The sequence below is a fragment of the Ceratotherium simum genome, chromosome 30 (assembly GCF_057802395.1).
Source record: "Ceratotherium simum simum isolate JZ-2026a chromosome 30, ASM5780239v1, whole genome shotgun sequence".
In the NCBI taxonomy this organism is placed as follows: Eukaryota; Metazoa; Chordata; class Mammalia; order Perissodactyla; family Rhinocerotidae; genus Ceratotherium; species Ceratotherium simum.
The window spans coordinates 50,155-626,870 of record NC_141929.1 but is presented as its reverse complement, the minus strand read 5'-3'; the positions used below and the strand labels follow the sequence as shown (position 1 = coordinate 626,870).

The 576,716-nt window shown below is 41.8% G+C and overlaps 3 protein-coding genes, 2 long non-coding RNA genes and 1 pseudogene across 78 annotated transcripts; 4 read left to right on the top strand and 2 right to left on the bottom strand.

Annotated features, from left to right (window-relative positions):
• The first annotated feature begins 163,145 nt into the window (after window positions 1–163,145).
• Window positions 163,146–200,480, top strand: LOC101387160 (ral guanine nucleotide dissociation stimulator-like). Of its 13 annotated transcripts, none has more exons than XR_015549079.1 (8): window positions 185,162–186,108; window positions 186,481–186,583; window positions 188,673–188,746; window positions 189,155–189,229; window positions 189,830–189,862; window positions 190,223–190,343; window positions 190,553–190,643; window positions 198,567–198,628. XR_015549079.1 is itself a non-coding variant. In XM_087419693.1 (8 exons), exons 3-8 carry the CDS (start codon window positions 187,306–187,308, stop codon window positions 198,632–198,634), a joined length of 477 nt encoding a protein of 158 aa, XP_087275819.1. In that variant the 5' UTR covers window positions 186,258–186,583; window positions 187,084–187,153; window positions 187,277–187,305; the 3' UTR covers window positions 198,635–200,480. The 13 variants fall into 13 exon arrangements, 5 of the variants coding, with proteins under 5 accessions (XP_087275816.1, XP_087275818.1, XP_087275817.1 ...); XR_015549081.1 differs by having other exon boundaries at window positions 190,553–190,636; window positions 198,567–198,627; XR_015549080.1 differs by lacking the exon at window positions 198,567–198,628 and adding an exon at window positions 190,983–197,614.
• Window positions 193,287–195,476, bottom strand: LOC101405389 (methyl-CpG-binding domain protein 3-like 1; annotated as a pseudogene).
• A 9,370-nt stretch (window positions 200,481–209,850) lies between the features above and the next one.
• LOC147913067 (uncharacterized) lies at window positions 209,851–360,870 on the top strand. The gene is made up of 3 exons (XR_015549078.1): window positions 209,851–211,941; window positions 246,582–246,857; window positions 360,828–360,870. It is a non-coding gene; the product is annotated as an uncharacterized LOC147913067 (long non-coding RNA).
• LOC147913068 (ral guanine nucleotide dissociation stimulator-like) lies at window positions 293,339–360,080 on the top strand. 14 transcript variants are annotated; one of them, XR_015549068.1, is made up of 13 exons: window positions 301,795–308,660; window positions 309,988–310,304; window positions 311,074–311,253; window positions 311,661–311,760; window positions 312,259–312,328; window positions 312,453–312,587; window positions 313,446–313,496; window positions 313,856–313,932; window positions 315,007–315,039; window positions 315,400–315,523; window positions 323,685–323,883; window positions 324,303–324,398; window positions 325,550–331,487. XR_015549068.1 is itself a non-coding variant. In XM_087419682.1 (9 exons), exons 4-9 carry the CDS (start codon window positions 311,726–311,728, stop codon window positions 314,479–314,481), a joined length of 483 nt encoding a protein of 160 aa, XP_087275808.1. In that variant the 5' UTR covers window positions 301,792–308,660; window positions 309,988–310,304; window positions 311,074–311,253; window positions 311,661–311,725; the 3' UTR covers window positions 314,482–315,000. The 14 variants fall into 14 exon arrangements, 5 of the variants coding, with proteins under 5 accessions (XP_087275813.1, XP_087275814.1, XP_087275808.1 ...); XR_015549069.1 differs by lacking the exons at window positions 323,685–323,883; window positions 324,303–324,398; window positions 325,550–331,487 and adding an exon at window positions 315,698–322,806; XR_015549067.1 differs by lacking the exons at window positions 315,400–315,523; window positions 323,685–323,883; window positions 324,303–324,398; window positions 325,550–331,487 and adding an exon at window positions 314,367–314,650 and having other exon boundaries at window positions 301,792–308,660; window positions 315,007–315,040.
• Window positions 335,781–338,242, bottom strand: LOC147913069 (uncharacterized). 2 transcript variants are annotated; one of them, XR_015549076.1, is made up of 3 exons: window positions 338,116–338,242; window positions 337,370–337,869; window positions 335,781–336,285 (listed from the first exon to the last, which is right to left on the bottom strand). It is a non-coding gene; the product is annotated as an uncharacterized LOC147913069 (long non-coding RNA). The 2 variants fall into 2 exon arrangements; XR_015549077.1 differs by lacking the exons at window positions 337,370–337,869; window positions 338,116–338,242 and adding an exon at window positions 336,957–337,363.
• Window positions 360,871–377,743: 16,873 nt separating the features above from the next.
• LOC101408564 (ral guanine nucleotide dissociation stimulator-like) lies at window positions 377,744–574,626 on the top strand. Of its 48 annotated transcripts, none has more exons than XM_087419645.1 (16): window positions 399,827–404,007; window positions 404,607–404,699; window positions 404,965–405,100; window positions 406,583–407,706; window positions 423,131–423,250; window positions 541,292–541,394; window positions 541,894–541,963; window positions 542,085–542,234; window positions 542,320–542,448; window positions 543,724–543,795; window positions 544,204–544,278; window positions 544,880–545,061; window positions 545,271–545,393; window positions 545,603–545,693; window positions 552,086–554,859; window positions 574,127–574,626. In XM_087419645.1, the coding sequence occupies exons 4-12, from the start codon at window positions 407,361–407,363 to the stop codon at window positions 544,970–544,972; spliced, it is 1,158 nt and encodes a 385-aa protein (XP_087275771.1). In that variant the 5' UTR covers window positions 399,827–404,007; window positions 404,607–404,699; window positions 404,965–405,100; window positions 406,583–407,360; the 3' UTR covers window positions 544,973–545,061; window positions 545,271–545,393; window positions 545,603–545,693; window positions 552,086–554,859; window positions 574,127–574,626. The 48 variants fall into 48 exon arrangements, with proteins under 48 accessions (XP_087275791.1, XP_087275765.1, XP_087275764.1 ...); XM_087419647.1 differs by lacking the exon at window positions 574,127–574,626 and adding an exon at window positions 558,751–564,643; XM_087419649.1 differs by lacking the exon at window positions 552,086–554,859 and having other exon boundaries at window positions 545,603–545,686.
• Window positions 574,627–576,716: the final 2,090 nt, after the last annotated feature.

Below are 576,716 nucleotides of genomic sequence, written 5' to 3'. Positions count from 1 at the left end.
CAGATGGGTCCTCATCCTATGGGCTGGATCATTCTTAAGGTGGAACAGGATGAATTAGCAAGTATTTCAGTTTATCTGCAGGAGGCACCGCTGCAGGTGAGATTACCTGGAGGTCACCTGTGGGTCGACAGGTGGAGTGCCCCTGGGGAGGGACAGGTTGTCCAGATGCAGCGAGGTCTTCTTGTGGGACCTAGCTGACCCCACAGTGTGCCTGACGCTGGGCTGGCCCTGCAGAGGTGTCCAGAGTCTGAGCAGTGGCCCAGTCTCCGTGCCCCACCGCTGACCAGTAATAGACTGGGCAGCCATGGAAGGGGCGGGAACAGAGTGAGGTGACTCCCTTCAGCCAAGGGAGATCCCAAAGAGAGATGCCCACTGAGGGGATGGGCCAGCAGCCAGGAAAAAGCCCTCCATCAGAGAAGGTGGTATGGACAGCCAGTCCCCAGTTCACCCCAGGGGCTCCCACAGCAGCCGTTCTCCATTGTGGGCCTCAGGGACCCCTGGGCTCTGGGGACGTGTGATGGCAAAGCTATCTGGGTAATAAATGTAAGATCGTGTTTGCTTTTTCACTCCTTTCCTAACAAATCTAGAGTGGAGTTTGCCAGAAGCTGCATCACACGTTCCCCCCAACTGTCTGAAAAAGCCATTGGAGGCTCGTCCTCCAGTGGCACGTCCATGTGAGGCTGGGTTTCTGACTCATCAGCAGGACTTGGTGCTGCAGGGTGATGTCAGCGCATGCTAGACTGAGCTGTTGCCACAGACCAGACAATGGAGAGATCTGCAGTAAAGGAAAACTCAGCATGAGTTAAGAATAATCAACCTAACCCCTCATTTCTTCAGCTTCTGATGAATTCTCCCCTGTGTTCACAGGACGGATTCTCGGAGCTGTGTTGAGACTTGTACTGTAGCAAATGCATGGGGTAGTGGAGTGGTGGCCAGATGGTGCAGAGTGTGGGTTCTGTCCCAGCCCACGTGAAGCCATGTGGGAGGAGAGGGGGTGGTTCCCACCTGCCCTGGTAGGAGCCCCACACCCTGAACCCCAGTCCACACAGGCATGCAGCCGGTTAAACCAGCCTTGGGGCCCTGAGGAGCCTGCAGATACCCCGATGATGTGGCCTCAATGCTCACTTTTGTTCTTGAATTCATACTTTCTCCCTATTGCTGGCCTCTGTGGGTTTTCTTACTTTCCCATCCTCTCAACTGTACATTTAAATTGATTTTTTTGTGTGTGTGTGTGTGAGGAAGATTAGCCCTGAGCTGACATCTGTTGCCAATCCTCCTCTTTTCGCTGAGGAAGATTGGCCCTGGGCTAACATCTGTGCCCATCTTCCTATACTTTATAAGTGAGATGCTGCCACAGCATGGCTTGATAAGCGGTGTGTAGGTCCACCCCTGCGATCCGAATCTGTGAACCCTGCGAACCCTGGGCTGCCAAAGGGGAGTGCACGAACTTAACCACTACACCACCGGGCCAGCCCCTAAACTGATTTTTAAAAGTATTTTGCAGGACTTCTAGGTATTCTAGAGAAACCAAGTGCACCTTCCCCCAGGATCACTTCCCTCCACTCTGAAGCCTTGTCTATGAGAGTCTGACCCTGTGAACACCATGTGTGTGTGTGTGTGTGTGTGTGTAACTCTCATCCTCCATGTGTTTGCCCATTGGTGCGGTATTTGGGGAGAATTTTTCAGTTCCATCTTCCTGCACACTAATCCAGTGTCCAGCAGCATCCATTCTGATGATCATGCTGGCAATTCTATTTCTTCCATAGCAGTGAGAGAATTACTCAGTTTTCAAGATAACTAGCTGGCTGTTTTCGTTTTATTTATTTATTATTTTTTTTTTGCTGGGAAAGATTTGCTCTGAGCTAATATCTACTGCCAATCTTCCTCTTTTTTTTTTTCCCCGCTCCCCAAAGCCCCAGGACATGGTTGTATATCTAGTTGTAAGTCCTGGTTCTTCTATGTGAGCCGCTGCCATAGCACGACTATTGACAGATGGTGGTGTGGTTCCATGATCGGGAACCGAACTCGGGCTGCTGAAGTGGAGCATGTGGGACTTTAACAGCTAGGCTGTCAGGGCTGGCTCCTGTTTGGCTTTTAAACATAATATTCTCTCCTTCAATCTGACTATCAGCCATACTTCACCTAAAGGCCCATCTTTTGGTTGTGATGTTTTTTCTTCACTGGATTTTTGTTCTCTGGTGGCCCAATGATTTTCCCAGACTGTGAGGTGGGTCTGGGTTGTATGGTCACCCCTGGGCTCAGATATCCTCTTAGCTGGTGTGTAAATGCTGCTGTAGCTGCCTCCTGTGGGCGTGGGGGGAGGCAGGGGCGTGGCTGTGGGGTGGGCCCCCAGTGCCTCTCTGGGGTGCAGGACCCCATGCCCCTGGGTGTTGAGAGTCCCCGGGGCACAGCCCTGCCTTTCCAGGGCCCCAAGCTGCTCACTTGGGCAAGCTCCTTGGGTTCCTCTCTGGAAGCGCCCAGGGGTGGGGGGTTCAGGCTTGCTGGCTTCCCTGGCCAGTGTCTGTTGGCACGCCTTCTTGTCTGCTGCTCTGCCTCTTCTAGGCTTGAAAATCCCCACTTTTTTAAATTGATGTTTTAATGGTTTTTAACATTGTGAAATTTTGGGTTGTGCATTTTTGTTTGTCCATCACCATATATATGACCCCCTTCACCCCTTGTGCCCATCCCCCACCCCCACTGCCCCTGGTAACCACAGTACAGTTTTCTCTGTCCATGTGTTGGTTTATATTCCACATATGAGTGAGATCATACAGTGTTTGTCTTTCTCTTTCTGGCTTCTTTCACTTAACATAATACATTCCAGTCCCATCCATGTTGTTGCAAATGGGATGATTTTGTCTTTTTTTATGGCTGAGTAGTATTCCATTGTATATATATATCACATTTTCTTAATCCAATCATCAGTCAAGGGACACTTAGGTTGCTTCCATTTCTTGGCTATGGTGAATAATGCTGCAATGAACATAGGGGTGCATAAGCCTCTTTGGATTGTTGATTTCAGGTTCGTTGGATAGATTCCCAGTAATGGGATGGCTGGGTCATAAGGCATCTCTATTTTTAAGTTTTTGAGGAATCTCCATACTGTTTTCCATAGAGGCTGCACCAGTTTGCATTCCCACCAGCTGTGTATGAGGGTTCCTGTTTCTCCACATCCTCTCCAACACTTGTTGTTTTTTGTCTTGGTGATTATAGCCATTCTAACGGGCGTGAGGTGGTATCTTAGTGTTGTTTTGATTTGCATTTCCCTGATGATTAGTGATGTTGAACATCTTTTCTTGTGCCTATTGGCCATCTCTATATCTTCTTTGGAGAAGTGTCTGTTCATTTCCTCTGCCCATTTTTTGATCGGGTTGTTTTTTTTTTGTTGTTCAGTTGTGTGAGTTCTTTATATATTATGGAGATCAACCCCTTGTCAGATGTATGTTTTGCAAATATTCTCTCCCAGCTGGTGGGTTGTCTGTTCATCTTGATTCTGGTTTCATTTGTCTTATAGAAGCTCTTTAATCTGATAAAGTCCCACTTGTTTATTTTTTCTTTAGTTTCCCTAGTCTGGGTAGGCATGTCATCCGAAAAGATTCCTTTATAACCAATGTCAAATAGTGTGTTGCCTATATTTTCTTCTATGAGTTTTATAGTTTCAGGTCTCACCTTCAGGTCTTTGATCCATTTTGAGTTAATTTTTGTGAATGGCGATAGCACATGGTCCACTTTCATTCTTTTGCATGTGGCTGTCCAGTTTTCCCGACACCATTTATTGAAGAGACTTTCCTTTCTCCATTGCATGTTCTTAGCACCTTTGTCAAAAATTAGCTGTCCGTATATGTGTGGTTTTATTTCTGGGCTTTCAATTCTGTTCCATTGATCTGTGTGTCTGTTTTTGTACCAGTACCATGCTGTTTTGATTACTATTGCTTTGTAGTATGTTCTGAAGTCAGGGATTGTGATGCCTCCTGCTTTGTTCTTTTTTTTTTAGGATTTCTTTAGCTATTCGGGGTCTTTTCTTGCCCCATATAAATTTTAGTATTCTTTTTTCTATTTCTGTGAAGAATGTCATTGGGATTCTGATTGGGATTGCATTGAATCTGTAGATTGCTTTAGATAATATAGACATTTTAACTATGTTTATTCTTCCAATCCACGTGCATGGGATATCTTTCCATTTCTTTATGTCATCTTGGATTTCTTTCAATAATGTCTTGTATTTCTCATTGTATAGGTCCTTCACCTCCTTGGTAAGATTTATTCCTAGGTATTTTATTCTTTTTGATGCAATTGTAAATGGTATTATCTTTTTGAGCTCTCTTTCTGTTAGTTCATTATTAGCATACAGAAATGCAACTGATTTTTGTAGATTGATTTTGTACCCTGCAACTTTGCTGTAGTTGTCGATTGTTTCTAATAGTTTTCCAACAGATTCTTTAGGGTTTTCTATATATACAATCATGTCATCGGCAAATAGTGAGAGTTTCACTTCTTCTTTACCTATTTGGATTCCTTTTACTCCTTTTTCTTGCCTAATTGCTCTGGCCAAAACCTCCAGTACTATGTTGAACAGGAGTGGTGAGAATAGGCAGCCCTGCCCCGTTCCTGTTCTCAGAGGACTGGCTTTCAGTCTTTCCCCATTGAGTATGATGTTGGCTGTGGGTTTGTCATATATGGCCTTTATTATGTTGAGGTACTTTCCTTCTATTCCCATTTTGTTGAGAGTTTTTATCATAAATGGATGTTGTATCTTGTCAAATGCCTTCTCTGCATCTATTGAGATGATCATGTTGTTTTTCTTCTTTGTTTTGTTGATGTGATGTATCACGTTGATTGATTTGCAGATGTTGAACCATCCTTGCGTCCCTGGTATAAATCCCCACTTGATCATGGTGTATGATCTTTTTAATGTATTGTTGTATTCGGTTTGCCAATATTTTGTTGAGGATTTTTGCATCTATGTTCATCAGCGATATTGGCCTGTAATTTTCCTTCTTTGTATTGTCTTTGTCTGGCTTTGGTATCAGGGTGATGTTGGCCTCGTAGAATGATTTAGGAAGTGTTCCATTTTCCTCTATTTTTTGGAATAGTTTGAGAAGGATGGGTATTAAATCTTCTTTGAATGTTTGGTAAAATTCACCGGAGAAGCCATCTGGTCCTGGTCTTTTATTTTTTGGGAGGTTTTTGATTACTATTTCAATCTCTTTGCTTGTGATTGGTCTATTCAGATTCTCCATTTCTTCTTTGTTCAGTTTTGGAAACTCCTCACTTTTTTACACTTTTCTCCTGAGAGTTTTGGGTTCATCTTTTTCTTCAATCGAATCTTAACAATTTTCTATTTTTGGGCACTGCACACCGTTCCTGGGCACCTAAGTACCTTTTTATCTTCTGATACAATTATCAATCTCTTGGCTTTACATACGCTTTCTCTCTAGACCTGGGGATTTTTGTTTTGGGGAAGGCCTTGCTGCCGGGGTGAACGTGTGATGAGAAGATTCAGTCTATTTTCTGTCTGTCAGATCTGAAGCACCCATGGAAGGTAGTCAGAGGAGAGAACCAACAGTGTTACTGTTATTGGGGAAAAGCGTGTGATCGGGAGGTGATGCTGTCGGTGCCCTGGGGCCTCTCCTGCTCATCTGCCAGGACGGGGACACAGCCCAGGGCCTGCTGGACAGAACTCCCATCCACCTAAACACGGACCCCTAAGGCAGCTGGATTGTGGCCGTGTGACGATGCTGACCAGTTACGGGCGTGGTCCTGCATCTGTGGGCCAGGCTGCCACAGGTCCTATCTCTGCCGCAGCCCCAGCTCTCAGTGGTGGCCTGGAAGAAATCCCAGGTGATACACAGGTGAAGGCATGTGGCCAGGCTCCCATACATGGTCACTGAAATTCAAATTTCGTAGAATTTTTGTAGGTCACAAAATATTACTCTTCTTCTGATTTTTTCAATCCTTTAAATTGGGAAATATTCTCAGCTTGCGGACCAGATGAAAGAGCTTGTGAGATGGGTTTCACCCCATCTGGAGATAGTGGGGCAGCACGATGTCATGACCTTGAGACATAGTAAGAATGTATGTCATAAATGTTTATTCGACGTTATGAATAACAACGTTTTCATGGCCAGTGAAATACACAGGTTTTAAAACAAAAACAGTGGCATTTCCCCAAATGTGCTCTAAGCTCGAGCTCCCTCCCTCCTTCTCTCTCTTTCTGCCTCTCACTTGCTTGCTCTTGGCATGCACACACACATGCACACACACAGACACATGCATGTACACACGTGTGAACACACACACAGGTGCACTCACACACACGTGCACACACACACGTCAAGCATGAAGGCCGGGCTGTTCAACCCCCAGCAGCCTCACCAGCTGACTCAGGACCTGTGGGCACCCTCGTATCAACACTGTGAACCTTGCTTTCTGTGGGGGCGGTTTCCTTACGAGCCCTCTCCCATGCTTGCTCCTCAGGGCTGTGTCGGCTCCTCATGAAAACTTTCCAAATGCAGCAGCTCTGCTACCTGATGGCTGAGAAATCTGGAGCAATGCTGATCCAACTGTCCAAAACCACGCCTGTGATCCCTGACAGTCACTCCCAAATGATCAAAGACTCAAGAACCCACAGGCTGCTTTGGGTGTCAGGACACATGGCCTGTGAGCAGAGCCCAGGGGTCGAGTCTTCTCATGTGTGTCCCCTGCTGTCACTGCAGCGCAGTCTCTGCTTTCCTGGCTTGGGAAATCCTATCTGACCATCGTCTCTTAATTTTTGCCTGGAAAACCATAAAACAATGCCATTTACATATTATACACTTTATTTAAAGGACTCACTTCAGGAACATTTGAAGTCACTACAAACCCTAGTCTGTGTGGGTGACCTGTGTGCCTCTGGACGCCATCTCGCAGGCACTTCCCGTGGGCGCTGAGGGCAGAGATGGCATCCGTCCCTCTTGTTGCTTCTCTTTTTATCACTTTCCCAACTGTGCCTTCCCCTCTCCTTCAAGTGTAATTTTATAATTGCAATTTTAGTCCAAATTTTCTGTCTTGCAGCAGCTTGGTGCTCATTGGAGAACGTGAACTTTAGGTTTGTCTTCAGGAACCTCCTCAGACTGACTCAGTAACAAGACCCCATGTTTGCGGGGGGCTCGCGTGTGAGGACAGCCTCCCATCAGAGGGTCATGATCCTCCACCTCCCGACGAGGCTCTTCACCCACTGTTCATGTCACACCTGCCCAGCAGCAGCGAGTCCTGCTGGTTTTGAGTTTTCTCTGGGAAAACAGTCGTCAAGGCTGAGCTGCAGACCCCAGAGTGTAGAGTGTGACAGCTGCCCTGGAGGAGCGTCTCCCAACTCCCCACTGCTGGACCAACGGCTTTGTCGAGATCCGGGCCGGCTGTGGCGTTGTCCACCTGGGGATGGCAATTCTAACCAGGTGCCCAGAGACTCACACATCTTATTTATGTTTCCTCTTGGAGAATACTGGTTAAACACAGTGCATAAAATTTGTCTTCAATGAATTTTTGAAGGCCTCGCGAGCAGCTGGCTTTTTTAAAAGCCCCAGTTTGCTCAGCTGGGAGGCCAAGCTACGTGATGGTGAAGCTGGCAGGCTTGAGACAGAGACAGCTCCAAAATGACGAGAGCAGAATATCAGGGTGGCAAGATTAAAACACACACAACAGCCGTAGCCACAGAGATGGATGGAAATGGTGAGTAAAACCCACGAGAGAAGAAAACGTGGCCCATAGATGTTTCTCAACACCAGAGGTGTCTGTATGTCAGCTCTGTGGGCAGCCGGCACTTCTGGTGTTTGAGCAGCAATGGGGAGGGCCCAGCGAAGAGACATGAGTGCAGGAGCCGAGGCAGTGAGGGTGCTGGTGTCTGAGTGTGTGGGGACGTCCATGTGTGCAAGGGTGGCTGAGTGTGGGGGGATGTCTGAGTGTGCAAGAGTGACAGAGTATGTAGGGATGACTGAGTGTGCAAGAGTGAGTGTGCAGGGATGACTGAGTGTGAAAGGGTGGGTGAATGTGCAGAGATGACTGAGTGTGCAGTGATGTATTTGTCTAAAAAGAAATTGCAATTTATTAACCTCAATGCAGTAAAATTGCAGGCTAAGTCAAATAAGGAATCTCATTGTAAATTTCCCAAAACCACATAATAAATGGCATTTTTGAAGGCAGATACATTTAAATAATTGGCATGTTTTGATTGAATCTAATTTCCCCTTAAAACCCCAACTGTAAATCCTATAACTGCCAGAAATATAACCTCTGGGAGTTGGAAGCCATGACGTCTTACTCTAATGGCTACCAAGTAATTATACATGTTTATACACACACATGCACACACACGCACACATGTGCACACACATGCGCTCATGTGGATACTTTCTCCTTTAACTTTGGGATTTAAAACTTTGGAGGTAGTTTTCAACCTGCTCAATTAAATAAGTGTGGAATTTAAATAATAATTTCATAATTACTGATTTAAAATGCCAAGTGTTTCCAGCTTCAATCACTTTTCAAGTTATTTTGCCAAAAGTGCTCATTACTGGAGCCTGGAGAGGGCCTTTTCCCGCAGTAGTGTCACTTCCCTGTTTTATTACTCACAGTTTTATTTTCTTATAGACAGTGATGGAAAACTATTGTGAAGAAACAACCACCAAACCAAAGATGCTGCTTCTCAGAAAACTGGATTTACTGCAGGCTTCCAAGGGCTGTGGAAACACCCTGTAGAACTCACATACAAATGTCTTATCCTTACTAAATACTGGGATTTCATTTGCCAAATAAGTAGAACTGGACACAGACATTTAGACAAGAAGTTTCGTGCTCTAGAAGTGAAACTAGAAAAAAATGTATCCTTACTGATGCAATATCATATTGTTTTACACCTGGTCATGCCTCCCAGGAATGTGTGTGTGTCTGTGGACGTGTGCATGCATGTGTATGTATCCACACACACACATACAGATTACAGTTATTTTAAATGTTATTCAACCAAAATGACCTAGAGCCATCAAAACTTCATTTTTCTCCCCAAAGAAGAAAGTCTCCTCTGGGAGCAGTCAGTCACAGGACAACACCCTCAGGTTGCTCTGAAGAATTCCGAGTGCTGACATCACAGCAATTAGCATCTATAAGTGGGAGAACAGCCAAAGTAAATCACGTTTCCGTTATTCTGAAATGCACCTAGAGTTGTAGGAAAATCCCTTTTCTCTTATTTCCTGAGAGTTGATGAAAAATCTTCTCAATCATTTCATATTCAGCCTACATTTTTGATTTTAAGGGAAAAGGAGTCAATTTAAGCTCACTTGATTACTTGACTTTATATAACATGGGCAAATGGTCTGCATCCCTCTGAATCTGTTCTGCTTCAACTGAACAAGAAAATCTAAACTTAGAATTTTCTGTTAAACACAATTCAAATACTGTGGATACTACTATTACTGGTCTTTTTATTAGTTAGAAAATCAGTGTCATAAAGAGTAATTCTAAAAGTTCATAATTGAAATACTTAAACAGTGTTCTCTATATTTTATGAGAATATTTCCCCAGCTCTAGTTAATTCACTAAACATCTATTCTATTAGCATGCACTCTGTGATGTATTCACTGATCATATTTTTAAAAGGAAACAAAAATAGAGCAAGATCCACCCAGCATAGAAAGATAATAAGGACAAATCAATTAAAATATGAAGGTATTTTTAATAAAGTCCTTAATTGGATAAATGAGACCATTGAAGATATTCATCTGCCAGTTCCAAATGCAAACCTGGAAGCTGGAGAGTTTGTAGTTACTCTTGGGAGCATTTTCAGAAAACTGGGGCTCAGTGCCCCTTCTTCTTCTAATGGGGAGGGAGACAGGACGTGGCCTCATGGAATCTTGAAACTGCCTTGTAAGGTCCATGTTCACAGGAATCTGCACTTCCAGAAAGCAGCAGGAAATAAATCCCAGGACAATAGTGACTGCCTGAACACAATCTCCTCACACACACACAAACCTACAGGATGAACAAGAATCACAAGTGTGACCACCATGGCTCATGCCTTTAGCATCACAATCTCTTCACACACACACAAACCTACAGGATGAATAAGAATCACAAGTGTGACCACCATGGCTCGTGCCTTTAGCATCACACTCTCCTCACACACACATAAACATACAGGGTGAAAAGAATCACAAGTGTGACCACCATGGCTCATACCTTTAGCATCACCAGAGATGGAGCCTGCCATGCACTTCAAGTTACCCTAGGGGGAGAAGTGAACCCCAGATTCCAACATGTTCCTCCTGCAGGCTGTGCAGAAAAGGGCAAGGGGGTCCTAAGATCCTCCACAGAAGGACAGAGAGGAGCATGGAGAACACAGATGGCAGCACAGAGAAAATCACCAAATGAGAGAAAGTCCGGCACAAAGTGCTAAATCCTGCACATGAGGTGGGGACGTGGGGCTCAATGCTGCAGCCAGGGAAGTCGATGGGGTGAGTCCAGCTCAGGACTGGGCTGGCAGCCCAGGAGAAACAGATGAATGGGAAAGGGAGCTGCTCTTGGAGATGAGGCTGTGGGAAGGGGAAAGGAAGTGAGGGAAATGATGCATTTTGAAGGGAACAGCACAAGGTGCACAGTGGCCATCACTCTCTTTGCCTCTTATCACTGCCAACAAATCACCCCTGACAGATTTAACCTGGATCCCACTGTGTGAGGAGGGCATCCTTGGACTTAGACCCTGTCCACAAGATGCTGGCATAAGAGAAATCAGAGTGAGTCCACGCCAACTGCTGAGAAGAAAATGTAGAAGGAGAAGGGAAAAGTTTCAGCTACTTGTCTTCCCCTGCCACCACGTGGAAGCCAACACAGGGCCCAGGAGAGTTATGACACAATACCCCAACCAGAATGAAAGATCCTCAGTCCTCAAACACAAAAGCATATACACAAAAAAGTCTAGGATCAGAACTTTTAAAGAGAATAGAAATGGACAATATTGCATTCAAAAATATGTATATAAAGAAAAGTATGATTGTTTCATTAATGAAGATGCATTACAAGATGCTTAAAAGAAAATGTATTCAAATAAAACTTAAAAAAGGACGTTGAAGAACTGCAGAAATACAATCAAGAGAATGAAAATAAGATTTTAAAAAAAGTGTGAAACTAATCAGAGAAAAAGTGGCTAAAATGGAGGCAGAAAAAGAAAATCCACTATCTATCATCCGTCTGTCTATCTGTCTGTCTGTCTGTCTATCATTTGTCTATATCTATCTATCTATCTATCTATCTATCTATCTATCTATCTATCTATCTATCTAATCTGTCTATCATCTATCGATCTATCACCTATCTATGAGTTCCTGAAAAATAAAAATATAAAAGCAATGGAAAAGAAATAATATTGTAATATTTTAATCCAGTAAAACTTTCCAGAAATAAGAAAAAGCCTAAATCTTCATTTTGAAAGGACCACCATATACCTGAGGACCCAGGTCAGATTCAGGACATGTTCTACTAAAACTATTAGAAAAAATACAAAATAAAAAGTCCAGGCCTCTAGATAAAATGACCATATTACTTAGAAAGGTAAGAAAATTAGGCTGACATCAAACTTCTCCTGAGCTGTGGATCAGCATGTTCAAGAAACACATGGAAAGGAAATTCAAGCTGAGGACTTTATATCCTGCCAAATTACCCTCCAAGCATCTAGGCTGTAGAAAATCAGTTCTCAATGCTCATGGCTTCTGGATACATGTATGAAGCCCTTCCTCTGAACCCACTGCAGAAACAGTTCTCTGGATAAGAGCTTGGAGACCCTTTCAGGGGTCCAAGATGCCAAACCATTTATATAAAAATAGCAAGATGTCATTTGCCTGTTTACTCTCATTCTCTCCGAGTGTATCAGAGGATTCATGACATATCCAAAATTATCTAAAACAGCTATCTAAATACTCCTCCCTTTCCCAGTAACATATTTGCACAAGGCCAGCTTTTCTTGATAAACATCCACTAAAAAAAGAATCACAATTTAAATGCAAGATATGTGAGAATCTAGTTGTCTTCCATTAAGCCTTATATTACTATTTGGGAAAATATGAAACCATACTACTTTTCTCACTATTTTTTGTGCTTTTGAAAATATGTTTATTGTTCATAAAATATATTAATCTATTAGCATGTAATTGGCTTCTTGTTATTTTTAAATGTTCAGTTTTAATTGCTCAGTTATCATATACTGTCAGTAGCTCTAACCCACATAAGTAAAGCTCGCTGGGATCCTCAATAATACATCCAAGTGTAAAGGCATCCTGAGCCAAAGATTCGAGAGCGACTCAACAGAGTTTGGGTGTTACCCAGCCTGCAAGGACTGGGGACACGTCACAACAAGGGCTGAGAGGGGATATTCAATGTACTTAGTTCTACATCAGAGATTGAAACCAGCCTGGAGATATGGATGGAGAATAGCATGTGAATATTGTATGTTCTGAGAAAGTAGGAAGAATACAAGAAAAACATGGGAGTAGCAGGGAAAGAAAAAGGAAAGTCGGAGAATGTCACTGATTATTGTGTTTATAATAGATAGATTCCAATACCACTCACAAGTTACAAACCAGATTGTAAAGATTCATAAGAGCATCATAAAAAGTGTCCCTACAAAGGAAACTGGTAGAACAAAAGACAAACCTTCCTAAATAATAAATAAAGAGGTAAAGAAATAAAGAGAGCTAACAAGGCGAACTCCAGAGAGTAAAAACACATGGACGATAACAAACACAGTGATTATAACATAAAGTCATAACAGCAGGGGCACAAACAGATCAACCATACCAGTACATATGGGCTTAACACACTTGTTACAAAGAAAAAGTAGTGAAGGATTTTGAAATTGGCTACTAAAGAAAACCCCAACCTAATATGTGTACAGCAGACACTTCTAAAACAACATACTTCACGAGGACTAGGAGTGGTCAGCGGGCAGATGTGCTGACAAATGGGAGCGTGGAAAGGATGGAGTGGCCCTGACGGCAGACGAGGTAGAAGTCAAAGCCTAGAGCATCACACAAAACAAAGACCACTCTATAATGACAATGCCACAATTCACAGTGACAACCCTATAGCCATAATCTTCTATGACCAAATCACAGGACAACTGCCACACAAAGCAGAAATTACAGGACAGGTAAGGAGAAATAGAAACACGAATAATGGGAGATCTTAATACATCATTCTGAGCACAAGATAAAAAATAGTAAAATATAGAGGATTATATAGTATAGTCTTTAAATAAATCTTATAGATTAAAAACTATATCCAGATAATGAAGATTATTCTCTTAACCACATAAGCAACATCCACAAAAATTGGTCATATAGTTAGTCACAAAAAAGCATCAGTAAGTATTATCGAACAGGAATATTATGATATCACTTGCTGATCACAATGCAATAAATAATAAAAGCAAAAAATAAAAGCTTCTATTAAACAATTTTTATGTAGAAGGGGAAACGCAAAGATAATATGAGATAATATTTCTGAAAAATAACGACAATGAAAACACTACACGTCAGGTAGATTCTGTGTGGAATAGCTAAAACAGGGGTCAAAGGAAATTTCACAGCCTTCAACATCTATGTCTATATGAGTAGAAGAGTGAAAATAAATGAATCAAATCTCTTACTCAAACATTTAGCTAAGGAACCATTGTTTAAACCCAAGTAAAACACAAGGAGAAAAATAATAGAGATAAAAATGAAGTTAATAACATAGACAACAGGAAAGCAGTGAATCAAATTATTAAATTAAAATTCTGGTTCTTTGAAAAAATTACATAGTAAACAAACCACCAGGCAAATAATGAAGAAAAAACAAAAGATAGTACAAAAATACAAAATTAGAAATGACAAGAGAAGAAATGACATTGAAACAAAAGACATAAAAACATGAAGCCAATTTGCACACCTCTCTGCAAGTAAATGGAGGAATAATTTCCTAGTAAAATATAGTTTAGCAAAATTAGGGATAGAATGCTTAAACAAACCAATTTCTGCCGAAGAAAGTGCATGTTATCAAAGAACAAACCCACAAACAGAACAAAGGAAAAAAAGCTCCAGGCTCAGAGGATTTCATGGGTGATTCTACCAAACTGAGAGGCAGGAGAGTGCTAATGCCACATAAATTATTCCAGAGCATAGAAATGGGGAGAACGCCCACTCTTTTTATGAAGTGAGGATAACATTAATAGCTATATCTGATAAAGAGAGCAAAAAAGAAAAAGACACAAACCAAAATCTCCCATGAATATTGAGTTAAAAATACTAACTACAGTATTATTGGCTAGATGACAAACTCCATTGAGAAAGCAATGCACCATGACCAGTGGGGCTTATCCAGGAATGTGAAGACTGTTCAATTTGGGGAACTTTATTAGCATAATTGGGCATATTGACAGTCTAAAGAGAAAAATCACGGTTATGGCCCAAATGCTGAAACGCCTTTCACAATGTGTAACGCCCTTTCTGATAAGGCCACATTATCAGAACCCAGGGATGGAGAGATCCTTCACTGACAAGATAACTTACACACCACTCCTACTAATAGGGGGCACTCAGGGAACCCCTAGGATCAGAAATGAGGCAGGAAGCCAGCTTTCCACCAATCCACACTGTGTTGGAGTGAATCCAATGGAATCAGCAGAGAAAACCACTGGAGGCAGCATAAAAACCAAAAACAGAGGACGAAGCCTGCTGCAAGTCAGATGAAAATCATATCCTGGGAAAAGGGAGATGTTGCTGGTGAACAGGCAAAATGGGAAAATGCCAGGGACGAGGTTTGGCAATTTCACTGCTAGGAATTTTCCCTGAATGCATATCTCCAACAATTTAAAAACATATTTGCACAACATTATTCATTACATCATTATTTTAGTTGCAAAATGCTGGAACTGTTTGAATGTGTATGCATAGAAGACTGGCATTATAGGTACACAGTGAAGTGCTGTGCAGGTGTTCAGAGGAATGAGGGGGATTTCTACCAACTGATAGATTTCTGGGATATATTGTTCAGTGAAGAGAACAAAGGAGTATGCACAGCATGTGTAGTGTTTTGTGTAGGAAAGGAGAAATTATTTAAAAAAAGCACACATGAATGTTTGCAAAAAGAAACACAGAATGTATAACCCAGAAACTAATGAAGGTGGGTAAAAACAAGCCAAACCCAGAGCTGGACCAAACAGGAACAAGGGAACCGACCATATTTCAAACAAGTGCCACCAACACCCATGGTGTGAGCAGCTCAGCAGCGTTTGGTTACCGTGTTCCAGCTGTGGCCCCTCAGCTAAAGGAAGACAAGGAGAACCATGGACTTGCCCAGAGTTCTCCTTGTAGGTCTGTTTTCCGTGTTGGATAATTGCATTCGGACACTAGTTTTTATACATTCTAGGTGCATCCTCGTCACCTGATCAGAATCTGCATGAGCATCCCCCAGTTCTTGTTGGAGCAGATATGCGACGAGCGCTGTATTGTATCCACATGGGAAAGAGTTCGTCCAGAAGTTCCCTTCCACTTGGGCCCCACTTAGCCCTCACGCCAGTGGGGACGTCGTTCCCCAAATGAGGCTCGGCTTTCCACGGTGAGCTATGAATCAACCCCTTCGGTGGGGGAGAGCCAGCCCCCTTCCCCACAGCACCCCGAGGCCCAGACAGTCCTGGGTCACAGGGTGACGTGTGCAAAGGAACCCCAGCCCCGTGTCCAGGTACCGAGGCCACCACGGCCTGCGGCCCACGCGGGATACACCCTCCTCCGCTCCGCTCCGAGCGCTGACCGGCCCGGCTCTCTGCCAGGAGCCGAGGGACTCAGAGGGGCGAGTCCGCCCCAGAGAAGCGGGAAGAGGCGCGTGCAGCACGATCTCCAAATCGCAGCGACAGGTGTCCCTGTGTCTTCACCTGTGGGGCCTCTGCCTGGAAGTCCTCCCTGCGAGACAGTGCCCACGGTCGAGGTGGCCCCACCCCGGTCCCACTCAGGCAGGCTGTGCAGAACCAGCGGCAGGAGACGGAGAGTCCTGGGGCCACTCGGGGAGGAGACCTCGATTCTCCCGCTCACTTGGGACCCGAGGATTGCTTCATTTGTGTTGGGCTCAAGTCTTGTACCGAGGCATCATATGAGTAGTTCAAACCGTTTCTCAAAAGGAAAAAAACCGTGTGCTACCTAAAAACTTATGCACATGACATCTTAATCACGTGGGGATTCCATCTTTGCTGGCAAACATTCAGAATTCTCATCTGTAAATGATTTCTCAAATCTCTGTACCGTGACCCCAAAGTTATCTGCCCACATCACAACTCTCATTCAGGAATTAAGTTGCTGATCTAAACACAGTGCTGTAACTTTATCAGCATTTCTCCTGTTAAAAACAATGCTCTCAAAATGAGATTAACAAGAAATTAGCACATGCAGATTTCTAGTTTCTAAAAATGAACTTTGGTCATAAAGTCAATAGATTTCATTTTAATTCATGAAGAGCTGTAGCTTCTACCATCTATGTGGAGACAAGGACTCCAACTTTTGGGCCTAAAATGTTCTTAATAATTTAACTTCATAAGTGTTTTAAATTTTGATTCTTCAGTAAGGAAATAAATACTTTCTGAATACAATACAGGTGAATGTCTAGGAACCAGTTCTTAAGTTGAAAGCACTGAAATTAAAGCATGAACCTCAGAGCCAGGCTAATAACAGCCACTTTCAAAAGAGCCACCCCTCTCGCATCCTATGCATTTGCTGGATTTCACCTAGAAGAACAAAGGCCAAATAAAGGAGGCACTGGTGTTGATTGCAGCCGTCGCAGCAGGTGCCTGACCCTGCTCCCCTCCCTGCTCAGTGGCGTCTCTCCAGGAGGCTGGAGGCTCCTGCAGGGTCCTGAGTGGCCTCTCGCACCTCACTTGGTGGGATAATGACCAGTCTTTGCTGAATTACTTGCCTGTTGTTTCTAAAGATATTTCTTTGGGCCTCTGTTTTTAAGGAAAATGTCAATGCCCTGTGTGTAAATTTCCCTTCATTAAATCGTGCGGTTCCCAGAGAGCAGACACAGAGAATGGTGAAGAATGGGGCAGCACCTGCTCACAGGCATCAAACGCCCTGTGTTGGGGTGACAGACCCAGAGGCTTTATGGGAGCCATCCCCCTGCCACACAGCCTGGGTGTCAGGGCCCCAGGAGAGGGGCTCCCCTGCACCTGCACCAGACCCCAGTGCACATCGATGTCCCAGGAGGCTGCCTCCTGTCCTGGGGCTTGGCTCACACCCTGATAAACTCCTAAAGGTGCCCACCCTCTCTGCTTGAAATGCCCTCTCATCCCTGGGGCTGGGACCTGGCACTCGCAGGGAAAGAGAGAAGAATGAGGCTGGTTCTGGGGGAGGGGATGAAGCACCCAGTCTTCATGAGGCTCCACGCTTACCAGGAGGGGAGAGTTTCCATGACAGATATTTCCAGCCAAGAACAACTCTTGAAATTTTGGATGTGACGTGCACAGTGAATTGGGTTCTCCTGAATTATTGTGGACAGTGTCTTCGGGTTTAGAGCCACATGCTAGTCTATAAATGAGGACCCAGATCTCTTGGAATAGACAGAAACAAGACACTGAATGACAGAAGGAACTAAGTACCGTAACCTAGGACTTCAAGGACCATCATTCTCACCATCACTCCAACATCTGCTATTTAGGGGGCTGGGAAAGAGGACAGTGATTTATTTGTCTTCCTTTAATGAAATCTTTCTGTCAGAAATGCAGGTTTTTGATGTCTTCTCTCCCGGGGCTGTAGAGTGAAGTTCTCCCCATGGGGAGCATCACTTGGTGCCCCAGGTCAGCACAGAAGGGCATCAGAAGTGCCAGGTGTCTCCTTTCCAAAGATGTGGCCTGTGCCCACCTGCAGACCTGGGAACTGCCACATCCCAGCCAATTCTACTTAGTGTAAAGCCTGCCACTTGCTTCCCCATCAGACCTCATCCCTGAAATGCAGTCATCTGAGAAAGGAACCCCAGGAGATGCCAGCAGGCTGTTTATCTCCTGCTAAACAGGGATTACTCTCTCTCCCCTTCTCTCCTTCTCCCTCCCTCCTTCTTCCTCTCTCTCTCTCCCTCTCCCTCCCTCCTTCTCTGTCTCTCAGTCCTGCCTCTCTCTAGCTTGTACCCACCCCTCCTGAGCCCCATCCAGAACACAGCATCCCTGGCCAGCAGGCTGAGCGCTCTCCACTCTGGGAGACTGGACCCCGGGTCTGTGGCCTCCATGTGCAGGGACCCCTTGCGGTGACAGGTGGGAGAGGGCGAGAGTTGGGCTATAGGCAGAGCTGCTCACAGCCTGCTCCCTCCTCCTGCTTCCCTCACCAATGAACCTCAAGCCTCTTCTCCCCCTAGTGGCTCCAGGAGGGAGGAGGGAGGCTGTCCTCCCTCACAGCCTTGAGCTTTGCTGCCTGTCACTGGCCATGTGGTGGCAGGAGCCAGAAATGAAACAGGAATAATTCACGATGGGAGGGGCCATTCTAGTGAAACCATCGTGAATCAGTTCAGAACAAGGTAGAACAGAGGAAAGTGCAGGTGTCTTTTGTGAACCACAGCTACCGTGTGCTCTTCTTCTGTTTATATAAGAAGTATTATATCTTCAGTGGGAGTGTTTTCAGGACATAAATTCTTGTTATGGGATCAGAGGCTTGGGCTTGCCAGGTGTAAAACCATGCCCAGTGTACCTGGAAGATACCAATTTCTTGGGGGGGAACATTATGCCAATTGTATGATTCAAATGGGTTTAATCTGGTAAATTCCAAGTTTTTAAGTGAGCTCTATCTCCTGTGAATGATCTTGAAACACCTCCCCAGGCACACGGAGACCCCCGGTAATAACCACCCACAGGGCGGAGTGGAAATGGGAAAGTCCCCAACGGAAGGGATTGCTGAAGACTCTGCACAGGTGAAGAGACCATGAGATGGATGGGCAAAGGGATGGAGAGAGGGTCCAGGGGATCCCCATCTGGGAAGAGCTGTGGGTCTAGTGGCTTCATCCAGGGACACAGGTGTTTCTCAAACAGAACCTGGAACATTGTTGGTGATGTTGTTGAGAAGGTGCAGGAGTATATGCTCGGCATCTTACAGAATAATCCCAGAATACACAAATAAGTATCATGCATATCATTGGCAGGTGAGGAAGGTAGACCTTGGGGAGGGGGCGTCATGGGGCCGAGCCCTAGGTGAACAGCGGGGAGGTGCCTGCCCAGATCACTGCTCTCCCAGTCCCACGTCACACCTGGCCACTCATGCTCAGCGAAAGGACCAGCAACGTCCTCATCCCATGAAAACTCTGTATCAGGTTTTTTACAGGAAAATGACTCAGAAAACAAAGTTAAAATGGATCGATCCACATACACATCAAAATGAAAAGTGACTGGGCATTTGATCCCAATGGTACTTTTTGGGACAAAGAGTTGATTTTCTTAATTACCACCCAGGTGGAATTTTGCACATCAGACATGATGGGTCATAGAAAGGGTTGAGGGGTTTCAGTGGACGTCTCCCGTGGGAAGCATGACCCCACCCTGGAGACAAGCATTTCCATCCACGGCACCAGCTGCCACTCACAACGACAGGACCAGCGGCCAGAGGGTCTGGGTGTGGACGCTGCAGTGTATACCCATGGGGGACCCAGGGCTCTCATCTGAGACACGGAGATAAGGACACTGGCTCCCAGGGCATCGCCAGGAGACAGGGGTGGACCCCGCCCTGCCCGGGGAAGCATGGTGGGTATTTGGGCAGCTCCACACCGCACCTGCCCCTCACCCTGCAGCTCTGAGTCTGCACAGGACGCACCTGAAGGCCGTCCAGGGTCAGAGGCACCCACGACAGAAAGTGCCATGCACCCCAGGGGTTCCCACCATGTCTGCAAGTGCTGGGGCCAAGGCCTCAAAGGCCCTGAATGGTGATGGGGGACTTCATCTGTGGAGTCACTTCGCCCTGCACTCACATGGAAACTTGCAGAGTGTGAGTGGCGCACGGTCATCTTCTGCTGCTGCAGATGCCACAGATGACCACTCTCAGTGCAAGGGTGGGCGTGCATTTCTAATCACTGTTAACCACAAACTGGAGACTGGATGAGGCATTACTCATCTGAAAATGGCAAGAAACCCACAGATACCCAACTCAGGGGTTGAGCACCTACAATGTGCTGTAGACAGAGTCTGCCCAGAAGTGGCCTCTGCGTGGGCACAGTGGGCTCTCACTATTCTGGAGAAAAGCGAATGGCTGGCGACATCTACTTGCATCACAACACCACTCATCCTTCTTAGTTTCCACTCAGCAGTTTGCTCCCTTCCAATTTGTATTTCAACATTTTCCATTTGAAATTTGGAATGCAGTAATTCTTGCTTCCAAATCGCAAATGGCTGTCATTACATCCTCTGATGATGGAAGTTCTTGTCACTGAGACACAGTGGTCCATACAGACGTGGAAAGATCTGAGTCCTTCCCTGAGCCCCCAGGCACAGAACACTGGAGCTCAGTTATCGAGAAAAGTCCAGGTAGGACCGTCTGCTCACAGAGAGCCCAGGTACTGGGTCTTCTGCAGCCTGCTCAGAACCATCAGCTCTGGACTTTCATCTCCAGGAAAGCAGACTAACAGATGGACATCTCTGTGAGGGAAGCAACTGACCTCCTGAATGCATCTTATAAAACACAGCCTGTCTTAACACAACAGGACTCGGACATGCTTCACTCCACAGGCAAGAAGGACTGCACGAGGGCAACGATTCTCACATTTTCTAAAATGTGAGAAAACATCTCAGGTCATTCACACGTGTGCACGCACACATGCACACATGTGTACATACACATTCACACACATGTACATGCACACGTTCACACACTCACTTTTGCTGATGTTCTGTCTTTAACCGACTCATAGAGGCTGAAAACTGAAATGGATTTTGGATTAAACTGGTCCAATAAGAAGTCTTGACAGAAACACCCCTGAGAGGGTCGCCCAGCCCACCTTCCCAGACACAGGTTCCCCGGGACTCACTGTCATTTATCAAGTGCTAATGACGCCCCTGTGGGAGAAGGAAGGAGAAACTTGTTTCCTTATATTCCCAACACAAACCAAAGATTGACACGTTCATTTGAATCAACTACATGAATTTGTAGAAAAGATGTTTTCCTAATATTATGAAGGACATCTCAAAAAAAAATTACCTCATTTCTTTAGGGGAAAAAAGATGGTTTGTATTACCCTACTTTTCTCTTGTTACAAATAATTTAAAATATAATCCCAATATAAAATGGATTTTAGTGGCTTCCATGAAATTCTTGTTGCCCAGCTAAACATAGTTCTGAATGGGCATTCTACACATGGCTCTCCTTAATGGAAAGGAAAAGGGGTCCCCCAGAATGGGGATGCAACGCAGACAATGGGTTTCTTTTTAAGTTTAGGTTATTGTTACAAAAGAAAATCTATGATTGTATCAATTGTAATCAGGTGTGAGCTTTGCTGTTGAAGTTGTCAGACTTAATCATGTGCAGCTAAGAAAGTGTCAGGGGTAGACATTTGTCATATTTAAATTTTGGTCTTATCAAACAATTAAAAATAGAGGTCAAGGATTGTAATTAGTATTTGGGTGGTGAACATGAGAACATGATGTAATCTACGCAGAAATAGAAGTATAATGAGGTACACCTGAAATTTATGCAATGTTATAAACCAATGTTACTGCAATAAAAAAATAAATAAAAACAAAACAAAATAAATATGAAAGGAAATTTAATTAAAAATAGAGGTCATTTCAAAAGAAGGTTTGTTTTCTATCATAAAAAAATTGAATTGAAAATAAATAATTCCATTCTCAGATACAAAACACATATTTTCTACATCTGATTGTGAGTAGAATTCGCTCGGCTCAGTACAACATTGGTCCAGAGGGGGCAGGGCGTCCACATACAGGCTCTTCGGAGGGAGAGCTGCAGATGTGCTGCACTGTTCTCGGATCAGAGGGCCACAAACTGTGGTCATTGCCATTGTTTGTCTTTGAGGCTGAAACTTACGTAGTAAATGTTTAATTTTACTTTCTGGTTGAGGAACTCCAAGTTCTTTAAAATAAATGAGTGCCTACGAGTGAATTTTACATTGTTGTAATTGCTCCTGCCAAGCTGTAAACATTTTAATCAAAATTAGCAAAGTTAGTTACTTTGTTAACATCATGCTCTGAATTGATGAGATGTTGGGAATTTAAAGCTCTACAAATGCACGTTATCAATATTTTATCAACCCAAACTGTTATGCAAAATTGATTTAACGGATAAAACAAAGCAAAAATTATAGGCAGCTTCTGTGTCTGGAACACGTGAGGTTGTCTGCTGAAAAACAGTACGTACAATACATAAAAATAGTTGTATGCTGTAATTTTACTTTCTCTTACTTTTCTATTAAAACTGTCAAAAACTCTGAAAATTCTTGCTTTTCTGGTTAACAGAAACAGGTAATATTTTTATTTTGGCTACATGTTACATAACTCAGAGTTACAAAGGAATAGGATTGCAATAGCAAATATTTTTTTATTTTAGTTTATCATTTTTATATAAATGCCAATGAATTATATTGTGAGTGGATGAGATATAGATGATGATTAAAAGCAACTGTTAGTGTTTGTGGAAATGCCTTTTTAAAAAACCTGTTTCTATATTGGAGTTACAAACGAAATGCATGCTTGTGAAAAGTGAAATGTTACTTAAGAAAATGTAACTCCACGCACGCACGCACACACACACTCATGCCTCCATCCCTGGTGTTGCAGGTGGGTGGGGACATAGGTCTGCAGAGAGATTTCTTTTACTCCTGTGCAGAGTTCTGCAAGGTGCTCTTAGCAACTGACTAACGGGCTAGGGGCAAGCCTCTGGCAGGTGGTTCTGAGCTGGGGGTGATGTGGCCCCCAATCGGCCCATGACAATGCCGGGAGACATTGTGGATTGTCATACTGTGGGAGGAGGGGGCACGATTCTGTGGTGGTGCTGACACGCATGTGTGACCCTAAGTGTGAAGTAGGGGATCAGGGCATAATATCAAGGGTACATGAGGACTCAAGGATCTGGACCGTCCTCCGGCAGAGAGGTTTAGGGTGAGGAGACAGGGTTTTCAGCAGGAGCAGGACTTGGTCTGAGTCCCAGGAGGCTCCTTCCTCTGTGTGAGCCGAATGTAACTGCAATAGGCCAGTTCCATGGCCAGGGCTTTATTCAAATCGCTTTTATGTCATGACTAAAAACAAGCGTTTTATAAGACATTGATGTTCTGTCTAAACAAGACGCTCCACTCAGGTGCATTTCTTTTCAGCATGAAGACAGCAAAAGCGTTTCCTGACTTGATTGGGGTAAGTGGTGAGGACCTGGCCCTTTCTCTGCCCCCATCACTGCCTGTTCTCTCCACATCCCCCAGTGGCCAGTTGAGGCCACTCCATCTTGCCTTCAACAGCACCCTTTCCACTTGACCCTCAGGTGCCCAGCTTGTCTCTTTAAAGAGCTGGATTTCACCTAAGCTCTACATCGGGCTGTTCTTACACTGGTCACTTACAGGGTCCCCAGGGTGGTGTCCTGAGTGAAAATTTGAGAAGAAGCAACATTCACTCAATAAAATGCTCTGATGTAATTCCATGTTCTGAATATAGTAAAGGCCTCTAAAATGCAAATATCTGTTGAAATAGAACAATGGAAAGTTCAACATGGCCCTTTAGGTGCCTTCCGAGTTGGAGGTCAAGGCCTGCAAGCTCATTCATTTCCCAGGATAAACAGAGAAGACAGCAAGGCATGTGCCCTCCTTCACCACTACTGGTAGATTAACTGAAGAACCTAACAGGTGGGTGCTGTTTACTGTTAATTGTATTGTTGGGTCTTGGAGCACAAAATGTCCTTCAGCCACAGAGAACCCGTCACAAAGGAAGAATTGAGATATGGGAGATGAATGCTCTTTCACCCACAGTCTAAAAGACAGGAGGGAACTCCTTTCCCTGGGCTTGTCGTTCTCTCTGGTGACATCTGGAGTTCTAATCTTTCCTATGTGTCCTTTAAAATATATTCACCTTTCAAAATGGTACAAAAAATTAGGAGAATGAAAAGATAAGCCATAGACTAGGAGAAAATGTTTGCAAAACACATATCTGATAAAGACCTGGTATCCAAAATATACAAAGAACTCTTAAATCTAAAAGGTAATTGCTTTTAGTTCAACAATAAGATAACTAACAGCCCAGTTAAAAACTGGGCAAAAGATCTGAACAGACATTTAAGCAAAGAAGACATACAGATGGCAATTAGCATTTGAGAAGATGCTCCACATCATATGTCATCAGGGAAATGCAAATCAAAACAACTATGAGATACCACTGCACACCCATTATCTGGAACACTGACAACACCAAATGCTGATGAGGATGTGGAACAACAGGAGTTCTCCTTCATTGCTGGTGGGAATGCAAAATGGGTCAGCCACTTTGGAAGACAGTTTGACATTTCTTACAAAACTAAACACACTCTTACCGTGTAATCAGTCTCCTTGGTATTTGCCCAAAGGAAATGAAAACTTATGTCCACACAAAAACCTGCGCATGGGTGTTTATAGTAACTTTATTCATAATTGCCAAACTTGGAAGCAACCAAGATGCCCTTCAGTAAGTGAACGGATAAATAAACTGCTGTCCATTAAGACAATGGAATATTATTCAGTGCTAAAAAGAAATGAGCTCTCAAGCCGTGAAAAGACGTAGAGGAACCTGAAAATCATATCACTAAGTGAAAGAAGCCAGTCTGAAAAGGCTGCATACAGTATGATTCCAACTATGGACATTCTGAAAAAGGGAACACCATAGAGACAGTAAAGAGATCAGAGGTTGCCAGGGGTTGTGGGGGTGGGGATGGATGAATAGGTGGAGCACAGAGGATTTTTAGGACAGTGAAAACACTCTGTATGATACTCTAATGGTGGATACATGTCATTATACATTTGTTCAAATCCATAGAATGTCCAATACCAAGAGTGAACCCTAATGCAAACTCTGCACTTGAGTTAATAATAATGTATCAATATTGGCTCATCAATTGTAACCAATGTACCACAGTAATGAAAGATATTAATTATAGGGGAAATTGGGGAGGGGTTTGGGGGTATATAGGATCTCTCTGTACATTTCCCTTTATTTTTTCTATAAATATAAAACTGGATTAAAAAAACATCTATTAATTTAAAATAAGGTGAACTCCCACCAAGTCATTGGCCAGCACACTCTGTCCTGCCTGAGGGACAATGAGTTTGGGGAGAGGTTTCCTCTGCCCAGAGTGGGCTGTGACACTGTAAATGGGGAAGTAATGAGTCAGCAGGGGTTACAGGGGGAACCTGTTTTACCTGATGTAATGCCGGCTTAGAAAATAAACATGGACTAGGAAGACAAATGTAGAGTAAATTGGGATGGGCTCAGGGCCTCCCAGCTTTGCATGGTGAGCAAAGTCAGGCCTGACCTGTCCAAGGTGCAAAGTCTCTCTGCCGCTGGCCGCTGTGCACCTCTGGGTAGATTCACCTCACTCAGCCCAGACTCCTCTCTGCTTTAAGGGTCTCAGGAACACAGAACTGGGTAAATCTCAGCCTTTGTTACAAACACACTGTCCTCTTTGGCCCACAGAAGCCGCTCATCTTTTCATTTGATTATATTATCTAGATTTATTCATTTAAAAACCATGATCCCATCCCTCAAAGCCCCAAGATGAGACTGGATGTAGTCCACCTGTGTCCTCTGAGAAGCCCGCCCTCTATTTATTCCTATCACATTTGTATGTGTGCTTTCCATGGAGTGGAGTTTTAATCAAATTCATATATGAGAAAAATGATATCTTCTTTATTACAGCCCTTTCACAAGTAAAAAAAGTTTTTTTGAGTAATTAAAACCATGGCATTATTGAATAATTCAACGTCAACTGCCTCCCACAGAAGATGTGCAGGAATGTCAGACAGAATTGAGTTTAGATTACATATGAGTCAGGTCAGGACTTTGAGCTTTCTTGCTTAAGTCTCACCTCCAGGCCGCCCAGTTTGGCTCAGACCAATGAGGAATTGGGACACACTCCTCTTCCTTCCAAAGACACACATCTTAATCTGCTTTTACTGAGCCACACTCCTGACATGCTCGGGTGCCACGCAGCACAGCATCAGTCAGTGAGGATGAGTCAATCATAGGACTGGCTTCCAAGGCCAACCCCGTCCAGGGTTTCTTCCCACATTTGTCAGCCAGGAAGATGAGCTTTGGGATTACTCACTGCCAACTCTCTCTTAAAATCTGCTGTCTTTGAAATTAACAGAATTTTGATATGGACTCAGCTGACACTGGCCTTAGTTAGGGGTATTTTCACATGATCAGCAGCAAGTCCTCCATCAATGATCTGATTCTGTTTCATTGAGGAACCGCCCTTCATCTCAGGGACGACACGCATAGAGGAGACACACAAAGGTCTAGATAGCTCACTTCTCAACACAGCGTGAGTTTTGCAGCCATCATGTCTCTGATCACATGGCTCATTTTCAGAGATGTTAAAATAGAACAGATCTCCCACTGGAGCTGACAAAATCAAGTGTAAACCAGGGAGTCTAAAGTAAAATGTCTGCAGATGACAGAACCCTAGTGACTGTGCTTCATTGGAGGGCTTTTCCTCCTAGAACCTCGGCTGGGTTCTCTTCTTCCCTATTGTGGAAGGAGAAAATACTGGAGAGCTTGACTTAGGACTCTCATACAATTGTTTCCCCAAAAAAGTGAGAGGAAAATGGCTTTGTGCATTTTGACCTCCTTTATTTTAACCACTGAAATAACAGGACAGTTGTTTTGTTATCAGGAGGAAAGAAGAGGGAGGGCAGAGATAGGCATTGCTTAGAGGGAGATTGGATGCATACTATGCATCAGGAAGGCCCAGGGGAACTTAGGAGTCAACAGAAGGAAGGGAGAGAGAAGGACACAGAGGGGAGAAGGGTGGGGAATAATCACTCTTGTTTTCTGGTTGTTTTTATTTCCACTGTATCTCTGAGTATCTTGTAGTATCAACACAGCATGCACTTTTTTTAAAAAATTTTTTGTTTATTGCAGTAACATTGGTTTATAACATTGTAAAAATTTCAGGTGTACATCATTGTACTTCTATTTCTGCATAGATTACATCATGTTCACCAACAAAATACTAATTACAACCCATCACCACACACATGTACCGAATTATCCCTTTCACCCTCCTCCCTCCCCCCTTCCCCTCTGGTAACCACCAATCCAATCTCTGTCCCTATGTGTTTGTTTATTGTTGTTATTATCTACTACTTATGGACATTGAGGGTATAATGCAAAGTGAAATAAGACAGAGGGAGCATGCACTTTCAATAGTGAAACAGAATGGGCACAATCGAGAAGCACATGTCTCTTTTTTTTTTTTTAAAGATTTTATTTATTTATTTTTTCCCTCCAAAGCCCCAGTAGATAGTTGTATGTCATAGCTGCACATCCTTCCAGTTGCTGTATGTGGGACGCGACCTCAGCATGGCCGGAGAAGCGGTACGTCGGTGCGTGCCCAGGATCCGAACCCAGGCCACCAGCAGCGGAGTGCACGCACTTAACCGCTAAGCCACGGGGCCGGCCCGAGAAGCACATGTCTCTTATTTGAAAGTTGAGGACAACTGAGAGCAGGCTTAGAAATCAAAAGCATTGGTTAATAGATGGCTGGCTGGATAAATGGTTGGTGGATGGATGGTTGATGGGTGGATAGACGGATGGATGGTGGGTGGATGGTGAATGAGTGGATGGATGGATGAATGGATATAGATGTAACAGCTAGATTTTAAGATAGCATGAGGGAAGCCATCTTAGGGAAAGGAAGCAATATTTTAACTATGATCTTGACTCACTAGTCTCTGTGAATACATTCTAGCCTGCACGTAGCCAAGATGATTAAGCACCTCTCACTTTTGCAAAATACATGATCTTCTAGTTCTATGACTCTTGCTTACATATATCTCCCAGCTGTGATAAGACAATAACTTTGTTCTCTGAATTCCCCAGGAACATGACGACCTCCAGAAAGAAAAACTCTGCATTGGTACCCATCACAAATGACAGAAGAAAGAGATAATGTGGCACCTTGAAGTTCGCACCCTGGATGATCAACACCCCTAAACCCCCTCCTTCCCTGTCCATTTCCCCTATATAACTGCCTCAAGATTCTGTATGATTTTAAGATGGTTCTTTAGGACACTAGTCTGCCATATTCCGATTATGCTAGCTAATCGTATAAACTTTCCTTTCTCAACCACCAGCTCATTGGCAATTGATTGGCACTAGATTGTGGCAAGCAGAACGAGCCCCTGTTTTCTTGGTTGCATAGAGATTTAGAGACAGAGTTGTAGATACAGGTAGATATACATACATATGTACATACGTACACACACATACAATTACATAATTTTCTTTCAACAAGTATATTTGTTTTATTTCTCAGTTTGAGAGAAAAACATCCCTGATTTTTAATTTTTGTTCTCTCTCTTTATACTTTCTACTCTACCTCCATTACATAGAGTAAAAATCACATTTCTCAGTATTCTTTTGGAGAAAGCTTTGCTCTCTCCCTCCTTCCCCTTCTTCCTGTTTCCTTGTGCTAAATTTAAGACCTGGTGAGGTCTGCTTTTAGGAGTGTTAAAGAAAAACCAAAACAAAAGCCACAGTTTGAATATACCCCTAGACTGATTGCTCATATAACATAACCAAAACGTAGAATTATCTTAATTTTCTGAAATTTTGACTCTGATCTTAAACAAAACTTCAGCCTTCGTCACATCAGTGTGACCCTTCAGCTTAGGATCAGCTACACACAAGTAAGCTTGTGCAATGAAAAGGAATGTAGGTTTCTAGTCACCAATCCCAACAGAACACACATACTCCCTCCTTCAGGCTTTATAAACTGAGCTGTAGGTGCCGAGAATAGCTCTTGGACCTCCTTGGGTTGGGAAGTCTCCCTGTTGGCAAACAGTTTGTTTCTCCCTCAGTAAAATATCCGTGTCGAGTAAAACTCTCTGAATTTTCTATTGACAGGAATCTTGGGTGTGTGACATTGGACCCTGAGTTCTGGTTTGGATAGATCTCCACTCCAACTCAGGAGTATCTGGTTATGGGGCTCCATCTGGGGGTGTGTGTGTTGGGGGTTCATGTTACGTTAACTCACAGGTATGAAGTTAATTCACACAAAATATTAACGCAAGTGTGACAGAGCATTTGTATCCGACATAGAAGTAAGAGGGTTTGGTGTTTTATATCTTGGTTGTAATCTTGAAGCCCATCATCCTCTATATGCTTATTCCCAACTCATTTCAAAGGCCACGGTTTGAGCACTTGTCCCCACCCCACCAGCTCCTGATACCCCACAGCCATGGAAACATACAGAGAATTGGTCCACACGACCTCTCCTGGAGTACGTTTGAATGTCTGCTAGGCTCAGACAATGGGGTTTTGCTTATTTTGCTCTATAAAAAGTTATAATGTCCAAATGAGGCAACTAGGTAACCATTAAATATTTAAGTCATTACTTCATAAATTTTACACATTGAGCACTATTAGTTTACACTTTAAAATCACTCACTATACGGGGCCGGCCCAGCGGCCCAGTGGTTAAGTTCGTGCACTCCACTTCAGCGGCCTGGGGTTTGCTAGCCTGGAACATGGGTGCGGACCTACTCACTGCTCATCAAGCCATGCTGTGGCGTCCCATACACAAAATAGAGGAAGATGGGCACAGATGTTAGCTCAGGGACAATCTTCCTTACCAAAACCAAAACAAAACACATCACTCACTATAAATTGGAGGAAAATATTTTTTTAAATGGTAAATAAAACACCATGTGGAAATATAAAATAAGACAAGATTATTATGTTTTTTTTTATAGAAATGTAACCTCATCAGACTACACTTGACAATAAAATCCCACACCCGCAGTCCACACATACATACACATTAAAACGTCTTTATGCAGAAATATCATCTGTTCTTTTTCTACTAAAATTTCTCTTCTCACATCAGAATCAACGTCTCCACCACTCCAATCTTCATTTAAAATCAACATCAAAAAAAAAAAAATAAAATCAACATCAAAAATCTCCCTCTTTCTCCAATGTATAAAGTCTGTTAAAAGCCTTAAAGGATGCGTTTTACACCAAATTCACTTTCTTACCATCCTTTTCAGTGCCAGGAAATGGAGGACAGTGAAGCCTGCAGTGTTGCAGACTCAGCAGCAGGAAGGGGGGCTGTGTTCCTAGGTGGATGTCCGGTGGTGGGGGGGTCTGTGGGATCCCCATGACTCCAAGATCTCACCCAGCAATAGTTCTGGGATCTCATGATATGGATCGAACTTTTTACTGAATGTATGTATTTTCCTTGAAAAAATGAACTAGAAACTTCCTTGGAGGGAAATATTACTGACTTTTCTGTTGGTAGTAGGAGGGGAATGTGGAAGAAGTTAATCCATTTTGCATTGTTCTTTGTTTTAACAGATCTTCCTTTAATTTAAAATCAATTCGCAGTATGTGTGAAAGTGTCCTGTTCAATTAAAAAGGGGTGATTAGCCTAATGGTGTGTTAATGTGATGTGCTCAGCCCCCACTGGCAATGCTATTTAAAGACCAACAAAAGGGGGGCCCTGCATGGGGGCTGATGAGAGGCGGCCCCTACCAGGCCATTCCAGCTGCCTGTGCTGCTATCAGGAACATGTCTACCTTCAGGTCCAAACTTTGTATTAAGTCTTTAGTAATAAAATGTTTCAACTTTATGATTTAGTGATGTTGTGTTGCAAACAATATTTTTTACCTCCGAAAAAGCATGAAGGAAGTAAATTGTTCTGCTATATAGAGATCTACATTTTTTTGCCAAAATAATATATTTAAGTAAAGAGTCAAATAACACTAAAAGGCTTATCCTGGAAAACTTGGCACCCCAACTAGACACCTCTCATTAACACGTGCCCCTGGGCAGGCACTTCAGCCTCTCTGCACTCAGTTTATTTACCTCAGAACCGGGGGCGGGGGGTTAGTGTATCTAAATGCCCTGTCCTCACCTGGTCCTGGTGAGACATCGCCTGGTGAGCTCACCCTGATGCAGTCACCCCTCACTGAGCTCCTCTGCACAGAGCACTGCAGTGACTCTCACTGACTCCCTGGGACCCACCTCCAAACATTTACAGCTGGTCTTTTTAAATTTTCTTAACAGGTTTATTGAGATACAATTCACCTATTTAAAGTGTACAATTCAACAGATTCTAGTAAATTCACAGATATGTGTGACCACCACCACAGTCAATTTTAGGACATTTTCATTACCACAAGAAGAATCCCCACGGCCTTTAGCTGTCACCTCCTGAACCCACATCATCCTCTCCTCAGCCCTGAGCAAGAATAATCTGCTTTCTGTCTCTGTGGATTTCCCTATTGTGGACATTTCATAAGGAATGGAGTCACGCACTATGTACTCCTTAGTGTCTGGCTTCTCTCACTGGGCACTGTGCTGTTGAGGTCCAGCCACGTTGAAGCCATGTCAGTGCTTCACTCCTTTCTGTGGTTGGACAGCACTCCATTGGATGGATGGGCCACTTTGTGTTCACTCATCACCCTTTGATGGGCATTTGGGTTGTGTCTACTTTTCAGTTCTCATGAATATTACTGCTATGAATATTCATATACAAGTCTTTCTGTAGATGTAAGTTTTCATTTCTCTTGAGTATTTGCCTAGAAGTGGAATTCCTGGGTCATATGGTGACTCTATGTTTAACCTTTTGAGGAAATGACAGCCTGTTTTGCAAAGTAGTTGCTGCTGCTACTGGGTCTCCATCACGTCAGACGTCTGCTCCCAGCAGGGCAGGCGAGATCTAAGCTCCCCAGACAACCCCCCCCCCAATTCCATGCACCCTCTCCACTCAGTGTGGCTACACTGCTTTTTAAATTAAATCGAGTCATTGCTTATATTATCATTACAGTGTTGGTTAGGAATTCTTTAAGCTATAAATAACCTCAAACCCAACCATCTCTTATTAAAACAGACAAATGTTTATTTGCCCCAAATGCCCAGAAGTCTGCAGATGGTGTGTGCTGCCTGGGCACTGTCCAGCCTCCCTGGCATCCAGACAGCCAGGATTTTATGCCTCAGAGTGTCATTTGTGGTGACAAGACAGCTTCCAGGGCACCGGGCACCATGATCACCTCAAAAGACAAGGAGACAGACTGTAGCCAGGTGACAAAATCCCTTCTTCTCCTGTTCCTTGCAATTACTGATGAGGGATGCAGATTTCCCAGGACCCCAGGAGTCTGTTTCCTGGTGGGATTCACTATAGATAATGGGGGGAAGGTTACAAGGCCACAGAGGACCCACAGATATCAGCCTGTGGAGGCCTCTTCCCTGGGCCTTTCCACATCTCTAGCAGGACTCACAGGTGAGAGGAGTTGAGTATGCACCTCGCTGTTGGGGCAAAGGGGGTAGGGGGTGCCAAGTGAAGGGTCTCTGGATTCATTGGGTGGATTGTTCCAGCCCATCTGCCCTCAGCTCGGTGGTCAGCCCACTTCCACCTGGGTTACAGGACTTAGCCCAAAGCCACTCAGCTCAGGTCACCGGAGACTCACCCCCACATGCCACTCCTGTCAGGAGAAGTTGGATGAAGCCAGCACCCTATAAATAGATGGTGAGGGGCCCCCTGGAACCTGTACCTGTGTAAGAACCAGCCCAGAATGGGACCCCACCCAGCTGGGTGGGCCCCCTGGGGTTCTGTGGAGAGAGGGCTTTCTCTAAAACGTCCTGTCCTCTGTCCCTCTTGAGTTTCTTCCCTGTTTCTCCAGTGGGAGGCCTAAACCTGGACCTAACCCTAACCTTAACCCAGGCACTAACACCAGCCCTGGCCAAACACTAACCCTAGCCATAAACCTAAATTTGTGCCAACCCGTAGCCCTAACCCTAACCCTAAAACTAACCCTGGCCCTAACACTAACCCGACCACGGACCGTAACCCTAAGCCTAGCCCTAAACCTAACCCTACCTGTAAACCTAAACTGAATCCTAGCCCTAGCAGTAACCCTAACCCTAACCCTAACCCAAATCACAGTCCTGGCCCTAACCCTAACCCCAACCCTAACCCTAACACAAACCTTAGCCCTAGTCGTAACCATAACTCAAACCATAACCCACTAATGCAAACTCTAACATTAACCCTAGCCCTAGCACTAACCCTCACCCTATCGCTAGTCCTAACACTAACCCTACTCCTAGACCAAATCTTAGCCCTAACTCTAACCTTAGCCCTAACCCTAACCCTAAACCTAACCCTAGACTTAACCCTAACCCTAGACATAAAACTAACTCTAACACTAACCCTAAGCTAGCTCTAACCATAACAATAGCCCTAACCCTAAACCTAGCCCTAATCCTAAACCTAGCCCTATCCCTAACACTAACGATGCCCTTAACCCTACCCCTACGACTACCTCTACCCCTACCCTAACCCTAACACAACCTAACCCTAACCCTACAACTACCCTGACACTAACCCAACCCTACCATTAACCCTAACCAACACCCGAACCTAACCCTCACCCTAACACTAATCCTAATCCTAGCTCTAGCCCTAACCATAACCGTAACCCTAGCCCTAACACTAAGCCTAACCCTAAACCTAACACTAAAGCTAGCCCTAACGGTAACCCAATCCTAACCCTCACCCTAACAATAAGTGTAACCCTAGCCCTAGACCTGACCCTAACCCTAGCCCTAACCTCACCTTAACTGTAGACCTAGCCCTAGCCCTAACCCTAGCCCCAGCCCTAACACAGACCTGGCCCTAACCTAATACTAACAATACCCTACCCTTATGCCTACCCCTAAAGCTAACCCAACCCCTAACTCAAACCCTAACACTGACCCTAACGCTACCCTTAGAGCTAACCATAACCCTAACCCTAATACTGGCCCTAACTCCAACCCTAACAATAACCCTAACCCTAACCCTAGCCATAACCTTAACCCTACCTCTACCCCAACCTTAACTCAAAACATAACTCAATCCAACCCTAACCCTAACCCTAGCCCTAACCCTATCCCTAACCTAACCTAAACCTAGCCCTAACCCTAACCCTAGCACTAACCCTCTAACCATAACACAATCCTAACCATAACTGTACCCCTACCCATAACGCTAAACCTAACACAACCCTAACCCCAACCCGAAACCTAACCCTAATCCTAGAACTAGAACAATTCCTAACCATAGCCCTAGCATTAATACTAAGCCTAACCTTAGCCATAACCCTAACGCAGCCCTAGCCCTATCCCTAAACCTAACCCAACTCTAACCCAACCCTAATCCAAACCCTAACTTTAACCCTAATCCTAACACTAGCCCTAACCCTAACCGTAGCCCTAGCCCTAACACTAACCCTAACTCTAGACATAACCCTAACCCTAGCCCTAACTCTAAACCTAGCCCTAACCCCAACCTGAACACTGATCCTAACCCTAAGACATTCGTTAACCCTAACCCTACCCCAAACCTAACCCTAACACTTGTCCTAGCCCTAACCCTAATGCTAACCATAACCCTAACCCTATCTCTAGACCTAACCCTATACTAGCCCTAGACCTGACAATAGCCCAGCCTTAACCATAACACTAACCCTAGCCCTAGCCCTAGCCCTAGCCCTAACCCTAAGCCTGGACCTCACCCTAACCCTAACCATAACCCTGGCCCTAACGGTAACTGTGACACTAATCCTGACTCTGATGCTGACCCTGACCGTAACCCTGTCCCTGCACCTGACCCTAACCTTAACCCTAACCCTGACTCTGTTGCTACCCATACCTCTAACCCTAACCATAAACATAACCCTACCCCTACCCCGAACTCTAGCCCTAACCCTAATCATAACCTTACCCATACCCGTAACCCTACACATAACCCTACCCCTACCCTTGACCCTGACTCTTACCCTAATCCTAATCCTAGCCCTAGCCCTAACTGTAACCCTAGCCCTAGCCCTAACAGTATCCGTAACCCTAGCCCTAACCATAATCCTAGTCCTAGCCATAATACACCATAACCACAGCCCTAGCCCTAAGCCTAACCATAATCCTAACACTAACTCTAGCCCTAACCCTAGCCCTACCACTAACCTAACCCTAAACCTAACCCACACCCGAACTGTAATCCTAACACTAGCCCTAACCCTAACCATACACCTAAACATAATACTGGCCCTAGTCATAGCCCTAAACTAACACTAGCCCTGTCCCTAACCCTAAGACAAACCCTAACCCTAACCCTAAACCTAGACCTAGCCCTAGACCTAAGACTAAACCTAGCCCTAGACCTGACCCTAACCCTAGCCGTAACCCTAACTCTAGTCCTCCCCCTCACCCTAATCCCACTCCTAACTCTAACCTTAACTCTAACCCTCACCCTAACCCTACCCTAACCCAACCCTAGCCCTAAGCCTAGCCCTAACCCTAACCCTAACCATACCCCTACACCTAGTTCTACCGCTACCACCACCCCTAACCCTACCCCTACCCCTACGCCTTACTGGAACCCTAACCCTAACCCTAACCGGAACCCCACACTAACCCTACACCTACCCCTATGCCTACGCCCACCCCTAAGCATAACCCCAATCCAACTGTAATCCTAACCCTAACCCTAACCAAACCCAACCCTGACAACAAGCCTAGAACTATCCCTAACCCTAAACCTAGCCCTAGCCCTAACATTAACCCTAGCTGTAACCCTAACCCTAGCCCTTGGCTTAGCCATAAACGTAACCCTATCCCTAACCCTGACCCAGCCCTAAACCTAACCCAAACCGTAACCCTAACTCTAACCCTAACACTAACCCTAGCCCTAGACCTCATCCTAAAACTAGTGCTAGACCTGAACATAACCCTAGCCATGGCCCTAACCCTAACATTAGAAGTAGCCCTGAACCTAACGCTAACCAAACCCTAACCTAGCTCTGGCCCTACACTAACCCTAACCCTAACACATACCTAACACTAAGGCTAACCGTAGCCCTAACCCTAACCCTAACTCTACCCCTATCCTTAACCCTACCCCGACCCCTACCCCTAAGCCTACCCCTACTGCTACTCCTACCTCTAACCTTAGCACTAAATGTAACCCTAAACCAACTCTAAGGCTATCTCTAACCCTAACCCTAATCCAACACTAACCATAACACTGGCCCTAACCCTAACACTAAACCTAATCCTAGTCCTAACCCTAGCCCTAGCCATAACCAGAGACTTAACCCTAACCCTAACACTAACCCTAACTGTAGCCCTAACCCTAACCCTAAACCAACCTAAACCTAACGATGCCCTTACTCCTACCCCTAGGCATAACACTAACCCTATCTCTAACCCAAACCTAACCCTAACCCTACAACTATTCCTAACTCTAACCCAACCCTACCCTTAAACTGTACAGAAACCCAACTCTATCCCTCACCCTATTGCTAATCCTAATCCTAGCCCTAGCCGTAACCCTAACCAAGCCTTAGCCCTAACACTAAGCCTAACCCTAACTCTAATACTAGTCCTAGCCCTAACCCTAACCCTCACCCTGACACTATCCGTAACCCTAGCTCTAGACCTGACCGTCATCCTAACCTTAGACATCATCCTAACCCTAGACCTAGCCCTAGCTCTAACCCTAACACCAGACCTAACACTAATCCTGCCCCTAACCTTAATCCTAACAATACACCTACCGCTATCCTTATCCCTAAACATAATCCTACCCCTACGCCTACCACTAACCCTACCACTAACCCTATTCCTAACCCTAACCCTAACCCTAACCCTAAGCCTGGCCCTACTCTAACCCTAACGCTAGCCTTAACCATATCCTTAACCCTAACTCTAACCCTAACACAATACTAACTCCACCCTAACCCTAAGCCTAATCCTAGACTAGCCTAAGTCTAACCATAGCCCTAGCCTTAACACTAACAATAACCCTAGTGGCAACACTAACCCAGCCCTATCCCTATCCCTAACCCCAACCCTAACACTAGCCCTAACCCTAACCCTGTGCCTAACACTTACCCTACCCCTAAGCCTAACTCTAACTCTGTCTCTAGCCCTGACAGTAACGATAACCCTAAACCTAACCCTAACCCTAAATCTAACCCTAACCCTAACCCTACCCCTACCCCTACACGTACCCGTAACCACGACCCTTTTGCTAACCCTAACAGAACCCAAATTCTCACCCTTACCTTAACCCCAGCCCTAACCCTAACCCAAATACTAACCCTAACCCTATCCTTAGCCCTGGCCCTAATCTGAACCCAAACCTTAACCTTAACCCTTGCCCTAATGCTAACCCTATATCTTCAACCTAACCATAACGCTAGCCTAACTCTGACCCTAACCCTAGCCCTCACCCTAACCCTAACCCTAGCCCTAATCATAGCCGTGGCCCTGACCCTAACCATAACCCTAATGCTAACCCTAGCCCTAACCTTAACCGGAACACTACCCCTACACCTAGCCCTACCCCTAACTTTAACCCTAATACTAACCCTAAACCTGTGCCGACACCTTACCCTAAACCTAAACTTAGTCGCTAACCTTAACCCTAACTCTAACACTTGCCCTACCCCTACTCCTTACCATAACCTTAACCTTAACCTGACACCAACCAAAACCTAACCCTAAACTTAATCCAAACCCTAACCCTAAGCCTAGAACAAACCCTAAACTTAACGCTAGCCGTAACCCTAACCCAACTCTAACCCTAACCCTAATGCGAACCCTAACCTTAGCCCTATGCCTAGCCCTAACCATAACCTTAAACATACGCCCACACCTAGACCAACCACTAACCCTAAACCTAACCTAACCCTACCCCTAACCCTTTCCATAACCCTAACCCTAACCCAAACCCAACACTACCCCTACCCCTACGCCTACCCCATCCATAACCCTAACCCAACCCTAACGACAATCCTAGTACTATCCTTAACCCTAAACCTAACCCTAGCCCTAACACTAACCCTAAAGCTAGCCATAAACTAACCCTAACTCTTGGCCTAGTCATAAACGTAACCCAATCCCTAACCCTAACCCTAGCCATAACCCTAACCCTAACCCTAACACTAACCCTAGCCCTAGACTTCACCTTAACTCTAGCGCTAGACCTGACCATAACCCTAGCCATGGCCCTAACCATAACCCTAGACTAGCCCTGACCCTAACACTAGCCCTAAACCTAGCCTTAACCCTAAACCTCTCCCTAACCCTACCTCAACCCCTACTTCTAACCTAAACCCTAACTGTAACCCTAAGCCTACCCCTACCCCTAACCCAAACCTAATCCTAACCCTAATCAAACCCTAACTCTAAACCTAACCCTAACCCTGACCCTGACACTAACCCCTAACCATAACCCTGCCCCAACCCTAACTCTGACACTAACACTAACCCTAACTCTGACCCTAACCCTACCCCACCCTACACCTGGCCCTAACTGTAACCCTAACCCTAACCCTACCCCTGCCCTTAACCCCACCCCTGACACACCCATGCCCTGACTCCACCTGACACACCCATACCACTGACCCTGACTCTAACCCTAACCCTACCCCTCCCTGAACCTGATCCTAACCCTAACCCCAACCCTGACCCTAAGCTCTACCCTGACCCTGACTCCGACCATAACCATAATCCTGACCCTAACCCTAACCCTGACCCTAAGCCTAACCCTAAGCCTGACCCTAACCCTCACCCTGACCCTGACCCTGACCCTAAACCTAACCCTAACCCTAACCCTGAACCCTAATCCTTACCTGACCCTGACCCTAACCCTAACTCTAACCCTGACCCTTACCCTTACCCTAACCTTGACCCTGATCCTGCCCCTCAACATGACCCTGACCCTAACCCTAACTCTAAGCCCAACCCTAAGCCTGACCCTAACGCTCACCCCGACCCTGACCCTGACACTGACCCTAACCCTAACATTAACCCTAACCCTAAACCCTAACCCTTACCCTGACCCTGACCCAACCTAACTCTAACCCTGACCCTAAGCCTAACCTACCTCAGACATTGACCCTGACCCTGACCCCAACCCTAACTGTGACCCTGGCCCTGACCCTGACACTAACCCTAAACCTGACCCTGACCCTGACCTTAACCCTGCCCCTGCCCTTGATCTTACACCTACCCTATGTCTACCTCTGACATTGACCCTAACCCTGACACTGACTGTGACCCTAACTCTACCACTATCACTACCCCTACACATAGCTTTGACCCTGACCCTTACCCTGACCCTACTCCTACCCTTTCTCCTATGCTTATATGTACTAGAAAACTGGCCCTGACCCTGACCACACCCCTAGCCATACCCCTAGGGTTACAGTCCATGTCAGGGTTAGGTCAATGTCAGCGGTAAGCATAAGGGTAGGGTGTAGGGCTAGGGATAGGGTCAGGGTAAGAATCAGCGTGAAGTTTAGGGTCAGGGTCACATATAAGGGTAGGTGTAGGGACAGGGCTAAGGTAGTGTCAGCGTTATGATTAAGGTCAGGGTCATGTGTAGGTCTAGGGGTAGGGGTACGGATAGGAGTAGGTTAGGGTTATGGTGAGGGTCAGGGTCAGAGTTAGAGTCAGGATCAGAGGTAGGGGTAGGGGTTGGTGTAGGCTTAGGGGTAAGTTCATTGTCAGGGTCAGGATCCGGGTCAGGTTCAGTGTCAGGATCAGTTGTAGTCATAGGGGTAGGGGTTGGGGTAGGGTTAGGGTTAGGGTAAGAATAAGGGTCACAGTCTGGGTCAGGGTCAGAGTTAGGGGTAGTGTTATGGGAAGGGTTAAGTGGAAGGTCAGGGTGAGTGTGAGGATTATGGTCAGGGTCAGGTTTAGGTTTAGATTTAGCGTCAGGTAAAGTCTAAGTGTCAGAGGTAGGGGAAGGAGTAGGGCTATCAGAATGGGTAGGGTTAGGGTTAGGGTTAGGTTTTCGGTCAGGTTCAGGGTCCTGGTTAGGGTGAGGAATAAGGGAAGCAGAAGGAGAAGGAGTTGTGGTAGGGTTAGGGTTAGCGTTAGGGTCAGGATCAAGGTGAGTGTCACGGTCACATGTAGTGGTAGGTGTCGTGGCAGGGGTAGGTGTACGTTTAGGGTTAGGGTTAGGTTTAGGGTCAGGGTCAAGATATGGGTCAGGTGCAAGGGGTAGTTGTAAGGGTAGGGTTAGGGTTAGCATTAGGGACAGTGTCAGGGTCAGGGAGGAGTAGGGTTAGCAGTTGTGGTAGGGTCAGGTTCAAGGTCAGGGTTAGGGTCACAGTCAGGGGTAGGTGTAGGGTAGGAGTTGGGGTAGGGTTATGGGTAGGTTTAGGGTAGGGTTAGTGTTAGCATCAGGGTCAGAGTCAGGGCAAGTGTCAGAGGCAGGCATAGGTGTAATGGTTGGGGTATGGGTAGGGTTAGGGTAAAGTTCAGGGTTAGGGTAAGGATCAGGGTCACAGGTGGGAGTGAGTGTAGGTGTAGGAGTAGGGGTATGGTTAGTGATAGGGTAAGTGTTAGGGTTAGGCTTAGGGTCATGGTCAGGTTCAGAGTCAATTGTAAGTTTGGGGTATCCACAGTGCTAGTGGTATGGATAGGGATAGGGTTAGTATTATAGGTATGTTCATGGCCAGAGTCATGGTCAGGGTCAGAAGTAGGGGTATGTGTAGTGTTAGGGTTAAGCTTAGGGACAGGGTCAGTGTCAGGGTCAGGATCAAATGTAGAGTCAGGGCTAGGGTCAGGGGTAGTGGTAAGTGTATGGTTAGGGTTAGGATTCGGGTTAGGGTCAGGGTCAGGGTCTCATGTAGGGGTAGGTATAGGTTAAGTTTTATTTAAGTGTCAGGGTTAGGGTTCCAATCAGTGTCTGGGGTAGGGGTAGGGTAGAGTTTGGGGTATGGTCAGGGTCAGGATCAGGGTCAGGGTTAGGGTTAGTGTCAGGAACGTTGTCAGGTTTAGGGGGAGGGTTAGGGTAAGGGTTAGGCTATAGGTTTGGTTCAGGGTCGGGTCAAGGTCAGGATTAGGGTCAGGGTCAAGCGGAGTGGTAGGCGTAGTGGTACGGGTAGGTGAAGTATTAGGGTTAACGTTAGAGTTAGGGTCTGGATCAGGGTCAGGGTCAGGGTCAGGTGTAATGTCAGGTGTAGGGGTAGTGGTATGGGTAGGGTTACGGTTAGGGTGAGTGTCAGGGTGAGGGTCAAGGACAGGGTCAGTGTCAAGGGCAGGGTGAGGGTAGGGTAAGGGTCAGGGTTAGTGTTGTGTTTGGCTTAGGGGTGGGTATAGGGGTAGAGGTAGATGTTAGGGTATGGTTAGTGTTACGGTCAGGATCAGGGTTAGGGTCAGCAGTAGAGGTAGGGTGTGGTAGTGGGATAGTCTAAGGGCCAGGATCAGTGTCACTGTTAGGTGCAGGGGTTGGTGTAGGGGTTGGGTAGGGGTGGGGTTAGGTTTAGGGTCAGCGTCAGTGGCAGGAACAGAGTCAGGGATAGGTGTAAACATGGGGAAAGGGTAGGAGTAGAGTCAGGGTAAGGGTGAGGGTAGGGTTCAGGGTCAGCATCTGGTGTAGCTGTAGGGGTAGGAGTAGGGGTAGTGGTAGGGTTAGGGTCATGGTCAGGGTTAAGGTCAAGGTCTTGTGTAGATGAAGGGGTAGGGGTAGAGGTAGGTGTAGGTTAGGGATTTTTTAAAGGTCAGGTCAGGGGTAGGGCTAGGGGTAGGGGTAGGGATTCGGGTATAGTTAGAGGCAAGGTCATGGTCAAGAGCAGGGACAGGGTTAGGGTTAGGGATAGGGTTAGCATCAGGCTAAGGGTCAAGACCCTTGTCAAGTTTAGGGGTAGGTTTAGGGTAAGGGTTAGGGTATAGGTTTGGTTCAGGGTCAGGTCAGGGTCAGGGTAAGCATCATTCAGGCACAGGTGTAGTGGTTGGGGTATGGGTAGGGTTAGGGTAAGTTTTAGGGTTATGGTAAGGGTCAGGGTCAGGGGTGGGAGTGGATGTAGGTGTAGGGGTACACTTAGTGATAGGATTAGTGTTAGGGTTAGGGTCAGGGTTAGGTTCAGGGTCAATTGTAAGTTTGGGTTATTGGTAGTGCTAGTGGTATGGATAGAGATAGGGTTAGCGTTATAGGTATGTTCAAGGTCAGAGTCATGGTAAGGGTCAGAGGTAGGGCTATGTGTAGTGTTAGGGTTAAGTTTAGGTACAGCATCGGTTTCAAGGTCACGGTCAAAGGTAGAGTCAGAGCTAGGGTCAGGGTTAGTGGTACAGGTAGGGTTAGGGTTTGGCTTAGGTCAGAGAGATCATTCTATAAAGTATGTGATATAGTGGCTTTCCAAAGATGCTGTACTGCAATGTTCCAAAATACTTTAGGAAGAAAATTCTTAAGAGCTAGAGACAAGAGTGATTGGGTAGGAAGTTTCTCCTGCAATGGGTGTTTCAGATAGTTTAACTCAGCTGTAGTCAACAGCTGAAAACACATATTCAAAGTGGCACCTAGAATGCTATGTGCAAGCTTACCTACACTTAACATTAACTCTGACCAAGCCCAAACCCTAAGCCTAACATTAATCCTATGCCTAGCCTTAACCGTAACCCTAACCCTATCCCTAAACCTAAAGCTAACCCTAGCCATATCCCTAACCCTAACCTTAACACTAATCCCAATACTAACCATCACCATATCCCAAACCTAACCCTAACGCTAACCCTAACCCTAATCAACCCTAACAGTAAGTCTGGCCCTAACCCTAACACTGACCCTAATCCTAGCCCTAACAACAACCCTAACCCTAACCCTAGCCCTAACCCTAGCCCTAGCCCTACCTCTAATAGTGCACCTAACCATAGTGCTAACCCCAATACTAACCTTACCCCTAACCCTAACCCTAACCCTACCCATACCCCTACAGCTACAGCTACCCCACCACTGTCCTTAACCTTAACACTACCCCTGCATCTAACCCAAATGCTAACCCTAACCTCACTCCTAACCGTAACGCTAAACCTACCCCTAACCCAACCCAAACCCTAACCCTAACCTTAACCCTAAACCTAGCCCTAACTCTAGCACTGACTCTAACCCTAAGCCTAACCCTAACCAAAGCCCTAACTCTACCCCTGGCCAAAACCCTAACACTAACACTAGCTCTAACCCTAAGCCTAACCTTAACATTAACCCTACCACTAACCATGACCTAACCCTACCAATAACCCTAAACCTAACAGTAAACCTACCCCTTACCCTAACGCTACCCCTACCCCTAGCCTAATGCTAGCCCTAGCCATAACAGTAACCCCAACCCTAAACACTAAACCTAACCCTAAACATGGCCCTAACCCTATGCCTAACCCTAAACCTAACCTTAGCCCTAAGCCTAGCCCTACACTAACTCTAGCTCTAAACCTAAACCTCACCCTAACCCTCACCCTAACCCTGCCGTAACACTAACACCAACACTAGCCATAAATCTAACCTTACCCAGAACCCTAAACCTAATACTAATCCTAGCCCTAGACCTAACCATACCCAAGTCCCAACTCTAAACCAAACCCAACCCTAACCCTAACAGAAAACCTAATCCTAGCCCTAGCCCAAAACCTAACCCTAGCCCTAGCCCTAAAACTAACCCAAAGCCTATCCCTAACCCTAAACCTAGGCCAAGCCATAGCCTTAACCCTAAACCTAGGCCTAACCTCAGTCCTAATCCTAACCGAAACACTAACCCTAACCCTATCCCTAGCCCTAACACTAACCACACCTATAATCTCAACCCTATCCCTATACCTAGGCCTAGCTCTAACCAGAATCAGGGCCCTAGACCTAGCCTTAACCCAACCCTAACCCTACACTAACACTAGCCCTAGCTGTAACCATAACTCAAACCCTAACCCTAACGATAACCCTAGCCATAACCCTAACCCTAACCCTAGCCATAACCGTAACCCTAACCCTAGCTCCCACTCTAGCCATAATCCTAACCCTAGCTCTAAACCTAGACATAACCCTAACCCAAATCCTAGACTTAAACCTAGCCTTAATCTTAAACCTAGCCCTAAACCTAACCTTAACCCTAATCTAGCTCTGAACCTAACTGTAATGCTAAACCGAGCCCTATCCCTAACCCCATCGATGCCCCTACAACTACCACTATGTCTTCCCCTAACCCTAACCCAAACCTAACCCTCACCCTACAACCACCCAAACCCTAACCCTAACCCAAAACCACCCTTAACCTTAACCATAACCCATCCCTAACCCTCATGCTAACAATAACCCTAATCCTAGCCAGGCCTAACACAAACCGTAGACCTAGCCCTAACCCTAACCCAAAACCTAACCCTAACCCTAACACTAACCATAGCCCTAACCCTAACCAAAACCCTAATGCTAATGCTAACCATAACCCCAACCATAACCCAATGCAAACACTCACCCCAACACTAACCCTATCCCTAGCTGTCGACCAGAACCTAACCCCAGCCCTTCCCATAACCCTAACCCTAACCCTAGCCCTAGCCCTAACCCTAACTCTAACCCTAACCCTAACCCTGGCCCTAACCCTAACATTAACCCTAATGCTAGACCTAGACATAAGACTAACCCTAGACCTCACTCTAACAATAGCCCTAACACTAACCCAAAACCTACCCATAGCCATAACACATAACCTATTCCTAACCCTGGCCCTAACTCTCACCCAAACCCTAACCTATCACTACTCCTAGCCTAGCACTAGCCCTAGCACCAACCTTAACTCTATCCCTAACCCTAAGCCTAGCCCTAAGCCTAACCCTAACAATAGCCCTAACACTAGCCCTAACCCTAACACTAACCCTAACCCTAAAACTAACCCTACCCCTACGCTAACCCTAATGTTAATTATAACCTTACCCTAACCCTATCCTTCCCATATCCCTACACCTACACCTAACCTTGACTGCAAGACCAACCCGAACACTCCCTCTACCCTTAATCCTAAACCTAACCCTAACCCAATGCTAATCCTAAACCTCATCCTAAACCATAACCATCCTAGCCATAACCCTAATCCAAACACTAACCCTAACCCTAACCCTAACCCTAGCCCTAATCCTAAACCTACCTGTAAACCTATCCCTAACCCTAGCCCTTGCCCAAACCATAACCCTAACACTATCCCTAGCCTGGCCCTAACCTGAACCCAAACCCTAAGACTAACTCTGGGCCAATACCTAACCCTAACCCCAGCCCTAATCCTAGCCCTGACCCTAAACGCTAACCCTAACCCTAAACCTAACCTTAACCCTACTGCTAACCTTAACCCTAACCGAACACTTGCCCTATCCCTACCCCTTACCATAACCCTAACTCTAAACCTGACACTAACCCAAATCTAACTTTAAACCTAGCCCAAACCCAAACCCTAACCCTAACACTAGCACACACCCTAGGTGTAAACCTAAGCCTAGCACTAACCCTAACCCTAACCCCACACATAACTCTAACCCTAGCTCTAACTCTAACCCTAACACAACGCTAACTCTAAGCATAACCCTAGCCATAAACCTAACGCTAGCCATACCCCTACCCAGCCATAACGCTACCCCTAGCCCTAAGCCTAGCCATAAACCTAACCCTACCCATGCCCCTACCCCTAACTCTAACCCTAACCCCTCCCTAATCCTAACCCTATCCTTACCTCTAACCATAACACTAAACCAACGTCAACCCTAACCCTAACTGTAACCCATCCCTAACGACAAGCCTAGAACTATCCCTAACCCTAAACATAGCGCTAGCCCTAACACTAAACCTAACCCTAGCCGTAACCCTATCCCTAGTCCTTGGCCAAGACATAAACGTAACCCTATCCCTAACCCTAACCCTAGCCCTAACCCTAACCCAAACTCTAACTCTAACCCTAACCCTAATACTAACCCTAGCGCTAAACCTCATCCTAACCCTAGCACTAGACCTGAACATAACCCTTACCGTGGAGCTAAGTCTAAACCTAGAACTAGCCCTGATCCTAATGCTAACCCAGCCCTAACCCTAGCTCTGGTCCTAACACTAACCTTAACACTAAATCCAACCCTAAGGCTAGTCATATCCCTAACCCTGGCAGTAACAAATACCTACCCCTAACTCTAACTGTAACCCTAAGCCTAACTCTACTCCTATCCCAAACCATAACTTTACCCCTACCCCTACCCCTAACCCTAAACATACCCCTATCGCTACACCTATCCCTAACCCTAACGCTAAACCTAACCCTAACCATACCCTAACCCTATCCCTAACCCTAACACTAACCCTAATCCTAGCCCTAACCCTAACCCTAGCTCTAACACTAGCCCTGCCCAAACCCTAGCACTAACTGTAAGCCTAACCATAGCAATAACGCCAATGCTAACACTGACACTAACCCTAACCCTAACTCTATCCATACCTCTACCCCAACACCTATCCCACCCTTAAACTTAACCCTAATTCTAACCATAACACTAAGCCTAACCCTACCACTACACCTAATCCTAGCTCTAAGCTTAACCATAATACAACCATAACCCTAACACTGCCCTCACCCCAAACCTGAACCCTAACCTTAACGCTAACCCTACCCTACCCCTAACTCCAGGCCTAACCCTAACCCAATACTAACCATAACCCTATGCACACCGCTAACACTTACTCTAACCCTACGCATAACCCAACCCTACCTGTAATCCTAACTATAACCATAATCCTGATCCTAGCCCTAGCTCTAACACTAACCCTAGCCCCAGCCCTAACATTAACCCTAAACTAACCGTACACCTAAACCTAGACTTAGCACTAGTCCTAATCCTAATCCTAACCCTATGCCTAGCCCTAAACATAACCCAGACTGTAACCCTCATCTAAACTCTAACTCTGACACAAACCTAACGAAAACACTAATGAAAAACCTAATCCTAGCCCTAGCCCTAAAACTAGCCTTAAATCTACCCCTAACCCTAGCCCTAACCCTAACTCTAACACTAATCCCTGCCATAGACGTAACCCTAAGCCTAGATCTAGACCGAAAAATAACCCAAACACTAACCCTAACCCTAACTATAGTCCTAGCTGTAACCCAAACACTAACCCTAAACCTAGCCCTAACACTAACGTCAGCCTTAGCCCTAGCCCTAACCCTAACCCTAATCCAACCCTAACACTAACCCGACCCATACCCCTAACTCTAACACTAACTCTCACTCAAGCCCTAACTCTAACCACAAAACTAACCCAAACCTAACCCGAACCCTACCCATGCCCCTAGCCATAACCAAAACCCTAACAATAACCCAATCCTAACCCTAAGCCTAACCCTAAGAATAACCCTAATACTACTAGCCCTATCCCTAAACCCAACCCAAGCCCTATAACTAACTCTAAACCTAACCCTAACTCTAACCTAACCCTAAACCTAAACTAACTCTGACCTTAACCCTAAGTGTATCCTAGCTATAATCCTAAGCCTAACCCTAGCCATAGCCCCAAATTAACCCAACCTAGACCTAACCCTAGGCCTCAACCTAACCCTAACTCTAACCCTACCCCTAAACCCAACCTGAACACTAACCTTTACCCTACCCCTATCCCTGAAATTAGTCCTGGTCCTAACACTAACCCTACCCCTATCTGTAGCCCTAACCCTAACCCAACGCTAATCCTATCCCAACCCTAACCCTAACCCTATCCTTACACCTAATCCTAACTTTAACCCTAACTCTAACCATAACACTAACTCTAGGTCAAACCTAACACTAAGACTAACGCTAACACTAACACTAATCCTAGCCCTAGCCCTAAATCTACCCTTACGCCTACACACAACCGTAACCATAACTCGAGGGTTAACCCGAGCCCTAACTCTAACCCTAGCCCTAGACCTAACCCTAACCCTACCTCTAGACCTGACCCTATCCTTAGCCCTAACCCTAACCCTAACCTTAGCCCTAGCCCTAACACTAACTGTAACCCTAACATTAACCCTAACACTAATCCTAAGAGAGGACCTAACTCTAACCCCACCCTAACGCTATCGCTAACGCTAGCCCTAACCCTAGCCCTAACACTAGCCCTAGATCTAAACCTAACCCTGACCCCAGCCCTAACCGTAGCCCTAACCCTAACTCTAACCCATCCCTAAACCACAACTGCTACCCCTAAACTTACCCCTAAACTTAACCCTAACCCAACACTAACCCTAACACTAATCATACCCCTACCCCTAACTCTACAACTAACCCTACCCGTAACTTTAACCCTAACCCTAACAGTAACCCTAACCCAACCCTAAAACTAACCCAAACCCTAATCCCAGACCTAGCCCCAACTCTAACCATCAGCCTCTCACATGTACCCTAACCCCAAACATAACGCTAACCCTAGCCCTAACAACAAAACTAGCCCTAGACATAACCCTAATCTTAGTGGTAGACCTGACCCTGACTCTAGCCCCAACCCTAAACCTAACCCTAGACGAAGACCTAACTGTAAGCCCCACCCTAGCCCTAACACTAGCACTATCACTAACCATGTCCCCAACCCTAACCATAAGCCTAGCCCTAATACTAATGCTAACCCTACCCCTACCACTAACCCTAACCCTAAGCCAACCCTAACCCTAAGCCAACCCTAACCCTAACCCTAACCCTAGCACTAATGCTTACCCTAATCCTACCCTACACTTACCCCTACACATAACCCTAATGCTATCCCTACCACTAACTCTAACCTTAAACCTAACCCAACCATAACATTAAACCTAACACTAACACAAATCCTAGCCCTAGCCCTAACCTGATCACTAGTCCTAGCCCTAATACTAATCCTAACACTAGCCAGAACCCTAACCCTAGCCCTAGCCCTAGCGCTAACCATAAACATAACCCTAACACTAAAGATAGCCCTTAACCTAACCCAAACCCTAACTCTAACCCTAACACTAACAATAACCGTAACCCTACCCATAATCCCAAACTTAAACCTACCCAACAACTACCCATAACCCGACTCCTAACCAAAACCCAACCCCAACACTAACCGTCCCCCTCCCGGCCCCTTAACCCTAAACCTACCCATAACCCTGGCAGTACCACTAACCATACCCCTACTCCTACCCTTTCCCATACACCTACACCTACACCCAACCTTAAGCCTAACTGTAACTCTACGTCTACCCCTACCCCTAGCCCTACCCCTAAACCTAACCCTGACACTTACCTTAGCTCTAAGCCGGCTCCTACCCTTACTTCTACCCCTACACATAACCGTAACCCTAACACTAGCCCTAACACTAATCCTAGACCTAAACCTAACCCCAACCCTATCCCTAACCCTAACCCTGCCCTAACTCTAGCCCTAAAGCTGATCCTAACTCTAACCGTACGCCTACCCCAAAAGCTAAACTTAACCCTAACCCTAACTCTAACCTTAGCACAATCTGAACCCTAAGTCTAAACCTAACCCTAACCCTATGGCTATCCCTAGCCATAACCCTAAGCCTAACACTACCATCTCCCACCACTAACCCTAACCCTTACCTAACCCTAACCACAGCACTACCCCTAACACTAACCCTAACTCTAGCCGTAACCCTACCACTATCACATGCCCTAGCTCTAACCCTAGCCCTAGCCCTAAACCTAACCCAGCCTTAACACTAATCCAAACCCTAACCCAAGCCCTAACTGTAACTCTAGCCCTAGCCCCAATACTAAACATAACACTAGCCCTAACTCTAACCCTAGGCCTAGCCCAGTCCTATCCTTAACTCTAACCCTAACCCTAATCCTAACCCTAACCCTAACCCATGCCTAACTCCTAACCCTAACTGTAACCCTAATCCTAATGCTAACACTAGCTCTAGCCCTAAACCTAACCATAGCCCTAGCAATAACACTAACCCTAACCCTAGCCATAACACTAACTCTAGCCCTAGCTCTAGCCCTAACCTAACCTAAACCCTAACCCTGAGCCTAACTCTAACCCTACCATTAAAGCAAACCCTAACCCTAGACCTAGCCCTAACACTAACCCTAACCCTAACCCTAGCCCTGGACCTACACTAACGCAAACCCTAAATCCTAACCTTAGCCCTAGACCTAAGCCTAACCATAGCCCTAGACCTGATTCTAACCTTAGCTCTTACTGTAACACCGACAATAACCTTATCCCTAACTGTAACCATCACCCTAACACTAAACCAAACCCTGGCCCTAAGCCTAATCCCAACTCTAAACTTAAGCCTAGCCTTAATACTATCCCTGGCCCCAACCCGAGCCCTAAAGCTAACCCTAACCCTTGCCATAAATCTAATGCTAACCCTAACCCTACCCTAACTCAGCCCCAGCCAGCCCTAACCCTAAGCCTAAACCTAAACCTAACCCTATCCCAAACCATAACACAAATACTAACCCTAACACTAACCCTAGCCCTAGACCTAACCCTGACACTAACCTTAGACCTGAACCTAAGCCTAGCTCTAGCGCTACCCTTGACCCTAAATGTAGCCCTAGATATAACCTTAACCATTGTCCTAACCATAGCCCTGGCCCTAACCCTAACCCTAATCCTAAACCTAATGCCAAGCCTAACCCTAAATGTAAACCTAACCCTAACCATAACCTTAGCCATAAGCCTAACCCAAACCCCAACCCTAAGCCTAAACCTCGCACTAAACCTAAACCTAGCCCTAGCCCTAACACTGACACTAACCCAGCCGTAATGTTAACTCTAGCCCTAGTACTAGCCCTAACCCTAATCCTAACCCTATCCCTAAACTTAGTCCTAACCCTAAGCCAAAACCTAACCCTAGCTCTAGAACTAACTCTAATGCTAGTCCTAGACCTGACCACAATGCTAGCCTCACCCTAACTCTAATCCCAGACCTACTCCTACACTTAACCCTAACCCTAGCCTGAACCCTAGACCTGGCCCTAACCCTAAACCTAACACTAACGCTAACCCTAACCCTAACACTAATGCAAACGCTAACTCAACCCTATCCCTAATCCTAAACCTACCCCTACCCCTACCCGTGCCCCTATGTCTAACCATAACACTAGCCCTAACCCTCCTCCAACCATACCACTACCCCTGCACCTAACCGTACACCTACTCTTAGCCCTAACCCTAAACCAAACACTAAACCTAACCTAACCGTAACCTTACACCTAACCTTGGCTCTTGCCCTAACCCAAACCATAACTCTAAGCCAAACCCTAACTGTAACCCTAAACCTAACCCTGGCTCTTGCCCTAACCCTAACCATAACCCTAAACCAAACTCTAAGCCTAGCCCTTACCCCTCCACTAAACCTAACCCAATCCCTAGATCTAGCGCTAACCCTAAACCTAACCCTAGCCCCAGCGCAAACCCTAACCGAAACTCTAATCCTAACTCTAGCCATAGATGTAACCCTAACCCTAGCTCCACGTGACCCTATCCCTAGACCTAACCCTACCCTAACCCTAGCCCTAGCCCTAATCCTAACCGTAAACCTAAGAATAACCATAACCCTGGGCCTAACCCTAACCCTACTCTACACCTACCTCAACTGCTACACCTAACCCTAACCCTGCCCTACACCAAAACTTAAAACTAACCCTCAACCTACCCTACCCCACCTCTTAACCTAACCCTTACACTATCCCTACCCCTAAGCCTAACTCTAACTCTAGTCCTAACCTTAGCCCTAACACTAACCCTATCCCTACACCTAATCAACCCTAACCCCAGTGCTAAAAATAACCCTAAACATTACCCTAACCCTAACCTTAACCCTAATCCAAGACCTAACCATAGCCATAGCCCTAACCCTATCCCTAACCCTAGCCATAACCCTGACCCTAGCATTAAACAAACCGTGACCCTAACCCTAACCCTAACCCTAATGCTTATCCTAGCCCTTACCCCGGCCCTAATCCTACCCCAGCCCTAACCCTACCCCTACCCCTACTCATTCCCCTTATCATAACCCTATCCCTAACTATAACCCTAACACAACCCCAACCCTAACCCTAACCCTAGACCTGACCCATGCCAAACATTATTCCTAACCCTAACCCTACACCAACCCCTAAACCCTAACTCTAACCTTAACACATCCCTCAAACTAATATTAGCCACAGCCCTATCGCTAACACTAGTCCTAGCCCTAACACTAAACTTAACACTAGACATAACACTAAACCTAGCCTTAGCCAGCCCTAACCCTAAGCCTAAGCCTAACCCTAACCCTAACCCTGGCCCTATCCCTAACCCAAACCCTAATCCTAACCCTAAACCTATGCATAACCCTAGCCCTAAAACTAATCCTAGTACTAGTCCTGACTGTAACCCCATCCCTAGCCCTAACCATAACCCTAGACCTAATCCTACTCCTAACTCTAACCCTAGCCCTCACTTTAGCACTGGAACTAACCATTAACCTAAGCCTAACCCTATCACTAGCCAGAACACTAGCGCTAACCCTACACATACCCCTACCATTAAGCCAAACCCAACCCTAACCTTAACATTAACCTGAACCCCAGGTCAACCCAAACCCAAACCATAACCATAACTCTAGCCCTAACCTTAACCCTAACCCTGACCCTGAACCTGACTCAGACCATAGCCCTAACACTAACCCTAACTCTAACCCTAAACTAAACCCAAATACTAAAGCCAACCCTAAACCTTCCACTAAACCAAACCATAACTTAAACCTAAGCCTAAGCCTAACCCTACCCTAACCCTAGCCCTAACAAGAACCTAACCGTAATCCTAACCCTGACCCAAACCCTAGCCCTAAACCTAAACCTAACCCTAACTCTAACACTACCCCTAGCCCTAACTTTAGCCCTAACCTAACCCTAGCCATAAACCTAACCCTAACTCTAATCCTACATGTACCCCTACCGCTACACCCTAACAAAACCCTAACACATACCCTACCCCATCCTTAACCCTAGCACTAAACCTAATTCTAACCCTAACCCTATCCCTAACCCTAACTCTAACCCTAACAATAACCCTAACCATAATCCCAATCTTATGCCTACCTCTAACCTAACCCTACTCCTAACCGTAGCCCTAACTCTAACAGTAATCCTAACTCTAATGCTACTCCTACCCATAGCCCTAATCCAACACTAGTCCTAGCCCAATCCCTAACCCTGACCGTGGCCCTAGCCCTTACGATAACCTAAACCTATCCCTAACCCTAGCACTAACCAGAGCCCTAACTCTAAACCTAGCACTAAACCTAACCCTAAACATAACCCTAACCCGAGCCCTAACCCTAAGCCAAACCTAACCCTAACCTTATCCTTAGCCCTAACACTAACCATAAACCTAGCTTTAACCTTAAACCTAACCCTAGCCCTAGCCCTCACCTGAAACCTAGACCTAACTTTAACCCTTACCCTAACCATAATCCTAGCTGTAGCCCGAGCCCTAACCCTAATCTAAGACCGAACCCTAACCCTAATGCTCCCCCTACCCCAAAGCCTCACCCTAACCCTATACCTAACTGAACACTAAACCTAAACCTAACCCTAGCCCTACCCCTAACCCTAACTGTAACTCTAACCGAACCTAACCCCTTCCCCTACCCCTCCCAATACCCCTAACCCTAACCATAAACCTAGCTCTAGCCCTAACCCTAAACCAACCCTATCCCTAACACTAACCTTAGCCCTAACCCTAACTCTAGCCATGGACCTCGCCCTAGCCCGAAACTTCACCCTGACACTAACCCTAGCCCTAACCTAATCAAAATCCCAACCCTAACTCTAAGCCTACCCTTAAACCTAACCCTAACACCAACCCTAGAGCTAACCCTAACCCTAACCCTCACCCTAAAACTGGACCTAGCTACCCTTAACCCTAGCCCTAACGCTAACCTTGCCCTAACCCTAACCCTAACACTCACCATATCCCTAACATTAGCCCTACCAAGAATACTAAACCTAACCATAATCCTAAAGTTACCCATAGCCCTGACCATATCGCTACCTCTAAACTTAACCCTAACACTAACACTAACCCTACACCCAACCGTATGCCATCCCCTAAACCTAACCCTAACCATAGCCCTAAACCTAAACCTAACCTTAACTCTAAATCTAGCACTGGCCCTAACCCTAACCCGAAACCTAACCCTATGTCTACTCCGAACCCTAACCCTAACCCTAACCCTAACCCTAATCTCACCCTAAACCTGACCCAACCCCTACAGCTAACCTTAACCCTAACCCTAAGTTTAACCCTATCAATAGCCCAAACCCTATCCCTAAACCTAAACCTAACCCTAACCCTAGCCCTAGCCCTAAATCTAATTCTAAACCTAACCCTAAGCAAAATCCTACCCCTAATAATAACCCTAACATTAGGCCTGAACACTAACCCTAGCCCTAACCCTAACCTAACCCTGGCCCTAGCTTTAACAATCACCCGTACCCTAACCCTAATTAACCGTGGCCCTAAACCAAACCCTAAATCTAAACCTTACCCTAACTCTAACCCTAACCATAACCCTAAAGTTCACACTAACCCTACACATAACCCTATCGCTGCCTCACCCCTAACTTTCACCCTAACACAATGCTAACCCTTACCCTACCACTATCTCAAACCCTACACCTAACCCTAATGCTAACCCTAACTCAAACCCCAACCATACCCCTACCCCTAACACTAACGCTAATCCTAGACCTAGCCCTTAACCAAACACTAGCGCTAGTGCTTATGCTAACCCTAACCCTACCTCTAACCAGATACCTAAACCTAACTCTAGCCCTAAACCTAACCTTAACCCTAACCCTAACCATAGCCCTAACCCTAGCCCTAACCCACACCCTAGCACTAACTGTTCCTTAACGCTACCCCTACCCCAAACCTGACCCTAAGCCAAAACTAATCCTAACCCTAACCCTAGACCTAGCCCTAACGCTAGTTCAAACTCTAACCCTAACACTAACACTACCCTTACCCGTACCCTAACCCAAACACTAACCCAACCTTAAACCTAATCCTACGCTTATCCCTAACCCTACCCCAACCCTATCCCAAACCTAATCCTAAACCTAACCCTAACACAAATCCTAACCCTAGACTTAACCCTGACCTTAGCCCTAACCCTAACACTAACCCAAACCCTAGCTGTAACCCTAACACTAGCTCTAATCCTAGCTCTAGACCTAACTTTAATCCTGACCCTAACACTAACCGTAATCCTAACCCTAACACTAATCCTAACCCTAGTACTAACCCTAATCCTAGCACCAATGTTAACCCAGCCCAACACCTCCACCTGTCCCTCACCATAACCCTAACCCTACGCCTACTGTAAACCATAACTGTAACCCTAACCCTAACCCAACGCTAATCCTACACCTAACCCTAACCGTAACAGTAACCCAAACAGAACATTAACCCTAACACTAACCCAAAACCTAGCAATAAACCTAACGATAGCCCTAGACCTAGCCCTAACTCTAACCCTAAACCTAACCCTAACCCTAGTCCTCGCCCTAACCCTAACGGTACCTCTAAAACTTACGCTAACTCTAGCCATAGTGCTAACCCTAAAGCAAATCCTAAACCTACCCTGGGCCCTAATTCAAACATAAACCCTAATCCTAATCCTAACCATACCTTAGCCCTAACCATAAACCTAACCCTGGCCCTAAACCTCACCTTAGCCCTAACCCTAAGCATCAGCCTAACTGGAGCACTAACACTAGCCTCGGCCCTAACTGTAACCATAATCCAAACCCTAACCCTAACCATAAGGAGAAACCTAAAGCTAACCCTAACATTGGCCCCAAGCCTAACAATAACACTAACCCTAACCCTAACCCTAACTCTAACCCTAACCCTAACTCTAATTCTAGCCCAAGCCCTAACAATAACCCTAATCCTAACCCCAACCCTAGCTGTAAACCTAATCTACCCATATCGTTAACCATAAACCTAACCTTAACCCTAACCTTAGCTCTAACACTAACCCATACTCTAACCCTGACTCTAACCCTAACCCTAACCCTAGATTGGCCCTAACCATAACCCAAAATATAACCCTAAACATAACCATAAACTTAGCCTGAGACCTAACACTACACAGAGCTCAAGACCTGAAACTAACCGCAACCCTAAGCCTGACCCTAAACCTAACTCTCTCCCTCACCCTAACCATAACCCTGAAACTAACACTAACACTGGCAATAACCCTAACAATAAACCTAACTCTAATGCAACCCTAGCTCTAATCCTAGCTCTGGCAATAACCTTCACCCTACCGATACTCCGACCCCTAGCTGTAACCCTAACTCTAGCCCCAAGCATAAACCTAAGCCTAGCCCTACGCTTACCCCTACCCCTACTCCTGACCCTAACACAAAACCTATGCAAACCTAACCCTAAACCTACTCCAGCCCTACCCCTATTCCTAACCCTAATAGTAATCCTAACCCAGGCCTAACCATAACCCTAACCATAATGCTAGCCCTAGCCCTAACATTAACCCTAGCCCTAGCCATAACACTAACCCTAGCTCTAGACCTAAACCTAACTACCCTAGACCTGACCCTAACCCTAACCCTACGCTTAACCCTAACCCTAAACCTTAACCATAGCCCTAACCCTAATCCCAACACTAACTCAACACTAACCCTAACGTGAACACTAACAGTAACCTTAAGAGTAACCCTAAACCTGCCACTAACCCTACACTTAACAATACCCCTAAACTTAACCATAATCCTAACAGTACCACTACCCTGACCCCTAACCCTAACACGACCTCTAACCCTGACCCTAACCCTAATCCTACAACTACCCCTAACCTTAACCCTAACCCTAACTATAACCCAACATTAACCATAACCATAGCCCTAGCCCTTACTCTAACCTTAGACGTAGCCCTAACACTAACCCTAACCCTAGCCGTAACACTAATCATAGGCCGAGACCTAAACTAAGGCCAGCCCTAAACAAACCCTAGCCCTAACACTAAGCTTAACCTCAACCCCATCCCAACCCTTACCCTAACCCCTCCCTAGCTCTAACCCTCACCCTCACCCTAACACTAACCCTAACGTTAACCCCTAACCCTAACCCTAGCCATACCTCTGCCCCTAAACTTAACCGTTACCCTAGTGATAGCCCTAAACCTAACCCGAACTCTAGCCCTAACTCTAATCCTAGCCCTAGCCCTAGCCCTAGCCCAAATCCTAAACCTAGCCCTAGCCCTAACACTAACCCTTACCTTAGCCATAACCCTAACCCTAGCCCTAACCCGAGACCTAACCCTAACCCTAACAATACACCTACCATGCCTCTACACCTAATCCTCACTCTAACCCAAGGCTGACCCTATCTTTAACCCTAGCCCTAACCCTAATTCAAACCCTAAACCAAACCGAAACCCTACTCCTACCCCTACAACTAACCCTAATCTTAGCCTTAGCCCTTACCCTAACCATTGCCCTAGCGCTTATGCTAAACTTAACCCTAGCCCTAACCCGATCCCTAACCCTAACTCTAGCCATAAACCTAATGCTAACCCTAACCCTAGCCCTAACCCCAGCCCTAATCCTAACCCTAGCGCTAAATGAAACCCTAATGCTAACCGTACCCCTAAACATCACCCTAACCCTAACCCCAAGCCAAGACTAACCCTCAACCTAACCCTAGACCTAGCCCTAATGCTAACCCTCACCCTAACCCTAACCATAACCCTATGCTTACCCCTACCCCTATCCCTAACCCTAACCCAACCCTAATCCTAACCCTACACATACCCCTAATCCTAACCCCAACAATAACCCAACTCTAATCCTAAACCTAACACTAACCCTAACACTAATCCTAGATCTAGCCCTAACCCTGACCCTAGTCCTAGCCCTAACACTAAACCAAAACGCTAACCCCAAAAGGATTAGGGTTAGGGGCATGGTTAGGGTTAGGGTTAGGCTTAGCTTTAGGATCAGGTTTATGGCCGGGTTAGGGTTAGGTTTCAAGTTATGGTTAGTGTTCGGGTTAGGGTTAGGTTTAGGATGAGGGTTCGGGTTCAGGTTAGGGTTAGGATTAGGGTTAGGGTTCGTGTAGAGGTTAGGGTTCAGGTTAAGTTAAGGTTTCAGATTAGACTTCGTGTTAGGGTGAGGGTTCTGATTAGGGTTAGGGTTGGGGTTTGGGTTTGGTTTAGGATTAGTGTTAGGTTTTGGGTTCGGGTTATGGTTAGTGTTAGGGTTAGTGTTCGGTTTAGGGTTAGTGATCGGTTTAGGGTTATGGTTCAGATTCTTGTTTGCGTTATTGTTTATGGTTAGGGTTAGGGTTATAGTTAGAGTAAGTGTTAGGTTTAGGGTTAGGTTAGGTTTTAGGGTTAGGGCTGGAGTTAAGGTTATGGTTAGGTTTCGGGTTACTGTTAGGGTTAGGGTTAGGGTTAGAGTATTAGTGTTTGGGTTAGGGTTAGGGTTCATTAGATTAAGGTTTAGTGTTAGGGTTAGGATTAGGTAGGGTTTGAGTTAGGGTTAGGGTTACTGTTAGGGTTATGGTTAAAGTTATGGTTAGAGGGTTAGTTTTAGGGTTAGGGTTAGCATTATGGTTCTGGTTAGGTCTAGGGTTAGGGTTAGGATTCATGTTAAGGTTATGGTTATGGTTATGGTTATGGTTAGGGTTACGATTCGGGTTATGGTTAGGTTTAGTGTTAAGGTTAGGGTTGGGGTTAGGTTCAGTTTGGTTAGGGTTCAGGTCTGAGTTCGGGTTCAGGTTAGGAGTTAGGGCTAGGGTTATTGTTAGGGTTAGGGGTAGGGGTAGGGGTTGGGGTAGGATTAGGGTCATGTTGGGGTTAGGGTTAGTTTTGGGTTATGGTTATGGTTACAATTAGGGTTCTCGTTAGTGTGCTGGTTCTGTTTAGAGTTAGAGTTAGGGTTCGGGTTTGGGTTCGGGTTAGGGTTTTGTTTAGGGTTAGGGTGCGGGTTAGGTTTTGGGTTAGGATTTGTGTTAGGGTTAGAGTTAGGGTTCGGGTTATGGTTAGGTTTAGGTTTCAGGTTAGGGTTAGTGTGAGCCTTAGGGTTTGGGTTCAGGTTCTGCTAGTGTTGAGTTAGGGTTCAGGTTAGGGTTAGGGTTAGTACTATGGTCTGGTGTTGGGTTAGGGATTAGTGTTAGGGTTATGGTTATGGTTATGGTTAGGGTTAGGGTTAGTGTTAGAGTTAGATTTAGGGTTATGGTTACGGTGGGTTTAGTGTTAGATTTAGGGTTCAGATTATGCTTAGTGTTAGGGTTGGGTCTAGGTTTAGGGTTAGGGTTCAGTTTAGGTTTTGGGTTAGTGTTGGGGTTAGAGTTAAGTTTAGGGTTAGGGTTAGGGTTAGGTTTCAGGCTCGGTTTAGGGTTAGGATTAGGGTTCGGGTTTGGGTTAGTGTTATGGTTAGGAGCTAGTGTTAGGGTTTGCTTTAGTGTCAGAGTTGTGGTTGCATTAGGATTAGTGTTAGGGTTACGGTTATGGTTAGGTTAGGTTTAGAGTTAGTGTTAGGTTTCGGTTTCAGGTTCGGGTTAGTATTTAGGTTTGGCTTATGGTTAGGGTTAAGGTTAGGGTTTGGGTGTGGGTTAGGGTCAGTTTCAGCTCAGGGTTCGTATTAGGCTTCGGGTTAGGTTTAGGTTTGGGTTAGGGTTAGGTTTAGGGTTAGTGTCAGGTTTAGGGTTCAGGTTATGGTTATGGTTAGGGTTAGGCTTGGGTTAGAGTTCGGGTTAGGATTAGGGGTGGGATTAGTGTTCGGGTTAGGGTTATGTTCGGGTTCGAGTTAGGGTTAGTCTTAGTGTTTGGGTTCGGGTTAGCGTTAGGTTTCGGTTAAGTTTCGTGTTTGTGTTCTGCTTAGGGTTCATGTTCACCTTAGAGTTTGGGTTACAGTTAGAGTTATGGCTGGGCTTATGGGTAGGGTTTAGTGTTAGGATTAGAGTTAGGGTTAGGGTTAGGATTAGAGTTCAGGTGAGGATTAGGTTTAGGGTTCTGGTTGGGTTTATGGTTAGGGTGTGGGTTAGGGTTTGGGTGTGGGCTCTGGTTACTGTCAGGGTTAGGGTTAGGGTTAGGATTATGGTTAGGATTAGGATTAGAGTTTGGGTTAGGATTAGGGTTAGGGTTATGGTTAGGGGTTGGGTTAGGTTTCGGGATATGGTTATGGTTAGGGTTAGTGTTAGTGTTAGTTTTCGGGTTCGGGTTAGGTTTAGGGTCAGCATTATGGATAGGGTTAGGGTTTGGGTGAGGCTTAGTGTTAGGGTTCAGGTTAGGGTTCGGTTTAGCATTCGGTTAAGGTTCTGGTTAAGTTTCCTGTTTGGTTAGGGTTATGGTTAGGTTCGGGTAGGGTTGGTCTTAGGATTAGGGTTAGGGTGAAGGTTTTTGGTTAATTTATGTTTACGGTTAGGGTTAGGCTTAGGTTTCGGCTTATGGTTAGGGTTAGGGTTAGGCTTGGGGTTAGGGTTTGGGTTGGGATTAGGCATAGTTTTAGGGTTCAGGTTAGAGTTAGGGATAGGGTTAGGATTAACCTTTAGGGTTATGGCAAGTGTTAGGGTTAGGGTTAGTGTTAGTCTCTGGGTCCATGTTCGGGTTAGTTTTTGGTTAGGTGTAGAGATCGGGTTTGGCTTAGTGGTAGGGTTATTGTTCCAGTTAGGGTTAGGGTTAGCGGTAGGTTTGGGTTCGCTTTAGGGTTAGGGTTAGGGTTTGGCTTAGTGCTAGAGTTAGGGTTAGGGTTAGGGTTTGGGTTCATGTTACAGTTAGTGTTTGTGTTAGGGTAAAGGCTAGGGTTAGGGTTTGGGTTGGGGTTAGGGTTTGGATTCGGCTTTGGGTTAGGGTTAGTGATTGGGTTAGGGTTAGGGATAGGGTTTGGGTTTGGGTTAGGGTTAGGGTTAGGTTTAGGTTTAGGGTTTGGTTAGGGTTAAGGTTAGGGTTCGGGTTCAGGTTAGAACTATGTTTAGGGCTAATTTTGGTGTTAGGTTTAGGACTAGGGTTAGTGCTGGGTCAGGGTTAGGGCTATGGCTGGGGCCGGTTTTATTGTTATTCCTATGACTAGAATTAGTCTTAGGATTATGTTTGGGTTAAAGTTAGCATTAGGAGTATGGGTAGGGTAGAGCTAAACATAGATTTAGTGTTAGAATTAGGGTTAGGGCTGGGGTAGGGTTAGGGTTAGGGTTGGGTTAGTTTTAGTGTTACTTGTAGGCATAGGGCTAAGATTAGTGTTAGGGTTAGAGATAGGATTTGAGTTATTGCTAGGTTAGGGTTACAGTTAGGGTTTGGGTCAAGGTTAAGGTTAGGGTTAGAGTTATGGTTAGGGTTATGGCTGGGATTAGAGTTAGTGTTGGGCTATGGCTAGGGTTAGCATTAGGTCTAGTTCTAGGATTAGTCTTAGGGAAAGGTTTAGGGTTGGGCTAGGGTTAGGGTTAGTGTTAGAGCTTTGGGCAGGGATAAGGTTAGGGTTAAGTTTAGGTTAAGGGTAGGGTGAGGGTAAGGGGTAGGGGTAGTGTTCTGTTAGGTTTGTGTTAGCAGTCGGGTAGGTGTTATGGTAGGGTTATTCTTAGGGTTAGCTTGATGGTTGGTGCTAGTTTCAGGGCTACAGCAACGGTTATGTTAAGGGTTAACATTATTTTCAGGGCTAGGGTTAGGGATAGGTTTACTGTTAGGTTTAGGGTTAGAGCCATTTCTGGGGTTAGTACTTAGGGTAGAGTTAGGTCTAGGGCTTGGTCAAGGGTTAGTATTCTGCCTAGGGCCTGGATTAGAGTCAGAATAGGACTGGGTTAGGGTTAGGTCCAGGGTAAGGAGTAGTCTTATGGTTACGATTAGGGTTAGGGTTAGTGTTGTTTAGGGCTACGGTTGGGGTTAGGGTAAGTGTTAGGGTTAGTATTAGGGCCATTGTTAGGGTTAGGGATAAGGTTAGGGTTAGGTTAGGGCTTGCTCAGGCATTAGGGTTTGCGCTAGGGCTAGGTTTAGTGTTAGGTCTTGGACTAGGTGAGGGTTAGGGTTAGGGTTAGGGTTAGTGTTAAGGTAAGGGTTACTGTTGGGGTTAGGGTTAGTGTTGCTTAGGGTTAGGGTTAGGATTAGGATTAGTGTTATGGCTAGGGCTGAGTTATGATTAGGGCTAGGGCTAGGATTAGTGTTATGGTTAAGGTTAGGGTTGGGGAAGAGTTCGAATTTGGGGTAGGGTTAGGTTTAGTGGTAGGAGTAGTGTTAGGAATAGGGTTATGGCTTGTTAGGACCGGGTTAGGGCTACAGGTAGGGCTAGGGTTAGGGTTAGGGTTGAATTATGTGTAGGTTTAGTGTGAGAGTTATTGGTGGTGATAGTGTTAGTGTTAGTATTATGGCAAGTGTTATTGTTAGGGCTGGGCTTAGGGCTAGGTTTAGGGTTACATTTAGGGTTAGGTTTATTTTTAGGTTTAGGGCTAGGTTTATTGTTAGGGTTAGGGCTGAGGCTGGGTTTTGGGTTATGGCTAGGGGCAGGATTAGTGTTAGATCTGGCCTTAGGGTTGGGGCAGTGGAGGGGTTAGGAGTAGGTGTAGGGTTAGGGTTTGGGTTAGGACTAGGGTTATAGCTAGTGCTATGCTAGTGTTAGGGTTACTGTTAGGGCTAGGGCTAGGTTAGGTTGAACGTTATGGTTAGAGTTGGCTTAGGGTTACAGCTACAGTGAGGGTTAGGGGTAAGCATACTATTAGGGTTAGGGCTAGGGGCTAGCTTTGGGTTTGGGACAGGCTTAAGTTTAGGGCTGAAGTTGGGTTAGGGTTAGTGTTACAAACCCTAACCCTAGCCCTAAAACTAATGTTAACATTAATCCTAACACGAAGCCTAATTCTCTCCCTAGCCCTAGCCCTAAACCTAACCCTATCCATAGGCCTAGGCCTAACCTTATCCTTAACCCTAACCCTAACACTAAGCCTAACCCTAACACTACACTTACCCCTATCCTAACCCTATGCATACCACTAAACCTAAACTTTACCCTTATTGTAACCCAACCCCAACCCAAACACTAACCCTAACCCTGACAATATTCCAAGCCTTAACACTAAGGCCAAGCCTAGCACTATCGCTAACACTAACCCTAGCCAATGTAGTAACCCTAACCCTAGCACTAGCCCTAGCCCTAGCCCTGACATAACCCTAACTGTAACCCTACCCCTAACCCTTGCCCTAGACCTAGCCCTAACCAAGCCCTACACCTGAAACTAATCCTAGCCCTAACCCTAACCCTAAAACCCAGACCTATCACTAAGCATAACCCTAACCCTATACCTAACCCTAACACTGGCCCACACCTAAACTCTAGCACTAACACTATCCTTAACCCTAGAACAAACACTAAGGCTAACCCTAACTCTAACTCTAACCCCAACTCTAACCATAACACTAACTGTAACCCTAACACTAATCCAACCCTAACCCTAACGCTAACCATAACCCAAAACCTATCTCTATCCCTAACCTTAAACCTAAGCCTAACGCAGCCCTAAGCCCAACCCTCTCCCTCCCCATAACCATAAAACTAATCCTAACCCTAAGCAAAACCTAACCCTAACCCTATCCTTAACCATAACACCAATCCTAATCCTTCCCCTACACCTACCCCAACCCTAACCCTGACCCAAATCCAATTTGAAGCCTGCCCGTACCCCTACCCCTAAACTAAACATAAGCAGAACCCTAACGCTAGCACAAACACTAATATTAACTATAACCCTAAGCATAACACTAAAACTAGACCTCCCCCACCCCTAATCTTACCCCTAACGTTAACCTTAAACCTAAGCCTAACCGTGCCCTTACTCTTAACACTACCCTTAACCCAAATACTTAGCCTAACCCTAACTCTACCCTAACGCTAGCCCTAGACCTAACGCTAGCCCTAACCCTAACCCTAGCTCTTGCCCTAGCCCTAACCCTAAACCTAAACATAACCCTAACCCTAACCTTAGCCCTACCCTAACCCAAACCCTAACCCTAGCCCTAAGCCAACCCCTACCACTAGCCCAGAACCTAATCACCACCCTAAACTTAACCCTAACACTAACCCTTAATCTAACCCAACCATAACCCTAACCTTAAGCCTAACCCTAATCCTAGATGTAGTCCTAACACAAACCCCTGCCCTAGCTCTAAAATTAACCTTAACCATATCCCTAACCCAAGCCAAACCCAAACCCTAACAATAATGGTAAACCTAACACTAAACCTACCCATAAACCTAACCCTAACCCTAACACCAGCCCTAACCCTAACCCTATTGCTAAACCTAACACCAGCTCTAACTGAACACTAACCCTACACATAACATGAACCCTAATGCTAGCACTAAGCCTAACCCTAGCCCTAGCCTTAACCTTCTCTTTAACTCTAACCCTAAAGCAACTCTAACCCTAACCCTACCCCTCCACCTACCCCTCCCCTAAACTTAAACATAACCAAACGCCTACTCCTACCCCTAACACCAAGCATAACCCAAACCTAATCCTAATCCTATCCTTAGCTCTAATCTTAACCCTAGCCCTACTTCTAACACTAACCATGGACAAGCCATAACCCTAAACTTATCCCTATCCTTAGCCCTAAACTTAACCATAACACTAACCCTAACCCTAACGCAAATCCTAACCCTAACCCTAATCCAACCCCACCCCATCCCTTATGCTTACTGTAACAGTACCCTTAAACATAACCCTAAACCTAGCCCTAACCCTACACCTACGCCTAAACCTAACCATATGCCTAGCCCTAACTGTAACCATAGCCTTAAACCTAAACCTAACCCTGACCGTAGCCCTAAACCTAGCACTAACCCTAGCCATAGTCATAAACCTAACCCTAAACCTAACCCTAGCACTAACCCTAGCCCTAACACTAACCCTAACCATAGCCGTAACCCTAACCCTATATCTACTTCTAACCATAACCATAATTCTAACCTTAACGGAGGCCTTACACTAACTCTAGTGCTAAACACAGCCCCAACCCTAACCCTAATCTTTGTCCTCACCCGACCCCTAACCCTATCACTAACCTTAACACTAACCCTAATCCTAGCCATAATCCTAACACGAGCCCCAGCCCTAGACCTAACCGTAACGGTAACCCTAACCCTAAAACTGGGCTTAAGACTTAGTCCAACCCCGAACCCTAACACTACATGCAGCCCTATGCCTAGTCCTAGATCTAACACTAACCTTAGCAGTAGAACTGAACCTAACCCTAGCCCAAGCCCTAAACCGAGACCCAGACCAAGCCCTAGCCCTAAGATTACCCTAGCCATAACTCTAGCCCTGGACCTAACTCTAACCTTAATGTGATTACCAAAGCTAACTGTATCACTACCCCTAACCTTAACCACAACCCTACCCTTATCCCTAACACAGCCTTTACCCAGACACTAACACCTACCGTAACACAGATCCTAACCCTAACCCAACAGTAAACCCAGCCCTAACCATAACCCTAACCCTAAACTTAAGCCTAACCATAACCCAATCCCTAGTGCTAACACTAACACTAACCTTAAGGCTAATCCTAACCCTAAACCTACCCCTACTCCCAACCCTAAACTTATGCCTAACCTTAACCACAACCCTAAATCTTAGCCTACCTTACCCCTAAGTCTAATCCTCAACCTAACTCTAATGCTAACCCTCACCCTAACCCTAACCCTACTCCTACCTCTACCACTACCCTGATCCCTAACAATAACGCTTACTCTAACGCAACCATAACCCTAACCCTAACACTAATCCTAGCCCTAACCCTAACCCAAACCCTTGCCCTAACCCTAAAACTAACCCAAGCCCTGACCCTAAAACCAGCCCTACACTTAGCCTTAACCGTACCATAACCCTAGCCCTAACCCTGAGACAAAATCATACACTAACCCTACCTGTACCACAGCCCTAACTGTAACCATAAACCTAACCTTAACCCTAACCATGGCTCTAACTCTAACGCAAACTCTAACGCTAGCTGTAACCCTAAATCTAACCCTAACCCTAAAACTAACCCTAACCCAAACTCTACCACATCCTTAACCTTAAACCTAACTCTAATGCAACCCTAACCCAAACCCTACTACTAACCATAAAACTAACCCTAACCCAAACCCAAACCAAACCCTAACACTATCCCTAACCCTATTCCTATCACTAGCCACAATCCTAACCCTAGCCCTAACCCTAACCCAAACCCTAGCCCTAGTCCTAAACTTATCCCTAATCCTAACCATAACACTAACCCTAACACTATCCGTACATGTACCTCTCTGCTAAACCGAACCCTAACCCACCCTAACTTTAACCCTAACCCCAGTCCTAACACTAACACAAGCCCTAACCCTAAGCCTAACCCTACTCCTACAACTACTCTTCCTCTAATCCTAACCCCAACCCTACCCCATCCCTAAGCTTAAACCTAACCCTAATGCAAGCCTAACCCAAACCCTAACCCTACCGCTAACCATAAAACTAACATTAACTCTGTCGCAAACCTAACCTTAATCCTAAACCTTACCCTAACACTAATCCTAGCACTGCACCTACACCAACCACTAACCCTAAACCTAACCCTAATTCAAACTGATCTCTAACCCGACCCCAAGCCCTAAACCTAACCCTAACTCTAACCCAGCTCTACCCCTACCCCTACCCCTAACGCTAACTTTAACCCATTCGTAACCCTAAACATAACCCTAGCCATAGACCTAAAGATAAAACCAACACGAGCCATAGCACTAAGCCTGACCTAGCACTAACGCTAGCCCAAACCCTAACACTGAATCTAGCACTAACCATAGTCCTAACACTAACCATTGCACTAACACTTACTCTAATGCTACCCCGAGCCCTAATTCTCACTCTAACCCAGCCCCAACCCAACCTCAACGCTAACCCTAACCATAACCCTAATACTAATCCTAACCCTAGCCCTAACCCTAAACCTAGCACTATCGATAACACTAACCATAACCCTAACCCTAGCACTGGCCCTAGCCCTAGCTCTGGCCCCAACTGTAACCTTAATGCTAACCATTGACCTAGATCTAACACTAACCCAGTCCCACACTTGAAATTAACCATAGTCCTAGCCATAACCCAAAACCCAGGGCTAGCCCTAGCCCTAACCCTAGACCTACCGCTAACCTTAGCCATGGCCCTAAACTTAACCCTAACATTAACACTATCCCTAACCCTAGCACAAACACTAATGCTAACCCTAAACCTAACCATAACACTAAAACAACCTATCCCCACACCCCTAACACTAACCCTACACTTAACCCTAAACCTAACCCTAACCGTGACGCTACCCTACACCTAAACCTAAACCAAACACTTACCCTACCATAACCCTAACACTAACCGTACTTTAAACTTAGCCCTAGCCCTACCCTAATGCTAGCGCTACACCTAACATTAAACCTAACACTAGCCCTAACCCTATCCCTAGTCTTAGCCCTAACTCTAAACTGACCCCTAACACTACCACTCGTCCTAACCCAAACCCAAACCCTAACCCTAGCCCTAAGCCAACCACTACTGCTACACCTGACCCTAACACTAACACTAATCCTCAAGCTTAGCCTTAACCCAACACAAATCTTAGCCCTAGATATGACCCTAAACTTAGCCCTAGCCCTAGCCTTAACTCTAACCCTAACCCTAACCCTAGCTCTAGCCCTAACCCTACCCTAACCATAAATATAGACGTAGACTTAGCACTAATGCTAACCCTAGCCCTGTCCATAGCCCTGGCTGCAACCATAACGCTAACACTAGCCCTATTCCTAAACTTAACCCTAAACTACCCCTAAACCTAACCCTAAAACATCCCTAACTCCAAGCATACCCATTCCCCTAAGCCTAACATTAACCCTAACTCTAACTCAGCCCTACACTAACCTTGACCCTAACCCTTATCCTAGTCTGAGCCACAGCCCTAACCGTAGTTTGAGCCCTAACAATAAATATAACTCTATCCCTAACCGTCAACCTAGCCCCAGCCATTGCCCTATCCCTATCCCTAACCTAAATTTTCCTTTACCATGAACCCTACCACTAAAAATAAACCTAACCCTACCTCTAGCACTAACACTAAACCTAAACTTTATCCTAACTCTAACCCTAGCCCTAGGCCTAACACCAACCCTAGCCCTAGAGATGACCCTAATGTTAACCCTAACTGTAACCCAACACTAACCCTAACCCTAACCCTAACATTAACCCTGACCTAATCCTAGCCCTAGCCCTAATGCCAACACTAGGCTATGTCTAAACTCTAAACCTAATCCTACTCCTAATCCAACTCCTAACCATGACACTAGCCCTAAACTTGACTCTAACCCTAACCCTAAACCTATACCTAACAAAAACACTAACTCTAACTGTAACCTTAACCTACCACTAACCCTAGCTGTAGACCTAAAACTGCCCCTACCCATAATTCTAACCATAACACTAACCCAAGCCCTACTCTTAACCCTACCTCTAATGCTAGGCCAAACCCTAACTCTCAGCATAACCCTAGCCCTAACCCTAACTCTAGTGCTAACGTTAACTCTCATGCTAACCCTAGCCCTAATGCTCACTGTAAAGCTTACCCTAACCCAACCCTCACCCTACCCCTAAACCTGCCGCTCTTCTAACCCTAACCCTAACCCAACACCTACCCCTACCACTACCCCTAACCCTACCCCAATCCTAATCCTAATGCTAGCCTTAATCCTAAGCAAAGCCCTAGCCCTAACACTATCCCTAACCTTAGTCAGAATCCTAACAATAGCCCTAGCTCTAGCTCTAGCACTAACACTACCCCAAAACTAACCCTAACTCTACCCTAAACCTAACCCTAGCACTAACACTAAACCGAGGTCCAACCCTAGCCCTAAACCTAACTGTAGCTATAAACCTAACCCGAACCCTAAGCCGAGCCCTAATGCTAATCCTAGGCCTAACCCTAGCACTAACCCTAACCCTTGCCTTAAGACTAATCCTAATGCTAGCCCTACCCGCAACAATAGCACTAACTCTAAACCTAATGCAACCATAACCTTAACCATATCCATAGACCTAACCATAACCCTAGCCATAACCCTACCATAAGCTTCGCTGTAACCCTAACCCTACCCCTAAACATAAACCTAACCCTAGCTCTAGCACTAACCCTACACCTAACTATAGCCCTAGGGCTAAACCAAACCCTAGACCGAGACCTGAGCCTAACCCAACAGCTACAAATAACCATAACCATAACTGTAACCATAAACCTAAGCCTAACCCTTGCCGTAGGCCTAACCTCTACCCTAGCCATAGACCTGACACTGACCCTAACGCTAACCCTAACCCTAACCCAACACTAACCCTAACGTTAATACTAGCCCTGACCTAATCATAGCCCCGGCCCTAACCCTAATCCAAGCCCTAGTCCTAAGCCTAACCCTAAACATAGATGCAAACCTAGAGCTAAACCTAAGCCTAACCCTAAACATAGCCTTAACCATAACACTCACGCTAAACCTAATCCTAGGCCTAACCCATACTCTAATCCTAACTGTAACCCTAGAGCTAGCCCTAGAACTAACACTAACCCTAGACCTATCCTTAGCCCTGATGCTAACCCTTACTCTACCACTAACCCTATGACTAACCCTAGCCCTAACCCTAACCCTAGCCCTAAACATAGCCCTAACCCTAGCCTTAGCCCTAACCTTAATGCTACCCTAATCCTAGCCCTAACCCAAATCCTAAACCTACCCAAACTATAACCCTAACTCTAACCCCACTCTACACTTATCCCTAACCCTACAGCTGCCCTTAGCCATCACCTTAACCCTTAAAGTAAATCTAAACCTAACCTTATTCCTAACCCTAAAACTAACCCTGACCCCACCCATTTCCCTACCCCTAACCCTAAACCAATACTAACCCTAACACCAGCCCTAATCCGAGCCATAGCCATAACCCTAAAGTCAGGCCTAGCCCTAGCCCTAACCCTCATCTTAGCATTAACTCAGCCCTAACACTAAACGTAGCCCTAAACCTACCTGAACCCTAACCCTAAACCTAATCCTAGCTCTAACGCTAGACCTAAACCTAAGCCTTGCCCAAACTCTAAAGCTCATGCTAACCATACCCCTGACCGTCACCCAAACACTAAACCTAACTCAAGCATAACCCTAACTCTACCCTAGTCCTAGCCCAAGCCATAGCCCTAGTCCCAACCCTATCCCTAAACCTAACCATAGCCCTAGCTCTAGCCCTAAACCTAACCCTAAACCTAAACATAACCCTAACAGTAACCCTAGCTCAAACACTAGGCCTAGCCCTAGCCCTAGTCCTAACCCTAGCCCAAACACTAGGCCTAGCCCTAGCCCTAACACTAGCAGTAACCCTAACCCTAAACCTAGCCCCAAACCTAGCTGTAGCCCTAACCCTAACCCTATCCCTAGACCTAGCCCTAACTCTAGCCCTAACACTAGCACTAACCCTAGCCCAAAAACTAGGCCTAGCACTAGCCCTAACCCTAGCTCTAACCCTAACCCTAAACCGAGCCCAAAACTTAACCCTAGCCATAACCCTAACCCTATACCTAGACCTAGACCTAACCCAAGCCCTAAATCTAGCACTAACTCTAACCCTAACCCTAAACCTAACCGTAACCCTAACCTAACCCTAACCCTAAACCGAACCATAATGCTAACATTAACCCTTACCCTCACCTTAGCAGTAACCATAACCCTAAACCTAACCCTAATCCTAAAACTAGCCCTAACCCTAACCTTAACCCTAACCCTAACACTAGCCTTAACCCTAGCCCTAGCCCTAGCCCTAGCCTTAGCCCTAACACTCAACCTAGCCCTAACCCTAACCCTAGCCATAAGCCTAACCCTAGCCCTAGCACTAACTCTAACCCTAGCACTAGCCCTAACCCTAACCTTAACCCTACCTAGCCCTAACCCTAACCCTAACCCTAACCCTAGCCCTAGCCATAACCCTAAACCTAACCCTAAACCTAGCCTTAGCCCTAACCCTAATCCTAATACCAATCCTTGCCCTAGCCCTAACCTTAACTCTAACCCTAAATGTAATGCTAACACTAAGCCTAACCCACACACAATTGGTTTGATGTCAACATATGTGAATGTTGTCACACACAATATGTGTGATATCATACATAAAAATATGACTGATGTCACAAAAAAGTGAATGGTGTCACACATATCAAAGGGTGTGTTTTCACACACGAATGTGAGCCCTGTCACACATAGACCATTGGTGTGATGTCACACAAACATTGCTTGATGTCAGACACACAATGCGTGTGAAGGCACACACCAACCTGGTGATGTCACAGAAAATGGGAGTGGTGTCTGTCATGAAAATGAGTGCGAATTCATACATAACCATGAGAGTTACACAAAACACACATGTGGGATTTAAGTCAGACTAAAATGTGAGAGACTTCACAGAAAGCTGGGAGTGATTTCATGCACAACAGTGGATGTCATGTTACAGTTAAGAATATGACTGCCATCACACAATGGGAGTGATATCACACAATTTGAGAGATGTGACAGGCTATCCTAGTGTTATCACGATCAAGGTAAGTGGTGTCCCAAAATGGGTGTGATGTCACAGATAACGGTTGGAGTGATGTCACACACAAAATATGAGTGATGTCACACACACACCTTTTTAGTGACGCCAAACACACTATCAGAGTGTTGTCACACTCAATTGGTTTGATGTCATACATAATACCGTGAAAGACATCACACATAATAATGGTTGGAACATCATATGCTAATTAAGGTTGATGTCACACACAATTGATGTGATGTGACACACAATGATGTTGTCACACAAGAAGTGGTGTGATGTCACCCATAACCATGTGTGTCATGTCACGCATAACCATGAGAGTGAGATCATATGCACACAGTAGGAGTGAAGTCACAATTTAAAATGTGAGTTATATCACAAGGGACATGTCAATGATGTCACACATAGCAGTAGGAGTGTTGTCACAATTCATATGTTGTCACATATAAGTGGAGTGAAGTCACACTCTTGTCAATTCATACAACACAACAGGTAACATATCTCAAATAACAAAGAGATGTCACACAAAATATGAGTGAAGTCACAGATACACCATGTGAGAGATGTCACACACACTGGCAGAGTCAAGTCCTCGACAATTACCGTGAAATCACATGGAATGTTTGAAGTGACATCAAACGCAAAAATAGTGATTTCTTATGCTAAAGTGGATTGATGTCACACACAATTGGTGTGATGTCAACATATGTGAATGATGTGACACACACAATAGAAGTACTTTCATACATAAAAATATGAGTTGTCACAAAAATATGTGAATGGTGTCACACATATCAATGGGTGTGTTTTCACACACAAATGTGAGCCTTGCCACACATACACCATTGGTGTAAGGTCAAAGACACATTGAGTGATGTCACACACACAATGTGAGTGATGGCACACACTACACTGGTGATATAGTGTGTGAGGGGTGCCTCTCACGAAAATGAGTGTGAATTCACAGATAACAATGAGAGTTACACAAAACACAAAAGTGTGATATGTCAGGGTAAAACGTGAGAGATTTCACAGAAACCTGGGAGTGATTTCATACATAACAGTGGTTGTCACATTGCAGTTAAGAATATGACTGCTGTCACACACAATGGGAGTGATAACACACAATTTGAGTGATGTGACAGGCTATCCTAGTGTTCTCACACTCAAGGTGTGTGATCTCCCAAATTAGGTGTGATGTCACACATAACAGTTGAAGTGATGTCGCACACAAAATGTGAGTGATGTCACACACACCATTGGAGTGATGTCAAACACACTGTCAGAGTGATGTCACACTCAATTGGTGTGATGTCATACATAATATTGGGAGTGACACCACACAGAATAATGGTTTGATATCATATCACATTTAAGGTTGATGCCACTCACAATTAATGAGGTGTGACACACAAGGATGATGATGTCACACACAAGGGGTGTTATGTCACCCATAACTATGTGTGTCACCTTATGCATAACAAAGTGTGTGATATCACATGCACACAATGGGAGTGATGTCACAAGATACACACCTCTGATGTTCACAGATAACAGTTGGAGTGATGTCACACTATTCATGTGATGTCACACATAACAATGGGAGTGATGTCACACATAAACATATGAGTAATATCACAAAGAACACATGACTGATATCACACATAATCTATTAATAGTCTACACTCAAGCTTTCTATCCAATATTGAAAGAGCACTTCTGCTGAACTCAGCATGCTAGTAGCTATAGGGAACATACTCTAATGAGAACTTTTATACTTTTCAATACAACTGGTACAGTTTATCTGTATCTGTATCTATCTTCATTCAACGAAAGTACAGTGTGAATAAAAACTCCTTTTTTAAATCTGTTTATGATCATCTTGAAAAGTGCCTTGTCAAAGGGTGCAGTTCTCGTCTTTCTTTCAGGCTCTCTCTTACATGGAACGAAAGAACTTGCTCATTGATCTCAATTTACCAGTGGCAAACTGTTAGGGAGCATCTTCCTATGAGAGGGTTTAAACTTTTGACTACACAAGGAAGAGAATATCTATAATATCCATTTATGAAAAGCACAGTGTGGAGAAAAACTCTTGCTTGTACCTGTTTATCATCTGCACTGAAAAGTACTTTTTCAAACATTGCAGCTCATGACATTTACTTAGGATCTCTCTCACATTAAATGAAAGAATGTTCTTAGTGAGCAAATGTTGCCATTAGCTGTAAGTAAGATCTTCCCATGTGAGCTTTTAACCTTTTCACTAGTGCTGGGAGAAAATATCTACAGCATCAATTGAAATAATACATGTGGTGGAAAAAAACTCATTTTAGATGTTGAGCATCATCTTGATGAGTGAATTTTTCAATCATTGATTTTTGTGACCTGCATTAAGGCTTTCCCTCAAATATAGTGAAAGAACACCTGTTCTGAACTCAACAGCCCTGTAGCTGTAAGTGAGCTCTTCCTGGGAGGCCTTTTAAATTTTTTTAAATTTGTTTATTTATTGTTCCGCCAAAGCCCCAGTAGATAGTTGTATGTCATAGCTGCACATCCTTCCAGTTGCTGCATGTGGGACGCGCCCTCAGCATGGTCGGAGAAGCAGTGCGTCGGTGAGTGCCCGGGATCTGAACCCAGGCTGCCAGCAGTGGAGCGTGGGCATTCAACCATTAAGCAACGGGGCTGGCCCTTTGGAGGCCTTTTAAACTTTTCACTACAGCTAGGAGAAGGTATCTATGACATCCATAAAATGAAAATCAAGGAGAAAATACCAGGCGAAAATCTCTGACTGGTATCTGTATAGGATCCTCCTGCAAATTGCCTTTTCCATCATTGTAGTTAACGACCGTCACTCAGGCTCTCTCTCCTATGTAATGCAAGAAAGTACTTTCTCAACTCAGCTGGCAAGGAGCTTTAAGCAGAATCCTTCTTTGAAAGCTTTCACTGCAGCTGCAAGAGAATATCTGTAACATCCATTCCATGTAAGTTTTCTGTGGAGGTAAACACTTCCTTTTAGTTTTTAGGATCGTATTGTAAAGTGCCTTTTCATGTTTGCAATTCGATACATGCACTCAGGCTTCCTTCCTGATATAAAAGAAAACACCCCTGCTAAATCTACTTTGCCAGTAGCTGTTAGGACCACCTTTCTAGGAGAGTTTCCACTTTTGGCCACAGCTCAGAAAGAAGCTGTATCACATCTGTTCAATGAAAGTACATAGTGAAGAAATCCTCCTCTTGTAAGTGTTTATGATCATCTTCTTAAGTGGCTCTAAATACACTGCAGTTCAGTCTGCATTCAAGGTCTCACTAGCATATCATGATGACCACTATTGTTTAACACAGGTTGCCAATATCTGTTAGTAACATCTTCACATGAGAGGATTTAAAATTTCAGTGCAGCTGGGAGAGAGTACCTATAGCATCTGTAAAATGAAAGGCCAGTGTGGGGAAAAAATCTTGCTTGCATCTGTATAGGACTATCCTGATAATTGCCTTTCCCAACACTGCTGCTAACAACATTCACTTAAGAATTCTCTCCTGGGGCCTGCCTGGTGGCGCAAGCAGTTGGGTGTGCACGATCCACTTCGATGGCCTGGGGTTTGCAGTTTCCCAACCCCGGGCAGGCACCAATGCACTGATGGCCACGACATGCTGTGGTGGCGTCCCATATAAAGTAGAGCAAGATGGGCACAGCTGTTAGCTCAGGGCCAAACTTCCTCAGCAAAAAAGAGGAGGATCAGCATTGGATGTTACCTCAGGGCTGATATTCCTCACACACACACACAAACAATTCTCTACCATGTAATGCCAGAAAGTTCTTGCTTAACTCTGCTTGCAAGTAGGTTTAAGGAGGATCTAAGCCTGAGAGCTTTTAAACTTTCCACTGCAGCTGTGAGAGAATATCCATAATATCCATCAAATGAACGTACTCTGTCGAGAAAAAACATTTCCTTTTAGTTTTTGAGGATAATAATGGAAAGTGCCTTTTCTTCTTTTTGGTTCATTGCCTGCATTGAGGCTGCCTTCCCAATGGAAAGACAAAATACCACTGCTTAACCATGTTTGCCAGTAGCAAGGAAGGAAATAACTTCGTGCCTTGTCTCTCTTCCTTCCAGCAAATGAGGTACACCTTCCTTAACCAGGTTTGGAACATATTGCCATTTCAGGCCTTGAGAGGGAATATCACATTCCTTTGAGAAGGCACTTTCTGATCCCGGGTTCTAAGTAGAGCTCTAGGAACAAGCTTGTAAATCAGTAGCAATGTTTACTAGAACTTAGCTAAACTATGTATAACACCCATTTCTGGAAATAACTTCATGCCCAATCTCTCTTCCTTCCAGCTCTCAAGGATTACATTCCTAAAACAGGTTTTGAACATATTACTCTTTCGAGCCTTAAGAAGGAATCTCACTTCCCTCTGAGAAGGCAATTTCTCATCTCAGCTTGTAAGTAGACGTCTAGGAACAAGTTAGTATATGAGTGGCAATCATCACTACAGCTGAGCTCAATTGTATAAAATACCCATTCCTGGAAGTATCTTTGTGCTCAATCTCGCTTCCTTTCAGCTCATGAGAATCACCTTCCTAATCCAGGTTTAGAACATAATGCTATTTCGGTCATTGAGAACAAATATCACCTTCCTCTGAGAAGACACTTTCTGATAACTTCCTGTAAATAGATGTCTAGGAACAAGTTTATATTGGAGCATCAATCATTACTACAGCTTAGTTAAACGATATGTAATATCCATTCTTCGAAGTAACTTCACGTACAAACTCTCTTCCTTCTAGCACTAATCATCACTCAACTAAACCAGTTTTGGACCATACAGCCATGTTGGGCCTTGAGAAGGAATCTCGCATTCCTTTGAGAAGGCACTTTCTGATCTCAGATTGTAAGTACATGTCTAGGAACATGTTTGTATATGAGTGGTAAGCATTACTAACGCTGTTCTAATCTATGTATAATACCAATTCTTGGAAATAACTTTGTGTCTCATCTCTCTTCCTTCCAATTCATAGGGATCACAAAGCTAAACCAGCTTTGAAACATATTGCCATTTCACGCCTTGAGAAGGAGTCTCACATTACTTTGAGAAGGCAAGTTATGATCCTGTCCAGAATGTTGAAGTCTAGGAACAAGTTTGTATATGAGCATTAATCATTATTAGAGCTGAGCTAAACTGTGTATAAAAACCATTCCTGGAAATAATTTTTGCCTCATCTCTCCTCCTTCCATCATATAAGAATCACAAACATAAACCTGTTTTCGTCCATCATGTCATTTCAGGCCTTGAGAACGAAACTCACACTTCTTTGAAGGCACTTCCTGATCCCTGCTTCTAAGTAGATGTCCAGGAACAAGATTCTATATAAGTGGCAATCATTACTACAACTGTGCTATTCTTTGACTAACATCCAATCCTGAAATAACTTCATGCCCTATCTTCCTTCCAGCTTGTAATGAAGACTTTCCTCAACCAAGCTGGGAACTTATTGCCATTTCAGACCCTGAGGAGGAATCTCACATTCCTTTGAGACAGCAGTTTCTGATCACAGCCTGTATGTAGACGTCTAGGATCAAGTGGGCATATGAGTGGCAATCATCAATAGAGCTGTGCTGAACGATGTATAACATCCATTCCTTGAAATAACATTTTTCCTAATCTCTCTTCCTTCCATCTCGTAAGGATCACAAACCTAAACCAGGTTTGGAACATAATGCCATTTCAGATCCTTGAGAACAAATCTCACATTCCTTTGAGAAGGCACTTTCTGATCCTGGCTTGTAGGTAAATGTCTAGTAACAAGGTTGGAAATGACTGGCAATCATTACTATAGCTGAGCTAAACTATGCATAAGAACCATTCCTCAAAATACTCCCTACTCCATCTCTCTTCCTTCCAGCTCTAAAGGATTACATTCCTAAGCAAGGTTTTGAACTTAATACCATGTCGGGCTTTGAGAAGGAATATTACATTACCTTGAGAAGGAACTTTCTGATCCCAGTTTCTAAGTAGATGCCTAGAAACAAGTTTGTATATGAGTGGGAATCGTTATTACAGCTGAGCTGAACTATGAATAACACCTATTCCTGGAAATAACTTCATGCCCGGTCTCTCTCCCTTCCAGATCATAAAGCCCACCTTCCTCAACCATGTTTGGAACATATTACCATTTCCGGCCTTGAGAAGGAATCTCCTATTCCTTTAAGAAGGCATTTTCTGATCCCTGCTTCTAAGTATATGTCCAGGAACAAGATTCTAGATAAGTGGCAATGATGAGTACAACTGAGCTATTCTATGAATAACATCAATTCTTGGAAAAAATCTTCATGCCTAATCTCTTTTGCTTGCAGCTTGTAAGTACCACTTTCCTCAACCAAGTTAGGAACATATTGCTGTTTCAGGCCTTGGGAAGGAATATCACATTCCTTTGAGATGTCACTTTCTGATCCTGGGGTTAGGTAGATGTCTGGGCACAAGTTTGTATATGAGTGGCAATCATTACTACACCTGAGTTAATCTATGTATAAAACACATTAATGGAAATATTATCATGCCCAATCTCTCTTCCTTCCATCCAGGACGGATCACAAACCTGAGCCAGATTTGGAACATATTGTGATTTTGGGCCCTGAGAAGGAATCTCACATTCCTTTGTGAAGGCACTTTCTGTTCCTGGCCTGTATGTAGATTTCTATGAACAAGTTTGCATATGAGTGGCAATCATGGTACAGGAGCTAAAGTATGTATAACAGCCATTCCTGGAAATCACTTTGTGCCTAATATCTCTTCCTTCATCTCATCAGGATCAGCTTGCTCAACCATTTTTGGAACATCATACTATTTTGGTCCTTGAGAATGAAGCTCAGAGGGTCCAGTCCCTTGGGGTAGCGGTTAAGTGCTCACACTCCACTGCTGGTGGCCCGGGTTTGGATCCTGGTCATGCACCGACACTCCTCTTGTCAGGCCATGCTGTGGTTGTGTCCCACATAAAGAGGAGGAAGATCTGCACGGATGTTAGCTCAGGGCCAGTCTTCCTCAGCAAATAGAGGAGGATTGGCATGGACTTTAGCTCAGGGCTGATCTTCCTCACAAAAAAAGAGAGAAGAAACCTCATATTCCCTTCAGAAGGAAGCTTCTTATCCCGGCTTCTAAGTAAAAGTCTAGGAACAAGTTTGTATATGATTGACAATCATTACTACAGCTGAGCTAAACTGTCACTAACAGCCATTCCTGGAAATAACTTCGCGCCCAAACTCTCTTCATTCCGGCTCGTAAGGACCACCTTCGTCAACCAGGTTTGGAACATAGTGCCCTTTGGGGCCTTTAGAAGAAATCTCACATTCTTTTGTGAACGCAGTCTCTGATATAATCTTCTAAGTAGATATCTAGGAACAAGTTCATATAGGTGTGGCAGTCATTACTACAGCTGACACACTGGGTATAACACCCATTCCTGGAAATCACTTTGTGTCTAATCGCTCTCCCTTCCATCTCATAAGGATCACAAACCTAAACCAGATTTGGACCATAATGCCATTTCGGTCCTTAAGAAGGAGTCTCACATTGCTTTGGGGGAAGAAGGAACGTTCTGATCCTGGCTTTTACATAGATGTCTAGGAACAAGTTTGCATACGATTGGCAATTATTACTACAGCTGAGGTAAACTTCATATAACACCCATTCCTGGAAGTAACTTTGTGCCTAATCTCTCTTATTTCCATCTCATAAAGATCACAAACCTAAACCAGATTTCAAACATATTGCTGTTTCGCCCCTTGAGAACAAATCTCACATTCCATTGAGAAGGCACTTTCTAATCCTGGCTTCTAAGTAAATGTCTAGGAAAAAGTTGGTATATGGGTTTCAATCATCAGTTAAAGTGAGGTATACTATGTATAACACCCATTCCTGGAAATAACTTTGTGCCTTACCTCACTTCCTTCAATCACCTAAGGATCACAACCATAAACAAGGTTTGGTAAATAAGCCAATTCGGGTATTGAGAATGAATCTCACATCTCTTTGAGAAGGCAATGTCTCATCTTGGCTTGTAAGTAAACGTCTAGGAGCATGTTTGAATATGAGTGGCAATCATTACTACAGCTGAGATGGAATATATATCACCTATTCCTGAAAATAACTTGGTGCCTAATCTCTCTTCTTCCAGCTCGTAAGCATCACAAACCTAATCCTGTTTTCGAACATATTGTCATTTTGGACCTTGAGAAGGAATCTCACATTCGTATGAGAAGGCACTTTCTGATCCCGGCCTATATGTAGAGATGCAGGAACAAGTTTGTAAATGAGTGACAATCATTATTAAAGTGGAGTTAAACTATGTATGACACTGATTCCTGGAAATAACTTCATGCCTAATCTGTCTTCCTTCCATGTCTTAAGGATCACCTTCCTCAACCAGGTTTGGAACATAATGTCATTTCAGGACCTGAGAATGAATCTCACATTCCTTTGAGAATGTAATTTCTGATGCAGGTTTCTAAGTAGAAGTCCACGAACAAGTTTGTATATGAGTGGCAATCATTCCTACAGCTTAGCAAAAGTATGTGTAATGCCCATTCCTGGAAATAAATTTGTGCCTAACCTCTCTTCCTTCCATCTTGTAAGGGTGAAAACCCTTAACCAGGTTTGGAGCATAATGCCATTTTGTGTCTTGAGAACGAATCTCTTACTCCTTTGATAAGGCACTTTCTGAACCCCCTTGTAAGTAAATGTCTAGGAACCAGTTTCTATATGAATGGTAATTATTACTATAGCTGAGCTAAGCTATGTATAACACCCATTCCTGGACATGACGTCGTGCCCCATCTCCCTTCCTTCCAGCTGCTACAGATCTCCTAGCAAAAGCACGTTTATAAACAGAGCCATGTAGTGCCTTTAGACAGGATCACTCTCAAATGCCTTAGAGAACACAATTTCTTCTCCCGGTTTGAAGGTAGACGATATGAAACATCTTTGCATCTGAGAGGCATTCATTACTACAGCTGAGTTTAACTGTGTATAACACCCATACCTGGAAGTAACTTTATGCCCAAACCGTCCTCCTTCTGGCTCCTAAGGATCGCCTACCCAAAGCAGGTTTTGCACAGGGCCATGCAGGGCCTTCAGAGAGAATCTCATGCACATGCTTTAGATAAGGCAATTTCTTATCCCAGCTTGTAAGTAGATGGTAGGAAACATCTGTCTGTCTTTGTGACAATCACTACTAGGGCTGAGTAAAATTGTGGTTAACACCCATTCCTTGAGGTAACATCATGTCCAACCCCTTCCTTCCAGGTCCTAAGGATCGCCTTCTCAAAGCATGTTTCGAAAGAGGACTGTGTAGTGCCTTGGGACAGCGTCTCACTCACAAGCCATTGAGAGTGCATTTTCTCATACCGGATTCTAAGTAGATGGTTAGAAATATGTTTGTATCTGAGGGGCAGGCACTACTACAGCTGAGGTAAACTAAGTATAACTCCCATTCCTGGAAAAAACTTGGTACCCAATCTCCCTTTCTTCCAGCTCCTAAAGACCGCCTTCTAAAACCAGGTTTTACACAGGGCCATGTAGGGCCTGGAGAGAGAATTTCACTCACATGCATTAGAGAAGGCACTTTGTTATCCCGGCTTGTAAGTAGATGGAAAGAAACATCTTTCTATCTGAGTGGCAATCACTACTACAGCTGAGTTAAACTATGTATAACACCCATTCCTGGAAATAACTTCATGCCAGATCTCCCTTCCTTCCAGCGCATAAGGATCACCTTGTCAATGCATGTTTACACAGGCCCCTGAAGGGCCTTGAGAGAGAATCTCACTCACATGATCTAGAGAAGGCAGTTTCTTATCCTGGCTTGTAAGTAGATGGTAAGAAACTTCTTTGTTTCTGAGAGGCAATCTCTACTACAACTCAGATAAGCTATGTATAACACCCATTCCTGGAAGTAACTTCATGTCCCATCTCTCCTCCTTCCCAGTGCTAAGGATCGCCCTCCCAAAAAGGATTTGCACATAGGGCCTTCAGAGAGAATCTCACTCACCTGTCTTAGAGAGGGCACTTTCTTATCCCGGAAACTAAGTAGATATTATGAAACATCTATCTATCTTTGTGGCAAGCACTAGTAGAGCTGAGTGAAATGACGGATATCAGCCATTCCCGGAAGTAACTTCATGCCCACTCTGTCTTCCTTCCAGCTTCTAAGGATTGCCTTCCCAAAGAAAGTTGTGCACAGCACCATGTAGGGCCTTGAGAGAGAATTTCACTCAAACTCCTTAGAGAAGGCACTTTCTTCTCCTGGCTCGTGAGAAGATGGTAAGAAACATCTTGTTATCTGAGGGGCAATCACTACTACAACTGAGTGAAACTATGGATAGCACCTGTTCCTGGAGATAATTTCAAGCCAAATCGCCCTTCCAACCTGTTCCTAAGGATTGCCTTCCCAATACAGGATTTACTCAAAGTCTTGATGGACCTTGAGATAGAATCTGACTCACATGCCTTAGAGAAGGCACTTTCTTATCTCGACTTGTAGTAAATGGTTAGAAACATCTTTGTATCTGAGTGTCAATCACTACTACAGATCAGCAAAATATGTATAAGACCCATTCCTGGTGGTAACATCATGCCCAATTGCCCTTCCTTCCAACTTCTAAGGATCGCCTTCCCAAAGCAGGCTGGGAAACAGGACCGTGTAGTGCCTTGAGATAGAATCTCATTCACAGGTGATAGAGAACGCACTTTCAGATACTCGATTCTAAGTAGATTGTTAGGAACATGTTTGTGTCTGATGTGCAAGCATTTCTACAGCTGTGCTAAACTAAACATAACACACATTCATGGAAATAACTTTGAGCCCAGTCTCCCTTCCTTCCAGCTCATGAGTGTCGCTTTCCTAAACCAGGGTTGGAAACAGGTCCATGTAGGTCCTTGAGACAGTCCCACTCTCAAATACCTCAGAGAACACACTTTCATATCTCGAGTTGTAAGTAGATGGTTAGAAACATCTTTGTCTCTCAATGGCAATCATTACCACAGCTGAGTTAAACTAAGTATTACACCCATTGCTGGAAATATCTTTGTGCCCAAACTCCCTTCCTTCCAGCTCTTTAGGACTGCATTCCCAAAGCATGTTTTTCTAAGGGCCATCTAAGGCCTTGAGAGAATCTCACTCACATGCCTTAGAGAGGGCAGTTTCTTATCACGGCTTGTAAGTAGATGGTAAGAAACATCTTGGTATCTGTGTGGCAATCACTACTATAGCTGAGTTCAACAATGGATAACACCCATTCCTGGAAGTGACTTCATGCCCAATCAGCCTTCTTTCCAGCTCCTATAGTTTGCCTTCCCAAAGAAGGTTTTGCACCATTCCATGTAGGGCCTTGAGAGAGAATCTCTCTCACATGCTTAGAGAAGGCACACTCCTATCCTGGCTTGTGGCTAGATGGTAAGAAACATCTTTGTATTTGAGTGCCAATAACTACTACAGCTGAGTTAAACTATGGATAACACCCATTCCTGGAAGTATCTTCATGCCCAATCTCCCATCTTTCCAGCTCCTAACGATCACTTCCCCAAAGCATGTTTGGAAACAGGACCATGTAGTGCCTTGAGACTTAATCTCACTCAAATGCCTAGAGAATGCACTTTGAGATACTGGATTCTAAGTAGATGGTTATGAACATGTTTGTATCTGATTGTCAGGCATTACTACAGCTGAGGTAAACTAAGCATAAGGCCAATTCCTAGAAATAACTTTGTTTCCAATCTCCCTTCCTTTTAGCTGCTAAGGATAGTCTTCCTAAGGCAGGTTTCATAACAGGGCCAAGTAGGGCATTGAGACAAGACCACTCTCGAATGACTTAGAGAACACACTCTCTTATCCCGGATTTTAAGCAGATGATTATAAACTTGTTTTTTTCTGAGTAGCAATCATTAGTACAGCTGAATTAAACTATGTATAAGACCTATTCCTGAAATCAACTTCGTGCCCAATCTCCCTTCCTTCATACTCCAAAGGATCACCATCCCAAACCAGGTATTGCAAATGGCCATGAAGGGCCTTGATAGAGAATCTCAGTCACATGCCTTAGAGAAGGCCCTTTCTTTTCTTGCCTTGTAAGTAGTTGGTAAGAAACATTTTTGTATCTGAGTGAAAATCACTACTGCTGCTGAGTTAAACTACGGATAACACCCATTCCTGGAAGTATCTTCATGCCCAATATCCCTTACTTCCAAATCTTAAGGATCACCTTCTCAAAGTAGGTTTGGAAACAGGACTGTGTAGTGCCTTGAGACAGAGTCTCTCACAAGCCATAGAGAACACACTTTGTGATACCGGATTCTAAGTAGATGGTTAGGAACATGTTTGTATCTTAGTGGGAAGTGTTACTACAGCTGAGCCAACCTAAGAATAACTGTCAATACTGTAGATAACCTTGTTAGAAATCTGCCTTCCTTCCAGCTCCTAAGGATCGCCTTCCCAAAGGAGGTTTTGTACAAGGCCATGGAGGGCCTTGAAAGTGAATCTCATTCACATGCGTTAGAGAAGGGATTTTCTTTCCCAGCTTGTAAGCAGATATTAAGAAACATATTTCTATCTGTGTGGCAATCGCTACAACACTTGAGTTAAACTATGGATCACACCCATTCCTGGAAGTAACTTCATGCCCAATCTCCCCTCCTTCCACCTGCTAAGGATTACCTTCCCAAACCAGGTTTGGAAACAGGGACGTGGAGTTCCTAGAGACAGGAACACTCTCAAATTCCTTAGAGAACACATTTTCTTCTCTCAGTTTTTAAGTTGACAGAAAGAAACATCTTTGTATCTGAGTGTGAATCATTACTAGAGTTTGGGTTAAGGTTTGGGTTAGGGTTCAAGTTAGAGTTAGGGTTTGGGTTAGGGTTAGGGTTAGGGTTCAGTTTAGGGTTATGGTTCGGGTTAGGGTTAGAGTTAGGGTTTGGGTTACGCTTAGGGTTCAGGTTCGGGTTCGGGTTCGGGTTATGGTTATGGTTAGGGTTAGGGTTTGGATTAGGGTTCAGGTTACATTTGGGGTTCAGGTTCGGGTACAGTTAGGGTTAGGGTTAGGGATAGGCTTACAGTTAGACTTCAGGTTAGGGTTACCATTAGGGTTAGGGTTAGGGATAGGCTTACAGTTAGACTTCAGGTTAGGGTTACCATTAGGTTTAGGGTTTGCTTTAGGGTTAGGGTTCGGGTTCAGGTTAGGGTTACAGTTAGGGTTAGGGTTAGGGTCTGGTTAGGGTTAGGGTTGAGTTCAGGTTCAGGTTACAGTTCTGGTTACGGTTAGGAGTGGGGTTAGGTTTAGGGTCAGGGTTCTGGTTGGGTTAGGGTTATTGTTAGTGTTAGGGTTAGGGTTCTGGTTGTGGTTAGGGTTATGTTTTGGGATTGGGTCTGGTGTAGGTTTAGGTTAGGGTTCGGTTTCAGGTTAGAGTTAGGGTTACGGTTTGTGTTATACTGGGTTAGGTTTCAGGTTAGGGTTACTTTTAGGCTTAGAGTTATGGTACGGTTAGGGTACAGGTTAGGGTTAGGGTTAGGGTTAAGGTTAGGGTTAGGTTTAGCATAAGTGTTCGAGTTAGGGTAAGTGTTAGTGTTCAAGTATGGTTAGGGTTATTGTTAGCGTTTAGATTTAGGTTTAGTGTTAGGGTTAGAGTTCAGGATCGGGTTAGATATGGTTTAGGTTTACGGTTCGGGTTCAGGGTCAGGTTAGGATTATGTTTAGGGTAACATTTAGTGTTACGGTGCGGGTGAGGGTTCAGGTTACAGTTAGTGTTAGGATTAGGGTTAAGGTTCCAGTTAGGGTTAGGGCTCAGTTTAGGGTTCGGGTTCAGTTTAGGGTTTGGATTAGGGTTAGGGCTCAGGTTTGCGTTAGGGTTTCGGTTCGGGTTAGGGTTGGGGTTAGGCTTAGGTTCGGGTTCAGGTTCGTGTTAGAGTTTGCCTTTAGGGTTAGGATTTGGGTTATGGTTCTGGATTGGGTTAGGTTTAGGGTTAACGTTAGGGTTTGGATTGGGGTTAGGGTTCGGGTAACAATTAGTGTTAGGGTTCAGGTTAGGGTCAGTTTAGGGTTAGTGTCAGGCTTAGTGTTAGGGGTATGGTCAGGGTTAGTGTTACGTGTAGGGTTTGGGTTCAAGTTAGGGTTAGGTTTAGGGTTTGGTTTAGGTTTAGGTTAGGTTTCAGTTTAGGGTTAGGGTTAGGGTTCGTGTTCAAGTTAGGGTTAGGTTTCGGGTTTGAGTGTGGTCAGGGTTCTGTTACATGTAGGGTTCGGGTTCAGGTTAGGGTTAGGTTTAGGGTTTGGTTTAGGTTTAGGGTTAGGTTTCAGTTTAGGGTTAGGGTTAGGTTAGGGTTTGTGTTCGAGTTGGGGTCAGGTTTCGGGTTTGAGTTAGGGTTAGGGTTCGTGTTAGAGTTAGGGTTCAGGTTACAGCTAGGGTTCAGGTTAAGGTTAGTGTTAGGGTTTGGGTTAGGTTTTGAGTTTGGGTTCAGGTTCAGGTGAGGGTTAGGATTCGTGCTCAGTTGAGGGTTTGGTTTTGGGGTCTGGTTATGCTTCAGGTTAGAGTTAGAGTTAGAGTATGTGTTAGAGTTAAGGTTATGGTTCGAGTAACCTTTAGGGTTACGCTTAGTATTAGGTTTAGGTTACACTTTGGGTTCAGGTTAGTGTTCGGGTTAGGGATATGGTTAGTTTTCTGGTTAGGGTTAGGCTAAGGATTCAGGTTACAGTTAGGGTTAGGGTTAGGGCTAGGTTTAGGGTGAAGGTTTGCTTTGGTTAGGGTTAGGTTTAGGATTAGGGTTTGGGTTAGTGTTAGGATTATGGTGAGTTTTAGGGTTCAGGTTCGGTTTCGGGTTAGGGTTTGCGTTAGGGTTATGGTTCTGGTTAGAGGGTTTGGGTTTAGGTTAGGGTTCGGATTAGACTTAGGGTTCTGGTTGGGTTACTGCTCAGGTTCGTGTTAGTTAGGGTTAGAGTGTTAGTGTTTAGGTTAGGGTTAGGTTTAGGGTTCTGTGTTCGGTTTAGGATTCGGGTTATGGTTATGGTTAGGGTTCGGGTTAGTATTAGGGTTATGTTTTGGAGTAGTGTTAGGGTTAGGGCTAGGTGGGTTTAGGGTTAGAGTTCGTTTTAGGTTAGGGTTAGGGTTAGGCTTAGGGTTAGAGTTAGGATTTGGGTTTGGGTTAGTGTTTGGGTTAGGTTAGGGTCAGGGTTCGGGTTGGACTTAGGGTTAGGAGTTCGGATTAGGGTTGGGGTTAGGATGTGGGTTCGTGTTCAGGTTAGAATTTTGGTTAGGTTTGGGTAAGGTTAGGTTCTGGTTAGGTTTAGGGTCCGGGTTGGGTTAGGGTTTGTGTTAGGGTTAGGTTTAGGGTGAGTTTGGGTTCTGGTTCGGGTTAGTGTTTGGGTTATGGGTTTAAAAGTGCGGGTTAGGGTTCTGGATAGGGATAGGTTTAGGGTTGGGTTAGGGTTCGGCTTATAGTTAGGGTTTGGTTTAGGGTTAGGTTTTGAGTCAGGATTATGTTTAGGTTAGGGTTAGGTTTATGGTTAGGGTTTGGTTTAGAGTTAGGTTTAGGGTTCTGGTTTGGTTTAGGGTTAGTGTTAGCCTTTGGTGTCAGGATTAGGGTTAGGGCTAGTGTTAGTGTTAGGGATAGGGTTAGCATTAGGTTTAGGGTTAGGTTAGGGCTCAGCTCGTGTTAGAATTAGGTTTCTGGTTCGGGTTAGGGTTAGACTTAGGTTTTGGGTTCAGGTTAGGGTTCGGTTTAGGGTTTGGCTTCAGGGTTAGGTATAGGTTTAGGGTTAGGGTTAGGGATAGGGGTAGCGTTAGGTATAGGGTTCGGATTAGGGTTTGGGTTCAGTGTTAGGGTTAGGGTTCTTGTTAATGTTAGGGTTAGTGTTCAAGTTAGGGGTAGTGGTAGGGTTCATGTTAGGGTTATAGTTTGGGTTCAGGTTAGGGTTAGCATTGGGGTTTGGGTTACCCTTAGGGTTAGGGTTAGGGTTAGGTTTAGTGTCAGGGTTATGGTTGGGTTAGGGTTAGGTTCATGCTTAGGGTTCATGTTAGGGTTAAGTTTAGGGTTCTGGTTGGGGTTCGGATTCGGGTTTGGATTAGGGTTAGCCTTTAGGGTTAATGTTAGGGCTAGCATTACTCTTAGGGATAGGGTTAGGGTTAGGTTTCGGGTTAGGGTTTAGTTTCGTGTTAGGTTTCAGGTTGGGTTTAGGTTAGAGTTAGGCTCCGGGTTCGAGTTTGGCTTCGAGTTCGGGTTCAGGTTCCAGTTAGGTTTAGGGTTCGCATTAGGGTTATGTTTAGGGTTAGGGTTAGGGTTAGGGTTTGTGTTTGGGCTGAATTAGGGTTAGGGTTATTGTTAGGGTTAGAGTGTTTGTGTTTAGGTTATGTTTATGGTTATGGTTAGAGTTAGGGTTTTGGTTCGGGTTTGTGTTCATGTTAGGGTTAGGCCTCGGGTTTGGGTCATGGTTATGGCTAGTTTTAGGTTTAGCGTTAGGGTTAGCGTTACAGTTAGGTTTCAAGTTCAGACCAGTAGTATAGTTCAGGAGCAGGTTAGTGTTAGGGTTAGGGTTACGTTTAGGCTTAGAGTTCAGGTTCTGGTTAACGTTACATTAAAGGTTAGCCTTTAGGCTTAGTGTTGGGGTTAGGGTTAGGGTCAGGGTTTGGTTTAGGGTTTGGGTTTGAGTTAGGGTTAGGTTTCATTTTAAGTTAGGGTCAGGGTTAGTGTTAGGCCTCAGGTTTGGGTTCTGGTTCAGGTTAGGGTGAGGGTTAGGGTTAGGGTTCGGGTTGGATTGTTATGGTTTTGGTTAAGATTAGGTGTATATTTAGGGTTAGAGTTCGGGTTCGGGTTATGGAAATGGTTAGAGGCTTAGTGTTTAGGTTAGGGTTATGGTTATGGTTAGGGTTAGGGTTCGTGTTATGGTTAGGGTTCGTGTTAGGCTTCAGGGTAGGGTTTGTGTTCAGATTAGGGTTAGGGTTAGGTGTCATTTTAGGTTAGGGTTACGGTTCGGGTTTGGGTTAACGTTATGGTTAGGTTTCAGGTTAGGGTTCGGGTTAGGCTTGGGTTAGGGTTAGGATTGGGGTTAGGATTCGGGATAGGGTTAGGGGTTGGGTTCGCGTTAGGGTTAGGATTAGGGTTCGGGGTACAGTTAGGGTTAGTGTTAGGTTTATGGTTATGGTTAGGTTTAGGGTTAGATTTTGTTGGCATTAGGATTATCACTAGGGTTAGGGTTAGAGTTATGTTTAGTGTTAGGGTTCAGGTTTGGGATAGGGTTAGGATTAGCGTTCATGTTAAGATTATGGTTCAGGTTAAGGTTAGGGTTATGGATCGGGTTAGGTTTAGGCATAGGGTTTGTTTCAGGTTTCGGTTAGGGTTATGGGTAGGGTTAGGGTTCAGGTTTTGGTTTGGGTTAGGGTTAGTATTATTATTAGGTAAGGGTTAGGGTTAGGGTTCTCTTTAGGGTAAGGGTTACAGTTAGGGTTAGGGTTACTGTTAGGGTTGGATTCAGGTTAGGGTTATTGGTAGGGTTAGGGTTACAGTTCAGGTTAGGTATAGGTTTCTGGTTAGGGTTAGATTTACGATTCAGATTTTTGTTCGGTTTAGGGTTAGGGTTAGCCTTTATGGTTATGCTTAGGTTTAGGGTTAGGGTTAGGCCTAGGGATAGGTTTAGCGTTACCGTTAGGGTTACGGTTCGGGTGAGGTTTACTTTTCCGGTTAGTGTTACAAATCCTAACCCTAGCACTAAAAGTAATGCTAACATTAATCCTATCGTGAAGCTTAATTCTCACCCCAGCCCTAGCCCTAACCCTAACGCTAACCATAGCCCTAGACCTAACCTTATCCCTAACACGAACCCCAACGGAGCCCTAACCCTAACCATAACACTAACCCTACACTTACCCCTACCCTAACCCTACCCTAACACAATCCTAAACTTTATCCTTACCGAAACTCTACCACAACCAAAACACTAACTCTAACCCTAACAATAATCCAAGCTCTAGCACTAAGCCTAAGCCTAGCCCTATCCTTAACACTAACCCTAGCCCAAGCCATAACCCTAACCGTAGCTCTAGCCCTAACCCTAACACTAACCCTAACTGTAACCCTTCCCCTAACCCTTGCCCTAGAACTAGACCTAACCCAACCCTACACCTGAAACTAATCCTAACCCTCGCCCTAACCCTAACACCCAGACCTATCACTAGCCATAACCCTAACTCTATCCCTAACCCTAGCTCCAGCCAAAACCTTAAGCCAAACACTAACCCTATTCCTAACTCTAGCACAAACACTAAGGGTAACTCTAACCCTATGCCCGAAGCCGAACACTACCCCTAACGCTAACACTAACTGTAAGCGGATCCCTAACGCTAGCACAAGCACTAATATTAAAGAGAACCCTAACCATAACACTAAAACTAGACCTCCCCCACCCATAACCTTACCCCTAACTTTAACCCTAAACCTATCCCTAACCGTGCCCTTACGCCTACCCCTACCCTTAATCCAAACACTTAGCCTAAGCCTAACCCTAACCCTATCCTAATCCTAACCCTAACCTTAACCTAACATTAGCCCTAGACCTAACGCTAGCCCAAACCCTAACCCTAGCTTTAGCCCTAACCCTAAACCTAAACCTAAACATAGACCTAACCCTAACCCTAACCCTAACCCTAACCCTAAACACAGCCGTATGCCTAGTCCTAGATCTAACACTAACCCTAGCATTAGAATTGAACCTAACCCTAGCCCCAGAACTAAACTTAGCCCTAGACCAAGCCCTAGCCCTAACCTTAACTGTAGCCCTAACTCTACCCCTGGCCCTAACTCTAAACCTAACGCGATTCCCAAAGCTAACCGTATCACTACCCCTAACCTTAACAGTAACCCTACGTCTATCCCTGGTAGGGATAGGTAGGCTGGGTAACACAGCCTTTACCCAGACCCTAACACTTACCGTAACACCGACCCTAACCCTAACCCAACCCTAACCCTAACCTTACCCATAACCCTAAAACTAACTCTGACCCTACCCATACCCCTACCCCTAATGCTAACGCAATGCTAACCCTAATACCAACCCTAATCCTAGCCATAGCCATAACCCTAAAGCCAGCCCCAGCCCTAGCCTTAACCCTCATTCTAACAATAACCCTAGCCCTAACACTAACTGTAACCCCAAACCTAACTGAAGACTAATCCTAAACCTAACCCTAGCTCTAACCCTAGACCTAAATCTAAGCCTTACTGAAGACCTAATCCTGAGGCTAACCATAACCCTGACTCTCACTCAAACACTACACCCAATGCAAGCATAACCCTAACACTATCACTAGCCCCAGCCATAAGCCTAGCACTAAGATTAACCCAAACCCTATTCCTAACACTACCCCAAGCCCTAACACCAACTCTAACCCCAACCCTAATTCAAACCGCTTACCCTTACCCCAAAACTAACCCTAACCCAACCCTAAGCCTAAGCCTAGCCCTAGCCCTATGTGAAACCCTAACCTTAAGGGTAACACTAACCTTAACACTTGCCCTAGACCTAACCCTAACCCAGTCCTAAACCTGACCCGTACCCTAGCCCTAACCCTAACCCTAATCACAGACCTATACATATCCCTAAGCCTAACCCTAGCCATAACCCTAACCCTGGCCCTAACCCTAACCCTAACCCTAGACTTATCCTTAACCATAGCCCCAATACTAATGCTAATCTTATCATGACCCTAAACCTACCTCTCCCCTACTCCAACCCCTAAACCAACCTTTAACCCTAACCCTAACAGTAGCTCAGCCCGAAAGTTTAACAGTAACCATAACCCTAATCCTACACATAGCTGTAACCATAATGCGAAACCTAGACCTAACCCTAACCCTAATCCTAGCCCTAACCAGAACCCTAGCCCTAAACCTAATGCTCATTCTAGCCCTAGCCATAAGACCAACACTAACCCTAACTGTACCGCTAAACAAACATCTACCACTACCTGGAACTGTAAACCTAAAGGGAGGATTAATCCTAACCCTAACAAAAATCCTGTGCATAAACCTAACCCTAAACCTAGCCTAGCGCTATCACAAAACATAACCCAAAAGCTAACCCTAACCATAACCCTAACCCAAACCCTAACACCTAACCCTAGCCCTAACCCTAACGCTAAAGCTAGCCCTAACCCTACCCCTAATCCTAACTCTAACCCTTGCCCTAACCTAACCCTAGTCCTAACCCTAACCCTAACCCTAACCCTAAACCTAGCCCTAGCCCTAGCCTTAGCCCTAACACCAAACCTAGCCCTAACCATACACCTAGCCATAAGTCTAACCACAGCTCTAGCCCCAACCCTAACCCTAGCCCTAGTCCTAACCCTAACCCTAACCCTTGCCCTAGCCCTAACCTTAATCCTAACCCTAAAGCTAACCTTAAAGCTAATGCCAGCACTAACCCTAACCCACACACACTTGGGTTGATGTCAAAATATGTGAATGTTGTTATGCTCACAATAGGTGTGATGTCATACATAAAAATGTGACATATCACAAAGAAATGAATGGTGTCTCACATATCAATGGGTCTGTTTTCACAGACAAATGTGAGTCCTGTCACACATACACAATTGGTGTGATGTCACACACACATTGAGTGTGTGTGTGACAACCTGGTGATGTCACAGACAAGGGGAGTGGTGTCTGTCACGAAAATGAGTGTGAATTCACACATAACAATGAGAGTTACACAAAACGCACACGTGGGATGTAAGTCAGAGTAAAATGTGAGAGATTTCACAGAAAACTGTGTGTGATTTCATACATAACAGCAGATGTCAAATTACAGTGAATAATATGACTGCTGTCACACACAATAGGAGTGGTAGCACACATTTTGAGAGATGTAACTGGCTATCATAGTGTTAATCACACTCAAGGTGTGTAATGTCCAAAAATGGGTGTGATGCCACACATAAAGTTTGGAGTGATGTCACACACCAAATGTGAGTGATGTCATAAGCACACCATTGGAGTGATGTCAAACACACTATCAGAGTGATGCAACACTCAATTCGTGTGATGTCATATGTAATACTGGGAGTGACACCAACATAATAGTGGTTAGGATATCATATGCAAATTAAGGTTGATGTCACACACAATTGACGTGATGTGACACAAAATGAGGATGTTGTCACACAAACACAAGTGGTGTGATGTCACCCATAACCATGTGTGTCACGTCATGCATAACCATGGGAGTGATATCACATGCACACAATGGGAGTGATGTCACACTATAAAATGTGAGTTATGTCAAACGGGACACATCAATGATGTCACACATAGCAGTGGTTGTGTTGTCACACAATTTATATGATGTCACACATAATGGGAGTAATGTCACACATAAATATGTGAGCAATATCACAAAAGACATGTGACTGATGTCACACACAAGTGTGAGTGATGTCACACTATTAGTGTGATGTCATACAACACAAGAGGCATGATACCTCAAATAACAGAGAGATGTCCCTTCAAATATATGAGTGAAGTCACAGAAACACCATGGGAGTGATGTCACAACACTAGTAGAGTCATGTCCTTGAGAATTAGTTAGACATCACACGGAATATTGGGAGTGACATCACACGTAACAATAGCAATTTCATATGCTAAATTGGATTCCTGTCACAAGCTATTGGAGTGATGTCAACATATGTGAATGTTGTCACCCTCACAATAGGTGTGATGTCATACATAAAAATGTGATTTATGTCACAAAAGGTGAATGGTGTCACACATATCAATGGGTGTTTTCACACACAAATGTGAGCACTATCTCACATACACCATTGGTGTGATGTCATAAGATATTGATTGGTGTGATGTCATAAGATTTGAGTGATGTCAAACACACAATGTGTGTGAAGGCACACACCAACCTGGTGATGTCACAGACAATGGGAGTGGTGTATCTCACGAAAATGAGTGTATATTCACATGTAACAATGAGAGTTACACAAAACACACACGGGGGATATATCAGACTAAAATGTGAGAGATTTCACAGAAACCTGGGAGTGATTTCATACATAACATTGGATGCCACATCACAGTTAAGAATATGAAAGCCTTCACACACAATAGGAGTGATATCACACAATTTGAGAGATGTGACAGGCTATCCTAGTGTTATAACACTCAAGGTGTGTGATGTCCCAAAATGGGTTTGATGTCACACATAATGATTGGAGTGGTGTCACACACCATTGAAGTGATGAAAAACACACTGAGTGATGTCACACTCAATTTGTGTGATGTCATACATGATGCTGTGAGTGACACCACACTTAATAATGTTTGCCATACCATATGGTAATTAAGGTTGATGTCACACACAGTGGTTTTGATGTGACACACAATGAGGATGTTGTCATACTCAATTATGGTGATGTCACCCATAAGCATGTGTGTCACGCCATGCATAACAATGGGAGTGATATCACATGCACACAATGGGAGTGATGTCACACTTTAAAATGTGAGTTAAGTCACTAGGGACATGTCACTGATGTCACGGTGGGAGTGATTCACACTATTGATGGGATGTCACACATAACAATTTGAGTGATGTCACACATAAACATGTACTATCACAAAGGACACGTGACTGATGTCATACATATGTGGGAGTGATGTCACACTACTGGTGTGATGTCATAAACACAACAGGCGTGATATCACATATAACAGAAAGATGTCACCCAAAATATATATGTGAAGTCACAGAAAAACCATGGGAGTGATGTCACAACACTAGTCGATTGATGTCCTCGAGAATTAGTGTGACATCATACAGAATATTGGGAGTGACATGACACGTAACAATAGCTATTTCATATGATAAATTGGATTGATGTCACACACAATCAGTGTGATGTCAACATATGTGAATGTTATCACAACACAATGGGTGTGATGTCATATGTAAAAATGTGACATATCACAAAAAAGTGAATGGTGTCACACATATCAATGGGTCTGTTTTCACACACAAATGTGAACCCTGTCACACATACACCATTGGTGTGATGTCACACACACATTGAGTGATGTCAGACACACAATGTATGTGAAGGCACACACCAATCTGATGATATCACAGGCAATGTGAGTGGTGTCTCTCATGAAAATGAGTGTGAATTCACACGTAGTGAGAGTTAAATAAAAGACACAAGTGGGATTTAAGTCAGAGTAAAAAGTGAGAGACTTCACAGAAAACTGGGAATGATTTCATACAAAACAGTGGATGTGACATCACAGTTAAGACTATGACTGCCATCACACAATGGGTGTGATATCACACAATTTGAGAGATGTGACAGGCTATCCTAGTGTTATCACACTCAGAGTGCGTGATGTCCCAAGATGGGTTTGATGTCACACATAAAGATTGGAGTGATGTGCACACAAAATGTGAATGATGGCACACACACCTTGTAGTGATGTCAAACACACCGAGTGTGGTCACACTGAATTGGTGTGATGTCATACATAATACTGGCAGTGACATCACACATAATAATGGTTGGAATATCATGTACTAATTAAGGTTGATGTCACACACAATTGATGTGATGTGACACACAGTGAGGATGTTGTCACACACACACAAGTGGTGTGTTGTCATCCATAACCATATGTGTCACCTCACGCATAACCATGGGAGTGATATAACATGCACAAAATGCGAGTGAAGGCACACTTTAAAATGTGAGTTATATCACAAGGGACACATCAATGATGTCACACATAGCAGTGGGAGTGTTGTCACACTATTCATATGATGTCACACATAAGTGGAGTGAAGTCACACGATTGTTGTGATGTCATACAAAACAACAGGTGTCATATCTCACATAACAGAGAGATGTCACACAATATATGAGTGAAGTGACAGACACACCATGCAAGTGATGTCACACACACTGGCAGAGTGATATCCTTGACAATTGCTGTGAAGTCACATGGAATATTTGAAGCTACATGAAACATAAAAGTAGTGATTTCTTATGCTAAATTGGATTGATGTCACACACAATTGGTGAGAAGTCAACATATGTGAAAGATGTGACACACAATAGGAGTGCTTTCATACATAAAAATATGAGTTATGTCGCACAAATATGTGGAGGGTGTCACACATATCAGTGGGTGTGTTTTCACACAAGAGCCTTGTCACACATACACCATTGGTCTGATGTCACAGACACATTGAGTGATGTCACACACAATGTGAGTGATGGCACACACTACACTCATGATGTCACAGACAATGGGAGGGGTGTCTCTCATGAAAATGAGTGTGAATTCACACATAAATGAGAGTTACAGAAAAGACACAAATGTGATATGTCAGAGTAAAACGTGAGAGATTTCACAGAAACCTGGGAGTGATTTCATACATAACAGTGGATGTCATATCACGGTTAAGAATATGACTGCCTTCACACATAATGGGAGTGATATCACACAATTTGAGAGATGTGACAGGCTATCCTAGTGTTATCACACTCAAGGTGTGTGATGTCCCAAATTGGGTGTGATGTCACACATAACATTTGGAGTGATGTCACACACAAAATGTAAGAGATGTCACACACACCATTGGAGTGATGTCAAGCACACTATCAGAGTGATGTCACACTCAATAGATGTGATGTCATACATAATACTGGGAGTGACACCACACATAATAATGGTTTGATATCATATGACAATTAATGTTGACGTCACTCACAATTGATGAGATGTGACACACAATGAAGATGTTGTCACACACACACGGGGTGTGATGTTACCCACAACAATAGTGTCACGTCACGCATAACAAAGAGTGTGATATCACACACACACAATGGGAGTGATGTCACAATTTACACGTCACTGATGTCACAGATAGTATTGGGAGTGATGTCACACTATTGATGTGATGTCGCACATAACAATGGGAGTGAAGTCACACATAAACATAAGAGTAATATCACAAAGGGCACATGACTGATATCACACATGAGCTGTTAATAGTCTACATTCAAGCTTTCTATCCAATGTATTGAAAGAGCACCTCTGCTGATCTCAGTTTGCCAGTAGCTATAGGGAACATACTCTAATGAGAACCTTTATATTTTTCACTACAACTGGTACAGATTATCTGTGACATCCATTCAATGAAAGTACAGTGTGAAGAAAAACTCCTTTTTTAAATCTGTTTATGATCATCTTGAAAAGTGCCTTTTCAAAGGGTGCAGTTCATGTCTTTCATTCAGGCTCTCTCTTACATGGAATGAAAGAATGTGTTTGTTGAACTCAGTTTGCCAGTAGCTGTTAGGGAGCATCTTCCTATGAGAGGTTTAAACTTTCACTACACAAGGAAGAGAATATCTATAATATCGACATATGAAAAACATATGAGTTTCTCCACAGTGTGGAGAAAAATTCTTGCTTGCATCTGTTTATCATCTACACTGAAAAGTACTTTTTCAAACATTGCAGCTCACGACATTTACTCAGGCTTTCTCTCACATTGAATGAAAGAATTTTCTTAGCAAATGTTGCCATTACCTGTAAGTAAGATCTTCCCATCAGAGCTTTTAACCTTTTCACTACTGCTGGGAGAAAATATCTATAAGATCCATTGAAATAATATACATGGTGGAAAAAACTCATTTTAGTTGTTGAGGATCATCTTGATGAGTGAATTTTTCAATCATTGATCTTCATGGCCTGCACTCAGGCTTTCCCTCAAATATAATGAAAGAACACCCGTTCTGAAATCAACAGCCCTGTAGCCGTAAGAAAGCTCTACCTTGGAGGGCTTTTAAACTTTTCACTATGGCAGGGAGAGTGTATCTATAACATCCATAAAATGAAAGTCAAGTGTGGAGAAAATCTCTGGCTGGTATCTGTATAGGATCCTCCGGCAAATTGCCTTTTCCATCATTGTAGTTAACGACCGTCTTTCAGGCTCTCTCTCCTACGTAATGCAAGAAAGTACTTGCTGAACTCAGTTGGCAAGGAACTTTAAGCAGGATCCTCCTTTGAGAGCTTGTCATCTTTCACTGCAGCTGCAAGAGAATATCTGTAACATCCATTCCATGTAAGTTCTCTGTGGAGGAAAACACTTCCTTTTAGCTTTTTAGGATCATATTGTAAAGTGCCTTTCATCTTTGCAGTTCATTGCATGCACTCAGGCTTCCTTCCTCATACACAAGACAACACTCCTGCTAAACCTACTTTGCCAGTAGCTGTTAGGAACACCTTTCTATTAGAGTTTCCACTTTTCACCATATCTCAGAAAGAAGCTGTATCACATCCATTCAATGAAAGTACACCGTGAAGAAATCCTCTTCTTGTAAGTGTTTATGATCATCTTCTTAAGTCACCTTAAATACACTGCAGTTCAATCTGCATTCAGGGTCTCACTAGCATATCATGGTGAACACTATTTCCTAACACAGGTTGCCAATATCTGTTAGTAACATCTTCATATGAGAGGATTTAAAATTTCAGTACAACTGGAAGCGGCTATCTATAACATCCATGAAACAAAAGTCCAGTATGGATAAAATTTATTGATTGCTTCTCTATAGGACTATCCTGATAATTGCCTTTACCAAAGTTGCAGTTAACAACCTTCAATCAGGAATTCTTTCCCATGTAAAGCAAGAAAGTTGTTGCTGAAATCTGCTTGCAAGGAGTTTACAGGAGGATCTGCCTCTGACAGCTTTTAAACTTTCCACGGCATTGGGGAGAGTATTTCTCTAACATCCATTCCATGAACCTACTGTGTGGTGAAAAACTCTTAAATTTATCATTTTAGGTTATGTTAAAGTGTCTTTTCCTCTTTGCCGCTCATTGCCTGCACTACGGCTCCCTTCCCAATGGAAAGACAAATCACCACTGCTCCAACAATTTTGAAAGTAGCTGTTAGGAACAACGTCCTATGACCGCTTTCAAACTATCACTACAGGTGGTGCAGATTATTGTTACCACCCATTCAATGAAACTTGACCTCAGGGCAACTCCTGCTTGTAGGTGTTTAGGATCATCTTGAGAAGAGTCTTTTAATTACTGCAGTTCAATCTGCATTCGAGGTCTGAGTAGCATATCATGAGGAACACTATTAATTAACACAGGTGGCCAATATCCGTAGGTTTCATCTTCGTATGAGAGGTTTTATAGTTTCATTTCAGCTGGGAGAGAGTATCTATAACATCCATAAAATGAAAGTCAAATGTGGAGAAAATCTCTTCCTTGTATCTATATAGGATCATCTTGAAAATAGCCTTTTCCCTCTTTGCTGTTAACGAACTTCACTCAGGCTCTCTCTCCCAAGTTATGCAAGAAAATATTTGCTGAACTCAGCTTGCAATTATCTCTGAGGAGGATTTTCCTCTGAGATCTATTAAAATTTCACTGCAGCTGGGAGAGAAAATCTCTAATATCCATTCCGTGAACATACTTTGTAGAGAAAAACTCCTCCTTTTACGTATGAGGATCATATGGTAAATTGCCTTTTCCTCTTTGCTGTTCGTTGCCTGCAATGATGTTTCCTTCCTTATGTAGAGACAAAACACCACTGTTCAACCAATTTTGCCAGTAGCTGTTAGGAACATCTTCCTATGAAAGCTTTCAAAGTATTACTACAGGTATTGCAAATTATATTGAACATCCATTCCATTAAATTGACTCTTCAGAGAAACTCCTGCCAGTAGCTGTTTAGGATCATTTTGGGAAGACACATTTAATACACTGCAGTTCAATCCACTTTCAGGGTCTCATGAACATATCATGACAAACACTACTGCTTAACACAGGTGGCCTATATTTGTAAGTAACATCTTCATCTGAGATGTTTTAAAATTTCAGTAGAGACGGGAGAGAGTATCTATAACATCCATAAAATGAAAGTGAAATATGGGGAAATCCTTCTTCGGATCATATTGTCAATTGTATTCTCGTCTTTGCATTTCATTGCCTGCACTCAGGCTTTCATTCCAATCTAAAGAAAAAATACCACTGCTAAACCTACTCTGCCAGTAGGGGTTAGGAACACCTTACTATGAGAGTGTAAACTTTTCATCACAGCTCATAAAGAAGCTCTATCACATCCATTCAATGAAAGCACACTGTGAAGATAACTTCTGCTTGTAACTGTTTAGGATCATCTTCATAAGTGACTTCAAATACACTGCAGTTCAATCTGCATTCAGAGTCTCACTAGAATATCATGACGAACACTATTGCTTAACACAGCTGGCAAATATCTGTTCTTAACCTCCTCATTTGAGAAGTTTTAAAATTTCAGTATGGCTGGGAGACAGTATATATAACATCCATAAAATGAAAGTCCAGTTTGGAGAAAATCTTTTGTTTATATCTGTATAGGATTATCCTGAAAATTGCCTTTTACATCACTGCTGTTAACGACACTCACTTCGGAATTCTCTCCTTGTCATGCAAGAAAGTTCTTGCTGAACTCAGCTTGCAAGTATCTTTAAGGAGCACCTTCCTCTGAGAGCTTTCAAACTTGCCACTGCAGCTGGGAGAGAATATCTATAACATCCATTCCATGAACTTACTGTGTGGTGGAAAAGTCTTCCCTTTAGCTTTTCTTGGATCACATAGCAAAGTGCCTTTTCCTCTTTACCGTCCATTTCCTGCACTGAGGCTTCCTTCCCACAGGAAAGACAAAACACCACTGCTCAACGATGTTTACCAGTAGCTGTTTGAAATATTCCTAGGAGAGCTTTCAAACTGTCACTACATGTGGTGCAGATTATCATTACCCTCCATTCAATTAAAGTTGCCTCTTCAGAGAAACTCTGCTTGTAGCTGTTTAGGATCATCTTGAGAAGAGAGTTTGAATGCACAGCAGTTCAATCTGCATTCAGGTTCTCAGTAACATATCATGATGAACACTATTGCTTATCACATTTGGCCCATATCTGTAAGTAACATCTTCACATGAGAGGTTTTAAAGTTTCAGTAAAGCTGGGAAAGGGTATCTATAACATCCATAAAATGAAAGTCAGGTATGGAGAAAAGCTTTTGCTTGTATCTGTATAGGACTATTCTGAAAGTTGCCTTTTCCAACATTGCGGTTAATGACCTTCACCCAGGCTGCTCTCCAGAGTCATGCAAAACATGTTTGCTGAACTCAGCTTGGAAGTATCTTTAAGGAGGATCTCCCTCTGAGAGCTTTTCAACTTTTCATTGCAGCAGGGAGCGAATATCTGTAACATCCATTTCATGAATATACTCTGTGGAGAAAAATTCTTCCTTTTAGCTTTTTAGGATCATATCGTAAAGTGCCTTTTCCTCTTTGTCCTTCATTGCCTGCACTGAACCTCCTTTCCCAATGGAAAGACAATACAACCCTGCTCAGTGATGTTTGCCAGTAGTCATCAGGAGCAACATGCTGAACATCATAGGAGAGATTTCAAATGATCACTACAGGTTGTGAAGATTATTATTATGATGAAATCAATGAAAGTTGACTCTTCAGAGAAACTCCAGCTTGCAGCTGTTAAGGATCATCTTGAGAAGAGACTTTTAATACGTTGCAGTTCAAACTGCATTCAGGATCCCACTAGCACAGAATGATGACCCATATTGCTTAACAGAAGTGGTCAATATCTGAAAGCAACATATTCATACTAGAGGTTTTAAAATTTCAGTACTGCTGGGAGAGAGTATCTATAACATCCATAATATGAAAGTAAAGTTTGGTGAAAATTTCTTTCTCTTGTATCTGTGTACATTCATCATGCAAATTGCCTTTTCCCTCATTGCATTTAATGGCCTTCACTCAGGCCTCTCTACAAAGTAAAGCAAGAAGGCTTTGTTGAACTCAGCTTGCAGTGACCTTTAAGAATGATCTTCCTCTGAGAGCTTTTAAACTTTTCACTGCAGCTGGGAGAACATATCTATAATATAAGTACCCTGTGGAGGAAAACACTTGCTTTTAGCTTCTTCAGATCATATTGTCAATTGCATTTTCATCTTTGCATTTCATTGCCTGCACTCAAGTTTCCTCCCTGACATAAAGAGAAAACACTACTGCCAAACCTACTCTGCCAGTAGCTGTCAGGAACACCTTCCTATGAGAGTTTAAACTTTTCAACACACCTCGGAAAGAAGCTCTATGAAATCCGTTCAGTGAAAGTATATCGTGAAGAAAACTTCTTCTTGTACCTATTTAGGATTATCTTCATGAATGACATTAAATGGACTGCCGTTCCACCTGCATTAGGGTATCATTAGCATATCATGATGAACACTATTGCTTAACACAGGTTGCCAATATCTGTTAGTAACATCTTCATATGAGAGGTTTTGAAATTTCAGTACAGCTGGGAGACAGTATCTATAACATCCATAAAATGAAATTTCAGTGTGGAGAAAATCTCTTGGTTGTATCTGTATAGGAGTATCCTGAAAATTGCCTTTTCCACCATTGCAGTTAACAACCTTTACGTAGGAATTCTCTACCGTGTAATGCAAGAAAGATCTTGCTGAACTCAGATTGCAAGTAGCTTTCAGCAGATCTGCCTCTGAGAGTTTTTAACTTTCCACTGCAGCTGGGAGAGAATATCTACAACATCCATTATGTGTAAGTACACTGTGAAGGAAAATACTGCATTTTAGTTTTTGAGGATGACATTTCAAAGTGCCTCTTCATCTTTGCAGTTCATTGCCTGCACTCAGGCATCCTCTCAAAGGTAAAGAAAAAACACCCTTGATAAGCCTACTTTGGCAGTAGCTGTTAGGAACACCTTCCTATGACAGTTTCCACTTCTCACCACAGCTCGGAAAGAAGCTCTATCACATCCATGCAATGAAAGTACAGTGGGCATAAAACCTCTTCTTGTAAGTGTAGAGGATCACCTTCATAAGGACTTCAAATGCACTGCAGTTCAGTCTGTGTTTCAGGATCTCACTAGCATATCACGATGAACACTCTTGTTTAACATAGGTTGTCAAAAGCTGTTAGTAATATATTCATATGAGAGGTTTTAAAATTTCAGTAGAGCTGCGAGAGAGTATCTATAACATCCATAAGATGAAAGTCCAGTGTGGAGAAAATTTCTTGCTTGTATCTGTATAGGACTATCCTGAAAATTGCAGTTCCAGCATGTCAGTTAACAACTTTCACTTAGCAATTCTCTCCCTTGTAATGCAAGGGACGATATGGCTGAACTCTGCTAGCAGTTGCTTTAAGGAGGATCTGCCTCTCAGAGCTTTTATAAAAAGCCTTCCACTGCAGCTGGGAGAGAATATCCCTAACATTTATTCCATGAACATATTCTGTAGAGAAATACTCTTCCTTTTTTCTTTTTAGGATCATATGTTAAAGTACCTTTTTCTCTTAACTGATCCTTGCTTGCACTGAGGTTTCCTTCCCAATGTGAAGACAAAACACCACTGCTCAACCAATTTGCAATTAGCTGTTAAGAACATCTTCATATGAGAGCTTTCAATCTATCAATACAGGAGGCACAGATTATCCTTAACATCCATGCAATGAAAGTTGAATCTTCAGAGAAACTCCTGCTTGTAGCTGTTTTGTATCATCTTGAGAAGAGAATTTGAATACACTGCAGTTCAATCTGCATTCAGCGTCTCACTAGCATATCATGACAAACACTATTGTCTAACACAGGTGGTCAATATCTGTAAATAACATCCTCATATGAGAGGTTGAAAAATGTCAGTACAGCTGGGAGAGTGTATCTATAACATCCATAAGATGAAAGTCAAGTGTGGAGAAAATCTCTTGCCTATATCTGTGGAGAATCCTCTTGAAAATTAACTTTTCCATCATTGCACTTACCGATTTCCACTCAGGCTCTCTCTCCCATGTAATGCAAGAAAGTTCTTGCTGAATTCAGCTGGCAAAGAGCTTTAGGCAGGATATTGCTCTGAGAGCTTTTAAACATTTCACTGAAGTTGGGAGAGGCCATCCATGACATCCCTTCCTTGAAAGTCGCCTGTGGAGGAAAACTCTTCCTTTTAACTTTTTAGGATCATATTGTAAAGTGCCTTTTCATCTTTGCAGTCCAGTGCTTGCACTCAGGCTTCCTCCCTGATGTCAAGACAAAACACCACTGCTAAACCTAGTTTGCCAGTAGCTCTCTGGAATATCTTCCTGTGAGAGCTTTTAAGCTTTTCACTACAGCTGGGAAAGAACTCCTATAACGTCCATTCAATAGAAGCACACTGTGAAGAAAAGCCTTTCTTGTCACTGTTTAGGATCATCTTGATAATTGATATTTGATACACTGCAGTTTGAGCCTATATACAGACATTAAAGTCCATTTCATGAAAAACACTATCGCTACAATCAGCTTGCCAACAGCTGTGAGTGACGTAGTCCTATGAGAGCTTGTAAACTTTTCACTATAGCTCAAAGAGAATATCTGTTAGTTACATCTATTCAACAAATGTACACTGCCGAAAAAGTCTATTCCTTGCAGCTGTTTAGGGTCATCTGGACATATGTCTTTTCAAACATTGCCATTGACAGACTTTGCTTCGGATCTCTCTCACATGCAAGATAAGAATATTTTCACAGAACTCAGCTTGCCAGGAGCTGTTAAGGAACATCTTCCTAAGAGAGCTTTCAAGCCCTCTCTACAGCTGTGAGAGAATATCTATAACATCCATTCGATGAAGGGGAGAGTGGAGAAAAATCTTGCTTGTAGCTTTTGAGGATCATCTTGATAAGTGACTTTGCACACTTTGCAGTTCATGGTCTACACTCAAGCTGTCTCTCCAATGGAATGAAAGAGCGCTCCTGCTAAACTCAGCTTTCCAGTAGCTTTAAGGAACATATCCTGATGAGAGCTTTTATACTATTCACTACACCTGGGACAGATTATCTGTATCATCCATTCGATGAAAGTACAGTGGGGAGAAAAATTCCATCTTGTATCTGTTTAGGATCATCTTGAAAAATTCCTTTTCAAACGTTGCTGTTCACGTGCTTCATTCATCCTCTCTCTTAGGTGGAATGGAAGTCTGATCTTGCTGAAGTCAATTTGCCAGTAGCTGTTAGGGAACAGCTTCCTGTGAAGGGCTTTAAACTTTTCATTACATAAGGAAGAGAAGATCTAAAATATCCATGCACTGAAAGCACACTGTGAATCAAAATTCTTGCTTGTAGATGTTTAGGATTATCACTAAAAAGTATCTTTTGAAACACTGCAGCCCACAGCCTTTAACCAGCCTCTGACTCACATTAAATGAAAGAATGTGCTTACTGAACAGAGCTTGCCCCTAGCTGTATATGAAATCTTTCCATGAGAGGTTTTAAGGTTTTCCCTACTGCTGGGAGAAAATATCTGTAACTTCCAGTGAATGAAAACAGAGTTTAAAAAAAAAAAACCTCTTGCTTTGAGTGCTTGAGGATCGTCACGATGTGATATTTCAAGCATGGCAGTTTGTGGCCTGCACTCAGGCTTTCTCTCAAAGGTAATGAAAGAACGCCTTGCTGAACTTAACCACCCTGTAGCTGTAAGTCAGATCTTCCTAGGAGGCCTCTGCAACTTTTCACTACAACAGGGGGAGAACAGCTAGGTCATCCACTGAATCAAAGTACAGTATGGAGAAGAATTCTTGCTTCTACCAGTTTAGGATCATCTTGAATAGTGCCGTTCCAAAAAATGCAGCTCACTGCCTGCACTCAGGCTCTCTCTCGTATAGACAGAAATCGTATTTTGGCTGAAGTCAGCTTCTCAGTCACTGTTAGTGAACATCTTTCTATAACACTTTTAAATATTTCACTACTCGAGGGAGAGACCTCTATAACATCCGCTCTGTGGAAGTACTCCGTGAAGAAAAACGCTGGCTTGTAGAAGTTTAGGATAAACTTGAAAACTGCCTTTTGAAATGTTCCAGTTCATTTCCTGCACTCAGGCTTCCTCTCTGATGTAAAAAGTGAACACTCCTGCTGAACCCAGGTTGCCAGCCGTTGTAAGGAACATATTCCTCTGAGAGCTTTTAAACTTTTGAAAACAACTGGGACAGAGTATCCATAACATCCATTCAATGAAAGTGAACTGTGAAGAAATACTTCTGCTTGCAGCTGATTAGGATCCCCTTGTTAAGTGCCTTTTAAGAGACTGCAGCTTAATCCAACATACAGGCTGTCACAAGCATATCATGAAAGACCACTAATTTGGAAATCAGCTTGCCATTAGCTGTAAGTCACATCTTCCTATGAGAGCTCTAATCTTTTCACAATATCAGGGAGAAAATATCTGTTATGCCCATTCAATGAATGTTCACTCTGGAGAAAATCCACTCCTTGCAGCCCTATAGAACCATCTTGAAAAGTACCCTTTCATAGAGTGTCGTTTTACAGCCTTCATTCAGGTTCTCTCTCACATATAATGTAACCATCTTTTTCCATAACTCAGCATGCCATTAGCTGTGAGTCGCATCTTCCTATGGGAGCTTTATCTTTTGACTGTAACTGGGAGAGATTACCTATAACATCCATTCAATGAAAAGACAGTGTGCAGAAAATACCTTGCCTGTAGGAGTTTCGGATCATCTTCTTATGTGACATTCAATACACTCCAGTTCAACCTACATTCAGGATCTCACTAGCATATCATGAATGAAGACTATGACTGAACACAGCTTGTCAGGAGTTGTAACATCTTCCTATGACAGGATTTACAATTTTCAGGACAGCTGGGACAGCATATCTATATCATCCATTCCATGAGGGGCACTTTGGAGAAGAACTCTTCCTTCCTGCTGTTTAAGATCATCTGAAAAATTGACTCTAAAAGCGTTGCAGGTCACGGACTACACTCAGGGTCTCTCTCACAAGTAGTGAACTAATGTGCTTTTGAACTCAGCTTGCAACCAGCTTTTAAGTAACATTTTCCAAAGGGAGTTTTACAATTTTCACTACAGCTGTTAGAGACTATCTATCACATCCATTCCAAGTAAGTAAACTGTGTAGAAAATCTCTTGCTTGTAGCCATGTAAGATGTTCTTGAAAATTTCCTTTGAACTTCATAGTTAACGTGCCTTGTCAGACTCCCTATCGAGGAGAAGAAAAGAATGTTCTTGCTGAACCAGCTTGCAGGTAGCTGTAAGGGAAATCTTCCTAAGAGCTTGCAACCTTTTCAGCACAGGTGGTACAGATTCATGTTAACAGCCATTCAATTTGAGTGTGGAGAAGAAACTCCTGCTTGTAGCAGTTTAGCATCTTCTTGATAAGTGACTTTTCATACACTGCAGTTCAATCAGCATTCAAGACCTCCCTAGTATATCATGAAGAACACTATTACTTAACACAGATGGCCAATATTTGTAAGGAACATCCTGCTATGAGAGGTTTTAAAATTTCCATAACTCTGCCACAGAGTGTGTATAACATCCATAAAATGAAAGTACAGTGTGGATAAAATCCCTTGCTTGTCTCTGTGTGGGGTCACCCTGTAAACTGCCTTTTCCATCATTGCAGTTAACGACCTCAACTGCTCTCTCTGCCGAGTAGTGCAAGAAAATGCTGAACACAGCTTGCTAGAATCTTTAAAGAGGATCTTCCTCTGAGAGTGTTTAACCTTTTCACTGCAGCAGGAAGAGAATATCTGTAACATACCTGCCATGTAAATTATTTGTGGAGGAAAAAACTTGTTTTTCTCTTTTTAGGATCTTATTGTAAAGAGAATTTTTTTATTGATGTTTTAATGGTTTCTAACATTGTGAAATTTTGGGTTGTACATTTTTGTTTGTCCATCACCATATATATGACTCCCTTCACCCCTTGTGCCCACCCCCCACCCCCACTGCCCCTGGTAACCACAGTCCAGTTTTCTCTGTCCATGTGTTGGTTTATATTCCACATATGAGTGAGGTCATACAGTGTTTGTCTTTCTCTTTCTGGCTTATTTCACTTAACATAATACGCTCCAGGCCCATCCATGTTGTTGCAAATGGGACGATTTTGTCTTTTTTTATGGCTGAGTAGTATTCCATTGTATATATATGCCACATTTTCTTAATCCAATCGTCAGTCGAGGGATATTTAGGTTGCTTCCACTTCTTGGCTATGGTGAATAATGCTGCAATGAACATAGGGGTGCATAAGCCTCTTTGGATTGTTGATTTCAGGTGCGTTGGATAGATTCCCAGTAGTGGGATGGCTGGATCATAGGGCATCTCTATTTTTAATTCTTTGAGGAATCTCCATACCGTTTTCCATAGAGGCTGCAACAATTTGCATTCCCACCAGCTGTGTATGAGGGTTCCTGTTTCTCCACATCCTCTCCAACATTTGTTGTTTTTTGTCTTGGTGATTATAGCCATTCTAAGGGCGTGAGGTGGTATCTTAGTGTTGTTTTGATTTGCATTTCCCTGATGATTAGTGATGTTGAGCATTTTTTCATGTGCCTATTGGCCATCTGTATATCTTCCTTGGAGAAGTGTCTCTTCATTTCCTCTGCCCATTTTTTGATCGGGTTGTTTGGTTTTTTGTTGTTCAGTTGTGTGAGTTCTTTATATATTATGGAGATCAACCCCTTGTCAGATGTATGTTCTGCAAATATTCTCTCCCAGCTGGTTGGTTGTCTGTTCATCTTGATTCTGGTTTCATTTGTCTTATAAAAGCTCTTTAATCTGATAAAGTCCCACTTGTTTATTTTTTCTTTAGTTTCCCTAGTCTGGGTAGGCATGTCATCCGAAAAGATTCCTTTATAACCAATGTCAAATAGTGTGTTGCCTATATTTTCTTCTATGAGTTTTATAGTTTCAGGTCTCACCTTCAGGTCTTTGATCCATTTTGAGTTAATTTTTGTGAATGGCGATAGCACATGGTCCACTTTCATTCTTTTGCATGTGGCTGTTCAGTTTTCCCAACACCATTTATTGAAGAGACTTTCCTTTCTCCATTGCATGTTCTTAGCACCTTTGTCAAAAATTAGCTGTCCGTATATGTGTGGTTTTATTTCTGGGCTTTCAATTCTGTTCCATTGATCTGTGTGTCTGTTTTTGTACAAGTACCATGCTGTTTTGATTACTATTACTTTGTAGTATGTTCTGAAGTCAGGGATTGTTATGCCTCCTGCTTTGTTCTTTTTTTTTAGGATTTCTTTAGCTATTCGGGGTCTTTTGTTGCCCCATATAAATTTTAATATTCTTTTTTCTATTTCTGTGAAGAATGTCATTGGGATTCTGATTGGGATTGCATTGAATCTGTAGATTGCATAAAGAGAATTTTTATCTTTGCAGTTCATTGCCTGCACTCAGGCTTCCACGCTGATGTAAAGAATAATTACTGCTGCTGACCCACTTTCCCAGTGGCTGTTAGGAACACCTCCCTGTGAGAGTTTAAATTTTTCACCACAGCTTGGAATGAATCTCATCAAATCCATTCAATGAAAGTACACCGTGAAGAATGCCTCTTCTTGTAACTGCTTAGGGTCGTCTTCTTATGTGACTTAAATACAGTGCAGTTCAAACAGCCTTCAGGGTCTCGCTAGCAGATCGTGATGAACACTATTGCTTAACACAGGTGGGCAGTATGTGTTAGTAACCTCTTCATATGAGAGGTTTTAAAATTTCAGTACAGCTGGGAGTATCTATAACATCCATAAAATGAAAGTTCATCTCAGAGAAAATTTCTTGCTAACGTCTGTATAGGACTATCCTGAAAATTGCCTTTCCAACCTTGCAGTTAGCTAACTTCACTTAGTATTTCTCTCCCTATGTAATGCAAGAAAGACCTTGCTGCATTCAGATTGCAAGTAGCTTTCCGCAGGATCTGCCTCTGAGAGCTTTTAAACTTTCCACTGCAGCTGGGAGAGAATCTATGACATCCATTACATGAACGTACCCTGTGTAGAAAAACTCTTCCTTGTAGATTTTTGGATCCTGTGGTTAAGTGTCTTTTCCTCTTTGAGGTCATTGCCTACACTGAGGCTTTCTTCCCAATGGAATGACAAATCACCGCTAATCAACCAAGTTTGCCAGTAGCTTTCAGGAACATCTTCCTAGGAGAGCTATCACTACAGGTGGTGCAGATTATCCTTACCATCCATTCAGTGAAAGTTGACTCTTCAGAGAAATGCCTCCTTGTAGCTGTTTAGGATCATCTTGAGAATTTGAATACACTACAGTTCAACCTGCGTTCAGGGTCTCACTAACATTCATGACAAACACTTTTCCTTAGCACATGTACCCAATAACTGTGAGTAACATCTTCTTATGAGAGGTTTTAAAATTTCAGTGCAGCGGGGAGACAGTATCTATAGCATCTGTAAAATGGAAGGCCAATGTGGAGAAAAAATCTTGCTTGCTTCTCTAGAGGACTATCCTGAAAATTGCCTTTCCCAATATTGCTGTTAATAACATTCACTTAAGTATTCTTTCCCTGGGGCTGGACCGGTGGCAACAAGCCGTTTGGTGTGCACTCACCACTTTGGTGGCCTGGGGTTTGCAGGTTCCCAACCCCAGGCATGCACGAACGCACTGCTTGCCATGACATGCTGTGGTGGTGTCCCATATAAAGTAGAGGAAGATGGGGACAGATGTTAGCTCAGGGCCAATCTTCCTCAGCAAAAATGAGGAGGATCAGGATCGGATGTTACCTCAGGGATGATCATCCTCACACACACAAAAAAATAGAATTCTGTCCTATGTAATGCCAGAAAGTTCTTGCTTAACTCTGCTTCCAAGTAGATTTAATGATGATCTACCCCTGAGAGCTTTTAAACTTTCCACTGCAGCTGGGAGAGAATATCTATAATATCCATCTAATGAACGTACTCTGTGGAGAAAAACATTGCCTTTTAGTTTTTGAAGATCATAATGGAAAGTGCCTTTTCTTCTTTTTGGTTCATTGCCTGCACTGAGGCTGCCTTCCCAATGGAAAGACAAAATACACCTCTCAACCACTTTTTCCAGTAGCAAGGAAGGAAACACCTTCGTGCCCAGTCTCTCTTCCTTCCAGATCATAAGGCCCACCTTCCTCAACCATGTTTGGATAATATTTCCATTTCTGTTCTTGAGGAGTCTCATGTTTTTTTAAGAAGGCACTTTCTGATTCCTGCTACTAAGTATATGTCCAGGAACAAGATTCTATATAAGTGGCAATCATTAGTACAACTGAGCTATTCTATGAATAGCATCAATTCCTGGAAGAAGACTTGATGCCCAATCTCTCTTACTTCCAGCTCGTAAGTACCACCTTCCTCGACCAAGTTTGGAACATATTGTTGTTTCAGGCCTTGAGAAGTAATATCACATTCCTTTCAGAGGTCACTTTCTGATCCTGGGGTTATGTAGATGTGTAGGAACAAATTTGTATATGAGTGACAATCATTACTACACTTGAGTTAATCTGTGTAGAAAACCCATTCATGGAAATATCATCGTGCCCAATCTCTCTTCCTTCCATCCATTATGGATCACAAACCTAAGCCAGGTTTGGAACATATTGCGATTTTGGGCCCTGAGAAGGACTCTCACATTCCTTTGTGAAGGCACTTTCTGTTCCTGGCCTGTATGTAGATTTCTATGAACAAGTTTGCATATGAGTGGCAATCATGGTACAGGAGCTAAAGTATGTATAACAGCCATTCCTGGAAATAACTTCTTGGCCAAACTCTCTTCATTCTGGCTCATAAGGACCACCTTCGTCAACCAGGTTTGGGATATAGTGCCCTTTTGGGCCTTTAGAAGGAATCTCACATTCTCTTGAGAATGCACTCTCTGATACTGGCTTCTAAGTAGATATCTAGGTACAAGTTGGTATAAGCGTGGCATTCATTTGTACAGCTGACAAACTAGGTATAACACCCATTCCTGGAAATAACTTTGTGCCTAATCTCTCTTCCTTCCATCTCCTAAGGATCACATACCTAAACCAGATTTGGACCATAATGTCATTTCGGTCCTTAAGAAGGAGTCTCACATTGCTTTGAAAAGAAAGGTTCTGATCCTGGCTTTTATGTAGATTTCATGGAACAATATTGTATATGATTGGCAATCATTACTACAGCTGAAGTAAACTTTGTACAACACCCATTCCTGGAAGTAAATTTATGCCTAATGTCTCTTCCATCTCGTAAAGATCACAAACCTAAACCAGATTTTGAACATACTGCCATTTTGCACCTTGAGAACAAATTGCACATTCCACTGAGAAGGAACTTTCTAATCCTGGCTTATAAGTAGATGTCGAGGAAAAAGTTGGCAATCGTTACTAGAGGTGAACTATACTATGTATAACACCCATTCCTGGAAATAACTTTGTGCCTAAACTCTCTTCCTTTCATCTCGTAAAAATCACAACCCTAAACCAGGTTTGGTAAATAATGCCAATTCTGGAGTTGAGAACGAATCTTACATTTCTTTGAGAAGGCAATTTCTGATCCTGGCTTGTAAATAAACGTCTAGGAGCAAGTTTGAATATGAGTGGCAATCATTACTACAACTGAGATCAAATACATATCACCTATTCCTGAAAATAACTTGGTGCCCAATCTCTCTTCTTTCCAGCTCATAAGCATCACAAACCTAAACCAGTTTTGGAGCATATTGTCATTTCGGACCCTGAGAAGGAATCTCACAATCCTATGAAAAGGCACTTTCTGATCCCGGCCTATATGTAGATATGCAGGAACAAGTTTGTAAATGAGTGACAATCATTATTAAAGCGGAGTTAAACTATGTATAACACCTATTCCTGGAAATAACTTTGTGCATATTCTCTCTTCATTCCATGTTGTAAGGATCACCTTCCTCAGTTTTGGAACATAATACCATTTCTGGACCTGAGAATTAATCTCACATTCCTTTGAGAAGGTAATTTCTGATGCAGATTTCTAAGTAGTAGTCCATGAACAAGTTTATATATGAGTGGCAATGATTCCTACAGCTTAGCAAAGTATGTGTAATGCCCATTCCTGGAAATAAATTTGTGCCTAACCTCTCTTCCTTCCATCTTGTAAGGGTGAAAGACCTGAACTGCGTGTGGAGCATAATGCCATTTTGTGCCTTGAGAATGAATCTCGTACTCCTTTGATAAGGCACTTTCTGAACCCCCTTGTAAGTAAATGTCTAGGAACAAGTTTCTATATGAGTGGTTATCGTTACTACAGCTGAGCTAAGCTGTGTATAACACCCATTCCTGGACATGACTGCGTGCCTAACCTCCCTTCCTTCCAGCTGTTACAGATCTTCTTCCAAAAGCAAGTTTATAAACAGGGCCATGTAGGGTCTTTAGACAGGATCACTCTCAAATGCCTTGGAGAAAACAATTTCTTCTCCCTGTTTGAATGTAGCCAGTATGAAACATCTTTGGATCTGAGAAGCATTCATTACTACAGCTGAGTTTAACTATGTATAACACCCATACCTGAAAGTAACTTCATGCCCAATCTGTCTTCCTTCCAGCTCCAAAGATCGCCTTCCCAAAGGAGAATTTGCACAGGGCCATGAATGGCCTTGACAGCGAATCTCACTCACATGCAGTAGAGAAGGCACTTTCTTTCCCAGCTTGTCAGAAGATATTAAGAAACATCTTTCTATCTGTGTGGCCATCACTACAACACTTGAGTTAAACTATGGATAACACCCATACCTGGAAGTAACTTCATGCCCAATCTCATTTCCTTCCACCTGCTAAGGATCACCTTCCCAAAGCAGGTTTGGAAAGAGGACGGTGGAGTTCCTTGAGACAGGAACACTCTCAAATTCCTTAGAGAACACATTTTCTTCTCTCCGTTTGTAAGTTGACAGAAAGAAACATCTTTGTGTCTGAGGGTGAATTATTACTGGAGCTCAGGTTAAGGTTCAGGTTAGGGTTTGGGTTAGTGTTCAGTTAGGGTTAGGGTTGGGGTTGGGGTTAAGGTTTGGGTTAGCGTTTGGTTTAGGGAAGAGGTTAGTGTTGGGGGGAGGGTTAGGTTTAGGTTAGGGGTAGGGTTAGGGTTAGGGTTCGGGTTCAGGCTCGGGTTATATTTGGGGTTAGGGTGAGGGTTCTTGTTAGAATTATGTTTCGGGATAGGGTTAGGGTTAGGTTGAGGGTTAGGGTTTGGGTACGGGTTCAGGTTATGGCGAGGGTTAGGTTTCATGTTAGGTTTAGGCTTCAGGTTATGGTTATGGTTAGGGTTAGGGTTTGATTTAGGATTAATTAGGGTTAGGTTTAGGGATCGGGTTAGGATTAGGTTAGGGTTAGGGTTAGGGTTTAGGGTGCAGGTTCGGGTTTAGTTTAGGGATGTGGTTAGGGTAAGGGTTAGGTACGGGTTAGGTTTAGGTTAAGGTTAGTGTTCGGGTTATGGTTAGGGTTAGTGTTAGGATTAGGGTTAGGGTTCGGTTTAGGGTTAGGTTTGGGTTAGTGATGGGTTAAAGTTAGGGTTTATTGTTAGGGTTAGCCTTAGGTTTGGGGTTAGGGTTAGGGTTAGGGTAAGAGTTCGGGTTCAGGTTAGTGTTAGAGTTCGGGTTAGGGTTAAGTTTAGGGTTCTGGTTAATGTTAGGGTTAGGTTAAGGCTTAGGGTTAGGGTTAGCATTATGGTTAGTGTTAGGGTTAGTGTTAGGGTTCAGGATTGGGTTAGGGTTAGGCTTAGGGTTCGAGTTGGGGTTAGGGTTAGGGTTCAGATTAGGGTTCGGGTTCAGGCTAGGGTTATGGTTAGGTTAGGTTTAAGGTTAGGGTTAGGTTATGGTTTAGGTTTACGGTTAGTGTTTTCGTTAGTGTTCGGGTTAGGGTTAGGTTTATCGTTAGGGTTAGGTAAGGGTTAGGGTTCGGGTTATGGGCAGGGTTAGAGTTCGGATTAGGTTTAAGGTGAGGATTAGGGTCAGTGTTAGTTTTTGGCTTAAGGTTGGGGTTCGGGTTTTTGTTTTAGTATTATAGTTAGGGTTCAGTATCGGGTTAGGGTTAGGCTTATGGTTCGTGTTGGTGTTAGGGTTAGGTTTCGGGTTCAGGTTAGGGTTACGGTTTGGATTAGGGTTAGGATAGGGTTAGGTTTAGTTTTAGGGTGAGGGTGAGGGTTAGGGTTAGTGTTACTGTTAGGGTTAGGGTTCCGGTAGGGTTAGTTTTAGGGTTCCGGCTAGGGTTTGAGTTCTGGTTAGATTTAGGTTTACGGGCAGGGTTCGGGTCTAAGTTAGAGTTTGGTTGGGGCTAGATTTAGGGTTCTGTTTCGGGTTGGGTTCGGGTTCGGGTTAGGGTTAGGTTTAGGGTTAGTGTAAGGGTTAGAGTTTGGGTTAGGGTTAGTGTTCGGGCTAGGTTTAAGGGTTGTGTTCGTGTTAGTTTAAGGGTTGTTTGGTTCAGGTTCCTGTTAGAGTTAGTGTTCAGGTTCGGTTTATGGTTAGGGTTCGGGTTAGGGTTAGGGTTAGGGTTCGGGTGACGTTTAGGTTAGGGATAAGGTTAGGATGGGCTTGGAGTTAGGGTTAAGTTGCGAGTTAGGATTCAGATTAGTGTAAGATTAGGGTTATGTTTTGTGCTCGTGTTGGTTAGGGTTTGGGGTAGACTTATGGTCGGGTTCAAGGTTAGTGTTAGAGATAGTGTTAGGGTTAGAGTTAAGGTTAGGTTTAGGGTTTTGTTTAGGGTTAGGGTTTGGGTTTGGCTCAGTGTTCAAGGGTTAGGGTTAGGATTAGGTTTAGGGTTTGGGTTTGGGTTAGAGTTTGAGTTCGGGTTAGTGTTAGGGTTCAGGTTAAGATTGGGGTTAGTTTTTGGTTTCAGGTTAGGGTTATAGTAAGTTTTAGAGTTCGGTTAGGTTGAAGGTTAAGTTTATGGTTACGGTTAGTGTAAGTGCTAGGGTTATGGTTAGGGTTCATGTTAGGGTTCTGGCTAGGGTTCGGGTTAGGCTTAGTGTTAGGTTTATGTTTAGGATTGGGTTATTGTTAGGGTTAGGGTCAGTGTTACTGTCAGGGTTAGTGTTACGGTTATGTTATGGTCAGGGTTATGGCTGGTTTCTTGTTAGGTTTATGGTCAGGGTTCGGTTTAGGGTTAGGATTAGAGTTCAGGTTAGTGTTAGTTTTAGTTTTAGTGTTAGTTTTAGGGTCAGGTTTATGGTTGGGATAGGGTTAGGGTCAGGGTTACTTTTAGAGTCAGGGTTAGTGTTATGGTTTGAGTTAGGAGTAGGGTTTGGGTTCTGGTTTTGGTTCAGATTAGGGTTAGCTTTAGGGTTAACATTAGTTTTAGGTCAGGGTTAAGGTTGGGTTAGGGTTAGGTTCAGGTTATTTTTAGGGTTAGGGATAGGGTTGCATTTAGTGTCTGTTTTAAATTTAGGGTTAGGGTTAGGGTTAGTGTTAGCTTAAGGGTTAGGGTTCGGGTCATGGTTAGTGGTAGGGTTAGGGTTAGTGTTAGAGTTAGGGTTAGGGATAGGGTTAGAGTTAGTGTTAGTGTTAACGTTAGGGTTAGGGTTAGGGTTGTGGTTAGGGTTAGGGTTTGGGTTCGGGTTGGGGTGATGTCAGGGTTTGTATTAAGGTTAGGGTTAGGGTTAGGGTTTGGATTTTGGATTTTGGATAGTGTTATGGTTAGGGTTAGGATTCGGGTTTGGGTTAGGGTTAGGGTTAGGGTTTGGGTTCCAATTAGGTTTAGGTTTAGGGTTAGGGTTAGGCTTAGGGTCTGGGTTAGGGTTAGTGTTTGGTATAGGGTTTGGGGTACTGTTTGGGTTGGGGTTAGGGTTTAGGTTAGTGTTCGGGTTACGGTTCCGTTCAGGGTTAGGGTTCTGTTTAGGGTTAAGATTTGGGTTCGGGTTATGGTTAGGTTTCTAGTATGGGTTAGGATTCGGGTTTGTGTTATGGATCGGGTTAGGGTTCGGGTCAGGGTTAGGGTTCGAGTTAGGGTTAACAGTGTTCGGGTTCGGGTTAGGTTCATGGTTTGGGTTCGGGTTAGAGTTAGGGTTATGGTTAGAGTTAGGGTAATGGTTAGGGTTACGGTTAGGGTTAGGGTTAGAATTAGGGTGAAGGTTAGGGCTCGGGTTCGAGTCAGGATTATGTTTAGGGTTAGGGTTAGGTTTAGTGTTAGGGTTAGTCAGAGGTTTATGGTTCTGGTTAGAGTTATGCTTTGGGTTTGGGTTAGGGTTAGGGTTCGGTTATGGTTAGGGTTTGGTTTCGGTTTAGGGTTCATGTTCCGGTTAGGGTTAGGCGTAGGATTCGGGTTCAGATTAGAATTAGGGTTCGCCTTTCTGGTTGTGGTTTGGGTGGTGGGTAGGGTTGGGGGTCTGGTTAAGGTTTGGATTAGGGCTCAGTTTAGGGTTGGGGCTAGGGTTAGGGTTATGTTTACGCATAGGTTTAGGGTTAGGGTTAGTGTTCGGATTATGGTTAGAGTTCGGGTTCGGGTTCAGGTTGCGTTTAGGTTTAGGGTTCTGGTTAGAATTAGGTTTCTGGATAGGGTACGGGTTAGGTTGAGGCTTAGGCTTCAGGTACGGGTTTGGGTTAGGGTTAGGTTTCATGTTAGTATTAGTGTTAGAGTTAGCGTTTGGTTTAGGATTAGTTTAGGGTTAGGGTTAGGGTTCAGGTTAGGGTTAGGTTAGGGTTAGGGTTAGAGTTTAGGGTTTGGGTGTAGGGTTCGGTTTAGGGATGGGGTTAGGTTAAATGTTAGGGTACGGGTTAGGTTTATGGTTAGGTTTAGGGTTAGGGATAGTGTTTGTGTTATGGTTAGGGCTCGGGTTAGGGTTAGGTTTCTGGTTAGAATTAGGTTTCAGGTTAGTGTTAGGGTTAAGTTGAGGCTTAGGGTTTGGATTCAAGTTTGGGTTATGGTTAGGGTTAGGGCTCATGTTAGGTTAGGGTTCGGTTTACTGTTTGTTTAGTGTTAGGGTTTGGGTTAGGGTTAGGTTATGGTTACGTTTAGGGTTCGGATTAGGTTTAGGTTAGCGTTAGTGTTAGGGTTAGGGTTTAGGGTTAGGGTTCATGTTGGGGTCAGTGTTCGGGTTGCGGTTAGTGTTAGGATTAGGGTTAAGAGTAAGGGTTAGGGTTAGGGTTTGGGTTAGGGTTAGGGTTAGAATTTGGGTTAGGGTTTGGGTTAGGTTTAGGGTTAGTGTTTTGGTTAGGTTAAGGCTTAGGTTTAGGGTTGGGGTGTGGGTTAGGGTCATGGTCAGTGTTAAGGTTAGTGTTAGGGGTCGGGATCGTGTTAGGGTGAGTCTTAGTGTTCATGTTTTGGTTAGGGTTAGGGTTTGGGTTCAGGTTAGGTTTAGGGTTCGAATTTGCATTAGGGTTATGTTTAAGGTTAAGGTTATGCTTAGGGTTTGTGTCAGATTTAGGGTTTAGGGTTAAGGTTAGTGTTCATTTTACGTTTATTGTTAGGGTTATTGTTAGTGTTAGGGTAAGTTTTAGGGTTCGGGTTAGGGTTAGCGTTAGACTTTGGATTAGGTTTAAGGTCAGGGTTAGCATTAGTGTTAGGGTTAGGATTTGGCTTGAGTTTGGGGTTCTTGTTTGGGTTAGGATTAGGGTTAGTGTCAGTGTTAGTGTCAGGGTTCGGGATTGGGCTAGCGTTAGGATTAGGGTTTGTGTTAGTGTTAGGGTTAGTTTTCGGGTTTGGGTTAGTGTTAGGGTTGAGTTTAGGGTTAGGGTTATGTTTAGGTTTAGTGTTATGGTGATGGTTAGGGATAGGGTTAGGTTTACAGTTAAGGTTAGTGTTAGGGTTAGGATTAGGGTTAGGGTTAGTGTTAGTATTACGGTTCGGGTCAGAGTTTGGTTTAGGGTTCCGGTTCTGGTTAGAGTTAGGGTTAGGGTTAGGGTTCGGGTCAGATTTAGGGTTCAGTTAGGGTTAGAGTTAGGGTTCAGTTTCGGGTTAGGATTAGTTTTAGGGTTAGTGTAAGTGGTAAGGTTCGAGTTCGGGTGAGTGTTTCGGTTAGAGTTCGTGTTAGTTTTAAGGCTAGTGTTCAAGTTAGGGTAAGAGTTAGTGTTTGGTTCGGGTTAGGGTTCGGGTTCGTGTTAGAGTTAGTGTTCCGGTTCAGTTTAGGGTTAGGGTTAGGGTTAGTGTTCATGTGAAGTTTAATGTTAGGGATAGGGTTAGGATTCAGCTTGGTGTTAGGATTAGGGTGAGAGTTATTGTTCAGGTTAGGGTTATAGATTTAGTGTTAAGGTTAGGGTTAGGGTTTGTGCTTGGGTTAGGCATAGGGTTTGAGGTAGAGTTGGGGTTCAGGTTAGGGTTAGGTTTATGGTTAGTGTTAGGGATAGGGTTAGTGTTAGGTTTAGGGTTAGGGTTAAGGTAGGTTTAGGGTTTGGTTATGGTTAGGGTTCTGGTTTGGATTATGGTTTGGGTTAGGGTTAGTATTAGGTTTAGGGTTTGGTTTTGGGTTAGAGTTCCAGTTCAGGTTAGTGTTAGGGTTCAGGTTAGAATTAGGGTTAGGTTTTGGGTTCGAGTTATGGTTAGAGTAAGATTTAGTTTTTGGTTAGGTTTAGGGTTAAGCTTAGAGTTATGGTTAGTGTAAAGACTAGGCTTATGTTTAGGGTTAGAGTTAGGGTCTGGTTAGGGTTAAGGTTAGGCTTAGTGTTAGTTTTAGGGTTAGGGGTAGTGTTACTATCATGGTTAGGGTTACGGTTAGGTTAGAGTCCGTGTTATGGTTGGTTTTGGGTTAGGGTTAGGGTTAGGGTTAGGGTTCTGGTTTGGGTTTGGATTATGGTTAGTTTTAGGGTTAGTGTTAGTTTTAGGTTCAGGGTTATGGTTGGGTTAGGGTTAGGTTCAGGTTAATTTTAGGGTTAGGGTTAGGGTTAGCAATAGGGTTAGATTTAGTGTTAGTATTAAGTTTATTGTTAGGATTAGCATTAGGGTTAGTGTTTGGGTTAAGGTTCAGGTTAGATTTCGGATCGGGTTAGGGTTAGTGTTAGTGTTAGGTTTAGGGTTATGGTTAGGGTTGTGATTAGGGTTAGGGTTTGGGTTTGGGTTGGGGTCTGGTCAGGGTTCTTGTTCAGGTTAGTTTTGGGGTTAGTATTAGGGTTCGGCTTATGGCTAGGGTTAGGGTTTGCATTAGGGATAGTGTTAGGGTTAGGATTAGGATTCCGGTTTGGGTTAGCCTTAGGGTTGGGGTTCTAATTAGTTTTAGGTGCAGAGTTAGGGTTAGGGTTAGGGTTAGAGTTAGGTGTAGTGTTTGGTATAGGATTTGGGGTACTGTTCGGTTTTGGGTTATGGTTAGGGTTCTTGTTAGGGTTCGGGTCCGGTTCCGGTCACGGTTAGGGTTTGGGTTAGCGTTAACATTAGGGTTTGGTTTAGAGTTAGGTTTTGGGTTTGGGTTAGGATTATGGTTTCGGTTACAGTTCGGGTTAGGGTTCGAGTCAGGGTTAGGGTTCGAGTTAGGGTTAACATTAAGGTTCTTGTTAGGGTTAGGTTTAGGGTTTTGGTTAGGGTTAGGGTTATGGTAATTGTTAGGGTTATGGTTAGGTTTACGGTTTGGGTTAGGGTTAAGGTTAGTGTTCGGGTTTGAGTTAGGATTATGGTTAGGCATAGGTTTATGGTTCTGGTTAGAGTTATGGTTCAGGTTCAGGTTACGGTTAGGGTTCGGTTATGGTTATGTTTTGGTTTATGGTTCGGGTTTGTGTTTGGGTTAGGCTTTGGGTTCGGGTTAGGATTAGGTTCGCCATTAAGGTTAGGTTTAGTGTTAGTGTTAGGGATAGGGTAATTGTTAGGTTTCAGGTTTGGGTTAGTGTTAGTGTTAGTGTTTGATTCAGGGTCAGAGTTATGGTGGGGTTAGTGTTGGGTTTAGGGTTAGGTTTCTGGTTAGGGTTAGGGTTAGTTTTAGTGTTAGGCATAGTGTGAGGGTTAGAGTTTGGGTTAGGGTTAGTGTTAGGGTTAGTGTTGTGCTTAGTGTTAGGGTTAGGGTTAGTGTTAGTGTTATGCTTAGTTTAGAGTCAGGATTCTTGTTAGGATCACGGTTAGGGTTCGGGTTAGGGTTTGGGTTTGCGTTAGAGTCAGGGTTAGGGTTAGGGTTAAGGTTAGAGTTAGGGTTTGGTTAGGGTTAGATTTAGGGTTCAGGTGCAGGTTACAGTTAGGGTTCGGGTTCGTGTTAGGGTTAGCGTTAGTTTAAGGGTTAGGCTTCAGGTTATGGTTAGTGTTAGGGTTAGAGTTTGGGTTAGGGTTAGGGTTAGCATTCTGTTTAGGGTTAGGGTTAGGGTTAGGGTTCGGGTTAGGGTTCGAGTTAGTGTTTGGGTTCGGGTCAGGTTAGGTTTCTGGTTCGGCTTGGATTTAGTGTTCCGGTCGGGTTAGAGTTAGGGTTCAGGCTCCGGTTAGGGTTAGGGCTCTGGTGAGGTTTCGTGTTATGGATAGGGTTAGGGTTAGGGTTAGGGATTGGGTTAGGGTTATGGTTCGGGTTTGGTTTAGGGTTAGGATTAAGGTTTGAGTTCTTTTCAGGTTAGAGTTTGCATTTGGGTTAGGGTTATGTTTCGGGTAGAATTATGGTTAGGGTTAGGGTTCCAGTTAGGGTTAGGATAAGGTTTAGGGTTTGATTAGGGTTAGGGTTGGGTTGGGCTTATGGTTAGGGTTAGTAAAGGGTTATGGTTAAGTTTAGAGTTAGGGTTAGGTTTAGGTTCAGGGTTATTGTTATGTTAGGGCTAGGTTTAGGGTTGGCTTTTTGGTTAGGGATACGGTTCGGTTTAGGGTTAGACATCTGTTAGGGCTAGAGTTAATGTCCAGGTTAGTGTTAGGGTTACGGTTATTTTTGGTGTTAGTTTTAGGGATAGGTAGAGTTAGATTTAGTGTTAAGGTTATTGTTAGGTTTAGAGTTAGGCTAGGTTTTGCGTTCAGGTTGGGGTGGAGCCATGATTCATGTTAAGCTTCGGGCTCGGGTTAGGCTTCGGGTTAGGGTTCAGTTTCAGGTTCCGGTTAAGTTTAGGGTTGGGATAGTGTTACGGTTAGGTTTTGGCTTAGTGTTAGGGTTCTGGTTCTGGTTAGGGTTAGGGTTTGGGATTGGGTTTGGGTTAGGTTTAGGGTTAGCATTTATATTTGGGTTAGGTTTTGGTTTCAGGTTAGGGTTCGGGTTTGGGTTAGTTTTGTAGTTAGGGTAATGGTCAGAACAAGGTTAGGGTTAGGTTCAGGTTAGGGTTAGCCTTAGGGTTAGGGTTATGGTTCGGTTTATATTTAGGGTTAGTGGTAGGATTCGGGTTAGGATTCTGGTTTGAGTTAGGCTTTGCATTAGTGTTAGAGTTTGGGTTTGTGTTAGGGTTCTGGTTCAGTTTAGGATTAGGGTTAGTGTTATGCTTGGGTTCAGGTTTGTGTTAGGTTTACGGTTCGCGTTTAGGGTTAGGGTTAGGGTTAGAGTTAAGATTAGGGTTAGGGTTAGGGTTAGGTATAGGGTAAGGTTTAAGGTTCATGTTCCATTTAGGGTTTCTCTTAGTGTTTGGTTCAGAGTTAGAGTTATGGTTCAGTTAGGTTTGTGTTTAGTGTGAGGGTTCAGGTTATGGTTATGGTTAGGGATCATGTTAGGGATAGTTTAGGGTTAGGGTTCGGGTTCGGGTTAGTAGTAGGGTTAGGGTTAGGGTTTGAGTTAGGCTTAGAGTTAGGCTTATGGTTAGGGTTAGATTTCGGTTTTGGGTTAGGGTTAGTGTTAGGGTTAGGGTTAGGTTAAGGTTAGGGTTAGGGATAGGCAAGGGTTTGGGTTTGGGTTCAGCTTCGAGTTAGGGTTAGGGTTCAAATTAGTTTTATGGTTAGGGTTGGGTTAGGGTTAGGCTTAGGGTTAGGGTTCGGGTTCGGGTTAGGGTTAGTGTTAGTGATAGGGTTGGGTAATTTTTCTGGTCAGGGTTAGGGTGCGGTTTAGTGTTATTGTTGGGTTAGGGTTAGGATTCAGGTTAGGATTAGAGTTTGGCTTCAGGTTAGGGTTAGGGTTAGGATTAGTGTTAGGGTTCGACTTTAGGGTTCAGGTTTGGACTCGGTTAGTGTTAGGGTAGGATTAGGTTTAGGGTTATGTTTAGGTTTAGGTTTTGGGTTTGGGTTAGGGTTAGGTGTATGGTTTAGTTTTGGTTTCGGGTTAGGGTAAGGGTTAGGTTTTGGGTTATGGTAAGTGTTAGGGTTAGGGTTAGGGTTAGAGTTAAGTTTAGGGTTTAGGGTTAGTGTTAGGTTTAGGGTTAGGTTTAGGTTTGAGTTAGGATTAGGTTTAGGTTTAGTGTTAAGGTTAGGAGTTCGGATTAGTGTTAGGGTTCGGTTTATGTTTAGGGTCAGTGTTATAGTTAGGGTTTGGGTTCTGGTTAGGGATAGTGTTAGGGGTAGTGTTTGTGTTATGGTTTGCATTCATGTTAGGGCTAGAGTTAGGGTTTGAGTTCAGGCTATTGTTAGGGTTAGACTTAATGTTCGTGTTACTGTTAGGTTTAGGGTTAGGGTTCGGTTTAGGGTTAGTGTTAGTGTTTGGGTTATGGATAGGGTCAGAATTAGGGTTAGGGCCATTGGTAGCATTAGTGCTAAGGTTAGGATTAGGTCTAGGGCTTGGTCAAGGGTTAGGGTTTGGCCTAGGGCCAGGGTTAGGGTCAGGTCTAAGACTGGTTTACGGTTAGGTCCAGGAAAGGATTAGGTTTAGTGTTACAATTAGAATTAGGGTTAGTGTTTGTTAGGGCTAAGGTAGGGGTTAGGGTTATTGTTAGGGCCATTCTTAGGATGGGCTAATGTTAGGGTAGGTCTAGGGCTTGGTCAAGCTTTAAGGTTTGGGCTAGGGCTAGGGCTAGGTCAGGTCTAGGTGTAGGTGAGTGTTAGGGTTAGAGTTATTGTTAGTGTAGGGTTACCGTTGGGGTTATTGTTTGTGTTGCTTAGGGCTAGGGTAGGGTTACGATTAGGGTTAGTGTTATGGCTAGGGCTGGGTTAAGATTAGGGCTAAGGCTAGGATTAGTGTTATGGTTAGGCTTAGTTCTAGGGGAGGTGTTTGAGTTTGCATTAGGCTTAGGTTTAGCGGTAGGGTTAGCGTTAGAAATAGGGTTAGGGTTTGTGTTAGAACTGGGTTAGAGCAACAGTTAGGGCTAGTGTTAGGGTTAGGGTTGGATATTGTGTAGGGTTATGTTGAGGGTTACAGGTGGGGGTAGTGTTAGGGTTATTGTTATGGCAAGAGATAGCATTAGGGCTGGGCTTAGGGCTAGTTTAGGGTTACATTTAGGATTAGGTTTCTTTTTAGGTTTAGAGCTAGGTTTAGTGTTAGGGTTAGGTCTGGTGTTGGGTTTCGGTTTAGGGCTAGCAGTAGGATTAGCGTTAGGTCTGGCGTTAGTGTTGGATGTGCCCTAGGGTTAGGGGCAGTGGAAGTGTTAGGAGTATGGGTAGGCTTAGGGTTTGGGTTAGGACTAGGGATAGATTTAGGGTTATGCTAGTGTTAGGGTTACTGTTAGGGCTAGGGCTAGGACCAGGTTTAACATTAGTGTTAGATTTGGCTTAGGGTTACAGTTACAGTGAGAGTAAGGGGTTGGCATACTATTAGAGTTAGTGCTATGGCTAGTTTTAGGGTTTGGGATAGGTTTAGGGTCAGAACTAAAGTCGAGTTAGGGTTAGTGTTAAGAACCTAACCCTAGCCCTAAAACTAATGCTAATAGTAATCTTAACATGAAGCCTAATTCTCTCCCTAGCCCTAGCCCTAACCCTAAAACTAACCATAGTCCTTGACCTAACCTTATCCTTAACTCAAACCCTAACCTTAACCCTAGCACTGAAACTACACTGACCCCTACACTAACCTACCCCTACCACTACCCTAAACCTTACCCTTATCATAACCCAACACCAACCCAAACACTAACACTAATCCTAACAATAATCCAAGCCCTAGCACTAATCCTAAGCCTAGCCCTATCCCTAGCCCTAACCCTAACCCTAACCCTAACCCGAAGCCTGAAGTGACCCTAACCTAACACTAACCCAATACCGAACTCAAATCCTAACCTAACCTGACCACTAAACCTAATCCTAACCTTAACCAGAACCCTAGCAGTAACCTTAAACTAAAGATAACCTGACCACTGACCCTAAGGCTAACCTAACCTAAACCTAAACCAAACCAGTACACGAACCCTAACACTAACCATAACCAGAACTTAAGCATAAGCCTAACCCCAACCCTAACCCTAACAGTAACCCTAAACTAAACCTTAACATCAACCATATCCCTAATCCTAACCTGAACACTAACAATTACCCTAACTGAAACCCTAACCGTAACCCGAACCCTAACCCTAACCCTAACAGGAAGGCAATGACAACCCAAATTCTAACCCTAACAGTAACCCTAACACTAAGGCTAACACTAACCCAAAACTGAACCCTAAGTCTAACCCTCACCTGAAGCCTAACCTGGCACTAACACTGACCAGAGCACTAAACCTAACGTTAACCCCAATCCTAAATATAACCTAACCATAACCACCCTGAACCCTAACCTAACCCTAACCTAACCGAACCAAACCGTAACCTAACACTATCCCTAACAGTAACCTAACTCTAACTTGAACTTGAACCCGAAACCTAACCTTAAACCTAAGCTTGACCCTAACCTAAACCTAGCCTAACCCTAACCGAACTCTAACCTAAACATAACCTGAACCCTAACCCTAAACCTAAACCAAACCTCGTACACAAACCCTAACCTGAACCCTAAGCCTAACCTTAACCTTAACCTAACCTGAACCCAAACCCTAATCCTAACCCTAAACCTAACCTGATCCCTAACCCAAACCCTAACACGAACCTTAACCCAAAAGCTAGTAAGGATTCACACTCAGATACAAAGATGTTTCTTTCTGTCAACTTACAAACCGAGAGAAGAAAGTGTGTTCTCTAAGGAATTTGATAGTGTTCCTGTCTCTAGGAACTCCATGGCCCTGTTTCCAAACCTCCTATTGGAAGGTGATCATTAGCAGGTGGAAGGGAGGAGATGGGGCATGAAGTTACTTCCAGGAATGGGTGTTATCCATAGTTCAACTCAGCTGTAGTAGTGATTGCCCCTCAGATACCAAGATGTTTCTTACCATCTTCTCACAAGCTGGGATAAGAAAGTGCCTTCTCTAAGGAATTTCAGTGAGATTCTCTCTCAAGGCCCTACACGGTGCTGAGCACAACTTTCTTTGGGAAGGCAATCCTTAGGAGCTGTAAGGAAAGGAGATTGGGCATGATGTTACTTCCAGGAATGGCTGTTATCCATCATTTCACTCAGCTCTAGTAGTGATTGCCACAAAGATAGAAAGATGTTTCATAACATCTACTTACTTTCCAGGATAAGAAAGTGCCTTCTCTAAGGCATGTGAGTGAGATTCTCTCTGAAGGCCCTATGTGGGCCTGTGCTAAACCTTTTTGGGAAGGCATCCTTAGGAGGGTTAGGGTTAAGGTTAGGGTTAGGGATAGGGCAAGGGTTTGGGTTTGGGTTCAGCTTCGAGTTAGGGTTAGGGTTCAAATTAGTTTTATGGTTAGGGTTGGGTTAGGGTTAGGCTTAGGGTTAGGGTTCGGGTTCGGGTTAGGGTTAGTGTTAGTGATAGGGTTGGGTAATTTTTCTGGTCAGGGTTAGGGTGCGGTTTAGTGTTATTGTTGGGTTAGGGTTAGGATTCAGGTTAGGATTAGAGTTTGGCTTCAGGTTAGGGTTAGGGTTAGGATTAGTGTTAGGGTTCGAGTTTAGGGTTCAGGTTTGGACTCGGTTAGTGTTAGGGGTAGGATTAGGTTTAGGGTTATGTTTAGGTTTAGGTTTTGGGTTTGGGTTAGGGTTCGGTGTATGGTTTAGTTTTGGTTTCGGGTTAGGGTAAGGGTTAGGTTTTGGGTTAGGGTAAGTGTTAGGGTTAGGGTTAGGGTTAGAGTTAAGTTTAGGGTTTAGGGTAAGTGTTAGGTTTAGGGTTAGGTTTAGGTTTGAGTTAGGATTAGGTTTAGGTTTAGTGTTAAGGTTAGGAGTTCGGATTAGTGTTAGGGTTCGGTTTATGTTTAGGGTCAGTGTTATAGTTAGGGTTTGGGTTCTGGTTAGGGATAGTGTTAGGGGTAGTGTTTGTGTTATGGTTTGCATTCATGTTAGGGCTAGAGTTAGGGTTTGAGTTCAGGCTATTGTTAGGGTTAGACTTAATGTTCGTGTTACTGTTAGGTTTAGGGTTAGGGTTCGGTTTAGGGTTAGGGTTAGTGTTTGGGTTATGGATAGGGTCAGAATTAGGGTTAGGGCCATTGGTAGCATTAGTGCTAAGGTTAGGATTAGGTCTAGGGCTTGGTCAAGGGTTAGGGTTTGGCCTAGGGCCAGGGTTAGGGTCAGGTCTAAGACTGGTTTACGGTTAGGTCCAGGGAAAGGATTAGGTTTAGTGTTACAATTAGAATTAGGGTTAGTGTTTGTTAGGGCTAAGGTAGGGGTTAGGGTTATTGTTAGGGCCATTCTTAGGATGGGCTAATGTTAGGGGTAGGTCTAGGGCTTGGTCAAGCTTTAAGGTTTGGGCTAGGGCTAGGGCTAGGGTCAGGTCTAGGTGTAGGTGAGTGTTAGGGTTAGAGTTATTGTTAGTGTAGGGTTACCGTTGGGGTTATTGTTTGTGTTGCTTAGGGCTAGGGGTAGGGTTACGATTAGGGTTAGTGTTATGGCTAGGGCTGGGTTAAGATTAGGGCTAAGGCTAGGATTAGTGTTATGGTTAGGCTTAGTTCTAGGGGAGGGTGTTTGAGTTTGCATTAGGCTTAGGTTTAGCGGTAGGGTTAGCGTTAGAAATAGGGTTAGGGTTTGTGTTAGAACTGGGTTAGAGCAACAGTTAGGGCTAGTGTTAGGGTTAGGGTTGGATATTGTGTAGGGTTATGTTGAGGGTTACAGGTGGGGGTAGTGTTAGGGTTATTGTTATGGCAAGAGATAGCATTAGGGCTGGGCTTAGGGCTAGTTTAGGGTTACATTTAGGATTAGGTTTCTTTTAGGTTTAGAGCTAGGTTTAGTGTTAGGGTTAGGTCTGGTGTTGGGTTTCGGTTTAGGGCTAGCAGTAGGATTAGCGTTAGGTCTGGCGTTAGTGTTGGATGTGCCCTAGGGTTAGGGGCAGTGGAAGTGTTAGGAGTATGGGTAGGCTTAGGGTTTGGGTTAGGACTAGGGATAGATTTAGGGTTATGCTAGTGTTAGGGTTACTGTTAGGGCTAGGGCTAGGACCAGGTTTAACATTAGTGTTAGATTTGGCTTAGGGTTACAGTTACAGTGAGAGTAAGGGGTTGGCATACTATTAGAGTTAGTGCTATGGCTAGTTTTAGGGTTTGGGATAGGTTTAGGGTCAGAACTAAAGTCGAGTTAGGGTTAGTGTTAAGAACCTAACCCTAGCCCTAAAACTAATGCTAATAGTAATCTTAACATGAAGCCTAATTCTCTCCCTAGCCCTAGCCCTAACCCTAAAACTAACCATAGTCCTTGACCTAACCTTATCCTTAACTCAAACCCTAACCTTAACCCTAGCACTGAAACTACACTGACCCTACACTAACCTACCCCTACCACTACCCTAAACCTTACCCTTATCATAACCCAACACCAACCCAAACACTAACACTAATCCTAACAATAATCCAAGCCCTAGCACTAATCCTAAGCCTAGCCCTATCCCTAGCCCTAACCCTAACCCTAACCCTAACCCGAAGCCTGAAGTGACCCTAACCCTAACACTAACCCAATACCGAACTCAAATCCTAACCCTAACCTGACCACTAAACCTAATCCTAACCTTAACCAGAACCCTAGCAGTAACCTTAAACTAAAGATAACCTGACCACTGACCCTAAGGCTAACCCTAACCCTAAACCTAAACCAAACCAGTACACGAACCCTAACACTAACCATAACCAGAACTTAAGCATAAGCCTAACCCCAACCCTAACCCTAACAGTAACCCTAAACTAAACCTTAACATCAACCATATCCCTAATCCTAACCTGAACACTAACAATTACCCTAACTGAAACCCTAACCGTAACCCGAACCCTAACCCTAACCCTAACAGGAAGGCAATGACAACCCAAATTCTAACCCTAACAGTAACCCTAACACTAAGGCTAACACTAACCCAAAACTGAACCCTAAGTCTAACCCTCACCTGAAGCCTAACCTGGCACTAACACTGACCAGAGCACTAAACCTAACGTTAACCCCAATCCTAAATATAACCCTAACCATAACCACCCTGAACCCTAACCCTAACCCTAACCCTAACCGGAACCAAACCGTAACCCTAACACTATCCCTAACAGTAACCCTAACTCTAACCCGAACTTGAACCCGAAACCTAACCTTAAACCTAAGCTTGACCCTAACCCTAAACCTAGCCCTAACCCTAACCCGAACTCTAACCCTAAACATAACCTGAACCCTAACCCTAAACCTAAACCAAACCCGTACACAAACCCTAACCTGAACCCTAAGCCTAACCTTAACCTTAACCCTAACCTGAACCCAAACCCTAATCCTAACCCTAAACCTAACCTGATCCCTAACCCAAACCCTAACACGAACCTTAACCCAAAAGCTAGTAAGGATTCACACTCAGATACAAAGATGTTTCTTTCTGTCAACTTACAAACCGAGAGAAGAAAGTGTGTTCTCTAAGGAATTTGATAGTGTTCCTGTCTCTAGGAACTCCATGGCCCTGTTTCCAAACCTCCTATTGGAAGGTGATCATTAGCAGGTGGAAGGGAGGGAGATGGGGCATGAAGTTACTTCCAGGAATGGGTGTTATCCATAGTTCAACTCAGCTGTAGTAGTGATTGCCCCTCAGATACCAAGATGTTTCTTACCATCTTCTCACAAGCTGGGATAAGAAAGTGCCTTCTCTAAGGAATTTCAGTGAGATTCTCTCTCAAGGCCCTACACGGTGCTGAGCACAACTTTCTTTGGGAAGGCAATCCTTAGGAGCTGTAAGGAAAGGAGATTGGGCATGATGTTACTTCCAGGAATGGCTGTTATCCATCATTTCACTCAGCTCTAGTAGTGATTGCCACAAAGATAGAAAGATGTTTCATAACATCTACTTACTTTCCAGGATAAGAAAGTGCCTTCTCTAAGGCATGTGAGTGAGATTCTCTCTGAAGGCCCTATGTGGGCCTGTGCTAAACCTTTTTGGGAAGGCATCCTTAGGAGTGGGTAGGAAGAGAGATGGGGCATGAAGTTACTTCCAGGAATGGGTGCTATACATAGTTGATCTGAGTTGTAGTAGTGATCGCCACTCAGATAGAAAGATGTTTCTTGCCATCTAAATACAAGCCGGAATAAGAAAGTGCCTTCTCTAAATCACGTGAGTGAGATTGTCTCTCAAGGCCCTTCATGCGCCTGTGTAAACCTGCTTTGGCCAAGCGATCCTTATGCGCTGGAAGGAAGGGAGATCTGGCATGAAGTTATTTCCAGGAATGGGTGTTATACATAGTTTAACTCAGCTGTAGTAGTGATTGCCACTCAGATAGAAAGATGTTTCTTTCCATCTACTTACAAGCTGGGATAAGAAAATGCCTTCTCTAAGGCATGTGTGTGAAATCCTCTCTCAACGTCTTACATGGCCCTGTGCACATCCTGGTTTTGAAAGGCGCTCTTTAGGAGCTGGAAGAAAGGGAGATTGGGCACCAAGTTCTTTCCAGGAATGGGTCTTATACATAGTTCAAATCAGCTGTAGTAATCATTTCCACTCACAAACAAAGATGTTTCTAATCATCTACTTCCAACCCAGGATAAGAAATTCCGTTCTCTAAGGCATTTGAGAGTGATCCTGTGTCAAGGCCCTACACAGCCCTGTTTCCATACCTGCTTTGGGAAGGTGATCCTTTGGAGCTGGAAGGAAGGAAGATTGGACACATAGTAATTTCCAGGAATGGGAGTTATACTTAGTTTAGCTCAGCTGTAGCAATTCTTGCCACTCAGATACAAACATGCTTCTAGCCATCTACTTAGAATGTAGTATGAGAAAAACGCACTCTCAATGGCTTATGAGTGAGATACTGTCCCAAGACACTACACGGTCCTGTTTCCAAACATGCTTTGGGGAAGTGATCGAAGGAAGTGAGGTAAGGCACAAAGTTATTTCCAGGAATGGGTGTTATACATAGTATACCTCACTTTTACTGATGATTGAAACCCATATACCAACTTTTTCCTAGACATTTACTTAGAAGCCAGGATTAGAAAGTGCCTTCTCAATGGAATGTGAGATTTGTTCTCAAGGGGCGAGACAGCAATATGTTTGAAATCTGGTTTAGGTTTGTGATCTTTACGAGATGGAAAGAAGAGAGATTAGGCACAAAGTTACTTTCAGGAATGGGTGTTATATGAAGTTTACCTCAACTGTAGTAATGATTGCCAATCATGTACAAACTTGTTCCTAGACACCTACGTAAAAGCCAGGATCAGAAAGTTCCTTCTCAAAACAATGTGAGATTCCTTCTTAAGGACAAAAATGGCATTATGGTCCAAATCTGGTTTAGGTTTGTGATCCTTACGAGATGGAAGGAAGAGAGATTAGGCACAAAGTGATTTCCAGAAATGGGTGATATACCTAGTTTGTCAGCTGTAGTAATGACTGTCACGCCTATACAAACTTGTTCCTAGATATCTACCTAGAAGCTGGTATCAGAGACTGCATTATCAAAAGAATGTGAGATTCATTCTAAAGGTCCGAAAGGGCACTATGTTCCAAACCTGGTTGACGAAGGTGGTCCTTACAAGCCGGAATGAAGAGAGTTTGGGCACGAAGTTATTTCCAAGAATGGCTGTCACAGTTTAGGTCAGCTGTAGTAATGATTGCCAATCGTATACAAACTCGTTCCTAGATTTCTACTTAGAAGCCAGGATAAGAAGATTCCTTCTGAAAGGAATATGAGGTTCCTTCTCTCTTATTTTTTTTTGAGAGGAAGATCAGCCCTGAGCTAACGTCCATTCCAATCCTCCTCTATTTGCTGAGCAAGGCTGGTCCAGAGCTAACATCCGTCCCGATCTTCCTCCACATTATGTGGGACACCACCACAGCATGGCCTGACAAGCGGTGCATTGGTGCATGCCTGGGATCTGAACCCTGGCCACCAGCAGCAGAGCATGCACACTTAACCACTATGCCACTGGGTTGGATCCTATGAGGTTCCTTCTCAAGGCCTGAAATAGCATGATGTTCCAAAAATGGTTGAGCAAGCTGATCCTGATGAGATGAAGGAAGAGAGAGTAGGCACAAAGTGATTTCCAGGAATGGCTCTTATACATACTTTAGCTCCCATATTCATGATTGCCACTCATAAGCAAACTTGTTCATAGAAATCTACATACAGTTTGGGAACACAAAGGACCTTCGAAAAGGAGTGTGACATTCCTTCTCAGGGCCCAAAATCGCAATATTGTCCAAACATGGCTTAGGTTTGTAATCCTTACTGGATGCAAGGAAGAGAGATTGGGCACAATGATATTTTCATGAATGGGTTTTATACATAGATTAACTCAGGTGTAGTAATGATTTCCACTCATATACAAACTTGTTCCTAGACATCTACTTAACCCCAGGATCAGAAAGTGACTTCTCAAAGGAATGTGATATTCCTTCTGAAGGCCTGAAACAACAATATGTTCCTAACTTGGTGGAGGATGGTGGCACTTACGAGCTGGAAGTAAGAGAGATTGAGCATGAAGTTTTTTTCCAGGAATTGATGTTATTCATAGAATAGCTCAGTTGTACTAACGATTGCCACTTATACAGAATCTTGTTCCTGGACATATACTTAGAAGCAGGGATCAGAAAGTGCATTCTTAAAGGAATATGAGATTCCTTCTCAAGGCCGGAAATGGCAATATGTTCCAAACGTGGTTGAGGAAGGTGGGCCTTGTGATCTGGAAGGAAGAGAGACCGACAAGAAGTTATTTTCAGGAATAGGTGTTATTCATAGTTCAGCTCAGTTGTAGTAATGATTCCCACTCATATACAAACTTGTTTCTAGGCATCTACTTAGAAGCTGGGATCAGAGAGTTCCTTCTCAAGGTAATGTGAGTTTCCTTCTCAAGGCCTGACACGGTATTACATTCAAAACCTTGCTTAGGAAAGAAGAAAGATGGGGTAGGAAGTTATTTTGTGGAATGGTTCTTATACATAGTTTAGCTCAGCTGTAGTAATGGTTGCCATTCATTTAGAAACTTGTTACTCGACATTTACTTACAAGCTGGGATCAGAAAGTGTTTTCTCAAAGGAATGTGAGATTCGTTCTCAAGGGCCTGAAATGGCATTATGTTCCAAACCTGGTTTAAGTTTGTGATCCTTACGAGATGGAAGGAAGAGAGAAGCACAGCTCTATTAATGATTGCCACTCATACACAAACTTGATCCTAGGCGTCTACGTACAGGCTGTGATCAGAAACTGCTGTCTCAAAGGAATATGAGATTCCTTCTCAAGGTCTGAAACAGCAATATGTTCCCAGCTTGGTTGAGGAAGGTCTTCATTATGAGCTGGAAGAAAGATAGATTGGGCATGAAGTTATTTTCAGGATTGGGTGTTATTCAAAGAATAGTTCAGTTGTAGTAATGATTGCCACTTACATAGAATCTTGTTCCTGGACATCTACTTAGAAGCCAGGATCAGAAAGTGCCTTCAAAGAAGTGTGAGATTCGTTCTCAAGACCCGAAATGGCATGATGCATGAAACCTGGTTTATGTTTGTGATCCTTATTAGATTGAAAGAGGAGAGAGGAGGCAAAAAGACACATTGGGCATGAAGTTACTATCAGTAATGGTTGTAATACACAGTTTAGCTCAGATCTAGTAATGGTTAACACTGACATACAAACTTATTCCTAGACTTCAACATTCTGGACAGGATAAGAAAGTGCCTTCTCAAAGGAAAGTAACATTCCATCTCAAGGCGTGAAATGGCAATATGTTACAAACCTTGTTTAGCTTTGTGATCCTTATGAGTTGGAAGGAAGAAAGATGAGGCACAAAGTTATTTCCAGGAATGGGTATTATACATAGCTTATCTCAGCTGTAGTAATGCTTGCCACTCATATACAAACTTGTTGCTAGACATCTACTTCGACTCGGGGATCAGAAAGTGCCTTCTCAAAGGAATGCGAGATTCATTCTCAATGCCCAACAAGGCAATATGGTCCAAAACTGGTTTAGTTTACTGATGCTTAGTGCTAGAAGGAAGAGAGTTTTTAGATGAAGTTATTTCGAGGAATGGGTATTATAAATCGTTTTACTCAGCTGTAGTACTGATTGATGCTCCAATATAAACTTGTTCCTAGACATCTACTTACAAGAAGTGATCAGTAAGTGTCTTCACAGAGGAATGTGAGATTTGTTCTCACCGACTGAAATAGCATTATGTTCTAAATCTGGTTTAGGAAGGTGATTCTCACAAGGTGAAAGGAAGAACAAGTGAGCACAAAAATACTTCCAGGGATGGGTATTTTATACAGTTGAGCTCAGCTGTAGTGATGATTGCCACTCACATACTAACTTGTTCCTAGACATCTACTTACAAGCTGGGACGAGAAAGTGTCTTCTCAAAGGAATGTGATATTCCTTCCTGAGGCTCGAAACAGCAATATATTCAAAACCTGTTTTAGGAATGTAAACCTTCAGAGCTGGAAGGAAGAGAGATTGGGCATGAAGATATTTCCAGAAATGGGTGTTAGCCATAGATTAGCTCAGCTGTAGTAATGTTTGCCACTCATATGCAAAGTCGTTTCTAGACATTTACTTACAAGCCTGGGTCAGAAAGTGCCCTCTCAAAGGAATATGAGATTCAATCTCAAGGCCCAAAACGGCATTCTGTTATATACCTGTTTTAGGTTTCTGATCCTTATGAGATGGAAGGAAGAGAGAGTGGTCATGAAGTTATTTCCAACAATGGGTGTTATACATAGTTCAGCTAAGTTCCAGTAATCATTGGAACTTATTTACTAACTTGTTCCTAGTGCTCTACTTAGAACCCGGGATCAGAAAGTGCCTTCTCAAAGGAATGTGGTATTCCTTCTCAAGGCCTGAAATGGCAATAAGTCCCAAAGCTGGTTAAGGAAGGTTGACCTCATTTGCTAAAGGAAGAGAGGGCACGCAGTTATTTCCTTACTTGCTACTGGCAAAAGTGGTTGAGCAGTGGTATACTGTCTTTCCATTGAGAAGGCAGCCTCAGTGCAGGCAGTGAACCAAAAGGAAGAAAAGGCACTTCCTATTATGATCCTCAAAAACTAAATGGAAATGTTTTTCTCAACAAAGTACGTTCATTAGATGGATACTATAGATATTCTCTCCCAGCTGCAGTGGAAAGTTTAAAAGCTCTCAGAGGTAGATGCTCCTTAAACGTACTTGCAAGCAGAATTAAGCAAGACCTTGCTGGCATAACATGAGAGTGAATTCTTTTTTTTTTTTTTTGTGAGGAAGATCAGCCCTGAGGTAACATCCGATGCTGATCCTCCTCTTTTTTGCTGAGGAAGTTTGGCCTTGAGCTAACATCTGTGCCCATCTTCCTCTACTTGATATGGGACGCCACCACAGCATGTCATGGCAAGCAGTGCGTTGGTGCATGCCTGGAGTTGGGAAACTGAAAACCCCAGGCCACCAAAGCGGTGAGTGCACACCAAACTGCTTGCACCACCGGGCAGGCCCCAGGGAGAAAAATCTTAAGTGAATGTTGTTAACAGCAATGTTGGGAAAGGCAATTTTCAAGATAGTCCTCTACAGATGCAAGCAAGAATTTTGCTCCACACTGGCCTTTCCTTTTACAGATGCTATACATACTCTATCGCAGCTGTACTGAAATTTTAAAACCTCCCATATGAAGATGTTACTTACACTTATTGGGTACCTGTGTTAAGCAAACTTTTCATCGTGATATGCTAGTGAGACCCTCAATGTAGACTGAATTGCAGTGTATTCAAATTCTCAAGATGACCCTAAACAGCTACAAGGAGGAGTTTCTCTGAAGAGTCAACTGTCATTGAATGGATGGTAAGGATAATCTGCACCACCTGTAGCGATAGCTCTCCTAGGAAGACGTTCCTGAAAGCTACTGGCAAACTTGGTTGATTAGTGGTTTTTGTCATTCCATTAGAAAGACAGCCTCAGTGCAGGGAATGAACGGGAAAGAGGAAAAGGCACTGAACCACATGATCCAAAAATCTACAAGGAAGTGTTTTTCTGCACAGGGTACATTCATGTACTGGATGTTATAGATATTGTGTCCCAGCTGCAGTGGAAAGTTTAAAAGCTCTCAGAGGCAGATCCTGCGGAAAGCTACTTGCAATGTGAGTTCAGCAAGGTCTTTCTTGCATTACATAGGGAGAAAATTACTAAGTGAAGGTTGTTAACTGCAAGGATGGAAAGGCAATTTTCAGGAGAGTCCTATACAGATATTAGCAAGAAATTTTCTCTACAATGAACTTTCATTATATGGATGTTATAGATATTCCCATCTGTACTGAAATTTTAAAACCTCTCACATGAAGGTATTACTAACAGATATTTGCAACCTGTGTTAAGCAATATTGTTGATAATGATATGCTAGTGAGACCCTGGAGGTAGACTGAACTACAATGTATTTAACGTCACTCGTGAATATGATTCTAAACAGCGACAAGAGAAGGTATTCTTCACACAGTACTTTCCTTGAATGGATGTGATAGAGTTTCTTTCCCAGCTGTGGTGACAACTTTAACATCTCATAGGCAAGTGCTTCTAGCAGCAACTGGCAAAATAGGTTTACTGTGGTGTTTTGTCTTTATATTGGGGAGGGAGCCTAAGTGCAGGCAATGAACTGCAGAGATGAAAAGGCACTTTGCAAGATGATCTTAAAAAGCTAAAAGGACGTATGTTCCTCCACAGAGTACTTACATGGAATGTATGGTATAGATATTCTGTCCCAGCTGCAGTGGAAAGTTTAAAAGCTCGCAGAGGCAGATCTGCTGAAAGCTACTTGCCATCTGAGTTCAACAAGATCTTTCTTGCGTTACATGGGAGCGAATTCCTAAGTGAATGTTGTTAATTGCAATGGTGGAAAAGGCAATTTTCAGGATACTCCTATACAGATACAACCAAGAGATTTTCTCCACACTGATCTCTCATTTTATGGATGTTATAGATACTTTCCCCCAGCTGTACTGAAATTTTAAAACCTCTCATATGAAGATGTTATTAACAGATATTGTCAACCTGTGTTAAGCAATAGTGTTCATCATGATATGATAATGATACCCTAAATGCAGGCTGAACTGCAGTGTGTTTAAGGTCATTCATGAAGATAATCCTAAGTAGGTAAAAGAAGAGGTTTTCTTCACGATATACTTTCATTGAATGGATTTAATAGAGCTTATTTCCGAAGTGTGTTGAAAAGTTGAAACTCTCATAAGAAGGTGTTCCTGACAGCTACTGGCAGAGTAGGTTTGGCAGTAGTGTTTTCTCTTTATGTCAGGGAGGAAACTTGAGTGCAGGCAATGAAATGCAAAGATGAAAATGCAATTGACAATATGATCTGAAGACACTAAAAGCAAGTGTTTTCCTCCACAGGGTACTTACATGGAATGTATATTATAGATAAGTTCTCCCAGCTGAAGTGAAAATTTTAAAAGCTCTCAGAGGAAGATCATTCTTAAAGATCCCTGCAAGCTGAGTTCAACAAACGCTTTCTTGCTTTTCTTGGGAGAGAGAGCTGAGTGAAGGACTTTAAATTCAATGAGGGAAAAGGCAATTTGCATGATGAACCTACACAGATACACGCACGAGATTTTTACCAAACTTGTCTTTCATATTATGGATGTTATAGATACTCTCTCCCAGCAGTACTGAAATTTTAAAACCTCTAAGATGAAGATGTTGCTTTCGGATATTGGCCACCTGTCTTAAGCAATATGGTTCATCATGATATGCTAGTGGGACATGTATTTAAACTTCAATAGAGTTTGAACTGCAGTCTATTAAAAGTCTCTTCTCAAGATGACCCTTAACAGCCACAAGCTGGAGTTTCTTGAAGCGTCAACTTTCATTGAGTTGATCATAACAATAATCTGCACCACCTGTAGTGATCGTTCGAAAGCTCTCCTGAGAAGATGCTCCTGATGGCTACTGGCAAAGGTCATTGAGCATGGGTGTTTTGTATTTCCATCTGGAAGGGAGGCTCAGTGCAGGCAATGAATGACAAAGAGGAAAGGCACTTTACAATATGATCCTAAAAAGCTAAAAGGAAGAATTTTTCTCCACAGGGTACATTCCTGAAACGGATGTTATAGGTATTCGCTCCCTCTTGCAGTGAAAAGTTTAAAAGCTCTCAGAGGAAGAGCTTCCTTAAAGATACTTCCAAGCTGAGTTCAGCAAACATTTTTGACCTGACTTGGTAGAGAGAACATGGGTGAAGGTTATTTACTGCAATGTTGGAAAAGGCAATTTTCAGAATAGTCCTATACAGATACACGCAAAAGATTTTCTCCACACCTGAATTTCAATTTATGGATGTTATAGATATCTTTTCCCAGCTGTACTGACATATGAAAACCTCTCATATGAAGATGTTACTTACAGATATTGGCCAACTGTGATAAGCAATGGTGTTCGTCATGATATGTTACTGAGAATCTGAATACAGATTGAACTGCAGTGTATTCAAAGTCTCTTCTCAAGATGATCCCAAACAGCTACAAGCAGAGTTTCTCTGAAGAGTCCACTTTCATTGAATGGAGGGTAATCATAATCTGCACCACATGTAGTGACAGTTTGAAAGCTCTCCTAGGAATGTTTCAAACAGCTACTGGTAAACTTCGTTGAGCATTGGTGTTTTGTCTTGCCTGTGGGAAGGAAGCCTCAGTGCAGGACATGAAGGACAAAGAGGAAAAGGCACTTTACTATGTGATCCAAAAAACTAAAAGGAAGACTTTTTCACCACAGAGTACGTTCATGGAATGGATGTTATAGATATTCTCTCCCAGCTGCAATGGAAAGTTTAAAAGGTCTCAGAGGAAAGTGCTCCTTAAAGATACTTGCAAGCTGAGTTCAGCAAGAACTTTCTTGCATGACAAGGAGAGAATTCCTATGTGTAGGTCGTTAACAGCAATAAGGTAAAAGGCAATTTTCTGGATAATCCTATACAGATATAAACAAGAGATTTTCTCCAAACTGGACTTTCATTTTATGGATGTTACATATACTGTCTCCCAGCCGTACTGAAATTTTAAAACCCCTCCAATGAGGATGTTACTAACAGATATTCGCCACCTGTGTTAAGCAATAGTGTTCATCATGATATGCTAGTGAGACCCTGAATGCAGATTGAACTGCAGTGTATTTGAAGTCACTTATGAAGATGATCCTAAACAGTTATAAGCAGATGTTATCTTCAAGGTATATTTTCATTGAATGGATGTGATAGAGCTTTTTTCTGAGCTGTGGTGAAAAGTGTAAACTCTCATGGGAAGCTGTTCCTAATCGCTACTGGCAGAGTAGGTTTAGCAGTGGTGTTTTTTCTTTACATCGGGGAGGAGGCCTGAGTGCAGGCAATGAAATTCAAAGATAAGAATGCAATTGACAATATGATGCAAAGAAGGTAAAAGCAAGTGTTTTCCTCCACAGAGTACTTACATGGAATGGATGTAATAGATAGGTTCTCCTAGCTGCAGTGAAAAGTTTACAAGCTCTCAGAGGAAGATCATCCTTAAAGATTCCTGCAAGGTGAGTTAAGAAACACTTTCTTGCATTACATGGGATAGAGAGCCTGAGTGAAGGTCACCAACTGCAGTGATCTAAAGGCAATCTGCAGGAGGATCCCATAAAGAGACAAGCCACAGATTTTCTCCATATTTCACTTTCATTTTATGGATGTTATAGATACCCTCTCCCAGCTGTACCGAAATTTTAAAACATCTCAGATGAAGATGTTACTTAAAGATATAGGACACATGTGTTAAGCTATAATGTTTGTCACGATATGTTCATGAGAGCCTGAAAGTGGATTGAACTGTAGTGTATTAAATATCTCTTCTCACGGTGATCCTACACAGCTACTATCAGGAGTTTCTCTGAAGATTCAACTTGAAAGGAATGGATGTTAAATATAATCAGCAAAACCTGTAGTAATACTTTGAAATCTCTCATACGAAGATGTTCCTTACAGCTACTGGCAAAATTGGTTGAGCAGTGGTGTTTTGTCTCTATATAGTGAAGGAAACATTATTGCAGGCAATGAACAGCAAAGAGGAAAAGGCAATTTACCATATGATCCTAATACCTAAAAGGAGGACTTTTTCTGCACAGAGTATGTTCACGGAATGGATGTTGGAGATATTCTCTCCCAGCTGCAGTGAAATGTTTGATAGATCTCAGAGGAAAATCCTCTTTAGAGATACTTGCATGCTGAGTTCAGCAAACATTTTCTTGCATGTCTTGTGAGAGAGAGCCTGAGTGAAGGTCGTTAACTGCAAAGAAGGAAAAGGCAATTTGCAAGATGATCCTATATAGATACAAGGAAGAGATGTTCTCTACACTTGACTTTCATTTTATGGATGTTATAGATTCTCTCCCCTAGCTGCAATGAAACTGTAAAACCTCTCATATGAAGATGTAACTTATGATATTGGCCACCTGTGTTAATCAATAGTTTTCATCATGATATGCTACTCAGACCCAGAATGCAGATTGAACTGCAGTAATTAAAAGACTCTTCTCAAGATGATCCTAAACACCTACAAACAGGAGTTGATCTGAAGTCAAATTTCATTGAATGGGTGGTAACGATAATCTGTACCACCTGTAGTGATAGTTGGAAAGCTGTCATAGGACGTTGTTCCTAACAGATACTTTCAAACTGGTTTGAACAGTGTTGATTTGTCTTTCTGTTGGCAAGGGAGCCTTAGTGCAGGCAAAGAGTGGCAAAGAGGAAAAGGCACTTTAATATATCCTAAAATGCTAACTTTAAGAGTTTCTCACCACAGAGTAGGTTCATGGAATGGATGTTAGAGAAATACTCGCCCCACTGCAGTGGAACGTTTAAAAGCTCTCAGAGGCAGATCCTCCTGTAAAGTACTTGGAAGCAGAGGTCAGCAAGAACTTTCTTGCTTTACATGGGAAAGAATTCCTGATTAAAGGTAGTTAACTGCAATGTTGGTAAAGTCAGTTATCAGGATAGTAGTATACATATAGAAGCAAGAAATTTTATACATACTGGACTATTGTTTTATGGATGTTATAGATACACTCTTCCAGTTGTACTGAAATTTTAAATCCTTTCATATGAAGATGTTACTAACAGATATTGGCAAGCTGTGTTAAGCAATAGTTGTCATCATGATATGCTAGTGAGACCCTGAATACAGATTGAACTGCAGTGTATTTAAAACCACTTAAGAAGATGATCATAAACACTTACAAGAGGAGGTTTTCTTCACAGTGTACTTTCATTGAATGGATGTGATACTGCTTCTTTCTGAGCTGTGGTGAAAAGTGGAAACTCTCCTAGGAAGGTGTTCCTAACCGCCACTGGCAAAGGAGGTTTAACAGGGGTGTTTTGTTTTATATCAGGAAGAAAGCCTGAGTGCATGCAATCAACTGCAAAGATGAAAAGGCACTTTACAATATTATCCTAAAAAGCTAAAAGGAAGTGTTTTCTCTACAGAGAACTTACATGGAATGGACGTTACACATATTCTCTTGCAGCTGCAGTGCAAGTTGAAAAGCTCTCAAAGGAGGATCCTGCTTAAAGCTCCCTGCCAGCTGAGTTCAGCAAGTACTTTCTTGCATTACATAGGACAGAGAGCCTGAGTGACGGTCGTTAAATACAATGATGGAAAAGGCAATTTGCAGGAGGATCCTATAGACATACCAGCCAGAGATTTTCTGCACACTTGACTTTCATTTTATGAATGTTACAGATACTCTCTCCCAGCTGTAATGACAAGTTTAAAAGCCCTCAAAGGAAGAGCTGACTTACAGCTACAGGGCTGTTGAGTTCAGAATGGGTGTTCTTTCATTATATTTGAAGGAAAGCCTGAGTGCAGGCCATGAAGATCAATGATTGAAAAATTCACTCATCAAGATGATCCTCAACAACTAAAACGAGTTTTTTTCCACAGTGTATGTTATTTCAATGGATGTTATAGATACTTTCTCCCAGCAGTAGTGAAAAGGATCAAAGCTCTCATGGGAAGATCTAATCTAAAGCTAATGGCAACCTTTGCTCAGTAAGAACATTCTCTCATATACTGTGAGAGAGAGGCTGAGTAAATGTCGTGAGCTGCAATGTTTGAAAAAGTACTTTTCAGTGCAGATGCTAAACAGGTACAAGCAAGAGTTTTTCTCCACACTGTGCTTTTCATAAATGGATATAATAGATATTCTCTTCCTTGTGTAGTGAAAAGTTTAAACCCTCTCATAGGAAGATGCTCCCTAACAGCTACTGGCAGACTGAGATCAACGAGCACATTCTTTCGTTCCATGTAAGAGAAAGCCTGAATGAAAGACGCGAATTGCAACCTTTGAAAAGGGACTTTTCAAGACGATCATAAACAGATTAAAAAAAGGGGTTTTTCTTCACACTGTACTTTCATTGAATGGATCTTACAGATAATCTGTACCAGTTGTAGTGAAAAGTATAAAAGGTCTCATTAGAGTATGTTCCCTAGAGCTACTGGCAAGCTGAGTTCAGCAGAATTGCTCTTTCAATACATTGGATAGAATCCTGAGTGTAGACTATTAACAGGTTATGTGTGATATCATTCATGTGTCATTTGTGAGATTACTCATATATTTATGTGTGAAATCACACCCATTATTATGAGTGACATCACATCAATAGTGTGACATCACTCCCACTCCTATCTGTGACATCAGTGACATGTAACTTGTGACATCACTCCCATTGTGTGCATGTGATATCACATCCTTTGTTATGTGTGATTGACACACTTGGTTATGGGTGACATCACAGCCCTTTGTGTGTGACAACATCCTCATTGCTTGTCACATCTCATCAATTGTAAGTGACATCAACCTTAACTGTCATATGATATCAAACCATTATTGTGTGTGGTCTCACTCCCAGTATTATGTATGACTTCACACCAATTGAGTGTGACATCACTCTGATAGTGTGTTTGACATCACTCCAACGATGTGTGACATCGCTCACATTTTGTGTCTGACATCACTCCAATCGTTATGTGTGACACACCCATTTTGGGACATCATACACTTTGAGTAGGATAAAAGTAGGTTAGCCTGTCACATCTCTCAAATTGTGTGATATCACTCCAGTTGTGTGAGGACAGTCATATTGTTAACTTTGATATGACATCCACAGTTTTGTATGAAATCACTCCCAGGTTTCTGTGAAGTCTGTCACATTTTACTCTGACTTATATCCCTATTGTGTGTTTTGTGTAACTCTCATTGTTATGTGTGAATTCACACTCATTTTCCTTAGAGACACCACTCCAAATGTCCATGACATCACCAAGTTGGTGTGTGCCTTCAGGCACATTGTGTCTGACATCACTCAATGTGTGACATCACACCAATGGTGTATGAGTGATAGTGCTCACATTTGTGTGTGAAAAAACACCCATTGATATGTATGACACCATTCACATTTTTTGTGACATAATTCACATTTTTATGTATGACATCACACCTATCCTGTGTGACATCACTCGAATTTACCATATGAAATGGCTATTGTTAAGTGTCATGTCACTCCCAATATTCTTTGTGATGTCACATTAATTCTCGAGGACATCACTCTACTAGTGTTGTGACATCACTCCCATGTTGTTTGTGTGACTACACTCATATATTTTTGGTGACATCTTTCTGTTATGTGTGCTATCACGCCTGTTGTGTTGTATGACATCAGACCAATAGTGTGACATCACTCCCACGTGTGACATCAGTCACGTGTCCTTTGTGATATTACTCACGTTTATGTGTGACCTCAGTCTCATTGTTATGTGTGACATCACATCAATAGTGTGACATTATTCCCACTATGTGTGACATTAGTGACATGTCCCTAGTGACGTAACTCACATTTTAAAGTGTGACATCACTCTCATTGTGTGCATGTGATATCACTCTCACTCTTTTGCGTGGCTTGACCACATGTTTCTTGGTGACATCACATCAATTGTTTGAGTGTGACAACATCCTCATTGTGTGTCACACCACAACAATTGTGTGTGACATCAACCTTAATTACCGTATGATATCCCAACCATTATTATGTGTGGTGTCACTCCCAGTATTATGTATGACATCGCACCAATTGAGTGTGGCATCACTCTGATATGTTTGACATCACTCCAACAGAGTGTGACATGGCTCACATTTTGTGTCTGACATCACTCCTATCGTTATGTGTGACATCACACCCATTTTGGGCCATCACACACCTTGAGTGTGCTAACACTAGGACAGACGGTCACATCTCTCAAATTGTGTGATATCACTCCCATTGTGTGTGATGGCAGTCATATTCTTAACTGTGATGTGACATCCACTGTTATGTATGAAGTCACTTCCAGGTTTCTGTGAAATCTCTCACATTTTACTCTGACATATCGCACTGGTGTGTTTTGTGTAACTCTCATTGCTATGTGTGAATATTCACTCATTTCCTTAGACACACTAATCCCATTGTCTGTGACAACACCAGGTTGGTGTGAGCCTTCATACACATTGTGTGTCTGACACTCAATGTGTGTGTGACATCACACCAATGGTGTACTTGTGACAGAGCTCACATTTGTGTGTGAAAACACACCCATTGACATGTGTGACGCCATTCACTTTTTTGTGACATAAGACACATTTTTATATATGACATCACACCTATTATGAGTGTGACAACATTCACAGATGTTGACATGACACCAATTGCTTGTGACATGAATGCAATTTAGCATATGAAATCGCTATTGTTACATGTGATGTTACTCCCAATATTCTGTGTGACATTACACTAATTCTTGAGGACATCACTCTACTACTGTTGTGACATCATTCTCATGGTGTTTCTGTGACTTCACTCATATATTTGGAGTGACATCTCTCTGTTATTTGAGACAACATGCCTGTTGTGTTTATTATATCACACCAATACTGTGCCCTCACTGACACACATGTGTGACATCAGTCACGAGTCCTTTGCTATATTACTCACATGTTTCTGTGTGACATCACTCACATTATGTGTGACATCATATGAATTGTGTGACAACACTCCCACTGCTATGTGTGACATCATCGTGTCCCTTTTGACACAACTCACATTTTATAGTGTGACATCACTCCCATTGTGTGCATGTGATATCACTCCAATCGTTATGCATGACATGACACACATGGTCATGGGTGACATCACACCACTTGTGTGTGTGACAACATCCTCATCTTGTGTCACATCACATCAATTGTGTGTGGCATCAACCTTAATTAGCATATGATATCCCAACTGTCATTATGTTGGTATCACTCCCAGTATTATGTATGACATCACACCAATTGAATGTGGCATCACTCTGATAGTGTGTTTGACATCACTCCAACGTTGTGCTTGTGGCATCATTCACATTTTGTGTGTGACATCACTGCAATCGTTATGTGTAACATCACACCCATTTTTGGACATCACACACCTTGATTGTGATAACACTAGGATAGCCAGTCACATCTCTCAGTTTGTATGATATCACTCCCATTGTGTGTGACAGCAGTCATATTATTCACTGTGATGTGACCTCCGCTCTTATGTACGAAATAACACCCAGGTGTCTGTGAAATCTCTCACATTTTACTCTGACTTAAATCCCACATGTGTGTATTGTGTAACTCTCATTTTATGTGAATTAACACTCATTTTCGTGAGAGACACCACCCCCATTGTCTGTGACTTCACCAGGTTGTTGTGTGCCTTCACACACATTGTGTGTCTGACATCACTCAGTGTGTGTGTGACATCACACCAATGTTGTATGTGTGACAAGGCTCACATTTGTGTGTGAAAACACACCCATTGATGTGTGTGACAACATTCACCTTTTTTTGTGACATAATTCACATTTTTATGTATGACATCACACCTATTGTGTGTGACAACTTTCACATATGTTGAAATCAAACCAATTGTGTGTGGGTTAGAGTTAGTGTTAGCATTAGGTTTAGAGTTTTGGTTAGGGATAGGGCTAGGGTTAGAGTTAGGGCTAGGGCTGGGGCTAAGGCTACGGTTAGGTTTAGCGTTAGGCTTATGGCTAGGGATAGGGTTAGGGTTAGGGCTAGGGTTAGGCTTGTGGGTAGGGTTAGTTCTAGGGCTATGTTTAGGTCTAGGGCTAAGGATAAGGTGAGGGCTAAGTTTAGGGTTATTGCCAGGGTTATGGATAGGGCTAGGGTGTGGGTTAGGGCTATGGTTAGGGTTAGGGTTAGGTTTAGGGCTAGGTTTAGGGTTAGGGTTAGGGTTACTGCTAGGTCTAGGCTTATGGCTAAGTTTAGTGTTATTGTTAGGGTTAGTGTTAGGGTTACGGTTAGTGTTACCATTGGGGTTATGTCTAGGGCTAGGGTTAGGATTAGGTTTAGTGCTAGGTTTAGTGCTAGGGCTACTGTTAGCTCTAGACTTAGAGTTAGGGCTAGTCTAGGGCTAGTGTTAGGGCTAGAGCTAAGGCTAGGCCTAGTGTTACGGCTAGGGTTCGCCTTAGGGTTACAGTTATGGTTAGGGCTAGGTCTAGAGCTAGGTCTAGGCCTAGGGCTAGCATTAGGGCTAGGGTTAGAGTTAGAGTTAGGGCTATTGTTAAGGTTAGGTTTATGTTTAGGGTTAGTCCTAGTGTTGGGGTCAAGGTTAGTGTTCTTGTTAGTGTTCAGTTTCGGGTTTGTGTTCAGATAAGTGTTTGGGTTCGGGTTCGGGTTCTGGTTCGGTGAGGTTTAGGGTTAGGCTTAGGGGTTAGAGTCAGTTTTAGGGTTAGAGTGAGGGTTAAGGTTAGGATTGGGATTAAGTCTGTGCTGTGGTTAGAGTTAGGTTACAGATTAGGGTTAGGATTAGTGTTAGCTTTAAGGTTATGTTAGTGATAGCGCTAGGGCTATGGTTAATGTTAGGTTTATGGATAGGATTTGGGTTAGGGTTAGGATTAATGCTCCGTTTAGGCTTAGGGTTACAGGTAGTGGTAGGTGTTGGTTTTGGCCTACAGTTCGGTTTAGTGTTGGTGTTATGGCTAGGGCTAGATTGAGCATTAGGGTTAGTGCCATGGTTCAGGTTAGGGCTAGGGTTAGGGTTAAAGTTAGGTCTAGGTCTAGCATTATGTTTAGGGCTATGGCTAGAATTATGGTTCTGTTTAGGGTCATGGTTCGTGTTAGACTTAGTGGCAGGTGTACTGTCAGGTTTAGGGTTAAGTGTTGGGCTATTGGTTGGGAATGGGAGAGATAGATTTAGGGTCATGGTTAGGGTTAGGATTAACATTAGTCTTGGGGCTATGGTTAGGGATAAGGTTAGTTTTAGAGTTAGAGTTAGGGCCAGGGTTAGGGTTAGGACTGGGGTTAGACTTAGGGCTAGGGATAGGTCTGTGGTTAGGGTTAGGGTTAGGGCTGGGGTAAGGGTCCGGTCTAGGGCAAGTGTTAAGGTTAGTGTTACACTTAAGGTTAGGGTTTGGCATAGGGCTAGGTTTAGGCTTAGGTTGGGGTATGGGTAGCGGTTTTGGTTGGGGTTGGGGTTAGGGTTACTGTTAGGGTTTGGGGTTAGGTTAAGAACAGAGTTCTGGTTAGTCTTAGGGCTAGGCTTAGGGCTAGGGCTAGGGTTAGTGTTAGGGTTATGCTTGGGGTAGGTTTAGTGTTTGGGTGAGGGTCAGGATTATGGTTAGCGTTAGGACTAGGTTTTGGGAAAGGCTTAGGTTCAGGTCTAGGGTTAGAGGTAAGGTTAAGTTTAAGGTTAGAGTTCAGTTAGGTTTATGGCTATGGTTAGTGTTAGGGCTAGGGTGAGTGCCAGGATACTGGTTAGGGCTAGGGCTGGGGTTGGCTTTAGGCTTATGGCTATGGCTAGATTAGGGTTAGTGTTAGGGTTAATGTTGCATTAGTGTTAGAGTTGGGGTATGAGTAGCGTCAGGGTTAGATTTAGGGTTATGTGTAAGGTTAGGTTTATATTTAGGGTAAGTGTTAAGGTGACGGGTAGGAGTAGCTATAGAGTTAGGGGTACAGTTAGAGTTGGGTTAGAGTTAGGGTTATGGTTGGGTTAGGGCTATGGTTAGGTTTAGGGTTAGGGTTTGCGTTAGTGTTAGGGCTAGTGTTAGGCATAGGGTTAGGGGTAGAGTTAGGCTTAACACCAGGGCTAGGGATAGGGCTAGGTTTAGTGTTAGTTCTAGGGCTAGGTCTAGGGTTACTGTTATGGTTAGAGTATGGATTAGGGCTAGGCTTAGGGTTAGGTTGAGGGTTAGGGTTAAGTCTATGTTTAGGGTTAGGGTTAAGTTTAGGGCTAGGTTTACATTCATGGTTAGGTTTAGGGTTAGGACTAGGGCTTGCGTTGGGGTTAGGGCTAAGGCTATGATTAGGTCATGGTTAGAATTAGGGTTAGGGCTAGTGTTGGGTTAGGGTTAGGGTTAGGGTTGGGGTTAGGGTCAGGTCTATGGCTAGAGCAGAAGTTAGGCCTATGTAAGGGTTATGGTTAGGTTTATGGTTACGGTTACGGTTATGGTTAGTGGTAGGTCTCGGGTTAGGCTCTGATCTCAGTCTAGGGTTTGGGTTAGCCCTAGGTCTATGGCTAGGTTTACGGTCCGGGGTAGGTTTAAGGTTAGTGCTAGAGGTAGGTTTAGGTTTACGTTTAGGGGTAGGGTTAGAGTTACAGCTAGGGTTAGGGTAGGTTTAGGGTTAGGTCTAGGGCTAGGATTAGTAGTAGGGTTAGTGTTAGGGTTAGCATTGAGGTTGGGCTGGGGTTGGGTTAGGGTGAGAGTTAGGGCTTAGGGTGGCGATGGAGTGCCAGTGCAATGGTTCTGGTAGGACTATGGTTAGGGCTAGGCTTAGTGTTAGGTTTAGGGCTAGGGTTAGTGCTGGGTCAGGTTTAGGGCTAGGGCTCGTGTTGGTTTTATGTTTAGTGCTATGGCTAGTATTAAGGTTAGGGGTACAGATGTATTAGGGTTATCGCTAGGGTAGAGCTGGGTTAGAGTTAACATTAAGTTTAGGGGTAGAGGTAGAGGTGGGGTTAGGGGTCTGTTTGGATTAGGGTTAGGTTTAGAGTTACTGGTAGGTGTAGGTGCAGGACTTGGATTAGTGTTAGGGTAAGGTTTAGGGTTAAGGTTGAGTTTGGGACAGGGTTAATGTTAGTTTTATGGTTAGCGGTAGGGTTAGGGTTGGAGTCAAGCTTACGTTAGGGTTAGGATTAAGCTTAGGGGTGGGATAGGGTTTGGATTAGGACTAGGGGAGGATTAGGTGTAGGGGTAGAGTTAGGCTTAGGGTTAGGGTTTGTGTTAGTGCTAGGACTGGAGTTAGGGTTAGTGTTAGGGTTGGATTAACGTTAGGTTTAGCGGAGCGGTACATGTAGGGATAGTGTTAGGGTTAGTGTTAGCGTTAGCATGAGGGGTAATGTTAGGGATAGGGCTAGGATTAGGGTTAGGGGTAGGGCTAGGGTTAGGATTATGGCTAGTGCTAGGAATAGTGTTAGTGTTAGTGATGGAGTTACGCTTAAGTTTGGGTTTGGGTTAGGGTTAGTTTTATGGTTAGTGGTAGGGTTGGGGTTAGGGTTGCATTCGAGTTTGATCTAAGGTTCTGAAGGGGTAGGGTTTGGGTTAGGGTTATGGTTAGGGGAGGAGTAGGTGTAGGGATATGTTTAGGGTTAGTGTTAGGGTTAAGGTCAGTGGTAGTTGTAGGGATTGGGTTAGGGTTGGTTTTAGGGTTAGGGTTAGAGTTAGGTTTACGGCTAGCGTTAGAGTTGGCATTATGGTCTAGAGCCATGGTTAGGGTTAAGGGTAGTTTTATGGTTAGGGGTAGGTCTGGGGTACAATTAGGGTTAGGGTTTGGGTTTGTCTTATGTTTAGGGTTAGGATTTAGGCTGGATCTAGAGCTGGTTTTAGGGTTAGGGGTAGGGTTGGGGTTAGTGCTAGGGTTAGGGCAAGTGTTTGGGTTAGGGTTAGCGCTAGGATTAGTGTTGGGGTTAGGTTTGTGGTTGGGTTAGATTAAGAGTTAATGTTAGGGTTCAGGGTAGTGCTAGGGGTAGGCGTAGGGTTAGGGTTAGGGTTAGCTTTAGATTTAGGGTTAGAGTTAGGCTTAGGGGTAGGGGTTGGCTAAGATATAGGGTTATGGTTACAGTTTGGATTGGGGTTAGGGTTAGGTGTAGGGGTAGGTTTAGGGTTATGATTATGCTTAAGATTAGTGTTAGTGTTATTACTAGGTATTGGGTTATGGTTAGGCTTAAGGTTAGGGTTAGGGTTACGGTTAGGGTTGGGTTTAGAGTTGGGTTAGGGTTAGGGTCCGTGTTACCTTAAGTTTTAGGGTCTGGCTAAAGGGTGTTTTAGGGATAGGGGTAGGGTTATGGTTAAGGTTAGGGGTAGTGATACAGTTAGCTTTGGGAATCGCGTTAGTGTTAGCATTAGGGCCAGGGCTAGAGTGAGGGCTAGGGTTAAGTTTATGGCTAGGGCTTGGTCTAGGGCTAGGTTTAGGGCTTGGGCTAGGGTTAGGTTCAGTTCTACTGCTAGGGTTATTGTCAGATCTAGGACAAGGCATAGGGCTCCATTTTGTGTTAGTGTTCGGATTTGGGCTAAGTGTTAGGCCCAGTTTTAAGGTTAGGGTTACAGTTAGGGTTAGGTCTAGGGCTGGGGCTCATGTTAAGATTATGGCTAACATTAGGGTTAATGTTAAGGTTAAGGATAGTGTTAGTGGTCAGGTGAGGAGAAGGATTAGGGTTAGTGTTGGGGCTGGGTTTAGAGCTAGGGTTAGTGTAAGTCTTGGGTCAAGGTTAGCATTAGGGTTATGGTTAGAAGTAGATTTAGGTTTAGGGTAAGGGTTAGGGTTAGAGCTAGGGTTAGGTTTAGGGGTAGGTTTATGGCTATGGCGAGGGTTACTGCTAGGTTTAGTGTTAGTTTTAGGTTTATGGCTATGGTTAGGGTTAGGGCTAAGCATTTGTTTAGGGTTAGTCATAGCGGTAGGGTTAGGGTTAGGTTTAGGGTTATGTATAAGGGTACGGTTACAGTTAGCATAAGTTTTAAGGTTAGAGGTAGGCATAGGGATAGGGGTGGTGTTGGATTAGGGTTAGGGTTAGGTTTTGGGTTCGTGTAATGGTTAAGGTTAGGGCTAGGGACAGGGCTAGGTTTAGGGTTATGACTAGTGTATGGTTAGTGTTAGAACTAGGGTTAGGGTTAGGATTAGAACTAGGGCTAAGATCAGTGTTAGGGTTAGGATTAGGTTTGGGTTATCCTTGGTGTTAGGGTTAGGGTTAGGGGTAGGGGTAGGCGTTTGGTTATGTTTAGGTTTAGGGGAGGGGTAGTTGTAGGGGTAGTGTTAGGGTTAGGGTTGCATTAGGGTTAGGGTTAAAGATAAGGTTAAGGCTAGGGCTAGGGTGAGAATTAAGGTTCATGTTAGGGTAGTGTTAGGGTTACAGTTAAGTTTGGATTAGGGTTAGGGGTAGAGGTAGGGTTAATGTTGGGTTAGGTTTAGGGGTAGGGGGAGGTGTTGGGTTAGTGTTTGGGTTAGCAGGGGGGTCCAGGGAGGAGTAGAGTTAGTGTTGGGCTTAGGTTTGGGTTAGGGTTAGGGTTAGAGTTATGGCTAGGGCTAAGTTTAGGGTTAGGTCTCGTGTTGAGTTATGATTAGTGTTATGGTGAGAGTTAGAGGTAGCTTTAGCGTTATAGTTAGAGTTAGGGGTAGAGATCAGGTGGGGAGAAGGGTAAGGGTTAGGGCTAATGTTAGGCCTAGATTTATGGTTAGGGTTACGACTAGGGTTAAGGTGGGTTAGTATAAGAGTTTGGATTAGGGGTAGTTTTAGATCTACGGTTAAGGTTAGTGCTGCGTTAGAGTTACAGTTAAGCTTAGTGTTTGGTTTAGGGCTAGGGTTAGGGTTAGGGCTAGGCTTATGTCTAGGCTTAGGGTTAGGGTTAGGACTACGGCTAGGGTTGGGTTTAGGTCTATGGTTAAAGTTAGCCTTAGTGTTAGTGTTAAGTTTAGGGATAGTGCTAGTGTTAGAGTTAGTGTTAGGGCCAGGGCTATGGGAAGGGCTAGGGTTATCATTAGGGCTAGGCCTAGGTCTATAGTTATGGTTAGAGTTAGGGCTAGAGCTAGGGTCAGGGTTAGGGATATGGTTATGTCTGGGGCTAACTTTAGGGTCAGGTCTAGGGCTTGCATTTGTGTTAGAGTTAGGGCTTGTGTGGAGTGTTATGGTTAGGTGTAGGGTTAGGTCTAGTGCTAGGGTTAGGCTTATGGTTAGTGCTAGCTTTAGGGTTAGTGTTATGTGTAGGGCTAGCATTTCAGTTAAGCCTAGTATTAGGCTTAGCAATTGGGTTAGGGTTAGGGCTGATGTTAGGGTTAGGGTTAGGTTTAAGAATAGGTTTAGTGTTAGGGTTACCATTATGTTTAGGATTTGGGTTAGGCTTAGGGTTAGGAATAAGGTTAGGGTTAGGGCAAGGGTTTGTGTTAGGACTCTGTCTAGGATTAGGGTTAGGGTTAGGGTTAGGGTTACGGTTGGGTTAGAGTAAGGGTTAGTGTTAGGGTTAGGTTTAGGGCTATGACTAGGGTCTGGGGTAGTGGTAAGGGTTGGCTTAGGACTAGGGTTAGGGTTTGGGTTAGGGTAGGGCTATGGTTAGTGTTAGGTTTAGGGTTAGGGTTAGGGTTAGGGCTAGGGCTAGAGCCAGGGTTAGCGTTAGGGCTAGCATTAGGTCTAGGGTAAGCATTATTTAAAGGCTATGGCTCGGATCAGGGTAGGATTAGGGTTAGGGTTAAGGTTAGGGTTAGGTTAAGTATTTGGGTTAAGGGTAGGGGTAAGGATAAGGGCACAGTTAGGGTTAGGTTTAGGGTTAAAGTTATGGGTAAAGTTAGGGGTAGGGAGGTCTAGTTTTAGTGTTATGGTTAATATTAGTGTTTGTGCTAGTGTTAGGGTTCTGCATATGATTAGTGTTAGGGGTAGGGGTAGGCTTAGGCTTCGGATTGGATAAGGGTTAGGGTTAGGGTTTGGGTAGGTGTAGAGGTAGGGCTAGGATTAGTGTTAGGGTTAAAGATAGAGTTAGGGTTAGGTTTTGGTAGGGTTAGAGTTAGTTTTATGGAGAGAAGGAGGGGTAGGGTTGGGGTTAGGGTTGTGTTAGGCCTAGGTTTAAGATTAGGGATAGGGATAGGGTTTGGGTTAGAGTTAGGGTTAGGGTTAGGGTTAGGGCTAGGGTTGGATTAGTGTTAGGGTTATTGTTAGGGTTAGAGTTAAGGTTAGTGTTAGTCTTAGTGTTTAGAGTTAGCGTACTAGAGTTTGTATAGGGTTAGTGTTAGTGTTAAGGTTTGGGCCAGGGCTAGGTTTAGAGATAGGGATAGGGTTATGGCTAGTGAAAGGTGTGTGTTTTAGGGCTAGGGCTACTGCCAGGGTTAGGGATAAGTCTGGACTATGGTTAGTGTTAGGGATAGTGCTAGGCTTAGGCTTAGTGCTAATTCTTGGATTATTGTTAGGGTTAAGGTTAGTGTTTGGGTTGGGGTTGGGTTGCTGTAAGGGTCAGGTATAGTGTTAGTGGTAGGCATAGGTTTAGTGTAGGGGTAAGCGTAGGGTTAGCTTTAGGGTTAGGGTAAAGGATAAGGTTATGTCTAGAGCTATGATTAGAGTTAGGGTTAGGGTTAGGGCTATGGTGAGAATTAAGCTTCATGTTTAGATTAATGTTAGCATTAGTTTTAGGGCGAGGGTTGGGGTTTGTACCATGAACCATAACCCAACTTTAAGTCTAACCCTAAACCTATGCCAAACCCTAAAACTAGCCCTATCCCTAACCCTAATCGTATGCCTACCCCTAACACTCACTGTAACTGTAAACCTAAGCCAACTCTAACCCTAACTTTAAACCTAGTCCTAGCCCTAGTCCTCACAGTAACCCTAACACTAGCATAACCCTAACTATAACCCTAGTCCTAACCCAAACAAAACCCTACGCCTACTCCTACACTTTCCATTGGCCCAACCCTAAGGCATACCCAACACTAACATCAGACCTAACTGTAATCCTACCCTAGCCCTAATATCAAAACCAGCCCCATCCCTAACCATAAAAATAAATCTAGCTGTAAACCTAAAAAGAAACCTAACCCTAATGTAATAACTAACCCTAGCCCTAAGCCCAGCCCTAATGATAACTCTTGCCATAACACTAACCCTAACACTACCCCCATCCCTAACCGGACCCTAAACCAACACGTAATCCAACCCTAACCCTAATCGTAGCTCTTGCTGTAGCCCTAAACCAGTCCTAAAACAAACCTTAGCCCTATTCCTAATCCTACCCCTACCGATAAACCTAACCTTAACCAAAACTCAAACCACCTCCCCTAACTCTAAGAATAACCATAACACTAATTGGAGCCCTAGCCCTAATCATAACCCAGCCCTAGCCCTAACACTAACCCTAATCCTAACCCTAACCCTAGCTCTAAGCAACACTAACCTTAACTCCAACGGTAACCCTCACCCTAACTCTAACCTTAACCCTCACCCTGTAGGATCCCAAAAAGGAAATCCAACTCCAGTCTTGGGAAGGCGCAGACCCACAGACACAGGAGACCGAGCTTGATGCAAACGCACGAGGTTTATTAAGCGGAGCTCCGGGTCGACACGTATCTCTCGCAGGAGACAGAGGGGTCGACCCCGAACCTTAAGGGGCAAGCTCTTTTATAGGATTCGGAAGCATAAAGCGGGAAAAGGTTGGCGCGGTCTTACATGATTGGCTAATTTAAAACATTTAAACAGTTACATTTTATGGCGCGAATTGCTATGGCGCGAAGCAATTATCAGGTTACACACATGCGTCCCCATCTGGACCCCGTCCACCCCGACCCTCCCAAACTTATCCCTCTGGAGCACTCTCTTGTTCTCAATTTTCCCCGAACAGTTTAGGGCGAGTCTTCTATGAATAGAGTCAGTCAGGATCGATAAACGTTCCCCCTTATACCAGGAATCCTTAGGGTGTGGAGGTGCCTGTCTCTAAGGTATTAACTTTTAAATTTTTAATATAATTTACTTCCTTCAACCCTAACCCTCACGTAGTCCTAGACCTGACGCTAAAACTAGCACTAGCCCAAACCTTAACGCTCGACCAAGCCTTAGACATAACCCTAACCTTAGCATTAACCCTAACAATGGCCCTACCTCTAACACTAACCCTAACCTTAACCTTAGCCCTAACCAACAATAACCCTAATCCTAACTCTAACACCAAGCCTACTCCTTGCCCTGGACCTAACCCTAAACCAGTCCTAGACCTGACCCTAACCCTGGCTCTAGAACGAACCGTAAACCTTCATCAAGCAATAGACATAACCCTAAGCTTAGCACTAACACTAGCAACGGCCCTAACCCTAACCATAACACTAAACCTATCCCTAACCCTAACCCACACCCTAATCCTGACACTAACCCGGACCCTAACCCTAACCCAAACCCTAACCAGAACTGTATCCCTGACCCGAGCATGAACCCTAACTCTAACCCGAACCTGAACCCTAACCCTAACCTGAACCCGAACCACAACAGTAACCCACACCATAACCCTAACTCTAACCCGTACCCTAACCCAAACCTGAACTCTAACCCTAAAACGAACCTGAACCCAAATACTAACCCTAACCTGAACCCTAACCCTAACCTTACCCTAACTTGAACACTTACCCTAACCTAAAACTAACCCTAAACCTAAACCAAAGCCTAACCCTAACACAACCAACCCCTAACTTGAGCATTAGCCTAACCTAACAAGAACCCTATCCCTAAGCCTAACTATAACCCAAACCCTAACCCGAACCAAATCGTAACCGTAACTGAAAGCATAACCCCACCCTAACGCTAAACCTAACCTGAACCCGAATCAGAACCATAAACCTAAGCCTAACACAAACCCTAATCCTAACCCGAAGCCTAACCCTACCATAACCCTAACCCGAATCCCGAACCCGAACCATAAACCCAATCTGAACACTAACTCTAATCCTACACTTAACCATAACCCTAATCTGAAATCGAACCCTCACCCTTGCCCTACCCCTAACCAAACCCTAACAGTAATCTTAACCCTAACCCTAAACCTAACCAAAAACCTAACACTAACCATAAACTGAACCCTAACATTAAGCCTAATTTGAACCCTAACCAGAACCCTAACAATAACCGTTACTCTAACCATAACACTAACCCTAACCTGAACCCGAACCCTAACCCTAATGTGAACCTTAACTCTAACCAGAACCCTAAACCTAACCCTAGCCCTGACATTAAGCCCAACCTGAACCCTAACTCTAACGGTTACCCTAACCAGAACCCTAACCCGAACCCTTTCCCGAAAACTAACACTAAGCATAACCTGAACTTAAATTTAACCCTAACCTTAACCCTAAACATATGCAGAATGCGAACCCGAACCCAAATGCTAGTTCTAACCCTAAACCCAATCCTAACACTAACACGAACCCTAAACTTAACACTACCCCTAAACCTAACCCGAACCCTAACCCTAACCATAACTCTAGCCCAACCACTAGCACTAACATGAACCCTAAACCTAAAACTAATACTAACCCTAAGTCTAACCAGAACCCAAACCCCAACAATAAACCTATCCTTAACTTAACCTTAACCTAACTCGAATACATACCTCAACAATACCCTAAACCTATCCCGACCCTAAACCGAACCCTAACCTGAAACAACCTGAACCCGAACCCTAACCCTAACACAAAACCTAACTCAAACCCAAACCCTAAACCTAACCCTGACTCTAACACTAACCTAAGCCTAAAACTAACCCACCCCACAAAACGTAACACTAATTCAAACCCTAACACAAACCATAACCCGAAGCTTACCCGAACCCTAACACTAACCCAATCACGAACTGTACCAAGAACCCTAACCTTAACCCGAACCGAACACTAACTCTAATCCTAACCCTAACTCTAAACACTAACACTAACCCTAAACCTAACCCTAAACTCTAACACTAACCCTAACCCTAAATAAAACCGGTGCCTGTACCCTAACCATAACACTAACCAGACCCATAACCCTAGCCCTAACACCAACCCGAACCCTAACAGTAACCTGAACCCTAAACCTAACCGTAAACAGAACCATAACTTTAACCCTAACCCCAACACTAACCATAAACGAACACTAACTTGAACACAAAACTTAAACCTAACTGGAACCCAAACATAAGCCTAACCCCAACACTAACAGTAACCCTAACCTAACACTAGCCTGAAACCTCACACTAACCCTAACCATAACCCTATCCCGAACCATAACCCTAACCCGAACCCAACCCAATGGTAACCATAAACCTAGCCATAACCCTAAGCCTAACCATAACCCAAACCCTAGCAGTAACCCTAACCTAAGCGGAACCCAAACCCTAACTCCAAACCTAAACTGAACCCTAAACCTAACCCTAACCCTAATGCTAAGTCTAATCCAACCCAACCCTAAACCTAACCCTAATTCTAACCCTAAACTTTACCCTAACATGAAACCTAACGTTAACCATAACCCGTACCTGAACCCTAACCCTGACCCTAAACCTAACCCTAACCAGAACACTAGCCCTAACACTAAGCTGCACCCTAACCCTAACCCTAAACTCAACCCTAACCCTAGCCCTAACCCTAAGCCTAACCATAACCCGAATCCTAAACCTAGTCCTAAGCATAATCCCGACCCTAACCCTAACCCTAACAATAACCCTAACGCTCAACCGAACCATAACCCTAACCCTAACCTGAAACCAACCCTAACTTGAAACCTAACAATAACCCTAACATGAACCCTACCGCTAATCCTAACCCTAACCTGAACCTGAAACCTAATCCTAGCCCTAAACTGAACACTAATTCTAACCCTAAACCTAACCCTGACCCTAACATTAACATGTACCCTAACCCTAAACCTAACTTAACCCAATCCTATCCCTAAGCCTAACCTAACCTAACCCAAAGCTTAACGCTAACCATAACCTTAACCAAAACCGAAACTCTAACCCTAACACTACCCTAAACCTAACCCTACCTCGAACCCTAACCCTAACCTTAACCTGACCCTAAACCTAACATTAATCCGATATTGAGCCCCAAACCATACACTAACCTAATCGAACCATAATCCCAACCCTAACCCTAACCCTAACACTAACACTAACCCGAAACTGAACCCTAACCCTAATCCTAACCCTAATTCAAAGGCAAACCCGAACCCTAACAGTAAACCTAACCTGATACCAACACCAAACACTGAACATAACCCTAAACCAAACACTAACCCTAACACTAAACCTAACACTAATCCTAACCCTAACACTAACTCTAACCATAAACTTAACCTGAACCCTAAGCCAAAACCTAACCCTAGCCGTAACGTTAACCCTAACCCAAACCATAACCGTAACCATAACGCTAACTCTAACACGAAAAATAACCCTAACCCTAATCCTATCCAGAACCCGAATCCTAAGCCTAACCCTAAGTCGCACCCAAACCCAACCTGATCCCAGCCCTATCCCTTAGCCAAAACTAACCCCAAACCTAGCCCTAACCCTAAGCCTAAACCTAACCCGAACTCTAACAATAACCCTAAACCTTATCCGAACCCCAACACTAACCCTGACGCTAACCCTAACCTTAACTCTAACCCTAAAACTAACACAAACGCAAAGACTAATCTGACCCTAACACTAACCCCATCGAGAACCCAAACCCTAACCATAACCCTAATCCAAACACTAACCTCACCCTAAACCTTAGATAACCCTAACAGTAACCCTAACCCTAACCATCCCAATAAGCAAAACATAACCCTAAGCCTAACTGGAAAATGAACCTGAACCCTAGCCCTAACCCTAACACAAAACAACCCTGACCTTAAACCAAACCCTAAACTTAACATGAACATTAACCCTAACCCTATGAGCAATCCTAGCCCGAACTGTAACCCTAACCATAACCCTAATCCTAGCAGGACTCTAACCGTAACACTAACCTGATCCTGAACCTGAACCCTAACCCTAACCCTAACTCGAACACTAGCCCTAACACTAAAACTAAACATTACCCTACCCAGAACCCTATTGCTAACCCTAACCCTAACCTGAACTTTAACCATATTTCCAACCCTAATACTAACCCTAACCCTAATCCAAACTCAATGCTAACCGTAACCCTAGACATAAATCGAACCCTAATGCTAACCATAACCCTAATCCGAAACCAAAACTTAACCCTAACCATAACCCGAACCCAATCCTAACCCTAACCCTAACCCTAGCCATAACCCTAAACCTAACCCTAACTCTATCAAGAAACTGAACGCTAAATCTAAGCCATTTTCGAACCCGAAACCTAATCATAACACTAATCCGAATACTAAACCTAAACCTAAGCCTAACCCTAAGCCAAACCCTAACCCGAACCCTAACCTGATTCCTAACACTAACAAGAACCCTAACCCGATCCCAAACCCTAACACTAACCTGAAGCCTAACCCAACCCTAACCCTAAGCCCAAACTGATACTGAAATCAAACCCTAACCCTGACTGTAACCGAAAAACTAACTCTAACACTAACCCTAACCCTAACCCTAAATCTACTCGAACCCTAACACTAACCCCAACACTAAACTGAACCCGACCACAGACCCTAACCCTAACCCTAACCCTAAACTGTAACCCTAATCCTACACATAAAACAAACCTGTACCAAACCCAAACCCTAACCCTACCCACGACCCGAACCCTAATGCTAACCCTAACCCCAACCCCAACAGTGACAGAAACCCTAACCCTAACCTGACCATAACCCTATGCTAAGCTGAACCCTAACCCTAACCTGAAATCAAACCCGAAACTGGCAATCAACCTTAACCCTAACCCCAACCCTAACCATAACACTAACCTAAACCCAAACACACCATTAACGCAAATCATAACCCTATCCCTAACCTGAACCATAAACCTAACCGTAACTCTAAGCATAAACCTAAACATAAACCTAACACTAACCCGAAAACTAAACCAAACCCTAAAACTGACAGTAATCGGAAAACAAACATAACTCTAATGTAACACTAACAGTTGCCCAGGCCATGGCTCTGGGGAGAAAAGCATGATGAAGGGCACGTGTGAGGCTTTCTGCCCGAGTGCAGAGGTGCCATGCCGAGGGTGACAGGACGGCTGGCTCGGCTCGCCTACTTTGTCCAAAGGTGGCTGGCCAGCCAGCAGGCCCAGTATCCTGGGCCAGGCACCTTTCAGGGGGACAAGTTGCACACGAAAGAGCCCTGGGGCCTGCTGCCAAGTTTCCTGGGGCGTGTACTGGGCCCTGTCAGAGGAGGAAGCAGCCTGGCAACCGGTGTGACAGACCTGAGATCTGGCAGCCTCCCACACCCGGGTCCCTGTCCTGCCCAGGCCTCCTGGGGGAGGACGATGGCCTTGGCAGTGGCAAGTGGGGTGGGGCTGGCTGTGAAGCTTTCCTGGGATGCCCCGGGAGAGGGCGCCTGGGGATGGGTTGCCCCTGGCCAGGTCTGAGGGACCGACCCAGCTCAGGGCAGTCTGGGGCAGAGAGAATCCCCTCCGCCCCTTCCCTTAAGGTTGTTAAGGCTGGCCAAAACCTTAACAAGACAGGTTAGCTGGAGAAAATAATACCAAGCTTAAGAACATGTGTACATGGGAGAAACACGGGAAACTGAGTCTCTCAACACAATGGCAGAGATTCTCCTCCTATCTTCAGCTACAGACAAAGGAGGATGTTGGGGGTGGGGTTTTGGGATTTGAGAGTGGCAGAAGACAATTCTCATGGAGAGGGACATGTAGACGATTGTCTGAACCATTTCCCCTGCACTGGGGTCAGGTCTGGAAGGGACAACACGGAGGTGACCAAGAAGGGGCCTCTCTGTGCTGGGGCTGGCCCTGGGGCATGTGTGGGGGTGGTAGGGGGAAGTGGGATGGCCTGTGAGTTGGCAGCAGTGGTGGCGGCAGATACTCAGAGGTCAGGGATCTCTCTCTCTTTGTCTGTCTGTCTGTCTCTCTGTTTCTCTCTCTCTCCCCCTTGGGGGTCTGAGGAGGGGAAGGTGGCGTACTCTGCCCACCTCGCCTACCTCTCCCATAGGCCCTACTTTCCCTGGCCGCTCCAGGAGCCCTGTGGGCTTGCGGTCAACACCCTCAGGCCAAGGGCACATGCACCACCGCTGGGGCCTAGGGCAGGGCTTGGGGGTCCTCAGTGAAGGCCCCGCCCTCCCACCAGGCTCTGACCGGCTGGGGCGTACATCGGGCGCCTGCCAGGTGCAGCTGAAGGAACGCCGCCCTTCTTGACTTGGCTTCAGCTGTTGTCTCCCTCCCCTCCCCCGCTTCCACTCAGCTTGCAGGCCGCTTCCCTGCCTTGGAAGCGGTGGTCAGGCCCTGGTGGCCACAGGCGGACTGGGGTATGAGGTCAAGGCTCTGCCTCAGCCAGCTGCTTCATCCCGGGCCTCATTTCTTCCTGGAAAAACAAAGCCATGGCTTCACCCCACGCCTGCACTTTTCGACTGCAGTCAGGTGGAGGAAAGGCTCTGTGGAGTCAGAAGGGCCGAGACAGGCATACGGCAAAGCAGTGAGTGTGGCCCCAGCAGCCCGCAGGCCTAGGGAGACTAGGGCTCATTGGGCAAGACCTTCTGGCGACAGGTCCCAGGCTCCTTTCTGGAGTTGGGAAGGCCTGGCTTTCCTAGTTCCCAGGCCACGGCTCTGGGGAGAAATCCGCAATGGTGGGTACACGTGAGGCCCTCAGCCTGAGGGCGTAGTTGCCACGCCCAGGGCGACTGCAAGGCTGGCTCGGCTCGCCTGCTTTCTCCAAAGGAGGCTGGCCAACCAGCCGAACCTGCCACCTAGGCCAGGCCCCTTCCAAGGGGACAAGTTCCAGAGGACATAGCCTTGGGGATGGCCCCTTTTAACACCCAAAGTCCTGCATCCCAGGGACAGCAGGAGGGTTGGGCATCCATGAGCTTCTAGGAACTATTTCCGAGGCTTCTTGAAGCCGTTCCTGTTGTCTTGGTGTCATCCTGTGCTATCTGCCAGAGCGTCTGTGTCCCTACAGGGCACTTACCACAGCCTGGGAGGAGGTCCTCACCTTCCTTCCTTCTCTGCCCTACAGACGGTCAGCTCCTTAAGGTAGACAGTGGGTCTTTCATCTTTCTATTCCAGTAATAACTTGCAAGCAGAAGGTGTTCCTTAAATCTTTACTAAAGGTTTAAATGGGCAAAGTGGCTACAGGTGTGGGTGTTCACAAAAACACTTGTTTTGCTTTTATAGTTGATTATTTTAGGGGGAGACATTTAATTCTTTCTTTCTAATTACTTTTTCATTTATTCTTGCAGGCTCCACATAAAGGGCTCAAAACGTCTGGTTCAGTGGTTAAAAGCTGTTCACAGGGATGACTGGACCCCACTAAGCATTCTTTCATCTGTAGTGAACATTTCACCAAAAAAAGCTCTTGGAAAGGCTGGAGGGTCAGTACTACGTGCTCAAGCCATGGCCGTGCCCTCCATCTTCCACCTGACTGAGAAGGAGGGGCTGAAGGCCATGGCTGCCCCAGGAGAAAGGACACCAGGAAGGCCGCCGGGGACCTGAGGAACATGCGAGTGAAGCAGATGGGAAAGGAGCTGCAGGTTCATCGTCGTCCTTGAGGGAAAACCTGAGGGCCCAGCCGGGGTCGCACAAGTTGAAACGAGCCGCTCTGCAGGGTGAACCCACACCCAGTGCCGCCCAGGAAGCCGCCAGTCAGGATTGGGTGCAGAGTCTCTGGAAGGAACTCCAGAAGACAGTGTGGCCTCCACAGCATCAGGCAGCCAGGGAGATGCAAACACGTCTGCTGTAGATGAGACCCCCCCTTCCCTGCCAGGGCCTGCTAGCTAAGAGTGGCATTTCTTATCCCTCAGAATCTGGGACGTGCAGATTTATTGGCTGGCTTCCTTCTTACAGTTTCTTCTCAGAGCACACTTGAGAGAGGCCATCTGTCCCTTGAGAGGCTGTTGACCGAAAGAGGCTGAAGAGAGATGTGGAGCCCAGCTGCAGCGGGACCAGCCTGGGGCCTGATGAGAGCTTGGCCCAGAACCCCCAAGTTCATCATTCACAATGATGCCTCAGAAAGCCTCACAGAGCCCCTCCACCCTCCAACAGATGTCACCTTGAAGCCAGCCACAGAAGCTGTGCAGGGCGAGCACAGCAACACCGGCCCCACGTCCCTCAGAAAGGTCATCCTGTCAGCACTGGGGGCCTAAGAGCTCCTCGACTCACTGCACTCCTACTGCTTCTGCTCCCAGGGGAACAGGAGCATGGGTGCCGCCTTCGGGGGCAGGTGGAGAAGAACGGCGAGCAGAAGAGGGGAAGCCACCAACAGCCTGGTGCACACGCTGCAGGAGGAGCTGGACAAGCTGAAGGGAGGGGCCTCCCTACCTGAGCAGCCTGGTGCCCCCAGCCGAGGTCAGTCCCGGTGCTCTGGGCTCCCCCACTGCCTGCTCATCATGAGGGGTTTCCTGTTCCGCAGCAGAGGGCCCCTGAGCACTTCTGTGTGCAGCATGCCTGCTGCTGTCTTGGGGGAAAGCTCTGCTGGTAGCCATCCCACCCAGACAGGGAGCACAGGTTGCAGAGCTCACCCCGCTCGCTCTAGGGCGCTCGAGAGGCAGCGGTAGCTGTCGGGGTTTAGCAGGTGGGGAAGGAGGCATTGCAGGTCAGCTGGGAAAGCCAGACCTACCCAATGAATGGTGCCTGGATGGTTGGTTTTCCACTTGAACAGGAGAAAATCAGCTTCTGTTGCATCCCTCACACAAATGTAAATTCCAATGAGTTAGGATCTAAATGTGAAATAAAATCGACATAGTAAACTATTAGAAAAGTTATAGGAGACTCTTAAAGTCATGGGGACGTTCTTTCCATTCATGTTTTAATGAATATCTTTGAACTGAAGTCATTTTGAACATTTTAATAATTTCTTTAAAATTTTAAACATCTTTTTGAGTAGAATACATTCTCTTTTGTAAAAATTAAAACAGTACAGAAATATATAAGCTAAGAAGTGGTAAAAACTCCTATTTCTCACCTACCTCCCAACTTTTATTCCTTGTTGGTAGTAAAATTTGGTGTGTAATCTCCTCCACTGTTCCCTGTGCTTTACATGCATATTTCTCCACCTGTACAAATAGGTTGGATATATTTTTGGTGTGTTTATTGGCTATGTTTCTGATTTTCCAGGTCTTTTACAATTTAGTACTTGTAAACATTGGTTTCTCGATATTCCTTACATATTGAGGGTACCATCTTTTCCCTGTTATACATCCATGGAAAACATTTCCCTACCACGTTGTTCATTTAATCTGGATCAGTGCTTGTCTTCTCAGATGTCAGTAACACTTCAGGTGGGAAACAGCTTTATGTGACAGGCTGTTCAGGACCTGCGGGACCCCTAGGGCAACAACCATTAGGACAACCCAAAACAAGGAACAAAACCCATCCTGCCTGTTTCCAGATGCATCCTGGGGGAAGGACAGCTCCAGCTGAGGACTATTGATGTCCTGGTCAGAGATATCCACTATGTTCTCCTATCACGTTAAAGCTGTTTCTGTAGTTTGTCGTACCTGATGGTACAGTTTGGTGCCTTTGTCTGTTCCTCTTGGTCAGACTGCACAAGGTTTCTCACTGTTACAGGTCTTTCGGGAGAGCCAGCCTTTGACTCTATTGCTCAGGTCTACGTTGTTGTTCCCGCCTCGTGAATCCTCACTTCATTCTGCTGTTGTTGGTTTTATTGTGGTGTTGTTCTGGCTCCTGGAGGGAAGTGCTCAGCTTCTTCATGTACAGTTGATATTCCCTGATACCTGCAGTGGAGGCTATGTCCCTTCTTCTGTCCCTTAGTCCCCACGCCATGGATTTGCCTCATGCTGCTCTCATTGCTGTTCATTTCTAAAGAGTTTGTCCTGTCTGTCTAGATCCCCTCTTTAACCTGAGAGATTTAGAAGGGTGTGGACAGATTTTCAAGTGGATAAGTTGGGGGAGGGGAGCCAATATTTTGTGATTATTTTTTACTTTTATTGCTTTAAGTTCCAGTAATATGGTCACTTATAGATTTCTGCTTTTTGGACTCTTTAGAGATTTCATTGTGGCTTAGCACACAGTCCATTGTGGTGACTGTTTCATTGTGGTTTGAGGAGAATGTTTCCTCTCCACTAGTTGCTTATGTTGTTGTCCCTCAGGCTGAGGCTAGATCTAGCTTTTTTGTGTTTGTCAGCAGATCTGTTTCCTAACTTACTGTATCACTTGACCTGTGGATTTCTAAGAGAGGTAAGGTAGGTTTCCCTGTGATTCTGGAGCTGCCTGTGTCTTCTTGTTTGTCCAGTTTTGCTTTATGTTTCAAGACCATATTGTGAGGTGCATAAGTGTTTGTGACAGTTATCAACTCAGAAAACCCCTTTTTGTCCCATTTAAAGTCTTATTTCTTTATCTCCTTATTTTCAACCATATTATATCCCTTTATTTTATAACTATATTTTAACTCAACTTGAGAGCCTTCATCTTTTTGTAGAGCAATTTGATCCATTTACAATTGTGATTATTGATAAACTGGAATTTGAGTCTACCATTTAATTTAATTTTTAATTTGTTATGCTTTCTCATGATTTTTCTATTCTTCTAGTGGGTGTCTTTCAGCTTTTAGGAACAATCATTTCTGCCTCTCTTTCTGTAAATGCTTAGAGTTGATCAGTTCCTGTGTTCTACACTCCCAACTCATCACCTTCCACTCCCTGGCTCGAGACTGTCTGATATTTGTTCTGTGTTCTTATTTTCCCCATCAAGCAGCCATGATTGGATGTATGTATACATTTTATTGGTTACTTTGTTCACCACTATTTATTGTATCCAAATTTTTCCTCCTTTTTGGAAATATTTGATGCTATTTTGGAACTCATATGACAGTAAAATTTGGAGAGGAATCAAGTCTGAGATACTCCTTAGGTGCTGACACTGGGGAGCTAGCACCTAACCTCTTAAGTTGCATTGGTGTGTCTGCAGAGTCAGGATGAGGTCAGAGATGTTTAAAACCATGGAATTGAATGAGGTTTCCTGGAGACACTGTAGCTGTAGAAGGGACCAGGGCCCAGCCTAGGAGCAGGCAGTGTTTGCAGAGGTGCAGCTGAAGAGGGTCCAGGAAAGGGGACTGAAACGGTGGAGCATGGAGTCGCAGGAGCCACGAGGGGAAAAGGGCATTGCAGAAAGGAGGGGTGCTCAGCTGGGTCGGGTACAGCTCTGATCAGAATGGAGAAAAGATGGCTGGACTCGGCCACGTGGGATCACTGGTGACCTCAGTCTCCTTGAGAGGATGAGAATGAAGCTGGGTCTAGAGTGGGGGAAGGGGGCCATGGGAGGGAAGTAGGGATGAGGCACTTTACTTAAGAGGTTTAGCCATGAAAGGGAGTTGGGAAAGTGGACAGTAGCCCAAAGGGAACATGGGTCCAAGGGAGAGTTTTGTATATAAGGTGGAGATGAGCTAGCAGGTACTGCAGGTAGGACCAGATGGAGAAGAGGAGCCTGGGGGCCCAGGAGGAGCGTGCTGGGCCCTGAGGAGGTGCAGAGCTGGGCTCTGCTTCCTGGGGAGGTGCAGAGAGCAAGAGGACAGATGTGCTGGTGGAAAGGGCGCCCTGTGCCTCTGCTCCTGTAATCCTGGAGCGTGAGGTGGGCAGTGGCTGGGAAAGGAGGGGCGATGCAGAAGGTGTTAGGTGAGAAGCAGGGGGAGGAGGGGGAGGGAGAGAGGTCACCCTGGCTTGGTCTCCATGGCCAACACGGAGCTCCCCATTGGGATCCCCGGGCACCAGCTGCTGTCTCTCTTTGATGTCTTCCTCAAATTTTGGCTCTCTTGATGGTTCCCAGGGATATTATGAATTTATTCGTCAATGAAGGAATCTTTGGGTCATTTTTTAGGGATTTATGTCAAAGGGGCTCTACCTGTGTTGATTCAGTCCATCATCTTTACCCAGTCCCTTTGTTTTTGGACAGATTCCGTACAACAAAGGAGCCACGCCAGTGGCCTGCAGCTTCCAGGGTTCGGGAGGTTTGCCCTCCAGAAAGCCGGTGCTGATTGGCATTCTCACAGGACGTGGTGCTCTGTCCCTGAGCCTGCTCTAACTGTGGGTGTCACGACGTTGTAAATCCTGGGGCAGTCCTCTCCGGGCCCATCGTTGGCATCTCTGTGACCAGTGAGGGTGAACACTTTTCTGTGATCATTATCTGTCACTTCCCTGACTGTGCTGTCGCCTGCCTTGCTCACTGAGCTCTGAACCTTCCTGGTGGAACCAGGACGTTCACTCTCTATCCAGTGTGATTGCACGTTCCCTCAGTGTGCCCCTTGAGTACTTGCTTCAAAAATATCTGTTTTCTTCACATTCTTTGATTCCTTGTACATATAATCTAGATTTAATCTGGACCTTTAAAAATGTTTTATTGTGGAAAACCTTGAACATACACAAATTAAACAGAAATGTGTGATAGCCCCCCATGTCTCTATTACCCAGCTTCAACGTTTATCAATATTGTGATATTCTTGTTTCCTCCATATTTCTACCCACTCCCTACCTTCCATTGATTAATTTTTAATTAATAGAATTTTTTTAGGAAAGTTTTAGATGGACAGAGAAATTCAGCAGATAGTGCAGAGCATTTCTCCCTCCTGCCCCGCAGTTTCCCTACCATTAACATCTTGCATGACCACCTGTGTTAGTGCGGTTCATTCCTTACAAGTGAGGAGCTGATGCTGCTACAGTGTTCGTAACCAAGTCCGTAGTTTACATTAAGGTTCACTGTCTTGCTGTCATGTACTTGGATTTTGACAAATGCATAATCTCATGTATCCACCATGATGGTATCCTAAGAGTTGGATTGCCCTAAAATCCCTGTGCTCTGCCTCTTCATCCCTTGCCTTCCAACTCCTGGCAACACTGATCTTTATACTGTTTCTATGGTTTTGCCTTGTCTACAATGACGTGTAATTGGAATATATGAAAACTATAGAACAGAGTATATAGCCTTTTCCTGTTGGGTTCTTTCACTTAGCAATATGTATTTCAGAGTTCACTATGTCTTTTTGTGGCTTGATAACTAATTTCTGTGTTTTTTTCCTTTTTGTATATTGAGTTAAAATATACATAACAAAAAGTGTGACGTCTTAACCATTTTTAAGTGTACACTTCAGTGGCGTTAAATACATTTATGCTGTTGTACAGTCATCACCACCATTCATCCCCATAACTCTTGTAAATCTGAAACTCTATACCTATTAAACAATAACTCTCCCTTCTCCCCTCCCCCAGTCCTTGGCAGCCACCATTCCACTTTCCATCTCTATGATTTTGACTACTCTCAGTTCCTCATGTTAGTGGAATCATACAGTATTTATCTTTTTGTGACTGGCTTATTTCTGTTAGCATAATGTCCCCAAGGTTAATCCATGTGTAGCATATTGCAGAATTTGCTTCCTTTGTAATGCTGAATAATATTCTGTTGTATGGATATACTGCATTTTGTGTATCCATTCATGCGTCAATGGACACTGGGGTTGCTTCCACGTTTTAGCTATTGTGAATAATACTGCTATGAACATGGGTGTACAAATATCTCTTCAAGGCTCTGCTTTCAGATCTTTTGGGTGTATATCCAGAAGTGGAATTGCTGGATCATGTGATAATTCTATGTTCAATTTTTTGAGGAACATTCATACTGTTTTCCATAGCGGCTGCACCATTTTACATTCCTATCAACAGTGTACACGGGTTCCCATTCCACCGCATCCTGGCCAACACTTGTTTTCTGTCTTTTCCATAGCACTCATCTTAGTGGGTGTGAGGTGGTGTCTCATTGTGGTTTTGATTTGCATTTCCCTAATGATTAGTGGTGTTGAGCGTCTCTTCATGTGCTTATATGCCATTCATAAGTCTTTGGAGAACTGTCTCTTCAAGTCCTTTGCCCATATTTGAATTGGCTTGTTTTTTAGTTGTTTAGTTTTAGGACTTCTCTGTATATTCTGGATATCAGTCTCTTGTCAGAAATATGATTTGCAAATATTTTGTCCCACTCTGTGGGTTGCCTTTTTAGTCTATGGACAGGGCCTCTTGATGTACTAACTTATAAAATTTTCATGGAGTCCAATTTGTCCATTGTTTTTCTTTCGTTACCTGTGCCTTTGGTGTCATATCCAAGAAATCATTGCCAAGTCCGATGTCATCAAGATTTTGTCCTATGTTTTCTTCTAAGAGTTTTCTTATTTTAGGTCTTACATTTATGTCCTTGAGTTAATTTTTGCATATGGTATTGGATGATGGTCCAAGTTCATTCTTTTGCATGCAGATATCCAGTTTTCCCAGCACCATTTGTGGAAAAGAAACCTTTCTCCATTGCATTGTCTTGGCACCCTTGTCAAAAATCACTTGACCATATATGTGAGGGTTTATTTCTGGGCTCGCTATTCTATGCCATTGGTCTCTATGTCTGTCTTTATGCCAATACCATACTGTTGATTACTGTGGCTTTGTAGTAAGTTTTTCCTCCAGTTTTGTTCTTCTTTTCCAGGATTGTTTTGGCTATTCTGAGTCCCTTGAGATTCCATGTGAATTTTAGGACGGGTTTTTCTATTTCTGCAAAAAACATCATTAGGATTTGGATAGGGATTACATTGAATCTGTAGACTGCTTTGGGTAATATCGACACTTTAACAATAGTAAACCTTCCAATCCATGAATATGGGATGTGTGTCCATTTATGAATGTCTTCTTTAATTTCTTTCTGAAATGTTTTGTAGTTTTTATGGTGCAAGCCTTTCACCTCCTTGGTTAAGTTAATTCCTAAGCATGTTATTCTTTCTGATATAAATGAATTGTTTTTGTAATTTCCTTTTCAGAGAGCTCCTGGTTCGTGTATAGAAATGCAACTGATTTTTGTGTATAGACTTTGTATCCTGCTACTTTCCTGAATTCATCTGTTAGATCAAACGGCATTTTTTGTGGAGTCTTTCGGATTTTCTACATATGAGATGATATCATCTTCAAACAGAGACCATTTTACTTCTTTCTTTCTAATTTGGATTCCTTTTATTTATTTATTTTTATTGCCTCATGGTTCTGGCTTGAACTTTCAGCTGTGTTGAATAGAAGTGGTGAAAGTGGGCATCCTTGCCTTGTTCCTGATCTTAGAGCTTTCAGGAAAAGCTTTCAGTCTTCCATCACTGAGTATTATGTTTGCTGTGTGTTTTTCCTCCTATTCTTTGTTTGTTGAGTGTTTTATCATGAAAGGGTGTTGAATTTTGTCAAATGGTTTTTCTGCATCAATTGAGATGATTCTGTTTTTTCCCCTTCATTTTCTTGATGTTGCATATTACATTGATCGATTTTTGTATGTTGAACTACCCTTGTATATCAGGAATAAATTTCACTTGGTGATAGTGTATAATTCTTTTAATATGCTGTTGAACTCAGTTTGCTAGTATTTTGTTGAGGATTTTTGCATCTATGTTCATCAGGGGTAATGGTCTGTAATTTTATTTTCTTTTAGTGTCCTTGTCTAGTGTTGGTATCAGGGTAATGCTGGCATCGTAAAATGTGTTTGAAAGTGTTCCCTCTTTTTCAATATTTGACAGAGTGTAAGAAGGCTTGTTTTTAAAACTTCTTTATATGTTTGATAGAATTCACCAGTGCAGTCATATGGTCCTGGGTTTTACTTTGTTGAGATTTTTTTTTTAGATGTCTTGAAATATTAGTGACATATAATGTATGTAAGTTTTAGGTGTTCAAGATGATGATTTGTGAAAGGATTACCACAATACGGTGAGTTAACACCTCCATTCCCTCACATAATTAACTTGTTTTTTCTAACGATCACTTTTAAGATCTACTCTCTTAACAAATTTCAAGTCTATAATATATTATTGTTAATTATGGTCACCATGCTGTACATTAGATCCCCAGAAATTATTCATTTTACAGCTAGAAATTTGTGCACTTTGACTCACATCTCTCCCTTTCCCCCACCCCCAAGGTCCTGGCAAACACCATTCTAGTCTCTATTCCTTTGAGTTGGGCTTTTTTAGATTTCACATATGAGTGAGAATATATAGTATTTGTCTTTGTCTGTCTGACTTATATCACTTAGCGTAATGCCTCAAGTTCCATCTGTGTTGTTACAAAATGCAGGATTTCATTCTCTTGCATGGCTAAATAATATTCCATTATATATTTCATGTATATATACATATGTCTGACATTTTCTTTATCTATTTATCCATTGATGGACACATGGATTGTGTCCATGTCCTCAGTTTGTGAATAATGCTGAAATGAACATGGGGGTGCAGATATCTCTTCAGAATAGTGACTTCAATTCCTTTGGGTATACAACCAGAAGTGGAATTGCTCATTTATATAGTATTTCTATTTTTATGTTTTTGAGAAAATTCCATATTTTTTCCATAGTGACTATAGTAATTTACATTCATACCAAAAGTGTACAGGATTCTCTTTTCTACCCAGCCTCGCCTTAATTTGTTGTGTGTTGTCTCTTTGAGAATAACCATTCTAGCAGGTGTGAGGTGATATCTCATTGTAGTTTTGATTTCATTTCCCTGATGATGAGTGATTACGAGCATCTTCTCATGTACATGTTGACCATTTTTATGTCTTCTTTGGAAAAGTATCTATTCAGGTCCTTTGACCATTTTCATATTGTTTTGTTGGTTTCTTTGCTGTTGAGTTGTAAGAGTTTCTTATATATTGTGGATGTGAACCCCTTTAGTTTGTCGATTGTTCATCTGCTGTGCAGAAGCTTTTTAGATTGATGTCATCCCACTTGTTAAGTTTTACATTTGTTGCTTGCACTTTTGATGTTATATCCAAAAAAATCGTTGTCAAGACCAGTTTCATGGGGCTGTTTTCTCTATATTTTCTTCTAGTTGTTTTATATTTGGTGTCTTACATTTAAGTCTTTAATTCAATTTGGGATCATTTTTAGAGTGGTGTAAAATAGGGGTCCAATTTCAGTTTTCTGCATGTGGTTATCCAGTTTTCCCAACACCATTTATTGTAGAAACTATCCGTTCCCCATGGAGTTTTCTTGGCTGACTCGTCAACTGTTAGCAAAGTGTATGTGTGTGGTTTTATTTCTGGGCCCTTGATTCTGTTCTATTGGTCTATGTGTCTCTTTTTATACCTGTATCATACCGTTTTTATTACTATAGATTTGTAATAAAGTTTGAAATCAGGAATTGTGATGCCTTCAGCTTTTTCTTTCTCAGGGTTGCTTTGGTTATTGGAGGTCTTTTGTGGATCCATATGAATATTAGGATTGTTTGTCCTATTTCTGTGAAAAATGTCATGGGAATTTTAATAGGAATTGCATTGAATCTTGAGATGGCATTGGGTAGCATGGACATTTTAACAATATTAATTCTTCTGATCCATGAACATAAGATATCTTTTCATTTCTTTGTGTCTTTGATTTCTTTCATCAATGTCTTATAGTTGTCAGTGTCTAGATCTTTCACCTTCTTGGTTAAATTTATTTATGAGTATTTTACTGTTTTTGATGCTATTGTAAATCTGATTATTTTCTTTATATCTTTTTTAGATAGTTCATTGTTAGTGTACAGAAAGGCAACAGATTTCTATATGTTGATTTTGTCTCCTGCAGCTTGAGTGAATTTGTTTATTAGTCCTAACAGTTTGGGGGGGAGTCTTTAGGTATTTCTCTATATAAAATCATATCGTCTGCAAACAGAGACCACTTTGTTTCTTCATTTCCAATTTGGATGAATTTTATTTCTTTTTCTTGCCAAATGTCTCTGGTTAAGACTTGCAGCAGTATGTTGAAGAATGGTGTTGAGACTGGGCACCCTTGTCTTGTTCTTTGTCTTAGCAAGAAAGCTTTCAACCTTTCATTGTTCAATATGATGTTAGCTGTGCGTTTTGTCATGTAAACCTTTTATTATATTCAGGTATGTTCATTATGTAACCCTTTATTGAGGGTTTTTATCATGAAGGGGTGTTGAATTTTGTCAAACTGCTTGTTCTGCATCGATTGAGATTATTTTATGATTTTTATCTTTCATTCTATCAATGCAGTGTTTCACATTCATTGATTTGCATCATGTTGAACTTGATCATGTTGTTTGATCCTTTTTTTGAGTTTAGGTAGTTTTGTTATAATGTGTCCTGGAGAAGAAAGTTTTAGTTTGAAATTTTAGGTTGACAGATCGGCTTCAGGACCTTGGATGTCTAAATCTCTCCCCAGATTTGAGAAGGTGTCAGCTGCTATTTTTTTTAAGTCAAATTTCTTTTCCTTTCTCCCTGTTTTCTCCTCTGGTACTTTAATAATGCTTATCTATTTCTTTTCATGGTATTCCATAATTCACACTGCCTTTCCCTGTTCCAATCCATTCCTTTTTTTCTTTTTGCTTCTTTGACTTGATGATTTCAAATGACACATCTTCTAGTTCACTAATTATTTCCTGTACATGGTTGAATCTGATTTCGAAGCTCTCTATTGAATTCTTCAGTTCAGTCATTGTGTTCTTCAACTCTAGGATTTCTGTTTGTTTTTCCTTAATGATTTCTGTTTCTATGATGAACTTCTCACTTGTTCATGCACTCTTTCCTTATTTCATTTAGTAGTCTATCTGTGTTTCCTTAGAGTTTTATGAGTTTCCCAAAGAGGATTATTCTGAAATCTTTGTCACATAGTTCCTATATCTCCATTGCTTGGTCGGTCATTTAAGTTTTATTCTTTTTCTTTGGTGGTGTCATGGGTCTTTGATTATTCATGATCCTTGTGGCCTTCCATTGGTGTCTGCAAATTTGAGGAAGTAGGCACCTCTTCCACTCTTTACAGACTGGCTTTAGCAAACCAAAGCCTTCACAGTCAGCCCATCTAGGGGTCCTGGGTAGGCCATCTGGTGGTGTCCAGGGGCAGGCTTGCTGCTGGAGTCCTTGGGCAGCCTGGTACAGGAGTGAGTGGAAAGATTGGGTCTATGGTATTGTGTCTGGCCCTGGGCACAGCTGGGACCCTGAGTTCATGAGTAGCCCCACTGGAGCCTGGTTTGGCAGGTCCTCATTGAGAGCCTCCAGCCACAGGAGTCATCCAAGGCCATGGGAGTTGGCCAGTGCTGGGATGATCTGAGATCCTTGGTTCACAGGAGCCTGCCAGTAGCCTGATGTCATGAGAGACAGCTTGTGCTGGGGTAGGCCAGAAGTCTGGATTCCTGGGAGCCTGCTGGGATCCTGGGGCCACAAGAGCTGCCTGAGGCTGCAGGAACCAGCAGGCATTGGGTCAAGATGGAAGCCTGGGTTCATGGGAACCTGCCGGTGCCTGGTGCAATGGGAGCTGTCTGTGGCCACCTGAGTCAGCAAGCACCTGGGTGAGCTGAGGGTCTGGTTTTGTGGGATCCTGCCAGGAGCATGGTTCCATGAGAGCTGTCTATGGCTGCTGGAACTGGCAGGTGGTGTAGTGAGCCAGGGGCCTGAGTTCCCAGCAGCCCCCGGGGAGCCTGGTGCCATGGAATCTACCTGGGGTTGCTGGAGCCAGCAAGTGCTGGAGTGACCTTGGGTCCTGGGTTTGTGGGAGCCCACTGGGTGCCCTGGTACAGAAGCTGCCTGTGGCTGTGGGTGCTGCCTGTGGCTGCCTGGAGTAGGCAGGAACTTGGGTGAGCCAGAGTCTGGATTCACCAGAGCCCACCAGGAGCCTGGTGCCAAGAACACCACTTGGGGTCACAGGAGCCACCTTGGGCTGCTGAAGATAGCAGCCTGTAGGCTGAGATGGGGGCCTGGGTTCCCAGGAGCTGGTGGGAGCCTAGTGTCAAGGATGCTGCTTGGGGCCACCAGAGCTGGCATGCTCCAGGGTGAGCCAGGGGCCTGGATTTGCAGAAGCCTACAGGGAGCCAGCTAGGTCCACAGGAGTCAGCCTGGGGCTGGGGCAGGCTGGCTCAGGGGTCTATGGTGAAGTCAGGCAGAGTGGAGAAGTCTCTTCTTGTTGGGAGGTATTTGATTACTGATTCAGTCTGATTATTTGTTACGGGTCTGTTCAAGAATTCTATTTCTTCATGATTTAGCTTTCATAAGTTGTTTCTAGGAATTTATCTATTTTGTCTAGGTTATCCAATTTATGAGTGTACACTAGTTCAGAATAGTCTCTTCTGATCTTTTTCTTTCTGAAGCCTCAGTTGTACTGCCTCTTCTTTCATTTCTGATTTAGTTTATTTGAGTCATCTCTCTTTTATTCTAAATATTTTATCTAAGGTTTTATCAATTTTATTGTTTCAAAAAATCAACTTTTACTTTTATTGATCTTTCATACTTTCATTTTTTTCCACTCTCCTCTTGGTGACTTCCATCCTTCTGCTCACTTTGGGTTTCATTTTTTCTTTTTCTAATGCTGTGTGTTGTAAGTCAGGTTGTTTCTTTGACATCTTTCTTCTCTTATAATGTACAAGTTTATCACTATAAACTTTCCTCTTAGTACTACTTTTGCTGCATCCTATAAGTTTTGGTGTGTTTATTGTTTCTTTTTGTATGTCTTGAGCTATTTTCTAATTTCCTTTTTGATTTCTTCTTTGATATACTTTTAAGTTTAAGAGTTTTTTGTTGAACTTCCACGTATTATGAATGTTCCAGTTTTCCTTCTGTTATTGACTTCTGGTTTCATGCCATTGTGTTTGGAAAAGATACTTGGTATTATTTCAGTTTTCTTAATCTTTCTTGTTAAGAGTTGTTTTGTGACCTAACACGTGATCTGTTCTTTAAAATAGTCCATGTGCTCTTGAGAAGGGTGTGCATTTTGTTGCTGTCCAGTAAAATATTCTGTGTATGTCTCATAGGTCCATTTAGTATTTAATGTTTTCATGTCTGCTATTTCCTGATTTTCTGTCTGGATACTCCATCCATTGTTAAAAGTGAGGTATTGAAGTCTCCTACTATTTGCAACTTATATAACTGAGAAGACTCTAATATTGAGAATATTATAAAGATCTCTTAGAATTCAATTATAAAAGACAAGTCAATGAAAAGGGGTAACCAACTGGGATAGACATGTGTCCAGAAAATACATAGATGGCCAATAAGTACAAGATAGATGCTCAGTATCATTAATAATTAGGAAAATGCAAATTCAAAGCACAGTGTGATACTATTTCATGCTCAAAATGAAGGCTATATTCAACATAATGGAAAATGACAAGTGTTGGTAAAGATGTGGAGAAAGGGAAACCTACATACATTACTGGTAGGAAAGTAAAATGATGCAGCCACTGGAGAAAACAGCTTGGCATTTTTAAAAATCTTAAAGCTAGAATAACCATTGACCTGGACAGGCCCATGGTATATGTCCAAAAGAGCAAACTTGCCCATGGACATTCAAAGCGGCATTGTTCACAATGATCGAAAAGTGGAACAAACCCAAATTTCTATCCAGTTATGACTGCATAAACAAAATGTGGCCTATTCATAATATAGGATATTATAGAGCCATGAAAAGGAATAAGGTACTGCTACATGCTAGGCCATGGATGAACCTTGAAACATGTGTGCTCATTGAAGCCATCCACAAAGGCCACAGATAGCATGAAGCCATTTGAATGAACTGTCCAGAATAGGCAAATCCATAGGGGGAGAAAACAGATGAGTTGTTTCCATGGGCTTGGGTTAGGAGAAAATAGAGTGTGAATGAGTATGGGTTTGTTTGGGGGTGTTGAAAATGTTCTGGAATTAGTTAGTGGTGATAGCCACATGACTTAATCGTTGTACTAAAAGCCACTGAACTGTATACTTTAAAATGCTTACAACGGAGTATTCTACGTTAAGCAGATTTTCTCCCATAAAAATTTTGAATTTTTTAAATTAATCAGAGTATTGGTTAATTTTAAGTTGGTTGGGGTATTTAATAAGGGTAATTAATGGAGTTATTAGGGGTAGGGCAGGTTGTAGCCAAGAGAGTAAACATCTGATGAGGGCTACAGTAACAAATCCTATGATTATACAAGCAACAGTCTAAAATCCAGTCCATTGCCATTGTTCCCAACTTGGAGAGACCAGCCATGAAAATAGGTCAGTGATCTCGGGGGCCTTGGGTATCTGTTCAAAGATTTGGGTAATATTATGCAATATTTTAACCTCTTGGGCCATCTGGTGGAGGTAGGTTTGAACTTGTGTGTTGATGTACATTAAGCAAGTGGTTCTAGGAAAGGCACAAAGCCTTCCTTCCTTGGCCGGTATAGACAGTCTAGGGCCAGGCCATTTTCTAAAACCATTTAGGCAAGAGACTCATGAGACTGTTGTACAAGGGCTAGGATAGGTTCCTATGGAGTTGTTGTCCATGTTGTGTTAAGGTTGTCGATACTTCTTGGTTGCCTCAGTTTGCTGATTATGTGTGGGTAGGGCCAATGCACCTGTGCCCAGTCCAGTTAGTCAATCCTAGTAGAACTGAACACTCAGTGCTATAGGACTGACAGTGTCTCTATGGGTTGGTGGTAGCCAGTCAGGGCAGGAAACTCAGAGGACCTGCGACCTGAGGGAAGCAGGCTGAAAGAGAGACAATGATGCATTGCAGAATATAGTCTGGAGAAAGCTGCTCAGAGGGCTGGGGAAGAGAGAAGCTCACTGGGTGAGAGCCTTGTGATATCAGCTCACAGTAAAACCCAAAAGTGGATGCTCCTGGTGTAAAATATTCATTAGGAGTCTTGGAGGTAAAATCAGTAATTTGCACCCATTCACTGGTTACCTGTGCTATATGATTTCAGGGGGTATGGTTAAAGTGTTTGTGGGCCAAGAGCTGTTTGGGCCTGGGCACAAAATCCCCAAGGTGGCCTCGAAGGCTACCCCAAAATGATCCCTCAAGGAGCAGTTGGGGCAGAAAGTGGGGAGAGCATTTTGAAGGAAGCCTGAGGCAAAGATGGTGTTGTTCGATGGAGTTGGCTACAACTGAGTCTATCCGCAGGGTGAGCCCTTCAGCTGGGGTACAATAGGTGATTGGAGGCCAAGTGACAGACCCTGCGACTCCTGATTCCCAGTGTATGCGCAGCCCTCTCAGCCCATTGGACATAAATGGTGGTGGTGTTTCTGAAGCATCTTGCTGGCAGTGTGGAAGGTATATGGGACGTGTGGTGGGAGATGTCATGATAGTGTCGGGAGGAGCTGTGTGTGAGATTACGGTGTTGAAAGGGAAGGACTGGAGGCACGTGCAGTGGGTGTGTGACCAACAATGGTCAGTGAAGGGACAGCCAGGGTGAACTGGGGAAATCAGAGACCAGCAGAAGTCATGTGTTTAAAACAAGACACCAGGCCCAAATGGAGCCGCTTAGGCTATGCCCCACGTCAACAAGCCGAGACTTAATTAGACTTTTGGCCCTCCCAGGAATGGAATCTTAAACCAGTCAATGGGGAATCGCCTGATGAGCAGCAGGTAGGTCATCTTCCTGATAGAGCCCTGCCATCCCCTAAAGGAAGGTAACCTTGCAGTAACTAACCATCTTTTTTGTCTAGTGTAACTTCCTTGTTCCTGCTCCCTTCTGCCTATAAAAGTCTTTCATTTTGTACAGCTTCTTGGAGCTCCTTTCTCTCTGCTAGACTGGATGCTGCCTGAATCATGAACTGTTGTATAAAGCCAACAAGATGTTTAAAATTTACTCACTTTTATTTTGTTTTGTACCAGTTTGGTGGCAGCAGTGGGATCCAAAGGAGACATCTGATGGCTTAGGGGATGAGAAACACAGGCATTGGTACCTGCAAAACCTTTGAGTTCTCCATCCTTTTTGCTGTTTCTGAGGGCCGTGGGTAAGTTCCTCTCGGATCTGAGATCCACTGTCTTTGCGTTGAGCTCCCGATCTAACTGGCTTTCCAGTCCAAGGTCAATGGGTCAGTCTCAATTGACAAGATGCTCTATCAGAGCATCAGTATTAGCCCTTGGCTAGTCCGCTGTGCCAGACAAAGGCTTAGCGGGTCAGCTTGAGCTGGCAGATGATTCTACCAGGATCCTGAGTCCCTGGCCCTTGCTTAGTCAACAGTCCCTATTTGTTGGGGTCTGCTGGTTGAGTCTGCAGTCTCCATGTGTTAGGGTCTGCTGGTTCAGTCTGTAGTTTTTGCTAATGGAGAGGAGTGGAAGAAATGTGTGCTCCATGCACACCCAGTCTTTGAAAACTTCCCACGTGCATTTTACATACATTTTGCCCTCTGTTGACTGTAGATGGGTTCTAAGGAAATGGTGAAGCACAGTGAAGAGGAATTGTGGATATCTGCATGACTATCTTGAGGAGTGCTGCCCCCTCAACCTGAACAGCCACCCAGCACTACTAGAAATGAAAGACATCCCATCACCATGGATTGGAAGACTCCTTATTGTGACGATGTCAGCATTATCCAAAGAGATCAACAAATCCAGTGCAGTCCTTATCAAAATCCCAAGGACGTTTTGTGCTGAAATAGAAAAAAAAAATCCTAAAATTCTTATGGTATCTCAAGTAAGCCCAGATACCAAAAATAATCTTGAAAGGAGATACTAAGTTGGAGGACTGATTCTTCCTTGTTGAAAACTTACTGCAAATCTACAGTACCAAAACAGCATTGAAATGGCATAAAGACAGCCATATTGACCAATGGAAACAGAATTGAGAGCCCAGAAATTAACCCTCACCCGTGTGATCAAATGATGTTTGACAAGGGTGCCAAGATTATTCAATGAGGAAAAGTCTTCTCGACAAGTTGTCTTGGAAAAAGTGGATATCTACTTGCAAAAGAATCAACTTGGACCCTTACCTAACACCACATACAAAGCTTAATTCCCAGTAAATCAAAGACCTAAATGTAAGAGCTAAAACTATAATACCCTTAGAAGAAAACAGCAGGGCGACAGGAGACAAAGGTTAAATCCTTCTCCCCAATGGGCTGTTGAAAAGGGCTTTTGAAGGGCAAAAGAGTGGGTGCGGGAAGGTTGGGGGCAGTCCTAGGCATTTTGCACAAGAAGATTTTCATATTCTGTAATACACCCCACATTCAAAAGGCAGTGTCCTTAACATGATCGGCAGGGGAGTTCTTGGTCTCCCAGGTCATCCTCCAGTCACTTGTGCAGCCACAGTTTGAGTCTTGCCAGCCGTCTTGTGGTTTACTGGCTCAAACCAGTTGAAACTTGCTCAAGGAGAAAAAACGGAGTTTCTGAAAAACAACTCATGGCCCAAGACTAGATCCTTAGTAAATATCATATGGAACGTGGCTTAAGAAAGTAGTCTCCAAGGGACCGTTGATAAAAATCTGTTTGGGGCCCCATTTGATTTTGGGCTTGGTTTTGGCCCTGGCTATGGTATCTGTGCAGGGATGTATGGATATGCAAAATGTGGAATATACATACAATATCATATTATTCATCCTTAACAAAGGAAGGAAATTCTAAGATATGGCACACCATGGGTGAACCTTCAGGATATTACTCTAAATGAAATAAGCCAGTCACAAAAATACAACCTTGTGTGATTTCCCTTCTATGAGTTTCCTGAAATCGCCAGATTCAGAGAGACAGAAAGTAGAACGGTGTTTGCCAGGATCTGGGAGGAGAAGGAATGGGGGGTTATTCATGAATGGGTATAGAGTTTCAGTTTTGCAAGATGAGAAGAGTTCTGAAGATGGATCATGGTGATGATTGCACAGCAATATTAATGTATTCAATACACTTAAAGCGTACTTAATGTATCGATGGGGCCTGATAACTTGTCCTGGCTGAGCACGTGCTTGTGCTATTGCACATCTTACCCCTCACTGTACAGTTGGGAAACTGGCCCAGGAAGAGGCAGGTACTGGCCCAGACCACAGGAGGTAGTCAGAGTCCCGAAGACTAGACAGAGCTCCAGCTTCCTTGGCCAAGGCTCTGCCCCTTCCCTCAGGTTTCCTTTGGTAATGAGAGGTATTAAGATCCTAGGGGGTTGCTGCCCACCCCTGTCCATATGGGGTCATATTCCTCTCCTCATCATCGCATGTGCACAGGCACACCCACTCACACTGATTTCTCATGTGGGGGCCATGGAGGTGCAGTCAAGAAAGAGCCGACACCGGGAAAGTGACAAGAGGCAGGAGGGAGAGAGGTTGGAGGCAGCTCTCTCACGGGGCCATAGCATCCGTTCTCCTAGATATATGCCCAGAGGCCCAGAGATGGGCAGAGGAATCCCTATGGTTCCTAAGTTTCTACCTGTTCCAGACCCATCCCTGGCCCAGCTTGGCGAGCACAAGACTGGAGTCCTGCAGTCCACCTCTGTGGGTACCCAGAACTGTGATGAGCACATCCTCCTCTTGTGTAGGCATTGGTAACAGAAGAGAAGATCTCAGTGAGGGTCCTCCTGTATAAAGTGGAGTGCATCCAGCCGGTGATTCCAAGGGTTCCAGTCACTCGCAACGTGTCTGTTGGACTAGGTTCTCTGTTGATGACCTACTATGCTCTGAAACGCTGAGAAAATGCTTTCCACCCACTTGAGATCATTTAGAACTAAGGAGGCTTGGGGGCTTGGGCGGATGAGAAGTTGGGATAAGGAAGAAGATGCCAGAGCACTAGACACCAAGTCTAGAGACGAGAGAGAAGACCAGTCCTTGTTCTCATCTGGAGGTCCAGAGGTCCTCATCTGGCAGCAGGGTCATTGTCCTGGTTGAGGTTGGATGCCTCAGGAATGAAGAAGACACCTGGTGGGGGAAAGCAAGATGGGGGAAAAGGTAGGCTCCCGAGATTCCTCCAACTCCCTCGAAGGTGACAGGTCCTGCTCTTTTACCCCTAGGAGTCTGGGGAGCCTCTGTCTTGAGGACACCTGAAGAAAGGTTCTTTTCTGTTTGATGGCATTTTGGCGAGGGCTGCAGTGCTAGTGCTGGCCACCAGGGGACGAGCAGCCACTTGTGTTAGTGGTGGCCAGTGAGTTTTTGTTTTTATTTTTTTTCAGTTGTATTGAGATATACTTGATATACAGCACTCTGCAAGTTAACATTGCTGTGTGGTATATTTGAAAGTTGCTAAGAGAGTAGATCCTAAAACTTCTCATTACCAGGAAAAAACCTTTTATTTTTGTTTGGTGATTGACGTTAAATGAACTTATTTTGGTAACAATTACATGGTTATTACATAACATATATTACATATTACATACATATTACATAATATATATATACATCGAGTCCTGCTGCTGTAAACCTGGAATTTACATGGTGTCCACTGAACTTTACTTGACTCCTGGAGCAGTGAAGAGTCAAGCAGAGGTCTTTCTGGCTGTCCCCCTGCCTCAGAAACAACTTGTACCTCCTATTACTAGTGTTCATCTCCACAATCAAAGTTGGTCAGAAGCAGGGGGAGGGGTGCAAGATCTTCCCATGTACTCATTCAGCAGCTGTGCACTGAGGACTCACCCTGTGCCAGGTGCCCTGGTGGGCCAAAGTGCAGGATGAAAATGACCAAGTGGTCCCTGCCTGCCAGGAGCTCACAGTCTAGAGGGGAAATGGACAAAAGCAAAGACATGAGCAAGAAAAGAGCAAGTGCTGTAGAGAAACACAGCAGGAGGCTGTGAGGGAGGGCTGGGCGTCACTGGGTAGGAGGGTCTGAAAGGCCTCACTGGGGTGGCATTTGCTGGGACCAGAATGACAAGAGGGAACCAGACCTGCACGACTCTGACAGCAGTGTGTCAGGGAGATGGCACCACTGGTCCTGAGTCTCACAGGCAGAAGTGAGTTTGGCCAGAGGAGGTTAGAAAGGTGGCCAGTGTGGCTGGAGGGACCCTGGGAGGAGAGAACAGGAGCTGGGGTGGAAGGTAGGGCCAAGGCCTGGTAGGCTGTGTCAGTTACCTTTCCCTCTCTGACTTCATTGCCCCTAACCTTGCATTTCAAAACTACAAATGTTGACTATCTCACAATTTGTGTGGATCAGCAATCCGGCATATTTTAGCTGGGTGCCTCTGCCTCAGTGAGTTTAACAGGTTGGTGCTGTGGCCTCAACTGAGGCTCAACTGGGGGAGGACTCGCCCCCAAGTTCACTCTCAGCCTTCAGGGTTCAGTTTGGACTGAGAGCCTGAGTTTCTTTCTGTCTGTTGGCCTGGGCACCCCCGTGCTTCTCTCTTGTATAGGCCTCCACATTGTGCAGCCCCAAACACTGGTATTTGATTCCTCAGTTACAGGGAATCGATAGAGTGTGTGTGAGAGAGAGAGATGGAACATGAAAGAAGGAGTAAGAGGAAGTGAGAGACTTTGTTAGTTAAAATTTAGACTAGACATCCCATCACTTTGGCTGTTATTATGTTCAGAAGCCAGTTACTAACTACTTAGTGGTTCCACGGGGATGGCTATACCATGGGTGGGGCTTACTGGGTACCACTGTAGAGGCTGCCCACTTCATAGGCCAAGATGAGGCACTTGGGTCTCATTCTCCACAAAACAGTAAACAATTGAATGGTTTTATGCCGCAGGATGGCAGTATCTAAATTTCCATTAGCTTCAACCCCCTCATGATGCTAACCTGAAAATGAGGCCAAGTTGGAAGCGACTGTTCCAATATCATATTGCTAGAACCCAGGCCTGTTTTGAGTGGTGTTCTGTGCTACATATCACCCCTTCTTATTATTCTTCCATCTCTAAGTTTAGGTACATGTGACACTAGCCCACAGGGGTAATAGATATTATGTCATATACACCGGGTAACGTCCCTAGGAAGTAGACTCTAGCTTGATCCTCATGGTGCAGGTTTGGAGACTGGGGAGGACCTGAGTGGCACAAGGACTTTCCCAGGATGCAGAACTGGTAAGAAAAAGAAGGTCTGCATTCATCTCTGTCTCCTCAAAGCTACAACCCGACTTAGGTTTCCAGGGAGCTGTGGCTATGGCTGTGTATGCTCCTTGTGTACAGTTCAGGAGATGATATGGGGGAGGAGGCTGAGCGGCCTGGGCCCAGGGGCAGCTCTGGACAAGTCTGATTGAGGGAAGGGGCCCAGGTAAAGGAATCTTGAAAAATGATCTACTTCCTTGGTCATAGACCCCGACAGATCTTAGAACTCTGGTAACCAGGCACCCACAGGCCCCCATCCAGCTCACTTGATTGGAGACAGTCAACAGGCAAAAATATTTTGTTGTTGTATCCCAACTTTTGGAGAATCTGGACTCAAAATAGGCCAGAAAGAGAATCTTTTTGGCGTTTCTGACGTTGGCTCAGCCGTCATCCCCGATGCCTCTGGGCGTCTGGCAGGAGGCAGTGCCGGCCAGGACACAATTGTGATCCCACCTGAGCAGTCCCACACCCCTTGCCCCTCATCGTGTGTGTGTGTCTGTGTGTCTTTGAAGAGGGGGGAAGGCAGGGCATGAGGGGTAGGTCATTCCTGGGCAGGAGCTGGTGGTTAGGTGTCGGAAGCCTGGTGGGTCTGTCATGTTCATACCCCAGGTCATGGCTGGCAGCATGAGAATGTGAGCTCCTCCACTCATATGTTACCGAGCCATGGAGGTTTGATCTCCTTCCCTTCCTGACCACAGTTCTTTGCAGGGATGTCCCTCTGTGCCTGAACAGAGGAGCAGACTTTCTCTTGGGGGTTGACCCCAGTGGCAGTGTGCAGCCAGCCCCTGATTCCTTCTGGCCCAGCTCCCGGGCAGTCTTTGCAAAACTCCACTCAGGAGGTCGTCGAGGAGATGCCCAATGGTTTCAACTCCACCAACTCACTAGACAAGGGGCAGGTGCATGAGGCCACAAACACCATCTAGTGCTGCTCTGAGGTGAGAGCAGGAGCAGAGGGTCTCCACACTCAGGACCTTGAGATGATGGGGTTGGACCAGAACTTGGGGAGGACCAGACTGGGGCTGTCCCTTTTTCAAGCTAAAGGGGATGTACATGCAGGTCACCTTGCCTGATTCGGAGCTGAGCTGCCATGACCCTCTTACCCTTGCCCAGTGGGAGTTTCTGGAGGCCACTGAGGCAGAGTCAGAGTGTAAAGGGGACCGCAGCCTGGGTGCCCCTGGAAGGGAAGTGGGATCATTTCTGTGTTTAGAAGGACACATGGAAAGTTAGCTATATGGGTGAACCTTTCTCTTTATCCAGCTCCAGCGCCAGCTGCAGAGCTCCAGCCAGCAGCAGAAGCAGAGCAGTGGGCAGTGGTGGAGGTAGAGCTGGCTCCAGCTCTGTTGACATCACCCCTTCTAGCGCTGGAGCCAGCGTCCCCTCCATCAGCAGTGTTGGAGCTGGAGCAAGGGCCAACATCGGCTCCAGCAGGAGTGGGAGCTGCTGAGCTGGAGTCACCTGGACCATCATTTCTAGTGGGAAGTCCATCTCCACCTGTGCTTGTTAAGCAGCGTGAGAAGAAGCCTAACCTCATGGCCTTCCCTCCTAAGCTGGTGGTGGAGCAGTTGACCTTGATGGATGCGGTGAGCAGCTGGGCTCTCAGGGCGGGGTGGAGCAGGCCTTCCCTCTGCCATTATTGCCCTAGACCTGATCTAGACTCCTATGATCTGGACCCAAATCCTGGCTCCACTCCTTACCAACCGTATGACCTGGACAACTTTCTGAACCCCTAAGACATTGCTGTCCACCTGCAGACCGTAGAGGTGGACATTAAGAGGACCTGTTGCAAGGAGTGGCTGTGCCAACTCCATGAGGTAGAAGAGATGGAAAGCTGGGCAGGGCCTGGTCTATCAGTAAGGAGGGGAACTCACTGTGTGCAGCCAGATCCCTGGTGGCCCAACTGTCTGCTCAGGAGGCTCAAGAGACTCAGGACTTATTAGACACCTGATGTGTACTTCACTACAAGGGAGACAGACAAGGATCGTGGTTGTAGCTGCCATGGGGGAATGTGCATCAGAATGGGGAGTGGGACCAGAGGGGGTATCAGGGTGGTGGAAGATGCCCCCTTGGGATGAGCCGAGTTGAGCCACCGTCTGGAGCTTGGAGTTATCCAGGACAGGGTGGGTGCAAATGACCCTCTCCCTTCCCTGCCAGTATTGAGTCCTGGGTCATCCTGTGCTGGGTGTCCTCGGTGGACAGGGAAGAAAACCTAGGGATTCTCGTAAGGCTCAGGCCACATCCTGAGCTTCCTGAGCTCCAGCTCTAAACTGTGACCCTGTGTGGGACTTTGGGGGCTGTGGGCACAGAACTGGCATGTGGTAGGGCTGGGTGACACTCCCCTTGTTCCCCAGGAGCTTTTCCGGAAGGTGTTGCCCTCTCAGTGCCTGGGCTCCACCTGGGGCAAGAGGAACAAGCCCAGCAATGAGCACCTGGCACCCACTCTCCAGGCCACCCTCGACCACATCAGAAGGGTGGCCAGCCTCGTCATCACCCCCTGCCTCGGGGACCCGAGCATGAGGGTGCCGGACAGGGCTAGGGTGGTGGAGCACTGGATCCAGGTGGCCCAGGTATGCCGTGGGAGGCCCAGTGGAGCCCCTCTCTGGAGCCTTGGGAACTGACTCTCCACCTTTATCAGCTCCCAGGATTGAAGTGTGGTCTAAGCCCCTGCACAGTCTCTAGGCCCTTCCTGCCAGGGGCCCACTGATCTTGACTCCAGGTCCCAGTGGGAGGATGCTCACTTCCTACCTGACTCCTTCCCTGGGTTCAGCTAAAATCCTCCTCCCTGTGAGTGTTACTCTTTGGGTCCTAAATGTGCCCTTCTGGGGCTCCCTGAGCATCTGTCTCATCCAGGAGAGGAGATTTAAATAGAAGGGGACCGAAGCTAGAGCAAGCGGAACTGCAGCGCCCCACCTCACAGCTCACTCTCTTCCCTTCCCCAGGAGTGCAAGATCCTGAAGAACTTCTCCTCGCCCTGCACTGTCATCTCTGCTCTGCAGAAAACCTCCACAAACCACCTGAAGAACACACGGGGGAAGTTTCCTGGTGGGTAGTGCCCCTCTCCATAGGAGGACCAGGGTGGATGGGGGATCTCCTGTATGTCTGCCATTGGCCCCTCAGTCAGCTAGGAACTCCTGGTAGGCAGCAAATGCTGGGGACAAGGCCTGGGCCTCGGCAGGCAGTCTCTAAGCCTCCTGGTGTCCTTAGTGCACCAGTTCTGCTTCAGGACTTGGTTTCTCTAAATGTCAGGTACTGGGTTGAGCCACATTAGAGATTTTCAAGTGTTTATAGCAACAGAACTCTACCCCCAGTTGAAACTCAAAGTGGTCAAAAGAGAGCTGCTCTGTAGAGCTGGGGAGTGGAGACCCCAATGACCAACAGGAGAGTCCCCTCCCAGTCCCACGAGACCTTAGCGCTCAGTGGATCCCAGTGAGAACACTCTTCCAGGGAGGTTGAATCTCTCGGGTTGTCAAAGAAAAGGGATTTGCACTCAGACCCCTCACATTATCCCTAAATTTATCTTTCCCTCTTTCCCCTCCCCTCAGGGAGAGCCCTGAAAAACTTAAGAAGCGCTATAGCCAAGACAAGTCCTTGAGCAGAGAACTGATGACCAAGGTAAAGTGGAGGCTAGGGGACTGGAAAGAGAGGAGGAGTAGGGGGAGAGGGACTGAGTAGGCTGTGGTTTTGATAGTTTCTGACTTGAACTTTCTCTGAGACATTCCCGTCTATCTTGTCCAGGTTAACAAGCAGAGGGATCTGTTTGGCCCATGGGCCGGTGGGGTGCTGTTTTTGGGCAGGAGGCCCTGGTCACGGGACACAGTGGTGTTAGCTGGGCTGTTCCAGGATATGTTGCCGAGCTGTTGCCATCAGCAGGTCTCTGGCTTCCATGCACGTCCATCTTGATGGATGTAGCTTCTTCCAGGCTGTTGGGTGGTTGGGGGCGGGGGTTTAGCCCTCAGCCTAAGCCTGTCCTCGGGAAGCCAGGCCCCAGCAGCTCCTTCTGTCTTCACCATATCTCCAGGGGTGGGTACCCTGCCTGCCCCAGGGACGGGCACAGCAGAGGATTCCCCTGGCCCAAGTGGACAAACAGGCTGCTCATCCTTGGGTCTGAGTGGCTACACCAGAGACAGATGTGTGTGCATTCTGGGACTCCCCACTGGACCCCTAGAGCAGTCACTCAAGTCAACCACAGGAGTCTCACCTGAGTGCCTGGTTGGCAATGACATATGCCCCAGGTGGCTTATGAGAAGTGTCTAGGCAACTGATGGATTCTTAATGGATCCTGCTGAAAGGACGTTAAGAGCTTCATGTAAACGAGGGAGCAAAGCGTCCTGTCACCCCCTTACTTGTGGATCAGAGGTGACACCTTGTGGGTCCAGTTCCCGAGTGGATAAAGAAAGAGTTCAGTGCAGGGGAATATCCTGAGGGGTTCTTTGGCGAGGAGAAGGCTTTGGCATGGCCTCTGTCCCAGCCTGGGGGCCAGACACTCCACGGGACTAGGCAGGAGCCACTCAACCAGACTCCAAAAAAGCCCCATCCTCTCCATCCATGGCTCGGCCCAGGACCCATATTTGAGAGCTCAGGGGAAAGGACACTTGTCAGTGGTGAGGATGGGGGTTAGGTGAGGATGTTGGAACAAGGCCTCTGGCTGGTAGGGGCAAGTGGCCTCTCCTCTGTGGGCCCCTGAGCAACTCACTGCCCCTGTTTGGGCCTCTGTCTCCTCATCAGGGAAATGGAGGGTCATCATGTGGTGCAGGCCTCACAGGGTGGTAATGAGGTAAGAGGGAGGAAAGGAATGTGGGAGCTTTCTGCCTGCTCCACCTGGAGGGGTGAGGGTGAGAAAAATGGTGACAGTCATGTGACATTGAGTCCTCAGGAGAACTGTGAGGTAGCTGGAGTTCTCACACATTCCAGATGAGGAGACAGGCTCGGGGAGGCCAGACCAAAAGCCCAAGCTCACACCCAGAGTAAGAGTTGGAGCTGGGCTTGTTCTGGAATCACAAGACTTTGGAGGGTGGAGTGGCATTGGTACCAGTTGACTCGAATCAGATGTCCAGGGTCAGAGGCCAGTGGTGCTGGAGAGAAATGGGGCAAGGGGAGTATGGCCCGCTGACACTGTCCTCGACTCTGGCAGGAGGGGCCCTCCACGTTTGCCTCCAGGAGAGCAACCCCCAGAGAGTGCAGGAGAAGCAGCAGCAGCAGCAGCAGGTGAGTGTGCCTGTGGGGGAGGGGCTCTGCGCTCCCAGCTGGAGGTCTCAAATCAAGAGAGAGGGACCCTTCCTCTTGGTGCCACAGTGCCTGAATCCCCCAGTAGAAGTGACCAGAAGGAGGGCCTGGAAGAGCTGGTGCAGGATGGGTTTGTTGTGGGGAGGGCCAGGGACCACATACCCTGTGATTTGCCAGAAGCCGGCCCTGGGAGGTGAGGAGGAGGAGTGTGGTGTTCTTGGGGTGTGAAGGGAGGAAGAATTGAGGGGAGGCTGTTAAGGGTCCTAGGCTGCTCCTCGTGGGATCCCTGGTGTGGGCCAGGAGGCTGAGGGTGAGGATTTTTCAGGGGAGGGTCTGCAGGGAGCTGACTTGAGAGCAAGGGCTCATCCCACGTGCACCCCGGTGTCACAGGGTGACGTCCCCTATCTTGGCACATTCCTTGGTGACCTGTTGATGCTGCGTCTGGCGATGGGTGATTATCTCCAGGTGGGTGAACCTGAGGACCAGGCAGGGGACTAGGGTCCTGAGTCTTGGGATGCGGGAGCCCCCGCACTGAGCTCTGAGCTCTCAGCACTTGGCACATCTCCTGTCATGAGAGCCTCTCAGCCAACCCTGGGAGCTGGGGCATCAGGCCCATCTTAGGGATGAGTGAACAGAGGCTCCGCCTGAGACACCCATTCTGGGTGCTCAGGCTGGGGAAGCTCAGAGCTGCCTGATGGCACAGCTGCGTGAGGTTTTATCTGAGCTGGACTCATCCTCTCCCTCCCATGCTGCCCATGGAAGGTGAGAGAAGTCGGGCCCCTCCAAGTCAGGCAGCACATAAGTGGCTGAGCAGTCCCCTCTGCCTGAGGCCTCAGCCTCCAAGTCTGTCATCAGAGAGGGTTGTGCTGCCAGGTCCCTCAGCCTCACCCCCATGTCCTCCTTCTCTGGAGCCCAGAGCCCGGCCTAGGTCCAAGTCCTGTTTTCTCTGCATGCCCCACCCCCTCTGGGGACCTGGCAGTAGTGCAACATGAGAAGGGGTGGGCATAGGGGGCTAGTCAGGCTTAGGGGGCTCTGTCTTATGGACTCTGGCTGTCTGCCTTCCAGGGGAATGAGATCAACCTTGAGAAAAGGACTGAGGTGAGCGGCTGTGGCTCTCCCTGCAGGGGAGGGGAAGGAGGTGGAAATCAGAGACCTTCTGGGCAGAACAGTCCCTGGCTCCACCCCCTGTATCTTACATTGAGTGGAAGAGTTTGATAACAGAGAAGTGGGAGACCCATCCAATTGGCGGGTGGGTTGAGGGGAGGATGGCCTCAAGGAAAACTTCCTGGAGGAGGGGCTGATTATTCCCATTCTGAGAACAAGTAGAGCCTGGGTGGAACTGGAGGGAAGGAGGGCTTCCAGGACTGGTCCCCTGCCCCACTCCTCACCCCCCACAAGGCCCCTGCAGCATCCCCCACCCAGTCCCTGTCTCCATCCTCTCCTTCCCTCTGGTCCCAGGAACACCGAGTCATGAGGGAGATCCTGCTGCTCCAGGTGGCTGCAAAGAATTACAACCAGAGCCCGAGGACCGATTTGGGGCCTGGTTCCAGGACATGGAGCTGCTCAACGAGAATGATAGGTGAGGGTGGGCAGGAGTTGGGTGAGGGCAGGGGTGGATTCTCCCTGTTGGCCAGTCTAGAGAGCCTGTCTCAGTGGCCCCCCAGTCAGCCCTAGGCCTTATTGCGTGGCGACCTGTGGGACATCCAGAATCCAGCTGCTGGGCAGTCAGTGGGGGGACACCAGAGGTGTGGATCCTGGTAGGCTCACAGATGCCTCTCTGTCCTGTAGCTACAGCCTGTCCTGCCAGCTAGAGCCCCAGGCCTAGTTGGCCAGCAGAATACTCAAGGCCAAGAAGAACCGGCTGTCATCAAGGTCAGGGGTGAGTGAGTGTCTGGGCCGGGGTGACTGACTCCTAGGGGTTCAGTAAGGCTTTCAGGCTAAACGTGGCCTTGGGGAGTCGGACAGCTGGCACTGGGATCTCAGCTCCACTACTGAGCAGTCCTGTGACTGGGGTGACTCTCTTCAGCTTCCTGAGACTCCGTTTCCTCCTCTGTGAAATAGGTGATACTAAATGATCACTCTCGTGGCAGGGACGAATGGGGTACTGGTGGCTGACAGCACTGAGCACAGGGTCTGGAGCACCCAGTGCAGTGGGGACAAGGTGGGGGGCCATGATTCTGAGGGAGGCCCCCCAAGATAACCTGACTCTTCTACTCAGACCCCAGGCCCCAACACCGAGCCCCATACCAGTGGCTGATCACAGCCCCATCCTCAGCAGCGGGGACACAGCTGGGAGGCTTGCGATGCACAGGGCCAGCTCCTCACACACGACAGGAAGGGGAGTATTGTAAGCTGATTCCTGGGGCCCCCTGGAGCCCAAGAGAGAGGGGATGACCCCACCCCAGCTCCCTGACATCTCTACCCCAGCACCTATTCACCCATTGGGGAGGGACAGTAGTTATGTGTTGTAAATAATAAATGCCATATTTGAATATTATATTCAAGTCCTGTTCCCTTTACAGCCTGGGAGTTGTGGTGTGGTTCTGTCGCTTTCTGTAGGCATGTGAGAGAGACACAGAATCTCACATTTCTCCTTGAATCAAGAACTCTTCTGGGTCATCAGCTTATTGTATGTGGGAGAAGAGAGAAGGGCCAGCCCCTTCCCTGACTAGTTGGGACACTCCCAAGTCCCCCTAACTCAGAGGACAAGTTCATTTCAGTATCATTCATTTCCTCCAGGAGCAGACACAACCCCCTGCCCATTCTCTTGGGATTTAAAGGTTGAAGGTACTTTCACAGGCAGAGCAACAACCACTGAAATGTGGGTGTGTTTAAAACAGCACTACCCAGGATCGTGTCGTGCCACAGGCAGGGGCTGCCATTCTACGTTCTGGAGGAACAGGGACTGTATCCTACTTCTCTTGTTGAGGTTTCTTCTGACCAAATTTTAGGAACTTGTAGTTTTCTAGTTCAATCTCTGGAATTGCATCAGCTGTACTTGAGGAAAACAATGTAAAATGATCAAAACGTGCACGTGGAAAGGACAAGGCTCGAGGAAGGTCATTTACAAATGAACTAAAGGCAGGCAAGATTTTCCCTCCTGAGGCCCCTCTAGGGGCTCCATGTTCACCTCTGACCTAGATTTGAATCCTGCTGGGATCCTTGTCCAGGACTCTGAATTCCTTTTCCTGCTTGTTTTGTATCCAAGGGGAAAGTTTTGTGACACAGCTTTAAGGCTACTGCTGGGCCTCGTTCCATAAAGATGACTGCTCCCTGTGAACTAGGATTTTCAGCACACCTGCCTTCCTTATGCAATTCCCTTTAGGGCAGAAATTCCCTAGAAGGCACCCAGCCTCCTCCCTGGCTTGGCCTGATGGAGCCCGGGTGAGCTCTACTTTGCCAGGATAAGGGACCATAATCCTGGCCAGTGAGTGACTCTACACTGTCCCTTGCTGTCCAGGGTGACTTCTGAGCCCGTGTCATTCTGAGGTCCATGGTCTTGGACCATCCTCCAGTTTACATGCTCAGTGTTGGTGTTACCAACTCGTCCAAATTGGGCAATTTGGCCCAAAACTTTAAAGTGTGTCGCCCCTGAATGGTTGTGTTTTTTTCCCCAGTCTTGTGCTGTGGTTACATTACAACCACCTGCTGGGGTGTGAACCCTGTTTGGAGCTTTGAAAGATGAGGCATGACAGGGGTGTGGGGGTGTCCAGCAGGGAATGCCACGGAAATGATGATCCATGGACGTGCATGAACACAGCCTTACCAATTAAAATGCTGAAATGCTTCCCATCTGGTTGTGAACAGAAACTGCTCTGAGCCCACACCAAGAACCCTCCCCATGACTAGAAGCTTTCAAAGGGTTACTAAGTCGCATTTTGAACCTCATCCCTCGAGAACACCCTGTAAGACAAGGGCCAGAGGAATTGCTTGGCACTTGTGAGTTATCCCCTCCTTTCTGATGGCTGCAAGTGTCACCCAGACACACAGGCTGGACTCTGCCAAGGAAGCCTTCTCAGGACAGCCAGAAGCTGAGGATGAATCCTGGTTCCCGGCATCCCAGGCCCTTCCTGACATGGCAGAGCCACCCAGGAAAGTGATTTGGCAATGCAAAGAATGGGAAGGCCGTACTTTCCCTCCAAAGAGAAAGAGAAGTGCCAACAGCAAAAGCTTGATCCCTCAAATAGACAATTAAATCCCAACAAGCAGTGGGTTCTTGTCAGATTACTGATGCTGAAAAGGCCTCTTTTGATAATAGCATGATCCCCCAACTGCCATGTTCATCTACATGAATCAAATTTCCAACACATATGGATCTAAAACCTGAGGGAAATCTGGTATTTCCTTAGATGCAACTCTGAATTAGCATGCAACAAATAACATAAAAGTGGAGACTTAGAAGTAAATATCTAATTTGAGAACATAGACATCAAAGTGCTTTTGAAATAATATTTTGGAATCTATTGGAATATTACACAAAAAGAATAATCCACTTTAAGTAGATTTTACTGTGACTGTGAGGGGAAAAACTGAATCATCCCATGACGTTTATAACTCGCTGCTGACTTGAAAGTAGAAGTAAATAATGTATGTAGTAAAAGAAAATGAGAGAACAGCATGAAAAAGGAAGATCTTTCTCTCCTCACCTGAAACTCAACCTCTCACCTCAGAAAGAAACCGCTGTCTATATTTTCTATGTCACGCAGCAGAGTTTAACAAAAGAAACGTATTGGTATGTTTTAAAGTTTCAAGAGCTTAAAGCAAGGAAACATTAGGGACGCTGCCAAGAGACTTCACTGAGGTGTCTGCTCCATTTCATCTGCTGTCAGGACGTCCTTCTTGACCCCTCACTTTCTCTGCCTCGCTAGCAAGTCTGTCCGCCATCAGAGCTATCACCAGTCTCTCTCCTGTGCTCTTCACTGCCCTTTCCTCCTTCCTGATACCTTCCTCAGTCACCAGAAATTGTTGGCAGTGGAGCTGTGGAATGCCCAGATCAGCTCCTGGAGTCATCCCTGCCAAATCTGAAGACCGGCAGGAGTGGGCATGGGACCTGGAGTGCAGACCACCTGCGAGCACACCTGGCAGGGATTCACTTGTGTGACTAGGTGCAAGTTTTTGCAACGCTTTGGCAAGATTGAAAGGACTTACTAGTTGTCCTGCACTGCTGCAGGCCTGGAGTCCTTGTGGTCTCTCAGGCCAGCAGACCTGGTGGGGCTGGTCCAAGGTGTCCTCCCAGAGACCCGTCATTGCCAAGATGGGATGGGATTCTAGTAACCTGCCTCTTGAATATGTCACTGGACATCCTCAAAGGGATGAAGATGCTTAAACCAGGCTTTGGTTTGGACTGGTTCCCACAGTCACGCTGCTTCCTCTGTGAAGACGTGACTATTATCCTTCTTTTCCTCTTACCCTATAAAAATAAATCATGAAAGTGGGGCAAATGATAAAGGAAGCCTGCCTTTTTAGGACAATTATCCTGGCTGTTTTGTACTTCCACCCTCCCTCTATCCTCTGGGGATAGATCTGACCTGTGTCCTGGGACATCATCAGGCAGATTTGCATCAAGAACAGAAAGCTCAAGGTCAAAACTCAAGGCTACTCCAGATCATTTCTCCCCCTCCATCCTGATAACACCCCCTCCTTGTTTGAGTGTGATTCTATTCTCTTCTTGTCCTTGTCACTCTCAACCGCACAAGTCCTGGCAATCCCTCTCAGGACAGTCGGTCCCCAGTCTTTTACTAAATCCCAAATCCTACCATTTCTGTGTTTTCTGACTACTCATTTGCTTAATCCATTGACCACTTGGTGTTCATAGCTCCTTTAGAAGTTAAATCAATAGTGACATTATCAACCAGCCCCTGTTAGAGACTTACTCCCATATCTCAGATGTTCACATAATCCAAATGGTGATATTCAAAAGTAAATAATTCAGGAAACATTCACCCACACAAATTCTTGATCTCTAATATTTTTATTCAAACACTTATACAGTAGATACCTGTCTTTCAAGTTCAGAAGTAATGCCAGATCACCGATCCTCACCTTAATTTCCTCCTACACCTATCAATCCTGGATTCCATGGACTATGATCTCAATAATTTCCTTGGAATAATAAAAAATTCCCTACCACTCATTTATGTTGTAAACCTCCAAACCAAGAAGATCCTAATTATCTGCCACGCCGTAGCTACTGCTGGTCTTATAACAAGCTCAAGAAAAAGCACGAAACATGATCTTTTGGTACCACTGTAAATACAAAACCATCTGCATCAACTGGGAAGCACCCATAATGCCTGAAAATTTTGTTCTCTTTTTTTGTGTCGGCTCAATAACAAAAAGACAAATCAATTTAAAAAATGGGCAAGGGACCAGAATAGATTTTTTCCAATGAGGACATACTAGTGGCCAAGAGGTGTATGAAAAGGTGTTTGGCATCACTAATCAGGGAATGCAAATCAAAACCACAATGAGCTATCACTTCACACCTGTTAAGATGGCGATTATCAAAAAACTGAAGATGGCAAATGTTGCTGAGGATGTGGAGAAAAGGAACCCTTGTGGGAATGTAAACTAGTACAGCCATTATGGAAAACAGTATGGAGCTTCCTCCAAAAATTAAAACTTGCATGTGATCCAGCAATGCCATTTCTGGTATATACCAACAGGAATTGAAATCAGGGTCTCAAAGACATACCTGCACTCTAATGTTCATTGCAGCTAATTCACAATAACCAAGATACAGAACTAACCTAAATGTCACTGATGGATGAAGCATAAAGAAATGGAATATTAGTCAACCTTGAAAAAAGAAGGAATTCCTGCCATTTTTGACAACATGGATGGACCTAGAAGACATGATGCTAAGTGAAATAAGGCAGACAGAGAAAGACAAATACTCACTTATATGTGGAATCTAAAATAGTCAAACTCATAGAAGCAGAGGTTAGAATGGTGCTTACCAGGGGCTGGGGGGATGGAGAAATGAATAGCTGATGGTCAAATGATACAAAATTTCAGTTATCAAGATAAATAAGTTCTGGAGATGTAGGACAAGCATAGTGCCTACAGCTAACAAGACTGTATTGCATACGTCACATTTGCTAATAGAGTAGACATTAAGAGTTCTTACCACAGAATAATAGTAATAAAGGAGGTGAGAGAAAACTTTGGGAGGTGATGTATATGTTTTTGGCCTTGATGGTGGTGACAGTCTCAAGGGTGTATGCTTATGTCCAAATTCATCAAGCTGTATATGGAAAAGTATGATATAATCGTTGATTCTTCTGCATCTTGAAATACACCTTGTCCTCATCACAAGATAAAAAAATTTGTAACTATGTATGGGGACGGATGTTAACTGGACTTATCGTGGTGATCATTTCAACATATATACAAACATTGAATCATTATGGTGTACCGCTGAAACTAATATAATGTTGTATGTCAACTTTACCTCAATAAAAAAAATATAACAGAGAAAACCATTTGAATATTGTAAATGGGTTCAGTGAATCCCTGAAACTGCCCCATTCCCATATGAGAGTTACAGGAAGCAGAGAGGATGAAGTAAGATGGAAGAAAGTTGTACAAAACAGTATTCAAATTAAAATCATTTAAGTTGCTATCAGCTCCTTGTGGCAAAGTTTTGTGAGCACTGATCTTTCACATTTTTCCTGGAAAAGCATACTTTCAGATCCAACCCATAATAGTTTCATCATTTGCTCTAATAAGACAATTTCAACTTAATAAATAAAACCAAAAGCATCCCTATGTATGAATAAAGTTAGTGAACTTTACAGAGAAAAGAGCATATTTGCACAATCTCAATAAAGGAAAGAGAAGAACTGTATGATGATCGATTCTCATTCAAGCTTATCTTTGAAAGCCAGTAAAACCAGGTTATCTTTTCAAGGATGTGTGTAGAGCTGTCAGCCTTGGAAGACAGAAATAGCGACCTCCTCTGGTGCAAAGGGCAGGCTTGCTTACTGCCCAGTACAATAAAAATAACACCCCTCCCTGGGGCAAATGTCAGCAGACTTCCTGCCCATTATCAAAGATTTGAGTTCCTTAAGCTCTGAGTTCTTGCAACCCTCTGCATGTCACCTGGCCCACTGTGTATCACCCTGTAGGAAGTGGGATTTAGTGAAATGGTGCAAATGCTGATACTCTGGCCACCGCCATTGCTGTGTTATTAAGTCCTTTGTCTCTGACCCACGGGTCTCATGTCTTTTGACAACATCTATAAGACTATGGTAGGCTGACTTATTAGCTTGCAGGTAAGGTAAAATATCAGACCTTTCATAGTTCCTCACAAGCCCTTTAAGTAACTAGTAGTCTTAGGAACAGAAAGCTAACCAGAAGAATATGCATGGATGGTCTTCATAGAAAACTTCATGTAAACAAAACTTTAATAATTCTCTCTGACCTCTTTTATTTCTACCCCAAGTATAAGGAGAGGCACCAAGCTATTACAGACCTAGGGCTTGTGCAAGCCACCTGGAGACCTAGTGACCAGAAACTTCCCATGGAGAGAAAAGACAGATGGGCATATTTCCAAAATGGACCCATATGCTTACCGATCATCCAAAAGACAGTACATTATCTTAATTTATGATGATTTGATTCATTAAAATCTTGTGATGGGCCAAAGATACACTTCTAAGAGGAGTGAGGCACATGGCAGTTGTAAGCAGATTAACACGTTTGGTGAATATCAAACTCTAAACTAAACAGTGTTCTAAACAATTATAAGGTACAACAAATTTAATTAGGTCAATTAAATGATAATTAATGATATGCCTGATTATTACTCTGCAATAATGAACAAGAAACTCATGTAAATAACTATAATTGGTCTTTAAAATATGATAGTCAAGGGGCCAGCCCCGTGGCGCAAGCGGTTAAGTGCGCGCGCTCCGCTGCAGCGGCCCGGGGTTCGCTGGTTCGGATCCTGGGCGCCCACCGACGCACTGCTTGGCAAGCCATGCTGTGGCGGCGTCCCATATAAAGTGGAGGAAGATGGGCACAGATGTTAGCCCAGGGCCGTCTTCCTCAGCAAAAAAAGAGGAGGATTGGCGGATGTTAGCACAGGGCTGATCTCCTCACAAAAAAAAAATAATAATAATAATGATAGTCAAGACTGTTTGAGATAAGCTGGAGGGAAGGAAGGGGAGAAATAGATAGCTGCTCTGAAGCCACACTCAAGACAGCTGGATCTACATGTTACCCAGGAGATCGAGGCAGACAGCTGTGTGCCTAGATCCTCCTTGAACTGTGGTTCTCAGGGATGTCACGGGGCTGAAGCAGCTTCCTGAATCGTGTTTACATGTCTATGTGTATAATACCCCTGACCATGCGGATGAACCACCATTCAATCATCCCTTACACCCCTCTAATTAACAATTAGATTTCAAAATCATTGTATCATTACATGATCATTTATTCCTCAAACTTGTAGGATGCCGAGCTAAAAGAAAATCAAATTTAAATGGCTGCTTTTCTTTGAATGACCAAGATTTTCTTTCACACTTGGAATCCGGATTAGAGGATAAATCCATCAAGTCAATGGAAACAACTTAAGAAATGGACAGAGGGATATTTCATTCCTATATACACAGTTTGCACTGTGGCAAAAACAGAGTTACATTTTAAAAAATTAAAATTTTTTGAAATTTTATAGATATTAAAGACTTTGTTTTGCTTATATTCCCTTTGGGTTACCAAATCAAACTCACTCTTTAATGGGCATTTCTAGCATTGAGTGTTAATAACAGCAGCTTTTTAAAATTCTTATTTTTCCCAGGTCAAAGACCAAGGGCAGAGGTCATCAAGAGGTCAAGTCTAATCTACCTACGGATGTGGCAGGCTTAACTATGGATGTTCAAGCCAAACATTGCCAGCAGAAACACATCTCTTTACCCATAGGTGAGTTTTTACTAGTAATCACAGAGACTTAAGAATATCAAAGGAAATTCTGTTTGTTTGTTTGTTTTTTGTGAGGGGGACCCGCCCTGAGCTAACATCCAATGTCAATCCCCACCTTTTTTACTGAGGAAGACCGGCTTTGGGCTAACATCCGTGCCCATCCTCCTCTACTTTATATGGGACGCTGCCACAGCATGGCTTAACAAGCAGTGCATCGGTGTGTGCCTGGGACCCGAACCGGCAAACCCTGTGCCGCCGCAGTGGAGTGCGCGCACTTAACTGCTTGCACCACCGGGCAGGCACTCAAAGGAAATTCTTTATTAAGAACCAAAGTTATAGATTCCTATCTTGGGTTCATTACTTTGAATTTTTGACCCAAATCATATATATCGATTGGACCATGTTCAATTCTATGATCTTTGGACCATTCAGCCTACAGCTGAAGAGAAACAGATACGACACCAATATCTTATCCTCTCTGAAGTCCAACGGAGAGCCCCTGGAGTCAGACGTTTTAAAGACAAGAAAAAGTCATCCTTCTGAACAGAGAGAGTTGAGGGTATTCAAACATTCAACTTTAAATTGTTAACATGACTTGTTAGAATGTGATGGAGCAAGCATAATACCTTCTAAGTTTCAAGATTTTTCTCCAGAATACTGAGATGGATGACCTTGAAGTCCAGTTTCCTCATAAATGTCTTTATTCAGTGATAAAATTAATGTCCCTATAAAATAATTCCCATAAAAATATATCATAGTCTCTCACTAAAAGGAAACAAAGCAAATTGAGCAGTTGAATAGCAGTATAATAAATTCCATACAAGGATCTTACTGCAGCGTTATGTATAATAGTGAAACTGGATGTAATCCCATTTCTATCAAAGAAGAAGTAAACAGATTATGGTATTCCTGTTCTTTGGAATACCTCTAAAACATCTAAAATGGTAAGTTAGAATGATGTGCACTGATAAGGGGAGACGTCTATGATATATGGTTTGGGAAACAGCAAATTGCAAAACGATGTAGTTATGTAATTTATGTTAAAAAACTTTATGTGTATTTATAAATTCATAGGAAATGTCCAGAAGAATAAACCCCACCCTGTTAACAACAGTCCCCTCTGAGTAGGGGAGTGAGTTTTCAGGGAAGGGGATGCAAGGGGAGGGTTTCACTTTATACAGATCTGTGTAATTTCACATTTTTAACAGTATGTATTTCTTTCATAATTAGAAAAATGAGTGATGTGACCATTTGGTGCAGGGCAACAGTATTATGTTCACCAGTCTCTGTACTGTATGTTACTGCACAGCACAGACTATAGGAGAAAGCCCAGAGGAGCAATGAAGACAAAGAAGACATGACACCTGCAAAAAGTCAGTGCAGTATTTCTACGTTACAAACCTTCCAGGTGAGTGATGGTCAGTATCTACTGCTCCAGCTCTCGCAATAAACCTAGAACGATCCCAGGGTAAGCAAGAGGACCAAGCCCCACTAGTCCACTCCCTGCCAGAGGTCTGTTTGTGCAGGGTGACTGCCATCAAGCAGATAATGGACTCAGGATGGGGCTTGTGCCTTTGGTGAGGCTGGCAGAGTGGCACAAAGTGGAACACCAGCTAAGTGCACACACCTGAGAGGCGGAGTTCCAGGTGGAGACTCAAAATGTACCAAGAAATTTTGTGAAGTGAAGGAAGTTACTCGACCTATCTGAGCCTCAGTGGTTCCCCCCTGAAAATGGGGATCACAGGCCTACTTCACAGAGCTGTTGGGGAAGATACATAAAAGTGCCTGTGACAGCCAGGCACTTTATTAACAAAGTCGTATCTGACTTCAAAATAATCGATGAAAAGAATAATGTTGATGAGACCAACGACGAGATGCCCACCTTCGTAAGCAGCCGCATCAGCATGAGAATGAGAGGAGCTCTGACTAAGCAGGGTTCTTCACAGCTCCACTGGAGAGGACGAACAGGTGATACCCCAGGATAAGTCGCTGTTGTACAGTGACTCGTGTAGTAAGGGTGTGTCCCTAAAGACACTGTGAAATAGAGTTACACACAGTGGCTCCCAGGAAACAACTACAAAGCAATCAACACAGCAGATAGGAATGGGAAAGGGGCGAGCAGAGGAGGGTCAGAGCCACAAAATCTGATGGAAGACATTGAACCACGACAAGAGGCCAGCTCTGTCAACAGCTGCTGTGGTTGCGCCAGGAGATCAAACGTCTGAGAAAGCCATTGTGGGGACTGCTGGGAGCACAGTGGTCACTGCGGCCACACCACAACAGCAGTGCATCAGAGCACACAGACCCCGAAACTTTCCTCTCCATTAATTCTTGTTTTAAGATGATGAATATCCTCATGTTACAATGTTTCCTTCCAACCCTTGTGGACGAGTGTCATCAAAATCCCCTGAAGAGGGCACAGGCCACAGTAGGATGGAACACTGGGGGCTGGGGGAGTGGCGCTGCACCTGACCACACGGACTATCACCCAGGCCTATTGAACACGAGAGAAGAACCCAAGGATGTGGTCTAATGAGAATTCCCTGTCTTGCCACATTCAGAGTCACCACAGAGTTTCTTGTCCATTCTTTACAAAAATGTTAAAGAATTCATGTGTCATTAATTCATAAAGAGGCAAATTCTTGACAAAGTGTCAGGGTCCATTTCCATGACTAGGTTTTTCAATTGTTTTGATAGTACCCCACATTCAGGAATCGGAAATATAACCTATTGGGATGTGTAATATAAACAAGGACTTTTTTTCATGTAGATCAATGCCCAGATTTTTAGGGAGGACATAAGTCATGAAAGTTGCTAACCCTTCCTCCACAGGTTTCAATAAAACTTTTAAGTTAATTTACCAATCTCAGTAAAAGAGAATTTGGCAATTCAAATTTTTTGTTTCTGCATTCAAGCGTATAGTACAGCCAAGAGAATGAGCAGAAAAAAATTAACAAGAAGATCTTGCTTGCATTTCATCTTTTGCAAAGAAGCAGGATATTTTATGCTCTGTTCCTTTCACTATTCTAATCAATTTTTAAAGAATACGGTACATCTGACTATCCCTGGGCATGTTTTATCCGGGACCTTTGCCGGAATCCAAAGCAGAGATGTTAAGGCTGATGGATTTCAAATGCTGCTCAAGTGCTGTCTACCTTACACATCCCTCTCCCAAAGGTGGACCACCAGTCTCTTCCTGAGGGATCAGAGTCGTCACCTGTGTCCCTGAGAGACTGGCCACTCAGGCCTGAGCTGAGATTAGGCGATCAATCTAAGAGGCAAAATGCTTAAGCTATTCTCATCTTAAGGATGCTGTTTCAGAGGCCTCTGCACTGGAATGTGTTGGTGAAAGCGGCCTACTAGATACTGCCTGGGAATTGGGTTGCTGTCCTCCACTCTTAGCAGATCCTGGGGAAACCAATGATTAACCTCAAGGATGCCTCAACTTCCACATCTGCAAAAAAGGCAAGCAACAGCCACTGTTACCACCCTGCAAAGCTCTTAAATTGTGCTTGCAAGAGCCGCCACAAGGGGGAATTTCTCCCAAAAGCTGATGAAATGATGGCACTTTGGCTGGAGAAGGCAGAGGGCAGCAGGCAAAGTGGAAAGCTTCTGGGATGTCAAACCAGTTCTCATAAGCATTTTAGAGAAGAACCTGGCCCTGGACTAGGTAGGAGGCTGTGGAAAGACCCACAGGCATGCAGGTGGGAGGAGGAATCAAGCCACGGAGGGAGGCGGTATGGAAGAGGGGCGAGTCCAGCTTCAGTTTTGGACAAAAGCAGTTGCACGCTGCAGGCCCTCAGCTGCCCATGCAGCAGCCACACCCTCCTAACTCCCTGGTCCCGCTCGTCCTGTCACATCCCTCCGGGACTCAGTCCACGTGCAGCGGGTGCAGGACAAGTATTCGCAGCCAATGGCGGTTTGGCCCTTGGCCAAGCGCACACCACCCTGTTCCTCCCCCCCAGGGCTTGGCACCGCCCCGTGCCCAGAGCATCCTGGGAGTTGTAGTCCTGCAGCTCCTAAGAACTAGCACCAGCTTCATCACACCCTGACAATCCCTTTCTCCCTCCTTCCTCCCCAAAGATAACCAGTATCTTACCAGTGAACACTGTAAGTCGTTTGTCTTCTTACACAAGTGTTTTATTACAGAACAATTTAAACAATATACAAAATAAACAAAATAGCATAGTAGGCCCGTCACCCAGCTTCAACAACTACTAATCATCTGCCATTTTTGTTTCTCCATGCTCCATCCCATTCCCACCTCACTTTGTTATTCTTTTAGCCCTTTGTCTGTGTGTGTGTAGGGTAAGATGTATGCACACTGAAAGGCAGAAATATCAACCGTACAGTTTTGGCAAATTAACATGCTCATGTAACCTTCACCCCTTTAACAATAGAATATTTCCATAACCCCCAGAAAACTCCTTCCTGTTCCTTCCCAGGCAATTTTTTCCTTCCCCCGAGGCAACCACTGTTCTGGTTTTTTCACCATAGGTTCATCTTGGCTGAAATCCTCCCACGTGTATTGTTTTCTGTCCAGCTTGCCTCCCTCGGCACGAGGTTGATGAGACTCACCCAGCATGTGTGTGTCAGCGTTTGCTCCTCGGCACGGCTGAGGGCGTTCTGCTCTGTGGATGCCCCGCAGTGCTCTCATCTTCCTCCTGGGGATGTGCGGGTCATCTCCTGTGAACGTTCTTGTATAAACGCTTTTTGTATGCTGTTTGATTCCTTTATTAGCATTTAAGTGACACACCTTTGCAGTTTTTAGTCGTTGATCAAGATTATAATATGCATCTTTAACATATCACAGCCTACCTAGACTTAATTGTGCACCAGTTTAATCAATGTAAAATATGGAAGCCTTGCTACAGAACAGTTCCATTTACCTCTGTCTGTCCTTTGTGCTATTGGTGTCATAAATTTTACATCTACCCATGTTATAAATCCCACAGTACAGTGTTATAATTTTTGCTTTAAATAGTCATAAGTCTTTTAAAGAAATTAAGAGAAAAAAGTTAAGTATTTGGAGGGAGATGCTTTGAGGCTCTGCAAAGGTACTGTTTCTTCTTAAGTTTCACCCACAGTTTTTGCATTCATCAGTCAGTCTTGCCCACAGTAATTATTACTGTGGTGTTCTAGTGGCGATTTTCTATTTCCTGCTATCCAGCCGCATTTATTATTTGGAATTCTGTGAGGAAGATCTCCCCCATTCTTCCTTTCTTTCTCTCTTTCTCTCATTCCTTTTTTTCCCCTTTTTTTCTTTCTTTCTTCCTTTCCTTCCTTTCTCATTTAATCTTTTTTATATCAGTATAGACTCATGGATATTTATTTTATTCTCTGGGTAATAATCCAATGCTATCGTTATTTCTTTTGTTGCTCACAGTTTTCCAGCTTGAGCCACTGGGATGTCTTTCAGATTGATTCCTTTTGACACATCTCATCATTTTCTGTGTTTTTTTTAAAGCACTTGCCTACTCTCTGGCACTACAAGATGCTGCAGGCTCACCTTGTATTTTCCATCTCCAGCCCTAGAATCAGCCATTCCTCCAAGAAAACCTGGTTCTTTTTATTGGAGAACGATATTTAGAAACCAAGATCAGGGAGCTAGGTGTGCTCATTGATACTAGAGTGTCACTGCTTCTAGACCCTCTCAGCAGAGCTTGGAAATGTATGTATGAATATAAACTCAGGTATACACATCTATCTATAGATCTTTCAATCTATCTATCTATCTGGATAGATAGATTAAAAGAGATGTGGATTCATACTGATACTTCCAACTCCAATCCAGCACCACAGATTTTATTCTAGCATTGTCCTTTTGTTTATTTGTCACTTCTTTCACCAACAGTGAGAAACTTAACTCCAGTTATCTACAATATATTTACTAATGTGTCAACTAGTTTCAGAATTGCTAATCCATACCCTTATGAAAAACAAATTTACCACCTAGAGTACAGTGTTTGTGTCCAGTACTTTAGTTTTACAGTATCCCATCAACAAAGTTACTTAGGTCAGGACATTTCATCCCCACCCCTTCTGTGTGGTTATGTCACGTGCTTGTAATACAGTGAGATTCATTTGTCACTGCATTCCATCTGAGTTCCCCAGCATCCTGATCGATTTGTAAAATTTGCAGAGTAAAATTCACTCTTTGTGGTGTACAGTTCTACGGGTTTTGACAACTTTATGGTCGTGTATCCACCTCCACAGTACCATACAGAGCTGTTTTATTCACCCCCAAAATTCTCTCATACTGTCTCTTCATAGTCAACCCCTTCCCCTACTCCATCCCTTGGCAACCATTGATCATTTTCCATCCCTGTAATTCTGCCTTTTCTAGAAAGTCATATAAATGGAATAATAGTATATAGCCTTTTGAATCTGGCTTCCTTCACTTAGAGAAATGCATCCAAGATTCATCCATCTTGTTGTGTGAATCAAGAGTCTATCCTTTTTATTGCCAATTTGTATTCTAATGTCCGGATGCACCACAGTTTCTTTCTCCATTCACCTGATGAAGGACATTTAGTTTATTTCCAGCTTTTGGCAATTATGAATAAAATGGCTATGAAGATTCACACAAAGATTTTTGTTTAAACATTAGTTTTCAATTTGCTTCAATAAATCCCTAGGAGTGAGATATCTGAGTCACATAATAAGTGTTTGTTTAATTATAAGAACCTACTAAACTGTTTTCCGAATGCAACTATCATGTTGCATTCCCAGTTCTAGTTGCTCGTAGTCCTCACCAGCACTTGCTATTTGCAATTTCATTGGTATTTGCAATTTTATTTTTTATTTTAGCTACCTAATAGTTGTGCAGTATATTATTGTGGCTTCTGCTTCCTTTTTGAAAGTGAGTTCTGCTAAATATAGAATCCTGTGTTGACTTTTGGGTTTTCTTTCTGCACTTGAAAGATGTCATTTTGTTCTTGATTTGTATCTTTTGTTTTTGATAATATATCATTCATCATTCACATTATTTCTCCCTGTATGTAATGTCTTCCCCTGTATTTCCCTGACTGCTTTCAAGTTTTTCTTTTTATCTTTGGATTTTAGCAGCTTGACTATCATGAGCTTATGTATGGTTTTATTTTGTATTTTATTTTGTGGGTTTGCTGACTTTCTTCGATTTAAAATTTTAGATTTTCCACCAAATTTTGTAAGTTTTATGCTATTACTTGTTGATTTGTCTTTCTGCCTCATTTAATTTTTCTGTCTCTCCCCCCTCTGCTGGGGAGGCAATCATCTCACAGGTCGTAAGGCTTTCTTTATTTTTCTTCAAAATTTTTACATTCTTTTCTTCAGGCTAGATAATTTCTATTGCTCTATCTTCATGTTTCTTCTACTGTTTCTAATCTACCAGTAAACTCAAAAGTATTTTTTTATTTCTTCTTCCTGTTTGGTTCGTTTTTATAATTTCCATTTCTCTGCTGAGTTTCCACATCTGTTCATTCATTATGAGAATATTTTTCTTTACCACCATGATCATCTTTATAATAGCTGCTTTCTTATCCTTGTCTGCTAATTGCAACACCTTTGGGATAGTTTCTACTGCCTGTTTTTGGTCATATATGGATTACATTTTCCTATTACTTCAAATCTCATGATTTTTTAAATTGTGTACTGGAAACCATGAATGATAGTTATAGAGACTCTGGATTCTATTGTATCCCTTTGAAGAATGTTGTTATTTTTCTAGCAGGGAGTTAACCCGGCTGGACTGAAACTCCATTCCTATCTCCTTTACAATGGGCATAGCTGAAATTCTCATTCAGTTCTTTCATCTTCCAACTGCTGTTTTTACACTAGGCCATCTGGGGCCTACTCTGCATGTGTGTTGTTCAAAGATCTGCCAATTTGGTGTGTGTGTGTGGGAGACTTACACACATATTTTGAGATTTTCCTCTTTGTGGCTCGCTCCCTTCCAGAATTTCTCCCCTAACTTTCCAGCTACTCTGCCAGCCCCAAAATACATCCTCTAACATTACAAGTAAGACTGTAGTTTTTCCCCTGTCTGGGCCACGTACAGATTTTGGAATGCTTTGAGGAAAAAGACTCAAGCTTGCAAATATCTCCTGGTGCAATTCTCATCATTCAAGGGAAGACTCTGTCTCAGTTCTGCTTGCTTTTGGAAGAGATTTATACATACACACATATACACATTTATTGTATCTGTATTACATACAGATACATGATTCTATATAAATACATATAATATTTTATGCAGATTTTATCATTGTTATCTGTGAGAGTGTTAGTTCAACAAGCTACTCCACCATTACTGGAAGCTAGACCTCAATTTTGTTTCTTTTTTGGATTTTATATAAATGGAATTATAAAATATATCCTTTTGAATATAATTTCTTTTATGCAGCATTATGGTTGTGATATTCATCCATGCTATTGCATGTAGCTAGTGTTTGTTCATTTCTGGAAATAATTAATATTTTTAATGGTCATAAAATATACATAACATAAAATTGACCATTTTAACCATTTTTAAGTGTACAGTTCAGTGACATTCAGTACATTCACATTATTGTGTAGCCATAACCTCCAACCATCCACAGAACTATTTTCACCTTGCACTGAAACTCTGTGCCCATTAAGCAACAACTCCCTGTTGTCCCTCCCTCTTGCTCCTGGGAACCACCAGTCTCCTTTCTATTCCTATAAATTTGACTACTCTAAGTACCTTATATGAGTGGAATCACAATATTTTTCCTTTTGTGGCTGGATTTATTTCACTTAGCATAAAGTCCTCAAGGTTCATCCATGTCATAGCATGTGTCAGAATTCCTTCCTTTTTAAGGGTGAATGGTATTCCACTGTGTTTTACACCACATTTTTTTTGTCAATTCATCCATTGATGGACACCTGGCTTGCTTCCAGCTTTTGGTTGTTTTGAATAATGCTGTCAAGAACACGGGTGTACATGTATGTCTTTCTACCTCTCTGTTAAATTCTTTTGGGTGTATACCCAAAAATGGTGTTCTGAGATTCATTTTTTTCACATGTGGGAGGGTTCTGCACACCTCCAACAAGCAATTCTTGGAATGCCAGCTGGTCATCATATAATTCAGCTCAATTTGATGCTGTCAACCCAGAGATACATCCGATTCCACAGGTTGAGGGCTCAGTCCTATAAGACTGCACACCCACCCAACCTCACCTCGACTTCAGGTGCCAGTTACAAGCCCAGGCTGTTACCTGTACTTCTGACTGACTGGCTATAAACCAGAGGTTCCCACAACCTCCTCCTTGGGTTTGATTAGTCTGCTAGAGTGGCCCACAAAACTCAGAGAAACATTTACTAGGTCACCAGTTTATTATAAAAGGATATAACTCAAGAACAGCCTGATGGAAGTGGTGCATAGGGAAAGGTATGTGAGAGAGGGCACAGAGCTTTCATGCCATCTCCAGCTGCACCACTCTCCAAGCACTCCTTGTCACGGCCAACCTGGAAGCTCTCTGAACCTCCTTCTATTGGGATTTTTATGAAGGCTGCTTCACATAGGCATGATCAATTATTAACTCAGTTTCCAGCCCCTCTCCCCTCTCTGGTGGATAAGGGGTAAGACTAAAAATTTCAACCTTTTAATCAGGGCTTGGTCTGCTGGTGACCAGCACCCATCCAGGAGCCATCCAGGAGCCCACCCAGAGTTGCCTCAATAGAACAAATGATTCTCCTAGCATTCTTATCACTTAGGAAATTACAAGGGTTTTAGGAGCTCTGTCAGGGATGGGGTCAAAGACAAATATTAGAACAAGAGATGCTCCTAGTGTTATTATCGTTTAGGAAAGTACAAGGGTTTTAGTAGCTCTGTGCCAGGAATTGGAGGCAGAGACCAATAAATATATTTTCTATTATTTCAGAACCCATAAGTGGAATTGCTAGATCATATTGTAATTCTATTTTTAATTTTTGAAGGAACTGTCATACTGTTTTCCACAGTTTTATATTTTCACCATCAGAGCACAAGGGTTCCAATTTCTCAACATCCTTGCCAATCCTTATTATTTTCTGATTTTGTGATAGTAACTATCCTAATGGGTGTGAAGAGGTATCTCATTGTGGTTTTATTTTGCATTTTCCTGATACTTAGTGATGTTGAGCATCTTTTCAGGTGTTTACTGGCCATTTTATATCTTCTTTGGAGAAATGTCTATTCAAGTCCTTTTTGCATTTTTAAATTGTGTTGTTTTTTTATTGTTGGGTTGTAAGTGTTCTTTGTATATTCTAGCTATTAATCCCTTATCAGATATGTGATTTGCAAATATGTTCAACTGTTCTGTGGGTGGCCTTTTTACTCTGTTGATAGTATCTTGTGATACAGAAAACCTTTGCATTTTGATGAAGTCCAATTTGTTATTTTGTTGTTGTTGTTGCTTATGTCTTTGGTGTCAGATGAAAGAAATCATTGTTGGCAATGGCATTTGGACCCAATGACATGCAGCTTTTACCCTGTGTTTTCTGCTAAGGATTTTATAGCTTCAACTCTAACATTTAGATCTTTGATCCATTTTGAGTTAATTTTTGTATATGGTATAGGGTAAGAGTCCAACCTCATTCTTTTGCATGTGGGTATCCAGTTTTACCAGCACCATTTTTTGAAAAACTTATTCTTTCTCCAATGAATGGTCTTTGCACCCTTGTCAAAAATCATTTGACCATATATGCAAAGGTTTATTTCAGGTCTCTCTATACTATTTCATTAGTATATTGTGTGTATTTATGCCAGTACCGCACTGTTTTGTTTACTTTGTAGTAAGTTTTGAAATCAGAAAGTGTGAGTTCTCCAACTTTGTTCTTCTTTTTCTAGATTGTTTTGGCTATTCAGGGTCCCTTGAGAGTTCATATGAATTTTAGGATAGATTTTTCTATTTTTGCAAAAAACATCATTGGAATTTTTACCTCCTTGAGTAAGTTGGTTCTTAAGTATTTTACTCTTTTTGATGCTATTGTAAATAAAAATGTAAAGTTTTTAAATTTCTTTTTCAGATTACTTATTATTAATGTATAGAAGAACAACTAATTTTTGCATGTTGATTTTGTGTCCTACTAGTCTGCAGAATTTATTAGTTCTAAAAATTTTTTTTGTGGAATTTTTAAGTGTTTCAACATATAAGATATTATGTGTGAACAAATACAATATTATTTCTTCCTTTCCAATTTAGATGCTATTTCTTTCTTTGTCTTGCCTAATTGCTTTGTCTAGAACTTCTAATACTCTGTTGAATAGAAGTGGTGAAAGTAGACCTTCTTGCCTTGTTCCTGATCTTAGAGGAAATGCTTTCACTCTTTCACACTTGAATACAATGTTCTCTGTGGATTTCTATATATGGCTTTTATTATGTTGAAGTAGTTTCCTTTTACTATGAGGGTTTTTTAGTGTTTTTAACATGAAAGCATGTTTACTTTTGTCAAACGCTTTTTCTGCATCCATTGAGATGATCATGTGTCTTTTTCCTTCATTCTGTTAATGTGGTTTATTACATTGATTCATTTTCATATATTGAAACATCCTTGCATTCCAGGAATAAATCCCACTTAAAAATGGGCCGGCCCCATGGCTTAGTGGTTAAGTGCGCACGCTCTGCTGCTGGCGGCCCGGGTTCGGACCCCAGGTGTGCACCGACACACAGCTTCTCCGGCCATGCTGAGGCTGCATCCCACATACAGCAACTCGAAGGATGTGCAGCTATGACATACAAATATCTACTGGGGCTTTGGGGGAAAAAATAAGTAAATAAATAAAATTATTTTTTTTAAATGATGTATAATCCTTTCAATATGCTGCTGAATTTGGTTTGTTACTATTTTATTGAGGATTTTTGTATCACTATTCATCAAAGATATTGACCTGTAGTTTTCTTTTCTTTTAGTGTCTTTGGCTTTCATATCAGGGTAATGCTAACACCATAGGATGACTTTAGAAGTATTCTCTCCTCTTCAACTTTTTGAAAAAGTTTGAAAAGAATTGGTGTTAGTTATTTAAAAAAAAAGTCTTTGGGCCCAGGAATAAATTCAGCATAAAATAAATACAAATAAATATTTTTCTAAAATGTGAAAAAGTTTTTTCCTAAAAAAAATTAAAAATTAAGCAAGTACATCACTTATCACTTTATTTCTAAAAAGTTTTTTTAACCTAATAGTAAGCATAAACAAATTGTTAGAATTAAAATGACTCAAGTGTTAATTTTCTTCATTGCAAATTTTCTGACAGAAGTATATGATGCCATCATGTATGACATCTTTTATCAAAAAATGGTCATTTTTTGTAGTATTTGAGAACATTATGAATTTTCCCAGTGGCATCTGACAATACTCTGATATGCAAAGTTATCTTTTCAACATATATGTCTTTACCAAATTAACAAACTCTGTCAGGTGCTAATTAATCAACTACTTTTCATATGATTCAGGTTCTCCACCATCAACTTCCTTAACCATCAGGAAATTCTACAACTTCTGCAAGATTAACAATTTTACCTTACACTGTACTTATCTCATGTGGTTTAAAACATCCAAAAATCATTGATAAACTGATCCTGCCCAAACTAAATCATGGTGAATTATAAAAGATGGTCTCTGTTAAGTGGGGAGGGATTTCAGGTTGAACTTAATTTTATAAGTGGTCAGTTTATTACAGTGTATGGTTCGGTTATGTATTTCACTTCTTTTTTAAAAAAGTGATAGTTGAGGGCACTTAGATAACAAAAAGTTGAGAAAATAAGGAACTGATATACTCTGTAAGCTTCAAATGTTTTCAAGCATAAGATACAATAAGAACTAAAACTAAGAAATGGCAGAGGAAATAGAGATAAGAGGATGAAATTGCAAAACTGAATCTATAATAATATCTCAATGGCTAGCGTTGTGGTGCCAAGAAGGTGGTGAAGTCAAAGAATTCATAAAGATGATAATAAACAGATTGCAAAGAAAAAAGACTGAAATTTTTATAGAGAGAATTTTTACAGCTATATTACAAATAGAGAACAGGGAAGAGAAGTTGGAGTGAGAGACTATCTGCTTCTTAAATTACTTCCACTGTAGAGAACAAAAAACCAATTTGCTGAAATCTTTATTCCCCTCTATGACCCTATGTTTACCTGCAAAATCTCAGCCCTAAACCTCCTTTTCCATCCCTGGGGAACAGAGCAATTAAGCTCATCTGAAACCTCAACTGCCCAGCCTGTGAAATAAGGCCGGCCATCCATTCTCACAGAGGAGCCAACTGGAGGTAGGATTTTTGGTTCTGAATTCAGCTAAACATCTTCAAAGAATTGTATCTGACCTTCCTTATCCAGGGCTATCAGTGAAGGGCTGGCTGGCTTTCAGAGAAGACCCATTGACAGTCAGCTGAGACATTTTCTGTTGAGCTCTCTAGAGAAGGCTGTGGGGTTTGTCGGCAAGAGTTGATTTCTATATGGGTTATATTGTTTTATTTTATTCAGAGATTTATAAAGAAATTTACATGGTAAATATTACTTATTGTCAAGCAAAAAGGTTGTCTATTCTCTGGTCATTTAAGCAAAATCCTCCTCTCAGTGCCCACCCATGGACAGAGCCCAGATTTAATCTCCAAGCATCTGCCAGGCACTCTGTGGTCCGTGGGAAGCCCTCAAGTTGGTGTCCTATTCCCTTGTGTCCTGTGCTGGTACTTAATCTTCCATCTCTTCAGAGTACAACTAGACAGAAGCTCAAAGGACTTGACATTGGAGAAATGTACTTTTCATTATATTTAGACTTCTACACTTTTCCAAAAGGCTCTCAGCATTTCCAGTAATTGTACAGCAATTTACCCAACACTAAGCTTCTCACTATTAAAAGTTAAAATAAATAAATTTTGCAAAGGAAAAAAGGGATCTTTGCAATTTTGTACAGAATCTATATAGTGGGTGCATCCTTATAAATGGAGGAAAGATAACAAATTTAACTCTTTTGGTTAGTTAACACAGTAAGTAATATATTTTATATATTACCAATTTTGAGATTATTTGTATTTAAAAATACTGCTTCAAACCTCTAAATCATTGTAAGTGGTAGAGTCTGCCATCTGCTTTGGCTGAACAATTATATACAATAAGTCAGCCAAAATTCTTCCATTCCTGTATAATCTTATATGTGGGTGGTAATGGTTAGTTCTTATAGATTGTTTGAACACGTGCATATCACAAAATACAAGTGGCCATTAAAAATTAAAATGTTCACCAAATACAAGATTATCTGATTCCCAGAAAAAGAAAACGTTAATGTAACATTAAGGCTAAAACTGTCAAAAAGGAAACCAAGATACACTTAAGTCAAGCTTTTGCTGAAAAGTTAATTGGCTCCTCTTTGAAACTTTATCATGTTTATTATGTAAGCAAGATACTTTCAGAGCCTACAATATAGAAAGTGCTTATTGGTAAGTTAACATTGTGATCATTTATTTTGTAAATGTTAATATGAGATATGTAATTCATTTTCTACTATATTCAGATTTTCAAGTTCTGCTAAACCTAAGGCCACATTACTGGCAAGTTGGGATACCTCTAGACATCTGAAAAATATGAGTCCTACACAGAAGCTTATACATTCTCTATTCATCAGGTTCTAAATTCTAAAACATTCTAAGGTTTTGGAACAAACCAATGGCATTCCAAATTGACAGTAAGGCTGTATGTTACATACATGATCCTATAGGAAGAGAAATCCAGATTTTAAATAGAGGAGCTTGTGCACAAAAATAAAGTACGTATTCAAGTCTGAAAGGGGATTTCAAGAAAGAAGGGACTCTCAGAACATGTGGTATGTGGTAAATAACTTACCAAGGGCTCTCTAAAGGAGAACATATTGTGGACAAAAGAGCTTCACAGGCAGAGAGCTAAAATGGCATCTCTGGAATCCTTACGGTGAAACAGACGCTGAACTACTTTTTCCTAGAATTTAAAATGCATCTTATCCTCCAAACAAAAACCACCTCCCTGCCTTGCAGCTTACCTGGGCATGGTGACATGTTGGAATCATTTTTCTAATTCATTGGCTCTTAAACTTGATGGGCACCAGAAGCACCTGGGGGCCTTGTTGAAACCCAGATTGCCAGGCGCCACCCCATAGTTTCCAGTTCAGCAGGTTTGCAGCAGCACCTGAGAATTTGCATCTCTACCCAGTTCCCAGGTGATGCTGATGCTGCTGGACCAGGGACCCCACTTTGAGAACCACAGCCTAATTTATACTCTATATATGATTACAAAACCCATTATTTCATCCTTTGGCTGCTACTTTTCCTTTATCACATCAGCACCTTAGCTCTGAATCTCCTCACCTAGCAATGCGAATACTTGGAGAGTTTCACAGCTGGTCCTCATTTCCGACTCAGTTCTCCCTCTTCCTCTCAATGCTACATTCTCTTGCCAGGTAATTGTTCCTTAAACATCAGTTCATCATAGTTCTTCCTTGCTCAAAAACTCATGGCTAGGGGCCAGCCCTGTGGTGTAGCAGTTAAGTGCTCACGCTCTGCTGCTGGCAGCCCAGGTTTGGATCCCAGGCGCGCACCAATGCACCGCTTGTCAGGCCATGCTGTGGCAGTGTCCCATATAAAATGGAGGAAGATAGGCACAGATGTTAGCCCAGGGCCAGTCTTCCTCAGCAAAAAGAGGAGAATTGGCCATAGATGTTAGCTCAGGGCTGATCTTCCTCACCAAAAAAGAAAAATTCATGGCTCTTATGCTGAGCACAAGACATTTTAAATTCTCTACTTGGCTCATAAGGTCTTTAATAGCCTTACTTTAATAGTAAAATGTGGACACCCTGTACCCTACCCTACCTACTATAAGGGAGTATGTGAGGATTACATAAGATACAGTCAGTTCTCATTATGCACAGAGTGACATTCTATAAATTCACTGTGAACACTGAATCAGTGAATATGACCCACTGCTCCTACAGGAAATGCAGTGTTAGGTTCCTGCAAGCCCTACTCACACTTTCTTCGACTGATCAATACATAACCTTGTTTTCTGTGTTTCTCTTTAAAGTCACCTTATTTAAGATATATTGTTGATATATTAACATTGAACTCACACTAAAGCGCTGTAACTCGTGTCTGAAAGAAGCTTGTCTAACACACATACTTTCTCTGTAAAGGTGCGTCACAGCCTCTTGCCCTGAGGAACACCAGGCAGCATTGCAGCACTACACATGGGGGACATATTAAACAGCAAAGTCACCAACACAAGGCACAAAAAGATAAGAAATGGGGCACTAAATAGACTGCAAGAAGGACACTTGTTTACAGTATGGGCTGAAACAAGAGGGCAGAGCGTCACCTTGTTCCTCTCAGCTGGGAACGTGCACATCGAGTGAATCAAATTTTTCACCACTTTGTGCATATCTGCAAATGGACATGAAAGCCCTGAGAGTGTTGATTTGGGGGCTGCCAGTACATTTTAGCTAGTGGGCAAGTGTGCAAACACGGAATCCACAAATAATGAGGATCAACTATATTATGAAAGCATCTTTTCAAAACCAGAGTATTGCTCAGAAATAAGAGCAATAATGATAACATAACAGCTAACATTTTAGTGCCTACTATGTGCCAGGAGCTCTTCTAAGCACTTTACATTAGTTAATGCATTTCAATCTCACTAAAACCCTATGAGACAGGAGTTATCAGTAGCCCCATTTTATAGATGAGGAAACTAAGGCTCAGAGAGTAAATACTTTGCACAGGTTCCCCAGTTAAAAGTGGAATAACTGGGATTGGTGCCCAGACAAACTGGTCCAAAGCCCACAGCCTCAACCACTATGGTAGGAATGTGAGGGGATTTTCTACCACTCCCCAAAAAGCCCCTTCTGCTCCAGCCAGTGTGGTCTCCCACATACTTATTCACTCATCAAACATTTTCTGAGTGCCCCAAAGGTGTCAAGTACTGTGTTTAGATACTGGAGGGACAAATAGAATGTCGATGCAAATAATCCATAACTAATCTATCAATCAAAATTGGGGTGAGTTTATTATGAGCCAACCTTTGAGGACCATATAGCCCAGGAGAGTCCTTTCATGAAGAAATGGAGCACTCCAAAGAAGTGGGGTGTACAGAGTGGTTATATACCATCAAAGAGCATGTACCACATGTGATTGCAATGTCCCTTTTACAATAGCCACGACATTGACCTCTCGGCATGTCGATTGATGGACACTGTGGGTATCAGCTCTGTTGTCTCCATGGGCGTGGCTGTTGTCTCTAGTTGGGTGGTCACAGGATGGGTGCAGCAATTAAATCCTAGCCTAGGGAGAAATGCTTATCCTTAAGGAGATGCCAATGTGGGGGAAGTTGCATTTACATCTTAAGGACATTGTTCTTGTCTTTGGGACATGTTAATTGCTTAAATCGGATATACAATGGATGAACAGAGGCTACAGGGCCGTTTTGGGAAAAAAAAAAACAAGGTCAGGCCCAACTAGTTTTACACCACATGGCTTCCTCATATGCTCCAATATATCCTATCGCTGGCCATTTATTTATCACTTTCCCCCTTTTGATCTATAATCTTTTGATAGAAAGCATTGATGATCAAAATATTGTCCCTTGGTGCCAGGGTGGTTGCTGCTTGCCCTGGGTCTATCATGTCCCTCGGTGCCAGGCTTTTATCTCATCTATTTGCCCAGTTGTTCACGTTGGGTGGAATTAGTCAGATATTGTGGACAAGCAAAGAGGTATATATATATATAAACAGAGGAAGCATTTCACGGGTTTTGTATTAATTTTAGGTTGTTGCACAAACATTGTATATGCGCTTTTTTTTTAATACACATAGCCCCTTATGTTACATGGTGCACAATTATAGAACATGTATGGTAACAATGATAATAATTAAACATTTTTTTAAAAGATTAGTTTAAAATGAGTTTTTAGGCCCTAGTCCTTATCAGAAAAGGAAATTTGTCCAGGGTTATAAGATTGATCGGCCATCTCAAGTCGCCAAGTCACCATTACTCTAGTTTGCATGCCAGTCTTACAACACTGAGTAAAGAAAACAACAATCAGTTTGAATATTATGATTAGTACAAGAATTCCAAGAAGTAATAGAAATAGGAATTGCAATCCAGATCGAAAAAGGGAACCAATGCCAGAAGGGAGCCAACCAAACAAAGCAAGGCTGGGTGTAGGATCTCATAAGGCATTCATCTGTTTTTTCATGTGCTTTAGTAGAGATGACACATTGGAAGACTCGTCAGGTGTAAACACACAGCATTCAGTTTGAATGATCGCACATGTACCTCCTTGAGTTGCTGTAAGAATATCTAAGGCCATTCTATTTTGAAGGACAGCTTTTCTCATTAAAGACATTTCAGTATTTAAGAAAGCTATTCTTGCCTGACTATCATTAAGGGCTTGTTGAGTAAATTTTGTCAGAGCCTCTATATGTGATATGACATCTTCCAGCCCCAAGGAAGGAGCGAATATAGCTGCTAGGTGATCATACCAGTGGAACACTGAACGAGCCCATCTGGCCTTAAGGAGAGGCAGATTGGCCACAGATGTTAGCTCTGGACGAATCTTTCCCTGTATCCAAGAGAAGCCCAGAGTGCAGCGCCCTAGCCATCCTGGTGGCAGCCAAGGCCAGAGGTTTGTTCCACATAACCATTGAGTTCCATTAGGAGCCATCCAATAGACGCCTGGTCTTCGAGACCAGTCTGTTCCAAACCAATCACTTTTTTTACACATAATAGTATTCTGACATGACTCGGGGGGTATCCAGCCCATCTTTAGAGTGTAATTTGGTAGATTTTGTTTGGAATGATTTCTCTGTTCCCAACATAAAGGTGCTGGTATGTTTAAAGATCCATGGCTAGGAGTAAGCCAAACATATCCATCCCAAATTTGTGTGAAACCCTCCATAGTTTTTACTGTAATGTCTGGTTTCTTTTGTTTATCTGCAATTTGTTGGGATAATTGGATGGTTTGAGTAATAGAAAAAGAATAACCGTGTCCTGTATTATTAATAGTATGGGCTATTGACCATGTTTCAGGATCATAATTAGTAATATCAGACGAACTGTGAACATTAGAACTAGATCTTTCTATCACAATAAATTGCTTTAGAGCTTTACAATCTGTGTCTCGAAAGGGAAAGACCCACCAAGGCAAGCCAGAGGTGTTAGAAAGTGGAAGTTGGCCACATAGCCAACTCTTGGACTGATTTTTGTGTGTAGCAAAGGAATGTGTCCATTGCAGAAAAACATTGCTATCAGAGGTCCATTCAGATGTAGATTGGAAAAACAAACATAGCATTAGGGCAACCTTAAATGGCATTTTTTTTTTGTAATCAACAAAAGATTTGTAATTAGGTTCTAATCTATCTTATAAAGTTGAAGGGTAAAGCATTGGTGTAGGAAAATGGTAAGGAAATCTAGAAATTGATTATTTTAGCAATTACATAAATCTTAAACACTACAAGGGTTTAAATGAGGAGATATAAGGTTAGGAATACAGGCCTGGTCCAGAGTCTCGGGACAGCTGTCTACAACAGGTGTCATCATCTTCTCATCCTGGTTTGGAGATATTCGTCTTGGTCAGTCAAAGTTGGGTGTCAGAGACTGGAGTTGAAGTCCATTCAAGTGGAGAAGCCTTTTTTAAATGAGAAATGTGAATCCATGAGTCTACGCCTTTTAATTTTGCAGCACATGGATTGGTTAAAATCACCTGATATGGTCCTTTCCAACGGGGCTGCAAAGAGTCCTTTATCAGGTGTCTTTTCCAATGAACAAAATCTCCAGGTTATAATCCATGATCCTTAAGGTCTTCGTCTCCCGGGAGCTTACTGTGAAAAGAATTAGCTACCAATTTCTCATTTCTTTTGAGACCCTCAATGAGACCTTGACAATAATGTAAAATATCTCCTTTAAGTAAAGTTGGTTCATACATTTCTTCATCTAATTGCATAGGTCGTCCAGTTATTATTTCGAAAGGAGACAGTCGATGTTTACCAAAGGATGTAGATCTAAGACTGAGGAGAACTAGAGGAAGAGCTTTTGGCCATGAGAGATTAAATGCTTCTGAAAGCTTTGCCAATTGAATTTTGATCATGTTATTAGTTCCTTCCACCAATCCTGAGGATTGGGGATGGTAAGCGCAGTGGAAATGCTGCATTATTGGCCAAATATTACAAATAGATTTAATTATTTGTCCAGTGAAATGAGTTCCCTGGTCACTATGTAACTGGGTAGGAATTCTCCAAACAGGAATTATTCTCTCTAATAGTAATTTACCTACTGTTAGAGCCGTTGCTCTTCTGCAAGGAAGGGCCTCAACCCAATGTGAGAACATACAGATCATTACCAAGATGTATTTATATCCTTGAGATGGTGGCATTTGGACAAAGTCCAATTGCCATACCTCAAAGGGTCCCTTAGGAAGGGAAAAGTGGCCTTGTGACCCATGAAGTGGTTTCCCTGGATTCTACTTTGGGCATATAACACAACGAGTATAAGTTTTATGGGCCACAGTGGGAGAAAGTTTCCAAAAGTATTGTTTTCCCCATAAAATCATCTTTTCAGGTGCCCAGTGGGTTAGTTGGTGTATATGCTGGAGCAGGGGCAATTGTGCTCCAACAGGTACTATGGGTTTCCTATTGGGCCCAAACCACATCTGTGAGGGGGTGTCAAAAATTCCCCCTTTTGACTGCCATATCTGTTTTTCTTCTTACGTGGCCACTTCTTGGGCCTGTAGAAGGAAGTCTTTTACTGGGTTAGCAGAGTTACTAGGAAGCAGCAGGCATTCTCGAGGCTGGGTAGGGCAAGCCTTCAAGGCTGCTTGTTTAGCAGCTACATCAGCAAGCCGGTTTCCTTTAGCTTCCAAAGTATCAGATTTGGAATGCCCTAGTATTTTAATAATCGCTAGTTGTCTCGGTAGCTGTGTAGAATGTCATAATTCTGCAACCTGTTTCCCCTTCTTTATAGGCTGATCTGAAGAGGTTAAAAACCCTCGTTGTTTCCACAGCATTCCAAAGTCATGTGCTACTCCGAAAGCATAACGGCTGTCAGTGTCGATATTTGCTACCTGGTCTCTGGCCAATTGACAAGCTCGAGTTAAAGCAATGAACTCGGCTTGCTGTGCTGACTTTATCTCTGGTAAATAAGAACTCTCTATTACGTCTACTGAGGACGTTACTGCATATCCAGCCCGATAACATCCTTGTTCATCCTTTGAGTAAGATCCATCTGTAAACCAAATTAGATCAGCATTATCAATGGGAGTTTCTTGCAAATCATTCCTAGGAGTAAGTAGGTAATTAGTTAATAAATGTAGTCGTGGGCATCTTCTTCTTGTGATGCTGGAAGTAAAGTTGCAGGGTTAAGATTATTACACTGGGCTAAGGTAATATTAGGAGCAGAGAGAAATAGAACTTCATAGGAGGCTAGTCGGCAGACAGAGTAATGCTGTGTGATGAGAATTTAGGAGAGATTCGACTGACTGAGGAACATAGATAGTCAAAGGAGACCCCATCACTATTTCTTCAGTGGTCTTGCATAAGAGCGCTGCTGCTGAAATGGCTCTCATACAAGGCGGAAACCCTTTTGCCACTGAGTCTAACTGCTGACTATAATACCGTATAGGTCAATGTTGACCTCCGTATTTTTGAGTTAAGATACCTAAGACATTTCCTTTATCTTCATGTACGAAGAGGAAAAATGGCAAGCTGTAATTAGGATGTCCTAAGGCTGGTGCTTGGGCCAAAACAGACTTTAAAGTAGTTACTGCCTTCTCTCCTTCTGGTGTCTATTCAATTACATCAGGCTGGTCAGACTTTAGTAATGTATATAAGGGCTGGGCAATAAGTGAAAAGTTAGGTACCCAGTTCCTGCAATATCCAGTTAGTCCTAGGAGTCTTCTTAACTGTTTCTTTGTCTTAGGGAGAGAAAAAGCCAGGATTCCTTTAATCCTTTCAGAATCAATCAACAGTCCATCCTCAGATATCAAGTGTCCTAGATATTTTACAACAGGCAGGCAAAAATGTAATTTGTCCTTGGACACTTTATGCCCCTTAGATGCTAGCTGTTGCAACAGATAAATTGTGTCCTTCTGAGAATCCAACTTAGTGTTTGAACACAAGAGAAATCATCCACATATTGAATTAAAGTGAAGTCATTAGGGAATTCTATATTCACTAAGTCAGCCTTGATTATCTGGGAAAAATAAGTGGGCGTCTCAGTATAGCCCTGTGGCATAACTGTCCAGGTATACTGGCGATCTTCCCACGTGAAGGCAAAAAGATATTGACTATTCTTTTCCACGGGAATGCTGAAGAAGGCACTGCATAAATCAGTGACTGAGAAATAGCGGCTTTTAGTTGGAATGGCCGAGAGCAAAAAGTGTGTGGGTTAGGAACCACAGGATGTCGGGGAATCACGATGTTATTTATAGCTCTCGGATCTTGAACAAATCTCCAGCCTTTCCCATTCGGCTTTTTTACAGGCAAGATAGGTGTATTACAGGGACTAGTACAAGGAATTATAAGTCTCTTTTCAAGAAATTCCTGAATGATAGGGCTTATCCCATTTAATGCCTCTGGTCTAAGTGGATATTGCCGAATATTAGATAGAGGCTTAGAGTTGTCAACAGTCACCTTAATAAGAGTGGCTGATTTAATTTTCCCAATATCTGAAGAGGATGATGACCATAATTCTCTAGGCACTTGTAATAACAGGTCATCAGTTTTCTCTTCTATTTGAGTCATTGATTTCACAATCATCAACCTTTCAGCAATTACAGTCTGGTCAGCATCCCGATTTTCTGAATCTAGAAGCATTTCGCCCTTTAGTGTAAAGGCAATATGGACGTTGTATGCTTCTAGAAGATCTCGTCCAATCAAATGAATTGGAGCACATTTAACCAGGAGAAACACATTTTTTCCTGTGATGGTTCTTAATTGAAAAATTATTGGTTCTGATTTAAAAACCTGCATTGGAATATTCGAAACCCCTACCGTTTGAACTGTCCGTTTACTCCGAGGGAGAGGGCAATGAATAAGGGTAGGGTTGAGGACAGATAAGGTAGCCCCGGTATCTACAAGGACCTTTAAAGTTTCTCCTCCATTAGTTATCTCAATTTCCCCTAAGGCATTTGTGAGGAGGAGGGGAAATGCCCTCTCATAATCCTCGGAGCAGCCCTATTCCTGTTTATTGTTGTCACCCCCTAAATCCCATTTGAGTTTATGGCAGTCTCGTTTGAAACGACCAGGCTTTTTGCAATAGTAACAGACACGGTGATTTCGTTTCTGGTCAGATTTTAAAAGGATGGCGTTTGTTGGGCCACTAAGCTGTTGTAGCTGTATACTCATAACCTTAGTGGCCTTTTTTTTCTGGAGGGTTTTAGATAGTTTATCTGTAATAGTGACAAGAGCACTAGTGTGCATTAAAGTCCAATCCAGTTCATGTCTCTTAACTAATTTTGCTAATTCCTCATCTAATCCTTCTAAGGAAATTGAATTGAAAATTGAATCATTTTAATGATCCTCAAAACATTCAGGAGCCACCCCAGAGTGCTGTTTGAAGGTTTTCTCAAGCCTTTCAAAATAATCAAAGATAGATTCTTCGGGTCTATGCTTACATTGATGGACTTTAGCCCAATCTATCTTCCTGGGAAAAACTACTGGAATGGCTTTGTGTAAGTTTTGAGCGATATCCCTACACTCCTTTAGGTGGTGAGGCTCATGCTTATGTAAATCCTCCAGGGGGTCTCTCCAATCTGCCTCTTTTATCCATTCATTTGCTTTGTTCTCAGACACCAGCAAATGCACAAGCTGATATAAATCTGAATATCCTGTGCATATGTTCTAACAATAAAATCAAATTCTTGAGCAAACCCTAAAGGATCTTGCAAAGGGTCTGGGAAGTCCTTCGTTAAATCCTTAAATTCAGTTCTAGTCCAAGGAGTACAAACAAGAGCAGGCTCACCTCACCCAGTAACAGGTTTCTCCTTAAAGGGAGCCACTATAACATTAGGACATTCAATACCTGCTCCCTGAGGGTTACTCCTTGTTTTCTCTAGGGGTGGAGGAGGAGGGGAAGGTGAAGGAGGAGGAGGAGGGGAAGGTGAAGAAGGAGGAGGAGGAGAGGGAGGAGTAGAGGGAGGAGGAGGAGGTGAGGGAGGAGGAGGAGGTGAAGGAGGAAGAGAAAGTGAAGGAGGAAGAGGTGAGGGACGAGGAGGAGGTGAAGGAGGAGGAGGTGAGGGAGGAGGAGAAGGAGAGGAAGGAGGAGGTGTGGGAGGAGGAGGTGTGGGAGGAGGAGGAGGTGTGGGAGGAGGAGGTGAGGGAGGAGGAGGTGAGGAGGAGGAGGTAAGGGAGGAGGAGGAGGTGAGGGAGGAGGAGGAGGTGAGAGAGGAGGAGGTGAGGGAGGAGGAGGAGGTGAGGGAGGAGGAGGAGGTGAGGGAGGAGGAGGTGAAGTGGATAGGTCAGGGTACGGAAGCTCAGAAAGGAAAGGATACACGGGTGCTGAGGGAGAAGGAGATGAGCTCTGAGGTGCTGAAAGCGGCGGTGGTGGAGGAGGTAGAGGAGGTGAAGGGGGTGGACAGCTTCTGACTTCTTATCTCTCTTTAATTCAGAAATGGTCTCAGTCAGTTTACGGTTAGTCTCCTGTAAAGAAGTTATTTTATCATTATTACACTTTGAAGCCTCTAAATGCCAATTGTAATAGGCTTCCCCTTCTTTTGTTTTGGTTTTATTGCCGGCTTTTCCTTTTTCCTTTTTTTAAAATAATTTTATTTATTTATTTTTTCCCCCAAAGCCCCAGTAGATAGTTGTATGTCATAGCTGCACATCCTTCTAGTTGCTGTATGTGGGACGCAGCCTCAGCATGGCTGGAGAAGCGGTGCATCAGTGCACGTCTGGGATCGAACCCGGGCCGCCAGCAGCGGAGCGCGTGCAGTTAACTGCTAAGCCCTGGGGCCGGCCCAGGTTTCCCATTTTTAGTTCTGTTTGTTCATTTGCTTTTTATAAAGTCTGAACAACTTCTATGAACTGTGTAGTGGGTCACAAGTGTGCTGCTTTGAGTGTTATTCCCTAAAGGAATGCTGTAATAACTCTCTTACGTGTCTTGGTTTCTCCCACTGGCAGTCTAGGACCACTGTGAGGGTTTGGAGCATGGGTGACAAACCCTCATGTGCCTGTCCCCGGACGAAGCTATAATTAATTAACGTGAATAATAATGGAACACCCTATAGGATCACTATACGTCGTGAGATTCACCCCTGACGCTCCTACTGAGGTTTTTCAGTCACCTGTAAAACGCCTTTTCAGCCAGGAGGAGCCATGTGTCTTTTTTTCATAGCTGAACAAGTTCAGACTCTCATTTCTCTATCAAGCAGTTTTGTTCAGACCTTATAAACATAATTCTTTCCAATTTTAAAGCCAAATTAAAAGGACAACCAACTCAGTTTACTCCAAGCCTTCCCTAAGGTCCCTTGGCCTAGGAAATTCCCTCTAGGTTTTTCTCCACCTAGGAAATGTACTGGCACCCTTCAAAGCCTCTAGTCTCAAGACCTTAAAACAGCTTAAATAAACTCTTGGACCATCAATGTAAAATAAAGAGGTCCAGGATTCAGGAGAACTCACCAGGGTCACCTGAAGAATGCAGTGATCCGGGTGGGGCTCAAAGTGCCCCTGTGGTACCAAGTGTCGGTTCAGTGTAGATTCCAGGTTTTCTCCGGTGGGTTTCTCTGAAATCCTGCCACAACTATGCCAAGAAATGTCGATGCAAATAACCCATAACCAATCTATAAATCAAAATTGGGGTGAGTTTATTATGAGCCAACCTTTGAAGACCATATAGCCCAGGAGAGTCCTTTCATGAAGAAATGGAGCACTCCGAAGATGTGGGGTGTACACAGTGGTTATATACTATCAAAGAGCATGTATCACATGTGATTGCAAAGTCCCTTTTACAATAGCTGAAACATTGACCTGTCAGTACCTCGATTGATGGACACAGTGGGTATCAGGTCTGCTGTCTCTATGGGCGTGGCTGTTGTCTCGAGTTGGGTGGTCACAGGATGAGCACAGCAATCAAATCCTAGCCTAGGGAGAAATGCTTATCCTTAAGGAAATGCCAATGTGGGGGAAGTTGCATTTACATCTTAAGGGCATTGTTCTTGTCTTTAGACATGTTAATTGCTTAAAGTGGGTGTACAATGGATGAACAGAGGCTACAGGCCCCTTTTGGACAAAAAAAAAAACTAGGTCAGGCCCAATTAGTTTTACACCAAATGGCTTCCTCATATGCTCCAATGTATCCTACTGCTCGTCATTTATTTACGAAGAAGAAGTATAGTCTCAGTTTTAAGGAGCTCACTGTCTATGAGACATGAATAAAACAACAGTTATGGAAAAGTAGATAAGTACAGGGTCCCAGAGTGGGGACATCAAAAGGGGTCTCTAGATGGAGACCTGTCAGGGACAGTGTCCAAGAGGAAGGAACATTTCACATGAGTTTAGATTAAGAAATAGGAATTAAGTTGATTAAACAAAGGGGTAGGAGTGCAGAAGAAACACATATAAAAAGACAGATATAAAGGATGCTAAAGCTTTCAGAAAATGGGAGTATTTTTAAGGCTGGAACAAAGTGAACATGTAGGAGACAGTGTGTGATGAGGCTAAAGATGAGGACAGCAAGTGAAAGCCTGCGTGTCCAGCTCAGGAGTCTGAATGTTCTCTCGGATGCTCTGAGCAGTCATTGAAAGAGTCTAAGCAGATGTCAGATTTAAACAAATTTGGATTCTAGAAGGTAACTCTGGAGGCATTGGGGAGGAAAGATTAGAAGAAATTAAGACTGGAAGTAAAGGGACCTGTTGGGAGACTAGGCAACGATTCAGATAAGATAGACCTTGGCTCAGGCGGGGGTTCTGCAGGTGGAGGAGGCCAGGAGGTGGGAAGCAGTGCTGGGCTCCTGGAGGAGGAAACTGAGCTGCCTCTCAGTCACGAGAAGACTGTGCCTGTCATGGCCTCCACACCCCCATGCCCAAATGCCATGTTCCTTTCTAGTTCTGTACTTTCCTCTCTTCTCCCGTCTGAAATCCTCACACTTTCTTCCCTCCACCTGCCCAAAAGTGGTCCCTTTGAGCACTTGATGTAGTCCACCTCTCCTAAGAAGCTGTCCTTAATTACAATTTCTCGATAATATTCCCATTTTTTTTTAGGTTCTCTAATACAACATACACTAAATACCTTGGCAGAATCAAGTTACATCTTGTGAACCATGTCATGTATGTGGAGGAGCTTGGAACCTTATAATTCTTCATATTTCCTTCAATACCTACCACAAATACCTTGCACATATAGGTCAATGGATGTCCAGTAAAGTTCAATAAAGAAGAAGCACCCTTTATAAGACAAGAACTTTTGTGAGCTCTGTTATTCCTTTAGATCAGCTGCTTGAACCATTTGTCTTTCTCCACAGGTCAACAGTGTTGCCCAGAACAAATGAATTTTACATCTTCTCAAACTCAATAGAGCAAAGATGGAACTTCATTCCCCCTGCAAGCCTTACTGCCCTAGAGAAAAGCAAAAACAACGTGCGACATCTAATTCTTTCTCCACATTCTCATCTCAAATTGCAACTGTTTTCCAGATGCTAACTGGTTTTCATTCTTAAAACTGACAAAAATTTTTCTCATTATTTCTTTTTCTTTCTTTTTTTGTGAGGAAGATCAGCCCTGAGCTAACTTCTGATGCCAATCTTCCTCTTTGTGCTGAGGAATATTGTCCCTGGATTAACATCTGTGTCCATCTTCCTCTACTTTATATGGGATGCTACCAAAGCATGGTTTGACAAGAGGTATGTCAGTGCGCACCAGGATCTGAATCTGTGAACCCAGGGCTGCCGCAGTGGAGCATGCGCACTTAACCGCTGTGCCACAGAGCTGGCCCCTCTCTTTATTTCTAAAGCTGAAATGTCTAAATCGTTCTCTGGGCTAGGTGGAGTTTCCATAAAATGAAAATGTACATTCCAGAAAAATCTTTAACTTTCCAGAATAATCCTTAATATATTATGGTAAACACCTTGGCAAAATGTCACTGATTTTCAATGTCAGTGCCTCCACAAGGGTATCCTCGCATTGTCTCCCCTCCCAACCACCTCTCACTTTGTCCCTCCCCAGTCTCATGGGCTCAAAGTGTTTACTGAGCACTAAGAATGATCAGAGTCTGAGGGAGACTTCAAGGATGACTAAGCCATGTTTTTTGACCCTAATCATCTCTCTCCATCTCTCCTTTAACCTCTATTTTTCTTATCATGGTTTCTACTTTAGTTGTTTACTTGTCTTGTGAATTGATGTTTTGTGGTTTATAATTCCCATGTAAACTCATATTACTTTTTGCCTTAGAGTTTAGAAAGAACTTACATTAAACAATGTTTTTTCCCAGCCCTTTGATGTCTCTAATACCTTCCAATGCAATTCAAGTGGCTTCTTGTTTTTATGTCTCCATCATTATTCCTTCAGAATTATGTTCACCCCACACTTTTGATCTGACCAATGCTGCTTTACTCTTTAAACTTTTCTATGCCAAACTCACGTGAAGAATCCCTCAAGCACCATCAACTAGGCGACCCCACATTCCTCACATCTGTTTCCTTGATTTGTTCCTAAATAAAGATGTTTCTTTTTTGTGTGTGTGAGGACGATCAGCCCTGAACTAACATCCATGTTAATCCTCCTCTTTTTATTTTTGCTGAGGAAGACCAGCTCTGAGCTAACATCTATTGCGAATCATCCTCCATTTTTTTCCCCAAAGCCCCACTAGATAGTTGTATGTCATAGTTGCTCATCCTTCTAATTGCTGTATGTGGGATGCAGCCTCAGCATGGCCAGAGAAGCGGTACGTCAGTGCGAGCCCGACATCCGAACTCAGGCTGCTGGTAGCACAACGCGCACACTTAACCGCTAAGCCACGAGGCCAGCCCAAGATGTTTCTGAAACTAATAATAAATTGTACCAAGTGGTCATTGTATAAAAAGCACTATCACAGATACCTTAAAGAGAACAAATGGAAAAGAATATTCAATTCCTCAGATAGGTTTGCAATCAAATGAGGCATTGAGGGGACCAGGGGGCACTGATCAGAGCAGGATCCTAAGAGAAGAGTTTTAAGTCAATTTCAAATGAGGTTCAAACTGGAATGAGATAGTATTTTACCAGTTATCTGAAATCATAAGCATTTTTCTGACTTTTGAGAGTTTATTTGCATATAAACTGTACATGTGGAGTAAGAGAGTGCTCATATTGTTTAATTTCTTTTTATTATTCAGCACTGTGTAATAGATGTGGCTATTCACAATTAATAAATATTGTAATGTGGAGAGACCCAACTTTCAACTGCCTGATATTATCAATTCTTACACAAAGCTAGGGTTTTAAATATCAAATTTCATTCTAGTTACCTGTCAACTAGTCCATTTATACCAGAAAGATGCTGAGTTATAGGAAAATACTTCAAAACACAAATTTTATATGTAATTTCAAAAGCAAAAAATTAGTTAAAAACTGAGTGGCAACCCGTTTTGGTACCATATATTAATCTTTAACATGGGAGCAAACATTTTTTGAGAATATAATTGATATTTGCCTATTTGTATATTGTAGAATGTTAAAGGATTTACAGTTTTAATATTATTTCAAATACCAGAAAATAAAAAACAGAATTGTTTCAGTTTCATGAAATAGTTTTCTAGACATAGAAGATTTTCACAGCATATTACTTGAAAATAAAACAATCAGTTAGTGAGGTTTAAGCAATGTGGTTTTATTTTAAACTTGCTCATTCCATAGGAGCATCAATAAAAGCCCTCCAGAAGTGGCTGACGCTCTTTCCCTCCATGTGAGCACCAGCTGCGTTTGCTTTAAGCATCAGACTCTTGGGCAACACCATAGCCTTCAGCTCCGTTTAGTTGAGAAAAGGCTTGTGTTTTTTCCAGGGGTATGGAGCTCCCAGACTTATTAACTACAGGGAGAGAGTAAGAGTCAGAACACATTCAATAAACTCCAATGTGCTCAAGTAAGAAGGTAAGTGCCTGAACTCACATCTGAAGAAGAGCTTAGAGGATCCTTTCTGACTCTGCTTCGTGCCCCTGACTAAGCAGTCCTGGACATCCCCGTTACGGCCACAGAATAACACTGGCAGTCTTGATGGTCCAGAAATCCTCCTTTGGCCATCATTTGTACAGAGCAAACTGGCTTAAGACCTCTCGTTTCCTGCTGCAGTGGTAATTTACAGAGATACAGAACTGCCATCTAGTGACTAAGAAGAAAACAGCAAGGTGCTTTACATGGAAAATGAAATTGTAAGTGTTTTAAAAAAGAACAGTGAAGTGCTAAAGTTGGTAAAGTTGACACAAAGTTGACACAATGTGGCACACGAAAGTTATAGTAAAACTGGAAAATGTGTAGGTGAAGTAATCAGTTCTCTATGCCTCTAAAATATCACTTGACATTTGACTCATAAATAGTATAGTTTAAATATAATAGAATAACTTTGGAAATAAACGTCTCATCTCATCTCATCCAATGCTGTTGGCAGGAGCTGGTATTAAATAGCCAGATGGTGAGTACCCATGTTGAAGTACCATTTTTATCACAGTGGAGAGAATAGGAGGCATAAAACCCAACAGACTGATGTTCAGATCTTCCCTCTTACCCTTGATCAATTTTGTAAACATGGTCTTTTTTTATTTGATGTTTGTGAGGAATATCAGCCCTGTGATAACATCTGCCAATCCTCATCTTTTTTTGCTGAGGAAGACTGACCCTGGGCTAGCATCCGTGCCCATCTTCGTCCACTTTATACGGGACGCCACCACAGCATGGCTTGCCAAGCGGTGCATTGGCACGCGCCCGGGATCAGAACTGGGTAACCCCAGGCTGGCGCAGCGGAGCGCACGCACTTAACCGCTTGCGCCACCGGGCAGGCCCCTAAACATGGTTTTCTTTATCAGTTAAATATGCATTATAATAGTTACTTTAAAGGATTACTGTAAGAATTGCATGAGGTAATACAGTAAAGGAACCGGTGTAGAGTGATAGTTAATTCTCCTGCCCTCTCTTCTATGAAACATACACAAATCATCTAAGAAGAGAACTTGTCTATACAATAAACTTATGACAAAGAGTCAATGGCTCCAGAAGTAAGGGCCACCATTGTTGAGGGCTTAACCTCAACTGCTTCCAAATACTCTTAACTCTCCATTAATTTTATGTGTTTTCTATCTTCCAGACACTGAACTGGCTACAAGGAAAGGAGAAGGTGTGAAATTTAAATTGATGTATTTCACCCTTGAATGGCCAAGCTGTAACATCAGGTGTTTTAAATCACCTAGTTCATCAGGTTTTCTGCTTATTACTATATATTTTACCATGGTTCACAGCCCGAGAAAAATAGAAAATCATTATAATTTTACACACATGAATATATATCTTGACTATTACAGCTGGAATCTTAATGTATAGAGCAATGTTGCACATGTTTTGTCCTTGTTGATAGTACAGAGTACTTTTGTCCAGGTTTTTTTTGGCATTATCATATATAATGAAGAACTCAGTAACATATGCCCTGGAGATAAGGATTTAGAAAAATCTAACATACTATCCTAGTCATGTCTCAAAAAAAATGCTCTAAAAATAATGAAAGGATATTTTGAAGGCACTATTTTTCTTAGTTATTTCCAACTTTATGTCCCTTTACCTGTTTTTAATCATTCTGCATCTTTTTCGCTATTGGCTAATTAACTCACAGTAATAAAATAACCCTCAGCTGAGTCCCCCATGCCTCTTCAAGTGCCCCAGGCTGATGTCGGTCTCATCTCTGACAAAAAGAAGCTGGGAAAACCCGTTTTGTGGCAATATTCTCAAGGATATCTTTACTCTTACAATAATAGCTATATTTTTGAAAGGCACCAGTGGATTATAAAATCAAGTACTCGACCAATGTTGTATCCTCATTTTCCCTCCAGGGGGAGCACAACTTTCATGTGTAATGCAGGGCTGCTGCTTTATTGTTTTTTCCTTTCAAGATATTACTTGTAAAACATGTCGACGTAAATAATCTATAATCAATCTATAAATCAAAATTGGGGTGAGTTTATTATGAGCCAACTTATGAGGACCATGGCCCAGGGCCTTCCTTCCCTAAAGAAGGAAGGGCACCAAAGAAGTGGAGTGTACAGGGCGGTTATATACCATCAAAGAGCATGTATCACATCAGATTGCAATGTCCCTTTCACAATAGCCACAAGATCGCCCTGCCAGATTGCCCTGCCAGAATAGCTATTGATGGACACAGTGGGGAGGGCGTGGCTGGTGTCAGGTCTGTTGTCTCCAGCTGGGTGGTCACAGGATCAGTGCAGCAGTCAAATCCCAGCCTAGGGAGAAATGCTTATCCTTAAGGAAATGCCAAGGAGGGGGAAGTTGCATCCTTATCTTAAGGGCATTTATTCTTCTCTTTGGGACATGGCAAAGCAGATACACAATGCAGGTGACAGGCCCTTCTGGAAAAACAAACCCAGGCCGAATTAGTTTTACCCCAAACAGCTTCCTCATATGCTCCAATATATCCTATTGCTTGCCATTTATTTATCATTTTCTCCCTTTTGATCTATAATCTTTTGATAGAAAACATTGATGATCAAAATATTGTCCCTCGGCCCCAGAGTGGTTGCTGCCTGCCCTGGGTCCCTCATGTCCCTCGGTGCCAGGCTTTTATCTCATTTATTTGCCCAGTTGTCCACCTTGGGGGGAATTAATTGGATATAGTGGACAAGCAAAGAGGGATATATATATTAATAGAGGAAGCATTTCATGGGTTTTGGATTAATTTTAGGTTGTTGCACAAACATTGTATATGTGCTTTTTATGACTCCTTGTATTTACGTTATTCACAATTATAGAACAAGTACAGTAACAACGATAATAATTTAAGATCTTTGAAAAGATTAGTGTAAAATTAGTTCTTAGACATAGTCTTTATCAAAAAAGGAAGTTTAGGGCCGGCTCCGTGGCTTAGCGGTTAAGTGCGCGCGCTCTGATGCTGGCGGCCCGGGTTCGGATCCCGGGAGCGCCCCGAGGCACCACTTCTCCGTCCAAAGCGAGGCCGAGTCCCACGTACAGCAACTAGAAGGGTGTGAACCTATGACATACAACTCTCTACTGGGGCTTTGGGGGGAAAAAACTGAATAAATAAAATCTTTAAAAAAAAAAAAAAGGAAGTTTGTCCAAGGTTATAGGATCAATCGACCACCTCAAGTTTCATTACTCCAGCTTACATGACAGTCTTACAGCACTGAGTAAAGAAAACAGCAATTAGTTTAAATATTATGACTAGTACAAGAATTCCAAGAAGTAATAAAAATAAGAATTGCAATCCAGATTGAAAAAGGGAACCAATACCAGAAGGGAGCCAACCAAAAAACTCAAGACTGAACGCAGGATCACTTAAGGCATTCACCTGCTTTTTCATGGGCTTTAGCAGACATGACACATTGGAAGACTCGTCAGGTATAAAAACACAGCATTCAGTTTGAATGATTGTACATGTACCACCTTGGGTTGTCGTTAAAATATCTAAGGCCATTCTATTTTGAAGGACAGTCTTTTTATTAAAGACATTTTAGTATTTAATAAGGCAATTCCTGCTTGACTGTCATTAAGGGCTTCTGTATGTGATGTGACATCATTTAGCCCTAAAAAAAGGAACAAATATAGCTAGCTGCTCGGTGGTCATACCAGGGGAACACTGAATGAGCCCGTCTGGCCTTAAGCAGAGGCAGGTTGGCAGCAGTTGTCACTGTGAATCCTTCCTTGCATTTAAGAGAAGATAGGGTGCTGTGTTTTAGCCATCAGGCCAGTAGCCAAGGCCAGAGATTTGTTCTATATAGCCATTAAGTTATATTAGGAGCCACCCGATAAATGCCTGGACTTTAAGACCAGTCTGTTCCAAATCAATCACTTTCCTTAAGTATGATAGTATTCTGAAAATCTTAAATGTAACAATTATAAAATAGGTATACAGTTTAAGCATAACAAAGGTTTAAATAAGTGGATTTAAGGTTGGGAATACAGTCCTGGTCCGGAGTCTTGGGACAGCTCTCTACAACTGATGTTGTCTTCTTCTCATCGTAGTTTGGAGATATTTGCTCTCTTCCTATAAGGAGGAAGATACTAAACTTATTAGGCTTACTCAGTATGTTAAACTACATGGGAAGCATTGTCAGACAAGTGATGATAAACCTGCTTAGGTGGTAGTTTGTGGGTAAATGTTATTGATATAGGCGTCTTAAAATTGTATAACATTACTGAAATTCTGATCTGTCCTGGTTATCAGTCATAATTCTGGTTATTATTATTTTAAAGTGTTGTATGTCACAAAATTAACCAAATTTCTTTGTTAATTGCCATTTTGAGGTCTTGTTTACAGACTTTTCTTTGCTCTAATGCTTTTGCAAAATGTTTCAACTTCAGAAAAATTCATGGAAAGGACTGTGACAGTTACACTGGAGTACAGGCTTCTGATAAACTTGCTGATCATAAAACTGAACTAGGTAAGAAATTACAGAATTCTGATGGAGAAACTGATGACTTCATGAAGCCATTAACAAAAAGATTGGGATCAAAAATGGATTACACAGGACTAAATGAACTGATCAGGATGATTATAATTTTTATGATTTTTCATTTGAAGTATTGTGGAATTTTTAATGTTTTCTTTTTTCAGATTTAAGGAAAACTTTTTCTCTTTTCTCCTGAGCTAGCTATGACTTATAGCAATTTGGTAAATGATACTTTTGTAAGCAAAATTAAAATAGTTCTCTTTTTCTCTCTACCTAATCCCTCCAGAATTTAAAAACTCTTAGTAACTAAGTATTATTGTTTTCATGGCAATATAGTTATTTGCATAAGTTCAATAAGAATCTGTTCTCCTTATAACAGGACACAATTGGAAATACTGGTTATATTACCAAGGCTGTGACTGGAACATAATATTTACGATATAGCTATACAGATTTGAGGAATGAAGATTGGACTTTATGGAATAAAGCCATGTGGAAATATTGGCCTGGTACCTTATGTTCAATGTTCCAAGCAGCATTTACTGGATAAGTAAAGAATGTCACTTATCTAGCAGGTACAAGGAAACTCGAAATATTTTGGGGGAATCTCGGAAGAGAGGAATTCACCCAAATGTGTAGGTATTGCAGGTGTGGGGAGAGAGGGAGAATCCCCCTCTGCACTTTTCCTTAAGGTTCTTATGGCTGGCCAAATAATCAACAAGACAGGTTAGCAGGAGAAAATAATACCAAGTTTAATAACATGTATACATGGGAGAAACTCAGACACGAGCAACTCGTCCCTCTGTCTAAGCTGCTTGCTTAAGTATTGTAGCTAAAGGTGAGGAAGGTGTTGGAGGTGGGTAGTGGTCTGGGACTTCAGAACGCAAGAAGACAATTCTTTTCAGGGTCATCTATAGATAATGTGGTCAGGGGGAGATAGAGTTTTTTTGATAAAAGGGGCTTGGTTCCCCTCCCATTGTAACATCTATTTTACATGATCATTACAGCCATCATGATAGAAGATCTGTTCCAGGAAGGAGCCACCATGTCAAATTCTTTTTTATTTTTTTTAAGATTTTATTTATTTATTTTTTCCCCCAAAGCCCCAATAGGTAGTTGTCTGTCATGGCTGCACATCGTTCTAGTTGCTGTATGTGGGACGCGGCCTCAGCATGGCCAAAGGAGCGGTGCATCGGTGCACACCCGGGATCTGAACCCAGGCCACTGGCAGTGGAGCACCCGTACTTAACCGCTAAGCCACGGGACCGGCCCCATGTCAAATTCTTTAGGCAGTTAGTGGGAGAGGTCAAATGTCCCTCAGAGAAAACAATCAAGGTAAAGAGATATATTTGAGGGTGGCCAAATCTTGATCTCCCACACAGGAAATGTCTGATGACAAAATCCTTGACTTGGCTTTCCTGGCCTCGAGAGGCCTTTAAAGTTCAATCTGAGATTCCTTATAAAAAGTTCCATGGCTTAGCGGTTAAGTGCGCGCTCTGCTGCTGGCGGCCCGGGTTCGGATCCCGGGCGTGCACCAATGCGCCACTTCTCCAGCCATGCTGAGGCCGCGTCCCATGTACAGCAACTGGAAGGATGTGCAGCTATGACATACAACTATCTACTGGGGCTTTGGGGGAAAAAATAAATAAATAAAATTAAAAAAAAAGTTCCAGGGCCCGGGCCTTGGCTTAGTGGTTAAGTGCATGCGCTCCTCTGCTGGCGTCCTGGGTTCGGATCCCAGGCACGCACCGACGCACCGCTTCTCCGGCCACGCTGAGGCTGCGTCCCACATACAGCAACTAGAAGGATGTGCAACTATGACATTACAACTATCTACAGGGGCTTTGGGGGGAAAATAAATAAATAAATAAAATTAAAATTCTCTTAAAAAAAAAAAGTTCCAGCAAAGCAGATTTAAAAGAGCCTATGTGATCAATTGCTATTCTTGATGTACTTATGTAAATAATTGGGCCAACTTTATTGGAACTAGACTTATTTTACAAACTGGTTAGTCTAAATTTGGCTATCTTTGATAAAAATGAGGGTGATTTTAAAGAGAAAAATTATATTTCAGTAAAAACTATAGTATACATTTGTGGATATTAGATCCTAGTTTTGTTAATTGTCTTTTGAGGTTTTTGTTTTATATCTGTTTACTGGACTGGATCCTGATTTCTTCTAGTCTCCTAAAATATCTGGCTACAGATCTCCAAACTAATGTTTTTCATTTTTTCCATCATTTTCATTTGGAATCACTGAGAACTAAACCTGCCCTTTTTCCTGAAGCCTTACAAACTGAAGCTGATGGACTTGATATAAACTTGAGAGATGACCTGACGACATCATCAGAGACATTTTAAACTGCAAAAGATGCTTTGGTGCTGACATCTAAATATCTTCTTAACTGGCTGTCTTCTAAACTCAGAAACTGCTTTACAACTTGCTCCAACCATTAACCTTGTTTTTCTTTTGTTTACATAGAAATGCTTCTATTAAATACTTGATTGCTTGCTTCCACAATATAGGTGTAACCTTAAGAGCTCACCTGCATCATCACCTTCTAAAATGAACTTAACTGAACTGATCTATTATCAGGACTAAGAAATGTGTTCAGTGAGATGAAACAATCTACCAACTCAGCTTCTGGACTATGAAACTTCTTTAAGTTTCAAAAGGACTGTGAAACTTTTAGTTTCAAAGGCAGGACTGTGGGAGATCAAGATTTGGCCACCCTGAAATATATCTCTTTGCCTTGATTGTTTTCTCTGAGGGACATTTGACCTCCCCCACTAACTGCCTAAAGAATTTGACATGGTGGCTCCTTCCTGGAACAGATCTTCTATCATGATGGCTGTAATGATCATGTAAAATAGATGTTACAATGGGAGGGGAACCAAGCCCCTTTTATCAAAAAACTCTATCTCTCCCTGACCACATTATCTATAGATGACCCTGAAAAGAATTGTGTTCTTGCATTCTGAAGTCCCAGACCACTACCCACCTCCAATACCTTCCTTGCCTTTAGCTACAATACTTAAGCAAGCAGCTTAGACAGAGGGACGAGTTGCTCATGTCTGAGTTTCTCCCATGTATACATGTTATTAAATTTGGTATTATTTTCTCCTGCTAACCTGTCTTGTTGATTATTTGGCCAGCCATAAGAACCTTAAGGAAAAGTGCAGAGGGGGATTCTCCCTCTCTCCCCACAGTACTATGGGTTTTTTTACTGGGTGCAAGCCACATCTGTGAGGGGGTGACAAAAATTCCCCCTTTTGACTGCTATATCTGTTTCTCTTCTTCCGTGGCGATTTCTTTCAAGCTTGTGGAAAGAAGTCTTATATTGGTTTAGCAGAGTTATAGGAATTAGCAGGTGTGGGAGATCAAGATTTGGCCACCTTGAAATATATCTCTTTACCTCGATTGTTTTCTCTGACGGACATTTGACCTCCCCCACTAACTGCCTAAACAATTTGACATAGTAACTCCTTCCTGCAACAGATCTTCTATCTGATGGCTGTAATATAATGTAAAATAGATGTTACAATAGGAAAGGCACCAACAAGCCCATCTTATCAGAAGTTCTGTCTCTCTGGCCACATTCTCTGGATGGCCCTGTGAGGAGTTGCCAGACAAACATTTATATTTATAAGGGAAATCTCCATTTGTAAAGGTATCTCTCTCTCTCTGTATTGGGAAGAGGGGGGATGACCTCATTTCTAGAAATTTATCAATGTGAAAGGTGAGGCCTTAAATCTGCATAATAACTTTACTCTTGTTTACAGTGCTTTAGTGGTGATCTCCTGTAACTGACACCCCGCCACCCCCAACATCCTCCTCTGTCTTTATGTAAAGACGGTATCTAAGATGAGAATTTCTGCTATTGTGTTGAGAAACGCAGTGTCCCTGGTTTCTCCCATGTATACATGTTATTATACTTGGTATTATTTTCTTCTGCTAACCTGTCTTATTAATTATTTGGCCAGCCATAAGAACCTTAAGGGAAAGGGCAGAGGGGGATTCTCCCTCTTCCCCCACACAGCCATTCTCTGGACTGCATATCCAGCTTGGTAATATCTTGCTTATCATTTAAGTAAGACCCATCTGCAAACCAAATTAAATAGAATGCAGTCGTGGTCCTTCCTCTTGTAATGTTGGAAGCAAGATAGCAGGGTTAAAATAGTGAGTGATATTTACCTACTCAGTGTAACCTAAGAAGTTTTATCATTTACTTGACAATGCCTCCCGTGCAATTTAGCATACTTAACAAACCTAATTACTTTAGTATCTCCCTCTTTATAGGAAGAGATCAAATTTCCTTGAGAATTGCCAGGGCCCTTTGAAAATTCTCAAAGAAAAAAGTTATTAGACAGACTTTATTTAGGATATGAATTTTGGGGAGATTGTGAAAAATACAGAGGGGTTTTAAACACTTGGTCAGACAAGATCAAGGAGTTGCTGTTCTTGTCGCAGTGAAACCATGCTTAGTTAACAAATAGCATTTAAACAGTCAAAAAGACCTTAATAGAGAAACCTCAGTCTTTTGAACATAGGAAATTACTTTAACAAAACAGATCTCTGTTCTTTAGATAAACTTAACTCAAAGGTAAAGAAAAATCTTTTTACGTAATAACCTCTATCAAGAGTAGATTAAGAGTAGAATAGGGCCGGCCCTGTGGCTTAGCGGTTGGGTGCGCGCCCTCTGCTTTTGGCGGCCCTGGTTTGGATCCTGGGCGCGCACCGACGCACCGCACCGCTTCTCCGGCCGTGCTGAGGCCACGTCCCACATACAGCAACTAGAAGGACGTGCAATTATGACGTACAACTATCTACTGGGGCTTTGGGGGAAAAAAAAGAGTAGAATAAAATTATCCTTTTAAAAGGAAGAAGACCAAATTTGAATTTTGTACCAGCTTACTTTTGATATTAAAAATCATTTACTTAATTGGATTTAGTTTAATCTTAGCCAACTCGACCGTGTATAAAACTCCTCAGGGTTTCTCTTCAACAAACCTTCTATAACTTTTTGTTTACATTCAGAATTTGTGCCATGAGCTCCTTTTTTTTTCCTTCTAGTACTTTTCAGGGCAAATTTATCTTTCCTAACCCAACAAAAATATTTCCATTTTTCATATCTTCTTAAAGAAAACACAGATCTTACTCTCCTTGAATACAAACATATTGTTCTTAAGTTTTTAGTAGCTTAATCACATATTAGAAATTTTTAACCCTTAGAAACCTTAATTTTTAAGTAAAAACTAGGCAAGCAATTATAAAATTTCTTTCACATTAGCATTTCGTGGCTTGACAAATTTATATGGACACTTTTTATAATTTTTGGAAACATGTTACTTTATAGTACAATCTTTTAAATAAAACACAAGACGTGTTTACCAATAGACCCAAAACACCTTTTAGTTTTTCTGTAATAAGCCAAAAGTAGATAAACCTATATTTAGCAATGTCTAGTATCTTATCTTATTTGGAAATGATCTAGATACTCAATGAATTTTTATCATAAAATTTAGAAAACCCTAAAGTTTTAAGTCACCAAAAACAGTTTAGAAGCTATATACACTATAACATATGATTATTGTTTAAAGTTCTCTTAATACTCATTTTTTCCACATCTATTTAGTTACCTGTTCTCAATAATTATTTTTTTTAAAGATTTTATTTATTTATTTTTTCCCACCAAAGCATCAGTAGATAGTTGTATGTCATAGCTGCACATCCTTCTAGTTGCTGTATGTGTGACTCGGCCTCAGCATGGCCGGAGAAGCGGTGCCTTGGTGTGCACCCGGGATCCCAACCCGGGCCACCAGCAGCGGAGCGTGCACACTTAACTGCCAAGCCACAGGGCTGGCCCCTCAATAATTATTTAGATTGCCTACAAGATTTTATGAGACATTAGATAATATTAGCCATCATTTACTATTTTTGAGACCAGTTTTGTAATAGAAATAACATCAGTTTATTTGATGAATAAAGGCTGCATATCTGCATTTTATCCAATGCTGAAAACTAACAAGCTTAAATAAGCTTTTATTTCCCAAAGATTATTTCATATCACATTAACTGGAAAAATATTTGGATTTAGAAATAACTTTTTTTCTTTTAAAGATTTTATTTATTTATTTGTTCCCCCCAAAGCCCCAGTAGATAGTTGTATGTCATAGCTGCACATCCTTCTAGTTGCTGTACGTGGGACTCGGCCTCAGCATGGCCAGAGAAGTGGTGTGTCGGTGCACGCCTGGGATCTGATCCCGGGCCACCAGCAGCAGAGCGGGCACACTTAACCGCTAAGCCACCGGGCCGGCCCTAGAAATAACTTTTTTAAGTGCTTATTTCAAGTTAATTGAATAGACCTCTTGATTTTGACCATAACCTCCGGAGGTAAAACACCGCGCAAATATAACATACATTTAGAGACACACACATAAAGAACAGACAGATGCAACAAAGATTTTATAGCAGCTGTTTTAGAAAATTTAGCAGTTTCCATCTGCAGAAAGCTTCTTTCCATTTTTTTTTCTTTCAGTCTTAGGCCCCCTGCTGTCTTAGCACTTGGGCAAGTCTCCTGGGTTCAGAGGCCAGGCGGCCAAGCCGGGAATGGTCGAGCAAACTCAATTTTCTGCTTTTCTTTTATTTTATTTTACTACAAAGTCTGAACAATTTCTAGGGACTGTGTAGTGGGTCAGGAGTGTGCTGCTTGTGAGTGTTACTCGCTAAAAAAATGTCGTAATCACTCTCTTACATGCCTCGGTTTCTCCCGCCCGCAGCGTGGGGAATGCCATGGGGGTTTGGAGTGCAGGTGACCAACCCTCCTGTGCGCGTCCCCGGATGAACCTGTGATTAATTAACATGAATGATAGTGGAGCTCCCTATAGGAAGGACCGTTACACGTCGTGGTGTTCGCCTTTGACACCCCCGTTGAGATTCTCAGTTGCCTGAGAATTCCTGAAAGGTCGGGAGGAGAAATGTCCCTTTTCTTCAGAACTGAACAGATTCAGTCTCTCATTTCTCTATCAAGCAGTTTTGTTCATACTTTATAACCATAATTCTTCCCAATTTTAAGCCATATTAAAAAGTCACCCTGCCCTATTCAGCCCAAAAGTTCCCGCTAGGCTCCCCTGACCTAGGAAATTCCCTCTACATTTCTCTTTCCTAGGAATTCCTCCCTAGGTTCCTCTGACCTAGGGAATGTACCAATACCCCCTTAAAACACTTAGCCTTAAGCATTGAAAACAGCTCAAATAAACTCTGGACCGTCGACTTAAAATAAAGAGGTCCAGGTTTCATGAGAACTCACTGGGGTCACCTGAAGAATGCAGTGATCTGGAGGGCACAATGGGCTCCTATTGGTACCCAATGCCAGTTCAGTGTAGATTCCAGGTGGTCTCTGGTGGGTTTCTCTGAAATCCTGCCATGACTACACCAACAAATGTCTACATAAATAATCCATAACCAATGTATAAATCAAAATTGGGGTGAATTTATTATGAGCCATGTTTTGAGGACCATGGACCTGGGCCTTCCTTCCATAAGGAAGGAAGGGCACTGAAGAAGTGGAATGTACAGAGCGGTTATATACCATCAAAGAGCATGTATCACATAGGATGGTAATGTACCTTTTACAATAGCCACAAAATTGCCATGCCAGGTTGCCCTGCCAGAATAGCTATTGATGGACACAGCAGGGAGCAGGTCAGATGTCTCGATGGGTGTGGCTGGTGTCAGGTCTGTTGTCGGGAGCTGGGGGGTCACAGGATGACTGCAGCAGTCAAATCCCAGCCTAGGGAGAAATGTTTATCCTTAAGGCAATGCCAATGAGGGGGAAGACGCATCCTTATCTTAAGGGCATTTACTCTTCTCTTTGAGACATGGCAAAGCAGATACACAATGCAGGCGACAGGACCTTTTGGAAAAACAAACTCAGGCAGAATTAGATTTACCCCAAATGGCTTCGTCATATGCTCCAATATATCCTATTGCTTGCCATTTATTTATCAAGCTCAGGGTGTGTCTTTCAAACAGAAATCATCGAGAATAGCATGAAGTAGTCACTTAGCAACAGACGTCACTGTGGCGAAAGAATATTAACAAGTATCCTTCAAATATCACCATTTTCCCAAATATTGTATTTCACTGAGTTAATCAAAAAGGGATTCTTCTTTCTTATACTGACAAATCTCAACACTGAACTTAACACTAGAGGTACCAATTTTGAATAAAGACCTTTAACATCAAAGCCAGCCAATAGATCTTGTTAAAGCAAATCCAAACTCAGGAACACTTTTGTTTTCAGTCACATGCAAATCCTCTCAAACTCAAGATAGGGTCCCGGCTTTGTGCAGATGGAGAAAAGCTTCTCTTCCTCTTTTTCTATTCAGATAGTGCAAGGAAGAGACCAAAAGGTCTCCTGGTGGAACACGAACAGTTCTTTACATTAGAAATGCAGGCAGTGTTTCCTAGCTTCTTTTCTATAGGCCGAGCGAGACCTACTGACCTGCCCAGAGGAGCAAAATTCTGGGCTCCAACAGTAAATACGACTGTGTGCAGTTTACCACAACAATGAACTACAAAGATGTATCAGGAAATATTGTGAACACTCACCCCTAAGCTCTCAGTTTCCCTCTGTCTAATTCCATGGCTACCTGAACTGAATTCATTCTCCATCCACATCCCTTTCGTGACAGTTTTTACCTCCTTGAATCAGCATGTTATAACATCTAAGAGAAATTTATCAAAATACTCTCTTCAAAATAGCTAGCTGAAGTATAAGAGTTGTAGAGGGTCAAGATTTTAAGATGAAAGTGATGTACAGAGTAACTGTACTACAAAATAAAAAGAAAATGAATGAGAACAATAAGAGAAGGAAGAAAAAAATGCTAAGGAGAAGGAATATAATAGAGAGTAAAAGTAAGAAAGAGAAAAAAATAAGAAAGAAGGTGTAGGAAAGAGAAAGAGTCAGGAGAAGCATGAGAAATGGCAAAAAGGGGCACGAGCAGAGGGAAGACACCATGCTCAGAGCAAATGACAAGGCAACTGGCTTCTGAGCAGGGCTCAGGTCTAGAGTCACTGGGCTGCGTTTGAAAACTCCACTCAGTTCTAACATCCAGAGAATGACCACGCCTCATCCAAACTCTGATGACACTGATTACCAGCGCTCTCCTCTCCCGGGACCTGCTGGAGCTTTGGGAACTGCCTCTGTCAGCAGCTCTGGGACTGACAGAGTCCCCATTAAATATTCATCAACTAGGATGGTGGTTTTTTTTAAATTACTTTTTTATTTAAATTATTTTATTTATTTATTTTTTCCCCCAACGCCCCAGTAGACAGTTGTATGTCATAGCTGAACATCCTTCTAGTTGCTGTATGTGGGACGCGGCCTCAGCATGGCTGCAGAAGCAGTGCATTGGTTCGTGCCTGGGATTCGAACCAGGGCCGCCAGCAGTGGAGTGCGTTCACCTAACCACTAAGCCACGGGGCTGGCCCAGGATGGTTGTTTTGAAAGAGTAACGCAGAGAGAGATCTCTCAAGGGTACATATAATCCTGCCAACTCCTACACTCACCCATCTGAAGAATTAAGAAACTAAACTTTTTTTTTTTTAATTACTGTGAAGAAAAGTAGGAGAAAACTTTCCTGGCAAAACTTTAAATGTTCCATCTTTTTTGAAGTTACCTCACAAAATTCTGAGCATAATCTAAAATTCTGGGCTCCCTACAGTTCCAAATATGTTTCAGAAATGATCTCTTTATCATCACAATGTAAGCCTATGCCTTATAAAACAAAATAAACTTGGATGAGTTTTATCTTGTAGAGAGAGGGCAGCAAGAAAAAGAGTAGGATGTGCCTCTCTGCTATGAAGGAAAATAAATAAAATCACCAAAATATACAAAATATGCCTCTAAAACTGAATGAAGCAGTCTCTAAAGAGTTTTACATTTTAAACAAAAATGCACCTATATAAAATTACACATCAGTTTGACTAAAATCTAGTCAACTTAATAGAAGAAGAATTCATTTAGTTTCATTTAAAGAGCATGACTTATGATTAGCTGCATAATAAATCATAGATATTTTAATTGTGGTATACCACATCCCTCCAACAATGAAGGTGGGCTTAAACCTGTAATTTTCCTAAAAGGGGCCAACCGTATGTTCTGCTTATTTGATTATTTAATAGTATGGATCTGTTCCATACAATGAAGGACGTCTACACACAGGCTTTAGCTTGCATAAGTAATGGGAAATGCAGGCTGAGTTTACAAAAAGAAAAATTGAAAATGGAGAATTTTCTTGAGGAGACGTGGTCAATCCGTTCAAGAACGTTTTCTCCCTTGGTCAAGTGAAAAGCTGAGAGAGAATGCTGTCGGCCTCTTCCTTGGCCCCTTATAGAATTCTGCATTACCTCAAGTGAACGTGTCCTAAAGTGTTTGAGCTAAATTTGGAAATGAGTTGATGATACTGTATTTGCATCATGTCACACAGAATCTCTTTCATTAGGCACCATTCAAAACACTTTTTGGGACATTAGAGGCCAGAAAAGTTTTGCTTCTCTGAGAGACTGTTGCTTTTAATCTCATGGACATGAGATGATAGAGAATTATGCCCATTTCCCTTTCTACTTTAAACCTGAGGGATACATTTCCAACTACCTTTAAAAACTGCAGGTCCTTCCGGGCCGGCCCCGTGGCTTGGTGGTTAAGTGCACGCACTCTGCTGCTGGCAGCCCGGGTCCGGATCCCGGGCGCGCACCGGCGTACCACTTCTCCAGCCATGCTGAGGTCGCGTCCCATGTACAGCAACTAGAAGGATATGCATCTATGACATACAACTATCTACTGGGACTTTGGGGAAAAAAAATGAATAAAAAGAAAAAAGAAAACTGCAGGTCCTTCGGAAACACATTTCAGTGCGCTGGCTTACTTCAGCTTCATCTCATTGTTCCATCTTAAATTCCTTTCAGTTTGATCTATTTTCCTTTCTAATCCTTTTGTATACCTAGATATTTAAAAGCTGCTCAAATCTATATTGGAGAAAAGTTGGGTTACAATTCTTACAGCCAGCATATAAACCCAATTTTTAGGGTTTCTACACAAAAAGTTTCTGCCATGTTTCTAGCAGCTCTCCTTCCATATATTTTCCTCCAGGATTTCCTGTGACAAAATTGCCTTTCTAAAAACCAGTCCTCTGTTCATTCTCTTGGCCACTGACATTTTCATAGAAACATAAAGGACTGGATTTTCCAAAGATGCAACAAGAATGATCAAGTCCTGATGCACACCTAGATATCCTGCTCCTGTTCTCCATGAATTTTAAAACTAAAGTTAATTATCTCTTTCATTTTATCTAAATCTATTGAGTAACCTTGACACTGAGCCCCTAAACTGATCCACAGGCTGCTTTAGCAGCCAGAAAACTCTCTCTCAAATGCTTGCATTCATGTGCTGAGTAGGTATTTTATTTATTTAGATCTTATTCAACAAAAGAGCTTCACTGATTCACTCAAGTACTTAAGTATATACTATGTGCCCAAAGGTCTTGAAATGTTGGCAGTCTGCAAGGAAGACAGATACGTATAAACAGATAAATTACACTACAGAAATAATTTGAATGAAAGAGATATGAATAAAATGCCATGGGGCTTCAGGAAAAGAACCACCATGGGTTGACCTACAACTAAGATATCCAGCTATGTACTGGGGTTTTGAGGAAAAAAACAACCACCATGGGGGGTGGACAGGCTTTGTACCATCTAAGTAAAGGAAAAGGAAGGGAGAGAAGATAAAGAGAAAACAAGATAAATGGAAAGGTTTTCTTCTTCTTAATGTTTCTGCCACCAACTTTTGGAGCACACTGCTTGCTGATGTCCTTTATAGCCAGTCTTATCCATCAGCCAGCTTCTATAGACTTCAACAATTCGATTGTAACAAGCTGGGATCCTCTGTGGAGACAATGCCAAATATGTAGGGAGGCAGGAGGGGAGCCAAAGATTCACAGGACTCTGCAGCCCTTCTGCAGCTCACTGGTGGGGAGGGGCACCGAGGCTTCACCTGGGCCTCTGTCTCCAAGTTCACATAAAGGAGGGTCGGTTCCTTCCTTGATATATGAAGGTGGGGAGAAACCTCCTTCACAGAAGGGATTATGGAAAAATTAAAGTGAGAGCCATGAAACAGGCAGAGGAGGCAGCACCATGAATCTGAAGTAACTGGACGTGTGAATTAGTAACCAGTAGGACGAGGAGCTGAAGACAAAAAAAAAAGGCAAAAAGCCAGTTCTCAATTTTCTAAGATGGAAATGCAAGTCTTTCTTCTTCAAAAAGAGAAAAGTCATTGAACCATTTCCTTTAAAATAAAATTGAAAGGGGCCACATGTTGCAAATAATAGTTTTAACCATGATGTCACTACACAATAATGTGTAGCCATCAGCTGTTAAGTGCACTGGAAATAGTTCATTACTTAATAATTATGTTATCAAAGTTTGCAATTGATATATATATTTTAGTAAATAGTAGACTGTGTGCAAAGTTGTCACTATATTATTGACAATGTTACTCTTACAACTGAAAACACGACTAGGAGAGAGAAGATGGTGTGACCTCAGATTGCTAGAGTCACAGCAACAAAAGTCAAGAAAGTGCCATCAGGTCATTTGGACAAAAGGATGCTATATGGCTGTTGGGTTTATAACAGATCAACTGGAGAAAAACAAGTCACTACATTAAATTATTTTCTACTTACCTCCATCACCCTCTCCAAGAACACATATTTTAAAATGAGACAAGTTATTATATTAAAAATTACTTGCTCTGTCATTTTGAAAATTACATCAAAAAATGAAGAAAAAACTAGGTTACAAACATCCTGGTATCAATTCCAACTACCATCTTTTACCAAACTAAAACTCTAATTATCACTAATTCACTTGCAATCTAGTGCTCCTCCAATATACAAAATCAATAACTTAAAATGTTTCATAACTTTTTTTAAATTGCCCTAAAATTTTAGAGGATAATATAAATATATCTCTTGGAAAAGTTGAGAAAGATACAGACACTAGGACAGGAAAAGATGAAAATATTACCCTAATCAATGATGTAAAACACAAGATATGAACAACTGTTAAAAAGAATTCTCTATGAAATGGATCAATTCTACTCTCTCTACACTTGGCTATTTCCTATCAGTAATTTGATGCATAAACAAATAGAATAGTGTATTTAATGGGATCAATTCTTTTAGTTGTGTGCTTTTCCTTGTAAAACTACATATGCTTTTATGTTCTTGCTTTATTTTCAGGTGGTGTCACATTAGAACACCCTCATCTCTGAAGATCTTTGCATTAAGGAACTCTACCTTGGCCCTTGATCAACTTTACTCTGTGTTATGATAAACTCAGAGACCTACATGGAACAATGTTTCCTACATCTTATCTCCCATGAGTTGCTCATGTAAGGGAGTATAGTCCACCAAGTAAACACTAAGCAGTGTTTCAAAAGCATCGGATATCAAAAGGAGGACATGCAGGGCTGGGTGTGGGCCCCCATTCAGTGCCTTAGTGCAAAGAAGAAAGAGGTAAATGCATCCCTCCAGAGACTGGGATAAAAACAGGAGGTTAAAAGCACGAGGCTCCCTTTGTAGGTCTTTAAGCAGGGACCTGGAATAAAACTGTTGACACTGTGGATCATTGTTGGTTTTACAGGGAACTCATGAGGAAGATAAGGAGATGAAATAATGATAATTATAATAACAGCAGCAAACACTTCTACTGAACCAGACACTGCAATCTGAATGTTAATTCTGTGCTTGAACATACATGAACTCCCATAACCCTCAAAATATTCTGATGTAGTAGATGTTGTTCTTCTCACCATTTTATAGATGAAGAGACTGGGTACAGTGGCTAGAAAACTCACCCAGGTTACAAAGCTGATACATGGCAGAGCCCAAGCTCAGTGCTCTTATGTTATGCTCTTTGACTACAACTCCAAGTGAAGTCTCTAATGAGTATATTTGTCTCTATAACCCAATGGGGGAAATATCAAAATTCTTAACTCTAACACCCATGCTTTCATTTAGGAAAAGTTGGTGAGGGAGAGATTTCTGAATAGTAACAATGCCCTTCTATTAACTCTTCACTTATAGATCAGACATCAATAGTCCTGCTCAGTCTACCAAGAAGAAACTGGGACTTTATTATGCCAAAAAGAAGAAAAAACAAGGAATAAAACAACCAAATTCCTTTATACATCATTACACAAATGTGATTCTTAATTCTATATGACTAATATAAAGTGCTTTCCTGGTTTGGGACTCCATATAAAGCTGATGTTAATCTCATGCTATCTTCCCAGCCAATAACACAAAATACTTTAAAACAACAAAAGGCACAAAGACAAAAAACAACCCAAAAGAAAAATAAATATTACATCTGAACGTTGTACAATTTTTTAAAGATTACCTAAAAGTTAGATTTAGTAAAATTTGTATCTCTATCTTGCCTCTCCCAGTTATCTCTGAAGGTAAAGAAAAGGACTAAGAAAGGCACAAGGAAGCCAGTTAGGGAAGCGAGTCAGCGGGAAGAGGTGAGGTGGCCGCCCCTCTGCAGACGACAGACAGAAATCTCCCCTGGGAGCCGTCTCAGGCCTCACAAGGTGTGGAGCTTTGACCTCGGACAGTGGCTACAACTGGACGCCAGCAGCACTGCTTCTCAAACTTCAGTCTACACTATAATAACTGGACAAGTCCAGTGTCCCTTCCCCGGAATTCTAACTCAGCAGCTTTGAAGTTGGGACACGAGAATTTTCCATTTAAGAAGCCTAAGAGTGATTTTCCTTGAGTTATTTGCAGATTATGATCAAAGGCATACCTTGAAGAGAAGCACAAACTCACTACCCAGTATGCACTGCACAGATAACTTTGTGTCACACACTCTCAGACCATTCCCTGCTCCAGGGGTCCCACCTGCTTCAGCATCCTTGGTCCTGTGTTCTTCATCAGGAGGTTCCAACGGTGGCAAAATAGACAGGACTCACCTGGGAAACTGCCCTTCTGTGTAATTCAGTGAGTGCGTGTGCTGCCTGCAGCCCAGGTGTAAAGTGGGTCTTGCTATATTTAAAAATAAATTTCTTTTTAATTTTATTGAGGTCATATGGCTTATAACTGTGTAAATATCAGGTGTACATTACTATATTTCAGTTCTGTATAGACTGCATCATGTTCACCGCCAATAGTCTTGTTTTCATCTGTCACCATACGTACGTGCCCCTTTACACCTTTCCCTCTTTCCCTCTGGTAACCACAATCTGTACTTCTTATCTATGTGTTTGTTTGTTTATTTTCCACATATGAGTGAAATCAATCAGTATTTTTCTTTCTCTGACTTGTTTCGCTTAGTATAATACCGTCAATGTCCATCCATACTGTCACAAATGACATGATGTTGTCTTCTTGATGGCTGAGTAGTATTGCATGGTATATATGTATATATATCACATCTTTATTCATTCATCCATTGATAAGTACTTGAGTTGCTACTCAGTGTCGGCTATTGTGAATAACGCTGTGAAGAACATAGGGGTGCATACATTTTTTTGAATTACTGACTTCATATTCTTTGGATAATTATGCAGAGGTAGACTACCTGTATCTTATGGTATTTTTATTTTTAATTTTTTGAGAAATCTCCATCCTTTTTTCCATAGTGGCTTCACCAGTTTGCATTCCCACCAGCATTGTATGAGGGTTCCCTTTTCTCCACATCCTCTCCAACACTTATTATTTCTTGCCTTTTTAATAATAGCCATTCTGATGGGTATGAGGTGATATCTCATTGTAGTTTTGATTTGCATTTCCCTAATAATTAGTGATGTTGAACATCTTTCATGCCTGTTGGCCATCTGTATAACTTCTTTGGAAAAATGTCTTTTCATATCCTCTGCCCATGTTTTGATCAGGTCGTTCACTTTTTTGTTGTGGAGTTGTATGAGTTCTTTATATATTTTGGAAATTAGCCCCTTGTCAGACATATGATTTGCAAATATTTTCTCCCAGTTGGTAGGCTGTCTTTTCATTTTGTTGACAGTTTCCTTTGCTGTGCAGAAACTGGTTTATCTGTAATAGTGACAAGAGCACTAGTGTGCATTAAAGTCCAATCCAGTTCATGTCTCTTAACTAATTTTGCTAATTCCTCATCTAATCCTTCCAAGGAAATTGAATTGAAAATTGAATCATTTTAATGACCCTCAAAACATTCAGGAGCCACCCCCAAGTGCTGTTTGAAGGTTTTCTCAAGCCTTTCAAAATAATCAAAGATAGATTCCTCGGGTCTATGCTTACATTGATGGACTTTAGCCCAATCTATCTTCCTGGGAAAAACTACTGGAATGGCTTTGTGTAAGTTTTGAACAATATACCTACACTTCTTAAGGTGGTGAGGCTCATGCTTATGGAAATCCTCCAGGGGGTGTCTCCAATCTGCCTCTTTTATCCATTCATTTGCTTTGTTCTCAGACACCAGAAAATGCACAAGCTGATATAAATCTGAATATCCTGTGCATATGTTCCAGCAATAAAATCCAGTTCTTGAGCAAACCCTAAAGGATCGTGTAAAGGGTCTGGGAAGTCCTTTGTCAAATTCTTAAATTCAGTTCTAGTCCAAGGAGTATACACAAGAGCAGGCTCATCTCACCCAGTAACAGGTTTCTTCTTAAAGGCAGCCGCTACAACTTTAGGACTTTCAGTATCTGCTCCTTGAGAGTTACTCCTTCTTTTCTCATGGGGTGGAGGAGGAGGGGAATGTGAAGGAGGAGGAGGTGAGGGAGGAGGAGGAGGTGAAGGAGGAGGACGAGGAGTTGAGGCAGGACGAGGTGAAGGAGGAGGAGGAGGTGAAGGAGGAGGAGGAGGAGGAGGAGGAGGAGGAGAGGGAGGAGGAGGAGGAGGGAGGAGGAGGTGAGGGAGGAGGTGAGGGAGGAGGAGGTGAGGGAGGAGGTGAGGGAGGAGGAGGTGAGGGAGGAGGAGGAGGTGAGGGAGGAGGAGGAGGTGAGGGAAGAGGAGGAGGTGAGAAAGGAGGAGGAGGACAGAAAGGAGGAGGAGGAGAGGGAGGAGGAGGAGGAGAGGGAGGAGGAGGAGGTGAAAGAGGAGGAGGAGGAGGTGAATTAGGAGGAGCAGGTGAGGGAGGAGGAGGAGAGGGAGGAGGAGGAGGTGTGGGAGGAGGAGGAGGTGAGGGAGGAGGAGGAGGTGAGGAGGAGGAGGAGGTGTGGGAGGAGGAGGAGGTGAGGGAGGAGGAGGAGGTGAGGGAGGAGGAGGAGGTGAGGGAGGAGGAGGTGAAGTGGATAGGTCAGGGTACGGAAGCTCAGAAAGGAAAGGATACACGGGTGCTGAGGGAGAAGGAGATGAGCTCTGAGGTGCTGAAAGCGGCGGTGGTGGAGGAGGTAGAGGAGGTGAGGGGGGTGGACAGCTTCTGACTTCTTATCTCTCTTTAATTCAGAAATGGTCTCAGTCAGTTTACGGTTAGTCTCCTGTAAAGAGGTCATTTTATCATTATTACACTTTGAAGCCTCTAAATGCCAATCGTAATAATCTTCCCCTTCTTTTGTTTTGGTTTTATTGCCGGCTTTTTCAACATGGGCGCGCAAATACAGTAGTTTTCAGAGGTCAAACGTTCACCATTTTGGCCATTTACGACCTAAGTCATCCTGAGTTAACCTTTCCCATTTAGTTAAATACTTGCAAGCATTGTTTCCGTATGCAGTATACGTGAAACCAGCGGGAGTCCCCGTCGGGGGTTGTCCATCTGGAAGCCGGCAGGCTTTTGAAGCACGGTTTCCCATTTTTAGTTCTGTTTGTTCGTTTGTTTTTTCTAAAGTCTGAACAACTTCTCGAACTGTGTAGTGGGTCACAAGTGTGCTGCTTTGAGTGTTATTCCCTAAAGGAATGTCGTAATCACTGTCTTATTTGTCTAGGTTTCTCCCGCTGGCAGTCTAGGACCACTGTGGCGGTTCGGAGCTCGGGTGACCAACCCTCATGTGCGCATCCCCGGACGAAGCTATAATTAATTAACGTGAATGATAATGGAATGCCTTATAGGACGGCTACACGTCGTGAGGTTCACCTCTGACACGCCTACTGAGGTTTTTCAGTCACCTGTAAAACGCCTTTTCAGCCAGGAGGAGCCATGTCTCTTTTCTTCATAGCTGAACAAGTTCAGACTCTCATTTCTCTATCAAGCAGTTTTGTAGAGACCTTATAAACATAATTCTTTCCAATTTTAAAGCCAAATTAAAAGGACAACCAACTCAGTTTACTCCAAGAATTCCCTAAGTTCCCTTGGCCTAGGAAATTCCCCTTAGGTTTTTCTCTACCTAGGAAATGTACCGGTACCCTTCAAAGCCTCTAGTCTCAAGACCTTAAAACAACTCAAATAAACTCTTGGACCATCAACTTAAAATAAAGAGGTCTGGGATTCAGGAGAACTCACCAGGGTCACCTGAAGAATGCAGTGATCCGGGTGGGACTCAAAGTGCCCCTGTGGTACCAAGTGTCAGTTCAGTGTAGATTCCAGGTGGTCTCTGGTGGATTTCTCTGAAATCCTGCCACAACTACGCCAAGAAATGTCGATGCAAATAACCCATAACCAATCTATAAATCAAAAATGGGGTGAGTTTATCATGAGCCAACCTTTGAAGGCCGTATAGCCCAGGAGAGTCCTTTCATGAAGAAATGGAGCACTCTGAAGAAGTCGGGTGTACACAGTGGTTATATACTATCAAAGAGCATGTATCACATGTGATTGCAGTGTCCCTTTTACAATAGCCACGACATTGACCTGTCAGCACCTCGATTGATGGACACAGTGGGTATCAGGTCTGCTGTCTCCATGGGCGTGGCTGTTGTCTTGAGTTGGGTGGTCACAAGATGAGCACAGCAATCAAATCCTAGCCTAGGGAGAAATGCTTATCCTTAAGGAAATGCCAATGTGGGGGAAGTTGCATTTACATCTTAAGGGCATTGTTCTTGTCTTTGGGATATGTTAATTGCTTAAAGTGGATGTACAATGGATGAACAGAGGCTACAGGCCCCTTTTGGACAAAAAAAAAAAAACTAGGTCAGGCCCAAATAATTTTACACCAAATGGCTTCTGCATATGCTCCAAGGTATCCTACTCCTTGCCATTTATTTATCAAGAAGAAGTATAATCTCAGCTTTAAGGAGCTCACTGTCTATGAGACATGAATAAAACAACAGTTATGTAAACGTAGATAAGTACAGGGTCCCAACATGGGGACATCAAAAGGGGTCTCTAGATGGAGACCTCTCAGGAAAAGTGTCCAAGAGGGAGGAACATTTGACATGAGTTTAGATTAAGGAATAGGAATTAAGTTGATTAAACAAGGGGGTAGGAGTGCAGAAGAAACACATATAAAAAGACAGATATAAAGGATGCTAAAGCTTTCAGAATGTTGGGGTATTGTTAAGGCTGGAACAAAGCGAACATGTAGGAAACAGTGTGTGATGAGGCTAAAGATGAGGACAGCAAGAGAAAGCCTGCGTGTCCAGCTCAGGAATCTGAATGATCTCTCAGATGCTCTGAGCAGTCATTGAAAGAGTATAAGCAGATGTCACATTTAAACAAATTTGGATTCTTGAAGGTAACTCTGGAGGCATTGTGGAGGAAAGATTAGAAGAAATTAAGACTGGAAGTAAAGGGACCTGTTGGGAGATTAGGCAGCGATCCAGATAAGATAGGCCTTGGCTCAGGCGGGGGGTCTGCAGGTGGAGGAGGCCAGGAGGTGGGAAGCAGTGCTGGGCTCCTGGAGGAGGAAACTGAGCTGCCTCTCAGTCACGGGAAGACTGTGCCTGTCATGGCCTCCCCACCCCCATGCCCAAATGCCATGTTCCTTTCTACGTCTGTACCTTTCCCCTCTTCCCCCATCTGAAATCCTCACACTTTCTTCCCTCCACCTGCCCAAAAGTGGTCCCTTTGAGGACTTGATGTAGTCCACCTCTCCTAAGAAGCTGTCCTTAATTACAATTTCTCGATAACATTCCCATTTTTTTTAGGTTCTCTAATACAACATACACTAAATACCTTGGCAGAATCAAGTTACATCTTGCAAACCATGTCATGTATGTGGAGGAGCTTGGAACCTTATAATTCTTTGTATTTCCTTCAATACCTACCACAAATACCTTGGACATATAGGTCAATGGATGTCCCGTAAAATTCGATAAAGAAGAAACACCTTTCATTAGCTAAGAACTTTTATGAGCTCAGTTATTCCTTTAGATCAGCTGCTTGAATCATTTGTTTTTCTCCACAGGTCAACAGTGTTGCCCAGCACCAATGAATTTTACATCTTCTCAAACTCAATAGAGCAAAGATGGAACTTCATTCCCCCTGCAAGCCTTACTGCCCTAGAGAAAAGCAAAAACAACGTGTGACAACTAATTCTTTCTTCACATTCTCATCTCAAATTGCAACTGTTTTCTAGATGCTAACTGGTTTTCATTCTTAAAACTGACAGAAAATTTTCTCATTATTTCCTTTTCTTTCTTTTTTTGTGAGGAAGATCAGCCCTGAGCTAACTTCTGATGCCAACCTTCCTCTCTTTGTTGAGGAAGATTGGCCCTGGATTAACATCTGTGCCCATCTTCCTCTAATTTATATGGGATGTTACCACAGGATGGTTTGACAAGCCGTATGTCAGTGCACACCAGGATTTGAACCTGTGAACCGGGGCTGTCGCAGTGGAGCGCGCGCACTTAACCGCTGTGCCACAGGGCTGACCCCTCTCTTTATTTCTAAAGCTGAAATGGCTCAATCGTTCTCTGGGCTAGTTGGAGTTTCCATAAAATGAAAATGTACATTCCAGAAAAATCCTTAACTTTCCAGAATAATCCTTAATATATTATGGTAAACACCTTGGCAAAATGTCACTGATTTTCAATGTCAGTGCCTCCACAAGGGTATCCTTGCATTGTCTCCCCTCCCAACCACCTCTCACTTTGCCCCTCCCCAGGCTCATGGGCTCAAAGTGTTTACTGAGCACTAAGAATGATCAGAGTCTGAGGGAGACTTCAAGGATGACTAAGCCATGTTTTCTGACCCCAACCATCTCTCTCCATCTCTCCTTTAACCTCTATTTTTCTTATTCTGGTTTCTACTTTAGTTGTTTACTTGTCTTGTGAATTGTTGTTTTGTGGTTTATAATTACCATGTAAATTCATATTACTTTTTGCCTTAGAGTTTAGAAAGAACTTACATTAAACAAGGTTTTTTTCCCAGCCCTTTGATGTGTCTAATACCTTCCAATGCAATTCAAGTGGCTTCTTGTTTTTACGTCTCCATAATTATCCCTTCAGAATTGTGTTCACCCCACACTTTTGATCTGACCAATGCTGCTTTACTCTTTAAACTTTTCTATGCTGAGACTCACGTGAAGAATCCCTCAAGCACCATCAACTAGGCTACCCCACATTCCTCACATCTGTTTCCTTGATTTGTTCCTAAATAAAGATGTTTCTTTTTTGTGTGTGTGAGGAAGACCAGCTCTGAGCTAACATCTATTGCCAATCCTCCTCCTTTGTGAGGAAGACCAGCTCTGAGCTAACATCTATTGCCAATCCTCCTCCTTTTTTTCCCCCAAAGCCCCACTAGATAGTTGTATGTCATAGTTGCACATCCTTCTAGGTGCTGTATGTGGGATGCAGCCTCAGCATGGCCAGAGAAGCGGTACATCAGTGCGCGCCCGAGATCAGAACTCAGGCTGCCAGTAGCGCAACGCACACACTTAACCACTAAGCCACAAGGCCGGCCAAAGATGTTTCTGAAACTAATAATAAATTGTACCAAGTGGTCATTGTATAAAAAGCACTATCACAGATACCTTAAAGAGAACAAATGGAAAAGAATATTCAATTCCTCAGATAGGTTTGCAATCAAATGAGGCATTGAGGGGACCAGGGCGCACTGATCAAAGCAGGATCTTAAGAGTTTTAAGTAAATTTCAAATGAGGTTAAAACTGGAATGAGATAGTATTTTACCAGTTAGCTGAAATCATAAGCATTTTCCTGACCTTTGAGAGTTTATTTGCATATAAACTCTACATGTGGGGTAAGAGAGGGCTGATATTGTTTAATTTCTTTTTATTATTCAGCACTTTGTAATAGATGTGGCTATTCACAATTAATAAATATCATAATGTGGAGAGACCCAACTTTCAACTGCCTGATATTATCAATTCTTACACAAAGCTAGAGTTTTAAAGATCAAATTTCATTCTAGTTACCTGTCAACTAGTCCATTTATATCAGAAAGATGCTGAGTTTTAGGAAAATACTTCAAAATACAAATTTTATATGTAATTTCAAAAGCAAAAAATTAGTCAAAAACTGGGTGGTAACCCGTTTTGCTACCATATATTAATCTTTAACATGGGAGCAAACATTTTTTGAGAATATAATTGATATTTGCCTGTTTGTATATTGTAGAATGTTAAAGGATTTACAGTTTTAATAGTATTTCAAATACCAGAGAATAAAAAACAGAATTGTTTCAGTTTTATGAAATAGTTTTTTAGACATAGCAGATTTTCACAGCATATTACTTGAAAATAAAATAATCAGTTAGTGAGGTTTAAGCAATGTGGTTTTATTTTAAACTTGCTCATTCCATAGGAGCATCAATAAAAGCCCTCCAGGGGTGGCTGACTCTCTTTCCCTCCACATGAGCACCAGCTGCGTTTGCTTTAAGCATCAGACTCTCAGGCAACACCATAGCCCTCAACTCCGTTTAGTTGAGAAAAGGCTTTATGAGTCGTGTGTTTTTTTCTAGGGGTATGGAGCTCCCAGACTTATTAACTACAGGGAGAAAGTAAGAGTCAGAACACATTCAATAAACTCCAGTGTGCTCAGGTGAGAAGATAGGTGCCTGAACTCACATCTGAAGAAGAACTTAGAGGATGCTTTCTGACTCTGCTTCGTGCCTCTGACTAAGCAGTCCTGGACATCCCCGTTACAGCCACGGAATAACACAGGCAGCCTTGATGGACCAGAAATCCTCCTATGTCCATCATTTGTACAGAGCAAACTGGCTTAAGACCTCTCGTTTCCTGCTGCAGTGGTAATTTACAGAGATACAGAACTGCCATCTAGTGACTAAGAAGAAAACAGCAAGGTGCTTTACATGGAAAATGAAATTGTAAGTGTTTTAAAAAAGAACAGTGAAGCACTAAAGTTGGTAAAGTTGACACAAAGTTGACACAATGTGGCACAACAAAGTTATAATAAAACTGAAAAATGTGTAGGTGAAGTAATCAGTTGTTCTCTATGCCTCTAAAACATGTCTTGACATCTGACTCATAAATAGTATAGTTTAAATATAATAGAATAACTTTGGAAATAAACTTCTCATCTCATCTCATCCAATGATGTTGGCAGGAGCTGGTATTAAATAGCCAGATGGTGAGTACCCATGTTGAAGTACCATTTTTATCACAGTGGAGAGAATATGAGGCATAAGACCCAACAGACTGATATTCAGATCTTCCCTCTTACCCTTGATCAATTTTGTAAACATTGTCTTATTTTTTTGTGTGAGGAAGATCAGCCCTGTGCTAACATCTGCCAATCCTCATCTTTTTATGCTGCGGAAGACTGGCCCTGGGCTGACATCCATGCCCATCTTCCTCCACTTTATACGGGACGCCACCACAGCATGCCTTGCCAAGCTGTGCATCGGCGCGCGCCCAGGATCCGAACTGGTGAACCCCGGGCTGGCACAGCGGACCACGCACACTTAACCGCTTGTACCACTGAGCAGGCCCCTAAACATGGTTTTCTTTATCAGTTAAATATGAATTATAATAGTTACTTTAAAGGATTACTGTAAGAATTGCATGAGGTAATACAGTAAAGGAACCGGTGTAGAGTGATAGTTAATTCTCCTGCCCTGTCTCTCTTCTATGAAACATACACAAATCATCTAAGGAGAGAACTCGTCTATACAATAAACTTATGACAAAGAGTCAATGGCTCCAGAAGTAAGGGCCACCATTGTTGAGGGCTTAACCTCAACTGCTTCCAAATACTGTTAACTCTCAATTAATTTTATGTGTTTTCTGTCTTCCAGACACTTCACTGGCTACAAGGAAAGGAGAAGGTGTGAAATTTAAATTGATCTATTTCACCCTTGAATGGCCAAGCTGTAACATCAGGTGTTTTAAATCACCTAGTTCATCAGGTTTTCTGCTTATTACTATATATTTTACCATGGTTCACAGCCCGAGAAAAATAGAAAATCATTATAATTTTACACACATGAATATATATCTTGACTATTACAGCTGGAATCTTAATGTATAGAGCAATGTTGTACATGTTTTGTCCTTGTTGATAGTACAGAATACTTTTGTCCAGGTTTTCTTTGGCATTATCATATATAATGAAGAACTCAGTAATATATGCCCTGGAGATAAGGATTTAGAAAAATCTAACATACTATCCTAGTCATGCCTCAAAAAAAATGCTATAAAAATAATGAGAGGATATTTTGAAGGCACTATTTTTCTTAATTATTTCCAACTTTATGTCCCTTTACCTCTTTTTAATCATTCTGCATCTTATTCGCTATTGGCTAATCATCTCACAGTAATTAAATAACCCTCAGCTGAGTCCACCATGCCTCTTCAAGTGCCCCAGCCTGATGTCGGTCTCAGCTCTGACAAAAGAAGCTGGGAAAACCTGTTTTGTGGCACTATTCTTAAGGATATCTTTACTCTTACAATAATAGCTATATTTTTGAAAGGCACCAGTGGATTATAAAATCAAGTACTCGACCCATGTTGTATCCTCATTTTCCCTCCAGGGGGAGCACAACTTTCATGTGTAATGCAGGGCTGCTGCTTTATTGTTTCCTTTCAAGATATTTTATTACTTGTAAAACATGTCGATGTAAATAATCCATAATCAATCTATAAATCAAAATTGGGGTGAGTTTATTATGAAGTAACTTTTGAGGACCATGGCCCTGGGACTTACTTCCCTAAGGAAAGAAGGGCACCGAAGTAGTGGAGTGTACAGAGCGGTTATATACCATCAAAGAGCATGTATCACATCAGATTGCAATGTCCCTTTCACAATAGCCACAAGATCGCCCTGCCAGGTTGCCCTGCCAGAACAGCTATTGATGGACACAGTGAGGAGCAGGTCCGCTGTCTCGATGGGCATGGCTGGTGTCAGGTCTGTTGTCTAGAGCTGGGTGGTCACAGGATGACTGCAGCAGTCACATCCTAGCCTAGGGAGAAATGCTTATCCTTAAGGAAATGCCAAGGAGGGGGAAGTTGCATCCTTATCTTAAGGGCATTTACTCTTCTCTTTGGGACATGGCAAAGCAGATACACAATGCAGGCGACAGGCCCTTCTGGAAAAACAAACCCAGGCCGAATTAGTTTTACCCCAAATGGCTTCCTCATATGCTCCAATATATCCTATTGCTTGCCATTTATTTATCATTTTCTCCCTTTTGATCTATAATTTTTTGATAGAAAGCATTGAATGATCAAAATATTGTCCCTCGGCCCCAGAGTGGTTGCTGCCTGCCCTGGGTCCCTCATGTCCCTCGGTGCCAGGCTTTTATCTCATTTATTTGCCCAGTTGTCCACCTTGGGGGGAATTAATTGGATATAGTGGACAAGCAAAGAGGGATATATATATTAATAGAGGAAGCATTTCATGGGTTTTGGATTAATTTTAGGTTGTTGCACAAACATTGTGTATGTGCTTTTTATGACTCCTTGTATTTACGCTATTCACAATTATAGAACAAGTACAGTAACAATGATAATAATTTAACATCTTTGAAAAGATTAGTGTAAAATGAGTTCTTAGGTGTAGTCCTTATCAAAAAAGGAAGTTGGTCCAAGGTTATAAGATCAATCGACCACCTCAGCTTTCATTACTCCAGCTTACATGACAGTCTCACAGCACTGAGTAAAGAAAACAGCAATTAGTTTAAATATTATGGCTAGTACAAGAATTCCAAGAAGTAATAGAAATAGGAATTGCAATCCAGATGGAAAAAGGGAACCAATACCAGAAGGGAGCCAACCAAACAACTCAAGACCGGGTGCAGGCTCGCTTAAGGCATTCACCTGCTTTTTCATGGGCTTTAGCAGAGAGGACACATTGGAAGACTCGTCAGGTATGAAAACACAGCATTCAGTTTGAATGATTGTACATGTACCACCTTGGGATGTAGTTAAAATATCTAAGGCCATTCTATTTTCAAGGACAGTCTTTATTAAAGACATTTTAGTATTTAATAAGGCAATTCTTGCTTGACTGTCATTAAGGGCTTCTGTATGTGATGTGACATCCTTTAGCCCTAAAAAAGGAACAAATATAGCTAGCTGCTCGGTGGTCATACCAGGGGAACACTGAATGAGCCCATCTGGCCTTAAACAGAGGCAGGTTGGCAGCAGTTGTGACTGTGAATCCTTCCCTGCATTTAAGGGAAGATCGGGTGCAGTGTTTTACCCATCAGGCCCGTAGTCAAGGTCAGAGATTTGTTCTATATAACCATTAAGTTATATTAGGAGCCACCCGATAAATGCCTGGACATTAAGACCAGTCTGTTCCAAATCAAGCACCTTCCTTAAGTATGATAGTATTCTGAAAATCTTAAATGTAACAATTATAAAATAGGTATACAGTTTAAGCATAACAAAGGTTTAAATGAGTGGATTTAAGGTTGGGAATACAGTCCTGGTCTGGAGTCTTGGGACAGCTGTCTACAACTGATGTTGTCTTCTTCTCATCCTGGTTTGGAGATATTCGTATTGGCCAGTTGAAGTCAGGTTTCAGAAATAGGAACTGTAACGCACTCAGATGCAAAAGCCTCTTTTTAAAACAAGAAATGTGAATCCATGAGTCTATGTCTTTTGATTCTGCAACGCACGAACTGGTTAAAAGTACCTGGTATGTTCCTTTCCAATAGGGCTGTAGAGTCTTTTACTTGATGTCTCTTCTGATAAATAAATTTTCTAGGTTATCATCCTTAAGGTCTGGGAGGGCTCTGTAAAAAGAATCGGCTACCGACTTCTCATATATATGTATTTTTAAGTGTCTCAATGAGACCTTGGCAGTAATTAAGATATTTTCTTTATGCGAAGTTGATTCATACATTTCTTTATCTAATTGCATAGGCTGTCCAGTTATTATCTCAAAAGGAGACAGCCGATGTTTAGCAAAGGGCGTGGATCTAAGATTGAGGAGCAGTAGTGGAAGAGCTTTCAGCCATGAGATGAAATGTTCCTGAAAGCTTTGCCAATTGAGTTTTGATTGTGCCGTTAGTTCTTTCCACCAATCCTGAGGATTGGGAATGTTAAGCGCAGTGGAAATGCTGTATCATTGGCCCAATATTACAAATAGACTAATTATTTGTCCAGTGAAATGAGTTCCCTGGTCACTATGTAACTCAGCAGGAATTCCCCAAACAGGAATTATTCTCTCTAATAGTAATTTACCTACTATTAGAGCCATTGCTCTTCTGCAAGGAAAGGCCTCAACCCAATGTGAGAACATGCAGTCATTACAAGATATATTTATCCTTGAGATGGTGGCATTTGGACAAAGTCCGATTGCTATACCTCAAAGGGTCCCTTAGTAAAGGGAAAGTGGCCTTGTGATTCATGTAGTAGTTTCCCTAGATGATATTTTGGGCATATAACACAATCAGTATAGCTTTATGAGCCGCTGTGGGAGAAGGTTTTTTAAAGCATTGCTCTTCCCACAAAATTATCTTTTCAGGTGCCCAATGGGTTCATTGGTGTATATGCTGGAGCAGTGGCAATTGTGCTCCAATAGGTACTATGGGTTTTTTTACTGGGTGCAAACCACATCTGTGGGGGGGGGTGTCAAAAATTCCCCTTTTGACTACTATATCTGTTTCTCTTCTTTGGTGGCGATTTCTTTCAAGCCTGTGGAAAGAAGTCTTTTACTGGTTTAGCAGAGTTATAGGAATTAGCAGGTGTGGGAGATCAAGATTTGACCACCCTGAAATATATCTCTTTACCTCGATTGTTTTCTCTGATGGACATTTGACCTCCCCCACTAACTGCCTAAAGAATTTGACATAGTAACTCTTTCCTGCAACAGATCTTCTATCTGATGGCTGTAATATAATGTAAAATAGATGTTACAATAGGAAAGACACCAACAAGCCCATCTTATCAGAAGTTCTGTCTCTCTGGCCACATTGTCTGGATGGCCCTGCCAAGGAGTTGCCAGACAAACATTTACATTTATAAGGGAAATCTCCATTTGTAAAGGTATCTCTCTCTCTGTATTGGGAAGAGGGGTTATGATCTCATTTCTAGAAACTTATCAATGTGGAAGGTGAGGCCTTAAATCTGCATAATAACCTTACTCTTGTTTACAGAGCTTTAGTGATGATCTCCTGTAACTGACACCCCCCACCCCCAACATCCTCCTCTGTCTTTATGTAAAGACGGTATTTAAGATCAGAATTTCTGCTATTGTGTTGAGAAACGCATTGTCCCTGGTTTCTCCCATGTGTACATGTTATTATATTTGGTATTATTTTCTCCTGCTAACCTGTCTTGTTAATTATTTGGCCAGCCATAAGAACCTTAAGGGAAAAGGCAGAGGGGGATTCTCCCTCTTCCCCCACACAGGCATTCTCGAGGCTGGACAGCATATCCAGCTTGGTAATATCTTGCTTATCACTTAAGTAAGACCCATCTGTAAACCAAATTAAATAGAATGCAGTCGTGGTCCTTCCTCTTGTAATGTTGGAAGCAAGATAGCAGGGTTAAAATAGTGAGTAATATTTACCTATGCAGTATAACCTAAGAAGTTTTCTCATTTACTTGACAATGCTGCCCGTGCAATTTAGCATACTTAACAAGTCTAATTAGTTTAGTATCTCCCTCTTTATAGGAAGAGATAAAATTTTCTTGAGAATTGCCAGGGCCCTTTGAAAATTCTCAAAGAAAAAAGTTATTAGACAGACTTTATTTAGGATATGAATTTTGGGGAGATTGTCAAAAATATAGAAGGGTTTTAAACACTTGGTCAGACAAGATCAAGGAGTTGCTGCTCTTGTCGCAGTGAAACCATGCTTAGTTAACAAACAGCAGTTAAACAGTCAAAAAGACCTTAATAGAGAAACCTCAGTCTTTTGAACATAGGAAATTACCTTAACAAAACAGATTTCTGTTCTTTAGATAAACTTAACTCAAAGGTGAAGAAAAATCTTTTTATGTAATAACCTCTATCAAGAGTAGATTAAGAGTAGAATAGGGCCGGCCCTGTGGCTTAGCGGTTGAGTGCGCACGCTCCACTGCTGGCAGCCCTGGTTCGGATCCCAGGCGCGCACCGACGCACTGCTTCTCCAGCCATGCTGAGGCCACGTCCCACATACAGCAACTAGAAGGATGTGCAACTATGACGTACAAGTATCTACTGGGGCTTTGGGGGAAGAAAAAAAAGAGTAGAATAAAATTATCCTTTTAAAAGGAAGAAGACCAAATTTGAATTTTGTACCAGCTTACTTTTGATATTAAAAATCATTTACTTAATTGGATTTAGTTTAATCTTAGCCAACTTGACCGTGTATAAAACTCCTCAGGGTTTCTCTTCAACAAACCTTCTATAACTTTTTGTTTACATTCAGAATTTGTGCCATGTGCTCTTTTTTTTTCCTTCTAGTACTTTTCAGGGCAAATTTATCTTTCCTAACCAAACAAAAATATTTCCATTTTTCATATCTTCTTAATGAAAACACACATCTTACTCTCCTTGAATACAAACATATTTTTCTTAATTTTTTAGTAGCTTAATCACATATTAGAAATTTTTAACCCTTAGAAACATTAATTTTTAAGTAAAAACTAAGTAAGCAATTATAAAATTTCTTTTACCTTAGCATTTCGTGGCTTGACAAATTTATATGGACACTTTTTATAATTTTGGGAAACATGTTACCTTATCGTACAATCTTCTAAATAAAACACAAGACATGTTTACCAATAGACCCAAAACACCTTTTAGTTTTTCTGTAATAAGCCAAAAGTAGATAAACCTATATTTAGCAATCAATGTCCAATATTTTATCTTATTTGGAAATGACCTAGATACTCAATGAATTTTTTTTTTCTGAGGAAGATCAGCCCTCAGCTAACTTCCATGCTAATCTTCCTGTTTTTGCTGACGAAGACTGGCCCTGGGCTAACATCTGTGCCTATCTTCCCCCACTTTATATGGGACGCTGCCACAGCATGGCCTGACAAGCGGTGCATCGGTGCGCACCCGGGATCTGAACCCGAGTCACCAGCAGTGGAGCACGCACACTTAACCGCCAAGCCACGGGCGGCCCCTCAATAATTATTTAGATTGCCTACAAGACTTTATGAGACATTAGATAATATTAGCCATCATTTACTATTTTTGAGACCAGTTTTGTAATAGAAATAACATCAGTTTATTTGATGAATAAAGGCTGCATATCTGCATTATATCCAATGCTGAAAACTAACACGCTTAAATAAGCTTTTATTTACCAAAGATTATTTCATATCACGTTAACTGGAAAAATATTTGGATTTAGAAACAACTTTTGTAAGTGCTTACTTCAAGTTAATTGAATAGACCTCTGGATTTTGACCATACCCTCCGGAGGTAAGATATCACACACATATAACATACATGTAGAGACACACACATAAAGAACAGACAAATGCAACAAAGATTTTATAGCCACTGTTTTAGAAAATTTATTAGTTTCTATCTGCAGAAATCTTCTTAACCTTTTTTTTTTTCTTTCAGTCTTAGTCCCCCTGCTGTCTTAGCACTTGGGCAAGTCTCCTGGGTTCAGAGGCCAGGCCGCCCAGCCGGGAACGGTCCAGCAAACTCAATTTCCTGCTTTTCTTTTCTTTTATTTTGCTACAAAGTCTGAACAATTTCTAGGGACTGTGTAGTGGGTCAGGAGTGTACTGCTTGTGAGTGTTTCTCGCTAAAGAAAGGTCGTAATCACTCTCTTACGTGCCTCGGTTTCTCCCACCCGCAGTCTAGGTACTGCCATGGGGGTTTGGAGCCCGGGTGACCAACCCTCCTGTGTGCGTCCCCGGACGAACCTGTGATTAATTAACATGAATGATAGTGGAGCTCCCTATAGGAAGGACCGTTACACGTCGTGGTGTTCGCCTCTGACACCCCCGTTGAGATTCTCAGTTGCCTGAGAATTCATGAAAGGTCGGGAGGAACAATGTCCCTTTTCTTCGGAGCTGAACAGATTCAGTCTCTCATTTCTCTATCAAGCAGTTTTGTTCATACTTTATAAACATAATTCTTCCCAATTTTAAGCCATATTAATAAGTCACCCTGCCCCATTCACTCCAAAAGTTCCCCCTAGGCTCCCCAGGCCTATGAAATTCCCTTTACATTTCTCTTTCCTAGGAATTCCTCCCTAGGTTCCTCTGACCTAGAGAATGTACCAGCACCCCCTTAAGACTGTGGGAGATCAAGATTTGGCCATCCTAAAATATATCTCTTTACCTTGATTGTTTTCTCTGAGGGACATTTGACCTCCCCCACTAACTGCCTAAAGAATTTGACATGGTGGCTCCTTCCTGGAACAGATCTATCATGACGGCTGTAAGGATAATGTAGGATAGAGGTTATAATAAGAAAGGCACCAAGCCTCTTTTATCAAAAACTTTGTCTCTCCCTGACCACATTATCTATAGATGACCCTGAAAAGAATTGTCCTCCTGCCCTCTGAAGTCCCAGGCCACTACCCACCCCCAACACGTTCCTCACCTTTAGCTGCAATACTTAAGCAAGCAGCTTAGACAGAGGGGCGAGTTGCTCATTTCTGAGTTTCTCCCATGTATACATGTTATTAAACTTGGTATTATTTTCTCCTGCTAACCTGTCTTGTTAATTATTTGGCCAGCCATAAGAACCTTAAGGAAAATGGCAGAAGGAGATTCTCCCTCTTCCCCCGACAAGACATCTAGCCTTAAGGCTTGAAAACAGCTTGAATACACTCTGGAGCGTGGACTTAAAATAAAGAGGTCTAAGTTTCAGGAGAACTCACTGGGGTCACCTGAAGAATGCAGTAATCTGGAGGACACAATGGGCCCCTATTGGTACCCAATGCCAGTTCAGTGTAGATTCCAGGTGGTCTCTGGTGGGTTTCTCTGAAATCCTGCCATGACTACACCAAGAAATGTCTACGTCAATAATCTGTAACCAATGTATAAATCAAAATTGGGGTGAATTTATTATGAGCCAAGTTTTGAGGACCATGGCCCTGGGCCTTCCTTCCATAAGGAAGGAAGGGCACTGAAGAAGTGGGATGTATAGAGTGGTTATGTATCATCAAAGAGCATGTATCACATAGGATTGTAATGTACCTTTTACAATAGCCACAAGATCACCATGCCAGGTTGCCCTGCCAGAATAGCTATTGATGGACACAACAGGGAGCAGGTCTGCTGTCTCCATGGGCATGGCTGGTGTCAGGTCTGTTGTCTGGAGCTGGGTGGTCACAGGATGAGTGCAGCAGTATAATCCCAGCTTAGGGAGAAATGCTTATCCATAAGGCAATGCCAATGAGGGGGAAGCTGCATCCTTATCTTAAGGGAATTTACTCTTCTCTTTGACACATGACAAAGCAGATACACAATGCAGGTTGCAGGCCCTTTTGGAAAAACAAACTCAGGCTGAATTAGATTTACCTCAAGTGGCTTCCTCATATGCTCAAATATATCCTATTGCTTGCCATTTATTTATCAATCTCAGGGTGTGTCTTTCAAACAGAAATCATGGAGAATAGCATGAAGTAGTCAATTACCAACAGATGTCACTGTGGCAAAAGAATATTAACAAGTGGCCATCAAATATAACCATTTTCCCAAATATTGTGTTTCACTGAGTTAATCAAAAAGGGATTTTTCTTTCTTATACTCACAAATCTCAACTCTGAACTTAACACTAGAGGTAGCCAATTTTGAATAAAGACCTTTAACATCAAAGCCAGCCAATAGATCTTGTTAAAGCAAATCCAAACTTGGGAACACTTTGTTTTCAGTCACATGCAAATCCTCTCAAACTCAAGATAAGGTCCCGGTTTTGTGCAGATGGAGAAAAGCTTCTCTTCCTCTTTTTCTATTCAGATAGTGCAGGGAAGAGCCCAAAAGATCTCCTGGTGGAACACGAACAGTTCTTTACATTAGAAATGCAGGCAGTGTTTCCTAGCTTCTTTTCTATAGGCCGAGCGAGACCTGCTGACCTGCCCAGAGGAGCAAACTTCTGGGCTCCAACAGTAAATAAGACTGTGTGCAGTTTACCACACCAATGAACTACAAAGATGTATCAAGAAATATTTTGAACACCCACACCTAAGCTCTCAGTTTCCCTCTGTCTAATTCCATGGCTACCTGAACTGAATTCATTCTCCATCCCCATCCCTTTCGTGATAGTTTTTATCTCCTTGAATCAGCATGTTATAACATCTAAGAGAAATTTATCAAAACACTTTCTTCAAAATAGCTAGCTGAAGTATAAAAGTTGTAGAGGGTCAAGATTTTAAGATGAACGTGATGTACAGAGTAACTGTACTACAAAGTAAAAAGAAAATGAATGAGAACAATAAGAGAAGGAAGAAAAAATTGATAAGGAGAAGGAATATAATAGAGAGTAAAAGTAAGAAAGAGAGAAAAAATAAGAAAGAAGGTGTAGGAAAGAGAAAGAGTCAGGAGAAGCATGAGAAATGGCAAAAAGGGGCACGAGCAGAGGGAAGACACCATGCTCAGAGCGAATGACAAGTCAACTGGCTTCTGAGCCGGGCTCAGGTCTAGAGTCACTGGGCTGCATTTGAGCACTCCACTCAGTTCTAACATCCACAGAATGACCACGCCTCATCCAAACTCTGACGACACTGATTACCAGCGCTGTCCTCTCCCGGGACCTGCTGGAGCTTTGGGAACTGCCTCTGTCAGCAGCTCTGGGACTGACAGAGTCCCCATTAAATATTCATCAACTAGGATGGTGGTTTTTGTTCTGAATTACTTTTTTTTTAATTTCATTTATTTATTTTTTCCCCCAAAGCCCCAGTAGATAGTTGTATGTCATAGCTGCACGTCCTTCTAGTTGCTGTATGTGGGATGCAGCCTCAGCATGGCCAGAGAAGCCGTGCGTCGGTGCAGGCCAGGGATCTGAACCCTGATATTTTAAAAAGAATAGGGCCGGCCCCATGGCTTGGTGGTTGGGTGCGTGCTCTCTGCTGCAGGCAGCCCAGGTTCGGATCCCAGGGGCGCCCCTACGCACTGCTTTTCCGGCCATGCTGGGGCGGTGTCCCACGTGCAGCAACAGGAAGGATGTGCAGCTGTGACATACAACTATCTACTGGGGCTTTGGGGGAAAAATAAATAAATAAAAATTAAAAAATAAATAAAAAATAAAAAATAAAATGAATAGACACAGAAGTAAATGAAAAAGCATGGAAAGTCCACACATAGACCTCTGAAAATACAGACAAATTGATCTTGGTCAAGACAATAAATGCACTCCAACATAAAAAATAATAGTCTTTTAGGTCTTTAGTCTTTTAGTCTCTAGTCATCATCAACCATGGTGATGATACAAAAGGACTACCCTATGGAAATAAATGAACAAAGACACCAACTTTGCACCTTAGACATAAATTTACTCAAAATCACTCATCAACTTAAATATAAAATGCAAAACTGTAAAAATCATACTGGGAAACAGGAGAAAACCTTCATGATTTATAGTTTGATGATTAGTTTTCATATACAAGACAAAAAGCACAATCCATGAAGAAACTAATTGATCAGGTGGACTTGGTTAAATTTAAACTGTCCAATCTGGGAAAGACAGCATTCACAGAGTGGAAATACAAACTCCTGACTAGGATAATACATTTGTAAAACACATATCTGCAGAAAGACCTGCATGCAAAATATTCAAAGAACCAATCAAATACTGCAACAAGAAAACAAACTCCCCAAATTAAAATAAATAGACCAAAATATGAATAGACAAGTTACCAAAAATATATATATACATGGCAAATAAGCAAATATAAATTTCTCAACAACAAGAAATTATTGGAAAATAAAATCCATTGTGCATCAAGAAAAAGCAAATTAAAACACCAATGAGATACTCTACTCTTCTAGTAGAATAGCTAAAAACCAAAAACTGACAATACCAATTACTGGTGAGGATGTAGGACAATAGGAAATCTCATTCACTGCTGATGGGAATACACACAGTACAACCTCTTAAGAAGACATCTTGCTAATTCTTGTGAAGCTAAATATAGTGTCACTATATGGTGCACCAATTGTGCAGCAGTGTATTTCTCCAACTACTGTGAAAATATACATCCACACACAGACCCCTAAGAACATCTAAAAAGCAGCTTTATTCACAGTGGCCAAAACCTAGAAGGAACCAATATGTCCTTTAACAAGTGAATGACACCCAAGCGTGGGACACTGAGTGAAGACACTTGAGGCACACATGGGCTACAGGCACAGGGTAAGGAAACACACGAGTTCAGACAGGGGCTAGAGGAACAGTAAATGAAAACACTGGTTGTCTAGATAGGCTGGAGGCACAGAGAATGTAGACAAACACGAGCTGGCATGGGCTGAAGCACAGCGGACAGGCACACTCAGGGATGGAAAGGGATGCAGACACATGGAGTGAGAGAGACATGTGAGGTCTGGTATAAAATGTGGGCACAGGAGATAGAGACACTCGAGGAAAATATATGCGCTGCAGGTAAGTGAGAGAATGACATTAGTTGTCTGACATGGGTTTTAGAGAGAGGGGATGGAGACTCATATGGGTTGGCAAGGGCTACAGGAACAAGGAATGGAGACTTTTGAGAGGTGGTATGGACAGAGGGGAGAGAAAATCTTGACAAAACAAAAGGGCAGACATGGGCTGCAGTCATATGAGATGGTGACACTCGACACAAGATATGAGCTTCAGGTAGAGGGATGGAGACACACAAAGGCTGGCATGGTTGCAGATCATGGGCTGGAGACACTATGGGGCAGACATGGCTTGCAGCACAGAGTTTAGAAATACACTAGGGAAGACAAGAGATACCAGCTACATCTGTGTGTAGCCTTAAATGAATGTATGAGTATGGAAGAAAGACAGGAAATCCACAATCTCAGCTTCTGTCTCAAGAATTAAAAGAGAATAACACTGGAAAAAATACAGATAGGAAACAATAATAAAGATAAGAATCAATGAAATAGAAAAATACTAAAGAAATAAATCAGGCTAAAAGTTATTTTTAAAATATTAATAATGTTAATAAACCACTAGCAAAACTGATTAAGGAAAAGAAAAAGAAATGAAACACAAATGACCAGTATCAGAAATCAAATAAGAAGTATTCTCTACAGAGTGCTTAGATCTTAACGAGATACACCATTTTGTGAAATACTTAGCACTATGAATTAGACAGCAAAGGTCAAAATTCACTTTATAAAAAATCCATATACTGAAACTGACACACAAAAAAACATAAAATAGGAAAACTGACATATCTACTAAATAAATTGAATTGTTAGATGGTCAAACCATCTAACCAACAAGAACAAGAAACACTTTCCACAAGCAAAACTCTAAGTCTGGGATTATTAACTATTCCAGACAATAGAGGGAGGGAGGAAGAAAGGTTCAGATTCCAGATTAGACTGAACACAAAACTAATATAGATTTTATTCACATTGAATACAGTACAAAGATGATTCTTTACCACACAGGGCCTCTGAAGTCATCTTTCCACTATACTACCCAATAAATTGAACCTAGAGAAGAACTGGAGAAAAAAAGCACAACACATTAAATATTTATATATATTTTTTATAATTTTATTTATTTATTTTTTTCCCCCAAAGCCCCAGTAGATAGTTGTATGTCATAGCTGCACATCCTTCTAGTTGCTGTATGTGGGACGAGGCCTCAGCATGGCTGGAGAAGCTGTGCGTCGGTGCGTGCCCGGGATCCGAACCCGGGCCACCAGCAGCGGAGCACACGCACTTAACCGCTAAGCCATGGGGCCGGCCTTATTAAATATTTTTAATACAGTAAAGAAACTGAGGTGATCTAAACAGAAGAGGAAAATGCTAATAGGTGACAATTACCATCTTCAATGTATGAGGAAGTCCAGAGAAGGCTAAATTTAAAAAGTGGATATAAAGTGAAAATTATTTAAATAACACACAAAAAAATTTTATTATATGGCAAAGTAATATAGCAGACAATCAACCAATCAATAAAAAACCAATTAATTAATGTATATCATTGATTAGAGATATCAGAACTGATTTCTGGAGGTTGTGGAGTTATCGTCCCTGGAAACTTCTCAGAAACCAACATTAAGCCATTTGTCCTGGATAGACTTTAGACCTTCTCCTGCTGGGGCTCAAGACCCCTTCCAGTTTTTTCTTTAATTTTAATCTACTGCTAAATTAAATGAGAGAAGGCATGGTGAAGTTAAATATGTGTGGTCTGGGGGGTTCATTAGAGGAGTGGTAGAGAAACAGTAAACACACCTGGGATGCCGTAGGGTTCTGAGAAGCAGAGCAATAAGTCTGTAAAGGGCTTGAGACATATTAGGTCCTCAATAAATAACCATTGTTATCACTAATAATTTGTTTCCAATAGTGTAGATAAAAGAAAGTTGGCTATTCTGTCAAAAAAATCTTCCTCAAAAATGTCTGAATTGACTGAAGATTAAATAATCAAAGCTGGCTTTGTTTTTAATATTCTTTCCTAGCCAAGTAGGGGTCGAGGGAAGCAAGCAAAGGAATTGGGCAACACTTAGGAGAGTCATAAACCTTGAACTCAGAGTAATCTTTGCTTTAGCCCCTGAAAATTCAGGAGCCTCTAGATCCAAATGCCAACACATTGAAGTTGTTTGTGAATCTTGATTAAGATTTTGATAGTTTTGGCTGTCTGCTCAAGCAAAGCATCCTTTGAAACCTAAGGTTTCTAAGCCGGTGGTTCTCAATGTGTAGCTGGTCAGCAGTATCACCTGGGAAATGATCAGAGATGTAAATTCTTGGGTCCGCCATCCTACTGGATCACAAATTGTGGGATGGGCTCAGCATTCTGTGTTGTAGGGGACCTCCCCACAGTTCTAATGCACACTGGAGTTCGAGAACCACTGTCTTAGGAGAAGCCAGTCCTAGGTACAACATAGGGTTAGCAAGGATTCCTCTCTCACGAGGGCTTCTCCTGAGGCCCTATGGCCAAAATAAGGATTCTTTTTTATGGCCATAGGAAGAACTATCGGCTCAACTCCAGGCAGCCTTCTTCAGGAATTTTTCCAATATGACCAGGAGCTCTGAAATTTGGATTCAAAAAAGAAAAAAAATATAAAATATTGGTTCAAAGTTCAAGAAATTTTCCTGCTTCAGATTGAGGGTGGAGAAGTAGCTGAAATAGAGAAATTATTCCCAGAACACTGATCTCTCAGTTCTTGATGGAAACCACTGAGATCCTTCAGTGGAACTAAACAATGACCAGGAAGGTTATGGTTAGTCTGATGTGTTAGAGGAGAAAGAAACACAAAGATAAAGAAAAAAAAAATAGGAGAGAGGGAGAGTAAGGAAGGGAGATAGACACAGCGACCGTCAGTCAGAGGTAGTGAGAGGCGGGGGAAGGAATAGAAGATGCAGAGGGAGAGAAGCAGGTGCCGCTCAGTAAGAAACAAACCTGTTGATACTGTGCACGTGTGGCTTTCATAGAAAGGTGTAAGGTTTCTAAAAAGCAAAGAAAATAAAAACAAATCCATCCAATATAGTAACTTGTCCTAAATATTAATTGATCAGGTCTGATCACGCTGATGTCTACCTTCTCCTTTATTTCATTCCTGTCTCAAATTCGATGTCCTGCCCTTGTCTAAGGCTTCAGAAACACACCACAATTTAAACTGTCACAAGGTGAACTTTTTAAATCATTTCAACTTCTTCTTCCTTGCCCTTTTGCACAAAATAGATGCCCTACAGTGTTAGCTCACCTTTCGGTGCCTTTCAAAAAATCTTTAAACACTTTATTCTTAACAATACTGTTTTAGATTCACAGAGAATTGAACAGATAGCATGTCGGGGGAGGGAGAGAGTCTCCCTCTGCCCTTTTCCTTAAGGTTCTTATGGCTGGCCAAATAATTAACAAGACAGGTTAGCAGGAGAAAATAATACCAAGTTTAATAACATTTATACATGGGAGAAACTCAGAAATGAGCAACTCGTCCCTCTGTCTAAGCTGCTTGCTTAAGTATCGCAGCTAAAGGCGAGGAGCGTGTTGGGGGCGGGTAGTGGCTTGGGACTTCAGAGGGCAGGAAAACAATTCTTTTCAGGGTCATCTATAGATAATGTGGTCAGGGAGACACAGAGTTTTTGATAAAGGAGGCTTGGTGCCTTTCCTATTGTAACCTCTATCCTACATTATCTTTACAGCCATCATGATAGAAGATCTGTTCCAGGAAGGAGCCACCATGTCAAATTCTTTAGGCAGTTAGTGGGGGAGGTCAAATGTCCCTCAGAGAAAACAATCAAGGTAAAGAGATATATTTCAGGGTGGCCAAATCTTGATCTCCCACAGTACATAGAGCTCCATACACCCACCGTACTGCCTCTCCCTTCTCTCCCAAGCGCCATCTCCCCTGTTATTAACACCTTGCATTAGTGTGATACGTTTGTTACAATGAATGAACAATATTGAAACATTGTTATTGTTGGGGAAGTGAGAGAGAATCTCCCTCTGCCCTTTTCCTTAAGGTTCTTATGGCTGCCCAAATAATTAACAAGACAGGTTAGCAGGAGAAAATAATACCAAGTTTAATAACATGTATACATGGGAGAAAGCAGGGACACTGCGTTTCTCAACACAATAGCAGAAATTCTCGTCTTAAATACCATGTTCAGCTAATGACAAAGGAGGATGTTGGGGGTGAGGGGAATCAGTTACAGGAGATTACCACTAAAGCACAGTAAACAAGAGTAAGGTTATTATGCAGATTTAAGGGCTCATTTTTCACATTGATAAGTTTCTAGGAATGAGGTCATCCCCCCTCTTCCCAAATACAGAGAGGGAGATACCTTTACAAATGGAGATTTCCCTTATAAATGTAAATGTCTATCTGGCAACTCCTTACAGGACCATCCAAAGAATGTGGCCAGAGACAGAACTTCTGAGAAGATGGGCTTGTTGGTGCCTTTTCTATTGTAACATCTATTATACATTATATTGCAACCATCAGACAGAAGATCTGTTCCAGGAAGGAGTTACTATGTCAAATTCTTTAGGCAGTTAGTGGGGGAGGTCAAATGTCCTCAGAGAAAACAACCAAGGTAAAGAGATAGATTTCAGGGTGGCCAAATCTTGATCTCCCACATTATGAACTACAGTCCCTAGATTAAGGGTCACTCTTTGTGTTGTACAGTTACATGAGTTTTGACACACATATAGTGACATGTAGCCACCATTATGTACAGAACAATCTCACCACCCTAATAATCCTCTGAGCATCAGGTTATCTCTTAGTGGCTTTTTAAAATATTAACAGTTGTCAGAATGACATAAATTTTTACGACGAAAAATGTTCCACAGGTGCTAAGTTTTGTTAGTCTCACTATTATGATCACTATGAGAAATAATGAAAAAAATGAACCCCTATGTAAATAGCAAAAATCACAGAATTTTAAAGATAAAAAAGATCTGGAAGATTAGGAAATCCTACATTCCTCAAGACCCTGCCCTCCAGTCTCTCAGCTTTCTGTGTCATTTATCTGCCGACTCCACTGAGGAGAAAGAAAGAAATCGATAAAGAAAAACAAAGCAAAAAACAAATTTTGGTTCTAAGTAGTCCTCTTGAGCCCGAGTTAATCAAGCATGGATTCTTTTTTACTGCCTATTTGCATCAGGAACATAATTACTAGCTAGAGCCTTATTTGAGAATATTCATTAGAAATGAAAGATGTCATATCTAAGAACAGAATGGAATTCACTGAGGCTTTATTCTTGGGATATTTGTAGGATTAAGTCAGGACATGCTGTGAGAGTTATAAATAAGTTCTATATATTTTTCTTCTCCAAGACCATGGATTTCAGCCACACTTTATACCCATGTACTTTGCAACAATGAAAAACAATTAAACACTGACCTTGAATATTTTGTCCTCAGATTCATTAGTCTTTAAAATATAAATTGAGCAATTTTAATCTAGATGAGTGAAAGACTATGGACACTTCTAGAATGTCACGTTAGGTCCTTTAGAAGTGAAGAATTGACTTTATAAAGCATTTCTATTCCTTCTCATACCTTGACAATAGTGCTACTGTGACTCTGTTTTAAAGAGGATAATGGCGGGCTTTACTTTGATTTGCACCTTTTTGTTTTAAGTACATTTACTTAATATTTCTCAGTCTCTTGAAAACTTTTATCATTAAGCTCAACCTTCGTTTAAATCACCAGACCTATTTGATGAAGGCGACGTGAATATTTACTTGCAAACTCCTCAGAAAATTACTAATTTAACCTTACTTCAGATGATCCATTGTAGACCTCAAACTGGATTTCCCAGGCCCCTCAGAACGGCTCATAACTATGTGTTTGTACATTTATGTGGGAAGATATTATCTAAGGGTAATTGTTCTTCCCAAATGCTTTCTTTACCTCAAACAGCAATACTTCCAAAGTTTTAATGAAAATGTGGCCAATTTGGTGAAAACCAAGTGACTTGTTTGTTTTAGCATGCCAATGAGATTAAGAAAATAAGTATTTTAACTATTGTTATTGATTATAAAAATCAGAAATTAAGAAAACAAACTTCTTTGTCCAAAGACATTTCTGCAAGTGAAATCGTCAGAAAAACTGACAGCTAGCCTCCCATTTTAACCACTCAACCATAAGAAATGTAATATGGTGGGCAAACATGTGAGCGTTGTCACCTGCACGAGTCCCCAACGCTGTGGCCCCATCACGGCCACAGATCAGAGGAAGGAGCCAGCAGAGGGGAGACAGCTGTGCCCTCAGCGTCCTTCCTTCCTAGGTCAGAACTCAGTCCCAGCTGCTCACTGTCTAGTCTTCTGGGGAAGCAGAGAATTCTTCTGGGGACACGACACATCAGGTGTTAATGATGTCATTGTTCTTTTTAAAGATTTTATTTATTCAGTTTTTCCCCCCAAAGCCCCAGTAGATAGCTGTACGTCATAGGTTCACATCCTTCTAGTTGCTGTACGTGGGACTCTGCCTCGCGTTGGACGGAGAAGTGGTGCCTCGGGGCACTCCCGGGATCCGAACCCGGGCAGCCAGCATCAGAGCGCGCGCACCCAACCGCCAAGCCACGGGGCCGGCCCTAATTGTTCTTTTTAAACAAATGTTAGATCATGTAACGTGCTCCTCAGGACAGGAGGAGCCACCTCAAGGGAAGGCAGATCTTCTCCAGGAGCTGCTGGTCATCCAGGGAGAGCAGAGTCAAGGCCTGCAGAGTGCCAGCCAGCTCCCGCTCTCCCTCTCAGGTACACCTTGGTCCCCGCATCCCCATCCCCCTCCCGGTGCCCCCCAGTGGCTCCCATTGTATTCTTGGAGGCCCGCGCATGCGCAGGACTGGCTCTCAGAGCGGCAGAGGGGTTGACGAGCTGGAGAGCCCCTGGGCGTGTGCACTGGAGGTGGGGCCCCAGGTGCTCAAGTGGCTGTCTCGGAGGTTTGTGTAGGGGGATAGGCGGTTTCTGGATCCTTCCTCCATGATTTTCAACACAGGGGATCTCTCCTTTCTGCAGTGTGGAGGAACGCTGGGCAGGAGGCAGCGCTGAGGTGGGCGGTGGGCGGCGGGCTTGGCGTGGAGATCTCCACCGCAGATGGCGGGAGCACTGTGGGGGGGTCGGCGGATGGGGCCGGGGCTGATGGTGGGCTGCCCCAGGCGGGGGAGCCCAACTCTGTCCCTTTGAGGAGCAGAGGAGCGCCGCCTGGCCGGCGGGTCCCTCTGCCTTGGCGGTGCCCCACCCTGGCGGGGCCTCCTGCCCACCCAGCGGAGGTGCAGGGGGCGGCAAGGAGTCGCCTGCCCTCTGCTCGAGCCCTTGAGTTCATGCTCCCCGGGGCCCGTCTAGGCCAGGTCTCGACATCCCGGGGTGAACACTTTCCTTCAGAAGATGGACTGTGGTCAGCGCTCCTCTGCCTGACTCCTCTCAGGCTATTGGGCTCCTCATTGCGTTCTTTAAACAAATAAGCGTTCCTACTTCCTTGGGACCACTTTTATAGAAAAGCCTAATCCCATTAATGGTTTCTGATAATTGACTCTATATTTGCAAGGTGAACTTTGAAGCCTGTGAATTGTTGTAAACTGCATTTAATGAAAGGAGCTTTAAACAGTCTTTGGTGCAAATTATGTAGCTTCCTAATAATAACTCACCTTCTGTTAACATAGACTGATGACTGATCAATTGATGATTGACATAATGTGTACGGAATTTTGGTTTCAGTGGAAAGGTTTTTCTTGGCAGTTGGTGCTAAAATTAAAATCGGATAAGGAGGAGGTTTTTAGAAGTAGTATGTAGTGTGTGTTTTGTCTCCATACTCATTTAGAATTGTAAGAATTTAGATTTGGAAAGCTCATAGAGCAAGAGTTTTCAAATTTTGATTTGACTGTGTCGAGGGAACAGGTGGGATCTCCCTCTGCCCTTTTCCTTAAGGTTCTTATGGCTGCCCAAATAATTAACAAGACAGGTTAGCAGGAGAAAATAATACCAAGTTTAATAACATGTATACATGAGAGGAAGCAGGGACACTGCGTTTCTCAACACAATAGCAGAAATTCTCGTCTTAAATACCATGTTCAGCCAACGACAAAGGAGGATGTTGGGGGTGGGGGGAGTCAGTTACAGGAGATTACCACTAAAGCACTGTAAACAAGAGTAAGGTTATTATGCAGATTTAAGGCCTCACCTTTCACATTGATAAGCCTCTAGAAATGAGGCCATCCCCCCCTCTTCCCAAAACAGAGAGGGAGATACCTTTACAAATGGAGATTTCCCTTATAAATGTAAATGATTGTCTGGCAACTTCTCGCAGGGCCATCCAGAGAAGGTGGCCTGAGAGACAGAACTTCCGATAAGATGGGCTTGTTGGTGCCTTTCCTATTGTAACATTTATCCTACATTATCTTTACAGCCATCATGATAGATCTGTTCCAGGAAGGAGTTACTATGTCAAATTCTTTAGGCAGTTAGTGGGGGAGGTCAAATGTCCCTAGAGAAAACAACCAAGGTAAAGAGATAGATTTCAGGATGGCCTAATCTTGATCTCCCACAACTGAGAGGGTGAAAGGTTAAAAGGCCAAATACGGTAAGATTTCATTTATATGATATTCTAGAAAAGATAAACCATAGGGAAAGACAACAGATCGTTGGTTGCCATTAGTTTTAATATTTAGTTAATCATTTAGTTTAATAGTTTAATCATTAGTTTTAATATTTCTGATGAAAAAAATACATTTTATTGATAGCATCCTAATTATACTTTTGGATGATACCAGAATTTAACAACTTATGAAATTCTGCAGGAGGGACAAATGACATGTTGGTTATTGGTGTCTTTGAAGTGTAAGTATTGTTGGTAATGAATCTAAATAAGCATTTTTGGATTGTGAACTACTGATTTTTTTACTAGATCCTGTTGGACATGGCATATTACAAGTTTCAAAATGCTCTTTAAATTACTGTAGCACGCTGAAGGTATTAAAACTCATTTACTTAATGTAAGATCTTTATAGATGAAACAGGCAAAAATACAAAAAGCCATTTATCTTTTTATCTTTGTTAAAAAATGAAGTAAATCTTACCATATACATGAATGACTTCTGGCTAGACAGACCTGAACTTGACAAGACGGACTCACTAGTATGGTGAATTTGTTTTGGAATGTTAAAGTGGGAGAGGATATATGTTTTTCCTGAGGGTGACCCAAGTCAATATGGTAGGTTTCGCTGTTTATACGCTCTTTCTGAGTTACCATCTTGATTAAACAGCTTGTCATAGACGTACCAAGAAATTTGGGCCATTTTATGTATCAACATTTTTTTTTAATAATTTTATTTATTTATTTTTTCCCCCAAAGCCCCAGTAGATAGTTGTATGTCATAGCTGCACATCCTTCTATTTGCTGTATGTGGGACACGGCCTCAGTATGGCCAGAGAAGCGGTGCGTCAGTGCGCGGCCAGGATCCAAACCCAGGCCGCCAGCAGCAGAGTGCGTGCACTTAACCACTAAGCCACGGGGCCGGCCCTATGTATCAATATTTTAAGATATCCTATTTCCTGGATAGTTTCTAATTTCAGAGTGTCTGGGAAAAACAGTTTCTGAACATAGGTACTTTGGAATATAATTTTTGATTGTTGACTTATTGAAGCATAGAATTGCGGAGTTGGAAATAATTTTAGTGGTTGTAGAGCCTAACCTCTTCATTTTCCAGTAAATGAAAAGTGCGATTTCTCAAGTTAAGTCATCCATAGTCTGACTGCTACTTAGTGGCAGAGTTGGAACTATATGCTCAGATGCTTGTCTCCAGATTCCTAGTACAGTGCTGTCTGTGCTACATACTATTAAGTAGACAAACCAGTGAGTTACCTTCCCAGATCATATATGTAGCCAGCAGGGTTGATTCTTTCCCATATGCATTTTTTGTCCTGAGTTCTCCTCATGGTATTTTACTTACTTATACGTATATTTCCCTAAACCTTTGTTGATTATAAAGCAAAGAGAAGAGAATAACTGTGTGGCAGAGGTAAAGAGCAAATTAAAAACAAAAAACATACTGTAGTCATCGTGTTGAGACTATAAAGTAGACTGAATTAGCTGATGGACAGGAGATGCTCTTTCTGTAATTTTTTTAACAAATTAAAAAATTTATAAAATATTCTTCAGTATTGACGGTAATACACAACGCATAGATCAGTTAGTTCAAGCTTTACCTTCAGGGACAGTCATTGACCCTAATAGAGAATTCAGATTCCAGGGGTCAGCTAGTCTTGTATCAGCAAGTGTCACATTTCAGACGTGGCTGTGCGTTTCAGCTATTCACGTCTCTTTAAGTTAGTCATATCTTTTATTTATTTATTTATTTATTTTTTTTTTTAAAGATTTTATTTATTCAGCTTTTTCCCCCCAAAGCCCCAGTAGACAGTTGTATGTCATAGGTTCACATCCTTCTAGTTGCTGTATGCGGGACTCGGCCTCGCGTTGGACGGAGAAGTGGTGCCTCCGGGCACTCCCGGGATCCGAACCCGGGCCGCCAGCATCAGAGCGCGCGCACTTAACCGCCAAGCCACAGAGCCGGCCCTATTTATTTATTTTTAATAATTTTATTTATTTATTTTTCCCCCAAAGCCCCAGTAGATAGTTGTATGTCATAGCTGCACATACTTCTAGTTGTATGTGGGAGGCGGCCTCAGCATGGCTGGAGAAGCGATGCGTCGGTGCATGCCCGGGATCTGAAACTGGGCCGCCAGTAGCGGAGCGTGCGCACTTAACCACTAAGCCATGGGGCCGGCCCATAAGCTAGTCATGTCTTGATAAGCACCAGAGGCTTTGCTACTTAGCTTACTGAATATCAGAAATAGCTTTTCACTGGTGAAATGAGTGGTTCATTTAATTAGCATGAATTTACAAATAAGCTCTCATTGGTGAAACTGAAGGCATTCCATATATGTCGATTGGCCAAAACATCAGAGAATATCCTCATACTTAGTGGAAGAAGGTATGACTCGGGCAAGAGAGGATGTCAGGCGTGATGTCCTGACAGTGCTGTGCCAGCTGCTGGTTTAGGAAAACGTCTCCTTGCCTGTTGCCAGCCTTTAGGCACAGGATCCTGCCTCCTTCATATCTGTATCATGTGAAACTTTCATGGAAGGTGTAGCCGGGCATCTATCTGGATAGCAAGCTGCACATCCCCTGATGAAGGGACTCTTGCCTAGAACGCTTCATCATCTTAATACAATGCCACTCAATCTTGGACTTCACTGGCTCCATATAAAACAGGCAACACCAACAGCCAAAGGGATAAATGGTTTCACTTAGGATTGCAGGTTCACCCCAATACAAAGTATGCTATAAGCACTCTATACAACCCCATATAAACTATATATATATGGAAAGTTCAGTTGGTCCTCCAGACTTTCAGCCACACCCCAAGACTGTCACACATTGCAGTGCTGTGATGAAATCTCAAAACCTCTCCTTCACCTCATGGATCCAGTAGCAGAAAATAAGGAAAACACAATTTCTTTCATGGCTTTTTAGTGTCTACAGATGCCATCTCTTCAACCAGACTATCACTTATATTTTTCTACATGCCTCCCGTCCACTCCCCAAAATTGTCTCTCCCTGTTTCCTGAGTCTAGCTCCACTCCACTAGAAGGCCCTCCCTGGTCCTCCCCTCACAGAGTCTCATCAATCACTAAGGTCGGGTTGAAGCCCCAGCTCACCTGGACCACTCCAGAATCAGCACACAGACACGGCACACCTGCACTCCTCGTTTTGACAATAATGTTGTGCTGTCTGGAAGGGTGGAGGCTTAACACTTTCCTGAGTGTATCTCATCTTCCCTCAAGTGCAATGAAAGCCTCCTCAGCACGAGAAGTGTGCACACTTATCCTGTCAATCCCACCACTCTTGACAATGTCATGATGACTACATAACAGCCACTTAATGTCTATTGAATGAACACGCTTGTCAGGTAGAAAAATAAAGGAGATGGCTTGTCAATATGAGCAGCAGCTGTAGCTGGTAATCTCATTTTCCTCATTTGCTTAACAAGGTACCAAAAGATACCCACAAACTTTGTGGGTTTCATTTGAAAAATCAAGGTAGCAAGTTATCAGTTACATCGAAACCTAACGGCAATTACAGAAGATAAAAAATACAGAGTAGACAAAAATCCTAGGGTATCATCAGTACTGGCGCCATGACAGATGTCCTAACTATACAAGGCCTCAGCGTTCTCATCAGGAAATCAGGAATGATACCCGCCCTGGCCCTGTTCATAGGGCTGGTGTGAGGCAGGAGTAAACACTATGCGGAAAGAGCTAAGACAATGACAGCTGTTATTCAGAAATAACAAACCAGGGGTACCACTCGTTTTGACATTTTAAAAATCTATGTTTAGTTAGAATAATCACACATTATTTCCTGTGTTTAAAAAATCCTCTTCAGGGCCGGCCCCGTGGCTTAGCGGTTAAGTGCACGCGCTCCGCTACTGGCAGCCCGGGTTTGGATCCCGGGCACGCACCGACGCACCGCTTCTCCGGCCATGCTGAGGTCGCATCCCACATACAGCAACTAGAAGGATGTGCAACTATGACATACAACTATCTACTGGGGCTTTGTGGGAAAAAAAAGGAGGAGGATTGGCAATAGATGTTAGCTCAGAGCCGGTCTTCCTCAGCAAAAAGAGGAGGATTAGCATGGATGTTAGAACTCAGGGCTGATCTTCCTCACAAAAAAAAAAAAATTAAAAAATTCTCTTCAGAAGAATTCAAAGTCATCACCATATGTCCACATCAAGGTCTCTCCAGAACCAGTGCTGAATCTTTGCTTTGTTGTGAGAAGCTAGTTGAGCAAACTTGAGTCTCCAGAGCTTTCTTGGCATTGGTGCTGATTGTCGCTAAGTTTTGCATTCAATTAATAACTTTGCTGTGGGATTTCCTCGACCATTGAGGCATGTCTTTTTCTCTGCTGTATTTCTGTTTAGCATTTCAGAAATGCAGTTATTTTCCAAGTAGGGTTATAAGCTCCTTGCCTCCAGGCACCATATGGTATAAAGTCTGTTTTCCCCAGGATATTACATATTCTTTATACTTAACAGACACATAATAAGTACTAAGGAACTGATAAATAAATGGCAAGCAATAGGATATATTGGAGCACATGAGGAAGCCATTTGGGGTAAAATTAATTTGGCTGAAGTTTGTTTTACCAAAAGGGCCTGTCTCCTGCATTGTGTATCTGCTTTCCCATGTCCCAAAGAGAAGAGTAAATGCCTGTAAGATAAGGATGCAACTTCCCCCTCATTGGCATTACCTTAAGGATGAGCATTTCTCCCTAAGCTAGGATTTGGTTGCTGCAGCCATCCTATGACCACCCAGTTCGAGACAACAGACCCGACACCAGCCAAGCCCATCGAGACAGCAGACCTGCTCCCTGCTGTGTCCATCAATAGCTATTCTGGCTAGGCAATCTGACAGGGTGATCTTGTCGCTATAGTAAAAGGGACATTACAATCCTATGTGATACATGCTCTTTGATGGTATAACACCCCACTTCCTTGGTGCTCTTCCCTCCTTATGGAAGGAAGCCCCAGGGCCATGGTTCTCAAAAGTTGGCTCATAATAAACTCACTCCAATTTTGATTTATAGATTGATTATGGATTATTGACGTAGACATTTGTTGGTGTAGTCATGGCAGGATTTCAGAGAAACCCACCAGAGACCACCTGGAATCTATACTGAACTGGCATTGGGTACTAATAGGGGCCCATTGTGCCCCCCAGATCACTGCATTCTTCAGGTGATCCCGGTGAGTTCTCCTGAAACCCGGACCTCCTTATTGTAAGTCAACGGTTCAGAGTTTATTTGAGCTGTTTTCAAGGCTTAAGGCTAGGTGTCTTAAGGGGGTACTGGTACATTCCCTAGGTAAGAGGAACCTAGGGGGGAATTCCTAGGAAACAGAAACCCAGGGGGTATTTCCTAGACCAGAGGAGCCTAGGGGGCACTTTTGGAGTGAATGGGGCAGGCTGACCTTTTTAATTTGGCTTAAAATTGGAAAGAATTGTGTTTATAAGGTCTGAACAAAACTGCTTGATAGAGAAATGAGAGACTGAATCTGTTCAGCTCCAACAAAAGGGACATTGCTCCTCCTGGCCTTTTGGGCATTCTCAGACCTGAAGCTGTAAAACTGCTAGAAGAAAACATAGGGAAGAGGCTCCTCGACATTGGTCTTGGCAATGATTTTGTGGATATCCCACCAAAACCACAAACAACAAAAGAAAAAATCAACAAATGGGACTACATCAAACTTAAAAGCTTCTGCGCAGCAAAAGAAACAACCAACAAAATCAAAAGGCTGGGAGAAAAATTTTACAAACCACGTATCAGATAAGGGGTTAAATATCCAAAATTTATAAAAAACTTATACAACCCATAAGAATATTTATAAAGAACTCATACAACCCAATAACATAAAAGCAATCCAATTGAAAAATGGGCAAAAGACTAAGTAGACGTTTGTCCAAAGAACACATCCAAATAGCCAACACATGCATGAGAAGGAGATCAACGTCACTAATCATCAGGGAAATGCAAATCAAAACCACATAGAGCTATCATCTCACTCGTGTAAGGATGGTGATCATCAAAGAGACAAGGGATAATAAGTGTTGGCAAGGATATGAAGAAAAGGGAACACTTGTGCGCTGTTCATGGGAATTTAAATTGGTGTGGCCACTGTGGAAAAGACAGTGGAGGTTCCTGAAAAAATTAAAAATAGATACACTTCAGTGTATTTATTCGAAGAAAATGAAAACACTAACTTGAAAAGATATATGCACCCCTGTGATTATTACAGCATTATTTGTATAGCTAAGATATGGAAACAACCTAAATGTCCATCAATAGATGAGTGGATAAAGAAAATGTAGTATGGGCCAGCCTGGTGGCGTAGTGGTAAAGTGCATGTGCTCCGCTGTGGTAGCCCGGGGTTTGGATCCTGGGCGTGCACTGCCTCACCGCTTGTCAGGCCATGTTGTGATGGAGTCCCATATAAAGTGGAGGAAGATGGGCACGGATGTTAGCCCAGCGCCAGTCTTCCTCAGCAAAAAGAGGAGGATTGGCACATGTTAGCACAGGTCTGATCTTCCTCACAAAAAAAAAGGAAAGAAAATGTGGTATATATTTACAATGGAATATTATTCAGCGATAAAAAAGAAGAAATCTTGCCATTTGTGATGTCATGGATGGACCTTGAGGTCATTATTCTAAGTGAAATAACTGAGGCAGAGAAAGACAAATACCATTTGATCTCAGTTATACATACAATCTATCTCTGCAGTTTCTCACCAAACTGCCACTGGCAGGCCGAGTTGAGTACCGGTTTTCTTTTTTGTGTGTGTGAGGGAAATCAGCCCTGAGCTAACATCCGTGCTAATCCTCCTCTTTTTGCTGAGGAAGACCGGCTCTGAGCTAACATCTATTGCCAATCCTCCTCCTTTTTTTCTTCCCCAAAGCCCCCAGTAGATAGTTGTATGTCATAGTTGCACATGCTTCTAGTTGCTGTATGTGGGACGCGGCCTCAGCATGGCCAGAGAAGCGGTGGGTCGGTGTCCGCCCGAGATATGAACCTGGGCCACAAGTAGCAGAGCGTGTGCACTTAACCACTAAGCCACTGGGCCGGCCCCAACATCTGTCTCTTCTTTATATGTGTGTGTCTACATGTATGTTATATGTGCACTGTATTTTACCTCTGGAGGGTATGGTCAAAATTAAGAGCTCTATTCAATTAACTTGAAGTAAGTGCTTAGAAAAGTTATTTCTAAATCCAAATGTTTTTCCAGTTAACGTGATATGAAATAATATTTGGTAAATAAAAGCTTATTTAAGCTTGTTAGTTTTCAGCATTGGATATAACATAGACATACAGACTTTCTTCATCAGATAGAAAATCCTGATGAAGAACAAATTGATGAACTCACACTTCTCAATTTCAAGATTAATTACAAAGTCAAGAGACTGTGATATTTTACAATAATACAATAATCAAGAGACCGTGATATTTTAAAATGAATATACAGAGAGGTAAATGAAAAAACATGGAAAGTCCACACACAGACCTCTGCAAGTACAGACAACTTGATCTTGGTCATGACAATAAATGCACTCCAACATAAAAAATAATAGTCTTTTAGTCCTTAGTCTTTTAGTCTCTAGTAATCATCAACCATGGTGATGATACAAAAGGACGACCCTATGGAAATAAATGAACAAAGACACAAACTTTGCACCTTACACACAAATTTACTCAAAATCACTCATCAACTTAAATATAAAATGCAAAACTATAAAAATCATACTGGGAAACAAGAGAAAATCTTCATGATTTATAGTTTGATGATTTGTTTTCATATACAACACAAAAAGCACAATCGATGAAGAAAACAATTGATCATGTGGACTTGGTTAAATTTAAACTCTCCAATCTGGGAAAGACAGCATTCACAGAGTGGAAATACAACTCCTGACTAAGATAATACATTTGTAAAACACATATCTTCAGAAAGACTTGCATGCAAAATATTCAAAGAACCAGTCAAACGCTGCAACAAGAAAACAAACTCCACAAATTAAAATAAATAGACCAAAATATGAATAGACAAGTTACCAAAAATATATATATACATGGGAAATAAGCAAATATAAATTTCTCAACAACAAGAAATTATTGGAAAATAAAATCCATTGTGCATCAAGAAAAAGCAAACTAAAACACCAATGAGATATTCTACTCTTCTAGTAGAATAGCTAAAAACCAAAAACTGACAATACCAATTACTGGTGAGGATGTGGGACAATAGGAAATCTCATTCATTGCTCATGGGAATACACACAGTATAACCTCTTAAGAAGACATCTTGCTAATTCTTGTGAAGCTAAGTATAGTGTCACTATATGGTTCACCAATTGTGCACCAGTGTATATCTCCAACTACCATGAAAATATACATCCACACACAGACCCCTAAGAACATCTAAAAAGCAATTTTATTCACAATGGCCAAAACCTAGAAGGAACCATGATATCCTTTAACAGGTGAATGACACCCAAGTGTGGGACACTGGGTGAAGATACTTGAGGCACACATGGGCTACAGGCACAGGGTAAGGGAACACACAAGTTCGGACAGGGGCTAGAGGAATAGTAAATGAAAACACTGGTTGTCTAGATGGGCTGGAGGCACAGAGAACGTACACAAACACGAGCTGGCGTGGGCTGAAGCATAGCGGACAGGCACACTCAGGGATGGAAAGGGATGCAGACACAAGGAGAGAGACATGTGAGGTCTGGTATAAAATGTGGGCACAGGAGATAGAGACACTCGAGGAAAGATACGCGCTGCAAGTACGTGAGAGAATGACATTAGTTGTCTGACATGGGTTTTAGAGAGATGGGATGGAGACACATATGGGTTGGCATGGGCTACAGGAACAAGGAATGGAGACTTTTGAGAGGTGGTATGGACAGAGGGGAGAGAAAAACTTGACAACACAAAAGGTCAGACATGGGCTGCAATCATATGAGATGGTGACACTGGACAGAAGATATGAGCTTCAGGTAGAGGGATGGAGACACACGAAGGCTGACATCGTTGCAGGCTCATGGGCTGGAGATCCTATGGGGCAGACATGGCTTGCAGCACAGAGTTTAGAAATACACTAGGGAAGACAAGAGATACCAGCTACATCTGTGCTTAGAAGGCAATGGTGTGTAGCCTTAAATGAATGTATGAGTATGGAAGAAAGACAGGAAATCCACAATCTCAGCTTCTGTCTCAAGAATTAAAAGAGAATAACACTGGAAAAAATACAGAATGGAAACAATAATAAAGATAAGAATCAATGAAATAGAAAAATACTAAAGAAACAAAGGCTAAAAGTTATTTTTAAAATAATAATAAAGTTAATAAACCACTAGCAAAACTGATTAAGGAAAAAAAAAGAAATGAAACACAGATGACCAGTATCAGAAATCAAATAAGAAGTATTCTCTACAGAATGCTTAGATCTTAACGAGATACACCATTTTGTGAAATACTTAGGACTGTGAATTAGACAACAAAGGTCAAAATTCACTTTATAAAAAACCAATATACTGAAACTGACACAAAAAATAGCACTAAATAGGAAAACTCACATATCTACTAAATAAATTAAATTGTTAAAACGTCAAGCCAACTAAACAACAAACACTTTCCACAAGCAAAACTCTAGGTCTGGGACTATTAACTATTCCAGACAATAGAGGGAGGAAGGAAGGAAAGGTTCAGATCTAGATTAGACTGAACACAAAACTAATAGAGATTTTATTCACGTTGAATACAGTACAAAGATGATTCTTTACCACACAGGACCTCTGAAGTCACCTTTCCACTATACTACCTAATAAAATGACCTAGAGAAGAACTGGAGAAATAAAGCACAAAACGTATTAAATATTTTTAACACAGTAAAGAAACTTAGGTTATCTAAACTGAAGAGGAAAATGTTAATAGGTGACAATTACCATCTTCAATGTATGATTAAGTCCAGAGAAGGCTAAATTTAAAAAGTGGATATAAAGTGAAAATTATTTAAATAACACAAAGAAAAATTTTATTATATGGCAACATAATATAGCAGACAATCAACCAATCAACAAGAAAACAATTAATGTAGATCATTGATTAGAGATATTAATAATCAACAGAACTGGTTTCTGGAGGTTGTGGAGTCTTTGTCCCTGGAAACTTCTCAGAAACAAACATTAAGCCATTTGTCCTAGATAGACTTTAGACCTTCTCTTGCTGGGGCTCAAGACCCATTCAAGTTTCTTCTGTAATTTTAATCTACTGCTAAATTAAATGAGAGAAGGCATGGTGAGGTCAAATATGAGTGTGCTCTGGGGAGTTCCTTAGAGGAGTGGTAGAGAAACAGTAAACACACCTGGGATGCCGTAGGGTTCTGAGAAGCAGAGCAATCAAACTATGTATAGGGCTTGAGACATATTAGGACCTCAGTAAATAACCATTGTTATCAGTAATAATTCATTTCCAATAGTGTAGATAAAGTTTGCCCTTCTGTCAAAAAAACTTACTCAAAATCAAAACAGCATGGTACTTGTACAAAAACAGACACACAGATCAATGGAACAGAATTGAAAACCCAGAAATAAAACCACACATATATGGACAGCTAATTTTCGACAAAGGTGCTAAGAACATACAATGGAGAAAGGAAAGTCTCTTCAATAAATGGTGTTGGGAAAACTGGACAGCCACATGCAAAAGAATGAAAGTGGACCATCTACTATTGCCATTAACAAAAATTAACTCAAAATGGATCAAAGACCTGAAGGTGAGACCCGAAACTATAAAACTCATAGAAGAAAATATAGGCAACACACTATTTGACATTGGTTATAAAGGAATCTTTTCGGATGACATGCCTACCCAGACTAGGGAAACTAAAGAAAAAATAAACAAGTGGGACTTTATCAGATTAAAGAGCTTCTATAAGACAAACGAAACCAGAATCAAGATGAACAGACAAACCACCAGCTGGGAGGGAATATTTGCAAAACATACATCTGACAAGGGATTGATCTCAATAATATAGAAAGAACTGACACAACTGAACAACAGAGAAACAAACAACTCAATCAAAAAATGGGCAGAGGAAATGAACAGACACTTCTCCAAAGAAGATATACAGATGGCCAATAGGCACATGAAAAGATGTTCAACATCACTAATCATCAGAGAAATGCAAATCAAAACAACACTAAGATACCACCTCACGCCCGGTAGAATGTCTATAATCACCAAGACAAAAAACAAGTGTTGGAGAGGATGTGGAGAAACAGGAACTCTCATACACAGCTGGTGGGAATGCAAACTGGTGCAGCCTCTATGGAAAACGGTATGGAGACTCCTCAAAGACTTAAAAATAGGGCCGGCCCCGTGGCTTAGCGGTTAAGTGCGCGCGCTCTGATGCTGGCGGCCCGGGTTCGGATCCCGGGGGCGCCCCGAGGCACCACTTCTCCATCCAGCGCGAGGCCGAGTCCCACGTACAGCAACTAGAAGGATGTGAACCTATGACGTACAACTATCTACTGGGACTTTGGGGGGAAGAACTGAATAAATAAAAATCTTTAAAAAGACTTAAAAATAGAGATGCCCTATGACTCAGCCATCCCACTACTGGGAATCTATCCAACAAACCTGAAATCAACAATCCAAAGAGGCTTATACACCCCTATGTTCATTGCAGCATTATTCACCATAGCCAAGAAGTGGAAGCAACCTATGTGTCCCTCGACTGACGATTGGACTAAGAAAATGTGGTATATATATACAATGGAATACTACTCAGCCATAAAAAAAAGACAAAATCGTCCCATTTGCAACAACATGGATGGGCCTGGAGCGTATTATGTTAAGTGAAATAAGCCAGAAAGAGAAAGACAAACACTGTATGATCTCACTCATATGTGGAATATAAACCAACACGTGGACAGAGAAAACTGGACTGTGGTTACCAGGGGCAGTGGGGGTGGGGAGTGGGCACAAGGGGTGAAGGGAGTCATATATATGGTGATGGACAAACAAAAATGCACAACCCAAAATTTCACAATGTTAAAAACCATTAAAACATCAATAAAAAAAATAAATTAAAAAAAAAGAAAAAATCTTACTCAAAAATGCCTTAATTGACTGAAGATTAAATAATCAAAGCTGGCTTTGTTTTTAATATTCTTTCCTAGCCAGGTAGGGGTCGACGGAAGCAAGCAAAGGAATTGGGTGACACTTAGGAGAGTCACAAACCCTGAACTCAGAGTAATGTTTGCTTTAGCCCCTGAAAATTCAGGAGCCTCTAGATCCAAATGCCAACACATTCAAGTTGTTGGTGAATCTTGATTAAGCTTTTGATAGTTCTGGCTGTCTGCTCAAGCAAAGCATCCTTTGAAACCTAGGGCTTCTAAGCCGGTGGTTCTCAAGTGTGGCTGGTCAGCAGCATCACTTGGAAATGGTCAGAGACGTAAATTCTTGGGTCCCCCCATCCTATTAGATCACAAATTCTTGGATGGGCTCAGCATTCTGTGTTGTAGGGGACCTCCACACAGTTCTAATGCACACTGGAGTTCGAGAACCCCTGTCTTAGGAGAAGCCAGTCCTAGGTACAACATAGGGTTAGCAAGGATTCCTCTCTCACGAGGGCTTCTCCTGAGGCCCCATGGACAAAATAAGGATTCCCCTTTATGGCCATAGGAAGAACTATCGGCTCAACTCCAGGCAGCTTTCTTCAGGAATTTTTCCAATATGACCAGGACCTCTGAAATTTGGATTCAAAAAAGAAAAATATAGGGCCGGCTCCGTGGCTTAGCGGTTAGGTGCGCGCGCTCTGATGCTGGCGGCCCGGGTTCGGATCCCGGGCACGCCCCAAGGCACCACTTCTCCGTCCAACCCGGGGCCGAGTCCCACGTACAGCAACTAGAAGGATGTGAACCTACGACATACAACTATCTACTGGGGCTTTGGGGGGAAAAAATGAATAAATAAAATCTTAAAAAAAAAAAGAAAAATATATAAAAAATTGGTTCAACGTTCAAGAAATTTTCCTGCTTCAGATTGAGGGTGGAGAAGTAGCTGAAATAGAGAAATTTTTCCCAGAACACTGATCTATCATTTCTTGATGGAAACCACTGAGTTCCTTCAGTGGAACTAAACAGTGACCAGGAAGGTTATGGTTAGTCTGATGTGTTAGAGGAGAAAGAAGCACAAAGATAAACAAACAAACAAACAGGAGAGAGGGAGAGTAAGGAAGGGAGATAGACACAGCGACCATCAGTCAGAGGTAGTGAGAGGCGGGGGAAAGGAATAGAAGATGCAGAGGGAGAGAAGCAGGTGCCGCTCGGTAGGAAACATACCTGTTGACACTGTGCACGTGTGGCTTTCATAGACAGGTGTAAGGTTTCTAAAAAGCAAAGAAAATAAAAACAAATCCATCCAATTTAGTAATTTGTCCTAAATATTAATTGATCAGGTCTGATCACGCTGATGTCTTCCTTCTCCTTTATTTCATCCATGTCTCAAATTCCATGTCCTGCCCTTGTCTAAGGCTTCAGAAACACACCGCAATTCAAACTGTCACAAGGTGGACTGTTTAAATCATTTCAACTTCTTCCTTGCCCTTCTGCACATAATAGATGCCCTACAGTGTTAGCTCACCTTTCGGTGCCTTTCAAAAAAATTTAAAAAACTTTATTCTTAAAAGTAGAGTTTTAGATTTACAGATAATTGAACAGATAGTACATAGAGCTCCATACACCCCCCACACTGCCCCTCCTCTCTCTCCCAAGCCCCATCTCCCCTATTATTAACACCTTGCATTAGTGTGATACGTTTGTTATAATGAATGAACAATATTGAAACGTTGTTATGAACTACAGTCCCTAGTTTAAGGGTCACTCTTTCCGTTGTACAGTTCCATGGGTTTTGACACACATATAGTGACATGTAGCCACCATTATGTACAGAACAGTCTCACTACCCTAAAAATCCTCTGAGCATCAGATTAGCTCTTAATGGCTTGTTAAAATATTAACAATTGTCAGAATAACTTAAATTTTTACGAGGAAAAATGTTCCACAGGTGCTAACTTTTGTTAGTCTCACTATTAGAAAAAATGAAAAAAATGAATCCCCATATAAATAGCATAAATCATAGAATTTTAAAGATAAAAAGGATCTTGAAGATCAGGAAATCCCATTTTCTTCAAGACCCTGCCCTCAGTCTCTCAGCTGTCTGTGTCATTTATCTGCCGACTCCGCTGAGGAGAAAGAAAGAAATTGATAAAGAAAAACAAAGCCAAAAACAAATTTTGGTTCTAAGCAGTCCTCTTGAGCCCAATTTAGTCAAGCATGGATTTGTTTTTATTGCCTATTTGCATCAGGAACATAATTACTAACTAGAACCTAATTTGAGAATATTCATTATGAATGAAAGATGTCATATCTAAGAACAGAATGGAACTCACTGAGGTTTTACTCTTGGGACATTTGTAGGATTAAGTCAGGACACACTGTGAGAGTGATAAATAAGTTCTCTATATTTTTCTTCTCCAAGACCATGGATTTCAGCCACACTTTATACCCATGTACTTTGCAATAATGAAAAACAATTAAACAATGACCTTGAATATTTTGCCCTCAGATTCATTAGTCTTTAAAATATAAATTGAGCAATTTAAATCTAGATGAGTGAAAGACTATGGAGATTTCTAGAATGTCATGTTAGGTCCTTTAGAAGTGAAGAATTGACCTTATAAAGCATTTCTATTCCTTCTTATACCTTGACAATAGTGCTACTGTGACTCTGTTTTGAAGTGGATAATGGCGGGCTTTACTTCAATTTCCACCTTTTTTTTTTTAAGTACGTTTACTCAGTATTTCTCAGTCTCTTGAAAACTTTTATCATTAAGCTCAATCTTCATTTAAATCACCAGACCTATTTGATGAAGGCGACATGAACATTTACTTGCAAACTCCTCAGAAAATTACTAATTTAACTTTTACTTTGGACGATCCATTGTAGACCTCAAACTGGATTTCCCAGGCCCCTCAAAATGGCTCATAACTATGTGTTTGTACATTTATCTGGGAAGATATTATCTAAGGGTAATTGTTCTTCCCAAATGCTTTCTTTACCTCAAACAACAATACTTCCAAACTTTTAATTTGTACATTTATCTGGGAAGATATTATCTAAGGGTAATTGTTCTTCCCAAATGCTTTCTTTACCTCAAACAACAATACTTCCAAACTTTTAATGAAAATGTGGCCAGTTTGGTGAAAACCAAGTGACTTGTTTGTTTTAGCATGCCAATGAGATTAAGAAAATAAGTATTTTAATTATCCTTATTGGTTTTAAAAATCAGAAATGAAAACAAACTTCTTTGTCCAAAGACATTTCTGCAAGTGAAATCATCTGAAAAACTGACAGCTAGCCTCCCGTTTTAACCACTCAACCATAAGAAATGTAATATGGTGGGCAAACACTTGAGCGTTGTCACCTGCACGAGTCCCCAGCGCTGTTTCCCCATCAGGGCCACAGATCACGGGTAGGAGCCAGCAGAGGGGAGACAGCTGTGCCCTCAGCATCCTTGCTTCCTGGATCAGAACTCGGTCCCAGCTGCTCGCTGTCTAGTCTTCCGGGGAAGCAGAGAATTCTTCTGGGGACATGACACACACCGGGTGTTAAGGATGTCATCATTCTTTTTAAAACAAATGTTAGATCGTGTGACATGCTTCTCAGGACAGGAGAAGCCACCTCAAGAGAAGGCAGATCTTCTCCAGGAGCTGACGGTCATCCAGGGAGAGCAGAGTCAAGGGCTGCAGAGCGCCAGCCCGCTCTGCTCTCCGTCTCAGGGACACCGTGGTCCCCATCCCCCTACCCCTCCTGGCGCCCCCCCAGCGGTTCCCATTGTATCCTTGGAGGCCCGCGCATGCGCAGAACCGGGGCTGGGAGCAGCAGAGGGGCCGGCGAGCTGGAGAGCCCTGGGCCGCACACTGGAGGCGGAGGGTCTGGTGCGGAGGTGGCAGCCACACTGGTTTGTGTAGGGGCTTTGGCGGGATCCTTCCTCCAAGACTTTCAGCGCTGGGGAGCTCTCCTTTCTGCAGTGTGGAGGAGCGCTGGGCAGGAGGCGGCGCGGAGGTAGGCGGTAGGCCGTGGGCGGCGGGCACAGCGTAGAGATCTCCGCGCAGAAGGCGGGAGCGCGGTGTCCGGGGCGGCAGATGGGGTCGGGGGCCGGGGCTGCTGGCGGGCTGCCCCAGGCGGGGGACCCCAACCTCTGGAGGAGCAGAGGAGCGCCGCCTGGCCCGCCGGTCCCTCTGCCTTGGCGGGGCCCCACCCAGCAGAGGTGCAGGGGGCGGCAGGGAGTCGCCTGCCCTCTGCGCGCATCCTTGAGTTCGCGCCCCCCCCACCTGGTCTAGGCCAGGTCGCGACATCCCCGGGTGAACACTTTCCTTCAGAAGATGGATTGTGGTCTGCGATCCTCTGCCTGACTCAGCTCAGGCTATTGGGCTCCTCATTGCGTTCTTGAAACAAATAAAGGTTCCTACTTCCTTGGGACCACTTTTATAGAAAAGCCTGATCCCATTAATGGTTTCTGATAATTGACTCTATATTTGCAAGGCGAACTTTGAAGCCTGTGAATTGTTGTAAACTGCATTTAATGAAAGGAATTTTAACAATCTTTGGTACAAATTATGTAACTTCCTAATAATAACTCACCTTCTGTTAACATAGATTGATGACTGATCAATTGATGATTGATATAATGTGTACGGAATTTTAGTTTCAGTCGAAAAAATTTTCTTGGCAGTTGGTGCTAAAATTAAAATCCGATAAGGAGGAGGTTTTTTTTTTTTTTTTAAAGATTTTATTTATTCATTTTTTTCCCCCCAAAGCCCCAGCAGATAGTTGTATGTCATAGGTTCACATCCTTCTAGTTGCTGTACGTGGGACTCGGCCTCGTGCTGGACGGAGAAGTGGTGCCTTGGGGCGCGCCCGGGATCCGAACCCGGGCCGCCAGCATTAGAGCGCGCGCACTTAACCGCTAAGCCACGGAGCCGGCCCAAGGAGGAGGTTTTTAGAAGCAGTATGTAGTGTGTGTTTTGTCTCCGTACTCAGAATTGTAAGAATTTAGATTTGGAAAGCCCATAGAAAAAGAACTTTGAAATTTTGATTTGACTGTCAAGGTGAAAGGTCCAAAGGCCAAATATGGTAGGATTTCATTTATATGATATTCTAGAAAAGACAAACCATAGGAAAAGACAACAGATCATTAGTTGTCATTAAAGATTTAGTTAATCATTTAGTTTAATAGTTTAATCATTAGTTTTAATATTTCTGATTAAAAATATACATTTTAATGATAGCATCCTAATTATGCTTTTGGATGAGACCAGAAGTTAATAACCTATTAAATTCTGCAGTAGGAACAAATGACATGTTGGTTATTGGTGTCTTTGAAACGTAAGTATTGGCGGTAATGAAATTTTTAAATAAGCTTTTTTGGATTCTGAACTACTGATTTTTTTATTAGATCCTGTTAGACACGGCATATTACAAGTTTCAAAAGGCTCTTTTTTTTTTTTTTTTTAAAGATTTTATTTATTCAGTTTTTTCCCCCCAAAGCCCCAGTAGATAGTTGTATGTCATAGGTTCACATCCTTCTAGTTGCTGTACGTGGGACTCGGCCTCACGTTGGACGGAGAAGTGGTGCCTCGGGGCGCTCCCGGGATCCGAACCCGGGCCGCCAGCATCAGAGCGCGCGCACTTAACCGCTAAGCCACGGAGCCGGCCCAAAAGGCTCTTTAAAGTAGCAGACTGAAGCTATTAAATTATAATGTAAGATCTTGATGAAACAGGCAAAAATACAAAAAGCCATTCATCATTTTATCTTTGTTAACATATCAAGTAAATCTTACCATATACGTGAATGACTTTGGGCTAGACAGACCTGAACTTGACAAGATGGACTCATTAGTATGGTGAACTTGTTTTGGAATGTTAAAGTGGGAGAAGATATATGTTTTACCTGAGGGTGACCCAAGTCAATATGGTGGGTTTAGCTGCTTATATGCTCTTTCTGAGTTACGATCTTGATTAAAAAGCTGGTCATAAACATTCCAAGAAATTTGGACCATTCTATGTATCAATATATTAAGATGTCTTATTTCTCTGATAGTTTCTGATTTCAGGGTGTCTGGGAAAAACAGTTTCTCAACATAGGTACTTTGGAATATAATTTTTGATTGTTGACTTATTGAATCATAGAATTGTTGAGTTGGAAATAATATTAGTGATTGTAGAACTTAACCTCTTCATTTTCCAGGAAATGGAAAGTAAGGTTTCTTAAGTCGTCCATAGTCTGACTGCTACTTTAGTGGCAGAGTTGAAACTAAATGTTCAGATGCTTGTCTCCAGATTCCTAGTACAGTGCTCTCTGTGCTACATACTATTAAGTAGACAAACCAATGAGTTACCTTCCCAAATCATATATGTAGCCATCAGGGTTAATTCTTTCCCTTATGCATTTTTTTCCTTTCTTTTTTAAATAACTACTAACCACAATTAATTCATTCCCCTACCATGTTTAAGGACTATCCTTGTATGTGTCTCCTCCAGCACACCTGTGAAGGACTACCTAGAATGGACACCTGCCTGTGAGTGGACTGCTGGGCCAGAGGCTGATGTGCATCTGTAACTTGACGAGCTGCAGCCAAATCATCCTCTGAAGTTTTAACAATTTCCATTCCCGCCAACAATGTCTGAGTCATCCTTGCCTTAGGAATTGTCAGATGGGCATTGTTAGATTTTTAAATTTTTGCCAATCTGATGAGTGAGAAATGATGTATTATTTGTTTTCCTCCTTGTACAACTGTTTTCACAAATGCACAGAGCTGTGCAACTACCAAAATTGAGATACAGAACAGTTCCAGCACCCAGAACTCCTTGAGCTGCTCTTTTGTAGTCAACTCTTCTCCCACCCTTAACCCCTGGTGGTTAATGATCTGTTGTCTTTCCCTATGGTTTGTCTTTTCTAGAATATCCTATAAATGGAATCCTACAGTATTTGGCCTTTTGAGTGTGGTTTCTTTCATGTAGCACAACACATTTATTTGAGTGTTCATCCGTGTTGTTGCCTGTGTCAGCAGTTCTTTCTGTTTTATTGCTGCATGTAGTATCTATTGTATGAATGTACCACGGTTTATCCATCCACCCGTTGAAGGATATTTGAGTTATTTTCAGTTTTGTCTTTTTTGACTATGAATAAAACTGCTATAGATCTTTGCAAACAAGTTTCTGTGAGAACATATCTTCTCTTGGGTAAGCACATAGAATTGGAATTGCTGGTTCATATAGTATGTGTATGTTTAACTTTATTTTAAAAACTGCTTGTGTAGCAAAGTCTTGGCCCACAAAGATGTCCTAATCCCTGGAACCTGGGAATACATTAGTTTACTTGGCAAAGGTGAATTAAATTTGCAGATGGAAGTAAGGTTGCTAATCAACTGACTTTAAAATAGGGAGCTTATCCTGGCTTATCCAGGTGGGCCCAGTGCATCACAAAGGCCCTTAAAGGGGAAAGAGAAGCAGTCGAGTAGAAAAAAGATGCAACAAGGGAAGCAGGGCCAGAGAGATGCCCAGTTCTTGGTTTTGAGGGTGGAGGAGGGGGGCCATAGGCTAAGGAATGTGGTGGTCTCTAGAAGCTTGAAAAGGCTAGGAAATGGATTAAACTGTAGAGTCCCCCAAAAAGAACCTAGCTCTGCCAACACCTTGATTTTAGTCCAAGGAGACCCGTGTCAGACTGTTAACCTACAGAACTGGAAAACAATAAATCTGAGTTGTTTTAAGCCATGAAATTTGTGCTAATTTGTTACAGCAGCATAACAAACTCCACTTGAAAGCTGTTTTCCAAAGAGGCTGAACTACTTTGTGTTCCCACCAGCAATGTAGGAGTGTTCCAGTTACTTTCCATCCTCATTAACACTTGGTATGTTCATCCTCTTTAATTCTAGTCATTCTAATAGGTACATAGCGGTATCTCAATGTGGTTTTTATGTACATTTTTTGCACGATTAATGACGTTGAGCATCTTTTCATGTGCTTATTGGCCATCTGTGTATCTTCTTTGGTGAAGTGTCCAAATCTGTGCCCATTTTAAACTTGGATTTTCTTATTGCCAAGTTTTGAGAGTTCTTTATAGTCCTGTCAGATATGTGATTTGCAAAGGTCTTCTCCCAGTCTGTGGCTTGCCTTCTCCATCCTCTCACCAGTGTCTTTGGAAGGTCTGTGTAATGTAACTCGAGAGGCTCCACATGACATTATTTTCCTTCGTTGAGAAACAGAGTGAGGTTGGAGCACCTGAGTCCAATCAGACGTTGATCAGAGTTGGGGCTGGGTCTCACTTTTAGTAAACCCAGCCCTTCCGCTTTCCCCGGTTCCTGTTTGCTGTGCTCCTCTTCCCTGCACAGGGGTCTGGTTCTCAGTCTGGTAGATCTCTGTCTCCTCAGGTTTGGGAGCCCACAGAAAATTCAGCTACTCCCTTCAGGCATCTCAGTGCAGCTCTGCAGCCTCCTACCTTACATCGCTTCACAATATGGCAAATTCCCTGATGGTCAGACTAGCAGTATATTTGACTTAGGCCACTTCCACCACTTCTGGAGGTTTCACTTTGGTTTGTGGAAGCTTGTGGCCTAGCTCCCCAGATTCCTATGTGGCACCAAAACTTAGCACAGGTGCTGTGAGGAAGAGCAGTTGTGTGTCTGAAAGCCCTCAGGTTTCCTCTGCCACACCAGTCCTGCAGAATCAGTACAAATTTGGCTAGTTTCTCTTTTCTCTAGCAGAGGCTCTGACTGAGCAAGTCAGATCCTCAGCAACCACACAGAATCAGAAAACGCATGCAGGGGAAAGAAAGGTAAAAATCCTTGCTCACATAAAAGAGTTGTTCTTCTTTCTGGAATTTTAGTTGGTTGGTTCTGAAGTTGTCTGATGCTCTAAAAATATAATTTATCTGGCTTTGTCCAGTTTTGCAGCAAGAGTGCTTTCCTGTCCTAGTCTCCTCTAAAACAGAAGTTCCCTTGTCATTAGTTTTTAACTCCATCTGTTATACATTGTCAATATTATTATTGTTTGGTAAAGTCATGCTTTCAATGATTTATTCAGATGTTTACATTTTTTTATCCTCACGATCCATTTTTACCTCTTACCGTTTCTTCTTCTATCAATTTCTTTCTTCTTAAAGTACATTCTTTTGTACTTTTTAAGTTTTTTCCTTGAGGAATATTTGCCCTGGGCTAACATCTGTGCCAATCTTCCTTTATTTTGTATGTGGGTCACCACCATGGCATGGCTCATGAGTGGTGTATGTCCACACCTGGGATCCAAACCCACGAACCCAGGCCTTGGAAGCAGAGTTTGATGAACTTAAACCACTACACCAGGTGGCCAGACCCCTTAAAGTACATTCTTTAGAAGTTCCTTAATGAGCATTTGTTGGTGGTAATACTCTTAGTAAATGTTTGCATAAAAATATCTTTAAGTCACCCTAGTTCTTGAGATATGGTTTGATTGGATGTACACTGAAAGTTATTTTCTCTCTGTACCTTGAATATTTAATCCAACTCTCTCTTGCCTTCCATTGTTAAGAAATGTATCATAGGTCTAAATGTAAGTCTCTGTAAGTGTTCTGTCCCTCTGTGGGGCTTTGAATATCTTCTCTTGTATTTGGTGTTCTTTGGTTTCCCTGGATGAATCTGACACTAGATTTTTTTTTTTTAATTGTGCTTGAGATGTGTTCAGCTGCCTGAATCTAGGATAGAAGTCTTTTATCAATTCTGGAAATTTCTTTTTGTGTGTGTGTGTGTGTGGAAGATCAGCCCTGAGCTAACATCCATGCTAATCCTCCTCTTTTTACTGAGGAAGACTGGCTCTGAGCTAACATCTATTGCCAATCCTCCTTCTTTTTTTTTCCCCCAAAGCTGCAGTAGATAGTTGTATGTCATAGTTGCACATCCTTCTAGTAGGTGTATGTGGGACGCCGCCACAGCATGGCCGGAGAAGCGGTGCATTGGTGCTCGCCCAGGATCCGAACCCGGGCCATCAGCAGCAGAGCGCGTGCACCTAACCACTAAGCCATGGGGCTGGCCCTGGAAATTTCTGTTATTATGTCTGAATATTCCTTTAAATCATATATATATTTATATTATTTGTGAATAGCTTCTGTTGGAATATGAATGTCTTTTGTGTTGTGTCTTAGAGGAGGAGAGTTCAGTAGGGGAAGGTCACTCTGCCGTGATGCTGACGTCACTCTCTTCTATATATTTATATTATATTATATAATACACATACTTATGTTATTTATACACGTTCAATATATATTCATTAACTATATATTAATTCAATATATTATTCAATATAATGACTTATTCAAAAAAATGTACATATCTTATTTCTTTATATGATCCTGTACTTGACCAAACTCAAGCCAGGCTCCATTGAGCCCTCTTCTTGACTAGGCCTCAATCTTGGCCAATTATAACTATGGCCTCTCAGCGCAAGTCATTTCAGCCCCACACACACACACACATTATAGGACTTAAATGCTGACATAGTTTCTAACAGCTCAAATCCACATCCTTAGGATGACCCCTGCCCCCTAAAAGTGCCTGCCTGAGAAAGCTCAAGGCAGCCAAAAGAATTGACTGTTTGTTCTGGCCAACACTCAATCATTGTCCCCTGACATCCCTTTCTTAGGGCATTTACCCAAAAGTGCTGACAACTGTGAATATTTCCTCTGTCCTTTTGAATTGTATAGAGCCATTCATTGAGATGAGGACAGGGTGTCTGTCTCCCAGACTCTGTGAGAGGAGAGAAGTGAAACTTTGATCATTTCCAACCAGCAGACTTGACTGGCCAGATGAAACTGCCCCTTACCAACACTCTGTAACTTTTCCTTCCATGACTCTACTGAGCCCCTGCTCACCCCTCTGCCTGCTCCCTCTTTCTCCTTTTCAAATGCCCAGTCACCTCTGTACAAATCAAATTGAGTTCAGGTCACCCTGTTCCCTTTTCCCTATTGCAGTGGTATTTTACTGATTAAAATCTGTCCTGACCTCTTTAACTAGAGCCTGGCTTTGTGTATACTCTACGTTTAACACACAGATAATCTCATGCATATGCGTATATATGTATATACCAACATAACCATGGGCCCTCCAGGACCAGTTCAACTGACCCCATCTTATCAACAGAGTAGTTAAGAGTTTTCTTTCAGGAACTGAGACCCCTAGTCCAGTTCAGGCCAGTTGAGACCACCAGCTCATCAACTAGGCCTGCGCAAATGCTTGATAAGTGACATTTTTGACATCAAGGAGCTAAAAGCTCCATCCTCAGATCATCGTAACACTGCCAATTTCTGAACACACATCCGATGAAGAGTCACGAAGCTTGACTTTGCTTGTGCAGATCATCAATTACCTCACTTCTCCTTACTTCCAATCATCTACCTCCACATGTCAGACCACCCTGCCCTTCATCCCATAAATTATGCCCCAAGCCCTGGATCAGGGAGACAGATCTGAGACAGACACATGCGCCCTGTCTCCTTGCAGATAAATATCACAAAGTAAAGCTACAATTCTTTCCCCAAAGGCTGATGCCAGAATAATTGGCTTTTTTAATATGCATTGGGAAAGAGAACCCCAATATTGTGCAGTAACATCAATACATATATATACACTTAATGGATGTTTTGTCTTTTTTTTTTCTTTGCTGAGGAGGATTCACCCTGAGCTAACATCTGTGCCAGTCTTCCTCTATTTTGTATGTGACTTGCCACCACAGCCTGGCCACTGATGAGGTCCATGCCCAGGAACTGAACCTGGGCTGCTGAAGTGGAGTTCTCTTAACCACTAGGCCATGGGACCAGCCCATGTCTAATTGTTTTTTTTTTTTTTTAAAGATTTTATTTATTCAGTTTTTCCCCCCAAAGCCCCAGTAGATAGTTGTATGTCATAGGTTCACATCCTTCTAGTTGCTGTACGTGGGACTCGGCCTCACGTTGGACGGAGAAGTGGTGCCTCGGGGCGCGCCCGGGATCCGAACCCGGGCCGCCAGCATCAGAGCACACGCACTTAACCGCTAAGCCACGGAGCCGGCCCCCTAATTGTTTTGAAGATGTTACTAGATATGCAATTGAAGTTTCACTATGATCTCTGGATTTCCTTGCTGCTCCTTTAGTCCTTCACTTCAGTGTATGTGTTTCTTGCTCCATTTTTCATGCTAGAGGAATTCTTCAAATATCAAGTGGTCCTTGGCTACCCATTCATATTTCTGTGATGAGAAGAAAACAGCTGAGTAGGATCTCTGTGGGCCTAATGGGGGCTGTGTCTGTCTGGACTCAGTGTTTCTTCAGGGATCTTGAGTGTTGAACTAGTAACAGGCAAACACTGTTGGTGCCCCTGCTGATCTGTAACAACATACTTATTCTATGCATTCCCACAATGACAGACATCGTCTGAACACATGGAAATGCTGACAACACACCCACACCCACATACACACTATTTGCAAATGACCATCAGCATTCAGACTGTAAACTACACCTGATAATGCACACTGATACTCAGAACATACACACAAACTCACACACATACAGACCACTCACTTTTTCAGAGCTCACAGTGACTTGAACTCTCTAAACACACACAAACATCAACAAAACACACCTTCACATAGATGCCATAATAGCCGTGCACCCTGTGACCATACAGAATTGCTGAACACACACACTGCCACACAACAAGGAACATGGCTGTGCACATGTGGGCTTGATCAGGGGGTTTTTCACACCTCAGCATCAACATGGACACCCCAGGGTGAGAGGGAGAGGCAGAGGGCACAGGGAGAAAATGTTGGGAGCAGTCAGGAGACACTTGCATAAAGCAAATGTGATACCTGAAAAGCTGGTTGCTAAATGACATATGACTCAAAGCTATGAGGAGCCAAGAGGATCTGAAATGGTACAAAGGAGGTGACTGATACAAACCTGTCACAAGATATTTAAATGTAAGGAACAGTGATATTTCAAAAGGCACTGAGGAGAGTGCATCAAAGCTTAGATATAATTCCAAACAATGAATGACGTGGAATTCTGGCCAAGGAACAGCCATTATTGCTGTTAAAATTCCTGTTTAAATGTTTCTTATAAAATTATAGAAATACTCATTGAAAAATGACAAATATTCATTGATTTAAAACATTTAAAACATTTCAGGGTAAAATAACTGCAGGTTCCACTTTTATTGAGTAGCTTTCCTTGGGCAGCTAGAAAAGCAGGACAAAGCACACAGAACAGCTGTGTGAAGGGTCAGAGAACATCCTGTGCAGGTAGGACTTGGGGGTCTATAATCTCTGAGACGAGGGAAGCAGAAGATTGTGAGCACCAGCTCCATGAGGCTTCTCCCCTAAGGCATTTGCTATTTCAACAGTGAGAGACGAGAGTCTAAGCAGAAAGAGGAGGAAAAATGAACTGAGATTTGGTTCCAGCCAAGTCCAGTAACTTCTGCTTCCAGTCAGATGTGGTAAAGGCAGAGCAACAATTAAACGTTGATTTAATAAATACTGTATGTTTGAAAACACCAAAGAGATGTGGAAGCAAACAGGACTAGATGAAATAAAATTTCAAAAAAAGAAGAGCCTTTTAAGGTGAGATTGCCAGACAAGCCCTCACCCAGGGGAATTTGCTGAATCTGGACTCTGATAATCAGACTTGTGTTACCAGAAGACAATAGGAAGTATAATCTGTCATAATTGATCTATGTTAGCTTTTTAATATCACAAGCTTTGGCTTAATTTTTGTTGCCTCGACTAGAAGACTCTGTGAAGGGAAGAACATTGTACCATTTGCCACATGATCTGCAGAACATTCTTCAGTTTGGGCTGTATGACTTCTATAAATATTTGTTAATTTTTGGTTTCATGAACGCTATGGACTAAATGTCTATGTAGCTCAATTTCATATGTTAAAATCCTAATCAACGACATGATAGTATTTGGAAGTGGGGCCGTAAGGAGTTAATTAGGTTAGGTGAGGCCATGCATGTGAAGCCCCAGTGATGGGATTAGTGTCCTTGTAAGGAGATGGAGGGCCAGAACTCTCTCTGCCAGATGAGAGTAGAGCAAGGAGCTGTCCTTCTGCAAAACAGGAAGGGAGCTCTCACCAAAAGCAAATCAGCTGGAATCCAGATCTTGAACATCCTAGTCTTCAGAACTGTGAGGAATGTATTTCTGTTGTTAAAAGTGCCCAGTCTAGGGATGGCCCAGTGGTGCAGTGGCTAAGTGTGTGTGCTCCACTTCAGCAGCCCGAGGGTTTGCAGGTTTGGATTCCGGGTGAGCACTGATGCACTCTTGTCAAGCGATGCTGTAGCGGCGTCCCATATAACAGTAGATTAAGATGGGCACAGATGTTAGCCCAGGGCCAATCTTCCTCAGCAAAAAGAGGAACAAAGTACATGAGTAGAAATTTCCTCAAAGAAGATCTGCAAATAACCAATAAGCATATGAAAAGATGCTCATCATCAGTAATCATTAGGGAAATGCAAATCAGAAACAGTGAGAGACCACCTCACATTCTTCTATCAAAAAAAAAAAAAAGATGGCATCTATCAAAAAAAAAAAGGAAGAAGAAGAAGAAGAAAATGAATAGAACCAGTGTTGGTCAAGATGTGGAGAAGTTGGAACCCTTGTGCACTGTCTTGGGAAGATAAAATATATAGTTGCTGTAGAAATCAGTATAACAATTCCAAAAAAAAATTAAAAATATATAGGACCCAGCAATTCCAATTCTGGGTATATATGCCCCCAAAGAGTTGAAAGCATATTCTTCAAAACATATTTCAACACCCATATTCATAGCATCATTATTCATAATAGCTAAAACATAGAAGCCACCCAAGTATTGTAACCGAGGAGGGGCTCACTGCCCAATGCACCCCTTAAGCCAACCATGAGATACCTGCTGTTGTAGAAGGGAAAAAGCTTTATTACGAGGTTGGCCAGCAGGGAGACAGGAGACAAAGGTTAAATCCTTCTCCCCAATGGGCAGTTGAAAGGGTTCTTTAAGGGCAAAGGAGTGGGTGCGGGAGGTTGGGGGCGGTCCTACACGTTTTGTTCAAGAAGATTTTCATGTTCTGTCATACATCCCACGTTCAAAAGGCAGTGTCCTTAACATGATTGGCAGGGGAGTTCTCGGTCCCCTACATCATCCTCCAGTCACTTGACTCAAACAGCAGTGACGGTTTGAGTCTTGCCAGCCGTCTTGTGGTCTCACTGGTTCAAACCAGTTGAAACTTGCTCAAGGAGGAAAAACGGAGTTTCTGAAAAACAACTCATGGCCCAAGACTAGATCCTTAGTAAATATATGGAACGTGGCTTAAGAAAGTAGTCTCCAGGGGACCGTTGATAAAAGTCTGGTTGGGGCCCCATTTTATTTTGGGCTTGGTTTTGGGCCTGGCTAGGGTATCTGTCCAGGGATGTATGGATATGCAAAATGTGGTATATACATAAAATGGCATATTATTCATCCTTAACAAAGGAAGGAAAGTCTAAGATATGGCACACCATGGATGAACCTTCAGGATATTACTCTAAATGAAATAAGCCAGTTACAAAAATACAACCTTGTGTGATTTCCCTTCTATGAGGTTCCTGAAATCGCTAGATTCAGAGAGACAGAAAGTAGAATGGTGTTTGCCAGGGGCTGGGAGGAGGAGGAATGGGGGGTTATTCATTAACGGGTATAGAGTTTCAGTTTTGTAGGATGAAAAGACTTCTAAAGATGGATCGTGGTGATGATTGCACAGCAATATTAATGTCTTCAATACACTTAAAACATACTTAATGTATCGATGGGGCTGATGACTTGTCCTGGCCGAGCACATGCTTGTGCTGTTGCACATCTTACCCCTCACTGTACAGTTGGGAAACTAGCCCAGAAAGAGGCAAGTACTGGCCCAGACCACAGGAGGTAGTCAGGGTCCCAAAGACTAGACAGAGCTCCAGCTTCCTTGGCCAAGGCTCCGCCCCTTCCCTCAGCTCTCCTTTGGTAATGAGAGGCATTAAGATCTTAGGGGATTGCTGCCCACCCCTCTCCATATGGGGTCATTTTCCTCTCCTCATCATCACATGTGCACAGGCACCCCCACTCACGCTGACTTCTCATGTGGGGGCCATGGAGGTGCAGTCAAGAAAGAGCTGACCCGGAGGAAGTGACAAGAGGCAGGGGGAGAGAGATTGGAGGCAGCTCTCCCAGGGGACCATGGCATTCCTTCTCCTAGATACATGCCTGGGGGCCCAAAGATGGGCAGAGGAATCCCTAAGGTTCCTAGGTTTCTGCCTGTTCCAGACCCATCCCTGGCCAAGCCTGGGGAGCACAGGACTGGGGTCCTGCAGTCCACCTCTGTGGGCACCCAGAACTGTGATGAGTGCATCTCCCCTTGTGTAGGCATTGGGAACAGGAGAGAAGACCTCAGTGAGGGTCCTCCTGTATAAAGTGGAGTGCATCCAGCAGGTGACTCCAAGTGTTCCATGCACTCACAACGTGTCTGTTGGACTAGGTTCTCTGTTGATGACCTACTGTGTTCTGAAATGCTGAGAAAATGCTTTCCACCCACTTGAGATCATTTAGAACTGAGGAGACATGGGGGCTTGGGTGGATGAGAACTGGGGATAAGGAAGAAGATGCCAGAGCACTGGACACCAAGTCTAGAGATGAGGGAGAAGACCAGTTCTTGTTGGACCCTCGGGGTCCTCATCTGGAGACAGGGGGGAGTCATTGTCCTGGTTGAGGTTGGATGCCTCAGGAATGAAGAAGACACCTGGTGGGGGACAGCAAGATGGGAAAGGTAAGCTCCCGAGATTCACCCCACTCTCTCGAAGGCGACAGGTCCTGCTCCTTTACCTCTGGGACCCTGGAGAGCCTCTGCCTTGAGGATATCTGAGGAATGGTTCCCTTCTATTTGGTGGAGTTTTGGTGAGGGCTGCAGTGCTAGTGCTGGCCACCAGGGGGCGGGCAGCCTCTTGTGTCAGTGGTGGCAAGTTAAATTTTGTTTTTATTTTTTTCAGTTGTATTGAGATATACTTGATATACAGCACTATGCAAGTTAACATTGCTGTGTGGTACATTTGAAAGTTGCTAAGAAAGTAGATCCTAAAACTTCTCATCACCAGGAAAAAATCTTTTATTTCTGTTTGGTGAGTGATGTTAACTAAACTTATTTTGGTAACCATTACATAATATATATATACATCAAGTCCTTTCCTTCTGCTGTAAACCTGGAATTTACACGGTGTCCACTGAACTTTACTTGACCTCCTGGAGCAGAGAAGAGTCAAGCAGAGGTCTTTCTGGCTGTCCCCCTGCCTCAGAAACAACTTGTACCTCCTATTACTAGTGTTCATCTCCACAATCAAAGTTGGTCAGAAGCAGGGGGAGGGGTGCAAGATCTCCCCATGTACTCATTCAGCAGCCGTGCAATGAGCACTCACCCTGTGCCAGGTGCCCTGGTGGGCCAAAGTGCTGAATGAAAATGACCAAGTGGTCCCTGTCTGCCAGGAGATCACAGTCCAGAGGGGAAATGGACAAAAGCAAAGACATGAGAAAGAAAAGAGCAAGTGCTGTAGAGAAACACAGCAGGGGGCTGTGAGGAAGGGTTGGGTGTCATTGGGTAGGAGGGTCTGAAAGACCTCACTAGGGTGACATTTGTTGGGACCAGAATGACAAGAGGGAGTCAGCCCTGCACAAGTCTGGGAGCAGTGTGTCAGGGAGATGGCACCACTGGTCCTGAGTCTCACAGGCAGAAGTGAGTTTGGCCAGCGGACGTTAGAAATGTGACCAGTGTGGCTGGAGGGAGCCTGTGAAGAGAGAACAGGAGCTGGGGTGGAAGATAGGGCCAGGGCCTGGTAGGCTGTGTCAGTTACCTTTCCCTCTCTGACTTCATTGCCCCTAACCTTGCATTTCAAAACTACAAATGTTGACTATCTCGCAATTTGTGTGGATCAGCAATCAGGCACGTTTTAGCTGGGTGCCTCTGCCTCAGTGAGTTGAACAGGTTGGTGCTGTGGCCTCAACTGTGGCTTGACGGGGGGGAGGACTAGCCCCCAAGGTCACTCTCAGCTTTCAGGGTTCAGTTTGGACTGAGAGCCTGAGTTCCTTTCTATCTGTTGGCCTGGGCACTCCCGTGCTTCTCTCCTCTATAGGCCTTCACATTGGGCAGCCCCAAAACACTGGTATTTGATTCCTCAGTTACAGAGATTCGACAGAGTGAGAGGGAGAGATGGAACATGAGAGAGGGAGTAAGAGGAAGTGAGAGACTTGTGTAGTTAAAATTTAGACAAGACATCCCATTGCTTTGGCTGTTATTATGTTCAGAAGCCAGTTACTAACCACTTAGTGGTTCCATGGGGATGTGTATACCATGGGTGGGGCTTACTGGGTACCACTGTGGAGGCTGCCCACCTCATAGGCCAAGATGAGGCACTTGGGTCTCATTCTCCATAAAACAGGAAACAATTGAATGGTGTAATGCCACAGGATGGCAGTATCTAAATTTCCATTAGTTTCAACCCCCTCATCATGCTGACCTGAAAATGAGACCAAGTTGGAAGCGACTGTTCCAATATCACATTGCTAGAACCCAGGCCTGTTTTGAGTGGTGTTCTGTGCTACATGTCACCCCTTCTTGTTATTCTTCCATCTCTAATTTTGTGCCTTAAGTACATGTGACACCAGCCCACAGGGGTAATAGATATTATCTCATATACACCGGGTGACATCCCTAGGAAGTATATTCTAGCCTGATTCCCCTGGTGTAGGTTTGGAGACTGGGGAGGACCTGAGAGGCACAGGGACTATCCCAGGATGAAGAACTGGTAAGTTAAAGGAGGTCTGCATTCATCTCTGTCTCCTCAAAGCTAGGACCTGGGTTAGGTTTCTAGGGAGCTGTGGCTAGGGATGTGTAGGCTCCTTGTGTACAGTTCAGGAAGTGACATGAGAGAGGAGGGTGAGCAGCCCAGGCTCTGGGGGCAGCTCTGGAGAAGTCTGATTGAGGTAAGGGGCCCAGGTATAGGAATCTTGAAAAATGACCTCATCTACTTAGTCCTAGGCCTCAACAGATCTTTGACCTCTGGTAACCAGGCACCCACAGCCCCCCATCCAGCTCACTTGACTGGAGACTGTCAAGAGGCAAAAATGTTTTGTTGTTTTATCCCAACTTTTGGAGGATCTGGGCTCAAAAAAGCCCAGAAAGAGAACCTTTTTGATTGTTGCCGGCATTGGCTCAGCCCTCATTCCTGACGCCTCTGGGTGTCTGACAGGAGGCAGTGAAGGGTAACATGGGGCAGCCCAGGAAAGGTTAGTGCAGGCCAGGACACAACTGTGATCCCACCTGATCAACCCCAAAATCCAGGCCCCTCATCGTGTGTTTGTGTGTTATTGTGTGTCTGTGTGGAGTGGGGAAGGCAGGGTATGTGGGGCAGGTCATTCCTGGGCAGGAGCTTGTTGTTAGGTGTCGGAAGCCTGGCGGGTCTGTCACGTTCATTACCAGGTCATGGCTGGCAGCATGAGAAGGTAAGCTCCTCAAGTCGTATGTTATTGAGCCCTAGAGGTTTCATCTCCTTCCCTCCTTGACAAGAGTTCTTTGCCAGGATGCCCTCTGTGCCTGAACTGAGGAGCAGACTTTCTCTTGGGGGTTGGCCCCAGTGGCAGTGTGCAGGCAGCCCCTGATTCCCTCTGGCCCAGCTCCCTGGCAGTCTTTGCAGAACTCCACTCAGGAGGTCATCGAGTAGCTGCCCAATGGTTTCAACTCCACCAACTCACTAGACAAGGGGCAGGTGCATGAGGCCACCCACACCATCCAGTGCTGCTCTGAGATGAGAGCAGGAGCAGAGGGCCTCCACACTCAGGACCTTGAGATGATGGGATTGGACCAGAACTAGGGTGGGACCAGACAGGGGCTGTCTCTTTTTCAAGCTAAGGGGGATGTATATGCAAGTAACCTTGCCTGGTTCAGAGCTGAACTGCCGTGACCCTCTTACCCTTGTCTGGTGTGAGCTTCTGGAGGCCACTGAGGCAGAGCCAGAGGGTAAGGGGGACTGCAGCCTGGGTATTCCTGGAAAGGAAGTGGGATCTTTCCTGTGTTTAGAAGGACACATGGAAAGTCAGCTATGTGAGTGAACCTTTGTCTTTATCTCGCTCCAGCTCCAGCTGCAGAGCTCCAGCCAGCAGCAGAAGCAGAGCAGTGGGCAGTGGTGGAGGTAGAGCTGGCTCCAGCTCCATTGACACCACCCTCTCTAGCGCTGGAGCCAGCATCCCCTCCATCAGCGGCATTGGAGCTGGAGCAAGGGCCAACATCAGCTCCAGCAGGAGTGGGAGCTGCTGAGCTGGAGTCACCTGGACCATCATTTCTAGTGGGAAGTCCATCTCCATTTGTGGCTGTTAAGGAGCGTGAGAAGAAGCCTAACCTCACGGCCTTCTCTCCTAAACTGGTGGTGGAGCAGTTGACGGTGATGGATGTGGTGAGCAGCTGGGCTCTCAGGGCAGTGTGGGGTAGGCCTTCCCTCTGCCATCAGTGCCCCAGACCTCATCCAGACTCCTATGATCTGGGCCCGAATCCTGGCTCCACCCCTTACCAACCATACGACCTGGGCAACTTTCTGAACCCCAAACATTTGCTGTCCACCTGCAGACCGTAGAGGTGGACACTAACAGGACCTGCTGCACAGAGTGGCTGTGCTAGCTCCATGAGGTAGAAGAGACGGAAGGGTGAGCAGGGCCTGGCACATCAGTGGGGGAGGGGAACTCACTGTGTGCAGCCAGGTCTCTGGTGGCCCAACCGTCTGCTCAAGAGGCTCAACAGCCTCAGGACTTATTAGAAACCTGATGTGTACTCCACTACAAGGGAGACAGACAAGGCCCGTGGTTGTAGCTGCCACCGGGGAATGTGCATCAGAATGTGGAGTGGGACCAGAGGGGGGATCAGTGTGTTGGAAGGTGCCCCCTTGGGAGAAGCCGAGCTGAGCCACCGTCTGGAGCTTGGAGTTAGCCAGGATGGGCTGGATGCAAATGCCCCTCTCCCTTCCCTGCCAGTATTGGGTCCTGGTTCATCCTGTGCTGGGTGTCCTCGGTGGACAGAGAAGAAAAGCCAGGGACTCTCACAAGGCTCAGGCCACATCCTGAGCTTCCTGAGCTCCAGCTCTAAATTGTGACCCGTGTGTGGGACTTTGTGGGCTTGGGACACAGAGCTGGGGTGTGGCAATGCTGGGTGACACTCCCCCTGTTCCCCAGGAGCTCTTCCAGAAGGTGGTGCCCTCTCAGTGCCTGGGCTCCACCTGGGGCAAGAGGAACAAGCCCGGCCATGAGCACCTGGCACCCACCGTCCGGGCCACTCTCGACCACTTCAGAAGGGTAGCCAGCCTCGTCATCACCACCTACCTTGGGGACCCGAGCATGATGGCCCAGGACAGGGTGAGGGTGGTGGTGTGCTGGATCCAGGTGGCCCAGGTGTGCTGTGGGAGGCCCAGTGGAGCCCCTCTCTGGAGCCTTAGGAACTGCCTCCACCGTTATCACCTCCCAGGATTGAAGTGTGTGGTCTGAGCCCCTGCAAGTCCCTAGGCCCTTCCTGCCAGGGGCACGTTGAACTTGACTCCAGGTCCCAGTGCGAGGATGCTCACTTCCTACCTGGCTCTCTCCCTGGGTTGAGCTAAAATCCTCCTCCCTGTGAGTGTTACACTTTGGGTCCTAAATGTACCCTTCTGGGACTCCCTGAGCATCTGTCTCATCCAAGAGAGGAGATTTAAATAGAAGGGGACTGGAACTAGAGCAAGCAGGGCTCCAGCGCCCCACCTCACAACTCATTCCCTTCCCTTCCCCAGGAGTGGGAGAGCCTGAAGAACTCCTCGCTCTGCACTGTCATCTCTGCTCTGCAGAAAACATCCATATGCCACCTGAAGAACACATGGAGGAAGTTTCCTGGTGGGTAGGCCTCTCTCCATAGGAGGACCAGGGTGGATGGGGGATTTCCTGTATGTCTGCCATTGGCCCTTCAGTCAGGTGGCAACTCCTGGGAGGCAGCAAATGCTTGGGACAGGGCCTGGGCCTCGGCGGTGGGTCTCTAAGTCTTCCGGTGTCCTTAGTGCACCAATTCTGCTTCAGGACTCGGTTTCCCTAAATACCAGGTACTGGATTGAGCCACATTGGAGATTTTTAAGTGTTTATAGCAACAGAACTCTATGCCCAGTTGAAACTCAAAGTGGTCAAAAGAGAGCTGCTCTGTATAGCTGGGAAATGGATACCCCAGTGACCAACAGGAGAGCCCTCTCCCAGTCCCACGAGACCTTAGCGCTCAGAGGAGCCCAGTGAGAGCACTCATCCAGGAAGTTTGAATCGCCCAGGTTGTCAAAGAAAAGGATTTGCACTTAGACCCCTCACATTATCCCTAAATTTATCCTTCCTTCTTTCCCCTCCCCTCAGGGAGAGCTCTGAAAAACTTAAGGAGCGCTATAGCCAAGACGAGTCCTTGAGCAGAGAACTGATGACCAAGGTAGAGTGGAGGCTGGGGTCTGGAAAGAGAGGAGGGGCGGAGGGGGAGAGGGACTGGGTAGGCTGTGGTTTTGATAGTTTCTCACTTGAACTTTCTCTGAAACCTTCCCGTCTATCTTGTCCAGGTTAACAAGCAGAGGGATCTGTTCTGCCCATGGGCAGGTGGGGTGCCATTTTTGGGCAGGAGGCCTTGGTCATGGGACACAGTGGTGTTGGCTGGGCTGTTCCAGGAGGAGTTGCTGAGCTGGCGCCATCAGCAGGTCTCTGGCTTCCATGCACATCCATCCTGCTGGATGTAGCTTCTTCCAGGCTGTTGGGTGGTTGGGGTGGGTTTAGCCCTCAGCCTAAACCTGTCCTCAGGAAGCCAGGCCCCTGCCGCTCCTTCTATCTTCACCATGTCTCCAAGGGGAGGGCACACTGCCTACCCCAGGGATGGGCACAACAGGGGATTCCCCTGGCCCAGGTGGACAAAAAGGCTGCTCATCCTTGGGTCTGAACGGCTGGACCAGAGACAGATGTGTGTGCATTCTGGGACTCCCCACTGGACCCCTAGAGCAGTCACTCGAGTCAACCACAGGAGTCTCACCTGAGTGCCTGGTTGGCAATGACATAGGTCCCAGGTGGCTTATGAGTAGCGTCTAGGCAACTGATGGATTCTTAGTGGATCCTGCTGAAAGGACGTTAGGAGCTTCATGTAAACGGGGAAGCAAAGCGTCCTGTCACCCCCTTCCCTGTTGATCAGAGGTGGCACCTTGTGGGTCCAGTTCCTGAGTGGATAAAGAAAGAGTTCAGTGCAGGGGAATATCCTGAGTGGTTCTTTGGGGAGGAGAAGGGTTTGGCATTGCCTCAGTCCCAGCCTGGGGGTGAGACACTCCACGGGGACTGCGGCAGGCAGGAGCCACTCAACCAGACTCCCAAGACACCCCATCCTCTCCATCCACGGCTCGGCCCAGGGCCAAGCTTTGAGAGATCAGGGGACAGGACTGTTGTCAGTGGTGGGGCTGGGGGTTAGGCGAGGATGTTGGAACAGGGCCTCTGGCTGAGAGGGGCAAGTGGCCTCTCCTCTGTGGGCCCCTGAGCAACTCACTGCCCCTATTTGGCCTCTGTCTCCCCATCAGGGAAATGGAGGTATGGTGATTGTGTGGTGCAGGCCTCACGGGGGTGAAGAGGTAAGAGAGAGGTAAGGAATGTGGGAGCTTTCTGCCCGCTCCACCTGGAGGGGCGAGGGCAAGAACAATGATGACAGTCATGCGACAGTGAGTCCTCAGGAGAACCTGTGAGGTAGCTGGAGTTCTCACACTTTCCAGATGAGGAAACAGGCTCGGGGAGGCCAGGCCACAAGCCCAAGCTCATACCCAGAGTTAGAGTTGGAGCTGGGCTTGTTCTGGAATCACAAGACCTTGCAGGGTGGAGTGGCATTGGTACCAGTTGACTCGAGTCAGATGTCCAGGGTCGGAGGCCAGTGGTGCTGGGGAGAAATGGGGTGAGGGGAGTATGGCCTCACTGGCACTGTCCTCGACCCTGGCAGGAGGGGCCTTCCACGTTTGCCCCCCGGAGAGCAACCCTCAGAGAGTGCAGGAGAAGCAGCAGCAGCAGCAGCAGCAGGTGAGTGTGCCTGTGGGGGAGGGTCTCTGCGCTCCCAGCTGGAGGCCTCAAATCAAGAGGGAAGGGCCCTTCCTCCTGGTGCCACAGTGTCCGAATCCCCCAGTAGAAGTGACCAGGAGGAGGGCCTGGAAGAGCTGGTACAGGATGGGTTTGTTGTGGGGAGGGCCAGGGACCGCACACCCTGTGATTTGCCAGAAGCCAGCCCTGGGAGGTGAGGAGGAGGAGTGTGGTGTTCTTGGGGTGTGAAGGGAGGAGGAATTGAGGGGAGGCTGCTGAGGGTCCTAGGCTGCTCCCCGTGGGAACCCTTGGGTGGGCCAGGATGCTGAGGACTTTTCAGGGGTGGGTATGCAGTGGGTCGACTTGAGAGCAAAGGCTCATCCCACCTGCACCCCGATGTCACAGAGTGTCATCCCCTATCTTGGCATTTTCCTCAGTGACCTGCTGATGCTGCACCTGGCGCTGGGTGATTATCTTGAAGTGGATGAATCTGAGGACCAGGCAGGGAGGACCAGGATCCTGAGCCTTGGGATGCGAAAGCCCCCGAACTGAGCTCTGAGCTCTCAGCACTTGACACATCTCTCCTGAGAGCCTCCCAGCCGCCCCTGGGAGCTGGGGCATCAGGCCCATCTTAGGGATGAGTGAACAGAGGCTCTGCCTGAAACATCCATTCCGGTTCTCCAGGCTGGGGAAGCTCAGAGCTGCCTGATGGCACAGCTGTGTGAGGTTTTATCTGAGCTGGACTCAGCCTCTCCCTCCCATGCTGCCCATGGAGGGAGAGAGAAGTTGGGACCCCCAAGTCAGGCAACACATAAGTGGCTGAGCAGTCCCCTCTGCCTGAGGCCTCAGCCTCCAAGTCTGTCATCAGAGAGGTTTGTGCTGCCAGGTCCCTCAGCCTCACCTCCATGGCCTCCTTCTCTGGAGCCCAGAGCCCGGCCTAGTTCCAAGTCCTGTTTTCTGTGCATGCCGGGCCACCTCTGGGGACCTGGCAGTCGTGCACCATGAGAAGGGGTGGACATAGGGGGCTAGTCAGGCTAGGGGGCTCTGTCTGATGGACTCTGGCTCTCTGCCTTCCAGGGGAATGAGATCAACCTTGAGAAGAGGACTGAGGTAAGCACCTGTGGCACTCCCTGCAGGGGAGGGGAAGGAGGTGGAAATCAGAGACCCTCTGGGCAGAACAGTTTCTGGCTCCACCCCCTGTATCTTACATTGAATGGAAGAGTTTGATAACAGAGAAGTGGGAGACCCATCCAGTTGGCGCGTGGGTTGAGGGGAGGATGGCATCGAGGAAAACATCCTGGAGGAGGGGCTGATTATTCCCATTCTGAGAACAGGTAGAGCCTTGATGGAACTGGAGGGAAGGAGGGTTCCCAGGACTCGTCCCCTGCACCACTCCTCACCCCCTACAAGGCCCCTGCAGCATCCCCCACCCAGGCCCTGTCTGTATCCTCTCCTTCCCTCTGGTCCCAGGAATAATACCGAGTCATGAGGGAGATCCTGCTGCTCCAGGTCACAGCAAAGAATTATAACAAGACCCCGAGGAGTGATTTGGGGCCTGGTTCCAGGACATGGAGCTGCTCAACGAGAATGATAGGTGAGGCCGTGCAGGAGTTGGGTGAGGGCAGGGGTGGATTCTCCCTGTTGGCCAGTGCAGAGAGCCTGTCTCCGTGGCCCCCTGGTCAGCCCCAGACCTTATTGCATGACCACCCCAGGGCACCCAGACTCCAGCTGCTGAGGTTTCTTTTGACCAAATTTTAGGAACTTTTAGTTTTCTAGTTCAATCTCTGGAATTGCATCAGCTCTAAGTGGGGAAACCAATGTAAAAAGATCAAAACGTGCACGTGGAGAGGACAAGGCCCAAGGAAGATCATTTGCAAATGGACTAAAGGCAGGCAGGACTTTCCCTCCTGAGACCCTTATAGGGGCTCCGTGTTCACCCCTGACCTAGATTTGAATCCTGCTGGGATCCTTGTACAGGACTCTGAATTCCTTTTCCTGCTTGATTTGTATCCTGGAGGAAAGATTTGTGATGCAGCTTTTAAGGCTACTGCTGGGCCTTGTTACATAAACATTACTGCTCCCTGTGAACTAGGATTTTCAGCACCCCTGCCTTCCTTATGCAATTCCCTTTAGGACAGAATTTCCCTAGAAAGCCCCCAGTCTCCTCCCTGGCTTGGCCAGATGGATCCTGAGTGAGCTCTGCTTTGCCAGGATAAGGGACCATAGTCCTGGCCAGTCAGTGACCCCACATTGTCCCTTGCTGTCCAAGGTGAATTCTGAGCCCGTGTCCTTCTGAGGTCCATGGTCTTGGACAATCCCCCAGTTTAAACACTCAGTGTTGGTGTTCCAAACTCGTCCAAATGGGGCAATTGGGCCCAAGCCAATAAAGTGTGTCACCCCTGGGTGGCTGTGTTTTTTTCCCCAGTCTTGTGCTGTGGTTACATTACAACAACCTGCTGGGGTGTGAACCCTGTTTGGAGCTTTGAAAGATGAGACATGACAGGGGTGTTGGGAGGTCCAGCAGGGAATGCCACAGAATTGATGATCCGTGGACGTACATGAACACAGCCTTACCAATTAAAATACTGAAATGTTCCCCATCTGGTGGTGAATAGACATTGCTCTGAGCTCACACCGAGAACCCGTCCCATGACTAGGAGCTTTCAATGGGTTACCAAGTGGCATTTTGAACCTCTTCCCTTGGGAACACCCTGTAAGACAAGGGACAGATGAATCGCTTGGCACTTGTGAGCTATCCCCTCCTTTCTTATGGCTGCAAGTGTCACCCAGACACACAGGCTGTACTCTGCCACGGAAGCCTTCTCAGGACAGCCAGAAGCTGAGGGTGAATCCTGGTTCTCGGCATCCCAGGCCCTTCCTGACCCGGCATAGCCACCCAGGAAAGTGATTTGGTAATGGAAAGACTGGGAAGGCCGTACTTTCCCTTGAAAGAGAAAGAGAATTGCCAACTGTGAAAGCTTGATCCCTCAAATAGACAATTAAATCCCAACAAGGAGTGGGTTCTTGTCAGATTACTGACGCTGAAAAGGCCTCTTTTGATAATAGCACAATCCCCCAACTGCCATGTCCATCTTCATGAATCAAATTTCCAACACATATGGATCTAAAAAACTGAGGGAAATCTGGTATTTCCTTAGATGCAACTCTGAATTAGCATGCAACAAAGAACATAAAAATGGAGACCTAGAAGTAAATATCTAATTTGAGTACATAGACATCAAAGTGCTTTTGAAACAATATTTTGGAATCTATTGGAATATTACACAAAAAGAATAATCCACTTTAAGTAGATTTTACTGTGACTGTGAGAGGAAAAACTGAATCATCTCGTGACGTTGATAACTCGCTGCTGACTTGAAAGTACAAATAAATAATGTACTTAGTAAAGGAAAATGAGAGAACAGCATGAAAAAGGAAGATCTTTCTCTCCTCACTCAACCTCTCACCTCAGAAAGAAACCGCTGTCTATATTTTCTATGTCACACAGCAGAGTTTAATAAAAGAAACGTATTGGTATGTTTTAAAGTTTCAAGAGCTCAAAGCAAGGAAACATTAGGGACGTTGCCAAGGGACCTCACTGAGGTGCCTGCTCCATTTCCTCTGCTGTCAGGACGGCCTTCTTGACCCCTCACTTTCTCTGCCTCGATAGCAAGTCTGTCCGCCATCAGCGCTACCACCAGTCTCTCTCCTGTGCTCTTCACTGCCCTTTCCTCCTTCCTGATACATTCCTCAGTCACCAGAAGTTGTTGGCAGTGGAGCTGTGGAATGCCCAGATCAGCTCCTGGAGTCATCCCTGCCAAATCTGAAGACTGGCAGGAGTGGGCATGGCACCTGCGAGCACACCTGGCAGGGATTCACCTGTGTGACTAGGTGCAAGTTTTTGCAACACTTTGGCAAGATTGAAAGGACTTACTAGTTGTGCTGCACTGCTGCAGGCCTGGAGTCCTTGTGGTCTCTCGGGCCAGCAGACCTGGTGGGGCTGGTCCAAGGTGTCCTCCTAGAGACCCTTCATTACCAGGATGGGATGGGATTCTAGCCACCGGCCTCTTGAATATGTCACTGGACATCCTCAAAGGGATGGAGATGCTTAAACCAGGCTTTGGTTTGGACTAGTTCCCACAGTCACACTGCTTCCTCTGTGAAGACGTGACTATCATCCTTCTTTTCCTTTTACCCTACAAAAATAAATCATGAAATTGGGTCAAATGATAAAGGAAGCCTGCCTTTTTAGGACAATTATCCTGGCTGTTTTGTACTTCCACCCTCCCTCTATCCTCTGGGGATCTGACCTGTGTCCTGGGATGTCATCAGGCAGATTTGCATCAAGAACAGAAAGCTCAAGGTCAAAACTCAAGGCTACTCCAGATCATTTCTCTCCCTCCATCCTGTTAACACCCCCTCCTTGTTTGAGTGTGTTTCTATTGCCTTCTTGTCCTTGTCACTCTCAACCGCACAAGTCCTGGCACTCCCTCTCAGGACAGTCGGTCCCCAGTCCTTTACTAAATCCCAAATCCTACCATTTCTGTGTTTTCTGACTACTCATTTGCTTAATCCATTGACCACTCAGTGTTCATAGAAGTTAAATCAATAGTGACATTGTCAACCGCCCCCTGTTAGTGACTTACTCCCATATCCCAGATGTTCACATAATCCAAATGGTTATGTTCAAAGTAAATAATTCAGAAAACATATTAACCCACCACAAATTACTGATATCTAATACTTTTATTCAAACACTCATACAGTAGATACCTGTCCCTCAAGATCAGAAGTAATGCCAGATCACTGATCCTCACCTTAATTTCCTCCTACACCTATCAATCCTGGATTCCATGGACTATGATCTCAATAATTTCCTTGGAATAATAAAACATTCCTTACCACTCATTTATGTTGTAAACCTCCAAACCCAGATGATCCTGATTATCTGCCATGCCGCAGCTACTGCTGGTCTTATAACAAGCTGAAGAAAAAGCAGGAAACATGATCTTTTGGTACCACTGTAAATACAAAACCATCTGCATCAACTGGGAAGCACCCATAATGCCTGAAAACTTTGTTCTCTTTTTTTGTGTTGGGTCAATAACAAAAAGAAAAATCAATTAAAAAATGGGCAAGGGAGAAGAATAGACTTTTTCCAATGAAGACATACAAGTGGCCAATAGGTGTCTGAAAAGGTGCTCGGCATCACTAATCAGGGAATGCAAACCAAAACCACAGTAAGCTATCACTTCACACCTGTTGAGATGGCGATTATCAAAAAAACTAAAGATGGCAAATGTTGGTGAGGATGTGGAAAAAAGAAACCCTTGTGGGAATGTAAACTAGTACAGCCATTATGGAAAACAGTATGGCGCTTCCTCCAAAAATTAAAACTTGCATATGATCCAGCAATCCCACCTCTGGTATATACCCACAGGAATTGAAATCAGGGTCTCAACGAGATACCTGCACTCTAATGTTCATTGCAGCTAATTTACAATAGCCAAGACATGGAAGTAACCTGAATGTCACTGATGGATGAAAGGATAAAGAAATGTAATATTAGTCAACCTTGAAAAAAGAAGGAATTCCTGCCATTTTTGACAACATGGATGCACCTAGAAATCATTATGCAAAGTGAAATAAGGCAGACAGAGAAAGGCAAATACTCACTTATATGTGGAATCTAAAGTAGTTAAACTCATACAAGCAGAGGTTAGAATGGTGGTTGCCAGGGGCTGGGAGGATGGAGAATTTGGGAGCTGATGGTCAAAGGATACAGTTTCAGTTATCAAGATAGATAAGTTCTGGAGATGTAGGACAAGCATAGTGCCTACAGGTAACAAGACTGTATTGCATACATCCCATTTGCTAATAGAGTAGATATTAAGAGATCTTACCTCAGAATGATAGTAATAAAGGAGGTGAGAGAAAACTTTGGGAGGTGATGGATATGTTTGTGGCCTTGATGGTGGTGACAGTCTCAAGGGTGTATACTTATTTCCAAATTCATCAAGCTGTATATGGAAAAGTATGACATCATCGTTGATTCTTCTGCATCTTGAAATACGCCATGTCCTCATCACATGAGAAAATTTTGTAACTATATATGGGGACAGATGTTAACTGGACTTATTGTGCTGATCATTTCAATATATACTCAAACATTGAAGCATTACGTTGTACCCCTGAAACTAATATAATGTTGTATGTCAACTTTACCTCAATTAAAAAAACACAACAGACAAAATGATTTGAATATTGTAAATGAGTTCAGTGAATCCCTGAAACTGCCCCATTCCCATATGGGAGTTACAGGAAGCAGAGAGGATGAAGTAAGATGGAAGAAAGTTGTACAAAACAGTATTCAAATTAAAATCATTTAAGTTGCTATCAGATCCTTGTGGCAGAGTTCTGTGAGCACTGATCTTCTTTCACATTTTTCCTGGAAAAGCATACTTTCAGATCCAACCCATAATAGTTCATCATTTGCTCTAATACGAAAATCTCAACTTAATAAATAAAACCAAAAGCATCCCTTATGTATGAATAAAGTTAGTGAACTTTACAGAGAAAAGAGCATATTTGCACAATCTCAATAAAGGAAACAGAAGAACTGAATGATGATCGAGTCTCAGTCAAGCTTATCTTTGAAAGCCAGTGAAACCAGGATATCTTTTCAAGGATGTGTGTAGAGCTGTCAGCCTTGGAAGATAGAAATAGTGGCCTCCTCTGGGGCAAAGGGCAGGCTTGCTTACTGCCCAGTATAATAAAAATAACACCCCTCCCCGGCACAAAGGTCAGCAGATTTCCTGCTCATTATCAAAGATTTGAGTTCCTTAAGCTCTGTGTTCTTGCAACCTTCTGCATGTCACCTGGCCCACTGTGTATTACCCTGTAGGAAGTGGGATTTAGTGAACCAGTGCAAATGTTGATACTCTGGCCACTGCTATTGCTGTGTCATTAAGTCCTTTGTCTCTGACCCACGGGTCTCGTATCTTTTGCCAACATCTATAAGACCATTGTAGGCTGACTTATTAGCTTGCAAGTAAGGTAAAATATCATACCTTTCACGGTTCCTGACAAGCCCTTAAAGTAACTAGTACTCTTAGGAACAGAGAGCTATCCAGAACAATATGTATGGATATTCTTCATTGAAGACTTCATGCAACCAAAACTTTAATAAGTATCTCTGATCTCTTTTATTTCTACCCCAAGTAGAAGGAGAGGCACCAAACTATTACAGACCTAGGGCTTGTGCAAGCCACCTGGAGACCTAGTGACCAGAAACTTCCCATGGGGAGCAAAGACAGATGGGCATATTTCCAAAATGGACCCATATGCCTCCCTATCATCCAAAAGACAGTACATTATCTTAATTTATGATGATTTCATTCATTAAAATCTTGTGATAGGCCAAAGATGCACATCTAAGAGGAGTGAGACACATGGCAGTTGTAAGCAGATTAACACATTTGGTGAATATCAAACTCTGAAATAAAGTTAGTGTTCTAATCAATTATAAGGTACAACAAATTAAATTAGGTCAATTAAATGATATTTAATGGTATGCGTGATTATTACTCTGCAATAATGAACAAGAAACTCATGTAAATAACTATAATTGGTCTTTAAAATATGATAGTCAAGACTGTTTGAGATCAGCTGGAGAGAAGGAAGGGGAGAAATAGATAAAATTTAGCTGCTCTGAAGCCACTCTCAAGACCCCTGAATCTACATGTAACTCAGGAGATCGAGGCAGATGGCTCCCTCTGTCCATTTCTTAGCTTGTTTCCATTGATTTGATGGATTTATCCTCTAATCCGGATTCCAAGTGTGAAAGAACATCTTGGTCCTTCAAAGAAAAGAAGCCATTGAAATTTGATTTTCTTTTAGCTCGCCATCCTACAGGTTTGAGGAATAAATTATCATGTAATGATACAATGATTCCAATAGAGAATGAGCAGAAAAAAATTAACAAGAAGGTCTTGTGCCGGCCCGGTGGCTTAGCGGTTAGGTAAGCACGCTCTGCTATTGGTGGCCCGGGTTCGGATCCCGGGCACGCACTGATGCACCGCTTGTCCAGTCATGCTGAGGCTGCATCCCACATATAGCAACTAGAAGGATGTGCAACTATGACGTACAACTATCTACTGGGGCTTTGGGGGAAAAAAAAGGAGGAGGATTGGAAATAGATGTTAGCTCAGAGCCGGTCTTCCTCAGCAAAAGGAGGAGGATTAGCGTGGATGTTAACTCAGGGCTGATCTTCCTCACAAAAAAAAAAAGAAAAAAGAAGGTCTTGGTTGCATTTCATCTTTTGCAAATAAGCAGGATATTTTATGCTCTGTTCCTTTCACTACTCTAAACAACTTTTAAAGAATATGGTACATCTGACTATCCCTAGTAGTGTTTATCCTGGAACCTTGCCGGAATCCAAAGCAGAGATGTTAAAGCTGATGGGTTTCAAATGCTGCCCAAGTGCTGTGGACCTTGAACATCCCTCTCCCACAGCTGGACCACCAGTCTCTTCCTGAGGGATCAGAGTCGTCACCTGTGTCCCTGAGAGACTGGCCCTCAGGCCTGAGCTGAGATTAGTCTATCAATCTAAATGGCAAAATGCTTAGGCTATTCTCATCTTAAGGATGCTGTTTCAGAGGCCTCTGCACTGGAATGTGTTGGTGAAAATGTTCTACTAGACTTGCGTGGGAATTGGGTTGTTCTCCTCTGCTCTTGGCGGATCCTGGGAAAACCAATGATTAACCTCACAGATGCCTCAACTTCCACATCTGCGAAAAAGGCAAGCAACAGCCACTGTTACCACCCTGCAAAGCTCTTAAATTGCACTTGCAAGAGGGGTCACAAGGGCGAATTTCTTCCAGAAGCTGATGAAATGATGGCACTTTGGCTGGAGAAGGCAGAGGGCAGCAGGCAGAGGAAAGTTTCTGGGATGTCAAACCAGTTCCCATAAGCACTTTAGAGAAGCACCTGGCCCTGGACTAGGTAGGAGGCTGTGGAAAGACCCACAGGCATGCAGGTGGGAGGAGGAATCAAGCAACGGAGGGAGGTGGTGTGGAATAGGCGTGAGTCCGGCTTCAATTTTGGACAAAAGCAGTTGCACGATGCAGGCCTGCGGCTGCCCATGCAGCCGCCACACCCTCCTAACTCCTTGGTCCCTCTCGTCCTGTCACATCCCTCTGGGACTCAGTCCACGTGGAGCAGGTGCAGGACCAGAGTCCACAGCCAATGGCGGTTTGGCCCTTGGCCAAGAGCACACTGCCTTGCTTCTCCCCTCAGGGCTAGGCACCGCCCCGTGCCCAGAGCATCCTGGGAGTTGTAGCCCTGTACTCCTGCAAGCTCCCAGCCAGGAGCGGTTGAGAGACAAAAGCTCCCAGCATGCACAGCAAGGGGCCCCAACTCCCTCCTTGTCCCTCCACCCCTGGGCCCCACTCCTCTCCTTGTCCACCCCACCCTCTATCCTGCCTCTTCTCTCTACCACGCCCACACTCCATGCCCTGCCCACCACCCGGAGTATGCACAGCGTTGTTGGGCTGCATCCCTTGAGGCCGGTACTCAGGTAGGGATGGGGCTCACCAGCCTGGCTCTTGCTGAGGATGCTTGCAGCCCTCCTTGAAGCTCCCTGGCCAGTATTTGAAATGTAAATTCAATATCTAAAATGGAAATACTGGGTGACTGGGATCCTGGAATTTGCCTTTTCAAGACCGCTTGTCCTACTATCCCCTCCATCCCTCCAGGCTGCCATGATCCTCCCTTTGGACTCCATGGTCAGGGTCGCTGCAGAGATCCTCCCTTTGGACCCCGCCTGCCTGAAGGGCCTCTACCTTGGTCAGGCATCTTAGAAGGACTGCCATGAGCCATGTCATAAAAAGGAGAAAACATCACAGTGGACAGCCCCAATTCTTGCATATACAGACGGGAAACTAAAGTGCACTGGTAAGTGACCCCTAAGCCACTTCAGGGGACCACACGCATGTCCCTCCTCTGATGCTGCACACAGGCTTGTTCACTGGACTTCCTTATACTGGTGTGGACCTCTTGGCCTCATTAACACAGGCAACAACACCGAAACTTCCCGTTGGTCCTTCTCACAATGTCAGGGAAGTTTGTGCAGGAAGGTAATATGCAATTTCTGCTCTACTATAGGGCTGGCTCCTTGGGAACCAGTTTTAATATCCCTTTTTAAATATACCCTCAGAATCACAAAATAATTAAGCAAAATAATTTGTTGCTCTTGGGGGTTATAGCGATAATTCTCTTGAGTCGTTTTTCCACTTAGCTTCTTTGATTGACTCCAAATACTACAGCACCACACCCTTCTAGACTGGTGGATGCACAGCTCCACTTCTTTGCAGGGAGGACGCACAACAGCAGAATATCCGTGGCCCAACTTTCTGGAGTATCAGTATTACTACAAGATTTGGAAGAAGCAAAGTTAGGTCATTTCCAAGGTAAGGAATTAAAAACTTAAAACTAAGATGAGGTGGGAAAGTCATATACCATTAATAGTTGTCAGTAATCTGTGCCTAAAATGTCAGACTTTCTCTGAGAAAGAACTCTGAGACTCTATTTCCCATTGTTTTAAATAGGAAAAATTAGAAGGCATAGCAAATCTATCAAAAAATCCTACCAATTTCCTAAGTCACGATATGGCACCTAGACATAAGTTATGAACATCGTTGCTCCTCGTTTTGTTCCTCATTCAACCCAGTCCCACAATTCTTGAGTGATTGCTGTGAAGACGGCACTGTGCTAGATGTCAAGGCCTTGGTGAGCATCATTGTGGGGGTGGACATTGCTGGAAAAAGATTGCGTCATAAAAACTCAAAGCCATGCCACTTGCCAAATTGAGGCAAAAATGGAAAGACTCAGCGGGCCAAGCAAGGGTGAGGGCATTAATAGATACTTGGGAGTATTAAAATCCATCTGATGGTGTCATGAGTGAATGTGTTCCACTTTAAAACAAAACACTGCTGTTATTCTCAGATACTGAGTTAGTATCTTTGTGCAAATATTCAGGATTTAAAGTGTTTACTGATGTATAACATTCGTACAGAAATATATGCAGAAGTCATCCGTGTAAACCTCAAAGAATTATTACAAAGTGAACACACTTGTGTGACCAAGAATTAGCACCAGCTTCATTCAGGCCCCGACAATCCCTTTCTCCCTCCTTCCTCCCCAAAGGTAACCAATATCTTACCAGCAAACACTGTATATTGAGTTTGTCTTCTTATACAAGTGTTTTATTACAGGACAATTTAAACAATATACAAAATAAACAAAATAGCATAGTAGGCCCATCACCCAACTTCAACAACTACTAATCATCTGCCATTTTTGTTTTATCCACACTTCCTCCCATTCCCACCTCACTTTATTATTCTTTTAGTCCTTTTTGTGTGTGGGGGGGGTAAGATGTACGCACACTGAAAGGCACAAATCTCAATCGTACAGTTTTGGCAAATAAACATGCCCATATAACCTTCACCCCTTTAAGAATAAAGTATTTCCATCACCCCCAGAAAACTCCTTCCTGTTCCTTCCCAGGCAATTTTTTCCTTCCCCCGAGGCAATCACTGCTCTGGATTTTTCACCATAGGTTCATCTTGGCTGAAATCCTCCCACGTGTATTGTTTTCTGTCCAGCTTGCCTCCCTCGGCACGAGGTTGATGAGTCTCTCCCAGCAAGTGTGTGTCAGCGTTTGCTCCTTGGCATGGTTGAGGGCGTTCTGCTCTGTGGTTGCCCTACAATGCTCTCATCTTCCTCCAGGGGACGTGCAGGTCATCTCCTGCGAACATTCTTCTACAAACGCTTTTTGTATGCTGTTTGATTCCTTTATTAGCATTTAAGTGACACACCTTTGCATTTTTTAGTGGTTGGTCCAGATTACAATATTCATCTTTAACATATCACAGCCTACCTAGACCTAATAGTGCACCAGTTTAATCAATGTAAAATATGGAAGCCTTGCTACAGAACAGTTCCATTTACATCTGTCTGTCCTTTGCGCTATTGTTGTCATAAATTTTACATATACCCATGTTATAAATCCCACAATACAGTGTTATGATTTTTCTTTAAATAGTCATAGGTCTTTTAAAGAAATTAAGAGAAAAATGTTAAGTATTGGGAGGGAAATGCTTTGAGGATCTGCAAAGGTACTGTTTCTTCTTTAAGTTTCACTCACAGTTTTTGCATTCATCAGTCAGTCTTGCCCACAGTAATTATTACTGTGGTGTTCTAGTGGCGATTTTCTATTTCATGCTATCCAGCCGCGTTTATTATTTGGAATTCTGTGAGGAATATTCCCCCCTCCCTCTCCCTGCCTTCTTCCTGTCTTTCTCTCTTTCTCTCTTTCTTCCCCCCCTTTTTTTCTTTCTTCCTTTCTTATTTAATCTTCTTTATATCAGTATAGACTCATGGATATTTATTTTATTCTCTGGGTAATAATCCAATGCTACCATTATTTATTTTGTTGCTCCCAGTTTTCCAGCTTAAGCCGTTGGGAAGTCTTTAAGATTGATTCCTTTTGACACATCTCATCATTTTCTGTGTTTTTTTGAAAGCACTTTCCTACTTTCTGTCACTACAAGAAGCGCCAGCCTCATATTCTATTTCCCATCCCCAGATCTAGAATTAGCCATTTCTCCAAGAAAACCTGGTTCTTTTTATTGGAGAATGATATTTAGAAACCAAGATCTGGGAGCTAGGTGTGCTCATCGATACTAGGGTGTCACTGCTTCTAGACCCTCTCAGCAGAGCTTGGGAATGTATGTATGACTATAAACTCAGGTATACACATCTACCTATCGATATATCAATCTATCAATCTATCTATCTATCTGGATAGATATATTAAAAGAGACGTGGATTCCTACTGATACTTCCAACTCCAATCCAGCACCACAGAGTTTATTCCAGCATTCCCCTTTTGTTTATTTGTAACTTCTTTCACCGACAGTGAGAAACTATTACCTACAATATATTTACTAATGTGTCATTAGTTTCAGAATTGCTAATCCATACCCTTATGAAAAACAAATTTACCACCTAGAGTACAGTGTTTTTGTACAGTACTTTAGTTTTACAGTATCCCATCAAAACACTGTCTTTCAAAGTTACTTAGGTCAGGACATTTCATCCCCACCCCTTCTGTGTGGTTATGTCACATGCTTGTAATAAAGTGAGATTCATTTGTCACTGCATTCCATCTGAGTTCCCCAGCATCCTGATTGATTTTTAAAATTTGCAGAGTAAAATTCACTCTATGCGGTGTACAGTTATATGGGTTTTGACAACTTTATGGTCATGTATCCACATCCACGGTACCACACAGAGCTGTTCCTTTCACTCCCAAAATTCTCTCATACTGTCTCTTTGTAGTCAACCCCTTCCCCCACTCCATCCCTTGGCAACCACTGTTCATTTTCCATCCCTGTAATGCTGCCTTTTCTAGAAAGTCATATAAATGGAATCATATACTATATTGCCTTTTGAATCTGGCTTCCTTCACTTAGAGAAATGCATCCAAGATTCATCCATGTTGTTGTGTGAATCAAGAGTTTATCCTTTTTATTGTCAAGTGGATTCTAATGTACTGACGCACCAGTTTCTTTCTCCATTCACCTGATGAAGGACATTTAGTTTGTTGCCAGCTTTTCGCAATTATGAATAAAATGGCTATGAAGATTCATGCAAAGATTTTTGTTTAAACATTAGTTTTCAATTTGCTTCAGTAAATCTCTAGGAGTGGGATATCTGAGTCATATAATAAGTGTATGTTTAACTTTATAAGAACCTGCTAAACTGTTTTCCGAATGCAACTATCATGTTGCATTCCCAGTTCTAGTTGCTCCTAGTCCTCACCAGCACTTGGTATTTGCAATTTTATTTTTTATTTTAGCCACCTAATAGGTGTGCGGTCTCTTATTGTGGCTTCTGCTTCCTTTTTGAAAGTGAGTTCCACTAAATATAGAATCCTGTGTTGACTTTTGGGTTTTCTTTCTGCACTTGAGAAATGTCATTTTGTTGTTGATTTGTCTCTTTTGTTTTTGATAATATATCATCCATCATTCACATTATTTCTCCCTGTATGTAATGTCTTCCCCTGTACATATGCATTTCCCCGACTGCTTTCAAGATTTTCTTTTTATCTTTGGATTTTAGCAGCTTGACTATCCTGTGCCTAGGTATGGTTTTAGTTTGTATTTTATTTTGTGGGTTTCCTTTCTTGGATCTAAAATTTTAGATTTTTCACCAAATTTTGTAAGTTTTATGCTATTATTTATTGATTTGCCTTTCTGCCTCATTTAATTTTTTGTCTCTCCCCTCTCTGATGGGAATCACTCATCTCACAGATCTTAAGGCTCTCTTCATTTTTCTTCAAAACTTTTACATTCTTTTCTTCAGACTGGATAATTTCTATTGCTCTATCTTCATGTTTCTTCTACTGTTTCGAATCTACCTGTAAACTCAAAAATATTTTCTGTATTTCATCTTCCTATTTGGTTCTTTTTTGTAATTTCCATTTCTCTATTCAGTTTCTACATCTGTTCATTCATTATGAGAATATTTTTCTTTACCACCATGATCATCTTTATAAAAGCTGCTTTCTCATTCTTGTCTGCTAATTGCAACACCTTGGGAATAGTTTCTACTGTCCACTTTTGGTCGTATATGGATTATATTTTCCTATTTCTTCAAATCTCATGATTTTTTAAATTATGTACTGGAAATGATGGATGATAGTTATAGAGCCTCTGGATTCTATTTTATCCCTTTGAAGAGTGTTATTATTTTTCTAACAGGGTGTTAACTTGGCTGGACTGAAACTGCAATCCTCTCTCCTTTACAGTGGGCATAGCTGCAATCCTCATTCAGTTCTTTCATCTTCCAACTGCTGTTTTTACACTACACCCTCTGGGGTCTACCCTACATGTGTGTTGTCCAAAGATCTGCCAATTTGCTGTGTGTGGGGGGCAGACTTTCATACATATTTTAAGATTTTCCTCTTTGTGGTTCCCTCCCTTCCAGAATTTCTCTCCTAACTTTCCAGCTGCTCTGCCAGCCCCAAAATACATCCTCTAACATTACAAGTAATACTGTAGTTTTTCCCCTGTCTGGGCCATGTACAGATTTTAGAATGCTTTGAGGCAAAGACTCAAGCTTGCAAATATCTCCTGGTAAAATTCCCATGATTCAAGGGAAGACTTCCCCTCAGTTCTGCTTGCCTTTGGAAGAGATTTATGCGTACACACATATACACATTTATTATATGTGTATTACATATAGATACGTGATTCTATATAAATATATATAATATTTCATGCAGATTTTATCATTGTTATCTGTGAGAGTGTTAGTTCAACAAGCTACTCCACTAGTACTGGAAGCTAGACCTTGGTTTTGTTTCTTTTTTGTATTTTATATAAATGGAATTATAAAATGTATAGCCTTTTGAATATAATTTCTTTTATGCAGCGTTATGGTTGTGATATTCATCCATGTTATTGCATGTAGCTAGTGTTTGTTCATTTGTTGAAAATAATTAATGTTGTTAAATGGTCATAAAATATGCATAACATGAAATTGACCACTTTATCCATTTTTAAGTGTACAGTTCAGTGACATTCAGTACATTCACATTATTGTGTAGTGATAACCTCCAACCATCCACAGATCTATTTTCACCTTGCACTGAAACTCTGTAGCCATTAAGCAACAACTCCCTGTTGTCCCTCCCTCTTGCCCCTGGAAACCACCATTTTCTTTTCTATTCCTATGAATTTGACTAATCTAAGTACCTTATATGAGTGGAATCATACAGTATTTTTCCTTTTGTGTCTGGCTTTACTTCACTTAGCATAAAGTCCTCAAGGTTCATCCATGTCATAGAATGTGTCAGAATGCCTTCCTTTTTAAGAGTGAATGGTATTCCACTGTGTGTATACACCACATATTTTTGTCAACTCATCCGTTTATGGACACCTGGCCTGCTTCCAGCTTCTGCTTATTTTGAATAACGCTGTTAAGAACACTGGTGTATGTATATGTCTTTATATATGTGTTCAGTTCTTTTGGGTTTATACCCATATATGGTGTTCTGAGATTCATTTTTTCACATGTGGGAGGGTTCCCCACACCTCCAACAAGCAATTCTTGGAATGCCAGCTGGTCATTAGATAATTCAACTCAATTTGATACTGTCAACCCAGAGATACATCCGATTCCACAGGTTGAGGTCTCAGTCCTATAAGACTGCACACCCACCCACCTCACCTCAACTTCAGATGCCAGTTACAAGCCCAAGCTGTTACCTGTACTTCTGACTGAATGACTGTAAACCAGAGAGTCCCACAACCTCCTCCTTGGGTTTGATTAATTTGCTAGAGTGGTTCACAAAACTCAGAGAAACATTTACTAGATCACCAGTTTATTATAAAAGGATAGAACTCAAGACCAGCCTGATGGAAGTGGTGCATACGGAAAGGTATGGAGGAGGGGCACAGAGCTTTCATGCCATCTCCAGATGCACCACTCTCCAGGCACTCCTTGTCATGGCCAATCTGGAAGCTCTCTGAACCTCATTCTATTGGGATTTTTATGGAGGCTCCCTCACGTAGGCATGATCAATTATTAACTCAGTTTCTAGCCCCTCTCCCCTCTCTCGAGGATAAGGGGTAGGACTAAAAATTCCAAGCTTCTAATCGGGGCTTGGTCTTTCTGGTGACCAGCACCCATCCAGGAGCCATCCAGGAGCCCACCCGAGTTGCCTCAATAGAACAAATGATTCTCCTAGTGTTCTTATCACTTAGGAAATTACAAGGGTTTTAGGAGCTCTGTGTCAGGGATGGGGCCAAAGACAAATATTAGAACAAGAGATGCTCCTAGTGTTCTTATCATTTAGGAAATTACAAGGGTTTTAGGAGCTCTGTGCCAGGAACTGGAGGCAGAGATCCATACATATATTTTCTATTATTTCAGAACCCATAGGTAGAATTTCTAGATCATATGGTAATTCTATTTTTAATTTTTGAAGGAACTGTCATACTGTTTTCCACAGTTTGTATTCTCACCATCCAAGCACAAGGGTCCCAATTTTTCAACATCCTTGCCAACACTTGTTATTTTCTGATTTTGTGATGGTAAAACTATCCTAATGTGTGTGAAGAGGTATCTCCCAATGTGGTTTTATTTTGCATTTTCCTGATACTTAGTGATGTTGAGCATCTTTTCACGTGTTTACTGGCCATTTTATATCTTTGGAGAAATGTCTATTCAAGTCCTTTGTGCATTTATAAATTGGGTTTTTTTTATTGTTGAGTTGTGGGAGTTCTTTATATATTCTAGATATTAATCCCTTATCAGATATGTGATTTGCATATATTTTCAACTATTCTGTGGGTTGCCTTTTTACTTTGTTAATAGTATCTTGTGATACAGAAAACTTTTGTATTTTGATGAAGTCCAATTTGTTGGGTTTTTTTGTTGCTTATGTCTTTGGTGTCATATTAAAGAAATCATTGTTGGCAATGGCATTTGGACAATGACACGCAGGTTTTACCCTGTCTTTTCTTCTAAGGATTTTATAGCTTCAACTCTAACATTAGATCTTTGATCCATTTTGAGTTAATTTTTGTATATGGTGCAAGGTAATGGTCCAATCTCATTCTTTTGCATGTGGTCATCTAGTTTTCCCAGCACTATTTGTTGAAAAACATATCCTTTCTCCAATGAATGGTCTTTGCACCCTTGTCAAAAATCATTTGACCATATATGCAAAGGTTTCTTTCTGGGCTCTCTATACTATTTCATTAGTATGTTGTGTGTATTTATGCCAGTACCACACTGTTTTGATTACTTAGTAGTAAGTTTTGAAATCAGGAAGTGTGACTTCTCTAACTTTGTTCTTCTTTTTCTACATTGTTTTGGCTATTTAGGGTCCCTTGAGAGTCCATATGAATTTTAGGATAGATTTTTCTATTTTTGCAAAAAACATCATTGGAATTTTTACCTCCTTGAGTAAGTTGATTCTTAAGTATTTTACTCTTTTTGATGATATTGTAAATAAAAATGTAAAGTTTGTAAATTTCTTTTTCAGATTACTTATTATTAATGTATAGAAGAACAACTAATTTTTGCATGTTGATTTTGTGTCCCACTGCTCTGCAGAATTTATCAGTTCTAACAATTTTTTTGTGGAATTTTTAGGGGTTTCAACATATAAGATAATATTTGTAAACAAATATAATATTACTTCTTCCTTTCCAATTTGGATGCTATTGTTTTCTTTTTCGTGCCTAATTGCTTTGGCTAGAACATCTAACACCATGTTGAATAGAAGTGGTGACAGTGGTCATTCTTGCCTTTTTCCTGATCTTAGAGGAAAAGCTTTCAGTCTTTCAACTTTGAATATGATGTTCTCTGTGTATTTCTATATCTGGCTTTTATTATGTTGAAATAGCTTCCTTTTACTCTGATAGTTTTCTGGTGTTTTTAACATGAAAACATGTTTAGTTTTGTCAAGTCTTTTTCTGCATCCAATGAGATGATCATGTTTTTTTTCTTCATTCTGTTAATGTGGATTATTACATTGATTCATTTTCATATATTGAAACATCCTTGTATTCCAGGAGTAAATCCCACTTAAAAATGATGTATAATCCTTTTAATATGCTGCTGAATTTGGTTAGTTATTATTTTATTGAGTGTTTTTGTATCAATATTCATCAAAGATACTGACTTGTGGTTTTCTTTTCTCTTAGTGTCTTTGGCTTTCATATCAGGGTAGTGCTAACCCCATAGGATGACTTTAGAAGTATTCTCTCCTCTTCAACTTTTTGAAAGAGTTTGAAAAGAATTGGTGGTAGTTAATTAAAAAAAGGCTTTGGGCCCACAAATAAATTCAGCATAAAATAAATACAAATAAATATTTTTTTAAAAATGTGAAAAAGACTTTTTCTTAAAAAAAATTAAAAATTAAGCAAGTACATCCCTTATCACTTTATTTCTAAGATGATTTTTTAACCTAATAGTAAGCAGGAACAAATCGTTAAAATGACTCAAGTCTTAATTTTCTTCATTGCAAATTTTCTGACAGAAGTATATGGTGCCATCATGTATGACATCTTTTATGAAAAAATGGTCTTTTTTTGGATTTTGAGAATATTATGAATTTCCCCAGTGGCCTCTGACAATACTCTGATATGCAAAGTTATCTTTTCAACATTTATGTCTTATTATTGTCCTTACCAAATTAACAAACTCTGTCAGGTGCTAATTAATCAACTACTTTTCATATGATTCAGGTTCTCCGCCACCAACTTCCATAACCATCAGGATATTCTACAACTTCTGCAAGAATAACAATTTTACCTTACACTGTATTTATCTCATGTGGTTTAAAACATCCAGAAATCATTGATAAACACACCCTGCCCAAACTAAAGCATGGTGAGTTATAAAAGATGATCGCTGTAAAGTGCGGAGGGATTGCAGGTGAACTAAATTTTATAAGTGGTCAATTTATTACAGTATATTGTTCTATTATCTATTTCACTTCTTTTTTTAAAAAAGTGATAGTTGAGGGCACTTAGATAATAAAAAGTTGAGAAGATAAGGAACTGATATATTCTGTAGGCTTGAAATGTTTTCAAGCATAAGATACAATAAGAACTAAAACTAAGAAATGGCAGAGGAAATAGAGATAAGAGGATGAAATTGCAAAACTGAATCTATAATAATATCTCAATGGCTAGCGCTGTGGTGCCAAGAAGGTGGTGAAGTCAAAGAATTTGTAAAGATGATAATAGACTGCAAAGAAAAAAGACTGAAATTTTTGTAGACAGAATTTTTACAGCCATCTTACAGATAGAGAACAGGGAAGAGAAGTTGGAGTGAGAGACTATCATCTTCTTGAATTACTTCCACTGTAGAGAACAAAAAACCAATTTGCTGAAATCTTTATTCCCCTCTATGACCCTGTGGGAGATCAAGATTTGCCCACCCTGAAATCTATCTCTTTACCTTGGTTGTTTTCTCTGAGGGAATTTGACCTCCCCCACTAACTGCCTAAAGAATTTAAAACAAAACATCTGTTTCAGGAAGGAGTTATTATCATGATGGCTGTAAATATAATATAAAATAGATGTTACAATAGAAAAGGCACCAACAAGCCCATCTTATCAGAAGTTCTGTCTCTGGCCATATTCTTTGGATGGCCCTGCAAGGAGTTGCCAGACAGACATTTACATTTATAAGGGAAATCTCCATTTGTAAAGGTATCTCCCTCTGTGTATTGGGAAGAGGGGGGATGACCTCATTTCTAGAAACTTATCATTGTAAAATGTGAGGCCTTAAATCTGCATAATAACCTCACTCTTGTTTATTGTGCTTTAGTGGTAATCTCCTGTAACTGACTCCCCCCACCTCCAACATCCTCCTTTGTCATTGGCTGAACATGATATTTAAGACGAGAATTCTGCTATTGTGTTGAGAAACACAGTGTCCCTGCTTTCTCCCATGTATACATGTTATTAAACTTGGTATTATTTTCTCCTGCTAACCTGTCTTGTTAATTATTTGGCCAGCCATAAGAACCTTAAGGAAAATGGCAGAGGGAGATTCTCCCTCTATCCCAACAACCGTATCTTTACCTGCAAAATCTCAGCCCTGAATGAATGTCACATTCCTCCTTTTCCATCCCCGGGGAACAGGGCAAATAAGCTCATCTGAACCCTCAACTCCCCAGCCTGTGAAATAAGGCTGGCCATCCATTCTCACAGAGGAGCCAACTGGAGGTAGGATTTTGGGTTCTGAATTCAGCTAAACATCTTCAAAGAATTGTATCTGGCCTTCCTTATCCAGAGCTATCAGTGAAGGGCTGGCTGGCTTCAGAGAAGACCAATTCACAGTCAGCTGCAACATTTTCTGTTGGGCTCTCTAGAGAATGCTGTGGGGCTTGTCAGTAAGAGTTTATATCTATGTGGGTTATATATTTTTATTTTATTCAGAGATTTATGAAGAAATTTACATGGTAAGTATTACTTATTATCAAGAAAAATGGTTGTCTATTGTCTGGTCATTTAAGCAAAATCCTCCTCTCAGGGTCCACCCATGGACAAAGCCCAGATTTAATTTCCAAGCATCTGCCAGGCATTCTGTGGTCAGTGGGAAGCTCTCAAGTTGGCAGCCTGTTCTCTTGTGTCCTTTGCTAGTGTCGGGGGAAGAGGGAGAATCTCCCTCTGCCCTTTCCCTTAAGGTTCTTATGGCTGGCCAAATAATTAACAAGACAGGTTAGCAGGAGAAAATAATACCAAGGTTAATAACATGTATACATGGGAGAAAGCAGGGACACTGCGTTTCTCAACACAATAGCAGAAATTCTCGTCTTAAATACCATGTTCAGCCAATGACAAAGGAGCATTTTGGGGGTGGGGGGAGTCTGTTACAGGAGATTACCACTAAAGCACAGTAAACAAGAGTAAGGTTTATTATGCAGCCCCAAGGCCTCAACTTCCACATTGATAAGCCTCTAGAAATGAGGCCATCCCCCTCTCTTCTCAAAACAGAGAGGGAGATACCTTTACAAATGGAGATTTCCCTTATAAATGTAAATGATTGTCTGGCAACTCCTTGCAGGGCCATCCAAAGAATGTGGCCAGAGAGACAGAACTCTGGATAAGATGGGCTTGTTGGTGCCTTTCTTATTGTAACATTTACCCTACCTTATCTTTACAGCCATCATGATAGATCTGTTCTAGGAAGGAGCCACCATGTCAAATTCTTTAGGCAGTTAGCAGGGGAGGTCAAATGTCCTTCAGAGAAAACAATCAAGGTAAAGAGATATATTTCAGGGTGGCCAAATCTTGATCTCCCACAGTCCTGCCTTTCAAACTACAAGTTTCACAGTCCTTTTGAAACTTAAAGAAGTTTCATAGTCCAGAAGCTGAGTTGGTAGATTGTTTCATCTCACTGAACACATTTTTTTTGTCTTGATGATAGATCAGTTCAATTAAGTTCATTTTAGAAGGTGGTGATGTAGGTGGGCTCTGAAGGTTAAACCTATATTGTGGAACCAAGCAATCAAGTATTTAATAAGAAGCATTTCTGTGTAAATGAAAGAAAAACAAGGTTAATGGTTAGAGCAAGTTGTAAAGTAGTTTTTGAGTTCAGAGGACAGCCAGTGAAGAAGAATTTTAGATGTTAGCGTCAAAGTATCTTTTGCAGTTTAAATGTCTCTGATGGCGTCTTCAGGTCATCTCAAGTTTATATCAAGTCCATCAGCTTCAGTTTGTAAGGCTTCAGGAAAAAGGGCAGGTTCAGTTTTTAGTGATTCTAAAGGAAAATGATGGAAAAAATCAAAAACGTTAGTTTGGACATCTGTAGCCAGATATTATAGGAGACTAGAAGAAATCAGGATCCAGTCCCGTCAACAGATATAAAACAAAAACCTTAAAAGACAATTAACAAAACTAGGATCTAATATCCGCAAATGTATACTATAGTTTTTACTGAAATATAATTTTTTTCTCTAAAATCACCCTCATTTTTATCAAAGATAGCCAAATTAAAACTAACTAGTTTGCAAAATAAGTCTAGTTCCAATAGAGTTGGCCCAATTATTTACATAAGTACAGCAAGAATAGCAGTTGATCACATAGGCTCTCTTAAATCTGCTTTGCTGGAACTTTTTATAAGGAATCTCACATTGAACTTCAAAAGCCTCTCGAGGCCGGCCCCGTGGCTTAGCGGTTGAGTGCGTGCGCTCCGCTGCCGGCGGCCCGGGTTCGGATCCCGGGTGCGCACCGAGGCACCGCTCCTCCAGCCATGCTGAGGCCGCGTCCCACATACAGCAACTAGAAGGATGTGTAGCTATGACAGACAGCTATGTACTGGGGCTTTGGGGGAAAGATAAATAAATAAAATCTTTAAAAAAAAAAAAAAAAGCCTCTCGAGGCCAGGAAAGCCAAGCCAAGGATTTTGTCATCAGACTTTGCCTGCAATACCTACAGATTTGGGTGAATTCCTCTCTTCTGAGGTTCCCCCAAAATGTTTCAAGGTTCCTTGTACCTGCCAGATAAGTGACATTTTTTACTTATCCTGGTAAGTGCTGCTTGGAACATAAGGTACCAGGCCAATATTTCCACGTGGCTTTATTCCATAAAGTCTAATCTTCATTCCTCAAAAGCTGTATGGTTATATCGCAAATATGATGTTCTAGTCACAACCTTGGTAATATAACCAGTGTTTCTAATTGTGTCCTGTTATAAGGAGAACAGATTCTTATTGAACTTATGCAAATAACTATATTGCCATGAAAACAACAATACTCACTTACTAAGAGTTTCCAAATCCTGGAGGGATCAGGTAGAGAGAAAAAGATAAATATTTCCATTGTACTTACAAAAGTATTATTTACCAAATTGTTATAAGTCATAGCTAGCGCAGGAGAAACAAGAAAAAGTTTTCTTTAAATCTGAAAAAACAAAACATTAAAAATTCAGCAATACTTCAAATGAAAAATCATAAAAATTATAATCATCTTTATCAGTTCGTTCAGTCCTGTGTAATCCATTCTTGATCCCAATCTTTTTGTTACCAGCTTTATGAAGTCAGTTTCTCCATCAGATTTCTGTAATTTTTTTATCAAGTTCAGTTTTATGATCAGAAAGTTTGTCAGAAACCTGTATTCCAGTGTAAATATCAGAGTCCTTTCCATGAATTTTTCTGAAGTTGAAACATATTTTGCAAAAGCATTAGAGCAAAGAAATGTCTGTAAACAACAAGACTTCAAAATGTCAATTGACAAAGAAATTTGGTTAATTTTGTGACATACAACACTTTAAAATAATAACCAGAATTATGACTGATAATCAGGACAGATCAGCATTTCAGTAATGTTATACAATTTTAAAACACCTATGAAGGGCCGGCCCCGTGGCTTAGCAGTTAAGTGCGCGCGCTCTGCTGCTGGCGGCCCGGGTTCGGATCCCGGGCGCGCACCGACGGACTGCTTCTCCGGCCATGCTGAGGCCGCGTCCCACATACAGCAACTAGAAGAATGTGCAGCTATGACATACAACTATCTACTGGGGCTTTGGGGAAATAAATAAATAAATAATTATTTAAAAAAAAAAAAAAAAAAAAAAAAAAAAAAAAAAACACCTATGTCAATAACATTAACCCATAAAATACCACCTAAGCAGGCTTATCATCACTTGTCTGACAATGTTTTCTATGTAATTTAACATACTGAATAAGCCTAATAAGTTTAGTATCTTCCTCCTTATAGGTAGAGAGCAAATTTATTTGTCTTCCTCCTTATAGGAAGAGAGCAAATTTCTTTGAGAAGTCTCAGGGCCCTTTGAAAATTCACAAAGAAAAAAAGTAAAAATAAAGACTTTATTTAAGATATGAATTTTGGGGAGCTTGTCAAAAATATAAAAAGTCAAAGCAAACAGAGCATTAACAGTCCAAAAAGCCTTAATAGAGAGACCTCAGTCTTTTGAACACAGGAAATTATTTTAACAGTTTTTTTTTTTTTTGGTAGACTTACTCAAAGGTAAAGAAAAATCTTTTATAACCTCTTTATCAAGTTTAAGCAAATTATCCTTTTACGAGAAATTTCAATTTTGCACCAGCTTACTTCCGCTATTAAAAAGCATTTACTTAATTAAATTCATTTCAATCTTAGCCAACTTGACCATGCAAAAACTCTTTTTCCAGAATTCCTCTTCCACAAACCTTCTATAACTTCTTTTTTACATTCAGAATTTGTCCCATGTCTTTTTTTTTTTCTTCTGAGTACTTGAGGACAAATTTATCTTTTTAATCAATCAAACAAAATATTTTCATTTTTTGTACCTTTTTTATACATCTTATTTTCCTTGTACACAGACATATTTTTCTTAATTTTTAGTAGTTTCAATCACATATATTAATTAGAAATTTTAACCCTTATAGACTTTGACTTCTAAGTAAAAACTAAGTAAGCAGTTATAAACTTTTTTTTTTTATGTTAGCATTTTGTGGATTGGAAAATTTATGAACACTTTATAACTTCTAGAAATATGTTACTTTATAGTACAATCTTTTAATAAAACACATGTTTACCAATAGACCCAAAACACCTTTTAGTTTTCCTGTAATGAAAAGCCAAGTGTAGACAAACGTAAGTTTAGCAATCAATGTCTAATATCTTATGTTATTTGGAAATGATGATACTCAGAGAATTTTTATCATAAATTTTAGCAAAACTCTAAAGTTTTAAGTCACCAAAAAGAGTGTGGAAGCTGTAACCACAATAACACATAATTATTGTTAAAAGTTCATCTAACATTTATTTTTTTCACAACTATTTACTTGTTCTCAATAATTATTTAGATTGCCTATAAGACTTCATAAGACATCAGATAAAATTAGCCATCATTTAAATTACTATTTTTGTTAATCAGTTCTGTAATAGAAATAACATCAGTTTTTTTCTACAAAATTTTACGTGAATTTCATCACCTCTTCTACCTTTAAACATAGTTATCATTAAGATTTTTATCAATAGGTCTTGGTCTTTTAATTTTGGACAAGGGAAACATTCCCAGTCAGATATTTTAAAACATACTCAGGCAAAGTTGATGTAACATCTTTATATAAAATTAGCTCAAACATTTTAACCTTTATAATCTTATCAACACTTACACTTTTATATGTTCTCAATTTAATTGTAACCTGAGTCAAGGTCGTAAGGCTAGTCAAATTTTTTCCTTTCTTTTTCTGGCCTTTTTTAGGTACCAAATAAATAATTATGCGAGAGCTCTCAAAACAATTTTTTTTCCTCAAATTTAGAAGTTTTTTCAAATCAAAGGATCCGTCGTCTGGCCATTGACGAGTAGGATCTTCATTCGTATATTTATTCTAATAGTGACTCGAACCAATAAGCCTTTTTAAGGAAAGACCCGGAGGTAACTTTTTACGATTAGAATAAATCTACCATGGATGCAAGAGGCGTCCCTGGTAAGGGCGCAGATGATGTAGCCCCCATGATCTACAGAATTTACTCTCAAAGATATTCAAAGAAAGTAAAGACCTTCGTTGCACAGGCGGTAAGGATGGTGTCTCCGGTCTCCCACAATAGTGTGGGACGCCTCCAGTCACAGACCCGCTAATCTGTGACACTGGGCAGGTGATACTGGAATGGGATTTTTCCAGCACTAACAAGCAACAAAGGTTAAGACGACAAAAGCCCTTATGGACTGGGCCTTTTATGACAAACTCCCCTGAGAGCTTGGCACAGCCAGACAAAGAGACAGTTCGGAACCCCAGTCTACTTGACTGGCCACCAAGGTGCACTCCGGTAAATGCACCTTCTGTATGGTGGAGACCAAGGAGAAGATTCTCACTGGTCACAAAGCCAAGTTCTCAGGGCACAGAACAAGACAGAGACTACTCTGGGAGGAAAAGGGACCAAGATCAAAACCAAGAGTACTTTACCAAATTTAAACCAAGAGTCACTAAAAACCCAAGAAACTAGTTTCCCAAATATTTTCTCCTGCCAATCTAAATTTAGAAAGAGAAAAAATTCTCACCATTTCCTTCCGCCGGACTCCGCAGATAGAGATTCCGGGAGGCTGACGTGGTAAGAAGTCTTACCTTTTGCCGGCTTTCATCAGGCGTTCCCGTATCTCATCATCTGCAGTAGTCCAGGGAGAAGGCAGGTCTTCCAGCCAGAGAAGGCAACTTGCCAGCCAGTGTGGCTCCTGGCGCCTACGTCAAAACTGTCGGGGGAAGAGGGAGAATCTCCCTCTGCCCTTTCCCTTAAGGTTCTTATGGCTGGCCAAATAATTAACAAGACAGGTTAGCAGGAGAAAATAATACCAAGGTTAATAACATGTATACATGGGAGAAAGCAGGGACACTGCATTTCTCAACACAATAACAGAAATTCTCGTCTTAAATACCATGTTCAGCCAATGACAAAGGAGGATTTTGGGGGTGGGGGGAGTCAGTTACAGGAGATCACCACTAAAGCACAGTAAACAAGAATAAGGTTTATTATACAGCCCCAAGGCCTCAACTTCCACATTGATAAGCCTCTAGAAACGAGGCCATCCCCCTCTCTTCTCAAAACAGAGAGGGAGATACCTTTACACATGGAGATTTCCCTTATAAATGTAAATGATTGTCTGGCAACTCCTTGCAGGGCCATCGAAAGAATGTGGCCAGAGAGACAAAACTCCGGATAAGATGGGCTTGTTGGTGCCTTTCTTATTGTAACATTTACCCTACCTTATCTTTACAGCCATCATGATAGATCTGTTCTAGGAAGGAGCCACCATGTCAAATTCTTTAGGTAGTTAGTGGGGGAGGTCAAATGTCCTTCAAAAACAAACAATCAAGGTAAAGAGATATATTTCAGGGTGGCCAAATCTTGATCTCCCACACTGGTACTTAATCCTCCTTCTCTTCAAGGTACAACTAGACAGAGGCTCAAAGGACTTGACATTGGAGAAATGTACTTTACATTCTCTTTCAACTTCTACACTTTTCCAAAAGACTCTCAGCATTTCCAGTAATTGTGCAGCATTTTACCCAACACTAAGATTCTCACTATAAAAATTAAAATAAATAAATTTTGAAAAGGAAAAAAGTGATCTTTGCAATTTTGTACAGAATCTATATAATGGGTGCATCCTTATAAACGGAGGAAAAATAACAAATTTAACTATTTTGATTAGTTAACACAGTAAGTAATATACTTTATATATTACTAATTTTGAGATTATTTGTAGTTAAAACTGCTTCAAACCCCTAAATCATTGTGAGTGATAGAGTCTGTCACCTGCTTTGGCTGAACAATTATATACAATAAGTCAGCCAACATTCTTCCATTCCTGTATAATTTTATATGTGGGTGGTAATGGTTAGTTCTTACAGATTGTTTGAACACGTGCATATCACAAAATTCAAGTGGCCATTAAAAATTAAAATGTTCACCAAATACAAGATTATCTGATTCCCAGAAAAGAAAACATTACTATAACATTAAGGCTAAAACTATCAAAAAGGAAGCCAAGATACACTCAAGTAAAGCTTTTGCTGAAAAGTTAATTGGCTCATCTTTGAAACTTTGTCATGTTTATTATGTAAGCAAGATACTTTCAGAGCCTAGAATATAGAAAGTGCTTATTGGTAAGTTAACATTGTGATAATTTATTTTGTAAATGTTAATATGAGAGAAGTAATTCATTCTCTACTATATTCAGATTTTCAAGTTCTGCTAAATCTAAGGCCACATTACTGGCAAGTTGGGATATCTCTAGACATCTGAAAAATATGAGTCCTACACAGAAGCATATAAATACTCTATTCATCAGGTTCTAAATTCTAAAACATTCTAAGGTTTTAGAACAAACCAATGGCATTCCAAATTTACAGTAAGGCTGCACTTGCAATACATGATCCTATAGGAAGAGAAATCCAGATTTTAAATAAAGGAGATTGTGCACAAAAATAAAATATATTTTCACGTCTGAAAGGGGATTTCAAGAAAGAAGGGACTCTCAGAACATGTGGTAAGTGGTAAATAAGTTACCAAAGGCTCTCTAAAAGAGAACATATTGTGGAAAAAAGAGCTTAAACGCAGAGAGCTAAAATGGCATCTCTGGAATCCTTACGATGAAACAGACGCTGAACTACTTTTGCCTAAAATTTAAAATGCATCTTATCCTCTAAACAAATACCACGTCCCTGCCATGCAGCTTACCTGGGCACGGTGACGTGTTGGAATCATTTTCTAATTCATTGGCTGTTAAACTTGATGGGCACCAGAAGCACCTGGAGGCCTTGTTGAAACCCAGATTGCCAGGCCCCACCCCAGAGTTTCCAGTTCTGCGGGTCTGCAGCAGCACCTGAGAATTTGCATTTCTACCCAGTTCCCAGGTGATGCTGATGCTGCTGGTCCACGGACCCCACTTTGAGATCCACAGCCTAACTTACACCCTATATATGGTTACCAAATCCATTATTTCATCCTTTGGCTGCTACTTTTCCTTTATCACATCAGCAGTTTAGCTCCAAATCTCCTCACCTAACAATGGGAATACTTGGAGAATTTAACAGCTGGTCCTCCTTTCAGGCTCAGTTCTCCCTCTTCCTCTCAATACTACAATCTCTTGCCAGGTAATTGTTCCTTAAACATCAGTTCATCATAGGTCTTCCTTGCTCAAAATCTCATGGCTCTTATGCTGAGCACAAGACATTTTAAATTCTCTACTTAGCTCATAAGGCCTGTAATGGCCTGTAGAATGTGGACACCCTGTTCCCTACCCTGCCTACTATAAAGGAGTATGTGAGGATTATGTAAGATACAGTCAGTTCTCGTTATGCGCAGTGTGACATTCTATAAAGTCGCTGTGAACACTGAATCAGTGAATATGACCCACTGCTACTACAGGAAATGCAGGGTTAGGTTGCTGCGAGCCTTAGTTACATTTTCTTCAATTGATCAATACATAACATTATTTTCTGTGTGTCTCTCTTTAAAGTCACCTTATTTAAGATATATTGGTGATATATTAACATTGAACTCACACCAACAGCACTGTACCTGGTGTCTGAAAGAAGCTTGTCGAACACACATACTTTCTCTGTAAAGGCACAGCGTCTTGCCCTGAGGAACACCAGGTAGCATTGCAGCACTACACATGGGGGACATATTAAACAGCAAAGTCACCAACACAAAGCACAAAAAGATAAGAAATGAGGCACTAAATAGACTGCAAGAAGGACACTTGTTTACAATATGAGCTGAAAGGAGGGCAGAGCATCACCTGGTTCCCTTCAGCTGGGAACATGCACGTCCAGTGAATCAAATTTATCACCACTTTGTGCATATCTTCAAATGGACATGAAAGCCCTGTGAGTGTTTATTCGGAGGCTGCCAGTACATTTTAGCTAGTGTGCAAGTGTGCAAACACGGACTCCACAAATAATGAGGATCAACTATATTATGAAAGCATCTTTTCAAAACCAGAGTTTTGCTCAGAAATAAGAGCAACAATGATAACATAACAGCTAACATTTTAGTGCCTACTATGTGCCAGGAGCTCTTCTAAGTACTTTACATAAGTTAATGCATTTAAATCTCACTAAAACCCTATGAGACAGGAGTTCTCAGTAGCCGCATTTTATAGATGAGGAAACTAAGGCTCAGAGAGTAAATACTTTGCACAGGTTCCCCAGTTAAAAGTGGAATAACTGGGATTGGTGCCCAGACAAACTGATCCAAAGCCCACAGCCTCAACCACTATGGTAGGAATGTGAGCGGATTTTCTACCACTCCCTGAAAAGCCCCTTCTGCACCAGTCAGTGTGGTCTTCCACATACTTATTCACTCATCAAACATTTTCTGAGTGCCCCAAAGGTGTCAGGTACTGTGTTTAGAGACTGGATGGACAAATAGAATGTCAATGCATATAATCCATAACCAATCTATAAATAAAATTGGGGTGAGTTTATGATGAGCCAACCTTTGAGGGTCATATAGCCTAGGAGAGTCCTTTCACGAAGAAATGGAGCACTCCAAAGAAGTGGGGTGTGCAGAGTGGTTATATACCATCAAAGAGCATGTATCACGTGATTGCAATGTCCCTTTTACAGTAGTCATGACGTTGACCTCTCGGCATGTCGATTGATGGACACATTGGGTATCAGGTCTGCTGTCTCCATGGGCGTGGCTGTTGTCTCGAGTTGGCTCATCACAGGATGAGCGCAGCAAGCAAATCCTCGCCTAGGGAGAAATGCTTATCCTTAAGGAAATGCCAATGTGGGGGAAGTTGCATTTACATCTTAAGGGCGTTGCTTTTGTCTTTGGGACATGTTAATTGCTTAAAGCGGATATACAATGGATGAACAGAGGCTACAGGCCCCTTTTGGAAGAAAAAAAACAAGGTCAGGCCCAGTTAGTTTTACACTAAGTGGCTTCCTCATATGCTCCAATGTAGCCTGTTGTTCGCTGTTTATTCATCAAGAAGTAGGATAGTGTCAGCTTGAAGGAGCTCACTGTCTATGAGACATGAATAAAACAACAGTTATGGAAAAGTAGATAAGTACAGGGTCCCAGAGTGGGGACATCAAAAGGGGTCTCTGGATGGAGATCTCTCAGGAGATGTGTCCATGAGGACGGAACGTTTGACATGAGTTTAGATTAAGAAATAGGAATTAAGTTGATCAAAAAAGCGGGTAGGAGGACAGAAGAAACACATATAAAAATACAGATACAAAGGATGCTAAAGATTTCAGAAAATGGTATTTTTAAGGCTGGAACAAAGCGAACATGTAGGAGACAGTGGGTGATGAGACTAAAGATGAGGACAGCAAGGGAAAGCCTGCGTGTCCAGCTCAGGAGTCTGAATGTTCTCTCAAATGCTCTGAGCAGTCATTGAAGGAGTCTAAGCAGATGTCAGATTTAAGCAAATTTGGATTCTAGGAGGTAACACTGGAGGCATTGTGGAGGAAAGATTAGAAGAAGTTAAGACTGGAAGTAAAGGGACCTGTTGGGAGACTAGGCAGTGATCCAGATAAGATAGGCCTTGGCTCAGGCGGGGGGTCTGCAGGTGGAGGAGGCCAGGAGGTGGGAAGCAGTGCTGGGCTCCTGGAGGAGGAAACTGAGCTGCCTCTCAGTCACGGGAAGACTGTGCCTGTCATGGCCTCCCCACCCCCATGCCCAAATGCCATGTTCCTTTCTACGTCTGTACCTTTCCCCTCTTCCCCCATCTGAAATCCTCACTCTTTCTTTCCTCCACTTGCCCAAAAGTGGTCCCTTTGAGGACTTGATCTAGTTCACCTCTCCTAAGAAGCTGTCCTTAATTACAATTTCTGGATAACATTCCCATTTTTTTAAGTTCTATAATACAACATACACTTAATACCTTGGTAGAATCTAATTACATCTTGCAAACAATTTCATGTATGTGGAGGAGCTTGGAACCTTATAATTCTTTGTATTTCCCTCAATAGCTACCACAAATACCTTGCACATATAGGTCAATAGATGTCCAGTAAAGTTCAATAAAGAAACACCCTTTATTAGCTAAAAACTTTTATGAGCTCAGTTATTCCTTTAGATCAGCTGCTTGAACCATTTGTCTTTCTCCACAGGTCAACAGTGTTGCCCAGAACAAATGAATTTTACACCTTCTCAAACTCAATAGAGCAAAGATGGAACTTCATTCCCCCTGCAAGCCTTACTGCCCCAGAGAAAAGCAAAAACAACGTGTGACGTCTAATTTTTCCTCCACATTCTCATCTCAAATTGCAACTGTTTTCCAAATGCTAACTGGTTTTCATTCTTAAAACTGACAGAAAAGTTTCTCATTATTTCCTTTTCTTTTTTTTTTTTTTGTGAGGAAGTTCAGCCCTGAGCTAACTTCTGATGCCAATCCTCCTCTTTTTGCTGAGGAAGATTAGCCCTGGGTTAACATCTGTGCCCATCTTCCTCTCCTTTATATTGGATGTTACCACAGCATGGCTTGACAAGCGGTGCATCGGTGCACGCCAGGATCTGAACATGTGAACCTGGGATCGCCGCAGCGGAGCGCGTGCACTTACCCGCTGTGCCACAGGGCTGGTCCCTCTCTTTATTTCTAAAGCTGAAATGTCTAAATCATTCTCTGGGCTATTTGGAGTTTCCATAAAATGAAAATATACATTCCAGAAAAATCCTTAACTTTCTAGAATAATCCTTAATATATTATGGTAAACACCTTGGCAAAATGTCACTGATTTTCAATGTCAGTGCCTCCACAAGGGTATTCTTGCATTGTGGCCCCTCCCAACCACCTCTCACTTTGCCCCTCCCCAGGCACATGGGCTCAAAGTGTTTACTGAGCACTAAGAATTACCAGAGTCTGAGGGAGACTTCAAGGATGACTAAGCCATGTTTTCTGACCCCAACCATCTCTCTCCATCTCTCCTTTAACCTCTATTTTTCTTACTCTGGTTTCTACTTTAGTTGTTTACTTGTCTTGTGAATTGATGTTTTGTGGTTTATAATTACCATGTAAATTCATATTACTTTTTGCCTTAGAGTTTAGAAAGAACTTACATTAAACAAGGTTTTTTCTCAGCCGTTTGATGTGTCTAATATCTTCCAATGCAATTCAAGTGGCTTCTTGTTTTTACGTCTCCTTCATTATTCTTTCAGAATTATGTTCATCCCACACTTTTGATCTGACCAATGCTGCTTTACTCTTTAAACTTTTCTATGCTGAGACTCACGTGAGGAATCCCTCAAGCACCATCAACTAGGCGACCCCACATTCCTCACATCTGTTTCCTTGATTTGTTCCTAAATAAAGATGTTTCTTTTTTGTGTGTGTGAGCAAGATCAGCACTCAGCTAACATCCATGCTAATCCTCCTCTTTTTCTTTTGCTGAGGAAGACCAGCTCTGAGCTAACATCTATTGCCAATCCTCCTCCTTTTTTTTTCCCCAAAGCCCCAGTAGATAGTTGTATGTCATAGTTGCACATCCTTCTAGGTGCTGTATGTGGGACTTGGCCTCAGCATGGCCAGAGAAGCGGTACGTCAGTGCGCACCCGGGATCCGAACCCGAGCTGCCAGTAGCTGAGCGTACGCACTTAACCGCTAAGCCACGAGGCCGGCCCAAGATGTTTCTGAAAATAATAATAAATTGTATAAAAAGCACTATCACAGATACCTTCAAGAGAACAAATGGAAAAGAATATTCAATTCCTCAGATAAGTTTGCAATCAAATGAGGCATTGAGGGGACGAGGGGGCACTGATCAGAGCAGGATCCTAAGAGAAGAGTTTTAAATCAATTTCAAATGAGGTTAAAACTGGAATGAGATAGTATTTTACCAGTTAGCTGAAATCATAAGCATTTTTCTGACCTTTGAGAGTTTATTTGCATATAAACTGTACGTGTGAGGTAAGAGAGTGCTGATATTGTTTAATTTCTTTTTATTATTCAGCACTTTGTAATAGATGTGGCTATTCACAATTAATAAATATCATAATGTGGAGAGACTCAACTTTCAACTGCCTGATATTATCAATTCTTACACAAAGCTAGAGTTTTAAAGATCAAATTTCATTCTAGTTACCTGTCAACTAGTCCATTTATATCAGAAAGATGCTGAGTTTTAGAAAAACACTTCAAAACACAAATTTTATATGTAATTTCAAAAGCAAAAACTTAGTTAAAAACTGGGTGGTAACCTATTTTGCTACCATATATTAATCTTTAACATGGGAGCAAACATTTTTAGAGAATAAAATTGATATTTACCTATTTGTATATTGTAGAATGGTATTTACAGTTTTAATAGTATTTCAAATACCAGAGAATAAAAAACAGAATTGTTTCAGTTTTATGAAATAGTTTTTTAGATATAGCAGATTTTCACAGCATATTACTTGAAAATAAAATAATCAGTCCGTGAGGTTTAAGCAATGTGGTTTTATTTTAAACTTGCTCATTCCATGGGAGCAACAATAAAAGCCCTCCAGGAGTGGCTGATGCTCTTTCCCTCCATATGAGCACCAGCTGCGTTTGCTTTAAGCATCAGACTCTCGGGCAACACCATAGCCCTCAACTCCGTTTAGTTGAGAAAAGGCTTTATGAGTCGTGTTTTTTTCTAGGGGTATGGAGCTCCCAGACTTATTAACTACAGAGAGAGAGTAAGAGTCAGAACACATTCAATAAACTCCAGTGTGCTCAAGTGAGAAGATAGGTGCCTGAACTCACATCTGAAGAACTTAGAGGATGCTTTCTGACTCTTCTTCGTGCCCCTGACTAAGCAGTCCTGGATATCCCAGGTTCGGCCACAGAATAACACAGGCAGCCTTGATGGACCAGAAATCCTCCTATGTCCATCATTTGTACAGAGTAAACTGGCTTAAGACCTCTCGTTTCCTGCTGCAGTGGTAATTTACAAAGATACAGAACTGCCATCTAGTGACTAAGGAGAAAACAGCAAGGTGCTTTCCATGGAAAATGAAATTGTGAGTTTTTAAAAAAAGAACAGTGAAGCACTAAAGTTGGTAAAGTTGACACAAAGTTGACACAATGTGACACACGAAAGTTATAGTAAAACTGAAAAATGTGTAGATGAAGTAATCAGTTCTCTATGCCTCTAAAATATCACTTGACATTTGACTCATAAATAGTATAGTTTAAATATAATAGAATAACTTTGGAAATAAACTTCTCATCTCATCTCATCCAGTGATGCTGGCAAGAACTGGTATTAAATAGCCAGATGGTGAGTACCCATGTTGAAGTACCATTTTTATCACAGTGGAGAGAATAGAGGCATAAACCCCAACAGACTGATGTTCAGATCTTCCCTCTCACCCTTGATCAATTTTGTGAACATGGTCTTATTTTGTTTGTGAGGAAGATCAGCCCTGTGTTAACATCTGCCAATCCTCATCTTTTTTTGCTGAGGAAGACTGGCCCTTGGCTAACATCCATACCCATCTGGTTCAACTTTATACGGGATGCCACCACAGCATGCCTTGCCAAGTGGTGTGTCTGCGCGTGCCCAGGATCCGAACCGGCGAACTCTAGGCCGACGCAGCGGAGTGCGCACACTTAACCGCTTGCGCCACCGGGCAGGCCCCTAAACATGGTTTTCTTTATCAGTTAAATATGAATTATAATAGTTACTTTAAAGGATTACTGTAAGAATTGCATGAGGTAATACAGTAAAGGGACGGGTGTAGAGTGATAGTTAATTCTCCTGCCCTGTCTCTCTTCTATGAAACATGCACAAATCATCTAAGAAGAGAACTCGTCTATACAATAAACTTATGACAAAGAGTCAATGGCTCCAGAAGTAAGGGCCACCATTGTTGAAGGCTTAACCTCAACTGCTTCCAAATACTGTTAACTCTCAATTAATTTTATGTATTTTGTGTCTTCCAGACACTTCACTGGGTAGAAGGAAAGGAGAATGTGTGAAATTTAAATTGATGTATTTCACCCTTGAATGTCCAAGCTGTAAAATCAGGTGTTTTAAATCACCTAGTTCATCAGGTTTTCTGCTTATTATTATATATTTTACCATGGTTCACAGCCCGAGAAAAATAGAAAATCATTATAATTTTACACACATGAATATATATCTTGACTATTACAGCTGGAATCTTAATATATAGAGCAATGTTGTACATGTTTTATCCTTGTTGATAGTACAGAATACTTTTGTCCAGGTTTTCTGTGGCATTATCATATATAATGAAGAACTCAGTAATATATGCCCTGGAGATAAGGATTTAGAAAAATCTAACATACTATCCTAGTCATGCCTCAAAAAAAAAAAAAATGCTATAAAAATAATGAGAGGATATTTTGAAGGCATTATTTTTCTTAATTATTTCCAACTTTATGACCCTTTACCTGTTTTTAATCATTCTGCATCTTATTCACTATTGGCTAATTAACTACAGTAATTAAATAACCCTCAGCTGAGTCCACCATGCCTCTTCAAGTGCCCCAGGCTGATGTTGGTTTCAGCTCTGACAAAAGAAGCTGGGAAAACCTGTTTTGTGGCACTATTCTTAAGGATATCTTTACTCTTACAATAATAGCTATATTTTTGAAAGGCACCAGTGGATTATAAAATCAAGTACTCGACCCCTGTTGTATCTTCATTTTCCCTCCAGGGGGAGCACAACTTTCATGTGTAATGCAGGGCTGCTGCTTTATTGTTTTTTCCTTTCAAGATATTTTATTACTTGTAAAACATGTCGACGTAAATAATCCATAATCAATCTATAAATCAAAATTGGCGCGAGTTTATTATGAACCAACTATTGAAGACCATGGCCCAGGCCCTTCCTTCCCTAAGGAAGGAAGGGCACCAAAGAAGTGGAGCATACAGAGCGGTTATATACCATCAAAGAGCATGTATCACATAGGATTGCAATGTCCCTTTCACAATAACCACAAGATCGCCCTGTCAGATTGCCTTGCCAGAATATCTATTGATGGACACAGTGGGGAGGGCTTGGCTGGTGTCAGGTCTGTTGTCTCCAGCTGGGTGGTCACAGGATGACTGCAGCAGTCAAATTGTAGCCTAGGGAGAAATGCTTATCCTTAAGGAAATGACAAGGAGGGGGAAGTTGTATCCTTATCTTAAGGACATTTACTCCTCTCTTTGGGACATGGCAAAGCACATACACAATGCAGGCGACAGGCCCTTCTGGAAAAACAAACCCAGGCTGAATTAGTTTTACCCCAAACGGCTTCCTCATGTTCCAATATATCCTATTGTTTGCCATTTATTTATCATTTTCCCCTTTTTGATCTATAATATTTTGATAGAAAGCATTGATGATCAAAATATTGTCCCTCGGCCCCAGAGTGGTTGCTGCCTGCCCTGGGTCCCTCATGTCCCTCGGTGCCAGGCTTTTATCTCGTTTATTTGCCCAGCTGTCCCCGTTGGGGGGAATTGATTGGATATAGTGGAAAAGCAAAGAGGTATACATATATTAATAGAGGAAGCATTTCATGGGTTTTGGATTAATTTTAGGTTGTTGCACAAACACTGTGTATGTGCTTTTTATGACTCCTTGTATTTACGCTATGCACAATTATAGAACAAGTACAGTAACAATGATAATCATTTAACATCTTTGAAAAGATTATTTTAAAATGAGTTCTTAGGTGTAGTCCTTATCAAAAAAGGAAGTTTGTCCTAGGCTATAAGATCAATCGACCACCTCAAGTTTCATTACTCCAGCTTACATGACAGTCTTACAGCACTGAGTAAAGAAAACAGCAATTAGTTTAAGTATTATGGCTAGTACAAGAATTCCAGGAAGTAATAGAAATAGGAATTGCAATCCAGATGGAAAAAGGGAACCAATACCAGAAGGGAGCCAACCAAACAACTCAAGACTGGGTGCAGGATCGCTTAAGGCATTCACCTGCTTTTTCATGGGCTTTAGCAGAGAGGACACATTGGAAGACTCATCAGGTATGAAAACACAGCCTTCAGTTTGAATGATTGTACACGTACCACCTTGGGATGTAGTTAAAATATCTAAGGCCATTCTATTTTGAAGGACAGTCTTTTTATTAAAGACATTTTAGTATTTAATAAGGCAATTCTTGCTTTACTGTCATTAAGGGCTTCTGTATGTGATGTGACATCCTTTAGCCCTAAAAAAGGAACAAATATAGCTAGCTGCTCGGTGGTCATACTAGGGGAACACTGGATGAGCCCGTCTGGCCTTAAGCAGAGGCAGGTTGGCAGCAGTTGTCACTGTGAATCCTTCCCTGCATTTAAGGGAAGATCGGGTGCAGTGTTTTAGCCATCAGGCCAGTAGCTAAGGCCATAGATTTGTTCTATACAACCATTAAGTTATATTAGGAGCCACCCGATAAATGCCTGGACTTTAAGACAAGTCTGTTCCAAATCAAGCACCTTCCTTAAGTATGATAGTATTCTGAAAATCTTAAATGTAACAATTATAAAATAGGTATACAGTTTAAGCATAACAAAGGTATAAATGAGTGGTTTTAAGGTTGGGAATACAGTCCTAGTCCGGAGTCTTGGGACAGCTGTCTACAACTGATGTTGTCTTCTCATCCTGGTTTGGAGATATTCGTATTGGCCAGTTGAAGTCAGATTTCAGAAATAGGAACTGTAATGCACTCAGATGCAAAGGCCTCTTTTTAAAACAAGAAATGTGAATCCATGAGTCTATGTCTTTTGATTCTGCAGTGCAGGAACTGGTTAAAAGTACCTGGTATGCTCTATTCCAATAGGGCTGTAGAGTCTTTTATTTGATGTCTTCTCTGATAAATAAATTTTCTAGGTTATCATCCTTACGGTCTGGGAGGGCTCTGTAAAAAGAATTGGCTACCGACTTCTCATATATATATATATTTTAAGTGTCTCAATGAGACCTTGGAAGTAATTAAGATATTTTCTTTACTGGAAGTTGATTCATACATTTCTTTATCTAATTGCAGAGGTTGTCCAGTTATAATCTCAAAAGGAGACAGCCGATGTTTAGCAAAGGGCGTGGATCTAAGATTGAGGAGCAGTAGTGGAAGAGCTTTCAGCCATGAGATGAAATGTTCCTGAAAGCCTTGCTAATTGAGTTTTGATTGTGCCGTTAGTTCTTTCCACCAATCCTGAGGATTGGGAATGTTAAGCGCAGTGGAAATGCTGTATCATTGGCCCAATATTACAAATAGACTAATTATTTGTCCAGTGAAATGAGTTCCCTGGTCACTATGTAACTCAGCAGGAATTCCCCAAACAGGAATTATTCTCTCTAATAATAATTTACCTACTATTAGAGCCATTGCTCTTCTGCAAGGAAAGGCCTCAACCCAATGTGAGAACACGCAGTCATTACAAGATGTATTTATCCTTGAGATGGTCGCATTTGGACAAAATCCGATTGCTATACCTCAAAGGGTCCTTTAGTAAAGGGAAAGTGGCCTTGTGATTCATGTAGTAGTTTCCCTAGATGATATTTTGGGCATATAACACAATCAGTATAGCTTTATGAGCCTCTGTGGGAGGTTTTTAAAAGCATTGGTCTTCCCACAAAATTATCTTTTCAGGTGCCCAATGGGTTCATTGGTGTATATGCTGGAGCAGTGGCAATTGTGCTCCAATAGGTACTATGGGATTTTTTACCGGGTGCACACCACATCTGTGAGGGGGTGTCAAAAACTCCCCCTTTTGACTGCTATATCTGTTTCTCTTCTTCGGTGGCAATTTCTTTCAAGCCTGTGGAAAGAAGTCTTTTATTGGGTTAGCAGAGTTAATAGGAATTAGCAGGTGTGGGAGATCAAGATTTGGCCACCCTGAAATATATCTCTTTACCTCGATTGTTTTCTCTGACGGACATTTGACCTCCCCCACTAACTGCCTAAAGAATTTGACATAGTAACTTTTTCCCGCAACAGATCTTCTATCTGATGGCTGTAATATAATGTAAAATAGATGTTACAATTGGAAAGACATCAACAAGCCCGTCTTATCAGAAGTTTTGTCTCTCTGGCCACATTCTCTGGATGGTCCTGCTGAGGAGTTGCCAGACAAACATTTACATTTATAAGGGAAATCTCCATTTGTAAAGGTATCTCTCTCTCTGTATTGGAAGAGAAATGACCTCATTTCTAGAAACTTGGAAGGTGGAAGGTGGAACATGGAAGGTGAGGCCTTAAATCTGCATAATAGTCTTACTCTTGTTTACAGTGCTTTAGTGGTCATCTCCTGTAACTGACACCCCTGACCCCCACATCCTCCTCTGTCTTTATGTAAAGACGGTATTTAAGATCAGAATTTCTGCTATTTTGTTGAGTATCGCAGTGTCCCTGGTTTCCCCTATGTATACATGTTATTATACTTGGTATTAATTTCTCCTGCTAACCTGTCTTGTTAATTATTTGGCCAGCCATAAGAACCTTAAGGGAAAGGGCAGAGGGGGATTCTCCCTCTTCCCCCACACAGGCATTCTCGAGGCTGGACAGCATATCCAGCTTGGTAATATCTTGCTTATCACTTAAGTAAGACCCATCTGTAAACCAAATTAAATAGAATGCAGTCGTGGTCCTTCCTCTTGTAATGTTGGAAGCATAGTGAGTAATATTTACCTACACAGTATAACCTAAGAAGTTTTATCATTTACTTGACAATGCCTCCTGTGCAATTTAACATAGCAAACTAGCCTAATTAGTTTAGTATCTCCCTCTTTATAGGAAGAGAGAAAATTTTCTTGAGAATTGCCAGGGCCCTTTGAAAATTCTCAAAGAAAAAAGTTATAAGACAGACTTTATTTAGGATATGAATTTTGGGGAGATTGTCAAAAATATAGAAGGGTTTCAAACACTTGGTCAGACAAGATCAAGGAGTTGCTGCTCTTGTCGCAGTGAAAGCATGCTTAGTTAACAAACAGCAGTTAAACAGTCAAAAAGACCTTAAAAGAGAGACCTCAGTCTTTTGAACATAGGAAATTACCTTAACAAAACAGATCTCTGTTCTTTAGATAAACTTAACTCAAAGGTAAAGAAAAATCTTTTTACGTAATAACCTCTATCAAGAGTAGATTAAGAGTAGAATAGGGCCGGCCCTGTGGCTTAGCGGTTGAGTGTGCACGCTCCACTGCTGGCGGCCTTCTTCCTCTTTTTCTATTCAGATAGTGCAGGGAAGAGCCCAAAGTTCTCCTGGTGGAACATGAACAGTTCTTTACATTAGAAATGCATGCAGAGGGCCGGCCCTGTGGCTTGGTGGTTAAGTGCGTGCGCTGCAATGCTGGTGGCCCGGGTTCGGATCCCGGGTGCGCATCGAGGCACCACTTCTCCGTCCATCCTGGGGCCGAGTCCCACATACAGCGACTGGAAGGATGTGCAGCTATGACATACAACTATCTACTGGGGCTTTGGGGGGAAAAAATAAAATAAATAAAATCTTTAAAAAAAAAAAAAAAGAAATGCATGCAGTGTTCTTAGCTTCTTTTCTATAGGCCGAGACCTGCTGACCTGCCCAGAGTAGCAAACTTCTGGGCTCCAACAGTAAATAAGACCATGTGTAGTTTACCACAACAATGAACTACAAAGATGTATCAAGAAATATTGTGAACACCCACACCTAAGCTCTCAGTTTCCCTCTGTCTAATTCCATGGCTACCTGAACTGAATTCATTCTCCATTCCCATCCCTTTCATGATAGTTTTTATCTCCTTGAATCAGCATGTTATAACATCTAAGAGAAATTTATCAAAACACTTTCTTCAAAATAGCTAGCTGAAGTATAAGAGTTGTAGAGGGTCAAGATTTTAAGATGAACGTGATGTACAGAGTAACTGTACTACAAAATAAAAAGAAAATAAATGAGAACAATAAGAGAAGGAAGAAAAAATGATAAGGAGAAGGAGTATAATAGAGAGTAAAAGTAAGAAAGAGAGAAAAAAGAAGAAAGAAGGTGTAGGAAAGAGAAAGAGTCAAGAGAAGCATGAGAAATGGCAAAAAGGGGCACAAGCAGAGTGAAGACACCATGTTCAGAAGGAATGACAAGTCAAGTGGCTTCTGAGCAGGGCTCAGGTCTAGAGTCACTGGCCTGCATTTGAGAACTCCACTCAGTTTTAACATCCACAGAATGACCAGGCCTCATCCAAACTCTGATGACACTAATTACCAGTGCTGTCTTCTCCTGGGGCCTGCTGGAGCTTTGGGAACTGCCTCTGTCAGCAGCTCTGGGACTGACAGAGTCCCCATTAAATACTCATCAACTAGGATGGTGGGTTTTTTTTGAATTACTTTTTTAAAAAATTTTATTTATTTATATTTTCCCCCAAAGCCCCAGTAGATAGTTGTATATCATAGCTGCACATCCTTCTAGTTGTTGTATGTGGGACGCGGCCTCAGCATGGCTGGAGAAGAGGTGCGTCGGTTGGCGCCGGGGATCCGAACCAAGGCCGCCAGCAGCAGAGCGCGTGCACCTAACTGTTAAGCCATGGGGTCGGCCCACAATGGTTGTTTTGAAAAAGTAACCAGAAAGAGCTCTTTCAAGGGTACATTTAATCCTGCCAACTCCTTCAGTTACCCATCTGAAGAATTAAGACACTAAACTTTTTTTTTTTTTAATTACTGTGAAGAAAAGTAAGAGAAAACTTTTCTGGCAAAATTTTAAATGTTCCATCTTCTTTGAAGTTACCTCACAAAATTCTGAGCATAATCTAAAATTCTGGGCTCCCTACAGTTCCAAACATGTTTCAGAAATGATCTCTTTATCATGTCAATGTAAGACTATGCCTTAGAAAACAAAATAAACTTGGATGAGTTTTATCTTGTAGAGAGAAGGCAGCAAGAAAAAGAGTAGGATGTTCCTTTCTACTATGAAGGAAAATAAATAAAATCATCAAAATATACAAAATATGCCTCTAAAACTGAATGAAACGGTCTCTAAAGAGTTTTACATTTTAAGTAAAAATGCACCTATATGAAATTATACATCAGTTTGTCTAAAATCTAGTCCACTTAATAGAAGAAGAATTCATTCAGTTTCATTTAAATAGCATGACTTATGATTAGCTGCATAATAAGTGGTAGATATTTTAATTCTGGTATACCATGTCCTTCCACCAATGAAGGTGGGCTTAAACCTGTAATTTTCCTAAAAGGGGCCAACCGGATGTTCTGCTTATTTGATTACTTAATAGTATGGATCTGCTCCTCATTGCCAACGAAGGATGTCTACACACAGGCTTCAGCTTGCATATGTAATGGGAAATGCAGACTGAGTTTACAAAAAGAAAAATTGAAAATGGAGCATTGTCTTTAGGAGATGTGGTCAATCTGTTCAAGAACAATTACTCCCTTGGTCAAGTGAGAAGCTGAGAGAGAATGCTGTCAGCTTCTTCCTTGGCCCCTTATAGAATTCTGCATTACCTCAATTGAACGTGTCCTAAAGTGTTTGAACTAAACTCGGAAATGAGTTGATGATACTGTATTTGCATTACATCACACAGAATCTCTTTCATTAGGCACCATTCAAAACACTTTTTGGGACATTAGAGGCCAGAAAAGTTTTGCTTCTCTGAGAGACTGTTGCTTTTAATCTCATGGACATGAGATGATAGAGAATTGTTCCCATTTCCCTTTCTACTTTAAACCTGAGGGATACATTTCTAACTACCTTTAAAAACTGCAGGTCCTTCTGAAACACATTTCAGTGCAATGGTTTACTTCAGCTTCATTTCCTTGTTCCATCCTAAATTCCTTTCAGTTTGATCTATTTTCCTTTGTAATCCTTTTGTATACCTAGATATTTAAAAGCTGCTCAAATCTATATTGGAGAAAAGTTGGGTTACAATTCTTTCAGCCAGCATGTAAACACAACTTTTAGGGTTTCTATACAAAAAGTTTCTGCTGTGTTTCTACCAGCTCTCCTTCTACATTTTTTCCTCTACGATTTCCTGTGACAAATTTTCCTTTCTAAAAGCCAGTCCTCTGTTCATTCTCTTGGCCAGTCACATTTTCATAGAAAGATAAAGGACTGGATTTTCCAAAGATGCAACAAGAATGATCAAGTCCTGATCCACACCTAGATATGCTGTTCCTGTTCTCAAAGAATTTTAAAACTAAATTATCTCTTTCATTTTATCTAAATCTATTAAGTAACCTTGGCACTGAGCCCCTAAACTGGTCCACAGGCTGCTTCAGCAGACACAAAACTCTCTCTCAAATGCTTGCATTCATGTGCTTAGTAGGTATTTTATTTATTTTGATCTTATTCCACAAAAGAGCTTCATTTATTCACTCAAATACTTAAGTATACACTATGTGTCCAAAGGTCTTGAAATGTTGGCAGTCTGCAAGGAAACAGATATATATGAACAGATAAATTACACTACAGAAATAATTTGAATGAAAGAGATATGAATAAGCTGTCATGGGACTCCAGGAAAAGAACCACCATGGGGGGTGGACGGGGTTTTTACCATCTAAGTAAAGGAAAATGAAGATAGAGAACATAAAAAGAAAACAAGATAAACAGAAAGATTTTCTTCTTATTAATGTTTCTGCCACCAACTTTTGTAGCACACTACTTGCTGATGTCCTTTCTAGCCAATCTTATCTTCAGCAGGCTTCTATAGACTTCAAAAATTCGATTGTACCAAGCTGGGCTTCTCCGTGGAGTCAATGTCAACTATGTAGTGAGTAAGGAGGGGAGCAAAAGATTCACAGGAATCTGCAGCCCTTCTGCAGCTCACTGGTGGGGAGAAGCACCAAGGCTTCACCTTGTCCTCTGTCTCCAGGTTCACATAAAGGAGGGTCGGTTCCTTCCTCGATATATGAAGGTGGAGATAAACATCTTTCTCAGATGGGATTATAGAAAAATTAAAGTGAGAACCATGAAAAAGGCAGAAGAGGTAGCACCATGAATCTGAAGAAACTGGACATGTGAATTAGTAACTGGTAGGAAGAAGAGCTGAAGACAAAAAAAGGCAAAAAGCAAGTTCTCAATTTTCTAAGATGGAAATGCAAGTCTTTTTTCTTCAAAAAGAAAAAAGTCATTGAACACTTTCATTTAAAATAAAATTGAAAGGGGTCACATGTTGCAAATAATGGTTTTAACCATGATGTCACTACACAATAATGTGTAGCAATCAGTTGTTAAGTGCACTGCAAATAGTTCATTACTTAATAATTATGTTATCAAAGTTTGCAATTGACATATATTTTAGTAAATAGTAGACTGTGTGCAAAGTTGTCACTATATTATTGATAGTGTCACTCTTACAACTGAAAAGATGACTAGGAGGGAAAAGATGGTGTGACCTCAGATTGCTAGAGTCACAGCAAGAAAAGTGAAGAAAGTGCCATCAGGTCATTTGGACAAAATGACGCTATATAGCTGTTGGGTTTATAACAGATCAACTTGAGAAAAACAAGTCACTACATTAAATTATTTTCTAGTTACCTCCATCACCCTCTCCAAGAACACATATTTTAAAATGAGACAATATATTACATGAAAAATTACTTGCTCTGTCATTTTGAAAACTACATCAAATAATGAAGAAAAAACTGGGTTACAAACATCCTGTTATCAATTCCAACTACCATCTTTTACCAAACTAAAACTCTAATTACCACTAATTAACTTTCAATCTAGTGCTCCTCCAGTGTACAAAATCAATAACTTAAAATGTTTGATAACTTTTTTTATATTGCCCTAAAATTTTAGAGGATAATATAAATATATCTCTTGGAAAAGTTGAGAAAGATAAAGACACTAGGAAAGGAAATGCTGAAAATATTACCCTAATCAATGATGTAAAACACAAGATATGAACAACTGTTAAAAAGGATTCTCCATGAAATTGATCAATTCTGCTATCTCTACACCTGGCTATTTCCTATCAGTAATTTGATGCATAAACAAATAGAATAGTGTATTTAATGGGATCAATTCCTTTAGTTGTGTGCTTTTCCTTTGAAAACTTCATATGCTTTTATGTGCTTGCTTTATTTTCAGGTGGTGTCACATTAGAACACCCTCATCTCTGAATATCTTTGCATTACGGAACTCTACCTTGGTCCTTGATCAACTGTACTCAGAGTTATGATAAACTCAGAGACCTAGATGGAACAATGTTTCCTACATCTTATCTCCCATGAGTTGTTCATGTCAGGGAGTATAGTCCACCAAGTAAACACTAAGCAGTGTCTCAAAAGCATCGGATACTAAAAGGAGGACATGCATGGTTGGGTGTGGGCCCCCATTCAGTGCCTCAGTGCAAAGAAGAAAGAGGTCAATGCATCCCTCAAGAGACTGGGATAAAAACAGGAGGTTATGAGCACAAGGCTCCCTGTGAAGGCCTTTAAGCAGGGACCTGGAATAAAACTGTTTACACTGTGGAATATTGCTGGTTTTACAGGGAACTCATGAGGAAGATAGGACATGAAATAATGATAATTAAAATAACAGCAGCAAACACTTCTACTGAACCAGGCACTGCATTCTGAATGTTAATTCTGTGCTTGAACATACATTAACTCCCAAAACCCTCAAAATATCCCGACGTAGTAGATGTTGTTCTTCTCATCATTTTATAGATGAAGAGACTGGGTACAGTAGCTAGAAAACTCACGCAGGTTACAAAGCTGATACATGGCAGAGACCAAGCTCAGTGCTCTTATGTTATGCTCTTTCACTACAACTCCAAGTGAAGTCTCTAATGACTATCTTTCTTTCTATAATCCAATGGGGGAAAAATCAAAATTCTTGACTCTAACACCCATGCTATCATTTAGGAAAAGTTGGTGAGGAAGAGATTTATGAATAGTAACAATGCCCTTCTATTTAATCTTCACTTATAGATCAGACATCAATATTCCTGATCAGTCCACCAAGAAGAAACTGCGACCTTATTATGTCAAAAAGAAGAAAAAACAAGGAATAAAACAACAAAATTCCTTTAAACATCATTACACAAATGTGATTCTTAATTCCATATGACAAATATAAAGTGCTTTCCTGGTTTGGGGCCCAATATAAAGCCGATGTTAATATCATGCTATCTTCCCAGCCAATAACACAAAATACTTTAAGACAACAATAGGGAGAAAGACAAAAAGCAACCCAACAGAAAAATAAATATTACATCTGAATGCTGTACAATTTTTTTAAAGATTATTTAAAAGATAGATTTAGTAAAATTTGTATCTCTATCTTGCCTCTCCCAGTTATCTCTGAAGGTAAAGAAAAGGACTAAGAAAGGCACAAGGAAGCCAGTTAGGGAAGCGAGTCAGCAGGAAGAGATAAGTTGGCCGTCCCTCTGCAGACGACAGACAGAAATCTCCCCTGGGAGCTGTCTCAGGCCTCACAAGATGTGGAGCTTTGACCTCGGGCAGTGGCTACAGCTGGACAACAGCAGCACTGCTTCTCAGACTTCAGTCTACACGATAATAACTGGACAAGTCCAGTGTCCCTTTCCCTGGAATTCTAACTCAGCAGCATTGAAGTTGGGACATGAGAATTTTCCATTTAACAAGACTAAGAGTGATTTTCCTTGAGTTATCAGCAGATTATGACCAAAGCCATACCTTGAAGAGAAGCACAAACTCACTATCCAGTATGCACTGCACAGATACTTTGTGTCACACACTCTCAGAACATTCCCTGCTCCAGGGGTCCCACCTGCTTCAGCATCCTAGGGCCTGTGTTCTTCATCAGGAGGTTCCGAGGGTGGCAAAACAGACAGGACTCACCTGGGAAACTGCCCTTCTGTGTAATTCAGTGAGTGCGTGGGCTGCCTGCAGCCCAGGTGTAAAGTGGGTCTTGCCATATTTAAAAATAAATTTCTTTTTAATTTTATTGAGGTCATGTGGCTTATAACTGTGTAAATTTCAGGTGTACATTACTATATTTCAGTTCTGTATAGACTGGATCATGTTCACCACCAATAGTCTTGTTTTCATCTGTCACCATACATATGTGCCCCTTTACACCTTTCCCTCTTTCCCTCTGGTATCTACAATCTGTACTCCTTATCTATGTGTTTGTTTATTTTCCAAATATGAGTGAAATCAATCAGTATTTTTCTTTGTCTATCTGACTTGTTTCACTTAGTATAATACCGTCAATGTCCATCCATACTGTCACAAATGGCATGAGGTTGTCTTCTTTATGGCTGAGTAGTATTCCATGGTATATATGTATATATATCACATCTTTATTCATTCATCCATTGATAAGTACTTGAGTTGCTTCCCAGTGTTGGCTATTGTGAATAATGCTGTGAAGAACATAGGGGCGCATACATTTTTTTGAATTACTGACTTCATATTCTTCGGATAAATATCCAGAGGTAGAATAGCTGGATCTTATGGTATTTTTATTTTTAATTTTTTGAGTAATCTCCATCCTTTTTTCCATTGTGGCTGCAGCAGTTTGCATTCCCACCAGCAATGTATGAGGGTTCCCTTTTCTCCACATCCTTTCCAACACTTATTATTTCTTGCCTTTTTAATAATAGCCATTCTGATTGGTGTGAGTTGATATCTTATTGTAGTTTTGATTTGCATTGCCCTAATAATTAGTGATGTTGAACATCTTTCATGTGCCTGTTGGCCATCTGTATAACTTCTTTGGAAAAATGTCTTTTCATGTCCTCTGCTCATGTATTGATCAGGTCGTTCATTTTTTTGTTGTGGAGTGTATGTGTTCTTTGTATATTTTGGAAATTAACCCCTTGTCAGATATATGATTTGTAAATATTTTCTCCCAGTTGGTAGGTTGTCTTTTCATTTTGTTGACAGTTTCCTTTGCTGTGCAGAAACTTTTTAGTCTGATGTAGTCCCAGTTCCTTACTTTTTCTTTTGTTTCCCTTGCCTGACAAGAGACAAAGACAGGGCCGGCTCCGTGGCTTAGCGGTTAAGTGCGCGCGCTCTGATGCTGGCGGCCCGGGTTCGGATCCCGGGCGCGCCCCGAGGCACCACATCTCCGTCCAACCCGAGGCCGAGTCCCGCGTACAGCAACTAGAAGGATGTGAACCTACGACATACAACTATCTACTGGGGCTTTGGGGGGAAAAAATGAATAAATAAAATCTTTAAAAAAAAAAAAAAGAGACAAAGACAGACATTATATAAGGATAAAAGGGACATTCCACCAAGAAGACATAATACATTAATATACATGCACCTAACACAGGAGCAACAAACTATATAAAACAACTATTATCAGACTTAAAGGGAGAAATTGACAGCAACACAATAATTGTAGGGGACTTCAACACCCCACCCACATCAATGGATTGATCATCCACACAGAAAGTCAACAAGGAAACCGTGGCCTTATATGAAACATCAGACCAGATGGTCTTAATAGATATGTATAGAACATTTCATCCTAAAACAGCAGAATACACATTCTTCTCAAGTTCACATGGAACATTCTCAAAGATAGACATACGTTGGGAAACAAAGCAAGCCTCAATAATTCTAAGAAGACTGAAATCATATCACGCATTTTTCTGACCACAAGTGTATGAAACTAGAAATCAACTACAAGAAAAAATTGGAAAAGTCACAAATATTTGGACAATAAACAACATGCTACTGAACAACTATTGGATCAATGAATAAGTCAAAGGAGAAATCAAAATATACCGAGAGACAAATGAAAATGAAAAACAATATATGAAAACTTATGGGATGCAGCAAAAGTAGTACTAAGAGTGAAATTTATAGCAATACAAGCCTACCTCAAGGAATGAGAAAAAGCCCAAATAAACAATCTAACACTGTATCTAAAAGAACTAGAAAAAGAAGAATAAACAAAGCCTAAAGTCAGTAGAAGGACAGAAATAACAAAAATCAGAGCAGAAATAGATGAAAGAGAGGCTAGAAAAAGAATAGAAACGTTCAATCAAACTAAGAGGTGATTCTTTGAGATGATGTCTCTTTCTTTAGAGGTAGAGATGGCATGTGGGCCGAGATTATAAGATCAGAAAATCCAGACACTCAATCAGAGAACTCCCTGAACTTTAAGCATCTTTTAACCAATTTTTTAGCATCTTTAATACATTCAAATATGTTGTCCCTTTAACATCTGTTTGAATACGTGTGGCAAAGTCAAAGGACAGCGTATACTAGGCACCACAGGATGATAATAGCTTCCCTGCCTTCAACAACAAAAGGTCCAGGAAACTGACTTATCTTGGGTCCAAGTTGGGAAGTGTTTTGGAGAAATATAGTGAAAAAGTAAATAAACCAGACAAGAATAAAAGAATTGGACAGGGATCTGCTGGCAAAGAAAACTTTTCCCAGCTACAGGCCAATAGAATCTGGACAGAATGAGAAGGCTCATAACTACACCTGGCACCGGGGAATAAAGTAGAAATCTCACAAAGGAGGCCACTTTGAGGCCTATAAACACCTTGCAAAGCTACTCATTAGGATTTCAGAACAACAACATGTTTAGGATGTGTGTGTTCAATATATGCATGTCCTGGGTTCTCCTCATGATATTTTCCATACCTATATGTATATTTCGCTAAACCTTTGTTGATTATAAAGCAAAGTGAAGGGAGTAAGAGTGTGGCAGAGGTAAAGAGCAAATTAAAAACAAAAAACATACTGTAGTTATCATGTTGAGACTATAAAGTAAACTGAATTAACTGATGGACAGGAGATGCTCTTTCTGTAATTTTTTTAACAAATTAAGAAATTCATAAAATATTCTTCAGCATTGATGGTAATATACAACACATAGATGAGTTAGTTCAAGCTTTACCTTCAGGGACAGTCATTGACCCTAATAGAGAATTCAGATTCCAGGAGTCAGCTAGTCTTGTATCAGAAAGTGTCGCATTTCAGACCTAGCTGTGCGTTTCAGGTATTCACGTCTCTTTAAGCTAGTCATATCTTGATAAGCACCATAGGCTTTGCTACTTAGCTTACTGAATATCAGAAATAGTTTTTCATTGGTGAAATGAGTGGTTCGTTTAATTAGCATGAATTTAGAAATGAGCTCTCATTGGTGAAACTGAAGGGATTCTGTATATGTGGATTGGCCAAAACATCAGAGAATATCCTCAGAGGAAGAAGGTAAGACTCGGGCAAGCGAGGATGTCAGGGGTGATGTCCTGACAGTGCTGCACCAGCTGCTGGTTTAGGAAAATGTCTCCCTGCCTGTTGCCAGCCATTAGGCACAGGATCCTGCCTCCTTCATATCTGTATCATGTGAACCTTTCATGGAAGGTGTAGCCGGGCATCCATCTGGGTAGCAAGCTGCTCATCCCCTGATGAAGGGACTCTTGCCTAGAGCGCTTCCTCATCCTAATACAATGCCACTCAGTCTTGGACATCGCTGGCTCCATATAAAACAGGCGGCACCAACAGCCAAAGGGATAAATGGTTTCACTTAGGATTCCACGTTCACCCCAATACAATGTATGCTATAAGCACTCTATACAACCCCATATAAACTATATATATATGGAAAGTTCAGTTGGTCCTCCAGGCTTTCAGCCACACCCCAGGACTCTCACACATTACAGTGCTGTGATGTAATCTCAAAACTTCTCCTTCACCTCATGGATCCAGTAGCAGAAAATAAGGAAAACACAATTTCTTTCATGGTTTTTTAGTGTCTACAGATGCCATCTCTTCAACCAGACTATCACTTATATTTTTCTACATGCCTCCCGTCCACCCCCCAAATTCATCTCTCCCTGTTTCCTGAGTCAAGCTCCACTCCACTAGAAGGCCCTCCCTGGTCCTCCCCTCACAGAGTCTCATCAATCAGTAAAGTCAGGTTGAAACCCCAGCTCACCTGGACTCCTCCAGAATCAGCACACAGACACGGCACACCTGCACCCTTCGTTTTGACAATAATGTTGTGCTGTCTGGAAGGGTAGTGGCTTAACACTTTCCTGAGTGTATCTCATCTTCCCTCAAATGCACTGAAAGTCTCTTCAGCATGAGAAGTTTGCACACTTGTCCTGTCAATCCCCCCACTTTTGACAATTTCATGATGACTGCATAACAGCCACTTAATGTCTATTGAATGAACACATTTGTCAGGTAGAAAAATAAAGGCGATGTCTTGTCAATATGAGCAGCAGCTGTAGCTGGTAATCTCATTTTCCTCATTTGCTTAACAAGGCACCAAAAGATACTCACAAACTTTGTGGGTTTCATTTGAAAAACCAAGGTAGCAAGTTATCAATTATATCAAAATCTAATGGCAATTACAGAAGATAAAGTAAAATACTGAGTAGACAAAAATCCTAGGATATCATCAATACCGACACCCAGACAGATCTCCTAACTTTACAAGGGCTCAGCGTTCTCATCAGGAAATCAGGAATAATACCCGCCCTGGCCCTGTTCATAGGGCTGGTGTGAGGCAGGAGCAAACACTATGCGGAAAGAGCTAAGACAATGACAGCTATTATTCAGAAATAACACACCACGAGTACCACTCGTTTTGACATTTTAAAAATCTATGTTTAGGGCCGGCCCCGTGGCTTAGCGGTTAAGTGCGTGCGCTCCACTGTTGGCGGCCTGGGTTCGGATCCCGGGCGCGAACCGACGCACCGCTTCTCCGGCCATGTTGAGGCCGCGTCCCACATACAGCAACTAGAAGGATGTGCAACTATGACGTACAACTATCTACTGGGGCTTTGGGGGAAAAAATAAATAAAACTTAAAAAAAAATCTATGTTTATTTAGAATAATCACACATTATTTCCTGTATTTAAAACATTCTCTTCAGAGGAATTCAAAGTCATCACCATATGTCCACATCAAGGTCTCTCCAGAACCAGTGCTGAATCATTGCTTTATTGTGAGAAGCTAGTTGAGCAAACTTGAGTATCCAGAGCTTTCTTGGCATTTGTGCTGATTGTCGCTGTTTTGAATTCAGTTAATAAATTTGCTGTGGCATTTCCTCGACCATCGAGGTATATCTTTTTCTCTACTGTGTTTCTGTTTAGCATTTCGGAAATGTAGTTATTGGGGCCGGCCCCGTGGCTTAGCGGTTAGGTGTGTGGGCTCCGCTGCTGACGGCCCCGATTCGGATCCCAGGCGCACACGGACGCACCGCTTCTCCGGCCATGCAGAGGCCGCGTCCCACATACAGCAACTAGAAGGATGTGCAACTATGATATACAACTATCTGTTGGGGTTTTGGGGGGAAAAAAAAAGGAGGAGGATTGGCAATAGATGTTAGCTCAGAGCTGGTCTTCCTCAGCAAAAAGAGGAGGATTAGCATGGATGTTAGCTCAGGGCTGATCTTCCTCACAAAAAAAAAGAAAGAAATGTAGTTATTTTCCAAGTAGGGTAATAAGCTTCTTGTCTGCAGACACTATATCCTATAACCCCAGTTTTCCCCAGGATATTACATATTCTGTATACATAACAGACACACAATGAGTACTAAGGAACTGATAAATAAATGGCAAGCAATAGGATATATTGGAGTACATGAGGAAGCCATTTGGGGTAAAACTAATTTGGCCAGAGTTTGTTTTTCCAAAAGGGCCTGTCGCCTGCATTGTGTATCTGCTTTCCCATGTCCCAAAGAGAAGAGAATATGCCCTTAAGATAAAGATGCCCTCATTGGCAGTACCTTAAGGATGAGCATTTCTCCCTAAGCTAGGACTTGGTTGCTGCAGTCATCCTGCGACCATCCAGTTTGAGACAACAGACCTGACACCAGCCAAGCCCATCAAGACAGCAGACCTGCTCCTTTCTGTGTCCATCAATTGGTCTTCTGGCAGGGCAATCTGACAGGGCGATCTTGTCACTATAGTAAAAGGGACATTACAATCCTATTTGATACATGCTGTTTGACAGCATATAACCGCTCTGTACACCCCACTTCTTTGGTGCCCTTCCTTCCTTAGGGAAGGAAGGCCTTGGGCCATTGTCCTCAAAAGTTGGCTCATAATAAACTCACTTCAATTTTGATTTATACATTGATTATGGATTATTTACATAGATATTTCTTGGTGTAGTCATGGCAGGATTTCAGAGAAACCCACCAGAGACCACCTGGAATCTACACTGAACTGGCATTTGGTACCAATTGGGGCCCATTATGCCCTCCAGATCACTGCATTCTTCAGGTGACCCCAGTGAGTTCTCCTGAAACCTGGACCTCCTTATTGTAAGTCAACAGTTCAGAGTTTATTTGAGCTGTTTTCAAGGCTTAAGGCTAGGTGTCTTAAGGGGACACTGGTACATTCCTTAGGTCAGAGGAACCTAGGGTGGAATTCCTAGGAATGAGAAACCCAGGGGGAATTTCCTTGACCAGGGGAGCCTAGGGGGCACTTTTGGAGTGAATGGGGCAAGCTGACCTTTTTAATTTGGCTTAAAATTGGAAAAAATTGTGTTTATAAGGTCTGAACAAAACTGCTTGATAGAGAAATGAGAGACTGAATCTGTTCAGCTCTGAAAAAAAGGGACATTGCTCCTCCCGGCCTTTTGGGCATTCTCAGACCTGAAGCTGTAAAACTGCTAGAAGAAAACATAGGCAAGAGGCTCCTCGACATTGGTTTTGGCAATGATTTTGTGGATATCCCACCAAAACTGCAAACAACAAAAGAAAAAATCAACAAATGTGACTACCTCAAACTTAAAAGCAAATGCCCAGCAAAAGAAACAACCAACAGAATCAAAAGGCTAGGACAAAAGTTTTACAAACCATGTATCAGATAAGGAGTTAAATATCTAAAATTTATAAAAAATTTATACAACCCATAAAAAAATTTATAAAGAACTCATACAACCCAATAACAAAAAAGCAATCCAATTGAAAAATGGGCAAAGGACTAAGTAGACATTTGTCCCAAGAAGACATCCAAATGGCCAACACGTACATTAGAAGGAGCTCAATGTCACTAATCATCAGGGAAATGCAAACCAAAACCACAAAGAGCTATCCCCTCACACCTGTAAGGGTGGTGATCATCAAAGAGACAAGAGATAATAAGTGTTGGCAAGGATGTGAAGAAAAGGAAACCCTTGTGTGTTGTTCATGGGAATTTAAATTGGTGCAGCCACTATGGAAAAGACAGTGGAGGTTCCTGAAAAAATTAAAAATAGATACACTTCAGTGTATTTATCCGAAGAAAATGAAAACACTAACTTGAAAAGATATATGCACCCCTGTGATTATTACAGAATTATTTATAATAGCTAAGATATGGAAACAACCTAAATGTCCATCAATAGATGAGTGGATAAAGAAAACGTGGTATGGGCTGGCCTGGTGGCATAGTGGTTAAGTGTGTGTGCTCTGCTGTGGCAGCCCAGGGTTCAGATCCCGGGCGCTCACTGCCTCACCGCTTGTCAGGCCATGTTGTGATGGAGTCCCATATAAAGTGGAGGAATGTGGGCACAGATGTTAGCCCAGGGCCAGTCTTCCTCAGCAAAAAGAGGAGGGTTGGCACATGTTAGCTCAGGACTGATCTTCCTCACAAAAAAAAGGAAAGAAAATGTGGTATATATTTACAATGGAATATTATTCAGCCATAAAAAAGAAAAAATCTTGCCATTTGCAATGTCATGGACGGACCTTGAGGTCATTATGCTAAGTGATATAACTGAGACAGAGAAAGACAAATACCATTTGATCTCAGTTATACATACAATCTGGCTCTGCAGTTTCTCACCAAACTGCCACTGGCAGGCCGAATCAAGTACCAATTTTCTTTAGTGAATCCAAGGGAATACCTCTCAGAAAAGGCTTTTAACAACAGTGTGTCTTGGAATTTATTTGTGAGACAGTCTTAATTCCTAGAGCTGAGGGAGGTTCTGCACAGTCTCAGATCCAGAAATGGAAGACAGAGATTGTTTGGCTCAGCTCTAGGGACAAGCCTCTAAGGGCTCTGTCATTTCTTGCCAAACTGCCACTGGCAGGCCGAGTTGAGAACTGGCTTTCTTTAGTGAATGCGAGGGAATGACTCTCAGAAAAGGCTTGTAACTGTAGTGTGTCTGGGAAGTTATGTGTGAGAGAGCCTTAATTCCTAGAGCTGAGGGAGGTTCAGGTCAGTCTCCGTTTCAGGAATGGAAGACAGGGATAGTTTGTCTCAGCTCTAGGAATAAGCCTGTAAGGGCTCTGCAGTCTTCTTGCCAAACTGCCACTACCAGGCTGAGTGGAAAATGGGCATTCTTTAATGAATCTGAGGGCACGTCTCTCAGAAAAGGCTTGTAACTGCAGTATTAGTGATGGCTGTGTGCCTTGGCAGTTCCGGTGAATGGCTGAAATTCAGTGTTCAGATTATTCAATGTCATGATTTGGGATGTTCAAACAGAAATGGAGCCCCCTGTTCTATGCCCAGATGGGAATTTATAGAGATTTCACGAAGAGAAGTTCAAATTCAATATACAAAATTCAGTTGATTTTCTATATACCAACAAATAATTGGAACATGAAACAATACCATTAACAATACACACACATACACAAAGAAATCCTCAAGTGTAAATCCAATAAAATATTTACAGATATCTGTGGAAAAAATATGAGACACTCTTAAAAGCAATAAAGGAAAAAATAAATCGATTGAGATACATTCCTTGCTCATGATCAAAAGTCACAATATTATTAAGAAGTCAATTCTTCTTAAATTGATCTAAAGATCCAGTGCAATTCCAATAAAAATCTCACCAAGCTATTTTGTAGACATTGACCAACTCATTTGAAACCTTGAGTGGTCTAGACAATCCTGATGAAGAACAAATTGATGAACTCATACTTCTCAATGTCAAGATTAATTACAAACACAAGAGACTGTGATATACTACAATAATCAAGAGACCGTGATTTTTTTTTTATAATTTTATTTATTTATTGTTTTCCCCCAAAGGCCCAGTGGATAGTTGTATGTCATAGCTGCACATCCTTCTAGTTGCTGTATGTGGGATGCAGCCTCAGCATGGCCGGAGAAGCCGTGCATCGTTGCACGCCCGGGATCCAAACCGTGATATTTTAAAATGAATAGGGCCGGCACCATGGCTTGGCAATTGGGTGCGCGCTCCGCTGCTGGCGGCCCGGGTTCCGATCCCAGGCACGCACCGAAGCACTGCTTCTCTGGCCATGCTGGGACAGTGTCCCATGTGCAGCAGCTGGAAGGATGTGCAACTGTGACATACAACTATCTACTGGGGCTTTGGGGGAAAAATAAATAAATAAAAATTAAAAAATAAATAAAGAATAAAATGAATAGACACAGAGGTAAATGAAAAAGCATGGAAAGTCCACACATAGACCTCTGCAAATACAGACAACTTGATCTTGGTCAAGACAATAAATGCACTCCAACATAAAAAATAATAGTCTTTTAGGTCTTTAGTCTTTTAGTCTCTAGTCATCATCAACCATGGTGATGATAAAAAAGGACGACCCTATGGAAATAAATGAACAAAGACACCAACTTTGCACCTTAGACATAAATTTACTCAAAATCACTCATCAACTTAAATATAAAATGCAAAACTGTAAAAATCATACTGGGAAACAGGAGAAAATCTTCATGATACAGTTCGATGATTAGTTTTCATATACAACACAAAAAGCACAATCCATGAAGAAAATAATTGATCATGTGGACTTGGTTAAATTTAAACTCTCCAATCTGGGAAAGACAGCATTCACAGAGTGGAAATACAAACTCCTGACTAGGATAATACATTTGTAAAACACATATCTGCAGAAAGACCTGCATGCAAAATATTCAAAGAACCAATCAAATGCTGCAACAAGAAAACAAACTCCCGAAATTAAAATAAATAGACCAAAATATGAATAGACAAGTTACCAAAAATATATATATACATGGGAAATAAGCAAATATAAATTGCTCAACAACAAGGAATTATTGGAAAATAAAATCCATTGTGCATCAAGAAAAAGCAAATTAAAACACCAATGAGATACTCTACTCTTCTAGTAGAATAGCTAAAAACCAAAAACTGACAATACCAATTACTGGTGAGGATGTAGGACAATAGGAAATCTCATTCACTGCTGATGGGAATACACACAGTACAACCTCTTAAGAAGACATCTTGTTAATTCTTGTGAAGCTAAATATAGTGTCACTATATGGTGCACCAATTGTGCAGCAGTGTATTACTCCAACTACTGCGAAAATATACATCCACACACAGACCCCTAAGAACATCTAAAAAACAGCTTTATTCACAATGGCCAAAACCTAGAAGGAACCAAGATGTCCTTTAACAAGTGAATGACACCCAAGCGTGGGACACTGAGTGAAGACACTTGAGGCACACATGGGCTACAGGCACAGGGTAAGGAAACACAAGAGTTCAGACAGGGGCTAGAGGAACAGTAAATGAAAACACTGGTTGTCTAGATAGGCTGGAGGCACAGAGAATGTAGACAAACACGAGCTGGCATGGGCTGAAGCACAGCGGACAGGCATGCTCAGGGATGGAAAGGGATGCAGACACACGGAGTGAGAGAGACATGTGAGGTCTGGTATAAAATGTGGGCACAGGAGATAGAGACACTCGAGGAAATGTATGCGCTGCAGGTACATGAGAGAATGACATTAGCTGTCTGACATGGGTTTTAGAGAGAGGGGATGGAGACTCATATGGGTTGGCATGGGCTACAGGAACAAGGAATGGAGACTTTTGAGAGGTGGTATGGACAGAGGGGAGAGAAAATCTTGACAACACAAAAGGGCAGACATGGGCTGCAGTCATATGAGATGGTGACACTCGACACAAGATATGAGCTTCAGGTAGAGGGACGGAGAAACACAAAGGCTGGCATGGTTGCAGGCTCAGGGGCTGGAGACACTATGGGGCAGACATGGCTTGCAGCACAGAGTTTAGAAATACACTAGGGAACATGAGATACCAGCTACATCTGTGCTTAGAAGGCAATGGTGTGTAGGCTTAAATTAATGTATGAGTATGGAAGAAAGACAGGAAATCCACAATCTCAGCTTCTGTCTCAAGAATTAAAAGAGAATAACACTGGAAAAAATACAGATAGGAAACAATAATAAAGATAAGAATCAATGAAATAGAAAAATACTAAAGAAATAAATCAGGCTAAAAGTTATTTTTAAAGTATTAATAATGTTAATAAACCACTAGCAAAACTGATTAAGGAAAAGAAAAAGAAATGAAACACAAATGACCAGTATCAGAAATCAAATAAGAAGTATTCTCTACAGAGTGCTTAGATCTTAACGAGATACACCATTTTGTGAAATACTTAGCACTACGAATTAGACAGCAAAGGTCAAAATTCACTTTATAAAAAACCCATATACTGAAACTGACACACAAAAAAACATAAAATAGGAAAACTGACATATCTACTAAATAAATTGAATTGTTAGAACGTCAAGCCAACTAACCAACAAGAACAACAAACACTTTCCACAAGCAAAACTCTAGGTCTGGGATTATTAACTATTCCAGACAATAGAGGGAGGGAGGAAGGAAAGGTTCAGATTCCAGATTAGACTGAACACAAAACTAATAGAGATTTTATTCACATTGAATACAGTACAATGATGATTCTTTACCACACAGGACCTCTGAAGTCATCTTTCCACTATACTACCCAACAAATTGAACCTAGAGAAGAACTGGAGAAAAAAAGTACAACACATTAAATATTTTTAATACAGTAAAGAAACTGAGGTTATCTAAACAGAAGAGGAAAATGTTAATAGGTGACAATTACCATCTTCAATGTATGAGGAAGTCCAGAGAAGGCTAAATTTAAAAAGTGGATATAAAGTGAAAATTATTTAAATAACACAAAGAAAAATTTTATCATATGGCAAAGTAATATAGCAATCAACCAATCAATAAAAAACCAATTAATTAATGTATATCATTGATTAGAGATATTAATAATCAACAGAACTAGTTTCTGGAGGTTGTGGAGTTTTTGTCCCTGGAAACTTCTCAGAAACAAACATTAAGCCATTTGTCCTGGATAGACTTTAGACCTTCTCCTGCTGGGGTTCAAGACCCCTTCAAGTTTCTTCTGTAATTTTAATCTACTGCTAAATTAAATGAGAGAAGGCATGGTGAAGTCAAATATGAGTGTGGTCTGGGGGTTCATTAGAGGAGTGGTGGAGAAACAGTGAACACACCTGGGATGCCATAGGGTTCTGAGAAGCAGAGCAATAAAAGTATGTAAAGGGCTTGAGACATATTAGGTCCTCAGTAAATAACCATTGTTATCACTAATAATTCGTTTCCAATAGTGTAGATAAAAGAAAGTTGGCTATTCTGTCAAAAAAATCTTCCTCAAAAATGTCTTAATTGACTGAAGATTAAATAATCAAAGCTGGCTTTGTTTTTAATATTCTTTTCTAGCCAGGTAGGGGTCAAGGGAAGCAAGCAAAGGAATTGGGTGGCACTTAGGAGAGTCACAAACCTTGAAATCAGCGTAATCTTTGCTTTAGTCTCTTACAATTCAGGAGCCTCTAGATCCAAATGCCAACACATTCAAGTTGTTGGTGAATCTTGATTAAGATTTTGATAGTTTTGGCTGTCTGCTCAAGGAAAGCATCCTTTGAAACCTAAGGTTTCTAAGCCGGTAGTTCTCAATGTGTAGCTGGTCAGCAGCATCACCGGGGAAATGGTCAGAGATGTAAATTCTCAGGTCCACCATCCTACTGGATCACAAACTCTGGGATGGGCTCAGCATTCTGTGTTGTAGGGGACCTCCACACAGTTCTAATGCACACTGGAGTTCGAGAACCACTGTCTAAGGAGAAGCCAGTCCTAGGTACAACATAGGGTTAGCAAGGATTCCTCTCTCACTAGGGCTTCTCCTGAGGCCCCATGGGCAAAATAAGGATTCTTTGTTATGGCTCTTTTTATAGGAAGAACTATCGGCTCAACTCCAGGCAGCCTTCTTCAGGAATTTTTCCAATACAACCAGGAGCTCTGAAATTTGGATTCAAAAAAGAAAAAAATATAAAAAATTGGTTCAACGTTCAAGAAATTTTCCTGCTTCAGATTGAGGGTGGAGAAATAGCTGAAATAGAGAAATTTTTCCCAGAACACTGATCTATCAGTTCTTGATGGAAACCACTGAGTTCTTTCAGTGGAAGTAAACAATGACCAGGAAAGTTATGGTTAGTCTGATGTGTTAGAGGAGAAAGCACAAAGAGAAAAAACAAAAAAAAAAAGGAGAGAGGAAGAGTAAGGAAGGGAGATAGAAACAGTGACCGTCAGTCAGAGGTAGTGAGAGGCGGGGGAAAGGAATAGAAGATGCAGAGGGAGAGAAGCAGGTGCCGCTCGGTAGGAAACATACCTGTTGACACTGTGCACGTGTGGCTTTCATAGAAAGGTGTAAGGTTTCTAAAAAGCAAAGAAAATAAAAACAAATCCATCCAATTTAGTAATTTGTCCTAATATTAATTGATCAGGTCTGATCACTCTGATGTCTTCCTTCTCCTTTATTTCATCCATGTCTCAAATTCTGTCCTGCCCTTGTCTAAGGCTTCAGAAACACACAATTCAAATTCTCACAAGGTGAACTGTTTAAATCATATCACCTTCTTCTTTCCTTGCACTTCTGCACAAAATAGATGCCCTACAGTGTTAAATTACCTTTCAGTGCCTTTCAAAAAAACTTTAAAAAATTTGATTCTTAAAAGTACAGTTTTAGATTTACAGATAATTGAACAGAGAGTACATAGCGTTCCATACACCCACCGCACTGCCCCTCTCCTCTCCCCCAAGCCCCATCTCCCCTATTATTAACACCTTGCATTAGTGTGATACATTTGTTATAATGAATGAACAATATTGATACGTTGTTATGAACTACAGTCCCTAGTTTGAGGGTCACTCTTTGTGTTGTATAGTTCCATGGGTTTTGACACACATATAGTGACATGTAGCCACCATTATGTACAGAACAGTCTCACTACCCTAAAAATCCTCTGAGCATCAGATTAGCTGTTAATGGCTTTTTAAAATATTAACAGTTGTCAGAATAACTTAAATTTTTACGATGAAAAATGTTCCACAGGTGCTAAGTTTTGTTAGTCTCACTATTATGATCACTATTAGAAATAATGAAAAAAAAAGAATCCCTATATAAATAGCAAAAATCATAGAATTTGAAAGATAAAAAGATCTTGAAGATGAGGAAACCCCGTATTCTTCAAGACCCTGCCCTCCAGTCTCTCAGCTTTCTGTGTCATTTATCTGCCAAATCCACTGAGGAGAAAGACATCGATAAAGAAAAACAAAGCAAAAAACAAATTTTGGTTCTAAGTAGTCCTCTTGAGCCCAATTTAATCAAACATGGATTCTTTTTTATTGCCTATTTGCATCAGGAACATAATTACTAGCTGGAGCCTAATTTGAGAATATTCATTATGAATGAAAGATGTCATATCTAAGAACAGAATGGAATTCACTGAGGCTTTATTCTTGGGACATTTGTAGGATTAAGTCAGGACACACTGTGAGAGTGATAAATAAGTTCTGTATATTTTTCTTCTCCAAGACCATGGATTTCAGCCACACTTTATACCCATGTACTTTGCAACAATGAAAAACAATTAAACAATGACCTTGAATATTTTGCCCTCAGATTCATTAGTCTTTAAAATATAAATTGAGCAATTTAAATGTAGATGACTGAAAGACTATGGAGATTTCTAGAATGTCACATTAGGTCCTTTAGAAGTGAAGAATTGACTCTATAAAACATTTCTATTCCTTGTCATACCTTGACAATAGTGCTACTGTGACTCTGTTTTAAAGAGGATAATGGCAGGCTTTACTTTAATTTACACGTTTTTAAGTACATGTACTTAATATTTCTCAGTCTCTTGAAAACTTTTATCATTAAACTCAAACTTCATTTAAATCACCAGACCTATTTGATGAAGGCAACATGAACATTTACTTGCAAACTCCTCAGAAAATTACTAATTTAACCTTACTTTGGATGATCCATTCTAGAACTCAAACTGGATTTGCCAGGCCCATCAAAACGGCTCATAGCTATGTGTTTGTACATTTATCTGGGAAGATATCAACTAAGGGTAATTGTTCTTCCCAGATGCTTTCTTTACCTCAAACAGCAATACTTCCAAAGTTTTAATGAAAATGTGGCCAATTTGGTGAAAACCAAGTGACTTGTTTGTTTTAGCATGCCAATGAGATTAAGAAAATAAGTATTTTAATTATTGTTATTGATTATAAAAATCAGAAGAAAACAAACTTCTTTGTCCAAAGACATTTCTGCAAGTGAAATTGTCTAAAAAACTGACAGCTCGCCTCCTCTTTTAACCACTAAACCATAAGAAATGTAATACCGTGGGCAAACACTTGAGCACTGTCACCTGCACAAGTCCCCAGCGCTGACACCCCATCAAGGCCACAGATCAGGATGAGGAGTTGGCGGAGGGGAGACGGCTTTGCACTCAGCGTCTTTCCTTCCTGGGCCAGAACTCGGTCCCAGCTTCTCGCTGTCTAGTCTTCTGGGGAAGCAGAGAATTCTTCTGGGGACACGACACACTTCGGGTGTTAAGGATGTCATCATTCTTTTTTAAACAAATGTTAGATCATGTGACGCACTTCTCAGGACAGGAGAAGCCGCCTCAAGGGAAGGCAGATCTTCTCCAGGAGCTGACGGTCATCCAGGGAGAGCAGAGTCAAGGGCTGCAGAGCGCCAGCCAGCTCCTGCTCTCGTCTCATGGACACCTCGGTCACCACGCGCCCATGCCCAGCCCGTGCCCCCCCTCAGCGGTTCCCATTGTATCCTCGGAGGCCCGCGCATGCGCAGGACCGGCGCTCAGAGCGGCAGAGGGGCCGGCGAGCTGGAGAGCTGCGTGACGCGTGCACCGGAGGCAGGGTCCCTGGTGCGGAGGTGGCGGCTGCGCTGGTTTGTGTGGGGGGATTGGCGGTTTCTGGATCCTTCCTCCAGGATTTTCAGCGCTGTGGAGCTCTCCTTTCTGCAGTGTGGAGGAGCGCTGGGCAGGAGGCGGCGCCGAGGTAGGCGGTGGGCGGTGGGCGGCGGGCTCCGCGAGGAGATCTCCGCCGCTGATGGCGGGAGCGCGGTGTCGGGGGCGGCAGATGGGGACGGGGCTACTGGCGGGCTGCCTCAGGCGGGGGAGCCTAACCTCTGTCCCTTGGAGGAGCAAAGGAGCGCCGCCTGGCTGGCGGGTCCCTCTGCCTTGGCGGGGCCCCACCTCGGCAGGGCCTCCTGCCCACCCAGCGGAGGTGCAGGGGGCGGCATGGAGTCGCCTGCCCTCTGTGTGCGCCCTTGAGTTGGCCCTCCCCCAGGACCCTGTCTAGGCCAGGTCGCGACATCCCGGGGTGAACACTTTCCTTCAGAAGACAGCCAGTGGTCAGCGCTCCTCTGCCTGACTCCGCTCACGCTATTGGGCTCCTCATTGCGTTCTTTAAACAAATAAGCGTTCCTACTTCCTTGGGACCACTTTTATAGAAAAGCCTAATCCCATTAATGGTTTCTGATAATTGACTCTATATTTGCAAGGCGAACTTTGAAGCCTGTGAATTGTTGTAAACTGCATTTAATGAAAGGAGCTTTAAACAGTCTTTGGTGAAAATTATGTAACTTCCTAATAATAACTCACCTTTGGTTAAGATAGATTGATGACTGATCAATTGATGATTGACATAATGTGTATGGAATTTAGGTTTCAGTGGAAAGGTTTTTCTTGGCAGTTGGTGCTAAAATTAAAATCGGATAAGGAGGAGGTTTTTACAAGTAGTATGTAGTGTGTGTTTTGTCTCCGTACTCATTTAGAATCGTAAGAATTTAGATTTGGAAAGCTCATAGAACAAGAATTTTGAAATTTTGATTTGACTGACAAGGTGAAAGGTCCAAAGGCCAAATAAGGTAGGATTTCATTTATATGATATTCTAGAAAAGATAAACCATAAAGAAAGACAACAGATCATTAGTTGCCATTAGTTTTAATATTTAGTTAATCATTTAGTTTAATAGTTTAATCATTAGTTTTAATATTTCTGATTAAAAAATACATTTTAATGATAGCATCCTAATTATGCTTTTGGATGATTACAGAAGTTAATAACCTATTAAATTCTGCAGTAGGAACAAATGACTTGTTGGTTAATGGTGTCTTTGAAGTGTAAGTATTGGTGGTACTGAAATTTTTAAGCTTTTTTGGATTCTGAACTACTGATTTTTTTTACTAGATCATGTTGGACGTGGCATATTACAAGTTTCAAAAGGCTCTTTAAATTATTGTAGCAGGCTGAAGCTATTAAATTGTAATGTAAGAGCTTTTTAGATGAAACAGGCAAAATACAAAAAGCCCTTCATCATTTTGTCTTTGTTAAAAAATCAAGTAATCTTATCATATACATGAATGACTTTTGGCTAGACAGACCTGAACTTGACAAGATGGACTCATTAGTATGGGGAACTTGTTTTGGAATGTTAAAATGGGAGAAGATATATTAGTTTTACCTGAGGGTGACCCGATTCAATGTGGTGGGTTTAGCTGCTTATATGCTCTTTCTGAGTTACGATCTTGATTAAAAAGCTGGTCATAGACATACCAAGAAATTTGGACCATTTTATGTATCAACATATTAAGCAGTCCTATTTCTCTGATAGTTTCTGATTTCAGGGTGTCTGGGAAGAACAGTTTCTCAGCATAGGTACTTTGGAATATAATTTTTGATAGTTGGCTTATTGAATCATAGAATTGTGGAGATGGAAATAATTTTAGTGGTTGTAGAGCCTAAACTCTTCATTTTCCAGGAAATGGAAAGTGAGGTTTCTTGAGTTATGTCATCCATAGTCTGACTTCTACTTAGTGGCAGAGTTGAAACTAAATGCTCGGATGCTTGTCTCCAGATTCCTAGTACAGTGCTCTCTGTGCTGTATACATACTATTAAGGAGACAAACTAATGAGTTGCCTTCTCAGATCATATATGTAGCCAGCAGGGTTGATTCTTTCCCATATGCATTTTTTCCTTTCTTTTTAAAAGAACTACTAACTACAATTAATTCATTCTCCTACCATGTCTAATGACTATCCTTATGTGTGTCTCCTCGAGCACATGTGTAGACTCCCTAGAATGGACACCTGCCTGTGAGTGGATTGCTGGGCCAAAGGCTGATGTGCATCTGCAACTTGACGAGCTGCAGCCAAATCATCCTCTGAAGTTTTAACAATTTCCATTCCCACCAATGGTGTCTGAGTCATCTTTGCCCTGGGAATTGTCAGATTGGCATTGTCAGATTTTTAAAGGTTTGCCAATCTGATGGGTGAGCAATGATGTATTTGTTTTCCTCTTGTTACAACTGTTTTGACAAATGCATAGAGCTGTGCCACTACCACATTCAATATACAGAACAGTTCCAGCACCCAGAACTCCCTTCAGCTGCTCTTTTGTAGTCAACTCTTCCCCCACCCTTAACCCCTGGAGACTAACGATCTGCTGTCTTTCCCTATGCTTTGTCCTTTCTAGAATATCATATAAATGGAATTCTACATTTGGCCTTTTGACTCTGGATTCTTTCATTTAGCACAATACATTTATTTGAGTGTTCATTCGTGTTGTTGCCTGTATCAGCAGTTCCTTCTGTTTTATTGCTGAATGTAGTATCCATTGTATGAATGTACCACAGTTGATCCATCCAGCAGTTGAAGGACATTTGAGTTATTTTCAGTTTTGTCTTTTTTGACTATGAATAAAGCTGCTATAAATCTTTGCAAACAAGTTTTTGTGTGAACATAAGTCTTCTTTTCTTGGGTAAGCACCTAAAAGTGGAATTGCTGGGTCACATGGTATGTATATGTTTAACTTTATTTTAAAAACTGTTTGTGTAGCAAAGTCATGGCCCACAAATGTGTCCTAATCCCTGGAACCTGGGAATACATTAGTTTACTTGCCAAAGGTGAATTAAATTTGCAGATGGAATTAAGGTTGCTAATCAACTGACTTTAAAATAGGGCGATTATCCTGGATTATCTAGGTGGGCCCAGTGCATCACAAAGGCCCTTAAAAGGGAAAGAGAAGCAGCAGAGTAGAAAAAGATGCAACAAGGGAAGCAGGGCCAGAGAGATGCCGAGTTCCTGGTTTTGAGGGTGGAGGAGGGGGGCCACAGCCTAAGGAATGTGGTTGTCTCTAGAAGCTTGAAAAGGCTAGGAAATGGATTAACCTTTAGAGTCCCCCAAAAAGAACCTAGCTCTGCTAACACCTTGATTTTAGCCCAAGGAGACCCATGTTAGACTGTTAACCTACAGAACTGGAAAACAATAAATCTGAGTTGTTTTAAGCCATGAAATTTGTGCTGATTTGTTACAGCAGCATAACAAACTCCACTTGAAAGCTGTTTTCCAAAGAGGCTGAACCACTTTGTGTTCCCACACAATGTAGGAGTGTTCTAGTTACTTTCCATCCTCATTAACACTTGGTATGGTCAACCTCTTTAAATCTAGTCATTCCAATAGGTACGTAGCAGTATGTCAATGTGGTTTTTATGTGCATTTTTCTCACGATTAATGACATCGAGCATCTTTTCATGTGCTTATTTGCCATTTGTGTATCTTCTTTGGGGAAGTGTCCAAATCTGTGCCCATTTTAAACTTGGATTTTCTTATTGCCGAGTTTTGAGAGTTCTTTATAGTCCTGTCAGATATGTGATTTGCAAAGGTCTTCTCCCAGTCTGTGGCTTGCCTTCTCCATCCTCTCGCCAGTGTCTTTGGGAGGTCTGTGTAATGTAACTCGAGAGACTCCACATGAACTTATCTTCCTTCCTTGAGAAACAGAGTGAGGTTGGAGCACCTGAGTCCAATCAGACGTTGATCAGAGTTGGGGCTGGGTCTCACTTTTAGTAAACCCAACTCTTCCACTTTCCCCTGTTTTTGTTTGCTGTGCTCCTCTCCCCCGCACAGGGGTCTGGTTCTAAGTCTGGTAGATCTCTGTCTTCTCAGGTTTGGGAGCCCACAGAAAATTCAGCTATGCCCTTCAGACATCTCAGCGCTGCTCTCCAGCCTCCTACTTTACATCGCTTCACAATATGGCAAATTCCCTGAAGGTCAGACTAGCAGTATGTTTGACTTCGGCCACTTCCACCACTGCTGGAGGTTTCACTTTGCTTTGTGGAAGCTTGTGGCCTCCTTCCCCAGATTCCTGTGTGGCACCAAAACTTAGAACAGGTGGTGTGAGGAAGAGCAGTTGTGTGTCTGAAAGCCCTCAGGTTTCCTCTGCCACACCAGTCCTGCAGAATCACTACAAGTTTGGATAGTTTCCCTTTTCCCTAGCCGAGGCTCTGACTGAGCAAGCCAGATGCTCGGCAAGACCCTGAATCAGAAAACGCCTGCAGGAGAAAGAAAGATAAAAATCCTTGCTCACATAAAAGTGTTTTTCTTCTTTTGGCTCTGAAGCTCTCTGATGCTCTAAAAATATATCTATAATTTATCTGGTTTTGTCCAGTTTTGCAGCAAGTGTGCTTTCCTGTCCTATTCTCCTCTAAAACAGAAGTTCCCTTGTCATTAGTTTTTAACTCCATCAGTTATACATTGTCAATATTATTATTGTTTGGGAAAGTCATGTTTTCAATCATTTATTCAGATGTTTACCCTTTTTTATCCTCATGATCCATTTTTACATCTTAGCATTTCTTCTATCAATTTTTTAAGTACATTCATTTTACTTTTTAATTTTTTTCCTTGAGTAATATTAGCTCTGTGCTAACATCTGTGCCAATCTTCCTCTATTTTGATGTGTGTCACCACCGTGGCATGGGTGATGTGTGGTGTAGGTCCACGCCTACACCACATTTTCTCTCTGTACCTTGAAGATTTAATCCAACTCTCTCTTGCCTTCCATTATTAAGAATTGTATCATAGATCTAAATGTCAGTCTCTGTAAGTGTTCTGTCCCTCTGTGGGGCTTTGAATATCTTCTTTTGTATTTGGTGTTCTTTGGTTTCCCTGGATGGATCTGACTCTAGATTTTTTTGTTTCAATTGTGCTTGAGATGTGTTCAGCTGCCTGAATCTAGAATAGAAGTCTTTTATCAATTCTGGAAATTTCTTTTTGTGTGTGTGTGTGTGAGGAAGATCAGCCCTGAGCTAACATCCATGCTAATCTTCCTCTTTTTGCTGAGGAAGACCTGCTCTGAGCTAACATCTATTGCCAATCCTCCTCCTTTTTTTTCCCCCTCAAAACCCCAGTAGATAGTTGTATGTCATAGTTGTACATCCTTCTAGTTGCTGTATGTGGGACGCTGCCTCAGCATGGCCAGAGAGGGGATGCATTGGTGCGCGCCCGGGGTCCAAACCTGGCCCATCAGCAGCAGAGCATGTGCACCTAACCGCTAAGCCATGGGGCTGGCCCTGGAATCTTCTGTTATTATGTCTGAATATTCCTTAAAATCATATATATATTTATATTATTTGTGAATAGCTTCTGTTGGAATATGAATGTCCTTTTTCTGGTGTCTTAGAGGAGGAGAGTTCAATAAGGGAAGCTCACTCTGCCATGATGCTGACGTCACTCTCTTCTATATATTTATATGATTTAATTCAAATATATATACACACACTTATTTTATACACATTCAATATATGTTCATTAAATATATATTATTTAATTCAATATATTGTTCAATATAATGATTTATATTATTCAAAAAATGTACATATCTGATTTCTATATATGATCCTGTACTTGACCTAACTCAAGCCAGGCTCCGTTGAGCCCTCTTCTTGACTAGGCCTCAATCTTGGCCAATTATAACTATGGCCTCTCAGCACAAATCATTTCAACCCACACACACATTATAAGACTTAAACGCTGACATAGTTTCTAACAGCTCAAATCCACATCCTTAGGATGACCCCTGCCCCCTTAAAGTGCCTGCCTGAGAAAGCTCAAGGCAGCCAAAAGAATTGACTGTTCTGGCCAACACTCGATCATTGGTCCCTGACATCCCTTTCTTAGAGCATTTACCCAAAAGTGCTTACAACTGTGAATATTTCCTCTGTCTATGTGAGTTCTTTGTGTGTCTCCAATAACCCAGGAGTGCATTTCTCAAGGTCCTGAGAGCCATTCCTTGAGCTGAGGACAGGGTGTCTGTCTCCCAGACTCTGTGAGAGTCTGTAAGCATCTTTTTATGTGCTTATTTGCCATTTGTGTATCTTCTTTGGGGAAGTGTCCAAATCTGTGCCCATTTTAAACTTGGATTTTCTTATTGCCGAGTTTTGAGAGTTCTTTATAGTCCTGTCAGATATGTGAATTTGCAAAGGTCTTCTCCCAGTCTGTGGCTTGCCTTCTCCATCCTCTCGCCAGTGTCTTTGGAAGGTCTGTGTAACGTAACTCGAGAGGCTCCACGTGACCTTATTTTCCTTCCTTGAGAAACAGAGTGAGGTTGGAGCACCTGAGTCCAATCAGACGTTGATCAGAGTTGGGGCTGGGTCTCACTTTTAGTAAACCCAGCCCTTCTGCTTTCCCCAGTTCCTGTTTGCTGTGCGCCCCTCCCCCACACAGGGGTCTGGTTCTAAGTCTGGTAGATCTCTGTCTTCTCAGGTTTGGGAGCCCACAGAAAATACAGCTATGCCCTTCAGACATCTCAGCGCTGCTCTCCAGCCTCCTACTTTACATCGCTTCACAATATGGCAAATTCCCTGAAGGTCAGACTAGCAGTATGTTTGACTTCGGCCACTTCCACCACTGCTGGAGGTTTCACTTTGGTTTGTGGAAGCTTGTGGCCTAGTTCCCCAGATTCCTGTGTGGCACCAAAACTTAGCACAGGTGGTGTGAGGAAGAGCAGTTGTGTGTCTGAAAGCCCTCAGGTTTCCTCTGCCACATCAGTCCTGCAGAATCACTACAAGTTTGGATAGTTTCTCTTTTCTCTAGCCGAGGCTCTGACTGAGCAAGCCAGATCCTTGGCAACCAGCTATAATCAGAAAACGCCTCCAAGGGAAAGAAAGATAAAAATCCTTGCTCACATAAAAGACTTTTTCTTCTTTCTGGAATTTTAGTTGGTTGATTCTGAAGTTGTCTGATGCTCTAAAAATATATCTATAATTTATCTGGCTTTGTCCAGTTTTGCAGCAAGTGTGCTTTCCTGTCCTAATCTCCTCTAAACCAGAAGTTCCCTTGTCATTAGTTTTTAACTCCATTAGTTATACATTGTCAATATTATTATTGTTTCGTAAAGTCATGCTTTCAATGATTTATTCAGATGTTTAACCTTTTTTATCCTCACGATCCATTTTTACCTCTTAGCATTTCTTCTTCTATCAATTTCTTTCTCCTTAAAGTACATTCTTTTGTACTTTTTAAGTTTTTTCCTTGAGGAAGATTAGCCCTGGGCTAAAATCTGTGCCAATCTTCCTCTATTTTGTATGTGGGTTGCCACCATGGCATGGCTGATGAGTGGTGTAGATCCACACCTGGGATCCAAACCCACAAACCCCGACCTTGGAAGTGGAGTGTGCTGAACTGAAACCACTACACCAGGTGACTGGCCCCCTTAAAGTACATTCTTTAGAAGTTCCTTAATGAGCGTTTGTTGGTGGTAATACTTTTAGTAAATGTTCGCATAAAAATATCTTTAATTCACCCTAGTTCTTGAGCTATGGTTTGATTGGATATACACTGAAAGTTATTTTCTCTCTGTACCTTGAATATTTAATCCAACTCTCTCTTGCCTTCCATTGTTAAGAAATGTATCATATGTCTAAATGTAAGTCTCCGTAAGTGTTCTGTTCCTCTGTGGGGCTTTGAGTATCTCCTTTTTTATTTAGTGTTCTTTGCTTTCCCTGGATGGATCTGGTTCTAGATTTTTTTTTTTTTCTTGAGATGTATTCAGCTTCCTGAACCTAGAGTAGAAGTCTTTTAGGAATTCTGTAAATTTCTGTTATTATGTGTCAATATTCCTTTTAATCATATATATATTTATATTATTTAATTCAAATATATATAAACATACACATTCTTTATATATTCATTAAATATATATTTAATTCAATATATTATATTATTCAATATACTGATTTGTATTATTCAAATAATATACATATATTATTTATATATATAGTTTCCTGTACTTGACCAAACTCATGCCAGGCTCCTTTGAGCCCTATCCTTTCTAGGCCTCGATCTTGGCCTATAATAACTACAGCTTCTCAGCACAAAGGATTTCACCTCCCCACACACGATCTATAAGACTTAAAAACTGACATAGTTTCTAACAGCTCAAATCCACATCCTTAGGATGACCACGGCCCCCTTAAAGTGCCTGCCTGAGAAAGCTCAAGGCAGCCAAAAGATTGACCGTTCTGGCCAACACTCAATCATTGGCCCCTGACATTCCTTTCTTAGAGCATTTACCCAAAAGTGCTTACAACTGTGAATCTTTCCTCTGTCCTTTTGAGTTGTATGTGTGTCTCCTATAACTCAGGAGTGCATTTCTCAAGGTCCTGAGAGCCATTCCTTGAGATGAGGACAGGGTGTCTGTCTCCCAGACTGTGAGAGGAGAGAAGTGAAACTTTGATCATTTCCAACTAGCAGACACAATTGGCCAGATCACATTGCACTGACCAACACTCTGTAACTTTTCCCTCCCTGACTCTACTGAGCCCCTGCTCACTCCTCTGCCTGCTTCCTCATTCTCCCTTTCAAATGCCCAGTCACCTCTGTACAAATCAAATTGAATTCAGTTCATCCTGTTCCTTCTTCCCTATTGCAGTGGTATATGCCTGATTAAAATCTGTCCTGACCACTTTAACTAGAGCCTGGCTTTGTGTATACTGTACATTTAACACACATACAGATAATCTCATGCATATGCATAGATACACATATACGAACACAACCTTGGGCCCTCCAGGACCAGTTAAACTGACCCCTCTTATCAACAGAGTAGTTAAGAGTTTTCTTTCAGGAACTGAGACCCCTTGTCCAGTTCAGACCAGTTGGGACCACCAACTCATCAACTGGGAGTTCACTAATGCTTTATATGTGACGTTTTTGACATCAAGGAGCTAAAAACTCCATTCTCTGATCATGGTAACACTGCCAATTTGTGAACACACATCCGACGAAGAGCCATGAAGCTTGACTTTGCTTGCGCAGATAATCAATTACCTCACGTCTCCTTATTTCTAATCATGTACCTCCACATGTCAGACCACCCTGCCCTTCATCCCATAAATTGTGCCCCAAGACATGGATCAGGGAGACAGATCTGAGACAGACACATGCCCCCTGTCTCCTTGCAGATCAACCTCACAAAATAAAGCTACACTTCATTTCCCAAAAGCTGAAGCCAGAATACTTGGCTTTTTTAATGTGCATTGGACAAGAGAACCCCAATATTGTGCAGTAACATCAATACATATATATACACTTACTGGTTGTTTTCTCTTTTTTATTTTCTTTGCTGAGGAGGATTCACCCTGAGCTAACATCTGTTGCCAATCTTCTTCTGTTTGTTGAGGAAGATTCACCCTGAGCTAACATCTGTGCCAGCCTCCCTCCATTTTGTATGTGGGCTGCCACCACAGCCTGGCCACTGATGAGTGGTGTAGGTCCACGCCCAGGAACTGCACCTGGACCACTGAAGTGGAGTTCTCTGAACTTAACCACTAGGCCATGGGACTGGCCCATCTCTAATTGTTTTGAAGATGTTACTAGATATGCAGTTGAAGTTTCACTATGATCTCTAGATTTCCTTGCTGCTCCTTTAGTCCCTCACTTCAGTGTATGTGTTTTTTGCTCCATCTTTCATGCTAGAGGAATTCCTCAAATATCAAGTGGTCCTTGGCTACCTGTTCATATGTCTGTGACAGGAAGAAAACAGCTGAGTAGGATCTCTGTGGGCCTGATGGAGCCTGTGAATGTCTGGACTCAATGTTTCTTCAGGGGTGTTGAGTGTTGAACTAGTAACAGGCAAACAATGTTGGTTCCCACACTGATCTCTAACAACATACTTATTCCACACATTCCCACAATGACAGACATCCTCTGAACATGTGGAAATGCTGACAACACACACCCACACCCACATACACACTATTTGAAAATGACCAGCAGCATTCAGACTGTAAACTACACGATAATGCACACTGATACTCAGAAGATACACACAAACACAGACACATACAGACCACTCACTGTCTCAGAGACTACAGTGACTTGAACTCTCTAAACACACACACATCAACAAAACACACCTTCACATAGATGCCATAATAGCCATGCAACCTGTGACCATACAGAATTGCTAAACACACACACATCCACAAAACAAGGAAGGTGGTGGTGCACGAGTGGGCTTGATCAAGAGGTTTTTCACACCTCAGCATCAACATGGACACCCCGGGGCAAGAGGGAGAGGCAGAGGGCACAGGGACAAAATGTGGGGAGCAGTCAGGAGGCACTTGCATAAAGCAAATATGATACCTGCAAAGCTGGTTGCTAAATGACATACGACTCAAGGGTATGAGGACCCGAGAGAATCTGAAATGGTACAAAGGAGGTGACTGATACAAACCCATCACAAGATATTTAAATGTAAAGAACAGTGATATTTTAAAAGGCACTGAAGAGAGTGCAGCAAAGCTTAGATATAATTCTAAACAATGAATGACATGGAATTCTGGCCAAAGAACAACCACTATTGCTGTTAAAATTACTATTTAAATGTTTCTTTTAAAATTATAGAAATATTCCTTGAAAAATGACAAATATTCATTGGTTTAAAATATTTAAAACATTTCAGGATAAAATTACTGCAGATTCCACTTTTATTGAGTAGCTTTTCTTGGGCAGCTATAAGAGCTGGACAAAGCACACAACAGCTGTTTGGAGGGTTGAAGAACATCCTGTGCAGGCAGGACTTGGGGGTCTACAGTCTCTGAGACGAGGGAAGCAGAAGATTGTGAGCACCAGCTCCATGCGGCTTCTCCCCTAAGGCATTTGCTATTTCAACAGCGAGAGAAGAGAGTCTGAGCAGAAAGAGGAGGAAAAATGAACTGAAATTTGGTTCCAGCCAAGTCCAGTAACTTCTGCTTCCAGTCAGATGTGGTAAAGGCAGAGCAACAATTAAACGTTGATTTAATAAATACTGTATGTTTAAAAACACCAAAGGGATGTGGAAGCAAACAGGACTAGATGAAATAAAATTTCAAAAAGGAAAGTGCCTTTTTAGTTGAGATTGCCAGACATGCCCTCACCTGGGGGAATTTGCTGAATCTGGACTCTGATAATCAGACTTGTCTTACCAGAAGACAATTGTAAGTACAGTCTGTTATAACTGATCTATGTTAGCTTTTAAATAGCACAAGTTTTCTTTGACTGTTAAATTTCACTGCCTCCACTAGGAGACTTTATGAAGGGAAAGACATTGTATCATTTGCCACATGATCTCCAGAACATTCTTCAGTTTGGGCTGTATGACTTCTATAAATATTTGTTAATTGTTGGTTTCATGAATACTATGGACTGAATGTCTATGTAATCCAATTTCATATGTTAAAATCCTAATCCCAGACATGATGGTATTTGGAAGTGCGGCCTTTGGGAGTTAATTAGCTTAGATGAGGCCATGAGTGTGATGCCCCCATGATGGGATTAGTGCCCTTACAAGGAGATGGAGGGCCAGAGCTCTTTCTGCCAGATGAGGGTAGAGCAAGAAGCTGTCCTTCTGCAAAACAGGAAGAGAGCTCTCACCAAAAGCAAATCAGCTTGAACCTAGATCTTGAACATCCCAGTCTTCAGAACTGTGAGGAATGCACTTCTGTTGTTAAGAGTGCCCAGTCTAGGGATGCCCCAGTGGTGCAGTGGCTAAGTGTGGATGCTCTGCTTCGTGCCCCCAGGGTCCATAGGTTCAGATCCCGGGCATGCACCGATGCACTGCTTCTCAAACCATGATGTGGCAGCGTCCCATATAAAAAGTAGAGGAAGATGGGCAAAGACGTTAGCCCAATCTTCCTCAGCAAAAAAGAGGAGGATTGGCATCAGATGTTAGCTCAGGGCTGATCTTCCTCACACACACACACACAAAACCCAAAGATGCCCAGTCTAGGGGTCTGCCCCATGGCGTAGTGTTTAAGTTCAATGAGCTCCTCTTCGGTGGCCTGAGTTCAGTTCCTGGACACAGACCTCTACCACTCATCAGCAGCCATGCTGTAGGCGTGACCCACATACAAAATAGAGGAAGACTGGCATGGATGTTAGCTCATGGTGAATCTTCCTCAGAAAAATATAAATAAATAAAGTGCTCAGTCTATGATTTTTGTTACAGCATCCCATACTGACTAGGACACTGGGTGTGTGAATAAGTTCATTTAGATTGACGATCCTTCTTCTACATGACACGTTATTGTCAATGATTCCTAAATTGGTGTGAGTCAAATTTCCCTTAAGGATCATAAAGATGTTAAGACCCTTCTCCCTAGTTATGCACATGACAACATGTTGCGCCAAGTCCTTTATTGACACCTTAGTCTCACACTAAATCCTATTGGCCTTCAGCGAACCTCAGTGTTACAGTCAGTGTATTCCCCAAAAGGCAATAAAGGAAAGACCCTGGACTGAAGAGGGGCCGGTATCCATCGTGCAGCTCCTGCCCTCTGCCCAGCCAGCTCCAGGGCAGGGTCAGTTTACAAGATAGGCTTTTGTCCAGGCAGCTCTGTGTTTCTCCCAGCCTGTTCTCATTTAGGATGATCTCACCAGGAGGAATGAGTGGAAATTGGGAGGGAAGAGCTACAGAAGGCATCTCCCAGGGGAAATTCTTTGTGGTTACATGACCTAGAATATGGACACGTGACTGCTCTAAGGTGTCCTGAAAATGGAACTGTTCTCATATCTGCAATATCCTTCCATGTCCTCTTTCCCCTCCATCTCTCTGTTCTTTGTGGAAAAATTCCCTTGGCAACGACAATAAAAAAATGAAAGTAGGGAATGGCCCATTTCCAGTCTCAGAATTCTGTGAAATTTTACTGCCTATCCCCAGTCTCCCAGGACTGACACTCTTTTTATTCTTTTAAGATTAGATTACATTTTAATCTCCTTTAATCAGAGTTTTCTCTCATCCTTGTTATGTATATACAGGTTCTAATATATAATATTGAAAACATTATTTTTGGCCCTACAATTCCCAGATTCACTCATAGTTGTTTTCTGATGGATGCATGCCTTTGTAATTATGTTTATAACTCCATTAACTATAGAAATTGACTAAATGATGAGTAGTAATGTACTAATACAGGAAAATGGCCCATTTTTATTCAACATAAAGTTTCATGTTTTCATCAAGACAAATACATGAATACTTAATTGTTCAGCAAAAACTCTTACTGTGTACAAGTAAGCAATTATAAATCTATTGGAGTTGGTTTACCTTGTCGATTATTCCTTGTTTCCGAATTGTGCATTCAGCATTTCCATGAACCCATTAGAAAGAATCCTGCATCTTTATCCTACCATTTTATTTTTTTGTTATAATTTTTATTTATTTTTTCCCCCAAAGCCCCAGTATATAGTTGTATGTCATAGCTGCACATCCTTCTAGTTGCTGTATGTGGGACTTGGCCTCAGCATAGTCGGAGAAGCTGTGTGTCGGTGCGCGCCTAGGATCCGAACCCGGGCCGTCAGCAACGTAGCTCGCGCACTTAACCACTCAGCCACTGGGCCAGCCCTATCCTACCATTTTAAATACTAGGTCATGGACAAAAGTCCACATTACTCGTTCAGTTGTGTGCTAGTGGATCCTTTTATAGGGTGTCTTCCCTGTTACGTTTTCAAATGGTCATCGACAAAAGTCCACATTACTTGTTCAGTTGTGTGCTAATGGGTCCTTCGTAGGGTGTTTTCCCGGGTACGTTTTCCAATGTGAACTCCAGCTGATGGCCTTGTGACACTGATATAAATACTGGTGTCTCCACAGATCATGGGGTCAATGATGTGTGTTCCTTTACATAGTCATATATAACCTAATACTTTTCATCCTATTAGTGTAAAGAATGCTATGGAAAGTAGATTGGTGACAACTAATGAAAGATGATTGACTATGAACATGCTGTTAGGGAGAAAAAATTGAACCTCTGGGTATAATGGTTTACTTTTTATGCAATTAATCAGCCACCCTAACAAACCCCGTTTATAGGCAGGCCTATATACATATATATATTAGATTAAGATTATATCATCTGTTAGTTTGAATGTGCTTTTGTAAAGTATGCCTTGTTTCTCTTGCCCTTTTGTACTGGGAGAAATATGGAATAGATAGAAACTGACTGGATTATTCTGGTCTGAACTCAGATCATGTAGGGCTTGAATCGCTCAACAAATGAGCGATTAATGGCGGCTACACCACTGGGATCTCTTGATCCAACATCGCAGTGATACACCCTATTGTGGATATGGACTGTAGAATAGGACTGTGCTGTTATCACGAGGGTAACTTGTTCTGTTGATCAATATTTTGGATCGATAAGTGATAAAATATTTTGACTAGCTGGTCTAGATTTTAATCACTCAGAGTTTATTTTATTCTCTGAGGTCACCCCAACCAAAATTGTTAGTCCATTTAAGTTTTGTTATCCCTTGATTTGGCTTACCTTTGATTTTTTTTTAATTAATTGAAGCTCCATAGGGTCTTCTCGTCTTACTTTGTCATTCCCGCCTCTTCAGGGAAAGGTTAATTTCACTGATTAAAAGTAAGAGAGAGTAAAACCCTCGAGTGGCCATTCATACAAATCCTCATTTAGACAACAAATGATGATGCTGCCTTTTCAGGGTCCAGTCACTGTGGCCTTTACACCGTGTCACTGGGCAAGCAGTGCCTGTAACACCAGAAATGCCAGAGGAGATGCTTTTGGTAAACAGGTGTGGGCTGTGTTTGCCAAGTTTCTCTTACTTTTTTAAATCTTTCCTTGAATGCCTATCTGTGTTGGGTTAACAGTTAATGTAATAAATAATTGTTGGGTTGAATTTATTTTATTGTTAACTTTCGGTGATTGTTCTAAGATTATACAAGTAGAAATAATTCTTGTTCCTCATAATAACTGTAGTACTTTTATGAATTAATAGATTAATGCACTATTAGATTAGGAGTTAGTTTCTGTGATTAAAATTAAGATAAGTATATTGTTGAACCTGAAGGCTTTCTTAATTGGTGGCTGAATTTAGGCCAACTAGGGTATTGTTTGTACTCCCTCTCTAAGGAAGGTTGTATCCTGTATCTAAAAGGCTGTACCTCTTTAGGGCTGGGTCTGGGTGAGGCAGGAGGCTGGACAAGTGTGGAGCTGGCTCTGGCCCAGAGGGATGAGCAAGAGACACAGGGCACCTGCTGCTACACACAGCCTCAGCAGACATCACAAATCAGTCACGACATGCTTGGCTGCAGAGCCCAGAGAGCCCCCCAGTCCTCAACAAGTTGCACACGGAAGCCACTCCTGGGCAGAGCAGGGGACTGTGATGAACCCATTTGCCGACCCAGCTCCCCTAAGACGTGCTCCAGGCCTCCTTTCCCCACTTACTCCGCCAGCTCCTCACTGTCCTCGGGACTCAGGCCTTCAAGGCCTGCCAGCAGACTGCTCCAGCACTTCTCCTTCCTTACCATCGCCTCCCCTCTCTGCTCCCACTCTAGTTCCAGGGCAAGTTACCTATGGCTCCTGAGTGCTGCTCCTTGGCCTGGAAGGGCCTTTCTTCACCCCATCCACCCTGTGCACTCCTACTTACCCTTCAAGACTCGACTCCAGTGATGCCTCCTCAGGAAGCCCTCCCTGACGCTCCATCTCCCCAGGCCTGCTCTGGGCCACCACTCTGCCTTCTGTCCACGTCCGTCACTGCCTGGAACCCTGCTGGGCCCCATTCTCTGGTCTTCACGTGTACCCCAGCCCCTCAGGTGGGAAGGAAATCCTTAGGCTCAGGGAAATGGAGCAGATTCCTGGACTGTAGTGACACTGCCCACCCCAGGAGAGGTCATTCCTTGGGCCTCTTCCAGCTGTGGCCCATTGCAGCTCAGGTGGAGCCAGGACACAGGGAGGCTGGCTCTGGGCTCAGTAGATCACAAGGTCAGCCTAGGGAAAAGGCACAGGGGGCCACACAGCGGGGCTTGAGACAAAACTGCAAGTCAACGATACCCTTGCTAAGGGCAGCAGGGGCCAAAGGCAGCTGCACAGGCCACAGGAAGTGCTGGCGAGCTTTTCATCTGCTCAGAGAGTCCCAGGGCTGGATAGAAGGAACTCAGGAGGCCCATCTGAGGTGGAGGTCACCTCGGGGGCATGCAAGCAGAAGCTGAGGGTCCCACAGCAAGTGGAATCTGAAGAGCTGACCCTCAAACTCCTTGCGGCTCTAACGTCTCCGAGTTGGAAGTCAGTCCCCTCAGTCACAGCCTCTAGCTGCCACCTCACAGGGCTGTGCCTCTCAAACACTTCTCCCAAGGAGAGTGGAGGCTGAGGGTGAAGGCAACCTCCTACCCGTGAGAACCACTGTAATCACGGCCTCCCACGAGGGGCTAAGGATGATGAGCAAGGGACAGAGGGACTGACCCACACGACTTCCCCTCGGATGTTGAACATACTTGTGATTCACGGGGCCAATCAGTATCTGTCCTTCTCCTCCACTCCTCTCTCCTCAAAAGGACATGTCAGTGTTTACTATGACATCCACAGACACATCAAGGGCATCTGGGAAGAACCATGTGTACATCTGGAGAGAAGGGAACTGTGAAAACCAGTAATATCTGCATCCATGTGTGCAGATATCGACATCTACATACAGCTGTCACATTCCTCCAGCAGCCCTGGAATACTCCACAATCATGCTGGCAGGTGTTGGCACATAGTAGCCAAACGAACTGGTGGTGTCCCCATGTGCCACCACTACTGGGGTCTACCTTGAGATTGGGGGGAGGCCGGGTGCCATGCCCCATCTCACAAAAGTCTGGCTGGTGTCCAGAAGGGTCTCACAGCCTTCGACAATCATGCCCTCCATGGCTATGTTTTCCTGGATGCTCTCTGTCTCGTTTACTTCATTGTATGTTCTGTCGGGACAGAAAATGTCAGAGACAGGCTGCCCCCGTCTCTCAGGAAGAAGGGAATGCCGGGTCTCTGGCCAGACCTAGGAAGAAGGCCTGGCACCCAGGATTCTCAGGTGGAGCCTGTGGTCATAAAGGGGGAGAGAGCATGCATATTGAATGCCCGCTCTGCCAGGCACTCTATGGGCATGATCTCATATCATCCTTCTGATAGCCCAAGGAGACAGGTGTTGGAAATGGAAATGGGGATTAATAGCTAGAAAGCAGGTCTGATTTAAAAGTTTGAACCACGGGCCGGCCCTGTGGCTTGGTGGTTAAGTGCGCGCGCTGCGATGCTGGTGCCCCGGGTTCGGATCCCGGGTGCGCATTGAGGCACCACTTCTCCGTTCATCCTGAGGCCGAGTCCCGCATACAGCAACTAGAAGTATGTGCAGCTACGACATACAACTATCCACTGGGGCTTTGGGGGGAAAAAAAATAAAAAAAAATAATAAAAAAAATAAAAATAAATAAAAGTTTGAACCACGTGGAACAGAGACGGCAAAACTGGGAAGACAGGAGTATAGGAAACAACTTTTCTTCATTACTCTCCCCCCACACCACTACTGGCCTTATCTGCATCCATAGAACTCCACCCACCCATCCTTCCTCAGGGCCTTTGCACTTACTGTCTCCACCCCTCCCCCAATGCACGTTATATAGTTGCTTCCTTAATGTTCGGGTCCTGGAATGGCTTAGTTTTGGAGCACCTGGCAATCCAGCTGGCTCAATGAAAGTCTGACTCCAGTAGGCTCCAGCATGTCTGGGGGGAGCAAGACACACCTTGCCCCTTAATGTGAGAATAAGGACAACTCTCCTATTTGTCCTGTTATGACTGCCGCAACACCCCTCCTCCAGGAGGTGGCGCCATTTAACTGCTTTTTAAAAATAGCATTGGTGGTGGGGCCGGCCCCGTGGCTTAGCGGTTAAGTGTGCACGCTCCGCTACTGGCGGCCCGGGTTCGGATCCCGGGCGCGCCCCGACACGCTGCTTCTCCAGCCATGCTGAGGCCACGTCCCACATACAGCAACTAGAAGGATGTGCAGCTATGACATACAACTATCTACTGGGGCTTTGGGGAAAAAAAGGAGGAAGATTGCCAATAGATGTTAGCTCAGAGCCGGTCTTCCTCAGCCAAAAAAAAAAAAAAAAGTATTAGCGTGGATATTAGCTCAGGGCTGATCTTCCTCACACACAAAAAAATAGCATTGGTGGGAAAAGAGGCCTGTGAGTTGTCAACTTTGCTAAAAGCCTTGGTGGGTTTTCAGGAGTCTGAGGAAGATAGTAATTTTGTGGGGATGAACATCTGGAGAAAGTACCCCACTTACTCCAAGAAAAGCACAAATGTCTTATTTGTCTGCTGATGCCTCAAATTCTACAACCACGACCAGATCACCAAGAGGGCTGCTTAATATGCATGGCTTCCAAAGTTCTCTAGTGTCTACTAGAGAGAGATGGCAAAGAGAGATGACACTGGTCGAGCTGGATCGGTGATTAACGAACTCAGCGATGAGCAAGTTACTGGGCCCCTCTGACCCTCAGTGTGCTCACCTGTAGAATGTCGGAGTGAGGATGGAAAAGAATGCATTTCACGTGCTGACCTCTGGCCCAGCACACACGGCAGGTGCTTGAGTAAAGGGCCGTGATCACTGTTGGTAGTATCACTGGTTGCAAAGGTGTTATTATCCAACTATTATTACCCGTTGTTTTCTGGTTATCAGACTGTGGCATGGAGACGGGGTCTCTTCCTTAGAAGCCTCAGTCCCTCCCTCCCAGCAATGCTCTTCTCAGCAGCCCAGGCCCTAGCCCTCTTCTGGAAGGGTCGGGGCACAGGGAGGCACCTTTCAAGGATATGCTAGTTCCCTGGATAGGGATTCATTTTTGGAGGTTAGCAAAGGTAAGCAGAACCATTTCTTTTGAAGAGGGTGGGGATTTTGTTGAGGAGGGCTGTATTTGCTAAAAACAAGGTGTTTGTAAACATGATCCCAAGGCTACAGTTTTACCTTAAACCCTGAACTAAAGATCTCTGCAGTTTCTTGCAGAGTCAGCCTCCCAGGATTCTGAGTGCTTCCAAGCCAGGAAAATACCACGACCACCTCTAAATTCCTACCCTTCCCTTTGGGCTGCCTGAGTCGTCCCAACTTACTTCCAATCATAAATGGGAGAAAAATAGCTATTAAAACAATGAAATGGTGCCAAACTGAGGATTTTAGAGGAGGGAAGGATTCTTCTCAGAAGAGGATGCTCCCTTTGTTTTAGATGGTCCTTGGAGATTTTTGGTTAAAAAAGATGAAGCCCAAGAGGACTGTTTAGATGGGAGAGAAGAGACTGTGCAGAGCTGGACAGTTTTGCTTAATAACTTTGCTTTTGTTTGAGTGTGATCTCCCGTTACCTCTAGGGAGAGTTGGCTGCTGGTGGGGGCTCTGAGTGTAGAGGGTATAGAGGGAGTAGAGACAGGGCCAGTGTCCTCGATGTCTGACCTGTGCACAGGCAGCTAAAAAGGGCCTAATGCCTGGTTTAAGGCTCTGCTGTTGTTGCCTTGAAATTCTTAAGAGCCCTGCATTTTCAATTTGCACTGGGCCCAGCAAAGTATTTAGCTGATCCTGAAAAAAGGTGTAGACAAGGGTATATTGGTAAAGGATTAATGACCAGCTCTCTGAAAGAAAAACTCTGACTGGTAGCACTGGCCAATTTCCATGCTGTAAACATTCCTACCTTGGCCCATTTTAAGCTACCAAAGAGTGAATAACAAGCTTGCAAGATTCTTGAAAATTTCACAACCGACTTGCAAGTTGGTGTGAGCCAGCTCCAGCACATCACTGGATGTAAGGCGAGGGTCTTGGCAGATAAAGGGATTATGAACACCCCCCCCACTACCAAAATGGCAGTTGGGAGAGTGTGGAGAGAGGCCAGCGTGAGGAGAGGAGGTCAGCAAGAAATCCCTGTAGCAGGAAAGGCTGAGTGACAGGAGGGCAAGGATGTCTTCTATTCAGCTTTCAGCTGTTTTCTGTTTCAGTACTGGAAACACCCTCGACTGTATCTAAGCCTTTCAGACAGTCTGGTCCATACTTGGCCCATGTTGGGGGCTTGGGGAGTGAAGGAGGAGCCAGTTGGGTGTCATTAGGGCTTTCCTGGATACTCTGGTTCTCCTCCTGGGACAGGGCAGGACTGTACTGCCCAAGCCCCTGAAGTCGGGTGTGGTCATGTGACTCGCTTTGTCCAATAAAACGTGAGCAGAGTTGTCAGGCATCATTTGCCACGTTGCTTCCCCTGCCCTGGGACTGGTGAATTTCCTGATGGTGGGAGCCCCGTCAGCCTGTGTCCCTGACTCTGAGTGAGAATTTTGTGGAGCAGAACACACAATGGACACACAGTGTGAGAGAGAAAGCAATCTTTGTTGTTTTAAGCCTCTGAGACTTGGGGGCTGTTTGTAATTGCAGCAGAATCTAGTTCCACCTGACGGACACATGGAGCGACCACAAGGGGGTAAGGAGCAGTCAAGACTGAGTGGAGACTGGCGCTGTGAGAAGTGATACAAGAAGTCAGGAAAGCAGAATTGGAAGCCAGATGTGGCCAGGAAAATGGAAGACCCTGAAAATCCTCAGGAATACGTGGGATGGGGCTTGAGGAAGTTTTCTGGCTATCAGGTGGACCATGAGAGCTTGAGGCCATCCAGGTGACACAGTGGTCCCTGAATATACACCTTTTATATGGCCCGTCTCCCCAGCAAGGAAGGAATAACGTGTGTGGCAGGCACAGGCCAAGGATCTACAGCCAGGAGACCCAAGGTTAAGCCTGGGTTCCAGTGCTGGAAGTGACCTTGGAGTGACCTTGGATAAGTCCTTTCCTCTTCTGTGGACCTCTCAGTTCTCAGATCCCTCCCAGCTCTGACGTTCTATGACCCTCTGTCTTTTTCACGGGCATCATTCATCACTTACTTGGCTCCTCAGCACCTCCTGCCTACCTGATGGCCTACTTCGTGGGAAATGGGCTCTGTTTCACCTTCCTGGAGCCCCTCCAGAACACATAAGTGCCCTCTGCTCTGCAGGGTGCGTGTGTGTGTGTGTGTGTGTGTGTGTGTGTGTGTGAGAGAGAGAGTGAGAGTGAGAGGGTGAGGGAGTGAGAGAGAGAGAGACAAAGACTACAGCCAGAAAGGTTTACCAAGCTGATCTTGCAAAGTCTTACTTAGGGGCCGGCTACATGGCTTAGTGGTTAAGTGCACCCGCTGCGCTACTGGTGGCCCGGGTTCGGATCCCGGGCGCGCACTGACGCACCGTTCGTCCAGCCATGATGAGGCGGCGTCCCACATACGACAACTAGATGGATGTGCAACTGTGATATACACTTATGTACTGGGGCTTTAGGGAGAAAAAGGAGGACTGGCAATATATGTTAGCTCATGGCTGGTCTTCCTCAGCAAAAAGAGGAAGATTGGCATGAATGTTAGCTCAGGGCTTATCTTCCTCACAAAAAAAAAAAAAAGTCTTACTTAAAAATATCGTTTTCCCTGGAGAGTAATATACTCAGTTGGAAACGTTGCTCCTAATTCCCACCACAAAGGCCTCTGCTGCCACGCTGACACAAACACACACACACACACTTTCACCAAAACTGACCAGTTTTGTGCTCTCCAGCACCAGAGAGGGCCCTGCCCTTTGCACCCACCCCTTCTCTGGCCTACCAACCCCCGAAACCTTTCAAGGCCATATGCGACATGAACCCATACCTTCTTTGGCCATAAAATGACTCATTTTCTGCCTGGGTTCACACTGCAAACTCTATTATGGTGCCAATCACACTCTACCACAATCAGACCTTAAGGCTAGAAGCTTCCATCTCTTTACTGCCTCCCACAGAACCTGATGTCCATTCATTCATCAAGTCCTTACAGAGTACCTACTATGTGCGAGGCAGAAGGGACAGAGTGATAAAGGACACCCCTGCCTTCAAGGAAGTCCCACCAGACCAGGTGAGGGACAGACACCTGAGGAGCCGGGTCTGCCATGGCATGCTGAGGGTGGGAAAGCTGTGGCAGCAGGGGTCATGGAGCACATTCTGGGATGAGAGTCCCCAGGAGGAGGCATTTGAGCTTGGTAGGATTCCACCAGGCAGGGAAGCGTGGGGGTGGAAGGGGCACTCCATACAGAAGCCCCAGCATATGCAAAGGCCAAGGTGTGCACAGCTCATGACCAGGGACACTGGCTGGAGCCCAAAGTGATGGGGTAAGAGGAGCCTGGGGAAGAGGATGAGGCAGTGGTCAGCAGATTTTAGGCAGTTAGTGAACGAGTGAGTGAGTGAATGACACCCTTGATCATGAAGCCACTAACCTGGTACTGGTCCTTAGACCTATTCCTTCGTCCTTAGTAAGGACTCAGCTTGGTTTCAGGGATATGTGTAGGGCTAGGATAGATCTCAGAATGAACTAGATGGTTTAGACACGGGACAAGCCCCGATCCCAGGACCCACAAGTAGAGTGGCAAGACTGGCAAGTAGACACACAGACCTGGGTTCTAGTCCTGGCTCTGCCACCTCCCAGCTGTGTGAGCTTGGTCAGGTGCCTTGAGTTCTCTGAGCCTGCTTCCTCATTCCAACCTATGAGGATGGTTATGGGGACTGACTAAGAAAGCATCTCTGACAGTGCCTGCTGCAGTGTAGAGGAGGTGTGTGGAATCTGAAACTTTTGTTCAAGCTCAAGTTTCAAGCTGATGTGATCATTAGTTCAGAGCTTGGCAGCAGCACCATAAGGTGGAATTAGCAACTTCAGAGCGTTGAACATTCCAGGCAGAGCTGGCTTCAAGGGCGTGTGATGGGGTCCTGTGCTCAGAAGGCCCCATGCTTGGGGCTTCAAGTTCTGCAGTTGCAACCTTGAAGTTATTATTTCTCTTTGAATTTGTTTTCATGAGAAACATCTGATGGAACAATGGAGCACACCCCAGGGGCGTGGAGCCTCAGCCCTCATGTGTTCCTGCCTCCTGCTGCCTCCCTGGGATGGTGTCTCAGCTGCTTGCTCCCCACATGCCGGCACCCCAGAACCCATGACCTCCTCTATCCTCTGTCTGGGAGCAAATGGGTGGAGTCAGCCAGGAAGACTCACATTCCACAGTGAGTCACCCTCCACCCTCTGCAGGGGCCTTGGGGTAGGTGCAGAAATGGCGGGTGCAGTGAACACCCGATCCTGTCTCAGGGCAAGGCAAGGAGACAATGCCTGGGCACTAGGTGGGTGACTCAGCAGGGGCATCTTGCCCACCCCTCATCTAGGTACCAAGTGTATCATGGCACAGAGTTTAGCGGAGGTTGAAGGTTGATATTGGGGGGTCGCCTGTCTGCCATGGGTGGGTTGGTGGGCTGTGAGAAGGGGAGGTCGACTTCCCCGACTCCACCCAGGGCCTTGCATTTTTCCCTTGCATCAGGCCCTACAAATCATGCAGCCAACCCTGGTTAGAATCTGTTTCCATTTTCCCATCCTCAGCTCAGAGTCCTCGGTCCTTATGTGATGTGGCCAAATTGCTCTGAGCATCTGATGCGCACTGGTGAGATGAGGGGGGGAGAGGCAATCAGATCATTTGGTGCTGGGGTAGACAGCTGGTGAGGGGCGTCTAAGGGACAGAGAGCCAGCGCCTCCCAAGCTTTAATGTAAATGGCAATCAACTGGGATGTTGTGAAAGTGCAGATTCTGATTCTGGAGGTCTGGGCAGGGCCTGAGATTCTGCATTTCTAACATGCTCTTGCTTCATGGACCACATTTTGAGTAGTGAAGTTCTAGAAGCCTTAACCTAGGAACAGCGTGGCCTCCAGACCGATGCCCGGCAAGCCCCTGTAGGAGCTCTTATGACAGGCAGAGGGAACGACTGCTTAGAACTTAGCCAGCAGCCCACACTATGATGACTCACCAGTAACTCTGTGTCCCCAGACACTTCAGCTGATAATGTGGGAATGCTTAGTCAATGTGGTCATCAGCAGAGTAATTAAAAACTCGCCCATAAATAACCTCACTCAATCCTCACAACTTTGTCAGGCAAGTATAAAAAGGCTGTTGTATAGATGAAGGAATGGAGGCACAGATGATGGGGGGATGTACTCTAGGTTGCAACCGTCAAGTGGCAGAGGTAGGATCTGAACTCAGATCTGGCTAAGGCCCTTCCCACTCTGCCAGCATCACTAAATTTAAGTTTCTAGGCTGGCATAGCTGTGGCTGGAAGCTGGTCCCCCTGCTGGTCATGTGCCCCCCCGATCCTGCAGGAGCCCAGAGTGTGAGGTGTTTGGCCTGTGCCCTGGGCCCCCTGGCCAGCCTCCTCTGCACCCCTAGCCAGCAGTCACCTCTGCCTTCAGCCACTCGATATTGATCTCCCCATCCTCGATCTGCTGCCGTAGCTGCTTGGCTACTGTCTTCTCCGTCTCCACGATCTGCAGCAGGTGCAGGTACTTCTGCATCAGCACTTCACACTCCCTGGCCAGGGTCTGGTAGATGTGGACAGACAGATGTGGTAAGACACTGCCTTCTTGTCCCCCAAGAGATCCAACCAGAAATGGGGGTCCCCCACTGACTGCGATTAGGAGATGGTCCTGACTCCCAGATATGGTGTGCGGGGCATTGACCTGGCTGCTGTGCTGTTACTGACTGCTCTGGCTCCTTCTCCAAATCCTGTCTCACATTCTGACCTCTGGTCCTCTAACTGATCCTGTTCTCTCCCCTCTCCCTCCGATCCACACCCTAGGGCCTTTGTACAGGCTCACTCTCTTGTTAGACATAATGCATCTGCTGACTTTAAGTTAAAGTCAATGCTCAAATTGAACAACAAAGCCTAGATGACAGCACATCTGTTTACAACATGGTTCACTGAATATTTTGAGTCCACTGTTGAGACCTACCACTCAGAGAAAGAGATTCCTTTCAAAATATGACTGCTCACTGGCAAGTGCTGTGGTTCCCATGGAGAGACTGATGCTGGTGTGTGCCCCCCTCCACACATGCACCAAAGTTAGGAAAAGTCTTATGACTCGCATAATAGAGGTCTCTGAGGAGAGCAGGGCCAGAATCTGAAGTAGCTCTGAAATGGCTTGAGGGAGCAAGGAAAGGAGCCTGGTCTGGTTTTTTGTTGTGGTTGGAGGTTTTAAAGAAAAATTATTTAATGACACCTGTCAAAGATGGTAAGCCATATTTTATTCAGAACCACTGTGATACGTAGGGACCACCGTGATGGGATTCACAGCGGGGGAGAAATGAGATTGGACTCTACTCTGAATGCAGCATGGGCAAGTGGGAATTCATGGCCAGGCAGCATGGTGGGGGTCACAGGATGGAAAATTACTAAGAGAAAAAACAAGTGTTGGGGTTTCTGGCTAACCTGACCTAACAGGATTCTTACCAAAGAGAGGCCAGAGTGATCAGACACCACCTGAGGGATGGTGGAGGAGGAGGAGGAGCCTGAGCAGATCTCGATGGTGATCAGACATACGGGTGGGTGTTCTGGTTAAACTGACTTAGCAAGGTTCTTGCTAAAACTGGATTTTACAAGGAAGTGCACAGACAGGCCTACAAGAAGGTTCAGGAGCCTGACTAAAGTTTGGTCAAAGCAAGAAATCTTTGCCAGGGGTGAGACCAGGGCAAGAGTTCTGCACACAGACAGCGATTGTGTGGTTGGATCCAAAGCCAGTTCCAGAGAAGGGACTTCTTAATCCTGGCGGGGAAGGAAAAAGCCTCCCAAGAACCATTGCCCCAGCCCCGCCCAGCACCCCCCTCCCCTCCCTGACTCCCTGCTGCCCCTCCTGCCCCAGCAGCCATGGGCTTGTCAGGCCAGCGCCAGAGCACCGAGGGTGGATGGAAAGAGCGTCCAGACCCGCAGGGACCTGGTTGTCAGACGCACAGGTCTCACTATGGGAGCTGCCCCCACCCGCTCCACCTGAGGAGCTGCTGCCCCCAACGGCCCCGCCCCAAACCATGCCAGCCAGTCCCAGCGGCTAAGAGTCCAGGTGAGCGCAGTCTTCCATGCTGACCGGTGCAGGTGCCCCTACCCGCGTCCCTCTCCCCGCTGCCCAGGAGAATGAGCAGAATGTGATGCTCAACCACTGGGGCCAATCCAGGTGAGCAACGTGGGCAGGGCCAGAAGTGTGGGCGGAAGTGCATCGGTCACCATCTTGGCGTCCGGCGGGGCCCCTCTCGGAGGGCCGGCCACATTCTCCCTCCCCCCTCGGTCTGGGTCATTTGCTATGAACACCGCAGCAGTGACCCATCAGGGCAGCGGAACAGACGCGTTTTGGCAGCGCTCCCCCAGGGTGGGTGCATCAGGCGTCAGTTTGCCTAGGCCCACAGATGTGGCCATCTTGCTTTACGGAGGACAGATGGGCACGCGCCGCCATCTTGCCATCCTGCGGGGCGTGGGGACCAGCTCCCACTTGCTGCACAGTGTCACTTCGAGCCCTACTCTTGTGGCAGTCCCACTGTGGGGTGGAGAGGAGGGGGCCGGAGCCTGGCAGCATGACAGCCTGAGGCCCAGGATGGTGATCACTGCACTGCCGCAAACTGCTCCCACCACTGGGCAACGAGGAGAAACAGCCATCTCCTTCCACAGGTAACCAGCTGCTGCCGCCCAGTCAGCCCCCCTGGTGTTCCAGCCCAAGGCAGGCAGCACTCTGTGCTTGGGGCCTCGGGGCCGGTCCAGAAGGTGAGTGAGCGCCAGGCGCTATGTGGCCTTGGTCTGTGCCACTGTCTCTGCTCTGGGCACCTCGGGCCACTGCGGCCATCCCATGGCCACTGGCACCCACCTTATGGCCTCCACCACACTGTCACCCCCACCCCCTGGCCACTCTGCTCTCCACTGATTCAGGCTGGGGCCAACAATGTCAAGAAACAGGGTATTCTGGAAACACTCTTTCTTAGGTCACTATCTTCTTGCATTTGCCGTGACTTTTCTGCTCTTTTGATGGCAGGGAGCCTGCCTTGATCTCTGAGATCAGGAATGTGGCTGAGCAAATGCAGCTTCTACCTCCAAATTGACACGCCTCTCAGATGCTCTGTTGCTAGAAGGGTCCTGGCAGTGCAGGGAAAGGTGGCTCTGCACTGGAGGTGAGTCCTGGAGAGGCATCTGACTCTGCAGATTCTGCATGTGACAGCATCCTGGGTGGAGGAGGTTGCAACCCACTCCTCACTGGGAGGCTTACCCTGGGGACTCAGGGAAGGGGCTCCTCTCTTCACTTCTTCCTTGGGATCCCACAGCAGGATGAGGGGTTTGCCTTCCCCTTGGCCTGGCTCCCTTCATGAGGGCTTCTGGAATTCAGCCAGTTGAGTGAGTCCTTTCCTGCAGACTCTGCAATGGAGGTCCCAGAACAGTGCACTGAAGACATTCTACTTTGAAAACCTCCTGGCAGATCCTTTTGTTTCATGTTGCAGGTTGTTATTGAATTTTTAAAGACCTGAATGCCACTTGTTGTCTTTAGTCTTATTCAAAGTTAACAGTGGTTTTTTTAAGTCGGAAGTTGTTACAATCTATCCAAAGAACTAGTAATGTGAGCTTGTTTCAGAGGTCAGACAACATGCTTTCTTGACAGTTTCCTTCAGAGCCTGTGTCCCAAAAGTTTTGTTACTGTTTTTGAGAATGATGCAAAACACTACAGAGAAGGTTGCTCTTGGCATGTGTCATTGTTTAACGTGGTATGGGGGCAAAGGAAGTGGGGGTCCTTTCGTAACTGTCACAAAGCATTGAGAAATGTTAGAAGGTCAGGTTGCTTGGAACTCCCTGAGGACCTAGTATCCACCCGGCCTCATGGGGGTTAGATGAACTCAGGAGGAGAAGAAAGCCTCGAGAGAGACCCCCTTCCTCCCCATGTGCATAGTTTTCTCTAAATAGAGATTTTACGTTAATGAGGAGAAAAGATTATGAAGTGTCTTGGTCAGTACATTTCAGGGGCTGGTTGCTTGGTACAGGAAGCAGTTTTCCTCCTGGTAGTGGAAGGACAGGAGGAACACAGAACCACAGCTCTTGGGGCTGACGTCCTCTTGGCGGCAGTCCTGCATCCTCAGCTGCTTGAGTAGAGCTGGGGCCAGGCGCCCTGCTGAGTGCCTGGGAGGCTCTGCTGGCCGACACCTGGCCTGGCTTTGAAATAGGGGGACCAATCCTCCCCGTTTTAGCACCCAAAGTCCTGCATCCCAGGGACAGCAGGAGGGTTGGACAGCCACGAGCTTCTAGGAACTATTTCTGAGGCTTCCTGAAACCTTTCCTGTTGTCTTGGTGCCATCCTGTGCTCTCTGCCCGAGCATCTTTGTTCCTACAGGGCACTTACCACAACCTGGGAAGAGGTCTTCACCTTCCTTCCTTCTCTGCCCTACAGATGGTCAGCTCCTTAAGGTAGACAGTGGGTCTTTCATCTTTCTATTACAGTAATAACTTGCAAGCAGAGGTGTTCCTTAAATCTTTACTAAAGTTTTAAATGGGCAAAATTCCTAAGTGTGGGTGTTGCCAAAAACACTTGTTTTGCTTTTATAATTGATTATTTTAGGGGGAGACATTTAATTCTTTCTTTTTAACTACTTTTTCATGTATCCTTGCAGGCTCCACATAAAGGACTCAAAACGTCTTGTCCAGTTGCTAAAAGCTGTTCACAGGGATGACTGGACCCTACTAAGTATTCTTTCATCTGTAGTGAACATTTCACCAAAAAAAACTCTTGAACAGGCTGGAGGGTCAGTACTACATGTTCAAGCCCACGGCCTTGCCCTCCATCTTCCACCTGACTGAGAAGGAGGAGCTGAAGGCCACGGCCGCCCCAGAAGAAATGACACCAAGATAGCCGCCAGGGACAAGAGGAACATGCCAGTTAAGCAGACGGGAAAGGAGCTTCAGGTTCATCCTTATCCTCGAGGGAAAACCTGAGGGCCCAGCCAGGGTCCCGCAAATTGAAGCGAGCCCTTCTGCAGGGCAAACCCGAACCCAGTGCCACCCAGGAAGCCACCAGTCAGGAGCGGGCACAGAGTCTCTGGAAGGAACTCCAGGAGACAGTGTGGTCTCCACAGCATGAGGCAGCCAGGGAGATGCAAACAGGTCTGCTGTAGATGCTGGCGATGAGACCCCCTCTTCCCAGCCAGGGCCTGCTGGATAAGAGTGGCATTTCCGTGGGTGACTTTATCCCTCAGGATCTGAGGCATGCAGATTTATTGGCTGGCATCCTTCTTACAGTTTCTCCTCAGCACACACTCAAGAGAGGCCATCTGTCCCTCCAGAGGCTGTTGACCGAAAGAGGCTGAAGAGAGATGTGGAGCCCACCTACAGTGGGACCAGCCTTGGGCCTGATGAGAGCTTGGCCCAGAGCCCCCACATTCATCATTCACAATGATGCCTCAGAAACCCTCCCAGAGCCCCTTCACCCTCCAACTGATGTCACCCCGGAGCCAGCCGCAGAAGATGTGCAGGGTGAACACAGCAACACCGGCCCCAGGTCCCTCAGCGGGGTCATCCTGTCAGCGCTGGGGCCTAAGAACTCCTCGACTCGCTGCACTCCTACTGCTTCTGCTCCCGGGGGAACAGGAGCACGTGTGCCACCTGCAGGAGCAGGTGGAGAAGGACAGCGAGCTGAAGAGGGGCAGCTGCCGACAGCCAGGTGCACACGCTGAAGGAGGAGCTGGACGAGCTGAAGGGAGGGGCTCCCTAACTGAGCAGCCTGCTGCCCCCAGCCGAGGTCAGTCCTGGGGCTCAGGGCTCCCCCACTGCCTGCTCCTCATGAGGGGTTTCCTGCTCCACAGCAGACGGCCCCTGAGCACTTCTGTGTGCAGCATGCCTGCTGCTGTCTTGGGAGAAGGCTCTGCTGGTAGCCGCCCCTCGCACACAGGGAGCCCAGGCTGCAGAGCTCACCCCGCTCGCTCTAGGGCGCTCGAGAGGCAGCGGTAGTTGTCAGGGTTTAGCAGGTGGGAAAGGAGGCATTGCAGGTCAGCTGGGAAAGCCAGACCTACGCAATGAATGGTGCCTGGATAGTTGGTTTTCCACTTGAACAGGAGAAAATCAGCTTCTGTTGCATCCCTCACACAAATGTAAATTCCAATGAGTTAGGATCTAAATGTGAAATAAAATCTACATAGTAAACTATTGGAAAAGTTATAGGAGACTCTTAACATTATGGGGAGGTGCTTTCCATATATGTTTTAATGAATATCCTTGAACTGAAGTCATTTTGAACATTTTAATAATTTCTTTAAAATTTGAAACATCTTTTTGAGTAGAATACACTCTCTTTTGTAAAAATTAAAACACTAGAGAAATACATAAGCTAAGAAGTGGTAAAAACTCCTATTTCTCACCTACCTCCCAACTTTTATTCCTTGTCGGTAGTAAAATTTGGTGTGTAATCTCCTCCACTGTTTCCTGTGCTTTACCTACATATTTCTCCACCTGAACAAATAGGTTGGATATATTTTTGGTGTGTTTCTTGGCTATGTTTCTGATTTTCCTGCTCTCTTACAGTTTAGTAGTTGTAAACATTGGTTTCTCGATATTCCTTACATATTGAGGTTACCATCTTTTGCCTGTTATACATCCATGGAAAACATTTTCCTACCACATTGTTCATTTAATCTGGATCAGTGCTTGTCTTCCCAGATGTCAGTAACACTTCAAGAGGGAAACGGGTCTGTGTGACAGGCTATTCAGGATCTCCGGGACCCCCAGGGCAACAACCAGTAGGACAACCCAAAACAAGAAACAAAACCCATCCCGCATGTTTCCAGATGCATCCTACGGGAAGGACAGCTCCAGTTGAGGACCACTGATGTCCTGGTCAGAGTTATCCACTATGTTCTCCTATCACGTTAAAGCTGTTTCTGTAGTTTCTCGTACCTGATGGTACAATTTGGTGCCTTTGTCTGTTCCTCTTGGTGCCTTTGTCTATTCTTCTATTCTTCTTGGTCAGACTGCCCAAAGTTTCTCACTGTTACAGGTCTTTCCAGACAACAAGCCCTTGACGCCATTGCTCAGGTCTATGTTGTTGTTCCTGCCAGGTGAATTCTCCCTTCATTCTGCTGTCATTGGTTTTATTGTGGTGTTGTTCTGGCTCCTGGAGGGAAGTGCTCAGCTTCTTGTACAGGTGATATTCCCTGATACCTGCAGTGGAGGCTGTGTCCCTTCTTCCGTCCCCTTGTCCCCACGTCATGGATTTGCCTCATGCTGCTCTCATTGCTGTTCATTTCTAAAGAGTTTCTCCTGTCTGTCTGGATTCCCTCTTTAACCTGAGAGATTTAGAAGGGTGTGGACAGATTTTCAAGTGGATAGGTTGGGGGAGGGGAGCCAATATTTTGTGATTACTTTTTACTTTTATTGCTTTAAGTTCCAGTAATATAGTCACTTATAGATTTCTGCTTTTTGGACTCTTTAGAGATTTCATTGTGGCTTAGCACACAGTCCATTGTGGTGACTGTTTCATTGTGGTTTGAGGAGAATGTTCGCTCTCCACTAGATGCTTACGTTGTCCCTGGGGCTGAGGCTAGATCTAGCTTTTTTGTGTTTGTCAGCAGATCTGTTTCCTAACTTACTGTATCACTTGACCTGTGGCTTTTTAAGAGAGGTAAGGTAGGTTTCCCTGTGGAAAGGGAAGGCACCTCCCCTGGGGTGCCTGTGTCTTCTTGTTTGTCCAGTTTTGCTTTATGTTTCAAGACCATATTGTTAGGTGCATAAGAGTCCCTGACAGTTATCAACACAGAAAACCCCTGTTTGTCCCATTTAAAGTCTTATTTCTTTATCTCCTTATTTTCAACCATATTATATCCCTTTATTTTATAACAATATTTTAACTCAACTTGAGAGCCTTCATGTTTTTATAGAGCAATTTGATCCATTTACAATTGTGATTACTGATAAATTGGAATGTGAGTCTACCATTTAATTTAATTTTTAATTTCTTAGGTTTTCTCATGATTTTTCTATTCCTTTAGTGGGTGTCTTTCAGCTTTTAGGAACAACCATTTCTGCCTCTCTTTCTGTAAATGCTTAGAGTTGATCAGTTCCTGTGTTTTACACTCCCAACTCATCACCTTCCGGTCCCCAGCTTGAGAATATCTGATCTTAGTTCTGTGTTCTTATTTTCCCCATCAAGCAACCATGACTGGATGTAAGTATACTTTTTATTGGTTACTTTGTTCACAACTGTTTATTGTATCCAAATTTTTCCTCCTTTTGGAAAGATTTGATGCTATTTTGGAACTCATATGACAGTGAAATTTTGAGACGAATCGAGTCTGAGATAGTCCTTAGGTACTGATGCTGGGGAGCTAGCACCTAACCTCTTAAAGTTGCATCAGTGTGTCAGCAGAGTCGGGATGAGGTCAGAGATATTTAAAACCGTGGAATTGAATGAGGTTTCCTGGAGACACTGTAGTTGTAGAAGGGACCAGGGCCCAGCCTAGGAGCAGGCAGTGTTTGCAGAGGTGCAGCTGAAGAGGGTCCAGGAAAGGGGCCTGAAATGGTGGAGCATGAAGTTGCAGGAACCATGAGGGGAAAGGGTATTGCAGAAAGGAGGGGTGCTCAGCTGGGTGGGATACAGCTCTGATCAGAATGGAGAAAAGATGGCTGGACTCGGCCACATGGGATCACGGGTGACCTCAGTCTCCTTGAGAGGGTGGGAATGAAGCTGGGTCTAGAGTGGGGGAAGGGGAGCCATGGGAGGGCAGTAGGTATGAGGCACTTTATTTAAGAGGTTTAGCCATGAAGGGGAGTTGGGAAAGTGGACAATAACCAAAAGGGAGCATGGGTCCAAGGGAGAGTTTTGTTTGTAAGGCGGAGATTAGCTAGCAGGTGTCTGTGCTGCAGGTAGGACCAGATGGGGAGGAGGAGTCTGCTGGGCCCTGAGGAGGTGCCGGGCTGGGCTCCTGTTATGAGAGGTTTGGGGATTCGATTGGAGACGTAAAAGAAACTTTCCACTCCAAACAAATGGACTGAAGGTATATTTTATTATAGAGAGGATGGTAAAGGTGATAGTCCACAAACAGATCTGAATAGGTCAAATAATAAGAGGGAAAAAACACCAGCTCAACTGGAAAGGGAAAACATCCACATCGGCTGAGATAGCAGCACATTTGAATAGGTCATATAATAAGAGGGAAAAACATCAGATCTATCGGATAAGGAAACACCAGATCGACTGAAGTGAAATGACACAAATCAACCAGAAAGAGAAACACCAGGTTGACTGAAAAGAGAACACATCAGATCAATTACTTCACAATAAATCAATTACTCACAACATCCACGCCCCACTGCTGGGAGAGTCCTGTCAATTGATATGGCTGGGCGGGAATCACAGTCCTGGGCAAGGCGTCTCTTCCACAGGTGGAACTCTCACCGGGTGTCAGTCTCCAGCAGTTTATATAAGCAGTTACAGAGTTTACAGAGAAAGCATTCAATGTTCCCATGCACAAATGGTTATCAGTGGCGTACTAGCACTGAGCCCCACCCTCTGGCTATCGTCCCAGCCCAGTAGTTGTGTACGTGCATTGTTTACCCTGCTTATCCTCCCAGCCCAGCTCAGATGGCCAGTCTGCCCCAGGCTGTGGCGCTTGAAGGGCCTTGAATTTTTTACACATTGCAACTATTTCCATGGGAGAAGGGCCAGTTCCCAGCATGCAGAAAGCAGCTTTTATATTTCTTTTTGTGCTGGTGGCTGTAGGTCAATGGAGTGGCCAAACATGGCTGTACTAATGTCAAGAGTGCTCCGCTGCCTGGCGACGGGCAGAGAGCAAGAGGACAGATGTGTTCGTGGAAAGGGCTCCCTGTGCCTCTGCTCCTGTATTGCTGGAGCGTGAGGTGGGCAGTGGTTGGGAGTGGAGGGGCGATGCAGAAGGTGTTAGGTGAACGGCAGGGGGAGGAGGGAGAGGGAGAGAGGACACTGTGGCTTGGTCTTCATGGCTCACATGGAGCTCCCCACTGGGATCTCCGATCACCAACTGTTGACTCTCTTTGATGTTTTCATCAAAATGTCGGCTCTCTTGATGGTTCCCAAGGCTATTATGAATTTGTTCATCAATGAAGGAATCTTTGGGTCATTTTTAAGGGATTCTATGTCAAAGGGGCTCTACATGTGTTTATTCAGTCCATCATCTGTACCCAATCCCTTTGTTTTTGGACAGATTCCATACAACAGAGCAGCCGGGCCAGTGGCCTGCAGGTTCCAGGGTTCGGGGGGTTTGCCCTCCAGAAAGCCGATGCTGATTGGCATTCTCACAGGACGTGGTGCTCTGTCCCTGAGCCCGCTCTAATTCTGGGTGTCATGACATTGTAAATCCTGGGGCAGTTCTGTCAGGGCCCATGGTTGGCATTTCTGTGATTAGTGAGGGCAAACATTTTTCTGTGATCATTATCTGTCACTTCCCTGACTGTGCTGTCACCTGCCTTGCTCACTGAGCTCTGAACCTTCCTGGTAGAACCAGGACTTTCACTCTCTATCCAGTGTGATTGCATGTTCCCTCAGTGTACTTGCTTCAAAAATATCTGTTTTCTTCACATTCTTTGATTCCTTGTACATATAATCTAGATTTAATCTGGAGCTTTAAAAATGTTTTATTGTGGAAAACATTGAACATACACAAATTAAACAGAAAAGTGTGATAGCCCCCCATGTCTCTATTACCCAGCTTCAACATTTATTAATATTCTGATATTCCTGTTTTGTCCATATTTCTACCCACTCCCTACCTTCCATTGATTATTTTTTAATTAATAGATTGTTTTTTAGGAAAGTTTTAGATGGACAGAGAAATTCAGCAGAGAGTGCAGAGCATTTCTCCCTCCTCCCCCACAGTTTCCCCTACGGTTAACATCTTGCGTGACCACCTGTGTTAGTGCAGTCCATTCCTTACAAGTGAGGAGCTGATGCTCATAGAGCGTTCATAACCAAGTCCGTAGTTTACGTTAAGGTTCATTGTCTTGCTGTCATGTACTTGGATTTTGACAAATGCATAATCTCATGTATCCACCATGACAGTATCCTATGGAAGAGTTGGATTGCCCTAAAATCCCTGTGCTTTACCTCGTCGTCCCTTGCCCCCCAACTCCTGGCAACACTGATCTTTATACTGTTTCTATAGTTTTGCCTTTTCTGGAATGTCGTGTAATTGGAATATATGAAAACTCTGGAACAGTGTATATAGCCTTTTCCGGTTGGCTTCTTTCACTTAGCAGTATGTATTTAAGTGTCCACTATGTTTTTTTGTGACTTGATAGCTCATTTCTTTTTTTTTCCTTTTTGTATATTGAGTCAAAATATACATAACAAAAAGTGTTTCATCTTAACCATTTGTAAGTGTATACTTCAGTGGCGTTAAATACATTTCCACAGTTGTACAGTCATCACCACTATTCATCCACATAACTCTTGTAAATCTGAAACTCTATACCTATTAAACAATAACCCTCCCTTCTCCCCTCCCCCAGCCCTTGGCAGCCACCATTCTACTTACTCTCTCTATGATTTGACTACTCTCAGTTCATACAGTATTTCTCTTTTTGTGACTGGCTTATTTCAGTTAGCATAATGTCTCCAAGGTTAATCCATGTATAACATATTGGAGAATTTGCTTCCTTTTTAAGACTGAATAATATTCCATTGTATGGATATACTATATTTTGTGTATCCACTCATGTGTCAATAAACACTTGGGTTGCTTCCACGTTTTAGCTGTTGTAAATAATACTGCTATGAACATGGGTGTACAAATATCTCTTCAAGGCTCTGCTTTCAAATCTTTTGGGTGTATATGCAGAAGTGGAATTGCTGGATCACATGATAATTCTATGTTCAATTGTTTGGAGGAACATCCACACTGTTTTCCATAGCAGCTGCACCATTTTACGTTCCTATCAACAGTGTACAAGTGTTCCCATTTCGCCGCATCTTGGCCAACACTTGCTGTTTTGTCTTTTCCATAGCACTCAACTTAGTGGGTGTGAGGTGGTGTCTCATTGTGGTTTTGATGTGCATTTCCCTAATGATTAGTGGTGTTGAGCATCTTTTCATGTGCTTATGTGCCATTTCTAAGTCTTCTTTCGCAAAGGAGTCTTCAAATCCATGCCCATTTTTGAATTGGCTTGTTTTTTAGTTGTTTAATTTAGGACTTCTCTGTATATTCTGGATACCAGTCTCTTGTCAGAAATATGATTTGCGAATATTTTGTCCCACTCTGTGGGTGCCTCTTGATGTACCAACTTATAAAATTTTCATGGAGTCCAATTTTTCCATTGTTTTTCTTTTGTTACCTGTGCCTTTGGTGTCATATCCAAGAAATCATTGCCAAGTCTGGTGTCATGAAGATTTAATCTCATGTTTTCTTCTAAGAATTTTCTTGTTTGAGGTCTTACATTTATGTCCTTGATCCATTTTGAGTTAATTTTTGTATATAGTGTTGGATGGGGTCCAGCTTCAAGATTTTGCATGGGGATATCCAGTTTTCCCAGCACCATTTGTTGAAAAGAAACCTTTCTCCATTCCATGGTCTTGGCACCCTTGTCAAAAATCACTTGACCTGGGCCGGCCCTGTGGCTTAGCGGTTAAATGCGCGCGCTCCGCTGCCGGCGGCCCGGGTTCGGATCCTGGGCACGCACCGGCGCACCGCTTCTCCGGCCATGCTGGGGCCGCGTCCCACATGCAGCGACTGGAAGGATGTGCAGCTGTGGCATACAGCTGTCTGCTGGGGCTTTGGGGGAAAAATAAATAAATAAAAATTAAAAAAAAAATCACTTGACCATATATATGAGGGTTTGTTTCTGGGCTTGCTATTCTATGCCATTGGTCTCTATGTTTGTCTTTATGACAATACCATACTATTGATTACTGTAGCTTTGTAGTAAGTTTTGAAATCAGGAAGTGTGAGTCCTCCAGTTTTGTTCTTCTTTTGTAAGATTGTTGTTGGCTGTTCTGAGTCCCTTGAGATTCCATGTGAATTTTAGGACGGGTTTATCTATTTCTGCAAAAAATATCATTAGGATTTGGATAAGGAATACATTGAATCTGTAGATTGCTTTGGGCAATACTGACACTTTAACAAGTCTTCCAATCCATGAACATGGGATGTGTGTCCATTTATGAATGTCTTCTTTAATTTCTTTCTGAAATGTTTTGTAGTTTTTATGGTGTAAGCCTTTCACCTCCTTGGTTAAGTTAATTCCTAAGCATGTTATTCTTTCTGATACTATTATAAATGAATTGTTTTTGTAATTTCCTTTCCAGAGAGCTCATGGTTCGTGTCTAGAAATGCTGCTGATTTTTGTGTGTTGACTTTGTATCCTGCTACTTTTCTGAATTCATTTGTTAGATCAAACGGCTTTTTTGTGGAGTCTTTTGGATTTTCTACATACGACATGATATCATCTTCAAACAGAGACCATTTTACTTATTTCTTTCCAATTTAGATGCCTTTTATTTATTTATTTATTTTTATTGCCTCATGGTTCTGGCTTGAACTTTCAATACTGTGTTGAATAGAAGTGGTGAAAGTGAGCATCCTTGCCTTGTTCCTGATCTTAGAGGAAAAGCTTTCAGTCTTCCATCATTCAGTAATATGTTTGCTGTGTGTTTTTCATATATGGCTTATGTTATGTTGAGGCACTTTCCTTCTATTCCTAGTTTGTTGAGTGTTTTATCATGAAAGGGCGTTGAATTTTGTCAAATGGTTTTTCTGCATCAATTGAGTTGGTCATTTTTTTCCCCTTCATTTTCTGGATGTGGCTTATTACATTGATCGATTTTTGTATATTGAACTCCCCTTGTATACCAGGAATAAATTTCACTTGGTGGTAGTGTATAATTCTTTTAATATGCTATTGAATTCATTTTTAATTTGCTAGTATTTTGTTGAGGATTTTTGCATCTATGTTCATCAGGGATAATGGTCAGTAATTTTATTTTCTTTTAGTGTCCTTGTCTAGTGTTGGTATCAGGGTAATGCTGGCCTCGTAAAGTGAGCTTGGAAGTGTTCCCTCTTTTTCAATATTTGACAGAGTGTAAGAAGTCTTGTTTTTAATACTTCTTTAAATGTTTGGTAGAATTCACCAGTGCAGTCATCTGGTCCTGGGTTTTACTTTGTTGAGAGATTTTTTTTTTTAGATTTCTTTAAATATTAGTTACATATAACATGTGTAAGTTTTAGGTGTTCAAGATGGTGATTTGTGAAAGGATTACCACAATACCGTGAGTTAACACCTCCGTTCCCTCACATAATTAACTTGTTTTTTCTAGTGATCACTTTCAAGATCTACTCTCTTAACAAATTTCAAGTCTATAATATAGTATTGTTAATTATGGTCACCATGCTGTACATTAGATCCCCAAAACTTGTTCATTTTACAGATAGAAATTTGTGCAATTTGACTCACATCTCCCCATTTCCCCTAACCCCGGGACCCTGGGAAACCCATTCTTGTCTCTATTCCTTTGAGTTGGGCTTTTTTCGATTTCACATATGAGTGAGAATATATAGTATTTGTCTTTCTCCGTCTGACTTATATCACTTAGCGCAATGCCTCAAGGTCCATCCATGGTATCTCAAAATGCAGGATTTCATTCTCCTGCATGGCTGAGTAATATTCCATTATATATTACATGTATACATATATCTCACATTTTCTTTATCTATTTATCCATTGATGGACACCTGGATTGTGTCCATGTTCTCTGTTTGTGAATAATGTTGAAATGAACATGGGGGTGCAGATATCTCTTCAGAATAGTGACTTCATTTCCTTTGGATATACAAGCAGATGTGGAATTGCTCATTTATATATATTTCTATTTTTATTTTTTTGAGAAAATTCCATATTTTTTCCATAGTGACTGTAGCAATTTACATTCATACCATCAGTGCACAGGGTTCTCTCTTCTATACAGCCTCGCCAACACTTGATGTCTGTTGTCTCTTTCAGAATAACCATTCTAACAGGTGTGAGGTGATATCTCATTGTAGTTTTGATTTCATTTCCCTGATGATGAGTGATTACGAGCATCTTTTCATGTACCTGTTGACCATTTTTATGTCTTCTTTGGAAAAGTATCTATTCAGGTCCTTTGACCATTTTCATATTGTTTTGTTGGTTTCTTTGCTGTTGAGTTGTAAGAGTTTTTTATATACTGTGGATATTAACCCCTTTAGTTTGCCGATTGTTTCATTTGCTATGCAGAATCTTTTTAGATTGATGTCATCCACTTGTTAAGTTTTGCATTTGTTGCTTGCACTTTTGATATTATATCCAAAAAACTCGTTGTCAAGACCAGTTTCATGGGGCTTTTTTCTCTATATTTTCTTCTAGTTGTTTTATATTTGGTGTCTTACATTTAAGTCTTTAATTCAATTTGGGATCATTTTTAGAGTGGTGTAAAATAGGGGTCCAATTTCAGTTTTCTGCATGTGGTTATCCAGTTTTCCCAACAGCATTTGTTGTAGAAACTATCCATTCCCCATGGAGTCTTCTTAGCTGACTTGTCAACTGTTAGCAAACTGTATGTGTGAGGTTTTATTTCTGGGTCCTTGATTCTGTTCTATTGGTTTAGGTGTCTCATTTTATACCTGTATCATACTGTTTTTATTACTATAGATTTGTAATAAAGTTTGAAATCAGAAATTGTGATGCCTTCAGCTTTTTCTTTCTCGGGGTTCCTTTGGTTATTGGAGGTCTTTTGTGGATCCACATAAGTATTAGGATTATTTGTTCTATTTCTCTGAAAAATGCCATGGGAATTTTAATAGGAATTGCATTGAATCTTGAGATGGCATTGAGTAGCATGAACATTTTAACAATACTAATTCTTCTGATCCATGAGCATAAGATATCTTTTCATTTCTTTGTGTCTTTGATTTCTGTCATCTGTGTCTTATAGTTGTTAGTTTCTAGATCTTTCACCTTCTTGGTTAAATTTATTCATGAGTATTTTACTGTTTTTGATGGTATTGTAAATAGGATTTTTTTCTTTATATCATTTTTTTTATAATTTTTATTTATTTATTTTTTCCCCCAAAGCCCCAGTAGATAGTTGTATGTCATAGTTCCACGTCCTTCTAGTTGCTGTGTGTGGGACTCGGCCTCAGCATGGCCGGAGAAGTGGTGCGTCAGTGCGCGCCCGGGATCCGAACCCCTGCCGCCAGCAGCGGAGCTCGCACATTTAACCGCTAAGCCACGGGGCCGGCCCTTTATATCATTTTTAAATAGTTCATTGTTAGTGTAGAGAAAGGCAAGAGATATCTATATGTTGATTTTGTCTCCTGCAGCTTGAGTGAATTTGTTTATTAGTCCTAACAGTTTGGGGAGGAGTCTTTAAGTATTTCACTACATAAAATCATATCTGCAAACAGAGACCACTTTGTTTCTTCATTTCCAATTTAGATGCTTTATATTTCCTTCTCTGGCCAAATGTCTCTGGTTAAGACTTGCAGCAGTATGTTGAAGAGTGGTGTTGAGACTGGGCTCCCTTGTCTTGTTCTTTGTCTTAGCAAGAAAGCTTTCAACCTTTCACTGTTCAATATGATGTTAGCTGTGGGTTTGTCATGTAAACCTTTTATTATGTTCAGGTATGTTCCTTCTGTAACCCTTTCTTGAGAGTTTTTATCATGAAGGGGCGTTGAATTTGTCAAACTGCTTTTTCTGCATTGAGAGATTATTTTAGGATTTTTATCTTTCATTCTATCAATGTGGTGTATCACATTCATTGATTTGCATCATGTTGAACTTGATCATGTTGTTTGATCCTTTTTTTGAGTTTAGATAGTTTTGTTACAATGTGTCTTGGAGAAGAATGTTTTAGTTTGAAATTTTAGGGTGACTGATCGGCTTCAGGACCTTGGATGTCTACATCTCTCCCCAGATTTGGGAAGGTGTCAGCTGCTACTTTTTTAAGTCAACTTTCTTTTCCTTTCTCCCTGTCTTCTCCTCTGGTACTTTAATAATGCTTATCTATTTCTTTTCAAGGTATCCCATAATTCACACTGCCTTTCCCCAATCCTATCTGTTCCTTTTTTTCTTTTTGCTCCTTTGACTCGACGATTTCAGATGACACATCTTCTAGTGCACTAATTATTTCTTGTACATGGTTGAATCTGATTTAGAAGGTCTCTATTGAATTCTTCAGTTCAGTCATTGTGTTCTTCAACTCTAGGATTTCTGTTTGTTTTTCCTTAATGATTTCTGTTTCTATGTTGAACTTCTCACTTGTTCATGCACTATTTCCTTATTTCATTTAGTAGTCTATCTTTGTTTCCTTAGAGTTTTATGAATTTCTCAAAGAGCATTGTTCTGAAGTCTTTGTCACATAGTTCCTATATCTCCATTTCTTGGTCGGTCATTGGAGTTTTATTCTTTTCTTTGGTGGTGTCGTGGATCTTTGATTATTCATGATCCTTGTGACCTTCCATTGGTGTCTGCAAATTTGAGGAAGTAGGCATTTCTTCCACTTATTACAGACTGGCTTTAGTAAACCAAAGCTTTCACATTCAGCCCATCTAGGGGTCCTGGGTAGGCCATCTGGTGGTGTCCAGGGGCAGGCTTGCTGCTGGAGTCCTTGAGCAGCCTGGTACTGGGGTGAGTGGAAAGCTTGGGTCCACGGTATTGTGTCTGGCCCTGGGCACAGCTGGGACCCTGAGTTCACGAGTAACCCCACTGGACCCTGGTTTGGCAGGTCCTCATTGAGAGCCTGTGACCACAGGAGTCATCCAGGGCCATGAGAGTTGGCCAGAGCTGAGATGATCTGAGAGTCTTGGCTCACGGGAGCCTGCCAGAAGCCTGTGCCATGAGAGACAGTTTGTGCTGTGGTAGGCCAGAAGTCTGGATTCCTGGTAGCCCGGGGCCACAGGAGCTACCTGAGATTGCAGGAGCTAGCAGGCGCTGGGTTAAGATGGAAGACTGGGTTCATGGGAACCTGCCGGTGCCTGGTGCCATGGGAGCTGCCTGGGGCCGCCTGAGTCAGCAAGCACCTGGGTGGGCTGGGGGCTTGGTTTTGTAGAAGCCTGTCAGAAGCTTGGTTCCATGAGAGCTGTCTATGGCTGCTGGAACTGCCAGGTGGTGTGGTAAGCCATGGGCCTGAGTTTCTAGTAGCCCCCGGGAAGCCTGGAGCCATGGAATCTACCTGCGGTAGATCTCTTAGAACTCAATTATAAAAAACAAAGAAGTTTGAAATGAAACTTCATTCAAAGAAATTTGAAATGAAACCATTTTCATTGGTTACCCAATGAAAATGGGTAACTAGCTGCAATGGACATGTCTCCAGGAGAAACACAGATGGCCAATAAGCACTAGATAGATGCTCAGTATCATAAATCATTAGGAAAATGCAAATTCAAAGCATAGTGTGATACTATTTCACACTCAAAATGAAGGCTATACTCAACATAATGGAAAGTAACAAGTGTTAGTAAAGATATGGAGAATGGGAAACCCACATACATTACTGGTGGGAAAGTAATTTGATGCATCCACTGCAGAAAACAGTTTGCCATTTTTAAAAATCTTAAACCTGGAATTACCATGGACCAGGAGAGTCACAATATTGGTATGTCCAAAAGACCATTGGAAACATATGTTCAAAGAAAAACTTTTCCATGGATATTCAAAGCAACATTATTCACAATGGTCCAAAAGTGGAACAAACCCAAATTTCTATCCAGTTATGACTGCATAAACCAAATGTGCCCTATTCATAATATAGGACATTATGGAGCCATACAAAGGAATAAGCTACTGCTACATGCTCGGCCATGGATGAACCTTGAAACATGTGTGCTCACTGAAGTCACCCACAAAGGCCACAGATAGCATGCTGCCATTTGAATGAACTGTCCAGAATAGGCAAATCAATAGGGGGAGAAAACAGATGAGTTGTTTTCATGGGCTTGGGTTAGGAGAAAATAGTGTGAATGAGTATGGGTTTGTTTGGGGGTGTTGAAAATGTTCTGGAATTAGTTAGTGGTGATAACCACACTACATAATCATTGTACTAAATGGCACTGAACTGTATACTTTATTATTATTATTATTTTTTTAAAGATTTATTTATTTATTTTCACCCCAAAGCCCCAGTAGATAGTTGTATGTCATAGTTGCACAGCTTTCTAGTTGCCGTATGTGGGACGCGGCCTCAGCGTAGCCTGAGAAGCGGTGCGTCGGTGTGCGCCCGGGATCCGAACCCGGGCTGCCAGCATCAGAGAGCACGCACTTAACCGCTAAGCCACAGGGCCGGCCTCTTAACTGTATACTTTAAATGCTTACAACAGTGTATTCTGTGTTAAGTAGATTCTCCATAAAAATTTTGAATTTTTTAAATTAATCAGGGTATTGATTAATTTTAATTTAGTTAATTTAAAGTTGGTTGGGATAGTTAATAAGGGTAATTAATAGAGTTATTAGGGATAGGGCACATTGTAGCCAAGAGAGTAAATATCCGATGATGGCTATAGTAACAGATCCTATAATTGTACAAGCAACAGTCTAAAATCCAGTCTGTTTCCATTGTCACCAACTTGGAAAGACCAGCCATGAAAATAGGTCAGTGATCTTGGGGGCCTTGGGTATCTTTTAAAAGATTTAGGTAACATTACGCAATATTTTAACCTCTTGGGCCATCTGGTGGAGGTAGGTTTGAACTTGTGTGTTGATGTACATTCAGCAAGTGGTTCTAAGAAAGCCAAAAACCCCACTTCATTGGTTGGTATAGACAGTCTAGGGCCAGGCCATTCTCTAAAACCATTTAGGCAAGAGACTCATGAGACTGTTCCACAAGGGCTAGGATAGGGTCTTATGGAGTTGTTGTCGATGTTGGGTTAAGGTTTTCGATACTTCTTGGTTGCCTCAGTTACCTGATTTTGTGTGGGTAGGGCCACCGCACCTGTGTCCAGTCCAGTCAGTCAGTCCTAGTAGAACTGAACACCCAGTCCTATAGGACTGACAGTGTCTCTATGGGTTGGTGGTAGCCAGTCAGGGCAGGAACCTCAGGGGACCTGCAACCTGAGGGAAGCAGGCTGAGATAGAGACAATGATGTATTGTAGAATATAGCTTGGAGAAATCTGCTCAGAGGGCTGGGGAAGAGAGAACCTCACTGGGTGAGAGCCTTGTGATATCAGCCTACAGTAAAACCCAAAAGTGGATGTTCCTGGTGTGAAATATTCATTATGGCCTTTGGAAGTAAAACCAGTAATTTGCACCCATTCACTAGTTACCTATGCTATATGATTTCAAGGGGTATGGTTAAAGTGTTTGTCGGCCAAGAGCTGTTTGGGCCTGAGCACAAAATCGCCAAGGTGGCCTCGAAGGCTACCCCAAAATGACTCCTCAAGGAGCAGTTGGGGCAGAAAGTGGGTGGAGCATCTTGAAGGAAGCCTGGGGCAAAGATGTTGTTGTGCGATTGAGTTGGGTACAACTGAGTGTCTCCGCAGGGTAAGCCCTTCAGCTGGGGTACAGTAGGTGATTGGAGGCCAAGTGACAGACCCTGCGACTCCTGATTCCCAGTGCACGGGCAGGCCTCTCAGCCCATTGGACATAAATGGTGGTGGTGTTTGTGAAGCATCTTGATGGCAGTGTGGAAAGTATAGGCGACGTGTGGTGGGAGACGTCATGATAGTGTCGGGAGGAGCTGTGTGTGAGATTACGGTGTTGAAGGGGAAGGACTGGAGGCAGGTGCAGTGGGTGTGTGACCAACAATGGTCAGTGAAGGGACAGCCGGGGTGTAACTGGGGAAAGCAGGGACCAGCAGAAGTCATGTGTTTAAACAAGACACCAGGCCCAAATGGAGCCGCTTAGGCTATGCCTCACATAAGCAAGTCGAGACTTAATTAGACTTTTGGCCCTCCCAGGAACAGAATCTTAAACCAGCCAATCAGGAATCACCTCATGCGCAGCAGGTAGCTCATCTTCCTGATAGAGCCCTGCCATCCTCTAAAGGAAAGTAACCTTGCAGTAACCAACCCGCTTTTTTATCTAGTGTAACTTCCTTGTTCTTGCTCCCTTCTGCCTATAAAATCCTTCATTTTGTAGAACTCCTTGGAAGTCCTTTCTCTCTGCTAGACTGGATGCTGCCTGATTCATGAACTGTTGAATAAAGCCAATAAGATGTTTAAAATTTACTGAATTTTATTTTGTTTTGTACCAGTTTGGTGGCAGCAGTGGGATCCAAAGGAGACGCCTGATGGCTTCGAGGATGAGAAACAGTCATTGGTACCTGCAAAACCTTTGAGTTCTCCATCTTTTTCACTGTTTCTGAGGGCTGTGGGTAAGTTTCTCTTGGATCTGAGATCCACTCTGTTTGCCTTGAGCTCCTGATCTAAGTGGCTTTCCAGTCCAGGGTCAGTGGGTCAGTCTAGACTGACAGGATGCTCTAAGAGAGCATCAGTCTTAGCACTTGGTTAGTCAGCAGTGCCAGGCAAAGGCTTAGTGGTTCAGCTTGAGCTGCCAGATGGTTCTGCCAGGAACCCGAGTCCCTGGCCCTTAGTTAGCCCACAGTCCCCGTTTGTTGGGGTCTGCTGGTTGAGTCTGCAGTCTCCATGTGTTAGGGTCTGCTGCTTCAGTCCGTGGTTCTTGCTAATGGAGAGGAGTGGAAGAAATGTGTGCTCCATGCACATCCAATCTTTGAAAACTTCCTGCGTGCATTTTACATGCATTTTGCCCTCTGTTGACTGTCGATGGGTTCTAAGGAAATGGTGAAGGCACAGTGAGGAGGAACTGTGGGTTTCTGCACGACTACCTCTAGGAGTGCCTCCCCCTCAACCTGAACAGCCATCCGGCACTATTAGAAATGAAAGACATCCGATCACCGTGGATTGGAACACTCCTTATTGTGACGGTGTCAACATTACCCAAAGAGATCAACAAATGCAGTGCAGTCCTTATCAAAATCCCAAGGGCGTTTTGTGCTGAAATAGAAAAAAACCCATCCTAAGATTCTTATGGAATCTCAAATAAGCCCAGATACCAAAAATAATCTTGAAAGGAGATACTAAGTTGGAGGACTGATTCTTCCTGATTGAAAACTTACTATAAATCTACAGTATCAAAACAGCATTGTCATGGCATAAAGACAGCCATATTGAGCAATGGAAACAGAATTGAGAGCCCAGAAATTAACCCTCACCCATGTGATCAAATGATGTTTGACAAGGGTGCCAAGATTATTAAATGGGGAAAAGTCTTTCAACAAGTTGTGCTGGAAATAGTGGATATCTACATGCAAAGGAATCAACTTGGACATTTACCTAACACTGTATACATAACTTGATTCCCAGTGAATCAAATACCTAAGTGTAAGAGCTAATACTATAATACCCTTAGAAGAAAACATACGGTAAAACTTGACAAGATAGGATTTGGTAATGATTTCATGGTTCTGACACCCAAGAGCAGCCAATAAAATAGGAAAATACATATGCTGGGCTTCATGGATATTAAAAAGTTTTGTGCCTCAAAAGCCATTATCAACAGAGTAAAAGCACAACCCATAGGATGGGCGACCATATTTGCAAACCATGTATCTGACAAAGGCTTAATATCCAGAATACATAGAGAACTCCTAAATTCAACAACAAAAAACAAACAAATCAAATCAAAATTGAACAAAGTATATGAGTAGACATTTGCTCAAAGAAGATATGCAAATAACCAATAAGCATATGAAAAGATGCTCATCATCAGTAATCATTAGGGACATGCAAATCAGAAACACAGTGAGAGACCACTTCACATTCATTAGGATGGCATCTATCAAAAAGGAAAAAAAAGAAGAAAAAGAATAGAACCACTGTTGGCCAAGATGTGGAGAAGTTGGAACCCTTGTGTACTGTGGTGGGAATATATAGTTGCTGTAGAAATCAGTATAACAATTCCTAAAAAAAATTAAAAATATAATTATATAGGACCCAGCAATTCCTCTTCTGGGTGTATACCCCACCAAGGAGTTGAAAGCATTGTTCTCAAAGACATATTTCAACACCCATGTTCATGGAATCATTATTCATAATAGCTAAAACATGGAAGCCACCCAAGTATTGTAATCAAGGAAGGGCTCACAGCCCAATGCACCCATTAGCCAAACAGGATACCCGCTCTTGTAGAAGGGGAAAAAGCTTTATTACGAGGTTGGCCAGCAAAGAGACGAAGGTTAAATCTTTCTCCCCAATGGGCTGTTGAAAAGGGCTTGAAAAGGGCAAAGGAGCGGGTGCAGTAAGTTTGGGAGCAGTCCTAGGCATTTTGTGCAAGCACAGATTTTCATGTTCTGTCACACATCCCACGTTCAAAAGACGGTGTCCTTAACATGATTGGCAGGGGAGTTCTTGGTCCCCCAGTTCATCCTCCAGTCACTTATGCAGTTGCAGTTTGAGTCTTGCAAGCCGTCTTGTTGTCTCATTGGCTCAAAGTAGTTGAAACTTGCTTAAGGAAGAGAAATGGAGTTTCTGAAAAGCAACTCTCGGCCCAAGATTAGATCCTTAGTAAATATCATATGGGATATGGTTTAAGAAAGTAGTCTCCAGGGTACTGTTGAGAAAAATCTGGCTGGGGCCCCATTTTATTTTGGGCTTGGTTGTGGGCTTTGCTATGGTATCTGTCCAGGGATGTATGGATGAGCAAACTGTGCTATATACATACAATGGCATATTATTCATCCTTGAAAAAGGAAGGAAAGTCTAATATATGGCACACCATGGATGAACCTTCAAGATATTACTCTAAATGAAATAAGCTAGTCACAAAAATACAACCTTGTGTGATTTCCCTTCTAGAGCTTCCTGAAATCACCAGATTCAGAGAGACAGAAAGTAGAATGGTGTTTGCCAGTGGGTGGGAGGGGGAGGAATGGGGGATTATTCATGAATGGGTATAGAGTTTCAGTTTTGTAAGATGAGAAGTGTTCTGAAGATGGATTGCACAGCAATATTAATGTCTTCAATACACATTAAAACATACTTAATGTATCTATGGGGCCTGATGACTTGTCCTGGCCGAGCACACGCTTGTGCTGTTGCACATCTTACCCCTCACTGTACAGCTGGGAAACTGGCCCAGAAAGAGGCAGGTACTGTCCCAGACCACAGGAGGTCGTCAGAGTCCTGAAGACTAGAGAGAGCTCCAGCTTCCTTGGCCAAGGCTCCACCCCTTCCCTCAGGTTTCCTTTGGCAATGAGTGGCGTTAAGATCCTAGAGGATTGCTGCCCACCCCTTTCCATATGGGGTCATTTTCCTCTCCTCATCATCACACCTGCACAGGCACACTCCCTCACACTTGACTTCTCATATGGAGAACACTGAGGTGCAGTCAAGAAAGAGCTGACACCGGGGAAGTGACAAGAGGCAGGAGGGAGAGAGGTTGGAGGCAGCTCTCCCACGGGGCAGTAGCATCCGTTCTCCTAGATTCGTGCACAGGGGCCCAGAGATGGGAAGAGGAATCCCTAAGGTTCCTAGGTGTCTACCTGTTCCAGATCCATCCCTGGCCCAGCCTGGGGATCACAGGACTGGGGTCCTGCAGTCCACCTCTGTGGGCACCCAGAACTGTGATGAGCCCATCCTCCCTTTGTGTAGGCATTGGGAACAGGAGAGAAGATCTCAGTGAGGGTCCTCCTGTATAAAGTGGAGTGCATCCAGCGGGTGACTCCAAGTGTTCCATGCACTCACAACATGTCTGTTGGACTAGGTTCTCTGTTGATGACCTACTGTGCTCTGAAACCCTGAGAAAATGATTTCCAGCCTCTGGAGATCCTTTAGAACTGAGGAGGCTAGGGGGCTTGGGTGGATGAGAACTGAGGATAAGGAAGAAGATGCCAGAGCACTGGACACCAAGTCCAGAGTCCAGGGGGAAGACTAATCCTTGTTGGACCCTTGCGGTCCTCATCTGGAAGTAGGGGGAATCATTGTCATGGCTGCAGTTAGGATGCCTTAGGAGTGAAGAGGACACCTGGTGGGGAACAGCAAGAGAGGGGCACGGTAGTCTCCCGAGATTCCTCCCACTCCCTCGAAGCTGACAGGTCCTGCTGCTTTACCCCTGGGACCCTGGAGAGCCTCTGCCTTGAGGACACCTGAAGAAAGATTCCTTTCTTTTTGGAGTTCCGGCCTGGGCAGCAGTGCTAGTTCTGGCCACGAGGGGGCGGGCAGCCTCTTGTGTCAGTGGTGGCCAGTGAGTTTTTGCTTTTATTTTTTTTCAGTGGTATTGAGATATACTTGATATACAGCACTAAGTTAACATTGCTGTGTGGTATATTTGAAACTTGCTAAGAGAGTAGATCCTAAAACGTCTCATCATCAGGAAACAATCTTTTTTTTCTGTTTGGTGATTGATGTTAACTAAACTTATTTTGGTAACCATTACATAATATATATATATCAAGTCATTCTGCTGTCATCCTGGAATTTACTTGGTGTCCACTGAACTTTTCTTGAGCTCCTGGAGCAGCGAAGAGTCAACCAGAGGTCTTTCTGGCTGTCCCCCTGCCTCAGAAACAACTTGTACCTCCTATTACTAGTGTTCATCTCCACAATGAAAGTTGGTCAAAAGCAGGGGGCGGGGTGCAAGATCTACCCATGTACTCATTCAGCAGCTGTGTCCTGAGCACTCACCCTGTGCCAGGTGCCCTGGTGGGCTGAAGTGCAGGATGAAAATGACCAAGTGGTCCCTGCCTGCCAGGAGCTCACAGTCTAGAGGGGAAATGGACAAAAGCAAAGACATGAGAAAGAAAAGAGCAAGTGCTGTAGAGAAACACATCAGGGGGCTGTGAGGGAGGGTTGGGCGTCACTGGGTAGGAGGGTCTGAAAGACCTCTCTAGGGTGACATTTTCTGGGACCAGAATGACAAGAGGGAGTCAGCCCTGCACAAGTCTGGGAGCAGTGTGTCAGGGAGATGGCACCACTGGTCCTGAGTCTCACAGGCAGAAGTGAGTTTGGCCACAGGAGGTTAGAAAGGTGGCCAATGCAACTGGAGGGAGGCTGGGAGAAGAGAACAGGAGCTAGGGTGGAAGGTAGAGCCAGGGCCTGGTAGGCTGTGTCAGTTACCTTTCCCTCTCTGACTTCATTGCCCCTAACCTTGAATTTCAAAAAAAGTGCAATATACCATTTAAATTGCAAACTCCAGAAAATGGATTATTTTGTTATTTCTTCTATTTCCAAGAATTGGTATTCAAATATTACTTGTTGCTAAATTGACTTCATTTTAGACAACACTTGATACACACACACAAATTGGTTTTTAATCTGTGCATTTGATTACGGTGAAACTTCTAAGGAATAAACTTTTTACTCTGGGCAAGGGTTCATTTGTAAGACTGTAAAACTATTAATTTACTCCAAGAATTTAATAGTTTAGTAAAAGTGTTGCTGGAAGGGACTTTAGTTTAATTCATATTTAAGGAACTAAAGTACAATGAAATCAAGTTTTCAAAAATGGCTCAGTTTACTTTACAACTCCTCGCAACACATTGTTAGGATCTCAGGAACTGTGTAAAAATTTCGCAGCTCAGCTCCGGTGGCTCAGGAAACAGAGGTAATCGACCTCTGTATTTGTGTCCCACTGTAAACCCACCCTCAGCCTTCTAAGACTGCATTAACTGAAGTCTGTCTGGATATTTCATCTTTGAACCTTCCTTTTCATATTGACACTTCCATAGTAACCACTGCCTGGTTTAGCTTTTTTTGTTCCTGGGATGCTGTATCTTGACCTCTTTGGATCCCATTCGCTGAAGCTTTCTTTCCAGGTTTGTGCAACCCTGAACTCAGCCCCAACCATGAAATCCCAGGACCAAGAGCCCAGGCCTGTCAAGAAGAGAGGTTTAGACATCAGTGACTCAGTCAATAATTATAGTTAATGAGCAACAAAGTTGAACCTAGGACCCATCTCAACTTTTGTTTCACTTGGTGCAATTGAGTAGATCTGTGTGTCGGTATATTTGCCTTAATCTGCAGAGTTTCCTCACTATTCTCTTCTTTAAATATTAACAAATTTCATCTGATGAACAGCACACCTTAGGGGCTAAATGTGAACTGGCATATCCCGTTGGACTTTGTGACAATTGGTCCTGTCGACTCTCTTAGCTCATCCACTAATACTCTCCTCCAGCCAGGCTATTCAAACACACTGGCTCCTATTTTCCTCAAAAACTATTAGTGTGATTCCACGTCAGGGACTTTGCACTTACTGCGTCTCTGCTTGGAATTCTGTTCCTCGATGTCCAGATGGCTCTCTCCACTGCCTCCTTCAGAGTTGCATGCGCTTACACAGCACCTTATTGGTGAGGCATAATCTCATTATTCCACAAGGTAGCCACTTCTTTCTCTCCTGACACTTCCAATCTTCCTTCCCTGCTACATTTTTTTCTCCATAAACTTTTCACCATCTGACAGAGTATGTATTTTAACTGTTTGTTGATTATATTTCTTCATCACCAGAAACATATGTTCCATGAGGTCAGGGTTTTTATCTGCTTTCTTATTACTGCATACCCACTGCTGAGAACATGGGAATTGCTCAATGAATATTTGGTGAAAGGGCAGAATAAAGGAAGGGGTAAAACAGCAAGTGAAAGTCAGCATAGCTTCATAACCCCTGACATCAGCACCGTAAACTGCCTGCCATATTACACTGATGAACAGCCAGGCTGTTCCCTTTCACACCTGTCACATACTGTCTTGTTAAATCTCTGAAATATCATAAATTATTTCATTAATTGACCTTGCCAAATGGAAGAAGAACAGAAGTAAAGATGAAGTGTGAAAAATAGCTTGTTTATTTTTTTAGGTATCTTCATTCCTTTTGTCTCTTTGCATTTCTTTCTTCCTTCTTGTTTCTCCTTCTCCTTTTCAACTGTGGGCCCTCTCCTCCTTTTACTCCTTTCCCTGTTATTTGGCTAAATGCCTCTGGGGCACCAGACCACAGTGAAGGGCAGAGACTATTGAGGGTCAGTGAGGCACACAATGATACAGTTGATCTACCTTTAAGAGAGTCTAAGGAGGAAGAGGCCTTGTGCTGAAAAGGGATAGGGTATTCTGCAAATCGGCTGTCTCCAATAAGCATTTGATTTAAACTAAACAAGATATTGTGTATTATATTGCTATCAGTTGCTTAGGAACACCTGCTGAGGAGGAAGCATTGTAATGAATTATTAAAAAACTGAGAGTGTTCTTCAATTAGCTTTTCTTTCTTTTTTTTGTTAGGATTACTATTTTCCTTTCTGAAAAGTATTTAAGAGTAAACTAGAAAAAGTGAATAAGATTCAGTGTGTAAAGAAAAATTTTAAACCTTTTAACATTGGGCAGATTGCCTGTCAATTTGCACATTGAACATGACGTTTATCATGGAATCAGAAATGATATTTTGGGATATCATTTGTTGATCCTCCTGCCTCCAATGAGGCACACACTAATTGATCCCTGATCATTTTCCAGCTCGAATCCCACACTGCATAAACCTCGTGGTGCATAAATCCACATGGCATGTATCCAGAATCCCTTGAAATGAATCAAAGAGGAATATATAATGAGTTGTTAGTCATGTCCTTAACTTTAAATTAGAACTTCTAGCCTGAAATTACAAGGGTGAGCAGGGAGTAAATACCCACAAACCGTTGTGGAAGACTTTAGATGCAAGTTCAGACCAGAGTCAGGAGCAGCTGCTGGTGACAGGCAAGAAGGAGTCTGTATTCAGCATCTATTCTTGACTAGAGGTTGGGGAAATATAAATGCTAAACAAATAATTCTCTATCTCTTTCTTTAAAACTTCCTTTAAAATGTTATATAACATTTCACCTGAATCCATTACTCTGCCTCAGATTTCATGAACTCCCTGAAATTCTATGTAAAATTTCGTGTGAACGTATGCATGTAAATTTTTCTGGAGTGTGGGTTTATAGTAATCTTAGACAATGTTTTTTGCCGTCTGTGACCCCCCAAAAGATAAAGAACCACTCCTCTAAAACCTTTTGGCAATTTGAAAAACAATGTGAGAGAAGTGTCCAGCTTTCTGTTCGCTGTGGTATTTTTATTTGACAGGAGTCCAAAGGGCTGCCTGAGTGAAGGTTCTCTGGTTACAAGAAACAGAAGCCCAGTGACCCCGCTGAAGCGGTCAATGATGCCTATTAATCAGAGCTCTGATTGGCAAACAACAGAAAGCGAATCCAGTTGTTTTAAACAGAAACTTAATTTATTGGTTGAATATCATGGAGTTCCTAGAACTGACTGGAAGATTAAGGAGCCAGGTTTAAAAATATGGGCAGCAACTGGGGCAGGCCATCAGAGGAAAGTCAAAATCCAGACACGGGAAGAGGAACTGGTTTCCAGTGCAGAGCCCTGCACGGTGTGGCGGTGCTTCCAGAACACTGGGCACCACCACCTCTGCAGACATGTGGAAGAAATGAAAATGGTCCCAATTGTTAATCACTTAGTTCTTTGCAAAATCAACCTTTATATTATTTTGTTCATTGATGTAAATGGAAATGTTGCTCATCAATATTCTGCACAATATCTTCTCAAGATACTTGAAAATTGGTTGATAGTTAAGGCTGTGCTTCGAACATGAGACTAATATTTTTTCATGCAATTTGAATTTCCAGATAATGCAGACAATAAATATTTATGCTTTTAAGGGGACAACAATAGTAGTCCAAACCATGCCATTTCCAAACTATCTATATTTCACATAAATAAATTTTTATTCCCCAAATTAGAGAAAAAAATCCATTATATAAATAAATGAAACACTAGTCATCATTTATATTCAACTCTGAGACCATTCTCTACTTAGAGCTAAGAGAGACAAACAAATCAAACTCAAATCACATTATGGAAAACAAAGTTCAGTTAAAGATTTAAGTAAGAAAAAGGAATGTAACAAGACAAAAAGGAAAATTCAGATAAAAAATGTACCTATTAAAATACGATAACAACTCTATAACTAGATAAGCCAGTTGAGTATAATATTGAACATGATCATCTTAATATCTCACATAATATCATCCTGGTTCATTACATTGATGATCTTATAGTAATTGGGCCTGGTTGGTAGCAAGTTTCAAGTAATGTAGATCCTTGTTACTCAAAGAGTGACCCATGGACCAGCAGCATCAACACTGCTTGGAAATTTTTAGGAATGCAGAATCTCAGGCCCCACCCCAAACTTACTGAATTAGATTTTGCATTTTATCAAAATTCTCAGTTGATTCACATGTACATTTAAATATGAGAAGCATTGCTCTAGTTCTCAGTTACTGGTTTTTTTTAGGATGGTGGACTTTGCTAGGAAAGACTAAGGATTAAGAAAAATCACCTGGAAGTATTTTAAAAATCCCCACACCAGCCAGATTCTTGGAGTGGGATAGGCATAGGTGGTCCAGTATGAATGCTCTTTAAAAAACTACCCAAATACATGCCTTAACCCACCCTTTATGGTTTGAGAATGTCTCACTTAGAAATATTCACCCCTTAATAATCATTTCTAGGTCTCTGCTCTATCATGCTAGTTAAGAGCACAAGTCAACTACTGGATATTACTAGTCGTATGACTCTGATCAATTTATTTAGTTACTCTTTCACTCATTTGCTTCATCTGTCAAGTGGGGATAATAATAGTACCTATCTAATAACATTTTGAGAGGATTAAATGAATGAGTTGTGGTAAAATATGCATCAGTGAGAAAGCCTATGACGACGCTAGTGGTGGCAGTGGGGGTGATAATCCTCCCTAGCTCAGAAGATTCCTAGCTGTATCTTGATTTGGAATGCCAAGTAATTAGATAATTTAGAATATGAATTCTAGATTTCAATTACAAAAATACAATTGTTTTAACAATGTGATTTATCTCAAATCATCATATCATGCACATCTCTCCATTTGTTAAAGAAATTGTGCTCAATCATATAAGGGTTTTTGCATAAAGATTATTTACAAAGAAGCTATTTATGAATTAAGATGATGGCTTGTTAATGGCCCCTGATTACCACTTCCCAAAGTTTCCGATGAAAATATTCATGACAATATGTAAAGAAAGGCAGATTACAACCACATGTAAACTAGGGCTTTTGGTCATTGTTCCGTCAGAAGGTATGAGAATTTCCCATTACCAAGGTGGAGCTAGAGTCCAGTGACAAATACTGGGGCTGGTTAGAAAGAGGTAAGAGGTCTCCATCTACCTTAACAGTATGCTCCCCAGCTCAGAGACATGAGCCTTCACTAACCGTAGAAAGCTCTCCCCATGTCCTGCCCTCCCAAGGCTATTTATTTCCTTCCCTTAATTGTCCATTAGTATAGCATTTTCTCGGTTTTTGTGAAAACCACACTTCCCATCAGGGATAGAAGTGGACTAGCAGGGTGTCCTGAAATGCTGACATTTCAATCCTGGAGTCAGAAGGAACGGATAAAGAAGAACTTACGGGAGCTGTGCTCTTCTTCCTCTGCTCTCTGAGAATGTACAAGTTGCAGTATGCTTCAAATAACTCTGACTAACTTCTCTTATATATATTCATGTAACTAAGAAGTGGGAGCATACGTATTTGTATCTGTCCTTCAGAACTGCATAAAGTAAATGACAGACACTAAGAATTTGGCTGGGGCTGTGACAATCATGCTGTCCTTCCATGTGTGGCCTGAGCTGTGGCCTGAGCTGAGGGTTGAAATAGCAGTCAGGCGGACAGCGACTGGGGCAGAGGAGGGTTTACCATGCAGTTGGTTGGCAAACACCAGGCCCAATTCACTGTCAAGACAAGTGGCAGGGAAACAAATAATAACTAAAACAACCAAACGGCAAAATCAAAAACAACTTTTGGAACTGTAAAAACATCCTACAGCATAAATGGAAAGAATAGTTCAGAAGAAAAACATACTTTTAGTAAAAAATAAAATGGAAAATTTTAATCCAAAAAATATAATTAAATTTTAAAGAGATTTTTGTTCAAAAACAGCAAGAAAACATTGACTCTGTTGACATGAAAGATGAAAAAAATGATAATCCAACTGAAAGAGATGTAAAGGGACCTAGCTGATGGGTGTCACATAGAAAGAGGGGAGCTGGCTGACCCGCCAGGGACACTTGGGCCAGAGCCTCCAGAAGTGTTGACTTACTAGTACGTCATGCGAGAGAAATGGCCAGCAGGGAGTAGGCCCTCAATAAATATTAGTTAAAGCTGTTATAAAAGAGGGGGGATGGTGCAGAGATACACAGAAAGGGAAAACTCTAAGGAAACTAAACAGAAAAAATGTGATTAAATGGTGCACTTTTTGGAGTAGAAAGCAGAATTTACAATGAAAAAATTGGATCAATGATATGGAGAACAAATTAAGAGAAATTTCCCCCATTTTATAGACAAAAAGAATAGAGCTATGTCTTTTATATTGCTAACAGATACAAACCACACTCAAAATAATTCTATGCATTAAATAAAATAAGAGTGAACTGTATATAATTGAAACTTAGAAGTATATGTAGAAGTTAGATACACCTATTTATGGTTGGTGACTTCCAAAGTGCTTTCATAAGTTAAATTTGGAATTTCATAAGTTAAAATTATGTTCACATAGGAGCCGGCCAGGTGGCACAGCCATTAAGTGCACACGCTCTGCTTCAGCAGCCTGGGGCCACAGGTTTGGATCCTGGGCGCGCACCAACGCACCACTTGTCAGGCCATGCTGTGGTGGCATCTCATATAAAGTGGAGGAAGATGGGCACAGATATTAGCCCAGGGCCAGTCTTCCTCAGCAAAAAAGAGGAGGATTGGCATCGGATGTTAGCTCAGGGCTAATCTTCCTCACCAAAAAAAAAAAAAATTATGTTCACATACTCATATGTACTCTAAACATTTTGCACAATAAAAGTGTGACTTTTTTTAGAAAACATTTGTTTGTAAGATTTTTGTTACACATTTTCAAACGTGAAGTTCTAAATGTACCAGCAGCACTATGAGCCTGCAGTCTGTCTCACGTTAAAGGTCCCTGTGTCTGGGCGAGAGTTGTTGATTGAAGTGGAGATGCTCACTTGCCCGAAGAACAGACCAGCTTGTCTCCCAGATCAGACCTCCTATAGACCGTGATCATGGCAACTCTTTCTCTGAGATATTCTGGAAGAGTTTTGCTTTAAAAAATTCCATCCCTGCGTGATTGTGACACTCTTTGCACAATGTATACATACATTGAAGCATCATGTTGTACGTCTTAAATATATACAATTTTTATTTGTCAATTACATCTCAATAAAGCTGGCAAAAATTAAAAAGCAGGAAAAACATGCTGTTAAAAGTACTAAAATATAAAGCTTTTTACTTTCTTCTGCAGTCTCTCTCAACCTGTTATAGTGTCTTTTTTAATAAACTTTACGTTTTAGAACAACAACAAAAAATTCCATTCGTCAGTCTCTCTATTGAAAATATATCCAGTGAAGATTCTGATTTGGAGTTTAAAAATATGATCATCTTTCACACCTTCCCAGGTAACCATTGACATTTACTTTTGTCACAACGGGGACACTAAATAAAACAGCTTGAAGGATGTAGTAAAACCCATCACTATGTTGGGGAGAGGTGAAGGGAAGGGTGTTAGAGTTTCCCAGTAAAATATAGGATGCCCAGTAAATTGAAATTTCAGATAAACTAAATATTTTTAGTATAATTATGCCCCATGCAATATTTGGGAAATATAATAAAAAATTGGTTGTTTTCCTGAGATTCAACTGTAACCAGAATCTTGTATTTTTATTTGCTAAATCTAGTAAACCTAAGGCTTGCTACCCTACCGAAGTCAAGAAGTGTTATTTCTGGGGGCCAGATCCATGGCGTAGCGGTTAAGTGCGCGCACTCTGCTGCTGGCAGCCTGGGTTCGGATCCCAGGCACACACTGATGCACCGCTTGTCAGGCCATGCTGTGGCGGTGTTCCATATAACACGGAGGAAGATGGGCATGGATGTTAGCCCAGGGCCAGTCTTCCTCAGCAAAAAGAAGAGGATTGGCATGGATGTTAGCTCAGGGCTGATCTTCTTCACAAAAAAAAAAAAAAAAAAAGAAGTGTTATTTCTGCATTTATTCATTAACATGAGCACTTAAAAAGTATATAGCACTGTGTAAAATGGTAGAGGAAGGATCAAATGCTATAATGTTGTTTGTCAAACTGTGATTTCAAATCAAATCCAAATTTGTGTTCAATATATTACAAGAAATCTTCAATGTCTATTTGGTCCCATATTATACATGCCAAATATGACATACCATAAAGCAAAATTTTAAAAGATACTTTAAGGATATGCTATTCAGGTTATATATTCATAGGACACACTGATGCAGCTATACACGCCAGGATGTGAATGAACTGCTCCAACACAACAGGAAATAAAAAGGCTTCTGGAGAAATGGACTATATTTAGGAGAAACACCACTTATATTTCAAGTCAAACTGTTAATTGGTAACAATATTGGCTCTGCTAACAAACTAATAACTTATAGATTCATAAATATAGATTTGTTTGAAAAACAAAACATACTGTTGGTTTTATTTTTGAAATTCTATGTGAAACATATAATCTCTTACTCAAGATTTATAACAATTCAATGATATTCAGGTAAAAGGCCTCTGATCTATATAAAATAAAAGTTGATTTTATGTCAGTATTTGAAAGAAAAGTTGACAAATACCCCAGATAAACTAAGAATCAGTTTCTAGAATAGAGAAAAATATAAATCATATCCCCCTTTACTTTTAAAATATCACAGATATTATTAGCATTTTTAATAATAACGAACACAACCTCAAATAGTTTACACATACTTTGTAATCTGCGCTTCGCGGTCCTCGTTAACCTTTGAGACAGGAACTCCCACGGTTCTCCTTCCATGGATGAGGTGCTGAGGCTGAGTGAACTGAATAACATGTTCGCAATCAGTGATGAGCAGAAACCCAGTTTGTCCATAAAAAAAGAATTTAACCAATCACATTTTATAGTAAAGTTATCCTAATATCTACGAAGTCTAAAAAGATTTAATTCATCTTTAATATCAGTACCTCTCCAACCTCTCCTAACCCTGCCACAAAGTTCATCTTCCTAATCCCTCTTACTCTGTAAGTTTCTCTCTCTTTGTGTGTGTGTGTGTGTGTGTGTGTGTGTGTGTGTGTGTGTGTGTCTGTGGGGGTGGGGCACATGCATGACAGAGTGAAAGAAAAACAGAGAAAAACAAAGACAGAGAGCAAGGAAGAGAGAACAAGAGAGACAGAGAAGGGATTTACTGGCAAGTAAGACAGGAGGGGCTATCGTAACATCGTTCCTTTGATTTCTCAGTTCTGAAGTCCTCACTTTCATCCCTGAGAGCTAGGATAGGGCAGAGGAAATTAGAGTGATGGAAAGTGCCGGAAGGGGAGTGGTGAGCTGAAGATCAAATGCTAAGGAAGGGGATAGTGGATAGCAAGGAAGGAGGTGAGCAAAATAGGCACAGAGACAGGTCCCAGTGAGTGAAGACACACACTGGAGTGTGACACCATGCAGGGTCAGGGTTAACATGGTGAACGACACAGGCGAGGGGGGAGACCCACCTCGGTGAACTAACAGCTGTTCATAACGACGGTCTGCAGACTGCAGACTTTTAAAGATTAAGTGATCTTCAAAATGACATTCCATGTCATTTTTAAGGATGAGTGGTAAAGGGGAATATTTAATTCAGATCTCTCTCCTTCTCTCTCTCTTTCTCTTTCTTACTTCCATTCCTCTATTCTTAATGTGGAATGGAGTTTAAAATCCAGTCTCACACCAGTTCTTTCTAAAAGGTATAAACAACATGAAGACCTCAGTCTAAGAGGTGACCTGTGGGTAGACCTGCTCCTCATCTGGCTTTTCCTGCCATTTGGTGGTCGGAAGGAGTCATGAGTCTGCCTAGGGGCAGTGTCAGGTCAGGCAGGTCAGTGAATGTGGGAAGGTGTTCCAAATTCACTCAAGAAGATTTCATTGTGATTCCTTTTTTCATTTTTTTTTTGTGAGGAAGATCGGCCCTGAGCTAACATCTGCTACTTCTCCTCTTTTTTGCTGAGGAAGGCTGGCCCTGATCTAAAGTCTGTACCCATCTTCCTCCACTTTATATGGGACACCACCTCAGCAGGGGTCGATAAGCAGTGCGTAGGTCGGCCAGGGATCCAAACCCGTGAACCCCAGGTGGCCAAAGCCCAGCACGCGATCTTAACCACTACGCCATCAGGCCGACCCCTCATTGTAATTCCTTTTTATATTTTGTAGGCAAAGAGTTTTCATTGTTTTACACTCAAGGTTTGTTGAATATACTTTTTAAAACAAAGTTTCATGTTATAAGCATCTTATGACTTTTAGTATTAAATGGAATATAATTTAAATGAAATTTGGGCTTGACTTTTGTTTGCTTCTTTATTTTTGTATTCTGACTGTAAAACTGTATTTTAAAAGAGCTGAACATGAAGTAAACGCATCCTCATCTGCTAGCATATAAACTTGTGAAGCTGCACATTGGGGGTTGTAGTGGGGGGCTGTGAGGTCAGTGAGCTGAGCAGTATTTGAGCCAAAGTTCAGTAACTGGGGTCCAGAATGATTTTCTATGTGATGATGGCATTTGGAGGTCCTTGCCTTCTAAAGCATGTTGTGGAAAATGACTCTTTATTGTAGTCCCAACACCATGCTCACCTCCAATGCCAAGTGTTACTCAGTTTCCTCCATTTAGAAGGCTCTCTTTCTTTTCAATTTCTATCCATTCTACAAGGCTTGGTTTAAAAATGCCAGCTGTCTTTATTTCCTCTCATTCTCATCTCTCTCCTTTTACGTCTACACTTAGCTTGCCTTCAGTGTTTGTGTCATGTCTGTATTTTCTACTTGGTCACGTGTGTAAACCTAGTTCTCTCCACAAAATTCTTACATCAGTGATGTTGACAATATCCTTTTATTTCTTTCATATCAACTCTTTACTCAGTGTAGCTACTTAAATACTACTAGGACAACCTGCGCTAATTTGCAGCTAATTGTGCAGTAACTCGTGGTATGGATTTGGAAACTTTACAGCAATCTGACATTACCACAATATTTTTGTTACATTTTGCAAAAAGTAATGAGCCTTCATTACAGGTAGTTTGAGAAGCACCACTGACGACAAAAAAGATGATACTTTGTAAATGTTTATTCAATTATCTTGAAGGTAATAAGTAAACTAGATATTCTATAATGTGGTGTCCTTCACACAAAAAAAGGCAATAATTAAATAACAATAATTCAGATCCATGGTAAAATTGAAGAAAATGAATGTTCTGAGACTGGCTAATTCTTTCACAAAATGTGACTAAGATAAGCACTTCACTGTTAATCAATAAGTATACTTTTGTAAAATCTGAAGAAAAACATATTTGAAAATCTTATCCCTACCTCAAAACTCCTTTTTCTGGTGGCACCTCTGTCTAAAGGCTAACATGCTTCATTTCTCAACCTTTTGAAATTCTAGCCACCTTTAAAAGTCCAAATGTTCCATCCTGCAGATCATTTATAAAAATAGTTTCTTCTCTTCTTTTATTGTGTTATTATATTATGCCGTAATTTATGGTAATTTGTGAATATGTCATATTTCCCTTGAGTTTCTTAAGGTCAAGATAATTTATTATAATTTTGTGTATTCCTTAATGCCTTGCCCAGAATAGGTGCTCTGTAAATGTTTGCTAAATTAATACCATTGAATAAAGCAAAACTATATCATTTATGCTACCAATAATGACTGGCTTTACATTAGCAGGGCAGGAATTCTGAGACATTTGTCTAACACACTCTTTCAAAAAGACTCGCCAGCTTTAGAACTAGAGACCATGGAAAAGGTACTCGGTGAAGTCATCGGATGACCTTGGCTTTGCTCAGGCATACTCTAACCAAATGGATGCAGATCAGAGAGTCTCAGAGTTGGAAGGGGCCACAGACGTCATCTTGACTAATGGTCAAACCAGGAAAAATATTCCAAGGAATACTTGGAAGATGTACTGAGCTGTTGAAAGTTAAGAGAACTAAGAATCTTAATGGTAGTTGCTGAAGAAAAATGCCGCCTCCCACAAGAACACTCCTAACCACTACTGCAAAAACAATACTTTTGACAAAAGTAGATTCATAAGTTTGTATACATTTTCAAATGTTTAAAAGTGTCACAAGCTTGATATGAGGTCCTAAATCTTTCTGTTAGAACTTCAACATCTTTTAGTTTGAATCTTAAATGTATTCCCTAAGTGAGTGACTTGAAGGAGACTTTCTCTTGCCTGCCTTCTCCTTGCTCTCCCTCAACTGAGGACGAGAACCCCGCCATCTACAACGGCACAGCAGACCCCTGGCCGCAGTGCCTGGGTGACGTGACTGTGGACTAAAGCACTTTAGGGTCGGTCCCCAGATGTCTTCCTGTGAGTCTTTGCTTTCACACGAAGCTTCTGAGAAAGCAGAAAGAAAAAATGCAGGAAGAAATACATTGCCCTTCCAGAACATAGCCCTGCTGTGCAGAGGTGCATACAGCTGTGGATGGAGTTCCATATTTTAAATGAATTTTCCACATGGTTTATATGACCTAATTTAACAGACTGTTTTTGGACTCCCTGTTTCTAATTTATGTCTATATTTTTGTATTCACTTAAATTTAAGGGAATACTTATGTTGGCATTGAGAGATGTGTCTTTATTTCATTTTTTCTCTTGTGTTCTCTGATTGCTGTCACAAATGACACTGATATTGCACAGTGATGTGAAGCTGGACATACTCTGCACTCGGCGAAAGAATTTTCCATGTTTAGCTCAGCAGCCCATTCAATGATCTAAAATTTGATAAAGAGAAAAATAGAAACACATGTCACACAATAGTCAAGGTACTTAAAAGTGAAAGCAGAAAAATCTTGATTGATTCATGCCTGGCAAGGTGACATTACACATATAATTTATAATATTCCTCTGTAATCTCTGTTTATAGAGTCTTTCTATGTAACCATCTCAATTACTTAAAGTATTATGTTCAATTGCAAGTGACAGGAAACTCTCAAAATAACAATGAATTAAACAAGTTAGTATATTTCTTGCTCACATAAAACTAGACAGGAAGTTGACCACCCAGGTTTGGTGTGGCAGCTCCACGTCATGAGTCATCAGGTGCCCGTCCTCCTCTCATTCCACCCAGGACATGGCTCATGTACTCATGGTCAAATACAGCTGCTGGAGCTTTGGGAAACACAACCACCAACTCCAGGACATCGCAGACAGACAACAATTCTGCCCACATCTCACTTTCCAAAATTTAGTTCCATGGCCACATTGAGCTGCAAGGGAGGCTGAGACATGTGTCTTTATTTGGGTGATAGTGTTAGCTAAAAATGTGGGTTCTAGTCACTAAGAAAAAAGGGAGAATAAGTTTTAGAAAGAAACTAGGAATCTTTGACCCACATAAACCCCTTCTGTAATAGAAATGATTCCCTTTAAAGTAGTTCTTTTATACTAATGAGAGAAAACTTGGAGGATCCAACAGAAGAGTGGGCAAAGAATATGTATAGGTATTTCAAGGTAGGGAAAATACCAGTGGATTAAAAAATATGTGAAGAGAAGCTCAACAAAATTTGTGATCAGATAAACGACACAAAACAACACTTTACAGACATTTATTGATAAATATTAGAAATTTGCATCATACCAAATGTTACTGAAAATGTGGGTAGACAGGCATGTTCATGTTTTATCTAAAGGATGGAGACTAAGTTTAAGATCATTTTCTTAGTTTTTTTTTTTTTTTTTTGGTGAGGAAGATTCACACTGAGCTAACATGTCTTGCTGATCTTCCTTTTTTTTTTTGTTTGCTAGAGGAAGATTGTCTCTGAGCTAACATCTGTGCAAATCTTCCTCTATATTTTGTATGTGGGACACTGCCACAGCATGGCTTGATGAGCAGTGTGTAGGTCCGCACCCAGGATCCAAACCTGCGAACTCTGCCACCGAAGCAGAGCACGCAAACTTAACTACTACTAGCCCCTCTTAGCACTTTTTAAAAATAATTATGCATATACTTTATGTTCCAACCATCACATTCTGGGTATATTCCCCAGAAAAATAGGTACAGACATCTGTAAGAGCACATTTTCAAGGCTCTTATTTGCAGCATTTTTGTACTGCAAATTGTACTGAATTTAGATGCCTATTAGTTGGAGATTCTATGATAAAATGTGATACAGGGGCCAGCCCAGTGGTGTAGTGGCTAAATTCACTCACTCCAGTTTGGCAGCCCAGAGTTCATGGGTTGGGATCCCAGCTGTGGACCTACACACCACTCATCAAGCCATGCTGTGGTGGCATCCCATATACAAAATAGAGGGAGATTAGCATGGATGTTAGCTCAGGGACAATCTTCCTCAGGCAAAAATAAAAGAGGAAGATTGGCAACAGATGGTAGCTCAGGGCCAGTCTTCCTCACCCCCCCCCCCAAAAAAAAGAGTGATATATCTTCTGTAAATAATTACATGATATAATATGATTATATGAAAACATATTCTATATGAAATATATATGTGTGTATGTATATACACAAAGCACTATAGGTAGATCTTAAAAATGGTATTGAGTGAATATATTAAATATATTTTAAGAAGTGGATGGCTGTCTATACAGAATTACTTATGTATATTTAAAATATATACACGCAAACACAGCATTATATGTTTTTCAGAGACACATACATCTCCAAGGACATATATCAGCCACATTAGAGTAAAACCTTCTGTGGGAAAATTAGAAAATTCAAGTGAGGGTAAAAATGAAGGAAAATAAATAAATAAAATAGAGAAAAAGGAGTAGGAAGTTGCAGGGATCAATGATGACCTGAGGAGAAGACTAACTCAGCTCAGTGCACTATTTCTCACACCCTACAATTAACCTACAGCAGCACGAAGAGCAAAACAGATTGATTAGAGAGGTATAAGGTGGGATCAAATAAGAATGTATTGCTGAGAAAATAAATGTCAGAATAAGAAAGACAAGGAGTTTGAATACTATATACTTGACATCTAACTGAATTTAGGATTCTTAGTTTGGGTGAATGGAAAAAGCGCATTGATTTTGGACACATAGATTTTATGGAAAAGTTAATAAGGTCAGTTTAGACGGGGTGAGGTTGAGGTGTCAATAGTAGTAAACATGTGGACATGCCAAGTAGATGGTTGAATTTTAGGGTCTGGTGATGAGGAAGGGAGGGAAGTTCTGAAGACATACATTGGAGAGTTATCATTATGGAGGTGATGAGACCACTTAAAAAGGGCATAGAAGTTCATGAGAGAAATGGGTCAGAAACGCAACCTCAACAGGCACAAAAAAATTAAGGGATAAGCAGAGATGAAGGAGATAGCAAATAAAACAAAGAGGCAGCAAAAATAATTGTTGAAGAAGAAACAGGATGATGGGGAACACTTAGGTACAGTGATTTGAGGTGATCATAGTGTCAGTTTGTAAGAGCTAAGGGAAGAAAGCATTCCAAGGAATACTGTGGACACTTGTGGAGTCACCAAGAAACAGAGGATTGAAAAGAGTTCTTTGGAGTAGTCAGTACGACTGATTCGGTATGAAATAACTCAACATATCTTTGTTGCATTGTGCAGGCTGCAGACCTGCACAATGACTCTTCAATTGTTTACCAAAAATTTTGTTTCATTTAAAATGGTTTCAACTGCAAATAACAGAAAATTCAAGTAAAAGAGTTTAAGAAGTAAAGATATTTATAATATCACATAATATGAATGCTGGAAGTAAAAGGTTGGTTAATTCAGTGACTCAACATCATTAAGGACTTAAGCACTTATTTTTATTTTTCTGAGGAAGATTTGCTCTGAGCTACCATCTTTTGCCAACCTTCCTCTTTTTTTGCTTGAGGAAGATTTGCCCTGAGCTAACATCTGTGCCATTCTTCCTCTATTTTGTATGTGGGTTGCCACCACAGCATGGCTGATGAAGGATGTAGGTCCACACCTGGGATCCAAACCCACCAACCTGGGCTGCCAAAGTGACATGTGCCAAACTTAACCACTATGCCACAGGGCTGGCCCCAGGACTCAAAGTACCTTTAACCTTCTGCCCTGCTATTCTTTACATGTTGACTTGTTATCTGAGGCTGTCTCCACCCCAGTTCTGAGGTGGTACAGCAGTTGCATCATCACATGCAGAGAAAAATAAAGTCAGAGGAAGAAAAGGGAGTATCTCTTCATATATGTATTTTTCATCGTTAAGGAAAATTTCTCTCAGAAGTCCTCAGCTAATTTATCTTACATATCATTGGCCAAATTATATCACATGGTCATGCTTAACTCAACCACTGGGAAGAAGAATGAGATGGCTATGCTTGCTTTAGAGTAAGTATGATCCATTGAAAGGCCTCCTCTGGGCTAGACCCTCCTAGTGTGAAGGACATGGCCATGACCACTTAGTACAGGGAAATCCAATTTGGGTTTCCATTGGTGCCATAATATAGTGAGAATGTCCATGGGTATAAAACCAACAGTCCCTTCCACATAGACAGTGTCGGAGATATATGGAGCCTGCTTCTTTCCAACCTTCTTTATAATAGTGTCTTAATCATCAGAACAAGTAGAGTATCTATAAAAGAAGCAAAGAAAGCATTCCACAAAACATTTTAGCCTGTGAAAACTGACCTTGCCAACACCATCTTACATGTTTGCAGCATATAAACACTAGAATTTAAAGGGAACAACGTGATTACTTTTGTACCACAGAACCTCTTGGAAAAACTAGCATATCCTTAAATATTTCAAAGATTTAGTTACATTCAAAAAGGCAATAAGTCCTCGAGATCAAATGCACAGCATTGTGAATATAGATAACAATACTGTATTATATACTTCCAGGTTGCTGAAAGACTAGATCTTAAAATGTTCTCACCACAAAATAAAAGATAATTATATGATATGAGGAAGATATTGGCTATTGCTATGATAGTAATCATACTGCAATATATAAATATACCAAATAAACATGTACACATTAAACTTACACAATGTTATACGTCAATTATATCTCAATTTTTTTAAAAGGCCAATAGTGTAAATTATCTGCCCTCTCTAGCTGCATTTCATAGTAGACTTAGTAGGAAGAGATATGATGAGTGAAATAAATGCTTTAATCAAAACATCAAATAGTTGGATGTGGTTGACCAGGATCCACTCGGTCTGGAGGACCAAGGAAACAGGGCCAGTCGCCAGAAGGGGACTCACTGAACACAGATGCCACTCTCTTCTTGTCCACATCCTGACCTCTTGTCCATCTCTGCCCATCCTGATATCTCAGGCCTGACCAACTTTCCACCGTCTAAAACACTCCCCAAAGACACAGTTAAAGATTTAGACAACTGTAGAGCATTTTGTGGAGAATAATGTTATAAACCGAGAAACATTTAAATGGAAGATGTAAGCTGAACATGGTACCAAAACCATTTTTACCCACATGTGCCTAATCAGCAAATGTGGAAACGTGAGTTGAACAGCAGTCCATGTTTATAATATTGGGTAGAAAATAAAACTACTTTAATTATGCTTTTGTCTCAAGTTATAGAGTGATATGCTCTCTATAGCTTATCACTATATAAGACTAACCTGACACCTGAGAAATCAAATAACCACAGGAGACAGCATGCTTAAGATAATATTGTGAGGCTCCTTAGTTTAGGAGAGTATCTGACATGAGGGTTCTTTATAGATAGATTGCCAGAGACTCAGTGGCATATGCTAAAATTGTATTTTTTCTTCAGCTGAAATTCAAATTTAATGGAAGACCTGTATCTTGCTAAATCTAGCAACTCTATTTATACAGGAGAAAAGCTTACATTAGAGTGGCCTTCATACAGGAAACTTCTGGAAAGCGTTCATCAAGTAGTGACTACTACTTGGTAAATAAATACATGTATAACTATAAACTGAATTAATTTATTGCATTTAGCAATATTTGACTAGTACCTCAAATTAAATTGAATTTATTTTTGTTCTCTTAAATCCTATCATTTTGAGGTAAGGTGAAATCATGGATTCTGGGTGATTCATGGTTTGTGATGCAGTGATAGCACTTAAGAGTTTGGTCCTCAGCTGGCGAGAAGTGGTTGGAGATACGTGTGCTGCTGAAGCGAGCACAAAGTGGTTGGAGGTAGCAGTCAGCTTAGGATGTGAATCAAAGTTATAGACATTTCATTTGAAATGCCCAGCACCTGTTTACAGTTGTGTTCTAGATTTGTATTTCTCAAACTTGGCTGTGCATCAGACTTGCCCAGGAGTGCTTTTTAACAATACCATTTTCCAGGCACTGCCCTACAGAATCAGAAAGTCAAGGTGGGTATTGAAGAACGGCACTCTGGAAGATTTCTAATGGCTTATTTCCAAAGTCCTCATTGACAAATGCATTGCATACCATGCTGTAACTTCACATGTGAGGTCTTGCATCTCGTGTATGGATGTTCTGCTGTAGCTGCTAAAGTGCTGAGGTTTTAGAAATGCTGTATTGTCCTTCTCCTGTGGTCATCACCTTCAGTGAAAACTGGCATCTGTCTGTTGTATTTATTGTCCTAGTGGTTGGTTTTCCCTGTGATATGCTTCAAATATGTAAGTGCCGACTACGTGTCAGCTGGCTGGAATGCGAAGAATATAGTAGGTAAGAGAGCCTCCCATTTGACTAGCTAAAAGACTTGCGTGTTTGGGAGATGGGATAAGAAAATTTCACAAATAATTATAATATGAGCTAGAATAAAAAAGTAGTATGGGATAAATATAACTCTAATTCAATGGGACTCAAAAAGGAGGAAATTATATCAAGTTATGTGATGACAAATGATATTTGAGACAAGCCTTCAAGAGAGATAGGACTTGGGAATGGAAATGTGGAGAAATCATTATTACATGATAAGCAGTTTTATTTAAAGATTCTCAACACAACACATTGTCAAGAGAAAAAGGAGCAGGAGGACAAAGTGCACCATGAATATGCTTGATAATAGTATGCTCTGGTACTCGTGTGGGCGGCTTATTCTCCAGGACGAGGGAAGTTAAAACTGAGAGTCAATGCATTATTTGGATTAGATACAGACATCCGCCTGTCTGCTTGCTTGCTTGGTCCAGTGTTTTTTTCTTTTTTTTCTTGTCCAGTTGCCTTCTGTTCACTGACTATTAATCTATAGGAAGGAGTCTTGCTGGAACACTGTCTGTGCAGTGGCTCTTTGTAATGCCCATCCTCTGTGCGTGCATTCAGTTACTCACCGCAGTCCGCAGTGGCCCATGTGCTTCACACAGCCTGTGCGTCACCTCAGGCAGCCCGGGCTTGGGAACTGGACTTCCTTCCCAGACAACCTGGGGAAGGGTATGATTTCCCTGCATACACCTGATGTTTAGGGATGGCAAGGAGGAGAGGATGTACAGAAGCAAGAGTGGGGTCTTTGCTCCCTTGCAGCTGGGCTGAGAAGCATGCATGGGAGAGAGAGGGAAAGTGCGTTCAGCTGGGGGCTATGAGGGTGGGACAGAAATGCTAGCAGCCCATGAAGCTTCAAACAGACAACAAACAAAAAATAAAACCTGTTCTGCTCATGACAGTGATTCCGAGCCCATTGTGGGAGGTTGAAGTGTTGACACACATCGTAACAAAACACTCAGCCTTCCAGTTCTTGCTTTGAGTCGTTCAAATAATATCAATAACACAGAAATGGTTCTAAGTGATTCTGTTTGGGGAGAAGGCAAGAAGAACAACGCCTCTTAGAGCCCAAGACACAGTGCATTAACTAAGGTGGGGTTTTGACAAATAAATGCCTTTCATGGCACTAAAGCTTTGCTGGATTTTTTGCTACCACAGCAAATGGGCACATCTTCTGCAAAGTTTTCAATGAAGACTGCCACTGAGAGTCATCTAAGCCAAAATAAACCTCTTTATTACTCCCAAGGGCTGATTTGCATGTGCAGTTGTTGTCTAACTAAGTGAACAGCTTTAGCAGTCAATAGATGATAGATTGTTTAGAAGCCAGAGATTTAAAAATGTATGAAAAAGGAAAAGATTCTGCCTGGAGAATATGAGACTTATGACCTTTGAGAAATAGCATTTGGGGAGTCAATGAAGACAAGATTAAGTAGAACAGCATGGAACTGTACAAAACCACTGTATGCTTTTGTGGATGGGAAATTCAATTTATTTGGTCATTCGCCAGTGCTCTAAGTGTGCTGTTTTGTTTAATAAAGAGCTAAAAGGCCAAATTCAGTTCAAAGAAAATACTATGACCATTCATGCAACAACATTAGTTTACACAATCTGGACAAGATTTAGCATTCTCCAAGGGAAAGGAGGCTTAAAAAAGAATGCATGAAATCTTTATCTTAAGTATCCTGTTTAAACTAACATACAAATAATAGCATGCCAAGTGAGTAACCAAGAAAAAGTAAAAGTAGTATGTTTTTCTGTTAGAAATGGATTATGACCAGAAAACACTGCATTGTATTGTTAAAAGGGCCTCAAAACATTTTTCCAGAGTGCAGAGAAAATAATCAGGAGGAAACTCTGTTTATAAATACTCATTAGGCATTTCCACATATAGGAAAATTCATTCCTGAAATCTCACATAAACGATCCATATACATAGAAAGATCAACCAGTAAGTTGCTGAAGTACAAGGATAAAAAGACAGCCACAGTAATAGTCCACACATTTAGAAGGACAAGATTATGGTATCAGAATTATCCCTTTCTCCCTGACATTGCCCAGTCATCTATTCTATCTTTTCACTACAGTTGAGCTGTTGTTAGACTTGCACTTGAAATATGTCCTTACTTATGTCTCATGATGAAGAAGAAGTTCCAAGCAACCCCAAGAACAAGAAACATGGCTTGGCCTCTCTACGTGGCTTTAATACTTTGTGGACTTGCATCTGTATCTTCTAACGGTACAGACATTATGTGATGGTTAGTGGCACAGCAGTTCCAGAACTTTCAATAAAATTACAAATTTGTTGATTTAATTTAGTTTTCTTTTGTCATCTCACCCCCAATGGTGATATATCATATAAAAGAGTGAACTTGAGCGGGATGGGGACATTAATCTATTCCTTGAGTGAGATTCTGGTTCATCTGATTGAAATGACTTTCATATTTTATTAGCCATCTCCAGTAAATTTTAATCAAATATAAATTATAAGAAGAGGAACCTCTATTCTCCCTAGCGTCTTCTCAAAAAAATCCCATTGTCTATTCTAAATCTAATTTGAAATTATTTTAACTGGATCAGCCAGAAAGAACATGGACTAGAAGAAAAAAATGACAAATTAAATAAATTTTGAAAATAATAATACCATTTAAATAATAGTAACAAATTTATCAAAAATTTACCATTACTGAGGCATTGTACTAGCATATTTACAGGCATTATCTCATTTAACTAGCAATTATTTGTCCGAATCTAACAACATTTTTAAATTGCTAATTCTATCAATAAATTAAACTGGCAATGTGATCTCGTTTTTCCCAGCTGAATTAGATGCATTTATTATTATATTCTTTTTATTGTGATAAAATTGATGTATAACATTGTGTAAGTTTGAGGTGTACAATGAGTTGATTTCATACATTTATATATTGCAATATAATTACCACCATAGTGTTAGTTAACACCTCTATTACATCATCTAATTACCATTTCTTTTTTGTGGTGAGGACATTTAAGATCTAATCTCCTAGCTACTTTGAAGTATATAATACAGTGTTGTTGACTACAATCAATATGGTGTGCATTAGCTTTCCAGAACTAATTCATATTCAAGTTGTAAGTTTGTACCCTAGACCAACATCTCCCCAATTTCCCCAACCCCCAGCCCTGGTAACCCCCAGTCTACTCTCTATGAGTTTGGAATTGTTAGATTTCACATATAAGTGATACCATAAGTATTTGTCTTTCCCTGTCTGACTTATCTGACTTAGCATACTGCCTTCAAGGTCAATCTATGTTGTCACAATATCAGGATTTCTTTCTTTCTCATGGCTGAACAATATTCAATTGTATATTGTGTGTGTGTGTGTGTGTATATATATATATATATGTATGCCACATCTTCTTTATTCATTCATCCATTGATGAACAGTTAGGTTTTTTCCATATCTTGGCTATTATGAATAATGCTGCAATAAACACAGGAGTGCAGATATCTTTTTAACATCCTGTTTTCATTTCATATGAATGAATATACACTCAGAAGTGGGATTGTTGGAGCATATAAAAATATAGTTTAAAAAAAATTTTTTTTTGAGGGACCTCTGTACTTTTTTTCTCTACAGGCTGAACAAATTTACGTTCCCACCAACGTGTACAAGGATTCCCTTTTCTCCACATCCTTGCCAACACTTGCTATCTCTCGTCTTCTTGAATAACCATTCTAACAGATGTGAGGGGATATCTCATTGTGGTTTTGATTTGCATTTCCTTAATGATTAGTAATGTTGAGCACCTTTTTACATACCTGTGGTTATTTGGATGTCTTCTTAAGAAAAATGTCTGTTCAGTTCCTCTGCCCATTTTTGAATTGGGTTGGTTGGTTATTTTTGCTATTGAGTTGTCTGAGTTCTTTATATATTTTGGAAATTAACCCCTTATCAGATATATGATTGGCCATTCTGTAAGTTTTCTTTTCACTTTGTTGATTGTTTCATTTGCTGTGAAGCTTTCTAGTTTAATGTAGTCCCACTAGTGGATTTTTAATTTTGTTGCTTGCACTTTTGGAGTCATACACAAAAATTTATTGCCAAGACCAATGTCAAGGATCTTCTTCCATATGTTTTCTTCCAGGAGTTTTAAGATATCAGGTATTGCATTCAAGTCGTTAATCCATTTTGAGTTAATTTATGTGAGTGGTGTAAGATAGGGGTCCCATTTCATTTTTCTGCATGTGGTTATCCAGTTTTCCAAACACCATTTAATGAAGAGACTGTCTTTCCCCATTGAGTGTACTTGGCTTCCTTGTCAAATATTAGTTGACTGTATATGTGGAGGTTTATTTCTGGCCACTCTATTCAATTCCATTGGTCTATGTGTCTATTTTTATGCCAGTACCATACTGTTTTAATTCCTATAGCTTTGTAATATAATTTGAAATCAAGAAGTATGATGCCTCTGGCTTTGTTCTTCTTTCTTAGGATTGCTTTAGCTATTCGAGATCTTTTGTAGTTCCATACAAATTTTAGAATTGTTTTTCTATTTGTGAAAAATGCCATTGGAATGTTGATAGCAATTGCATTGAATGTATAGATGACTTTGGGTAGTACGGATTTTTTTAACAATATTAATTTTTCTGATCTATGAACACAAGATATCTTTGCATTTGTTTGTGTCTTCTTCAATATCTCCTGTTAAAGTCCTGTATTTTTCATTGTACAGATCTTTCACCTCCTTGGTTAAATTTATTTCTAAGTATTTTATTGTTTTTGATGCTATTGTGAATGAGATAGTTTTATTTATTTCTTTTTCAGATATTTCATTGTTAGTATATAGAAACACAACTGGTTTCTATATGTTGAGTTTGTATCCTACAATGTTACTGAATTCCTTGATTAGTTCCAGCAGGTTTTGGTTGAGTCTTTAGGATTTTCTTTATATAAGATCAGGAGGATGGGACAAGGAAGTCATCAGCAAGTAAAAAATGCAAGTTCATTGGAAGAAAGTAAAAGTTTAGGTGATGACAGCTTCTCACGGGCTGAGCTGTGGCATCTTCCATTGGCTGGGCTTTTTGCTGGGCAAGAAGAAAGATTTCCTTCCTCCTGCTGGAAAAGCAAAGTAGTTGCACTTTTTGTCTATGAATGCAAGGTAGTCTTTTCCGGTCGGGGTCTGTAGCTGATTCTGTAATTAACTGATGCTGTAATTGATATCTTCCTGTTTGGGGTATTTGACGTCTTCTTGTTTGGAATAGCTGACAATAAGTGGTAGGGCATTAGATCTCTCTCTACAGGTCTTCTTGACTCCAATTTTAGTTTAGGCTTGCTTTATTTTAACAGTCCTTATCTGGCTTTGATATCAGGGTAATGCTGCCCTCATAAAATGACTTTGGGAGTGTTTCTGCCTCTGCTATTTTTGGAAGATTTTGAGAAAAATTGTTGTTAATTCTTCTTTGACTTTTTGGTTGAATTCACCAGTGAAACCATCTGGTCCTGGGCTTCTCTGTATTGGGAGGTTTTTGATTACTGATTCAATCTCCTTACTTGTTATTGGTCTGTTCAGATTTTCTATTTTTTCATGATTCAGTCTCGGTAAATTGTATGTTTCTAGGAATTTGTCCATTTCCTCTAGATTTTCTAATTTTTTGGCATATAATTTTTCATGGTAGTCTCTTATGTTCCTTTGTATCTGTGGTATCAGTTGTAATGTATCCTCTTTCATTTCAGAATTTATTTATTTGAGTCTTCTTTTTTTTCTCAGATTAGCTAAGGTTTGTTAATTGTATCTTTTAAGAAAAACAACTCAGTTCTGTTAATCTTTTCTATTGTTTTTCTCTTCTCTATTTCATTTGTTTCTGCTCTGGTCTTAGCAATTTCCATCTTTCTGCTAACTTTGGCCTTAGTTTGCTCTTCTTTTCGGTTCCTTGAGGTATAAACTTAGGTTGTTTGAGTTTTTTCATATTATATGCATTTATTGCTATAACATCCCTCTAAAAACTCCTTTTGCAGCATCCTATAAGTTTGTGGTGTGCTGTATGTCCAATTTTATTTGTTTTGAGATATTTTTGATTTCTTCTTTGACCCATTGGTTGTTCAGTAGTATATTGTTTAGTTTCCACATATTTTTAAATTTTCCATCTTTCCTCTTGTTGTTGATTACTAGTTTCATACCATTATGGTCAAAAAGATACTTGGTGTGATTTGAGTCTTCTTAAATTTGCTAAGACTTGTTTTGTGGCTGATTATATGATCTATTCTGGAGAATATTCTGTGTGCACTTGAGAATAATATGTTTCTGTTGCTGTTAGGTGGAATGTTCTATATGTGTATATTAGGTCCATTTTTTCTAATGTATGGTTGAATCCAACGTTTCCTTTGTTGATTTTCTGTCTGGATGATCTATCCATTGTTTAAAGTGGGATGATGAAGTCCTCTACTGCTATTGTCTATTTCCCCCTTCAGATCTGTTGGTATTTGCTTAATATGTTTAGGTGCTGTGATGTTCACTGCATATGTATTTATGATTGTTATATGCTTTTGATGAGTAGCCCATTTATCTTTATATAATGACCTTCTTCATCTCTTGTTTTTGCTTACAGTCTTTTTTGTCTGGTATAAGTATAGTATCCCTGCTCTCTTTTGGTTTCTGCTTGCATGGAATATCATTTCCCGTGATTTCGCTTTGACCCTATGTGTGTCTTTAAAGCTGATGTGTGTCTCTTGTAGGCAGCATACAGTTGAGTCCTGTTTTTCTAACCACCCAGCCACTCTGTGCCTTTTTATTGAAGAATTCAATCTATTTACATATAGAGTAATTATTGATATGGAAGGACTTACTAATAATATCTTATTAATTATTTTCTGGATGTTTCTCTCTTGCTGCCTTCTTTTGTGGATTATTCATGTTCTATTGTGGTATGCTCTGATTTCTCTCTCTTTATCTTTTTTAAATCTACTCTAGGTTTTTTCTCTGTGATTAACATCAGGCTTACTTAAAATATCTTACAGATAAAACTGGCCATTTTAAACTATTAGAAAATTAACTTCCACAGCATATGAAAACTCTATCCTTTTACTCCCACCTTCTTATATTTTTGATGTCATAGTTCACCTCTTTTTCTATTGTATATTTCTTAACAAATTGTAGTAGCTATAGTTATTTTTAATGCTCTCTTCCTTTAACCTTTCTGCTATGTTAAGTGTTAAGTGCTTAACACCATTATATTACAGAATTAGAGTTTTCTAAATCTGACTGTTTATTTCCCTTTACCAGTGTGTTGTATATTTTAATATGTTTTCATGTTACTAATTAGCTTCTTTTTGTTTTTGCTTTAAGAACTTCTTTCAGCATTTCTTGTAAGGCATGTCTAGTGGTGATGAACTCCCTTAGCCTTTATCTTCTTGGGGAAAGTCTTATTTCTCCTTCATTTCTAAAAGATAACTTTGCTGGGTAGAGTATTCTTGGCTGGCAATTCTTTTCTTTCAACACTTTCAGTATATCATTTCCTTCTTTCCTGGCCTGTAGGTTTTTTTCTGAGAATTCCACTGATAGCCTAGTGGAGGTTCCTTTGTAGATTACAATCCTTTTTTCTCTTAATGTATTTAGGATTCCCTCTTTGTCTTTGATTTTTGGCAGTTTCATTATAATATTTCTTGGAGAAGGATGTTTTGAATTGAGATAATGGGATGCTCTATGAGCTTCAATGACTTGATGTCCAAGTTTCCCTAGGTTTGGCAAGTTTGTAGGTGTTACTTCTTTAAAAAAAACTCTCTGCTCTCTTCTCCTGCTACAACTCCAGTGATTCTGATATTGTGTTGTTTGGTAGTGCCCCATGATAATATAGGCTTTCTTTTCTCTTTTCATTCTTTTTTCTTTGTTTTCCTCTGACTCAGTTATTTCAAAGTTCCTATCCTTTAGCTCACTGATTCTATCTTCTATTTGGTCTGCGCTACTATTGATGCTCTCTATTGAATTCTTCATTTCATTCACTGAATTCTTCAGGTCCAGAGTTTCTGTTGTTTCTTTTTGATGATTTATAACTCTTTGTTAAACTTCTCATTTTGCCAATGTATCGTTTTCCTGATTTTATCGAATTGTTTTTCCGTCTTTTCTCATAGTTCATTGAGTTTCCTCAAAATAGCTATTTCAAATTTTTTATCAGGTAAGTCACAGAATTCTGTGTCTTTGATTTAGATTATTGATTTAGATTTTTTTGGTGATGTCATGTTTCCTTGATTCTTCATGTTCCTTGGAGTTTTTCATTGCTGTTTTCACGTTTGAAGTGGCAATCACCTCCTCCATTCTTTACTAGTTGCCCTTGGGTCAGAGATACTTTTCATTGGTCCTGCTTATATCTGGGGCTTTCTTCGACCTTGTATGGGTGCACATCCTCCATGCTGCTTGCTCCCCCTTGTGGCATAATTCCTAAATTTGTATGTCTTCCCTAGATCTTACACCTAACCAGGCTGGCTGCTGAAAACCTCTTTCTTTTTTTTTTTTCCAGAAGGTATCACTACAGCTCAAGTTTGAGGTTCTCTCTTGCCAACAGACCCAGGACTGTTTTCTAAATAAACTCCCTGTCTACTCATTATGCTCACTATCACCTCTGCACTCATGAGCATGCACAAGAAGCTGGCTACAAAGTGGGTTTAACACTTGGTGCATTGGCAAGTACCCACAGGCCAGTTGGAGTGGATCCTTGGGTAAGGTTTACCCAGTGGCTTGTGGGCAGGCTTCCTGCTGGAGTCCTGAAAGCATTCAGCAGGAACTGCATATTTTTAATGCCCTATGGTATTCTTATTTACCTCTTTCTGGATTTTCTCCCTCTCCCTAGTCACAGAGGTCTGCTTGAATACTCTGGGTACTGTGGGAAAGACATGGGTCTCTCCAGCACTGTCCCACACAGCTGGGCACTCACTCACCATTCTCCATTTCCTTGCAGGAAAGTTTACCATCAGCTCATTCAGCTCAGTGCTCTTCTGTCTTAGGGAGGGGCAGCAATGGCAAATTTCCTCTTATCCTCTCCAGTGCATCCAAGCTTTTTTTTATTTCTCCAATGGAGTGCTGGAATCTTTCCTCAGGAAGCCTAGACTTCTAAAAAGGCTCTCTCATTTGTGGGTGTCTGCCCAAGTCAGCACTCTCCAGGTTTTCCTCTGGCCAAGCGAGACTGGGGCTGGTCCACTGGGTCCTGCTGGTTCCACAGCCCACACTGAGGTCTGTCTGCCTGTTGCGATGCACAGGAGGGCAAGACTCTTCCTGGGTCCATTGGCTTATAGTGCTGGATCCCACAACTCCCACAGAGGTACTTTTGTTCATGGAGAGATGCTAAATTTTAGTTGTTAAAAGGGCTGGCAAAAAGGTATGCTACCACAATGTTGACATTACTCCCTTATATGTATTATTTTAATTTTATGAATTTTGATGTACTCAGGTATTCATTGCAGGTATTCTCCAGGTATGGAAAACTCCACATCTCTCCACATATCTTTACTACAGCTTTCTTTTTATTGTTGTTTGTGTCCTAGGAAAGATAACCCACAGTTTAAAACTATAAGATAATTTTTTGTGTCTGTCTCCTAAGAAAATTTTGTCTACTAAAGCATTTATTGAACAGTATCTGATATCAGGTATCAAATATTATCAATATTATATATCACCTTTTATATATTACAGCCAAATTTACAACCCAATTTAATTCCAGATTTCTAGAATATCTTTGTCCTTTCTCTAAATGATTTGAATATTTTTGTAAAATCTTAATTTGAACTACCCAATTATGTCTTCCTATAGGCCACCTCAAATTTCTTGGGTAAGAACTAGAAAAAATTTAAAAAGGGAGAATAATATGAATGGCAAAGATATAAACACACGAAAAATGTATTGACATCAATTATGATGAAATAATTAAAACCTTAGAATACAGTAAGGTAGTTTACCTATTAATAAACTTAAAAACTTTGCCATACACACATGAGAATGTGAGGGAAAAAGACCTGTGTGTTATTGATGGGAACACACTTGGTGCAACCTCCTTGGATGGTAACTTGACAATTTCAAAACTGTGAATGTACCGACCTTTGAGGCAGCAATTCTTCATTGCAGCACGTATAAAATAGAAAAACAATAAAAATAAACTAAATGTTTGTGCAAGGCCACTTCTTGAGGCATTAATTTATGCATCTCTTCTTTCCTTTTCCTTTGTCCCTCTTCCTTCATTTTCTGCTGGAGTTAGGCTCTGTCACTTCTTGTCTGAGGGCAGAGAAGAAAGCTGGAAGAAGCCTCCAGAATACAAAGGCTTTTCAAGTCCTTGGAGACTATTCAAAGTAGAACACTAAGTGTCCTGGACACGAGAGGGGACACGGAGAGCTTTGGAATGAGGGATGTTCCTGAGCTGGAACAGGGATCAGTGGGTCAGGTAGAGCCCTCCCTCAGCGCCTGGCAGTGCCGCACAGGGGGCAGGGAGGGCTGTTCCTCCTGCATGATGGCTGCTTCGTCCCCTGGCGCACAGGAGCAGCCCTCAGAGACAGGATCCTCAGCCTCTCAGCAAGAGGACGTCCTGCTCCACGTCTGGCACAAAAGCAGCAGAGACTTCACAACTGAGGAGACCAAAATAACGGGGACAATTCACCTTTAGTTAGTGGTTAGATTTAATTTTTCACCAGCCTGGTTGGAATTAAGTTGATTTGAAGGAAATAAAATTTTTTTAAAAATGCGCTTGAGTTTCTTTTACTGGAGCATACACACATGAGTTTGTATACTAGAACTTATATTTTGTCTATGTGGCTTAAATTTGAGGACTAGAGACTAATTAAATAAATTATTGAAGTATCGATAGAAAGGAATACTCTGCCACTTGTAAAATCCATGTGGTACATCTACACTTGTTGATAGGGAAAGTGTCCAGAGGCCTATGATCAGTGAAAAGGCTGGGTGCAGGATCTGATGAATATAACATACACACACTTCTATATCCATTGATATGCTTGATACACACAGAACATTTTTAGAGTGTATGAGAAACTTAACAGTGATTACTTGTTGAATAGAGCAATGTGACAGGAGATTGAATTTTTTAAAATGTGAATGTTGTGAGATTATTCTTATAATATGCGTCTTGATTTTGTAATTATCAAAATAATTCACCAAATGAAGCAATATGAGGAAGGCATTTTTATATTTATTTGAGTAGGCAAAAAGTGTAACAGTGACATATATTTTTTATAAAAAGCATTTTAGAAATCATTTTATTTATAATAGGTATAGAGAAAATTTGCAAATTATAAATCAAGTAGATTATTATTTACAATGTGCTTTATCTGACCTTTGGAAATATTTGTGACTCTGTATAAATGAGTAACACGATTTATTGAGAAAACGCAACTGAGCAAAAATAATTGTATGATAATTGTATAATAATTATATGATAGTTGAAAACATTCATTCTATGTAAACATGTGGACCTTATAGATTGGTTCTTCCTGCCCTCTGGTGGCCATTTCTCAAAATGCAGACAAAGCTGTGTTAACGTGAGGGTTGAAACTATTAATACAACCCATATGTGTGAATCATGCTCCAAATTTTAAATATTTGAGGAGCCTGAGAAATCATCTCACTCAAGTTACTCATTTTCATTTTGCTACATAATCATAATATCTCAATTACATAGGCTTACTTGAGATTACCGACTTATAAAATTGAATTTTGGCATCTCTTGACTATTTGACTTAGATATTAAATTAGCCATAGCTATTGTAATTTTCTGTAAAATATTCACAAGTATAGTACAATCTGAGGCCCTATAAATATCTCATAAGGCATTCTTTTGAAATAAATTAAATTAATTGAACACTTTAATACGTACTTACTATGTTTCCTACAGTTAGGTAAGTTCTTTATATACTCTGTTATTCCTCATAACCACCCTGTGCAGTATGCGGACTCTACACTACACCATTTGAATTTCACAGGGAAATACAGTGATGCTGAGGGTGGCTAAATAACCTTCGTAACTGGCAGACCCAGGACTTGAAAAACAACCTGACTCCTAACTTTGTCCTTGCCTTTCCTTTTTCTTTTCTAAATCCATATAATCAATTGTGGATAGATTTTAAATTATTTACCAGAATAAATTATTAGTGTGTATCCCGTAAAGTGTTAAATAACATCTTACTTTTGTTGAAGTCAACATTTATTTATCATATTTTTCATATGCTAGTATATGTCGCCCTCACAGATCTGGGTTCTTCTATAAAGTTTAAGTACCAGGCTCTGTGATTTTAAAGATAAGTTTTTAGAATATCTAAAAAAGAGATTTTTCATTTTTTAACTGAAGCATTTAGAAGCAGGAACTAGATTGGGAGTCAAGATGGCGGCGTAGGCAGACTCTGAACTCACCTCCTCCCGTGGACACAGCCAATTTACAACTACTCGTGGAAAAATTACCCCTGAGACAGAACTGAAAACTGGATAAGAGGAACTCCTGCAACAACGGACAATCCTAACTGGGGTGGAAGAGGCAGAGACTCCCTTCCGGAGAGGAAAAACGCCACCTTCACAAGCCGCCAGCGTCAGGGCCGCCTGGAGCAGCGCACAGGTACGCAGCCTCCCTGGAGGCGCGGGGCCCTGAGCTGGGGAGCGCCCCCGCTGTGGGCATTTTGTGGACCCAGCACAATTGAGACCAGCAGCATAATATCTGACTTTGCCTGCTACTAAAGCATTGGGGAGCACCCCCAGAAAACCCGGTTCACAAAGAAACTAAAACTGGCTCTTAAAGGGCCCGCGCACAAACTCACCCGTTCCAGAAAGCATCCTAAAATCACCAGAAAGAAAGGTGCACAGTGCTTCGGTGACAAGAGACTCACCTAATAGGCCCTGAGTGCATCTCGGTGAGGGGTGAGACCTCTCCAGGGACTGGGACATTGGCGGCGGCCATTGTTGTGGCCTGGTGTGAGCGTGCTGACACAGACGCCATTGGAGTTCTCCCTGAGGCCTGCTAGCCCAGGGTCTGCTCCACCCGCTAGAGCACCGATTTAATCCAGCTCAGCCAGGGCAGGCAGCCCACCCTAGAGACTGGCCCCACCCAACAACAAGGCCTCAGGCAACGTGTGGGCCTGCATAGATTGGTGACTGGATTCTCTGCAGCCTGGCAACTGAGCTGACTTGAGCGGGGCAGGGTGTGCACAAGGAGCGGGTGGAGAGTGTGGGGCGGTGGCAGAGTGTGTGGGGCTCCCGCCGTGGAGAGACTGGGTCCACTTGGGGAGGTCGGGGCTCTCACACGGGGCAGGACTGTGTTGACTGTGTGTGTGGACCTGTGGGCGGCAGGGCTTCTCAGCTGCAGAAGACTTGTACTTCTCAAAGACCCACATAGGAGGTTTGCTCCACCTTCCAAAACCTGAAACAATTGGGTGCTCCTGTGCCTGAGGCCAGCCCCACCCAGCTGCAATCCTCAGAGAGCTGACAAGAGACCTAATAGGCTAGAGGCTTACAGCAATTGTAAGGCCCTGAGCCTAACAACCTGCCAGGGTGGGGGCCTACTCACTTAAAAGAAATACTGCAACACAAATGTGGTATTAGAACTTGCAGCCAACTGTGCTGGGGCTCCCCACAGCTGATAAAGAGACTGAAGGGCCCACAACAACTACAAGCAGCTGAGCATTACAACAGCTGGCCAGGAGCATAACTCAGCCTCCTGGGCACCTACAGGGAGAGCAAACAGGCCACAGCAGAAGGATACACGTAGCCCACATAGGGGTCACCCCTGGAACATTGAGAACTGAGGGAAGCACACTGGAAGCCTCCTAAGCCATCACTTACATAAGGTCACCTATCCAAGAGCAGGAGACGTAGCTGACCTACCTAATACGTAGACACAAGCACAGGGAAAGAGGCAAAATGAAGAGGCAAAAGAATACATTCCAAGTAAGGGAACAGGACAAAACCCCAGAAAAGGAACTTAGTGAAACAGAAATGAGCAACCTACCTGACAGAGAGTTCAAACTAAGAGTGTTAAGGATGCTTACTGATCTGGGGAGAAGAATAGATGGACTCAGTGAGAATGTCAACAAAGAAATGGAAGATATAAAAAAGAACCAATCAGAAATGAAGAATACAATACTGGAAATGAAAAACTCATTAGAGGGACTCAAAAGCAGAGTAGAGGATACAGAAGAACGGATCTGTGAGCTGGAAGAAAGACTAGAAGAAATTACCCAAGGTGAACAGGTAAAAGAGAAAAGAATTAAAAAGAGTGAGGACAGTCTAAGGGACCTCTGGGACAACATCAAGCGCACTAACATCCGTGTTATAGGTGTCCCGGAAGGAGAAGAGCGAGACAAGGGGGCAGAGAATCTATTTCAAGAAATAATAGATGAAAACTTCCCTAACCTAAGGAAGGAAACAGACATCCAGGTACAGGAGGCACAGAGAGCCCCAAACAAGATAAACCCAAAGAGGCCCGCACCAAGACACATCATAATCAAAATGTCCAGAATTAAAGATAAAGAGAGAATCCTAAAAGCCGCAAGAGAATGTCAAGTTACATACAAAGGAAACCCCATAAGGCTATCAGCTGACTTCTCAGCAGAAACCTTACAGGCTAGAAGAGAATGGCATGATATATTTAAAGTACTAAAAGGAAAAAACTTACAGCCAAGAATACTCTACCCAGCAAGGTTATCGTTCAAAATGGAAGGAGAGATCAAAATTTTCCCAGATAAGCAAAAATTAAAGGAGTTTGTCACCAAGAAACCAGTATTACAAGAAATGTTAAAGGGACTGATTTAAGGGGAAAAGAGAAGACCACAAATAGGAAAAATTATCTATTTCCACGATTAGAACGTAATGGATACAAATGCACAAAAAAGAGGTTGGATATGATATCAAAAACATAAAAGGAGGGAGGAGGGTAGTTAAAGAGTACAGCTTTCAGACAGAGGTCAAACTAAAGTGACCATCAATTCTGTATAGAAGAAGTAAGGAACAGAGAAGGACTACTAAAACACTGAGAAAAAAAAAAAGTTAAAAAATGGCAGTAAGTACATACTTATCAATAGCTACTTTAAACGTCAATGGACTAAATGCTCCAATTAAAAGGCATAGGGTGGCTGACTGGATAAAAAAACAAGACCCATATATATGCTGCATACAAGAGACACACTTCAGACCTAAAGACACTCACAAACTGAAAGTGAAGGGATGAAGGGATGGAAAAATGGCACGCAAATGGCAATGAAAAGAAAGCTGGGGTAGCAGTACTCATATCAGACAAAATAGACTTTAAAACAAAAACTGTAAAACGAGACAAAGAAGGGCATTACATAATGATCAAGGGAACAATCCAACAAGAGGATATAACACTTGTAAATATCTACGCACCCAATGTAGGTGCACCTAAATATATAAAGCAATTATTAACAGACATAAAAACAGAAATAGACAGTAACACAATAATAATAGGGGACTTTAACACTCCACTTACACCAACGGATAGATCATCCAAACAGAAGATCAATAAGGAAACATTGGCCTTAAACGAGACACTAGAACAGATGGACCTAGTAGATATATACAGAGCATTCCATCCAAAAACCGAAGAATACACGTTTTTTTCAAATGCACATGGAACGTTCTCCAGGATTGATCACATATTAGGCCACAAAACAAGTCTCCATAAATTTAAGAAGATTGAAATAATACCAAGCATCTTTTCTGACCACAAAGGTATGAAACTAGAAATCAACTATAGGAAGAAAATCAGAAAAGCCACAAATACATGGAGATTAAACAAAATGCTACTGAACAACGACTGGGTTAATGAAGAAATCAAAGAAGAAATCAAAAAATACCTGGAGACAAACGAAAATGAAAATACGACATGCCAGAATTTATGGGATACAGCAAAAGCAGTTCTAAGAGGGAAGTTTATAGCAATACAGGCCTATCTCAACAAACAAGAAAAATCTCAAATAAACAATCTAACAATGCACCTAAAGGAACTGGAAAAAGAAGAACAAACAAAGCCCAAAATCAGTAGAAGAAGGGAAATAATAAAAATCAGAGCAGAAATAAATGAAATAGAGACCAAAAAAACAATAGAAAAAATTAATAAAACCAAGAGCTGGTTCTTTGAAAAGATCAACAAAATAGACAAACCTTTAGCTAGACTCACCAAGAAAAAAAGAGAGAAGGTACAAATAAGTAAAATCAGAAATGAAAGAGGAGAGGTTACAACAGACACCTCAGAAATACAAAAGATTATAAGAGAATACTATGAAAAACTATATGCCAACCAATTCGACAATCTGGAAGAAATGGATAAATTCTTAGAATCATACAACCTTCCAAAACTGGATCAAGAAGAAGTAGAGAATTTGAATAGACCAATCACCAGTAAGGAGATCGAAACAGTAATCAAAAACTTCCCCAAAAATAAAAGTCCAGGACCAGACGGCTTCCCTGGTGAATTCTACCAAACATTCAAAGAAGACTTAATACCTATCCTTCTCAAACTCTTCCAAAACATTGAGGAGGGGGGGAAGCTCCCTAACTCATTCTACGAAGCTGACATTACCCTGATACCAAAACCAGACAAGGACAACACAAAAAAGAAAATTACAGGCCAATATCACTGATGAACATCGATGCGAAAATCCTCAACAAAATACTAGCAAATCGCATACAACAATACGTTAAAAAGATTATACACCATGATCAAGTGGGATTTATTCCAGGGATGCAGGGATGGTTTAACATTCACAAATCAATCAACGTAATACACCACATTAATAAAATGAAGAACAAAAATCACATGATCATCTCAATAGATGCAGAGAAAGCATTTGACAAGATCCAGCATCCATTTATGATAAAAACTCTGAATAAAATGGGTATAGAAGGAAAGTACCTCAACATAATAAAGACCATATATGAGAAACCCACAGCTAATATCATCCTCAATGGTGAAAAACTGAAAGCTATCCCTCTAAGAACAGGAACCAGACAAGGATGCCCACTGTCACCACTCCTATTTAACATAGTATTGGAAGTCCTAGCCAGAGCAATCAGGCAAGAGAAAGAAATAAAAGGGATCCAAATTGGAAAGGAAGAAGTGAAACTGTCACTATTTGCAGATGACATGATTTTATATATAGAAAACCCTAAAGAATCCACCAGAAAACTTTTAGAAGTAATAAACGAATATGGTAAAGTTGCAGGATACAAAATCAACATACAAAAATCAGTCGCATTTCTGTACACCAACAACGAAGTAGCAGAAAGAGAAATTAAGAATACCATCCCATTTACAATTGCAACAAAAAGAATAAAATACCTAGGAATAAACTTAACCAAAGAGGTGAAAGATCTGTACACCGAAAACTATAAAACATTTCTGAAAGAAATTGAAGAAGACACAAAGAAATGGAAAGATATTCCGTGCTCTTGGATTGGAAGAATTAACATAGTTAAGATGTCCATACTTCCTAAAGCCATCTATAGATTCAATGCAATCCCTATCAAAGTTCCAACAACATGTTGGGACTTATTGTTAAGGATGTGGCTAAATGACATGAGACAATAAAATTTCCTTTTGAAATGAGATTGTCTCATTTTTTACATGAGTTTTCTGAAACTTATAGCCAAAGATATCCCTACTTTTATAGCATCATATCACAGACATCCAATTGAAAAAATTACTTAACGGAGGGAAAAAAATAGGTTAACTGAAAGGTCATTGATGACTTTCATACAAGCAATTTCAGTGTAATTCACATGAAAGCAAGATAAATTTCAGTATATTTAGTGTGAATGAATGTGAGAAGATAGAATGTGGAAGTTCAGACCTCGTATTATTCTTTACAGAATTTTGGCTGTGAATGAAAAGAGATTGGGTAGATGAGGGTTATAGTCAATATATTTTGTTTTATTTAGGGGTTTAAATTATTTTTGTTTTTTTTATTGTTTAGTTTTGTTGCATGATTGTTAATGGGGTACCTGAGCATGTTTATATGCTGAGGGGAAAGATTCATCTGAGAGAGAGTACTTGACATAAAAAAGAGATGGGGGTATAATCAGTGGAATATGGCGGCAGGAAAAAATGGCTCCAAAGGAGAGATGGAAGTATTGGCCTTCTGTTCTCATGAAACTACCCAATTTGGATTATCTCCTTCTCACTACAGAGTGATTATGTAACAACACTTAAACACTCCTCATCAGAACACTGTTTTGACCTCAAAGGAATTAGAGTTCTTGCCCCTAATAATTCTCCACTATAATCAACACCTCTAAGACTCTGGGCATTCATGAAAATCTGGAGGACCTACAAACTTCTCATGATAATATCCTGAAGCACCGACAACATACTTTGACAAACACTGAAGGAAAACATCAAGGTAAGTATCCCTATAGTTCTTTTCCTGCTGTATCCTAGCCAACTATCTCCACCAAAAACTGCAAAAGGACTCTCTGGGTTTATTAAAAGCCTTTTAAGCCTCTTCATCTATGTATACCCACACTATCTTTCATTCCTGTTTAGTTCACTCGATCCTTTTGGATGCTGTTGTAATCATACTGAACAACTCAAAACATAAAGCGTGCATACACATTGGAAAATGGATGGAGATCAAGAGTTCTATGAAATCAAATGCAAAATTTGGTGTATATAGGCATAGATAGAATTATTTGCAACATAGAGTTCCTTACATTCATCAGATATTTAAAGTGATCTGTGAACCAAAAAGAAAGTAGAAGAGGATTGTCTCTTATCTCTCATCTCTACTTACTCATGACTAGTGCCAGTGCCTGTTTCAATGGTAAGGACACTGGCTAATGAAATATAAATGATAATCACATATTTCCTCAGAAAGTTCTAGAGATCTGCTGTGCAATATCGTGCTCAGCATTAACAAGACTGTATTGTACACTTAAAAATTTGTTGAGGGTAGATTTGCTGTTATATGTTTTTTTAATCACAATAACAAAAAAAAGAGAATCCAATAATCCCAGTGCCATTTAGTTCAGAATAGGTAAATAAATATTATTGGGGCCACACACTGGGCTGAATGCAAGGGATTTAAATATAAATATAATACAACTCTAACTCTACTCCAGGATCTCGGTCTTATAAGAAAGTCAGACCTATAAATATATAATTTCACTTTCTTATATTCTTGTATTTGTGTGTGTGTATATATATATATATATACCTAATAAATATCTGAACAATCTATTATAATATATTATGAATAAAAGAGGAAAAGTTGTCTGTGCCTAGAGAATCAAAGAAGGTGTCTGAATGACAGATTGAGTGGAAACATGAGAAATGATTAAAGCATATCTTCATAAAGACTATGGTGGAAAAAAATCCAAGAAAAGAAATAGTGTGAGCAACAGAGTGGAGTCATAGAAATGCAAGTAATTTGGCTTTTGTAGGCCATAATTTGCCAGGTAAGGAATGCGAGGAGCTGAAGCCAGAGGCTCATGGTAGAGGTCCACTTTTAACTTACTAAAGAATTTGTATACTTAGAGTGGAAGGGGGTCTATAACACCTTGTTAAATAAGAAGAAAACATCACCAAAATTCTACTTTGGATAGATGATAATGGGGAAGATAGATCCAAGTGGAACTAAGACTAAAGGAAGGAATTAATGTTGCTGCAGTGCAAATATTTCATAAGCTAACTAAAAGATTATAATTATTCTAAAAATAATTTTTGAAGCAAAATTCCTGACTTTCCCTAATTGATTAAAATAGGAAAGAGAAGTTTAGGAAATGAGTCCTGGATTTCTTGGTCATTAACTTGGGGAAAATGGTACTAAAAATGGAACAGGAGCCACAAGAGGAATAGTTGGGATTGGGCAATAGGAGAAAAAAATGAAATAATTTTATTAGAGTATATGAAACACAAATTGCTTACAGGGCATCCAAATGGAAATATCCAGCAGACATTGAGATAATATGTGTCTCAAGACCAGGTGATGTCAGGACTCTTGTATAGATTTGAGAGTCATTAGCATATAGATTGTAGTTAAAATGATGAAAATTAAATTCCTGTAAGTGGTAAAAGCAGAAGGTTAAAGATTGAATGGTAGGACCACCTACATTAATGTGTGAAAGGAGGCATATCTATCTATTAAGAAAAATAAGAAGAAAGAATCAATGATAGTATTAATCCAATGATCGGCTATCTAATTCCTGGAAAGAATAAAGTGGTTTCCTTCACCTGTAGAGGAGTAAATATATACATAGAGTCAATGAGTTACAGGGTATGGAAGAGTCATGAGGAATTTTTAATGAGACTTACTGGGAAAAAAAGGGGTGTGTTCTTACTCAAATGTATAGTTCCACTCACAGCAGAGAAGGGAGATGTGCATTCTGCTGGTGGTCGTTAATGGCTAATCTCACTAAATTTTAATCACTACTTGACCAGTTAATATTCATAATTATGAAAAGCTTCTCCTGCAACTCAATACACTGAATATGTGTGCATCCATGATGGGTCCCTTGCACTGTCCCTGTGGTACTTTAGGGACATGGAGAATCAATACAAATTAATATGAAGCTCTGGCTACTTGCTTTTGCCATGTTATAAAGTCCTCTGTTACTGACCCAGGACTCTCATGTCTTCTGCCTGCCTTCATGAAACAATAACAAAGCTGGCTTGTTACCTTGCAAGTAGGGCAAAATCTCAGACCCTGGACATTTCTGGACAATTTTGGTGATGAGGATGGGATAAAAACCCAGAGACACGGTTTTCTGGAAGAGAAAAAAAATGAGAACCCGTGAGGGCGAGGTTAGAGGATCTGAGAAGTGTCCACAGGATTTGGTAATGAATGCTCTTGCCCAGTTGGTGTGTGAGAAGGGTGAGGAAGGGTACCTTGGTTGTTGCACACTCTTCAGAATTGGAGGAGGAAGGGATGGCATCACGACAAAGAGCAGGGAGCCTCAGGATTCTAGCTAAAGGGCAATATGGCTGTGACTGCTGAGTCAAAGGGTCTTTAACGCTGAAATCAAATGATATTCACAAGAGGATATAGTGCTTTGAGGAAAAAATGTTTCTTTATTGAGCTGAACAGGAAGCTCAGCTCAACAGTTCAGTTTCAGCTCTGGAAGTTGAAAATAAATGCAAAGCCTTGCTTACTGTTGAGGAGCTCCACTCTTCCCTAAGGCCTCCCGCCTCCTCCACCCCTGCCCCAGATGCTTTAAACAAACCTCCATGAACTGGGGAACATCAGAGAGGGAAGGGACTAGGTAATCAACCATTATTATTTGCCTGTGATTTCATTAGTCTCCAGGATGCTGAATTTTCAGTGCTAAAACCAGGAAAGTTCAAGGCAAACCTGTATGAGTTGCTCACTCTAGGGACTCAAATTTTTATGATCGTGTTGCTGCAGATGTCCACATCACCATCTTACCTTGTCCTTGTGCTGTGTGTAGAGGTGGCCAAAGGTGCTGAGGGCAAAAACAAAGTTCCTTGACCCAGGTTCTCTCTGGGTGCTGAAAAGTGCACAAGGGAGGAGGTGCCATTGATCCCAGGGTCAAAGGAGGAAAAAATGTCTCTCTAGGTGCTCCACCACAGGCTAGCTTCTGCTGACCCCTTTGAATTCTCAGAACTCTCAGCCAGGAGATATGCTCTCCTGTGACTATTATGGTTTCTAACGTGCAGGAGTCAAATCCTTGGTCTGTATTTGCATGGGAGGAGGAGAAGCACCCAAAGTCAACTAATAAGGTGTGAACAAATTCCATACTGAAAGAAAAATGTTAATGAATTACAAGCTCACTTAAGAAGAAATAGATAACTAGAATAGTACTATATCTATTGAAGTAATTAAATTTGTAGTGAGAAACCTTTAAACAAAGGAAACTCCAGGCCCAGAAGTCTTCACGCATGAATTCTACCAATATTTAAGGAAGAAATAATACAAATTCCACAAGACAACTTCCATAGTAAATAAGAGGAGGAGAAACTTAACTCAATTTTTCAGGCCAGCATCACTCATAAATCCAAATCAGACAAAATATTACAAGAAAATAGAACTACAGACCGATAGCCTTCATGAATATAAACAAAAATATATTCAACAAAATATTAGCAAAGTGAAACCAGCAATATGTAAAAATGGAAATATGTCATGACCAAGTTGAATTTATTCTAAAAATGGTAAACTTGTTCAATATTCAAAAATAAGTGTAATAAGCAATATTAACAGATTAAAAAAGAAAAAGAGAGGCCGGCCCCATGGCGTAGCAGTTAAGTGCATGTGCTCCACTGCTGGTGGCCTGGGTTCGGATCCCGGGCACACACAATGCATTGCTTGTCAGGCCATGCTGTGGCCGCATCCCATATAAAGTGGAGGCAGATGGGCACAGATGTTAGCCCAGGGCCAGTCTTCCTCAGCAAAAAAGAGGAGGATTGGCATGGATGTTAGCTCAGGGCTGATCTTCCTCACAAAAAAAAAAAAAAAGAAAAAAAGAAAAAGAATATGATTATCTCACTAAATGTGGAAAAGACATTTTACATAATTTAGTATTCATTCATTCAATGGAAGAAAATTTCCTAAATGTGATCAAATAGATGTACAAAACATCTACAGCTAACTTTATGCTCACTGGTGAAAGACTGAATGCTTTCTTTCTAAAGTCAAAAATTAAAGAGAAATGTCTCATCTTACCACTCTTATTTGCCATCCTAACTAGAGCAATAAGGGAAGACAATGAAATAAACAACATGTATATCACCAAAAAAAGTAATAAAACTGCCTCTGTTTGCAGACATGATTATCTAAATAGAAAACCCAAAGCAATCTACAAAAGAACTGCTAGAATTAGTAGGGAGAATAGCAATTCAGTATTTAAAAATCAATTGCACTTCTATATATCATGAGTGAATAATTACAACTTGAAATTTAAAAAGAGTACTGAAGTAATTAAACTATGTCAGTATCATCAAAACCCATAAAATTATTTATGTATAAATCTAAGAGTTATGTGCATGATCTGTCTGCCAAAACCATAAAACATTGATGGAAAAAATCCTGATGAAAGAAGACAAACTCTGAGGATAAATAAACATAGAGGTGTGCTCTGTTCACAAACTGGAAGAGTAAATAAGGCGATTATGTCAATTCTCCCCAAATTAGTTTATAGATTTAATGTAATTTGAATCAAAATCACAGCAGGATGTTTTGTAAAAACTGACAAGATGTTCAAAAATTTTATGCAAAGTCAAAGGAATAAAATGGCCTAAACAATTTTGAAAAGGGGGAAGAAAGTTGGAGGACTCACATCACCTGACATCAAGTCTTACTATAAAGTTATAATATTCAAGTCAATGTAGTATTAGCAAAAGAATGAATATATACATTAATGGAGCTAAAAAGAAAGGCGAGAAATAAATCCACTACAGATTGTGAATTGATTTTCTGCAAATTCTCCAAGGCAATTGAGTTGGGGAAGCTTAGTCTTTTCAAAATATGGTGCTAGGGACATCCATATGCAAAATATTTTAACTTTGACCTTACAATGAAAGTTAACTCAAAATCAATCATAAATCTAAATGTAAAAAATGTATAAATTTTTCACAAGGAAACACTTTATGACATTGACATCAACAAAGATTTCTTAGATATAACACTAAAGGCACTATTCTCAAAAGAAGAAAAATAAATTAGAATTAATTGAAATTATGAACTTCTGTCTTTTAAAAGACACTGTTAATAAAATGAAACAAAACAAGCCACAAAGAGAAGATATTAGCAAAATATATATTTAATGAAGAATTAGTATTCAGAATATATAAAGAACTCAAACATTTTTTAGAATGACCAAAAAAAAAATAGACTGACTATACGTGTCTTGGCCAAGGTAAAGACGCTGAGAAAATAGAATTCTCATATGTTACTGGTGGGAAAACAAATAATACAGTCACCTTGCAAAATGAATGTTTATAATGAGTTTGTAATTACCAAAAACTGGAAGCACAGAATGTGGCATTTCTCCCATTGCCATACATTTACTCCTCAGTTACCTCTCATTCTTTATTTTACTAGAAAGCTTTTAATGATAAATATATTACAAATAGTGATCAAGAAAGATTTTGAATATTAAAACATTAGGGTTTTCAAGTTCTGAAAATTAGTGATACTGTACACTTTGATACATTTATTTATTTAACCACTATGCAATTTCCCATTTGTTTAAAAATCAAAGTCTACATTAACCCTGGGACCTCAGTTCTTTCATTTCATCCTTATATGGTAAAGTTTAGGAAAATTTTAAAACACATTTACAAAAAGCATGATGCAACTTTTACATGATATTTCAGCAGAGCTAAATTCAAGATATAACTATTTTCTTTGAAAATTCAGTTGGCTCAACATATTTTCAAAAGAGGAAAATCCAAGACATTGAAAAACACGTCTGTGTTGCAGAGAAAACATCCCCTATGGAGGAAAATCTGACTATGCAAAATGTCATCAAATTTTCATCACGTTTTAGGGTTGCTTTGGTCTGAATGTTTGTGTTGCCTCAAAACTAGGAGGTTGGATCTTTGGGAGTTGATTAAGTCGTGAGGGCAGAGTCCTCATTACTGGGGTTATTGTCCTTATAAAAGAGACCCCAGAGAGCTAAATTGTCCCGTCCACCTTGCGAGGTTACAGCTAGTAGGTGCCATCTATGTCCAGGAAGTTGACCCCCCTCAGACACTGAATTAGCTGGAGCCTTGATCTTGGACCTCCCAGCCTCTAGAACTGTGAGAAATAAATTTCTGATGTTCATAAAATACCTAGTTTATGGCATTTTGTTACAGCAGCTATAACAGACTAAGAAAGGGTTTATCTATCAAAGACACTTTTTCTTGAGTTAGCTTGATTTAGAAAAATAGGCAAGCAAGTCATGGTAACGTCAGAAGCTTAGCTAAACAACTATGAAAAACAAATACTACATTAAAGGATTTTCTAAGGGTAAAACAGTGTCTTTTAAAGTAAGCTCTGCATTTCCAGTGTGTGGAGTATTAGGCCTGATAATGGCTATGCCTCTCAAAACTATGAGATGAGCAGCACTTCCAGCCATTCCTGTAACATACCTACCATTGATAACTTTTTCTGCATTCTTTGGAGATCAAATGTTAATTGATTCTCTTAAGTTTATGTTTATCTCCATACTCATTAAAATCTATCATAAAGTAAAAAAGATAAAGACAATAGTTATATGAAAACTTCACATGGACAATAGAATCTATAAACACACCTTTGGAGCATGTTATAGCTGGTCATTGGTTTTCATCACATTCATCCTGCTCCATCTAAAAGGAGGTATGACCCACACTTCACACCTGTAGGAGCCCCTTGCTCTTTCTCATAAAGGAGCTATAAGATAGTCTAGACCTCTAGTGTGTATATCCTCATGCTGCATGTCCACTCCTCAAAAGGAACCAGAACCCAGGGCTATGGTATAACGGCTGAGCGAAAGCTGCATAGTTCTATAACTCTGTAACAGGCAGTTTTGAAAAGATACTGAGATATTGTAGTTTTTAAAAGATATATACTTAAAAGTTGTTCATGTTGCAATTTCCCTTCATTTAGATTAAGAGAATACTAAGCTACAGGAAGATGAAAAAAATTGGTCCCATCTTTCAACTAGGAAGCAAAGAGAGTCAAGCTCTTCACTAACATCTGCCTGGACACACGATAAGTTTAGATACTCTCTACCAAGTGAGTAAATCCTCCTGTTTCCAGGACACCAGGCAAATTATTCTGGGAAAGTGGCCTCTATATCTTCCCATCTCTTTCTGCATTCCTAAAATCCTAAGACAAAGGCATATTCTTAAACAAGTCAGTTTTCCAAGCACTCATTGTAGATTCTCAAACCAAAGGGGGCTGTGATTTGTTTGTTGGTGTGTATATTTGTTTTGCTGGGTCTCTTTTCTTTCTTGTTAACCTTCCAAGTTGTAATAAATGACATTTGATATCTGCACAAAAGTTTTAAATATCATTCTATTAATTAGGAGTAAAGCAACATTTCAGTGAATATCATTTAAAAGGAAGCATTTAAAAAAGAAATGTCATAAAATGAATTCAGTCAGATGGTAAAATGGGAAAGCAGCCCCCTGCCCAGCCACACCCACCAGGTGGTCTTGGTTGGCACAAGATGCCCTCCAAAGTGGCCCCCCACCCTGCCACACCTGGCAGGTGGCCTCAACCAGCTCTGGCGCTGCTCCAAAGAGGTAACCCACCCCACCCAGAGGATGGCATTGGCTGGCACTGGAGCCCCTCCAAAGTGGCTGTCTACCCTGACACGCCCAGTGGGCAGCATTGGGCAGGATTGGCAACCCCCCAAAGTGGAACCTGCCCAAGGGAGCTAGCCCTATACACCAGAGATCCACAAAAGTTGTGGCTGGGCCTCATAGCCAGCTGCACCAGGGACCATGCCTGCACATCAGTGCACCTGCAGCTGTCATGGCTAGGCCTGGCAGACAGTCATGTCAGGGATAGCCCTGCACACCAGCATGCCTGCAGCAATCATGGCCCAGGCACAACAGAAAAGCACATGCATCCCACACAGGTGACACTTCTGGAGTACCTGGCTCTGGTAACCAGAGGGGACTGAGCTACTGGGCCCCACAGGACAACTTCTACATAAGGCCACACCTTCAAGACTGGAAGACTGATCTTCAAGATCATAGCTGATCTACCTAAAACACAGAAACAATCACAGATAGTTAGGCAAAATGAAAAAACCAAGAAATATGTTCCAGATAAAAGATCATCACAAAACCTCAGAAAAAGAACTAAATGAAATAGAGATAAACAATCTACCTCATAAAGAGTTAAAAGTATGGTCATAAAGATGCTTACCAAACTCAGGAGAAAAATGGAGAAACACAGTGAGAATTTCCACAAAGAGATAGAAAATATAAAAGAGAACCAATCAGAGAAAAATAATACAAAAACTAAAATGAAAAAAACACTAGAGGGAATTAAGAACAGATTAGATGATGCAGAAGAAAGGATCAGCGATCTGGAAGACAGGGTAGTGGAAATCACCCAATTGGAATAACAAAAAGAAAAAAGAATTTAAAAAATGAGGAGAGTTTAAGAAACCTCTGGGACAACATGAAGGATACTAAATTTGCATTATAGTGGTCCCAGAAGGAGAAGAAAGAGAGAAAGGGATAGAAAATCTCTGTGAAGAATTAACAGCTAACCTGGCAAAAAAAACAGACATCCAAGTTCAGGAAGCACAGAGTCCCAAACCAGATGAATCCAAAGAGATTCACAATAAGACACATTATAATTAAAATGTCAAAAGTTAAAGATAAAGAGAGAATTTTAAAATAGCAAGAGAAAAACAACTAGTTATATACAAGAGAGCCCCCGTAAGACTACCAGCTAATTTTTCAGCAGAAACTTTGCAGGCCAGAAGAGAGTGGTATGATATATTCAAAGTTCTGAAGGGAAAAAAACTTACAACCAAGAATACTCTACCCAGCAAGGTTATCATTCAGAATTGAAGGAGAGATAAAGAGTTTCCTAGACAAGCAAAAGCTAAAGGAGTTAATCACCACTAAACTAGCCTTACAAGAAATGTTAAAGGGACTTCTTTAAACAAACAAACAAAAAAGCTATAACTAGAAATAAGAAAAAATATGAAAGAATAAATCTCACTGGTAAAGGCAAACACATAGTAAAGGTAGAGGATCAACTACCTATATCGCTAGTATGAAGGTTAAAAAACAAAGTAGTAACGTCAGCTACATCTACAATAAGTAGTTAATGGATACACAAAATAAAAAGATGTAAAATACGACATCAAAAACATAATTGTGGTGGGGGAATAAAAATGTAATGCTTTTAGAATGTGCTCAAATTTAAATGACCATCAACTTAGAATAGACTGCTGTATACATAGGGGGTTATATAAGAACCTCAAGGTAACCACAAACCAAAAACTGAGAAGAGATACACAAAAAATAAATACAAAGATAACACTAAAGAAAGTCATCAAATCACAAAGAAAGCAAAATAAGAAATAAACAGAGAAGAACTATAAAAAACGACCAGAAAACAATTTAAAAAAATGGCAGTAAGTACATACTAATCAATAATTACTTTAAACACAAATGGATAAATGCTCTAATCAAAGAACACAGAATGGCTGAATGGATTAAAAAATTAAGACCCATATATATGTTGCCTATAAGAGACCCACTTCAGACCTAAAGACATACATAGACTGAGATTGAGGGGTTGGAAAAAGATATTCCGTGCAAATGGAAACAAAAAGAAAGCTGGGGTAGCAATATTTATTTCAGGCAAAATAGTCTTTAAAACAAAGACTGTAACAAGAGACAAAAAAGGACATTACATAACGATAATGGGAAGAATCCAACAAGAGAATATAACACTTATAGACATCTATGCACCCAACATAAGAGCATCTTAATACATAAAGTAAATATTAACAGACATAAATGTAGAAATTGACAGTAATACAATAATAGTAGGGGACTTGAACACCTCACTCTCGTCAATGGATAGGTCATCCAAACATAAATCAATATAAAGGAACATTGGCCTTAAAAGGCATATTAGACCAGACAGACTTAATAAATATATACAAAACATTCCATCCAAAAGCAGCAGAACACATATTCTTTTCTGTGCATGTGGAACATTCTCCAGGATAGATCACATGTTAGGCCACAAAACAAGTCTCAATAAATCTAAGAAGAATGAAATCATATCAACTATCTTTTCTGACAACAATGGTGTGAGACTAGAAATCAACTACAAGAAGAAAATTGGAAAAAGCACAAACACACAGAGTCTAAACAACATGCTAGTAAACAACCAATGGGGCATTTAAGAAATCAAAGAGGAAATAAAAATTACCTTGAAACAAATGAAAAATTGAAACACAACATTCCAAAATCTATGGGACACATCAAAACAGTTCTAAGAAGGAAGTTTATAGTGATACAGGCCTACCTCAAGAGAAGAAAAATCTCAAACAATTTAACCTTACACCTAAGGGAACTGAAAAAATAAGAAAAAAACAAAACTTGAGGTTATTAGAAGGAAGGAAATAATAAAAATCAGAGTGAGAACAAATGAAATAGAGGCTAAAAAAAATTTAAAAGATCAGAGGCTGGCCTGGTTGCATAGTGGTTAAGTCCCTCTTGCTACACTTTGGTGGTCCAGAGTTCGCAGGTTTGAATCCCAGGCGGGGACATACACACCACACATCAAGCTATGCTGTGGCAGTGTCCCATATACAAAATAGAGGAAGATGGGCACAGATGTTAGCTCAGGGCTAATCTTCCTCAGCAAAAAGAGGAAGATTGGCAACAAGTGTTAGCTCAGAGTCAATCTTCCTCACCAAAAAAATTAAAAAATAAATAAAAATATCAATGAAGCTAGGAGCTGTTTCTTTGAAAAGATCAACAAAATTGATAAATCTTTAGGGCTTGGCCCAGTGATGTAGTGGTTAAATTCTTGTGCTCCACTTCAGCAGCCTGGGGTTCACAGGTTTGACACTGGGTGTGGACCTACACACTGCTCATCAGACTATGCTGTGGTGGCATCCCACATACAAAATAGAGGAAGACTGGTGCAGTTGTTAGCTCAGGGACAATCTTTCTCACCAAAAAAAAAAATTGGTTAACCTGCTTTTGTTCTTGATGAATCTGGCTCATCAAGAACAAAAGAGAAAAGGCCTAAATAAATAAAATCAGAAATGAAAGAGGAGAAGTTACAACCAACGCCACAGAAATACAAAGGATCATAAGAGACCACTATGAAAAATTATATACCAACAAATTGTACAACCTAGAAGAAATGGATAAATTCCTAAAAATATGCAATCTTCTAAAACTGAATGAGGAGGAAAGAGAAAATCTGAACAGACCAATTACTAGCAATTAAATTTAATCAGTTATCAAAAAAAACCCCAACAAACAAAAGTCCAGGGCCAGATGGCTTCACTGGTCAATTCCTTCAAACATTTAAAGAAAAGTTAATACCTATCATTCTCAAACTATTCCAAAAAATTGAAAAGGAAGAAACACTTTCAAACTCATTCTATTACTCCAATGTCAAAACCAGACAAAGACATTGTAAAAAAAGAAAATTACTGGCCAATATCCCTGATGAACACAAGTGCAAAAATCCTCAACAAAATATTAGCAAACTGAATTCAAACACATTAAAAGAATGATACATTAGGATCAAGTGGGATTTATCCCAGGGACGAAATCATGGTTCAACATCTGCAAATCAATCAATGTGATACACTACATTAACAAAATGAAGAATAAAAATCATATGATCATCTCAACAGATGCAGAAAAAGCTTTTGACAAAATTCAGCATCCATTTACAATAAAAATTCTCAAGAAATTGCATATAGTGGAAACATATGTCAACATAATAAAGGCCATATATGACAAACCCACAGTTAACATTATACTCAATGGTAAAAAGCTGAAAGCATTTCGTCTAAGATCAGGAAGAAGACAAGGATGCCCATTCTCACCACTTTTATTCAACATAGTATTGAAAGTCCTAGCCATAGCAATAAGAGAAGATAAAGAAATAAAAGACATCCAAATTTGAAAGGAAAAAAAAAACTGTCATTGTTTGCAGATAACATAATACTATATAAAGAAAACCCTGAAGACTCCACCAAAAAACTATTAGAAATGATAAATGAATTCAGTAAAGTTGCAGAATACAAAATTAATATACAGAAAACTGTTGCATTTCTGTACACTAATAACAGTCTATCAGAAAGAGAAATTTTAAAAAATCCCATTTACAATTGCATCAAAAAAATAAAATATCTAGGAATAAATTCAACCAAGAAGGTTAAAGATTTGTACTCTGAAAACTATAAGATCATTGATGAAAAAGTTGAAGACACAAATAAATGAAAAGATATACTATGCTCATGGATTGGAAGAATTAATATTATTTAAATGTCCATACTGCACAAAGCAATCTACCGATTCATGTAATCCCTATCAAAATTCCAATGGCATTATTCATGGAACTAGAACTAACAATTCTAAAATTTTTGTGGAACCACAAAAGGCCTCAAATAGCCAAAGCAATCTTGAAAATAAGAACAAAGCTGGAGGCATCATGCTTTCTGATTTCAAACTATTACAAAGCTATAATAATCAAAACTGTATGGTATTGGCATCAAAACAGACACATAGATTAATGAGCAGAATAAAGAACCCAGAAATAAATCCACACATGTATGGTCAATTAATTTACAATAAAGAAGCCAATAATATACAATAACTCTTCAATAAATGTTGGGAAAACTAAACAGCCACCTGCAAAAACAATGACTCTGGACCACTATCTTACACCATACACAAAAATCAACTTAAAATGGATCAAAGACTTAAATGTCAAACCTGAAACCATAAAATTCCTAGAAGAAAACATAGGCAGTAACTTCCTTGACATCAATCTTGGTGATCGTTTTTGCATTTGACACCAAAAGCAAAGGCAAAAAAAGGAAAAATAAACAAGTGGGACTATATCAAGTTAAAAAGCTTCTGCACAGCAAAAGAAACCATCAACAAAACAAAAATACCACCTACGGAATGTGAGAAAATATTTGCAAATCATATATCTGATACAGGATTAATATGAAAAATAGAAAGGACCCATACAACTCAATAGCAAAAAACCAAACAGTTTTTTAAAAAAATAGGCAGAGAAACTGAATAGACATTTCTCCAAGGAAGACAAACAGATGGCCAACAGGTACATGAAGAGATGCTTAACATCACTAATTATCAGGGAAATGCAAATCAAAATCACAATGAGATATCATCTCACACCTGTTACAATGACTATTATCAAAAAGACAAGAAATAAGTGTTTGTGAGGATGTAGAGAAAAAGGAACCCTGGTGCACCATTGGACGGAATGTAAATTGGTGCAGTCACTATTGAAAACATTATGGAGATTCCTCAAAAAATTGAAAATAGAACTATATATGATCCAGCAATTTCATTTCTGGGTATTTATCTGAAGAAAATAAAAACAGTAATTTGAAAAGATATATGCACCCCCATGTTCATTGCAGCATTATTTATAATAGCCAAGACATGAAAACAACCTAAGTATCCATCAACAGATGAATGGATAAGGTAAATATGGTATATATATATACAAGGGAATATTATTCAGTTGCAAAAATGAGGAAATCCTGCCATTTGCAACAAATGGATGGACCTTGAAGGCATTATGCTCAATGAAATAAGTCAGATGGAGAAAGATAAATTCCATCTGATCTCATTTCTTTGTGGAATCTAAACACCAAAAAAAAAAAAAAAAACCAAGCTCATAGATACAAAGAAAAGATTGGTGTTGCCTGGTGTTTCCAGAGGTAGAGGGTGAGAAGTGAGTGAAAAGGGTAATGGGGGTCAAAAGTTACAAACTTACAGTTATAAAATAAATAAGTCATGGATGTAATGTACAGCACAGTGACTATAGTTAATAATAGTGTATTGGATATTTGAAAGTTGACTAGAGAGTAGATCTCAAAAGTTCTCATCACACACAAAATATTCTATAACTATGTATGGAGACAGATTTTAACTAGACTTATAGTGCTGATCATTTTGCAATATATACAAATATCAAATCATTATATTATACATCTGAAACTAATATAATTTTGAATGTCAACTATACATCAATAAAAAAGAATTAAAAAAATAAAAGAACAGGGACTGGCCCGGTGACATAGTGATTAAGCTTGCGTGCTCCACTTCGGTGGCCCAGGGTGTGTGGGTTCAGATCCCAGGTGCAGACCTATAAACCGCACATCAAACCATGCTGTGGCAGCATGCCATATACAAAATAGAGGAAAATTAGCACAGATGTTAGCTCTATGCTAATCTTCCTCACCAAAATAATAATAATAAAATAAAAGAACAAAGATCTCAAATAATCAACCTAACTTTACACCACAAGAAACAAGTAAAAGAACAAACTAAGCCCAAGTTAGCAGAAGGAAGTAAATAATAAAGATCAGAGCAGAAATAAATGAAATAGAGACCAGAAAAATAAAAGAAAAGATCAATAAAAATAAGACTGGTTTTTCTTGAAAATAGAAAGAAAATTGACAAAACTGTAACTAGACTAAGAAAAAAAGAGAAAGACTCAGATAAATAAAATCAGAAATGAAAGAGGAAACATTGCAACTAAAGCAAGAAATACAAAGGCTCATAAGACTACCATGGAGAACTAAATGCCAAAAAATTGGGTAACCTAGAAGAAACAGATAGATTCTTACAGACACACAACCTACCAAGACTGAATCATGAAGAAACAGAAAATATGAACAGACTAATAGTGCATAAGAAGATTACATCAGTAATCAAAAATCACCCAACAAAGAAAAGCCCAGGACCAGATGGTTTCCCTGATGAATTCTACCAAATACTAAAGAAGAATTAACACTATCAGCTCAAATTTTTTTTGTGTGTATGTGAAGAAGATCAGCCCTGAGCTAACATCCATGCTAATCCTCCTCTTTTTGCTGAAGAAGACTGGCTCTGAGCTAACATCTATTGCCAATACTCCTCCTTTTTTTTTTTCCCCAAAGCCCCAGTAGATAGTTGTATGTCATAGTAGCACATCCTTCTAGTTGCTGTATGTGGGACGCAGCCTCAGCATGACCGGAGAAGCGGTGCGCCGGTGTGTGCCCGGGATCCGAACCCGGGCCGCCAGTAGCAGAGCGCACGCACTTAACCACTAAGCCACGGGGCCGGGCCTCAGCTCAAATTCTTTCAAACAATTCAAGAGGATGGAACACTCCCAAATCATTTTAAGAGGCCAATATTATCCTGATATCAAAACCAGAGAAGGACAGTACAAGAAAACTACCAGCTGATATTCCTGATGAATATAGATGCAAAAATTTCAACAAAATATTAGCAAACCTAATTCAACAGTACATTAAAAAGGATCTTACAACATGACCAAGTGATATTTATTCCTGGCATGCAAGGATAGTTCAACATACACAAATCAATCAATGTGATACATCACATTAATAGAGTGAAAGATCTCAGATGCAGAAAAAGCACTTCATAAAATATAACAGGCTTTTGTGATTAAAAAACACTCAACAGGGCCGGCCCTGTGGCTTAGCGGTTAAGTGCGTGCACTTCACTGCTGGCGGCCCGGGTTCGGATCACAGGCGCGCACTGACACACCGCTTCTCTGGCCATGCTGAGGCCATGTCCCACATACAGCAACTAGAAGGATGTGCAACTATGACATACAATTATCTACTGGGGCTTTGGGGGGAAAATAAATAAATAAAATTATAAAATGTATGTAAATGGAGTGAAACTATATTAAAAAAAAACACTCAACAAATTGGGTATAGATAGAATATACTTCAACATAATAAAGGACATATATGGCAAGCCCACAGCTAACATAATAGCAACAGTGAAATGCTGAAATCTTTTACTCTAAAATCAGGAACTAGACAAGGGTGCCCACTCTTGCCACTCCTCTCAACATAATACTAGAAGTGCTAGCTAATCAGGCATGATATTGAAATAAAAGTCATCCAAATCAGAAAGGAAGAAGTATAATTGTCTTTATTTGTAGATGATATCACCTTATATATAGAACAACCTAAAGATTCTAGTAAAAATCTGTTAGAACTAACCAACAAATTAAGTAAAGTTGCAGGATACAACCTCAACATACAGAAATCAGTTACATATATATATACACTAACAGTAAAATATCTGAAAAAGAAATAAAGAAAACAATCTCATTCACAATAGCATTAAAAAATAAAATAATTAGGAATAAATTTAACCAAAGAGGTGAAAGATCTGTACATTGAAAATGAGAAGACTTTGAGGAGAGAAACTTAAGAAAATACAAACAAATGGAAACATATCTTGTGTTCACGGATTGGAAGAATTACTGTTTTTAGAATGTTCATACTATGGAAAAGCATCTATAGATTCAACACAATATCTATCAAAATTCCAATGGCATTTTTCACAGAAATAGAAAAAAAACAAACCTAAAATTTGCATGGAACAACAAAAGACTCTGAATATCTAAAGCAATTCTGATAAAGAAGAATGAAGATGGAGATATCACACTTCTGAATTTCAAAATATATTACAGTGCTACAGTTATCAAAAGAGTTTGATACTGACATAAAAGCAGGTATATACACCATTGGAACAAAATAGAAAACCCAGAAATAAACCCACGCATCTACAGCCAACTGATCTTTGACAAGGGTGCCAAGAAGACACAATTGAGAAAGGTTAATCTCCTCAATAAATGGTATTGAGAAAACTGGATATCCACATGCAGAAGAATAAAATCGGACCATTATCTCACACTGTATACAAAAATTAACTCAAAATGGATCAAAGAATTAAACATAATACCTGAAACCATAAATTACTGGATGAAATCATAAGGAATAAGTTTCCTGAGATTGGTCTGGTCAATGATTTTTTGAATGCAACATGAAAAGCACAGGGAAGAAAAGCATAAATAGACAAGTGGAATTGTATCAAACCAAGAAACTTCTGCACAACAAAGGAAGCAATCAGCAGAGTAAATAGGCAACCTATAAAATGGGGGAAAATATTTGCAAAGCAAATATTATAAAGGGTTAATATCCAAACTATATAAGGAACTCATAAAACTCAATAGTAAAATGAAAAAAAATCCCAAACAGTCCAATTAAAAAATAGACAAAGGACCTGAATAAATATTTCTCTACAAAAAACGTACAAATGGTGAATAGGTGTATGGAAAAGTGCTCAATTTCACCAATCATTGGGGATATGCAAATCAAAACCACAATGAGATCCCATTTCACACTTATTAGAATGGCTATATCAGAAAGACAAAAGATAAATGTTGGTGAGGATATGGAGGAAAGGGAACCCTTGTGCACTGTTGGTGGGAATGTATATTGGTACAGCCATTACAGAAAACAGAATGGAGGTTACTCAAAAAATTAAAAATAGAACTACTTTATAATCCAGCAATCTCACTTCTGGGTATACATGCAAAGGAAATGAAATCAGGATATTAAAGATATATCTGCACGCTTATGTTCATTGCAACATTATTCACAATAGCCAAGATATGGAAACAACCTAAGGGTCCATCTACTGGGGTGTGGACGAAAAGGTGTGCATTTATTGAGCTGGCAGTTAAAGTCTCATGCGCTCCACTTCAGGAGCCTGTGTTTGGTTCCCAGGTGCAGAACCGCACCACTCATCTGTCAGTAGCCATGCTGTGGCAGTGGCTCACACAGAAGAACCAGACGAACTTACAACTGTACACAACTATGTATTGGGGTTTTGCAGGGGGAAAAGGAAGAAATAAAAAAAGGAGGAAGATTGGCAACAGATGTTAGCTTAGGGTGAATCTTCTCCTCCAAAAAAAAAAAAGATCTGTGCGTATATATATATATATATAAAGTGGAATATTGTTCAGCTTTAAGAACAGCTTTCTTTTAAAAAGGAACTCGTGTGATTTGAGACAATGTGGATGGACCTTCAGAAGATTATGTAAGTAAAATAAGGCAGATGTAGCTAGGCAAATACTGCATGATCTCACTAATATGTGGAATCTAAAATAGTCAAACTCATAGAAGCAGAGAGTAGAATGGTGGTTTCTGAGGCTGAAACCACAGAAATGGTTTCATTTCACAGAAATAGAGGAAATGGGGAGAGGTGGGTCAAGGGGAACAAAGTTTCAGTTATGTAAGATGATTAAATTCTGGAGACTGAAGGTACCAGAATGTGACTACAGTTAACAATATTGAATTGTATATTTGAAATTCTCTAAGGAGATAGATCTTGAGTGTTTTCACCACAAAAAACAAAAAAAAGAAAAGAGAAATAAAAAGGTAATTATATGAGGTGATGGATATGTTAATTATATTGATCGTGGTGATTATTTCACAATGTGTATATATATCAAATCATCAAGTTGTACATCTTAAATGTATATAATTTTTGATTGTTAATTTTACCTTAATAAAGCTTGGGTGATAAAAGAAAATATCTCTCTGATAACTGGCATACACTATAGGATCAAGGAGGTAAAAGATTCTCAACCTTCTTATCCATTCACCTAACATGTTTGGCTCATGAATGTGGAAGAGCTATCAGTGACCATAAACCCTAATTTTCAACCACTAATTACTCCAACCAAAGTCCATCAGTAAGTTCATGAGCAAACACACTATTCACAATTAAATAGTGGAGAAATTATACTGAATAATTAATTTTCAAATCCAGCAAAATGAGAAGTTTTGGGGTATATCCACACACATATTATAGAGAAAATAAAATAGCTTATATACATATATATATATAAACCCCATACTTTCTATAAATAAACTCTTACATGAATAATATAACATTTTGAAAACAATGAGCCTGGAACACCTAAATCCTACTATGATCCAGATACTATTTCTCACCATGAAGTTCCCCCAATGAGATATCTGCCTAAATGAGGAAAGTAAAATGACTTACATGTCAGTGGATCTGTGGCCCTCAACTCCAATATGAAATCCAATGCACATCTGTACTATGTGGCTAAGCTAATTCTTCTTGAATAGTCTAACTCCAAAGAATGCTAAAGCCTTACTTGAGTTATTGATGATGGAGAAGTCTTCACTTTCTGGATTCAGTGTTGTGATTCTGGGCAGTGATTACTTTTAATCCCAAAGCTTAGATTCTTGAAGCTAACCAGTATTTTTCATTTGTGTGTATGCATGTGTTTGCGTGTATGTAGTTGTCTACGTAGAAAAGTCTACCAGTCTTAAGAATAAATGACTCTCACAGACAGAATTTCATCACATACACTGGGCCAAGAGAAAACAAAATAAGTTAAAGGACAGTTATAGATGAAAAACATAAAACAGAATTTGCCACAAAGTATGTATTTTATTTCTCTTCTCTTTGTTCTGATTGTATATTAAGTGCAATTTATTTATGATTCTCCTTGAAATGTTTTTCTCTATTTATGTAAAACAAGGCTATTTTAATCAGAAATATATTTTTTTAATTTTCTTGGATGGGTTGAATGGTGACCCCAAAAGATATGCCCATCCAGAATCTCAGAATATGACCTAATTCGAATTAAGGACCTTTGCAGATATAAATAAGGATCTTGAGATGAGATCATTCTGGATTAGCATGTAATGCTAATCCAATGACTAGTGTCTTTATAAGAAAAAGGAGAGGAAGGCTTCAGACACAGAGATACAAAGAGACAGGCCATGTGAAAACAGAGACAGAGATTGGAGAGATGTAGCTTCAAAGCCAAGGAATGCCAAGTATTGCTGGAAGCCACCAGAAGCTATGAGAGAGGCATGGAACAGATTATCTCTCAGAACTTTCATAAAGAACCAACACTTATGTGGCCTGCAGAATTGTGATAGAAGAAATTATAGTTGTTTTAAGACATCAAGTATGTGGTAATTTATTATGGCTGTCCTAGGAAACTAATAAAGTAGTGTGGGGGATCAGAATTGGCCACCCCAAAACGTGTCTCTTTGGCTTGGTTATTTTTAAGAACACAGGACTCAGAAAGAAACTTTGACCTTCCTCCTAATTGCCTAAAAGAATTTAAGATAGAAGGCTTGTTCCAGGAAGGAGCTAATACCATAAGATAACTATAGTATAAAATAAACTAGGTGTGATAGCCAGGGAGGAACCTAGCAAGGGCCATTTGATCAAAGTCTTCTCCATCTCTCATTGTCTTTGCAAGATATGGTAGACTTTTTTTTAACCAAAATTTGCTTTTTCATCTCCATGTTGAATTGCCTTCCTCCTCTTTGATGTCCCAAACAATTGTCCCCAACAATCTCTTTTGTCTTTAGCTGAAGATGGTATTTAAGGTGATGGCTTCAGCCATTTTGGCAAGTTACTCAGTTTTCCTAGGTTTCTCTCATGTATACATGTTATTAAATTTGTTTGATTTTCTCCTCTTATTCTCATGTCAATTTAATTCTTAGACAAGCCAGAAAAACCTAAAGAGTAGAGGAATATTCCTCCTCCCCTACAGTAGCTAATTAGAAAATTCAAAACAGTTTATTTAGATAATTTTTTATTGAAGTTCCATAATTATAGGTAAATAAGAGATTGTCATTTTTGAAAAACACCAAATTCCTGACCTTGAGTCTGGCTTTTATATTGTAGAGGACGATAACAAACTGAAATAACATATGCCAAGGCTTCTAAAGCGGAGCTGGGAGGCCGTTAAGGAGGTAGGGCTTACACCCAGATGGAATGTAATCTTGAACTGTGCTTCACTACTGTCATCCTGACCTTCTTCCAAGAAATATGCTTACTCCCATAGATAAGAACTTTCTGCCTTAGAGGTGGCCTTAGCAACCCATCACATACAGCTAAGGAGTTAACAGCTGTTTCTGGCACCAATCACAAATCTTGTAAAACAATCTATGCAATTGATCTCTTTTTGCCTTTATAAACTCCTATCTCCTTTGTCTTCCTCAGAGGACATTTATATTTCTACCTGAATCGATCTCTCCCAAGTTGCACTTCTTAGTACCCCAAATAAACTTTTTGCTTCTCTTGAAGTTTATGCCTCTTATTGGTTGACAGTATTTTTAAATTCATGTTCTGAATGTTTTTAAAATTCTATTTTATTTCAAAAATAACTAGATCATCCAGAGTTTATAGTTTATTATCATTCAAATTATGAGTTGGGAAAAGAAATGAATAAAAGACTAAAAATCTAGAAAAGGCTCTACAAACTAAAAACTACACTTACACTTCTTAGTTCTCTTGGTCAATAAAGTTTAATGTCAGTATATTCCTTTTGGGAATTTGGGATATAGTTTGGATCATCTCAAGATGTAGATGGTGGTTTAGAAAGAAAGAAGGACTTATAGGGTACAGAATGAAAAAAATATAAAAATTTGCCACCGTAATCAACATTATCAAAAACTACTACTGACGTATACTGCATGCAGCATTGAGGTAGGTCCTAAAAATACTAATATAACATGTGGTTCTGCTTTCAGGATGGACATATCTCTGATAAAGGAAGATAGATAAATAAAATTTGACTTTGTACATTTCTTGTGACTTGTTTGTATCTTTTCTGATGGAAAGAAGAATCAATACGACTTAATCATTACATACATATGGAGTAAAAATAGGTTGGAGAAATCAAAGTCAACTCCATGTTTCCAAATATGAGTTACTGAGAGAACGGTGGTGCTGCTGAGAGAAATAGAGTATTCCTTTTTTTTTTTTTTTAATTTTTTGTTTATTGCAGTAACATTGGTTTATGACATTGTAAAAACTTCAGGTGTACATCATTGTACTTCTATTTCTGCATAGATTACATCATGTTCACCACCAAAATACTAATTACAACCCATCACCACACACATGTGCCAAATTATCCCTTTCACCCTCCTCCCTCCCCCCTTCCCCTCTGGTAACCACCAATCCAATCTCTGTCCCTGTATTCTGATGGGCTAGTGTTTACTGGAAAAGGGTATATGTGCTCTTTTGTAGATATGTGGAGTTGAAGGAATAATGGGACAGCTACATGAAAAAAAATATAACATTTAGTTGCAGATATGAGTGTAAATAGAAAATACATGTTAGAAATTAAGATGTAGTTTTCAGAGTGAATACTTATTATTCCTCTATTTTTAAAGGAATAGTTTTCTAAGACTTACCCACTATCGTAATTTTGTCGATTGGGTCTAATTACTCCCTACTTTTCCTTCTCTTAATAACAGCATCTAGGTTTTTGTTTGCATGTTTCCCCACCCCTCAAAATCACTTTGCTCCGGGAGAAATTAGACCTTCCTGTAGGTCTGTGCTCAGGCCTAAGGTCATCAGTGCAATCCCCACCTCACCCCTTGTCCTGGTCAAATCAATTGTTTTAGGAGTTGGCAGCTGCTCCTATTTGGTCCAGTAGGAATGATGCCCAGGACTTTATTTAATGGTTGTGAAAGAGACTGGACAGCAGGTTTAGAACTGCGCCAAGCAGTTTGCTACCAGAAGGGAAGTTAGTCTGACTTTGAAGCCCTGACACAAAAGGAGGGCAAAACCAAGAAAATCAGAGAAGTAGAACAAGAGCACAGATGAAATTGCTTTTGAAGCCTGAAATACTTCTGATCTTTCAGTGAGGTGTCAATAACTTTCCTTTCAAGTTTTAACCAATTAGATTGTGGTTTGTAGATTTTTATTACATTGTCACATTTGCTAAAACAATTGATTCATGAAATTTAATTTATAGAATGCACAAGATATTCAAACCATGCATTAGTATCATGTATTTATAATTATATTATTTGAGAGCCTTGGCAATTTTTTTTTAAAGATTTTATTTATTTATTTTTCCCCCCAAAGCCCCAGTAGATAGTTGTATGTCATAGCTGCACATCCTTCTAGTTGCTGTATGTGGGACTCGGCCTCAGGATGGACGGAGAAGTGGTGCCTCGGTGCGCGCCCGGGATCCGAACCCGGGCCACCAGCATCGGAGCACGTGCACTTAACCACCAAGCCACGGGGCCGGCCGAGAGCCTTGGCAATTTTATCTGAAAACTGCACACTATTAGGAATTTCTAAGACCATATATTTCAATCCTTTATTTCATAAATGAGAACAGAAACCATCAAAATTAATTGAATTTGTCCAATTTAAAATATTTGGATAAAAGCAGTGCTAGGAGTTAAACTCAGTTCTTTTTGGCACAGAAATCACTTCTCCCAGTATAGAACATGTTTTATTATATATTCCATGAACTGTGCAATCCCAGTGCAAGTAACTAAGTGTGGCTTTACCAATGCTTATAGCATTTTAAGCATGAGAGGACATACTAGGGAGTTCTCTTCCACTCCTGGAGTAGAAGTCAAGGAAAGAAACCAAGAAGGGAAGTGGAATAAATTTTAGGTTCTGGAAAGAATTCTACTTATCTCATAGAACAACACCTGCAAAAACTAAATGAAAAGAGATGAAGGAAAGGAAGCAAACTAGCTACTGTATCACCTTCATTGATTTATTTATTTAATAAGTGCTAAGTGTTTACTTTATTCCAAGTCCCATGCTAGTTTCTGGTGATACTGACTCAAGACAAGTTTGACATAAGGGAAGCCATATTGTAGAAAAGAAACTCTACTATAACTTTGAATGACCTTTGACTAACTAACCCAGCTGGATATGCACCCTCTGGGAGATCTAACTGCTCTGTAGATTTTATGACCCCTGCTCTTGCATGTACCTCCCAGCTGCGATAAGATGATAACTTTGTTCTTTTGAGTTCCTTAGGAATGTGATGACCCCTGAACAGAAAGTCTATGCTGATAGCCATCATCAACGAAAACTGAAAGATATGGCGACTCCCAGTCTGCAACACCAGAGGGTCAACATTCATAATCCCCTCTCTTATAACCCACCAGCCTATATAACTGCTGTAAGACTTTGTGCCCCCTTAAGATGGTTCTTTTGGACATTAGTTGGCCATCTTCCCTCTTGCTAGTAAGCTGTAATAAAATGCCCTTTCTCTGCCACCATCTTGCCTCTTGATGATTGACTTTTGTCTCATGGCAAGCAGATCATGCCTTTTGTGTGGTAACACTGGTGATAAAGTGGTGAACAGAATTCAGGTTCAGAATCCAATAGAAAGGAGAGTATAGCAAAGAGATAATTATAACATGGACAGAGGGTAAATACAAAACAGGACTTGGTGGTCAAGGAAGGCTCTTTCAGGGAAACTATATCTGTCCTTAGACTGAAGAGTAAGGAGGATTTAGGCAGGTAGAAGTGGGAGAAGAGCATTTCAGAGAGAGGGAAAAGGATTAGCCAATGTTTCTGATTGAGAGAAAAGGAATAGACAATTCAGAGAAATTCGTATTGTTCACATGGCTGGAGCACTGAGAGAGCAGAATGGTGAGCGATGCTGGAGAGAAACCCAGTACACCAACAGAAAGATGGAAGTACATAGCATTACAGTCCCAGGATCAAAACACCTCCCCATTTAATAACATTAATAAGCCCTTCATTTCAGGGAAGGACTGAGTTTCCAGGTGTAAAAGAAGACAGGAATGGAGCCATTTTAAAATAGAGGCAGAAGAGCCATTCCAGAGGAACTGCTTTGCTCATCTTGTTCCTTGGACCTTGGACTGGGCCAAACCTTTGGACTGGGCCAAAATGGCAATTGTTTTACAAGCAGTTGTTTGAGAAGTCAGCAGGAGAATGGACATCCTGATCACCAAGACTGAGGATTGTGGACTTTCTGAAGATAGAATCAAAAGTCAATCAATGTTTAGCCAAAACTAGCTTCTGCCTCCAATTCCAATTAAAATTCTTTGTAATACAACTTCCCTTCTTTGCCTTTAAAAGCCCCTGACTTTTACTTCCTAGTGAGACATTATTTGAGTTTCAACCTTAAACTGTGCTCCCCAAATTGCAATACTTTGATCAGAAATAAACACTTTGCCTCTTAAACTGGTTTCTGTGTTTGTAGGTTGACACAAGTATAACTTGGATAGAGCCTTTGCTATTTAGAAAATCATTTTCAAAGCAGTCGTACTTTAAAATTTTTAATGGCCACATATATAGCATTCAAAATATGTTTTTGGTTTTTCTCATAGAAGTATAACAAATGGAATTTCCTTTGACACACTACAAGTCACTTTTAGGTTTAGAAAATTGGAATGCATTATTGAACAAAATTCCTACGAATAGACATTCACTTATATGTGACTTTGCCTGAAATAAGATTGCTGCTGTTGGGAGAAAAATCTTTTCCTCTACCAACTTAGGTTGTGAGTGGTTGGGAGCCTGTGAATTTAACTGACAATAGACAGATTAATAGCAGAAGAGACAAAGACTTTTCATATGTGTGTGGAGAGCACAAAAGAAACAGCTCCTTCAATAATTAGAAATAGGGCCTTATACATAATAAGGGAAAGGGAGCAAGTAGAAAAGGCTTCTATGGGAAGAGTAAATGGGCTTTTACTGGAAAAATATTTTCCATTCAATAAAGTTTGTGATAATGTTTGCTTATGCAGGCGCCTGTGGTCTTTGTCTTCTTCCTGGCAGTAAAAACTCCCCTGGAGAGGAGATTTATGACCGTTTCACTCTAGGTCTCCTCCCAGGGAAAGAAGCCACCTTGTAAACAATGGCCCCTCTCCCAGAATTTCCACCTTTCGTCAGATAAAGGAGACTCAGAAAAGCTTATTCCTGCATCTATTGAATCTCAAATATCTTCAGGGTATTGTTTTTTCATTTGCTTGTAGTAAGAACACTTAACATGGAATCTACCCTCAGCAAATTTTTAAGTGTACAAAACATTACAGTTGGCTATAGGTACAATGTGGTACGACAGATCTCTAGAGCTCACTTATCCTGCTTGATGGAAAATTTATGCCACTTGATTAATAACTTCCATTTCCCTCTCCCTCTAGCCTCTTGTAAGCACCATTTCATTCCTTGATTCTATAAAATTGACTATTTTATATACTCCATATAAGTGGAATTATACAGTATTTGTCTTTCTGTAACTGGTTTTTTTACTTAGCATAATGTCCTCAAAGTTCGTCCACGCTGTTGCATATTGCAGAATTTCCTTCTTTTTTAAGGCTGAATAGTGTTGTGTAGTATGTATATACCACATTTCCTTTATTCATTCATCTATCAATGGGCATTTAGGTTGTTTTCACATCTTGGCTATTGTGAATAGTGCTACAATGAACATAGGAGTGTTAATATCCCTCAAGATCCTGATTTCAATTCTTTTGGATAAATACCCAGAAATAGGATTACTGGAGTATATGGTAGTTTATTTTTTAACTTCTTGAGAAATATTCATATTATTTTCCATAATGGCTGCACCATTTTGCAGTCCCACTAACAGTGAGCAAAGGTTCTAATTTCTCCAAATCCTTGCCAACATCTGCTGTCTTTTGTTTTTTTGATAATAACCAACCTGACAGTTGTGTAGTGATATCTCATTGTGGTTTTGATTGGCATTTCACTGATGATTAGTGGCATTGAGCATTTTTTCACATACCTGTTGGTCATTTGTATGTCTTCTTTGGAGAAGTGATGTTGGTCTTGGCAATCATTTCATGGATCTGACACCAAAAACACAGGCAACAAAAACAAAAAGCAACAAATGAGACTATATCAAACTAAAAGGCTTCTGCACAGTAAAGGAAACAATCAACAAAGTAAAAAAGAAATGTAGAGAATGGGAAAAAAATATTTGCAAACTATATATCTGATAAGGGGTTAATCTCCAAAATGTATAAGAGACTCCTACAACTTAACAGTAAAAAAAAAAAAAAATCCTAAAAAATTAAAAATGGGCTTAGCATTTGAATAGGTATTTCTCAAATTTCTTCAGTTAAAAATAATATTCACGCCAAATCTAGGGTCCAGGAGTGCCCCTATACTATCTTTAAAATTTTATTACAGCATAAGCTTCTTTTCTACAAAGAGATATCTAGATCGTTTGAGTAAACTTTACATCCCTAATATAGACAAGTCTCATTTGTTCCAATTACATTATTTTCTTTCTTATTGTATGCATATGTTTGCCAAACTATGTCACGAGCACTTTTAGAGTACCTTAAGTAAAAATAGCAGATGTCTATGTTTTCCAGCTTTATGTGGATCCTTTTAACATATGTATTCCCCTCTCTCAATTGCAATTTTCTAATTAAAAAAAATATTTATTGGATATATTTTTTCTATATTAAACTATGTGTACTTTGTGTATAGACTCTCTGGCCTAGTTAAAATAATATGTTCACAGTATGTGTGGTCAATCAACCACTTATCTAACTTTTGGATTATTAACTCCCAAAACTACCATATTCTCTCAAATTTATTATTGGAGCTTGGACTGAGAATTTCTTTTCCTGTGAACTTTTAATGCCTTTTCAATTTCAATAGTTCCCAGTAGCTATGAGACAGGCAACTTGAGTTGAAATATATCTAGTAATTTGATTAAATTATTGAGTACACCATGGTTCAAGTTCTATAGTGTCTTTATTCCTTTTAGCTGCACATATGAAACTCAGTGTGTAGGGTAGATTGAGCACATTATTTACAAAATGCCTCAAAGTTGATCCTCTAATTTAAAGTGGCCTGTTTTATTAAATTTTTGTCAACTTTATTAAAGCATAACTTACATACAGTGAAATGGATACATTGAAAATACACTGTTCCATGAACATTTTCACCACCGCAAAAAGTTATCTCAGGGTTCTTCCAACTTTGACCCCAGGCAACTACTTATCTTCTTTGAATCTCCATGGCTTGGTTCTGCCAACTCAACAACTTCAAATAAATATACTCATGCAATATGTGTTCTTTGGTTTCTGGCTCACTTTTCTCAGCATATTTTTGAAACTCATCCATATTGTTATGTATGTGTAGTTTGCTCTCTTTCATTGTTGAGTAGTGCTCAATTGTATAAACATGCTGCAATTCATTTATCCCTTTGCTTATAGATGAACCATTAAGATTTTTTCAGGTTGGAATCATGTGCAAGTCTTGCCATGTGCAAGTCTTTTTCTAGATCTATGCTTTATTTCTCTTTGGTAAATAACTATGATTGGAATTGTTGAGCTATAATATTAAATTCCCAGCATCAATGTATGAGATAACCAGTTGCTTATTATCCTAACCAACACTTGATATTGTTAGCCTTTTAATTTTCAACGTTATATTGGTTGTTAATTGTTACCATGTTATGGTTTTAATTTGCATTTTCTTGATTACCAAAGACATTGAGTATCTTTTTATGGTCATTCTATTGTGAAGTAGTGCCTGTTCAAATCCTTTGCCCATTTTTTGTTAACTTTTTTGTCCTCCTATTATTGTGTTGTAAGAATTATTTGTATATTGTAGATAAATATCCTTTATCATATATTTATCATGATATATAACATTTTCCATGTGTCTATGAATTCCAATTTTATTTCCTTAATCATGTCTTCAGAAGAGCATATGTTTTAATTTTTATGATGCACAATTTGCCATTTAAAAAAATTTATGGTTTGTGCTCTTTGTGTCCTGTTTTCTTCAACAAGTGTTACAGTTTCAGCTAATACAATTAGAGCTCTGATCCATTTCAAATGAATTTAATGAATAGTGTGAGGTAGGGGTAAAGACTTTTTTTTTTCATGTGGATATATGGGTGATAGGGTATAATTTGTTGAAAATCTTTTCCCTTCTTATTGAAGCATATTTGTGTCATTATAAAAAAAATCAATTGACCATATCCACGTGGATATATTTCTGGGTTCTTTCTGTTTCATTAATCTATATGTTTACATTTACACAAACTCTGAACTGTCTTTATTATTGCTTTATATTGAGTCTTAAAAAATATGCTTTAAGTCTTCAAACTTTACTTCATTTTTTAAATTATTTCTGCTATTCTAGGTCCTTTGAATATTCATACAAATTTAGAATCAACTTGTCAGTTTCTATAAAAGGAATATTTGCTAGAATATGGATTGAGTTTGCTTTTAATTTATAGATGAATTTGGAGAGAATTGGCATTTTATTGATACTATTGTCAAGGCATATCTTTCCATTTATTCAGATTCTCTTTAATTTCTCTCAACTTTATATTATATTTTTCAGCACAGATGTCTTCCATAATTTTGTTAAATATCTATTTAGGTATTTTATGATTTTAATGGCTTTTTTAAAAATTTATTTTTTTAGGTGAGTTTTAGGTTTACAACAAAACTGAGAGAAAGAAAGGGATTTCCTATATGCTCCCTGCCCCAAAAATGTGTAGCCTCCTCCATTAACAATATAATCACCAGAGCGGAACATTTGTTACAATTGATAAAACTACATTGACACATCATATCATCCAAAATCCATAGTTTATATTATGGTTCACTTTTGGTGTTGCACATCCTATGGGTTTGGACAAATGTATAATGACTTGTGTCCATCATTATAAGATCATGCAGAGTATTGTTACTGCCCTAATTACACTCTGTGACCTGCTTATTTATTTCTTATCCCTGTCCTTCATCCCTGGCAACCACTGATCATTTTTCTGTCTCCACAGTTTTGCCTTTTCTAAAATGTCATATAGTAATCATACAGTATGCAGTCTTTTCAAATTGGCTTTTTTCACTTAGTAATATGCATTTAAGTTTCCTCACTGTCTTTTCATGGCTTGATAGCTCATTTCTTTTTGGCACTGAATAATATTCCATTTCTCTGTATGTATCACAATTTATTTACCCATTCACCTACTGAAGGACATTTTAATTGCGTCCAGGTTTTGGAAATTATTAATAAAGCTTTTATAAAAATCTGGTACACATATGGTGCCCTGGCTTTTGTGGCTGCCATCCAGAGGCCACAGTCTTTTATAGTCTGGCTCTGGTGGCCACCAAGGCTCATGTTCATGGGTTCAATGGGCAGTACCAAACAAAGAAACAGTTCTTAACTGGCTATAACCCCAAGGCTCAGTGTAGAAGGAGCAGACAGAAATGTCCATCTCCCAGTTTTCCCCTGAAAGAGGTATATTTGCATATTTTAGGAACTGCTGGTTGAGGGTCTGAGTTCCAATCAGCCTGAATACAGCTGCTGACTGAGATCCTTCCCTTGGGACATAGACAAGTCACGGCACACCCTCAGCTACTGGGAGCCACTACAAATAAAACAGGCTGGTTGGACAATCACAAAGGTTTAAGAGACGACAAAGAGCTAGAGCAGGGTTGAATGATAAGGTTCATCTCCTACGTGAGGCCACTCTTTCAAGACTGGGAGAAGTGGCTGTTTTATCTAATGCATGGAAACCAATAGAGAGAGTCAAGGAAAATGAAGAAATAGAGAAATATATTTCAAATGAAACAACAAGATAAAACTTCAGGAGAAAACCTTAATGAAATGGAGATAAGTGATTTACCTAATAAAGAATTCAAAATAATAGTCATAAAGATGCTCACAGACAGAGCTCAGGAGAACAATGGATGAACAAACTGAGAAATTCAGCAAAGAGAAAATATAAGAAAGTACTAAATAAAAGTCACAGAGTTGAAGAATACAATAACTGAATTGAAAATATCAAACATTAGACTAGGTGAAGCAGAAGAAAGGATTAGTGAACTCAAAGACAAGGCAGTGGAACTCATCCAACCAGAGCAGCAAAAACAAAAACAAATGAGAAAGAGTAAAGATAATTTAAGAGACTAATCAGATAACATCAAGCAGACCAACCTTCTCATTATAGAGATCCTAGAAGGAGAACAGATAGAGAAAGAGGCACTACACTTATTTAAAGATATAATTCCCTAACCTGGGGAAGGAAACAGACATTTAGATCCAGGAAAGCTAGAGAGTTCCAAATAAGATGAACCCAAAGAGACCTACATCAAGACACATTTTAATTAAAAGGGTAAAAGTTAAAGACAAGGAGAAATCTTAAAAGCAGCATGAGAAAAACAACTTGTTGTATACGAGGGAATCCCCATAAAAATATCAGCAAATATTTCAGCAAAGGTTTTGCAGTCCAGAAGGAAGTGCCATGATATATTCAAAGTGCTGAAAGAAAAAAACTGACCACCAGGAATACTCTACACAGCAAAGCTGTCCTTCAGAAGTGAAAGAGAGATAAAGAGTTTTGCAGACAAGCAAAAGCTAAAGAAGTTCATGACCACTAGACTAGCCTTGCAAAAAATATTAAAGGGACCCCTTTAATCTGAAATGAAATGGCACTAATTAGTAATAGGAAAACATATGAAAGTATAAATCTCATTGGTAAAGGATATATATATTAAAATTCAGAAGAATCTAATGTTGCCAAGCATCTTTTCTGACCACAATGGTATGAAGCTAGAAATCAATGACAAGAAGAAAACTGGAAAATTCACAAATATGTGGAGTTTAAATAACATGCTACTGAACAACCATTGGGTCAAAGAAGAAATCAAAAAATACTTTGAGACAAATGAAAATGGAAATACAACACACCAAAACTTATGGGATGCAGCAAAAGCAGTTCTAAGAGGGAAGTTCATAGCAATAAATGCCTACATTTAAGAAACAAGAAAGATCTTAAATAAACAACCTAAATTTACATCTCAAGGATCTAGAAGAAGAGGAACAAATGAACCCCAAAATTAGTAAAAGGAAGGAAACAGCAAAAATGAGAGTGGAAGTAAATGAAATAGAAACTAAAAGATGATAGAAAAGCTAACTGGAACTAAATCCTAGTTTTTTGAAAAGATAAACAAAATAGGCAAATTTTTAGACGCAAAGACAAAAAGAGAAAAGACTCAACTATTACCAGAAATGAATGAGGAAACATACAACTGATTCCACAGAAATACAAAAGATCATAAGAGACGTCTATGAACAATCTAGAAAAACAAATTGGACAATCTAGAAGAAATGGCTACATTCTCTGAAACAGACTACCTACTAAGACTGAATCATGAAGAAATAGAAAATCTGAACATACCAATAAGGAGTGAAAAGATTGAATCAGTAATCAAAAATTTCCCCAAAAATGTAAGTCCAGGACTATATGGCTTCACTGGTGAATTCTATCAATTATTTAAAGAAGAATTAATACCAATCCCTAAACTCTTCCAAAAAAACAGAAGAAGAGGGAGCACTTCCAAACTCATTTTACAAGGCCATCATCACCCTGATACCAAAACCAGACAGGACATTGCGAGAAATAAAAATTACAAACCAATTTTTCTGATGAATGTAGATTAAAAATCCTCAACAAAATATTAGCAAACCAAATTGAACAATACATTAAAAACAGCATACACCAGAATCAAGTGGGCTTTATTCCAGGGATGCAAGGATCGTTCAACATCCACAGATCAATCAAAGTGACACACCACATTAACAAAACAAAAAGTAAAAATCATCTAATCTTCTCAATAGTTGTAGAAAAAGCTTTTGACAAAATTCGACATCGATTTATGACAACAACTCTCAGCAAAGTGGGTATAGAAGGAACATACCTCAAACATAATAAAGGCCATATATGTCAAGCCCACAGCTAACATCATACTCAATGGTGAAAAGCTGAAAGCTTTTCCTCTAAGATCAGGAACAAGCTAATTATTCCCACTCTTGCTGCTTTTATTCAACATAGTACTGGAAGTCCTAGCCACAGCAATTAGGTAAGAGAAAGAAATAAAATGTATTCAAATTGGAAAGGAAGAATTAAAACTATCACTATTTGCAGATGACATGATATTATGTAAAGAAAACTCTAAAGACTCCATCAAAAACTAACTCCATTACTTATAACAATAACTATAAGAAACAAATTCTATACAAATTCTAAACAAATAACTATAATAAACAAATTCAGTAAAGTTGCAGCACACAAAATCAATATACAAAAATCTGTTGCATTTCTATACACTAACAACAAACTATCAGAAAGGAAATTAAGAAAACAACTCATCTACAATTGCATGAAAACAAATAAAATAGCTAAAAATAAATTTAACCAAAGAGATGAAAAACCTGTACACTGAAAACTATAAGACTCTGATGAAAGAAACTGAAGACAATAAATGATGTAGTGTAAAGCCTGACAGCTGATTTTTCATTTTTGTAATCTAAGTGACTGACTTAAGCTTTAATTGCCAAGACATCCACTTCAAAAATGGCTATGTTAATAAACACATTCCCAGCCACTCGACTAGATAAAGAGCCAGACCACCCACATTGAAGTTCCTTTGTTTAAAGATCTTTCTTTGATTTAGATAATTGACCTTTGGCCACTTGTTTTTTAATCTTTTCTTCCTGTGCTTTAATTCCTGCTCTTCTGTTTTAAATTTACCTATTAAGAGTGAACTTGCAAAAGCCTAAGCCCCCACTCTTGAACCCAATAAAAGTAGAGCTCCATGCCTGCACTCTCTCTCTCTCTACCAATAACCTCACTGTGTGGCCCCAGGTGTGCCATGTACCTTCAGGACTTGTGAGTAATAAACCTTGTCCTCTCACAGTTTTCTGATTGTTATTGCATCTTGAAATCATAAAAAACCATAGCATAGTCCACTTACAACATAGGTTCCAAAAGGGAAACCCAGGCCAGCCAGGTGAGTGCCCACAGACTTTTCTAGCTGATAGCATCACTATTGATAGGTAGACACTGGCACAAAACAAACTGAAATACATTCCATGCTCATGGATTAGAAGAATTAGTATTGTTAAAATGCCCATACTAACCAAAGCTATCTACAGAGTCAATGCAATCACTATTAAAATTCCAATGGCATTATTCACAGAAATAGAAGAAAGAATCCTAAAATTTTTATGAAACCACAAAAGACCTCAGATAATCAAAGCAATCTTGAGAAAAAGAACAAAACTGGAAGCATCATGGTCTCTGATTTCAAACCGTTACAAAGCTATTGTAATCAAAACAGTATGGTATTGCCATAAAAACACACACATAGATCAATGGAACAGGATAGAGGGCCCAGAATAAACCCACGCATATATGGTCAATTAATTTACAAAAAAGAAGCCAAGAACATACAATGGGGAAAGGACAGTCTCTTTAATAAATTATATTGGAAAAACTGGACAGCCACATGCAAAAGAATGAAACTGGACCACTGTATTACATCATATACAAATATCAACTCAAAATGGATCGAAGACTTGAACAGAAGACCTGAAAACCATAAAACTCCTAGAAGAAAACATAGGCAGTTAGCAACTTGACATCAGTCTTGGTGATGATTTTTTGGATTAGACACCAAAAGCAAAGGCAACAAAAGCAAAAATAAACAAGTTGGACCACCTCAAACTAAAACTTCTGCATATTGAAGGAAACCATCAACAAAATGAAAAGGCAACCTATCAAATGGGAGAAAATATTTGCAAATAATGCATTTCCGAGATATATAAAGAACTCATACAACTCATTAGAAAAGAAACAAACAATCTAATTAAAAAAAATGGGCAGAGGAACTGAATTCTGCAAGGTTCTAGAATACCAAAATTTATGAGACTTGAGTCCTTAACCATAGGACCTTCACTATCATTAATTTAGAAGATGCATCATATTCAAAGTTACAAATGAAAATCATTTTTAAAAATTCATGTTACTGTGAAAGAAGTGTGTGGGAACAGTTGTGGCCTGGTTATTGGGGAAAGGCTTTAAAACTGAAGTGAATTTTAAAAAGCTTAGTTTTGAAGGAAAGACATTTGATATGTGTCTATGATATGCAGGGCACTACATAGAGGTTCTGCTGGAGCTGTTGAGACACCTGTGCTCCCTGGAAGGCAACCAGGAGTAAGAGCCAAGCCAGCAAGAGCTCCAAGTTTGGACTGAAGACTTTGAAGTCTCCTATATTCTATGCCTTGTATTTCCTCTCATTACTCCTAAATTTTATGGTGCTGTGGCGTTAAGGAAGGATTGCCCACACCTGTGTAAATCTGTACAAGTGTCCTTTCACACTGAAAGGCACTGGAGGAGATCTGTGATCTCTTATGAGCCGTTATCAGCAAAGGCAAGGGTGAGGTAGAATACAAGAGCAGAAAAAGCTGAAGAATCTATTCTTGTACAAATGAGGGTTAATAACTCAAAAATAGCTGAGGAATATTTGAAGGGGGTTGATCTACCAATGGGACCTGATGACATGTTAATTTTGATTAGATATTAAAATAATAATGGCCACCATAGCTAACAATTAACTAGCATTTAGTACTTGCAAGGCACTATAATTTATTCTTTACATATATTATCTCATTTGATCCTCACTACCCACTTAAGAGACTAATAATACTATTCCCATTTTAAAAGTGGATAGATTGAGGCTCAAAAATATTAAATAAATTTCCCACTGTCATTCCCCTAAGAAGTTTCAGAAGGAAATCTCTAATGCTGTAGCCTGTGGTCTCAGCCACTCTGCTACACGGGCAATGGTATGAACAGTTAGATTACAATACCTAATTGTACCCACAGGGACACTGGCAGATCTAAACAATATAAATAATATAGATAAAAATTGAATAGTATCCTTATGAAATTCGAATGTTATATTCAAGAAGACATTAAAGAAAAAGAGAAAGCTATCAGAAAACTGATAGAGCAGAACACATTTTGTTAGTATTATCTGTGTTTTAAGCTAAAAATGATGTAGACAATTTTACCATTAAACATACATATGTTTTCAAATCTAGGCAAATCCTACATAAATGTGATTACTTTTCCCAAGCTACTTATTTATTTATTTCTAATTATAGTCAGCATTTCCTCAATAACCAATATTTAGAGAGTCCATTTCAATGAGAAATGAGGAAAAAAGTGGAAAATTAATTTTTTCAGCTATATTTATCTTCTCAGTTACATTTTAAAATTTATACACTACTCTAAAACTTAGTACATGTATTTATAGACACGTGAAAGTAGAAATTAAATTTTGGCTCCATTGATATGGTCCACACACTTTAACAAAATAAGATAAAATTCCAAAAGGTGTTCCGTGACACATATCTTTAACCTCTTGTGAAGTATAAGGTATAGACAAATGGCCAGTAATATACACAGAATAGCCAAACTGTGTGTGGAATTAAAACAAAAGATAGAGGACCCCCCTAAAAGAAAAAGACAAAATGGACTCTTTGTCTAACTAGGACCTAAAACAAAACAGAGTCAAGAGGCCATACCAGGACTGAGGTGCACTCGTGTACTCTGTTCTCAGAAAAACCACAACTTGTATCTGAAACTGAGCGTCCCTTCCTGATGGATGGCCAGAAGCCTGATACAGCTGATTTTAGAACACCAGTATCTATAGGGGAACCAACAAATCAGAGGGCTTTCAAAACAATCCCTGTGGTCTACAGTTTTTGCCTTTATAAGCCCTGCCCTCCTACACCCCCCTGGGAGCATACTTTCCATTTGCTTTGGAGGCTACCTCTCCCCAGTTTGCAAACTATATGAGCAATAAAGCTTTCCTAACTAAATTCTTGTATTCCAGAGATTTTTGTTGATGTGTGTAACAAGGATTTCAGCTTGGGGCTAAAAAAGATTATCAGTGTCAGCACATTGAGATGAGGGACTGGTGAAGTGGCCTTCCAGGGGTCCATTTACATGAAGAGTAGGGGAGCAGTCTGGAAAAAAAGTCTCACCAGGGAAGAAAGAATCAAAGTACATAAGTTTGATCCAAGAATTATGTCTCAAAATCAAAGCTGAAAGATAATTTTTGGTAAGGCATTATGTACAGGTCATCTTCTGGGCCCACTTGCATGAATTTTGTCACAAAAGGTTAAATGATGCCAGATAAGATGCTCATAATTTTGGACTGAGAAACCTACCGATCTGGCAGATATATCCAGTGATTTCTGGGATTCTCTGGATAATTCTTATGGTTTCTCTTTATTTCTCTTACCTGGGCACCTCAGTAACCAACCAACTCAAATAGAGAGAAGATACCTGTTTCCAAAATATCTTTTTCTACTTATCATCTTGGAAGCTGGTCCTAAATATCTTTATTCATAGAGAATTGGATCTCTGATATGATCACCTTTGATGTCTTTAAGACCAAATATTCCCTCAAAAAAACTACCTAGGGACAATGTCTTTCAACCACTCCAAACTAGGATATACGAGACATTCTAGCAGTTCAGTTTCATGTCAAACGACATGGGTGGCTGTCTTTCAATGCTTGACTTTTCACTACATGCCAGAATGCCTGTGTAGAAGTCTATCTAGTCTCAGAAATGGAAATATCAAGCTGTACTTGGGGTAACCCCAGGTGTGACTGGATTCTAATAGCAGAGACAGTGAGCCTGGGGTAGGGCTGGACAGGTAAAATAGTTTTAGTAGTTGAGTGAGCACACAAACAAGATGTCACATTTTGATATCCTCGGTCTCAGAGGCTTGCTTCCACAATATTTTCTATAACATAATTTCATCATAGACATAACCACACATTACCTAAACATACTTTTGAAAAGATAATGTGTTTGAGGAGGCCTATTGCCCTCTCTACTGCCTCCCAGAAATACCGTTAGATTGAGAGTCCCTAGTAAATCTTGCTTTGGAAGAATATTAGAACATATTTTATGGATACCTGAAGATAGCAGTGATCCCATGATATTATGTGAACATGCTGTTCGTGTTTGGGGAATGGTTTAGGGAAAGAATAAGAGAGAAGGAAGAGTGGTCCTTCATGGAGTCTGAACTTTCAATCACTGAGATTTAAATCCTGAATTTGTCATTTACCTAAAAACAACTGAGTTAAAGAAGAAATTATCAAACTATCCTTTAATAGCAAGATTCTTATTGCTCTCAATAGATACAGATGTGTATAAGATTTTTGAGATAAGTTAAGAAATAAATATTGTTTTTTGACTATTTTGTCCCTGTAATATGCAAAATATTATGGACTTTCTTATATGTATTTATATTTAATTTGTTCTTTTTTCAAATTTTAGAAATATTCTGTTGTGGTTTTCCAAATGATCATCCAGTATTTATTCTGGGTCTATCATGAACGGTAAAACACAGTCATTAACTTTAAAAGACTTGCAGTTTAGTTGAGGAGGCAGAACTTATGTACGTGTAATCATAGTATTAAATGTAATCTAAATGCTAAATTTATGGCACAGACTAATAATGCTATAGTATTTCAGAAAAGAGAGTTCATAAGAGTAGTTGGGCTTGTCCAGATTAAAAAATTCTTGAAGTTCATGGGATACCTGGCAGATAATGAACTCTCAATAATAAAAACCATAGTTAATAATAAAAAAGTGTGTGTGTGTGAGAGAGTGAGTGTGTGTGTGTAATTTGGCTCCATAGACTTACATTGAGAGGAGGAGGAAAAGGAATGGGTAGAAACATCAGAAGGAAGAGTCTCTCGTTCTACTGTTGCTGCAATTAAGAACTCACGAGGAACTTTCCACTGCTATAACAGAAAGAAAGGAAGAAGATAAGGGGTTTTGCTTACTATGGTGGTAGATTATATACAGGAGGCAAAAAAGAAAAAGGAAAAGAGAAACTACTAATTATTGGGAAGAGCTAGTGCATTCTGTTACCAGAGGTTTCTATAGATGTGTGGTAAAGAACAATAGTAGGGGCTGGCCGGTGGCATAGCAGTTAAGTGCACGCGCTCTGCTTTGGTGGCCCGGGGTTCGCAGGTTCGGATCCCGGGTGCGGACTTACACACTGCTTATCAAGCTATGCTTAGGTGGCATCCCACATAAAGTAGAGGAAGATGGGCACCGATGTTAACCCAGAGCTAATCTTCCTCAGCAAAAAGAGGAGGATTGGCAACAGATGTTAGCTCAGGGCTAATCTTCCTCACCAAAAAAAAAAGGAACAATAGTAATACTAGAGCATAACAGTGATAACGTGCTCAATTGAGGGTAGGAGTTAGCACTGAAGACGTAGATTTGGAGGAGCCCAGCTTGTTGTGGTACCTTGTACCAGGTGCCTTGGTACCTCATGATTTCAGTAGGATAGGTTAGAACTCACACAGCACCACTCATGGTCAAGTACAGAGCAAAGGGGCCCACCCACTACTGCAGCTCTTCCCTCATTTCCACAGTTCCTATGGACTTATTTCAACTCTGAAAACTTCTAGCTCATTATGAATTCGGCTGTCATGCTACTGACAACCACATGCATTTATAGGTAGAAAAGGTAAATCACTAGTCAAGGTTTACCAATCTAATAGTGGTCTGAGGCCTAAGGCTAAGATACAAGGGCTGCTGTGGGAAAGTGATCTGAAACACTCCTTGACACTCAAGTAATAAGCTAGAAATGGCCATTCAGCTTGTCGTTATTTTGCAAGGTAAATGTTACAGTCTCTGCCCTTTAGGACAGTGTGTTGTTCAGGCACACATTTAAGGACAGCAATACTTCTTGGAGATAGCTTTCATTCCTGATCCATATTTGTGGTTAACTATAAATCTATTTAATCCACCAGCTCATTGTTATCATCAAAACAGAGAGCACACAAAATATTTCCTTCATTATAAAAATAAAACATAACTTCTCTCTGCTTCAGATTTCTTTTGAACACTAATGCATAAAAGCCCAAATTCAACTAATCTCATCTGTCACAGTTACACTTCACAAATGAATCATAAAATAGTTTCCTCTTTGCATGGCAAGTTGCCCTTGACAGCAAATTAAAATCTAAATAAGAGTTTTAAAAATACACATGCATAACCTCTTTTATTCAAACTCAATGTCAGAATACAAATTCTTTTGCTTTAAATTTCAGATATTGTGAACTTTTGAGAAAGTCTTCTAAATCTGTTTTCCAGTGGTTTTAAAGTCTCTGTACACTTGAATACCTTTTACTTACCTTCAAAATAATTGCTTTGGAAATCTCGCCAGAGTTGTTGGATAATGGTTTGTTTTTTTAAAAAAATCACATAAAAGTAACTTATTAACTGTTTACTTAAATAATACAAATATTAATGCTATAATCCTCTACCTCCTCTACCCTTCCTCAACAACAGCTTCTCTGGGGCTGTGACGCAACAGAGAGAAGTCAGGGGTCAATCTGTCTTACAGAGACGGATTCTTGATGGCACCACAGAGCAGGAAAGCAACCTCTCAAGACTGGGACAAGTTGACAGAAAGCTACACTAGAGAACAGGTGGAGACTCTAGCTTCAGCTCCAACATCTAAAAAGCGTGGAGGTTGTCATTTCTGTCCTTACAATAAGAAACAGCTAAACAAACTAAAAATAAGTGACTTTTTGGGGACCTATCACAGAACCGAGGTCTCAGCACAAACCATGACTCTGAAATCTGGGGATAAAGGTGAATCCAGAAAGTCAGAGCTGGGATCCACTCACTGGGAATGAAAGTCTCTGGAGCCGTAAACTAGTCGGAACACTTAAAGGGTAATTTTGATGAATTGCTGGAAGCTGAATATGGACAAGTGTGAGTGACATATTCTTGAGGACTACAGTCTAAGGGAGCTACCACATTTTTGTGACGGTTGCCTTCAGAAAACCCATCTAGGGTTCTCACAGCAAAGAGCCATCCTCTGTGGCTCTGGCAGGGGAGGGGGGAGAGTAATCATTATTAAATACACCCAAAGCATTCTCCATAAGAAAAATTCTACGCTCCAAGGGAAAATACTTTACCAGGGCTTTATGCCACCTGGGAAAAAAACAAAACAAAAACATTTCCCTGACTCTAGCCCTTTCTAACCTCCCATTTCCCTTCAGTCGGTGAAAAAAAGCTAACAAACCTTGTGAAGGTCACAGCCCAGGCACACAGCCCCACTAAAAGACTGAGATTTAATCATAAGATTATATAATATTCCCCCTCCCCCACATTATACCACCTCATCAAATAGGGCTCCAGTATAATAACAACGGATTGCAACTGAGAGAGCTGCAAGATTCAGAATCTATCTAAGGAGGACTTCTTAGGGAACCTCGAAGACATTAGCAGAGACAAAAACAAAGGCACGAGAGGAGTTTACAGCCTCTGGCATCTTCAGCTACAGCAAACATTAAACACAGCCCAAACCTCACATGAAAAGTCTGCTTAGCTCGGTTCCTGTTACCTAATACATGATGTCTGTTTTCAACAAAATATTACAAGGCACACTAAAAGGAAGCATATGCACAGTCTGGAGATACCAAACCAGCATCAAAACCATACTCAGATATGACACAAATTTTAGAATTATTAGACAGGGAATTAAAATAATTATGATCAACATGCTAATGTTGTAATGGAAAAAGTAGACAACATGAAAGAACAGATAGGTAATAGAAGTAGATGGATGGAAACTATTTGATGGATTCATCAGGAGACTGTACATGATTGAGGAAAGAATTGGTGAACTTTAAGACATGGCAATAGAAACTTCCTAAGCTAAAACTCAAAGAGAAGCAAGAAGGAAAAGAAAAAAAACAAAAAGTTGGAAGGAAGTTATGGAGGGAAGGAGGAAAGAAGAATAAATAATAAAATATCACTGGTATCTAGACTTCTTTATAGTTATTGTGGTAATTTGGGGAGTGGATTAAAAATAAAGGACAAAGGTCTAGTCAAGATCGCATAATCTTGGGAGATTTAACAATTGAATTGATGCCTAAAGAATCATGGAAGCTAGGATCTGAGTGTTTGTATACCCACTCAAAGAGGCATGTTTTAATCAAAGCTTGTATAAGACATTTATTCTCCCAATGCAACATTTTTCCATCCCTTCCTAATCAGGATCTTCTCTAAAACCAATACCACTGGTCTTCTGTGATGCGTTTAGTCTGACTGTATAACACACACCTAAATTCAGAAATTTCTGTCCTGGAAAACTTTATTCTAATGATCATCATTCAACTCATTATCTTGAAGCCAAGGTAGTTAATTTTATTTTTCCCAGGTCCAGCATCAATAGATCAGAGCAAACACAAAATTTATATGGATCCTACTCCTCAGATTAGTTGAGTAATAAAAGCACTATCCAAGGTGACCAAGAGAAGAGGTTAGTAGTAAAGGGTAACTACAAACTTTTAGATCCCTAGATATTAAGGTAGATACTCAATTTGCTGACCCCATTGCATGGAGGTGTCCCCTTTTAAAAGTTATCCAAACAGAATATTGGGCTTTGCTCTACTCAAAAAAACATTTTTCATATTTTCTGTAGGAAAATTGTACTCCAGAAATGAAGCTTGTGTAATTCTCAAAATCCATGTAAGCATAAGAGGTTGTTGTCCTATTTCTCCTGAATGACAGTGTCTCTAATTCCTGTCCCGTATAGGTCTGGGAGGGAACATTAAGTGGAAGCAAAGCCAGCCATATAATTCAATCTTCCTAGTTTTCTAGCACTGGTTATCCAAACTATTACTTTACATAGGAAATATAGGCTAGCAATGTTCTAGTAGTTATTATAGTTATTATAGTGTTCATGTACCTGGGACAATGAAGACCAGATTGTAAACCGTTCTCAAACCAGTTTTTCTCCACTTCGGTGTTCTAGTATTTTTGTAGATTTTGAAAATAAAATTCCATTTAAATATTTGCTTTATATACAAAAAATGTACAATATTTCAAAGTTGCTGTGTTTTCAATACCAAATATACTATTTGAAAGCTCATTATTTTGATTGACATAAGCTTAATGTCTTATATTTTCCATAATAATTCTTATAAAATCTCATTTGATGACCAGGCTCTCTTGGAGATTCAACAATTCAGTCTTAGGATTGGATTTTTAAATAGAATGTTTTTACAGTAATTTCTTGATGTTAGCCTTAACTGTTTGGATCACCATAAATCAATTGGGGTACGCAAAATAATCTACACAGAAAATAGACAAAATAAATGTAGTCAACTGATATTTGACAATGGAGCAAAGGCAATATAATGGAGCAAAGATAATCTTTTCAACAAATGATGCTGTAACAACTGGACATCCACATGCAAAAAATTGAATCTAGACCCAGACCTTAACAGGCCTCATAAAAAGTAATTCAAAATGGATCATAGATCTAAATGTGAAATACAAAACTATAAAACTTCTAGAAGATAACATAGGAGAAAACCTAGATGACCTTGGGTATGGTAATGACATTTTAGATACAATACCAAAGGTATGATCCATGAAAGAAAGAATTGATAAGCCAGACTTCATCAAAATTAAAAACTTCTTCTCTGTGAAAAGACAATGCCAAAAGAATGAGAAAACAAGAGACAGACTGGGAAAAAATATTTGCAAAAGACACATTGATAAGGGAGTGTTATTCAAAATATATAAAGAACTCTTAAACCCCAACAATAAGAAAACAATCCAATTAAAAAATTGGCCAAAGACGTTAGCAGATACCTCACCACAGAAGATATACAGATGGGAAATAAGCATCTGAAAAGATGCTCCACATCATATGTCATCAGGAAAATGCAAGTTAAAGCAACAAATGAGATACCACCAGACACTTATTAGAATGGCCAAAGTCCAGAACGCTGAAAACACCAAATGCTGGCAAGGTTGTGGGGCAACAGAAATTCTTATTCATTGCTGGAAGGAATGCAAAATGGCACTTTGGAAGACAGTCTGGCAGTTTCTTACAAAGCTAAATGTACTCTTACCATATGATCCAGAAATGTGCTCCTTGGTATTCACACAAAGGAGTTGAAAACACACCACACAAAATCCACACACAGATGTTTATAGCAGCTTTATTCATAGTTGCCAAAACCTGGAAGCAACCAAGATGTCCTTCAATAGGTGAATGGATAAACTGTGGTACATACCAGAGAAATGGAATATTATTCAATGTTAAAAAGAAATGAGCTATGAAGCCATGAAAAGACATCAAGGAACCTTAAATGCATGTTACTAAGTGAAAGAAGCCAATCTGAAAATACTACATACTATATGATTACAATTATGTGACATTCTGAAAAAGGCAAAACTATGGAGACAGAAAAAAATCAGTGGTTGCCAGTTGTTGGGGACAAGGGGAGGGATGAACAGGTGAGCAAAGAGGAGTTTTAGAGCAATGAAAATACTCTGTATGATACTGTAATGATGGATATAGTTCATTACACATTTGTCCAAATCCATAGAGTGGACAACACCAAGAGTGAACCGTAATGTAAAATATGGATTTTGAATGACTATGATGTGTCAATATAGGTTTATCAGTTATAACAAATGTATCACTCTGGTGAGGGCTGTTGATAATGGGAGAAGCTATGCAAGAGTGAGAGCAAAGAGTATATGGGAAGTTTCTGTACCTTCCTCTTAATTTTGCTATGAAACTAAAACCACTCTAAAAACTAAAGGCTTTAAAAAAATATATCTTTGACTAAAGTTTTATATCTAAGAATGTTTGTTTTAGTTTTAAACACACTTATTATATGGCCTCTTCTGAGAGGCAGTATATTATAGAGTTTAAGATCATGGGCTCTGGAGTAGGTTTTGGGTTGGAATCCTGTGCCTATACCGTAGAGGTTATGTGACTGGAGAAGTAATTTAAAGCCTTAATATTCTCATCTGTAAAGTTGAGATAATAATAGTGCCTATTTTGTTTAGTTCTCATGGGGATTACATGTGTTAATATATATAAATCATTCAAAAGAGTGACAAAAGATTCAATGAGTATTTGTTATTATTTTAAAACTCTCTTTGATCATGAAAATTACACAGCCCTGGGGCTACACTTACATGTTGCTAAAGCCAGCTGATTTTTTGGTAAAATCATTTTTTAAAAGATGGACAAGTGTTTGTAGTTCTGAAAAATATATCAGTGTTTAACTAAGTGGTGTTTTCAGTTGCTACCCAATAAGGTAAAACTTGATTAATATACACAATGTTTCCTGCAGTAGTTATCATCAATCTATCTTTTTAAGTTTTCATGTTTTTCACATAGAATCCTGTCTTTCTCACCTCAACTTACCAACAGAATTTCCTGAAGCACTTGTTAAATGTAGTGATGCTTAGGGCTCTCATCTGAAGGTCTGGAATGTGGAACCTCAGAATCTATACTTTTAATAAGTATCTCACGTATTTTAATGATTAGCTCAGTTTGAGAAATATAGATCTGAAATATCTATGTATTAGCTGATTTCTATGTCCCAAGATGGTTGGAAACAAGTGTATTTTTCATATGTATTATAAACCATATTAGAAAGTTAATCTTCATTTGTGCAATAGGATCCCAAATATCTCTGAGACTATTGAGAATGACTTGTCTTTTTGGATCAATTTACATGGTTCATCTTGACTCTCATTTTGGAATAATCCATTCTTTTTTCCTAATGGGGGGGTGTGGGAGGCAGAATTATGCACCCTCCCACCCTCAAGATGCCCACTTTCCAAATCCTTTGAATCTGGTATTATGTTGTTTTACATGGTAAGGAGGAATTAAAAGTTGTAGATGAAATTTAAATTGCTAATCAGATGACCTCAGAATGAGATAATCCTGGGTTATCCAGGTGGGCCCAAAGTAACCACAAGAGTCCTTTAAAGTGGCAGAGGGAGACAAAAGAGGATGTCAGAGTCAGAGACAAATTTGAAGATTCTAGGCTGCTGGCTCTGAGGATGGAGGCAGGAGCCATGAGCCAAGGAATACAGGCATTCTCTAGAATCTGAAAACGTCAGGGAAGCAGATGCTCCATAGAGCCTAGGAAGCAACACAGCCCTGCCAACTTGACTTTAGCTTGGTGAGACTGAGCTATTTTGGACTTCTGACCTTTAAACTGTAAGATAATAAATTTGTGTTGTTTAAAGCCACTAAGTTTGTGGCATCTTTTTATAGAAGCAATTGAAAACTAATACATAGGGAAATTAATGTTGACATTCTGAGCATTTGTCAAGATGATATAGCTAATTTGAGAGTTGTAAATTTCTCTGAAATTTTCTCTGAAGTAACTTTAATTTATTGTTTTGAAACAATCACATACATGTGCCTGTGCAACCTCAAGCATACTCCATGGCACCAGTAACTAAATGCATACTAAAAATAGTCAATTCAATCACATATTTTCTTATTTCCTCTATTCTATTATCAATAAAATGACTAACCTCACTTTCAGAATGGTTTCATTGAAGTATTTACGATATTGTTGAAATGCTTTCTCTGTCCACCTCTTGGTTTTCCTTCATTCTGTATTCACATAATTTTCATGTGGCTTCTCTCCAACTTTGACTAAAAATGCCAAATTGAATCTCAAGAGTTGTATCCTAACTGTTTAACAATTCCATGGAAAGAAAGTTCTTTTATTTACTAGATCTCTAAAAATATCTCTGGGTTGATTATTTTTCTTTCCTTCTCTTTTCTTTCTTTCCTTCCTTCCTTCCTTCCTCCCTCCCTTCCTTCCTTCTCTTTTTCCCCCAGCTTTATTGAAATATAATTGACATATAATATTGTGTCAATTTAAGATGTACAACACGTTGATTTGATACATTTATATATTGCAATGTGATTGCCACCTTAGCAGTTAGCAGCTAACACCTCCATCTTGTCACATAAGTACCATTTCTTTTTTTGCAATGAGAACATTTAAGATCTACTCTCTTAGCAACATTCAAGAATGTAATACAGTATTGCTACTACAATAACAATGCTCTGCTAGATCCCTAGAATTTATTCATTTTCTATCAGGAAGTTTGTACTCTTCTATCATCATCTCCCCATATCCCCCACCACCGAGCCCTGTGTAACCACCATTCTATTCTCTTTTTCTGTAAGTTCTCCTTTTTAAAATTCCAAATGTAAGTGATATCATACAGTATTTGTCTCTCTCAGTCTGACTGATTTTACTTAGCATAATTCCCTTCAAGTCCATCCATGTTGTTGCAAATTTTCTTCTTTCTCATGGCTGGATAATATTCCATTTTGTGTATATATATTTACATCTTCCTTATCCATTCATCTGTTGACAAACACTTAGGTTCTTTCCATATCTTGGCTGTGTAAATAATGCTGCAATAAACATGGGAGTGCAGATATCTCCTCAATGTCTTGTTCCTATTTCCTTTAATATACACCCAGAAATGGGATTGCTGGATCATATGGTAGTTCTATTTTTAAGTTTTTGAGGAACCTCCATACTGTTTTCCATAATGGCTATGGCAAATTACATTCCCACCAACCGTGCACAAGTGTTCCCTTTCTTCACATCTTCGCCAACACTTTTTATCTCTTGTCCTTTTGATGACAGCCGAACAACACGTGTGAGGTGATTTCTCACTATGGTTTTAATTTGCATTTCCCTGATGATTAGTGGTGTTAAGCATCTTTTCATGTACCTGTTGGCCACTTTGAAGAAATGTCTATTCAGTTCCTCTGCCCATTTTTTAATCAGATTTTTTGTTGTTATTGCATTGTATGACTTCTTTATATATTTTGGAAATTAACCCCTTATTAGATATATGATTGGCAAATAATTTCTCCCATTCTGTAGGTTGCCTTCCAATTTTGTTGATGGTTTATTTTGCTGTGCAGAAGCTTTTTATTTTAATGTATCCCACTTGTTTATTTTTGTCTTTGTTGCTTGTGCTTTTTGTGTCATATCCAAAAAATCATTGCCCAGACCAATATCAAGGAGCTTTTTCCCTATGTTTTCTGCTAATATTTTACAGTTTCATGTCTTATGTCTAAGTCTTTAATCCACGTTGAGTCAATTTCTTGTAAGCAGTCTAAGATAGGGATAAAATTTCACTTTTTCTGCATGTGGTTATCCAGATTTCCCAACACAATTTGTTGAAAAGACTATCCTTTCCCCATTGGATGTTCTTGGATCCCTTGTCAAATATTAGTTGACCATATATGCAGGGGGTTATTTCTAGGCTCTCAATACTGTTCCATTGTTCTATGTGTCTTTTTATGCCAGAGTATGCTCTTTTGATTATTATAGCTTTGTAGTATAGTTTGAAATCAGGAAGTGTGATGCTTCCAGCTTTGTTCTTCTTTCTCAAAATTGCTTTTCCTATTTGGGTCTTTTGTGGTTCTATGAAAATTTTAGGATTATTTTTTCTATTTCTGTGAAAAATGCCTTATAATTCTGACATGGATTTATTGCATTGAATCCATAGATGGCTTTGACTAGTATGGACATTTTAACAATATTGTTTCTTCTGATGCATGAACATGGGATATCTTTCCATTTGTTTGTGTCTTCTTCAATTTCTTTCATCAGTCTTGTAGTTTTCAGTGTAAAGATCTTTCATCTCCTTGGTTAAATTTATTCCTAAGTATTTTATTGTTTTTGGTACTATTGTGAATGGGATTCTTTATTTCTTTTTCAGATATTTTGTTGTTATTGTATGGAAACACAACTGATTTTCTGTATGTAATTATATATTCTTCGACTTTACTGAATTTGTTGATTACTTCCAACAGTTTTTTGTGGAGTCTTCAGGATTTTTTAATATATAAGATTATGTCATCTGCAAAAAAAGACAATATTACTTTTTTTTTCTGATTTGCATGTCTTTTATGTCTTTATCTTACCTGATTACTCTAGCTAGGATATCCAGTACTATGCTGAATAAGTGTGGGGACAGTGGGCACCCTTGTCTTGTTGCTGATCTTAGAGGAAAAGTTTCAGACTTTCACCATTGACTATTGTGCTAGCTGTGGGGTTGTTGTATATGGTCTTTATTGTGTTGAGGTATGTTCCTTTTATACCCAATTTGTGGAGTGTTTTTGTCATGAAAAGATGTTGGATTTTGTATAATGCTTTTTCTGCATTTATTGAGATGATCATATGATTTTTATCTTTCAATCTATTAATACGATGTATACATTTATTGATTTGTGTATGTTGAACCATCCTTGCATCCTATGGATAAATTTAATATGATGATGGTGTATGATCCTTTTAATGTGTTGTTGATTTTGATTGCTAATATTTTGCTAAGAATTTTTGCATCCATATTCATCAGGGATATTGTTCTGTAGTTTTCTTGTAGAGTCTTCATCTAGCTTTGGTATCAGAGTAATGCTGGCCTTGTAAGATGAGTTTTGCAGTGTTTCATCCTCTTCAATTTTTTTGAAGAGTTTAAGAAGGATAGATGTTAATTCTGTTTTAAATGTTTGGTAGAAATCACCAGTGAAACCATCTGGTCCTGGTCTTTTTTTGGGTTGTTGGGAGGTTTTTGATTACTGATTCAATCTCTTTACTCGTTATTAGTCTGTTCGTATTTTCTATTTCTTCGTGATTCAGTCTTGATAGGTTGTATGTTTCTAGGAATTTATCCATTTCTTCTAGGTTTTTTAATTTGTTGGCGTAAAATTGGTCATAGCAGTATCATGATTCTAAGTATTTCTGTGATGTCAGTTGTAATGTCTCCTCTTTCCTTTCTAATTTTATTTATGAGAACTCTTTTTTTCTTAGTCTAGCTAAAGTTTCATCAATTTTGTTTATCTTTTCAAAAAACCAGCTGTTAGTTTCTTTGATTTTTTTCTATTATTTTCTGGTCTCTCTTCATGTATTTCTGCTCTGATCTTGCTTATTTTCTTCCTTCTGCCAACTTTGGCTCAGTTTGTTCTTCTTTTTCTAGTTCCTTGAAGTATAAAGTTACTTTGTTTCTTTGAGATCTTTCTTTTCTATTAATATATATCACTATAAACTTTCCTCTAAGAACTTCTTTTGCAGCATCACATATTTTTTATTCCCCTTTTTATTTCTTTGTTGACTCAACAAAGCCCATGGCCATTCTTCCTCAGCAAAAAAAAAGAGGAGGATTGGCATCGGATGTTAGCTCGGGGCTAATCTTCCACACACACACACACAAAGAATGTTCTTCATCAATGGGGTATATAATATGATTACTACGTAATTTTTGTTTAATAAAAATATTCAAATATAAAGTTCACTGTTTAATTAGCAAGGAATGTATGGACTTGGGAAGGAAATAATATGAAAAGAATGTAGGATGTATGCTACAAAGAGAAGAGTCTTTTGTGTGTCAAAGAAAATGTGTATTAGAATTGTTTGTTCTGTTTTGTTTTGTGAGGAAGATCAGCCCTGAGCTAACATCCATGCAAATCCTCCTCTTTTTGCTGAGGAAGACTGGCTCTGAGCTAACGTCTATTGCCAATCCTCCTCCTTTTTTTCCCCCCAAGCCCCAGTAGATAGTTGTATGTCATAGCTGCACATCCTTCTAGTTGCTGTATGTGGGCCACGGCCTCAGCATGGCCGGAGAAGCGGTGGTTTGGTGCACGCCTGGGATCCGAACCCGGGCCGCCAGTATCAGAGCGCATGCACTTAACCACTAAGACATGGGGCCGGCCCTAGAATTGTTTTTATATTCTATAAAAGTCTTTTGAAAACAACTACTGACTAGAAAGAATGAACAAGCTGTAGAAAATATCCATTTATGAGCTAGTATTCAAAAATGAACCTTTTTGTGGGACAGATTTGCAGTTTTCATAAATCTGAAAACAAAACTCACATGATATAAATTCAATTTATTGCCATATTTCCACCCTTCCTAAATATCATAGATTTATTTCAGTAGGATTACCATAGAAATATTTAAAATATATTCTATCTAAAATTGATTAACCCGAGACATATGAAAACAGAGAACATCTTTAATAGTTAAGAATCTGAAAAAAGGAGACAAATGACAGAACTCTTACCACTAAATGTTAAAACACGATTAACCTCTAATAATTATACCTTTTATTAGTGTTGATCTGGCACAAGAATATTAACCATCATGTTGCAAAGTTGTGAACCCCAAATCATATATAAGAATTTGGTATATGAGAGCATTCAATCACAAATTAAGGGGAAAAGGGATTGGTGCAGGAACTCACTCAAAACATATTTGAATTATATTCTCATCTCAAGTTACACTCTCCAAAAATCCCAGGTAGATTAGGCATAAAAATAATGAGTACACAAGTGAATGAAATTGAATGAGGGGAGAAATGGAAGGAGTTAGAGAGGAAGGATGACAAGGATAAAGTAGATAGATATAAATCAAAGAGTATACATGTTGATTTACCATATATGTTATGATTTAGTAGAAGTAAAAGCTGAGAGAAAAATTACAAAAGAAAGAATTTTAGATTTTAGTGCATAAAATATAAAAGTTTCTGCATTAAACACATATCAAGTCACAAGGGAGACAACAGGAAACATGTACACACACGCAAACATGCACACCATCACACACGAGTGCGTGCACATACCCAACTCCAGTAAACATGAGCAAAGAACATTAGTGGACTTGACCAAAGAGGAAATGTAAATGACTAATAAAATTTAAGAAAAGCCCGTCCTCATTAATAATCAAATAAGTTAAAATAATAAGATACTGTATGTTGATTCTTTTTCTTTTTATAAGTTTTGAAAAAACTACAAGTTATTTGAGGTCCTGTAATATGATGATATGAGTGTTTAGACTTTGCTTTGGGGTATGTAAATTAGTATAATCTCTCTGACATTTAGCTTAATATGTATCAAGGGCCTTAAAAATGTCCATGTTCTTTGATTTATAAATTCTAATTTTAGAAATCCATCCTACAACGTAAAACCTTGATAAGAAGTATTTAGGAATGGTCTTCAACATAAATATTACAGAATAAATGAATGGTTAAGTATGGTGTGAGGAATAGTGTACTATCTTCTAAAATATGTTTCCAATCAGGTTTGAATGAATGACCTGAAGAAAAGCTTACAATACAATCTTATGTGAAAAAAAGCAGGATAGAAAGTTGTGTATGTAATTTAATCTCAAAATAAAATAATAGAAAGATTGGTAGGAAGTCTACTAGAATATTAGAATTTTTTTCCCTGAGGTCTGGACGTGTATAGCATCATTTTTTTAAATACTTTTGTAGTGTAAGTGCCTGACACTAAACTTTTGATTGCCAAGGCCTCCATTTCCAAGACATCCATCTAGAATAAACATATTGTATTTTTAAACAATGTGTATTTTTAAACAATTTTTAAACAATACAAACAGTTATATGACCCAGTGACTAGCAAACCAACAAGATAAGAAACCAGGCCACTCCATCAAGTTCCCCTTTTAGGAAGTCCTGAGTAACCTAGATAACTGACCACTTGAGTGACCACGCTTCTCCCGTCCCATGCTGTCATTCTCGCTCCTGTATTTAAATTTGCCAATAAAGAGTGTGAACTCATGGAACCCTCAGCACGCCACCATCATTCCTCAATCAAGCAAAGCCCCAAGCCCGTGCTCTCTCTCTCTTCCCACGACCTCACTTTGCGGCTGTGTCGGGGGGAAGAGACATGCTGTGTCACTTTCCATAGACATGCTGTGTCACCTCAGGACCTGCAAGTAATGAATCTTATTTTTCAAGCTCCCTGATGGTCCTTGCTGAGGGGTATCTTGCAATCACAATAAGCACAAGGGCCAGCGCAGCCACAATGTTGAGGCCAGTCAGGCGAGTGTCACAGGGGCTCTTCACAAGCAGTCCGCCAGGCGAGTGCCCCAGGCCTTCCCAGCCTACAGCATCACTACTAACAGGCCGAGACCGACAGTAAACAACTCTCTGTATTTTCTATCTCTATATTTCTATTGGCTTCATGTGTCTTTAAAAATCAGAAAAAAAATCATAACTCTCCTGAAAATCATCAAAAGCTTGCAATGGAAGACCCGGGCAAAGAACTTATGACTAACTCCCCGACAGTATCCAGTCCTTCCCCCCAACTAGAAAGAGCGCTAAGGATCCATCGTCTCGAATTTTTACCGTCATGGTTAAAACACACTTTTTATCAACCTTAAGGGATCTGTCCAGCTTATAATGTTAAGTGCTTAGGAAAATTTATCCTCAGGTTTCAAGAAAAATATTAAACAAAATGTCTACTCTTAAAGAATGACAAAAGGAAGCATTAACTAAATGCCAATGGTCTAAAACTCACGTTTTCTAATGAAAGGAGGAGGTTAAGGATGGGAACTTCATAAATTATTATCTTCAGTGAAAAATATAAAGAAATTAGTTCTGGTAACACATTATTTAAATTTCATAGCATCAAGTCACACTTCCAGAATTGTTATGTACCTTCTGTTGGGTGGGAAGATTTTGCTACTGCTTTTATTAAATTAAATTAAAATAAAGCGAAAAATATTTGGTCCGAAATTAACTGAGGTAAACATAATTGAAGTCTGCTAACTCCAATCTCAGTCCCCCTCAAAGACTTCATATTTCAAAGGAAGCAGAAGTTTCATGTGTGGTGTGAATTACCCTTAGATTTAAAGGCTATGGCATCTGTCACATATTGACTGCTGGGAGTTAATTCAGCTGGCTCTGGCTCACTATGGGCCTCTGAGCATTCACCCAACACTATCTGATAGCAATGTTCCACAGAAAGTGTCAAATGTCTCTGGTTTCATTGCAATAGTCTAAAAGTGATAATTGGTCAGACAGTAAGATTCTAAAACACAGATGTGTTACACCTCCCAAATTCAGGTATTACCTCCCTCCAATCCTAGACTGTAAGGCCCTGGAGGGTAAAACTCTTAGCAACTGTTTCATTCCCAGTACATTTCACAGTACCTGATAAATAGCTGACACAAATATTGCTGACAAGGAAAAACATTATGGAGTGATCCTCTAATGGTAAACACGAGTCCCAATTAACTGATGCAGCAGTAAAATTAGCGACATGGAATGACTCACATCTTAGAGCTTTCTTGCAATCTGTATGGTTGATAAACTGTTTCTTGTGGTTTTGGGTCTTTTAGATTTTAAGATAAATGGGTATGAGTCAGTTGATTTCTGTTATTATAGTAAAACCACATTACATAGGTACCAAACCCTTTATCAAGGAATACCAGAAGTATGAAGCTTCCCTCCACATTTTATTTTGCTGTCTACTGCGATGGATTACTATATCCTCATCTAAAGGAAAAAAAAACAAAACAGATTTTCAAAAGTCAGAAATTCTATAAGTGTTATTTCCAGAAAAACACTTAAATTCCATCCCACTTCAATTCCCTCACATCACATAGAAAAACAAGGACCCTGTGAAGTTGAGGGCTTTCCCAGAGTCATGAGGCTGGCCAGTAGAAACCAGAAATGGGACCAAGTCTCTCAACTCACACTGCAGAGCCCTCTGCTCCACACTGGCGACCTTGGAAATGGAACAATAGAGGTGGGAACTCCACTGCAAGGATTACATGTCAGATGGCTTCTTTCTAAAACTCCACACTCTCCTTTAAAGGCTTGATCGAATGATGGTTCTTAGGGATAGTGCACCCAGGGAAGTTCCGTTTTCCCTTTTCTCAACTGGGCAGTTGAGATAGTTCTAAGACAACTGCTATTTTTTTAAGTGAGGTTGCTATTTTTTCTGATCAAGCCTTTCATTTATAGTAATTTTATGATACAAATTAAGTCACGCATCTGGAAAGGCATTCTTTACAGGACAGAGGCAAGTACAGAGACATTTTTTCCTGCTATTTAATAATAATTATTTTCATTCCACAGGAAAGCTCCTAGATAAGTGGAACAACATAAAATTATGTCAAAAAAATTTTGGGAATATTAGATGATTTTGAATCAAATAATTTTTTCTTTAAACAATGCACAGTAAAATTATTGTAATTCCATTCACGAATCAAGTTAATAAACATCTTTTTGCATCTTTTTAAGGCCGTGTACTGTGCTAGGGCATTGGAGATACAGAGGGTCAAAACTGTGCCCTTAATCCAGATGAAAATGGAAATACTCAACCATGGAGAATTTCCTTGAGGAGAAGATATGGGGAGGCAATTTTGAAAATGCATAGGAGGTGGAGGGGACCTTCAGGAAGAAAAACTAACACCAGTGAAGGTGTGAAATCTTTAAAAACATGCTTATGTGAGGCATCAGTGCACAGTTCCATATGGCTGGGGCGTAAAATTCAAGGTGATAAATGGTGAGGGAGGAGTGGAGAGGCCTGCTGGGAGCTGATGGTGACCAGAAGGTGGCGCTTAGACATAGTGCTGAGGATGTGGGGTTTCATCCTGAAGGCAATCAAGACTCGCAGGCTGGAATGGGGGCAGTATGTACCTTAGTGACAAGATTTTGATCTGGAAAGACCACACAGCCGACAATGGCATGACTGATGAGGGGTGTTGATGCTGCACCCAGAGACCCCAGTGAGGATCCTGCTGCAGGGGTGAGGCCAGAGCTCATGAAGGCAGCGGCAGAGAGGACGGACACTAGGGCAGGATGTGGAATGGACTTGAGAATGCAGGATTGGTCATTTTCTAGTCTTAAACATTGGTTCAATACTGTGATTAAAGAAAAATAAATTGGTAATATCAAATGACCCACAATTATTTTACTTTTAGTCCATGGAAATTTTACTACTTGCTACTATCATTGAAACTATTACATATCTAATTTGTATGTATGGTAACAACTTATAGGATGATTTTTGTGACACTAAATTCTTTTGATTAAAACAGCTGTGTATGAAGTCCATATGGTTTTTCCTCCATATATTAACATTATATAATGACAAAGGACAATGTTTTCTTAACATTTTTGCTTTCTCTGCTTTTGGTTTGTTGTTTTTCCTCTTGGTTTGCTTGTTTTCAATAGAGTTGACAATCCCAGATTTTGGCACTTCCTCCTCCAAGAGCAGAACTATAAGGAGATGAAGCTTCGCCCCCACTATTGACATTAGCTTCCTTGTGCAGGCAGCTGCATTTGTGTACGACTCCTGACCTCTCTCTGTCCCCTCAACCTCTCTCTAGGCAAGTTTGAGTGATTTATCTTAGGGGTGAGATTGAGCAAGAAGCCAGGCAGGAGCAGCCCCTTTTCATTCTCTTTCCTCTTTCATGGGAGCTAGGGGTTCACGGGTAATCACTTTCTACCCTACTTTGCTATGTCGTCTTGTGAAGGAGCCAGCCCTGTTCCCAGTGTTGGGCAAGGGCTGGACATGGTGTGTGTAATTTCAATTCAGTGGTTTATAAAATTGAGTGCATTGACCAAGAACTTTTAGAAATAGAGAAGAAACAGGATTTTGAGGAGGAAAATAGGGAGAGGGAAGATTTTTCACTTGTCCAGGACAGGTGGCTTTAAGCTATGCTGTTGCTTCTCTCAATAGAGTTGTGTCTTTACCTTGGTAGTTAGTGACCGACTGTATTGGGTCATGCAGTAACTGCTTTTAACTCTTGTGACCTGGGCTGTAGGCCATGGGCAGTGGTCAAATGAAACTGGCAAGTCACTTAAGCTGATGAAGCCTTTGTCACAGGATGGGGACTGATCTAATAAAGACAGGCCACAAGAGCAGGCCCCTAAGAAAAGGGCACTCAGGCTCAGCTCAGGTGGGCCTGGGGCGCAATCAGATGCGAGCTTTGCTGGTGACTCCAGTGGGCATCTCCCTCATTGCCCTCACTGAAAGTGTAAGCAAGACCCACCTTAGAGAATAAGCTAGTCTGGGGCTGACTTGAGACGTTTGCGGGCACAACAACATTTACCACTTTAAAACTGAAGACATGCATCTAAGTTCTATGTGTACAGCAGAGTATTAATTCATTAAATTGATTTTATTTTGTTAGTGCTAAGCCTTCCCCTGTCTCCTAGAAGCACTAGTTTTACAGCAGCCTCTAGTCTAAAAAACATGAAGTGTGAATCTTGAGCCAAACAAACATAAGGCGAGGCTGCACAGGCCTTGGAAAGTCCCTAGCTGGGAGGAATGGAGGCCATGGCTTTGGCCCAGAACAGATGAGTGAAGGCTGCACCTTAGACAGAGTCCACCCTCAACACAGCACCAGGGAGCTAGGGAACAGTGTTCAGATGGGAGAGGGGAATCAAGAGGTTATAACCACTTCAACCTCCTCCACTCACCATTCACTGTATCTCTACTATGAAAACAGTAGAAACCCCAAATCCGAGGCCGTGAGAAAATGGAGCTCTTAGGGCTAGTGATTATTTTCCAGATTTAATCATAGGAAGACTGTGCTGGGACCATTTGTTGACTTTTTTTAGAGTTAAGTTACTCCTTAACTCTATTTTACTCTTTGTACTTAAAAAAATTAAGAGTATTTGAGACTTCATGTAAATTAGCACAACTCTGAGGAATTCCAATTCAATCTGGCAACAAGACACACTCTAGCTGAGACTTAGCAGATCAGAAGACAAGAAAAGTGCATTTTAAACTTTCATTTCTTTGAACTAACTCAAAAGGTAAGAAAAAATTATTTCAATATTTGTAGCCTCTGGATTTTATTATTTTTAAGATTTTATTTATTCATTTTTTTCCCCCCAAAGCCCCAGTAGATAGTTGCATGTCATAGGTTCACTTCCTTCTAGTTGCTGTACGTGGGACTCGGCCTCACGTTGGACGGAGAAGTGGTGCCTCGGGGCGCGCCCGGGATCCGAACCCGGGCCGCCAGCATCAGAGCGCGCGCACTTAACCGCTAAGCCACGGAGCCGGCCCATGGATTTTATTATTTTTAGATTTAATTTTCTTGGAGTGTAATTTGTAAGGAAGTCTTGGTCTCACATTTGGGGTATCTCTATATCATCACTTTACTTTTGGACCCTCTTAATATTGTCATTAAATTTCTTTCTTTTTCTTCCAGCTTTATTGAGATAGAACATTGTGTAAGTTTAAGGTATACAATGCAATAGTTTGATCACGTATATATTGCAAAATGATTACCACAATAAGGTTATTTAACACATCCATCACCTCACATAATTACAATTTTTTTTGAGGTGAGAACATTTAAGATCTACTCTCTTAGTAACTTTTAAGTATGTAATACTGTATTGTTAACTATAGTCACGATGCTGAATATTAGATCCCCAGGACTTATTCAATATAAGTTATAACTGGAATTTTAGTACCCTTTGACCAACATCTCCCCATTTTCCCCACCCCCCAATCTCTGGCAACCACCATTCTACTCTCTATTTCTGTAAGTTTGGCTTTTTTTTAGATTCCACGTATAAGTGAGATCATACAATATTTCATACAGTATTTGTCTTTCTCTGCCTATTTCACTTAGCATAATGCCCTCGAAGTCCATCTACATTGTCACAATGGCAAGATTTCCTTCTTTTTTATGGCTGAATAACATTCAATTGTGTATCTATACCACATTTTGTTTATCCATTGACAGATACTTAGCTTGTTTCCTCATCTTGGCTATTGTAAATGATGCTGCAATGAACATGAGGGTCCAGAAATCTCTTTGTGATGGTGATTTCATTTAATTAAAATGGGGCTGGAGTTGAGTTTCCTCCCCTTCCGCTTTCCCTCAGTGTGCTGTTCTGTAGAGCTATGCAGTAACCACACATATGGTTCCTCAGTACCCTCGACTTCTTCCCCTGGGACAAAGGGGCATGTGATCCTACTTCAAATTTGAAAGGAAAGGAAATTCTGAACTGATCAATTGTGAAGCATGTTCCCTTTTACTATCTCTCAATAATGAAGGAGTAAGCAGAATCAATGAAAGCATAGATATGTTCAAAATATAATTTCAAGAGTTCATTCCACATCTGGCTCATACCACCCTGTCCAGCCTCAGATTTTATGTTCTAATTACACTAGCTGGCCCACTGCTATTGTCTGAATGTTTGTGTCCCCTCAAAACTCATATGTTGGGCCGGCCCCATGGCTTAGCGGTTAAGGGCGCGCTCCACTGCTGGCGACCTGGGTTCGGATCCCGGGCGCACACTGACACACCGCTTCTCCGGCCATGCTGAGGCTGCGTCCCACATACAGCAACTAGAAGGATGTGCAACTATGACATACAACTATCTACTGGGGCTTTGGGGGAAAAATAAATAAGGAAAAAAACCCCCAAAAACTCATATGTTGAAATCCTAATCCCCAAGGTGATAATATTAGGAGGGGAGGCCTTTGGGAGGTGATTAGGTCATGAGGGAGGATCCCTCAGGAATGGGATTAGTGCCCTTACAAAACAGGCCTGGGAGAGCTCCCTTTTCCCTTTCACACTGCGAGGTCATCAGAAGAAAGCACCGTTTATGAACCAGAAAGTGGGCTTTCACCAGACACTGAATCTGCTGGCACCCTGACCTTGGACTTCTCAGCATCCAGAATGGTAAGGAATAAATTTCTGTTGTTTATAAGCCACTCAGTTTATACATTTTGCTATAGCAGCCTGAAAGGACTAAAACATCCAGCATATCCACACTCACACCACACTGCTTTCTGCTTTCATATTTTGCTTATGCTGTTCAGTTTGCCTCCATTATCTGGTGATTTCTGTGTTCCAAGACTCAGCTGATAGCATTTCCTCTAGGAAGCTATCCTTTTGCCCTCAGAGCCCCTCTTCTTCACAGTTCTCTGTAGTTAGGGTATCAAGGCCATGATTTCAATTATCGTAATATATTGGAACATTCTATTTACATGTCTATCTTTTCCTACTGGACTAAAAGCTCTGCGAGGACAGGAATAATATCATCTTTACTTTCTAAAAACCCAGCCTCTAGTGTAGAGTATGGCATAGAACAGTATCTCGATAAATACTTTCTTGAACTTAGAGGACATATCAACAGCTATTTACTTATGTTCTCATATTTTTCTAAGTGACTTAGAATAAAACTGATATGTTTTAAAAATGAGTATCTGTTTAAAAATGCTTTCTATGGAAAAAAAAAACACAGACCAGACACTAAGAGAACTAAAACTACCTTTTAAAATATTTAATTCATTATTCTATTATGCCCCAAAGTTACCTTTATTTGGTCTGGTGAGTTAACTTTGAAGACAGCTGTCACATCAACTTCTATGATCTTCAGAAAGTCATTCTATGCTTCAGTTACTTTTCTTGTGAAATTGGAGATGATAATGACTGTGTTAAACAATATTCATAAAAGATCCTTAATTAAAAATTGTCATAAGTGAATGCTGCCAAATACTGATTTCAAGCACATTTTCTAAGGTTCTGATCATCATAGTAGTGATCAAAAAGAGGAAGGATGGTGTTTCTATTCTACAGTTTGATATTTCTGTTTCTCAGATTAAGGTCACTGAGTTAACATTCTGGTCGTATTTAACTCATGTCTCTTATTTCCAAATTATTCAACTATACCATGGAAAATAATACTTGCTTGATCTTATTATTAAACAGTATGCTGACAGGCTTACAAAAGTATATGATTTTTCATTTCAGTAAACCATGTTTAAATCATCATTGTCTTCCTTATCTATCCACTAGGTGGTATTTGGTTTATTGCTATCAATGTGAATTTTATGTTTTTTGACTCTTCACTCAAAATTGCTCTTATCATCCATTCCTCAAATTAAATACTACACCTAGAGATAGTGTAATATTAAAGACAAATGTCTGAGTAATACAAATAACCTAGGAAACTGATGACACAGGGTTGGGGGATAAGACTAAAAGTTGAAGATTTGCTTTACATCGAGACTGCTGTGCCACATCCTTTGCTTATAAGTTTATCAATGACCTCTGTCCATACCACTTCTTTGTTTTCACTTTTCAGCATTCATAGAGTTACAGTGTTCACTCTTATGTAGATAAATTTTGAATTGCTAGATCTGATTTCTCAATGTATTTTTAGAATCTTCTATTTCCTGTGGATATCTCAATTTGGATATTTCAACTTTTCAAGTTCTAGTGAATGAGGTTAGATCAAAAACCAGGTTTACATTCAAAGTTTGGAGACTAGCTTTGTTTATTACCAAATCAACATATATGCAGAGCAATTTCTGTACAAGATACAATTTTAAGAGACTGAGTGAATGCAACTCCCGTTTGAAACTTTCTCAGTTTCCCAAGGCGGTGTGATGGAAGTTTAGTGATGAGTGCTGCTGAGGCAGACTGAGACGCGTCAAACAGAAGGGTCCCAAGGAGAGCTGACAGGAGACTGCAGGACTCAAGGCTCTACCCAGAGCCACAGGTGCACCCTTCTACCTTCTACTGCTTATGAGACCCAAGGCCAGATAACAGGTGTGAACTTGACCCACCACAACCTTCGGTAACACTGCGCTAGACTCAGAAATCAGTGTGTCGCCATCTCCTCAAAACCAGGATCTTTCCCTCACTGTAATCAATGGATCCTCTGTCGCCATGAAGCCACAGTCATAGGAACTTGGCAGTATTGTGGTTAACTTTCCCTTCTTTATCTAATCTGACCACTTCGTGACAATTTGTTCCCAATAGTATTTCTCAGATGTACCCTTTATTATTTCAGCAAATTTCTCACAACCAAGAATTTTTATTGAAAACTGTCATATGTTCCTACTTTTAATATCCTTTCTACTTTTAACTTATCCACTACAAGATTGTTAAATAACATTCCTCCAACACCACTTTTATCACATCACTTTCCAGCTAAACTTCTGCAGTGGCTCTGTAGCTGCCTCTCTGACTCAATTTGACCCTTCAGTCCTGGTCCTAGTGTCTCTCTGTGTCCCACCACTAATCATCAAAATTAATTGCTTGTTACTCTCCTCCCTCATGCTAATGTCTTAATAACCCCCTAAACTGACAGTGTTTGCTGCCATGCTCCTGGGATCATGCCTTTTAACCAAATGCTTTCCTTCCTAACTGCCATTCCAGGTGATTATGTCAACATTGTCTTTTTTCTGTTAAACATTCTTTGATTAGCCCATTAATCTCTGGAGCAATATTGCAGCCGGGCAATCTCTGCAACAAGATGGCCCTGCTCTTGTTTTACTTGCCTGGGTAAGAGGAGTAAAGCAGGAAGTACTATATTTCCCTCACAATACCAAGTAGGGTTTCTTTACACAGGTAACCATGAGGCGGAGTGCCAAAAATGTTTCTAAGCAGGCTAGTGTTCTGGTCAGGATTCTCTACCAGTGTGAAGCAAGGGCAAAGAAGGGAATTTAGTGAGTCAGGAGGCCCATCTCCTGTTTTTGTGGCTGGGCAGGTGCCAAGGAAAGCCTGTGCCCTTGAGCATGCATCTCCAAGCCCACTAGAGACTGAGACCACAGGAGGACAATTAATCCAGACCCAACACAGCAGTAAGCTTGTCATATCCTTCCAGTACTGTTCAAGACTCATAAGAAATGAGAGAGTTGGGCTGGCCCAGTGGCATAGTGGTTAAGTTCACACACTCCACTTCGGCAGCCCGGGGTTCGCAGGTTTGGATCCCGGGTGTGGACCTACACACTGCTCATCAAGCCATGCTGTGGCGGCGTCCCATAGACAAAATAGAGGAAGATGGGCACAGATGTTAGCTCGGGGCCAAGGTTCCTCAGCAAAAAGAGGAGGATTGGCATCGGATGTTAGCTCATGGGCAAGAGCCTGAAGAGTCAAGGCATCAATGGCTGGTATTCAGTGTCGTTTAAATACCAGCTGTTTAAAACAGACGTTTTAAAAATTGTATTCAATAAATTTTGTTAATTCATTTGCTGATTATAAGAAGACTGTTATAATAAACATAATAAAAATCAAGGCTATTCTGAGCCAGCCCTGATGGCCTAGTGGTTAAAGTCGAGCGTGCTCTGCTTTGGTGGCCTGGGTTTGGTTCCTGGGAGTGGAACCAAACCACTTGTCTGTCAGTAGCCATGCTGTGGTGGCAGCTCACGTAGAAGAACTAGAAGGACCTACAACTAGAAATACAACTATGTACTGGGGCTTTGGGGAGAAAAAATCAAGGCTATTTTAAGTTTTATAATATCCTATGCTTTTTTGCACATGGCCATTTTCATTGAGACAATGCTCCACTGCTATTCACAGGGTTTTCACGGCCGATGTTTTCAGAAGTGGGTGGCCAGGTCCTTCTTCCTAGTCTGTCTTAGTCTGGAAGCTCCACTGAAACCTGTCCACCATGATGACCCTGCTGGTATTGGAAATCCTGATGGCAGAGTTTTCAGCATCACAACACGCAGCCACCACAGAGTGACACCCGACAGATGGGTAGTGTGGTTCCCTGACCAGGAAACGAACCCCAGGCTGTGGCGGTGAGAGTGCGGAATCTTAACCACTAGACCGCTAGGGTTAAACATCAGTAAATGGAAGGCATAGAATTCAAACTCACACCTTGATCACCTTAACTTTGCATTCTCTCCAAGCACACTGTACACTGGACCGGTCCCTGCTGACACTGTTCTCTGCCCATCCCTATTGCCAACTGATCTGAAAGCCCTGTTCTCTAAGACACAGTAAAAAACAGTTAAGAAATTCTGAACATTCCTTTTATTTATTTAGTTAGTTAGTTTTTATATTTTTTGTGTGAGGAAGATCAGCCCTGAGCTAACATCCATGCCAATCCTCCTCTTTTTTTTCCTTTTACTCCCCAAAGCCCCAGTAGATAGCTGTATGTCATAGTTGCACATCCTTCTAGTTGCTGTATGTGGGACGCCGACTCAGCATGGCCGGACAAGCGGTGCGTTGGTGCGCACCCAGGATTTGAACCCGGGCTGCCAGTAGCGGAGCCCGTGCACTTAACCGCTAAGCCACAGGCCCGGCCCCTGAACATTCCCTTTATTAGAGGGGATTAAAAAGATAAACATCTAACTTATTTTAAATCTTTGAACTTTTTAGAAATTGATTATCAAAAATATTGCAAATTATCTGTTATTTGGATTTCTTTTTTTTAAGGATGGTCTTCCCCCTGAGGTAACATTCATGCCAATCTTCCTCTATTTTCTATGTGGGTCGCCTGCCACAACATGGCCACCGACAAGTGGTGTAGGTCCACGCCTGGGAACCAAACCCAGGCCACCAAAGAGGGGTATGCTGAACTTAACCACTAGGCCACAGGGCCAGGCCCTTAAAAGTTCTCATCATAAGGAAAAAAATTGTAACTATGTATGGTGACAGATGTTAACTAGACTTGTTGTGGTGATCATTTTGCAATATATACAAAAATCAATCATTATGTTGTACACTGAAATTAATATAATGTTATAGGTCAGTCATATCTCAATTTAAAAAATAAATAAGGGGCCAGCCCCATGGCTTAGTGGTTAAGTGCGCGCACTCTGCAGCTGTGGCTCAGGGTTCCGATCCCAGGGGCACACTGACGTACTGCTTGTCAGGCCATGCTGTGGCCATGTCCCATATAAAGTAGAGGAAGACGGGCACAGATGTTAGCCCAGGGCCAATCTTCCTCAGCAAAAACAAGAGGAAGATTGGCATTGGGTGTCAGCTCAGGGCTAATCTTCCTTACAAAAGTAAATAAATAAACAAACAAACAAATAAATAAAGTGGAACAAGAGCTATGCAAAACTACTATTCCTGAACTTGAATCAAAAGTTACAATTCAACAGGAACAAGAGAAATAATAGGAACTGTTTAGACGAGCTCCTGTAAGAACAATCAGCAATGATTTTTCTCTTTTTCCTCTTTTTAAATGGTTAATCCTAAAATCATAAGGAATGAGTCTTCTGATTTTACCAAATATATCTGTATCAATAATGATAACAATAATAATTATAAATGACTTTTAAAGTAGAAATTAAATTGGAACTAAGGTTGTGATAAGCCACACTTCACAAATCATGGAGTTTGGGGGTCTGTAACAGTTGGTTAAATATTCCTGAAATCCAGACAAATGACAACTGGCAAATATAAACTTAGGAAAGTCACTGAAGCAATTCCTGAGGATCAATATAAAGAAAGGCAGCAGACAAATACCATTATCTGTCACCCTACATGTGATTTGACCACAAACTAACCATTCATTACCTCTAAAATGTATTCAATTATAGAAGCTAGGGCAGTAATCTAGTTGTCTGAGAAATTGGTTGTGTTCATAACACGATCAGTAAAAGTTTTCTCCTTCCATCCCTCCCCAAACCCATGATCTCTCAGGTGGCAATTTGGTGAGCTTGGTCCCAATTTAAATGCTAGAAACATCTAATTGGTATTTGAGTAACAAAGGCAATAATTTTAAGCTCCTATAGAAATGCAATATTAATATGGAATCTATTAATATAACATAAAGTTCATTCTAGAGATTATTAAGAGCAGTCCATTAAAAAAGTTACTTCCCTTGAAGATGCTTCAAAATCCATGACTTAGTTGCTTATTCAAACTTTCACATAGAATGTAATATAATTCTTCACTTCTATTGATTTAGAATTCCAAACTGGAAACCTGAATATATCAATGAATAAATAATTATAGAATGTATAGAGTACTTAAACTTGTCATATTTTTCCAGATATGCATTGATTTAAATTAGTTTTTTCTTAATAGTATCACTTACCTTTAAAGAATCCTTCAAAGTGAATGCATCTTTTTCCCTAAGAAATCACATAAAAGATAGTTGTGGCAAATGATATTTGAAAAGAAAGTCAAGAATTATTTCCCACTGAAAGTCAGAAGTTTTCCTTGAATTACCTTAGGTAAAGGGTAGATTTGTTTCTGGTTTTTCAGTATTTTACATTATTTTTAATTTATGGACAGTAAAATTTACTCTTCTTTTGTGTAGTTTTATAAGTTTTGACAAATGTATAGAGTTGTGTAATCACCACTATAATCAAGACACAGAAGAGTCCCATTACCCCCTAAAAAACCTTCTAGTCGTGACATTTGTAGTTAAATTCTCTGCCCATCCTTATTCTCTGGTTACCACTGATCTGTTGTTTGTCCCTACAACTTTGTCTTTTCCGGAAAGTCATATAAATAGAATTTTACAGAATGTAGCCTTTTGAGTCCTTTTTCCATCAACATAATGCATATGAGATCCATCCAACTTGGTGAGTACATCAAAAGTCAATTCTTTTTTGTTGCTGAATAGTATTCCACTGTATGGATGAACCGCAGTTTATTTATGCATTTACTAATCGAAAGAATTTTTTTCTGCATCATTTGTTGAAAAGGTTGTTTTTTCTCCATTGAATTGTCTTTCAACTCTTGTAGAACTTCCAACTTACTATAAATGTAAGGATCTATTTCTAGACTCTCAATCTATTCCATAGATCTAAATGTCCAGCCTTGTGCCATTACCACACTTTATTACTGTAGCTTTGTATTAAGTTTTGAAATATGAAAATGTGAGTCTTCCAAATTTGTTCTTTTTTTTCAAGATAGTTTTGGTTATTCTGGATCCTTTGCGTTTTCATGTGAAATTTAAGATCAGCTTGTCAATTTTGCATAAAAGTCAACTGGGACTTTGTAGACTCTGCACTGAATCAGTAGATCAGCTTGGAGAACAATATTCAGTCCACCTGTCTATGAACATGTGATGTCTTTCTATTTATGTAGGTCTTTCTTAACTTCTTACAAAAATATTTTATAGTTCTCAGTGTACAAATCTTGAAATTATGTTGTTAAATTTATTACTAAGTATTTTATTCTTTTGGATACTATTGTAAGTGGAATTATTTCCTTAATCTCATTTTCAAATTGCCCATTGCTAACACGCAGAAGTGCGATTCATTTTTGTATGTTGATGTTGCATCCTACTCATTGTTGAAATTTTTAATAGTTATAATAGTTTTTGGTGCCTTATGATTTTCTATATAGAAATTCATATCATCTGCAAATGGAGATAGTTTTAACTTCTTTCTTACCAATCTTGATGTTTTTATTTCTTTTTCTTGCTTATTGCTGTGGATAGATCCTCCACTACAATGTTGAACAGAGTGTTAAGAGTGGACATCATTTTCTTGTTCCTGATCTTAGAAGGAAAGCATTTAGTCTTTCACCATTAAGGATGACGTTAGCTGTGGGTTTTTCATTGATGCCTTTATCAGGTTGAGAAATTTCTTTTATGTCTTAATCTTCTAGGGCTGCCACAACAAGATATCACAGACGGGGTGATTTAAACAACAGAAATTTATTTTCTCACAGTTCTGGAGGCTGGAAGTCCAAGTCAAGGCACATTTTTCCCCCCCCATTAGAATCTAAAATTATACTGAAATAATTAAATAGAAGAAACTGGTGTTCTAAAAGCAGCAATCCACGTGTTTTCAGGTGAGAGAAAGACTTTGGGCAGCTTTCCTGGCCCTTCTCAGTCTGTTACTAGATCTATGAGCTTCTTTTCTCTCTGTGAAGTACTTGGAATATGTAAGTCAGTGGGCAAATTCATGGCTGACAAAGAAGCCTGGGAAAAGATAAATCACAAGTTCACCATTCATAAAACCATGACCTGAAGACTGCCTGACGAAGACTATTCTGCGCATATTAAAACTGTAAGTAAAGGGGCTGGCCTGGTGGCGTAGCTGTTAAGTTTGTGCATCCACTTCTGTGGCCCAGAGTTCACAGGTTCGGATCCCAGGCCCAGACCTATGCACCACTTATCAAGCCATGCTGTGGAAGGTGTCTCACATATAAAGTAGAGGAAGATGGGCATGGATATTAGCCCAGAGCCAATCTTCCTCAAGCAAAAAGAGGAGGATTGGCAACAGATGTTAGCTCAGGGCTAATCTTCCTCACCAAAAAGAAAAAAAAGAAAAACAAACTGTAAGTAAATATATTTTCAGTCCTCATGCAGTGTAGCTTCTGGGAAAATCTTAGTTGAATAAAAGAAAGATACCATTAGCCTAGAGGAGAAGAAAATGCCGTTGGTGTTAACCTCAACCCAGTTACAACACACAGGCTGTATCTACAAGCAAGATAAAAATAAATGCAACAAAGGAAAGCTTATTCTCATTCTCTGTGGTATTGGTGTGTGACAGGCCCAGGACAAGCATGATAAAAATAAATGCAAAAAAAGAAAGCTTATTCTCATTCTTTGTGGTCTTAGTGTGTGACAGGCCCAGGGTTTTACACTGGGGAGCAGGATGTGGTAGACTAGAACAACTTAACCTTTTGGTCATGTGCAAGTCTGCTCTGCATAAGGCTCATGAAAGCAACCAATGAGAGAAAGTGAGGAGAGATTTGGCGAGATGAAGTTTCCTGTAGACAGCTTTAAATAAGCAGCCATTTAAACAGGAGGAAAGGCAAGCAAACAGGTAAATAATTCACAGGAGTTGAGTTTGACACATTTTCAGAAGGTAATAAAAGGCTGTATTGATTCCTTTAAAGAAATAATTCAGCATTTATGTTGTTTAGCTGGGTTGCTTTAAGAACTCTATGACAATATTTCATTGACCTTCTACAGTTACCTAGAAAAGCAGCTGTAATCATTACAGAAAGGGACATACTCATAAATTCCCTTTGAATTGTAACTCCCACATGATCACACCATAAATAATTCTAAGAATTCTAGGTGTTTCCTATCATTTAATTTTTCTCTTAGCATTGACTGTCTTCTATTCTTTTTGCAGTCTCTGATATTTTCTTGTGGCTTCAGTGTAGACCAAGCTTTAAAAGTCCTACCTGGAACTTTGTATTCAACTGTGAGAACACCTGTGTGCCCAGACCAGAGGGGAAGAAAGCTGGGATGTGAGAAGGGAAGTAGGACATAGGAGGGATCTTCTCTATCTGAGGATGGAAGCTAGAAACAAAAGCACTCTCTGGTGAACTTATACGGCGATACCACTTAAATGAAATCATGATCGATTTTCTCCAGAATTTGTCAAATAGAGATGATCAGGAGAAGAAGGACCATATATGTTATAGTCCAAATTGGAATGCTTTTGAGAGTGGGTGGAGGTTTTAAAAATAATGAAATTAGGAAAACAAGTAAACCAGGACTGGATTGGGCAAACTGAGATGTAGGGCCATTCTAAGTCATAAAGTTAGAAATCCTGAATTTGTCCTTGGGTGACTGAAGTGAAGCAGGAAACAGAATTTGCTAACTTGTGGAAGGGACAGTAGGTAGCCACAGAGTTGTGAATAGTATTATCATCATCCCCTTATTGAGGAGGATGTCCTTATTCGATCTACACTCAGAGAAGCATGTTACTGACTAAAGAGAGATGATGCCTGCCCTCCAAGAGTTCACAGAAGTACTTGGTTCAGCAACAATTTTCAAAATGTTAAGACCTTCATTTTTATTCAAACTTGTGTTAATGATTGAATAGCACATTGTTATAATATATTTTTAATTTTACTTTTTATTTAAACCCTGGGTGTAAAGAAATGCTCATGTTTCTAGCCAATTTATATTGTACCAACAGATTAACAGGTCTTCTCCTTTGCAGAATATATTTCAATTAATGCTGCCAATAGCAAAATGACCTAAAGAGGTGGGTCCAAGACTGAAGATGCTTACAAAATAAATGTGATGACTATAGAACTGGCAGGAGTTAATACTATCTCAGCCTAAATGAAAAGTATTACATAATAAAACAAAATAAATGGAAAAAATCTTTCATGAGTGCCAATCATCTATCTATCCATCTATCTACCTATCTATTTATCTATCTATTATCTATCTATCATTGCGGTAACAACACTTAATACTAGATCAACGCACTTACATTTTTAAGTCCACAATACCATGTTATTAACTATAGGCACAATGTTGTACAGCAGAGCTTTAGAACTTATTCATCTCATGTGACTGAAATTTTATACCTGTTGAACATCACCTCACCATTTCCCCCTCCTCCGAGTCCCCGGCATCCACCATTCTTCTCTGTTTCTAGGAGTTTGATTATTTCAGATACCTAATATAAGTGGAATCATGCAGGGTTTGTCCTTCTGTGGCTGGTTTATTCACTTGTAGCATATGATAGCAATTCTTTCTTTTTTAAGAATGAAAAAGATTCCATGGTATGCGAATACCATATGCTCTTAATCTATTCATCAGTCCATGGACATTTAGGTTGTTTCCACATCTTGCCTGTTGTGAATAGTGCTACAATGACTATAAAAGTGCAACTATCTCTTCAAGAGCCTGTTTTCAATTCCTTTGGATGAAAACCCAGCAGTGAGATTGCTGGATCATATGGTAGCTTGGTTTTTAATGTTTTAGGTAACTGCCATACTGTTTTCCACAGTGGCTGCATCATTTTTCACTATGACCAACAGTGTATAAAGGTTCTAATTTCTCTACATCATTGGCAACACTTGTTATCTTTTGGTTTTTTGATAATAGCCATCCCAACAAGTGTGAGGTTATATCTCATTGTGATTTTGATATGCATTTTTCTTATAATTAGTGAGGTTGATCATCTTTTCATACACTTTTTGCCCATTTGTATGTCATCTTTGGAGAAATGTTATTCAAGTTCTTTGCCCATTTTTTAATTGGGTTATTTGTTCTTCTGCTATTGATTTGCAGGAACTCCTTATATATTTTGGATATTAGCCCCTTGTCAAATATAAGACTTGCTAATATTTTCTAAAATTTGTACGGAACCATGAAAGACTTGTAATAGCCAATGCAATCTCGAGAAAGAAGAACAAAGCTGGAGGCATCACGCTTCTTGATTTCAAAATATATTACAAAGCTATAGTAATTAAATCAGTATGGTATGAGCATAAAGACTGACATATAGACTAATGGAACAGAATAGAGAGCCCAGAAATAAGTCCACGCATAGTCAACTGATCTTTGACAAAGCGGCCAAGAATACTTAATCAGAAAGGATTGTCTCTTCAATAAATAATGTTGGAAAAACTGGATTTCTCCACGTGCAAAAGAATGAATTGGACCTTTATTTCACACTATACACAAAAATCAGCTCAAAATGGATTAAAGATGTGAACATAGACCTGAAACCATAAAATTCCTAGAAGAACACATAGAGAAAGAGCATCATGACATTGGTCTTGGCGATGATTTTTTGGAAATGACACAAAAAGCACAGGAAACAAAAGCAAAAGTAGACAACTAGTTACTACATCAAACTAAAAATCTTTTGTACAGCAAACGAAACAGTCAACAAAATTAAAAGTCACTTATGAAATGAGAGAAAACCATGAGTGCCAATAATTTAGATTTGTGAGGTCATCCATAAAAAATACAATTTCTTGGGGCCAGCCCGGTGGCGCAGCAGTTAAATGCACACTCTCTGCTTCAGCGGCTCGGGGTTCGCAGGTTCGGATCCCAGGTGTGCACTGATGCCCCACTTGTCAAGCCATGCTGTGGCAGTGTCCCATATAAAGTAAAGGAAGATGGGCATGGATGTTAGCCCAGGGCCAATCTTCCTCAGCAAAAAAGAGTAGGATTGGCATCAGATGTTAGCTCAGGGCTGGTCTTCCTCACACACACACAAAAAAAATACAATTTCTAAGGGATTGTCAAATGTGTGTCTGAGAACTTTTATTTCCAGTTGTGTTCATTTTATCATTTGAAGGGTTAGAGAATCGGAATCTTAAAGTGCTAAAATGGGTCCATAAAAACAAGTGTGGAAAATGGACCATGTGTAGTGAATCATTAAGCACACCATATCTTTCACAATATTCACAAATATATGGAGGTTTCAAAGAGTTTTTAATTAATGCTTAATTATATGTTGCAAGATTTCATTCTTTTTTATGTTAAAAGAAATGTCCTAGGACTGCCAATGGTAAATATAGATATTTCAGCTTCCAAGCATATTGTATGTTGGGGGGGTGTTAATAAAAGGAATTTCAATGGATGCAATGACACTTTTCAAATCTAATTACCATTTCTGTGATTACAATGTCCTTATTTTACAGACGAGGGCTCTAGGCATAAAGAATATACAGTTCCAGTTTGGACTGGAAACTTTCAGATCCCACTAGCCAGCTCTACATTTCTCATTGCCTTAGATCATCAGTTCTAATCCAGTTGGATAGACTCACAGCTGTGTTCATTCCGATTTCACTCTAATTGTGTTTCCATGAAATTACATTGCATGGGTTTTATTACAATCAGGAGGTACCCACTGTCTCGTTAATGGAAAACTGGGTAAAGATCCTAGATCAGTGGTTCTCAACTTGGGTGATTTTGTCTACACCCCAGGATGATTTGGCAAAGTCTAGAGGTATTTTTGATTGTCACAAAAGTGGGGGGGGGGATGTTACTGGCATCTACTGGGGAGAGGCTAGGGATGCTGTTTAACATATCCAAAGGCACAGGACATCCCACCATAGAGAATTAATCAGTCTCATATGTGCTGTGCCCTGAAGGGCCCAAGTGCAGTGCTGAAAATGACCAGGTGGTCTCTGCCATCCCAGAGGTTTCAGTATGGAGGAGAGAAGGACAAAAGCATGGAAATAAGATGTGCGAAAGAAAAGACCAAGTGTTACCCTGAAAATAAAGCAGGGGGCTGTGAGGGGGTGATAGTGGGGGACTGATTAGGAGGGTCTGAAAGCCCTCACTGGGGTGACATTTGCTGGGACCAGAATGACAGGAGGGAGCCAGCCCTGCACGAGTCTGGGAGCAGTGTGTCAGGGAGAGAAGCTGCGACTGATGCAAAATCTTGCAGGCAAGAGTGAGTTTGGCCAGAAGAGGTTAGAAAGGTGGCCAGTGTGGCTGGAGGGAGCCTGGGAGGAGAGAACAGGAGCTGGGGTGGAAGGTAGGGCCAGGGCCTGGTAGGCTGTGTCAGTTACCTTTCCCTCTCTGACTTCATTGCCCCAACCTTGCATTTCAAAACAACAAATGTTGACAATCTCACAATTTTTGTGGATCAGCAATCAGGCATGTTTTAGCTGGGTGCCTCTGTCTCAGTGAGTTTAACAGATTGGGGCTGTGGCCTCAACTGAGGCTCGACTAGGGGAGGACTGGCCCACAAGTTCACTCTCAGCCTTCAGGATTCATTTTGTATTGAGAGCCTGAGTTCCTTTCTGTCTGTTGGCCCAGGCACTCCCTTGCTTCTCTCCTCAATGTGCCTCCACATTGGGCAGCCCCAATACACCGGTATTTGATTCCTCACTTCCAGGGATTTGACAGAGTGAGAGAGAGAGATGGCACATGAGAGAGGGAGTAAGAGAAAGTGAGAGACCTTTGTAGTTAAAGTTTAGAAAAGACATCCCATCACTTTGGCTCTTATTATGTTCAGAAGCCAGTTACTAAACTCTTTGTGGTTCCACGGGGATGTGTATAACATGGGTGGGGCTTACTGGGTACCATTGTGGAGGCTGCCCACCTCATAGGCCAAGATGAGGCACTTCGGTCTCATTCTCCATAAAACAGGAAACAATTGAATGGTCTTATGCCACAGGATGGCAATATCTGAATTTCCAATAGTTGCAACCCCCTCATGGTGTTGACCTGAAAATGAGGCCAAGTTGGAAGTGACTGTGCCAATATCACATTCTTGAAGCCCAGCCCTGTTTTGAGGGGTGTTCTGTTCTACTTGCCACCCCTCCTTCTTATTCTTCCATCTCTAAGTTTGTGCCTTAGGTACATGTCACCCCAGCCCACAGGGGTAATAGATATTATCTCATATACACCGGGTGATGTCCCTAGGAAGTAGATTCTAGCCTGATTCCCATGGTGCAGGTTTAGAGACTGGGGAGGACCTGAGAGGCACAGGGACTATCCCAGGATGAAGAAATAGTAAGGAAAAGGAGGTTTGCATTCATCTCTGTCTCCTCAAAACTAGGTCCCTAGTTAGGTTTCCAGGGACCTGTGGGTAGGGCTATGTGGTCTCATTGTGTACAGTTCAAGAGATGACGTGGGGTCATAGACCTCAACAGATCTTAGAACTCTGGTAACCAGGCACCCACATTGCCCCATCCAGCTCACTTGATTGGAGACAGTCAACAGGCAAAGATGTTTTGTTGTTGTTTCCCAACTTTTGGAGGATCTGGGCTCAAAAATTCCCAGAAAGAGAATCTTTTTGGTAGTTGGCGATGTTGGCTCAGCCTTAACTCTTGACGCCTCTGGGCATTTGGCAGGAGGCAGTGAAAGGTAACACGGGGCAGCCCAGGATAGGCTAGTGCAGGCCAGGGCACAGCTGTGATCCCACCTGATCAGCCCCACACCCCTTGCCCCTCTTTGTGTGTGTGTGTGTGCATGTGTCTGTGTGTGTGTGTGTGCATGTGTCTGTGAGGAGGAGAGAAGGCAGGACATAAGGGGCAGGTCATTCCTGAGCAGAAGCTGGTTGTTAGGTGTCGGAAACCTAACACCTAGGTCATGTTCATACCTCAGGCCATGCCTGGCAGCATGAGAATGTGAGCTCCTCTACTCATATTGTTACCGAGCACTAGAGGATTCATCTCCTTCCCTCCCTGACCAGAGTTCTTTGCAGGGATGCCCCTCTGTGCCTGAACTGAGGAACAGATATTCTCTTGGCGGTTGGCCCCAGTGGCAGTGTGCAGGCAGCCCCTGATTCCTTCTGGTCCAGTTCCCAGGCAGTCTTTGCAGAACTCCACTCAGGAGGTTGTCGAGTAGCTGCCCAATGGTTTCAACTCCACCAACTCACTAGACAAGGGGCAGGTACATGAGGCCACCCACACTTTCCAGTGTTGCTCTGAGATGAGAGCAGGAGCAGAGGGTCTCCACACTCAGGAGCTTGAGATGACGGGGTTGGACTAGAACTAGGGAGGGACCAGACTTGGGCTGTCCCTTTTTTAAGCTAAAGGGGATGTACATGAATGTCACCTTGCCTGGTTAGGAGATGAGCTGCCGTGACCCTCTTACCCTTGTCCGGTGTGAGCTTCTGGAGGCCACTGAGGCAGAGCCAGATGGTAAGGGGGACTGCAGGCTGGGTATTCCTGGAAGGGAGTGGGATCTTTCCTGTGTTTAGAAGGACACATGGAAAGTCAGCTATGTGGGTGAATCTTTCTTTTTATCCCACTCCAGCATCAGCTGCAGAGCTCCAGCCAGCGGCAGAAGAAGAGCAGTGGGCAGTGGTGGAGGTAGAGCTGGCTCCAGCTCCGTTGACACCACCCCCTCTAGCACTGGAGCCAGTGTCCCCTCCACCAGCAGTGTTGGAGGTGGAGCAAGGGCCAACATGGGCTCCAGCAGGAGTGGGAGCTGCTTAGCTGGAGTCACCTGGACCATCATTTCTAGTGAGAAGTCCATCTCCACCTGTGGCTCTTAAGGAGCGTGAGAAGCTTAATCTCACGGCCTTCCCTCCTAAGCTGGTGGTGGAGCAGTTTACCATGATGGATGCGGTGAGCAGCTGGGTTTTCAGGGTGGTGTGGGGCAGGCCTTCCCTCTGCTATCGTTGCCCCAGACCTGATCCAGACTCCTATGATCTGGGCCCCAATCCAGGCTCCATCCTTTACCAATCATAAGACCTGGGCAACTTTCTGAACACCCAAGCCTTTGCTGTCCACCTGCAGACCGTGGAGGTGGACATTAAGAGGATCTGCTACACAGAGTGACTGTGCCAACTCCATGAGGTAGAAGAGACGGAAAGCTGGGTGGGCCCTGGCCCATCTGTGCAGGGAAGGGCTCACTGTGTACAGCCTGGACCCTGGTGGCCCAACCGTCTGCTCAGGAGGCTCAACAGCCTCAGGACTTATTAGACGCCTGATGTGTACTCCACTACAAGGGAGACAGACAAGGCCTGTGGGTGTAGCTGCCACGCGGGGATGTGCATCAGAATGTGGAGTGGGACCAGAGGGGGGATCAGGGTATTGGAAGATGCCCCCTTGGGATGAGCCGAGTTGAGCCACCATCTGGAGCTTGGAGTTAGCCAGGATGGGCTGGGTTCAAATGCCCCTCTCCCTTCCCTGCCAATATTGGGTCCTGGGTCATCCTGTGCTGGGTGTCCTCAGTGGACAGAGAAGAAAAGCCAGGGACTCTCACAAGGCTCAGGCCACATCCTGAGCTTTCTGAGCTCCAGCTCTAAACTGTGACTCCTGTGTGGGACTTTGGGGCTGTGGACACAGACCTGGGGTGTGGCAGGGCTCAGTGACACTCCCCCTGTTCTCCAGGAGCTCTTCCAGAAGGTGGTGCCCTCTCCGTGCCTGGGCTCCACCTGGGGCAAGAGGAACAAGCCCGGCAATGAGCACCAGACACCCAACGTCCAGGCCACCGTCGACCACGTCAGAAGGGTGGCCAGCTTCGTCATCACCCCCTGCCTTGGGGACCCGAGCATGACAGCCCAGAACAGGGTGAGGGTGGTGGAGCGCTGGATCCAGGTGGCCCAGGTGTGCTGTGGGAGGCCCAGTGGAGCCCCTCTCTGAAGCCTTGGGAACTGCCTCTCCACATTTATCAGCTCCCAGGATTGCAGTGTGTGGTCTAAGCCCCTGCACAGTCCCTAGGCCCTTCCTGCCAGGAGCACGCTGACTTTAACTCCAGGTCCCAGTGAGAGGATGCTCACTTCCTACCTGGCTCCTTCCCTGGGTTGAGCTAAAATCCTGCTCCTTGTGAGTGTTACTCTTTGGGTCCTAAATGTGCCCTTCTGGGACTCCCTGAGCATCTGTCTCATCCAGGAGGGGAGATTTAAATAGAAGGGTACTGAAGCTAGAGCAAGCTGGGCTACAGTGCCCCACCTCACAGCTCATTCTCTTCCCTTCCCCAGGAGTTCGAGATCATGAAGAACTTCTTCTCATCCTGCACTGTCATCTCTGCTCTGCAGAAAACCTTCACAAGCCACCTGAAGAACACACGGGGGAAGTTTCCCGGTGGGTAGGCCTCTCTCCATAGGAGGACCAGGGTGGATGGGGGATCTCTTGTATGTCTGCCATTGGCCCCTCAGTCAGCTGGGAACTCCTGGGAGGCAGCAAATGCTGGGGACAGGGCCTGTGGCTCGGCAGGGGGTCTCTAAACCTCCCGGGGTCCTTAGTGCACCAGTTCTGCTTCAGGACTTGGCTTCCCTAAGTGTCAGGTACTAAGTTGAGCCAAATTGGAGATTTTCAAGTGTTTATAGCAACAGAACTCTATGCCCAGTTGAAACTCAAAGCAGTCAAAACAGAGCTGCTCTGTAGAGCTGGGGAGTGGAGACCCCAGTGACCAACAGGAGGGCCCCCTCCCAGTACCATGAGACCTTAGCGCTCAGAGGAGCCCAATGAGAACACTCCTTCAGGCAGTTTGAATCTCTTGGGTTTGCAAAGAAAAGGGATTTGCATTCAGACCCCTCACATTATTCCTAAATTTATCCCTCGTTCTTTCCCCTCCCCTGAGAGAGAGTCCTGAAAATCTTAAGGAACTCAATAGTCAAGACAAGTCCTTGAGCAGAGAACTGATGATCAAGGTAGAGTGGAGGCTGGGGGTCTGGAAAGAGAGGAGGGGTGCGGAGGAGGGATGCTGGGCAGGCTGTGGTTTTGATAGTTTCTCCCTTGAACTTTCTCTGAAACATTCCCGTTCTCATCCAGATTAACAAGCAGAGGGATCTGTTCTGCCCATGGGCAGGTGGGGAGCCATTTGTGGGCGGGAGGCCCTGGTCATGGGACACAATGGTGTTGGCTGGGCTGTTCCAGGAGGAGTTGCCGAGCTGGCGCCATCAACAGGTCTCTGGCTTCCATGTATGTCCATCCTGCTGGATGTAGCTTCTTCCAGGCTGTTGGGTGGTTGGGGTGGGTTTAGCCCTCAGACTAAACCTATCCTCAGGAAGCCAGGACCCTGCTGCTCCTTCTATCTTCACCACATCTCCAAGGGGCTGCACCCTGCCTGCCCCAGGGGTGTGCGTGGCAGAGGATTCCCATGGCCCAGGTGGACAAACAGGCTGCTCATCCTCAGGTGAGAGATGTGTGTGCATTCTGGGACTCCCCACTGGACCCCTAGAGCAGTCACTTCACTTGAGTCAACCACAGGAGTCTAACCTGAGTGCCTGGTTGGCAATGACATATGCCCCCGGTGGCTTATGAGAAGCGTCTAGGCAACTGATGGATTCTTAGTGGATCCTGCTGAAAGGACCTTAGGAGCTTCATGTAAACGGGGAATCAAAATGTCCTGTCATCCCCTTCTCTGTTGATCAGAGGTGGCACCTTGGGGGTCCAGTTCCTGAGTGGATAAAGAAAGAGTTCAGGGGCCGTCCCTGTGGCGCAAGCGGTTAAGTGCACGCACTCCGCTGTGGCGGCTCAGGGTTCGCCGGTTCGGATCCCGGGTGCGCACCGACGCACCGCTTGTCGACCTATGATGTGGCAACGTCCCATATAAAGTGGAGGAAGATGGGCATGGATGTTAGCCCAGGGCCAGTCTTCCTCAGCAAAAAAAGAGGAGGATTGGCAGATGTTAGCACAAGGCTGATCTCCTCACAAAAAAAAAAAAATTCAGTGCAGGGGAATGTCCTGAGGGGTTCCTTGGGGAGGAGAAGGCTTTGGCATGGCCTCTGGCCCAGCCTGGGGACCAGACACTCCACGGGACTGGGCCAGGCAGGAGCCACTCAACCAGACTCCCAAGACACCCCGTCCTCTCCATCCATGACTCAGCCCAGGACCAAGCTTTGAGAGCTCAGGGGACAGGACTCTTGTCAGTGGTGGGGCAGGGGGTTAGGCGAGGATGTTGGAACAGGGCCTCTGGCTGAGAGGGGCAAGCGGCCTCTCCTCTGTGGGCCCCTGAGCAACACACTGCCTATGTTTGGGCCTCTGTCTCCTCATCAGGGAAATGGAGGGATGGTGATTGTGTGGTGCAGGCCTCACAGGGTGGTGTTGAGGTAAGAGGGAGGAAAGGAATGTGGGAGCTTTCTGCCTACTCCACCTGGAGGGGTGAGGGCCAGAACAATGATGACAGTCTTGTGACACTGAGTCCTCATGAGAACCTGTGTGGTAGCCGGAGTTCTCACACTTTCCAGATGAGGAAACAGGCTCAAGGAGGCCAGGCCACAAGCCCAAGCTCACACCCAGAGTGAGAGTTGGAGCTGGGCTTGTTCTGGAATCACAAGACCTTGGAGGATGGAATGGCATTGGTACCAGTTGACTCAAGTCAGATGTCCAGTGTCGGAGGCCAGTGGTGCTGGAGAGAAATGGGGTGAGGGGAGTATGGCCTCACTGACACTGTCCTCGACCCTGACAGGAGGGGCCCTCCACGTTTGCTCCCCCAGAGAGCAACCCCCAGAGAGTGCAGGAGAAGCAGCAGCAGCAGCAGGTTAGTGTGCCTGTGTGGGAGGGTTTCTGTGCTCTCAGCTGGAGGCCTCAAATCAAAAGATGAGGGCCCTTCATCTTGGTGCCACAGTGTCTGAATCCCCCAGTAGAAGTGACCAAGAGGAGGGCCTGGAAGAGCTGGTGCAGGATGAGTTTGTTTTGGGGAGGGCAAGGGACTGCACACCCTGTGATTTGCCAGAAGCCGGCCCTGGGAGGTGAGGAGGAGGAGTGTGGCGTTCTTGGGGTGTGAAGGGAGTAGGAATTGACGGGAGGCTGCTGAGGGTCCTAGGCTGCTCCTCGTGGGAACCCTGGGGTGGGCCAGGTGGCTGAGGGTGGGGACTTTTCAGGAGAGGGTCTACATGGGGTCGACTTGAGAGCAAAGGTTCATCCCACCCACACCCCGATGTCACAGGGTGTTGTCCCCTATCTTGGAACTCTGCTCAGTGACCTGCTGATGCTGCACCTGGCGATGGGTGACTATTTCGAGGTGGGTGCACCTGAGGACTAGGCAGGAAGGACCAGGATTCTGAGCCTTGGGATGCGGGAGCCCCCGAACTGAGCTCTGAGTTCTCAGCACTTGTCACATCTCCTCTCATGAGAGCCTTGCAGCCACCCCTGGGAGCTGGGGCATCAGGCCTATTTTAGCGATGAGTGAACAGAGTTTCCGCCAGAGAAACCCATTCCAGTTACCCAGGCTGGGGAAGCTCAGAGTTGCCTGATGGCAGAGCTGCGTGAGGTTTTATCAGAGCTGGACTCAGCCTGTAACTCCCATGTTGCCTATGAAGGGAGAAAGATGTCGGGCCCCTCCAAGTCAGGCAGCACATAAGTGCCTGAGCAGTCCCCTCTGCCTGAAGCCTCAGCCTCCAAGTCTGTCATCAGAGAGAGTTGTGCTGCCAGGTCCCTCAGTTACACCCCCATGTCCTCCTCCTCTGGAGCCCAGAGCCAAGCCTAGGTCCAAGTCCTGTTTTCTCTGCGTGCCCGGCCCCCTCTGGGGACCTGGCAGTAGTGCAACATGAGAAGGGGTGGGCATAGGGAGCTAGACAGGCTAGGGGTCTTTGTCTGATGGACTCTGGCTGTCTACCTTCCAGGGGAATGGGATCAACCTTGAGAAGAGGACTGAGGAGCAGCTGTGGCACTCCCTGCAGGGGAGAGGAAGGAGGTGGAAATCAGAGACTTTCTGAGCAGAACAGTCCTTGGCTCCACCCACTGTATCTTACATTGAATGGAAGAGTTTGATACCAGAGAAGTGGGAGACCCATCCAATTGGCAGGTGGGTTGAGGGGAGGATGGCATCAAGGAAATCTTCCTGGAGGAGGGGCTGATTATTCCCATTCTGAGAACTGGTAGATCCTGGATGGAACTGGAGGGAAGGATGGTTTCCAGGACTGGTCCCCTGCCCCACTCCTCACCTCCAACAAGACCCCTGCAGCATCCCCCACCCAGGCCCTGTCTGCATCCTCTCCTTCCCTCTGGTCCCAGGAATACCGAGTCATGAGTAAGACCCTGCTGCTCCAGGAGGCTGCCAAGAATTACAACCTAGAACCCGAGGGAGCGATTTGGGGCCTCGTTCCAGGACATGGAGTTGCTCAATGAGAATGAGAGGTGAGGCCGGGCAGGAGTTGGGTGAGGGCAGGGGTGGACTCTCCCTGTTGGCCAGTCCAGAGAGCCTGTCTCCATGGTGCCCCACTCATCCCCCGGCCTTATTACATGGTGATCTCTGGGACACCCAGACTCCAGCTGCTGGGCAGGCAGTGGGGGGACCCCTGAGGTGTGGTTCCTGGTAGGCTCACAGGTGCCTCTCTGTCCTGTAGCTACAGCTTGTCCTGCCAGCCAGAGCGCTAGACCTAGTTGGCCTGCAGAGTACGCAAGGCCAAGAAGAACCGGCCATCATCAAGGTCAGGGGTGAGTGAGTGTCTGGGCCGAGGTGACTGACTCCTAGGGGTTCAGTAAGGCTTTGGGCTAAGCGTGGCCTTGGGGAGTCGGATAGCTGGCACTGGGATCCCAGCTCCACTATTGACCAGTCCTGTGACTGGGGTGACTCTCTTCAGCTTCCTGAGACTCCGTTTCCCCCTCTGTGAAATAGGTGATACTAAATGATGGCTCACGTGGCAGGGACGAATGGGGTACTGGTGGCTGACAGCACTGAGCACAGGGTCTGAAGCACCCAGTGCAGTGGGGACATGGTGGGGGGCCATGATTCTGAGGGAGGCCACGCAAGATAACCCGACTCTTCTACTCAGCCCCCAGGCCCCAACCCCGAACCCCGTACCAGTGGCCGATCACAGCCCCATCCTCAGCAGCGGGGACACAGCTGGGATGCTTGCGATGCACAGGGTCAGCTCCTCCCATTTGATGGGAAGGGGAGCATTGTAAGCTGATTCCTAGGGTCCCCTGAAGCCCAAGAGAGAAGGGATGACCCCATCCCAGCTCCCTGACATCTCTACCTCAGCACCTACTCACCCATTGGGGAGAGACAGTGGTTATTTGTTGTAAATAATAAATGACATATTTGAATATTATATTAAAGTCCTGTTCCCTTTACAGCTTGGGAGTTGTGGTGTGGTTCTGTGGCTTTCTGTAGGCGTGTGAGTGAGACACAGAATCTCACATTTCTCCTTGAATCAAGAACTCTTCTGAGTCATCAACTTATTGTATGTTGGAGAAGGGAGAAAGACCAGCCCCTTTTTTGGCTAGTGACATCACTCCCAATTCCCCCTAACTCCGAGGACAAGTTCATTTCAGTATCATTCAGCTGCTCCAGGGGCGGACACGGTCCCCGGCCCGTTCTCTTGGGATTTGAAGGTTGATGGTACTTTCACAGGCAAAGCAACAACCACTGAAATGTGGATGTCTTTAAAACAGCACTACCCAGGACCAGGTCGTGCCATAGGCAGGGGGTGCCTTTCTACATTCTGGAGGAAGAAGGAATGTTTTCTGCTTCTCTTGTTGAGGTTTCTTTTGACCAAATTTTAGGAACTTGTAGTTTTCTAGTTCAATCTCTGGAATTGCATCAGCTGTAAGTGAGGAAAACAATGTAAAAAGATCAAAACATGCATGTGGAGAGGACAAGGCCCGAAAAGGTAATTTGCAAATGGACTAAAGGCAGACAGGACTTTCCCTCCTGATACGCCTCTAGTGCCTCCATGTTCACTACTGACCTAGAATTGAATCCTGCTGGCATCCTTGTCCAGGACTGTGAATTCTGTTTCCTGCTGTTTTGTATCCAATGGGAAAGATCTGTGACGCAGCTTTAAGTCTACCACTGGGCCTCATTCCATAAACACGACCGACCGCTCTCTGTGAACCAGGATTTTCAGCACACCTGCCTTCCTTATGCAATTCCCTTTAGGGCAGAAATTCCCTAGAAGGCTCCCAGCCTCCTCCCTGGCTTGGCCTGATGGATCCCGGGTGAGCTCTACTTTGCCAGGATAAGGGACCATAATCCTGACCAGTGAGTGACCCCACACTGTCCCTTGCTGTCCAGGTGACATCTGAGGCCGTGTCATTCTGAGGTCCATGGTCTTAGACAGTCCTCCAGTTTACATACTCAGTGTTGATGTTGCCAACTTGTCCAAATGGGGCAATTTGGCCCGAGCCATTAAAGTGTGTCACCCTTGGGTGGTTGTGTTTTTTTCCTCTGTCTTGTGCTTTGGTTACATTACAACCACCTGATGGGTTGTGAACCCTGTTTGGAGCTTTGAAAGATGAGGCATGACAGGGGTGTGGGGTGGTCCAGCAGGAAATGCCACGGAACAGATGATCCATGGTCGTGCATGAACACAGCCTTACCAATTAAAATACTGAAATGCTTCCCATCTGGTGGTGAATAGACACTGCTCTGAGCTCACACCGAGAACCCACCCTGTGACCAGGAGCTTTCAAAGGGTTACCAAGTGGCATTTTGAACCTCATCCCTTGGAAACACCCTGTAAGACAAGAGCCAGATGAATCGCTTGGCACTTGTGAGTTATCGCCTCCTTTCTGATGGCTGCAAGTGTCACCCAGACACACAGGCTGGACTCTGCCAGGGAAGCATTCTCAGGACAGGCAGAAGCTGAGGATGAATCCTGGTTCCCGGCATCCCAGGCCCTTCCTTGACAGGGCACAGCCACCCAGGAAAGTGGTTTGGTAATGGAAAGACTAGGAAGGCAATACTTCCCCTCCAAAGAGAAAGAGAAGTACCAATAGCGAAAGCTTGATTCCTCAAATAGTCAATTAAATCTCAACAAGCAGTGAGTTCTTGTGAGATTACTGATGCCGAAAAATGGTCTCTTGATAATAGCATAATCCCCCAGCTGCCATGTCCATCTTCATGAATCAAATTTCCAACACGTATGGATCTAAAAAACTGAGGAAAATCTGGTATTTCCTTAGATGCAACTCTGAAGTAGCATGCAAGAAGGAACACAAAAATGGAGACCTAGAAGTAAATATCTAATTTGAGAACATAGACATCGAAGTGCTTTTGAAATAATATTTTGGAATCTATTGGAATATTACACAAAAAGAATAATCCACTTTAAGTAGGTTTTACTGTGACTGTATGGGGAAAAACTGAATCATCCTGTGACGTTGATAACTCGCTGCTGACTTGAAAGTACAAATAAATAAAGTATATAGTAAAGGAAAATGAGAGAACAGCATGAAAAAGGAAGATCTTTCACTCCTCACCTGCAACTCAACCTCTCACCTCAGAAAGAAACCACTGTCTATATTTTCTGTCACGCAGCAGAGTTTAATAAAAGAAACGTATTGTTATATTTCAAAGTTTCAAGAGCTCAAAGCACAAAAACATTAGGGACGCTGCCAAGACACCTCACTGAGGTGCCTGCTTCATTTCATCTGCTGTCAAGACGGCCTTCTTGGCCCCTCACTTTCTCTGCCTCACTAGCAAGTCTGTCCGCCATCAGTGCTATCACCAGTCTCTCTCCTGTGATCTTCACTGCCCTTTCCTCCTTCCTGATACCTTCCTCAGTCGCCAGAAATTGTTGGCAGTGGAGCTGTGGAATGCCCAGATCAGCTCCTGGAATCATCCCTGCCAAATCTGAAGACTGGCAGGAGTGGGCATGGGACCTGGAGTGCAGACCACCTGCAAGCACACCTGGAAGGGATTCACCTGTGTGACTAGGTGCAAGGTTTTGCAACCCTTTGGCAAGCTTGAAAGGAGTTACCAGTTGTCCTGCACTGCTGCAGGCCTGGAGTCCTTGTGGTCTCTCGGGCCAGCAGACCTGGTGGGGCTGGTCCAAGGTGTCCTCCCAGAGACCCTTCATTGCCAGGATGGGATGGAATTCTAGTAACCGGCCTCTTGAATATGTCACTAGACATCCTCATAGGGATGGAGATGTTTAAACCAGGCTTTGGTTTGGACTGGATCCCACAGTTATGCTGCTTCCTCTGTGAAGACGTGGCTATAATCCTTCTTTTCCTCTTACCCTACAAAAGTAAATCATGAAATTGAGTCAAATGATAAAGGAAGCCTGCCTTTTTAGGACAATTTTCCTGGCTGTTTTGTACTCCCCCCCCATCCTCTGGGGATAGATCTGACCTGTGTCCTGGGATGTCATCAGGCAGATTTGCATCAAGAACAGAAAGCTCAAGGTCAAAACTCAAGGCTACTCTAGATCATTTCTCCTCCTCCATCCTGTTAATACCCCCTCCTTGTTTGAGTGTGTTTCTATTCTTTTCTTGTCCTTGTCACTCTCAACCACATAAGTCCTGGCACTCCCTCTCAGGACAGTCGGTCCCCAGTCCTTTACTAAATCCCAAATCCTACCATTTCTGTGTTTTCTGATTACTCATTTGCTTAATCCATTGACCACTTGGTGTTCATAGAAGTTAAATCAATAGTGATATTATCAACCATCCCCTGTTAACGACTTACTCCCATATCCCAGATGTTCACATAATGCAAATGGTTATGTTCAAAAGTAAATAATTCAGAAAACATATTCACCCACCACAAATTCCTGATCTCTAATATTTTTATTCAAACACTCATACAGTAGATACCTGTGCCTCATGATCAGAAGTAGTGCCAGATCACCGATCCTCACCTTAATTTCCTCCTACACCTATCAATCTTGGATGCCATGGACTATGATCTCAATAATTTCCTTGGAATAATAAAAAATTCATTACCACTCATTTATGTTGTAAACCTCCAAACCCAGAAGATCCCAATTATCTGCCATGCCGCAGCTACTGCTGGTCTTATAACAAGCTGAAGAAAAAGCATGAAACATGATCTTTTGGTACCACTGTAAATACAAAACCATCTGCATCAACTGGGAAGCATCCAGAATGCCTGGAAATCTTGTTCTCTTTTTTCGTGTTGGCTCAATAACAAGAAGATAAATCAATTTAAAAAATGGGCAAAGGACCAGAGTAGACTTTTCCTAATGAAGACATACAAGTGGCCAACAGGTGTATGAAAAGGTGTTCAGCATCACTAATCATCAGGGAATGCAAATCAAAACCACAATGAGCTATCACTTCACACCTGTTAAGATTGCGATTATCAAAAAAACTAAAGATGGCAAATGTTGCTGAGGATGTGGAGAAAAGGAACCCTTGTGGGAATGTAAACTAGTACAACCATTATGGAAAACAGTATGGAGCTTACTCCAAAAATGAAAACTAGCATATGATCCAGCAATCCCACTTCTGGTATATGCCCACAGGATTGAACTCAGAGTCTCAAAGAAATACCTGCACTCTAATGTTCATTGTAGCTAATTCACGATAGCCAAGATATGGAAGTAACCTAAATGTCACTGATGGATGAATGGATAAAGAAATGGAATATTAGTCAACCTTGAAAAAAGAAGGAGTTCCTGCCATTTTTGACAACATGGATGGACCTAGAAGACGTTATGCTAAGTGAAATAAGGCAGACAGACAAAGGCAAATACAAATATGTGGAATCTTAAATAGTCAAACTTATACAAGCAGAGGTTATAATGGTGGTTGCCAGGGGTTGAGGGGATGGAGAAATGGGGAGCTGATGATCAAAGGATACAGAGTTTCAGTAATCAAGATAAATAAGTTCTGGAGATCTAGGATATGGCATAGTGCTTACAGCTAACGAGACTGTATAGCATACATCACATTTGCTAATAGTGTAGATACTAAGAGTTCTTACTACACAATAATAGTAATAAAGGAGGTGAGAGAAAACTTTGGGAGGTGATGGATATGTTTGTGGCCTTGATGGTGGTGACAGTCTCAAGGGTGTATACTTATGTCCAAATTCATCAAGTTGTATATGGAAAAGTATGACATCATCATTGATTCTTCTGCACCTTGAAATACGCCATGTCCTCATCACAAGAGAAAAAAATTTGTAACTATGTATGGGGACATATGTTAACTGGACTTATTGTGGTGATCATTTCAACATTTATACAAACACTGAATCATTATGTTGTACCGCTGAAACTAATTTAATGTTGTATGTTAACTTTACCTCAATAAAAAAAAAACACAACAGAAAAAACCATTTTAATATTGTAAATGAGTTCAGTGAATCCCTGAAACTGCCCCATGCCCATATGAGAGTTACAAGAAGCAGAGAGGATGAAGTAAGATAGAAGAAGGTTGTACAAAACAGTATTCAAATTAAAATCATTTAAGTTGATATCAACTCCTTGTGGCAAAGTTCTGTGAGCACTGATCTTCTTTCACATTTTTCCTGGAAAAGCATACCTTCAGATCCAACCCATAATAGTTTCCTCATTTGCTCTAATAAGAAAATTTTAACTTAATAAATAAAACCAAAAGCAACCCTTATGTATGAATAAAGTTAGTGAACTTTACAGAGAAAAGAGCATATTTGCACAATCTCAATAAAGGTAACAGAAGAATGGAATGATGATGAAGTCTCATTCAAGCTTACCTTTGAAAGCCAGTAAAACCAGGTTATCTTTTCAAGAACGTGTGTAGAGCTGACAACCTTGGAAGATAGAAATAGTGGCCTCCTCTGGAGCAAAAGGCAGGCTTGCTTACTCCCCAGTATAATAAAAATAACACCCTTCCCCAGGCCAAAGGTCAGCAGACATCCTGCCTGTTATCGAAGATTTGAGTTCCTTAAGCTCTGAGTTCTTGCAACCCTCTGCATGTCTCCTGGCCCACTGTGTATCATCCTGTAGGAAGTGGGATTTAGTGAACCAGTGCAAATGTTGATACTCTGGCCACTGCCATTGCTGTGTCATTAAGTCCTGTGTCTCTGACCCATGGGTCTCGTATCTTTTTTTTTTTTTTAAAGATTTTATTTATTTTATTTTTTCCCCCCAAAGCCCCAGTAGACAGTTGCATGCCATAGCTGCACATCCCTCCAGTTGCTGCATGTGGGACTCGGCCTCAGGATGGACGGAGAAGTGGTGCCTCGATGCACACCCGGGATCCGAACCCGGGCCACCAGCATCGCAGCGCGTGCACTTAACCACCAAGCCACAGGGCCGGCCCTGGTCTCGTATCTTTTGCCAGCATCTGTAAGACCATGGTAGCTAACTTATTCGTTTGCAGGTAAGGTAAAATATCAGACCATTGACAGTTCCAGACAAGCCCTTAAAGTAACTAGTAGTCTTAGGAACAGAGAGCTATCCAGAACAATATGCATGGATGGTCTTCATTGAAGACTTCACGAAACCAAAACTATAATAAGTCTCTCTGACCTCTTTTATTTCTACCTCAATTAGAAGGAGAGGCACCAAGCTTTATAGACCTAGGGCTTGTGCAAGCCACCTGGAAACCTAGTGACAAGAAACTTCCCATGGGGAGCAAAGAAAGATGGGCATATTTCCAAAATGGACCCATATGCCTCCCGATCATCCAAAAGACAATACATTATCTTAATTTATGATGATTTGATTCATTAAAATCTTGTGATGGGCCAAAGATACACTTCTAAGAGGAATGAGGCACATGGCAGTTGTAAGCAGATTAACACATTTGGTGAATATCAAACTCTGAACTAACTTTAGTGTTCTAATCAATCAAAAGGTACAACAAATTTAATTAGGTAGATTAAATGATATTTAATGGTATGCCTGATTATTACTCTGCAATAATGAACAAGCAGCTCATGTAAATAACTACAATTGGCCTTTAAAATATGATAGTCAGGACTGTTTGAGATAAGCTGGAGAGAAGGAAGGGGGGAAATAGATAAAAGCTAGCTGCTCTGACGCCACTCTCAAGACCCCTGGATCTACATGTAACCCAGGAGATCGAGGCAGATGGCTGTGTGCCTAGATCCTCCTGCACTGTGGTTCTCAGGGATGTCACAGGGCTGAAGCAGCTTCCTGAATCTTGTTTACACGTCCACGTGTACAATACCCTTGACCATGGGGATGAACCACCATTCATTCATCCCTTACACCCCTCTAATTAAAAATTAGATTTCAGAATCATTGTACCATTACATGATAATTTATTCCTCAAACTTGTAGGATGGCGAGCTAAAAGAAAATCAAATTTCAATGGCTTCTTTTCTTTGAAGGACAAAGATGTTCTTTCACACTTAGAATCTGGATTAGAGGATAAATCCATAAAGTCAATGGAAACAACTTAAGAAATGGACAGAGGGATATTTCATTCATGTATACACAGTAATCACAGAGACTTGAGGATATCAAAGGAAATTCTTTATTAAGAACCAAAGTTATGGATTCCTATCTTGGGTTCCTTTGAATTTTTGACCCAACTCATATACATTTATTGGACCATGTTCAATTCTATGATCTTTAGAAGATGCAGCCTACAGCTGAAGAGAAACAGATACAACACCAATATCTTACCCTCTCTGAAGCACAAGTGAGAGCCCCTGGAGTCAGAAGCTTTCTAGACAAGAAAAAGTCATTCTTCCTCTGAACAGAGAGAGTAGTGGCTATTCAAACATTCAACTTTAAATTGTTAACATGACTTGTTAGATTGTGATGGAGCAAGCCTCATACCTTCTAAGCTTCATGATTTTTCTCCAGAATACTGAGATGGATGACCTTAAAGTCCAGTTTCCCCATAAATGTCTTTATTCAGTGATAAAATTAAATTCCCTATAAAATAATTCCCATAGGGCTGGCTCCGTGGCTTAGTGGTTAAGTGTTCCGCTACTGGTGGCCCGGGTTCAGATCCGGCATGCACTAACACGTCGCTTCTCCGCCCATGCTGAGGCCACATCCCACATACAGCAACTAGAAGGATGTGCATCTATGACGTACAACTATTTACTGGGGCTTTGGGGGAAAAAAAGGAGAAGGATTGGCAACAGATGTTAATTCAGAGCCAGTCTTTCTCAGCAAAAAGAGGAGGATTGGCATGGATGTTACCTCAGGGCTGATCTTCCTCACACACACAAAAAAATAATAATAATAACAATAATAATTCCCATAAAATTGTTAAAAATATATCATAGTCTCTGACCAAGAGGAAACAAGGAAAATTGAGCAGTTGAATAGCAGTGTAATAAACTCCATACAAGGATCTTACTGCAGCATTATGTATAATAGTGAAATTGGACGTAATCCCATCTCTATCAAAGAAGAGATAAACAGATCATGGTATTCCTGTTCTTTGGAGTACCTCTAAAACTTCTAAAAAACTAAGTTAGAGTGGCGAGCACTGATAAGGAGAGACATCTATGATATATGGTTTGGGAAACAACAAATTGCAAAATGATGTAGTTATGTCATTTATGTTAAAAATACTTTATGTGTATTTATAAATTCATAGGAAATGTCCAGAAGAATAAGCTGCAAACTCTTAACAATAGTTCCTTCTGAGTAGGGGAGTGAGTTTGCAGGGAAAGGGATGGATGGGGGAGGTTTCACTTTACTCTACACAGATCTGGGTAATTTGACTTTTTTTTACAGTATGTAACTCTTTCATAATTAGAAAAATGAGTAATGTGACCGTTTGGTGCAGGGCAACAACATTATGTTCCCCAGTCTCTGTACTGTATGTTACTGCACAGCACGGACTGTAAGAGAAAGCCCAGAGGAGCAATGAAGACAAAGAATACATGACACCTGCAAAAAGTCAGTGGAGTATTTCTACATAACAAACCTTCCAGGTGAGTGATGGTCAGTATCTTCCACTGCTCCAGCTCTCCCAAGAAACCTAGAACCTGCCCAGGGTAAGCTGGAGGACCATGCCCGACTAGTCCACTCCCTGCATGGGGCCGGTTTGTGCAGGGTGACTGCCATCAAGCAGAAAATGGACTCAGGATGGGGCGTGTGCCTTTGGAGAGGCTGGCAGAGAGGCACAAAGTGGAACACCAGCTAAGTGCACACACCTGAGAGACGGAGTTCCAGGTGGAGACTCAAAATGTACCAAGAAACTGTGTGAAGTGAAGGAAGCTACTCAACCTCTCTGAGCCTCAGTGTCCCCCCCTGTAAAATGGGGATCACAGGCCTACTTCACAGAGCTGTTGGGGAAGATACATAAAAGTGTCTGTTACAGTCAGTGTCACATTATTAACAAAGTCGTCTCTGACTTCAGAAAATCGATGAAAAGAATAATGTTGATGACCAAAGATGAGATGCCCAGCTTCGTAAGCAGCCCCAGCAGCATGAGAATGAGAGGAGCTCCGACTAAGCAGGGTTCTTCACAGCTCCACTGGAGAGGATGAACATGGGCTACACCAGGATAAGGGGCTGTTGTACAGTGACTTGTGTAGTGAGAGTGGGTCCCTAAAGACACTGTGAAACAGAGTTACACAGTGGCTCCTAGGAAACAACTACAAAGCAATCAACACAGCGGATAGGAGTGAGAATGGGGCAAGCAGAGGAGGGTCAGAGCGACAAAATCTGATGGAAGACACTGAACCACGATGAGTTCCCAGCTCTGTCAACAGCTGCTGTGGTTGCGCCAGGAGATCAAACGTCTGAGACAGCTATTGTGGGGACTGCTGGGAGCACAGTTGTCACTGCGGCCATACCCCAACAGCAGTGCATCAGAGCACACACACCCTGAGACTTTCCTCTCCATTAATCCTTGTTTTAAGATGATGAATATTCTCATGTTACAATGTCTCCTTCCAACACTTGTGGACCAGTGTCATCAGAACCCCCTGAAGAGGGCACAGGTCAGAGTAGGATGGAACACTGGGGCCTGGGGGAGCGGCGCTGCACCTGACTACACGGATTATCACCTGGGCCTATTGAACACGAGAGAAGAACCCGAGGATATGGTCTAACAAGACTTCCCTATCTTGCCACATTCAGAGACACTACACACTTTCTCATTCTTTCTTTACAAAAATGTTAAAGAATTCATGTGTCGTTAATTCATAAAGAGGCAAATTCTTGACAAAGTGACAGGGTCCAGTTTCCATGACCAGGCTTTTCAGTTGTTTTGATAATATCCCACATTCAGGAATCGGAAATGTAACCTATTGGGATGTGTAATATAAACAGGGACTTTTTTTCATGTAGATCAAAGCCCAGATTTTTAGGGACGACATAAATCATGAAAGCTGCTAACCATTCCTCCACAGGTTTCAATAAGACATTTAAGTTAATTTACCAATCTCAGGAAAAGAGAATTTGGCAATTCAAGTTTTTTGTTTCTGCATTCAAACGTACAGTACAGCTAAGAGAATGAGCAGAAAAAAATTAACAGGAAGGTCTTGCTTGCATTTTATCTTTTGCAAATAAGCAAGATATTTTATGCTCTGTTCCTTTCACAACTCTAATCAATTTTTAAAGAATATGGTACCTCTGACTATCCCTAGGCATGTTTATGCGGGAACCTTGCCAGAATCCAAAGCAGAGATGTTAAAGCTGACGGGTTTCAAATGCTGCCCAAGTGCTGTCTACCTTGAACATCCCTCTCCCAAAGCTGGACGACTGGTCTCTTCCTGAGTGATCAGAGTCGCCAGCCCTGTCCCTGAGAGACTGGCCACTCAGGCCTGAGCTGAGATTAGGTGATCAATCTAAAGGGCAAAATGCTTAAGCTATTCTCGTCTTAAGGTTGCTGCTTTGGAGGCCACTGCCCTGGAATGCGTTGGTGAAAATGGCCTACTAGATACTTGCCTGGGAATTGGGTTGTTCTCCTCTGCTCTTAGCGGATCCTGGGGAAACCAGTGATTAACCTCACAGATGCCTTAACTTCCACACCTGTGAAAAAGGCAAGCAACAGCCAATGTTACCACCCAGCAAAGCTCTTAAGTTGTACTTGCAAGAGCAGCCACAAGGGGGAATCTCTCTCAAAAGCTGATGAAAGGATGGCACTTTGGCTAGAGAAGGCAGAGGGCAGCAGGCAAAGTGGAAAGTTTATGGGATGTCAAACCAGTTCCCATAAGCATTTTAGAGAAGCACCTGGCCCTGGACTTGGTAGGAGGCTGTGGAAAGACCCACAGGCACGCAGGTGGGAGGAGGAATCAAACAACGGAGGGAGGCGGTGTGGAAGAGGCACGAGTCCGACTTCTATTTTGGACAAAACCAGTTGCACGCTGCAGGCCCTTGGCTGCCCATGCAGCCGCCACATCCTCCTAACTCCCTGGTCCCGCTCGTCCCGTCGCATCCCTCTGGGATTCAGTCCACGTGCCGCGGGTGCAGGACCAGAGTCCTGAGTCAAGGGCGGTTTGTCCCTCGGCCAAGCGCACACAGCCCTGCTCCTCCCCCCAGGGTTAGGCACCGCCCCATGCCCACAGCCTCCTGGGATTTGTAGTCCTGCGGTCCTGCAAGCTCCCAGCTGGGAGCGGTTAAGAGACAAAAGCTCCCAGCATACACAGCTAGGGGCCCCAACTCCCACCTTGTGCCCCCGCCCCTGGTCCCCATCCCTCTGCTTCTCCACCCCACTCTCTATTCCGCCTCTTCTCTATACCATGACCACTCTCTATGCCCTGCCCACCCCCCAGAGTATGCGCAGTGTGGTTGGGCTACATCCCTTGAGGCCAGTACTCAAGTAGGGGTGGGGCTCACCAGCCTGGCTATTGCTGAGGATGCTTGCAGCCCTCGTGGAAACTTCCTGGCTAGTGTTGGAAGGATAAATTCTATATCTAAAATGGAAATAATGAGTGCCTGGGATTCTGGAATTTGCCTTTACAAGGCCACCTGTCCTACCATCCCCTCCATCCCTCCAGGTTGCCATGATCCTCCCTCTGGTTCCCGTGGTCAAGGTCGCTGCAGAGATCCTTCCCTTGGACCTCGCCCACCTGAAGGGCCCATACCCATCATAAAAACTCAAAGCCATGCCACTTGCCAAATTGAGGCAAAAATGGAAAGACCCAGGGGGCCACGCAAGGATGAGGGCATTAATAGATACTTAGAAGTATTAAAATCCATGTGATGATGTCATGAGTGAACATGTTCCACTTTAAAACAAAACACTGCTGTTATTCTGAGATATTGAGTTAGGATCTTTGTGCAAATATGAAGGATTTAAAATGTTTATTGATGTATAACATGAGTACAGAAATATATGCAGAAATCATCCATGTAAACCTCAAAGAATTATTACAAAGTGAACACACTTGTGTGACCAAGAACTAGCACCAGCTTCACTCCGGTGCCAACAATCCATTTCTCCCTCCTTCCTCCCAAAAGGTAAGCGATATCTTACCAGCAAACACTGTATATCGAGTTTGTCTTCTTATACGAGTGTTTTATTACAGAACAATTTAAACAATATACAAAATAAACAAAATAGCATAGTAGGCCCGTCACCCAGCTTCAACAACTACTAACTGTCTGCCAATTTTGTTTCATCCACATTCCATCCCATTCCCACCTCACTTTATTATTCTTTTAGTCCTTTGTGTGTGTGGGGTGTAAGATGTACGCACACTGAAAGGCACAACTCTCAACTGTACAGTTTTGGCAAATAAACATGCCCATATAACCTTCACCCCTTTAAGAATAGAATAGTTCCATCACCCCCAGAAAACTCCTTCCTGTTCCTTCCCAGGCAATTTTTTCTTTCCCCCGAGGCAACCACTGTTCTGGTTTTTTCATCATAGGTTCATCTTGGCTGAAATCATCCCAAGTGTTTTGTTTTCTGTCTAGCTTGCCTCCCTCGGCACGAGGTTGATGAGACTCACCCAGCATGTGTGTGTCAGCGTTTGCTCCTTGGCATGGCTGAGGGCGTTCTGCTCTGTGGATGCCCTACAGTGCGCTCGTCTTGCAGGTCATCTCCTGTGAACATTCTTGTACAAACCCTTTTTTTTGCTTCTTAATTCCTCTATTAGCATTTAAGTGACACACCTTTGCAGTTTTTAGTGGTTGGTCCAGATTACAATATGCATCTTTAACATATCACAGCCTACCTAGACTTCATAGTGCACCAGTTTAATCAATGTAAAATATGGAAGCCTTGCTACAGAACAGTTCCGTTTACCTATGTCTGTCCATTATGTTATTGTTGTCATAAATTTTACATCTACCCATGTTGTAAATCCCACAATACAATGTTATAATTTTTGCTTTAAATAGTCATAGGTCTTTTAAAGAAATTAAGAGAAAAAAGTTAAGTATTTGGAGGGACATGCTTTGAGGCTCTGCAAATGTACTGTTTCTTCTTTAAGTTTCACCCACAGCTTTTGCATTCATCAGTCAGTCTTGCTCACAGTAATTATTACTGTGGTGTTCTAGTGGCAATTTTCTATTTCATGCTATCCAGCCACGTTTTTATTTGGAATTCTGTGAGGAAGATTCCCCCCACTTCCTTCTTCCTCTCCTTCTCTCATTCTTTTTTTTTTTTCTCTTCCTTTCTTCCTTTCTTATTTAATCTATTTTATATCAGTATAGACTCATGGATATTTATTTTGTTCTCTGGGTAATAATCCAATGCTACCATTATTTATTTTGTTGCTCACAATTTTCCAGCCATTGGGAAGTCTTTCAGATTGATTCCTTTTGACACATCTCATCATTTTCTGTGTTTTTTTTAAAGCACTTTCCTACTTTCTGGCATTACAAGGTGTTCCAGGTTCATCTTGTATTTTCCATCTTCAGCCCTAGAATTAGCCACTTCTCCAAGAAAACCTGGTTCTTTTTATTGGAGAATGATATAAATGCAGATCTGGGAGCTAGGTGTGCTCATTGATACTAGAGTGTAACTGCTTCTAGACCCACTCAGCAGAGCTTGGAAATGTATGTATGAATATAAACTCAGGTATACACATCTATCTATTGATCTATCCATCTATCTATCAATCTAACTATCTATCTGGATAGAGATATTAAAAGAGACATGGATTTATACTGATACTTCCAACTCCAACCCAGCACCACAGATTTTATTCTAGCATTCTCCTTTTGTTTATATGTAACTTCTTTTACCAACAGTGAGAAACTTAACTCCAGTTATCTACAATATATTTACTAATGTGTCAACTAGTTTCAGAATTGCTAATCCATACCCTTATGAGAAACACATTTATCACCTAGTGTACAGTGTTTTTGTCCAGTACTTTAGTTTTACAGTATCCCGTCAAAGCACTGTCTTCCAAAGTTACTTAGGTCAGGACCTTTCACCCCCACCCCTTCTGTGTGCTTATGTCAGGTGCTTGTAATACAGTGAGATTCATTTGTCGCTGCATTCCATCTGAGTTCCCCAGCATCCTGATTGATTTTTAAAATTTGCAGAGTAAAATTCACTCTTTGCGGTGTACAGTTCTACGGGTTTTGACAACTTTATGGTCGTGTATCCATCTCCACAGTACCACACAGAGCTGTTTTTTTCACCCCCAAAATTCTCTCATACTGTCTCTTTGTAGTCAACCGCTTCCCCCACTCCATCCCTTGGCAACCACTGATCACTTTCCATCTCTGTAATTCTGCCTTTTCTAGAAAGTCATGTAAATGGAGTCATATACCATATAGCCTTTTGCATCTGGCTTCCTTCACTTAGAGAAACGCCTCCAAGATTCATCCATGTTGTTGGGTGAATCCAGAGTTTATCCTTTGTATTGCCCAGCACTATTCCAATGTCCCGACGCGCCGCAGCTTCTTTCTCCACTCACCTGATGAAGGACACTTAGTTTATTTCCAGCTTTTGGCAATTATGAATAAAATGGCTATAAAGATTCACACAAAGGTTTTTGTTTAAACATTAGTTTTTAATTTGTTTCAGTAAATACCTAGGAGGGGGATATCTGAGTCATATAATAAATGTATGTTTAACTTTATAAGAACCTGCTAAACTGTTTTCCGAATGCAACTATCATGTTGCATTCCTAGTTCTAGTTGCTCCTAGTCCGCACCAGCACTCGGTACTTGCAATTTTATTTTGTATTTTAGCTATCTAATAGGTGTGCGGTCTCTTATTGTGGCTTCTGCTTCCTTTATGAAAGTGAGTTCTGCTAAATATAGAATCCTGTGTTGACTTTTGGGTTTTCATTTTGCACTTGAAGGATGTCATTTTGTTATTGATTTGTCTCTTTTGTTTTTGATAATGTATCATCCATCATTCACATTATTTCTCCCTGTATGTAATGTCTTCCCATGTATATATGTATTTCCTTGACTGCTTTCAAGATTTTCCTTTATCTTTGGATTTTAGCAGCTTGACTATCACGTGCCTAGGTATGGTTTTAATTTGTGTTTTATTTTGTGGGTTTCCTGACTTTCTTGGATCTAAAATTTTAGATTTTCCACCAAATTTTGAAAGTTATGCTATTACTTATTGATTTGCCTTTCTGCCTCATTTAATTTTTCTGTCTCTCCCCTCTGCTGGAGACTCAATCATCTCACAGGTTGTAAGGCTCTCTTCATTTTTCTTCAAAATTTTTACATTCTTTTCTTCAGACTAGATAATTTCTATTGCTCTGTCTTCATGTTTCTTCTACTGTTTCTCATCTACCGGTAAACTCAAAAGTATTTTTTTATTTCATCTTCTTATTTGGTTCTTTTTTGTAATTTCCATTTCTCTGCTGAGTTTCAACATCTGTTCATTCATTATGAGAATATTTTTCTTTACCACCATGATCATCTTTATAATAGCTACTTTCTTATCCTTGTTTGCTAATTGCAACACCTTGAGGATAGCTTCTACTGCCTGCTTTTGCTCATATATGGATTACATTTTCCTATTTCTTCAAATCTCATGATTTTTCAAAATTGTGTACTGGAAACCATGAATGATAGTTATAGAGACTCTGGATTCTATTGTATTCCTTTGAAGAGTGTTGTTGTTTTTCTAGCAGAGAGTTAACTTGGCTGGACTGAAACTCCAATCCTGTCTCCTTTACAGTGAGCATAGCTGAAATCCTCATTCAGTTCTTTCATCTTCCAACTGTTGTTTACACAGGCCCTCTGGGGCCTTGCATGTGTGTTGTTCAAAGATCTGCCAATTTGGTGTGTGTGGGGGGGAGACATTCATACATATTTTGAGATTTTCCTCTGTGTGTCTCCCTCCCTTCCAGAATTTCTCCCCAACTTTCCAGCTACTCCGCCAGCCCCAAAATATATCCTGTAGCATTACAAGTAAGACTGTAGTTTTTCCCCTGTCTGGGCCATGTACAGATTTTGGAATGCTTTGAGGCAAAAGACTCAAGCTTGCAAATATCTCCTGGTGCAATTCCCATCATTTAAGGGAAGACTCCATCTCAGTTCTGCTTGCTTTGGAAGAGATTTATACATACACACACATACACATTTATTATATGTGTATTACATATAGATAAATGATTCTCTATAAATATATATAATATTTTATGCAGATTTTATCATTGTTATCTGTGAGAGTGTTAGTTCAACAAGCTACTCCACCATTACTGGAAGCCAGACCTCGGTTTTGTTTCTTTTTTGGATTTTATATAAATTGAATTATAAAATATATTGCCTTTTGAATATAATTTCTTTTATGCTGCATTATGATTGTGATAGTTATCCATGCTATTGCATGTAGCTAGTGTTTGTTTATTTGTTGGAAATAATTAATTTTTTTAAATGGTCATAAAATATGCATAACATAAAATTGACCATTTTAACCATTTTTAAGTGTACAGTTCAGTGACATTCAGTACATTCACATTATTGTGTAGCTATAACCTCCAACCATCCACAGAACTATTTTTACCTTGCAGTGAAACTCTGTGCACATTAAGCAACAACTCCCTGTTGTCTCTCCCTCTTGCCCCTGGGAACCACCATTCTCCTTTCTATTCCTATGAATTTGACTACTATATGAGTAGAATCATACACTATTTTACTTTTGTGGCTGGCTTTATTTCACTTAGCATAAAGTCTTTAAGGTTCATCCATGCCATAGCATGTGTCAATTCCTTCCTTTTTAAGGGTGAATGGTATTCCACTGTGTGTATCCAGCACATTTTTTTTGTCAATTCATCCGTTGATGGACACTTGGCTTGCTTCCAGCTTCTGGCTATTTTGAATAACACTGTTAATGACAGGGGTGTATGTATATGTCTTTTTACCTCTGCATTCAGTTCTTTTGGGTGTATACCCATAAATGGTGTTCTGAGATTTATTTTCTCACATGTGGGAGGGTTCCCCAGACCTCCAACAAGCAATTCTTGGAATGTCAGCTGGTCGTCAGATAATTCAACTCAATTTGATGCTGTCAACACAGAGATACATCCGATTCCACAGGTTGAGGGCTCAGTCCTATAAGACTGCACACCCACCCAACCTCACTTCAACTTCATATGCTAGTTAGAAGCCCAGGCTGTTTCCTGTACTTCTGACTGACTGGCTGTAAACCAGAGGTTCCCACAACCTCTTCCTTGGGTTTGATTAATTTGCTAGAGTGGCTCACAAAACTCGGAGAAACATTTACTAGATCACCAGTTTATTATAAAAGGATATAACTCAAGAACAGCCTGATGGAAGTGGCTCATAGGGAAAGGTATGTGAGAAAGGGCACAGAGCTTTTATGCCATCTCCAGGTGCACCACTCTCCAGTCACTCCTTGTCATTGGCAACCTGGAAGCTCTCTGAACCTCCTTCTATTGGGATTTTTACTGAGGCTCCCTCATGTAGGCATGATCAATTATTAACTCAGTTTCCAGCCCCTCTCCCCTGCCTGGAGGATAAGGAGTAGGGCTAAATATTCCAAGCTTCTAATCAGGGCTTGGTCTGTCTGGTGACCAGCCCCCATCCAGGAGCCATCCAGGAGCCCACCCAGAGTTGCCTCAATAGAACAAAAGATTCTCCTAGTGTTCTTATCATTTAGGAAATTACAAGGGTTTTAGGAGCTCTGTGTCAGGGATGGAGTCAAAGACAAATATTAGAACAAGAGATGCTCCTAGTGTTCTTATCATTTAGGAAATTACAAGGGTTTTAGGAGCTCTGTGCCAGGAACTAGAGGCAGAGACCAATAAATATATTTTCTATTATTTCAGAACCCATAAGTGGAATTGCTAGATGATATGGTAATTCAATTTTTAATTTTTGAAGGAACTACCATACTGTTTTCCACAGTTTTATATTCTCACCATCAGAGCACAAGGGTTCCAATTTCTCAACATTCTTGCCAACATGTTATTTTCTGATTTTGTGATAGTAACTATCCTAATGGGTATGAAGATGTATCTCATTGTGGTTTTATTTTGCATTTTCCTGATACTTAGTGATGTTGAGCATCTTTTCATGTGTGTACTGGCCATTTTTTATCTTGTTTGGAGAAATGTCTATTCAAGTCCTTTGTGCATGTTTAAATTGGGTTTTTTTTTAATTGTTGAGTTGTGGGAGTTCTTTATATATTCTAGATATTAATCCCTTATCAGATATGTGATTTGCAAATATTCTCAACCATTCTGTGGGTGGCCTTTTTACTCTGTTGATAGTATCTTGTGATACAGAAAACTTTTGCATTTTGATGAAGTCCAATTTGTTATTTTTTTGTTGCTTATGTCTTTGGTGTCATATTAAAGAAATCATTGTTGGCAATGGCATTTGGACTCAATGACACACAGCTTTTACCCTGTGTTTTCTTCTAAGGATTTTATAGCTTCAACTCTAACATTTACATCTTTGATCTATTTTGACTTAATTTTTGTATATGGTGTAAGGTAAGCATCCAACCTCATTCTTTTGCATGTGGGTATCCAGTTTTCCCAGCACCATTTGTTGAAAAACTTATCCTTTCTCCAATGAATGGTCTTTGCACCCTTGTCAAAAATCATTTGACTGTATATGCAAAGGTTTATTTCTGGGCTCTCTATACTATTTCATTAGTATATTGTGTGTATTTATGCCAGTACCACACTGTTTTGATTACTTTGTAGTAAGTTTTGAAATCAGGAAGTATGAGTTCTCTAACTTTGTTCTTCTTCTTCTAGATTGTTTTGGCTATTCAGGGTCCCTTGAGAGTCCATATGCATTTTAGGACATATTTTTCTATTTTTGCAAAAAACATCATTGGAACTTTTACCTCTTTGAATAAGTTGACTCTTAAGTATTTTACTCTTTTTGATGATATTGTAAATAAAAATGTAATGTTTGTAGATTTCTTTTTCAGATTACTTATTATTAATGTATAGAAGAACAACTAATTTTTGCATGTTGATTTTGTGTCCCACTACTCTGCAGAATTTATTAGTTCTAAAAAGTTTTTTCTGGAATTTTTAGGGGTTTCAACATATAAGATAATATTTGTAAACAAATATAATATTACTTCTTCCTTTCCAATTTGGATGCTATTTCTTTCTTTTTCTTGCCTAATTGCTTTGTCTAGAACTTCTAATACCATGTTGAATAGAAGTGGTAAATGTGGGCCTTCTTGCCGTGTTCCTGATCTTGAGGAAAAGTTTTCAGTCTTTCACCCATGAATATGGTGTTCTGTGTGAATTTCTATATTAGGCTTTTATTATGTTGAAGTAGGTTCCTTATATCTTAGCGTTTTTAACATGAGAGCATGTTCAGTATTGTCAAATGTTTTCTGCATCCATTAAGATGATCTTTTATTTTTTCCTTCATTTTGTTAATGTAGTTTATTACATTGATTTATTTTCATATATTGAAACATCCTTGCATTCCAGGAATAAATCCCACCTAAAAATGATGTATAATCCTTTTAATATGCTGCTGAATTTGGTTTGTTACTATTTTATTGAGGATTTTTGTATCAATATTCATCAAAGATATTGTACTTTTCTACAATAGAAATTGTACTTTTCTCTTCTATTGTATTCTATTATAGTTTTCTATTTCTGTAGTTTCAAACACCTGTCATTTTATTTTCTCTTAGTGTCTTTGGCTCTGATATCAGCATAGTGCTAACCCCACAGGAGGACTTTAGAAATAGTCTCTCCTCTTCAACTTTTTGAAAGAGTTTGAAAAGAATTGGTGTTATTTAATTTAAAAAAAAGGCTTTGTGCCCAGGAATAAATTCAGCATAAAATAAATACAAATAAATATTTTTTAAAAATGTGAAAAAGTTGTTTTCCTAAAAGAAATTAAAAATTAAGCAAGTACATCACTTACCACTTTACTGCTTAAAATTTTTTTAACCTAATAATAGGCATGAACAAATTGTTAGAATTAAAACGACTCAAGTGTTCATTTTCTTCATTACAAATTTTCTGACAGAAGTATATGATGCCATCATGTATGACATCTTTAATCAAAAAATGGTCATTTTTTGTAGTATTTGAGAACATTACGAATTTTTCCAGTAGCCTCTGACAATACTCTGATATGCAAAGTTATCTTTTCAACATATATGTCTTATCATCATCCTTACCAAATTAACAAACTCTGTCATGTGCTAATTAATTAACTACTTTTCCTATGATTCAGGTTCTCCGCCATTGATTTCCCTAACCATCAGGAAATTCTACAACTTCTGCAAGATTAACAATTTTGCCTTACACTGTATTTCTCTCATGTGGTTTAAAACATCCAAAAATCATTGATAAACTGACCCTGCCCAAACTAAAGCATGGTGAATTATAAAAGATGGACTCTGTTAAGTGGGGAGGGATTTCAGGTTGAACTTAATTTTACGAGTGGTCAGTTTATTACAGTGTATTGTTCTGTTATGTATTTCACTTCTTTTTTTTTAAAAGTGATAGTTGAGGGCACTTAGATAATAAAAAGTTGAGAAAATAAGGAACTGATATACTCTGTAAGCTTCAAATGTTTTCAAGCATAAAATACAATAAGAACTAAAACCAAGAAATGGCAGAGGAAATAGAGATAAGAGGATGAAATTGCAAAACTGAATCTATACTAATATCTCAATGGCTAGCGTTGTGGTGCCAAGAAGGTGGTGAAGTCAAAGAATTCGTAAAGATGATAATAAACAGACTGCAAAGAAAAAAGATTGAAATTTTTATAGAGAGAATTTTTACAGCGATATTACAGATCGAGAACAGGGAAGAGAAGTTGGAGTGAGAGACTATCTGCTTCTTAAATTACTCCCACTGTAGAGAACAAAAATCCAATTTGCTGAAATCTTTGTTTCCCTCTATGACCCTATCTTTATCTGCAAAATCTCAGCTCTGAATCAATGTCACAATCCAGCTTTTCCATCACTGGGGAACAGAGCATTTAAGCTCATCTGAAACCTCATCTGCCCAGCCTGGGAAATAAGGCCGGCCATCCATTCTCACAGAGAAGCCAACTGGAGGTAGGATTTTTGGTTCTGAATTCAGCTAAACATCTTCAAAAATTGTATCTGGCCTTCCTCATCCAAAGCTATCAGTGAAGGGCTGGCTGGCTCTCAGAGAAGACCAATTCACAGTCAGCTGTGACATTTTCTGTTGAGCTTTCTAGAGAAGGCTGTGGGGCTTGTCAGTAAGAGTTGATTTCTGTACAGGTTATATTTTTTTATTTTATTCAGAGATTTATAAAGAAATTTATATGGTAAGTATTACTTATTATCAAGAAAAAATGTTGTCTATTCTCTGGTCATTTAAGCAAAATCCTCCTCTCAGGGCCCACCCATGGACAAAGCCCAGATTTAATCTCCAAGCGTCTGCCAGGCACACTGTGGTCAGTGGGAAGGACTCAAGTTGGGAGCCTGTTCTCTTGTGTCCTGTGCTGGTACTTAATCTTCCATCTCTTCAGTGTACTACTAGACAGAGGCTCAAAGGACTTGACATTGGAGAAATGTACTTTTCATTGTCTTTAGACTTTTACACTTTTCAAAAAGACTCTCAGCATTTCCAGTAATTGTGCAGCAGTTTACCCAACACTAAGCTTCTCACTATTAAAAATTAAAATAAATAAACTTTGAAAAGGAAAAAAGTGATCTTTGCAATTTTGTACAGAATCTATATAATGGATGCATCCTTATAAATGGAGGAAAGATAACAAATTTAACTCTTTTGGTTAGTTAACACAGTATTATATTTTATATATTACCAATTTTGAGATTATTTGTATTTAAAAATACTGCTTCAAACCCCTAAATCATTGTAAGTGGTAGAGTCTGCCATCTGCCTTGGCTGAACAATTATATACAATGTCAGCCAAAATTCTTCCATTCCTGTATAATCTTATATATGGGTGGTAATGGTGGGTTCTTATAGATTGTTTAAACACGTGCGTATCACAAAATACAAGTGGCCATTAAAAATTAAAATATTCACCAAATACAAGGTTATCTGATTCCTAGAAAAAGAAAACAATACTGTAACATTAAGGCTAAAACTGTCAAAAAGGAAGCCAAGATAGACTCAAGTCAAGCTTTTGCTGAAAACTTATTTGGCTCATCTTTGAAACTTTATCATGTTTATTATGTAAGCAAGATACTTTCAGAGACTGGAATATGGAAAGTGCTTACTGGTAAGTTAACATTGTGATCATTTATTTTGTAAATGTTAACACGAGAGAAGTAATTCACTTTTGGGCCGGCCCCGTGGCTTAGCAGTTAAGTGCACGCGCTCTGCTGCTGGTGGCCGGGGTTCGGATCCCGGGCGCGCACTGACGCACCGCTTCTCCGGCCATGCTGAGGCCGCGTCCCACATACAGCAACTAGAAGGATGTGCAGCTATGACATACAAATATCTACTGGGGCTTTGAGGGGAAAAAATAAATAAATAAAATCTTTAAAAAAAAAGAAGTAATTCACTTCCTACTATATTAGGATTTTCAAGTTCTGCTAAATCTAAGGCCACATTACTGGCAAGTTGGGATACCTCTAGACATCTGAAAAATATGAGTCCTACAGAGAAACATATAAATTCTCTCTTCATCTTGTTCTAAATTCTAAAACATTCTAAGGTTTTGGAACAAACCAATGACATTCCAAATTTACAGTAAGGCTGCATGTGCCGTACATGATCCTATAAGAAGAGAAATCCGAATTTTAAATAGAGGAGATTGTGTACAAAAATAAAGTATATTTTCACGTCTGAAAGGGTATTTCAAGAAAGAAGGGATTCTCAGAACATGTGGTAAATGGTAAATAACTTACCAGGGGCTCTCTAAAGGAGAACATATTGTGGAAAAAAGATCTTAAATGCAGAGAGCTAAAAGATCTTAAATGCTGGAATCCTTATGATGAAACAGACGCTGAACTACTTTTTCTTAAAGTTTAAAATGCATCTTATCCTCCAAACAAATACCACCTCTCTGCCTTGTCGCTTACCTGGGCATGGTGACGTGTTTGAATCATTTTTCTAATTCATTGGCTCTTAAACTTGATGGGCACCAGAAGCACCTGGAGGCCTTGTTGAAACCCAGATTGCCAGGCCCCACCCCAGAGTTTCCAGTTCAGCAGGTGTGCAGCAGCACCTGAGAATTTGCATTTCTACCCGGTTCCCAGGTGATGCTGATGCTGCTGGTCCAGGGACCCCACTTTGAGAACCACAGCCTAACTTACACCCTATATATGGTTACCAAATCCATTATTTCATCATTTGTCTGCTACTTTTCTTTTATCACATCAGCACCTTAGCTCCGAATCTCCTCATCTAGCATTGGCAATACTTGGAGAGTTTAACAGCTGGTCCTCCTTTCTGGCTCAGTTCTCCCTCTTCCTCTTGATACTACGTTCTCTTGCTAGGTAATTCTTCCTTAAACATCAGTTCATCATAGATCTTCCTTGCTCAAAATCTCATGGCTCTTATGCTGAGCACAAGACATTTTAAATTCTCTAGTTGGCTCATAAGGTCTGGAATAGCCCGTAGAATGTGGACAACCTATTCCCTACCCTGCCTACTATAAAGGAGTATATGAGGATTACATAAGATATGCACAATGATGTTTGTTATGCACAGTGTGACATTCTATAAAGTCACTGTGAACACTGAGTCAGTGAATATGACCCACTGCTCCTACGAGAAATGCAGGGTTAGGTTGCTGCAAGCCTTAGTTACATTTTCTTCAACTGATCAATACATAGCCTTATTCTCTGTGTGTTTCTCTTTAAAGTCACCTTATTTAAAATATATTGTTGATATATTAACATTGAACTCACACCAACAGCACTGTACCTCATGTCTGAAAGAAGCTTGTCGAACACCCATACTTTCTCCGTAAAGGCATGTCACAATCTCTTGCCCTGAGGAACACCAGGCAGCATTGCAGCACTACACATGGGGGACATATTGAACAGCAAAGTCACCAACACAAGGCACAAAAAGATGAGAAATGAGGCACTAAATAGACTGCAAGAAGGACACTTGTTTACAGTATGGGCTGAAACAAGAGGGCAGAGCGTCACCTTGTTCACCCTCAGCTGGGAACGTGCATGTCGAGTGACTCAAGTTTTTCACCATTTTGTGCATATCTGCAAACGGACATGAAAGCCCTGTGAGTGTTTATTTGGAGGCTGTCAGTACATTTTAGCTAGTGGGCAAGTATGCAAACACGGACTCCACAAATAATGAGGATCAACTATACTATGAAAGCATCTTTTCAAAACCAGAGTATTGTTTAGATATAAGAGCAATAATGATAACATAACAGTTAACATTTTAGTGCCTACTATGTGCCAGGAGCTCTTCTAAGTACTTTACATAAGTTAATGCATTTAAGTCTCACTGAAACCCTATGAGACAGGAGTTCTCAGTAGCCTCATTTTATAGATGAGAAAACTAAATCTCAGAGAGTAAATACTTTGCACAGTTTCCCCAGTTAAAAGTGGAATAACTGGGATTGGTGCCCAGACAAACTGGTCCAAAGCACACAGCCTCAACCACTGTGGTAGGAATGTGAGCGAATTTTCTAGCACGCCCCAAAAAGCTTCTTCTTCTCCAGTCAGTGTGGTCTCTCACATACATATTCAATCATCAAACATTTTCTGAGTGCCCCAAAGGTGTCAGGTACTGTGTTTAGATACTGGAGGGACAAATAGAATGTTGACACAAATAATCCATGACCAATCTATAAATCAAAATTGGGGTGAGTTTATGATGAGCCAACATTTGAGGGCCATATAGCCCGGGAGAGTCCTTTCACTAAGAAATGGAGTACTCCAAAGAAGTGGGGTGTACAGAGTGGTTATATACCATCAAAGAGCATGTTTCACATGTGATTGCAATGTTCCTTTTACAATAGCCGTGACATTGACCTTTCAGCACGTTGATTGATGGACACAGTAGGTATCAGGTCTGCTGTCTCCATGGGCGTGGCTGTTGTCTCGAGTTGGGTGGTCACAGGATGAGCACAGCAATCAAATCCTAGCCTAGGGAGAAATGCTTATCCTTAAGGAAATGCCAATGTGGGAGAAGTTGCATTTATATCTTAAGGTCATTGTTTTTGTCTTTGGGACATGTTAATTGCTTAAAGCTGATATACAATGGATGAACAGAGGCTACAGGCCCTTTTTGGGGGAAAAAAAAAAAACAAGGTCAAGCCTAATTAGTTTTACACCAAATGGCTTCCTCATATGCTCCAATATATCCTATTGCTTGCCATTTATTTATGAAGAAGAAGGATAGTCTCAGCTTTAAGGAGCTCACTGTCAATGAGACATGAAAAAAACAACAGTTAAGAAAAAGTAGATAAGTACAAGGTCCCCGAGTGGCAACATCAAAAGGGGTCTCTAAATGGAGACCTCTCAGGAAAAGTGTCCAAGAGGAAGGAACATTTGACATGAGTTTAGATTGAGAAATAGGAATTAAGTTGATCAAAACAGAGGGTAGGAAGACAGAAGAAACACATATAAAAAGACAGATATAAAGGATGCTAAGGATTTCAGAGTATGGGGGTATTTTTAAGGCTGGAAAAAAGCCAACATGTAGGAAACAGTGGGTGATGAGGCTAAAGATGAGGACAGCAAGAGAAAGCCTGCGTGTCCACCTCAGGAGTCTGAATGTTCTCTCGGGTGCTCTGAGCAGTCATTGTAGCAGTCTAAGCAGATATCAGATTTAAGCAAATTTAGATTCTAGAAGGTAACTCTGGAGGTATTGTGGAGGAAAGATTAGAAGAAATTAAGACTGTAAGTAAAGGGACCTGTTGGGAGATTAGGCAGCGATCCAGATAAGATAGGCCTTGGCTTAGGCGTGGGGTCTGCAGGTGGAGGAGGCCAGGAGGTGGGAAGCAGTGCTGGGCTCCTGGAGGAGGAAACTGAACTGCCTCTCAGTCACAGGAAGACTGTGCCTGTCATGGCCTCCCCACCCATATCCCCAAATGTCATGTTCCTTTCTACGTCTGTACCTTTCCTCTCTTCTTCCATTTGAAATCCTCATTCTTTCTTCCCTCCACCTGCCCAAAAGTGATCCATTTGAGGACTTGATCTAGTCTACCTCTCCTAAGGAGCTGTCCTTAATTACATTTTCTCAATAACATTCCCAATTTTTTTAGGTTCTGTAATACAACATACACTAAATACCTTGGCAGAACCTAATTACATCTTGCAAACAGTTTCATGTATGTGGAGGAGCTTGGAACCTTATAATTCTTTGTATTTTCTTCAATACCTACCACAAATATCTTGCACATATAGGTCAATGGATGTCCAGTAAAGTTCAATAAAGAAGAAGCACCCTTTATAAGCTAAGAACTTTTATGAGCTCAGTTATTCCTTTAGATCAGCTGCTTGAACCATTTGTCTTTCTCCACAGGTCAACAGTGTTGCCCAGCACAAATGAATTTTACACCTTCTCAAACTCAATAGAGCAAAGATGGAACTTCATTCCCCCTGCAAGCCCTACTGCCCCAGAGAAAAGCAAAAACAACGTGTGACATCTAATTCTTTCTTCACATTCTCATGTCAAATTGCAACTGTTTTCCAGATGCTAACTGGTTTTCATTCTTAAAACTGACAGAAAAGATTCTCATTATTTCTTTCTTTCCTTTTTTTTTTTTTGTGAGGAAGGTCAGCCTTGAGCTAACTTCTGATGCCAATCCTCCTCTTTTTGCTGAGCAATTTTGGCCCTGGGCTAACATCTGTGCCCATCTTCTTCTACTGTATATGGGATTCCGCCACACCATGGCTTGACAAACGGTGCATTGGTGCGCACCTAGGATCTGAACCTGTGAACCCGGGGCTACCACAGCAGAGTGTGCGCAATTAACCGCTGTGCCACCGAGCCGACCCCTCTGTTTATTTCTAAAGCTGAAATGTCTAAATCGTTCTCCAGGCTAGTTGGAGTTTCCATAAAATGAAAGTGTACATTCCAGAAAAATCCTTAACTTTCCAGAATAATCCTTAATATATTATGGTAAACACCTTGGCAAAATGTCACTGATTTTCAATGTCAGTGCCTCCACAAGGGTATCCTTGCATTGTGGCCCCTCCCAACCACCTCTCACTTTGCCCCTCCCCAGGCTCATGGGCTCAAAGTGTTTACTGAGCACTAAGAATGAGCAGAGTCTGAGGGAGACTTCAAGGATAGTCTGTTTTCTGACCCCAACCATCTCTCTCCATCTCTCCTTTAACCTCTATTTTTCTTACTCTGGTTTCTACTTTAGTTCTTTACTTGTCTTGTGAATTGTTGTTTTGTGGCTTATAATTACCATGTAAATTCATATTACTTTTTACCTTAGAGTTTAGAAAGAACTTACATTAAACAAGGTTTTTTTTCCCAGCTCTTTGATGTGTCTAATACCTTCCAACGCAATTCAAGTGGCTTCTTGTTCTTATATCTCCATCATTATTCCTTCAGAATTATGTTCACCCCACACTTTTGATCTGACCAATGATGCTTTACTCTTTAAACTTTTCTATGCCAAGACTCCCATGAGGAATCCCTCAAGCACCATCAGCTAGGCGACCCCACATTCCTCACATCTGTTTCTGATACCGGCCCTGATATCTGTTCCCCAGCATTGAACCCAACATATATGGGGTTAAATCAAAAAGCACTCATTCCCCCTTCTCTGCTTCTCTAAGTTATATTCACATGTAGATATGGGTTGTTTTACCCTTTGTGTCCCTGAATTCCACAAGACAAATGGAGGTAATAAATTGTTGAAAGCCCAGGTGTCTACAAACTGAAACTCTGACTAATTACCAGTTCTTGTGGTTTGTTACAGGGAGACTGAGATCTCAAAATTATCAAGAAGCTGAAGCTCCCCAACTCCCGCTTCCTGGCGCCGAATCCACCATTCATCACAGGGACAGACAAACAGAGGACACCTGCAGCTCCCCTAACTCAGCTAAACGCAGGCTGATGGGAGGACGCCGAACTGCAAAGCCGCAGCTCCCCTCCCCCACCTAAAACCTTGTAAACTGTAATCGTTAATTGGCAGCAGTTGCCGTCCACACCCCAAGGCCAAATTTCTGGTGATGAGAGAAGATTGGTTGATGGAGCCCTAGATCTCCCGCTGTAGATAGAGATGACAGCCGGCTTGGCGCCAGAAGACTGGGATCCCTCCTCCAACAAATAATCAGTCACCAAGGATATATTCTTTCCCACAGACTTTACTTTAAAAGCCTCAACTCCTAATGGCTCAGGAGGACTGTGGATTTTGGGGCATGTGCCCACTACAGCCTCATTTTGCTGGCAAAATTAAACCACTTTTCTTTTCCTCGGTCCCTGGTCATTGCGTTCATTGATTCGGCTACGGTGACAGGGTCCTGGGTTTTTCTGGCTACATTTCCTTGATTTGTTCCTAAATAAAGATGTTTCTGAAACTAATAATAAATTGTACCAACTGGTCATTGTATAAAAATCACTATCACAGATATCTTAAAGAGAACAAATGGAAAAGAATATTAAATTCTTCAGATAAGTTTGCAATCAAATGAGGCATTGAGGGGAGCAGGGGGCACTGATTAGACCAGGATCCTAAGAGAAGAATTTTAAGTCAATTTCAAATGAGGTTAAAACTGGAATGAGGAAGTATATTACCAGTTAGCTGAAATCATAAACATTTCTCTGACCTTTGAGAATTTATTTGCATATAAACTGTACCACATGTGGGGTAAGAGTGCTGATATTGTTTAATTTCTTTTTATTATTCAGCACTTGGTAATAGATGTGGCTATTCACAATTAATAAATATAATGTGGAGAGACTCAACTTTCAACTGCCTGATATTATCAATTCTTACATAAAGCTAGAGTTTTAAAGATCAAATTTCATTCTAGTTACCTCTCAACTAGTCCATTTATGTCAGAAAGATGTTGAGTTTTAGGAAAATACTTCAAAACAAATTTTTTATGTAATTTCAAAAGCAAAAAATTAGTTAAAAACTGGGTGGTAACCAGTTTTACTACCATATATTAATATTTAGCATGGGAGCAAACATTTTTAGAGAATATAATTGATATTTGCCTGTTTGTATATTGTAGAATGTTAAAGGAGTTACAGTTTTAATAGTATTTCAAATACCAGAGAATAAAAAACAGAATTGTTTCAGTTTTATGAAATAGTTTTTTAGACATAGCAGATTTTCAGAGCACATTATTTGAAAATAAAACAATCAGTTAGTGAGGTTTAAGCAATGTGGTTTTATTTTAAACTTGCTCATTCTATAGGAGCATCAATAAAAGCCCTCCAGGAGTAGCTGACGCTCTTTCTTCCTCATGAGCACCAGCTGTATTTTCTTTAAGCATCAGACTCTCGGGCAACACCACAACCCTCAACTCCGTTTAGTTGAGAAAAGTCTTTATGAGTCATGTGTTTTTTCTAGGGGTATGGAGCTCCCAGACTTGTTAACTACAGAGAGAGTAAGAGTCAGAACACATTCAACAAACTCCAGTGTACTCAGGTGAGAGGGCAGGTGCCTGAACGCACATCTGAAGAAGAACTTAGAGGATGCTTTCTGACTCTGCTTCGTGCCTCTGACTAAGCTGTCCTAGACATCCCCGTTACGGCCACGGAAAAACACAGGCAGCCTTGATGGACCAGAAATCCTCCTATGGCCATCATTTGTACAGAGTAAACTGGCTTAAGACCTCTCGTTTCCTGCTGCAGTGGTAATTTACAGACATACAGAACTGCCATCTAGTGACTAAGAAGAAAACAGCAAGGTGCTTTACAAGAAAAGTGAAATTGTGAGTTTTTTAAAAAAGAACAGTGAAGCACTAAAGTTGGTAAAGTTGACACAAGGTGGCACACGGAAGTTATAATGAACCTGAAAAATGTGTAGGTGAACTAATCAGTTGCTCTCTCTGCCTCTAAAACATGTCTTGACATCTGACTCATAAATAATATAGTTTAAATATAGTAGAATAACTTTGGAAATAAACTTCTCATCTCATCTCATCCAATGCTGTTGGCAGGACCTGGTATTAAATAGCCAGACGGTGAGTACCCATGTTGAAGTACCATTTTTATCACGGTGGAGAGAATATGAGGCATAAAACCCAACAGACTGATGTTCAGATCTTCCCTCTTATCCTTGATCAATTTTGTAAACATGGTTTTCTTTATCAGTTAAATATGAATTATAATAGTTACTTTAAAAGATTACTGTAAGAATTGCATGAGATAATACAGTAAAGGAACCGGTGCACAGTAGATTGACAGTTAATTCTCCTTCTTTGTCTCTCTTCTATGACACATACACAAATCATCTAAGAGAACCCGCCTATACAATAAACTCATAACAAAGAGTCAATAGCTCCAGAAGTAAGGAACATCATTGTCGAGTGCTTAACCTCAACTGCTTCCAAATA

What these genes read in the sequence shown, in the direction of transcription:
- LOC147913068 (XM_087419685.1), top strand. Translation starts at nt 311,726, where the DNA reads ATGCCACCTGAAGAACACATGGAGGAAGTTTCCTG. An exon ending in CACATGGAGGAAGTTTCCTG is followed by an intron (nt 311,761 to 312,258) that starts GTGGGTAGGCCT and finishes CCCTCCCCTCAG; the next exon opens with GGAGAGCTCTGAAAAACTTA. An exon ending in GCAGAGAACTGATGACCAAG is followed by an intron (nt 312,329 to 312,452) that starts GTAGAGTGGAGG and finishes TATCTTGTCCAG; the next exon opens with GTTAACAAGCAGAGGGATCT.
- LOC101408564 (XM_087419649.1), top strand. Translation starts at nt 407,361, where the DNA reads ATGATGCCTCAGAAACCCTCCCAGAGCCCCTTCACCCTCCAACTGATG. An exon ending in GCCTGCTGCCCCCAGCCGAG is followed by an intron (nt 407,707 to 423,130) that starts GTCAGTCCTGGG and finishes GTTTTGTACCAG; the next exon opens with TTTGGTGGCAGCAGTGGGAT. An exon ending in AACAGGCTGCTCATCCTCAG is followed by an intron (nt 542,449 to 543,723) that starts GTGAGAGATGTG and finishes CGACCCTGACAG; the next exon opens with GAGGGGCCCTCCACGTTTGC.
- LOC101387160 (XM_087419690.1), top strand. Translation starts at nt 186,055, where the DNA reads ATGAGGGTGCCGGACAGGGCTAGGGTGGTGGAGCACTGGATCCAGGTG. An exon ending in AGCAGCAGCAGCAGCAGCAG is followed by an intron (nt 188,747 to 189,154) that starts GTGAGTGTGCCT and finishes CCGGTGTCACAG; the next exon opens with GGTGACGTCCCCTATCTTGG. An exon ending in CTGCTCAACGAGAATGATAG is followed by an intron (nt 190,344 to 198,566) that starts GTGAGGGTGGGC and finishes TATTTTTCCCAG; the next exon opens with GTCAAAGACCAAGGGCAGAG.